The sequence below is a fragment of the Dermochelys coriacea genome, chromosome 3 (genome assembly GCF_009764565.3).
Source record: "Dermochelys coriacea isolate rDerCor1 chromosome 3, rDerCor1.pri.v4, whole genome shotgun sequence".
In the NCBI taxonomy this organism is placed as follows: Eukaryota; Metazoa; Chordata; order Testudines; family Dermochelyidae; genus Dermochelys; species Dermochelys coriacea.
The window spans coordinates 128,504,303-129,041,963 of NC_050070.1; the positions used below are offsets into that span (position 1 = coordinate 128,504,303).

The following is a 537,661-nucleotide window of genomic DNA, read 5'->3' on the forward strand; positions in this document are numbered from 1 at the left end:
GCTCTCGTCCCCTAATGCCCCTACTCTACTTGCGCTACATTGATGACATCTTCATCATCTGGACCCATGGAAAAGAAGCCCTTGAGGAATTCCACCATGATTTCAACAATTTCCATCCCACCATCAACTTCAGCCTGGACCAGTCCACACAAGAGATCCACTTCCTGGACACTACAGTGCTAATAAGCGATGGTCACATAAACACCACCCTATATCGGAAACCTACTGACCACTATTCTACCTACATGCCTCTAGCTTTCATCCAGATCATACCACACGATCCATTGTCTACAGCCAAGCTCTACGATAACCGCATTTGCTCCAACCCCTCAGACAGAGACAAACACCTACAAGATCTCTATCATGCATTCTTACAACTACAATACCCACCTGCTGAAGTGAAGAAACAGATTGACAGAGCCAGAAGAGTACCCAGAAGTCACCTACTACAGGACAGGCCCAACAAAGAAAAGAACAGAACGCCACTAGCCATCACCTTCAGCCCCCAACTAAAACCTCTCCAACGCATCATCAAGGATCTACAACGTATCCTGAAGGACAACCCATCACTCTCACAGATCTTGGGAGACAGGCCAGTCCTTGCTTACAGACAGCCCCCCAATCTGAAGCAAATACTCACCAGCAACCACACACCACACAACATAGAATCATAGAATCATAGAATAGAATATCAGGGTTGGAAGGGACCCCAGAAGGTCATCTAGTCCAACCCCCTGCTCAAAGCAGGACCAAGTCCCAGTTAAATCATCCCAGCTAGGGCTTTGTCAAGCCTGACCTTAAAAACCTCTAAGGAAGGAGATTCTACCACCTCCCTAGGTAACGCATTCCAGTGTTTCACCACCCTCTTAGTGAAAAAGTTTTTCCTAATATCCAATCTAAACCTCCCCCATTGCAACTTGAGACCATTACTCCTCGTTCTGTCATCTGCTACCATTGAGAACAGTCTAGAGCCATCCTCTTTGAAACCCCCTTTCAGGTAGTTGAAAGCAGCTATCAAATCCCCCCTCATTCTTCTCTTCTGCAGACTAAACAATCCCAGCTCCCTCAGCCTCTCCTCATAAGTCATGTGCTCTAGACCCCTAATCATTTTCGTTGCCCTTCGTTGTACTCTTTCCAATTTATCCACATCCTTCCTGTAGTGTGGGGCCCAAAACTGGACACAGTACTCCAGATGAGGCCTCACCAGTGTCGAATAGAGGGGAACGATCACGTCCCTCGATCTGCTCGCTATGCCCCTACTTATACAACCCAAAATGCCATTGGCCTTCTTGGCAACAAGGGCACACTGCTGACTCATATCCAGCTTCTCGTCCACTGTCACCCCTAGGTCCTTTTCCGCAGAACTGCTGCCGAGCCATTCGGTCCCTAGTCTGTAGCGGTGCATTGGATTCTTCCATCCTAAGTGCAGGACCCTGCATTTATCCTTATTGAACCTCATTAGATTTCTTTTGGCCCAATCCTCCAATTTGTCTAGGTCCTTCTGTATCCTATCCCTCCCCTCCAGCGTATCTACCACTCCTCCCAGTTTAGTATCATCCGCAAATTTGCTGAGAGTGCAATCCACACCATCCTCCAGATCATTTATGAAGATATTGAACAAAACGGGCCCCAGGACCGACCCCTGGGGCACTCCACTTGACACCGGCTGCCAACTAGACATGGAGCCATTGATCACTACCCGTTGAGCCCGACAATCTAGCCAGCTTTCTACCCACCTTATAGTGCATTCATCCAGCCCATACTTCCTTAACTTGCTGACAAGAATGCTGTGGGAGACCGTGTCAAAAGCTTTGCTAAAGTCAAGAAACAATACATCCACTGCTTTCCCTTCATCCACAGAACCAGTAATCTCATCATAAAAGGCGATTAGATTAGTCAGGCATGACCTTCCCTTGGTGAATCCATGCTGACTGTTCCTGATCACTTTCCTCTCCTCTAAGTGCTTCAGGATTGATTCTTTGAGGACCTGCTCCATGATTTTTCCAGGGACTGAGGTGAGGCTGACCGGCCTGTAGTTCCCAGGATCCTCCTTCTTCCCTTTTTTAAAGATGGGCACTACATTAGCCTTTTTCCAGTCATCCGGGACTTCCCCCGTTCGCCACGAGTTTTCAAAGATAATGGCCAAGGGCTCTGCAATCACAGCCGCCAATTCCTTCAGCACTCTCGGATGCAATTCGTCCGGCCCCATGGACTTGTGCACGTCCAGCTTTTCTAAATAGTCCCTAACCACCTCTATCTCTACAGAGGGCTGGCCATCTCTTCCCCATTTTGTGTTGCCCAGCACAGCAGTCTGGGAGCTGACCTTGTTAGTGAAAACAGAGGCAAAAAAAGCATTGAGTACATTAGCTTTTTCCACATCCTCTGTCACTAGCTTGCCTCCCTCATTCAGTAAGGGGCCCACACTTTCCTTGGCTTTCTTCTTGTTGCCAACATACCTGAAGAAACCCTTCTTGTTACTCTTGACATCTCTTGCTAGCTGCAGCTCCAGGTGCGATTTGGCCCTCCTGATATCTTTCCTACATGCCCGAGCAATATTTTTATACTCTTCCCTGGTCATATGTCCAAGCTTCCACTTCTTGTAAGCTTCTTTTTTATGTTTAAGATCCGCTAGGATTTCACCATTAAGCCAAGCTGGTCGCCTGCCATATTTACTATTCTTTCGACTCATCGGGATGGTTTGTCCCTGTAACCTCAACAGGGATTCCTTGAAATACAGCCAGCTCTCCTGGACTCCCTTCCCTTTCATGTTAGTCCCCCAGGGGATCCTGGCCATCTGTTCCCTGAGGGAGTCAAAGTCTGCTTTCCTGAAGTCCAGGGTCCGTATCCTGCTGCTTACCTTTCTTCCCTGCGTCAGGATCCTGAACTCAACCAACTCATGGTCACTGCCTCCCAGATTCCCATCCACTTTTGCTTCCCCCACTAATTCTACCCGGTTTGTGAGCAGCAGGTCAAGAAAAGCGCTCCCCCTAGTTGGCTCCCCTAGCACTTGCACCAGGAAATTGTCCCCTACGCTTTCCAAAAACTTCCTGGATTGTCTATGCACCGCTGTATTGCTCTCCCAGCAGATATCAGGAAAATTAAAGTCACCCATGAGAATCAGGGCATGCGATCTAGTAGCTTCCGTGAGTTGCCGGAAGAAAGCCTCATCCACCTCATCCCCCTGGTCCGGTGGTCTATAGCAGACTCCCACCATGACATCACTCTTGTTGCACACACTTCTAAACTTAATCCAGAGACACTCAGGTTTTTCCACAGTTTCGTACCGGAGCTCTGAGCAGTCATACTGCTCCCTTACATACAGTGCTACTCCCCCACCTTTTCTGCCCTGCCTGTCCTTCCTGAACAGTTTATAACCATCCATGACTGTACTCCAGTCATGTGAGTTATCCCACCAAGTCTCTGTTATTCCAATCACGTCATAGAACCACCAACCCAGGAACCTATCCTTGCAACAAAGCCCGTTGCCAACTCTGTCCACATATCTATTCAGGGGATACCATCATAGGGCCTAATCACATCAGCCACGCTATCAGAGGCTCGTTCACCTGCGCATCTACCAATGTGATACATGCCATCATGTGCCAGCAATGCCCCTCTGCCATATACATTGGTCAAACTGGACAGTCTCTACGTAAAAGAATGAATGGACACAAATCAGACGTCAAGAATTATAACATTCAAAAACCAGTTGGAGAACACTTCAATCTCTCTGGTCATTCGATTACAGACCTAAGAGTGGCTATCCTTCAACAAAAAAGCTTCAAAAACAGACTCCAAGGAGAGACTGCCGAATTGGAATTAATTTGCAAACTGGATACAATTAACTTAGGCTTGAATAGAGACTGGGAATGGATGAGTCATTACACAAAGTAAAACTATTTCCCCATGTTATTTCTCCCCCCCACCCCACCCCCCACTGTTCCTCATATATTCTTGTTAACTGCTGGAATTAGCCTACCTTGCTTGTCACCATGAAAGGTTTTCCTCCTTTCCCCCCCCTGCTGCTGGTGATGGCTTATCTTAAGTGATCACTCTCCTTACAGTGTGTATGATAAACCCATTGTTTCATGTTCTCTGTGTGTGTATATAAATCTCACCTCTGTTTTTTCCACCAAATGCATCCGATGAAGTGAGCTGTAGCTCACGAAAGCTTATGCTCTAATAAATTTGTTAGTCTCTAAGGTGCCACAAGTACTCCTTTTCTTTTTGCGAATACAGACTAAGACGGCTGCTACTATGAAACCCATCTTTTGTTAGTTTCTTTATCAATGGTCTTATGTGAGGGTCAGTTTATATTTCAGTGTATGTGGTAGTCACTCACAGTGCATGATGCTGCACTTAAAAATAAGTTTTAGCTCTTATGTGGCTGTATGGTGTGGCTCATTACATACAGAAGTCCTCAAACACTGACACATTCATATCAGATTTATAGAAAGGTGCACAATGTTATAGGTAACATATTTTCTGTGGTTAAAGCACTTTGCTCACATTCAGTGAACAACCCTGCCTTATACACTTGACTTTCCGGTGACTGTGTTGCCGGCGTAGCCTATAGGAGGGTCAGGAAACCAAACGTTCAGGTAACATGTTAGCTACTAAAACAAAACTGGTTTACAAATGTGACTAGTAGTGAGAGTGGGGAACCAGGAGACAGAACCCAGAATGCCTGTTCCTAGCTCTCTGAGACAGGTCACCTAACCTCTCTGTGACTCAGTTTCTCCAATTGTTAGATGTGGCTGTTTGAGGACTAATCAGCTAATCTTTTTAAATGTTTTGAGATATTTGGCTGAAGACACAATGGAAGTACAGGGTATTATTAATTATTATCATTGTGCTATTTAATAATAGAAAGAATAGATCAAAGGTATTGGTAGTAAGAACAGGAGTACTTGTGGCACCTTAGATAAAGACAAACACGGCTGCTACTCTGAAACCTGTCACTATGCAAGGTATTGGTTGCGAAACTGTTGAAATTACAGATGACCTGCACTTTAGAACAACATTTGAAGCCTACTGAGCAGATTTGTGATACCAGCCTTATCATTTTTCATGTCTTTCCTTAGGTCCATTCCACTGCATTTAATGGACTTTCAAAACACAACAGAATTGGCAAGTACAAGGAACTTAAGCAATTGTGCCCTTAAAATCCCTTTTAATCTGTCCAATCGAGACTCTCTAGGATCACATTAACTGCAAAGATAGAAAAGTGTCCATGTACCACTCTGTCTTTGGAATGACATGTAGAGAATCTGGGCTGAAATAAATCAAGAGACTCCCAGTTAGTCAGTGCTAAGATATGTCCTAGCTGAGTTTTTGTGCCAAGATCCTGCGTATTTGTTATGTAATTATTTGTTTTGTGTATTCAGGTGTGTTGCAGGGCAGAGGTATACAACCTTTGGGTGCCCTGCTAAAGCGCCGGCTTCCCCCCTGCTCCCCTGTAGGGTGGCTGGGGGCATGGGCCAGGGCCCTTAGCAGGGAGCCCAGCTGCAGGCCCTAATGAGGGCAGGCTCAGTGGGATCTGCTGAGCCGACTGGGAAGGCATATAAACCCAGGGAAGTGCTCAAGAAGGGCGTGAGCCAGGCAGGAAGATAGGAGGGTTGAGGTTCTGTCCCCTGCTGGCTGACACAAGCCTCAAAGGCCAGAGGACCCAGTGAGGGGTCGGAGCGGGGACAGGTGTTGGGGAGATTGGGACTGTACAGCCCCTGTAAATAAAAGAACACGGGTGAAGCACCTGCAAGAGGCCTCTGAAAACCTTTCTTTGGCCAGCGCAGGGACAAGGGGAAGGAAACCTGTGCCGCCCCGTGACAGGATGAATTCATAATTTCTACTGCTGTTTTTGAATGTGGTCTCCCAATTTAAGGCTGGTGATGGGCAAATCTAAGAGGCTGATTGATGCAGTTCAGATGCTAATTTGAATCTCAGCTGGGCCTGCTTACTCTGGAAATCCACCCAAAAATCTCAGGAGAAGAGATTTTCTTGTGCAGAGCCAGTCTTACAAAACTAAAGCCAATCACTAATGGGGGAGGCTAGTGAGAAACTTTCCCCAAATTATCCACTATATGGTTTCTTGCATCTTCCTCTGAAACTGGTCACTGTCAAAGACTGGACTAGGTGGTATCATCCTATCTGGCAATTCCTATGTTCCCACGTGTGGGAACTTCCCAGGGATGTGTTACTTCCTCCCTGCTCTCACCAAGATGCTCCCACACATCCCCTCTCAATCCGCTTGAGCCAATGAGGCTTCTGCCCCACCAATCAATTTCCTTCAGGCCTCCTTCCCTTCTGATATACAGAGCAATGAGCTATACACCAGCTCTCCCTCTACACATCACTTTCCAGAGCAGCTCAGGATTGCCTCCCAAAATCACAATCCACCACCTCCGCCAGCATCCTCAGGCGATACAATCTGTCCCTGTGTTGCATGGTGTGCCTGGGGGATGGGATCTCTGTGCCAGCCATTAGGACAAAGGCACAGATAGCTCCCCCCAGTTCACTGGTCCCACTCCACAGGTTGCTGTGGAAGCCATCGTCCCATCTCTTCCTTGTTCCTCCCTGCGCCTTGTTTTTGTGCAATTGGCTCAATGGGGAGGAAAGGATACGAAGTCTCTGCTCAAAGGGACAACTAATGTGAGCAGCCCTCATGCAGGTTCTGGGTGGCAGAGACTTCTTGTATACCCCTCTGCTTTACTGCAGCTATGCAAGGGACCCTCTCAGCCTGGTGTTCAGGAGTTAAAGCCATGCCCAAGAGACTTCAGAAGGTCAATGGGGCTACTCACTTGAGTGTGAGCTTCTGAATTGGGACCTCAAGTCCCTGCTGCACTCAAGTAAAGTATCATCCACCTACAGATGAAGAAGACTGAGTCATATGATAAGAAGGGGGCAAGAAGGATGGCCTAGTGGATAGTGCACTGTTATGGCACTTGGGAGACCTAGGTTCAATTCAAGTCTCAGTCTATGTAATCCTGGGAGAATCACCTAGGATAGGTCTAATTTGCACTGCACGTAGAGTACAGATGCTGTGCATCCAGTTAACACTGGTATAAATAGCCATGTAGATGGTCAGGCATGGCTTTGTCAAATTGAGTAGCATGCCCTCCAAGCCCAAACCCCCAAGGCATATACCCTACAGAGCTCTCTACACACCTAAGCAGTGCCTCCTACTTCTATACAGCTGTTTTTAGCAGTGGAGTTTCCTGCTGCCTCCCCACTGCCAGAACCTTTTCCCACAGCAGTGAAAGGCTCCAGCAGTGGGGAAAGGTTCTGGCAAGAAGGAGGCAGAGGGAAGAGTCTTCAGCAGCTCCCCACTGCCGGAGCCTTCACTGCCATGTGTAGCTACACACCACAGTGACAAGCATTGCCTTTCACAGTAGCATGTAGCTACACATGTAGTTCATGTACTCTACATGCCACCATAAGTGTAGACATAGCATTAAACTCTCTGTGCCTCAGTTTCCCACTTGTAAAAGTGGGATAGTACTTCCCTGTATGATGTTAAATTTCATTAATGATTTTGAGGTACTATGTGATGAAGGCTATATAAGTACCTAGCTAGATATAAAGAATCCAGGGGTGTGTACGCACAAGGGAGAGAGTGCCCAGTTGTGCATCCCTCCAGAAACTTTCATCAGAGTGGTGTACCTCCTCACTGCCCTGCCTGTGCCTTAAATTTAGCCTTCATGTGACTTGTCCAGGGTCACACAAGAAGTGTATGGTAGAACCTGAACTAGGTTTGGCTCCCGATGCTGTGCTCTAACCACACAATCATCCTTTCCTCCCTAAATAAATAAACCACTATTATAAATAAACTAAGATTTTGCAATCTAATCCTGTGGTCTACAGGGAAAACTTCCATTGAAAATAATGGAGTTTTGCCTCAGTAAGGATATTTTTGCATAGATAATTTGACAAATACTTTCTCTTGCTACCCACCCCAATTTTCCCAGCTTTTAAGGTTGGTGAAATAATTTGCTAATGCATTCACAGCATAGTTTTGATGAATTTTGCAAAGATTTTTTAAATAAAACATTAAGGCACTTTTCCCCAAGATTTGCAGTTAGCTAGTGGTTATTTTATACTGCGTTATGTTACTAAGAATAATTCCTTACTCCATCACTCTTTGCAGGAAGGGAAGTGATATTGGCTTCTGAGGCTTAAGAGGGAGTTACCTGTTTATTTTGAAAACAAATATTTATCTCTGCTATTCCTGACAGAACATCAGCTTTTCTGTTCCACCCTTAGAATTTAACGTAGGAGGTCCATGCACTTTTGCCCAAATTTACTGAACTGCTGCACCATGTAGCTTTATGTGACATTTATTTAACAATATTTGTAGGTCAATCCAAGCCAGTTCCACTGCTATCCTGAAGGCCAGATGGAAAGTCATATGACTGTTTTTTCTGTAAACATGCAGTTGATTGAAAAATACTCTTTCTTCTCACGTATTCTAGGCAGCTAATGCAATTGGGGTTACCTTAGCTGTTTGCCCAATCTCTTTTGTGCTTACTATTTCTTTTCTACAATAATACATACTCTGGGTCAAATCCTCCTTACTCCTCACCTCCAGAAGGCAAAATCCAAGTAAATGGAGGAGGTCTAAATAGAAGTGGAAAGGGAATGAATCCTCTTCACGTCTTTGGCATATAGACATTGCACTTCTGCCACCACTACACATCCCCTGGGATGAAGGATGGTCTTGTGGTTACACACAGGACAAAGAGGCAGGCAAAGTGAATTGTATTCCTGGGTCTGCCGCTGACATCATGGGCCAGGTTCCGCACTGACTTGCAACTTGTGGAATTACTTTTGCCTTTGCAAAGTGTCTGTGACCTGCTGCCATTCCAGCTTGGTAGCCTTTTGTACAGGTGTGAATGGCTCCTTAGGCTGCAAGGCAGTAAAAATCAGGATATTTGTATGAACTTGAGCACCTAAGTTGCATCTACAAACTGAGAAATCCAAAATTAATGATCACTTTTGAAAATGTGGGCTTAATCTCCTTGCCCCTCCGTTTCTTGCTCTGTGTAATGGAAATATTTCCATGGAAATGGCAATAAACTACTGGACTGTAGTAGCAGCAGGTTCCCTTGTAAACACCCTGCACAAGGGATTTAGGTCTCTGAATCTGCAGTTTCACTGTCCATTTCCCTACTCCTCCCTAATGCATTCTACTGCAGCTTCAAATCTGTGTTGCCATGGAACATGGGAGCAAAGACGCCCTGCATGGGAACTTCACAGCGTTTCTCATACAATGGAATGGAGCCTGTTCCTCTGCATTTAGGGCCTTAACTCTATCCTAGTATTTTCCTTCTGCACGTCTCTTTGACGGTGGGGTCTGCTTGATCACTGTCACTGTGGACACGTTTTGTGTAACATAATTGTACTCTGGTAAAGATGCATGTAACAGCGTGTGGTATGTCAGGACATCAAAGGAAGTGGAAAAAGAGACTTAGGTCTCTTTCTTCTTTTACCTGTTCTTGCCCGAAGCTTTTATTTCTCTGTTTTAGCAGCTCTCTACTGGACTCTCTGACACTTTCCAAAGATCAAACAGTGAGTAAGCATGTCTATAGTCAGACAGTGTAATGATGCGCACTGACCACCAGTGCAGCCCCTTTGTGTCAGGGTGCAATGTTGCAGTGATTTTAGTCTCTGGTGCCCTCTGCAGGCCACCAGTCTTTGAACCCCACCCATCCCTCTGGCTGAGAAGCAGCTAGTCCAAACCCCTACTGGGCTAAGAAATGTCCATATGCAGTTCATAGCCCAAAGAATCCACTTGTCTTCGGGGCACTGTGCCCAACCTTTTTCTGGAGTTCCACTGCCTTTCCCTGGCTCTGGTATCAAACGCTGGCCCATCCAACCTAAGTCTTCCTGAGGCCTCTGGCCTCCATCAGTCTCTGGCTCTTTGGCCCCTCATAGGAGCCAGCCAGCCAGTCAGCCTGCCTGTGGCTTCTCACTCCTGACTGAGCTCTCAGCCTATTTATCAGGCCCAGGTGTCTGTCGAATTATCACCTGATCCTTCTGTAGTCCCACCTTCTCTGGCTGACAGGTAACGATCTAATTACCACCCAGGTGATGTGAATGTGACTAATTTGGCCTTTTAACCCTCTCTTGCCCGTGATGGCGGGTTTCACCCCATCACTCATCCACTGTTCTCCAGAAAGTACCCAATGGGATACTCTTCAGGAGTTACTGTGCTGGTTAGTGCAGCCTTTTCTATCCTTTCACAGAAGATGTCCTTTTCCCAAAGATCTGTCCAATTTCCTTCCTCTTCAGTCCCAATGGGTGTTTGTAGCTAACTAACTGCCATGTGGCCGGTTCCTGTTTGAGCAGTTGGCAAAGATACTTTTCCTGTTCCAATTCTATTTTTGTCTGGACTAATTCCTGTTCCCATTTTTCTGCTACCATAATAATCTTCTGCCAGGAGGCCTTCACTTTCTCCTCCTCTTGCCTCGTCTCTTATATAATTGCACCTCCAGGCTTTGAAGGCACCTTAAAGCCTCTGGTTGGGCCTTTCAACATCGCTTGCAAAGTCTGTCTGATCTTTCCACCTGTTCAGCAAAGCTAACCAGTCCCGAGCCTATCAGCTCAGTGGGTACCCTGTGTTGCATTAGAGTCAGGAAACTCCACCGGTTTCTGCCCACAGTTTTGGGCCAGGGGAGTTTCCTTACCACCTCAACCTTCCGCCAGCCCTGCTGACCTCATACATTAATGTCTACTTCTGTCATTGGGTACACGTGTCTCACCATGCACACAAGAATTATGTATTGGCTGGAGTCTGTCCACCTTTATTAATTGGAGACTGTTCCCCCAGACTAACGTCTGCTTGCAGCAGGAGTTGACCTTTACTACCGAGTCCCCTAGTCAAACAGGTACTATATATGGTAGGGTTCAACCCCTATTAAGGGAGATTTGTAGGCCACAGACTTGGCTCTAATAGCACCCTGGATAGTTGCACTGCATAAGGGGTGTCTCTTTTTATATGGACAGGCTGACCACAGTGAAAACAGACCATATAGTGTTCTTGTTGCCCCCAGTGCTACTTTGCAGATTTGTGGGAACTGCTGAGATGTTGATAGGTCCTCTTGTCCTTGCAGTTTAGAAGCATCTCAAAATTTCTCTCCTCGTATGTCACCTTTGATCTCTGGCATTGGGGGTTCTCCAACAACCCATTTCCCTCAGTATAATATGCTTAATTTAGGCCCTCACTTGGGCAGTTTGATGCCATCTGTTTCTAGATAAGCTTCTGTCTTCTCTACAGCTTCTTCGGTGGGGAGTGGCTGAAACCTTTTGATACAACTTTGGGTTCCAGCAGGCAAGACCCTTAGAAACTGTTATAAAACATCAAATCCAATATTTTATCCAATCAGTTCATTTTGAGAGGCAACTGCTGTGTTTCCAAGTCCCATAGGGATTGAGCCACCACCTGAGTTGCCCTCCCAGAGGGAGAGATTCTACTCTAAAGTGGTGTCTGTAGGTTTCTAAAATTAGACCTAAACAGTCTAAGATAGCCTCTGTTACAACAGTATGAGGCTTTGCTTGTTCACATGAAAGGGCATGGGTATGCAGCTTGTGCATCTCTTCCGAGAAACGTGGCCACCCAGGCTGTCCAAGACACCTCAGCCCCACCTGCCAGCACTGCCACCTGTTCAAGCGTGTCTAAAAACACTTCCGGATTATCTCCGGGGCCTACTTTCGACAGAACTAGTACCAGCTTCCTGGGGCTCTCTTCCTCCAGAGCCACACATCTGCCGGGGCCCCATTTCTCACGGCTTTGGAGAAAACCCTCTTGCTGTAACTGTTGGACCTCCTGCTGCTTCTGTTGCCCTTGCACAAGCCATAGTAACAACGTGTGAGTCTGTCTCCTGCTGTGCTGCCGGCATATGAACTGCTTCCTCCATTTAGCCAATTGAACCTCTAATAACATTTTAAAAAAATCTCAGACTGTCTCTCATTCCTCCTTCCCAGAGGGGGTCACGGTCAAGCCCACTCTGGTACCATGTGGAATGATGCACACTCCCCAGCAGTGTGTCTCCTTATGACAGGGAGCAATGTTTCATGGGTTTTAGTCTCCAGTGCCCACTGCAGGCCATCTGTCTTTTAGCTCTATCACTGACAATAATTCTGCATAGCTCCTACACTGCTTTATATTACAGCTTTTTCTGACTTCTCACCATGTAAATTATACCCACTTAGACTCCCTTGCACATTGGGAAAGTGACTGTAAGCAGCTCTGTGGCATTCTAAGATAGTGTAAAGGGTTGTAACTTATATCACTGTACACATGCCCTCGCATTTGGCCCCAAATAAGTCTCAGAAATCAGCCGATGTTTATATCCCTTATTATTCAAAGTGTGTACGGCTACTCATGCCTTGTCTTTTTGGTAGCAAGATCGATCTTGTTGTCATGCAGGGTGCCATAAATGGTAATTTTTTCTCCCTGATTCCTCCCAACTTTCAACAGATTGCACCCCCCACATATTTGGTTGGCTGACCTGGGCAATTTTCTACCTAACACCATCTTTCTGTTCTAATGTGGAATGGTATCACACCAAGTACAAGATATTGGCCAGTGCTTTGGCTTTTGAGGCTAGTTGTTCTAGCTTTGTGGACCCACCCCCACAAGGTGATGAGTTTCTGCTGACTTCCATGCTCAGCACCTCACAGAACTGGAGCCTTTGTCACTCTGTTGCACGCAAGCCATGGGACCACATGGCCCCATGAAATAATTCATGTTTTGCCCTTGACGAGCACTGCCTCTTCAGTCTTCATTCTAAAGAAGGCCACACTATTAAGGATTCTTTGTCAAGTGTCACATATAAAAAGCAGTAGGACAAGACAAACTTACATGTATCCAGGTGCTCAGTAAAATTTTTCATTTACCATCTCATTGTTCTGTTTGTGAGATATTAACATAAGCAGTAGGTCAATGAGTTTAAAAAAATTACCCATAGCAGTCACAAATTGCCTGAAATAGCCGTTAGCTAAATTTAAGTCTAAATTTAGCTGAATAATTCCTGAATACTAATGAATAGCTAGTCTACCTTCCTAAGGGATCCTGTTTCTCAAAAGGAAATTGCACTTGAGAACTGGTAAGCTCCGTCAAATACACTTATGTAATCACAAGCTAGCTCTGCTATATGCTGGCTTATGGCTGCTTCAGGCCATTTTGTTTCATTGGTCTATTTGTCTCTAAGGCTTTTTTCATATCACAAAAGATAACAATGTATTTTGTTCTGAAATGATTTTTAGTGTTGGCTTTGGTGATGACAGCTATACCTCCTGATACATGTTAATATTATGCATGAACCAGGATATAAATGTTTCCCTACGGGGTAATTTATATTTAACAGTCTTTGCTTCTCTTACTTCCCAATTTTGGTGCTAATCACTGTCCTCCATAACAAATTCTCTTCCAGTGATAAAAGTAAAGACCAATTCACAGCAAACAGATGCATATAATAACACACTGAGTGTGTTATATATTTCTCTGCTGCCTGTTGTAATATACTTAAGAGTACAAGACAAATCAGAGGAGTGTACTGAAAACAAGGTGTCTCAACTCTGTGGAAATTCAAAAGTTTAACTTCTATTCCCTTCCACCTTGATCTACCACCTCTATTTCCTCATTCATACAGCTCTATTTCCTCATTCCCCAATCCTCTTCAGCAATTTTCTAGTAACTGAAACCTTGCATTTGTACAGCATTTTGACTGCAAGGATTATTTTTAAGCCAGGGTGGATATGGAAGGGGGGAAACAGTGGTATTCCACCAAGCTATCCCCCCCCACTATCCCCAAATAAGCTCTACCTACTCAAGACACCAAAATGAGATGCCACTGACAGTAGGTCATGTAGATATTCACAATATGATCTGCTAGGTTCTATGCTCTTGTTTGGCACCCCTCTGTGGGTTTTAAATCCTCCTATGGATTCTGCTAAGCTCCTCAGGGTCAGCTCCCCACTGGTGTAGGGCTCAGATGTCCCACTGGACTCCTTGAGCATGGATCCTCCTCACTGGAGCTTGATTCCTTTATTGATGAAAAAAATAATTAGTAGTTCTTTCCCAAGTGCCCCCAACTTGTGATGGAAACACCAGACACAGTAGATTGTGTATCTCTTCATAATATAAGCTGCCATTTCCTTTATTATGTGCTTTGATCAGCAATGTAATAGTTAACAATCTTGACACTTAAATTGCCATAATTGGGGCATCTGCAGTCACAACCATTGAGATGAAGAGGTCATTCACACACCACTCAGAGTTTTTTCAGATAGCTTACAAACAGACTCAGGCAGATATGGCTGCATTGATCATGTCTGGGTCACATTTTGAAGAATTGCTTTGCAACCATGCCCTTATTTAGATGAGAAAAAAGATATGTTTTTCACCTGAGTTAGCTCTGGTGAGCTAGTTTAACTCAGTTGAAAATCTCACTTGTCTATATTGGTTTTCAATGTGGGGTTTTCAGCCTAGTTAAGCATGAAAACTGCATACCTTCAACCCTACCAAATGAATGCAGATTTAGGCTAATAAAAGGATAGATGAATGATCTTTTTTCAGAGTAGCAGCCATGTTAGTCTGTATCCGTAAAAAGAAAAGGAGTACTTGTGGCACCTTAGAGACTAAACAAATTTATTAAAGCATAAGCTTTCATGAGCTGTAGCTGTAGCCCATGAAAGCTTATGCTCTACTAAATTTGTTAGTCTCTAAGGTGCCACAAGTACTCCTTTTCTTTTTATGAATAATCTTGTCATTCAGTCATGAATCTGGAAGTAAGGAGAGATGGATCTCTTTGTTGCTGAGATACAGATGCTCTGTGTGACATTGGACAAGTAATGACTCCCTGGGCCTCAGTTTCCCATCTATAATATGGGGATAATATTTACAGTAGAACCTCAGAGTTACAAACACCCAAGTTACGAACTGACCAGTCACCCACACACCTCATTTGGAAACAGAAGCACATAATCAGGCAGCAACAGAGACCAAAAAAAAAAAAGCAAATACAGAACAGTACTGTGTTAAACATAAACTACTAAAAAAATAAAGAAAAAGCAGCATTTTTCTTCTGCATAGTAAAGCTTCAAAGCTGTATTAAGTCGATGTTCAGTTGTAAACTTGAAAGAACCACTGTAACATTTTGTTCAGAGTTTCGAACATTTCAGAGTTGTGAACAACCTCCCTGCCCGAGGTGTTTGTAACTCTGAGGTTCTATTGTATCTATGTCACAGGGATATTATGATGATTTAAAATTCTTTGATATCCTCAGATACATGGAATTACAGACATTGCAAAGGATCCATAACATCCCACTTCTGCCTAGGAGTCAGCCACCCCTAAAAACCACAAGCAGATACTGGGAGTGGATTCTGAGTGTACTGCCTATTATTGTTGCTGCTCCAGTGCCTCAGATTCAAACCATCACATCTTAACACTGATTTATGAAATGCCAGTAAATTGAAGCATATCATTTGTTATTTTAACTGTGGTGATTAAATGCATTTTTAAATCAAGCAGTAAGGTGCCACCATAATAGAGAAATTATATGGCACTTCTTGGCCTAAAGCAAAGATGGAGTTTGTAATGGTAAATCAATATAAATGCAGGAATACTGAAATTACCTATGGAAAACATCTGCAAGCTTTTTGCTTGCTACAAAATTATATTCCTATAAACTAGTCTTTATTGTCCCTCATTTTCCCAATTCAGTTTTAAAGGTCAGGATTAAAATGTTCAGCTAAACTGGGTTGTTTGGAAGGTAGAATTTTCTGCAGCAGATTTATTTCTACACTGTCAATAAAAGATAAGCAATAGTGTCCAGATCCATATTAAATTATGGGAGCCTTTCTCTTGTAAAAAGCATCCCTGCCTAGAATGATAACATAAATTGCAGTGAGTTACATCAGAGCTAAAATCTAGGGAGGACATGTTCTGTGAAATCCTCCAATCCTGAACGGCCTCAGACCATAAACAAAGGAATTGGAGGGGGCATGTCAATATGACCATGGAGAGAGTGATTGCTGCAGAAGAGGCAAAAGAACTGAGAGATGCTTTGGGAAATGCACCAAGACATCATGGATTTGCTCAGGCAACAATCTCAAATGTTGCAGTCACAGCATTATCGATCTACATACCCAAAGACATCAGCCTCAGCAGCCTTTCCAAACTTTGGAGAACTATCTCTCTACACTCCCCAACATACCTGGTGGCAGCATAGTATACATCCTTACCCCTACTACTCCACTCCAGACAACAAAGAGAACAATAGCCACATGTGAAAACCACAGGTTGGTTTATATGTAACCACAGCCTACTATACTGTAGTCACTTTTACATACATGGACATAAATGTTCACTGTTTACTTCCTGTTTTTACTTGGGATTTTAAAGTATGGCTCACCCTGTTACAGTGTCAATAAAACTTTTTTACCTGTGGGAAAAAAAAACAAAAAACCAAAAAAACTAAATCTGATCTGTAATTTGGATTTCATTTCTGTCCACATATAACTTTATACTCACTGCCACTTCCTATTGTAAGCCAGCTAAAAGCCTGATCCAACTCCCACTGAAGTCACTGGCAATACTCCTGTTGAGTACCAAGAGAACTGGATCACGCTCTATTGTGACTGGAGAAGGAGGGAAAAAACCCTGAAATGATATCAATGCCAGTTTGGCTTGAAAGTGACAATTCCCTCATACATCTCAGTTCCTCATATTCCCATATGGACCATTCCGTCTGTGCCTTTCTCAACTCCCTGCCTTAAATGTTATGTCAGGAGAATAGGGTGTTTTACAGTTCTCATGATTGCACTCAGCAACCATCAAATTATTTAAATATTTACTCCACAAGCCATTTTTTGGAGGAAACAGGACTGTTAGCAGAGCAAAAAGTAACTTCCTGCAATAATTCCTTCAGAAGATCTATTTCCATGTTTGAACCACAAAAAAGTTTTGTTTTGAGCAAAGGTCTGGGGGTGTTGTTTTATGCAAACCAGCTCATCTATCTCACCTTTAATCCAAGAGCACACAAAACTATGCCCTCATTGCAGACAGTCATGCCCACCTTTCTGAGTGTGCTAATTATTAATCCATTCCTATTTTCAGGCCAAGACTCTAACTTCAGGTGTTTGGTGCACATCACCATATCATTTAAAAACCTGCTTCTCACAAAGTAGTGAATTGGTCAAAATCCTGCTCTGTATTCTTCCTTGCTTGCACGGGTGCACTGACTAGGGGGGAAAAGGAGGACTGTGCAGGAAGCCTAGACACCTATGTCAGGAACAATGCTCCCTGAGCCACAAAGAGCATGTGTACTCAGCAAAAACAAAAAAAAACAAGTCTCAGAGCCAGGTCTACAGGCTCAGGTTCATGTTATGGCACCAAAAATAGCCACTGGCACTTAGGCTCTGAAGCCTGACAAGAGAGGTAGGTCCCAGAGCCTAAGCTCTGGCCCAAGCAAGAATGTCTACACTGCTATTTTAAGCACCATAGCACGAGCCCAAGTCTGTAGATCAGGGCTCTGAGACCCACTGCTGTGGGGCTTCTTTTTATTTATTTATTTTGCAGCGTAGACATACCTAATTGCTGGAGGTGATGCTGCTGCATCCAGTAGCACTCCATAGGCCCAGAGGGGCAATCACTATCCAAATTGAGGCACAGTCAAAGACAGGCAAATGAGGAGCTCACAGAGCACCTGTCTGCAGAGGGTGCTAGAAGCCCTGCTTGGACTATTCCACCCCCCTATGCCCCATAGCCATCCTGCCTTCATCTGCACTGTGTAGGCAGAATGCCTCAGAGCTCTAGCACTCTCCTTGCTAGCTGGCTATCCTGGATGCCACAGCTATGCACAAACACAGTCCCAGCACATCTCTGGCAACACCAGTTATTTACCCCTAAGGTTCCCATCCGGTCTTCAGCAATTAATCTGTGCCTCTAACTAAAACACACATTGTGCAATAATTCTTTAGGTTAATCCTCAGTGTCAATAAGCTAATTAAAGACTCCCAGGCTCCTAGGACACAACATGCACCTTCCTGTTTCAGGAAAAAATTAAGTGCTACGCACTGACTTACATACAGATGCAACCAAACACTCTACATTTTCCAAATCATGGAAATGTACAAGCGGGTAGGGTTTGATTACTAACTGTATCTCTAGCGTATTACGCTCTTAACATATTTTATATTTGAAACAGTATAATCGGAGGCACATAATTCCGTGTTTGAACCTGCAAACCTCCCCTCTTCTCTTACAAGCGCAAACCTCTAGAACAGGGGTAGAAAAAAATTAAATGCATTTATAATATACAAATCCTGCAACAAAATTAGAAGTCATAATTCTTCATAACAATAATAACCTCTATATCACCTATTTAAAGCCAGCCCAGAAGAAGGATGGTCCACTGGTCAGGGCTCTAACCTGGCCCCTAGGACACCTGGGTTCTAGTCCTGCTTGCCCACAGGCATCCTGTGTGACCCTGGTGAGTTGCTTAGAGTATGTCTAAGCAGTGAAGAAAAATGACACCTGACCAGCTCCAGCCAGCTTGGGTTCACAGGGCTCAGGGTGTGGGTCTGTTTCAATGCTGTGTAGACTTCCAGGTTTGAGCTGAGCCTGAGCTCTGGGACCTTTCACCCCCCCGCCAGGATCCTAAAGTGTGGGCGCCACCCTGACCCCAAAAGTCTACACAGCAATGAAACAGCCCTGCAAGCCCGAGTCAGCTGATACGGGCCAGCCACAGGTGTTAAGTTGCTGTGTAGACATACACGTGGTGTTGCTGGGCCTCAGTCCCCCACTCTGCCTAACATGGGTGTTTGTGAGGATAAATACATTAAAGACAGTGAGGCACTCAGGTACTATGGTGATGGGAGCCATACAAGTAACTATGATTGATTTACCAATAGTGACCAAAAAATGGTGTTGTGGTATGTTGTTGAATTCTTCTGTGGCCTTTGTGAAGAGAGCTTGCTGACTCTGGTCCACTGCCAAAGTGTGCAATAATTAGTGTCCCTGTAGAGACATGGCAGAGAAAAGAAGGGCTGGGATCCCAATTCAGCAAAACTTTTAAGTACATGATTTACTAAACGGGGGGCCTGAGTGAGAGCAGAGACGGAATTATTCTCAGAACTCTTGAGCTAGTTCCTTCGGGTCAGGGTTGAGATACATTGACAGGGCAGGGTAAGAAGCTTGTGCTGACACTGCCCATGCAGTTCTGTGGACACAGAGGACTTCAGTCTCATGGGCACTTTCCCTGGGCTCTACAGTCACAGAACCTTTATTTTAAAGCAGAAACAAACCTTCTAAAGGCCTGTTCCAACCTCACTGATGTCAGTGGAAGCCTTTCCATTGATTTCAATGGCTTTGGATCAAGTCCTAATAGAGCAACTTTCCTGAAGCTAAAATACTAAAGCAGTGTATTTCACTAGCTTCGGTCAACTCCATCACAAATGCAGAGTTAAACATCTTTGTGTGACTGCGTCTCTGTGTTTTTTGGTTTAGATTGCTGTTTTCTCCCCGGGACAACCATTGTATTGATATCCCACAATACAGACAAGGAAACTGCAAGAGGTGCCACACATTACCTGAGTCACAGAAAACAAGCTACAAATATTTCTGGCATATTGAATAATATATACGCTATCCTGACTTTCACTGATTGAAAGATGAAGGGTTGGCTCAAAACTCCAGGAGGCTAAGAAGAAAGCTAATCACCTGCAGATATCAACAGATGGGAATTGAGGTCCTCATTTATAGGAACACTGAGCAATGCAAGAAATTCAGAATAATGAAATCAAAAACTTGAAGAATAAGGGAGAGGAAGGAATGTCTTGATCTGCAGGGAAGAATTCTGAAATTGACACACAAACACAAGCCTGACTTCTTGCACTGTGAGAATGTTATTCTTTCAGCATCACAGTCCTGATCGACTTTGTTCTCTTCCCCTGTTCTCCTTACCTCATGATATTATTGGACAAAAAGGAGGCAAACAGAGAGCAGAACTGGTTTGGGATGAGTCTAACACTTACAGGGCACCTTACTTTGTCATTGAGGAAGCTAGAAGAGTTGCAAGCAGTTACCACCATTTTATAATAGAATACTAACAATACAAATTATCATAATTCTTAGCACTTACAACATTTGTTTATAGTCTGGTCATTTAGTAAGTGAAATGTGCTTTATTTAATGATGTATAGCAGTGTATATAACATAGCATTTGTTACAAAATCTTTCTGCAATTGTTGCCAACTAGCCCCACTTAAATAATGTTCATCTGACAAAATATGAGCATCTGTTCTAGTCTGAAGGCCAAAGATTTAGCTAAAATTTAAAAACAGTCCCACAGCTACAGTAATTGTCTCAGTTTTGTTTTTAGATAGTGAGGAAAGAGTTATTTTCACTTCTTGAATGTAGATCTCTCCTCTGCTTGTATGACAGCTGGTTCTGCCAGCACTATAAAGCTTCTACAGAATTAGCGTCAAAATGCATCTGCAAAACACAGGGAATTACCTATTTCCTGAGTCTTCGTGATTTGTTTTGAATCCAAAAGATCAGTATTTGTTCTGTGCTCCATGAGGAATTTTCCAGGTTACTTTGACTGATTGTCTATACAGTTACATAATTCTTGTGCCTATTCTTGTCAGAGTTACACTCACATCTCTGTCTTGTGCTCATAAGTGCTGTTTGAGACTACAGATATGCACTGCGCTTGGAATTCTGTCTTTTGGAATAATAAAATGCACCTTTGATTCAGTTCATAGTAGGACATTAACACAGTGGGCCCTAGACTGCCATCAGTCCGACTCCATGGTAGAACTCTCATCCATGTCAGCGGGAGTTGTGGCTGTGGAATGAGGGAATGGAAGCATATGGTGTTCAATCACCGTGATAGTGTTAGAAAAATGTTTAGTTTCAGCAGTGACAGTTCTTCTCTGCTCTCTCCTTTTCTGTACAGGAAAGGAGAACAGGTGTAACTTGTTCTGTGGGATAATCCTATTCCAAGACCAGGAGATGCATGCTGATTTTTCCTCAGGACAATACCAGTGTAGAATAATTTAAATTAAATTACTGATTTAGCAATGGGTGGGGGAGGGTTTCCTCGGCTTGGAGAGTGGAATTCAGCCAGTTTCTAATAGTCTAGCTCCTGGGGTAAATTGCTTGCTCCAGGGCTTGTTACCTTTTTAGAACACAGACTGGTTTTTATATGATCGACCACCAGAGTAAATCCCCCCACCCCCCACAACTGGCTAGCATAGGCAAGGCAAGCTATACATATGCAAACCATAGACACAGTACCTGGGGGCACACATGTCATGTAATTTAAAGAGGATATCAGGATGTCATCTGCCCCCTGACAGATATAGCCCAGAACTCAGTCTGCCTTCTCCTAAGTATGTACCACAACAGCTATGCAGGCTTTTTCCTGTGTTTCAGAATATAATTTATGGCTTCTCAGTGGTTTCAGGTCCCGGAACTGTTATAATCAGTTATGTAGTGTGTAGACCTTTAATTTTAATATAATAAAGCTACTAGGTAACTATTTATTTCTATGATTAGCTGTGTACCAGCTAGCAAGCTTTTAATTACTTAATACCCTGCATAGCTCTTTAATTGAATTTGTTTTGTCCTTTTGGTTACCTGGGGAAAAATTCCTTCTTAAGGGTCCTACTCTGGCATTGACAGGCAGAGCTTGCATTGATGGGGGAAATGTGGAGGTAGTAATCAGGGCATTTGGGCTGACTCAGGAGCACATGCTAGAATGGGAGCTGTGGCCTCCTTTAAAAAGATGCCGTTTATGATCTTCCCCTATGCTGGCCCTGCTGTGCTGTTACGTGTTGAGGGGGGGAGGAGCTCTGGACCCACTGTTGTCCACTTGGAAGCAGCTTAGTGCTTCTGTGAGCACTAGAGACGGCTGCTCCTTGTGCGTCAGGAGGACAAGGACTAAGACTTTGGCTGCCTTTTGTGCAGGTGAGAGATTCCTGGCCTCCCTTCCCACTTTGTCCATTCACACAGAACTAGCCACAATCCAGATCTAAATGTGTGGCCTAAAATGATACTCATGTACAAAGACATCATAGCAGTCCAAGCTGCAGGGCCAGGGACCATAGAATGGGCAATCACCTAAGACACTGAAAACTAGGAGACATCCTTGGAGTTACAGGTGAATAACTATCCCCAGCAATTCAGGGCACAAAATCCTGGCTTGTCCAGGACAATGTCTGACATGTCAATCTTACAATACCTGGTCAAATGGACATTTGGCATTGCTGATTTCCCCAGATTGAAAAATATTTGATTATCACCCAGTAAGCATTGTAGCCAGCCAGATTACCTTTTAATAAGTATTTTCACTGAGAGGTGCCAGATTAACAACCTTAGAGATGACAAAAGAGGAGCAGCAAAGCAGAGGCAGGACAAGCATCCCCTACACTGCCCTGTCAATACATCCAAACTCCGATTTAGAAAGCCAATCTCTCTGAGTGGAAGAACAGCTGGTCTCCTAATGTAATCAATCCTTAGCTTCCCTGCTGACACTGCCAAGAAGGATGGGTGATGGTGGCCTTTGTGGTGTGTACTAGAAACCAGGCTGAGCACAACAGCTCATTTCTTATAACCCACTGACCAGCCATCAGGTGGTAAAGAGCCAAGCTTTTCTCTCGGTTACGTAAGTGAGAGGAGAATTTTTTCTTTTTTCCTTTATGTGGTGGTGTTTCGGGGTGAAATATAAGTCATTTATTGACTTCATTTTACTATGTAAAAATCTTCCTAGTTTGGCTTCCAGGGCTGGAGGCTGATGGAGGAAGGTGAACACGTAAAAGCAGCTTCTCCATTATTTAAAAAAATCAGTTCTGGCTGAACGTGTCTTTTGGAGGTGATGAGGGCAGGGGAGGGTTTGAATAAATAGAGGCACTTACCTTTGAAGCTATCCCCATGAAAGAGCCTGTTAATGGACTGCTGGGAAGATTGCTGCCATGCAGAGCACACAGGGATTCAGCCACACTCTGGCCCTGATTCTGGGCTGTGTCTAAGCTGTATTCAGAACAGTTCAGGGGAGGGCAAGATTGAAAGGTGGCTTTAAGATGCTTTTGCATCCTTTCTCCCTGTTCCTTTCTTCCCACTCCTACAAGACAATGGGCTGCTTGCTGGTGTAAAGCAGAGTACATTCAGGGCTGCTTTATTTTAAGCCTGCTGCAGTGCCAACACACCCGATAGAGCCATGGCAGCAGCCGGGAATAGTTGGCCAAGCCCTCTTTCCCCGACTCAAGACTACTGGAGGTTATGAAGGAGGTGAAGGTGCAGTCTGCTCTGTGCTGCTGAATGATTCCCAACACAGGGGAAGACCCTTTACTGGCTGGTTCTGCTGGGATCATGATTGTTTTGCACGAGTAGCTCAGCATGAAACAACTGCAACACATGTGATAATCTGGCCAATGGGCAGCGGTGTGCTACTATAGACTCATAGACTTTAAGGCCAGAAGGGATCATCATGATCATCTAGTCTGACCTCATATTAAATACCTAAACAATTTCTTGATTCCTAGGTAGACATTCTGGAGTTTGAGATTTAGAGGGGACCATGCAGCATTCAGGCACTTTCATACCTTTTTGACTGCACTAGGGTCTGAATTCTTCCCTCCATTACTCTCAGATTCCAAGTTTTTAAAATAGTCCTTCCTGATTTTTTTCCAGAGAAAACCCAAGCTACAAAGTTCTGGTCCAGATCTCAAGCTTCAAGGAGATTTGAATCTGGTACCGTAGTTAAGATCCATCTTAGAGAGACAAGCCTACACGGCAAAGTTCAGGTCCAAATCTGGATCCAAACTTCCCCAATGTTTGAGGATGACTGGACTCAGCCATTCCTGTTTGAGCCACCTCTCTATCAAATAGAGCCATTAACTCATGTCAATTCTACTCTAGTATTCCTGTGCATGCTGACCCTCTGAAATAGTCTTAATGCACAGTACAGTATTAATTGTATATAGATTATATAATGTACAAACAATGAATCAAGATAATTGGAAAGGAAGATTCTTAAGAACAGACATAAGCTACAGTTTCTCCAACATTGTCACGGTGCCCTCCCCTCAGGTATGGAGAAGGTATTCATGCTCCCTGGGATGGAAGGGTTCTAATGCAGAGGACTCTCTCAGAGGATTGTTTTCATTTTGCATTGCATTTTGATCTACTGGTCAGAGCTGGCTGTTAATTGCTTCTTCTCTTTTTGGCTCACTTCCACTTACAACTCAGCAAGAACAGAACACTGAACAGAATATTCAGTAGGCAGTAAATGGCTCTGCATTTGTTGAGTCCTAAATAAAACTGATGGAGGGATATTGTGACAAGGTGCGGGGTCCAAGGAAACAACAGGCTCACCCCGTTCCTGAGCTAAGGTCCCCTCCCTCTGTTTGCACATTTGCTCAGGGGAAGGGCTATAACCTAAGAGTGGCACTGTGGGAGACTGTGGGAAAATGGCAGTAAGTTCTTTTCCTTAAGGGTTGTATTTATAATTAGAATGTATGTTAAGTTAAAATAAGTGGAAGGGTGACAGAGTGCTCCCTAGTGTGGGGGTCAATCTCATCCCAGATGTGAGGAGAGCTCAGCACTCCCATCCCAAAGTCAGTCTCCCCAAGCTGTCTCCCAAGCAGCCACTCTATAGTTTCCCTCCTCCATCCCCCACCTGTGCTAGGTGGGAGGGGAAGCTGAACTGGAGTTGAGCCCTTGTTCCCTTTGGGAACCATATAGTGCACCTGCACCCTGTCACACATACTGTCAAGTAATATTGGGCCCCAAGTGTAGGGCTTTATTAATTATTATTATTGAACAGTGTGGCAAGCATTTGACAGACACAATGAAGACAAGGTCCCTGTCTCATATAGTTCATGTTCTGAACAGAATACATCCAGGTGCAGGATGGGAAAAGCGAAATAACAAAAGCCTAGTGATAGTCTGATGATTTTAGGATGCCCATGTTAGATTATCTGTTATGTTAACCTTTCTTAAAGGAGCTCAGCAGAGGGCCAAGGGTCATGGGTATTATTCATATTTATTGTCATATTTTGCACTTTTATCGCACATTTCACCCTAAGATCTCAAAACACTTTACAGGCAATAATTAAATCTCACAGCAGCCCTATGAAGTTAATTAGTAATAGACTCACTTTGCATACTGGGAAATCGAGGTTTAACTGCCCAAGACAGTTGTTTTAGGGGTTTAATTTTTGTTTTCATTTTAAAAGAAGATGGGGGAAGTTCTATTGATCAGTCTAACTGTACTGTTCAAATAGAGTGAAAGGAACAAAATAGTGACAGGCTTGAGTAACAACATTTAGATCTAGGTTTCAAATGCTCCCACCTCTTCCTTCTGTGTTTTAAGGTTACAAGACACAGATGAAAAAAGGCACTAATGTCCTCTTAGAATCCAGGAATAGCTAGGAAGGTCTCTTTGAGAAAAGGTGAATGAAACTCAGGGGTGAAAGTAAAATGGAGCTCTTACCAGTATGGGTCCACTCTTCCCCCTGCTCCACCCCTCAATTGAATGGCACTCGCTAGGGAGGGGACATGGGTTCCAAAGCCCAGTGAGTTGAGAGAGGATGGGAACAGGTACTTGTACCTGGTGGTGTGGGCCCTGTTTAGGGGTCTTAGACACCATTTGACCTTTTCTCCATGGTATAATAAAAGAACTAATTTAGACTCAATTGACAATCTTGTTACATGCTGCAGAGCTGAAATCAGTGATACCTAGGTATTAGCTGTACTTTGGGACAGTGTCCATTGCAAGAGGAGTGCACCAGCAGTGCACCAGCAGTGAGGCTCCCCACTAAGAGCTGAAATCACTGAGAGCTGTGTTAAGTGGAGGGCCCTGAAGACATCTTGGTGAGTGGCCAGCCGGGCGGTTGGTGGAGAGGCACGGGTGGCTGGCAGCGAGGGTCAGAGCAGAATCCTGCAGAGAGGCATGGCAATCGGCCTTTAGGGCAATGAGCGAGTGCCCAAGCAGTGGAGCTTGTAAGGTGCCTCCTTACCACCACCCCTTCCACCTTGCAGATGAACTTCTGAACTGTGGAGCTGCACTGGCCAAGGACAGCAATTGTGAGTGGGGTGCAGAGGAGGGACGGCATGTGAAAGGGATTTTTAAGTTGCTTGATTGAGGGGAAAAGGATAGTCCCCAACTTACTTGGGGTGGGTCTTTTGCTCATGGTTTATGTTTATGAACCCTGTTTGCGGTGTTTCCCCAAATTAATGCTGCATTATTTCCCTATTATTCTTTTTTGCTACTCTCAGACTCTGTGCTTGCGAGAGGGGAAGTCTTACCTCTGAGTGGCGCCCAGAGGGTGGTGTGAAATTGTCCCAGGTCACTGGGTGGGGGCTCGAGCCAGTTTTGGGTTGTATTGTTGAAAAGATACTGAACCCGGCCCTTGTTGCTGCTGGCTCCATGTGGCTGAAGGGTTACACATATGATGAGCAGGGGCAGTAACAGAAGGAAATCTTGCAGTACCTAGTGTAACAGAACCGAGCACATGACTACACAGGGCTACAAAGCAATTTTTCAGCCCCGAAGCCCAAGCCTCATGAGCCCGAGTCAGCCAACTCAGTCCAGCTGGGGAGGGGTGGGAGGAGTTACTCCCATGTAGACATATAAGGGAAAACCTCTACCACCTTCCAGGATCTTCCTGAAAGAAAAGAGCAAATCCACTTGAGTGATCCACAATCCGCAAACAAGTCACAAAACCTGCTGACCATTGGTCAGCAAAAGCTCACTGGTTTCTGACAAATCTGCAGGAATCAACACGAAAAAGAATATCTGAAATTTAAACATATCGCTTTGCTTGAAAAAGTAATAAGGTGCTAGTCCTGCAAAGACTTAGGCATGTGTTTACATTTCACACTGGTGACTTATTTACTTCAGTGGAGCATTGCATGCGTGTAAAACTAAAAAAACTTGTGGAAGTGTTTGCAGGATCAGGCCCTAACTGTGGAACTGCTAAAGTGACACTAAAAATTATTATCGTTTATTTATATTACCATAGCACTTAGAAGCCCTCACCATGGACCGGGACCCCACTGTGCTAGGCAGTGTACAAACACACAACAAAAAGAGAGATCCCACCCCAAGGAGCTTACAGTCTATGGACAGGCCACCTCTCACTGCATAGTTCATAAAGTTATGGGGAGTATTATTGAAAGAGAAATTTCAGTACCAAAAGAAGCAGAAATTAGGAGATAGTCTAGCAATATGAATGTCCTTTATCCAGTATTCAGAAAAGAGTAGCTCTTCAGCAACCAAATCCTCCTCCTCTCCCATTCAATTTTGGGGGACTTAATGCTAAAGCATATCTCTGAATACTCCAACTCATTGTATATGGTACATTGCCAGAAGTAGAGATGGCTGAATACTGGGTAAAAAAATTCAGATGCTAGCACATTGTTCATTTCTTACTGCTGTGCAGTGATTGATGACACTTTGAAACTGGTCTTCATGTTTCCATTGAATACACGGAGCCAACTTTGAATGCATGTATTCAGTTCCTAATATACATCTTCAGCATCAGTTATGGGTATCTGATCATGAATGCCAGTATTCAAAGTAGAGTGCGTGTGCTCTTCCTGCTAGAGTAATGCAGGATCAGTTTTGAAGTTGGAATATTGAACACCAAAAAGCAATATCAGATACTTCACCCATAGATTGCCATTTTGTCACTTGTGATTTCTAGAATGTTTTGGAACATTGACTAAATCTGGGAATAAAGGGATTGGTTTGCAAATGTTTCAAGAAGCCAAACATTTTTATTTGCTGATTATTCTTTAACTAACTCTGGTTGGAATAGAAATTGACAGAATATTTTAAAGATCACATTATCGCATTGGGTTTGAGCATTGGCCTGCTAAACCCAGGGTTGTGAGTTCAATCCTTGAGGAGGCCATTTAGGAATCTGGGGCAATATTGGGGATTGGTCCTGCTTTGAGCAGGGGGTTGGACTAGATGACCTCTTGAGGTCCCTTCCAACCCTGATATTCTATGAACACCTGCACTGTCTGTGTCACAGGTTTTCATACTGTAGTTAGGGGAGCACTTGCTGGTTGTTAACAATGGCTGGTTTCTAAAATACAGAACATAGTGGGCACCACTAGAGGTCTTACAAATTATTTAAAGGAGTACTATCCTATTTCTATATAGTGCTAGTCATGTAGACTCAGATCCATAAAGGGACTTAGGCATCTAACTCCAGATTTAGGCACCTAAATTCCATTTTGGGCACCATTGCGATCCACAAAACCCCCACTCAGCTGCCACCTTTCCTTGTAGGTGCCCTAACCTGACTCAGTACCTAAGTTTCAAGGTTAAAAGTTCCCTAAGTGCATATGTTTCTGTCTCTGGACACCTATCTCCTGCCTAAGCCTCAGTGTGATCCATGAACCAAGGCAAGATTGGGGTCAGCCTGCCTATCAGGCCTGATCCTGTAGGCATGCTCAGAGGCTGCCTAGCTCTACGCAAAACCTACTGTGGGGGAGGCCAACACTAACCTCGCTGATAACTTAGTAGAGGATGTAGAGATGCCTGCTGACAAGGGATTTGAACAGGGATCTGGCAGCTTTCAAGTGGGTGCCCTAATTATAGAGTGAGTCTCACTCTTTCCGTGACCCAAATAATATCTAATTATTTAATTAAAGCTGAACAACTTCACCAGGAGAGACTGAGAGTGACCCATATTGGACTGTCCCATAATGGAGGGGTTAGAGCATTCACTTGAGAGCCGTCAGAACCCTGGTCTAATCCCTTCCCCGCATCAGGTAGAGGGTGACTTAAACCAGGGGACTCCCACATTCTGGATGAGTACCCTAATCTTTGGACTGAGGGTTATAAGGGAGCTCTTGCTCCCCCCACCCCCACCCCCCAGCTCCTCACCAACCTCTGGGCCACTTTGTGTGGAGGTAGATGCCTGGCTAACTGAGTCTCATGAAAAATGACTGGGCACCTAAGTCATCAGAAAGAGGTGCCCTCGTGCAGCCCAGAACTCCATGAGAAGGGCTGGGATTAGGACATGTCCCTCTCACCAGTACCTCTCATTAGCTGGTGCCCTGCCTAGTGTGCTGGCTTTGTGGATCCCATTCTCAGGTGCCTATCTCTCTCCAATCATTGTATATGGAGCCTAGGCACCTAACTCAGGCTTTGTGGATCACAGGTGGACCTCGTGATTTTAGATGCCCAAGACCCTTTGTGAATCCCAGCCATGGTGCTGGCTGCTCCTTTTCCTTTACTGTTATTTCTTCTGTTGTCCAGGGTCAATGAAGATGCAGTGGTGACTGAAGAAGACTGATGGAAGTGAGTGGGAGAAAAGAGGCCATCAGAATTAGAATTTGGGGAAGGAAACTAGTTTGAGAGTTAGTGATAGTAATAACTGTAGGTACAAAACCATCAACAGCCTGGTGCAAAACCCTTGAAGTAAAAGGAAAGACTCCCATTTTCTTCAATGGGCTTTGAATCAGGCCCCAAGTTCTTTAATTGCATACAGGGATAGAGTGGGATCCTGAAGAGGCTAGTGATGAGAAGTCTGGGAGGTTATCCAGGAAAAGATTTCTCTTTTAAGAAGTGGTATACACTGTGATAAACCTTGTGGAGGCTTGGTCCAATTGGAAAATCATTGTCTCCTTATACTTCATTTCCTTCCCCACTTTGGGTTACTCAGTAGGTGTTCGTGGTTGCTATCTTTTTCTATCTCTCTGTCAACTTCTAAGTCCCATACAGAATGAAGTTAACATGTAAATTCTTCTTATCCCCATTTGATGGTGAAGGTCTGCTATTTTTAGCCACAGTTTCTCACTCTCTGCAAACAGCTTTCTCACATCTCACAAAGGTGTCATTGGATGGGCACCAGCTCCATTTAGACACTGCATGATAGCAGCCCATCCACACTAAACTCTCTAGGACACCCTGTTTTGAAAAGGATTTTTTAATCTGAGCTGGGTTCCAATGTGTAGTGTTATTATTTGAAACAAAAACAGGTTATTCTCATTTTAATTTCTATCCTCTAAAAGCAAAAGATATGAAATTACCAACAAAACAAAAAGAAAAACTGCTGAACAGAGAGGGCAAAGTGTTCATGTATTAACTGAATAGAAAAGTCACTCTGTTGATATAAAATAAACCAGTGTTATTGTTTATCTGCTATTAACCTTGTCCCATCTATCCTTAATAGGATTCAGTTATTGCAGTAAACTAGAAAAAGGATCAGGTAGAAATCCACCCAAATTAATTTTACTATTGATTTATTTATTTGTATTGTGGTATCTCCTAGATACCCCAGTCAGGGACCAGGATTGTACTCTACTAGGTACCATACACACAGAATAAAAAGATGGCCCTTACGTCTAGACGATTTGTCTAAGGCACCAAATCTGCTACGATGATTAGTCTCATGAATTTCAAGGAGACTGCTCCGTATAGTAAAGTCAAGCGCATGCATAAGTAGGAAGGGCTGGTGCATATAGCTCAGTGGTTTGAGCATTAGCTTGCTAAACCCAGGGTTGTGAGTTCAATCCCTGAGGGGGCCATTTGGGGCAAAAATTGGGGATTGGTCCTGCTTTGAGCAGGGGGTTGGACTAGATGATCTCCTGAGGTCCCTTCCAACCCTGATATTCTATGATTCTATGATCAGGACCTAAGTACAAGAGAAGAGAAAACAGCTGGATAAAATAAACAGATCGGTGGAGCACAAGATAACAACAAGGCCAAACTGAATGGCTCAGTAAGTAGCAACCAGAGTGCACTAACTGTAGTAACTGAAAGTAAGGATCAAACATATAGGTTCTATTATTTGTTTTATGATCCTTATAAGCACATGAATTCTATGTTTTACATTTATGTTTATATTCCATATTTTATATTTTTATTTTGATCCAGCCAGCCATATCTACACAGTACTGAATCATAACAAAGATCATCAGACAGCATTTAACAGGGAAAATAAATATTTTCTTCTAATGTCCCTAACAAATAAAAAGATGGGCATAGTGGGGGGTAGAGGAAAGATGGAATAGACTCTAGCATATTTACATAAAGTATTCTGGCAGCACATCAAAGTCATTTCACTGTTCTGTAGGCTATGCCACTGCAGTAACAATATTTATTATCCCACAGATTATGAACTCACTTTTGTTTAGGAAGTACTTCCTTTTTATGGTATACATTAGACAAAACTCAAAGAGAAAGCACAGTTCTAAATGTACACTTTATTATTGTATATTTTAGTGGTATAGAATAAATGATCACTCAGGGATCAAGTGTTAAAGGAAAGACATGTCTCTTACCTTTACAAAGTTCAGGGCAGAGAAAGGGGGTGTGGTATAAATATGTCCTGTTCGGATTTATTTTTTATTTAGTTGGCCCAACCTGGAGGATGAATTTCAAATCCCATCATCTGTTCTATACAGAATGCTGACAGATTAAGGAATGAGAGAGAAACTATTCTGTCATAAGAGAAAAGAGCTCATGCTGGCTTTGCAATGAAGATGTGATAAAGCTTTGAGAGGGATGTGCATTTTTATACTAATCCTTGGCAGGGAGACCATTATCAGGGAGGGATCAGCATACATGTAGTCAGATGAGATGCAAGGCTATAATCAAGCTGCCAGGTGATACTTGTAATACAAATCAAATAAGGAAAGATCTCCTTGTGTAGGTACAACATGCTTTTTTCTATTCTATGGGAATCATAGATATTAAAAATGGGAAAGACATATTTGATCATCTAATACATCCCATCTGCCCTGAATTGTTTACTACAGCATATCTTTGTCCACTTCTGAATGATTCATATATGTTACCTCATGGGAATTTACATTTTCAAGAAAACTTTCCTATGAACTTAATCATATGCTTAAAAAAATAATATTTAGGAAAAGCATCAAGACCTAGAGGATATGTCTACACTGCATTAGACACCTGCAGCTGGCCCATGTCAGCTGACTGGAGCTTGCGGGCTCAGGCTCAATGGCTGTTAAATTGCAGTGTAGATGTTTGGGCTCAGGCTGGAGCCCAACCTCTGGGACTGCCCAAGAGAGAGGGTCCCAGAGATCAGTCCAAGCCCAAACGTGTACACTGCAATCAAACAGCCCCTTAGCCCAAGCTCCTGACATGGGCCATTGGCAGGTTTTTAATTGCAGCATAGACATACCCTGAAAGATTATACAACCTGACCTAATTCTGCCCTCAACAACCCATTCAATCCCATTGACTTCAGTGGAGTTGAACAGTTTTAACTGAGGGTACTATTTTCCCCCAACTTGTATATGGCCATAGAATAACAACAATGTTTCTCAGTATCTAATTCAGAAGTAGGACTGTAATTGAAAATGACAGTTTCATGACCGAAAACCAATCAGATTTCACAGACATGCCCAGAACACTTTCCACAGCTCTGTCTTTCTTGTAAAATGTGTTGATAGGGTTCCTGAATAGAAAAAGCTTGTAAATTAAGAATAGGTTTCAGAGTAGCAGCCGTGTTAGTCTGTATTCTCAAAAAGAAAAGGAGTACTTGTGGCACCTTAGAGACTAACAAATTTATTAGAGCATAAGCTTTCGTGAGCTACAGCTCACTTCATCGGATGCATTTGCAAATGCATCCGATGAAGTGAGCTGTAGCTCACGAAAGCTTATGCTCTAATAAATTTGTTAGTCTCTAAGGTGCCACAAGTACTCCTTTTCTTTTTTTAAATTAAGAATGTTTCTAATCTGTTGTTACAGAGAAGCCTCTCTGCTTCATCATCAGTCAGTATTTGTTAAGGGGCGTGGTGGACTGGTCTTTTGTACCTTGTGACAATCCCGGTGGTGTAGTACTGGTGCCGCATACCTCAATTAAATTTCTGCACGGGGGGGGGGAGCACTCCATGAGCCAGGAGAAGAAGGTGGAGAACTGGAATGTTTTTTAGACAGTTCTGGATGTGTTTAGAAGATAAGGCTATTGAAGATGTACTCTTGAGGCAAAGGGAAATTAGAATACACTTCTTGGGTTTATTTTCATATTCACAGATTTAAGGCCAGAAGAATTTAGCTTGTCTGACCTCCAGTATATCACAAGCCATCAAATTTCACCCAGTTACCCCTGTACAGAGCCCAATAATTTATGCTTGGCAAAAGCATATCTTCCAGAAAAGTATCCAGTCTTGGTTTGAAGACATCAAGAGATGGAGAATTCACCACTTCCCCTGGTAGTTTGTTTCAATGGATAATCAACCTCACTTAAACATGTGTGCCTTATTTCTCATTTGAATTTGTCTGGTTTTAACTTTCAGCTATTGGTTCTTGTTATGCCTGTCTCTGCTAGGTTAAAGAGCTCTTTAGTACTTGATATTTTCTCTGCATGAAGATTCATCTACACAGTAATTGAGTCATCTCCCAATCTTCATTTTGATAAACTAAACAGACTGAGCTCCTTGCATCTTTCACTGGAAGGCATTTTTTCCAGCACTCAAACAATTTTTGTGGCTTTTTTCTGCATCTTCACCAATTTTTCAAGATCCTTGTTAAAATGTGGATGCCAGCACTGGAGACACTATTCCAGAACTGATCTAATCAAAGTTGTATATAGAGGTAAAATCACCCCCTTGCATCTACTCACTTATAAATGGAGACCTGAGGATGAGAAGCCTGAAGCAGCAAGTCAGTGTGCCAGGGGCTCTTCACTCAATAATCCCACTCTAGGACTGCCTAGGGTTGCCCAGCCCAAGCATTCAAAAAATTATGTGTCAGACCCACCAAAATCATAAGATTTAAAAAAAATAATAATAAATGTATGGTTTTTTTATTGGCCTTTGGTTTTGAGCCTATAGGGTTCACATTTTCAAGCTTTAACTGCAACCAAGAAGGCTAAAAATTTAGGGTTTTTTTTCCTCATTGAAATGAATGCTAAGATTCTCATGTGATCATATAACTGTAAGATCTGTGGTTTAAGAAAAATACCAAACATTACAAGGTTCAGGATAAAATCAAAAGATTTGGCAACACTGCAGAAACTTATAGACTCCATGAAGAACTAGCTTGAATGTGGAGGAGTAACAGCTTCCTCCTTACTGAAGGTCAGAAGTAAAGCAGTAGACAATTATGTCTTAAAGTGGAGTGGATCACCTCCTGTGGTGGAATCAAGAAGTACACAAAAAGATCTGATACCATGGGGCAGCAAGTTGAGTCACAAATTGGAGAGAAGAGTATTTGCAGGGCATGAGAACAATGTGAGAATGGGAGGAGAGATATGACCGAAGGCAGCTGTAGGGTCTTGGAGCCAGGACTTTGATGGGGAAAGCAGAAGCTGTGAAAATCTCTTCTCCAATAGCATTATGGTTTATTTATATTATTATTATTAAATTTATATTATTTATTTATAATAGTTTATTGCCTTTCAGTGATTTCCAGATTATGTGCTCAGTTTACAAGTAAAAAGGTATATTTTTAAAAACAAAATCAAACCTAGCAACCCTGAAAATTCTACAAGAGGCCTGAAAATCAAATAGGGCATATAACAAACTCATGGCCAAAATAAGTCTGTGTCACTTTTTCTCTGCTGGGCCCTGCAGAGCCACACAGCTAAAGGAGAAAGAGCTGGAGCCTGTTCCTTTTGTTCTCTAACAGAAATATCTACTAAGATCCAGTCAGGCCCAATCATTTATACATGTGCAGACCCAGTGAAGGCAACAGGGTCTTCAACAGAGCAACAGTTGTATTGCTCAGGGATTAATTTGAAGACAGTGGCACAGGTGCAAGTCTGGGTAGAATTTAGCCCACAGAATGTTTCTCAGTAAAATCAGTAGATATGATTCTGAATACGTACAAGAAGCAGATCTGCTGAACAACAAAGTGCCATTTTTTACATAGACATTTTTCAGAAGACAGCTGCAATTTAATACATTATATAGCCTAACCAGTAACTGAGCCGAAGATACCATTACTTCACAAGTTGGATGGTAATTGGGGGAAGTTCTGCAGGTTTCTAAACCAGTGCCATCTCCTGTTTCTGCTTCTTGCCAACAAGACCAAGGTGGTGCTTATTATCAGCTTGCTGACCAGGGAGCCATTGATCTGGGCCTCCCCAGTTCTCGGAAGTCCAACCCGCTCTTCAGATGGTTCAAAGAATTTGTTCAAGCCATGTCGGTGATCTTTGGCAACCCGAACAGGACTTGCGAGCCAGAGGCCATGCTTCAGACTCTAAGGCAGAGATTCTGGCTGGCCACTGACTTCCAGCACCTAGTGGCGGACACAGAATGGAATGAGACCCCCCACTCAGTACCATCGTTTTCAGCATGGTCTCAATGACAACATTAAGGGTGAGCTGGCTTGGATGAAACCTCTGGCCAGCATGTACTCTTTATCAATCTGTGCATTAAAACTGATCGCCGTCTAGCTGAACACTGACAAGAAAGAAGGATGGCACTCCATGCCACACTGGCTTTGACAGCCCTGACCTGTCAATCTTCTGAACCCACCCCACAGCCCAAAGCTATGCAAGTTGATATGGTCCAGACTCACCACCTTGAAGGGGAGAAGTCTCAATGCTGGGTGTGGGGGTCTCTATTGTCTGGGCATTGAGCTTTGTCCTGACCAGGGGAGGCCCAACCCACATCTCGGTCAGGAAATGCCACACCCTAACACTGATAGATGGGTCTGGGCTGGACTGTTTTTCCTCCCCTCGTTTTAGCACAAGAGCCTGCACCTGACCACAGGGGCTCTTCAGGTGACCAACCAGCAGCCAACACCCCTCCAGCTTCTACTCTGTGGCATCCTACCATGCAAGAGATCTGTAAAGAAGTGCCAGGCAACTCTGGCACCACTAGTAATTTTATGGACTTGAAGTTTGCCCAGGCACAGTGCAAGGCCATCCCTGACCTCATGGAATCAGTTGACAGGTCCCTCCTGTCATCAGGAAGTCACAACTCTTGGACCATCATGAAATCTTACAGTTTGGCTTGGTTCACTTCCTACATTTCCTGGTCATCCTTGGCATTTCCTTGGTCACTATATATTGGCTGGGGGCAGGGACAGTCTGTTTTTGCTCACCATTATTCCAGCAGTTTTGTCTCTCTAAATCCAGTTCTGTGCCAGAGGCCATCCATAGTTTAAACCTGAGGAAACCCAAGACCCTCAGGGATCCTTAAACAGAGAAGATCAGGTCAGCAAAACCTCCATCACACTCACAGTTCCCCCAGTAGCCCCAGATGTACTGACAAAGTACAGGGATCTGGCAGATGTGTTTGATAAAAAGAAGGCCGATATACTGCTGCCTCATCACTGCTATGGTTGCTCCATCGATCTCCAGCCAAGAGCTGAGGATCCTAAGCTGCAGGCACTTTGTGAATACCTCCCAGAGAATCTGGAAATGGGGTTCATCCTGCCATCCATGTCCACATCCCAGTTTTCTTTGTGGCCAAAAAAGATGGCTCCCTGCACACCTGCACAGTCTGTTGAGCCTTGGAAAAAGTTCACCCTTGAGAATCTTTACCTCTACTGCTCATCAATGAGCTGTTCGAGAGACACTGCTCTGCTAAGAAATTTATTAAGTGACACCTCTGTGGTTCTTATAACCTGGCCCGTATTTGGGAAGGGAATGAGTGGCAGACTGCCTTCTGCACTTGATAGGTACTTCAAATACTTGGTAATGTCTTTTGAATTGTGCGATGCCTCTACAGCATTCCAACACTTCATCAGTGATAGTTTTAGAGACACGGTGGATGAGTTCTTCATGATCTATCTTGATGATATTCTCATCTTCTCTGAGAACCAAGTCCTCCATGACCAACATGTGTGCTGCATCTTGGAAAGGCTCCACAAAAACCATCCTTATGCTAAGTTAGAGAATAGTGAATTCAACCAGAGCACAAATGAGTTCCTTGGATACATCACTTTGCCTTAAGGGCTGACAATGGATCCATGTAAGGTATCTGCCACCTCTGAGTGGGTGGCTCCAAAGAACAAGTGAGGGGTACAATGGTTCCTTGATTTTGTTGATTTCTAACAGCATTTAATCAAGGGGTTTTCCCATCTGGTAGCCCTTCTGATGGCACTTCTCTGGAATGGAGTCCAATTTGAGCCTCTGAAGACCAGACAATCTACCTTTGACCAACTAAAGAAATCTTTCACCATGGTTCCCAGCCTCATCCATCCAGACCCCACCAAGCCATTCACGGTGGCCAATGCATCTAATTTTGCCGGTTGCAACTAATGGGTTCACATAATCAGCTCAACCCATGTACCTTTTATTCCCAAAAGTTAGCCCCAGCACAGGGGAACAATAACATTTGGGATAAAGAGCTACTGACAATCAAGACAGCCTTTGAAGACTCTGTGTCCAGGCACCTATATACTGTTTAACCCCCCAGAGTGATTCACAAACTGTTTTCAGAGTAGCTGTCGTATTAGTCTGTATCCGCAAAAAGAAAAGGAGTACTTGTGTCACCTTAGAGACTAACAAATTTATTTGAGCATAAGCTTTCGTGAGTTACAGCTCTCTTCATCGGATGCATGCAGTGGAAAATACAGTGGGGAGATTTTAGATACACAGAGAACATGAGACAATGGATGTTACCATACACACTGTAATGAGAGTGGAGAAGACAGGGGGTCAGCAGCCTACGTCATGTGTGGGGTCCAATCTGATAGGTGTTCTCAGAGGCCACCTACTGGATTAGGCCCCTCAGGGAAATTAATACAAAACAGCTGGGGGAGAAGAAGAACTTCCTAATAACTTTGGCCCAGTGGTGTCAGGTTTCCAGACAACCTAATGAGCTCAGCTGGCCTATAGTAGGCTATGATTGGCTATGCTGCCTGACTGGTGGGAAGAGCCAGCAACCTAGCTCTTAAGTGCAGCACCAGGAGATTGATGGGGTGCTCAAAGCATCTGCTCAAAGCTACGATAGCTCCTGCTTGTTCCAGTCATATGCCTACCCTGCCTTGCTCCAGGTAACTCAATTCTGACCCTCAGCTCTGATTCCTGCTCTGGCTTCTGACTTTGGTGTGGCCCTCAGCTCTGATTCCTGACTTTGGTTTTGGCCTCTGACTCCAGCTTTGACCCTGGGCACCTGTTCATGGCTACCAACTAGTGCTCAAACTCCTAGGTGTACCCTCAAAAAGAACAGGAGTATTTGTGGCACCTTAGAGACAAACAAATTTATTAGAGCATAAGCTTTCAAGGGCTACAGCCCACTTCATCAGATGTGTAGAATGGAATATATAGTAAGAAGATAGATAGATATACATACAGATAAGTTGAAAGTTGCCATACAAACTATGAGAGGCTAATTAGTTAAGATGAGCTATTATCAGCAAGAGAAAAAAGCTTTTGTAGTGATAATCAAGATGGTCCATTTAGAGTTGACAAGAAGGTGTGAGGATACTTAACTTTGGGAAATAGATTCAATATGTGTAATGACCCAGCCGCTCCCAGTCTCTATTCAAACCCAAGTTAATGATATCTTCACCTGCTCCTTCACCAGCACATCTACCAATGTGATATATGTCCTTTGCACCTTTCCTAGCCTCTAGAAAATAAAGGGCTTTTAGCTGGATTTTGTTTATACCCCTGAACAGGAGAGGAATTAGAACTTTGGCTTTCTTCTTGGGGAGTTCATGCCCCATGTCACTGAGAAAGGAGAGCCAACTTTGTGGCACACCTCATGATTCTGAATTCCTTATCATTCATTCAAAGTGTTGAGACTTGCTTAGCCAGTTCTTTAGCTTGGGCTCATTGGTGTGAGATACTAGTTAATTACTGTTAAATTAGTAGGTGATGAATAGGTTAGATAAGATTTAATATGTACTACTACTCCACACAAACCAGTATTCCAGGCATTTCTTCTAAAGATACTATTGTAGTCAAGCCTAATAAACATCATAGATTCATAGGTTCATAGATACTAAGGTCAGAAGGGACCATTCTGATCATCTAGTCCGACCTCCTGCACAGCGCAGGCCACAGAATCTCACCCACCCACTCCTATGAAAAACCTCACCCATGTCTGAGCTATTGAAGTCCTTAAATCATGGTTCAAAGACTTCAAGGAGCAGAGAAGCCTCCCTCAAGTCAACCATGCCCCATGCTACAGAGGAAGGTGAAAAACCTCCAGGGCCTCTCAATCTGCCCTGGAGGAAAATTCCTTCCCGACCCCAAATATGGCAATCAGCTAAACACTGAGCATATGGGCAAGATTCACCAGCCAGATACCCAGGAAAGAATTTTCTATAGTAACTCAGATCCCATCCATCTAATATCCCATCTCAGGGGATTTGGCCTATTTACCCTGAATATTTAAAGATCAATTACTTACCAAAATCCCATTATCCCATCATACCATCTCCTCCATAAACTTATCGAGTAGAATCTTAAAGCCAGATAGATCTTTTGCCCCCACCGCTTCCCTTGGAAGGCTATTCCAAAACTTCACTCCTCTGATGGTTAAAAACCTTCGTCTGATTTCAAGTCTAAACTTCCGGGTGGCCAGTTTATACCCATTTGTTCTTGTGTCCACATTGGTGCTGAGGTTAAATAATTCCTCTCCCTCTCCTGTATTTATCCCTCTGATATATGTATAGAGAGCAATCATATCTCCCCTCAACCTTCTTTTAGTTAGGCTAAACAAGCCAAGCTCTTTAAGTCTCCTTTCATAAGACAAGTTTTCCATTCCTCGGATCATCCTAGTAGCCCTTCTCTGTACCTGCTCCAGTTTGAATTCATCCTTTTTAAACATGGGAGACCAGAACTGCACACAGTATTCCAGGTGAGGTCTCACCAGTGCCTTGTATAACGGTACTAAAACCTCCTTATCCCTACTGGAAATGCCTCTCCTGATGCATCCCAAAACCGCATTAGCTTTTTTCACAGCCATATCACATTGGCAGCTCATAGTCACCTATGATCAACCAATACTCCAAGGTCCTTCTCCTCTTCCGTTACTTCTAATTGATGCGTCCCCAACTTATAGCTAAAATTCTTGTTATTAATCCCTAAATGCATAACCTTACACTTCTCACTATTAAATTTCATCCTATTACTATTACTCCAGTTTACAAGGTAATCCAGATCCTCCTGTATAATATCCCGATCCTTCTCCGAATTGGCAATACCTCCCAGCTTTGTATCATCTGCAAACTTTATTAGCACACTCCCACTTTTTGTGCCAAGGTCAGTAATAAAAAGATTAAATAAGATTGGTCCCAAAACCGATCCCTGAGGAACTCCACTGGTAACCTCCCTCCAACTTGACAGTTCGCCTTTCAGTAGGACCCGTTGCAGTCTCCCCTTTAACCAATTCCTTATCCACCTTTTGATGTTCATATTGATCCCCATCTTCTCCAATTTAACTAATAATTCCCCATGTGGCACGGTATCAAATGCCTTACTGAAATCTAGGTAAATTAGATCCACTGCATTTCCTTTATCTACAAAATCTGTTACCTTTTCAAAAAAGGAGATTAGGTTGGTTTGGCACGATCTACCTTTTGTAAAACCATGTTGTATTTTGTCCCATTTACCATTGACTTCAATGTCCTTAACTAATTTCTCCTTCAAAATTTTTTCCAGGACCTTGCATACTACAGATGTCAAACTTACTGGCCTGTAGTTACCCGGATCACTTTTTTTTCCTTTCTTAAAAATAGGAACTATATTAGCAATTCTCCAATCATTCGGTACTATTCCTGAGTTTACAGATACATTAAAAATTCTTGCTAATGGGCTTGCAATTTCAGGTGCCAATTCCTTTAATATTCTTGGATGAAGATTATCTGGGCCCCCTGATTTAGTCCCATTAAGCTGTTTCAGTTTCGCTTCTACCTCTGATATGATAATATCTACCTCTATATCCTCCTTCCCATTTGCCATGCTACCATTATCCCCAAGATCCTCTTTAGCCTTATTAAAGACTGAGGCAAAGTATTTGTTTAGATATTGGGTCATGCCTAGATTATCTTTAACCTCCACTCCATCCTCAGTGTTAAGCGGCCCCACTTCTTCCTTTTTAGTTTTCTTCTTATTTATATGGCTATAGAACCTTTTACTATTGGTTTTAATTCCCTTTGCAAGGTCCAACTCTACTCGACTTTTAGCCTGTCTCACTTGATCCCTATATGTTCTGACCTCAATTAGGTAGCTTTCCTTGCTGATCCCTCCCATCTTCCACTCCCTGTATGCTTTCTGCTTCTTCTTAATCACCTCTCTAAGATGCTTGCTCATCCAGCTTGGTCTACAACTCCTTCCTATGAATTTTTTCCCCTTTCTTGGGATACAGGCTTCTGATAGCTTCTGCAGTTTTGATTTAAAGTAATCCCAGGCCTCCTCTACCTTTAGATCCATAAGTTCTTCAGTCCAATCCACTTCCCTAACTAATTTCCTTCATTTTTGAAAGTCAGCCCTTTTGAAATCAAAAACCCTAGTTGCAGATTTATTTTTGTTAATCCTTCCATTTAGTTTGAACTGAATTAGCTCATGATCACTTGAGCCAAGATAGTCCCCTACAACCATTTCTTCTATGAGGTCCTCGCTACTCACCAAAATTAAATCTAAAATGGCATCCCCTCTAGTCGGTTCAGCAACTACTTGATGAAGGAATCCATCAGCTATCGCATCTAGGAAAATCTGAGCCCTATTATTATTACTAGCACTGGTCCTCCAGTCTATATCTGGGAAGTTAAAGTCTCCCATGATCACGCAGTTTCCATTAGTATTTACTTGATTAAAGACATTAAAAAGGGCTCTATCCATATCCAAATTAGATCCCGGAGGTCTATAGCACACCCCAAGCACTATCGTAGGAGAGGCTTTACTAGTTTTCTTCCCCAATGTAATTTTTGCCCAGACAGACTCTGTCTTATCCATTGCATCGCTTCTTATTTCTTTACATTCTACCTCATCATTGATATACAATGCTACTCCACCCCCTTTACCTTTGTTTCTGTCTTTCCTAAAGAGCACATACCCTTCAATACCTGTAGTCCAGTCATGACTACTATTCCATCATGTTTCTGTTATCCCTATAATATCTGGTTTCACTTCCTGCACCAGTAGCTCTAGTTCCTCCATTTTGTTACCTAGACTCCTCGCATTGGTGTACAAACATCTTAATTTTTGCTGTTTGGCCTCGCTCACATTTTGTACCCTATTAGGCACAGTCATTCTACATCCAGTATAACCTATTAGACTAGTATCCACACCGCCCTCACTCCTTATATACATTCTCCTACCCATGGCTGTATCCATTCTTACTTCATCTTTTTCCCTCTCAATGCTAAAATCTGGCGTGGAGATTTTCTGGACATCTCCCATCCATCTGCCCCCAATTCCTAGTTTAAAGCTCTCTTTATCAGTTGTGCCAGCCTCAATCCTAGAAGTCTATTTCCTTCCCTACTGAGATGAAGTCCATCCCGAGAGAACTGACCTCTGTCCATGAATGCCTCCCAGTGGTCATACATCCCAAAGCCCTCCTTATAGCACCACTGCCTAAGCCATCTGTTGACAGTCATAATCTTGTCACACCTTTGTTGCCCTTCTCTAGGAACAGGAAGGATCCCGCTAAAGATCACCTGAGCCTCAATTTCCTTAAGCGTCTTCCCCAGCCTAGCATAGTCTCCCTTAATACTTTCCAGCGAGAATCTAGCCGTATCATTTGTTCCCACATGAAGGATAATTAGGGGATTCTTTCCCGCTCCCTTTAGGATCCTTTTCAACCTCAGGTCTACATCCCGTATCTTAGCACCCGGAAGACAGCACACCCTTCTATTCTCAGGATCAGCTCTAGTTACAGGCCTGTCTATTCTTCTCAATAAAGAGTCCCCGATCACATAGACCTGCCTTTTCCCGGTGACAGTGCTATTCTCCAGTGTCTCCCCTGTTCTCTCTGGCTGCAAGTTCTTTCCATTCCTATTTTCCCTTACAATCTTCTTCAACCCATCCTGTATCCTCCTGGGGCTCATATTTGGTGTAGTCTCCCTTGACTTTTCCCCTTTTTCTATAGGGCTAGCCTCTCTTCTCTTCTTCCTTACCCTTCCACCTTCAGCGACTACCTGCTGAGCCCCTTCTTCATTTTCCAACTCTGCAAACCTGTTCCTAAGCTCTATTTCTCCTTCACTAGCCCGTCTTTTTCTCTGCCTGGTTCTTTGAGTCACATGTTTCCACTGACCACTTTCCTCATCCAGTCTCCCCTCAAAATTCCCCAGCCCTGCTTCCATCTGTAAGTCTGAGCTTTTTCCTTCAGATACCTCATATCTTTGCTCCATCATCTGCTCAAACCCCTTCCTAAACTCAACCAGACTTTCCACCTGCATCTCCAAACCTCGGATCTTTTCCTCCATCAGCTCTATCAGACGGCATTTCATGCAGACAAAACTCTTACCGGTTCCCCCCTCCAGGATCATGTACAAACCACAGCTTCCACATCCAGTCATCCTCAATGTGTCTTTCACTGCAGGAGTCACTCCCACAGCTGCCTCTGTATCTGTCATCTCCTTCCCACCTAAATCCTGTTAATCTGGGAAACACAAGCCACACCAAAAAGACCACAACCCCCCAGCAAAAGCAAACCCCAAACAAGCACCACAATCCAAACTCCCACTCAAACTCCCCTGTTTGGAGCTCTGTTTGCTAGCTCCTGTGCCGCTGCAGCTGTCTGATGTCTATGAATCTCTGAATCTAAACTGCTGCAAAGAAGACTTAAGTTAGATATCAGGCAAAAAAAATTCTAACTATAAAGGTAGTTAAACTCTGGAATAGGCTTCTAAGGGAGGTTGTGTAATCCCTGTCATTGGAGGCTTTTAAGTATAGGTTAGACAAACAGCTATCAGGGATGATCTGGGTTTACTTGGCCCTACATTGCTATGATTCTATGATCCTCCCACCATGGGTAGAAGTGAGTGCTGTGGAGTGTTTATTGTTTTGGTATGGTTTTAAGTTGTTTTAAAATATACTTTTTTATTGGGTAGGGCAAGGTCAAAGAAATGCGTCTTATACTTTAGAATGGAAGATGGTGAGGTTTTGTGAATCTTAGTTGCTAGGGGAGTTCATTCCACAGTCTCGGACCAACCCCAGAAAAAGTTCCATCTTCTGCACAAAGGTATTGCAGAGACTTCTGTGTAATTTTCCCTCTATTTCTCTCCCCCACCCCAAAAAAACAACTAAAAGACCCTCCTCAGACAAACAAATGTGAAGTCTGTGGGCCAAACTATTTAGATACTATGTGCTAAAAAAAAGTTAGCTTTCTTTTTTAATCAGCAGACATTTTTAAAATAAATGCCATACATTTAAAACTTCTTTTTTGATTTGCTCACTCCTCCCACCCCCCACCCCCTGAAATCTTCCAGAAAGACTGTACCCTTGAATGAATGTGACCTGTAAGATTTTCAATGGGATCAGTTTCTTTGGGGAGGTGGGGAAGTTGCAGTTTAGAAAATCAGTTAATACTTCAGCTTTAACTATGGAGTAGCTACGCTGCCCTATAGTGCTCAGATAATTTTTCCTATTGCATGTTTAGAAGTAAACAGTAAATTTCAATACCTGCAGTTAGTTTTACTTTGTTTTGCTAATGGCATTGCCCTCTTGCCCTGTCCAACTGTGGAAATTTTACTAAAGTCATCATTTGTAACACTTTGCCAAAATTCCCTGAAACTATCTTTTCCAAAATAATATTAATTTTAAAAAGGGGATTAATCTTTCCAAGTATAATGACTTTGTGCATGCCTTTAATGTCACCATGTATGGCCTATTTAGAAGTTACTTTTAAAAATGTCCTCTAGAAAGATGTGGGTTTTTTTGTTTTTTTTTAGTGCCCTTTGGTTCTTCCTGCATGCAAAAATGCATTGGTGACAAATCTCACAAGACAGTTCTGCCCCCAGGTTCAGAAACGCTTGTCGTGTGCCTGTTCATAGGTACTGAAATAGAGAACCAGAGAATTAAAAAATGCGAAATGTCCTGAGGGCTGACTCCTGACCATTATTTATATATATATTGCAGCAAGTGGAGACTGGAGTAACTTTTTTTTTTTTCTTGACTGTGGCTCAAAGAGTTCAGCCTGTATTGACCAGGGTTGGATGTGCACTGATAAAGTAGAGGAGAGGGTTTCATTTTACAAGCCCCCTGACTCAAGGAATAACTTTGGAAAACTGCCTTTCTGCCAACAAATATAGCCACCTCTGCAGCCAGTTTAGAAAAACCTGCGCTAAACATGTGTGCAACCCCAAATGACTGTCAAGTCTTTTCAAGTCCTTATTTAATAATCATATTTCATATGGAAAGATACCTACAAGTAACATTCTCAGAAAAACAGAAACTCTAACCTCGTGTGGAATGTAAAAGAATAAACATCTGTCTCTTCAACCATTTCAAGGTCATTAATTTTTCTGGTGAAGGGAACAGTAACCCCTACCATGTGGGGTGTGTGTGTGTGTATGTGTCTATGTATGTGTGTATATATATATATATAATATATAAAATCTGGCAGATACATATTCCATGAGGGTAAATAATTAAATGTGGCTCTATAAATGAGACTCTACAAACCCACTGATGTAGTGCAGAAAAGTATAAGAATATTAAAGTTCAAATAACCATTGTATATCAAGAGTATTGTGCAATGTAATGGAAAAAACATACATGTTTTCTCTTGAATATTAATAATGAGGATAAAACCCATTATATTTCTGCTCAGAACTGCATCTTTATATATCTGCTGTTTCATACTACAGTGCTGAGAACATAATTATAAAACACAAAGGCTGAAGTCCAGCAACATATTCAAAGCAGCGTAAATCTAAATATGTCCAGTGCATGCGTCTCCTTCTCTTGCCAAATGAGGTGTCAGTACAATTCCAATTCAGGTAAGGTCAAAATGATCTTTCTCCACAAATTACACTACAATTTTAAGAGGGGGAAGATGGGGAATCTGAGCTCTCTTCCTGACTTATGTCTACAAAAATAACATAGTGTTGAGGATTTCTTACGGGAATACAGATAATCATAAACAATAAGCAAGTTCTCACTAGCTCAGTAAAACCATCATAGTTTGAACCACAGAAAGTCAAACCTTAGGATTACATGAAGACCCAAGAAAAACAACTGACTAGCTGATCTAAACTTGATAATGAAGCTTGGATAATTGTGGTGTTATAATAAATATGCTTCTAGTTGCCTCATCAACTTTCAGTCCATAGGAAGCTTAGCCGAGCATTCTGTTTGTGCCTATTTGTGGTTCAGAAATACTAGTCTTTGCCTCCCTTTGTCAAGTCTCTATCAAAAGATCTTAGCATAATTGCTATAACTTGACTGTGACAGGGTCGGGCCAGATGGCTATAGGAGAGTAATAGAAGGCAGATATATTAGCCCCAGGCTAGGTAGGTCCCTTTTCCCTGGGTAAGGTAACAGGGAAGGTTCCAGAACAATCACGAACCTTCTGGAGACAATTAAGACAGGCTGATTAGAACACCTGCAGCCAATCAAGAAGCTGCTAGAATCAATTAAGGCAGGCTAATCAGGACACCTGGGTTTTAAAAAGGAGCTCACTTCAGTTTGTGATGTGTGTGTGAGGAGTTGGGAGCAAGAGGCGCTAGGAGCTGAGAGTGAGAACGCGGACTGTTGGAGGACTGAGTTGTACAGCATTATCACACACCAAGAGGAAGGTCCTATGGTGAGGATAAAGAAGGTGTTGGGAGGAGGCCATGGGGAAGTAGCCCAGGGAGTTGTAGCTGTCGCACAGCTGTTCCCGGAGGCACTCTAGACAGCTGCATTCCACAGGGCCCTGGGCTGGAACCCGGAGTAGAGGGTGGGCCCGGGTTTCCCCCAAATCCTCCCAACTCCTGGTCAGACACAGGAGGAGTCAACCTGGACTGTGATTTCAGAAAAACGACCAAGCTGATGGCTGCCGTGAAGCTCCAAGGCGAGCAAATCCGCCAATAAGCGCAAGACCTACCAAGATAGAGCAGGAACTTTGTCACATTGACTTAACTATGTAGCAAGTTGCTAGTGAAATGCTTGCATTTTGACTATCAAGATATTCAATTTATAAATGAGTCTTTATAAATATATATCTCATTAAATACGCAGCACTTTTAAGTTCTAGTGAGTGAATTGTTCCCCATTCTGTTTACTTATTGTCTAGCCCCCCTTCCTTTTTTTATTTACATTTTCATTTTTAAAGTCTTTTAAGACAGATGGATGCCTAAATATTTCTAAAGCTACTTCTATTTTGTCCACTGACTTTTTCACTCAGATTACACATACATGTTGCACAGTAATTTTTATCTAAGTTTTAGGGTCCACTTCTGCTTCCATTGGAGCCTATGGCAAACTTCCCATTGACTGTAATGGAAGCAAACACCTAAGCAGGTGACATGTTTCAGAGTAGCAGCCGTGTTAGTCTGTATCCGCAAAAAGAAAAGGAGGACTTGTGGCACCTTAAAGACTAACAAATTTATTTGAGCATAAGCTTTCGTGAGTTACAGCTCACGTCATCGGATGCATTCAGTGGAAAACTTAAGCAGGTGGGAGTTATAAGCCTATGGAAAGAAATACAATTATAAGAAAATTATATCTTGACATCTGTGGAAACTAAAAAGAACAATTGAGATAAAAATGCATTAAACATGAAAGCATCAGATCTGAAGGCAGAGCTTACTGAGAATGAATATATTGTCTCTTTTACACTTAAACATTAGATTAGATAATAAAAATTGGATCCAATAATAAGTCTGTCTTGCACAAAATCTGATGCATTTAAAATCCAGCTCCATAAAATGTCTTGTTAACTCTATCTACAGAGATTGCATAGGCTGTAAAACACCCTCAAGTAGGTCATCTTTTTAGGGATTTTGTCTAAACTTAGTCTATCTGACATTTCACATATGACATCATAAGCTTCTTAAAATGAATAGAATTTTCTTTCTTCCTCTCTCTCCTTTTTTTGGCGGGGGGAATGGAGAGGGGACTAAAGGCCAACAAATAGCTGAAATCTGGCAATTTAAAAGAGTAGACCAAGATTTTCAAAAGTAACTAGTGATTTTGAGTGCCTCACTCAGTTGGAGACACCTTAAAGACCAGCTTGTTTTGTGTTTGGGGTTCTTCTCCCCCACCCCCCAGAAAGTGGATACTCCCCTACTTCTGAAAATGAGACCTTGTCCCAAGCAGAGCATACACAAATTGCACAGAATGACCAGCCGCTTTTGAAAATCTTGGCCACAGTTTTTCATTTGACACTATATAATTCTACATTATTTGCCAAAGGAAGAACGTCCTACAAGTAAGGAAGAGGTGTGAGTTTGAAGTTCTAATTTCTAGTATGGAGTCTGCTACTGACATACTGTGTGACCTTGAGTAAGTCACTTAAAGAGGGATTTTTCCAAAGTGCTCACTGTAGGCATAACCCTGTTCCCATCAAAGTGAAGGGGAGTTTTACCAGTGACTCCAATAGGAGAAGAATTAGGCCAATTTTGAGTGCTTTATAAAATCCCACTATTAATCTTTCTGCACCTGAACTTCCTCCACTATAAAATTGGGATGTTGGTACTGATCTACTTCACAGGAGTGGTGTGACGTTGAAATTAATGTTTGCAAAGTGCTTTGACATCGCTGAGTGGAAAGTGCTAAAGAAGTGCAAAGTATTATAAGGATACTTAAATTATATTGTGATGGGTGCATTAGAAGTCCTTAAATAGATAATCATTCCTCCAAAATATTTTGATAAGAGGACAAAATTAAAAAAGGCTTTCAAGAGGAGGAGACCAAGGAGCAGTGTAATGGCATGTCGGGGCTGTTAAAATCTCTCCTGTGGCATCTCCTTATATGTTTTCCCCATCTAATAAGTTTTGACTCTTCTGTAATCACAGCAGGAGGAGCAGGATTTCACTCAGAATTTACATTGCTCCCTGTCACTAGGAAGAGGGAAAAATAGGACAAATTATTGGTTTATCAGAAACTAGACTAATAACTCAACAGAATTTATTAAATGAAAATGAGACCTTATACAAAAAGAGGCTTATGTTACATTAGTGAAATAGCTTAATTTTCTAAATGCATAAAGCCACTATTGGATGTAATTAAATAGGCTCAAGGAAAACATCGTTACGGAAAGTCTTTTTTTTTTACAATAATAATTGGAGAGAAACCGATAAATGAATAACTGTATGCTATTTATAAATGCTGCTTATTTGTATTTCCATTCAAAATGTTTAGTATGTTCCTTGAAACCTTTGTATATTCATTCAAACTTTAATTCTACAATAGTCTTATCTCAGCATCTTATTTACTTGTCTGGAGTGGTTTCCCCTCTTTGACCAGAAAACTAAACACATAATTGTTTTTAGAGACTTTCTGGACTTGCCAAAATATCAACTCCAGTACATGAAAGGGGGCAGAAGTTCACATTGTGCAATGGCCATCTGGGGCGGGATGTGTTATAATAAACTACTTGAGCAAAGTTGTTCATCTTATTTGCTCTCTAGAGGCTCTTTTTATTGGGATAGTAAAGAGATCTCCTTGCCAAAAAGGAGAGTGATGCTCTCTGCTGCGATTTGTGCCAAGATTCTGATAGAGAAAGCAGAGTTCTTTCATTTGTATTGTCTCTACCAATGTTTTGAGGGACTAATTCAAGAGTAAACAATATGACCAGATTAAAATTGTGGAAAAAATCTGCAAAGCCATGGCATCTACTGCTGTTAAATATACACAAATGTGGATCCTTAGGTGATGAAAATTGTTGTAGCTTCACTGAAGTCAATGGAGCTATGACAATTTACACTGGCTGAGGATCTGCCCCATAGATGCTCTGTGCCCACTTATATCAACTAAGGATCTGGCCCAGCACATTCTTCAATATTGTTTCTGAATTTTGGCTCTCCTAAAGATTTGGGACCCCATTTTCTTGATGCGGGGGATAATAGGGCTCTTCTCAGATTGGCCACAGGCAAATTAAATTAAGTCAAACACACTATCACAAACAAAAAAAAATCTAAAATACAGAGTTTTTGAATTCACAGATTTGATTCTTAGCGCTTGCTAAGTGTCTGATGCACACATGTATCTTTCTGGAATGAAGAATATTGTGCATTACAAAGCTCCCCTCACTTTACATCTTTAGCTGTCTCTGCGCTGGATTCCTGTCATGATTCAAAAAGAATGTTAGGTGACATATGCAAGTCCATTGCACTGACTCCAAAAATGCATCAGAAAGACTCATGGCTTACAAAAACATGGCAAGTACTAGCCCTGGACCCCATTCAGTCACATCTTTCTAAGACATCACACTTCTGATGCGTAAACTGGAAAATTGTACAAGTGCTAACTGGACAAGGAAAAGTCACATGAGCCACTATCTTCGGACACTCCATGCACTATTGTGTCTCCTAGGCCTTACCAGTGCTGTTCCTTTTTGTTTTTCCTGGTGAACAATGAAGGGATACAAGATGCTTGGGCAAGACTGTCCAGAAAGACAAGTTTCAGTGTGATGAGCCATCTGAGCAATATCATAGGGCAATGTCACATGGATATGCAAAATTCCATTGAAAATAACAGCTGCAGTCCTGTGCCATAGAGGCATTTACTGCTCTGAAAGGTTTCTATTTCAATGACATGTGCAGACGCATCCACATGATGTGGTAAGTGAATTAAAGGGTCAATTTTACACAGTGTTATATGTATTGCACTGATGACAGAGACCCACTGCCTATCCTGCACATTCATGACGAGGTGCTCGTTGATTTTGAAGGTATTGACAAAACTGCTTGACTGCTGAGGTTTTTGTGGCAAAGAGGCTAAACTATTGTAATTGACCTTTATTTTGAGCCAGCCTTGAAAGCTGCACCCCAGAAAGCAGCTGCTGCAGAACATGGCAGAAAAGCTTCTCAAGGTGGTTGGCTTGCAACAGTCATGATGCTGTCTCTCCTCAGACTTCACTGGTTGGCTGTAAGACAGCAAGTATACTTCAGTTTTTTTATCAACATTTAAAGCCCTACATAATATAGGGGCAGCTCAAGTAAGGACTGTGGCCACTGAGATTAGTAGAACTGGTACCACCGACTGCCCCAAGATACAGTCTTGAAAGGTATAAGGGAGAAAGGAGGAAACGTGGCCTCTTCCACTGCAGATCCACTGCTCTTGTAGGTCCTGATCCTGTGATATGTTGAAGACCTCCTGAGGTGATTAGTGATCTGTCTCCTCTGGATTTCACTAGTATTTGAAAGTGCTCAGCACCAAAAGGACTGGGCCCTGGTTCTCTCTCTCCTGTATAGCCAATAATGTACATCTCTGCTATTTAGCAGGGAAAGACTGAAATTGTTTCCACTTGAATTCTGAATTTATTTTGTTTTAATATTTTGATTTTTGTGTGTTTATGCTTCAGGAAAGGGATGTAGGGTTTTGTTTGTGTTCTTCTCCATTATGGAAGTTGTAGCCCAATCTATAGATTATGTATTAATTATATGGATTCATGGGCGGCAGACATCACAGGCCAGGAGAGGCTAAGCCTCCCCAAGTAGCCAGTCGTGCTCCTGCCCACTCTCCGTCCCAAGAATCACTTCTGTGTCCTGCTCTTCCCCCAGTCTGCTCCTCTTCCTGCCCTTGCTCAGCATCTCCCCCAAAAGGGGGTGGGGTGAGGCCCAGAACTCTGGGAGCTGGATCAGCTGGGGCACGGCTCCTCAGGCTACGGTATGGGGCTCAGGGCTCCCACAGGGAGAGGGGCAGAAGGGGTGGGGGAAGGGAGGGGACTTGGGCAGAAGGGGTGGGACCAGGGCTTAGCCTCCCTGAAAGGGAGCTTCATGCACCACATGTATTGATTACTTAAAAATCCCCAGTTGTCACTTTGAGGTTTGACAGGTTTTTTCCCCAATATCAGGCCCAGTATTCAAAGTATTTTATAGTTGGGAACCCCTATGTGCATAATTGCAACATTCACACTACATGAACTATTTATAAATAGTTTATTAATACATTTAGCAGTCCCAAACACCCCAGCTCAGTAAGGTAGATAGAGATACTACAGAATGTACATCTGCACATCCATATACTCACGCCATCCCTTGTAGAACAACCTGAACTGTTAGACATCATCTTCTTCATCACCTTCCCCCTCATCATTCTGGCACCTCCCAAGGACTACATCTCCTTCTCCGACTGCCCCTAGGCTGGGCTGCAACTTTTATAATATGTTACGCTGATGCCATTATGCTTCATGCATATTCAGTAGGGGATTTTTCCCCTTTTCCTTATTTGTATGTTCTCCCCTTACTAATAGGTTAGTACAGCAATGATCTTCAACTTATTATCATATATGTCAACTTCTTTTCATGACATTCTTGTGGTTGGGTCATGTTCCTGTGGTCAGAAATTCCTCTTAAACACTCTATTTTCAGCTCCCCAATACTGGGGGTTTTCTGTTGGGAGGTTTATCTGTTCAACGTTCATAGGCCTCAAGCCTTATGCTAACTTGCTGAAGCTAATGTCTTACAGCACACAGGCCTGTAGGTTTCTTGCATTACTGCTGAATATAATAAAAGCAGAATATAATGCAAAGCAGTGAATATAATAAGAGGGAAGATCCTTTCATGGATTGAGAGCTGGTTAAAAGACAGGGAACAAAGAGTAGGAATAAATAGTAAATTTTCAGAATAAATATTTTCAGAATAAATAAATGATAAATATTCAGAATGGAGAGGGGTAACTAGTGGTGTTCCCCAAGGGTCAGTCCTAGGACCAATCCTATTCAACTTATTCATAAATGATCTGGCGAAAAGGGTAAACAATGAGGTGGCAAAGTTTGCAGATGATTCTAAACTGCTCAAGATAGTTAAGACCAAAGCAGATTGTGAAAACTTCAAAAAGATCTCACAAAACTAAGTGATCAGGCAACAAAATGGCAAATGAAATTTAATGTGGATAAATGTAAAGGAATGCACACTGGAAAAAATAACCCCAACTATACATACAATATGATAAGGGCTAATTTACCTACAACTAATCAGGAAAGAGATCTTGGCATCATCGTGGATAGTTCTCTGAAGATGTCCACGCAGTGTACAGTGGCAGTCAAAAAAGTAAACAGGATGTTATGAATAATTAAAAAAGGGATCGAGAATAAGATGGAGAATATCTTATTGCCCTTATATAAATCCATGGTACACCCATATCTTGAATACTGTGTACAGATGTGGTCTCCTCATCTCAAAAAAGATATACTGGCATTAGAAAAGGTTCAGAGAAGGGCAACTAAAATGATTAGGGGTTTGGAATGGGTCCCATATGAGGAGAGATTAAAGAGGCTAGAACTTTTCAGCTTGGAAAAGAGGAGACTAAGGGGGGATATGATAGAGGTATATAAAATCATGAGTGGTGTGGAGAAAGTGAATAAGGAAAAGTTATTTACTTGATCCCATAATATAAGAACTAGGGGCCAGAGGAAGTTGTGAAGGCTAGGATTATAACAGGGTTTAAAAGAGAACTAGATAAATTCATGGAGGTTAAGTCCATTAATGGCTATTAGTCAGGATGGGTAAGGAATGGTGTCCCTAGCCTCTGTTTTTCAGAGGGTGACGCTGGATGGCAGGAGAGAGATCACTTGATCATTACCTGTTAGGTTCACTCCCTCTGGGGCACCTGGCATTGGCCACTGTCGGCAGACAGGATACTGGGCTGGATGGACCTTTGGTCTGACATAATATGGCCATTCTTATGTTCTTATGCAAGCTAGCCCACTGGGCTACAATGTGTATTCTGGCATGTTGCCCAATTACTTGTGATTTTGTTTTAGTTACGTATTTAGGGCATGTACAGATCTGAGGGTTTGGATGGCAATGAACTGGACATACCAGAAATTATATTCACCAATGATAATCACACCCATACCACAGAAATGATTATACCTAACTTTGAAGGTGCTAGAAATTGTAAATGAAACCTTGTTTGATACAGTAGGGAATATCTATGATTTTTGCCTCATCAGAGCCAAACTCATTCAGCAAACATAAACAGGTTGTCTAGTGGTGTCTGGTGTTGAGATACTAATAGAGCTATGTCCAGTTGAGTAAATCTCCCCCTCCTTTCTTTAAACAAACAACCCTTTGTGGCAAATGCTTTCTTTTCTCCCTTCTCTCCAGCAGCACAATGGAGAGAGAGGTGGAGGGGTTGGAAGCCTTCGGTACAACACTATGAGTGCAATCTCAGGAGGGAGAGGCCGGTCAGGCTGCTGGTTCCTAGACACTAAGAGCTCTTCCCTCTATGGAAAAAGATAGAGCAATGCTGATGTTGGAGCCTGCTCATGGGCTGCTTTTTCAGTTCCCTGTGGGACAGAATCATAGCAGCCCCCGTATCTAAGCACAGGCAGAGCTCCAGCCTCACCTAGGCACAGGAGGAGAGACTCTGGAGTGCTGAAGCAGGGAGTGAGGAGCTGGCTGCTTGCAATTGTAAGGAGGCAGCAGGTAGGAAGAGGGTCTGTGACCAGAGAAGGGGGGACTGCAGCCTGGAAATGGGAGAATGAAAGGAAGGGATGGCATAGAGGGGAGAGGGTCTGTCTGCTCACTTTCAGGAGGAGAAATGGTGGGAATTACAGCAGAGGAGCGATTGTGGTGGTAACATTTATTTTTTGGCAAGGAGGAAAGGGCCTCAAATGGTTTAATTGCCTTTTCTGAAGGGAGATCACACATGATTTTTGCATACATATGGGAGAGTGGGGGATTAAAAATATATAGTTAGAGAGGGAAAGGTTATCTAAATGCCAGCCAAGGCCCTACTACTTATTTTTAGCACCAGCTGCTACTGAGATTGTCCAGGTTGCTAGATGTTCCAACTTCACACTTGCCAACATCTTCTGGAGGGGCAAAACTCCATTATTTGCCAATTGTGTTTCTCATACCAGTGCAGCATAAATTCAATGGCATCTGAGGTCTGATGCAGAGTTGCTATTGTGTTCCTATCTATAATTACAATTTTACACCTCTTTGCTGTGCAGAAGCCCACAGAAAAGTGCACAGACATTCTCTTCACAGGCATACATATCTTCCAAACTGTGATTCTTCAAGAGACCATGGTTTGTAGTACCTGCTCACTATTAATTGTTCCCAGCTCTGCATTGCTATTGATTGACTGAGTGCTTACTCTCACTGCCTTAAATAGATGGCCTATTTACCACTTTTAATTGATTGCTAGTTCATCATCATTTGCTTATTGTCCTATGCCGTTAGCTGACTACTATTAATTGCCATTTATCTACTGTTGCTATTCATTGCTGTTTACCAGTTCTAACTCATGTGCCTGTTTAATTTCCTTTCCCCTACATGTCTGCTGCCTCTCCACCTTGTCCCCTAGTCTCTCCTTCTGTCAGTCTCTGCCCTTTCTTCCATGTTGTGCATCTACTGCTCTTCACCCTGATTGTTTCACACACCTCTCATTGCTACCTTCCTTCCTTATATCCTCTGATCTCCCTTCATCTATTCCCCTTCTCCCTCAGCTGCACTCACAAGTGGAATGTATGGCATCTGGAAAATCATAAGCAATTTGATAAATGATTGAACAAGATATAATCATTTGTCATTTCTGTAGGGCTGCTGCTGATGTTCTCTGTAGTGTCTGCCAGTGAAGTGGAGAAGGGGAGGAAGGAAAGAGATTTGACTACATTTCCAAAGTCTATAAGGAGAATTCATAATAAAACTACAATGTTAGTAGTTTGTAACTGAAGCATTTTCAGTACCTAATCAGCTTGTTTGAGGGGTGAGGAATACCAGTAGTTCAATGCAGGGACTGTGATTCTGATGAACATAATGATCTCTTCTGGCCTTAAAATCTATGAATTGTGTGTTGTGAGTAGCAGAGCACCCAAGAAGAATCTGAAGTGCATTTCCTCACCTAATCCCAAAAATATAACCTAGCAGCAGAGACCCTTCTGTATAGTTTATTCCTGCAATCTTTCAAACTTGTCTCTAAGCGCATATCCCTCGTAGTTTTAAATAGGCAGATTGTAAAATCTTGTTGAAACCTTCTTTTCTGCAGGAAAACTATCCTTCAGCCAGATGTCAAAAGATAGGTACCATGGAAATGCTGCCAGCAGTGGATTTGGGTGAAAACACCCTTCTATCAGGTGACCTCATGCGACACATGAAACCACACAGGAACAAATCCATCAGAACTTAAGGGACGGGTCAAACATTTGTTGCACACAGGGGGCTCCCAGCTGGAAGAGCACAATCCAGAGCAGTCAGCACCAGCATGTGACACACATACACACCCTTCACATCTGCTCAGGGCAATAAAAGATTGTACCAATTTGTTCTGCCTGAAAATTAGCCCTGTCTAAGCAAAAGCATAGACAGAGAAAAGAGTCTTCTGTACCTTTAGTCCGTCTATGGGTATATCAACACACAGCAGGCTACAGCTATCATGAGTCAGAGCCTGTGCATGATTCTTAAGAGAGCACAGCCCAGCTTAACCCAGAAAGTTGCATATTTCTATGTAGGGATGCTTAGCTGCAGGAAGGTTGTCTCCCACATCCCAAGTGGTCTCAGCTTTATAAGGTGTTCACAGTGACGAGAATACAGTGTATTTGCAGGCAATGACTGTTGATGCAATAACGCTTTGTCTGTCGTGCAATCATTTCACTGTCAGAAAAGAATAAAGAGCAAAGATAGTCGGCAGAGAAAGATATTCTGAACACTTCCCCTTTGCCTTCCAGTAGTGTCCCCATATAAATGGGTCATGTCTGCCACAGTCATGCCAGCGAATAGAACAGCCCAGACTGAGGAATCAGGTAGGTCATCTACCCATAAATCCCTGCCAAACTTAAGGTGCTTTTATTAGGCTACAAGTTTTGTAATGGTGTGGATGGTCCTAAAATACCAATGCATGTTTTCAGAAATATAATTGCAGATCTATTGCTCACAGCATCTTTTTAGGTCTTGCTGTTCTTTGTATACTCATTATCATGGGAGTCAGTATAATACTTGCTGTTCTGAGTATACTCATTATCATGGGAGTCAGTCAGTCACCAGAATATGCTATCTTACATGTGTGAAAAAAGGAGATCTGTAACATCTTGCTACATGTTACACCGGTGATGCGAAAGCCCCAAGTCTGAGTACTATAGTGCCAATATCAAGTAGCTTTTAGATCTCAAAGCACGGGGTAGTGATTTATGAAAGACACTGGGCCCAGATCCTCAAAGGTAGTGAGGCACCTAAATACCTTTGAGGCTTTGAGTGAGCCCTGGTTACTCTTGGCCAAAATGAGAAAGAGGGGTTGATTCATTCATGATATCCCCTCAACTTACACTCTGTGTCTAGCTGTAGCTCCAATTTCTCTCCAGTCCAAACCTTTGAGAATAAAGATTGTTTCTACACTGAAAAATTGCCATAGCGAAATATCAGATAATTCTTTGTGAGAGAATGATAGTTGGCATGTACAAAAAGGAGCAGACCAAGATATTAGTAAAGATAACTTGAGATCCGAGAAATACTATACAAGAGCTTGGTGGTGATGGTAGTAGTATTTTTTTATTACTACTGAAGGACAGTGAACTACTTTAACTTTGTAAAACAAACAAGAGCAAACTATTTGTGTATAAAAGCATAATGCTTATATGTCATCACTTGCTTGAGTATTAAACCTAAATCATCTTGTTAAGGTAAGATGCTTGAAATGGAATGATCCCTGCACTCACAGAGGGATGGACTAGATAAAGGAATAGGACTTCTCCATTTCTAACTGCTACAATAACTTCCCTTTCTGAGGAAAAGGGGCAACGTGGAGAATGGGTGGAGTTTTTGTGGATTGTGGGGAATTATATCTTGTTCAATCATTTATCAAATTTTTTTAGGATTAGTGCATAAAAAAATAGTAAAATATTGTTTTTTACATTTATAACCCTGATTTAGAATAGACTTGTACTCTTGAGGCCTTATGTTCACTACTCCTTTTGATATCTGGGATTATCTTGATTTAGCTGGGGCAATCCCACAATATATAAGCCTAAATGATGGGACATTAGCAGGTCCCACAGCCTCTTTCTGGGGCCTATGAAATATCATCACTCATAAGGCAATGTGTCGTGGTAACATTTTGATGCAACGTCATCATACAGTTGATGCAATGTGGTCACATTTTAATGTAACACAGTGGGGTGTTGCACTGATAAAGAGCATCATATTGTACCATGATGTGCAGGCTCAGTGTTGGCTTCTTGATTCATAAACGTGCCACTCTGGAGAAATTCAAATGAGTGGCAATGCTAGTCAGGGCCGGCTCTAGGATTTTTGCTGCCCCAAGCAAAAAAATGTTTGGCTGCCCCTGCTTTTTTTCATGCCTCCCCGGCCCTGCCTCCGCCTCCTCCCCTGGGCGTGCCGCATTTTCCCCCCGCATTGCTTCCTACAGCTCCCTACCCGCAACCCCGCACCCTAGCTACCTCCGCTCCGCCTGCTCCCCTGAACATGCCGCCACTTCACTTTTCCCCCCTCCCTCTCAGGTGAGGGAGAGGCAGCGCGTTCATGGGAGCAGGTGGAGTGGAGGTGAGCGGTGGGGGGTGGGGTAGAGGAACCATTCCCCGCTCCAGCTCACTTCCACTCCACCACTGCTGCCTCCCCCGAGCGCAGTGCCGCCCTCCCTTCCTCCCAGGCTTGCCATGTGAAACAGCTGTTTGGCACGCGACAAGCCTGGGAGGGAGGGACAGAGGAAGGGAGGAGAAGCGGCGGCGGCATGCTCAGGGGAGCAGGCGGAGATGGAGGCGGAGCAGAGGCAACCTGGGGTGGCGGGGGCACATTTCTAGGCACCGGAATGCCACCCCTAGAAATGTGCCGTCCCAAGCACCTGCTTGTTTTGCTGGTGCCTAGAGCTGGCCCTGATGCTAGTACAGCATGTAACATGCAATGCTCCATCTTGATCTGAAAGGTCTGTGCTTGCATCAGAGTGGAAGATTTCATGCAGGACCTGAAGTCTCCATGGGTCTCAGATTTTACTTATGAAGGGCTAGATTCTGATATCCTCACTCATTTAGAAACATATCACTACGTGAGCAGTTGCCGTGGAGTAAATGGGACAATGCATGAGGTAAGGTCCTTCACCATATTGAGGTGTGCATCAGAAGCTAGTCCTACACAAGGAAGAATGGACTTGTGATTAAAGCACCGGCAGGGCCGTCAAGAGATGAGTTCTATTCCCAGCAATACCACGAACATCCAGTGTGATCTTGGGTAAATTGCTTAGTATCTGTGTGCTTCAGTTTTTCCATCTGTAAATTTGGGATCATCCATGCTTCCACACCTGGCAGGGGAGCTCTGAGGTTTAAATAATGTGTTTGTGAGGTGCTCGGATTCTGTAATGATGGGTGCTCTAAAATGCCTTATAAATAAATACAAATGTAAAATGAGGATGTCTTCAGTCTGATCCATGTTACACAAATTAGATGCAGACCTCAGATTTTTGGAAATTGTCAATGCTTTTTTCAGCTGAACAAAATTAGGACACTCCTAGGAGTGTAGAGCACAGAATGACTGATACTTTGGAATTAGTTATGTGAGGCTATGAAACTGGTAAAAAGAAAAATCTGTCACTGCCAAGTAATTATATATCAGCATTTTGTTAACACAAGGAGGTCTTTGTAGCTATAAAAAAATCAGATATTTTTGTCATAATGCAGGTCACTGATCATGGTTATTTAATTATTTTATTATGCATCTAGCACTGTGGCATCTGGGCATATAAACAGAGCAGGACATTAGTTTAAAATGCCCACAATAGACAGCAAAGCAGCCCTCCCTTCCTTCCTTGAATTCCTCATGTATACATACTAGTTCTATGTAAAAGTTTTGCACCAACTGTTAATCCTGTGCCAGTACTATTTAGAAAATGTCATAACTTAACTACAAGTGCGATTTTTTTTTCAGGCTTGTAATGGCAAATAATACGGTTTTTAATTCTATATATCGTAATGTGGCTCTCCTAGTTTAATTCAGCTGCTACAATTTAGCTCCATTCCATATACCAATGCCATATGCAATCTACAAGCATCAAACCAATTTATGCCTTAACAAGCTTTCTGATAGGATAACTGAGTTTCCATCCTTTAAAGAGTTCAGTTCTGCAAGTGTGAGCTTCATCACATCTGTATGCCCTTGATGAGTGTTATGGCACATCTCCAGAAAGATGTGTTTTAACCAAAAGCAGGGAATTAACTTCCTCGTGGCTGGACTTTACAAAAACTAGACAAGCCATTTACAACACACACTTTGCTTCTCTACAAAAGAAAAAGGACACTAAGCTATCTAAACTACTACATGCCACAAGGGGCCACAACAGTGGTTCCCGTAACCTACCCAGCAATATTGTTAATCTATCCAACTATACTCTTAACCCAACAAAAGAATCTGTCCTATCTCGGGGCCTCTCCTTTTGCCCCTCCACCCCCACGAACATGATACAGTTCTGTGGTGACCTAGAATCCTATTTTCGACGTCTCCGACTCAAGGAATATTTCCAACACACCTCTGAACAACATATTAACCCACAGAGACCTTCCTATCAACACTACAAAAAGAAGGATTCTGGGTGGACTCCTCCTGAAGGTCGAAACAGCAGCCCTGGACTTCTACAAAGAGTGCTTCGCCGACGTGCACGGGCTGAAATGTTGAAAAGTAGCATCACTGCCCCATAACCTCAGCCATGCAGTAACACAATGCATCCACAGCCTCAGAAAACAATTCTGACATCATAATCAAAAGGCTGACAAAGGAGGTGATGTCGTCATCATGAATAGGTCGGAATATGACAAGAGGCTACTAGACAGCTCTCCAACACCACTTCTACAAGCCATTACCCTCTGATCCCACTGAGAGTTACCAAAAGAAACTACAGCATTGGCTCAAGAAACTCCCTGAAAAAGACAAGAACAAATCTGCACAGACACACCCCTAGAGCCCGATCTGGGGTATTCTATCTGCTACTCAAGATCCCATAATCTGGAAACTCTGGATGCCCCATCATCACAGGCATTGGCACCCTGAAAGCAGGATTGTCTGGCTATGTAGACTCCCTCCTCAGGCCCTACGTTACAAGCACTCCCAGCTATCTTCGAGACACCCCTGACTTCTGAGGAAACTACAATCCATGGTGATCTTCCTAAAAACACCATCCTGGCCACTATGGATGTAGAAGCCCTCTACACCAACATTCCACACAAAGATGGACTACAAGCCGTCAGGAACAGTATCCCCGATAATGTCACGGCTAACCTGGTGGCTGAACTTTGTGACTTTGTCCTCACCCATAACTATTTCACATTTGGGGACAATGTATACCTTCAAATCAGCGGCACTGCGATGGGTACCCGCCTGGCCCCACAGTATGCCACATTTTATGGCTGACTTAAACAACGCTTCCTCAGCTCTCGTTCCCTAATGCCCCTACTCTACTTGCGCTACATTGATGACATCTTCATCATCTGGACCTATGGAAAAGAAGCCCTTGAGGAATTCCACCATGATTTCAACAATTTCCATCCCACCATCAACTTCAGCCTGGACCAGTCCACACAAGAGATCCACTTCCTGGACACTACAGTGCTAATAAGCGATGGTCACATAAACACCACCCTATATCGGAAACCTACTGACCACTATTCCTACCTACATGCCTCTAGCTTTCATCCAGATCATACCACACGATCCATTGTCTACAGCCAAGCTCTACGATAACCGCATTTGCTCCAACCCCTCAGACAGAGACAAACACCTACAAGATCTCTATCATGCATTCTTACAACTACAATACCCACCTGCTGAAGTGAAGAAACAGATTGACAGAGCCAGAAGAGTATCCAGAAGTCATCTACTACAGGACAGGCCCAACAAAGAAAAGAACAGAACGCCACTAGCCATCACCTTCAGCCCTCAACTAAAACCTCTCCAACGCATCATCAAGGATCTACAACCTATCCTGAAGGACAACCCATCACTCTCACAGATCTTGGGAGACAGGCCAGTCCTTGCTTACAGACAACTCCCCAACCTGAAGCAAATACTCACCAGCAACCACACACTACACAACAGAACCACTAACCCAGGAACCTATCCTTGCAACAAAGCCCGTTGCCAACTGTGTCCACATATCTATTCAGGGAACACCATCATAGGGCCTAATCACATCAACCACACCATCAGAGGCTTGTTCACCTGCGCATCTACCAATGTGATATATGCCATCATGTGCCAGCAATGCCCTTCTGCCATGTACATTGGTCAAACTGGCCAGTCTCTACGTAAAAGAATAAATGGACACAAATCAGATGTCAAGAATTATAACATTCAAACACCAGTTGGAGAACACTTCAATCTCTCTGGTCACTCGATTACAGACCTAAAAGTGGCAATACTTCAACAAAAAACCTTCATAAACAGACTCCAGTGAGAGACTGCTGAATTGGAATTAATTTGCAAATTGGATACAATTAACTTAGGCTTGAATAGAGACTGGGAGTGGATGGGTCATTACACAAAGTAAAACTATTTCCCCCTGTTATTCCCCCCCCTCCCCGCCCATCCCACACTGTTCCTCAGACATTCTTGTCTGCTGGAAATGGCCCATCTTGATTATCACTACAAAAGGTTTCCCCTCCCCACCCCCCGCTCTCCTGCTGGTAATAGCTCAACTTAAGTGATCACTCTGGTTACAGTGTGTATGATAAAACCCATTGTTTCATGTTCTCTGAGTGTGTATATAAATCTCCCCACTGTATTTTCCACCAAATGCATCCGATGAAGTGAGCTGTAGCTCACGAAAGCTTATGCTCAAATAAATTTGTTAGTCTCTAAGGTGCCACAAGTACTCCTTTTGTTTTTGCGAATACAGACTAACACAGCTGCTACTCTGAAACCTTAGCCAACTGTGCTGTTCTTATGCTCTCATCTGAGACAAACAGTTCTTGAGATATAGATGCATTTATACAGATAATGCAACAAACTTCCATCTTTTCTCATCCCTCTGACATCAGAGGAAACTACAACACATCAGGCTCATTTCTTTTACAGAATCTTGAATATGGCACATACGGGATTAGATAGCAAGTTGATAGGCCCCATTTAAATCCTAACTTTAGTCAGAACTTTCCTTTAGTCACCAATATCTCATTCAAATATAGATTGTGAGCTGTAGGATGATGTTTCAATTGTATGTTTAGCTTTTTCCTCTAGAGCTGTTCCTCTCGATACCATGCGTCAGAAAAAAACATGAACAGTGTAGTTCCTTTGCTGGTCAACTTATGTCTCTTTGAAAAATGACAAATGAGTCAGCTAGAGATACAAAAGGAAATCCACATCCTGGATATACTGCTGGAGACTACAGGTCAGGTGCCAGGAAGTAGAACTGGCCAGAAAACAAGATTTCTATTTCTTTTTGCTCTGAAGTGGAACAAAAATGAGACTTTTCTGAGGCAGAAATGGAGACGGAGAGAACGACACAGACCCATATCAGAATAGCCAATAGCTCCATGGTTAGGGCATTCACAAGGGTTGTAGGAGACCCAGGTTCAAGTTCCCACGTCACAGCAGCATATTCTAGGCACTGTCTCTGACCAGATATTCCATCTTGGAGATGAGAAACCTTCCTGATGAAATTTTTGTCAAAAATATATGTTTGATAGAGTGTTGATAAAGCGGCATTTTCCCTCAAAAAATTGGTCGAAAAATTCCAAACCAACTCTACTGGAGAGACCTGGGAGCTGTAGGAGGATAGTGAAGTACAGTAGACTGTGGAGCACAAGTGAAGCCACTCTGCCACATCTGCACAACAACTGCTGTGAACAGTTGGTGTAGTTGTGAATCCACCAGCCCCAGCCTACCCTCAGAGCCTTCTAGTGTGCTACTGTTCAGTTCTCCTTTACTAAAGAACAGAATTATCAGACACGTAGCTACATAGGACATGCAGGGGAAAAGTCAAGGATTTTTTTGGTGAGGCATGATTTCCCTTTACAGTCTATTAGAATTCTTTAAAGGGGTCAATGAACATGTGGATTAAAATGACTGGGACTGTTCATCTTAGAAAAGAGATTACTAAAGTGGAATATGATAGAGGTCTATAAAATCATGAATGGTGTGGAGAAAGTGAATAGGGAAGTGTTGTTTACCCCTTCACATAACACAAGAACCAGGAGTCACCCAATGAAATTAATAGGCAGCAGGTTTAAAACAAACATAAAGTCAAGTACAACATACAGCCAACCTGGGGAACTCATTGCTAGGGGATGTTGTAAAGGCCAAAAGTATAACTAGATTAAAAAAGGAATTGGATAAGTGGATGGAGGATAGGTCCATCAATGGCTATTAGCCAAGATGGTCAGGGATGCAACCCTACTCTCTGGAAAAAGAAAAGGAGTACTTGTGGCACTGTGGTGTACTCCTGCCCTGTGGTGGGAGCTGGGGGGGCGGCTGCCATCACATGTGCGCCACCTCCCCTGCTGCTGCCCCTCACTGTAGCCTTACTGGGGGTGAGGGATGGGGTTGCCCCTTGCCCAGCATAGGGCAGGAGTGGTGATTGTGGGTGGGGGGGCCCCCTGTGCTGGTGGAGGGTCCTGCCGGAAAATGTAAGGGTTCAAGGTGGAAGGGGCAGGGTAAGGGCAGCCTGCCCTGTCACTAGTGGATGCAGGGCACTAGGACCCCGTGGTGGCAGTTGATGCCGGGAGCCCGCGGAGAGGAGGCAGCGTGGATCTGCAGGGGAGAAGCAGGGAGCCGGGGCCAGGGTAGGCACGCAGGAGCAGCAAGTGGGGGCCGGGGGACACTCGGGGGAGGTGTGTGGGAGTGGCAGGTGGCACGAGGGGAGATACCTGGCCTCAAACATTGGTGGAGCCGGGCCCCCAGGCCCTAAATATTGCTGGAGCCTGGGCACCATGGGCCCATATAACTTGCCACCCCTGCTCCCTGGTATACATGGGGTGTGACAGAGAGTCTAGCCAGACTTCCCAAATATTGCAAGCCTCTCTCTCTCTCTCTCTCTCACACACACACACACACATACACACACAGAAATTGTGTTTCCAGGAGAGATTGGGTTTAGCATTTGCCCCCAAAGTTGTAAGTTTAGACCTACAGGGATAAGTTTATAGATTGTTGTTGGAAGACAGTAATGCAGATGCTGTTTCTATTCTGAATTATTACTGGCACATCTAACTGTGGAAGAAAATCATGATAAAATGAGTAAAACCTCTGGAATCAATCCTAAACAACAACAGCAAACACCGCAACCTCTAATTTAAAAGAAAAATACATAGGGCCAGATTTTGCAACCCTTAGTCAAGTTGAGTGAGACCTATCTCTGCTATTAGTTCCCACGGTTTCCATGGAATAATCGCACAGGGACAAACTGTGAACTCCTTACTCCCATTGGTGAGATCTATTCCCTCCCACTCTACAGATGTTTAAAGGAGGTTAAATTGGTGTAATTTACATGACAAGAAGCCAGAAGAAATTTTGGTGTTACTTTCAACCATAGTTGGTTAAAAAAAAAATCGGACAAATATTCAAGAAAAAAAAGTACATCCATGGCACCAGAAATAATGATGGGGCTAGGGTAGGGAGGGAAATTCCATTTGATAGGTCTTTTCAAATAAGTAATCAAATGAAAAAGATTCTACACCAGCTACATGTTGTGAGAACTAACCATTGTAGAGAGGAAGATTCAACACAGTTGGTTTTGATGGTTTCCTGCTGTGGTTTTCACTTCTATATTTGGTAAAAGTGATGTAACAGTGATTTGTTCTTGTTCCAATAGCTTTTAACACTTTTTCAAAGGTATTTGTTTTGCTTTTTTTTGTACCATATGCATTTTGCAGTTATTCAATACTTGAACTATTTAAGACTAAACTAAAATCAAATTGGGAAGTATCATTTTGAGTTGTCAATCCTTTACATAAGCAATCTTAAATGGTGTACACAAGCCAAAAAGTAGGTGTGTGACATGTCTATCACATCACTAAAATGCAGACAACATTTCTACAAAATGTTAAAGCCCCTCTATCGTAACAGGGTGTTCACATGCGATATTCTAAAGGAAAAACAAAACAAAACAAAAAATGCACCTACTTTCTTCACCCAGAAGCCAGCAACTAAGAAATATAATAGCAAAGGAATATTTCTCAATATATCCTTCAGAAAAGTGTTAACCTTTTAAATTACAGCATTCTGGTACAAGGAAACTGGATACAATTACAGTTCAAAGAGCATGAAAATTCCAGGGCCTGATTGTGCTACTCTTACATTGGGAAGCACTTATGTACAGGAGTAGTTCAACTGACTTCATGAGAACATGATCATTAATGTGAACAAGGGTTCCCAAGTGGGCCCTTGGTGTAAGTACAGAATTTCACTTTCTTAAAATCCCCAGAGGCCAAAATTTATATACTGTTTCTCAGTATCAGTGCTTGCATTGAGACTGTTACACTACACTAGAAAACTATCTCTGGTAAGCTTATTAGCATGCATATAGCTTCCTTTATTGTTTTTAGTATGTTTTCTCTGTAATGTTTTAACCTTAAGAATTAATGTGCTTACTGAGAAACAACCATGTGGTAACTTAACTGTGTCAATTACACTATGTGCTATCTCTGAGGGGAAAAGTAAAGCAGGTCAGCTTAGGAAGTCTGACTTTGCTGGGGAATTCACAGCGAAGGCAGGGAGGAGTGCAGCCCAGGCAGCAGGGAGAGAGACGCATGTCTCCACCCAACAGCAGTAACAGCCAAGGATCCGGAGGTCTGAAAGTGGGTGTCCTTGCTGGATCATAGGGGGGAATACAGGTGCAGTTATATAACTGTAACAAATATATACATATATTTAAAATATATCTGTTTTTCTGCTCCACTGGTGATGTTTAGAAAGGTCTTCTGGGTGGACACAAGAACAGTGACACCAAATGGGCTTGGGCTCACCTCCCTCTTCTTCTGCTCTATGCACCTCTGCCTTCCATTTCCACTTTGCAGCGACTGTTACTGGTAAACACCCTCTGGTGAAACTTGGAGACAAGAACATGTACATGAGCTTTCTCCAGAGCCCTCTACAGAAATGATGTTGCCATGCTGGTGCATCAGCACACAGTTCTGTTAAAGGAACAATGTAAACAAACTGAGAATATAGAGAAGTAGTTTCTTTCTGCCATAATGATCTTGGGGTGACTTGTAACAACAGAAGGTACAAAATGTGATTTTCAGATGATGCCCCTTTATTCAAACAAACCCACAATAACTAGATATCACATGTATTCATTTCTATATTTCTGATTCTTTGTCATATTCCTTGCATGACTTTGCCTAGTTAATAGCTGTGTAATAAATGATATAATTTTAGAACTGTGCATGAACAATGTTTAAAGGAGAAACCTCCTGGAAAATTGGTGCCGTTCCTTTTTAAATAGCCTGCCACATGTGGAAGCAAGGTCATATCTGTTCTACACTGTCAGTTTGGACTTGGAACATAAAACAATTCAAGAATATCCAAAGTCCATATAGTTATTATTTGTTAAATATTGGCTAAGTGCTCAACCCCTATGAAATGCCAGGGAGGTTGATGCCCTGAATCATAGAGCTTACAATCTAAACAAGGTCTTGTAATTTTTCTTAAGATTGTGTTCAGATGTACTACTGCACCTTTGCAATATTTTCATAAAAATTGTACTAGCCCATGCCCAAAATTGACTCACCTGCCCTTTGTCACAATGACCGATGACAATGGAAAAACTGATGACATTTTACTCTAAGTAACTCGCACATCCAAGAAGACTACTTGTCCTGCCCAAGTGAGCAAATATGATTTTTCAAGCCTATGTTGTTGTGAGGGCATAGATGGTCTATGGCTAAGGACTTGTCTACACGCACATTTGTACCAGTTTAATTCCATTAATGCAAACCTCTCTGAGGAGATCCTTACTTTGATCTAAGAGTGATTTATTTTTGTTTAACTTAAACCTGTTCCTAATTAACTGAAATCAAAATAACCTGTGTTTAAACCAAAGTAAGTGTGTCCACATAGCCTTTTACACTGCTTTAAATACGTTTCAAAATCACAAAACTTTAAACTGGTGCAACAGTACAGAGAAAAGCCATAATAAACAGGGCTGGGGACCAGGTGTGAGAACCAAAGACTAATTAAGGGGAGCTGGAAAAGCTTTCAGGTTGATCAGCTGATATCCACTCAGGTCCTCAAAAGTTCTGTGCAGAGATGACCCATGCCTGCCAAAAGCTCATGCTCAATACAAATCAAGCAACAAATCTGGTAGGCGACATGGACCCCCCCACAGATCCCCTCCACATATCGCCTTTGGAAACTTCTGTGTGAGGTGATGAGTCAGCCTTGATCTAGAGCCTAATTAAGCCATATACAGTGATGAGTTATTCCTGTTTTAAGCTCCAGCCAGTCCACAAGCCAGCAGCTAGTCTACTGACTCTCAGAGCAGGCTTATAAACCTCTCAGGCGAAACAGCAGCTGAGTCTGCTCAATGTCATTTTATGACCTAGAATTCTCCTCTGCCAGATAGTGGTGACAGACTCCATAGACCTCAGCCTGCTTTAGCCATGGTCTTCCTCCAGTCTTGTCCCTAGTCCTGCTCTGGCTCCAGCCTAGCTCCCAGCCCTATTCTTGCCTCGTTCCAAACCTGCTCTTGACCCCTGATTTTAGCTATGACCCTTGGCTCTGACCCCTAGGACTGACCACCACTGCTCCAACCTCTAGGCCTGACAATCCTCACCGTGGTTTCTGATATTCTGGACCCATGTTGCAGGAAATATGACTCAGTTTTATTAAGCACATTAAAATATTTAAAAGATAAAATAAATAAAATGTGTCACCAAAGCTAAGCTATTAATAATATTAAACAAAAGTGGCAATAAAGCATTACATCTATCAACTCAAAATCAGGTCAAGATAAAATAAAACAAGTTGGTCTTGATATTGGTTTGGAATTACATCATCAAATTAGTTAAAACATCAAACTAACACCCAATATAATCATACTTATACATTTTAAGAGTCTCAGAAGGTAGCTGTCCTTTTTGGTTATAAATGCCAACTAACTAATTTAATCATAGTAAGTAGAATCTTTAATTTCAGTAGTTGCGTATCTTTTACTGAAATTAAACTGCCTAACATTTAAATCACAACCTCAGAGTCAATTATAAAGCATCCTTCTTACAATTCTGTTCTTAAGTGGTGACTACGGACCAGATTTTCAAAGGTATTTAGGTACCCAAACATGCAGAGAATCACCTAGTAGGATTTTCAAAAGCTTCTCAGCAGGTTACATACCTAAGTCCCAAGGGTACTTCATACCTTTGAAAAAATCTATCTAGTCCTAACTCTTTCCTCCCCTACCCCCAATTAAGATATTTTAATACAGACTTTAATAAAACACTCTTGATAAGCCAAAGTTTGACAACTCTTATTTACCAGAAATTGGAAGACAATTTCAAGGGTATCAGGACTTCTAAACATAAAACACAAAACATACTCTGATGAATGATTTTATCAGATACTATTTAGGGCTGTTTAAATCTGCGGAATTTTCCTTTCTAGTGCATTCCCCGTGTGAACTTTATAGGTACTCATACACACATGCATGCACATAATACCTTCACACCTTAATATTAACAACTATAAAAAGGTATCTCCCAGCTAATAAAAATAAAAATAGAAAAAGGAAAATAAGATACTTCATATAATAGGGTTTTGCAAACGCTTCTTCTCTTACAGATGTCCGGACAATGTGGGCACAGGGAGAGACTGGTCAAAGGTTGTCATATTTGCCTATTTGATAAGGTTTTAATTTCCTCTCCTCAAAGGGGTCTTGGGTATTGTAGACTATCATTCTTCCCAGAGGCAGCTTGCTCACCTGAAAAGAGAGGTTTCTCAGCCTTACCCTTGATTCTTATAGTTTGTTTTATAGTTCTTATCTTATTCCACCTTGCCGATCCTCCCTTCAAAGCCCTGGACAAATCAGATGCAAGGCCTATTTTGGAGTCCTGCAACTTGGTCCAATCAGGTTCAAATTAGGTCATCCATAGCTAACATCAAGTTGGGGGAAAAAACACTTAGATCAGCAATTTAAAAAATATTTGGTGTTTTTGCATACCAGAAGGACTGACATTTGTGACCTGTCTCCTCCCTAAAAACTATCAAAAATCTGTACACAAGAGACCAGTTTTGAGGATGTGGGCATGGTCTGATACAGGTGAGATGACATTGTGTCACAAGTTTAACAGAAAGTTAAACATAAAAATCGTATAAAAAGAACTGATTGCAAAAGAATCCTAGCAGCAATGAGTCACTCAGCATTCTTCCATGAAATTAAAAATAGATTCGAACAGTTATCAATTTCATCACTTCCATTTTCTTCTCAGACAAAGGATTTACAGTCATTTTTCTGTTTTGGAACTGGGCTATAAGTCAAACTGTTTATCTTCTCAATCTTTATGTTGATAGAGAAAACATTACAAGTCCATCAAGATTAAATCCATTTAAATAATAATTTTTAAAATGTTACACAAGCTATATAGTCCCATCTAAATTATTCCTGTCACTCAGAAGATCTAGGTTCAATAGCTGGTTCTGCCGGTAATGACTGGGAATAGTTGTAACAGGGACGGTAGAAGCTTCTCCTGTCATGACATTCCAGGTGGGAACTGGCTTCATTGGGATGTCACCAATTTCAGGTGCCCGTTGTAACACAATGTGCTGTTGTTTGCATGAATCCGATTAGCTTGTTTTACACCACTTCTTTATAGAGAGACTTATGTTCGGAGTTAGAACAAGCAGATGAAAATAAAATCAGTTCTAGTAAGAAGTGTTGCCCTAGGGTGCTTAAACAAGACACAAAACATAATGCCTGTGGCTTTTTAAAAAATAAGGAATGAAAAGATAAACTCCAACTAATTATATGTACAGTGTAAGTAGCAGAGATAACCTAAGCCACTGACAGGGCTGGGCTGCCACAAGTACCCTTATGAGGATCCTAAAGCACTGGCAGATCAAAGGGCAAGTTTCTTCCCTTATACACAGTGGAAACAGAAGAGCAAACAAAAACATGCTCATAGTCTGCCAAAATTGAGAAAGGAAGAATCTACAGGCTTGGGGGACCCAGACAAGTTGTTAGAGGAGCACAGCTAAAGGACACAACCTGAAGAAGTCTTTAAAATAGTGGTTCCATTCCCAGATGTTTTTGTTTGACCCTCCACCTAAGATAGCTTGGCAGATGGGAACTCACCATTGCCTTCTTGTACCATGTCCTGACACAGTTATTACCAGCTCTTCTATTTTTACCCATTGCCTTTCTGTTTTTCATTCCAGTTGCTTCTCCTTTTGTCCATTTTCTTCATTCTTTCCTGTCCTCTCTTTAGCCTTTTTCTTTATTGTTTTACTTTTTTGCATTTCTTTTAGGAGTCTTCTTTCCATTCTTTCCAGCAGCTCCAATCCCTCTCACCATTTTTCCACTCACTAGGAGGCCACGTGCTCCATTGGTACCCCTCAAGACTGAGCCAAGTGACATTGCCATAGTAGGAAAGACAAGAAGCTTGGACTGGTGGGCTACTGAATGAACCTTGAGTACTATACATATGAGCTTCCACAGCTGGCTATACTAGGGGTCTCAATAAGAATAGGGGGTAAGGTGGGTGCCTTAGAAGAAAATACCCACTGCTTTACCTGCAGTAGCACATTGCAGTGTGTGTAGTGGGTGGATCTGTGGTCCTTCAGCTTTCCTCAGTCATATTAAATATTAGAAATGTATATGCGTGTATATATATATTTTCAGTTTATGTATGTGTATATATATATATATATAATGTATATGTGTATATATTTGATGTGTATAAATATAAATACACACATTAAATTTGTATATTAAAATTCATATGTTACAGGAGTAGCAATCATTTCTCACTGGTTTTTCACTTTAGCTACTAAAGAGTCACATCAGATCTTCAGATCAAATCCATAAAGCTCCACTGAAGTCTGTTTGCCTTTTATTTTTGTGCATGAATTAATTCAGAGCTGAGTCATTAAAAGTTGTACTGATTTACAGCAGCTGAGGATCTGGACTAAAAAACATGAATCTACACCTACTCAGATACCTATTTCCTGGTGTTACAACAAGCTGAGGCTAAATTAGGCTAATGAATCTATCTATCTATTTATATATAATATTTTACATTTGGTTGCTAAAATTAATTTTTAAAAGATGCTGGTAATGTATGAAATTCCTCATGGGAGAGAAACAGAAAATTGTTAAAATTATTACTCTGTTGCTAATGACTTCTTCCAGTGCTTATCTACAGGACTATAGCTATGCTTATCTGATGATAGATTCAGGGTACTATTATGTATTGATAAAGTAATTATTTGTATTGAATTAGTTAACAAAATAACAGGCTGATTTGTTCTAGGCTAAAGGACAGGTCAATTTGTATTGAATTCGCATCCTTTTTTTTTTCTTTTTTTTTTTCTTCAGAGCTTTGTAAGTAAGTGCATTCTCTTTGTCAGGACCCATAAAATAAATAAGAAATAAAAGCAACCATATTGGGTCAGACCAAAGGTCCATCTAGCCCACTATCCTGTCTTCTGACAGTGACAAGTGCCAGATGCTTCAGAGGGAATGAACAGAACAGGCAGTCATTGAGTGATCCATCTCCTGTCATCTAGTCCCAGCTTCTGCAGTCAGAGGCCAGAGACACCCAGCACAAGGAGCTGCTTCTCTGACCACCTTGGCTAATAGCCACTGATGGACCAATCCTCCATGAACTTATCTAATTCCTTTTTGAACCCAGTTATACTCTTGGCTTTCACAATATCCCCTTGTAATGAATTCCACAGGTTGATTGTGTGTTGTGTGAAGTAAGAAGTGGAATAAGAAAGCGGTGACCCAGCCTCTTAAATCGCGTATTCAATTAATCCAACAAACTACTGTACAAACATCTCAGAAAGTTTGGTTAGAGTGTAAATTTTTCCAATATGTACTAAAGGAAAATTTTAATTTTTTAAAGGGAATAATAATTAATGAAGATCTATTTTTCTCTTCTGGAGTCTAGCAGAGGCCTTGGAGCTGAAAAACTTTCTTTTTACATGACCGTATTAAGCTTTTATTTTCCTAAAATTCATTTCAAAACTGACTGACACAGAACAGTGCACTCCACCAGTTTATACCCATGATTTCACATATAATAACTTTCTGAAACATTCGCTTTTGAAGCTAAAACTATGCTCAGGACCTGATCCTGCAGGCCTTAGTTGAGCAAAAGTATTGACTTCCCTGGGTATTTTGCTGGAGTAAGGAGTTCAAGTCTTGTCCCCATTCTTAGGCCAGTGGTAAGTTATTTTTGAAAAAAATCCCGTCAGTCACTTTCGGGTTAGCTGTTGAAGGAACACCCCTGATTCCTGCCCATATTCCGCGCCCCCAACCCGGCACACACACACACATTTTTTCTCCATTAAAAAGATATGTAAATTTCCTCTTGCACAAAGAACTCAAAAGCTGTGGCTCTTTAGAACTCCACATGTAATCACTGTGTGAGGAATATAAAATGCTTTTAGTATTTTAGAAACAACATGTTAGATACAGTGCATGCTTTAAACAGTGTTATATTTTAGTCAAGTAATTCAAGAGCTGACAGGAAGTAGGGCAACCTGGAACAATCATACATTGCTGCATCTAATAATTTAATTTGACCTTATTGACTGATGTGTCACTGTCAATTTAAAAATAAAATCTCTGTCTAAATATTTTTACCTACTATTGTTACAAGTAGCACCTAACATAACACAGAGATTAGAGGTTACATATTTCTGGTGGGTTTCTTCCCCAGTTTGTTTACATTGTGTGTTGGACGGTATGTATAGTGTGTATAGAGTCTGTTTCTCTTTTCCCTCTTCATATAGTCACCTAATTTCCTCTGTTGTTTATATGGTCTTTCACAAAGCAACAGGGTAGAGTAAACCATTTTAAAATACGAAAATATAATTAAAAACCCCACACAAATTGCAGGGAGCCTTGGGAGTAAGGGGAGTACTTGAAACTACTTAAACATTTGTAAAAATAGATTGATAGAATTTAAGGTAAGAAAGACCATTAGATCATCTAATCTGACCTTCTCTATATCACAGGCCATTAAATTTCCCCCATTTCCCCTGTACTGAGTTGAATAACTTGTGTTTGGCTAAAACACATCTTCCAGGAAGACATCCTGACTTGACTTGAAGACATCAAGAGATGTAGAATCCACCACTTCCCTTGACAGTTTATTCAGTGCTTAATGACAGTGAATATTTAACTAGGATTTGGGCCATTAAAGGGCCCAATTCACCAAGGTGCTTAAGAATGTTTCTGCTTTCTAACTGTCGTCCCACTGAAGTCTGCCATGCCCTTAAATACCTGGTTGCAATGAACTACTCCTATGCTTAAAGATAGGTACATGCTTAAGTGCCTAGTGAATTCAAGCCAAAGAATTGACTTCAGTGATGAGCAGAATTGACATCTTAGACCCTGATCCTGCAAACACTTACATGCCTGAGCTGTGCCATTGTCAATGGGATTAATCAGGTGCATAAATCTTTTCAGGATGGGGCTCCTAGGCTAAAGTCAGAGCTGTGCAGAAGAGCTTCAAGTGGACTTGAGTTAGGAGCTGTTAGAGAAACCAGCTTCAGGAAGCTGGTGAGACTGGCTGTTTTTATCTCTCAACTATCTGGGATCTTTTTCTTTGTTTCATAAAAGTTAAGCATTTTGCTTAGGGAAATTCATTTGACTGCTTTGTGATTCTTCAATGTATAAAACTAGGTATGATATTTTATTAAGTTGTGTGATTACCTGCAATTGTATGGCATTGGGTAATGCCAAAAAAAAAAAAAAGGAAAAAAGAAACAAAAAAAAAAAAGGAGAGAGTGTGGATGGCTGAGTTTAAAATGGAAAGAGTTCCACAAAACACAACTACATAACTTGATTGTGCTCACCCCTTCCACTTAGTTATTTAAGAAAAAAAGTCAAAGAAATTAAATGCAAGCCCCTACATTGCTAGAAGCATAAGACTGCAGATTTAAACATACTACAGCCATACAAAATATGAGATTTTTAATGCAATATTAACTTGCCCACATAGCACGTGTAGTACTTTTGTTCAGCAATTAGGCTGATAACTGATACTTTGATGTATACAGTGTGTTCAATTAATGTAGGTGAGTTAATGTTGTAATGTGAAACACTTCTCCCGCACCTGACTTCTGTAAATTTATCCTGTCCAAACTTGCAGTCCTTACTCTGGCTAGTCTATTGACTTCAGTGGATGTTTTGCCTAAATAAAGGCTGCTGCTTGATGTCCTAAGTTTGCAATATTTATGTTGCTTTAATGAAGGAGTTACATTTCATTCTATAAATTACAGCATAAACACAAAAGTGGGTGGCTTCAGGTAGGGTTAAGTCATCGTTTCATCCTGAATTTCTTCATAACCTCCTACAGTGTACTGATTGATATGGTATGGCACTAGTGTCTGAGGTTCTGTGCTAGGTACATTTCTTAAATGTATATACTGAATTCTGATCACTGGTACTATGGCAGCTGGTAAGTAGCAGCCAGAATCTCAAAAAGAGGGTAGCCCTCCAAACAGTGCCCTACTCTCACCCAGTCCTTAACTGGCCCCCAAGAACTTGGAAGTAGCATTGAGTGAGCAGCAAGGGGCAGGAGCAGAGATGCTGTCACTCCACCCACACAGGAGGAACACTGTCCAGCTGGGGCTGATTTCTGAGATCTTGGCGAGTAGGCAGCTCTCTTTAAACCACTAGTTAGCCTACCATCTGTACACTCTCAAGGTGGTACCTGTTGCAATCTCCCTTTCCCTCATATGAGCGTGATCACCAAACAGGGAAGGTCTCTAAAGTCTGCTTTACTCTGTCTCCTGTACAGACTACTGTAACTGCATTTGTCTTCAACCCTGCGTATTTGATGGCATTAGCTCCATGTATGCTGCTTATTTTTTCTTCCCAAAACCCTCTGCCTTCGCTCTTCTCCATTATTGAGGCTAACACAAATATTTTCTTACTCACTCAGCCTAAGGGTAATCTTTAACTTCTCCCTCCTTACCGCACATCAGGACTGTTACCAAATCTTGCTACTTTTCCCCCTTCAATATTTCAAAAATTCTGATGCTTTCTTTCCCTCTCAACAGCTGAGACACTTCTCTACACACTGGTAATCTTCATCTTGCTTCTGAAACCATTTCCACCATGGCCTCCCTAATATGCACATTAATTCCCTGCCAATTGATCTGAAATGCAACTGCTAAAATCAGACCATGGCACTCCCCCACAAATATCTCCATTATCCACCGTATTAAGTTTACATTTCTTGGGCTTACCACCTTCAAGACCCTTCATAAGTCTGCCATGGTCTACATCTCAAACCTCATTGTTATTATATATCCCCCTAGGAACCCTTTTGCTACCCCAGCCTTGAGACCTGCACCATATCTTTCTTCCATACTGCTTCTTTGTGCAAAATGACCACTCCACCCCAATGTGCCAGGTTGCCCGTCCTCTCTTCATTCAAATCACTCCTAAAGACTTTCTTCTGTGAGTCCTACAAACAAATCTGAGGGAGAAAGAAAACAATAATCTAATATAACAGAACCATAACCGCATACTTTTACTATTTTAACCATCATCATTCTTAGTTCTTCCCCTCAACCCCCACCTTCTGTTTATTGTGCTCAGTCTTGTCAGGACTAAAATTAGATTGTAAGCTCCATAGGGAAGGGCATGTGTCTTATTTGTTCAGTAAAGTGCCTGTCACACATTGGGCACTGTATAAATAATCACAACAATGGCTTTTTATGATAGTTTAATTACCTAATCATCTATGGTTATTTTTGTAAAGTAAATCAAGCATTACATTGTTCATGTAAGGGAAAACAAAATTTGAAAAAGCAATTTTACATCTTGTAAAAAAAAACTCTCCTTAGAGCAGTTTTCCTTTTCCCTTTTCTTCTGTTGTTTCTGCCAGCCTTGTTCCATTCTTTGTCATCAGCTGTTTGATGATTTGTCTAATTTAGAGTCAAATCCAATTGTCCCATTGACTTAAGTGGAGCTATTTTGTGGGAATAATTTTAGCAGAACTGGGCAATAAGCTGTATTCCCTTCCAGCAGGGACCTGGTCATCTCATTTTTGTATGAAGCATCATGTCCATTTATGGCGCAATATAAGTGATAAAGGAAAAAAATAAATCTCAAAACATAAAGATTCCAGAAAATTGTTTTGTTAATAGTCCCAAATAACATTAGGTGATGCCTTAAAGAAAGATGACTTTTGACAATCGCTCTGAAACTCTGTTAAATAATTCCATTTACTATTAATATTATCCTTATGGTCTGGCACAGCAATATTGGGATCAATTTGCACCAGGCACGGAACAGCCTCCTTCCTAATCCTGAAGTTAAACAGCCACTATTACTCATTGCAGGTCTTGAGAACAACTTAGTTTCATGAGTCTGTGGAAGGGGTGCAGACACAAAAGCAGCACTCCATTCAGCAAATGTAATCTGCAAGCAAAGCATACAGCTGTCTGCTCAGGCAGTGGTGGGTGCACAGCTACTATAGCATGAAGTTTATATGGTCTCTAGCTCTCTGCAGGCACTGCCAGAACATTCTCTGTTATCTGGTACAGCCTTTTTTTTTTTTTTTTTTTTTTAAAAGAAGCTTTTCTTGCTGAGAGCTAAATTTTCCATTTTGCTAAAGGACTAAGAAAGGTTACTGGTATTAGCAGATTTATGAGACTTTCATAGTAGACTGGAGCTTAATTTCTTCTTTTACAGTTCACCAGAGCTTCCAGAAAGCCTTCTAAAATCTCCCAGAAGTCATTGCTTCAGGGCACTGTTCTGGGCACAAGTTCCCACAGGGCTGTGCAACTGCAAAGGTATGACACAGCACAAGTATAGAGGTAGGGCAAAACCGTAAATGACCTGCATCTGTAAAACCAGTGGTATCATAGACTAGCCACCATTGCTTGTACTTACATTGGTACCACCCCCCACTCGTTAAAATCAAAACTATATAATTCTCTATGTGGACAAGGCTTCTGAGTACTAGAACCTCCATTTTAAAATAGCCCAGCCAATGAAAACCTCAGCAACAAAAACAATTAATCTGAACTGCTAAGATAAGGAGGGACTTGAAATACTCTGCCAAGTACATTTCACAGCTCTATCACAACAGATACGATATTATTTTGTTATTTCAGATATTGAACAAAACTGAAAAAATGTTTTGATAATAGGGCCAAGAGTGGACATTCAAGGTAGGGTTTTGTTTTGTTTACATTTTCCAATGCAAAATAAATAAAAATGTTGCAGTACTACGAACACAGTATAGTATAAAAAAGAAAAGGAGGACTTGTGGCACCTTAGAGACTAACAAATTTATTTGAGCATAAGCTTTTGTGAGCTACAGCTCACTTCATCGGATGCATTCGGTGGAATAAATTTGTTAGTCTCTAAGGTGCCACAAGTCCTCCTTTTCTTTTTTGCGAATACAGACTAACACGGCTGCTACTCTGAAAACAGTATAGTATGGATTGCAACTGGTTAAAGCCTTGTAATTCCACCATGAAAGAAAACTTGCTGGATTTTGAAATCTAACCCAAGTGCCCATTGAACATATATATCCAACAGATTTTGCAAAAAAAATATATTTATTTTTTTAAAAAATAAAAACCTGACACTTTAACGTCATCTCAGATTTCTCTCAGGCTGTGAAAATTTATATCAACACTTTGCTTTTATACAGCTGCTTTCATGCCAGGCTATCAAGGCTGGAGAAATGTTATTAAACATTGCCACACCGCTGTGAGCCAGCAAAGTATCATTCTCCTCGATTTACAGGGGAGAAAGGCTAATTGATAGAGAGGTGAAGTGACATGCTCGGGGCCACATGGGGAGCTAGTGGCAGAGCATCAAAGAGAGCCCAGGAATCTCCACTTTTTCTCCCAGCCATGTGCTCCAATTGCTGGGGTTTTTGTTTGTTCAGAGCGTGAGGTTGCCAACAGAGCCAGGAAATACAAAGAGCAAAACTGTTATTGCTTCTGATAAGGATACAACCAGCCGGTAAAACCAATCCTCCCAGTGATCGGCTCAGGGAAAAGGTTGCGGTGGGTCCGCCCTTTATGGCTGGGAGTTAAGCACAGGGCCCCGATCCGGCCCTGAGCCCTGGGAGGCGGGGGGCGGATCCCTGCTCCGCCCCTGTCGTTCGGGTCGTGCACCAGGAGCGGGCCCCTATTATCAGGAGCGCCCCCTACCCCGGCCGGCGCGCACCAGCGGCGCGGGGTCCCGGCCCGGGAGAGCGCATCGCTCCAGCCCCGCGCCGGCTGCCCTGCAGCGGGGCCGAACCAGCCGAGGCGCGCTCCCGCCGCAGTCGCCAGGCGCGGGGCGGCGCAGCCGGGCGCGGGGAGGTGAGCGGCGTGGGAGGAGAGTGCGCGCAGAGGCGGCGGCGGCGCGCACGGGACGGTGTGTGTGTGTGTGTGTGTGAGGGAGACACCGGGGCAGGGGAAGCGGCTGCGCTCGGCTCCGGGATAGACGCTGCCGAGCGGGAGGCGCCGCCCCGGCTCCCCCCGTTATCACCGAGACGGAGGGAAAGCGCCGGGCGCGCCCGGGGACTGGGATAAAAACAAGCAAATAGCGAGGAGCGCCCGCCCCCGACCAGGAGACCCCCCCGGCCCGGCCCGGCTCGGCCCGGCGGAGAGGCCCCGGCACCGAGCGCCCCGGCGGCAGCGGCGGAGGAGGAGGATGTCGGGCGGCGGCAGCCGGGAGGAGGAGCGGCGCAAACTCGCCGATATCATCAACCACTGGAACGCGAACCGGCTGGACCTGTTCGAGATCAGCCCCCCCACCGAGGTGAGACCCCCCCCCCGGCCACCTGCCCCCAGCCAGGGGCCGCCCGGCCCCACCGCGGCCCCCTCCGCTCCCAGCACCTGCGCCCGGCCCAGCCCCCTCCGCCGAGAGCGGCCCCCATGGCCCGGCCGCTGGGACCCCTCTTCCGCCCCCCCCCCCCCACGCGAGGTGAGACGCCGCGCCCGGCACAGGCCGCGCCCCCCCCCGCCGCCACCGGGTCAGCCTGGCGCGCCCCTCCCCGATACCCCGGCCCCGCCCCGAGACTGGCGGGCGGGGGACATGGGGCCCCCCTCCCCGGCTCTGCCCAGAACCGCGGGGCGCTATCGGTAGCGCTGGGGTTGGGTAGGAGGGGAGCGGAGAAATGACATAGACCCGACCCTCCCCCTGCCCGAAGGTGACTCTTCCCCTGGCCGAGGTGGGGCTGGTGCCCCGGGGGGACGAGGCGGGGGTGATTTTTCGTTCTCAAAATGCCCCCAGAGCCTCGGGTGAGGGGCAGGTTTGCGACCGAGAAGAGATGGGAAAGATCGCAGGAACCCCCCCCCCCGGCTAAGCGGGGACAGGGAGGGACCCTCTGGGAGAGGCGCTGCCCGGGGCTTCAGGGTGATGCAAACAGGCGGGCTGGTTTGTAACGCTTAGACATGGGAGGGCAGCGGCCGGCGAGGGAAACGCTGGGAGTGTTTTAAATGTTTCGCTTTGTGCGGAAAATGCCCCCTTTAAAACGCGGCGTCCTTTACTTCACAGCTCACGGTGAGCTGTTGGTGAAATCTCCTGTGTAGCTTTCAAAGGGCGTGACGACTGAGCCTTTTTGGCTCAATGTGTTTGAAAACTTTGAGGTTGCCAACGTTCAGTTTAAAGTAAATATCAGGCAGATTCCTAGTCCTGAGAGTTCACATGTTGTACCGGAAAAACACAGTGGGTGATTTCTTCCTAATGAAATGGGCGTTTTTTTTAATGACTGGAATGAAGCTGGGGTTGTTTTTTAAAAAAGTAACATTCAGGCCACACCCCACTGCTACCTCTTGTCATGTTCACTTCAGCTGGTCAGTGTTGTGTGTCTGGTTTGAAAGAGTGTGGGGGAGGGTTTGGGTAGATAGGTTATAGTCCTATTTGTCTGACAGTGAGGTCCCTGCTCATAGGGTGGAGACTGATCATGTGCATGTTCTCAGGGCGAAGAAGGAAATTAACACTAGCTTTTGGCCGGGGCCTGTTTGTGGTTGTTTATTAACAAAGGTCCCAGAAAGAATCTTGCCTTCTTTAAATTGCAGTCCCATTTTGAGTTCCAAGTACAGACTAATACAGAGGTGGGGAACCATGAAAAAGCTAAAAGTAATCTAATATCATTAAATTATTAGAGCTTGAAAAAAGTAATATATTTCATTGGACGTGGTCTGTTCTATGCACTGCTGTGAACTTCTCTTGTACTATTAATATCACCAAGATGAGGGTTCTATGTAATTTGTGGTATCTTGCTGCGTTTATCACAATCCCAACTCCTTTTTTTTTATTTATTAAGTATTACAAAACACATTGATATCCTGTAGGCACTTAATTAAAAAAGTAGGGGCTACTACTAATGCAGTTTTCATAGCTTGGTTTGGGAGCAAAGTTTTCTTCCAATGTGGGACTGTTTATTCCTGGGAGAATTCTGCGCACCGCGTAATGCAGAATTAACGTCCAGCACAGAATTTAATATTTTTCCCACACAACTGGCGCTGTGGAGCTGCTGGTCTCCACTAGGGGATGGTGGACCTGGCAGAGCCCGGTTCCCCAGCTCGCAGTGTGCTTGCGTGGGAGGCCCAGACAGGTTGCAGTTCCTGAGTTTGCTGGTCCCGCTTGGTGATGTGGTGCGGAGCTGGAGCTGGCAAGTGGTGCCCGTGGAGAGAGGCAGGAGCAACAGCTGGGAGCTGCAGGGAAGGGCTGCTACTTTCTGGGAGGGGAAACTGAGGGTAAGCGTGGCATGACTTGAGCTGCTCTGTAGGCGGCCGAACCTTTAAATTGTGCCCTCTTCCGTCCCCCGCTTCCCCCCCACTATCAGCAGGTATGGCTCGCATCTGCCCGTCAGGACAGCAATAAAGCTGTGTGGAGTAGAGCCTTTGGTGGGGCTCTGGGGGAAGGGGGAGAAGGAGTCTGGGCTGGAGAGGCCCCACACAGCCCCCCCAACCCTGCAATACCCCTGGCAGAGCTTGAAATATGGTTACTCTTCCAGGGGCAGGGTGAAAAAATGAGAATCGACTAAAAGGCGCAATGGGTAGAGTTTTTCCCCAAGGTGTGCCTAGCTGGCACGTGACACACCCAGACTGAGGTGTCTGACAAAAGCATAACAGAAACTGGGTTGTCATAAGGATTTCTTTAACTCTCTACTGCTGGGGCAATCTTCTTGTTGTTGTGTGAATTGTTACATACATGCTGACAAATATTTTGAAATAAATTACCAAAATAATTGAAACTGGGGAGATTATATTGTTGTTTTGACAAATAAGATGTGCAGATCTTTTGGATGCAGAATTTTTAATTTTTTGGCATAGAATTCCCCCAGGAGTAACCTATAGATTGACACACAATATCAGTAGTTGAATTTTTACCTATTCCCTGTTATCTCCCCCAGTGTTTCCTATCTCATCTCTTTCTTCCCATTTAGGGCAAATTATGTTTGTGCAGTGTTATTGTGCTAATGACAGCCAGCTTGAAAAAATTGTTTCTTTAGGTTGGCTTTCCACATTTACCATTCAGATTTACCAGTCCTTGCACATAAGCTACTTGATTGCCCTTTATCATGATTGTAATGAGAAATTATATTTTATTCACTTTGGACAAATAGATTTGCAGTTTAGGCCCAGATCCTGCAAATGTACATGCTTAATTTTACTACTGTGAGTAGTCCCATTTATTTGATTGTGTTTTACAGACATGTAGGCTGGGATTTTTAAATGAGCCTGAAGATAGTACAAGCTCCTGTGTGGACCAGAAATAATCAGTTCACACCTGGTGGTGTTTCAGTGCAAGTCTGTGTGGATGCTCTTATTTTGGAATGTATGTTATTTCAATGCAAGTTTGTGTGGATCAGTCCTAAAGGGATTAGATAAATTCCATTGACAGCTTTCACTCCCTTTGGGCTTCTTTGAGTATCCTAACTGTAAAAATAAAACAAGTTATCCACAGGGTTTTGGACAGTGTGATCCATTGGGTAGAATATGGAATTTGGGTTCCATTCCCAGTTCTCCCTGGCTTGCTGTTTGATCTGAGAAAATTATTTAACTTCTCTTGGTTTCTGTTTCATATACATGCTGTGTGGATTTTTTAAAGTGACATTTTGCTAAAGGGCTTTAAATTCTATAGATGAGCTTTCACTTGCAGTCAAAATACTTCACAACTTTCAAGATTTTTTGCCAAGTAAAGTGAATAGTGCACAGTTAGGGGTTTATATTTTGTTACACTGTGAACAAGCCTCTTTAAATACAAATGTTTTCACAGAAATACAGTGTGCACTTATTGAAAGAGGGTAACATTTACACCTAATAGCATTGTAGGTATTTAAAATATTTTTTTTTAACATTAATGTGTATTTCAGAAATCTTTTAGTAGTCCACGTTACTTATTAGTGCCCCAGATGTACAGCGTGTGACACTTACAGGTATCAAATAAGATTAGGTTCCTGACCAAGAAGTTTACAAATGAACATAAAATACTGTGTTATGACTTAATTTAATATCAGAGCAACTAACATAAATTGAATTATGTTTTCAAGATCGACTGAAATAGTGAAATTCTGTAATTTCATAGTTCTAAGAAATTTTGCTTTGCTGTGGTTTATGCAATATTGAGAGACTTGCTTGAATTTGTATTAAACTAGAACTAATAAAAAATTGTTTTAAAGATATAGCTTACTATTCAACAATATTTTAAAGAATGCTAGGTCATCTAAGCTACAGCAAGTTGGTTGGGATATCTGAACCAAGTAATGGATTTGTTTGTAGTTTGAGGAAATCAACAAAAAATCGAGTCCAAAACAAAACAACTCCCTTCCAAAAAGAAAATGGAACTAATAAATTCTTGTACTCTTAAAATTTTGCTTATTTGTTAGTCTATTGCTGGATTTCTGTTTTATCTATTTAGAATTTGAGCTTTTTGCAACGTGTCACATTATGTGCTTGGATATCACCCAGAACAGTGGTGCTTTGAGCTTGATTTGGTACTTTGGGTACCATAAACCAGATAATATTATTCAGTAGCAAATTTCTTTTTTTAACTGTGTGTAAGGGGGGGGTGCTGTTACTTAAATTCAGTTTGCTATAAGAATTTTTCACTGCTAAGTTTTTGCAGTGAAAATATTTACTTTGTTTACAACATGCTGTTAAGTTTTTGACGGGAAACATGTTCATTGGACCAAAGAGAGAATTAAAATGACTCCATGGTCGAGTGGTTAGGGCACTCACTTGAGAGGTAGGAGTCGCAAGTTCAAATCCCCCAGGCCAATGGCTTATTATTTATATGAAGAGGAGCTGCTTCATCAGGAAAAATTGAGACCTTCCTAGAATATCCCATAGTTAAGGCCCTACCAAATTCACAACCATGAAAAATGCATTATGGATCATGAAATCTGGTCATTTGTGTGCTTTAACCCTATACTATACATATTTCAGAGGGGAGACCAGCATTTCTCAAATTGGGGGTCCTGACCCAAAAGGGAGTTGGGGGGTCACAGTATTGCCACCCATACTTCTGTGCTGTCTTAAGAGCTGGGCAGCTGGAGAGTGATGGCTGTTGGCTGGATGCCCAGCTCTGAAGGCAGTACCCCTCCAACAGCAGTGCAGAATTAAGGGTGGCAATACCATACTGTGCCACCCTTACATCTGCACTGCTGTCTTCAGAGCTGGGCTCCTAGCCAGCAGCCACCATTCTCCAGCTGCACAGCTCTGAAGGCAGCGCAGCCACCAGCAGCAGCAGCGCAGAAATAAGGTAGCAGTACCGCAACCTCCTCTACAATAACCTTGCAACCCCCCTCCCCAACTCCTTTTTGGGTCAGAACTCCTAAAATTACAACACTGTGAAATTTCAGACTTAAATAGCTGAAATCATGAAATTTACAATTTTACAATTACAAATTTACAATGCTATGACAGTGAAACTGACCAAAATGGACCATGAATTTGGTAGGGCCCTACCCAGTGGTTAGGGTACTCCACTGAGTAGTGGGAGACCCTAGTTCAAATTCCTCCTTCACATCAGCCAGAGGGGGGAACTGAACTGCGTCTCACACAACCTGGGTGAGTGTTCTAACCACTGGGGTAAGAGAGGCATCACTACCATCATCTTGTCATTGTCCTCCTCTGGCTATTTAGTCAATCTAGCCAGGGTCAAAAGAAATATTTCATTTAACCAAAATGAATTTTTTCTTGACTTTTTTGATTCAATGACACTTTGAATTTTCAGTTTTGGTTCAGCTTGATGTGAACCTTTTTTTTGATTTTTTTTTTTCAGAACTGCCAGCAAACTGAAAAATCAGTTGTTCGCCCAGCTGTATAGCGTACCTCCTTTTTTGTAAAGCGCATTGAGATCTGCCAATGAAAAGTTGTGTGTGTAAAAACTAGACATTATTATTGTCTTGATGATAATACACCTTTAACTTTACTACGCATCTTACTCTCAAGTCAAAGTGAAAGGATTGTGGTTTTCATAATATTGATAATTCAGCTTTCTTATCCTACATAGCTAAGTTACATATTGAGTTAGATTTATTTTTGGAGAAACATTTTAGAGTAGTTTTAAGCTTGCCCGAGGGCTGCTGAGTAGGATGGCAGTCATGAACCAAAATTTATTTTATTTAGAATTTCCAGAAAAAATACTTTAATCTAATGACATTTTTTTCATTAACATATATTGTAATTTTCATGTGCATCTCTAAGCTTATGCACAACTTTGGTTAATCTTGTATTTGTTTTATGTTAAATCTAGCTTCTGAAGTCAAATAGATGGTCATTTCATATTTAATAATTATTTTAAAAAGCAAACTTCTGAAAAAATTGTCTAGTTTCATTTAAGTCAAATATTAGAGACTTTTGCCCACGGATATCAAATCTGCCTTTGTAGGTTCAACAGCAGCATCTGTTAGGCTAACTCTGACAGGTTCAGATTTCAACATTGAGGGGATTTGTTGTTTACTTGATATTTTTTTTTTTCTCATTCGGAGACCATGTAAGTGCAAACAGAAACTTGGTCTAGGCAGTACATCTCTAAATTTACGGAACTGGCTTTTAAATTGTGGTGTGTGTGTATATAGATATAGATATATTTGTGTGTGTGTGTATGTGTATGTGTATGTTTAGGAAAAATGGTGAAATGTTGATTGGATGGGATAGGGTTGGAAATGAGATGCAATTTTTCACCTTTAAGTGATGGATTCAGATCTGATCCTGGGTGACTGATAAAGGTTAAAAGTCATTGTCATTTGAGGGATGTCTGATAGAGCTTATATGAACATGAGTTGATAGGCCTCTAGAACACTTAGTTTTTCAAATGCATAATTCTCAATGCATGCAGCTCCATTAATGGCAGCACCGATGGAAGCTGAAGCATAGGCAAGAATTGTGCATTTTTAACACTTTGTCATCCAGCCCTGTGCAGAAAAAGGTGAGACAACATGGTGTCAAAAACACTTGTACCTTGTTTGTGCTTTGTGTACATTACAGCTTTCACCCCTCCTACCACTTAAAGAGCTTCACTAGCTAGAAATTATGGGTCTGAAAAAGCTTAAGGCTGTGTTTACTTTAAGATTGTTTTCAGAGATTGGGTTTTAGAGAAATTGGCAATCTTCAGGGATTCCCTGCAAAGAGAATTTATTTTCCATGTTCATTCTGTTTTTGGTAAAGTGGAAAATCTTGACGTGCAGTTACCTATGCTGTACCTATTCTTTTAGTGAATAGAAGCCTTTACAGTGATTTCAGTCTGACACTTTTCACCGTTTTTTACAAAAGATAAAAGCGGTCATACCTTTTAAAGTTATTGTTTAATGATTTATAGTTCAGTTACACTTAAGCTTGTACTATGGAATTACTCATTTGGCTCACCATTGATTCACAATTTTCCATGAAAGCTGGGTTGAAAAGCTAATTTATGGAAAAGCAGGTGATGAAAGTCTGCTTGATTACATTAAGAGATGCTTTACTTACAAAAGCTTCTCATTAACTGAGTAAAGTGAATGTGCAGTCTTTGCAAACCTAACATTATTGTAAGCTGCCTTGAGAACCATAATAAGTGTAAGTTCTTGACCACTATGTAAAGCATAGCAAAGGCAACATAGCAGTGGCCTGAAGGCTTTTCCTTGTAGGAAGATGCACTATGTTGCTCTCTGAATATTTCTTATGTAAATTACTTCTTGGGTTAGTGGCTAACTAATTCTGTAAGGTTCAGACAAATACTTTTTTAAAGAATTCCCTCCTGACAGGTGAATTTGTAATTGACTAAAGTGCTACTGACTCAGTTGAGAAAAATGAGTCCTTTTGAAATATTAGGGTGTTATGTTTATGCAAATGTGCTTTTTCTGACAAAACATGAGACTTCTTGATGTCTTCTATTTAAAGCAGGTTTAACAAAATAAAGGAAATAGAATATACTTTTAAATTTATGTTTAACGGTGCCCCAATAATGCAAAGATACCAGAAAAACAATTTTTATGTCCCTCCTAGTCAAAAAGAAATGTGCCCATCAATATGGGTTATGAAGATCATCTGAAACTTAAAATAATGTTAAGAATTGAATAGACTGAACATGCTGGCTGGTCCATGTGCTAGATGGAGAGGGTGGCTTCTGTTCTAATGGGAGGGATAGTTCAGTGGTTTGAGCATTGGCCTGCTAAACCCACGCTTGTGAGTTCAATCCTTGAGGGGACCATTTAGGGATCTGGGGCAAAAATTGGGGATTGGTTCTGCAGGTGGTTGGACTAGATGACCTCCTGAGGTCCCTTCCAACCCTGATATTCTATGATTTCATCTTGGCTTGTTTTAATTTTAGTAGTGTAAATAGTGAGTATATGTCTGTGAAGGAAAACACTGTTGCACTTAACGTTGTGTCAGAATGTTTTTTATTTGAAAAGATGCTTTATTAACTAAGGGAAGTAAGGTGGTGACTCACAAAACCCAGAGAGGTGCGTGAGAAATAAATTCCAGATTGGCAAGTGTGTTATGTTGCTGAAGGCGGAGTAGGAAGCCACAGGATGAAGTAGTAATTTAATGATACGCCATGCTGTCAGTGAAGTTAGATTTCAGGTATGTAGGAGGGCAGTTAAGTTTTCAAAAACAGGTATTTTAAACTTCAATGGAAGTTTCTTGAAATATTTTCAAGCAAAATATACTTGTGCCTAATATATGACAGTTTTTATGCATAAAACAGTTTTATGTAAAGTTCATTTCAGTGAGCTAAAAGTACAGGAAATATGAGAGATTTTACTGTTGGCTTGTAAATGAATTAGTAGAGTCTGTTGGCTTTACTGTTGAAATTGTTGCTCTGTTGTTATGGTCACGCAGATACCACTTTTTCCTCAATATCCATTTTTCATTAAAAAGGTTAGATGTTGCTGATAGTCAGCTATATAATGTGTTAAAAGGATGCTTAACCACATTAAGTGAATACAAGAATAGATTGCAGGACATAAAAAGGTTCAAGAATTCCCAAGTAGCTGGAGAGTGAAATTTCACTGCTTCTGCTCATAATGGCAAATATGAAACTGTTATGATTATCAGTGTCACTCCTGCTTTTTTCAATATGTAGTGTCACCCACTCCTCAGATATGCAGTAGTCCATAGTTCTGTGCCCAAAATATGGGTAATTCCAGGCAAACAAACACTAATGCAAAATTTAAGGTTGAAAAAATCAAATACCCCAAAGTCAAGAAATGCAGAGGTAAGGCTGAGTGTTCAACCTTAACTCTGCCTCCTTAGGTCATTTGTCTTTTAAAATATAATCTTGTGGTAGTGCTATAGTCAACTTACTTGTCCATGTTACCACACCCCTGTTATCCTCTCTGAATCATGCTGCTGGCTCTTTCTGCTCCACTGCATTAAATCCAAGCTTCTTTTTTTCCCATTGGAGACCAGCACAATACTTCCCACCACAGTAGAACCTCAGAGTTATAAACACCAGAGTTATGAACTGACTGATCAACCATGCATCTCATTTGGAACCAGAAGTACACAATCAGGCAGCACTTGGGGGGGGGAAAGGGAAGCAAGTACAGTACTGTGTTAAACGTGAAATATTTTTAAAAAAGATAAAAGGGAAAGTTAAAAAAAATAAAGATTTGACAAGGTAAGGAAACTCTAAGCCGTTTTAATTTAAATGAAACAGGCAAACAGCAGTTTTTCCTCTGCATAGTAAAGTTTTTAAGCTGTATTAAGTAGTGTTCAGTTGTAAACTTTTGAAAGAACAATCATAATGTTTTGTTCAGAGTTACGAACAACATCCATTCCCAAGATGTTCATAACTCTGAGGTTCTACTGTATTTTACTTACCTGACCTAGTCTCTTATTGCCTAATCTCCTCTACCCATTCTATTCTAGCCATTGCTGTGTCAATATACTGTTTGTTTTGATTCTTGCAGCTGTTTGTACCTTTCCCTGTGCTGCTCCCTAGGTAAGGAATTACCTTTCTGAACTGCTGTCATTCTTTAATTGTTTAAATCCCACCTTAAACCCCATATTTGCCACAATGCCAACAAGAAATGAATTGACTAAGACTTTTGTTTAATGCTTTTTAAAAAAAAAATGCTATGCATACAGTTTCAGGAACTGTGTAATCTTGTTGTCTGCTCTCTCCTTGTCTACTCTTTTGGAACTTCATTGTTATAGTTAGATTGGAAACTCTGGGATGGGAACAGAGATGTATTTGTGGCTGGTTGGTTTTATTTTATTTTTTTAATGAGACTGTATGTTGCCTTATGCAATTCTTGAAGATGATTTATTCAGCATCCAGGAGACAACATATATTCTCTCAGTGGGAGAACGTCTTCACCATATGATTTAACAGAGTTGCTTATCGTAACCTCAGTCATTGAGTTGCAACCAGAGCTCAGTTTTTCTTCACTGGTATGGTAGTCTTCCCCCCTGGTTAAATTAAAATCCCTCCCTCTTCCAGGTTAAATTAAAATCCCAAAGCAAAGGCTTTTTTCCAAAAAGTCTTTTACTATTTTTGGACCCCAGCCCTCTTGTCAGTCTGTGACCTTTTCCTTTTCCTTTTCCCTTGCATTAGGAGATTGACACTCTTGCCCCTTTGTGGAGGGAGTCTCATAATGCTGCCTCTAGTGGCACTCTCGTGCCATAGAGGCACCCGTGCCCTTCCTCTACAAGGGACTCCAACCTGGGGGCCCACAACTGTGAAGAAGCTAATTGTGCCAACCTTACGTTCCTATTTCATTCTCCCCTCCACACTTCCCGGACTACTTTTTTGCCTGGCATGCTTCCTTTACTGCTGCTTAGGCCTTCTTCCCAGCTCTTTCTCGGAGCATATTTAGCTCAGTTCCTTGCCCTTGTTCATTCTCAGCCAGGAACCACACCTCAGGTCCTACCTAGACCTTTTGTCACCACCTCACTGGAGAAGCCCTACCAACAAGCCACGGCTTTCCCCAGTTGTGTCTATATTGAGCAGAAGAGAGATGTTTTATTATCCTCTTTCCTAAGAGGCCTTTCTGTGGTCACATGTTTTCTCTGGAAACTACAACCTTCAGCATACCTGTCTGTAAAGGACCAAACTGTGTAACAAAAGTGCTTAGCCTAAGGCTGAGGACTTAAAAGCCTCAACATATACCATGTTATGTAGGATAACTGGAAATATGCTATGTCAGGAAAGTAATGTCAAAATGTTCCCAGAGTTTCTCTTAGAAGTTTTAAACAAGTAATGTCTTGACTTTATTTTGTTTTTATTTTTGGGTGAATGTTATTGTTCATTTAAAAAAAAAAGAAGCTTGATGAGAGCATGTTACAATGTGATTAAGGACGTTATATACTCTTCTCATGTAGACACCTGTTCGAGTCATGAACCTTTCAGGAGCAGAGATTACTACTCATGGCTACTTAGTTCTTGCCAAATAGTTTAGCTGCTTCTTAGTGTGGTCCAGTATATTTTAGGACTGGATTGTTGTCAGTTAGTTTTATTCTCGAGAATGAAGTGTTAAATGTACTAAAATGCATATATTTGGGATGGCTCGGAGAGCTCATTTGCTATTGATTAGCAACCAGATGCTTTTCTTTCAAGAATGACGTTTGTTTATGTCCTAGTCCATTATACGCAGGCTCCTGTGATTCTGCTGCCACAGATTCTGCCGTTTGCAGAATCAAAGTTTTCATTTTAAAAAATGTAAATGCATTGAATGCATCCCATGAAGTGAGCTGTAGCTCACAAAAGCTTATGCTCAAATAAATTTGTTAGTCTCTTAGGTGCCACAAGAACTCCTTTTCTTTTTGCGAATACAGACTAACACGGCTGCTACTCTGAATACTGAGGAATAGTTTATTTTGCAATAGATATGTTGGTCATTTCCCCCATGTAGACAAGGTCTACATATTTGCAGGATTGGGACCCAAGTTGTTTTCTTCACTTATATATCTGGTTATTTTTACTTTTGTGTTTAACATTTTGTAACCAGAGTTAAGTAGTAAGTTACTGACAGATCTTTCATTAGAATTTCTTGGTGAACGTTTTGGTTATGTTTGCCCTGGTTATGTTCTGTTTTCCCGTGCATGGGTGAAAACACATCTGTCCAAAGTTGAGAGCACCTTCATAGTAAAACAAATGAAGTAGCAAATGAATCATTTGTAGGTTAGGCAAGTATATGTTGTCAAAATAAGTTGTCCTTGGTTGTCCTAGCAAGCTAGATAGAGTTTAACTACTTAATTGTAATGGACCCCCTACTAGCATTTTTAATGTATCTGCCCCCTAACTAGTTTAACAAGCTGCCTTATGTGTTTAAGTCCACACTGAGATCTTTTCGTACTGCTAAATGTAATCTTATTGGCGGTTTTTAGACTTTTAAACAGTGACTTATTATTTTTTATTATGTTTACTATAGTATTGCCTGGGAGCCCCAGTCAAGGAGCAGGGTCCTGTTGTCCTAATAGCTGTACAAAAAAATAAGAAGAAAGACATTTCCTGCCCCAGAGATCTTATAGTCTACATTTTGTACAAAAGGACACAATCTAAAAATTATACTCTTACCAATAACTTAGATTAATATTTTGAAAAATCTGTTTTCTTAACGCCATATAGTCTATTTACTTGCATGTACTCAAAATGCACATTTTAATGACTAGTCACTTCTGCTTTGTGGTTCACAAGCATTACAGCAATGTTGTTTAGGTCCAGACCTGGAGTGGAATATTCAATTAAGAGTATTCACATTGAAATGGAAGAAAATAAAATCTTTCCAATATAAAACATTGTAAATCTTTGCAAACATTTTTGGTATAAACTACTTGAATGTACATTTAATCTAGTAAAAAGCCAAATTTAGTAAAGAGCACAGGTGAAAGAAATGCCTCTTTATATATTAGTAACTATTATATCAAGCCCATCGTATTAATCTTGGTTCAGTTAATAAAAAAGTGTCTGAATAATACATATTTCCTAGTACTGCATTCTATGAGAGAAATGTGAAAGGCTGGAATGTAGTAAATAAGATTTTTCCACATTCCGGTTATACTTACTTTTAATTCTTCCATTTCTTCTATTTTATCCATATTTAAAACATATAACTTTTCATGAGAAATGCATTCTGTAGCAAGATAAATATGTATGGAGGGCTGTCTCTTCTTGGGAGTAGTACTTTTCGTACTTATAACCTGTAAAATTATTCAAATTGTGGTGTTTAATTGGCATTTTAATTTAAGCCAGTGGGGCTGCGGGAAATGGCGTGGGCCAAGGGACTTGCTGGCTGCCCTTCCCACAGTCTCCATTGGCCTGGAGCGGCGAACCGCCGCCAGTAGGAGCTGCGATCGGCCGAACCTGAGGACGCTGCGGCAGGTAAACAAACCGGTCCGGCCCTCCAGGGGCTTTCCCTGAACAAGGGTGGACCGGCTTTGAGAACCGCTGCTCTAGCCTGTCATTTTCAGATAGGTAAGGATTGACATGCCGTGACGTTTTGGGGTTCAGCCCAAACCGGTAAGGTGGTGTTACTGCCTGCCCTGTAGCCCTGCGTGTATTTGTGCTTGAAGCCTTGGTTCAGAGCCCTGGCCCCAGCAGCATGCTTACAGCACAATAATCTCACCCTGGATTTGGTTATTCCTCACAGGGTGACCCCAACACGCTCCTAGTCCCAGTTTTCCCAAAAACCTTCTGCCCTGTAGGGTCCAGCCTTCTCACAGAACACTTCAAGAAGTTTAGTTCCCTGCTCCCTTTAAAGAGATGGTACCCAGCATTATCTGCATTAAATGCATCCGATGAAGTGAGCTGTAGCTCATGAAAGCTTATGCTCTAATAAATTTGTTAGACTCTAAGGTGCCACAAGTACTCCTTTTCTTTTTGCCAATACAGACTAACACGGCTGCTACTCTGAACCCTAGAATTATCTTATTATTTTATCTTATCTTATCTTAACTGGGGTTAACAAACACTCAGTTGTAATCAAAACACTGAGTTGGTATATAGTAAAACAAGTTTATTTAAACAAAAAGACATAGGTTAAAGTGATAGCAAGTATAAGAAATAAAGACAAAAAGGGTTACGTACAAACAAAAGTATAAATATTCTTCTAAGACTAAAATCTGATTTAACAAACTAGATTCTCTTTTTTTCAGAGAAATATTACTCCCCAAGTCTCTCTTCCAGCATGAATGACCAGACAATCTGGCCAGGGCCCTTCGCAAAACTCAGTTTCTTTGTCAGTTTAGGTCAAGGATGCCAAAATGGCTTTTTCTCTTCTTATGTTTTCCCAAAGTTAATTGATCCTGCTTCAAGAGGCAGGAAGGCTGCCTGCAGGGGTGCGGTCTCCAACCCTCATTGAGATTAAATGGTCATCTTTTCCCACTTGCTCTCCTGATGGCTCGTTTACTTTGCCTGTAAATATGCTTTTCTTTGTCTTTGATCATACCTTGCTTAATTTTCATTGGAGATGCATTCAAGCAGGTGGAATGACATTCTTTGGTCTGGAGCAGGTGTGGCTAAGGTACTGCTTGCCAAATATATTTTAAGAACGTACTTTCAGCACATATCTGTAAACTCATCTGTGCATTTACCATACGTATGTCGGGCAAGAATACTAATGATTAGTGAGTTATTAGCTTTCCAATTATATATTACTTGCCACATTTTGGGTATATACCATGATAACAGTTTGCTAGCTGTTGTTGGGGGGCTGTTAGCATCACACATGCATTCTACAAAAAAATCATAATAGGAATAAAGTAGTCTTATGCTCTTGCTTGGAGTACTAGTAGGTCTAATCAGTTCACTGGAGCCAGTAAGAAGCATCTGAAAAGCTAGTCATCCTTTTGTAGAGAAATTGACACACCTCCATTAAGTTTTTTTTGAAGATGTTGACGTTTAGGTTGCAACTGACATTATCTTTTAGCTTTTTAACAGGAAAAAAGCAGTGTTTTTTCTTTTCATCTCTTGTCTCCTAGAACGCATCAGGATTCACAATAAGAAAGGAAGTCTGGTTTGTTTCTCTGTGTTCTGGTTATTGTCTGTCTGTAGTCTGAATATAAAGGGCTTTGACCAAAGGTGGCCTCCAGAGAGAGAGGATTGCTAGTCATCAAAACAACATTTTTAAACAGATTTAGAAATGTATTAGTATTGCTATTACAACATATTATTGATTCTTCTGTAGATAGATTTTTTTTTCTAAATATGTAAAACTGTTTTTATTGCAGATGCAACCCATTCAATCTGATATTGTCATAGCATGGCCCTGCCTACTGGCATATAACATTGGAGGTAATCCTAGCTCTTACTTGTTAATTGGTAATTCTTTGGTGAAATGATTGCAATGTTTAGGATAGCAAATTCAACAGTATTCTCCATAGGAAATACTACATTTGTATTTTGAAAAACTGGTTTCTCAGTGGAAACTAATCAAAGGTACGTGTAGTCCTAGAATGAGAGCATAATTAAGGTTATAAATAAAGTCTTCAAGCTTGGGTTTTTAAAGTGAGACTGAGTTGCGTTCAGATATCGTGATGATAGGTGTCAGAACAAAAGTTTGATAGCAGTAGACGTGTCATAAGTGTAGTTTATTTATATACATTGTAGGTAAAATAAACAGTATCTTACAAAACATGTATAAGCTAATATAACTGACTAGGAAGTAATTATTTACAGAAGTAATTATAATTTAAATGTGGGTTAATTTGATGTGAAAAGCAGTATGATTTAGATTTAAAACAGAAAACTGAGTACTGTAATAAGTACTGAAGTAAAATGTGCTGCAGCAGTCTGCATATGAAAATGTGAGGTTTTAAAAACTTAGTAAAACTCAGTTTTTGGGGGAAACTAAGTGTTTGTCTTAATTTAAATAAATGTGCCACTTCCTACTTTCCCGATGAACTCTTTGATTGTGCAAACTGTATACTGGTATATCTCCCCATGTGGACACTCTTGCACTGGAATTGTTGTATCCACATGGGAGTTGTATCAGTGTATTTGTACTGGTTCGGTTCTGTTGGTAAATATCCTTGTGTAAAATCAGGCAGGGTGAAAAATAATTGCTGGCACTCCCCAGCCTGCATTGCTATATCCTACAAATGCGCACATGCTGCAGTTTGAAGAAATACTTGTCCAGGACACTGCATGTGAAAAAAAGATAAGACAGCAGGAATGTGGTTTAATTAGGCCACACCTGTATTAAGTAACACATCTGGGAACTATGGAGCAATAACTTGTCCAGTGCAGGTCATCCTTCCTTTGTAATCCAGTCCACCAGATGCCCACGTCGTTGTTGGGACCCCACTATTCTCCCTGTGTTCAAGGATTACTGTGCTGTGGAAGAGGGGGTTATGTCCTTGCTGTAGCAGATGTTAGGAACCCCAGCTCCACTCCTCACTTTGTTTGGGAGATGCCTTTTCCTAATCCACTTCCTGTTCTGGTTTGTCAGGGAGCCAAGCCCTCTGCACTGGGCACTGCCAAATTGTGGCAAAATGGATTTTCCAGCCTAACCTACCCACTGGGTCTCTTGGCTGATGAGAGAGGAAGGCAAAAACCCATAATGCTCAGGCTGATTTGGCAGTGAGGGAACAATTCTTTCCCAGCCCCAGAAAGGTGATTTGGGATGGTGTCCACAGCAATGTCCCCAAATCCAGTCCTACTCTCTCCCCTTTCTCGTTTTGGGATTACATTTTCTTCCCAGTGCAGAATGGTGTCATAGGACCGTGGGGAGAGTTTATAAGCCCTATGTGTCTCTTGCTCTTGTATGTTTTTACATTTCTTGGCTTCTCCCCCCCCCCCCCAATAGATCATGTTGTAACTGTTTTGATATTCTTGTGTGATTCTTTCCTCTTTTTTTTTCTCTGCCCCTTACTTCCCTGTATTTAGTCTCATATTTACCCTCCTACTTCCCCCAGAGTATCTTTATCAATAACATATTTCTCTTTTCTAACTTGCACCATAATTCTCTGTTTGCAACCATCACCTCATATAGACCTTAGAAATGTTATCACACATGTGGCAGCTAAATGTCTAAACCTACAAAGATATGGAAAATGAGGCCCCTCCCCACCACTGTCTAGGGACAACTACTAGTTGAATGCACTCTTCCCCCTCTTTCGCCCCCAGCTGCTGTCAAAGGTTCTTGGGTTTATATGAAGGTGCTGTCTCTGGGTGTCCTCAGGAGTTTCATGTTTCATATTAGTCTTTGATTAATAGACGAAACCCCTTTGACTGCTAGAAGGATGGAGGAGCATTTTCACTCTTCTGCCCCTACTCCCAGACCTTTTGGACCACAATGCGAGTGGGCAAAGAGTTTCTGCCCTTTCTTAGCTTTGATTGCTGTAATGTGGTATCTCTCTGACATGCCAAAGCAGTGATACTCGGACCTCGGTGGTTCATGAGCCAAATCAGCGATCAACATTACCCAAAAGAGCTAGATTAGCTTAAATTCATTCTTTCTTTTTATATATATAAAATTATTATCACAGCAGAATGACTGACCAAGTATTATTTCATCAACTACAATTGGTTAATGTAGTAAAAGCATCCTAGTTGGTTAATAACTTTGGTTAATAATTAAATCAGTGTTTTACTATCATGTACTGCAAAGAGCAATAAGAGACACATTAAAGAGCGCTTGCGAGCCTCATTCTGAGTATCACTGCTCTAAAGCTTCTCCCATCTTCCCTTTTTGAATTTCTTCCGTAGTGGATAGCTTTGTTGCCTGCCTTGGTTGGTGTTAATAGCTTTCTTAAGTAGCATAAATCATATTGACGTGATTCTTGTCAGAGTTGTGGCCTCCCAAGGGTTCTGAATATTAGCAGTAAAAACTGACCAGAATCTTGTCAACATTTACTCTTTTGCAGCGTGGGAAAACAATGAGCAGCAACAAAGATACTGGAACTGTCTGCCTGGTGACTTAGAACAGTGGTTCTCAACCTGGGGGACTGTGAGCTGATTTTAGGGGGCCTGCAAAGCAGAGCCTGTATTAGACTGGCTGGGGTCCACGGCAGAAAGCCCTGAGCCCTGGTGCCCTGCAGCTGAAGCTTGGTGCCCTGAAGCCCTGCCGCTGCAGCTGAAGCCCCAAATCCTGCCACCCGCAGGGCACAAGCACTGGCACCTTGTGGGGCAGAAGCCCTGAGCTTCCGCACTAGGCCCTGGAGTTTTATAGCACGTTGGAGGGGGGGACTGAGAAAGAAAAAGGTTAAGAACCCCTGACTTAGACTGCACTGCATTGGTTCACATTTAACCTTCCAAACACCAAATAGCTTCATAATCTCACTGTGAGAAAAATATAATTTGTTTAAAAAATAGCTGTAGGGAAACTTAGACTCTGCAGAGGTCAATAGTGTTTGCCAGGGAACGCTTTCTATTTGTTGTAGGCAAATGGATTTTTCAAACACTGAGCTTACATTTTTGTTTATATATGCCTATACTAAATAACATTCCAGTCTCCTGCTTTCCTTACATTGCCTAATGACTCTTTCAATTTTAACAGTAGGAGCTGGATTGAACTAAATATGCAAGATACACTGATTGCAGAGTGAAAAATGTGGGTCATTCTAAAACACTAGTGATATTGAAGATGAGAAGGCATAAACATTCTGTACAAGCATTCTGTACAAATATGTTGGTAAGATAAAAATATTTAATGTCATTGCTAGGATTCCCAATATGTCTTGCTTCAATTACAATAGATATTAATTTTTGTTAAGGGACAAAATTATCACTCCGTCTTTCTTAGACAAAGTAATAAACTTATTTCAGTAGCTTGCAGTTGGTTAAATTAAAAGCTGTAATTTGATTTAGGTATTAGTAATGTTTTTTACATTTTTTTTTTGTTGATTTCAATGAAATATTTCCCAAAAAGGTAAAAATTTCTTGCAGTATTTAGGTCTTTTATACAGCATGCTCAAAGTATAGATTACAGAACTGTGACCCTAGCATCCTTAAATATATTTTTTTAAATGATGCTCTTGTATGTAATGACAGGTTTCAGAGTAGCAGCCGTGTTAGTCTGTATTCGCAAAAAGAAAAGGAGTACTTGTGGCACCTTAGAGACTAACAAATTTATTAGAGCATAAGCTTTCGTGAGCTACAGCTCACTTCATCGGATGCATCCGATGAAGTGAGCTGTAGCTCACGAAAGCTTATGCTCTAATAAATTTGTTAGTCTCTAAGGTGCCACAAGTACTCCTTTTCTTCTTGTATGTAAGACAGGTTGTTATCTTTGCATTTCAGGGGGACAGTTCTTACAAGGAGGTGAATTATTGCTTTTCATCCTTGTACTTAGCAATTGAACATATTGATAATTCTGAAATTTGTTTAAGGGTTAAATACCTCAAGTCTGAGACTGATCAGCTTTTATAGTTTTTGATTTGTAATTGTTCATTAAAAATGACACTGCAGAGAGGTGGATAGGATCCATACATTCTTCCTCATGGAATTTCACATCAAGCGATTATTAAATTAGAATTTATTTGCTTAAAAAAAAAAAAATCTTGGCAACAACCAAAATGGCCTTATGTTTTGGGATGTGTCCCTTAGTTCAGGATGGAGGGATTCTTTCCTGGGAAGAGGTAACTTTGAAAAAGATTTGGGAATCATGGTGGATAATCAGCTGAACATGAGCTCCAGTGTGACACTATGGCCAAAGGTGCTAATGTGATCCTTGGATGCATAAATGGGATTCTCGTATAGGAGTAGTGAGGTTATTTTACCCCTGTATTTGGCACTAGTGTGACTGCTACTGGAATACTGTGTCCAATTATGGTATCCACAATTCAAGAAGAATGTTAAGTTGGAGAGGGTTTAGAGAAGAGCCCTGAAAACGATTAAAGGATTAGAAAACATGTCTTATTGTGATAAACTCCAGGAGCTCAATCTATTTAGCTTAACAAAGAGAATGTTAAAGGGTAACTTGATTACAGTCCAGAAGTGCCTACATAGGGAACAAATATTTGATAATAGGTTCTTCAATCTAGCAGAGAAAGGTACAACAGAATCCAGTGACTGAAAGTTGATGCTAGAGAAACTGACTGTAAATAAGACTTACATTATTAACATTAAAGGTAATTATCTATTGGAACAATTTACTGAAGGTTCTAGTGGATTCTTCATAACTGCTAATTTTTACATCTAGATTGGATGTTTTTCTAAAATATATTCTAGAAATTATTTTGGAAAGGTGTCCGGCCTGTGCAATAACAGTAGGTCAGACTAGATGATCACAATGGTCACTTCTGGCCTTGGAATCGATGATCTAGTCTTCAGTCTTAAATTTCCCCTTTGGAGCCCTAATAATTGCTTGACTGCTTTTCCTTTGAGTGCTCTTGTTTTGGCCAACCTGGGTATTCCCTTTGGCGGTTCAATGAAGCTATTATCGCTCAGAGCAGTTGAAATGGTTACTAATTTGTCTACTTAATGTTCTGAGTTATTTAATTAAATATTGCTTCCTGTGGAGTGATCTAAGTCAAAGCTCTTCTGTGGCCCAAATACCACTTGCAAATACATAAAGATTACGGAAATTGTTAAATTGAATGCTCCTGAACTTTACTTTTTCTTACATATGCAGATGATGTATTTCATTTTGTTTTTTGCTTATCAGGGTTTGGAAATGCCATTCTATTAAATGTAGGTCTGCCATAACTGCTGCTTGAATGATGGCTTGTATTTATTAGGATCTTTCATTCATTAGCCAGCAGCTTTCCTTTGACACAGACTTAAGAATATTTGATGCTATTTTTACAGGTAGATCTAAATTGTTGTGTAGTAAAGAGTCAATTTTTCAGAAGTGCTATTATTAGCAGGGCTTATAATGAATCATTAGAAATAATCAGTTTGATTATGGTTGCTTTACATGTGCTGTCATCAGTGATCTTGCTTCTACCTCTGTTAAGTTTGTATGTAGATATTTAGTCTGCATTTCTTGAACTTTATGATTAAATGAATTGCTTTCTCGTACTCACGTTCATCTTCCCCTTCTACTCTTTAATTGTCTGTGTAAGTATGGTGTTTTGTATTATGTATGTATTTCACTGAGGTGAAAGTTCCATTGTGTTAGGTGAGAGCCCTGAAGAATGTACAATGGGTCGGGTGGGGAACAGAGGTATAAAGAGGTGAAGTAACTTGTCCAAATCTCATGGATAACGCAGAGACAGAATTAGAACCCAGATCTCCTGACTTTTCATCTAGTTGTATTCTAGGCCCCACGAGGGATGTGAATGTTTTAAAATTAACTGTTTAAAGGATTAAAATATGTTAACTGATTAAGTGACTGAGGGCTGATCCTGCCGGGCGTGGCACAGTCAGCATAGGGGTTAAGGTGGGTTAAGCGGTAAGACTAATGCTTACTGGTTAGCCGGTTAACATTTTACAGCCCTAGACCTCACTAGCACTTACAGATGTATGTTTTATAATTATCCCTTTTGTTTTCAGAGGCCTATAGTAATTAAAACTTTAACTAAACAATTTCTATTCATATTTATCATTTAGTTGAGAATATTTATCTTTTTGTTGTATGTGATAGTTATGTAGGACAAAAAGCAGCCATGGGCCCTTCATATTTAGAATGATTTAACAATTTATCTCATGTTTTCACTTAAAAAGAAGATTCTCTTTCTGATCCATGAAAGAACAATGTTCTGCTTTCAAGTGTCTTAATTTATTAAATTCTAAAAATGTCACTATTAAAATTTAATGTGGGTGGCTCACTAATTAAACGGTCATTTAATTGATAATATGCAATACTAACCCTTGTTAAATACCTTGAAATAGGGCTGTCGATTAATTGCCGATAACTGAAGTGATTGATTAAAAACAAATTAACTTGATTAAAAAATTAATCGTGATCAATTGCAGTTTTAATCGCACTGTTAAACAATAGAATACCAATTGAACTTTATTATAAATATTTTGAATATTTTTCTGCATTTTCAAATGTATTGATTTCAATTACAACATAGAATACAAGGTGTACAGTGCTCACTTGATAGTATTTTTGATTCCAAATATTTGCACTGTAAAAAGATAAACAAAAGGAATAGTATTTTTCAGTTCATCTCATACAAGTACTGTAGTGCAATCTCTTTATTGTGAAAGTGCAACTTAGAAATGTAGGTTTTTTGTTTGTTTGTTACATAATTGCACTCAAAAACCAATTGCTAAAACAAAAAAGTTTGTTTACATTTATGGGAGATATTGCTGCCTGCTTCTTATTTACAGTGTCACTTTGAAAGTGAGAACAGCCATTTGCATGGCACTTTTGTAGCTGGCGTTGCAAGGTATTTACGTGCCAGATATGCTAAACATTCCTATGCCTCTTCATGCTTTGGCTACCATTCCAGAGGACATGCTTCCGAGCTGATGATGGATTCTGCTCGATAAAGATCCAAAGCAGTGTGGACTGACATGTTCATTTTCATCATCTGAGTCAGATGCTGCCACCACCAGAAGGTTGATTTTCTTATTTGATGGTTCAGTCTGTAGTTTCTGCATTGGATTGTTGCCCTTTTAAGACATCTGACAGCATGTTCCACACCTTGTCCCTCTCAGAGTCTGGAAGGCATTTCAGATTCTTAAATCTTTGGCTGAGTGCTGTAGCTATCTTTAGAAATCTAACATTGGGACCTTCTTTGTGTTTTTGTCACATCTGCTGAGAGTATTCTTAAATTTCAACAGCATGTGCTGGGTCATTATCCAAGAATGTCATAACACAAAATATATGGCAGAATATGGGTAAAACCACAGAGCAGGAGACATACAATTCTCCCCTCCCCCCCCAAGGGTTCAGTCACATATCTAATTAGCACACTTTTTAACGAGCATCATCAGCATGGAAGCATGTCCCCTGGAATGGTGGCAGAAGCATGAAGGAACATACAAATGTTTAGCATATCTGGCATGTAAATACCTTGCAAAGCCAGCTACAGCAGTGCCTTGCAAATGCCTGTTCTCGCTTTCATGGGACATAAATAAGAATTTGGCAACATTATCTCCAGTAAATGTAAACAGACTTGTTTCTAGCGATTGGCTGAACAAGTAGTAGGACTGAGAGGACTTCTAGGCTCTAAAGTTGTACATTGTTTTGTTTTTGAGTGCAGTTATGTAACAAAAATTATCAGTATTTGTAAGTTGCACTTTCGTGGTAAAGAGATTGCGCTACAGTACTTGTATGAGGTGAATAGAAAAAAATGTATTTCATTATCTTTGTACAGTGCAAATATTTGTAAACAAATACTATAAAGTGAGCACTGTACACTTTATATTCTGTGTTGTAATTGAAATCAAATATTTAAAAATGTAGAAAAAATCCAAAAATATTGAAATAAATGGCATTCTATTTAAACGTGTGATTAAAACGGCAATTAATTGGTTGGCAGCCCTACTTAAAATGCTTTACAAAAGAAATACTAAAACCAAGCTATAATAGTTTGATAAGCAGGCAATCAGTTCAAACAGTTCAGAGTGTATATTTATTTGAACTTAAATGACCTAGAGAAATTAAACTTCAAGAAAGCATACTTTTCTTGGTAGTATCCAGTATTAGCAAAGACCTTCCCCCAGTGTTACTTAGTGCTAATTGAAGATACCCCAACAGTCCCTCAGAGCTGTAGCAGTTCCTGCTTTGATATCCAAAAAGTCTTCAAAAGTCAGTTAGAAATAAGCTTGTTTGTATTACAAATTCAGGCCAAGTCTACCATCTTTCTTGGAAGACACTGTGGACAGCTGGTAAGGTGGTGGTGCAGCTACCAAGCAAGTGAAACACGAATTGATTGGTGAAGTGACTGCTGTTCAGGTGGCTTAACAAACAGAAGAAAATATTTTGTTAAAGAATGAACACTTTCATCCTTAAAATAAGGGCTGAGAAGGCTCCTGATCAACAATATAAAGTCTACTGGTGAGAGCCCATCAAGGAGAGACAAGTGATCAGCCTAGGAATTCCTGCGGGGAGGGGGAGGAGGAGGGAGAGGGAGTGAGAGATGGATGGGTTATGGCCACCTTCCTGTGTTATCAAGAAGCAAAACAGAGCACAAACTCATTGTTTTTCCTTTGCAGATTTGTTTTAGTGCTTGTTTAAAATGCTTCACTCTGTTGATGGGAAAATAGACCTTTACTGGTTTAAACCTGAGACCCCCTTTTCAGCTAAAGTAACCTTGGCTTACTGGTAGGATTCCTTGGACAGTGACACAAATTAAATTCCAAATTACTTCATGACACTTGAGAAGATACCATGCAAATACTTACAGTATCTTCATTGAGTAAAGTTAAGTTATTTTATTGCAGGGTGTATCCGGTAACTTGGGCCCTGCTCCTGCAATACACTTGTGTAAGTTTTCCTGACTTGAGCAGTCCTGTTTTCCTCAGTGGGAACACTCACCTGCATAGTTAGTTATGTGCCTAAGGCCTTGTCTACACTATCACTTTACAGCGCTGCAGCTTTCTCGCTCAGGGGTGTGAAAAAACACTCCCCTGAGCGCTGCAAGTTTCAGTGCTGTAAAGTGGCAGTATAGACCGTGCACCAGTCCCAGTGCTGGTAGCTACTCCCCTTGCAGGGGTGGGTTTTTTTTTTTTTTTACAGCACCAGGAGAGCTGGTCAGCGCTTTAACGTTGCTAGTGAAGACATACTCTAAGTGTTTGCAGGATTGGGGTTTTGGATTGTAATTTGTCTTTGGTCTCCATGCTATGGAAATGGAAGTACAGTATTTTTGATAGGAACAGAAGGTTATTTAATAAAATCTTGGCTAAAACAATTTGTTAAACATTTTCTTCTGTGTTTACATATGATAAAACTTTAAAAGCGAATTGATTGTGTTTGGTTGTATATAGTAGTATTGTGGTGACAAATGAAATGGTTTTCAGATCCCATGGAACTGAGCAAACCAAAGATGTTACTAGTGCAGCTGAGAGCAAAATCACCGGGGAAGAGTTAAGCCATCTGCTGAGTTCAGGATTTAATAGACAATGGGCACTGGCAAACGTTTTCTTTTGGTGGCTCCTGATTAACTTGGCTGCTTCAGTAACTTGTGCTATATGATAAATCATGTAATTGACCTGTGTTTTAACAATTACAGATATGTTTTATGAGATTTTCATGTTAGTTTTAACGTTCACAACTCATGCAGTAATCAAATGGGCAGTTTTTAGAGTAAATGCTTTTTCCTTAGAATTAAGGATATCCCACTACAAAACGATTTGCGGGCTATATAAGTTTGTGAGAGGTATGCAGAGGGAACATTCATGAACCTCTTCTCTTTTCTTCATCTTATCATTTAATATCCTTGACATCTGTCAAAAGAGGAAAGTTCCAGGAGTACATTAAAATTGCAAAAAACGTAACTTCTAACACAGTCTTTTACTCATTTTTGATTTTATTCTTAAACATTTGTGTTAAAGCTAAAGTACATTCCATAAATGTTTTGTTTATAAAATTGCTTAGTTTCTTTGTCTCATTAAAATGAAAATATGTTGAGACTGGATTCTGTTTCTGTGTTAGAATCTATCTTGGATTCTCTGAGCGCACATTTTGTTGATGAACAAACATGGAACCTTCCATTTCATTGTCAGAAAAGTGTAAAAGGTAAATAAAGCAGATGTCATCTTAAATGTGAAAAGCTGAGTTTGATAGAACATTGGCAATGCGTACAGAAGACAACTTGGGGAAGTCTTGTATGAGGATCATTATATGACAGTATCTGCAAACAGTTCTATGTGCACAGGTCCTTGCATTTGTGGGGAGCCCCAATGACATAATGGCAGGAGGCTACTCAAGTAGAATGGGGACCTGTGTCCTTACAGGTGACCTGTAAGGGAAGATTGAGCATGGGCCTGTTGGGATAAATACATTCAAAGTTTTTGTTTTTTGGTGATTATTTTTTTTCCTGCTTGTTTTTTCCTTTACTGACTTCATAGAATATCAGGGTTGGAAGGGACCTCAGGAGGTCATCTAGTCCAGCCCCCGCTCAAGACTTAATCTTGTCTACCCTGGATGACTGGGGAGCTAATGGAATTATGACATCACAAGAGGCTGAAATCTGACTAAATTGAGAGGATATAGGTCTTTTAGTTAGATTGGCAAAAAAAAAAAAACTTAGTCTGACCGTACCCCTCAACCTGCCAAGGATCAAAATGGGCTACTGTATGTGACAGACCAAAAGTGATGGACACAAGAAATTGTAGCAAATTTAAAATGACATGGTATTGCATTCTGTTAGCGTAAGCAACACTTTCATTAACCTGAGTTTCATAAGATCTTTGTTTCTGGTGTAAATAAAGTTCAATAACAAAACTGAGAGGAAGCTAAATTTTTGTAGACCATAGATAATTTTTGAACATAACGGCCATACTGAGTCAGACCAGAGGTCCATCTAGCCCAGTATCCTGTCTTCCGACAGTGGCCAGGTGCCCCAGAGGGAATGAACAGAACAGGTGATCATCAAGTGATCCATCCCCTGTCACCCATTCCCAGCTTCTGGCAAACAGAGGCTAGGGACACCATCTCTGCACATCCTGGCTAATAGCCATTGATGGACCTATTCTCCATGAATTTATCTAGTTCTTTTTTGAACCCTAGTATGGCCTTCTCGACATCCTCTGGTAAAGAGTTCCACAGACTGACTGTGCCATTGTGTAGAAAAAATACTTCCTTTTGTTTTTTAAACTTGCTGCCTATTTATTTCATTTGGTGACCCCTAGCTCTTGTGTTATGAGAAGTAACACAAGTTTGGGGCTAAAATGAGTCATACCCCTTGAAATCAACATTTGAAAAGTATGAGTCTTGACTAAAAATTCCTTCACCTTTCAGTTGTTCAGCTTTATCTCTTGTGAAGTCACAGTTTCACTAGTTTTGCAGTTGCCACTGTTGATTTAAATAAATAAATCACTTAGGAAGGTAACGTTACTTTTTCTCTGTAGTTTTTAAAAAAGAATATATGAAGAAACTGATGTGAAATCCTTTATGGTAGTAGCTGTAGTGTCATATACCATCTTCTAGTTACCCAATGGTTTTGTAGCGTGGAGTCTTGTGGACCACTTCCTCTCTCATTCACTTTCATGCATATTAGCATAGCAATTCAATGTTGACCAAAGGAGTGTGAGTGAATGACATCACCCAGGGCACAGTATTCCCCATGGGATTAGAGCCAATTTGCGAAGTGTCTACTTCTTTTCCCCCCCCCCCCCCCCCCATGTCGAACTGGCTAATTTGCTGATTAGATTATTCCCAGTCCTGACTTTGCAGCAGTGGTCCAGCGTGACCTCAAGATAGAGCAGTTTTACCTCATGTTTGTCGTTTTCTGTAGAGGAAAACATCTAACTCCTGTTTAGTGCTTGCATTGTGGAGGTTGAAGATGCTTGAAACAGTCTTGATCACACTTGGTTGGAGGTGCCAACTGCTACAGTAGGCTGGCATCTTGGCCAGGTTGGCGTTCAAGACGTTCTCCAGTTTGGTGAAAGAGTGCAAATGGGTTTCACAGCAGATGTCATCTGCTTAGATAAACTTCCAGGATTGCGGCAGTGGCAGGTTGTTTATGTAGGGATTGAAGATGGTGGTGGGCACAAGCACGGAGCCCCAAGGTAAACTGTTGGAATGGGTGCATGGAGAGGACAGTTAGTCTTCCATATGTATCACAAAATGCCAGTCACAAAATAGTAGTTCAACCATGTCCACCATCCATACTGGGAGAGCTCTTGATAGTTTAACCAGAAGACTCGTGAGCCCTACTATATCATAGGCCACTGTCAGGTCCAAGAAAACAGTTCCTGTCTTCAGGTTCTCTTGAAACCCATTTTCTATATATGTAGCAAGGGCTAGGACTTGGTTGCATGTGCTTCAACTCTTCTGCAAGCCACCTTGGTCAACGCTGGGAGTTGTCTCCACCTCCGGGGCTTTGAAGATGACAGATAGAGAGATTGGTTGGTAGTTTGCCACATTGTGTAGGTCCTTTCTGAGTTTTAGATGGATGATCAGTTTTGACGTCCTCCAGATCGTTAGCGGGTTACCCTCATTAACAACCCACATCAGGAATTTGGATAACCATTGGCGGGTGTTGGTTCCAAGGTGTTTAAGGAACTCTGGTGAAATATTGTCATATCCCGCCATTGTTCTAGGTTTGGTGTTGCCCAGAACAGTGTCTAATGCAGTGCTTATGAATGGCGCTATTCACTGACAAAGCGGATGTAGTCTGTATACTACCAGTGAACCACAGTTTGGGAATTACTGTCCAAGACAGAATATCTTAGATTATCAGGTGGACATATAATAAATATCATTTGGGTTTTGAAATTTTTAAAAGGCTATAGCCGTAGTATTCTATGGAAAGGTGAATAGTTCTAATCTGTACAAGAGGGTTCCATTTACTTGATTTTTCCTCTTCCCTGTAAATTATTTTCATCTGCCTTCACCTTTGGTGTACAGTAGTTTGCAGATTTGGTTACAGCAAATATGTTAATTAGCATGGTGTCTGATTCATGGATTGATATTGATTTTTCCTGCAAAATACAGCAATCTAGAGAGGCTGAAAGCATGTGTTGAAGACATGTCAACTTTAACTGTCTGTTTAAATAGTAGTCATTGTATTCCTGTCACCTCTAAAATATATAACCCGAGACATGAAATATACATTTCAGAAACAGTTTTATAGCCCAGATGCTGTCTCAGTTGCTCCTGAATGTGTTTTATTGTTTGAAATGTTAAATACAGCATATTAGCTGCTCCATCCTTTGGTACTTTCAAATGCTTAAATCATTGTCATACAATAAGATGGTAGTTATACTTTACTGTAATACTTCCAGGTGGTGGAGGTTTAGCAGTTTAAGGGGCATCTTTAAGATTGAGTTGATTGACTAGTATTTCAAAGTATGGGGTTGGTAAATTAACCTCAAATGCATTTCTTCCTCTAAAATAAAGCTATTTATAATCTCATACCCCTCCGTCATTTATTTCTGCTGGTCTCTCCCCATTCTTTCCTTTCTTAAAAGCAATACCTAGCAGCCATTTTCTCTCTGATTCAGGAAGGATGGCCCTTAGTTGATTGGTCTTGCTCTTTCTGTTGGTCTGAGGTCCCTATAGAATGTGAGACCTCTTTCTCTTCTGTGTATTAATATGCCGTCTTAGTAACAATTCAAGAGCTCCCTACTCTTGAAGAGAGAGAGCAAATTTGGTACTCATTTGATGCTCTGGCTAGCCTAGTGTGCGTTAATCCACCCTTTTCTGTATTCTTCCTCTTTCTTTCCTTATCCCCACTTCATTATCCCTTTATTCCTGCTTTCCTAGCTTGTCTCTTGTGTTTATCATGTACCATAACTTTCCTTCCTCTCCTTCAGGATCAAGCTTGCACTGCTGCTCTTTCATTCATATTTTCCTATATCCCTGGAAAACAGCACAGTGAAGCTGATATTTCATGAGTTACACTCTGTTGTCTAAACCCATCAGCAAAGTGCTGTGAGCAGAAGGAATAGGAGCATTCCAGGAAAAACTTAAATGAATGGTGAGGGGACACTGGGGAAAATGCGGCGAATGAAAATGCGTATCAAATGTAAATCCCCCATTTTAAATGTTTTATTTTGTGCTTTTTTAAAATGTCTTGAAGGAACCAGGTAGAATGGTCTTGTATGACCCCGCCATTTGTGTTCTTGCTCCTAAGATAGCAGAAAAATGGTATTTTTGTCTCAGTAAAAGGGGCGGAATTTATCTTTTGCCATCCTGCTCCTAACTCAGCGTGGTTGTCCACGCTGTCATGGAGAGGTCTAGACAGCAGCACACTAGATCTACTCCAGTTGATAAAGAAGGCAAATGGTTCAATTTTGTTGGGAAGGAAGATCTTTACTTTTGCTAGCCTCAAGTTTGGGGTAACCAATTACCAAGCACTGATGACTAAGTATGACTATCTGAGCTATTCTAAATTCTCGGAATAGTTGCTATCCAAATTCTTGGATTTTATTGACAAGCTTCCTCATCAGGACAGAACTTGATTTCAGGCTCTCAGAGAAGAAGGCAAGATGGTTCCCGGAACTGCTCATCAATCAGTGGTTGATGCAGCAGATGCATCTTCGAGGGCAGTGGCTACTGCCATTGTAATGTGCTGAGAAATGTCCTGGCTTCTCACTTTCAATTTTACTAGGGAGGTCCAGAGCACTGTGGAGAACCTGCCCTGTCCTTTAATGAAACTCCTGTTTAATCAACACTGATGAGTCTTTTACGCTTTAAGACCCCAGGCCCACCCTCCACTCCCTGGGAATATATACTCCTGCCCTGTATTCCACGGGCAATCATATGTCTTGATTGGTGGTAGAATTGTTGAACCAAAGACCTTGTGAGCCACTCTGTAAAAGGCGTAGGATTCAGAAGTCCCATTTCCCTGTACCTTCTGTATCACCATCATCATCGCAACCCCAGCCACTGTGTAAATGATATTTTTGATGTGAGCTCAAGAGCTGCAAACCAATAATATAATTACCTACGGACTCTCTCACCCTTTTGAAAGTTCTCTAACACTTTTTTCAACGCCTAGAGTGCACAACTATGTACTAAACATCATCCAGTCTGTCTATGATCAAATTTATTTCCCTGTCCACTCCGAGACCCCAGTCCCCACCTCCTTTTAGGGGCCATTCTCATGAGGAGGTTCTCAAATAAGAAATAGAGATCCTTCTACAGCAAGGAGCAATAGAGCCGGGTACCTCTTCAGCACCAAAGAAAGGACTTTTACTTATACCTATGAAGGGCAGCTGGAGACCCTTCCTCAATCTCTGCCCTCTTAATCGCTTTATTCACAAATTCAGTGTTCACATGGTCATACAGGCATCTAGAATCCTATGTGGTTTAAGCTCTCGGCATGAAAGATGTGTCTTTTCATGTGGACGTTCACCCTGCTCACAGATGTTTTCTCAGATTCAAGGTGGGCCCCAGTCATTTTCAATACAGGCCTTCCTATTGTCCCCAGGATCTTTATCAAGATCTTTTCGGTAGTAGCAGCCTGTATAAGATGTTATTGCTTCACTGTCTTCTCCTATCTCAGACTGGCTTTTCCTTGCCAAGACACGTCCTGTCTTCTCTAGGGTGTTGGCATAAACTTGGACAAATCTGTTCTTGCTCCAGCCCAGACCTTAGACGACATCGACACATGCCTAAAAATCAGTCACAGTGAGTGAGGGCTTACCAAACCAACAGTCCACGAACACCATAGTATCTGTTCCCATCAAAGTGTTAGCTCTACTTTGGTGGAGAATCGCCACCAAATATGCATGGATATTTCCTTTTCTTTCCCTCTAAACAGAAAGGATGATGATGATGCTTACAGATGTCTCCCTTTTAGGTTGAGGAGTTCGCATGGACAGCTGCACAGTGCAGGGCACTTGAATATTTTAAGAGTACAGGATGCACATCAATATTTTGGAACTGATGGCACTTCGAGAGGCTTGCAGAGTCTGTCTTCCATTCCTTCAAGGTCATCCTGTCCTCATTGTGTTGTACAATATGACTGCCTTTTACCTCAACAAACAAGGAGGAGTGAGATCCATCCCTCTGTGCGCAGAAGTGGTCAGTCTATAGAATTGGTGCATCAGCAATCGTATTCCTGGTGGCAATTCCTGCGACAGACTCTGGAAAGGTCTAATCAGAACCTTTCAGCCAGTGAGAAAATCTGCTCCTCAGTGGGACCTAATCCTTGTTCTTTTGGTGCTCACTAAGCCAACCTTTGAAACATTGGCTTTGTTCCATGTCTCTCCTATCCAAGAAGGTTGCATTCCTGGTAGACATCACCTCAGCCAGGAGCTTGTCTGATCTTAAAGCTCTGATGGAGGATCCATCCTAAGCTATAGTCCTTGGAGATGAAGTCTCATTGCAATTACATCCTAAGTTCACCCCCAAAGTAGTTTCACAATTTCACTTTCGTTTCTTTCCTGTGACAGGGTGGACTAGGCCTAGAGGCTGCCCTGCTGGAGACCTCAGGGTCCTGCCATACCCATCCTAGGAAAGAAGCAGTAGGGGAATCTTCCAAGCAGCCTAGAGTGGCTGCAGGGGAAGCTGCCAACCAGGGTTCAGGAAAGCCATATAAAAGGAGCAGCAGAGCTAGAGACACTCAGTTCCTTGCTGGAACTAGAGTTGTGCAGATGGTGCTCCTAGATGGTCAAAGTGAACTGTTGCACCACGGATTGCTCAGTATTGGCAGAAACTGGGGCAGTGAGAAAACTCCTGTCTGGCTGCTGGGCCTGAACACAGAAGGTCACTGAGCTAAAGATGAAGCATTGGTGAAACGTGGGACCACGGGGAAGTGGCCCAGGGAACTGAAAACAGTAGCGTTAAAGGGAGATGGCAGCATGTACCTGGTCTGGGAGAAGTGGTCGGGCCCAGTTCCCCCACATTAGCCACTGGGGGGGAAGGCCTGAGTATTGAACTTTGACACAGGACTTGAACTTCTAGTGGCCCAGCTGGGGCCAGATAGGCCCAGAGAGGGTGAAACCAATGCCTCTGGAGAGGAAGCCCTGAGGGTATGGCTCGATACCATGGCTGGGACTGTGTAAAGACTGAGACTGCTTTAGGGTGACCAGACGTCCCGATAAAATTGGGACTGTCCCGATTTTTAGTTCTTTGTCCCGCGTCCTGACCGATGCATGGTCGGGACGCCATTTGTCCTGATATTGCGGCTTTGACCGCTCTGGTGTGGGTTTTTTTTTTGGTGTGTCGGCAACTCTGCTCTGGCTGCTTTTTTTTGTGTGCTTCCCACATGTGTCCCAATATTTTGTCCGTTTCATCTGGTCACCCTAGGCTGCTTAAAGACTGAGAGGTGCAGGCACGTGTTTGGCCAGAGGGTGCTTACAAGAGGTGGATGCCCCACTGTTACATTTCCAAAACTGCACACATCTGCGAAAGAGAGGAGGCTTCAATCCTTCGACATGCAGTGAGCATAAGCTTTTTACCCGAAAAGAACAAAACCAATCAGAAAATCTCCCAGATGGTTTATTGCCATGGTGGAAAGAGCTCGAGCTCTTTCCATGTCCTCTCAAAGAATCTCTAAATGGATCTTGAGCTGGGTTTTTTACACTGTTAGCTGTCTAATCTTCCTCTCCCTCATGAGGTGAGGGCAACTCTCTATAAGAGCATAAGCAACGTCAGTTGGATCATTTTAATACGCGTGTCTATTTGACATTTGCAAAGCAGCTACATGGAGTTCCATCCACATGTTTGCAAGGCATTATGCTTTAACACATGACTACTCCACAGACGTATCCTTTGGAACAGTGATCCTTCATACATCTGCATGTTCACACCCTCTTCCTACTTGAGTACTTCTAGTCAGACACCTACAGCAGACTACACACAAGGATCAGCACTAAAGAAGAGAAAGTTGCTTACCTTTATAACTGGGGGTTCTTCAAGATGTGTGGTCGTCTATATTCCACTATCTTCCTCCTCTCCTCTGCTTCAGATCATCCTGGGATTTGCAGTAGAGAAGGAACTGTAGAGGTGGCCGCTCTGTCCCACCCTTTTTCTTGGTTGGATGTATAAGGAGAATGAGGACGCGTGTGTGGACTAACAGACGCTGCTTTCAAGATTCTCCAGCTCTGGGCACATGAAGCTCATGCACACCTACAGTGAAATACAGAGAGGGATCACTCATCTTGAAGAACCTCCAGTTACAAAGATAAATAATTTCCTCATTTTCTGGTTGCTTTCCCTATCTTCTCAGCATCTTTTTTGTCTTAACTAGACTGATTTCTAGCCAGCCAGTCTTCATCTACACCTCAGTTTTTACCAAATATTTGGGGAGTATTTGACAGTATTAGTTGAGTCAGGTGAAAAAGGCATCGTAGTACTTTCCTATGATTAGTGATCAGACCATACCAGATTATATTACAGAATATGTATTCTATCCTTTGGAGTAATAAACCAATTTTCTTATTTCTGTCAAAGATTACTAAGAATAACTACTGGATTTTTAGATGTTAAATATAGCTCTTCAGCTTTGTTCTATGTACTTATTTTTTCTTACCAAGATTTTCCAGCATAGTTTGTGTACTTACTGATGACTGACCTGTTTTTTCTTGCAGTATTTTGGAAGAATAAGTATTTGCCTTTGTACTGAGCTAGTGTATTAATCTACATGTAGATTATCGCTAAAATTTTAAGAGCTTCTATTTTTCAGTTATGCTGATTTAAAATCTTATGGTTTCACAGGCTGTTTTTTGTTTTCTTCATTTAATTTGTTTCTGAAAAGCCCTGAATTGTTAGCGGAGAGTGAAGGCCTCCATCCATTTACAGATCAGCTACAGCAGAGGAAGTGCAAGCTTCCATATACAACACCATCAGTGTGCCCTGCTCCCTGACATTGGAGGGCCTTGCTCTAACATTTATATTAGTTCAGTTTCTCTGTGTATTCATTCAGTCTTTGATATCTTACTTGAGCATTAGGGTGCCAACAGTAGCAGGTTTTTTTTTTGGTGTGTGATGTGACAAGCAAGCAGCCATGAAGTGGTACTTTTTGGCTTAGGTGGATTTGCCTGTTCATCCTATTAATGGTCATTTAAAAAAAATTAATAAAAATATCAAATACTGAATCAGGCCACTTGCTTGGGTGCCTAACTTTAAGCCCCCAGTTTTGTAACTGTTTTAAAGATTTTCTGATTAATACTGTTAATAAGTTAATTTCTGGGATCATCTTTACAACTCTCCAGCATATTTATGGACTAATATCGAACCAATGTTCTCTTTCTATCCAGTGACACAACTAGGAAGACAATTGCCATAAGACTAAACAAAATATAAAGTACAGATTAACATATAAATGGAAAGGAAGAGAGCCTCCATCTTAAATTTTGAAAATAGAAAAGGAGTACTTGTGGCACCTTAGAGACTAACAAATTTATTAGAGCATAAGCTTTCGTGAGCTACAGCTCACTTCATCGGATGCTCACGAAAGCTTATGCTCTAATAAATTTTAGTCTCTAAGGTGCCACAAGTACTCCTTTTCTTTTTGTAAATACAGACTAACACGGCTGCTACTCTGAAACCTATCATACACGCTGTAAGGAGAGTGATCACTTAAGATGAGCTATTACCAGTGGGGGGGGGGGGGGAGAAAACCTTTTGTAGTGATAATCAAGGTGGGCCATTTCCAGCTGTTGACAAGAACGTCTGAGGAACGGTGGAGGGGGGTGGAAATAACATGGGGAAATAGTTTTACTGTGTAATGACCCATCCACTCCCAGTCTCTATTCAAGCCTAAGTTAATTGTATCCAGTTTGCAAATTAATTCCAATTCAGCAAGCTCTCGTTGGGGTCTGTTTTTGAAGTTTTTTTTTGTTGAAGGATAGCACTCTTAGGTCTGTAATCAAGTGACCAGAGAGATTGAAGTGTTCTCCGACTGGTTTTTGAATGTTATAATTCTTGATGTCTGATTTGTGTCCCTTTATTCTTTTACGTAGAGATTGTCCAGTTTGACCAATGTACATGGCAGAGGGGCATTGCTGGCACATGATGGCATGTATCACATTGGTAGATGTGCAGGTGAACAAGCTTCTGATAGTGTGGCTGATGTGATTAGGCCCGATGGTGGTATCCCCTGAATAGATGTGGACACGGTTGGCAACGGGCTTTGTTACAAGGATAGGTTCCTGGGTTAGTGGTTCTGTTGTGTGGTGTATGTGGTTGCTGGTGAGTATTTGTTTCAGGTTGGGGGGCTGTCTGTAAGCAAGGACTGGCCTGTCTCCCAAATCTGTGAGAGGGATGGGTCATCCTTCAGGATAGGTTGTAGATCCTTGATGATGCGTTGGAGAGGTTTTAGTTGTGGGCTGAAGGTGATGGCTAGTGGCGTTCTGTTCTTTTCTTTGTTGGGCCTGTCCTGTAGTAGGCGACTTCTGGGTACTCTTCTGGCTCTGTCAATCTGTTTCTTCTCTTCAGCAGGTGGGTATTGTAGTTATAAGAACGCTTGATAGAGATCTTGTAGCTGTTTGTCTCTGTCTGAGGGGTTGGAGCAAATGCGGTTATATCGTAGAGCTTGGCTGTAGACAATAGATCGTGTGGTGTGGTCTGGGTGAAAGCTAGAGGCATGTAGGTAGGAATAGCGGTCAGTAGGCTTTCGGTATAGGGTGGTGTTTATGTGACCATCGCTTATTAGTACCGTAGTGTCCAGGAAGTGGATCTCTTGTGTGGACTGGTCCAGGCTGAGGTTGATGGTGGGATGGAAATTGTTGAATTCATGATGGAATTCCTCAAGGGCTGCTTTTCCATGGGTCCAAATGATGATGTCATCAATGTAGCACAAGTAGAGAAGGGGCATTAGGGGATGAGAGCTGAGGAAGCGTTGTTCTAAGTCAGCCATGAAAATGTTGGCATACTGTGGGACCATGTGGGTACCCATCGCAGTGCTGCTGATTTGAAGGTATACATTGTCTCCAAATGTGAAACAGTTATGGGTGAGGACAAAGTCACAAAGTTCAGCCACCAGGTTAGCCGTGACATTATCGGGGATACTGTTCCTGACGGCTTGTAGCCCATCTTTGTGTGGAATGTTGGTAATAGCTCATCTTAAGTGATCACTCTCCTTATAGTTGTATGATAACACCCATTGTTTCATGTTCTCTGTGTATATAAATCATCTCCGCACTGTATTTTCCACTAAATCATCTGATGAAGTGAGCTGTAGCTCACGAAAGCTTATGCTCAAATAAATTTGTTAGTGTCTAAGGTGCCACAAGTACTCCTTTTCTTTTTGCGAATACAAACTAACACGGCTGCTACTCTGAAACCTGTCGTTTTGAAAATAGAAATTCTTTATTTAAAAAGCAATGTATTGCATGGCTATTTTCTTCCTCCTATTTTATAATCAAGTCATTTCGGTCTTTCAAAGAAATTTTGAGAGGATTTTAACCTGAACAGGCTTTCAGTAAGAATACTTTCCGAGTGCCAGATCTGCAAATAATAAACCTTAGGCCACTTTCATTGAAACATTTGCTGTGCAAATATCTGAACTCCAGGGTTTGAAAAGCTTAGGCCAAAAGGCTGTTATAATTTCTGATGAAATATTTGACAAGTTAGTCACTAAAAATGGTTTGTGTATGCACACCACATGATGTCATTTTCTAGATTATTTGTATAAGTTATGGAGAGAACAGCACAGGAAATGGGGAGTTTTCTATGTAATCAAATGGTCAACTGCTGTTTCCTCTTTAGGGAATAGAAGTGGCCATTACTGAGTCACTAAATCTGCAATGTTGCCTTGAGTTTGGAAAATAGTCTTTTAAACAGTAGCTTCACTAAGGGTAAGAGAAAATGTAAGGTCATGGCTGAACTATTGATTTAAAATAAAAATAAAAGGTTTTGATTAATGTAGTTATGGGGAGCTCTAAGGGCATGGCTACACTGGAAACTTCAAAGCGTTGCCACTGGGTGCGAGTGTGGTCGTGCATGAGCGCTGGGAGAGAGCTCTCCCAGCACACCTGGTAATCCACCTCCATGAGGGGATTAGCTCCAAGCGCTGGGAGCACAGCTCCCAGTGCTCTGAGCCTGTTTACACGAGTGCTTTAAAGTGCTCTGACTTGCTATGCTCAGGGGGGTGATTTTTCATGAGACTGTTTGGAGAGGTGGTGAGACACTATTTCTTTTGCCAATGATAGGCTGATGATACCCAGCTGTGTATCTCAGTTTCCACAGTTAACACCATCAAAAGGATGTTATAATGCTGACAAGAAATCAGCTCCTGGATATAAATCTAAACTCAGGCAACATAAAAATACTAATCCCAAGAGACCAATTCTATGAATTAGCCAGGACACTTACTTTCCCTTCCATCGAAAGTTGTTGGTTGATCATTAGTCAAATAGTGCAAAGCCTTGCAGTCCCACTGGAGTTAATCTGGATGTGATCATCTGGTGTAGCTGATTGGGGAACAAAACTTTGCTTTTTACTTTTAGATTCCTAGTAAATGATTACTACTAAATATTGACACATGTGAGTGCTGAAATACAAAATAATCCCTTAGAATTCACAACACATGAATGATTGTATTTATCAAAGGGCATGCTTCTTGGCACTGCATTACCTTCTTGTTTTTAATACAGACACCTTTCTGGAGCACTAGCTTCCAGCAGTGTGGCTCAATAACAAATACTTTTTGGTGAGGGAAAAAGTGTAATTTCACTTTTCTGACTGGTACTGGTTTATGACAGACCTTCTACTTCCCAGTCTTCTAAATTGGGCATTACTGGTTTTCTCTTGGTTAGTAAATAGGGTGACAATAAAAAAAAAAAGTGAAACAAAAAAGCTAACTATGAACTGCATCACTAGTTAATAGGTTGGTGATGTAGGTTATGCTCTAAGAATTCTGATTCCTATAATGTGTAGGTATATAGATTTGCCTCTCTCTTTTCATTCTCTATCTTTACCCCCCAAAACGTGGTTCTAGCTTGATTCCTACTGGCAGAGAGCAATAAGTACTAGTAAGTAATTTCCTCTTACCTTAAACAAAATCAGAAGGAGCAGTACTATTTTTAATGTCCTTGAAGAGTTCACATTTCCTTTTAACATGGTGCTTTTTCCTGGAAACCTATTCATCTTGCATAAATTGATATGAGTAGGCCAGATTCATGTTGGAGTGTGAATACTTGAGGATTCATGGGGGTTTTTTTATAGGTTTCTCTTAGTTTTGTAAGTCAGATAACACAAAATGACATGCCAAACCATGGCTTGTCACTCATTCCTTCTCCTTTCAGCAGATCACCTCTAATGTAATTGGTCTCTCCTGACATAATCCGGGAAGTCTAAAGTAGTTCCTGAGCTTGTTTTGTTCTCTGGTAGTTTCATGACTTGGTGAGCTAACCCCATAGCTAAACAGGTATAATGTTGCCATCATGTTGCTGGACACAAAAAGGCGAGCATCATATAATTTTTCTTGCCTGGGCCTGAAAGGAAAATGTCTAAGCATTGAGAATGTATTTTTTAAATGTAATATCTTCTAGAGAAGAAAGCCTGGTTGGGATTCACTGAAGAACCTTGAGATGTGTTGCAGATGACTCTAAACTCTGGATAGTAAAAGTACAAGATGAAGAAACTTTCAAACATTGGTGCTCCCTAAAATCATGTGGTAGTTAGGTTGTTATAAATAGTACATCTCTTATATAACACTTTTCATAGCAGATCTTAGTGTTTTACAAAGGAGATTAGTATTATTGTCCTCATTGTACAAATGAGGAAACCGAGGCACAGAGAGGGGAAAGCCTGGATCCACAAAGGGATTCCTAGTCACGTAGTGGAATCAACAAACCCTGAGGTAGGTACGTAGGCTGTCTATACAATGCTATGGAAGTAATAGGTGCCTAAGAATGGTATCCACAAAAGACAACACGCTAAGTAAGGAGATGCTTGAACTAGCCAATGGGCAATGCTGAGGAGAAAGGTCTGCCCTGAGCCCTCCCCTTATTAGGGAGTTAGGCACCAGTCTCTGCTTGGGATCCACAGCAGTGAAACCCTCTCCTGAAATCAGGCATTGTATGTGCCTATGCCGTTTCTTACATGAACAATGATGATGCATGCCTAACTCTACAGAGAATGGCCTTGGGTGGAGAGGAAGAGGAGGCCTCCCATATAATCTGTAGCCCAGTGATTAGGGTACTCACCTGGAGTGTGGGAGACCCAGGTTCAATTCCCTATTCTGCTTCATGAGGAGAAGGACCAGAGGGAGGGAGAGACTCCATAGCCAAGTGGTTAGGGCACTAAAGAGGAGGGAAAACCGCTGTTTGGCCCAGATCCACAATGGATTTCAAGTAACTTGCCCTAGGTTACCCAGCAGGTTAGCTACAGAGCTAAGAATAGAACCCTGGTTTTCTGAGTCTCAGTCCAGTGCTCTGGACGCTAGGGCACACTGCTTCCCATATAGATTGTGCATGTTAAATACAAATTGAATGAAAATGAATGAGTTCATAAGTTAAATTAATAAATTGTACAGTGCTCTTGTGGCTGGTGTTTGATATTATAAATTACACTTTTCCTTATTTTTAATACAATTTATAGGAAGGACATCTAAATGTAATAGATTTGGTAAATAGCATTCTCTGACTTCAGCATGTTTGAGAGTTTTTTCTTGAAATTGCTTATCAGTACTATTTTAATTTTCTATTGTACAGAAGCTATGCTTGAAACTAGCAGATAATGGGGGCTTGATGCTCCATCCATACTTCAGTTTGAAAAGCTAAATATTAGATCTCCTCAAAGTAACTCTCATCATAATTTGAATCTTAGCCAATAAAAAGTTTGGGAAAAGGTGTTAGCAGAATTACCGGATAGCCTTCTTGGCCAGCTGTCTTTTCCAGCAAACAAATTGGAGGTCAGTATATAAGGTTCTGAAGTAATGGGCAAAGTGTCATTTCAGGTATTCTAAACATAATTAGAAGAGTAACGTGAACTTTGGTTTGAGCAGGTTATGGCCTTACAGAATTCCCAATCCCTTTTAATATAAAATCTGCTGGTAAATATATCCTAGTAAGATATCGGACACAGCCTGTGGGATTTGTTAGGGGAAAGAATTCGGAGCCATGGAGATCTGAATGCAAAACAAGTCCATTGATGAGTAAGATAATCAGCTAATGAGACTTGCTCCTTGTCTGGAGAATTTGAGATGGTCATTGTAATCAGCAACCAGTGGATAGTTTTTAGGACAAAACATTTCTGGTGCAATCTGCAAGGTAAAAAAAAAAGTCATTTATGGCCATGAAATAGAGAGTGCCAGATCAAATATGCAATGCTGGTATCCTGATATGTTGAAGATTATACAGTTAAGTATCTGGGGAATCTGGCAAAAGAAGCAGAACCAACTTAATATTTTTTAAATAAAAAATAAAGTTAATTGGTAATGTAAAGGGAGATCTTTTTAAATGAGGTGTAAAATTATATAACATAATTTTTTGTTTCCTTGAGATTAGTTTCCATGTTGGAATTGAGGAATTTATTTGGTTTTAGCATGTTTGAATAAGAATAGAATATACAATGCTTCAGAGGAGTGTGGATTGGGAATTTAGAATCAGTAATAAAGCCTTTGTAGTCACTGTTTAAAACAGTTGTTGAAATGTAAAAAATAGGAGATCTTCTTGGGGTAAATATAATTAACTGAAGCTATCCAGTAATTAACCAAGTTGATCTAGAATTACTGAAGAAATGGCTGCCCACTATTATACAACAGGATTAAGTTGGATTTATGGAGCGGGGGGAGACTATTAGCAGATAAAATTTGCTAAAGTATTATAGCTATTGTATTAAAGATTTTTCAGGCTAACTCTACCCTAAGGTACTCTAGTATTGATATCAGCAACCAAAAAATAATTTGCTAGCAAATGACATTAGTTTACTATTTTTTGCAGGATGGGGTGTGACCTGACTTATTTTAGGTAGGGTTAGTATGTTAAATTCCTCCATTTGATGTTAATTAATGGTATTGGGTCACTGTTTTAAAAAAAACAGTCTAAAAGTGTGCTTGCTAGGTATGTCCCTAATTTTCAGTAATTGTAGTGTAGGAAATCTCTTTCTCTACATTCTATATGTTCATTATAGTGAATAGAGCTTTCAGCCATGTTCCACTGCATATTGTATTCAGGAGAAAATAAACCTGGTTCCCCATCTCAACAGTACCTGGAGTGGGTGAACTCCTTTTTCCTTTCCTCACTGATGTCTGAAAGAGGAGGTGACATGCCTATCTGATTTGCTGCTGCTTGCTTTGTGTTTAATGTTCAGGGTATTGTATCTGCATAGAAACAATTCCTGAACCTGTTTGAGTGAGATAAACTAACATAACTCAGTCTTAATGAATTTCACTTAAAGATGCAGGTCTCAGGGTGCATGTTTATATGCAGAATTGAAATTATACTACTTTTGTTTTGTGGTTATCATGAACATTGAGAGGAGACCCACAAAATCAAAAGGAGATATAAAAGATGACAGATTTTAGATGTGGAAGAAAGACAACAGTAGTGTGATTCTAAAGCATTTTTCAGAACTGTTGCCAACACAATTTGTGCCCCAGGGATTGTGTAGTCAAAATATTGAAGTGGTGTTGCTTTTGGGAGCCCACTGTACTACCAATGACGCATGTAGCTATCAGTGGTATAGCTTTTACTTGGCTTTTTTTTTTTTTAAACTAGCTCTGAGCTGAATTTGAGCCAATGTGGTGTAATTGGGTCATCGGAAGTATGGGAATCTGATGTCTAATTGTAAACCACATTCTGACCTGCTAGTACACAAGTCTTGCAGTGTGAAGTATTGTACATAAATGCCTCTTCAGATAGTTAAATCAGTAAATAATAAGACTGAATGAAACTGGCTGCTAATCTATCAAAGAGCCATATTAGTTTTTGGCAAGATCTTGACTGTCCGCACTAAATTGTGAAAGCTTATGTTACACTTCAACAGTGTGAACAGAGCAGTGGCAACATGTTCTCAAAAGAACCTACACACTTTAGAATCCTGGGGAATCCTGGTCCATCTTACAGCTAGTCATCAGGTAGAAAGAGGTAATCTGTGACTCAGGTCTCAAACAGAAGAGGCTAGGACTGCTTAGAGCTAAAGCCACAAAAGAAAAAAGGATAAGACCTAGTTTACACTTCATTTCAGGAACAAATGTATTTACTTAAAATACACTTTGGTATGCAACAGTATGGAATTTGTGATAAAGTATAATGAAGGGATTAATCTTTCTTAGAGGTCCACACTCTAAAGGAGTGAGTGAGTCAGTAAATCTGGTGTTTTCAAGCCTTCAGACCTTTTTGAGCTCTCTCCCTGCTGCTGTTTGTTCTGTCTACTCCAGGAAAGTCAGGTGCTGGTTTCTTATTAGGCTTGTCAGCATTCCTCTGTGGAACTCCTGACTAATTAGTCTGGCTGACAGATAGCTTACAGCCAAATGTCAGGTATGAGCTTCCTTGCAGGTTATTAATGCTTGCAGAATGTCTTGCTGTAAATTTTAATGCATTGTAATGAAGAGTCCAACCTGTCACAAATAGATGTTTGTAATTCACAATAAAATTAATATACTACTGTAAACTTAAAGCTCTGGTCAATCACTCTTTTTCCTGAGTGTCTCAGTGGAAAAGAATAAGTGTGATTGTAACCAGAGGTCCTCATGAATAAGTGGCATGGTTTTCATTTGACATCACATCTGTGCTTTCTTCTTACAGTACTGTTGCATGTAACCTAATAGTCCTGAAGCTAATACTGTAAAAATATGTAGTGCTGATTAGAAAGAAACTAAACTACCGTATATACTCGTTCATTAGCCGAATGTTTTTAATAAAAAAAAATTAAAAAAAATTTTTTTTAATAAAAAAGGGAAGCACCAGAGAAGGGGGTCGGCTTCTGAACGGGTATAGAGGGGGAGAGGTGGGACACAGCGGGAGCAAGGAGAGACAGCACAGCCAGCAGAGCCAAAAGGGAAGAGGCGGGGCCAGAGTCTCTCTGCTTCTGGCCATGCTGCTCTCCCCCCAGCCTCAGAAGCAGCTGCAGCTGTGCTGCTTAGCCCTGCCCCCCAGGCAGGCTGTGACTGTGCTGCCCAGCCCACTGGAACATGCTGTGGCCGCACCGCCTGGTCTGGCCTGCTGGAGCAGCCCCTGGGCTAGGGGTTAGGTCATGTGGGGGGTGATCACAGGGGTTACTCCCTGACCCCCAGCTTCTCCTGCCCCCCCCCCCCCAAATTTCCCCACCAGTTGCTGTCCTGGCCTGTCAGGGTAAGCAGCTGGCACGCTGGGACACTTTGTTTACTTAAGTTTACCTCTGTGCCTGCGGATGCTCGAGGTAAACAAACCATCTCGGCCCGCCAGCAGCTTATCCTGATGGCCTGGGAGCCAAAGTTTGCTGACCCCGAATTATAGGGTCAGCTTATGAATGGGTCATAAATATCTTCCATTTTTGCTTATACATTTTTGGAGGGTCAGCTTATAAACAAACTGGCTTATGGCAGAGTATATATGGTATATGGTGCAGAATTAAAGTATTACTGTTTTCTGAATGGTTTCAGAGTAGCAGCCGTGTTAGTCTGTATCCGCAAAAAGAACAGGAGTACTAGTGGCACCTTAGAGACTATTAGAGCATAGAGTTTATTAGAGCATAAGTTTTCGTGAGCTACAGCTCACTTAATTGGATGCATAGAATGGAACATATAGTAATACACACACAAAAGTTGGAAGTTGCCATACAAACTGAGAGGCTAATTAGTTAAGATGAGCTATTATCAGCTGGAGAAAAACTTTTGTAGTGATGATCAAGATGGCCCATTTAGACAGTTGACAAGGTGTGAGGATACTTAACTTTGGGAAATAGATTCAATATGTGTAATGACAGGTTTCAGAGTAGCAGGTGTGTTAGTCTGTATTCGCAAAAAGAAAAGGAGTACTTTTGGCACCTTAGACACTAACAAATTTATTTGAGCATAAGCTTTTGTGAGCTACAGCTCGCTTCATCGGATGCATTCACTTATGACCATTGCTTATTAGCACAGTAGTGTCCAGGAAATGGACCGCTTGTGTGGATTGGTTTAGGCTGAGGTTGATGGTGGGATGGAAATCGTTGAAATCCTGGTGGAATTCCTCAAGGGCTTCTTTTCCATGGATCCAGATGATGATGATATCATCAGTGTAGCGCAAGTAGAGTAGGGGTGTTAGGGGACGAGAGCTCAGGAAGCGTTGTTATAAGTCAGCCATCAAAATGTTAGCATACTGTGGGGCCATGCGGGTACCCATAGCACTGCTGCTGACTTGAAGGTATAGATTGTCCCCAAATGTGCAATAATTGTGGGTGAGGACAAAGTCAGAAAGGTCAGCCACCAGATTTGCCGTGACATTATCGGGGATACTGTTCCTGACGGCTTGTAGTCCATCTTTGTGTGGAATGTTGGTGTAGAGGGCTTCTACCTCCATAGTGGCCAGGAGGGTATTTTCTGGAAGATCACCGATGGATTGTAGTTTCCTCAGGAAGTCAATGGTGTCTCGAAGATAGCTGGGAGTGCTGATAGCGTAGGGCCTAAGGAGAGAGTCCACATAGCCAGACAATCCTGCTGTCAGGGTGCCAATGCCTTAGATGATGGGGCGTCCAGGATTCCCAGGTTTATGGCTCTTGGGAAGCAAAACATCCCTGGTCGGGGTTCTAGGCATGTGTCTGCACAGATCTGTTCCTGTGCTTTTTCAGGGAACTCCTTGAGCAGATGGTGTAGTTTCTTTTGGTAATTCTCAGTGGGATCAGAGGATAATGGCCTGTATAGTGTGGAGTTAGAGAGCTGCCTAGCAGCCTCTTGTTCATATTCCAATTTATTCATGATGATGACAGCACCTCCTATGTCAGCCTTTTTGATTATGATATCAGAGTTGTTCCTGAGGATGTTGATGGCATTGTGTTCAACACTGCTGAGGTTATGGGGCAAGTGATGCTGCTTTTCCACAATTTCAGCCCATGCATGTCGACGGAAGCAATCTATATAGAAGTCCAGTCTGTTGTTTCGACCTTCAGGAGGAGTCCATGCAGAATCCGTCTTTCTGAATGTTTGTCAAACCTGTGACATTCAACTTATTTCATATATTAAAATGTAATTGAAATATTGAGGAATGAAGTATTGATCACTTGTAAGTGTGTTGGTGGAAAATTAAGTTAATTTGACTTATTTTAAAAATTAGTTGTAAAGCACAACTAGTTACACTGGTAATAGCAGCTGCTGTATGATGAATGAAGCTGTAGTATTGCTGCATGCTGTAATTCATATGTGAACAGTGCCTGAAATCTGATTGTAGTGTGAGATGTTCTCTTAATGCTATTAATTCCCCCCCATGTTGTTGTTTTAATTAGTTAGTTATGCCCTCCCCCCAATCTACTATGTTTGAACCATGTTAAGATTGTTTTTAAAAAGGTAGCAAAGGTTTGAGGGCCCATAATGTCCATCAAGTACTAAGATATTCTTTAAAACTCAGATTAAAAAAAAAGGAAAGATCAAAGGAAATTCTTAGACTGAAAACTAAGTGACACAGTATGCGTATTGATAACTTTTAATATACAATAGTTTTAAAAAGTCTGAAAGTGAGGAAATTCAAAATTAGTTAAGCTTAAAAACAGAACAATTTCTGGAAAGTATGGAAATGTGGATTTAAGGTACCCTGAATAACCTTAATTCTGTTCTTGTATCTCTGCTTATCCTCCACCAGTATGCCTGTGCACTATATATTTTTGGCATTCATAAGAAGAGCCATGTAGTCCTAATACAGTGAAATAACCACTCTCTTGTTTTTGGGTGGCTGAAAAATGGTTAAGGGATGGATTTTTGTTTTCCCCAGGATATCTTGGTTCTGTTCCTAACTCTGACTGTGTGACCTTGGCCAAGTCATGTAACATCTTATAACTCTATTTTCTCATCTGAAAAAATGAGGTAGTGAATTGCAGGGGACATCTTTACTGCATTAATAGTTGCAAACTGTGTTGAGATCATTGGATGGAATTAACTGTATAAGCACAAAGTAGTATTGTGCTTCTGATATACCAGAGACCCAGTAACCATCCTCATATGTTCCCCTCATATCAAGGGTTGGAAGTTTTACAACCATTTTAACCCTTTACTATCAATAGAGTTACTTGTAGTTGCAGACATCTAAAAGTCTCCATGCTTTTATAGTTTGGTTACCTGTATAATGCATGGTAAACCTCACTGAATGTGGTTTGATAACTGCAGCTGCAGGCAAAACACTGACGCCAGGTTTACACTACAGACCTGTATAGGTATAACTACATTTGCTCAGGGGTGAGAAAAATCCACACCCTTGCATTACATAGTTGAAACCAACCTAACCCCCCATGTAGACAGCGCTGTGTTGACAGGAGAACTTCTTTTGTCGGTGTAGCTACAATCTCTTGGAGGGAGATGGTTTATCTATGCTGACTGAAGAACTTCTCCTGTCGTTGTAGGAGTTTCTTCACTAAAGTGCTATAGTGGCATAGATGCACTGTATGTGATGACAAGCCCTGAGATATAAAAGGTTTAAAATATTTTGCAGTTTTATTGGAAACCTTGGGGGGGAGGGTGTGTGTGTGTGTAAGGCAGTGGTCCCCAAACTTTTCCTCTATGGAATAGAATGTATCCGTGTCCCCCCTGGGCTGGGAGCAGAGTTGCAGTTGTGGCCAGGGGCTGGCAACTGGGGCTGCAGCTGCAGCTGGGGGTGGAACTGGAGCAGAGCCGGGGACAGAGCAGGATTGAGTGGTGCTCCCTCCCCGCCCTCTTGTGGGGACTGGCCTGTGCCCCCCAGATATTCCTCCATGCCCCCTACGGGGGTGTGCCCCACAGTTTGGGGACCACTGGCCTAGGTAGTATCTTCAGAGCTTATGGTGGCATAAGCCCAAATGATGATAGCTGTGCCAACAGAAGCACTGAGTCTACACTGGGATTTTTGTAAGCATAGCTATGTCACTGGGGGGTAGTTTTTCACACCCCTCACATAGCTATGCTGATACAGGTTTTAAGTGTAGACTTGGCTTAAGTATTTAACAGGTTATACTTGTCATAGACCTGTTGTGCTCCCCTTCCCTCCCTCCCACAAAGAACACCCAGGGTGGTGCATATCTGGTGGCAAAGTTAAGATACTCTAGTTTTGTATTTCCATACTTTTCAGTGTGTTTTTGCAAGTGTAAACCTAATTTTCTGAATTTCCTTGCTTTTGAGTTACTGTATCTGCTTTAAAGTAGCCTGCTTTTTTTCTACCTTAAGTTAGGCTTTGTCTACGCTAGCACTTTTCTGGGAAAACTTGTCGACCTAATTATGTCAGTGTCTACACTACAGCCTTGTCCTGCTGATGTAAGTGCACTACAACACTGGCGTAATAACTCCATCTACATGAGAGGCGCAGGGCGTATGTCTGTAGTTAGGGTGCTGTAGTGTCTGTGTAGATACTGTTACTTACCTCTGTTAGCTCTCTTGTCAATTTCACTGGAGCTGTGTAATTGTCGACAAAGCCTGGCAGCTAGAGCCCAGCTGCTCCCTTGGAGAGCAGGGCAGCTGGATCCTGCTCTCCCCTATCCCCCGCTCCCAGCAGGGAACGGGGATGCAAGGGCAGGGAAAGCCCGCCAGGAGCCTATGGGAGTAGGCTCTTCGCTCCCCACACTGCCCCTCTTAGTTCGGTGGAAGTGCTACTGATGAGGAGGCACACCACGAACCGAAGTAGGGTAGCGTGGACATGCACTACTGTAGTAATTACTGCGGTGGCTGTAAGATGACCCTCATGTAGGTTGACTTAAGTTTTTAGTGTAGACATACCTTTCCTTCAGCTATTGAATGGTTAAGATATTTACAGTATTGTGCAATTCCATGAGGGAACCAGGCAGCCTTTGCTGATGGGTGCAACATTCAAATATGTGGCCTACATCTTCTAACTGTCCGCAGTGGCAAAGAAGGAAAGTCATGAAGGCTCCACTTAGTCACCAGCAGCAGTGCTGCTGCAATACATGTGATCTCTCCACACCTGAAATAATTGAGCTTGATCCAAAGATGGCATGAAATGTCAATACCAGGTGGCTGGACTATTGGATCTGTCATGAGATTAGCAATGGCTGTGTTTGAAGCTTATTCTTGCCACCTAGTACACCACCTGGAGTGGATACGGAGCTTCCTTAAGGAAAGTGTCCAAATGAAGAGCCTTGAGTTGGGATGCTGGGTTGATGAATTTAAAACCTCTTTAAACAGAGGTAGATGTGGTATGTCTTGCACCTTAAGGAGCAAAATTTTGCAAGGTGACATGTTGCCCGTGTCAGAAGGGGCAGTGGTAAACGGGACCAGCAGTGAGGTGAAGGTTGGTCAGTCTTATCATAGTTGTTAAATGCATGGTTTCATTTAGCTAAGCATCTACTTTCCTGTGTGAAGAGCTGAACCACACCATGGGGCAATACTCTGCTACAGAATAGCACAAGGCAAGCTCAGTTTCTCAATACATGCTTGTTGGCTCCATTACATAGAACTAGCTAATTTGCTGATCAGGTTGTTTCTTGTCTTTATTTTCTCTGAGCTCTCTGAGATATCCTTGAAAGTCAAGGTATGGTCCATTGTAACACCTCAATACTTAGGCTTTCGGATGTGGTGCAGACTGTCCATTCAAGCAGATGTTGAGCTGTTCGTTGGCCTTTGTGTGATATAGATGGAAACAGCTGGAAACTATATTTTTGGTACTAGGTTTGTCTCCATTTTTTACAGTAGTGTGCCATCTATTTCTTGTCAGCTTTCAGGAATTCCTCCAGGTGGCTGAAATCCTGGTCTTGTATTGCCACAGAGATGTTCTCTGTGTAGGTAAAATGCCTAGCAGGGGGTTGGGAAGATTGTTTGTGAAGAGACTGGAAAGTGTTGTTAGAATTGAGCACTGAGGTAGACCATTGTTTTGGGACCTCTTTGGAGCCTTTTTTTTTTTTTTTTTTGTACAAAGTGAAACTTGGAATAGGCAGCCTCTCGCAACAGTTCCACAGTCAGGATGATCAACTTTAAAAGAACCAATAACAGTTTTTAAGTAGGCCTGTATGCCAGATCATGTCATATGCAGAAGTAAGTTCTAGAAATATTGTGCCTGTCTCCTTCTTATCTGGAATCCATTCTCTATGTCGCACATGGTCTCAGCACCATTCAGGTTTAGCACATCCACCATTCTGTGGATGGAGATGGGCGGAGGGCCAAACCTGAGTATCATTTTGACCCCATATAGTAGGTAGCAACATGACTCTGGTTTGGCCCTCTGCCCATGTCTCTGTCTATAGAGGGGGGATCTGCCAAACTTAAGAGGTGCTATAATCATGAGGGTCAGTTTGCAGTGCCAATCAAATGTGGCCCTCTACCTCTCTTTCCATCTACAGAGAGGCTTGTCACAGTTCAGGGCAATTCTACCTCTATTCCTTTCTGTGGTCCAGCAAGGGCACCCTCTCTAAGCTTCCAGCTCCTTAGCTGTTGCATCGTCTGACCAGGGTATTTCCATGCTGAAGTTATCTGACTATATTGTGACCTTTGCAGTGAAAGACACTCCCCCCTAAGCAGGACTTTTTTGCTTCTCTCCTCAGTGATGGTAAACAATATAACTGCTAAAGTAAAGTTATCACACAGCCATTTATAAGCAAACACATTTATTCTTAAGGTGAAAGCTTTACGGAGAAAATATATTAAAAACAATAAAACAACTTGCATGCGTGCTAATTTAGCTTACCAAAGTTCAACCCTTCACTCCAACAAGGGTTCTGGTTGGTGATTAGTTCTTCAAACCCCACTCGGGTTTTTACTTTGGCCAATAATTCATAAAAGCTTTCATAACAGCTTTTGCTCACAACTGGTCCCCAAGTTTTATGGGGCCTCAGTGAGTAAAAGACCTTGCTACTCTTCCCAGGAAGAATTGGGGACTCCCTTGGGCCAAAAGTCCTGTCTATTTGTTGGGTCAGAAGGAAGGCCCTGAGCCTGTTTTAAGACAGGCTGTTTAATCAAAAATCCTTTCTTTTGTCTGTCCCTGGAGAATCCAATTTGAAACCGTATATGTGAGCCTCTCTCCAAGTGGTGGTAACTCTCTGGAGATGTTACTTTGAGTCAATCTGTCTTACCACCCCCTGCTGTTCTTAGTTCCTGGAGGGCTGTGGTCTGCCTCCCCCATGGAAATATATACAGTCCCTCAATAGTACATAAACATTTGCATTTTTCATACCCTGATCTCCTAAAATATTTAAACTTAATTCAGGAAAGTTTAACTTAATTCAGTCATAGGTTTCAGAGTAGCAGCCGTGTTAGTCTGTATTCGCAAAAAGAAAAGGAGTACTTGTGGCACCTTAGAGACTAACAAATTTATTAGAGCATAAGCTTTCGTGAGCTACAGCTCACTTCATCGGATGCATTTGGTGGAAAAAACAGAGGAGAGATTTATATACACACACACAGAGAACATGAAACAATGGGTTTATCATACACACTGTAAGGAGAGTGATCACTTAAGATAAGCCATCACCAACAGCAGGGGGGGGAAAGGAGGAAAACCTTTCATGGTGACAAGCAGGTAGGCTAATTCCAGCAGTTAACAAGAATATCAGAGGAACAGTGGGGGGTGGGGTGGGAGGGAGAAATACCATGGGGAAATAGTTTTACTTTGTGTAATGACTCATCCATTCCCAGTCTCTATTCAAGCCTAAGTTAATTGTATCCAGTTTGCAAATTAATTCCAATTCAGCAGTCTCTCGTTGGAGTCTGTTTTTGAAGCTTTTTTGTTGAAGTATAGCCACTCTTAGGTCTGTGATTGAGTGACCAGAGAGATTGAAGTGTTCTCCAACTGGTTTTTGAATGTTATAATTCTTGACGTCTGATTTGTGTCCATTCATTCTTTTACGTAGAGACTGTCCAGTTTGGCCAATGTACATGGCAGAGGGGCATTGCTGGCACATGATGGCATATATCACATTGGTAGATGCGCAGGTGAACGAGCCTCTGATAGTGTGGCTGATGTGATTAGGCCCTATGATGGTATCCCCTGAATAGATATGTGGACAGAGTTGGCAACGGGCTTTGTTGCAAGGATAGGTTCCTGGGTTAGTGGTTCTGTTGTGTGGTGTGTGGTTGCTGGTGAGTATTTGCTTCAGATTGGGGGGCTGTCTGTAAGCAAGGACTGGTCTGTCTCCCAAGATCTGAGAGAGCGATGGCTCATCCTTCAGGATAGGTTGTAGATCCTTGATGATGCGTTGGAGGGGTTTTAGTTGGGGGCTGAAGGTGATGGCTAGTGGCGTTCTGTTGTTTTCTTTGTTGGGCCTGTCCTGTAGTAGGTGACTTCTGGGTACTCTTCTGGCTCTGTCAATCTGTTTCTTCACTTCAGCAGGTGGGTACTGTAGTTGTAGGAATGCATGATAGAGATCTTGTAGGTGTTTGTCTCTGTCTGAGGGGTTGGAGCAAATACGGTTATATCGTAGCGCTTGGCTGTAGACAATGGATCGAGTGGTATGATCTGGATGAAAGCTAGAGGCATGTAGGTAGGAATAGCGGTCAGTAGGTTTCCGATATAGGGTGGTGTTTATGTGACCATCGCTTATTAGCACCGTAGTGTCCAGGAAGTGGATCTCTTGTGTGGACTGGTCCAGGCTGAGGTTGATGGTGGGATGGAAATTGTTGAAATCATGGTGGAATTCCTCAAGAGCTTCTTTTCCATGGGTCCAGATGATGAAGATGTCATCAATGTAGCGCAAGTAGAGTAGGGGCATTAGGGAACGAGAGCTGAGGAAGCGTTGTTCTAAGTCAGCCATAAAAATGTTGGCATACTGTGGGGCCATGCGGGTACCCATCGCAGTGCCGCTGATTTGAAGGTATACATTGTCACCAAATGTGAAATAGTTATGGGTCAGGACAAAGTCACAAAGTTCTGCCACCAGGTTAGCCGTGACAGTATCGGGGATACTGTTCCTGACGGCTTGTAGTCCATCTTTGTGTGGAATGTTGGTGTAAAGGGCTTCTACATCCATAGTGGCTAGGATGGTGTTTTTAGGAAGATCACCAATGGACTGTAGTTTCCTCAGGAAATCGGTGGTGTCTCGAAGATAGCTGGGAGTGCTGGTAACGAAGGGCCTGAGGAGGGAGTCTACATAGCCAGACAATCCTGCTGTCAGGGTGCCAATGCCTGAGATGATGGGGCGTCCAGGATTTCCAGGTTTATGGATCTTGGGTAGCAGATAGAATACCCCAGGTCCTGGCTCCAGGGGTGTGTCTGTGCGGATTTGTTCTTGTGCTTTTTCAGGGAGTTTCTTGAGCAAATGCTGTAGTTTCTTTTGGTAACTCTCAGTGGGATCAGAGGGTAATGGCTTGTAGAAAGTGGTGTTGGAGAGCTGCCTAGTAGCCTCTTGTTCATACTCCGACCTATTCATGATGACGACAGCACCTCCTTTGTCAGCCTTTTTGATTATGATGTCAGAGTTGTTTCTGAGGCTGTGGATGGCACTGTGTTCTGCATGGCTGAGGTTATGGGGTAAGCGATGCTGCTTTTCCACAATTTCAGCTCGTGCACGTCGGCGGAAGCAGTCTATGTAGAAATCCAGGCTGCTGTTTCGACCTTCAGGAGGAGTCCACCTAGAATCCTTCTTTTTGTAGTGTTGGCAGGAAGGTCTCTGTGGGTTAATATGTTGGTCAGAGGTGTGTTGGAAATATTCCTTGAGTCTGAGACGTCGAAAATAGGATTCTAGGTCAGCACAGAACTGTATCATGTTCGTGGGGGTGGAGGGGCAAAAGGAGAGGCCCCGAGATAGGACAGATTCTTCTGCTGGGCTAAGAGTATAGTTGGATAGATTAACAATATTGCTGGGTGGGTTACGGGAACCATTGTTGTGGCCCCTTGTGGCATATAGTAGTTTAGATAGCTTAGTGTCCTTTTTCTTTTGTAGAGAAGCAAAGTGTGTTTTGTAAATGGCTTGTCTAGTTTTTGTAAAGTCCAGCCACGAGGAAGTTTGTGTGGAAGGTTGGTTCTTTATGAGAGTATCCAGTTTTGAGAGCTCATTCTTAATCTTTCCCTGTTTGCTGTAGAGGATGTTGATCAGGTGGTTCCGCAGTTTCCTTGAGAGAGTGTGGCACAAGCTGTCAGCATAGTCTGTGTGGTATGTAGATTGTAATGGATTTTTTACCTTCAGTCCTTTCGGTATGATGTAAAACTATTTCCCCATGGTATTTCTCCCTCCCACCCCACCGCCCACTGTTCCTCTGATATTCTTGTTAACTGCTGGAATTAGCCTACCTGCTTGTCACCATGAAAGGTTTTCCTCCTTTCCCCCCCCTGCTGTTGGTGATGGCTTATCTTAAGTGATCACTCTCCTTACAGTGTGTATGATAAACCCATTGTTTCATGTTCTCTGTGTGTGTGTATATAAATCTCTCCTCTGTTTTTTCCACCAAATGCATCCGATGAAGTGAGCTGTAGCTCACGAAAGCTTATGCTCTAATAAATTTGTTAGTCTCTAAGGTGCCACAAGTACTCCTTTTCTTAATTCAGTCATGTTTGTTGAAGATATTGCAGGACATTGTCCTATCTAACACAGGGCACATGCACCAAACCTGGGCGGTGCTATGACCACATGGGGCACGTTGAAAGGCGCAGTATGGGGAGCTTGGCCCAGGCCCCGCAGGACAGGAGCCAGCACTGTGGGGTGGGCTTGCTTTCCAACCCCCCACTTCCCCACACACTGGGACTCCACTCTCCAGCCCTCTTTTCATGGCTTAATCTTTTTCCCATACCTCTGCCTTGAAATTTATTTAAAAATTCTGTGACAAAATCGTAGTTCTAGTGATAAACTTTATCAAGAGCTGAATGAGAAAAAGGTGATGAATGTAACTGTTTGCAGGAAACATCAAGCACATAGACCAGAAATGTAAAAAAAGCTTTTGGATGGAATTAAGGGAAGAAGAGTTGAGGTTCTAGATAGGAAAAAGTAACAAGTTGAGGATAATGAGAAATTGGCTACTTCTAGTGAAGATGAATACTTTGCTTATGTTTGTCTACTTTCCTCCCAAATACATTTGGGAATTGGCTTAGGACATAATTTCAGGTAATTGAGGTTAAAAATGGTTTAAGTAAAATCTTGCTCCTAGGCCAGTATACAAACAAAATAAGAAGTACCAGCATTGATTGTGATTGATTTGATTTCTGCCATAAAGTTGAAGTAAAGTATCTTGTCCAAACCTGGCACACACTGTTTTAAATATGGTTCCCAAAATAGGAAATGTTTGTCAAAACCATCAGATATGTAGTAGTGGTGGGGGAAGGAAATGCAGATGGCATATAGGATGGACCTCTTGTTCTGTTCACTTTAAGTGTTCTCTCTCCAGTGCCGCCTCCTACACCAGTTCCTGCTGTTCTCATCAGGTGGTGTTTGGCAGGTTTAACAGTTAGGGATCCAATCTGTGATGTAAACCATTGAAATCAGTGACGAATGACTAAATGGTGCGACATGTATGCTTTGCTGTGTGTTGCTGCATAATTAACAAGAACAATGTGTAAGTACTGTATATAAACAGCTTCCAGGGGTCATTGCCCAGGTAGAGAAGGGGTACTTGGGGCGGGGTGAGGAATTCTCCATTTAAGCTATACAGCGGTGGGAGGATTTGGGGAAGAAATAATTTTCCAGATTGCAGGAGGTCTCTCTCTGAGCTGCTTGAGGAGGTAAGATTTGATGGGGCTGGGGGATGTGTATCTTGTACATAGTGGAGCTGTGCAGCTTGAAGTCAGCTTGTAGATGCTCCCCTCCCCTAGGTATCTTGCATACACAGGGCCATAATTCTTCCCCCTTGAGACTTTTATCTTTCTAACTTCTCTCTTTATGGTTTTGGGCTGGAATCCTAGAGAAGAGGTAAGTGAGGGGAAGAGAGAGCTGATCCAACTTTTAATCAGCTTTTCTGCTGCACAGTCTTTGACTCAGAGCAGCTAAACAGATGATGATGAGAAAAGGGACCCAAAATGTGGAGTGTACCATGCAATATGGAGCACTAGAGAGACTTGGCTTGAAAGCTCCAGGCTGGCTGGCTGAGAGTCTGTATGAGAAAATGTGGTATTTCATTATGTAACTATTTCATATTTAAAAATTGAATTATATTTAGATTTCTAAATAATATTTTGCACCTTTTGTCTGCTGTAATCAGTTTCCTTTGCTATGTACTCTGAGATTTAATCACGATGCAGTTGGCTATAGTAGGCTGCTTTTCCTGTTACAAGTATAATGTTGAAGCTGTATTATTTTTTGAGTGGCTGCTATTGAGAGTACTGTAGTTTACAGTTGAAACTGAAGTTTAACAAGAACAACCCCTAGATGGCAGTCAGTCTTTATATGTTTAGTACTCCTTTATTGATGCGTCCTTGTGTGTTAAATAAACCTTCTTTGATAAAAACAGGCTTACCTCAACTAACTTAAGATACAGTGCCTTGGATGTTCAAACTTTATCAGATATTGTTTTGTAATATAATCCCTTCCTTCAAGGATGTTAAGTCAGACAGTTGTGGACTGATTTCTAAATGGGCTACATCACCAAAAAATGCAAAGTGAAAACTGACCACATGCCATAGTGCCCCTAAATTTGACTAAAGGATTTTGTCTGTAATTCTCTTGAATACATTTTTTTTTTAAAAAAAGGTTAAATGCTTTATGAAATCTTAAGGAAGAATTTTAATCGGAAAAATAATTTTATAAAGTGGATTTTAAAGAAAGTGAAATAGAAAATACTCTTCTTTATGAAGATTGTCAAGAAAAGATGAAGTGAGCTGTAGCTCATGAAAGCTTATGCTCTAATAAATTTGTTAGTCTCTAAGGTGCCACGAGTACTCCTTTTCTTTTTGCGAATACAGACTAACACGGCTGCTACTCTGAAACCTAAGAAAAGATGTGTAATGCTGTGAGAATAATGAGAGAGCCCATATAGTACTCCTCTACCTTTAGTAGGCATTGTATCTTGTATTCTGGATTTGCTTCTGGGGTGGTCAAATTTTCTGTTTGAAGATGTCTATGGTCAGCTGTAGCTTATATAACACTTAAAGTTTTTGGTTGAAGTTCTTTTTGAAAATGATTTTTATAACTATAGGGTTAGTTACTTAGTACAATGATGATTGTTGTCTTTTGCATATAGATATTTCTGCCAAACTATTACCATGAAATAAATTCTTAATATAATGGGAGGTACATGGAAAACTGCCCAACGTTGCTGCTGATTGCGAAGCTGAATGGTGTTAGCAATCGTATGGAATCTTTGCCGAATTTACCTAGTTTAGGCAGTTCTATTATGAACCTGGAATTAAGAACTTTGATAAAATAAATAAATAGCTTTATTCTTTGATACTGTTTTTAAACCAAGATGAAATTGAATGTTTAACTTCACTGTTAATGGCTTGACAGAGTAGTCCTTATGTTTGTTTAATTACAATAACTTACATTCTATTGTGCTAAATGTTGCAAGCTTTCCTATAGAGCAACTAATCAGTACTCCGGAGGGAGAAGGAAGACAAACAAGGTGTACCTTTAAGATGACATTTGTTTTTAATCCATTGTAAATATTAACACATGAAAAGGCATAAACAGCTGGAAGATTTCATGTATGTAATTCACAGCAACATTGTATGTAACTTCTGTTAGTAACAACACCAATGCAACTGCATGAATAAAAAGCTGCTTTTAATGTTTTATGCGTTAATGGGGAAATCAAATCAGTTTTTAGTATAGCTGTTCTTTTCCTTTTTCACTTAAATAAACCCAACAAATAAAAAACTCCGCTATCCAGGGCTGATGCCAAAAGTGTGTTCCCTCAGGGGCGTCCCAGCAGGATTGTGGTGGCAGTGTCCCAAAGGGAAACCCATACATATATGCTGTGCTTTAAAGGAATAAAATTTTGTCCAAAGTTTGACCTTGTATGTATTATCTAGTTTAGATATCATTTAATGATACCGTTATTGTTTTGTAATTAAGAAGTGTGAAAAAATATTTTAAAATAGGCCTATTCATTCTCCATTATTTCTGTTGGCTCCTGGAATTGTGTGCTCCAGTCTCCTTTATTCGCTATCGTGTTCTTGCTGGAATGGAGTGCTCTGCTCTCTCATACATGAGCATCCAGAGATAGAGACGTGCACTGCTGAGTATAATCAGTCTGACTGCTGAAGCCTTTTTATTCCACTTTTTGGGAAGTCCAGGTTCCCTCCACTGCTCAGACCACTGTATCACATTTAGACTCCTTTCACCACCTACCTCAGAATGCGGAAGTTTATTGGCACCAGTCGCTCCTGGAATCTCTTTTCTTCTGGTTATTTGCCTATATTTTCCTGCTCCAAAGGAGCAAAGGGAATTGGAAGACCATCAAGGACCTTTTTCCCAAGATGGCTTTTCAAGCAGGGAAATATATTGAACATACACAAATTCAGTTAGCTATGAAATATCTCAAAATCATCCCTTGGCTTAATAGTTTATTTACACTGCATATTTAACAAACCTTTATTCCTAGATTTCATACTTGACCTATATTCTCTTGCAGTTTTTTGGGGTAGCATCTCTTTTAATGACTGATATCTACGTTGCCATTAGCTGCCCCCAAGAGCACAGCTCACCTTTCTGCTGAAAGTAAGGACTTGGGTACACTGCCACTTTACAGCGGTGCAACTTTCTCACTCGGGGTGGGAAACCCTCCCCGATGCTGCAAGTTTCAGCGCTGTAGACGGTCCACAAGCACTGGGAGCTACTCCCCTTGTGGGAGGTGGGGTTCTTTGTTTTTTTTTTTTACACTGGCTGCCTTAGAGCATGGCTCTCATCCGAGATGGAAGTGCTGCTAATGTAAACACTCTCTGATGCCTGAGGAATTAAGTGAGTACACAAACCAGCACTTTCACCGGTTCCCTATCACCGGTGAAATTTACGGTGCAAGAACTCTGCAAGTGTAGACATAGCCTAAAGCACAAAGACGAGATGCTGTTTTCATGCAAATACCCATAGTAACACAATGAGACATCCAGAATTGTTTCTAAACGGAATATTTTTAAAGCCTTTCATGAAGCTTCATTGTCTTTTGAAATCTTTTCTGTTGTAGCATAGCTAGCTTGTGCGTGACCTTTTTATTGACACCTGTACATACTTTTGTCTATATAAAGATGCTGATATTTTAAAAATTATTCTCTCCTGTGGCACATAGTATTTACTACTGTTTTATTTTGCAGTAAATGAGTCATAACTGAAACTATGAAATATATTGTTTTGGATGTGAGGGGCAGATCTGACTGGCTGTGGCAATATTAATCAGTCAGTCACTTTATTATACAGGAAACAGGAAGAAACTTGTCAGATAAATATTAGCTACAATTTTCTGTGCTCATCGTAAAGGACATGGGGTATATTTTTATTTTTACTTGAAGCAGCAAAATCCCAACATTTATGTTCACATTATCCATGTCTCTGTTTTGCTAATATTCTGGTGTGAATTTTGAACCTTTTTTGGAAGAGATTAGTAAAACATTTTGTGCAAATTGCTATTTTTTTCTGCTTAAAGGAAGGTTATTAGTACTTAATATATATCCTACTTAAAATTTTGATTTTGGCTTTATTGGGAAAGCATAACTCTTTTATCCATTGTGTGGGTGTGGGTGGTTTAAAGCAAGCCAATTTAAACTCTTTAGATGGTACAAATAGATTCAGTAAAGTTAATCACAAAGTGAAATTTTTGTGAAAATCGGTTGAGTTTTTGTTGAAGGCATAACTCAGTATCCAAGAGTATCTGTGGAAGAGGCCATAGATTATTTAGTTATACACTTGAAAAAAAATTTTTGCCAATGGACAAAGTAATCTCATATACATACCTGGTACACACTTTTGATACACCATTTCTATTAATTTCTCCATCTAAAGCATTGCTACCGGAGAAATTTAACTAACCTTGTTGATGGTATACAATACATCAATACAATACAATAAATGAATGAATGGCTCCAGATAGAGAAACTTTTTCTAAACCTTTTGGAAGAAAAGTTGTAAACTAATGTTATACATGCATACTATGTCACTGGAAAAAATTTGTAAAGCATTTTGAATTTATTAAAAGTAAATGTGTTATATATTAAAATGAAATGCTCAGTTTCTTCCATAAAAGTAGTATTTTTAAAGGTTTGAATAGTGCAATGCATGAGCATTCAGGGGATTACTAATAGTATATGGAGATTTAGCATTATTTGGGAGTGTTTCAGAGTTTTTACCATCTTTGCTTATTGACCTATGTAAGATTAATTGATTTTTCTGCTTCCAATAAATGCGACGAGGAGTCGGATGGCATCTTAAAGACTAACAGATTTATCTGAGCATAAGCTTTCGTGGGTAAAAAACCCACTTCTTCAGATGCATGGAGCGAATATTACAGAAACAGGCATTAAATGAATAAATGAAAATAAATAAATAGGCACATGAAGAGAAGGGAGTTACCTTACAAGTGGAGAACCAATGTTGAAGGCCAATTTAGTCAGGGTGGATGTAGTCCACTCCTAATAATTGATGAGGTCTCAATACCAAGAGAGGAAAAATTGCTTTTGTAGTGAACCAGCCACTCCCAGTCCCTATTCAAGCCCAAATTGATGGTGTTAAGTTTTTGCAAGTGAATTGTAGCTCTGCAGTGTCTCTTTTGAAGTATGGTTTTTGAAGTTTTTTTTGTTGAAGGATGGCTACTTTAAAAAATCTGTTGTTGAATGTCCAGGGAGATTGAAGTGTTCTCCTACTGGCTTTTGTATGTTACTATTCCTGATGTCTGGCAGAAGAGTCTGTCCTATTTCTGGGACTCTTTCTGCCCCACCATCCCCATGCACATGATACAGTTCTGTAGTTTTGCAGTGATCTAGAAGCTTACTTTCGCCATCTCCAACTCAAGACACCCCCCGAGCGCAGCAAGTTTCAGCGCTATAAAGCGCTACTGTAGATAGTGCACCCATGCCAGTGTAGATTAGCCAGTAGACGCTTACAGAGTTAACTCTGTTGTGTAGACCAGAGCCAGTTTTTTGTTTAGTTGTGTCTTGGTTACAGGATCCAAGTGTGAAGTCTGACTCATTCTTTCTCTACCCCGTGATCATTTATCCATTATTTGGGTAGTTTTTAGATCCAGTCAGTCTTAATGGCTTGTAATCACTAGTCTTGTGACTGTATTTACCTATGGGAGAGGTGCTTGAAACTGTTCTCCTCTGGAAGGCTTTTGTCCTTGTTTTAAAAAGGTGTCTTTTTTACAGTGAGATAACAGTAGTTCACTAGGCTTTTATAGTGAGATAAGACAACTTACCACAACCTAGCCAGGCAAGTTTAACGCTGTATCCCCTTCCCCTGCTAATGGTTGACCTCACCTAGTTTATCTTACAATAAAACTACATTTTCTCACCTCCACTAGGATTTTACAGCAAAAAAGCTAATTTGTGTTAGGGCTAGTCTAGCTAGGGCTTTAACGTGCCTTGTGCAGTCGCAGCAGAGCACTGGAAGAGAGTGCTACTAGTGCTCTTAAAAAACCCACCTCCACGAGGGGCATAGCTCCCAGTGCTGGGAGTGCGTCTTCCAGCACTGGTGCACTGTCTGCTACGCTGTCGCTTTACAGCGTTGAAACTTGCTGCACTGAGGGGAGTGTTTTTTCATACCCCTGAGTAAGAAAGTTGCAGTGCGGTAAAGTGCCAGTGTAGACGAGCCCTTAGTTATCGTATGGTAAAAACACACCTTTTTCAGTTAAGACAAAGCCATATAGTCTTAAGGCCCAGATTTTTAAAGGTATTTAGGTTGTAAGTTCCTAAATCCCTTTTTGAAAATACAGATTTAGGCTTCTAAATCAGTTAGGCATTATGACACTGAGCACACCAATGTCTAAATATCTCTAAGAATCTGGGCCTAGCAATCCAGAAAGTCAATACAAAAATCATGTCTTGGAATACAGGTCAGTAGTCCTTACCAAGCACCCTTACATTTATCACAAATATTTGTTCAACTACAGAGAGAACTTCCATTCTGTTATACAAGTGGCAAAAGGCATATGATTGACTGACTGAATTCTTCATTAGTAGAAACAGATTAGAAAAGATAGTGTCTGAACCAGATTAATTTTTAAAATCAAAGAATATTAAGTAATGCCTTGAATATTTTCCCCACCATTGTGAAACAAGTATAAGCAGTTAAAGATTGGTTTCAGAATTTGCTGTGGGGAAAGACAGGACATTTAGAGAGGAGTTTTCATTCTATTTTATTTTTGTTAACTTCTGGCAACTTTAGTGCCTTGTAACTTCCTAAAGATCTGTTAGGTTTTGTTTAAAGTGTGACTTTCTGCTCAAGTGTATTTAATTGTTTCTTTACAAATGAAATAAACACCATTTTTAAAAAATTCCCAGAAGCTTTAAAAAAGGCCGATTTGTATCCCCACAAATCTGTGCAGCTGCTAGATGCAACCAAGAATTAAATGGCAAAAATCATGAATATCCAAAACTGTTCTGGAAAGAGATGCTACTACATATGAATACCCTCATTCCTGAATGCTGCACTTGTTGAGGTGGTGGCAGCTGGAGCTCTGAAGACTACTGCTTTTTGCCTTTTATGCAGGTGGCAGGGCTTTCCTGATGCTTCCAGTTTAGCCTCATTTGAAATACCTGAGAGAGAGAGCGGAGCTGGAATGGCTTGGTTTATCTGCAGTGGGGTGGAATGAGAGAGCAGGCTTGGGAGGCTGGTTTCACGGTTTCTGTTTGCTCATGCTCCCCCACTCCCTCCATCCTAATATTGGTGACTGTATCATTGAGTGATGGACTAGAACTTAATAGCCCCACGAGGCAGATCTTTCTTGTATCATTGGGATGGTTGCTCCCTCCATCCCTGTGGAGTATAAAGGTACAGAATCATTGGTATCTGTTCTTTCTTCACATCTTTTCTAATGTGCTTCAGTTAATGAAGAATTCAGCCAAAGGCATGCACTTTGCCACTTGTGTAACAGAATAGAAATTCGCAAAAAGAAAAGGAGTACTTGTGGCACCTTAGAGACTAACAAATTTATTAGAGCATAAGCTTTCGTGAGCTACAGCTCACTTCATCCGATGTCTACCCCTACTGCTACAATGAAAGAATCTTGGGTTCTCCTTAGATGCTTTAGTAGTAGAAGATGGCTTTAAGCTTCCATGGCACTTCATCCATTCCCGCATCTTTCACACACTCCTCCCCCAAATAAAATCCATATTAGACAGTTACTAATTCAGGTCTCAATTTGTAATCCATATAATTTTTTAAAGAGTAATGGATGGGGAAAATTGAATGTAATGACCCATATACTGCTAAGCATGAACTATTTAACTTTTGTGTCCCCTTTGCTATCTATTGCATTTAGTGATTTAATACTGTCTTCTATAGTATCCAAAACTACAAAATAAATTTCCAGCTAAATGTCACTGTACATTCAGATTCTTGCTGATGCATGTCTTTATCTGTCTCTTGGAAACAGGATCTATGTATTGATGTCAAGAGTGCTTTTCTGAATGTTAATTTGGGATCAGTGAATTTAAGCCCCAAATTATATTCTGTTTCAGTTGTCCCCATTTCCTACTAAAGAATGGTGCATTTATATTTAGAAATGCAGCATAATAGTCAATGTCAACTTGATTAAAAGAATAATGCCCACATTTATAGAATTCTCAAATAAAGCAACAAATAATAGCCAAGTGAAATCTGTCTGGGAAATGTGGCATACTACTCCCCTCCCTTTACCAAAAAAAAAAAAAGGGAAAATAAAAAGAAATGTTTGTAGTTTGCACCTACATCCACATACTGGTCATTTTTCTGGAGAACTGTAATTGGTCTGAGTGCTTTGCAATTTTTTCACATGAAATTGACTGTCACTTTTACACGGCAGTGCAAAATCTAAAATTTAGTACATTAATTTGAATAGAAGGAAATAGAAACATAATGCAAGTTTAAAACTCATATTAGACATCTGTGCATGTCTATTCATTTTTATTTGACAAATTCTGAAAATGAAAAGTTCCCTATGCTTTTATATTGCATAGAAGATTGAAGTTGCTAGAATGTAGGAGAAGAGATTAAATTTGAACAGGAATGATAAATCTGAATAGGAGAGGACCCCTTAGTGCACAGACTGAAAGGCTGTGCAGCAGTTAACACCATGGGAGTCTGTGCTTTTCTCAGGTAAATGGATATGAAAACATTCCTGATTTTAAAAACAAAACAATCTTTTGTGGCAACTATATTCACTTAGTTACCTTTTCCTCTTCCCTTATTCCAGACCAAAAGTATGTTTCAAGAGGGAATTTATCAAACCAGTGTATTCACATGGACAGGCTGATGGTGGCCCTTAAGTTTTCATCTGCCTCCCTCCTTTATTATGGGCTGCCATTTTCCTCCTTTTAAAACTGCCTTTTTATGCTATAATTAATATGGTGCTTTAAAAGCTTCAAAAAAACCTTTCAATTTTTGCATTCAATAACATTACCATAATATTCTGTTTACTTATATAGAATACCTAACCCAGGGTGCATTGCAAAACCTTTATGTATAAGGCAATTGTAATGTTTTTGACATTAACCCCTATACCTCTGTTGCATCCGATGAAATGAGCTGTAGCTCATGAAGCTTAGGCTCAAATAAATTTGTTAGTCTCTAAGGTGCCACAAGTACTCCTTTCTTTATACCTCTGTAGTGCATTAGGTATGCATGGTTCTTTACAGATAGATAAAGGCATGTCCCTACTCGAAGAAGCTTGCTCTTCTCCCTCCCCCACTTTAACAGATTAAGTGGAAGTGTGCTATAGGAAGAACAGTGGTCACAGTAAAATGGGCATTCTCTGGTCACATATATATCTTGTTTTGTCTTTTACAGGCCTAGAGCATAACACATTCTCTGCCACTAACCTCTTAGAATAAAAATATAATTTTCATGAGTATTTCAGTCATCTGTGATTCAGAGAAAATATCACAAAGATTATGAATGTTCTATTTCTGCCATGGTGTCAGTGGAGGCTCCTATCAGTTCATTACACAGGTTTAATGCTCCATTTAGGTTTGTCTTGGTGATTACCTACTGTTAAGTCTCTGGGAGCTAAAGGTGCAGTCAATAGTTATATTAAATTAATATTCAGGGTATAAATTGGCTCTTGGCTCAAAACTTTAGACAACAGCCTCCCAGAATTTTTTTGCCAAGGACACCTGGGAACAAACTCTGTTATAAAAATCATTTGGATTTTAATGTCCATGCAAAACAGACAGGATTTTGGTGTTTGTCTCATTTTAAAAGAGCACACGTTTGAGTAAACTGTCTATTTTACTTAGCCTACTCTGGAAGGATGAAGGGCTGAGTTCTTTCTTCTGCAGCGAAAACTGATGATTGTTGGGTGTCTATGTATTTAATATCGAAGGCGTAGCTCATAAAACCATCCCTTTCAGTATGGAATATTTAAAAAATAAACACCTGCATTTCTGGAATATCCCAGGCTTTTCCAACTTTCCTTTCCTCTACTTATTGAAATGAGTGTGTTTAGAATACTTCAGGAAAATTTATTAAATTATACAGACATAAATCAAAGGTGTATGGTTGGAATAATTTCCTCCATTCCCAAGGGGAAAAGAAAAAGCATTTCAATCAGAATTACATTCACTTCTTATTTCATTACAGGATTTGGAGTTTCATGGAGTCATGAGATTTTATTTTCAAGACAAAGCAGCTGGAAACTTTGCAACAAAATGTATTCGTGTTTCTAGCACTGCCACAACGCAAGATGTAATAGAAACCCTTGCAGAGAAATTCCGACCAGATATGCGAATGTTGTCATCTCCTAAATATTCACTTTATGAAGTGCATGTCAGTGGAGGTTAGTATATGCTATCTGAGTCTTGTCCCTGTATTTTTTCTTAAAAGGATACAGAAAGATGATAAATGTTTCCTATTACTTAATATAACAAATGTACTTCGGTTTCTTTGACACTTAAATATATAACTGCAAAGGATTCTCAACTGGTGGGGGTAGTATTTCAAAATATAATGGGGTGTAACGTAGACACAATTTGTATAAATTGTGATGATGTGACTTTTTTTGAAACTATTATACTTGTTATCCTTTAAATGGGTGATGACAGTGGTGTGGGAATACTCATTTCTAACTAAAAGGCCTTCATTCAGAAACGACCAAGTTAATGTAGGTGGAATGCACAGCACAGCTATAGTTAAAGGAACATAATGTAGTAAAAGGACACTGTCATGTTAAATACATTTCTCTCAGAATGGGTTGTTTTTACCTGCTTTTACAAGTAGCATCAAAGTTTACAGTAACTGAAAGACATTAGAGGGGAAAATGTTAGTTGGTGCATTTGATAGCATTTGGTGTATCGTCAGTTTTCCTCTTCAGGTTGTACACTGAGAGTCTCCTGTTTCTTTCAATAGAGAAATAGCAATAGAAGAAAGAAAAGGTTTTTAAATAGGAAAGGTTTCTTGTAAAACTAGATGGATTGATTTAAATCAAGGCAATTTAAATAAAGTGGAAAGCCTCTTTTTAAATCAATTTTGATCAGCTGTTCCATTTGTACTTTATTTTCTAAAGAAAGGTGCATGCTCATTGGTTGATATAAACATTAAAATATCTTGATTTAAAACTAAATAGGGCCTTTACATTAGATTTGGCACACCTTTTTGCCACCAAGGAGGGAACATTATAGTTGTATACATTATTTAAGTAGTTACGTAGCTTAATACTTTCAGATTCATATTAACTGTACATTTTAGTATGTTAGAAAATGGTGAATGATATTGTTACAAGTTAGACCCCCACCCCCTTCTGGGATGCCACCTGATCATAGAATCATAGAATATCAGGGTTGGAAGGGACCCCAGAAGGTCATCTAGTCCAACCCCCCTGCTCAAAGCAGGACCAAGTCCCAGTTAAATCATCCTAGCCAGGGCTTTGTCAAGCCTGACCTTAAAACCTCTAAGGAAGGAGATTCTACCACCTCCCTAGGTAACGCATTCCAGTGTTTCACCACCCTCTTAGTGAAAAAGTTTTTCCTAATATCCAATCTAAACCTCCCCCATTGCAACTTGAGACCATTACTCCTCGTTCTGTCATCTGCTATCATTGAGAACAGTCTAGAGCCATCCTCTTTGAAACCCCCTTTCAGGTAGTTGAAAGCAGCTATCAAATCCCCCCTCATTCTTCTCTTCTGCAGACTAAACAATCCCAGCTCCCTCAGCCTCTCCTCATAAGTCATGTGCTCTAGACCCCTAATCATTTTTGTTGCCCTTCGCTGTACTCTTTCCAATTTATCCACATCCTTCTTGTAGTGTGGGGTCCAAAACTGGACACAGTACTCCAGATGAGGCCTCACCAGTGTCGAATAGAGGGGAACGATCACGTCCCTCGATCTGCTTGCTATGCCCCTACTTATACATCCCAAAATGCCATTGGCCTTCTTGGCAACAAGGGCACACTGCTGACTCATATCCAGCTTCTCGTCCACTGTCACCCCTAGGTCCTTTTCCGCAGAACTGCTGCCGAGCCATTCGGTCCCTAGTCTGTAGCGGTGCATTGGATTCTTCCATCCTAAGTGCAGGACCCTGCACTTATCCTTATTGAACCTCATTAGATTTCTTTTGGCCCAATCTTCCAATTTGTCTAGGTCCTTCTGTATCCTATCCCTCCCCTCCAGCGTATCTACCACTCCTCCCAGTTTAGTATCATCCGCAAATTTGCTGAGAGTGCAATCCACACCATCCTCCAGATCATTTATGAAGATATTGAACAAAACGGGCCCCAGGACCGACCCCTGGGGCACTCCACTTGACACCGGCTGCCAACTAGACATGGAGCCATTGATCACTACCCGTTGAGCCCGACAATCTAGCCAGCTTTCTACCCACCTTATAGTGCATTCATCCAGCCCATACTTCCTTAACTTGCTGACAAGAATGCTGTGGGAGACCGTGTCAAAAGCTTTGCTAAAGTCAAGAAACAATACATCCACTGCTTTCCCTTCATCCACAGAACCAGTAATCTCATCATAAAAGGCGATTAGATTAGTCAGGCATGACCTTCCCTTGGTGAATCCATGCTGACTGTTCCTGATCACTTTCCTCTCCTCTAAGTGCTTCAGGATTGATTCTTTGAGGACCTGCTCCATGATTTTTCCAGGGACTGAGGTGAGGCTGACCGGCCTGTAGTTCCCAGGATCCTCCTTCTTCCCTTTTTTAAAGATGGGCACTACATTAGCCTTTTTCCAGTCATCCGGGACTTCCCCCGTTCGCCACGAGTTTTCAAAGATAATGGCCAAGGGCTCTGCAATCACAGCCGCCAATTCCTTCAGCACTCTCGGATGCAATTCGTCCGGCCCCATGGACTTGTGCACGTCCAGCTTTTCTAAATAGTCCCTAACCACCTCTATCTCTACAGAGGGCTGGCCATCTCTTCCCCATTTTGTGATGCCCAGCACAGCAGTCTGGGAGCTGACCTTGTTAGTGAAAACAGAGGCAAAAAAAGCATTGAGTACATTAGCTTTTTCCACATCCTCTGTCACTAGCTTGCCTCCCTCATTCAGTAAGGGGCCCACACTTTCCTTGGCTTTCTTCTTGTTGCCAACATACCTGAAGAAACCCTTCTTGTTACTCTTGACATCTCTTGCTAGCTGCAGCTCCAGGTGCGATTTGGCCCTCCTGATATCTTTCCTACATGCCCGAGCAATATTTTTATACTCTTCCCTGGTCATATGTCCAAGCTTCCACTTCTTGTAAGCTTCTTTTTTATGTTAAGATCCGCTAGGATTTCACCATTAAGCCAAGCTGGTCGCCTGCCATATTTACTATTCTTTCGACTCATCGGGATGGTTTGTCCCTGTAACCTCAACAGGGATTCCTTGAAATACAGCCAGCTCTCCTGGACTCCCTTCCCTTTCATGTTAGTCCCCCAGGGGATCCTGGCCATCTGTTCCCTGAGGGAGTCAAAGTCTGCTTTCCTGAAGTCCAGGGTCCGTATCCTGCTGCTTACCTTTCTTCCCTGCGTCAGGATCCTGAACTCAACCAACTCATGGTCACTGCCTCCCAGATTCCCATCCACTTTTGCTTCCCCCACTAATTCTACCCGGTTTGTGAGCAGCAGGTCAAGAAAAGCGCTCCCCCTAGTTGGCTCCCCTAGCACTTGCACCAGGAAATTGTCCCCTACGCTTTCCAAAAACTTCCTGGATTGTCTATGCACCGCTGTATTGCTCTCCCAGCAGATATCAGGAAAATTAAAGTCACCCATGAGAATCAGGGCATGCGATCTAGTAGCTTCCGTGAGTTGCCGGAAGAAAGCCTCATCCACCTCATCCCCCTGGTCCGGTGGTCTATAGCAGACTCCCACCATGACATCACTCTTGTTGCACACACTTCTAAACTTAATCCAGAGACACTCAGGTTTTTCCACAGTTTCGTACCGGAGCTCTGAGCAGTCATACTGCTCCCTTACATACAGTGCTACTCCCCCACCTTTTCTGCCCTGCCTGTCCTTCCTGAACAGTTTATAACCATCCATGACTGTACTCCAGTCATGTGAGTTATCCCACCAAGTCTGTTATTCCAATCACGTCATAATTCCTTGACATCACCAGGACCTCCAGTTCTCCCTGCTTGTTTCCAAGGCTTTGTGCATTTGTATATAAGCATTTGTATGATGTACTGGGGTTTCACGCGTGCACACACACACATAGGTAGGTCCACACCCAGCAGCAGACACAGACTGAAGTCAGCTCTGTGTGAAAGGATTCACCCAGCACTCACGTGCACACACCCCCTTTGGGGAATAAACCCAAAATAGTACTGTCTTGCACTGTATAGAACTGCACAGTGCAAACTCATAAAAATTCACCCTCTCCCTCAAATTGGAGAGAGATGCAAAATTTCCCCCCCCCCCCATTAGAAATTGCACAAACTGGGTTTAATAATAAAATAAATTTATCTATAAAAGGCAGATTTTAAGTGATTATAAGGGATAGCAAACAGAACAAAGCAGATTACTGAGCAAATAAAGCAAAACACGCATACTAAGCTTAAAATCTTGAAGAGACTGGTTTCAAGAAGTAATTTCTTACCCTAAATGTTGTTTTAGGCAAGCTACAGAGTTTCTGTAGCATAGAGTTCTAGTTATTTCTTCTTACAGGCTGGACCTCGTGTCAGTCTGTACTCACCCCTGCCTTTCCCCTCAGGTTAGTTCCTTTGTTACTTCAGGTAATTTCAGCAGTCTTTCTTCTTGGGTAGGCAATGGAGGAGAGTCCATATTAACCTCCCCAGCCTTAAAAAGGATTTACCTAGGGCGGGAAACCTTTGTTTGATCCCTGTCCCCCTACAGAGGAAAAGTACCAGCAGTGTCCAAGGTGGTATTTTGCATCAGGTGGATTATCATCTGACCCTGTTGAGTCAATGCAGCATCCCAGAAACTTTTCAGGACGGTGGGAGATTAGTATCTTCAGAGTTCTATTGTCTTAAATGGCTCATTCAGGATGATTATTTACTGTCTAGTGGGCATTTTCCTAAGTGTACGCACAGTTGTAATTGTTTCATAGTCAATATTTCTAACTTCTGATACAGAAATGATACAGGCATACAAATTGGATAATCACATTCAGTAAATCTTAGCCTTTCCAGTGATATCTTACATGAGCCATCTTGCATAAAGTATATCTGTTATGTTGTATTCATATCATAACCATAGTTCTATGAAGACTAGAGGGTGTAACATCATAGATATTGCTTATTTACTAGATAATTAACTTTTTGCTCATGATTTATGTCAAGCTGCATTAGGATGGTAACTGGGATTTAATTAAACACAACAGCATATAAAATTTATGTTTTATTAAACAGCAGCTTTAAATATTTTGGATAGGTAAACATCTCTTATCAAAACATGTTTCACATTTACAGCTAAATGATTTATTAAAGGAACAGGGGGATTAACTGTAGTCATTGAATTAAACTGATTATTTCAGGTCAACCTGGGAATATTTTCAAATATGCTGAAGTATAAGTGACTGGAGCTATCCTACTTATATACGTCTCTTGAAAATGAGAACTGTCTCCTAAGTTACTTAGGCTGTCCAGTCTTCTAAATCTAGTAGATCTCATCTCCTCCTTCCCTGTTTTTATTCAGAGACTGGAAGAGGGACAAGTTTTCCTGCTTTTTCAACTCCCAGTTTAATTAATTCAAAGTTGAGAAATTGTCCAAATGAAGAAAATATTCTTTCTGGGCCTGTGGAAGAGAGAGGCTACTGAGGTCAAAAGCTGGTTTAGCACTTCCAACAAACTCCGGTTCCAGGTGCTTATCTCGTGACGTCTACCAGTTCAGTGGTTTGTCTTTTTCTTTATACCACCGTCAGCAAATATGTACTGCTTGACTGGTTGATTTCCAGCCCTGAAATTTATTATGGTTGGCATGACTGTATGGGTGATTATTAGATGCCCATGTCATAGCAGCAGCAATTAGGCATCTTAATCTTCAGCAATTAGGCATCTATCCCAGTACTTTGGGTTGAGAATGATGTCAAGAAAATGCAGTGGAGTAAGTGCTTGATCCAGCCACTTCTTTACTGCATGCAATTTAACTTTGTTGTTGGGTATTTCTTCAGTGTCCTTTGATGTTGAAATGTCGAAAGAACATCATCAGCAATACAGCAGCAATTTTTCTGCAACTTGTTCCAGGCTGTGGAGATAGCTTTTAGTTTCTCCTTCAAGTGCTGTCCCTGTGGGTGCTTTACTTCAGGTGTCAGTGTATCCTGGAGCCGTCAATTGGAGACACAACACCAGTTCCTCAAGATCTTACACACATCTTCCATGACAAAAATAGTATTGCCCATAAATGATGCTTTGATGGAACCTGCAGAAACGGTGTGGCAAACATCTGCCATCATCCCTCCAACCAGTAAGTGTTTGGACAGGTAATACTATGTGCCAAATAAAGGTATGGACTTCCTTTTCTAATACCCACAACCTAACTCCTTAGTGCTGGAGGTGGTCAACCAATGGGGCAAACAACCTCAATGCAGATCCATGCCCCAAGACAAGAATTGAAAGAGATTAGACCTCTTGGGGCGAAAAGCTTACTCTTCAGTGACATGGCATTGCTTGCTAATACAATCATGCCAATTATACCAAAATGAAGGATATCATCCAGGAAATTCCGGGGGGAAAGAGCCATCATCAATTCCAAGCCATCATCAATGAGGGCCAACGAATTGCTAGAACAGTGCACCCCGCATCCCTCAACGTGGCAGACATAGTGGCATGCACATCGGTGACAGCCATTGTTATGCACAGAGCATCCTGGTTACGCTCATTGGATATCCTAAAGGAACTTCAGAACAAAGTAGAGAACCTCCCCTTCAACAGGGACAAGGTCTTCTCCACTAAGATGGATGAGGTCCTCCATTCCATGAAGGACTCGAGTGACACTGAGGACCCTTGGGATCTGCACGCCCCCTAAGAGGAGATGCAGATACCAGCCTTACAACCATAGCAGAGACAATGTGTCTCAGCACCAGTAGAGACCATATGACAACCAAAGACAAAGGCACAGACCATAGAGACGTTGCCCTACCCAGCCTCTGGCTATGATGTCCCAAATACCCCCAAAGAAGACCTGATTTTGAAACACTGTTTGAGGGTCTGCCCGACCTCCCCCACCACCAGCGCCAATAAGCCGAGTATCGCAAACCTTTGGTCATTGGCTACAACCGTTGTATCATACATGGGCTTCTATCACCACAGGCCAGTGGTTTTAGAAATCATTCTAATAGGTTATACCATCCCCTTTACCTCCATCCCACCTACCCACTCTGCCTCTCACAAGTACCTTTTGAGACCAGAAGTACGTACGTAAGTACTTTTTGAGACCAGAAGTACGTCACCTTCTACAATTAGAGGCTGGGGAACAAGTTCCAACAGAACTCAGAGGGAAGGCATTTTATTCACATTTCCTGACTCAGATGAAAAACGGAGGTTGAAGACCCGTTCTAGATCTCAGAAAACTCAACAAATTTATTTGTACCCACAGATTCAGAATAGTCACACTGAACTTGATCACATTGAACTGCGCTGGAAGAGAGGGGCTAGTTCTCAGCCCTCGACCTACAGGATGCATATTTTCACATTACCGTCCATATTGCTCTGACGATTCACTTCCAATACAGAGTATTGCCATTTAGACTATCTATGGCTCCATGAGTTTTTATCAAAACCCTAGCGGTGGTAGTGGCGCATTTGCACGAACAGGGAATAGTGATCTTACCATACCTGATGACTGCCTGCTAAAAAGTTCTACACAGACAGAAATGTTACACATCACTCAACAAGCCATATTTCTTTTTCCCTCCCTAGGACTTACAAATCAACGAGCAAAAATCTACCCTAACTCCAGAACAACTGGACTTCATTGGCGCACACCTGAACTCAGTAGAGGCCAGATCATCATTGCCGATACTCTGAATCACAGCAATGACCTCCCTCATATCAGTGATCTTAGACAGCCCCTGGGTGTCTGCACACAGTTGCTGACGACTCTTGGGACATATGGCAGCCACAGCTTTTGTTGTATAACATGCAAGACTACACGTGTACTGCCTACAAGGATGGCTGAGCTTGGTGTGTATATATATCATGAAAGCACAGTTTAAACAAAAGACTCACACCAATCCCAGAGATGCTGTAATCAATACAAAGGTGGACAAATCCAATAAATGTTTGCTCAGGTATCCCATTTAAACAGGTTCTGCCATCCATATAAATCACAACAGATGCCTCACTGATCAGATGGGGAGCTCACCTGAACATGCATACAATCCAAGGCAAGTGGTCCCCCACGGAAACACACTTCCACATCAACCCACTTGAATTATATGCGATCAACAATGTGTGCCTACATTTCCTCCCTGTTATACGAAGCAAACAATAAGGGTCTTGACAGACAACATTGAATGTATGTTCTATATAAACTGACAGGGTGGAGCATGTTCCCACTCCCTGTGCACAGTGGCTTTAAAACTATGAAATTGGTGCATAACACACAACATAGCTATTACAGCAGCATACCTCCCGGGTCGACAGAAAATGATAGCAGACACATTAAGCAGACAGTTTTCCCAAGAGCACGAATGGGAACTGAACAATGAAATAACACAACACATATTCCACATGTGGGGATCCCCACACATAGATCTGTTTGCAACATTACTAAACAAGAAATGCCAAAAGATTTTGCTCACAAGCAGGACTAGGGTCATGATCCCTAGGGGACGCTTTTCTTATCAGATGGAACGCTCCTCTTCTATATGCATTCCCACCAATACAGTTAATCTCCAGAATAATACACAAAATACAAACTGACGGCCAACATAATACTCATAGTCCTGACATGGCCTGAACAGGCATGGTTCCCTTGCCTAATGTGCATGGCAATCTGTACACTGTTCATTCTCCCTCGCCTACGGAATCTTCTTTCTCAGGACGATGATCAAGTCTTCCATCCAGACCAGGAGAAATTTCACCTGAAGGTGTGGTTTCTTCATGGCTCCACCACGACGAACTAACCTGCTCAGAATAAGCAAAACAAGTGTTGTTAAACAGCAGGAAACCCAACACGCATAGCCTACTTACCTCCAAAAATGGAAAAGATTCTTCCTATGGTGCCAGAACAAACAAATATCTGCAAGCCAGACACCACTGCCACTAACTCTGGAATATTTATTATCCCTAAAAAACTTGGGGCTTGCTACAAGCTCACTTAGAGTTCACCTTGCTGCCATCACGGCTTTCCATCAGCAGGTAGATGGTACTTCGATATTCGTTCACCCAATTACTAAGTGATTTCTTACTGGAATACAGAACATGTACCCGGACATCTGAGAACCCACGCCAGCATGGGACTTAAGTCTGGTGCTCAGAAGTCTGAGTCCTATTCGAACCCTTAGCCACATGCTTATTACTTCATTTATCTCTGAAAGTGGCATTCCTGGTCGCCATTACATCCGTGCGCAGAGTCAGTGAGATAGGGCCTCTCTTGGCTCACTCCCCATACACAGTTTTCTTCAAGGATAACTTAGAACACATCCTGAATTTATGCCCAAAATATTGTCTTCGTAGCACCTCAACCAACCAATTCACTTACCTACGTTTCATCCAGAACCCCGCACTAACGCTCAAGAGGCGATCCCGCACGCTAGATGTTTGCCATGTCGTAGCCTTTTATCTGGACATAATAAAGCCCTTCTGAAAATCACTTAGACTTTTTTTGTGTCAACAACAGAATGATGAAAGGGCTCTGCCATATCTACGCAAAGATTATCTAAATGGATATCCAGCTGTATCCATATGTGCTATTCTCTACACAACACTAAAGCCCCTTTGGGCATCAGAACCCACTTGATAGGAGTTTTAGCTACCTCCATAGCATTCCTACATAATCTACCCATTGTAGACATCTGCAGGGTGGTGACCTGGGCCTCTGAACACGCATTCAAGAGCCACTATGCAATTACTGTCGATTCAAGCTCATACACAAGACTAGGCCTCACTGTGGTAGCCTCGGCAACAAACTCAACTCTGAAGACACTTCTGTCCTCATCAGGTGAATGTAGAGCAGTGCCCTTAAGTGGAGCACCCACAGGGACAGCACTTGAAGAAGAATAAGAGGAGGAGAAGGTTACTCGCCTTACGCAGTAACTGAAGTTCTTCGAGATGTGTCCCTCTGTGGGTGCTCCACTACTCGCCCTCCTCCCCTCTACTTTGGAGTACGAGTTAAACACGCCACAGTAGAGAAGGAACTGAAAGGGTTGGGCCGTACGCATGTTAGATGAGGCACCAGCGGCATCGCGAGACTGCTACTGCGCGCACACACGCTGATCAGAGGCTGGTACCAAAAATCTCCGATAGACGGTGCTGGGACGCACTGAAACCTGAAGTGGAGCACCCACAGAGGGACACATCTCAAAGAACCTGAGTTACTTCAGAAGGTGAGTAACCTTCTCATATTCAGCATCAAAGCTGACTGCTTTGCATGTGATAGTTCCATCTGTTTTTGTCACGATTTTCTTCAGAAATTGTAATGAGAATAGGTCAGTTCTTAATAAATAGCTCAACGCAGTCGACCACTGAATTCCAGCATACATCTTGGGGAAAATTAGATTGTATCCTCTTGCTCTCTTCAGTGAAGCCTGAAGCAAAGTGGTTGTTACAGAAGTCTTTTTTACAATTTCAGCAACATTTTCTTTTATTCCTAGAGCTGTACTTAAGTCTTCAGCTAAAAGATGCATCAAGTGAGCATGGCATCCATATGTTTTAAGTTTCAGGTTCCCTTAATTTTCTTCTTCTAGATTTCTCCTCATCTTTACTACATCTGCAGCATTGTCTGACAAAGCTATATACTTGAATTTTTGTTCACAATTTGTTATAGCTTTTATTGCTATTTCTTTTAAGCATTCTTCTGTATGGGCATTTCCTGATGTATCAGATGTTTCTGTAAGATAACCTCATCTTCTTGTCGCACAAGCACGTATTGAATCTTTTTGTATATTGCTTTATCCATCAAGACTTAGATCAACAAGTTTACCATCAATGTTTTTTGCATACGTTTCAATTTTCTTCTCATATGCTGTATACAGCAACCTTCCGGCAATGCTTGCTTTGCTGGTTGGAGTGTAGTCTGGTCATCATAATGAACCACATCAATGAAATGTTTATTCTGAACAAGATGAAAAGGAAAATTTGTTGCACAAATGAACCAAGCAGTATTGCTGGAATTTGCTGGTCCTGATTATGAGCTCAGCCATGATTTTTACAGGATGATGAGGAAAGTGTGGTGTTTTTTTTCTTTTTTTAAATAAGGTAATTTACTGAAGTATGTTTAGTTGCAGCACTTTTGTGTCTCTGAAGTTGTAGACATTGCAGATCATGCATGTTCATAACCCCTTATGTCTAAGCTCGACTTGGAAATAAAAAAGTAACATCACGCTCACTATTACTCAGTGCACTGCTTTTTTTTAAAAAGGGGATTTGTACCATTATGTATGGTAATTTTTCTAAACCCAGTTTTATAGGGGAAAATAGTAAATCATAAGGATTGTCTAAATCTGTTTAAAACTTTTATTTCTAGCAACATATCAAACAGCTTGTAAAAAACCACTTTTTCCAAATGTTACAATTCATAAATCCTTAATAAAACTTTCCTTTTTAAACAGAAAATCTTTACCTAGAATGTTTGATTATACTGATCAATAAAAATCCATTTCAGAAGTAACAGTAAAAATGTAATTGACAAATGGTCCCGCCACAAACTAACATGCCTAATAAACTAATATTTTGAACACAAACATTTTGAAAGTCATAAGTAATCCACCCAAAACACAAATTTATGACAATAAGAGAGACAAGGCGGATGAGGCAATATCTTTTTAAACCAACTTCTTGTGAGAGAGAAGCTTTCTAGCTACACCTGAAGTTGGTCAAATAAAAGATATGTCACCCACCTTGTCTTTCTAATATCCTGGGACCAACACAGCTACAACACTGCATACAATAATTTAAGTTATCATTTACTAAGACAGTAAGACATGGAAGGCAGTACATAAGAATGGTGCAAAAATACATTTACTAACAAGTTGATCCAAATTGTTCAGACATGTTCTCATAATCATCTTCAAAGTATTGCCTTCTGAGGAGCATTTCTAAAATGTTTCATTCTGACAGCCAGGCCTTGTATCTCTTTGTTGCATTGTTTACATTTGGCATGTGTTCCTTTCTTACCCAGAGGTATAGGAATTTCTTTAAAAGATTCCCAAATAGGTCTTCATTATGACCTGCAGCCATGGCAGTTTTTTCCTTCTAAGTCCCAGGTGTTGAAATCAAATATAGAGGCTGCATGCTGAAGAATGTTGTACCTTCTTCCCACAGTGTTTTGCCTTGACACCAGTGTGTCTCCTGTCTGGCTGCACATTCTGCTCTTTCTCCCTTGTTACATAACCCCTACCCTACCCTAGAAAAATAAAAGAACAACAATCCAAGATTTCTGCTCTTGTAATTTCACTGCAGTATAAATAAAACAGGGCAGAAGGCAGTTGAGAAATTAATGAATTTGTTTGTTTCTATCTGTATTGGTGAACACATGCAAGGAGACAGAGCAAGGCTCTTTTCAAGTGCCCCAAACCATTCAGAAGCCAGGGCTGGTAGCCACTGGGCAGATCACTGTTTTTCTATAAGCTGGAAAGTGGGTTTTGAAGATGGGTGGAGTCATAAATAATACTCCCAGTTTGAAACTGAGCCAATCAGACTTCAGCTAGGGAGAAAGTATAAAATAGGAGTATGAGACCACTCAGATGGGCCCAATGGATGATCTTGATGATGAGATATATGATGGTGTGTCTTGGAGTCAGAGGCTGGGTCCCAAAACCTGTGGTGACTTTGCCAATCTGTTTTACAGCTCCTGGATCCCCTACATGGTCAAGCCCTTAATACATAGGGTTACCAGATACCAACTGTGAAAAAACAGAACGGGGGGGGGGGGGGGAGAATAGGCTCCTATATAAGAAAAAGTCCCAAAAAATGGGACTGTCTCTTTAAAAACGGGACAGACGGTCACCCTATTAATACAGTACATGACCTATTGTGCCATATTGATAAAATTTGACCTCAAAAGTTAGATGTTTCCTCCCCACACTTCCCTTCTCCCCCCATCCCCCCCAATTTTGTCTTTCTATAGAAAAGCAACTTTTAACTTCATTTTGTATAGAAGCTTGTGGATTCAGCATATTTTATTTATTTTATGTTCTAAGAAATCATAAGTTTAGACCAGTGGTTCTCAAACTTTTTTTAAGTTAAGCTTTCATGTGCAGTTTAAACTTTTTGCTCCTTTATATATGTGCATAGTGGGTTTTTTCACTTTTTTCATACTCTAAAATGGCTTGGTTTATTTTTGTTCAACCTTCCCAAACATATTTGTGTTTGTGCAGATTGGTTAAATTTCAGTCTAAAAGGTGAATGTTTGAAAAAGTTAAAAGGTCTTTTAAAATGGCAATGTTTTAGGCCAAGGGTTCTCAACCTTTTTCTTTCTGAGGCCCTCTCAATATGCTAAACTCCACGGCCCACCTGTGCCACAATAACTGGTTTTCTGCTTATAAAAGCTTGGGCGGGCATTAGGGGATAGCAAGCGGCAGGGCCTCATGCTACGGGGCCCCTGCAAAACTATATTGCTCAGGCTTCAGCTTCAGCCCTCAAGTCCTAGGCTTCAACTCCATGCAGTGGGGCTTCAGCTTTCTACCCTGGCCCCAGCGAGTAATGCTGGCCCTGCTTGGCGCCCCCCCTGAAACCTGCTCACGGCCTTGGATTCCTGGTTGAGAATCACTGCTTTAGGCATTCTTATCTGTAGATACTGCTATGTGCTCCACCTATAGTTATGCATGGGGAGTTTCTGCTTCCCAAATTTCACTGTCTGTCCTACAAGATCCACAGATCTACTTAGAATGGATCTTCAGTTTGTGCAGCTACAGGAGTAAAAAATTTAACCTGTTAGTCACTGGAAAAAGCATAACTCCTTGCATTGAGAAGCCCAGTAGTTTGAATTCTGCCTCGGTAGCTGCAGAAAAGCATAAGGAGATGTGCTGCTACACAGCAAACCTTTCTTTAAAGAGAGAATCAGTTTGATCCTCAATTTGTCAACTCTGACTAAGCCAAAGTAACATACCATAATTGTGTTGAATCTTGAGATGCTGAATAACCATTAGTTATCAATTTTCTCTTTCATATTTTGAAGAAGAAAGAAGATTAGATATAGATGAGAAGCCTCTTGTTGTACAGTTAAATTGGAACAAAGATGACCGAGAGGGGAGGTTTGTTCTTAAGAATGAAAATGATACACTTCCTCCAAAGGTAAGGTAATATGCAAGGTGGTGATGATGGTTTTAGGAAAGCGCTGTTGTGATTTTATGACTTGTTCGAATTCAATAAATATCTATTTAGATTAATAAAAGTGTACCTGTTCATATCATAAGTTAAAAATAGCTTAAGTGCTTCAATATAACTTACTTTAACCTGCTCACAGTACAGAGAGACTGAATTCTAAAGCTGTGAAGATGCAACAAAGAATTCCTTGCCAGTAGCCTCTTCTGGTTTACACCATTGGGATCCGAGTTTGAGCATTTTTGCTACTTCCAACTGTGGAAGTATGGCATGACAAGAGAGTTAGTTACTCTCTCAAACTTAGGACTTTAAAGGCCAAAACAACCACTTAAATATTACCAGCAAATCCACTGGCAGACAGTGTAGATTGTGTAGAACTGCTTTAATATCCTTGTACCCCCCCTCCTGCCCCCAAACTCCCTCCCAGAGCCTGCACCCTCTTCCCACACATCCCTGCCCCCAAACTCCCTCCCAGAGCCTGAAACCACACCCTGCCCCAGCCCAGAGCGTGCACCCGGCACCCAAACTCCATCCCAGAGCCTGCACCCCAATCCCCTACCCCAGACCACCTCCCCGAATCCAAACTCCCTCCCCGAGCCTTAGGCAGATGGTGGGGTGCAGTTTTGGGGGTGGATTCTAGGCGGCATGAGTGACATTATTGGCCTGCTGGGAGGATTTGAGGACTGGCACTGATCCTAAGGTAAACTGAGTTTGAGACCCCTGCCTTAAAGTCTGAGTCTGAGGTCCAAAGTACTATCCAAGACACCCGCTCCCCCTTTCAATAAGTCCAACCTTTGTAATGAAAAGACAGACAAGTCTCTTCATTCTCGCATGGACTCAAGATCCACTTTGTAATTCCTGGGGACTTATACTCCAGCCCCAATGAGGAAACGCCAGAGACAGCACTTCCAGCTATGACCACAGGCTTCCTCCAGGCCTTGGAGGTGCTCAAATCCCCACTCTACCCCAGGCCCCATCCCCACTCGACTCCTTCCCCCAAGTCCCCACCCTGCCTCTTCCCACCCTGTCCTGCCCCCTCCCCTGAGTACGCCCCATCCATGGTCCTCCCCTTCTCTCCTAGCGCCTCCTGCACACTGTGAAACAGCTGATCGTGGCAGGCGGGAGGCGCAGGAGTTGAGCAGTGGGTTCGTTGGTGGGTGGGAGGCGCTGGGGAAAAGTCGGGGAGCTGGCTGCTGGTGGGTGCCAGTCTAGGGCTATGACTACCCCATTCACATACCTCATTCTACCAGCATCCACCTGAACCTGTTTGTAAGCGACAGAGGATTCAGAGGTCTCATTTCTCAGCTCCATTCACAGCTACAGCCTCCATATCCTCTCAACCTCAGGCTATAGGATGGTTTTGACATGCACATTGAGATCCATGTATCACCACTGATGCCACCTACATCTTCTCCCATCATCTTTGGGGGCCATCTTACTTTCTTTGCCCACAGTTGGAACAAGATCACCATAGGCAGTTGAGTTCTGCAGGTTATCCATCAGGGATACTCCATAGAGTATCTCTTCTTCCCTCTTCACAAACCCCCTTCCGGGACCCTTCTCACCAACTGATTCTTCAACAGGAAGCTGAATCCTTTTCATTCCTGGGAGGGATAGAGAACATCCCTCCTCAGTCCCGGGGGAGAGGGCTCTACTCCCCATATTTCCTAATTTTCAAAAAGGACGGAGCACAGAGACCGATCCTGAACTTTTGGCAGCTCAACAACTTTATACGAAAGCTGAAATACAGGATGGTAACAGTGGCATCTATAATCATCTCCCTTCGTGAAGGAGCGTGGTATGCAGCTCTTGCTGTGAAGGATGTATATTGTCACAGGGGCATTCACCCATCACACAGGAAGTTCCTGTGTTTCATGATTGGTCAGCAGTGCTTCCAATTCTACGTCCTTCCGTTTGAACTCATGATGGTGCATAGGGTGTTCATGAATATTTTTGCAGTGCGAGTGGCCCAGATGAGACATTAGGGGGTATATGGTATTTCCATACCTAGGTGACTGGCTTCTGGTAGGCCAATCCCTCCAAGAGGTTATATCAGCAACAGAGTTATTTCGGGGCCTCCTTGCCATCTTAGGTGTTTGCATAAACGAAGACACATCCATTTTGTCCTGCACGAGGACAGAAAATCTTATAGAAGCACGGCTGGTCTCAATATCTGTGAGTGCTTTAGTTTCTGCAGACAGATTTTAGGCAACGAGCAACCTGATCTCTTGCGTCATCCGCAAACCTTGTTCTGCGGTATGTCGGTGCCTCTCCCTGTTAGGCTACATGCACCGATCTGACATCTTTCACCAGACTCCACTTGCGGTGCCTACAAGCTTGGCTCCACTTGACTTACCACCTGGGAAGGGTTGTCATATCTTTCAATCAATCCCCTCTCACGTTGAGAGGAAAGAAAGCCGGTATTCATACTGATGCCCAACCATGAGGGAAATCAGTACCTCCCTGTGTAGGTGTTTTGGCTCACCAGATCTCCTTTCTAGAAATATCAGAAATTGAATTGGTTTTCAAAAGGTTCCCAAGCAATTTACTCAGCTTACCACTTGCAGTGGCCTGCAAGGATCTCCTTGTCAGAGGCAGTCTGGGAGCCTTTTATTACTGATTGCTCCTGACATACTGTTTTAGTATTACTTGTTAATGCTATGTTTTTCCCCAAAAAATACACTTGGGTACAATCTTATCAGGAAAAGAAGCTGCAAGAAATATAACCTCTGCTGCAAAGAGCCATTGAGCCTATGCCATGTCGTGAAAGAAGAGAAGAACTGTTTCAGATCCTTTTAAATAAAAAGACAGGAGGGTATATTATAAAAGGGGAAAAAAATCAAAATGTGCATCCAACTTCATATTTCTATTAAAGAATAAAAGAAGAGAGTAAAATTAAGATGCCAGTAAGTACTGTAAGTTAGTTGGGGAGGTGGTAGTGAGTTGCTGCACCGACTACAAGGTTTGTAATCATTTCAAGTAGTCTTTAAAGAATATGTTTTTAGTTTTTTATAACTTAAAAATCAAATGCTTAATTGATAATGGTTCCTTCCCCTTCTCTCTCTTTTCCCCCCTCCCACCTCCCGTAATGCAGGGGTTGTTGCTTTTCCTGTATCTGTTTCCAGTATGGTGTTACTAAGTGTTTTAGCTTATGCTTTACAAACTTAAACTACTAAATCTACTTTGTGATTTAATTAGAGATCATCAGCAACTTTGCAGTAGACCAAGTGACCAAAGCAGTTTAACTTGATTCATTTCAGAAGGCTCAGAGCAATGGGCCTGAAAAACAAGAAAAAGAGGGAGTGATCCAGAACTTCAAACGGACTCTATCAAAGAAAGAAAAGAAAGAAAAGAAGAGGCGAGAGAAAGAGGCATTGCGACAAGCATCAGATAGAGATGATAGACCTTTTCATGGAGATGATCTGTAAGTTTATTTTAATTTTGATGAGTTAATTATGATATAAATTAGTTGTATTATTACCTCTCACAAAAAATTAAATCAAAAGTAACCACTTAACATGGGGAGTGGAGAGGGAATAATTTAAAATAAATAGCATTTGGCTGCGACAATAGCACCAAATTTTATGGCAGCAACTCCTAAAGTGTGCAACAACCTGTAAATTTCACAGCAAAATTGTTTGTTGTCATGAGACATCTTTCACTCCTGACTCTCTTCCCATACGAAAATCCACAACTGTTGCTCATAGGTGAAAATACTTTTCTGAAACTTTTATAAAAAAATGATTAGTTTCAAAGATGAGTTTCTCCTTTTGCCCTCCAGGTAGCCTGGATCCACTCTCTGGGCCTTGACTCTTGGGATCTTGCCCAGGCGATCCAGCTCAGAACCTTCTCCCCTCCACACGTGCTTCTGTTAGGAAACGGAAGAGCTTGTAGCAGGCTTCAGTGGCTCATCTCCTTAACTCCCTGGTCTTTGGCTGTTCACTCCTTCTCCAGGCTGCTTACCTCACCAGCCTACGATTCTGGCTTCTGCAGTTCTTTAATTGCAAACTGGACTCCATTTCTAACTCCCCCATATATTGCTCCCTAGTTCAGTGGAACAGTGCAGGGAGCACACACTATTCATCCTTGTATGGAACTTGATTTGTTGGGAAAACTGGAGAGCAAAAGGCATTGTAGGCAGGTCCCGGTAGAGCTCACATACAAAATAAAATGTTGGCTCTGATACGCTACAACACTTAGTTTCTTGGTTATGTCAATGTGATAAACTTAAGACTAAAACTTTTAGAAATTAATTCCAAAAGTTAGGGTTCTAAACTCTTTCAGGCACGTAAATAAGATGCCTGATTTTCAAAAGTGCTGAACGTCCATCATGTCCTATTGAAGTAGCAAATGGTGATTACTTTGAAAATCAAGCCACTTGTTTAGGTGCCTAAATATAGATTTAGGTGTCTAAGTTTAGGCACCCATTTTTGAAAACGTTTGCCTTCAGCTTTGCAGACTGAAAACTTGTAAACCCAATAAATCAAGGTTTTACAGGAAAATTAAAATACAAAATCATACTCTTATAACCTTGAGGTTATATTAGCATATGCTTTTGAATTTTCAGACTATGAAATGAAAAAGTAAAGGTTCTCTTAGTAATGTTAATTCAGTCAAATTTCGTGCACATGTTCTGAAATCCTGTTCTTTAAAATGCGTGCGTGCCATAACATTTCTCATGTTTCTAATCCACAACTATTTACTTGCTACCCATTTTATCTTGTCCAGAGGGAGCTATGAAAGTTCCTTTGCCATTGTTACCTGCTACAACTGCGAACCCATTGCCTGTATTTACTTTTGGAGCCCCAGTCCACATCATCTTCGGAGGACAGCAGCAATTTCTTCTTTTGTTGCCTCAGAGTTTTGTTGCCTTGTGTCCTGCAGAGTTGACTTTTCTTCTTTACTTTTTCCCAGTTTTTGAACCTCGATATTTTATTGGGCACAAACACTTTCATCTAAATAGAAAATTTGGGGTCATTCACTTCATAACTTTCCTTCCCCCAGCTCTCCCCGGTCAGTAGGAGCCTGAAGTACCTCACAGTGAGACTTAAAAGCACTAGTTTTCTCCCTGCTCCTGCTTTGCAGCTTTATTTGCTGCAGAAATTTAATAAACACCTGGTATATTCATGTAAGCCTCATTGTGGACATTTCAAAGAAAACATTTGCTCAGTGCTCACCTTTTGGTGAAGAAGCAAAATATTAGAATGTGTAAGGAATGGAATAGAAAATAATGCTGGAATATTAGTCCTTTATATGTATGGTAGTACATCTTCACCCAGAACACCATGTTCAATTTTGGTTATCTTGTTACAAAAAAGATAGAGCAGAAATAAGAGTTCGAGAGGGAATGGGGAAATAGATGCCTGGTGAAACTGCCATATGAGGAGTGATTGAAAAGACTTTTTAAAGAGGAGTCAAATACCAAGAAACATGAACTAGGTACACAGAATAATGAATGGTATAGATGGTAAATTAGGCGCACCGATTTACCCTTTCTCGTGATACAAGGGCCAGTGGACAATCGGTATCATGGAGAGGCAAATTTAAAACTGCTAAAAGAAAATAATTTTTTACACTCTGGATAACTGCTGTATAATTCACTGCCATAAAGTGTCATTGAAGCAAAGAGCTTATGAGGATTAAAAAAAGGATTGGATACTTATATGGATGATATTAACATCCACATCAGAATAGGATAAAAAGGGAGATCTAAACTCTCATGCTTCAGGGTGTAAGCCAGCTACTTACTGTCTGATGTTAGCAAGAAACTTCACCTGTAGACAGGTTATTTCATAATTATTCATTATGATGATTCTTGCACTTGATTCTGAAGCATCTGATATGACCACTGACAGAAACAGGATACTGGACTAGATGGACCTTAATCTGGTATGAAAACTTCTACATGCACTTTATGAACTTCAGGAATAAGTACATGATCTCTGAGATAAAGCTCTGGGCTGACATTGTGTATGGGGAATGAGTTTGGCTAGTATCCGAGATCTTTGACAAAATTGTGGCTACTTTGCAGAAGACCAGAATCTTCATGCATTTTGTGGCAACCAGGCTCTTCAGCACAGAAGATACGCTTTTCTTGTGAATCAGTTGAATAGTTTCATGGCAATCAAGATCTTTGACATATTCCTGAGTGTGTGTGTGTGTGTGTGTATAGGTTCATGGAATTGTGCAGAAGGGACAATGGGATTAGAGGGAAGAGCCTGATCTGTGTGCAGGGTAGGCAGGATGTGTGGGTGGGATTTGGGGAGGAGGTGATGGAATGCTGGAATTTTTTTCAGAGACAAGTTTTAGTGGTGCATTCTCTGTGGCGTATAGTGCTTATGGTAGTGATGAGTTATGTCTCAGGGTGAGGAAATATACTACTGTTGGTAGTCTTTAAAGCCTTGCTTTTTTTAGGTTTTCATACCTTTTTAAGACCAGAAGGGACCATTGTAATCATAGTCTGACCTCCTGTATGGCCAAGTTGAATTAAATAAAATGAATGTTGAGTAACAAACACATACCAGCTCTAGTTGCGTCCAGATGATCTACGACACCTGCAGACCAGAATAAAATTAAATGTGAAAATGTGACTAGCATTTCATAATTCATTTTTTTTTCTAGAAAAAGACCTTGATTCTCTTGCCTTTGTGACTAGTACTAATATACAAGACTCTTGGTTACTATTTATTGTACATGAGCGCAGGCATGTGAATAATATTCTAACAGGTATGGTAAGTGAAAACATTATTCTTGTATAGTGATGTACTCTGACTGTCACGGTGCAGATCTGATTGTTTAATAGTTCATGTGGTAATTGGGATGTGTTTAGATCTTTCTAAATATTGAACAATATATTTCCTTTTTTCTTTTTCTTTAAATTAATTTGACAGTGAGAATTCTCGTCTTGCAGCAGAGGTGTACAAAGATATGCCGGAGACCAGCTTCACTCGCACAATATCCAATCCTGAGGTAGTCATGAAACGACGGCGACAACAGAAACTAGAGAAGAGAATGCAGGAGTTCCGCAGCTCTGATGGCCGGCCAGACTCAGGTAGTGATTCAGATTTGTTTCTTGTATGTTTTAATTTAATGATATCCTACTTAAAGGAAGGTTAGCCCTTTTTCACATGGCCAACAATTCTTGAAAGTTTGTTAAATTAGTCCAGTGAAATCTAACTTTCCTCTCTTTAATTTACTCATACTAAAGCCAGTTTCTGTATTTGATAACTGATTGATTGTTTACTTTGATCTTGTTGCTAGTAACATCTTAAAAAAAAAAAAAAAACAAACAAAAAAAACCTGGCTAGAGTTTGTGTAAAAAAAAAAAAAAAAAAAAAAACAACAAAAAAACCTACCAAACTATTAAGTAAAAATTAGTCCTGGAAAATTCCTGGACTTCAGTGTACCAATGTGTGTGACAGTGTTAGGAGATTCAGTAAATTAAGATAATTTAAGCTCTTCAGTGCCCTGTTTATCACAACTCTGCTCTGTGTACCTGGGTTTAACTGTCAGAAAGGTTGTATGTAAGATGTATTGCTGGAATGTGTGGTTTCTCATTCATGTTTACATTTCAGAAAAGGATTCTGGGAAACAGTTTTAGTTTTTGATACAGCGATTGCATGCTCATTCTTATCCCAGGCATTTTCTTTAAAAGGAAGGAGAAATGGATCTCTCAGGGAAATATTGAAGAAGCTGTATGCTGGTGTTTTATAAGCACAGTCTTTCTCAGATACATCAAATTAAATATTTAGAGTAACAAATGAGAATCCCTTTGTATAATGTGCTAAAAGATAGCTTTTGTTGTTTGGATGGGTACAGCATTTGTATGTAGGGATGGGCAAGAGATGGAATCTATGAAAGGAGGAATTTGTAGAGTTTTGGCATTAAGGTATACCAAAGAAGTCTGTTCAAACATTTAGGACGCTTAAGTCTGTGGTTGCATATCCCTTTCCTCAGATAAAATAGTAATTAAATATATTTTTAAGGTGGGACCCTGAGGATTTATGCAGACAGTTTAAAACCAAATATACCATACAAGACCATCCTGCTGTCCACCACAGATACTGCAGACTTTGCAGTTATTGAAGCACTGGAGAAGTACGGTCTGGAAAAGGAAAATCCCAAGGATTACTGTATTGCTCGGGTAAGTAAAGCTATTAACATCAAAATACTCCTAGTGCTTATGTTTGAGGGTTTTTTCTTAAAGCAACTTTTAAAAAATCAGCACAGTTTATCAAAGTTTGTTGATATTTTAATCTTAGAACTTGTATCTTGTCACTTAGATACGTTACAGGTTTCAGAGTAGCAGCCGTGTTAGTCTGTATTGGCAAAAAGAAAAGGAGTACTTGTGGCACCTTAGAGACTAACAAATTTATTAGAGCATAAGCTTTCGTGAGCTACAGCTCACTTCATCGGATGCATTTGGTGGAAAAAACGGAGAGATTTATATATACACACACACAGAGAACATGAAACAATGGGTTTATCATACACACTGTAAGGAGAGTGATCACTTAAGATAAGCCATCACCAACAGCGGGGGGGGGGGGGGGGGGGGGGGAAGGAGGAAAACCTTTCATGGTGACAAGCAGGTAGGCTAATTCCAGCAGTTAACAAGAATATCAGAGGAACAGTGGGGGGTGGGGTGGGAGGGAGAAATACCATGGGGAAATAGTTTTACTTTGTGTAATGACTCATCCATTCCCAGTCTCTATTCAAGCCTAAGTTAATTGTATCCAGTTTGCAAATTAATTCCAATTCAGCAGTCTCTCGTTGGAGTCTGTTTTTGAAGCTTTTTTGTTGAAGTATAGCCACTCTTAGGTCTGTGATCGAGTGACCAGAGAGATTGAAGTGTTCTCCAACTGGTTTTGAATGTTCTAATTCTTGACGTCTGATTTGTGTCCATTCATTCTTTTACGTAGAGACTGTCCAGTTTGGCCAATGTACATGGCAGAGGGGCATTGCTGGCACATGATGGCATATATCACATTGGTAGATGCGCAGGTGAACGAGCCTCTGATAGTGTGGCTGATGTGATTAGGCCCTATGATGGTATCCCCTGAATAGATATGTGGACAGAGTTGGCAACGGGCTTTGTTGCAAGGATAGGTTCCTGGGTTAGTGGTTCTGTTGTGTGGTGTGTGGTTGCTGGTGAGTATTTGCTTCAGATTGGGGGGCTGTCTGTAAGAAAGGACTGGTCTGTCTCCCAAGATCTGAGAGAGCGATGGCTCGTCCTTCAGGATAGGTTGTAGATCCTTGATGATGCGTTGGAGAGGTTTTAGTTGGGGGCTGAAGGTGATGGCTAGTGGCGTTCTGTTGTTTTCTTTGTTGGGCCTGTCCTGTAGTAGGTGACTTCTGGGTACTCTTCTGGCTCTGTCAATCTGTTTCTTCACTTCAGCAGGTGGGTATTGTAGTTGTAGGAATGCATGATAGAGATCTTGTAGGTGTTTGTCTCTGTCTGAGGGGTTGGAGCAAATGCAGTTATATCGTAGCGCTTGGCTGTAGACAATGGATCGAGTGGTATGATCTGGATGAAAGCTAGAGGCATGTAGGTAGGAATAGCGGTCAGTAGGTTTCTGATATAGGGTGGTGTTTATGTGACCATCACTTATTAGCACCGTAGTGTCCAGGAAGTGGATCTCTTGTGTGGACTGGTCCAGGCTGAGGTTGATGGTGGGATGGAAATTGTTGAAATCATGGTGGAATTCCTCAAGAGCTTCTTTTCCATGGTCCAGATGATGAAGATGTCATCAATGTAGCGCAAGTAGAGTAGGGGCATTAGGGGACGAGAGCTGAGGAAGCGTTGTTCTAAGTCAGCCATGAAAATGTTGGCATACTGTGGGGCCATGCGGGTACCCATCGCAGTGCCGCTGATTTGAAGGTATACATTGTCACCAAATGTGAAATAGTTATGGGTCAGGACAAAGTCACAAAGTTCAGCCACCAGGTTAGCCGTGACAGTATCGGGGATACTGTTCCTGACGGCTTGTAGTCCATCTTTGTGTGGAATGTTGGTGTAGAGGGCTTCTACATCCATAGTGGCTAGGATGGTGTTTTTAGGAAGATCACCAATGGACTGTAGTTTCCTCAGGAAATCGGTGGTGTCTCGAAGATAGCTGGGAGTGCTGGTAACGAAGGGCCTGAGGAGGGAGTCTACATAGCCAGACAATCCTGCTGTCAGGGTGCCAATGCCTGAGATGATGGGGCATCCAGGATTTCCAGGTTTATGGATCTTGGGTAGCAGATAGAATACCCCAGGTCGGGGCTCCAGGGGTGTGTCTGTGTGGATTTGTTCTTGTGCTTTTTCAGGGAGTTTCTTGAGCAAATGCTGTAGTTTCTTTTGGTAACTCTCAGTGGGATCAGAGGGTAATGGCTTGTAGAAAGTGGTGTTGGAGAGCTGCCTAGTAGCCTTTTTTTTTTTTTTTTTTGTTTTTGTTCATACTCTGACCTACTCATGATGACGACAGCACCTCCTTTGTCAGCCTTTTTGATTATGATGTCAGAGTTGTTTCTGAGGCTGTGGATGGCACTGTGTTCTGCATGGCTGAGGTTATGGGGTAAGCGATGCTGCTTTTCCACAATTTCAGCTCGTGCACGTCGGCGGAAGCAGTCTATGTAGAAATCCAGGCTGCTGTTTCGACCTTCAGGAGGAGTCCACCCAGAATCCTTCTTTTTGTAGTGTTGGCAGGAAGGTCTCTGTGGGTTAATATGTTGGTCAGAGGTGTGTTGGAAATATTCCTTGAGTCTGAGACGTCGAAAATAGGATTCTAGGTCACCACAGAACTGTATCATGTTCGTGGGGGTGGAGGGGCAAAAGGAGAGGCCCCGAGATAGGACAGATTCTTCCGCTGGGCTAAGAGTATAGTTGGATAGATTAACAATATTGCTGGGTGGGTTACGGGAACCATTGTTGTGGCCCCTTGTGGCATATAGTAGTTTAGATAGCTTAGTGTCCTTTTTCTTTTGTAGAGAATCAAAGTGTGTTTTTGTAAATGGCTTGTCTAGTTTTTGTAAAGTCCAGCCACGAGGAAGTTTGTGTGGAAGGTTGTTTCTTTATGAGAGTATCCAGTTTTGAGAGCTCATTCTTAATCTTTCCCTGTTTGCTGTAAAGGATGTTGATCAGGTGGTTCCGCAGTTTCCTTGAGAGTGTGTGGCACAAGCTGTCAGCATAGTCTGTGTGGTATGTAGATTGTAATGGATTTTTTACCTTCAGTCCTTTATACAAAGTAAAACTATTTCCCCATGGTATTTCTCCCTCCCACCCCACCCCCCACTGTTCCTCTGATATTCTTGTTAACTGCTGGAATTAGCCTACCTGCTTGTCACCATGAAAGGTTTTCCTCCTTTCCCCCCCCCCCTGCTGTTGGTGATGGCTTATCTTAAGTGATCACTCTCCTTTGCGAATACAGACTAACACGGCTGCTACTCTGAAACCTCTCCTTACAGTGTGTATGATAAACCCATTGTTTCATGTTCTCTGTGTGTGTGTATATATAAATCTCTCCTCTGTTTTTTCCACCAAATGCATCCGATGAAGTGAGCTGTAGCTCACGAAAGCTTATGCTCTAATAAATTTTAGTCTCTAAGGTGCCACAAGTACTCCTTTTCTTTTTTAGATATGTTAGTAGTTCTTAAGCAATTCAATTATTTTCATTTTCATTTAAACAAATCTTTAAAACCTTACAACATTTTTATTGCTGTTTTGTTGCATAGCAATGTGTAACTGATGGAAATATATTTTTATACTTAAATTGATACTGCAGTCTTATGCTACTATATCAGATAAATTTTAGGAAAGTTTATAGATTAAGGCCTCAGTCCTGTCAACACTTAAACTTGTGAGAAACTTTGTGAATGGTTGATTCCACTGAACTAAATGGAATACTCAATTCATAAGTGTTAGGAGGATCAGGCCCAAGTGTGATAAAGTTTACATTCTGGGATATTTTCAGATGCTGTTCAATAATGTATAATAAGAAAGCTGTTATTGAAGCTAAAATTGAATTTCATTTTGGTATTTAACTTTTAGAAGTTGAATATATATTTTAAGGATGTCTAATTAAAAAGAAACAACCTCAGCTCATTGAATGATATGAAAATGAGACATAGGTTTCTTTTAATTAATTTGAAAAAAAATCAAACTTTATATAGAATTTGTCTTTAATTTACCTATTAGCTGAGTGGTGTAGCTTCACCAGGGAGGTCTACAGGCAACACACTGATTAAAAATACAGCTCCATCTGCCTATTTCAGCTGCTGGGGTGAAGAGAGGTTGTGGGATTTGAAATAAGTGGCTACCACTGGGCTTTGATTGTGAGCTCCATCCTGTGCATCAGCCTCTGGGCTAGTACCTGACTGACTGATTTAAATTTGAAGCTGTTACTCCTCTAGTTGCTAGAAGGGAGAAAAGGCTTTTCTCCTTTCTTATTTCCTTCCCCAAGACTCATAGTTTTTGGTGGGAAGTGGGGGGCGGCGGATCTGCTCTGCTCCTCTTTTAGTCTCCTAGTTGTTGTGAGTCGGGAGTGGTCCCTGTCATGCTAATCTTCTCCAGGCTCTGCTTTAGGGTTTTTTTTTTTTGTTTAGTTTTTTGTTTAACACTGCCATGCTCATAGCTCTCAGTGCCATTATCAGCTTGAAACTGATTTGTGACAGCTTCATGTTTTCCCACATGGGACTAAATAGCATCAGGGAAGCTGACGAGATTTTTTTATTCGATTTTCTGATGTTTGAGAGAACTGTGAATAGTTGCAGAGATACTGCAGCCTAAGCCTGCAGTTTAGGAAGATAGTACTGAATCAGTTTCTCTTTGGTTTGCTGTAGAGTGCATCTTGATGTTTTAAGGGGGGGAAAAAGTTTATATTTTGCAGAAGTGTGTTAAATCTTGTATGTATGCCAGAGAAATATTCCATATGATGGTAAATTTTTCAAGCCTTATGTATGATTAAAATAGAGAACATGTAGTCTAAGGACTTTTGCATGAATTTTAGCAAAGATTTTGCTGGTCTTACCAAAGAAACAAATTGCTGCTTTAATTTTGTAGCCTTGTGGAAAAGTATTAATTTGGAAAGTGGAAACTTCCCCCAGAAACTTGACTCTTCCTTGTATATCTTGTATGCTTTCATGTGTTTTTAAGGAGGTGACTGGTGATTTCCATAGATGATGATAGATTTGTTTTGTGCTGTATCCTTATAAATGTGGCAGACCTGGTTTTCTGGCTCTTCAGAGTCAATGTAGTTGAATAATATCTTGTACTCTTCCCTAACTGATCTGAGTTTGCCACACTTCTGCCCCTACAGTATATGGACTTAAATGTGGAAGTGATTTACTATTAGACTGAAATCACTTGAAAACCTAATTCTAGCTAAATGTTTTATGAAACTGAACTTTCCTGTAAAGAATTGCTTGAATTCTTTTTTTTAAAATCTCCTTGATTCAGCCTAGCTTATATACATGATTATTTTATTGACTAGGAAACGTGACTAATGTGCTAAATAGATTAAATAGTTTTGGTTTCATTGTAACTTCTTTAGTACTGTTTACAGGAACTTTTAGTGAATCTCCGCTATCTGGTAGCATCCGGTGAACAATTTCTCCTCTTCCTCCAGTGTTGTAAAAGATTGTGCTATATTGAGATTTACCTTGTACATGTTATGTTCTTCATTTAAAGCAGTCTTTTGAAAAGCTGCATTAAACAAAAGTAACATCACTTTTTGAAAAGTTTTGCTCTCTTAGTCCTCTCTCCTAGTCTCTCCAAAATCCTCTCTTAGGATTTTGAAAATACGGTTCTTTGTCGGTAGTAGTTGAGATATCTTTGGGGAAGATTTAAGTGGGTGACATTTACTTAGCTATCTAATTGGATTTTAACTTGTTTTACTGAGAAAAGACCCTGTGTAATGCTTCATAAAATATCCATAATAAAGTTCAATTCACTTGGTCTTTCAAGTGAAACTTCAGAACATCATCCATATTTTGCCAGTGCTGACTTTGTTGGACATGGCTCCTTGGGTCTGTATTTATCATTTTTCTTATCACATTTTGTTGTTATGGCCTATCTTTATACTGCAACTTTACATGGTACAAAAATAGTGCCATTCTAACAAAACATTAAGTGAATATAAGTTTTTTTTTTTTTTGTTCTGATACTACTTTTTCTTTTTCTTTCTTTCAGCATGTTAATTTTGAGGCTCATTGCATATCATGAGATTCATTGCGCACACCTCAAGATGTCAAATTAATTAGACTGTGATCTAAAACTTAGAAAATATTGTGTGGTATACAAGATTCTATTTTAGGAGGTATTGGGATCAGACACTTAATTTAGGATGCTTTATTTCTTTTATTCCTTATCCTCAGATGAATTAACTTATTTTTGCCTGTAACGTATAAAATGAAAGCACACACATGCTGATGTAATTTTTCTTTGAAAATGGTCTGTTTTTTGTAGATGACATGAAACATTTTTGTTCCCCGGCATGTTAACTAACAAATGTTAGTGGCTCTTTTGGGGTAGCAGCGTCAGTGATCTTTAATTTTATCAAAGTGATATGAAAAAATCTTATTAGCACTGAGCTGATCTTCACAATGATATAAGATTATAAAGTTTGATCAAAATTATAATTTATTTTCAATAGACCAGTAGTAACATGGCAAACAGTGGTTTGTTGATAAAAGAAAGTGGCAGGGCAAAAGAACAGCCTGTGGAAACTCCAATATAGCATTGTTTGTTGTTTTTTGCAATGTATACTAGAGCAGTGATCCCAAAACTATGGGTTGTGCCCCCTAGGGGGGTGTGGAGAAATATTCGGGTGGACACATGGCAGGACCTGGGTCAGCCCCCCACAGGGGACGGGGAGGGAGTACCACCCAGCTCCGCCTCTAGCCCCCTTTCTTTCCCCCGCTCCACCTTCAGCCCAAGCTCTTCTACTGAGCCAACTGTGCATTAATGGAGGGGTGTGTGTACAGATTCCATTACTGGTAAGGGAGAGGGGGTGACAGGAAAAGTTTGGGTACCACTGCTTTTCCTGCAGCTTAAGTTGCCAAGCACATCCTATTATAAGACTCTATTTTCAATAGCTTACAACTTCATCAAATTTTGACTGTTCAGGTTGAAATTTTCCATGCTGGTTATTTGCTTTATGGTTAAATTTTTTGGGGGAAGTTTCAGCTAAAATGATTCAGACATTTCAGAGAATGAGGTTAGGGAAAAAATTATTTTGTCCGTGTAAAAAATATTCTTACATCCGTTTCATTGAAATGCTGTAATGCTGCTTTGCTTTGGGGTGGGGGCTTGCCAGAGGGGATACCGTGGTATCCGTGATGTACCTCTTGCTGCTCCCATGAAAATCCACTCAAATTTGACCAAGTTATAAACCTCTGAAAAAAATCGCAACACATGATAGATAAGTAGTGGTTTGTTAGACTTGCAATGTTTTCTGAAGATTCTGACAAAGGTAATTCTCCACAAGACTATCAAGCCAATTTTAAGATTGCTTTTCATTGCCAGAGTGGCACAAAGTAGCATTAAGGGGGCTAAAGATCTAGTCCAGTACATTAATTGTGTTGGTCAAAAGAATTATATGGTGCGTGTATATAGGGGGAATTACAAAGTGAGAAATGTGTGTAGGAGGGGATAATAAGCATGCGTTTGATTCTGATTTACAAACTATGAAGACAAAATTAATTGCTTTATCAGCGGATAACAGTGTATTGTGAATGAAATTTGTTTTTCTTTGGTGCCCTGAGAAGTGTGATTGACCCTAGTTCAGCAAAGGGAGAGAATCAGAAAATAGGTTAATTTATTGTTTGCTAAGGTTTTTTATATTTCTAGTTGTATAATTCACTACCTCCAAAATAGAAGCTGTAGTAAGGAAAATCCATTGCTAGGTCCTCTGTACAAATCTGATAACTGAGTTTCCACTGAAAAATTAACTTTTCTTTATAGGTTATGCTTCCTCCTGGTGCTCAACACTCTGATGATAAAGGTGCTAAAGAAATTATCCTTGATGATGATGAGTGCCCACTTCAAATATTCAGGGACTGGTCTAGCGATAAAGGTACATTTTAAAATATTATACAGAAGTGTAAGATAGTACAAGCTATCAATGTGAAACTGTGTAAAGTAGGAGGTTCATTTGAATTATATTTTGCAGTGTTCAGTTGTATTGTACTTGTGTTCTTTTTTTAAAATATTCCATGTCCAGAATTTTCCAGGGTGAACTTCAAGGCTGACAGTAATATTTTCTCATTCTTTACAGTTAAATACATTCTCAATGTACAATAAAGTGGAAACATTTACTAAAGTCCTTAAAATTGACCAGTGGGTTAAAATAAATGACACACACACAAAAATCTATGGTGTCATGAACCTTAAATAATTTAACTTGTTAAAAACATAACAAATATATTGAATATGCTATATTATAAGCAATATGAAGAGCATTTACTGCTTTATGGATGTTATATTTTTTTTATTCTTTGGTAGTAGGACTCAGTGGACCTGGGATGGGATGGGAGGCTGGTCCACTGGTTAGGGTGTTAGCCTGGGACTTACAAAGCCTGAGTTCTGTCTCTGCTATAAGCTTCTTTAAAGGGGGGGGAGAGATAGCTCAGTGGTTTGAGCACTGGCCTGCTAAACCCAGGGTTGTGAGTTCAATCCCTGAGGGGGCCATTTAGGGATGTGGGGCAAAAATTGGGAATTGGCCCTGCTTTGAGCAGGGGGTGGGACTAGATGACCTCCTGAGGTCCCTTCCAACCCTGAGATTCTATGACGTATATAATGTTGTGTTGTTTTAGGAATACTAGTCTTTCAGTTGAAAAGACGGCCTTCTGACTATATCCCAAAGAAAACCAAGAAACAAATTGATGGAAAGCCATTAAAGGGGAAGGAAAGAGTTGACGGGTCTGGCTATGGCTCTTGCCTTCCTCCAGAGAAACTACCCTACCTGGTGGAATTAAGCCCCGGTAAGAGTTCTGATTTATAACTGATGAAGTTTTTGTAACGGATCATGCTTCAGATTGAATTATAGATTTGTTATATTAAGATTTCAGATTTAGTACTTTTAGAGTACAGTGATTAAAACACTTAATGGATATCACTTCAGTAGCAGCTTTTACTAGCTAGCTACAAATATGAGCTTTAAAGTGTTGCAAAAAAATCTTTGTTTGGTGTTCTTTAACTTTCCATATTTTAGAAGATTCATTTTAAAAAAAATAAGTTGCTCACTGAAGGCAGATCACATTTTAATAAACTGACAGTGTAAGAACATTTGGCTGCTTGGTCATTAATAGAAGTTTAACTCTGAGGTTTTTAAAGATAAATTGAGAATGTATTATAACGGTGAAAAATGTTGTTGGACTTATTGTGTATTTATAGTGAGAATTTATGAAAGGGAAGAAGCAGTTCTATTAAACCATACTTGAGAAGTCAGAAGAAAATTTTAATGCCTCCTAAAGATTTAAAATGTACCTGTAAACTGTTCAGTATTAAAAAAGAAAGCATAAACTGGAGTTTTGTTTGGATTTTTGGGTGCCAAACTTGACAGATACATCACTGTATTTAGATTTCTTATACATTTTTATCACCTTTTAACACCTTCTCTATAGATGTCTTTCAGTATACAACTTAATATGAAAAAGTAGTTGTACATAGGGTTGCCACCTTAAGCAGAATAAATTGAGGCTTTCATAGAAATTTTGTGCTTTACAAGTGTATAGATTGTACATATTTTACGCTTCAGCAGATTGGTAGAAGTAGTAATCGTGTAATTGGTTCTGCCATAAACGCAACTTATTTCAGTCTATTGCTAAAATTTGAATTACCTAATTTCTTTCACATATACTGCAGCACGCTTATTAAACCATTACTGTGTGCTTTGAAATATTTTACATACAAGTATACTTGTTAAAATAACTACATTGATGATACTTGAGTGTATTTCTCTGATTTTTCTTAAAAATCATTTGTTTTGTTTTTCTAATGTACAAAAACCATCTACATTGGGTCTCCAAATGATTAACAAAAATAAGGTTTTATTGTGCAGATTCTATTGCCACTGTTCAGGCTGCTCCATGGTCAACAAATAATTTTATGAGAAACATCCTGAAGTGCTGGTATCTGCTGTTTCTTCTTTGAGTGGTGTCCCTATGGGTGCTCCGTGTCAGGTGTTTGTGCACTCCACGCACCTTTGATTGGAGATTTTCATTATCAATGTCCGTTCAACCTGCACATGTGCATGCCATAGATATCTTTGTGTCAGCACCAAAGCTATATCAGGCTGCCCTGGTATAGCTGCCTTCTGTTCCTTGTCAACTGCCTTTGCTGGTCCACTTGGTGTTTGCCTTGGCTATTGCTGTGCTTTTTTTATCCCAACTTAGCTAGCTAGTTGGTTCTTAGTTTGTAGTAGTAGTTTGTAATTTCTTTTGTTTAAAACTAACAAACAAAAAAAGTGTTTTTCTTTTCCTCCCAGGAAATCCTCCCTGTTGGGGGCATGCCCGGCTCAGAGGGTTTAAATGTTGCTTCTTATTTAGAGAGGCTGTCCTGATCAGCAACAGACACTTAAAGTGCATCTGCTGCTTGGGAGTGTTGCATGTTCCCCAGAAGCGTAACTTCTGTTCAGTCTTCAATTCTAGGGCTTGGACAACAGATGATGGAGTGTTCCTTTTGCCCTGCTTCAGAGCTGGGAAACCCCCTCCTGTACATCACTCCCCAGGGGCCTCTAGCCCCACTTGGCACATCGCTCTTCCAGAAGGGGAAATTCTCAGAGTTCTCCTCTAAACATCCTAAGAAGAGGAGCTTTAATTTTCTTCCCAAGGAACCCTCCTCAGAAAGACCTTGTTCCCTGACCTGGTCAGTAGCATCAGATAACGTCCTCAAGGCTTGGTACTGTGGCAAAAAGCTCCTGTGGTACTGCTGAAGCAGAAAAGCCTTGCAACTCTTAAGTCCAGGGATGATGCTGGGAAGGCCCTGGAACTATCTACTGCAGATGACAGATTGATGCTATTGGACTTAACTCCTCTCCCAACACCCCTGTTGAGTTCTTTGGTACCATCTTTAAGCCTCCAACCAAATTGGTGCTATCTGTGAAGCACCCTAGGCAATCCAGTATGGGCCGACAAGGACAAGCATACTGATTTGCAACATCTATTGGTACCTTAGTACCCCTCAGTGTCGCAACAATATTCGGTATCACCACATCATTTGGTGCTGCAAGATTTTAGATATGCAAAGGACTTAGCAGTGACTGTAGAATTAAAGTCCCCATGACCACCACTCCCAACAGGAGGAGACGGGTGGTGGTGGTTGGGGACTCCTTCCTAAGGGGGACGGAGTCATCCACCTGCCGACCAGACTGGGAGACTCTAGAAGTGTGCTGCTTGCTTGGAGCTAGAATCCAGGATGTGAAGGAGTGTTTGCCAAGACTGATCAAGACCTTAGACCTCTACCGCTTCCTGCTTCTCCACGTGGGCACCAATGACACTGTCAAGAATGACCTTGAGTGGAACACTGCAGACTATGTGGCTCTGGGAAGAAGGATAAAGGAGTCTGAGGCGCATATCGTGTTCTCGTCCATCCTCCCTGATGAAGGAAAAGGCCCAAGTAGAGACCATCGAATTGTGAAGGTGAATGTGTGGTTATGCAGGTGGTGTCAGAGAGAGGGCTTTGAATTCTTCGACTATGGGATTTTGTTCCGGGAAGAAGGATTGCTAGGAAGAGATGGGATCCAACTAAAGAAGAGAGGGAAGAGCATCTTCGCAGGCAGACTTGCTAACCTAGCGAGGAGGGTTTAAACTGGGTTCACCAGGGGTGGTGACCTAAGCCCAGAGGTAAGTGGGGAAGTGGGATACCAGGAGGAAACACAAGGAAGAGGGTACAAGATGGGAAGCCTCCTGATTCATACTGAGAAAGTAGGGCAATCAGCTAGTTATTTTAGGTGCATGTATACGAATGCAAGAAGCCTGGGAAACAAGCAGGAAGAATTGGAAGTCCTTGTGCAATCAAGGAATTATGATGTGATTGGAATAACAGAAACTTGGTGGGGCAGTTCACATGACTGGAGCACTGTCATGGATGGTTATAAACTGTTCAGGAAGGACAGGTACGGGAGGGAAGGTGGAAGAGTTGCATTGTATGTAAGAGAGTGGTATGATTGCTCCGAGCTCCAGTATGAAACAGGAGACAAGCCTGTTGAGTCTTTGGGTCAAATTTAGAGGCAAGACCAACAAGGGTGATGTCGTAGTGGGCATGTGCTATAGACCACCGGATCAGAAGGATGAGGCAGACGAGGCTTTTTTTGGACAGCTAATTGAAGTTTCCAGATCACAGGCCCCGGTTCTAATGGGGGGCTTCAATCACCCTGACATCTGCTGGGAGAGCAATTCAGCAATGCACAGACAATCTACAGCATCCAAGGGCAGAGCCATTGGCTATTATTTTTGAAAATTTGTGGTGATCGGGGGAAGTCCCGGACGATTGGAAAAAGGCAAATATAGTGCCCACGTTTTAAAAAAGGAAGAAAGAGAACCCTGGGAACTACAGACTTGTCAGCCTCACTTCAGTCCCTAGCAAAATCATGGAGCAGGTCCTCAAGGAATCCATTTGGAAGCACTTAGTGGAGAGGAAGGTGATCAGGAACAGTCAACATGGATTCACCAAGGACAAATCATGCTTGACCAACCTGATTGCCTTCGATGTTGAGCTAACTGGCTCTGTGGATGAGGGGAACGCAGTGGACATGATATATCTTGACTTTAACAAAGCTTTCGATACGGTCTCCCATGGTATTCTTGCCAGCAAGTTAAAGTAGTGTGGATTAGATGAATGGACTATAAGGTGGATAGAAAGCTGTCTTGATTGTTGGGCTCAACTGGTAGTGATCAACAACTTGATGTCTAATTGTCAGCCAGTATCAAGTGGAGTGCTCCAGATGTCGGTCCTGGGGCTGGTTTTGTTCAACATCTTCGTTAATGATCTGGAATAATTGCACCCTCAGCAAGTTTGTAGATGACACTAAACTGCGGGGAGTGGTAGATAATGTCAGAGGATAGGGATAGGATCCTGAATTACCTAGACAAATTAGAGGATTGGGCCAAAAGAAATCTGATGAGGTCCACCAATAAATCTCTAGAGCAGTGGTTTTCAACCAGGGGTCTGGAGCAGGGTCCGCCAAGCATGGCTGGCTTTAGACTTGCTAGGACCCAGGGCAGAAAGCCAAAGCCCCACCACGGGGGACTGCAGCCCAGGGCCATGAGCCCCACAATCCGGGGCTGAAGCCGAAGCATAAGCCTGACCAACTTAAGCTTTGTGGTGCTCTGTGGAATGAGCCCCAGGCAATTGCCCTACTTGCTTACCCTTAACACCAGCCCTGGCTTTTATATGCAGAAAAACAATTGTTGTGGCACAGCTGGGCTGTGAAGTTTTTATAGCATGTTGGGAGGGCCTCAGAAAGAAAAAAGTTGAGAACCCGTGGTCTAGAGCTGTGCGCGGACACAAAATTTGTATCCACATCTGATTTGCAAATATGGTCCGTGGATATAAAATGGATATCCGCAGATTTGCAAGGCTCTATAAATATTCCAGTCCCTTCTCAACTCCTCTTCCAGGATATCAGTCCATTGCTGCATCTCAGTCTGAACATTCTCTGCCTCAAGGCTTGGCTCCTTGTTGGGTTGCAAGGCTAGAGTTATCCTGTTCTTCAGAGGTATAGCACATATCCTTATATAGTAGGAAGAATTATTCCAGATATGCTTACCTTCAGAAAGGGAGAAGTTTTGTTCACTGGTGTGAACTCTAGGACACTGTCCTGACTTCTGCCCCCTTCCACTCGTTCTGGAATACCTGTTGCATCTAATGAAAACAGTACTGTCACTTAGTTCTCTTAAGGTTCATTTGGTGGCCCTAACAGCGTTTCAGACCACTGTTGAGGGGTTCTCTCTATTTGGTCAACCTGGAACCGCAAGGTTCATGAAAGGCCTGGGAAATCTTTCCACCTGTAAAGTTCCTGCCGTTTTTTGGGACCTTAATCTGGTTCTTGGTCTCATGAAGCCGCCTTTGAACTGATGGTGACCTGCTCCTTATTGACTTTGTCTGTGAAAACAGCCTTCCTAGTGGCTATTACCTCAGGCCATAGAGATGGAGAGACTAGGGCTTAATAGTAGACCCTCCTTTTATAGTTTTCTGTGAAGATAAGATTTTCGTATGTCTGCATCCCAGGTTCCTTCTAAAATGTCATTTACCTGCCAGTTGTCTTTCTGAAACTGCCTGAGTCCAGTGTGGAGACTGTGTTCTCTACGCTAGATGTCAGAAGTGTGTTTATCCTTCTACCTACATAGGACCAAACCATTTCATAAAACCCCTAGACTTTGTTTCGTTTTCAGACAGATCCAAGAGCTCTGCTCTTTCTACCCAGAGGCTAACAAAATAGATTTCAGGGTGTATTATATAGCTTGTTAGTGTTTGCCAGCATTCTAGCTCCTGCTGGTGTGTTAGCTCTCTGGATGAGGTCACAATCTACATCTATGACTCTCTGCTTAAAAATGTCGCAGTTGCTGAGATTTGCAAAGCTGCTCCATGGTCTTCGGTACATACCTTCTCCAGACATTATGCTTTAGTTGATGCCTCTAGATCTGATGTGGCAGTTGGCAGTGCAGTCCTTTCCTCTGTAATGGACCCAACTCTGAAGTTCTCCGGGCAGGTCCACACTGCCACTTAAGTTGACATAATTTGTCACTCAGGTGCGAAAGACACCCACTGCGCGACTCAAGTTACGGCGACATAAGCACTGTCCACGCTTGTGCTATGTTGGCAGGAAACTTTCCAGCCGACATAGCTTCTCCCTCTTGTGGAGGTGGAATAATTGTGCCGATTGGAGAGTTCTCTCCTGTTGGGATAAAGTGTCTTCACCAGACCCGCTACAGTGGCACAGCTGCATTGGTGCAGTTGCGCAGATGTAGTGCTTCCAGTGTAGATCTGCCCTCAGCGATGGAGAGAAGGAACTAAGGGCAATTTGCCTGTGCAGACTGTTATAGCCTCTGTGTTGGGGCATATCAACACAGCACATGGGCATGCTGAATGGACATTGCTAATGAAGATCTTTGATCAAAGGTGCATGCAGCACATGAAGTGGAGCGCCCATAGGGGCACACATCTCGAAGAAGTACAGTTACTGCACTGGGGGAGTAACTTTTTCATAGCATATCAGGGTATTTTGTTTTATTAAATGTGTACTTTATTTTTCCAGTGTATCTTTAGTGTTTTAGCCTTTTAGGGATTAAGCGTAGATTTAAAAACAATTTTTTTTGTTAGTATTATTTGTAGTTCTGTTTTATTGGTTATGTAATTTGGCTGTAGTGTTTGTATTTGAACTGGTTCTTTCAGTTGGTGCATTTGTTCTGGAATTTGAAAGTTGAGGTGGTCTGTTAACTTTCATGAGGCAAGGATGGGATGCTTTTTTGCATTAAGTGATTTTTGAATCAGTTAGCCTTTTGGCTGTAGTATCCGTGTGATATTTTAAATTATGATTTTATTTAAATCAGTAAAAATTCAGATAATTGCTAGTGAGGTCACAGAACATGTGGCACATGCCAGTGTGTGGGATTTTTTTTTTTTGTTTTTTTTTAAGGACTAAAGTTAATGAGATTTGCCTTTGAATTTCATAAGAAATTAAAACTCTTATAAAAACCATCTTTTTTTTTTTTGGTTCTTGTCTAAATTTTCTGCCTATGGAGCTTAGTTGTTTTAGTATTAAAATACTGTGCATCTGGCCAGTAGAACGAGACATCCAATAATCAAAAGAAAAAGCATCTTAAAATGAGACAGGTGGCAACTCTGTATACAGTTAACTAACTACAACCTTTGCACATTGCTTGGACACTGATCTGTTGTTTGTGCTTTCTTCTAACAGCTAGTTGTTGGCTTCTTAAACAATAATAGAAATTAATCCATCCACTTACTCTGCAGGATTAAAGTCCTTGTAGGTTTTCAAGTTGAAAGAGTTAAATGCACTGCATCCTTTTAAATTGAATAAGCATTGTCTGGCTACAGTTTCACCCTTTCCTGTCTTTTCTTTTCCTGCCTCCTTCCGCATGTTCTGCATGGTTTCTATCCTGCTGGTGCTGCCTTCACCTGGGTCCTGTGCATGTGTTTCTAACCCCAGGGAGAAGGAATCACTTTGCCTACTACAACTATCACACTTATGAAGGTAATGCTATATTTAATACTGTTCTTTCTTCTTAGTGACTAAAAACAGTGCTGGCAAAAAAACAACCCCAACATTTTTTCCCAATGAATGAAAGACCATCCTTGTTTTTGAAATGGGCAGTTTATTATATGAAACACTTATTTTCCTGGATATATCAGATTAATTTTAAATAGTGTAATTACTGGAGAAGAGGTGTCAAATAGGTCTTGAATTAATCAGATACTATTAACCCAAGAGCTAAACCTTCCAGCTAAGACTCACAACTGGATTTCATAAGGCCTTTCCCTGTGGTTAAAGGGCAGCCCTCTAGTGTGAAGGAAAATGCTCCTTTATCCATCTTGTTGCAGAACACAAGGGGAATGATTTTTTTTTTAAACCTCCTTCTCCCTCACTGTAGAGGGAAAGGATTTTTTCTTCTCAATGCTCTCTCTTGCTCTCTGAGTCAGGGATGAAGTATTCAGTAATCTTTGTTTCTTAGGTGGATGCTCGGACCACTGGAAGAACTCTCTTTTCTGTCTTTCCTATAGAGTCCCAGTGGCAATCTTCAGTATTTCTCATAAAAGCTGTATACGCTATTCCCTGCTCTGCGTGATACATCTATTAGGCAGAGTATTGATCAGAGGGACTCTGACACATAGATTCCAAGGCCAGAAAGGACCTGATCTGATTTCCTGTTGTTAAACAAGCCATAAAACTTCCCCAAAATAGTTCCTAGAGCATATCTTTTTAGAAAAGCATTTAGTCTTGATTAAAAAACTTGATTTGATTTTAAAATGGCCAGTAATGGAAAATCCACCGTAAAAATGTTCCAATGGTTAATTACCCTCAGACTTTTAAAAATTTAGGCCTTATTTCCAGTCTGCAATTGTGTAGCTTCAATTTCTAGCTATTGGATCTTGTTACATCTTCCTCTGCTAGATTGAAGAGCATATTAGCAAATATTTGTTGCCCATGTAGGTACTTTTAAACTGTAATCAGTCACCCTTTCCCCCCCTCTCCATAACGTTCTTGTTAGGCTCAAGGAGCTCACTCTATTTAGCTTATCACTATAAGGCACGTTGTCTAATCCTTTAATCTTTCTCATGGCTATTCTCTGGACCCTTTCCAGCTTATCAACATCTTTCTTGAATTGTGGACACCAGAACTGGACACAATATTCCAGAAGTGGTCGCACCAGTGCCAAATATATGGCTAAAATAACCTCTCTGCTCCTACTTGAGATTCCTTTGTGTATGCACCCAAGGATCACATTAGCCCTTTTGGCCACAGTGTCAAACTGGGAGTTCATATTCAGCTGATTACTACCAAATCTTTTTCAGAGTCACTGCTTGCCAGGACAGAGTTTCCCCCATTCTGAGCTAAGGGAAACGTATCTAAACATACAGCCTTTTTGGTTGCTGCCAAAAGATTTTTTGAAAAAAAATTCTAATTCAATAATTACTCAATGTAAAATTCCATAGAGAATGAGATGAGGAACCACAGCAGGGCTGCACTCAGTTACAAGTCTCCAATTTTAAAGCTCTGCTCATAACCTGCTTTACAAATCATTGCAGTGTTCTTTGATTCTCCTGATAATGTAACATAATATGCAGTCACAGCCTATTTTGTCAAACAGAAGAATACAAAATAGCTTGCTTACTACTTGAGAAGCTACTATGGTATAATCTTTACCAATACACCATTTCCCAATTTATTTAGCAGTTCTCTTCTTTTGTCCTTGTTCCATAGAGTACTTTAAAGACAGTAGTGTTTTGTTTTTGTTTTTGTTTTTATCAGCAGTGCAATTACAGTGCATAAGTGTAGTATCTTTGCTTGGGGAAATAATAATCCCCTCTGCAGACATTTGGCGTCTGGCTCCGTTGTTTTATGGGACTTACTCCAGTTGCACAAAGAGCATCGTCCCATAGAGTTGAAAAGCCTCATGAAATCTTGGTTGATTACAGAGGGTAGATTTCATCATGGAGGAATAACTCGTATTACAATTGCAGTTTTTCCACTCAAGCAGTTTTTGTTCTTTAAAATATATTAATGTAATTTTCACCAATTCCTATATGTAAGATTGCGGAAGACTCCTTTCTTTTGTTGGATCTCTTTGTATATTAGTCTGCTAGGCCCATCTTCATTAAGCTGTTTTTCAATTTTCAAAGTCTTCTGTTTTACAGTAGAAGTTACCTCCTCACTAGGTGTGTACTATTGTCACAATCTTAGTCATCTGCAAGGGCCTGGCAGACTTTATACTGACTAAGGACTGCACTGCCAACTGCTGCATCCCGGCAACACCAATATATTAGAAACAAAAAGAATCCTAACAATTGTATTGGTGCCTTACTGGATGGAAATAGTAGAATTATCAATAATAATGCGGCAAAGGCAAACACATTCAATAAATATTTGTTATATATTTGGGGAAAAAACAGATGATGTAGTCGCATATAAAACTCTTTCCAGTCCACTAGTATCTCAAGAGGATGTTAAACAGAAGTTTCTAAATGAACAGGTTATATAACTTGCATCAGAGTATTTTAAGAGCTAGTTGGATCATTAATGTTGATTTTTCAATGCAGTATTGGAACATTCAACAGGAATATCAAGGGTGGGGGGTCCCTCAGGGACTGGCTCTTGGCCCTATACTATTTAACAGTTTGAGTAATAACCTGGAAGAAAATGTAAAATCATCACTGATAAGATTTGCAGATGAGACATAAATTGGAGTGAGGGTAAATTAATGAAGAGGACAGGTCACTGATTCAGAATGATCTGGAGTGTTTGGTAAACTGGGTGCAAGTAAACAATATGTGTTTTAATATGGCAAAATGTAAATATGTATATATAGGAACAAAAAAATGTAGACCATACTTCCAGAATAGGAAAAGCAGTGACTCTGAAAAAGATTTGGGAGTTGTAGTGATAATCAGCTGAACATGAGCTCCTGGTGTGGCGCTATAACCCAAAGGACGAATGCAGTCCTGGAATACATAAACAGGAATCTTGAGTAGGTGTAAAGAGGTTATTTACCTCCATATTTGGCACTTGTACAGCTGGTATTGGAATACTATGTCCAGTTTTGGTGTCCACAATTCCAGAAGGATGTTGATGAGTAGAGGGGAGCTCAGAGTAGAGCCATGAGAATGATTAAAGAATTAGAAAACCTACCTTGTAGTGATAGACTCAAGAAGCTCAATCTAGTTAGCTTAACAAAATTAAGGTTAAGGGTGACTTGACTGCAGTCTACATGCATCTACAAGCATCTACATGGGGAGCAAATATTGATAGTTGGCTCTTCTGTCTTACAGAAAAAGGTATAATATAATCCAATGGCTGGAAGTTGAAGCTAGACCAATTCAGACTGGAAATAAGGTGTAAATTTTTAAGTGAGAGTAATTAACCAGTGGAAAAATTTAGCAAGGGTCATGATGAATTCTCTGTCACTGAAGCTTTTTAAATCATGGATTTTGGATCTTTTAGAAAAAGATCTGCTCTAGAAATTATTTTGGGGAAGTTGTCTGGCTTGTGGTTTATACAGGCGGTCAGAGTAGATGATCACAATGGCCACTTTTGGTCTTGGAATATATGAATCGATAAAGTTAATCTGCCTGGTTTAAACAGATGTGTGTGTCTCCAACATTGCCTTCTGCACTGGTTTAACTAAATCAGTTTAAAATTATACATTTAGTTAAACTGGTGCCACTCTAGTTAGCTAAATAATGATGTATATATCGAGAGTATGTAATGCTGAATGATAGTGTACTTTGTTTCAAGAGTTTGCCTTCCTCAAATTTATAAATTCACTGTATAATATCTTTGAATTCGTATAGTTACGAATGTGGCTATATATCAGTGGTACATTGCACTGATTTTTTTTGTAGAATGATTAAACAAATATATGAAAATTTAGATCAAAACTAGTTTTGCAAAACAAATAGTGTATGAAGTTCCATCTTTCCTTTTGTATTTTTAAGCTAAAAGATCAATGACAAAGCAGTAGGAAAGTTAATAGTGCCTTATATGTTATAACCTTACTTGTTGCTGTATTTTAATAACAAAGTATCTGTGGTGGGCATTGTTGTGGGGTTTTTAAACTGTGCAGTACATGCTTTTTACAACTGGAGCTGGTCAAAATTGGGAATTTGGGGGGAATTTGATCATGCCAGAACAAACCCAATTTTTTCAAGATTTCCCATGGACCAGGGACTGGAAAAAAAAAAAAATTAGAAACCAGTGAAACCTGGTGTTTCTGAAACTAAATATGCTCCCCAGATCCTGGACAAAATTAGTTCAATCTGAAGCGTTTTGTGAAACTTTCAGGTTCAACAAATCCGTATTTCCAGCAAAACTAGTTCATCAGAAAATTTCCAACCAGCTCTAATTACAGCTTTATCTTGTTAGGCAGTATGTTGGTAAATCACAAATCTTCATAAATGACTATTCCCTGAATAGTATTAGATGGCAAGATCACCTTTGCAGATTTTTATTGCTTCAAATAATATTTGCTTTCCAGATACTTGTGGGCACTTTGTAAAAATGTGTGCATGCAAATATGAATCTTTGAAGAAATTAATACTATTAAGGAAGTCATAGAGAAAATATCTTATCAAGACATTTGAAACGTGTAAAATGCCAAATTAGAAAAGATACAGTTCAATCCCTACACAGTAGTCTAGAAAGGTCTGAGCCACATAAATAACCAAGTTTAAAATACACAAAAGCTAATTTGATCTCCCTTCTTAAGGTTTATACTTCCATGTTGGTTTATGATGTCTGTATATGCCAAGTTAGCTTTAACCAACTGCATCTACAGTGAGAATCTGTAAGAATTTTTCTGTACATGTGCATCACTGCTATTGCTACCAATTGTGGCAGATGTACTGCAGATAGGGTGCAGACATCTTTACCACGTTATGTCTACACCAGTAAAAATTTTAGACTATACCATCACGTATCTGTATGTGTATAAAATAAAACACAGATCAGTGTTATACACTTACTTTATTGTGCACCTTCTACTACTTTACATGCAATATGCCCAATAATGCACATCTCCCAAGAATTTTACAACATTTCAAAGTTCAGAGCTTTAAAAAAAAATTAGTTTTAAAATGAGTATCCTGCCAAATAAATATTTCCTTTCAGTCTCAAATGTATAATTCCCCCTTGACACACATACATCCCTCCCACTCATACCCCGCACCTTCCCCCCAGAAAACTGCATGGTCTGAGTTCCAGGATGAACCATATTTCCATTCTGGAAAAGTGACAGGTTTAAAGTTTGATACCTTTGATCTATTAGGGAAAGGAACAACTTTCTTAAAATGTAAGTTTTTGAGGGCAGGGATTGTATTTTATATATGTAAACAAGACCTAACCCATTGTAATAATTAGCACCATTGGAATGGGACTGTTACAAGCTTTCCAATGATAAATGCTGTGTTTGCTTCTATCTGTTAAAAATCCTGAGTTAGATCTTAGCATTGTGGAATTATGATGAATGGAAAAGTACTTTTCAGAGGTTTTTAAAGTTTTATTAATTCTCGTTTTCTCTCCCTGTGCAGCTTGTAAAGTTGTTCTCATGGTAACTAAGACGCCTGACTTTATTAGTGGATGGATTTAAAAAAAAAGCGTCAGTTATTTTTCTAAGAAACTATAACATGTGGCGCATGCATAGTGATATAAAAAGTTTTATTGGCTTGGACACTCAATGATTGATGAAGATTTCTGTAATTTAGATAAACAAAAACTTTGTGACTCCATACCTTGTCTTGTGTGTTTAATTTATATTTTATAGTGTGTATGTCTATGTCTAGTGTGTGATATGGATTCACTATTGACAAGGGATAGAGTCCATGAATGAGAGATGTAAATCATCCCAAGCAAGTTCCTATGTTTATGCCTATAGGTATTTTCTCTGTGGCATACATAACAGAAGAACTATTTTAGGAATATTTTAGAGGTTTATTATTTGGGATCCTTTTTCATATCTCTCTGCATGAAAACATAGGTGTCTTTGTTACCATGACTGAAATTCTGGCCACAGATGACGTCAATAGCAAACTTTCATTGACTTCATTGGGGCCAGGATTTCATCCTGAGTCCAACAGTAGAAGGCTCAGAGGAAGCTATAAAAACCTTTAAGTAAACTAGCACTGCGGAACATTGAGTTATTGGTCTTTAAAACTGTGGTATTTTTAGGTGTAGAATAGTTGCCACTAGTACAGGCCTGAAACTTGCATCTTCAGGGCCTCGGTCAGGTATCATTTGGATCTGTGGTGTTGGGAATTCTGTAGTTTGGAGGAGGAGGTAGAAACACTTGTAGGTTTAAAAACAAAACTTTGCTGTTTTGAATTTTGTAATGTATAAATAAGTCCTCGGGACAAGTATCAATGGGCAGCGAGCAGGTGAGATGATCAAAGGTGTATATGATAAATCATCATGTCTGCCATTTATCACATGGATGTTGCTTCCACATTTGTGTGTGTGTGTGTGTGTGTGTAAAGGATTGTTTAATAGCTCTCTCAGATACTATAAATGCCTGGAGTTTTCCTTGAAACATCATATGATGACATTTTAGATTTCTGTAGATTTGCTATTGTGTAACTTTTACTCCATTTAAATTAACGCAATGTGCACCCTTCAGAACTACTGTATTTACCAAAGTTAACATAGTAAATTTCAGTAGGATGCAGTGACTTGAATTGTGAATTCCTAGTATCAAACATATGGTTAGCTTTTTGCCAGTTGTGCAGGCCACATTTGAAGGAATATAAAAGGTAAATGAATGTTCTCTCATTTTTAGCACATTCTTGTTTCTTCTGCTGATTCTTTCATCCATCGTACTTTTTTCTCTCCTCTTCTACATTATCACTTATCCCTTCTCCTGTGTCTTCCTTTTTTTGGTCTGTATGTGGCTCTCATCAGCTGCTGTGCTGTCTTCTATGTGCTGGCAGTTAAGTGTAATTCATTAATATCCTGTACAGTAAAGCACTGGCATATAGTATTTCAAAGATAGGAATGTTTGTGAACTTCGCAGGCAGTGCAGACAGCAGCATAGTGGAAATTAAAGCATCTTGGATGAGGAGATCAACCTAAGAAGATGAATTTGCAAGTGAAGTGCCCTTTAAGGATATGGGCTTCTAAAACAGTCCTATATTCAGTGATCTGCTGGTAAGGAAGAACTTGCATATCAAGAGAAACTTGAAAAGAAATTAGATCGTTTACCTTAAAGAGGTGACTAGAGGGGATGTCATAAAAGTATATACACTGAGTGGTAAAGAGAAGGTAGATCAGGTGCTTCTACTCTCTGTATTTCAGGATGCAAGATCAAGGGGATGTTCAATTAAATTTCAAGATAGCAGATTCAAAACTGATAAAAGGAAATACTGTCTCTACACAAAACATAATTAGACTATGGAATTTATTGCCACAAAATGTCTTTTGAAACCAAGAATAGAGCAAAAAAGGATTAGACAGTCATGGATAATAAGAATATCTGAAATTTTGTTAATTAATGTGAACAAAAAAATGGAATGAATATATGATTTTGCGATTCACGGCTTAGACCAATGTCTATTAGAGATTGGGGATGAGAGTGTAATCCCAAATCTGCCTACATTGGGGCTTCTTGCAACTTTCTCTGAAGCATCAAGTACTGGTTGCTGTTGAAGACTGAATACTGGGCTAAATGGATTGTGGGTTGATCTAGTCTGGTAGTTCCTGTGTTCCTAGACAGAGACCTGAAAATGCAGGTTAACAGAAGCTCAGGAATTAGGAGTGATTTTTAAGGGGCTTTCAGGAATCTTGAGAACTTAGAACTATAGAACTTAGTTCTGGACTCTGAATAAACTTTCAATTTCTGACTGATAAAATGTCAAATTAATCGTGGGTGTGGAAGAATGTGGATAGACACTATACCTACCTCTTGTTTTTAGATGCTGAAGCAAGCACACATCTTTGATTGCTATAAAAGATGTGTAGTGGGGCTGTTTAAATGACATATATTCTAGACATACTATTGCTCCCCAAACTGAATTGCAATACAATAATTGAGAGATTTCCAGTGGCTTTTGTCCCCATGAAGATCCCATTGGAATTGGTTTCCATTTTAACTTACAAGATTACCACTTCCCCCACTGAAGAGAGCATTTATACATGTGCTGTAATTTGAATAACGTTCTATAGTGCTTTTGTGTGTAGACTGAAACTAAAAATAATTGGAATGCTATTTGTAGGCAACAATATTTTTCATCTTGTGGCCAGCTGTGTCCCATTCTAGATATCAGACATAGAGATTTTGAATTTCTGCACTGTTCTTGAGGGGGGAAAGTAAGATGCATAAGTTTCCATTAGCATTAAAAGCTGTAATCCCTACCTGTAAAACAAGTTTGTGTATATGCATGAAAATCAATGGTAGATGGCTAGAGGAGACGGCAACTAAGTTCTCTCCTCTTCGGTATGTCTCACTAAAAGGTTTGTGTGTGTGCACGTGTACACATTTTGGTTTTCTTTGGTGGGAAAGGGAGAAGTAGGGGGTTAGTATATATATTTTAAGAGAATAATATTCTTAGGGTCTCCAGTTGCTCTTTTATCCCTTGTTTCATTTTCTGCAAGATCAAAATGTAGGTTGCTGGGACTGAAGATAAGCTCAGGAGGAACATTACTGCAGTCATAGTCCTTTTACAATGTATCTTAATTGTCATTTCTCATCCACAAGGAAGAAGCTGACACACAGGCATATGTTCAGTACGGTAACAGTTTTTACACGGAACAATTTTTTTTTTGCTTTTTGACTTGTTTCAGCATCTGGTAAAGGGGAAAAAAGTTGGTCTCACAAGCTACCTGACACAGTAATGGAGGTATTGATGGCAACGTGCATTTCATTAGAGGTGCTGTGATAGAGACAAGGCTTAGACCCATATCTGTGGTGCTGACATCTACACATTTCATACAAATATTTTTGAAATCCTTATTTTTTCTTTCTCTGTTCGTATATATCGGAACTCATTTTCCTCAAGCTTCTTCTATACTGTAAGCTACCATTTAAGCACAAATGGAAATATAAAAGAATTGTACAGTAGAAAGCTCTAAGAAAAAGATTATCCTTTCTAAAGTTGCTAAAGCAATTTTCTGTTGCGTGGGCTTTCCTATTTAATTTTTATCATCCATATTATCTTTTTTCACAAACTTTAGCAACTGTTTCTAATGAAGTTTAAGGACACAAATTAGATTAATTTGTGGTTAACATTAATTCAGAATTAGATGTTTTGAGTATTTCTAATTCATATTGCAAAAATCAAGCTATATTTGCAAATCAAGTGCTTTACGCTTACTCTACAGATGGCTCTGACTCCAGAGATAAGCCAAAACTCTATCGTCTACAATTAAGTGTCACTGAAGTTGGAACAGAAAAATTTGATGACAATTCTATCCAGGTGAGGAAAAACAGCCTCAAGTGAAAGAGCTGATCTGAACTTCAACCAGTCACGTATAATCCTGGGAGCTAGCTCAGTTCACTGAGGACCATAACTATTTAATTATTTAACCCCCTCAGCATGGGCCTCAGGCTTTCCTGTTAGTAAGCATTAATGCAAAATGCATTTAAAAAAAGCCACTCTATACCTACCAATTTACTTCATCCTCACCACATCTGGCTGAACTGACTTACCCTTACAAGTCAGAAGTGCAGATAAATCTAAATGCGAACACAAATGATTTTCTGTTGATCACAATGCTTTGATTTTTTTTTTTTTTCTGTTTTGCTTAAAGAAGAAACTGAAGGCTTGATCCTTTAAACACAAAAATGAATACAGGCAGTCCTTGGACTTATGACACAATATGTCATAACTTGGAACCGCAATCCACTCCATTGCGTGACCAAGGATCATAAAGTTGAAACCAAGTGTCGTAAGTCAAATCGGTGTCAATTGAGAAAGGTCGTAAGTCAAACATCGTAAAGTTGAGGACTGCCTGTAGTCCACTGAGGAAAAATTCCTAACCTTACTATAGGTACCTATTTGGCTGCAATTACTTCGGCATCAGAAAGCCTCACAGTCTTTAATGTATTTATCCTTACAACAACCCGGTAATCTAGGGAAGTACGGGGAACTGAGGCACAGAGAGACTGTAACTTGCCCTAAGTCACACATGATTATGACAGAGGAGTCTCATGTCCCAGGCTACCACCCCAGCCACTGAGCCGTCCATCCTCATCCACTTTACTAATATGTATTTGCAGGTTCAAGTCTTTTATCCACAAAAGGACTCACGTGTTGCAATATCTACCTTTTAGACCTCTTGAAAATTACTGGAATTCACATACCCTGAGTTTTAGGTGCCTAAGATCCCTATAAAATGAATGGGAAGATATAAGCACCTGGAGGATGGGATCCACAAAAATCAGCCTGCTAGTTGGGGAGCTACTTAAGTCCTGCCCCTCTCTTGGATCCAGGGTGCAGAGAAATGCCTATCTCTGTTAGTGATCTGCAGCTGGGAACCCCTCACCAGGAGTCAGGCAGGTTAGACATCCAAGCAGTTTCTTGCAAGAAAGGCTTAGGTGCCTGCCTAACGCCACACCGATGGCTGCAGTGGAGAGACCTCCCTTATCCCAGTGGTTAGGGTACTCACTAAGATGTGGGAGGCCTCTCTCAATTCTCCCTGCTGCCCGATGAGAAGGCATTTTAACAAGGATCTCCCATATCTCAGGTGAGTGCTCTAATCACTGGTCTATGGGATAATCTGACATGGGCCTTCTGTCTCTCTTGTTGAAGCCATTCCACTTTAATAAAACGTTATTTGGGCCGGAAACTGAGAATCACTCTAAAGTCCAGTGACTAGGTCATTCACCAGAGAGTTGGTAGACTCCTGTTCAAATCTTCTCTTATCAGAAAGAAGATGGAATTGAACTGGAGTTTTCCCATCCCAGGTGATTACCCTAACCGCTGGGCTAAGGATTATAAGAGACACTTCCCCCCCCTTTCCCCCCCGTGGAGTTAGATATGCTCAAAGCTTGCCTATCAGATCAGACCGCACAAGCAAGGTAGGTGGGTCAGTGCCTATCTTCCCCTATGTAGCGGGGCGAGACTCGCCAGTACGGCGTCTCCTGCTGGCTCTCCAGGGAATTAGCTCTTCACCAGCATTGGAGCACCCTCTGCAGGCCGGTTTCTCACTGGCCACGTGTCCCTCCTGGACCCTGGTACCTTTTTCCCTGTGTTCTGCCCCAGCAGGACCCCCACGCTGGGTCTCCCCTCCCAGGGAACCCCCAACCCTCTAGACCCACCTTGCCTCAGTGGCTACTGCCACTCATCAGCTAGCCCCCTTTCATTGGGGCAGACTGCAGTGTAATGGCCACTCATCACAAGCAAGGGGGTAGGACCTGCTGTCTTTGCTTATCCTCAGGCTGCCCCTCTGCAGCCCAAGTGCCTCTGTAGGCCTTCACCAAGGCCTGCAACATGTGGCTTTATCAGGCTGGAGCTCCCCAGCTCCCTTTGCCCTTCCCCAGTGCTGCTGTGCTCAGGCACCCTGTTCCCAGGCAGCTAGCCCTCCCCACTCCAGGGCTAGAGTGGGACTTCTTTAGCTCCTAATTAAGCTGGCCACAGCTGTGGCTGCTACTCCAATTGGCCTAGCTTGGCTGTTTTAACTCTTTTTCCCCAGCTGCAGCCCTCTCCAGGGTTGCTTTAACCCCTTCAGGACGCTACACTCTAGTCTGAGAATTGTGCTGGGATTAAAGTGTCAGGATTAAAGCATGTGTGCATGCTCAGAGGCAGAATCTTAGGCACTTAAGGAACTTCTACACAAAAATGTAGGCACCAAAGGAACCTATGGGGTTAGGCACTTTTGTGTGGATCACAGTGGTACCTAAAACTCAGACTTAGGTTCCTAAATCCCTTTGAATCTTGTAATACAATTATGGGCAGCATATTTATAACAAAACAGTATATTAATAATGTGCAAAGTATATTTTGAGCAGAAATATTTAGCTAAAATATGCTGCAAACACATGTTATGGTTGTCTTCACTTGGAGCAAAGCTTAAACTAAGATTAAATTACTGATGCTTTAATTGATACATTTCTAATGAGAATTCAGAGGCAGGAGTAAAACTATATCAATATATTGCAATTAGGGTGAATTGCAGTACACAGTTATGCTTTGTTTCGGCAGTGATTCAGAGTTAGGTCATTTTAGAACTATTGAATATTTGTATTTCCAGTTGTTTGGTCCAGGAATTCAGTCTCATCACTGTGACCTCACCAATATGGATGGAGTTGTTACTGTTACACCAAGAAACATTGATGCTGAAACTTATGTGGAAGGTCAGCGTATTTCAGAGACCACCATGCTGCAAAGTGGCATGAAGGTTCAGTTTGGATCATCTCATGTATTTAAATTTGTGGATCCCAGTCAGGACCACATTATTCCTAAAAGAACTCTAGATGCAGGTCTCATGATCAAAGGTCCAAGGCACAAAACTGGGTAAGTACACAATCATATTTTTTGAGTGAAAATAATAGAGCCATAAAATAATAGTCTTGAGTGTAAGACCATCAGGCTGTGAGTGGCTACTCTTAATTGTTCTAAGTTAAATTTATAGTAGAAATAACTATTATAATACTTTAGCCCCACCTTGTGAAGTTTTTAGGACTTGCATATGTTTCATTATTAAATATAGCAGTGTACTTTTCTCATGACACGGATTCACCAAAAGGAGCGGGGGGAAGCAAAATTATTAGAATCCTAACACATTCCACGGCAGCTCAGTCAAATACCAGGAACATAAGGAATTTACTAACTTTACATAGTGAGTCTGGTGCTTTTCTTTTTCCTTAGACAGTAACTTTGGAAGTTTCATTAGAGCAGATGTGAATAAACAAAACAGAAAAAGATGTACTCTGGGTACATCTCTTCGTTTGCCACCTAAAATCCAGATACAATGCAACAAGAGTTTCAAAAATATCTGGATTCCCTCTCAGAAATGGATGATTGCAATCATCCATTTGAGATGTCGGAATAGGGAGCCCAATATTTTACCTTGTGGCCTTGTTTTCAAGATGTGTAACAGTTGCTCCTCTTTTTTCTGTGCCTTGAGTCCATCAATCCAGAGTTTCCCCTATTATTTGTGTTCATATTATTTTGATGGGTGCAGTATAAAAACATAGGTTAGATATGAGGACGAATATTGCCTGGCCTTAGGGCTTCATGTTCATTGGGAATGGAAATATGCAGAGAGCCCCAAGAGTTAAAATCATACGGAACTACTTGGAAGATGTAAAAATATTGATGATCTGCTCATGTCTCTGACTGGTCCAAAGGAAACTACTAGAGTAGGATGTTCAGGGTGGAGGAAATTGAGGCACAAAAGCTGATTATGTAAGAAATTATCCATTGTGAAAAACTGGGTGAGAAGAGGCATATTATGCTGTCATTCAATTGCCAGTTAATTTTAAAAATCTATACTTTTTACCACACTCCTCTTCCTATTCTGGATTTTTGTTTAAAACTGGAAGTACATGTGGGCATTCAGTATAAGAAGTTAGAAAGAATTTTGTGAAAGCTGCTTTTCTGTGATCTTCATTATGCGTGAAGTGTTATTCCTTCAAAGACATTGGTCCAGAATCAGTCAGTCAACAGGTTTCTGTTTTTTTGTAATCCTTTTTTGTGTCCTTTGTAAAACCTGTACACTTAGTTTTAACTTCATAAGTTAAACAATTTTATGTTCTTCACCTAAATAAACCACTGGCAAAAACTACTGTTTAACAACCATTTTAAATTATGATCTGAGGAGTGACATTATTAAACAGTCTACTGTAGTATTTGAAACTCATAGATTCTGTTGCCATGCATATTTTCTCAATTCAGATCAGACCAAAAGTCTGTAAAGCTGATAATTTTATAGTTGATATGCAGCTTTTTTCTCTACAGGACTACTGCAGTAATTAGAAAGTAACACCTCTTTTTGTGACTTGGGTGGCTGTGCTCAGGTCCAGAAATATCCATTGTTATAATTAATCTCCAGTGTCTGTCCTCATAGAGTGGGTGTTGGAGTACTGCTGCAATAGAAACCTTTATGTGCAATGGGGGTACCCAAAACACACACGTCATATTTTCATTGGTTTCTTCCCTGTGCTGGGATTTGGCTTCAAACTCCCTAATTTTGTCACCCTGCGGACTCCCATTTGTTGTAGGGGTTTTTAATTATGCGTTTGTTTTTCGTGCTAAAAAGTTTGTTGCCAGGGAGTATAAGGTGATACTATCTAGAGATGTAGGGTCCCATCTTTAGGTAGTAATCAGATCTTTGATAGTTCATGGATAATATTTTAATTGAAGAATTAATGTTTTATAATTGTGTTATCAAAACCCAGGAAAACGTATTTGTTTCCTATCCTGTGGTCAGTGTAATGAAATTTATATCATGTAAAGGTTTCCAGTTTAAGCATGGAGCCTTTTTTATCAATCAGTAGGCAAAAAGGATTGCACTTCACTAAAAATCGATGTGTGTGTGTGTTCCGGTTCATTTGTCCAAATTAGTCTACGTGCAGAAGACTAAAGAAGCTCAATGCAGGCTGCTCTCCTAAAACATAGCAAATTGTAAAGCAGTCAAGGGTACACCAGACTCTCCAGGCTTCAAGGAGTGTTGCGCTTGCAGCGAGGCGATCCCAGTCGCAGACAAGCACTCCCAGTGCATTTGCTGCCTCGGTGAGGGCCCCAGCCAACTAAAGTGTACCCTCTGTCAGCAGCTCTGACTGAGATCCTGCAAGGACACAGAGCTCCATCAAAAAATCATCTTTATGGAGGCAGCGCTCTGACCCCAGCCCTCCAGTGAGCATGACTCTTCCCCTCAACCTTTGCCTTGGAAAGATAGTGAGTTGAAAAAACTGTCTGGGGACGCCACTCACAAGTTGAAAAAGAGTGGGAAGTTCCCTCAGCGAGCTCAGGAATAACTGAAAGCGATCACCATCTCACTTGGTTGGTATCCTCAGCACCACCGGCACCAAGATCATCCGGCACCCACGCCTCGTGGCACAGTTGGTGTCCAATACTGTTGATAGGTTCGCAGACCCTTTGGGCTTGGGACGATTCTGTGGTACAAAGACACCAGGGCAAACTCCCCAAGATGCTTCTGGTATGCGAGCTGTCGTCGGTACTGCCAGCAGCATTGACCCATTTGGCATTGGAGAGATTGGTACAGATGAGGTCCCCATGTCCCTGGGACCACCACCAGTGCCAGGACACTCAGTGCCGGTAGAATTCCATCAGGCTGGTGACCTGGCTATGTTGGAAGCTCCTGACTCTCAGTCTCTTGGTACCGGAACTGAGCCATGGCCAATCAAAGGTTATTTCCCCCACAGTTATGCCATGGCCCTCTGATGTCAAGTGCGGGATTGGACAGTGAGCCAGATGGGGTTTCTCTATACTCCTCCAAAGCTCTATATGGGACACAATATCAACTGGTCCAGGAATGTACTTCCCGATGGCACCACCACCATCTTGGTATAGTCACCCTTGAGCACCTCCACCGGACCCTATGCTACCGCAGTGGCCATACTAGGACCTCTGGTGACTCTCACCAACAGCTTGCCTCAAGGTCACCAAGCATCATCCGAAAGCCTCCCAGGCACTCCCCCTCAGCTACACCATCATGTGCCTCAGAATCCCAAGAAGTGGAGGAGCAGGAGGTGGACACAGAGGAGGAGATCACACCCAAAGCCATATCCTCTTTTTCGATGGACAAAGCGATCATGCTGTCGCCACTTTCCATCGCGGATGACTTCTGCTTGTTCCAAGAGCTGGCGAAGAGATTGGCGGACACACTTCGCATGCTATTGGAGTTGGTTAAAGATATGCATCATCAGCTTATTGACAGCCTTCATTCTTCATCTACTTCCAAAATTGCATTGCCAATCAACAAGACCATCCTACAACCAGCTAAGATGGTGTGGCAAACCCCGGCCTCAGTGACTCCAACATACAAGCAGGTGGACAAAAAATATGATGTCCCCACAAAGGAATCAAAGTTTCTATTCACCCACCCACCACCAAATTCCATCATGATGGATGCTGTGAACTCTCATGGCTGACAGAACCACTCTTAAGACAACACCCTATGACAGAGACTAGAAGGCGTATTCCTCGGCCAACTTACAGTTTCGAATTGCCAACTGCGAGGCACTCACAGCAAAGTATGAATACATGAATTACAATAAATTACACAACTTTATTGATAAGCTGCCAGAGAGCTCCTGGGATTCCTTCAAGGCCATCATCCAGGAGGGGCAACTGGTAGCAAAAACATCTTTGCAATTGGCCCTTGATGCTGTTGACACAGCTGCCAGTACCATCTCTATGGCTGTGTTAATGAGATGGGAGTCGTGGCTCCACCTCTTGGGATTCCTGAAGGAGGTAAGGACCACAGTGGAGGACCTCCCCTTTAAGGATGAAGCTCTTCGCCAAGAAGACCGATGCCTCTCTCTTTGAAGGATTCCATGGCCGCTCTCAGGTCACTGGGAATCTCCACATAAGGGCAAAAGAGACATATTTTAGCCCTCAATACCAACAGAGGCCTTATTCATCCCGATTCCCCTCGCAATGGAACTATGAGCCCAGTGGAAAAAGGGAAAGTTCTCAAAGTGAAAGCCATCAGGCTCCCACTCCTTGATCCAGCTGCCTGCCCCTAAACACCACTTTTTACAGGCAAGTCAAGGCTCTACGAGACCACTCCCCACTACTATCTGTGACCATGCACCCATTTGGCCACCATTTGGCAGCGTTCTGCAGTGCCTGGGTGCATATAACCTCAGACAGATGGGTCCTAGAGATCATCAGATACGGATATTCTATCCACTTCACCACCCTTCCCCATCATCCCTCTTTGGGGACCCTTCTTATGAGTTTACTCCAGCAGGAGATAGATCACCTCATGCAGTATGAGCCGTGGAACCAGTACCTCAACATTTATGAAGCCAGGGGTCCTACTCTCGTTACTTCCTATTACCCAAATGGAAGGGAGGTTGGAGACCCATCCGGGAGCTCAGAGCTCTCTTACTACTATGTCAGTTTCACTGCACACACGCAAACCAAGGGAAAAAATATTTCAATCATTGAATTTACAGATAGGCAAAGTAAGAAAAGTGCTGCTTAAGAATTTTAGTGTTCTGTTTAAGGATATTTACTTTTTGCCAACATCACATATCAAAATATACAGTTTGTTTCAATGGTGATAAAGCTTTCACTTCCTGAATCTCAACATCTACTATCAATACATTTTCTTGTCTTACCACCCCATAGTTTCCTGCCACTGTGAACATTTAAATAGATAAAAAAGAAAATTTAAATCAATAAAAACAGAACAAATGTTTAAGAGTAAACATTGATATTGAAACATCAAAATTATAAAAAAAATTGAATTCTGTCAAGCTATGTATATTTCCTATAAATACAGTATTTTAAATACAAATATTAAAAAATAAGACAGTATGGCAGAGCTGTTTGGTTTGCAGTGTATTTGTGTAACTATCCTGTATCATTGTTTTTTATACTGCATATTTGTAATTCTTGAAAGTTACTAGAGGTTTTTTTGTTCTAAATCTTCTTAGGGTTGTTCAGGAAACAACATTTGATCTGGAGGGAGATGTTCACAGTGGAACAGCATTACCAGCGAGCAAGGTATTAAACTGTGACTAGACTGGGCAAAAATGATTAAATTTATAGTTTATATTCTCAGTTCATAAATCTCACTAATTATGAAATATTGTGTGGTTCTCGAGTGGCACTAGGTAAGCTTTTTGGATGAGTGACTGTCTTTTTATATGTCTGTATAGCATCTAGCATGCTTTCTGTTTAGAGAGAGAAGAACTTTTTTAGGGAAAGAACTGCAATTTTTAAAAATAATTTTGAAACATGTCAGAGGTTTGGAGTAGTAGCATAAGTTCTGGAAGAAATGGTTTACTGGACAGAGGACAGGTTACGCAGTCAAAAGTGCGTGAGCAAATGAAGTGGGGAAGAATACATTGTAAAGCCACTTGTAAAACTGAAGCCCATAATGCTGACGATAGCTGACCTATAAAGAGGGAAAAAAATGGATTTGTGTGCCCTTTTATGCTGCTTTGATGTATAAAGAAAAGCAAATTTTTTTCAAAAATAGGGGTATTCCCCCCCTTTTAAAAAAAAAATTAGAAATTCAAGTTTCAGAGTAGCAGCCGTGTTAGTCTGTATTCGCAAAAAGAAAAGGAGTACTTGTGGCACCTTAGAGACTAACAAATTTATTTGAGCATAAGCTTTCGTGAGCTACTGCTCACTTCATCGGATGCATCCGTTGAAGTGAGCTGTAGCTCACAAAAGCTTATGCTCAAACATATTTGTTAGTCTCTAAGGTGCCACAAGTACTCCTTTTATTAGAAATTCAGGTTCTGTCTAGCTTTGGGGAGGGACTGAATATTGGAAAACTAGTGAAATAGCAGCATATGTCAGAAGTATAAACACTGAGCAATTGAAAGGGGAAAAGATTTTTAATCGGTGTTTAAAAACGTATTTGTTTTATTTTTTTATTTTATTACTGAGGTTTTATTTAACCTCCCTAACTAACATTTTGGAGAAAGGCAGCCCGTTATTCCTAATTTTGGAATTATTCTATATTAAAGCTATTTTAAGCAAGAATCTGTAGAATCTTTGCATCATTATTAGCACTGTTACTGGCTTTTTGTTAATGTTAACTTCGTTGGTTTTAACGTTCCTGCCAGTACATTGCCAAAAATACGTTTCTAGTTGGCTGTTCTGATGTTTTGAATAGCTAGTATGAAAATTTCATTGTGGTGAGAAAACATGCTGCATTGCTGTCTTCTGTTCTGCAGTCTTCTCTGTTCCCTGTGCCTTTCTGGCAGCCTTGAAATTTTTTTTCATAGTGATAAACATAAGTCTTGGCTGATCTAAAGCATGCATGTTAAAGATTTGTCTTCCTGTTTGAGTTAGAGCACCAACAGATTGGATGGTGACAGAACTTCATCAGCATCCAGCACAGCTGAACGAGGAATGGTGAAGCCAATGATTAGAGTAGAACAGCAGCAAGATTATCGCAGGAATGATGGCAGGTAGGAAATACATATTCGATCATTTCTAATATTGTCAATAAAACAGACTTTTTTCTGGAAATGTGAAGCAAGGTGTTATCAAGATGTATTGAAATGGTAGGAATCTGCCTGGGAAAAAGAAGTGTTAATCCTTTCCGAAGTAAAGGATGAAATTAAGAGAATATTAAAATATCTTATTTTTGTTAGTTTTGATTTTTCTGTAATTTATATCTCTGGTTTTTCCAGACAAATTGCTATTTTCTGAATTTGTTAGACCATTGTTGATTTTTTTTATAAGAACATAAGAATGGCCATATTGGGTCAGACCAAAGGTCCATCCAGCCCAGTATCCTGTCTGCCGACAGTGGCCATTGCCAGGTGCCCCAGAGGCAGTGAACCTAACAGGTAATGATCAAGTGATCTCTCCTGCCATCCAGCTCCACCCTCTGACAAACAGAGGCTAGGGACACCATTCCTTACCCATCCTGGCTAATAGCCATTAATGGACTTAATCTCCATGAATTTATCTAGTTCTCTTTTAAACCCTGTTATAGTACTAGCCTTCACAATCTCCTCAGGCAAGGAGTTCCACAGGTTGACCGTGTGCTGTGTGAAGAAGAACTTCCTTTTATTTGTTTTTTAAATCTGCTGCCCATTAATTTCATTTGGTGGCCCCTAGTTCTTCTATTATGGGACCAAGCAAATAACTAACTTTTCCTTATTCACTTTCTCCACACCACTCATGATTTTATATACCTCTATCATATCCCCCCTTAATTTCCTCTTTTCCAAGCTGAAAAGTCCTCGCCTCTTTAATCTCTCCTCAAATGGGACCCATTCCAAACCATTTTAGTTGCCCTTCTCTGAACCTTTTTCTAATACCAGTATATCTTTTTTTGAGATGAGGAGACCACATCTGTACACAGTATTCAAGATGTGGGCGTACCATGAATTTATGTAAGGGCAATAAAATATTCTCCGTCTTATTCTCTATCCCTTTTTTTAATGATTCGTAAGATCCTGTTTGCTTTTTTGACTGCTGCTGCACACTGTGTGGACATCTTCAGAGTACTATCCACGATGACTCCAAGATCTCTTTCCTGATTAGTTGTAGCTAAATTAGCTTCCAACATATTGTATGTGTAGTTGTGATTATTTTTTCCAGTGTGCATTACTTTACGTTTATCCACATTAAATTTCATTTGCCATTTTGTTGCCCGATCACTTAGTTTTGTGAGATCTTTTTGAAGTTCTTCACAATCTGCTTTGGTCTTAACTATCTTGAGCAGTTTAGTATCGTCTGCAAACTTTGCCACCTCAATGTTTACCCCTTCCTCCAGATCATTTATGAATAAGTTGAATAAGATTGATCCTAGGACTGACCATTGGGGAAAACCACAAGTTACCCCTCTCCTTTCTGAAAATTTAACATTTATTCCTACCCTTTGTTCCCTGTCTTTTAACCAGTTCTCAATCCATGAAAGGACCTTCCCTCTTATCCCATGACAACTTAATTTATGTAAGAGCCTTTGGTGAGGGACCTTGTCAAAGGCTTTCTGGAAATCTAAGTACACTATGTCCACTGGATCCCCCTTGTCCACATGTTTGTTGACCCCTTCAAAGAACTCTAATAGATTAGTAAGACATTATTTCCCTTTACAGAAACCATGTTGACTTTTTTGCCCAACAATTTATAATTTAAACCTATCTAATGGAGTATTTTAATAGGTACAGAATTTCTTGACATCTATTGGTCGGGCTTCCACATTTGTTAACTGTGGGTTGATGTGCCCCACGTTCAGACACAACTATAAGCCTCTTTTAGTCCGTGTAGCAATGCAGTTGGCAGGATTTGTTGACAGACAGTTTCAGCCTCTAGTCATTTCAGTCTTCCCTAATTTGTAAAACATTTATCACAATCTGGTAAAACAATCAAAATATGATGTTTATCTCTCTGAGTCTTCATAAAAACCTGTTAAGTTTAAGTTCTTTGAGTGATGATCCCTATATGCAGAGCTGTCTCTTGGGTAGGGCAAATCGTGGCAACCGCCCCAGGCCCTCCCCTTTGGAGGGCCCCGCACTTCGATAAAATCATGACTGTCCTGATATTTAGCCCTTTGTCCCGTGTCCCAACAGATGTACGATTGGGACACCTTTTGTTCCGATATTCAGGTGAGGCGGTGTGTGGGGAGGTGGGGTGGGCGAGCGGAGTGAGGAGGCGAACGGGGAGGCAGGTGGGACAAGGGTGAGGAGGCAGGTGGGCGGACGGATGGTGAGGAGACTAGTGGGGAGGCCAGAGTTGAGGGGGTGGGCAGACAGCAAGGAGGAGAGCCGCGGGCGGGCGGACAGGGAAGGGGGAGCGCCAGCTGGCTGTTGAGGAGACTAGCAGGGAGGAAAGCGGCAGACGAGCGAGGTGTGCCAGCTGGTGAGGAGACTAGTGGGGAGGTGAGCAGCGGGCAGGCTAGTGAGGAGGCAAGCAGCGAGTGGGCAGGCGGATGGCGAAGAGACTAGCCGGGAGGCTGATTTGTCCCAGGCCCCACACCCCCTTAGAGTTGGCCTATATGTATTGTATTTGAGGTGCACATACACTGCATGCACCTAAGACTGGAAGACATTTGCTAGCAGTATCTACTGGTCCATGCCTGTAATCTTCTCCTTTGCACCAAACTGAGGGCTAGCGTGGAGTGACTCTCTCTCTCTCTCTCTCCAGTTCCTTTCTACCACCTATGGTCTGAGACCACTTCTGCAATGTCTGCAGTGTTAGTTAGCATTCTTCAAAAAGCATAGTTGTAAATAGCTAATGAAACCTGTTTTTAGCTAGTTTACAGTTAGAGTAGTTTAGTAGCCTTGGGGGGGGTCCCCCCATCTGGACATCCTCCCGTCCCTCCTCCCCCCAAATCTGGACATCCCCCCTGTATGGAGTACCTAGTATGCCCAGGGTTCCAGGACTCTAAATCTGAGTGGCCTGCAACTGAGCTTTTCTGGTTAGCAATAAGCATGATGCATGCCTCTGTTGTTCCGGGGAAGCTCATATCCTATCTGCCAGTCCTTTCCTAATTAAACCCATCAAATTGTTATGGACAAGCCAGGCATAGAAGATTCCTAATGGAATGTGTAGTGAGACTGAAGTCTGTTCCTGGCCTGTCAGATAACCCTCCACCCCCAGTGTGTCGGGCAGAGGCACCAAGAAGTATCCCTCCGAGCACAGTATTCTCCAAGTTTGGGGATAATCAGACCAGGGCTAAAGACTGTTCCAAAGAAAGTTTGCTCCTACCCCCTCATAACATGTTCACAAAAAACTGAGAAATTCCCTTCCAAGCCCTCATCCAAAAAGAGCACCTCCTCTCTGACAAGCTCTAAGGGCTTGTCTATGTTGGCCCACTAAATTGGCACTGCTGCAATTGATGCAGTGGCATTGATTTAGCAGGTCTGCTGAAAATTCGATAAGTTGATGGAAAAGCACTCTCCCATTGACTTCAGTACTCCACCTCTCCAAGAAACAGAATGTAAGTTGTCGAGAGAGCCTCTCCTGCCGACATAGCGCAGTGTAGACACTGCATTAGGTCGATGTAAGCTAGGTTGCTCAGGGAGGTGATTTTTTTCATGCTCCCTGAGTGATGTGACTTGTGTTGATTTTAAGTGGCCATGTAGACAAGGCCTAAGTCAGGTGAGACTCTGTGTCTTGGTACCCAAGTGTCAAGAGCTTACAAGGATCATAGTACCAGTTTCTCAGAACTGAAGGGAAAAAGTCTCCCTCCATTTTGGGACTAACTGAAGGGGCTCAGGTATCATCCTTGGTAGTGGTGAGGAAAAGAAGGCAGTGAATGCCTCCTATGCTGTTGATGCCAATGAGGAGGGAGTTGTCAGTACTGAAGACCTTGGCCCACCTGAAGTGGGTACCATCAGTGTCACCAATGGATAGAAGCCTGGTCTATTTTCCAGTATCAGGAACCAGGTACACTGCCCTGGAGAACACTACTATTTACACGGACTAAGTCACCAATACTGTTGAGTCTGTGGTGGTGATATGCTGTTGGTTCGCTGTTCACTGATACCATATGTCATAAATATAAAGGGAAGGGGTTAAGAAGCTCTGATACAGTACTATAAAATCCTCTTACCTGTAAAGGATTAAGAAGCTCAAATAACCTGGCTTGCACCTGACCCAAATGACAAATTGGGGGACAAGATACTTTCAAATCGGGGGGTAAGGAGGCTTTGTCTGTCTGTGTGATGCTTCTGCCGGGGACAGATCAAGAAAGCAAGCAATCCAACTCCTATAGAGTTAGTAAGTAATCTAGCTAGAAAATGCATTAGATTTTTTTGTTTTGGTTTGTGAAAATCACTGTGCTGGAGGGAATGTGTATCCCTGTTTTTGTGTCTTTTTGTCATTTAAGGTTTTGCCTAGAGGGATTCTCTGTTTTAAATCTGACTGCCTGTGCGATTATCTTCCATTCTAATCTTAGAGTTGTTCTTTTATCTTTTCTTTGTGGTTCTAATAAAGTTCTGTTTTTTAAGAAACCGATTGGGGGTTTTTAGTGTCCCTAAAAACCCAAGGTTGGTCTGTGCTCATCTTGTTTATTCTCAAGCCACCCCAGGAAAGGGGGTGTAGGGCTTGGGGGATATTAGGGGGAGATAGGGTTCCACGTGGCCCTTCCTAAATGTTTGTTTGAATCACTTGGTGGTGGCAGTGTTTACCTAATCCAAAGCACAAGGGAGAATTTGTGCCTTGGGGAGTTTTTAACCTAAGCTGGTAAAAATAAGCGTAGGGGGTCTTTCATGCAGGTCCCCACATCTGTATCCTAGAGTTCAGAGTGGGGAGGGAACCCTGACATCGTAACTGGAGGTTCTTAGAGATGTGTGGTCCTTATCTGTATTCCACCACCAGCTCTTCTTCCACTCTGCTGCAGAGCCTTATCCTGGGACTATTCTGGGTAACTGGAGAGGTGGTTGGTCTACACGATGTCTTCCTTTTAGTTCCATCTTTTAGCAATTTAAGATCATTGAGTCATAAGCTATTTTTGAAGCCTGAGAAATGGGCAGATATTTTCTCTCGTTTCTTACATTTTAGTTAATGAGCACTTGTAAGGTGTAAAGACACTGTTAGTGATTAATTTCTCAATGAGGGAGACAATATGGCTTATGAGTTGAGGTGATGCAGTTCTATATGTAATGCACTAGTATTATCACTTCAGAAAACAAGTATGTAATAGAAAATTGTTCTTCTCAGTCAAATACTGTCTTTCATAGATTTCAAGGCCAGAAGGGACCATTGTGATCTAGTCTGACCTCATGTATAACACAGGCAATAATAGTACTTCCCCAAAATAATTCCTAGAAAAACATGTTTAGCAAAACATCTAATCTTGAGTTAGAAATTGTCAGTGATGCAGAATCTACCACAACCTTTGGTAAGTTGTTCCAGTGATTAATTACTTTCAGTGTTAAAAAATTTACATCTTACTTCCAGTCTGAAATTGTCTAGCTTAAACTTCCAGCCATTCGATTATATTATACCTTTCTCTGCTAGATTGAAGAACTGATTATCAAATATTAAGCTAAGTAGATAGACTCAAGGAGCTCAGTCACTGTAAGACAGGTTTTCTGCTCCTTTAATCATTCTTGTGGCTCTTCTCTGAACTTTCCCCTACTTACCAACATCCTTCTTGGATTGTGGACAAAAGAACTAGATGCAGTATTCCAGCAGCGGTCAACATCAGTTCCAAATACAGTAGTAAAGTAATCTCTCTACTCCCTACTCAAGATTCCCTTATTTATACATCCAAGGATTGCATTAGCCCTTTTGGCCAGAACATTGCATTGGGAGCTCATGTTCAGCTGGTTATCCACAATGACCCTCAAATCTTTTTCAGAGTCACTGCTTTTCAGGATAGAGTCCCCCATTCTGTAAGTATGTCCTACTTTCTTTGTTCCTAAATGTATAAATTTTTACATCTTACCACATTAAAACGCATATTATTTGCATGTACCTCATTTACCCAGTGATCCAGATAGCGCTGTATTAGTGATCTGTGTCTTAATTATTAACCACTCATCCAGTTTTTGAGTCATCTGCAAATCTTATCATTATGATGATACTGTTTTATTTCAGGTCATTAATAAAACAGTTAGCGTATGGCCAAGAACTGATCCCTGTGGGACCCCACTAAAAACACACCCATTTGATGTTCCAAGACTTTCTGAAAATCACTACTGATGGTCCAAGAAGCTTCCTAGCCAGTTCTTTTAAAACTCTTGGATGCAAGTTCTCTGGCCAGCTGATTTTAAAACTGTCTATCTGTAGTAGCTGCTGTTTAACATCCTCCAGAGATACTCATAGACTGGAAAGAGCATTACCATATGATATGACTACATCATCTGCTTTCCCCCCAAATACAGAAGAGAAATATTTATTCAACACTTCCGCCTTTCCTGCAATATTATTAAGTCTACAATTTCTAACTAGTAAGGGACCAATACTATTGTTGGGAGTCTTTTTGGTCCTAATATACTTAAAAAAGACTCCTTAACTATGGTTGCTATTGAATTATTGTCTCTTTGCGTCCCTTATCGGTTTTCTACAATTCCTAGCTTCTGATTTATATTCATTACTATCAGTTTCCCCTTTTCTTCCATTTATATATATATATATTTTTAAATATAGCTGCCTTCACTTCCCCTCTAAAATAATTTGGGGGTTTTTGTTTGTTTGTTTTTAACCAATACAACCTTCTTCCTTGATTGTGGCTTTTTGGATGTCTAGTAAAGTGTTCTTAAACAGTTCCCAATTATCATTCACATTTTTCTGAATAAATTCTTCCTCCCAGCTGATTTGGCTCATAATTGTTTTCGGCTTTATGAAAATGGTGCTTTAAAAGGGACAAGTGTGTATTACCGTTAATTGTTTGTTCTGTAATCAGTTCCTCTTTATCTGTCAAAATGAGGTCTAATATAGAATTCCCCCATGTTGGTAGCAACACTTTCAGAATTAGGAAATTGTCTTCTATATTATTTAAAAATTCTAAGGATGTTTTAGTACTGGCAACATAAGATCTCCAGCATATGTCACTCAAATTAAGTCCTCCATGATTCCACAGCTTTTTTCCGTATACATTATAGATAGGTGTGTAAAGAGCCAGTCATCCTGTTCCCTAGTGTAACTTTGGTGGTCTGTTGCAGATGCAAATGCCATTTAGTACCCCATCTTGTGCTTTGTCTGTTAGGACATTGATCCATAAGCATTCAAGATCATTTTCTTCCAAGTTATGAGTGACTTGGAAACAGGTTATGATATTTTTGACAGAGTGCCAGTGCCACTCCCTCTCCCCTTTTGCCCATTTGATCCTTCCTAAATAGGTTATACCCATTGATTATAATGTTCCAGTCATGCAAATCATCCCACCAGGTTTCAGTGATGCCAACTAGAAAATGAATTTATGCTCATAAATGAGCAATTCCAGTTCTTCTTGTTTGTTACCCAGACTCCTAGCCTTGAGGTGTAGACAGTTCAAAAATTTCTTCTCCATGTCCTTTGGTTTCTTGATTAATTTTGTTTTCAACATCTCTTTTTTGTGCTAAGAGTGCTCATTTCTTCCCTCTTTATTTTACCCTTCCCTTTTTAAAAAAGTTTTATGCCCTCCTAACTACTATAGCCAACCTATCCCCGAGGAGATTGGTTCCCTTTACATTCAAGTGGAGCCCATTCTGTAAGGGATCCATCCAAACTATACAGCCCTGTCTCCCCACAGAAGGTGAACCAATGTTCCACCAAAACCCTCCTCCCTGTCCCACTTACCTAGCCAGTGGTTCACTTTCAGAATCATTTGTCTTCTGTCTTCCTTCACTTGTGGGACAGGAAGGATCTCAGTGAAGATTGTTGGACATTCTTCTTCAGCACCTTTCAAAGTTCCCAGGGGTCATGCATTATTTGAGAGATCTCGTTAGGGCCAATATGAATATCCATTGACTTCAGAACCCCATCCAGTCTTAGTGATGTCTCATGTCTTGGTTCTAGGAAGGCAGCACACTGTCCTGTTGTCCACCTATTCTTTGCAGAATGTTCTGTAGATTCTTCTGAGTATTGAATCCACAATAAGGATCATATGTCTTCTGTGCATGATTGGAGAACACTTTGTCGACAAGCTTGGTTTTCTTACAGGTTAGGCCAACTTGCAATCCACAGGTGTGTCCTGTACATCTCTCCGTTCCCTTGGACCAGCTGGATCTTGCGAGGTATCTTCCACAGTTTCCATGTTTCTAGCATCAAAAGCAAACTTCTAGCTGTGTGGAATTCCTCCTTGTTCTCTTCACTCTGGTGGCCACAGCCCATCCATCATTGTCTGTCTCCAGCTATGTAGAACGCTGCCGTGACCTCTTGCCTCTGATGGTTATAAACTTCCAGGCCTCTTTCTCTGATTTCCTTTCTCCCCAGTTCCTTGGTGGCCAGCTTTTTTTTTCTTTCTTGAACCCTGAGTATTTCCTAAGCTCTCTGTTTTAACAATAATTGAAGTATAGCTATATATTTCATGATGTGAATGGGGGAAAATTAATCAAACATTTTAGAGATTGTGAATAATGTGGGGGGGGAGGGGGAATCTTAAACACAATTAAATAGCCTTTATGTAGGTGGCATGGTTAATGCCGAAGGTTCAAAATTTAATGGAACTTCAATATTTCTGTACATACTGTCTGCAAATCTATCCTAATCTTGTCCTGTAACCACCTTGAAGCTGAAATGACTTTGCTCAGCAACCTCATAATAAAACACTTAATAAACTGCATTAATTCTCTGCCTTGTTTTGGGTGAGCTGGAACAATATTTTAATGTGTAAAGGTGTACGGATTGTTTGTATTCTCAAAGCAAGCTATAGCTAGTCTATCTAATTTTAGACCTGCTTTGAGGCTGTCTCTTAAAGTCAATAATCAAATTGGTTCTGCTTTGAAAAGTGGCTATATAAAAATGGACTCTTATTCAATGGACTTGTTCTCCATATACATGCAAAATCCCATGCGTTTGCTTTAGTAATTCTTTACTCCCGTTAGCTCTGCAGAGCCAGCACTGGTCTGAGCAAGTGAGCTGGGTTGTCTTCTGTCTTATGTATCATTAACAGAAGCATTTACTGAGTTCCAAACAGTTAAACCTATGTGAACCATCAGAGACAAAGGTGTAACACAGTTGTCACTGAGAGCATGAGAGAACATTTTAATATGATGCATAAGAAAAGTACCTAGCTTGACTTTCAGATCCTAGAATAAATTTGTAAGGTTGACAGTTAAAAAAGCCAGTTGAATTGCGAACTTGACATAGAATCTATGATAAAGAAATCATTAAGGCAATAAAAACTGACCCCCATAATGCCAACTTTAGAGTCACTTTGCAGGATAGCACTATAATTTAAGTTAGGTGAAGGTTAAGGGGAACTTGATTCATCGCTCTTAGAAATAGGAAATAGAGTCCCAAGCTGCTTCTAAAATAGCTGGTGTAGTTGCTTTATAACAGCTCGTTTAGTAAATCTTTGCCACTAGGCTAGCTCTTTAGGCTGAGTTTGAGTAACTTTTTCCCCATGTATCCCTGAGTTGGTTTTTTAATAGTGATATTTGAGTCATGTCAATGGCAGGTGGCAGACTGACTTGAGCATTATAACATACAGTGAAAAGGAGGACATTCATTAATAATGTACTCCACAATTCAGGTTTATTGTGATCTCTTGTCTTGCAAGCAAGCACCGCGTGTGAATTTAAAAGGGGGGTTGGAGGAAAGCAGTTGAATAGGAAAGTATATTTGCAGTATATGCTTTTTTGGAAAATGTTGTATAGAGGTTCAGAAACAAAGCCCTTGGAGAAGAACACGTCATTTGACAGTTAAATTAATTTTATCTATGTGAATTGGTGTTCTGTTTTTGTTTTGTTTTTCTGAATATATACCCTCTTCCTTTAGACCTCAGGACATGGTTGGGCCAGAACTGATATTACCTGCAAGCATCGAATTCAAGGAAAGTTGTGAGTATTTAATGAAGCTTTAACTATCATTTAAAATAAAATATTAAATATAACAAGGTAAAAAAGTGAACTTTTTTCTGTTAAAGTCAATCACTTTGAAAATTCAAAAGGAAACTTATAAGTAAAGTTTGGAAATCACTTAAAAAAAGGTATTTATTTTACCAATATGGCTGGCTTCGTGCAGAGGGGAGAAAAATTATTCAAGTGCTAGATGGGTCCCTGTATAGTTTATTGCAACCACATTGGAATTCCGTGTCTCCAAAATAAATTAAATTAGAACCAGAGCTCTTAATAGAAAAGAGATATCAGATTGAAACCATCCCACTCTTATAAAAAATTCCACATATACTAGCTTGTAAGTTAATAATAAACTAGATCTTGGTCAAAAGGCCAGTTGAGTTAATATTCCATAAAGGGTATCAAATAAAATGTTAGCTTAGATGACTGTAGGTTTTTTACTGTCAAAAATATTGTAGACTCTTGGCTATGACACGTTATTGTGGATTTTTAAAAACTTCCAGTTGTATAAGAAAATTTCAGGTCAGGTGATTGTCTGAAACCTCACATTATTAGAACGCTGTAGACAGGACGTTTGATGAGCAAATAGAGAAATTGTTCTGACTGAAATGTACTGTAAGAGAGCTTTTGGAGTGGCACAGTGAAAAGGAAAATTTTATTTTATTAAAGAACAGTACTGTCCCTGGAGTAGTTGACTTGATACAGTAGAACCTCAGAGTTGCGAACACTTTGGGAATGGAGGTTGTTTGTAACTCTGAAATGTCTAGTATCAGAGGGGTAGCTGTATTAGTCTGTATCCACAAAAACAACGAGGAGTCCGGTGGCACCTTTTTGAAGACTAACAGATTTATTTCGGCATAAGCTTTTGTGGGTGTAAAAACCCACGTTTCTGTTTGTGCATCTGAAGAAGTGGGTTTTTTTACCCACGGAAGCTTATTCCCAAATAAAGTCTTTAAGGTGCCAGCGGACTCCTTGTTTTTCTGAAATGTCTGTAATTTTGAACAAAATGTTATGGTGGTTCTTTCAAAAGTTTACAACTGAATATTGACTTAAAGCAGGTTTGAAACTTTACAATGCAGAAGAAAAATGCTGCTTTTAACCATTTTAATTTAAATGAAACAAGCACAGACAGTTTCCTTTATCTTGTCAGATCTTTTTTAAACTTTCCATTTATTTTTTTAGTAGTTTACATTTAACAGAGTACTGTACTGTAATTTTTTTTGGTCTCTGCCTGTTTGCATGCTTCTGGTTCCAAATGAGGTGTGTGGTTGACTGGTCAGTTCGTAACTCTGGTGTTCATAACTCTGAGGTTGTACTGTACATAAATGGGAAATAAGGTAGAGCTATTTCCTCCTACATAAAGTCTCCTACCTAGCTTATATGTGGGTTCTTTATTGTCCTACTTCAGTAGTTGCAGCACATAGTTTAGACAAATAGGAACATATGAGCTAAATAAAACAAAAAACAGAAGAAACTCACCTTATTTCATTGAATTATGAATCTTTATTTTCTTCTTTTTCCAATCCTTGGGTGACTTTTTTTTGTCTATTTCCACAGCTGAAGATGCCTTCTTATCTGCCATTATTAATTATACCAACAGCTCGACAGTTCATTTTAAATTATCACCTACTTATGTTTTGTACATGACGTGTCGGTATGTATTGTCAAACCAGTACAGACCTGACATCAGTCCTACTGAGCGTACCCACAAAGTCATTGCAATAGTCAACAAGATGGTGAGCATGATGGAAGGAGTTATACAGGTGAGTTTTGATCTGCACAGACATGTCAAAGGAATTTAAAATATATACATTGCAGACTATAACTTAAATTTCTTCAAAAAGACTTTTTTTTTCCCCTACTCTAGGGTTTCACTCGAAAGGTTGCTAAGTATGAGCCTGTAATATATTTATTTCTCTAGTAAAGATTTTTTCTCTTGTGAGAGAGTAAACTACATTCCCTCAGGAGAAATTTGTGGCTTTGATGAAGACCTATATGATGAGAGTAAAGGTGATTTTTTTTCCACCTCCACATTGTTGTTGTCCCATTCCCCTTTAGCAAAAAAAACACCAAACAAAAAACCAACCACACCCTAAAAAGTTCTAAAATCAGTCTTTCCATTAAATATTTTTGATCCTCAGCCAATTCTGATGTGACTTGTAATTGCTTTTTAGTAATGCTTTATAAATACAGGCATTTACATTGATCAATTGAGTCTTGTATAGAAAATACTTAGCTTAAAAAAGGAATGTAATTATTGAACTTTGGTCCTGTTCCTCTTATGTACACACACAGATATTACAGCATTTAGAATTTTTAATTTTTTTCTCAAATATATCGATTTGATACTGACATGTCTTGCACAAAGAAATTTAAGATATCAGGATAAAAGTTTTAGTATATAATATGAAACCTGATCCTGCATTCCTTGCGCATATAAAAATCCCATTGAAGCCTATGGCATTTTTGCTTTTACAAGGAATGCAGGATCAGATCCATAGTCCTGACTTTGAAATCTAGAAAGAAATATCTTGTACTGTCTCTTCACCATTGTTAATATATGCTTTTACTGTATTTAATTTTACTGTAATATCCTGAGAAAGTAGTTATAATATTTTGTATGTTATTACTAATAGCACTAACTCATCAGTTGCAGATTTTTCTCAGCGGGAGAACTAAAATCCCTATTTTTATAATACATAAAACACAAGATTACATAAGTGTTTTCTTAAAAATTATCAATAAATCAATTATTGTTATATACTTAAATTTGTGTATTATGATTTACATATTTCATTGGTGCCTAGAGGCTCAGGGCCCCGTTGTGCTAGGCATTGTACAAACATATAACAAAGAGACATAATCCCTGCTCCAAAAGAGCTTGCAATCTTAAATGTACAACTGTAAACAACAGATGCATAAAACAAATAGATGGAGCATAATGAAACTGTGCTGGTCAGCATGAAAAACTGGTCACAGCAAACCAACTGCTAAACTTTTCATAGGCATTACAGTGAAGAAGAGTTTTAAGAAGGGAGGAGAACAACGAAGTGGCTTTGCAGATATTTACAAAATGCTCCTCCCATGCATAAGGTGGCATTGGAGAAAGTGCAGTAGTGTTGGTAAGAATTTTTATAAAAGGGAAATCAGGACTTAATATTTGAAGAATGAAGACAGAGGCTGATATCTCAAAAGAATAAGGGATAAAAAGTGGGGCATTCATAGACCCTGAAAAGCCCTAAAAGTGAAGATAATTAGTTTGAGTTTGATGTGATCATGTGGGGGTAGCAAGTTGAGGGATTCAAAGAGTGATGATGATTGAAGTGGTGAGCTAGGAAAATGATCTTTTCAGAAGAGTTTTGAATGGATGTACATGGACAAAGGTGGAATTCATCTTGGCCATAGAGGAGAATGTTGCAGCAGACACGATAGAAATAAGGAGATCCTTAGATAAGATAAGAGACTTAGCTGTATGAATGGAGAGGAAAGGCTTGATCTTGCACGTTATCCAGGATGAAGTGGCAGGCTTTGGATATGGTCTGGATGTGAACATCTACAGAGAGGCCTGAGTCAAAGATGATCTCCAGGTTTGGGTATGAATGACAGGGAAAATGGTACTGTTTTCCACAGTGACTGAGAAAATTGGCAGCGGGAGAGTTTGAGGGGCAAAGATGAAGAGCTCTGTTTTGGCCATGTTGAGTTTAAGTTGATGGCTAGACATCCATGAGGAGTCAGAGAGAAGGTGACTTAGTTTTGGTGGAAGGAGGCAAGTCAGGAGTGGAGAGGTAGATCTGAGGCACATCAGCGTAGAGATGATAGTTGAAATTATGAAAGAGCTCCCTCTAAGACAAGGCCTGAAGGGAGAAGAGGGAATCAAGGACTCAGCCCTGTGTAAACCACCCCTCTTCTTTGCACCCCCCTCCCTTTCCTCCCCCCCCCCCCCGAACAAGTGATAACAGAAGTAGGAGAAGAACCAGGAAAGGACTGTCATGGTAGCCAAGTGGGGGACAATATTTCAGGAGAAGCATGGTTAAGGAGGATAAAGACAGAGTTTGCTTATTCTGAGCTTTGACCAGGAAGACTTCATTGGAGACTTTGAGAGCCATTGGTGGAAGCTGGTTTGGAGGGATATACAGGATGCAGTTGGAGAGGCACTCTAGACTTGTATTTGTGTGAGTGGGGCAAGAGAAGTAGATGAGATGAGATCACTGTAGCCAAATGGAGGAGCTAGAGAAGGAAAGCACACAAATATCTGTGCCAGGGACTGGGAAGAGGAGATACTGGTCAAAATTCTGATTGTTGCCTATCAGAACTATAAAGAGACTTCTAGTGTAATTTCCAAAAGCTACTCTCTCAAAATTTTGTGAAGTATTTTCAGAACCTTTGATGGTAGGAACGATAAACAATACAAAATATTAACGTCATTTGATAGGGAGTAATTTTATGGAAGGGTCTGAAAAAGTTGAATAACGAAGTAAAATCTATGTTAGAATAGCAGAAGGCAAAATATAGTTAGTGTAGTTTGCACGTTGCAGAACTTTGGAAGTTTATTGCAGTATTTTATTTGACTCAATATTTTTCATTGTGTTTAAAAAACAAACAAACCATTGTTTTTAAATTGAAAACCATGTATTAATCTGTTCCCCACCTTGTATTTTATTTTTTAATTTTCCTTTTGTCCCTGTTTGTGTTTGTACATTGTCTTCATTTCAGTAGTGTGGGCAAGTAGCTCTCTGGAATTAGCATTCATGCTGCTACAGAGAGACTTGGCGGATGCTCTACAGGAAATCTGTGTTGCACTGACTCTGAAACAGCCTGTGGTTCAAGGGCATTCCTTGAACTAATTGGCACTCTGGTTCTTTGCTGTCATATTACTGGGTCTACCTAAAATATAAGTGGTCTCAGTTGTGTAACAGCCACTGATGAAATATATTTAGGTGTATCTGTGAACATAAGTGTTGTACCTTCATATTTAGTGTCTGATTTCTAAAACTACCATGATTGTTCACAAGTTTCTTTCTTCTATTCTGTTTGATTTCCTTCGTCCGTTTTTCTCCAGGAGGTAGACCAGGTTGATCAGGTAGGATATACTGCTGGGAACTGATCCTAGCTATGTTGGCTTAGCTCAGTTTCTCATGCTGCTTCCATGTCAAAATACAATACTCAAACAGCTGGACTGAACAGTTCATAACACTCATTAAGCAACTGGAACATGCAGTACTAAAATTCTTTTTTGACTGTGCAACCTTGATCAGCATTCCATAATTTCTGCTTAACGCACTTCAGTGTGGATATAAAATGACCAAAGTTCTTTTTCTTCCCCTTATTTCTTTTTTTTTTTTTTTTTGTCTGTGGTTCCTATTCTTTGGATCTCATCTGAGGTTGCCTAGCCTGGCATTTGTGGTCGGGAGATGGTGAGATAGATCAGTACTCGATACTAAGTTGCCTGGTGTCAAAGCCAGTGACTAGCAGTATCAGGGTGGCAGTGGGTAACAGCTAATATGTGTTTACGCACACGCAGATTACCAGATAATGCATATGGCTAACCTTTTAGTATTGCGTAACTAGATGCTAATGCCATTATTCCATTGATTTCACTAATGGCAACTGGACAGAATTTTGAACATACTGGATGTATTTAAAATGTAACTTATTTGTTGGAATAATTGCAGTATTATCATTTGTTATATATAGAAAAATATTTTGCAAATATCTGGTATCTGAAGTACGTTTGAAATGGGAAATGTACTGGTCTATCTTTGGAGCTCTTTGTCTATTAATTTCTGATCAGAAAGGACCTACCCTATATTGTTTGCTACTTCTCTTTTTACTTACAGAAGCAGAAGAATATTGCTGGGGCACTTGCCTTTTGGATGGCAAATGCATCTGAATTGCTCAACTTCATTAAGCAAGACCGCGACCTTAGCCGAATTACTTTAGATGCACAAGATGTTTTGGCACATTTGGTTCAAATGGCTTTCAAGTAAGGGCATCAGAATTTTGTTTCTTTTGTATATTTGCCATGTGGAAGTATTAGGCTTTATTTCTATACTTTTGAAAAGTACTGTACACTTTTTTCTAAGTTCTAGATGTCATGATTCTTTAGTTGTATTGACACCAGTTAAAGAAATGCATGGGGAGCAGACAAGCATTCCATTTTTAGTTATTTAATGGAGATGGATCATTTGGGCTGTAGTGAGAATGTAAATTGCATCACTTTCTCGTGTTCCTTGCTAAGCAAATTCTACAGAGACCCTGTCCTGAGTGGTTAGGTGCTAACTATATTTGTTTAAATCAACATACATATATTTTTATAATCGTGTATGGTAGCCAGTCAGATTTTTACACATCTGGTCATGAAAATGTTGAAATACCAATCAAAGTTGCTATTAACTACATACTTGTTTCTGACATTTTGTTCAGCATCTGCAGTCATATAGCTTAATCCCCAGATAGGTTGTTTGTGGATTAATCAGTAACTATCTGCAGCAGCTACGCATTTTATTAACCCACAATAATGGCTAGAGCTATTTTGTTCCATATTTCCTGTACTATGTGTGTTTTGTTTGATCCTCCTCTAAAGCTCTTCATTTGTGATTCCCACCCCATTTCTGATCATCTGATGTCGAAGATAGTTGCTCAAATAACCTGGGAGTATAGATAAGGTCTAAATGAATTTTCAAGTTTCACCACCAGATAGTAAGAAAGATTTTACAACAGCGTTAAATATTCAAAGTTTAGTTTGGAAGGAAGGGTTTCTGTTTCTTAAGATTGACTTTAGGGTTTTGAAGGCATGTCTGGCAGATCAGGTGGTGGTGTACCACATCATTTAATTTTAAAAAGCGGGAGGAAGAGGGGGATGGCCTGAGGCTAGAGAGCGAGTGAGAGTGTGTGTGTGTGTGTGTGTGTGTGTGTATACATAACATATATTCAGTTGTGAACGTGACCGTATTTGTCTGGTTCTAGTCTTTGCTCACAAATCAGAGAATATACTAGGTAATGGCAAAGTTATCAGACCTATGAAAATGGACCCATGCAGAATATTCTTTTCAGATAGCAATTACTACAAGTAAGGAATTATGCTTGGAATAACAACTTACAACAATCAATGGTGTAGATTGATATTAAACATAAGTTGCTTAGTGATTGTTCAGTCAAGCTAGAATTTCTCCTAGATCAGTATTTTGCATTACTGGCTTGAAATGCTTGTGTACAAATCTTAAAAATCTTTCTGTCTTCATCATACATTAGCTTACATATTATATACATTTTTTTTATGACTGGGAAAGAATGACCATATATATATTTTTTTCTCTTAATTGGTTCTAACTACAACAGTTATTCACACACAGTCACCATCTTTTTGGATATATTTTTATCCTCCCAATGTAACTTCTAAGCTTCCAGGAGACTAGTACCAACTTCATGTAACTTGAATATTTTCTTTTTCACTTATGACATATGCATACAGTAGTGTAGTCGAAAGTAAATGGAGATGAACAGAATTTACCCACTTCTCATCTGGGGAATATGGAGTTTAGTTTAGTTTATCCACGTTTTTACCACTACACAACTGTATGAAATATTAGCAATATAAAAAATTGTCTGCTCTTAAAAAAAAGTTTTAATTCAGTGGTAGTATCAAAAAGTGTACCAGAACTTGTTGAAATTATTTTGCAACAAAATTTTTAAAAATCAGTACTTTCCATGATTAGGAATGTTTTCAGATGGAACAAGAACGTAGGGATATCGTACTTTATTTAAGGAAGACATAAAATATCATTACATAAAGAGTTGAGGAAAATATTACAGCTTGATTCCAATCAGCTAGTTGGGTTTTAGTTTTAGCATTCTTCAATACACAAAAATGATGTTATGAATGAAATACTATCTGGCTGAAAAACAATATTTAGAAAAAAAGTCATTAATATAAAACTGAAAATTTTAAAAATCAAATGTACTTTTCTCTCGGTTTCTCTAAGCTGAGTGAAATGCAAGGAATAAACAATATAAAAAGCTACACAATATCAGGTTTTCGTATGCTAGCTCAGTGCTAGAATGTTTGGATTGCAAATACTTAGAGATATTGTTCTTTTACAATACTTCCACTGGAATTTTTTTTTTTTAAATTTGGTCTAAATTTTTATGTAAGATTATTTTCACAAAGCTTAAATTATGGGCCAATTTTAGCCTGACAAAATGCCTTTAATGAAATTAATTTGACATTTACATACATGAGTATTTGAAAGTTTCAGTCTCAGATGTCCAAAGAATCTTCAAGTTTCTTAATGTTTGCTGAATTATTAGTTGCATGTTTCTAGAAAATTTGTATTAGATTTTGGTCATACTGGATCATTTCGAGGAGCATTATTTTGGTTCAGATATAGTCATAAGCATAAGATTGAGTTAGGCATTTTATAATTTTTATAGTAGGTTGCTTATACTTTTTTACTTTGGAAGTATGCATAATTAATGTGTGTATGGCTGCAAAAATGTTTTTTAATTTTTATTTAACCTTTTAAAAAAGTAGCAGAAATGACCATACAGAGGATAAAACTTTTAGTTGTATTAACTTTTACATACAAGATGAAATATAGAGACAAAGGGGAATAAAAATATGAGAAGGCGATCGAAAGAAACTGAAGAAGGAAGGAAGTGGGGCGAAGGCACGGGAAGGAGTCATAAACTAATCTACAATTCATTCTGCTGTTTCTATAAAATCTGCCCATATGTCAGTGAACTAATCTATATAATTTTTATTAAAGAAGATCCTTTATGATCACTAGCAGTGAAGCCATATCAGTATACCATTCCTTAGTCATTGGACTGGATTTTTATTTCCACTGAAGAACAAGTTTTTTACTGACTATCGGGGTTTTGTACAGCTATTGCTGTTTACCATAAGAAATCTTGATTATTTTACCTACTAACCCCAGAAAAATGTGTACTTCTTTAAGTACAAATGTCAGATGACATAAAAAAGTTAATTTTAGGCTCCTTCCAGAATTGCATTATATTGGGGCAACTCCACAGTATATGAACCAAATTGGCACCTGTTTCCTAACAATGTCAGCGTTTATTACTAATAGCTCCAGATTTAAATAATTTATAAGGGGGTCCAGTATATATTTCAGATAACAGATTCTATGTAAGTCAAGCAAAATTTCTTATATTGGATAATCAAAACTGTGTTCTTTTTCAGATATTTAGTTCACTGTCTTCAGTCAGAGCTTAACAATTACATGCCAGCATTCCTTGATGATCCAGATGAAAATAATCTTCAAAGGCCTAAAATAGGTTAGGCTTGCTTGGTTATTTTGTCTTGCTATTAAATCAGTAGTTTATAGCCACTGTTAATGGATTGAGTCGGTCTATTTTACCAATGATGTGAAATTTACATGTTCTCACTAACACCTTAGTTGTGTGTAAATCCACTATATACAGATAATAGATTAGACTCTTTGGGATGGAATTTACATGAAAAATACTCTTTAAAATAAAGGTAAACTCACATTATCTAATGTCTCGGGAAGACTTGAAATGCTTGGTTAATCAGTGTTGTAGATAAAGAAATTAGCTTTTGGAAAGTGAGGAGTGTATCCATGTATAGAATTTCAGATAATTAGCATTTACTGGTATGTCTTCCACTGACAAAATTATTAAATCTACTCAGGTTTGAACAAAAACATTTACGTTCTTCTAAAATAAAATATAAAGTTTAGATCTTTTGGATAAGAAGATTGAAAGTTATTCTGAAATAAAAACATTTTTCTGTGTTGAGAAATTCTTTATAAAAAAAAAAAAAAGAGAGAGAAAAATATTGATTAAAAAGCAGTTTTCCCCCATCAATTTCTGTATTTCCTTTACTGTTGTCTCAGATATTTGGCTTGAATAAGGGTTTGTGTCATTGTCCAGCTTCCTCTTTTGCATGATCCTGAAGTACAGTCAGTTGCTATGGTAATGGATGCCATATAACAACCTAAAAAGAAAAGGAGTACTTGTGGCACCTTAGAGACTAACAAATTTATTAGAGCATAAGCTTTCGTGAGCTACAGCTCACTTCATCGGATGCATTGATGAAGTGAGCTGTAGCTCACGAAAGCTTATGCTCTAATAAATTTGTTAGTCTCTAAGGTGCCACAAGTACTCCTTTTCTTTTTGCGAATACAGACTAACACGGCTGCTACTCTGAAACCTGTCATATAACAACCTAGATAGTCGTAAGTTTTCATTTGACATTACAAATGGCTATTTGGAAACAACAAGAAATTTCATTGTTTTAACTGTGGGATCAAGAGGGGTAGGAAGAAAGACTATGCAAGAAAAAGCTTTTATTTAAAAAACAATTACAAACTAGGAAATGTGAAGAAAAAATGAGAAACTAGGGAAAGGCATATTAAAGCTAGTGTGAAATCCCTTGTTTACAATTTAAAAACTATTCAATATTCATTTTGATCTTTGCTTATAATCTTTAGCTGGCAAATAATTTAAAATCTCAGGAAAAATGTTTAGTTATCACAATTATAATATTGTATACAAAGAAAAGGTACAATATTCTGATCTGACTGAAAATGTAAATGTGCCATCACGTGGTGACCTGCATTGGGGAGGGAAAGTGTATGTTTGCATCTTTCTGAGATCTGAATTATATAAAGCTTAGTAGGTGATAATGTGAGTCTGCACTATACAGTCAGATGTGAGACTATTACATTTTTCACATTAAAGTTTATCCTGGTATTTACTGTGTTTAAATACTAAATATTTTCAAGTAACTTTATAGGTTTTAGCACTGAAACATTCAGGGGATGATTTTTGTCAATCACACGACTTTTAAACTTTTGAGCAACAGTGAAAATAACGTGGCTGATTTATTTAATAAGAACTTCAAATTCTCGTAATTCCATAGGTATGTTTAAAAAAAAAAAAGAACATAACTCACCGGCCCCCAAACAAATCCCACCATCTTTGGGCATTAGTGATAGCATTTTTTCATCTGAAAAACTAAACGTGCCCTACAGACTATTCAACTTTCTTAACAGGAAATCTCTAGCACTGTTTTAGTTACCAGTTTGAGTTAAAGCTAGGAGGGGGAGTGCGAAGTGTCTATTTATAATGTAGTGGTAGAAAGATTGAACTAAAATAATAAATACCATAGGCATTTGTGAGCAAGAGGACATTTTATGTAATTTTAACTACTTTATGTGCCATATATTAATTTGGACTTGGAATATAGCCAAGGATTATATTGTGTTAGAAGTGGAAAAACCAATAATTATTTGTCTTCTGCCAAAAAGCATGGTATTTATCACTAGTATGGAATGCGTTGTATGTGTAGGAACTGTAACTTATAAGAATTTTTTACTGTATTTATTTTGTGTTGGAATCTAAACAGTATAATTAGTTGGTTTCTGTAATTGCATAGTTGAATCTTCATAGCATTTTATTAAACTTTTCAACTTTAATCACTTAGCTTTCTATTTTTAAAATAGATTTTTGTTAATTAGTAAGTTCTTGAAATATATTATGGAATAAACAAATATCAAGTATGTAGGTGCCATTCTGGAACAGTGTTCTAATTTGTCTTTCATAATTCATGTAGTAGTACCTAATAATATTAAATTCAATTTGGATGCCTGAACCTACTTTTTTTTAAACCATAAATACTAATGTGTACTAATACATTCTTCTTTGTCTCTGTAGATGATGTCTTGCATACACTAACTGGAGCTATGTCCCTGTTGCGACGATGTAGAGTGAATGCTGCACTGACTATACAGCTCTTCTCCCAGCTCTTTCACTTTATCAACATGTGGCTTTTTAATAGATTGGTTACTGACCCAGATTCCGGATTGTGTTCGCATTACTGGGGAGCCATCATCCGTCAACAGTTGGGCCATATCGAGGCCTGGGCAGAAAAACAGGGCTTAGAGCTGGCTGCTGATTGCCACCTAAGTAGGATAGTGCAGGTGAGTGATGGTGGTCTTGGTTCTCAGTGAAATGTACTCCTCATAAGGTGTGTTTTTCAAAAATACAACATGATGTAATTGTGTAAGTGTATTCTAGAACCCTGGTTCAGTGTGTAGAGTTGTAAAAGCCTCTCTGTATATTAGTGTAATCATTTACTGAAAACGAATTGAATATCTGGATGTGTTTTTTTCCCCAAGAGAATCAAATCAGTTTCTTCCTAATACACTGAGTTTGATTAATTTCAGGTTCCCTTGGTTCCTGTACTAAGAGGCAGAGTATTTGTGTTGCAGAAGAGAGAAGAGGGATTTTGAAAATGAAGTTTACATCACTTTTGCAGCAATTCTGGCTTCTTGCTGCATGGTTTCCTCTGCTCTGCCTTCGCTGTAGACAAAAAGAAACTGTGAAATAAATAAGGGCTCTGGTTATATTCCATTCTTAAATTATAATTAAGTCTCTGGTGTGGTTTTTTTTAAGGCAACTACACTACTTACCATGGATAAATACTCACATGATGACATTCCAAATATTAACAGTACCTGCTTTAAGTTGAATTCTCTACAGCTACAGGCATTACTGCAGAATTATCACTGTGCTCCAGATGAACCATTTATCCCAACAGTAAGTCATTTAATGCATTGTTCAACATTTCTGGGGAAAATAGTGTGGCTATAGAGTTTAATCACCACTTGCCTGTAAAATAGTAAATGTATTGATTGACTATCACTTTTAAAGGTGTAGTAGTAAGATGTAGTGTTAAAATTTTTACTGTAGAAATTAAATGAAAGGATCAAATATTTTGTTTTCTCTAAAGAGTAGGTGAAAATTCTTCATCTAAGTCACATTCCTTCAGAACAGGGTGTTGGAAACATCTTCAGGTGAAAAAATGGATACATACAGTCTTTTGCATGCTGAACCAGTTCTAAGGTTAAGGCCAAACAATTACTGGAAAAATGTCTAATATTATAAATCTTGCCTAATGACAAGTCTGTGGATTTTGTGTGTGTGCAAAAGCCAATGGATTTTTGTGTGTGCGCAGAAGCCCACTAAGTGTATGTCTACACTGCAGTTGTAAGGTTTGATTTCCAGCACTGGTAGACAGCCTGGAGCTAGCTCTGCTTGAGCTAGCATGCTAAAAGTAGCCATGAAATAGCTAAAAATAGCAGTTGCCCAACCTGCTGCCCATGCGTGGCACAACATTCACATTGCTATTTTTAGTGTGCCAACTGGAGCTGAGCTACCTGTCTGTCTGCCTGTGCTGGGAATTACACCTCCCACCTGCAGTGTAAACATCTTAGAGATATTAGAATAAGCCATAAGTCACAGGATAGCTTTTTCTCCTAAGAAAGTTTTTCATATTAAAAAGGTAAAAGTTTAAGCTATGTTTTTAGTGTTCTAAACATTTTATTTTAATAGCAGCAACAAATATGCAAGTGCCTTTTATTTAGTAGTGTTCCTGCACTGAACCATTTGTAAAGTCTTCGTAACTAGGGTAGAGCTGACTCTACAGCATAATTTTAAATGTCTACCAATTGAAAATCTGAATATGGCCTGAATTTGAAAATAAACACAATTTTCCATCATCTTCTTTACTGCAGAACATAGCTTAATTTAAACTGTCATTTTACAAGGAAGATTCACCCATCATTTTTTAATCATTCATTTGCAGTTAGAGACCTGGAAAAAAATGATTAAATTATCATCTTTGCATTAATAACACTGTTTGCTTCTTTTTTTTTTTTTAAGCAGCCTTTGCTGGTAGTTACTTTAAAGTGGTATCCAGGATACCAGAATTCACTATATACTTGAAAAGACTCAGTACACCTGGACATGTCCGTAAAGTCTGAGAAGAGGCCCTAGAGTCTAACAGAAGAGGAGCCAAGTTGCTCTGAACTCGCCCTCATTGGATACTTGAGAGACCTGAAGGAGTTAGAATTTTTTCAGATCCAAGACTGTGTGTTTGTTTCTTGTGTTCTGGGCCCCAAATAGGTGTTGGTTCCTACTTTGAGGTATTTCAAGGCTCTGCACTGTGAGTTATTGAGTGATGCAAATCAGTCCTTGGTCTTGAACCCTCCTCACTCTCTAAAGCTCTTGTGGCCTGCTTGAAATTTGCAAAAGCTGTTGCCTAGATTTCAATTTATGCTTTCATGAAGCTCTAGTCTTAATTATGGAATCCAGATCAGATGCTTAGGGCTTGTCTACAGCGGCACTGCTGTAGCTCTTCCGTGTAGATGCTGCCTACACCGACAGGAGGGTGTCTCCCATTGGCATAGGTAATCTGCCTCCCTGAGAGGTGGTATCTAGGTTGAAGGAAGAATTCTGTGAACCAAGTGCTAAGTAAACCTGGAGTTAAGTCAGATTAACTATCTCGCTTGGGGGGGAGTGTGCATTTTTCACACCCCTGAGCAACATAGTTTGGTCAACCTAACTTTTTAGATTTCAGAGTAGCAGCCTTGTTAGTCTGTATTCGCAAAAAGAAAACCTCTCAGGGAGGCAGATTACCTATGCCAATGGGAGACACCTTCCTGTCGGTGTAAGCAGCATCTACACTGAAGAGCTACAGCAGTGCTGCAGTAGACAAGCCCTAAGCATCTGATCTGGATTCACAATTAAGAGAATAATTAAGAGGGCCTAATCACATCAGCCACACCATCAGAGGCTCGTTCACCTGCACATCTACCAACGTGATATATGGCATCATGTGCCAGCAGTGCCCTTCTGTCATGTACATTGGTCAAACTAGACAGTCTCTACGTAAAAAAATAAATGGACACATCAGACGTCAAAAATTACAACATTCAAAAATCAGTTGCTGAACACTTCAATCTCTCTGGTCACTCGATTACACACTTAAAAGTTGCAATTCTTCAACAAAAAAGCTTCAAAAACAGACTCCAGCGAGAGACTGCTGAATTGGAATTAATTTGCAAACTGGATACAATTAATTTAGGCTTGAATAGAGACTGGGAGTGGATGAGTCATTACACAAAGTAAAAATATTTCCCCATGTTATTTCTCCCACCCCACCCCATCCCCCACTGTTCCTCAGATGTTCTTGTTAACTGCTGGAAATGGCCCACCTTGATTATCACTACAAAAGGGTCCCCCCCCAACTCTCCTGCTGGTAATAGCTCACCTTAAGTAATCACTCTGGTTACAGTGTGGATGGTAACACCCATTGTTTCATGTTCTCTATGTATATAAATCTCCCCACTGTATTTTCCACCGAATGCATCTGATGAAGTGAGCTGTAGCTCACAAAAGCTTATGCTCAAATAAATTCTACTTTTTAGAGTAGACCAAGCATTATTTTGAGACAGTAGTAGTTTGGTCTCCCGTGTCTAATGGTACCGTCTATCTTGCATATAGTTTTATACTGTTGCCCATTATTGTCGTCTGAGTGCCTTCCCTGTAAAATGGATAGCAATAGCAAAATCTCTAATGGACTTCATGAAGTTTCTGGCATTTTCCCCTTTTTGGGGTGAAAATATGCTCAAGGTAGGGTTTTGGTTTTGATTTTTTTCAGGGTTATTTGGCTCAACATTTTGTATTGGTTGATGGGCTTTTTTGCATGGGGAGTGTTTCATTGTTTTTAGTGTCATTCTAGTGGCAAAAGAGGTTTTGTAGTATTACTAAAGACAGTCAGATTCTGGATTTGCCTGATCTCCTCTGGAAATTTGTTCCATATCTGGATCCCCTCAGTTGAGAATCCCTATCCTTATTCTCTAAGTGGCAGGGAAGACAGGAGCAGTGATCTCTGGGAGTCTTTAGTCACAAATCTGCAGACAGGAGGCAGCCATGTGATAATCATTTTATGCTTGGTTGAGATGGAAGTGCAGCAGCTGTGACTGAGCAGGCCTTTTCAGGATTCCCTATGCTCACCCCAAATGAGGAGGGGACTAGAAAAGGTGCCCCAAACATAGGCTGTGTCTCACTCTTACGACTGGATGGCCATATACAGTGGAATCACTCAACTCTGCGGCTGAAATGAGGTATGACAATGAATTTTGCCACCTGGAATGTCCGCACCCTTATGGACTCTCAGCGCAGTGAATGCCCAGAAAGAACAACTACAGAGAACTGACAACACTCTACATTGACATTGTAGCTCTTAGTGAGACCCATTGGGCTGATGAGGGCCAATTAAAAAAGGATGGAGGTGGCTACATCTCCTTTTGCAAAGGAAAGCCATCTGAAGAGAGACGCATTCATGGGATTGGCTTTGCCATAAAAAATAAGATCGCCAGTCAGCTTTTGGAGCTTCCCGTGGGGATCAACAAGTGTCTCGTGACTCTTCGGCTCAAGCTTAGCAACAACCAGTACGCTACGGTCATCAGCGCGTAGGCCCCACACTTGATGATGAGGAAGACAGTAAGGAGCAGTTTTACAGAACTCTTGATATAGTCCTCCCAACCACACCTAAGGCAGATTTGATATAGTCCTCCCAACCACACCTCCAGGGGAGATTTCAATGCCAGAGTTGGATGGGATTCCCGACCCTGGAGAGGCACAATATGTAAAGAACGAGTGGTAAATGTAAACCCCAGTGGTATTCTCCTCCTCAGCAAATGTATGGAGCATGACCTGCTCATCACAAATACCATCTTTAGGCAGAGTAATAAATTTAAGACCACCTGAAAGCATCCTTGGTCCAAACACTGGCACCTCCTTGACTGTTATATAGTCAGAGCCCGACACTATACTGATGTCGGTATAACACGGGCTATGAGAGGTACCGATCGCTGTTGGACAGACCATAGATTAGTAAGATCAGTCATGTACCTGCAGCTCGCTCCACCACACCACAAACACCCAAAGACTAAGCGAAAGCAGTACATTGTCAAAGCACTACAAGACCAAGCCAGCTGCAAGACATTCCAACAACATCTGTCGGAGAGACTCTCACCTGCCTAATAATATCATTGACATTCAAGAACACTGGGATCAATAAAAACACCTTTCACAATGCATGTGCTGAAACAATAGGGTATTAGACTTGTCAGCACCAAGACTGGTTTGACAAAAACAATGAGGAAATCCTAGCATTAAGTCAGAAGAAAAGAAATGCATGTTGTAACTGGCAAAATGATTCCTCTAATAAACAAAAACATGAGGCCTATCACCTGCTTAAAGCCAAAGTCCAAAGGAGGCTACATGACATTAAAAACAAGTGGTGGCAAGAAAAGGCCTCTGACATTCAGGGTTTCGTAGACCAGGATGACCTGAGAAGCTTCTTTCAAGCAACAAAAGCTATATATGGGCTAAGCTCCAAAGGCCCAACCCCCTTGCGCTCTCAGGATGGCTCCACCCTCCTCAAGGACATTGCAGCCATTAGACAACGCTGGAAGGAGCACTTTGAGAGCCTACTAAACCGTGAATCCACAGTCTCTGAAGACACCATTGAATTTATTCCACAGTGCTCAGCAATGGAACACCTTGCTGATCCCCCATCTTCTGAGGAAGTCCGGCACTCTGTCACTAAGACAAAAAATCATAAGGCACCACGGCCAGACGGCATCCCGATGGAGTTTTTTAAAGCTGGTGGAACAATGCTCAAGCACAAACTTTGCCAACTCCTTGACAAAATCTGGACCTGTGAAGAAATTCCACCTGACTTTAAGAACACCAACATTGTTTCAGTATTCAAGAAAGGGGACAAATCTTTGTGTGGGAACTACAGAGGTATTGCTCTCCTCTCCATCGCAGAGAAGATTCTTGCCTGGATTCTACTAAACCGCCGCTTCCTCTCCCTTGCTGGGGAATTCCTCCCTGAATCACAATGTGGCTTCAGGCCGTTCCAAGGCACAACTGACATGATCTTCATGACCTGAGAGATTCAAGAGAAGTGCAGAGAGCAACATCAGGAATGGTTCATGGCATTCATCGACCTAACCAAGGCCTTTGACTCTATCAATCATGATGCCTTATGGAGGGTGCTGGGTAGGTTTGGCTGTCCACAGAAATTCATTTCCATCGTCAGGCTACTCCATGATGGGATGGCAGCCACCATTTTGTGCAATGGCTCAGAGACCGAACCATTCGCCATTAGTATCGGTGTCAAGCAAGGCTGTGTCATTGCTCCAACACTCTTCTCCATTCACCTTGCCGTGATCCTGATTCTCTTTCGTGACCGCCTTCCTGACGGAATCAGGATTGAGTATCATATGGATGGCGAACTCCTCAATCTTCGATGTCTCCAAACAAAATTTAAGATAATGAGAATTGGCATCACTGACCTTCAGTATGCAGATGACTGTCATTCTTGCACACAGAGGCTGACCTGCAAAGCACCCTAAATTTTTTTGCAGATGCCTATCACAGCCTGAATCTCCCTCTCTCTCTCAGCATCCGGAAAACCCAGGTACTCTATCAGCCCTCACCTGCTGTGGGAAAATCTGCAGGGCAAGAATTGGGCTCTTCAGCCACTTAAAAACTCACCAATGAACCCTCTTGGCAGACATTCTTGCACCGAGGGATAGCTGAAGAAGAAGATTCTCATGTGAGCTGTGTTGTCCCAGAGAAGCACAGCTGTCACAATGGTTCATAAATCAAAATTTGGTCTCTAATTTAGAACCGGGGCTTGATCCGTTAATTGCTTTGAAGATTAGGACCAAAGCCTTAAGCTGGCATTGAAAGCTCACTAGAAGCCAGTATAATGGGTTCTCAAACTTTGGGTTGGGACCCCAAAGTGGGTTGCAACCCTGTTTTAATGGGGTCGCCAGGACTGGTGTTAGACTTGCTGGGGCCCGGGACCAAAGCCTGAGCCGCACTGCACAGGGCCAAAACCAAAGCTTGAACAGCTTCAGCTCTGGGTGGCAAGGTTCAGGTTAAAGGCCCCCTTCCTGGGTTTGAAACCCTTGGGCTTCGGCTTTGGCCCCCCCACCCAGGGCGGCAGGGTTCAGATTCCCCTCTTTCCCCCCTGCCCCGGCTCGGGGCGGCGGGGCTCAGGTGGGCTCAGGCTTTGGTTCCCCCTCTTGGGGTTGTGTAGTAAATTTTGTTGTCAAAAGGGGGTCACAATACAATGAAGTTTGAGAACCCCCGAAGTATAAGGAGTCGAGTACCAGTCTGATGTGCTCATGGCGACCTAAACCATGGAGAAGGCAGGCAACCACATTCTGTACCAGCTGAAACCTGTACTCTTTCTTGACTTACACCTTCAGATATAGAGAGTTACAGTAATTCAGCCTGGAGGTGACACATGCATGGATCATTGTGGAAAGGGAGCTGGAAGAGAGAGGGCATTTTTATGTACTGATGATACCTGGTCATCCACGCTTAGTAAGGAGTCACACACTTTTCAGCTATTCTCAGGATTATCATTGCTATTAAGTTGGTCCACTGCGGTGGGCATCTGCAGAGGCAGTCGTAAGAAAAAAATTACTTGCCAGTAACAAGTGTTTTGCTTATGTATATCCTAATTTAACCCCCCCTCTCCCCCCTCCCCAAATTCTACTTTGGAATGTTAAAAGTAATTCTGATTTGGAGAGGAACTGAGGAATGGTTAGCGTGGTGGGGTCTTTAATATCTGCTTCTTAAACACTGTATTTGAGGAGTGTCTTTGTACACTCAAAACATTCACATTTCAGGTTTAAAATTTTCCAAGGTTTCTCTGACCTGCAGTGTCATTTTTAGAAGATTGAGTATAAGATGAGAGGGACAAAATGTCTTATTTATTTTTTAAAATGTGGTGGTGGTTGAACCACTCTGGAGTGGAAGCAACCAGAGAGAATCGTGGCATGGAGATGGTCTTCCCTTTGAATATTGCGATGAAAAGTGAACACTATGACAATTGTTAACTTTTGAATTTCTTTTGCTAAGCTCATTAAAAGCTCAATTAAGAAAAGACCACATTATGTATACGTATGTTGCTAATTTAGCTGCACGGTGTAAAGTGTTCTGAAGTTGTACATGAAACTTTGCAAGATATGAAGGGCTGCTTTGCACTATATAATATGTGCAAGTGGGAGTATCACTCTGATGTACCTTTGATTATTCCAAAAGTTTTTATGATATGGACCCCTTTGGATTTATTGACTGTGGTACAGGATAAGGGCTTCCCCTCCAGTGAACCTTCCAAGAAGTGTGGGCAGGGCATTCTGGTAGCAAATAGCTAACTCGTCCCAGATTATAGAATTATATATTATCAATTTTCTTTGTGAGCCACTAGAGCTTTCATATTCTTGAATAAGCAGCCCCTTTTAATGCATTTCCCCCATATTGTACAAAAATTATATTACACTTCGTTACCCCCAAGACAAGAAATGTCAAAATTCAGGTTGCCATGTGCACTTGACTGTGCATATGCATTACAGTATAGTTTTTAATTGCATGATCACGTACTATTCTCAAATGCAGACCTCATGTAAAATGTCTAATGTATGTTCATTGGTGTATTGACTTAAGTTAAAAAAGAGAAGATATTAGAAGATGCTACACGGTTGGAGAATGAAGTTGCATGATACTGGATTTGATAAAGCTTGTATTGTAATATATAGGCACATGTATGGGGGTATAGTTGAGGTTTTATGTGCAATTTTAGCTTTGTAATTTCCTGAATTTTGGATGCTTAATGGTGCAATCATAAAGTTTTCTTAATATATTTAATAGTGGAATTAATTTAGCTCTTTAAACATAAGAATGTCCTTTTGTCTTATGTCCAGGAGTTGATAGAGAATGTAGTGGCTGTTGCAGAAAATACAGCTGATGAACTAGCTCGTAGTGATGGCAGAGAAGTCCAGCTAGAAGAGGATCCTGATCTACAGCTGCCTTTTCTTTTGCCAGAAGATGGCTATTCATGTGATGTTGTCAGAAACATTCCAAGTGGTTTACAAGAATTTTTAGATCCACTATGCCAGAGAGGTCAGTCCTACTACTATTAAACTGTATATTAATGTCATTTTTCTCTCATATAGTAAATGTAGAACTTGAGGTATGTTTAGAGGTATTTATTATTTTTTCCTCAATCACAATAGTGTTCAATCCTTATTTCATTATCCTTTGCTTTACACTTTCATTAAACTATTTAAATTTACCTCACTCACATGGTATGTAAAACTTGTATATGCTTTTCTTAATTTTACTTTCGTATGACATTGTGAATCCCCTTGGCATAGTGCATGTTTATTTCAGACTTCTAAATAATTGAAGTGAGCTTCTGTGTGTTGGCAGCATGTTTAGTAACCACCTACATCAAGGTCTTTGTACATGGACTTGTAGAAAGAGAGAAATGTTCCCTGTGTGATCCTTCCTTTTGTAAAGTGCTACCACTTTGGATCCTGCAGAAATGAAAAATAACAGGAAAGACAGGAGAAACATGGCATGAAAGAAAATTGGGAGAAAGTGCATAAACTGGAAGAGGAGGGAGAAAGAGCTGTGTCTCTCCTTTGCGTTCTACCAAGTCTTTCAAAGGCACAATACTACCATGAACTGCTGCTTTGGTTTTACAGTAGTCCTCTGTCTGTAGAACAGCTTAAGTTCAAAGGAGTCATAAATGACCCCTTAATGTTTACTAAGTGCATTGGGTTCCTCAGGTGGAAGATGTTTTAAGAACTGTAAGGTTGTGGTGTTAATCATGTAGTTGTGACAGTGTGTAATTCTTACACGCCTGTAATCTTTTGTTCAGCATACACAATTTGAAACATTTAAACAGATAAGGGTAAATATTGCTGTATGGTATTAATGCACCAGCAAAACTTACTTTTAGCTGTGTTTCACCAACTAATTCTTGGAGTGGCACATGTTCACTTGTGCTTTTTTCCCCTCTAGGCTTTTGCAGGCTGACACCTCACCCGCGTTCACCAGGCACTTGGACAATGTATTTTGAAGGTGCAGATTATGAAAGTCACCTCTTACATGAGAATGCTGAGCTAGTAGGTATTCATTTTGGAGTAATTCAGAGCAAGAGTCTATAAATATTAACCTGCAGTGAACTATATTTTGTGCGTACTCAGTTTTTATCCTTATTCCAAAGAATAGATTTCATTGCTGTTTGTTTGTTGTTTGGCTTCTTAGGCCTGGGCTACACTCCGGGGGGTGAGGGTGGGGGGATTTCAAACTAAGATACTTCGACTTTAGCTACGCGAATAGCATAGCTGAAGTTGTGTATCTTAGTTAGACTTACCTGGCTGTCCTCAGGGTGGTGAATCTATTGCGGCGGCTCCCGCGTTGACTCCGCTTACTCCTTCTGCCGAGGTGGAGTACAGGGTTCGATTCGGGGATTGATTTATTGTGTCTAGACAAGACGCAATAAATCAATCCCTGATAAATCGATCACTACCTGCCGATCCAGCAGATAGTGAAGACGTACCCTTAGCAAAGAAAAATAACCATTTGTGGAAATGTTTCAAGATCAGCTTATATCAACATTTCCCTATCTTTGTCATAGCATGACTATCATAAAGTAAACAATTTTTCAATGGGGAGCAGAAGGCAAAGGAATTTACCTCAAAAATACTATTAAACGATTAATTTTGAAAGTATATTTTTAATTTATGTGTACAGGGCAACCTGTTTGTTTGTTTACTTGGGTATTCTTTTCTGCTTTGGGCTGTGTAAACCAGCAGTCAGCAACTAAATATTAATATTGAATATTCAGTAATCTAGCACATACATCTGTTTTTGCCAAATCTTCAGGGAAACTTATTCTTGGGTTTTGTTTTGTTTTCCATTTTCATTTTTGTTTTGCTTGTTGGAGCACTCTTGGGCAACAAGACTCAGTCTGCAAAACACTTCTTTAACCTTTTTGTAAAAGACCAGTACTACTTCAGTGAGAGGTTAGTGTCATAGCCTAAATATTTTGATATGGTTATAATTGCATTAGTTTACCAAAAATATAATATGATGAAATCAAGAAAACCAGAATTAAAGCAGAACATGCCATCCCCCTACTCAACTGCTTCGAAGAAATCATTAGGATGGAATGATAAAGTGCCTGCCAAATTGAGGGATGGGGACTCAAGAAATCCTGAACCCAAAAGTTTTTTCTTCATCCTTTCTAAGGCTGATGCAACAGTGGCATCCATGGCAAAGGAAATGGCAATCCCTGCTAAGAGGGATTCTTTCCCAGAAGACCCTACAGACAGGATGGTAGAAATCATCATTAGACAGGATTTCTCAACTACCTTTAGGAGCCTCGCTGGGATTTTTTTTTTTTTTTAAAACCACAATATCCTGGTTGCAATAGTGTAAAGAAGCTTAGCCCCTTAGAACCATGCCAAATTTAAGTTGTTAGTAAAGGAAAAAATCTCCTTCCAATTCAGACAGTCACTGTTACTGAGACCTATCCTACCTTGGTCCTAAAATAGACTTGAGGGCATATCTCATTTAAGATGTCTGGTGCTAATAGGCATCAGAAAAGTGAGTACAAGAGGTAGTGCAGCTGAGGTATTCTCTTGGGCTTCAGATTCTTCCACACCATTTTTTCATCTCCTTACCTCAAGCAGTGACAAAAAGTATCAACTCATCCTGAAGGAAATCTTGTATGCCCTAGAGCTAAGGGCAGTAGAACTTGTCCCTCAAGAAAAGGTAACAAGGTTCTACTTCGTATTCCTCATAGTAAGAAAAAGCTCTGGAGGAGTCTGGGCTGTGTACGCTCAAACGGCTGAAGGGGTCGATGAAGAAAACAAAAGTCAGGTTGGAGACTGTCTTCCTCTGTCTCTGTAATCTCTCCAGGAAACTACCTCATATCAGTGGACTTACAGTATGACACTTTCATCAGCCAAGTCTTCAGTTCATCCATAGCAGTTGTTGTTAATACAAAATATTACACTTTGGTCTCACTTACCCCTCCAAGAGCGTTCACAAATAATGATAATAGACTAGATGACTTGTCTGGGGATTTTTCTGTACCAGTTATTAGATGGTAGATCTCTTCATGACACAGTTAACGCTAATGGAGCTATTGCCAGGGTCTGCCCTCCATCATCTGAATAGATGGGATAGAGTTTGCTTATGTATTCCAGTTTCTAATACTTTGAATCTGATTGATTGGCTACTCAGTGATAAACCCTAAAACGCATTGGATGCTCCGACAAGGTAAATGGCTCTTCCGGCCTCATGCAGGCATTCCACCATCTCGCACTATACAGGAGTGTGGACAAAAAGGAATAACAGCCAAAGGAAACAGTGTTTCAGCTCTTCGGGATTAGACCTCTGACCATGACACCTCAGGCCGCCTCATTAAATAATGCCATAAATGCAGGCTCATCCAAGTCTTATGGTATTCAGGCTCTTTGGGACAACCTGTCTAGCCAAGCCAAAAATTAGAAATGTCTTCCAGTAAATAGTGGAATATAGTATAAGACATTAAAGTTAGGAAGTAAACAAACCTGAACTGCCTCCAGTATTTGGAAACAGAGGGTCAATATCCCAGAAGTCTTGGACTAGTTAGATACCAGTCACAAAACCGATGTAATCAAGTAACACATTGTCCATTTGTCACTAATGTAAGCTAAAATCACCCTGAATTATACACACAAAGTAGATCTCATGAGTAAGAAAGTGCTATTTTTACAGTTGCTTTTTTTAAAATAATTGTACTTTGTGAAATCCATAATGAAGTGGATTATTTGGTTCTAGAGCAGGTGATGACGACTTCTTTTTGAGCCACTGATTTTTTGAGAGTTAAAATTGAGTTTTACTCCTGGTGGGTAGTCTGTAAAATTTTAAAAATAAATACTTCTGAAGATTTGCTTTACATTGACTTTGTTTCTAATCCTGTTTTTGCAAAGGAGCTGAAAGATGGAAGCAGTGACAAAGCTATATGTTCCCTGGGTTGTGTGTCTTTTTCCTCTACGTAGTGTTTTTTGGAGAAATCTGTCTCTTCTCCAGTGGGTTTTTATTGGACTTGAAACTTGATTGTGTTCCAATTTAAATCAATGGAAAAACTCCTATTAAATAAAATGGGAGCAGGCTCCTGTTTCACCACAGTCTTTGGCACAAGAGTGCTGGGGTAGACTTCGCTTAACATTTCCTTGCTTTTTTTTTTTTTTTAATTAACTTTGCCACAATGGTGTGTCATTTTTTTAAATTGTGTAACTTTTGTCTTATGAAACTCGCAGTGAGAGAGTTTTGCTTCATTTGGACACTGCTATGGGCTTCATATACTTAAGATTGTAGTGTCACCTACATTACCTAACAGGGTATTGGCACCATAAGAGAATACCATGAAAATTACCTACTGCAAATATTCACTGGTGATTTTTTTCAAACTTAAATGTCTTGCTTGCTTTTTTGTGAAGTATTAAAAGGTTTTAATCTGCTCTTAAAATATTTATTGCCCCAGTATTTTTGCACATTAATTTTATTTTCTAGAGGTTGGGTTTAAAAAATCTGAAACAGGGTTCAAAGAGCACAGTTTTCATAAAATGATTTAACTATTTTCAGCTTTTATTTTTGTTAAATGATTTTAGAATTGTAGATCTCTTAGACCTCAGGAAATTTTTAGGTAGACTTTGGCCTTTTCTTTGGCAGTGATCTGAGCGCAGGTGTAATGCTGATAACCTCTGTCTAAACTAATACTAATCAAGAGTCACAGGTGTTAAAGTGAAAATGATTTGTAAAAGGAGTTTTTGTATATCAATAGGTATTCCATCCAGTCATTCATTATTGTTTATTTTATTGATTTAGACTATTTTATGCAGAAATCTTCATACTTAGTTTTGCTGTTAATGCAAACTTACATGTTTGTTTCCCCCCCACCCCCCATTTGATAGGCTCAGCCTTTGAGGAAAGAACCTGAAATCATCACAGTAACATTAAAGAAACAAAATGGAATGGGCCTAAGCATTGTGGCTGCTAAGGTATGAAAACATATTGCAGTAAAATCATCAAGCAACACTTTTTATTTAAACATGTCCTGGGAAAGTCTATGTTGCATACCATATTTAGCCTGCTAGGTTCCTGGCTATGAAATGCTGGTCTACAAAATGCACAGAATCTGAACAAAGTAAGAGAAAATTTTAATATTGAAATTGTGTCCTATAATGAATTTTTGGATTTAATTTTGTAATTTGGCACTCTTAATATTGACCATATCACACTAATTGTTAATATATTACATTCATACTTGTATTTTTTAAAGTTAAATATTAGTGCTATCAACCCTTTGTATTTGGAAAATATTTAGGTTTTGATCTGAATATGGAAAGATAATGAAAACTGATTCACTGCTAAAAAAAAAGTAGCAAACTCTTTATGATAAGGAGTAATGGAATTGGAAATGTGAAGTAGAACTGGTTTATTAAATTGATGAAAGTCCTAATTTAGCATGAAAAAACTTTCTCATGTAAGGAGGAGCAGGGATATGAGATGGGGAAAATTGCTGTTTCCCTGAACTGGCTTCCCTGTTGGACACACAGTTTTCACTGGCAGCATGCTCCTAACTTGTAGCAGCAGTACACAACTGGGCTACTGGGTGGTGTCGAAATAAGTTTTAAAAAGTTGAGGTTAAAAAAATTATTCTCACCTGTGTGAAAATTAGTAAGAAGCAGATGTTCTGTCTCTTTATCCTGATGTTAATCTATGGCTATGTAGAAAATCTTTTTTGCCCAGCTAATGCGTATTTGAAATAGCAAAGTGAATAGTGAAACCTATGTTATGTGACTTCTTAAGAAACCAGTAGAATATTGGCTGCATAAAAGAGATGGTCTTTCGTTGAAAGCTGAATCAAATGGTCCTAGAAATAGAATGGAGATATTTTTCAAATGGTTGCTTAGAACAGAGAATTGCTCATTAGAGAGAGCTTTTTTTCAGTTTTCCTGTATTATCATAAAAGTAATAAAAGGTGCAAAAAAGTGTACAGGCAGTGCAATTTCCAAGGTTGTGTAGAAAAGAGCAATTCAAATTAGGTAAATGGTATTTGAGAAGCTGTAACAGTGAATATACTTTCTCATTTTTTGTTACTTCCCTTATCTATTGACTCTTGGTTTTTTTCCAGTGGATTTCAGTCATATATTTTGCATTGACACAGAAATTGAAATTTTGGAATGAGGGGAGAATGCAGTTGTTTTGTTTTTGTTCGTTGTTTTTTCCCCTGCAGAAAACGAGGAGGGAGAGAGAGATTATATTTGTTGAAATTTGCCAGGTCTAAAAAATCGTTATGCTGTGAAATGAAGTTCTTAAATGTATGGAGTATCCAAAAAGACTTAGACCGCATGTGTCAGAGTGGAATTAATTTGTCGGTTGCACTTGCACACCATTGTTAACATTTTGCAAATTGTTTTTGCAATATTTCTCTTCAAAATCGGAAAAGCATTGACTTTCAAATAATGTAAAATTATATTTTATTGTAAGAAATGAAGACCTGTCTCTGTGCTGGAGGTGGAATTCTAGGGCCCTTAGATGATAGGAGTGCTTCAAAAAAGGCAATAAAACCTGAAAATTACAATGGTTGCTCAGTAGATGGCACTGTTACAAATAACGCAAGTATCAATTTACTCGGCTGGAGATACTTTTAGACTTCCAGTGCTATAGTTTAAATTATGAATACAGATCTGTCTCTGACTTCAGAGACAAAAGAACTGTACTCATTTCATTTCCAATCAACCTGGACGATTGGAAAAAGGCAAATATAGTGCCTATCTTTTTTAAAAAGGGAAGGAGGAGAATCCGGGGAACTACAGACAGATCAGCCTCACCGTAGTCACTGGAAAAATCATGGAGCAGGTCCTCAAGGAATCGATTTTGAAGCAGTTGAAGGAGAGGAAGGTGATCAGGAACAGTCAACATGGATTCACCAAGGGCAAGTCATGCCTGACCAACCTGATTGCCTTCTATGATGAGATAACTGGCTCTGTGGATATGGGGAAAGCAGTAGGTGTGATATTCCTTGACTTTAGCAAAGTTTTTGATATAGTTTCCCACGGTATTCTTGCCAGCCAGTTAAAGAAGTATGGATTGGACGAATGGACTCTAAGGTGGATAGAAAGCTGGCTAGATTGTCGGGCTCAATGGGTAGTGATCAATGACTTGATGTCTAGTTGGCAGCCGGTATGAAGTGGAGTTCCCCGGGGTGGGTCCTGAGGGTCGGTTTTGTTCCACATCTTCATTAATGATCTGGATGATGGGATAGATTGCACCCTCAGCAAGTTTGCAGATTACACTAAACTGGGGGGAGAGGTAGATAACGCTGGAGGGTAGGGATAAGGTCCAGAGTGACCTAGACAAATTGGAGGATTGGGCCAAAAGAAATCTGTTGAGGTTCAACGAGGTAAGTGCAGAGTTCTGCACTTAAGACGGAAGAATCCCATGCTCTGCTACAGTCTGGGGATCGACTGGCTAAGCGGCAGTTCTGCAGAAAAGGACCTGGGATTACAGTGGACGAGAAGCTGGATGAGAGTCAACAGTGTGCCAAGAAGGCTAACGGCATGTTGGGCTGCATTAGTAGGAGCATTGCCAGCAGATTGAGGGAAATGATTATTCCCCTTTATTCAGCAGTGGAGAGGCCACATCAGGAATATTGTGTCCAGTTTTGGGCCCCCCACTACAGAAACGATGTAGATAAATTGGAAAGAGTCCAGCGGAGGGCAACAAAAATTATTAGGGGGCTGGGGCACACTATTTAGAATCGGAGAATATCAGGGTTGGAAAGGACCTCAGGACATTATCTAGTCCAGCCCCCTGCTCAAAGCAGGACCAATCCCCAACTAAATCATCCCAGCTAGGACTTTGTCAAGCCTGCCCTTAAAAACCTCTAAGGAAGGAGATTCCACCACCTCCCTAGGTAACCCATTCCAGTGATTCACCACCCTCTAGTGAAAAAGATTTTCCTAATATCCAACCTAAATCTCCCCCACTGTAACTTGAGACCATTACTCCTTGTTCTGTCATCAGCTACCACTGAGAACAGTCTAGCTCCATCCTCTTTGGAACCCCCTTTCAGGTAGTTGAAAGCAGCTATCAAATCCCCCCTCATTCTTCTCTTCTGCAGACTAAATAATCCCAGTTCCCTCAGCCTCTCCTCATAAATCATGTGCTCCAGCCCCCTAAACATTTTTGTTGCCCTCCGTTGGACTCTTTCCAATTTTTCCACATCCTTCTTGTAGTGTGGGGCCCAAAACTGGACACAGTACTCCAGATGAGGCCTCACCAATGCCGAATAGAGGGGAATGATCATGTCCCTTCATCTGCTAGCAATGCTCCTACTTATACAGCCCAAAATGCTGTTAGCCTTCTTGGCAACAAGGGGGCACTGTTGACTTGTATCCAGCTTCTCATTGAACCTCAACAGATTTCTTTTGGCCCAATCCTCCAATTTGTCTAGGTCACTCTGGACCTTATCCCTACCCTCCAGCGTTATCTACCTCTCCCCCCAGTTTAGTGTAATCTGCAAACTTGCTGAGGGTGCAATCTATCCCATCATCCAGATTATTAATGAAGATGTGGAACAAAACCGTCCCTCAGGACCCACCCCGGGGCATTCCGCTTGATACCGGCTGCCAACTAGACATGGAGCCATTGATCACTACACGCTGAGCCCGATGATCTAGCCAGCTTTCTGTCCACCTTATAGTCCATTCATCCGACCCATGCTTCTTTATGAGAAGAAGTTTGCAGATGTGAAGATTGAGGGGGGATTTGATAGCAACCTTCAGTTACCTGAAGGGGGATTCCAAAGAGGATGGAGCTAGGCTGTTCTCAGTGGTGGCAGATGACAGAACAAGGAGCAGTGGTCTCAAATTGCAGTGGGGGAGGTGTAGGTTGGATAATAGGAAAAACTATTTCACTTCGAGGGTGGTGAAGCCCTGGAATGGGTTACCTAGGGAGGTGGTGGAATCTCCATCCTTAGAGGTTTTTAAGGCCCGGCTTGACAAAGCCCTGGCTGGGATGATTTAGTTGGGGTTGGTCCTGCTTTGAGCAGGGTGTTGGACTAGATGACATCCTGAGGTCTCTTCCAACCCTAATCTTCTATGATTCATAAAGGAGGAATGGAGTGCTGTGCCATCTCAACACTGATCTCTCTGACTTATTGAGTGAAACTGATGAGCTCTGAAGGGACTCCTGTCTGGTCAACATTTGCCAGTCAGAAGATGACTGTAATGCAAGGTCACAGGCATTTTTGGAGAAGAGAAGGAAGTGGGAAGATTCTCCGATTGGTGAAGAAAATGAAATCCTTTTCACTCTGCATTTCTTCCCCTGTCCCCAAAATGTTAACTACTTTTATTCCCTCAAATCAGAGTGAAAAATTTAAATAATGTATGAAGTAGGTCATACTTTGAAAATGTTAAAATTCTCTTCTGGGCTCGTACCATATATTCAAAACTTCATGTTTCAAAGAATTAAAATCCATGGAAGTTAAGGACTCATAATGGAAAACTTGCAAAACTTTTACCAAATAAGAACACAAAGACTTTAATGGCACAGTCCATTGTCACTTCTTCCTACAGAAAGAATTCTCCACCATCTCAAAAGATAGTCTGTTCAGGTCAAACCTAATGTTCTAAGAAAAAGTAACAGAATTTGCACTGAAATTTGCTGGACCTGCTTGTCCTTACGGTGGAGTTCAGTTTGTAATACAAGGGATTGCAAACCCAAATGTTAAGTAGGGGTGAAACAAGGAATATAAGAATGAAAACATTTATACAATCACTGAGAAGCAGTATATTTGTTCCTCTTTCCACTTAATCTGAATCTACAATATCAACAGCTTATTTTTTAATTTCAATTTTAATGTTTTAAGTGGTACCTTATTCTGACACAAAGTTATAAATGTGATTCAAAATTGGCCCCACTCTTCAATTTATGTAATTTTACATTATAAATGAGTGGTATGTTTGTCAACACAGCTTTTGAGAACCCATGTAACAAAAAAGTGTGCATGTGCAATGAATGAAAACAAATGTTAGTAATGAAACACCTGTTTCTTGAGCTTATAAGAGGTTATTAAAATGATTTTAAGAGTTAGAAAAAATACCTTGCAACATCTTTTAAAGCTATGAATAGTTGTATTCTGTTTAAAAAGATTAAATTATACAGGTTGTCCAGTGTTATCCAGAAAGTCCAAATGCTGCTCCACCACTATTGTAATGTTGCATATTTTTCTGTACTAAAGCCTTTTGTAATTGTGCCTTGAATAGCATCACAGGGGCATTGAGTTTTAGGGAGATGGGAGTGGTTGGGCATCAGTGGCAGTTCTGATTTTTGCGGTTGTGTGCAGAATTTGGTTGCTCTAACCCTGAAAGATGTTGTGATGTTAAAAGCTGCTTGACTCTCAACCACATTGCGGTTACATTTTATGAAATCCAGATGATTTGGAAGCAGTATGTGCGTGCAGTTTACTTTAAAAATATATCACTTTGGGGAGGGTGGAGGGGGGGTTAGCATGTGACTTCTTACCCATCTGTGGGCCAGCACATTACTTCCTGTTTAATTTGGAGGTTTTTTGTCTTTTAAACAAGAGGTCCCTTTTTGTTTTTCTAGCAGTTTTCAAAGTTTAATAAAGCTAAAGTAAATGAAAGTCAGAGCTGCATAAGTGATTATGCAAGAGTCTGAATATTGTATTGGTTATAGCTAGTGTTGATAAATGCCATACAGTGTCATAGTATCCAGCTCAGAATTATCTTGATGGGTGTCTTGGAAAATCCAGCAGACTGTCGTGTTGGTTGCTGTTGAGGGCTGAGAGAGAAGTGGAGAATTGTTTGTTGCTGGGGTTTTTTAAGGATCTATAGTCACAGAGATCAAAATGTGGTTTTCTGTTGTTGGAAGAACAGAATCCATGGTAAGTTTGTTCAGGGTTCTATTTGGAACTGTTTTGCTGTAAAGTTTTAAATGTTATACTTGAACTTTTTCCTGTACTCTTGCTTGTTTAAACCTGTCTGTAGGTATTTGTTCTTGTAGCAACTATTTAATGTAGCATGCAGTTACACAGTTGGGGTAGTGGCTAACTTTTCAAACATTAGAAAGGGAAAAAAACCCTATACTTTAATTTTAAGTCTTTTCTTTTTAAGCACTTCTCAAAAGAAAGACTTGTGGTAGTGACAGTTTTTAGCTTTTTACTGTTTAAGTAACGCCACTGACAGCTACTATTTCTTTAAAAGAGCATGAATAGCATGACTTATGATATGCCTGCTTGTCATATTAATTGGCTTTAATCCAGATTCCTCTAAATGTCCCTGTTTACCATTTATAAAGTGTTGTAAGAATAATTAAAATTGACATCCTAAACAGTATTTCTAAGAGATTTTAATATTTTGTGGACCTCGTCTGTGAATAGAATAACAGACCTAGAAAATGTGCTCCAATGACTCAAACTATTTATTGAATTTAAGGTATATTTACAGAGTGGAGAAATGTAGATTGATACTGTACAAAACAAGGTAGGGTTTCACCATCTTCTGTGACCACAGTAGAACAGAAATGGTTTAGAAGAAGCTGCTGATTAATGAACACAACCAGTGTGTGAAGACTGACTTAAACGGATTATGTTTTTGTACTTTGAAGGATATGGGACCTTTCTCTTCCACTTATTAAAATTAGTCATTTGTTACAACCACAAGGGAAAAAGTTAGTCAACAAAACTGACTCAGGAAAAACATTTCTTTCAAAACACAAATAAGTGTATCTTTTTGTAAAAATATGGTAATTGGATAAAGTATCAGCTGATGATATACAGGCTTTTTGAAAAAAATTACAAGCATTTCAAAACCTGAACATGATAGATTTTGCCATTAGACACTGTAGAAAAAGGCATTGCCTTTCTAAAACAGATTTTGATTATGTAACTTAATTTTTTTAAAGATGAATTAATTAGAATGTGGGATAAGTTATTTTCTAGTCTAAAATGTATTAATTGTATGAACTGATCAGTTATACTAACAGCGACTGGTTCTTTAGCCCAATTTACATCAGTATAAGTTGGTGGTGTAAAAAGGGGCTGAAATGGGATTGATTTTTGAATATATTGTGGGATATCTATGCAAATCAGGAATTTCTTTCTGATATTTTACATGTGGCATAGAGAACTTGTTAGGCAATCCAGAATTAACTGACTTACTAAAAAAACTTCAAAATCGGATTCTTCTGTCACCAATAGTACTTTTAGGATCTGAACTTCACCAGTATATGCTGACAAATATGTATGGGTATGTTTACCATGAGTTAGCAAACTACAAAGCATTGATATACTTTTGTACAGTTCATTATTTCATTGTTGACATACAAGCTTCTCTTCTGGTAGAATTCTAGTGTTTTTGGCATCCTGTGGACGTGAATGAACTTATACTTGATCAGTCTGAAAGTTAGTTTACATGCCTAAAGCAAATCTTGTGCCTTATTTGATGTTATTGAGCAAAGAGGGGGTTTTCTGGAGCCTAATATTATTTCAGATCAGGCATCTCAACTACCTATGCTTCTTAATAACCTCTTAGAACTGAGAGCATTTCATTAGCATTATCACCACAGGGTTTTTGTTTTTTCATGCCTTTTTCTGACTCCTAGAACTAAGTAATTATGGAAGCTGCCAGTTTAGCTCATGCCATGGGACATACAAATAAGCAGTTAACATGGTGGTAAGTGACTTGCTTCCTGCCAACTCATCATTTTCAGCGTTTTTTGTAGCTTCTGGTACTGAGGGAAGTTCCATGATAGGTAGCTGCTTCTTCCTATTTCTTTGTCTTATAAGCTTATGGCACCCTGGCTGCGCATGCGCACGCTCTCTTCTTTATCTGAAGCCACAGATAGGGTTGCCAACTTTCTATTCGCTCAAAACCAAACACCCTGGCCTTGCCCCTCCTCTTCTCCGAGGACCCGCCCCCGCTCACTACATTCCTCCTCCTTAGGTGGCTTTCTGTCCCCCACCCTCACTCACTTTCACTTAGCTGGGGCTGGGGGTGCGGGCTCCAGGGTGGGGCCAGAAATGAGGGGTTCAGGGTGCGAGAGGGGAGTTGGGGCTCATGATTGGGGTGTGGGCTTACCTTGGGTGGCTTCCGGTCAGCAGCACAGCATAGGGGATTAAGGCAGGCTGCCAGCCCGTCTTGGCATCATGCTGCGTGCACCCTGGAAGTAGCCAGCAGATCCGGGTCCTAGGTGGGGAGGGCAGGAGGTTCCATGGGCTGCTCTCACCTGCAGGCACCGCCACCCCCGGCCAATGGGAGTGCGGAGCCGGTGCTTGGGGTGGGAGCAGCACACAGAGCCTTGTGGCCCTGCCCCCCGCCTAGAAGCCAGACCTGCTGGCCACTTCTGAGCTGTGGTGCCAGCCAGGACAGGTAGGGAGGGACTAGCCTGCCTTAGTGCTGCAGCATCACCAAACGGACTCTTAATTGCCTGGTCAGCAGTGCTGACCGGAACCACCAGGGTCCCTTTTCGAACGGGTGTTCCCACTGAAAATCAGATCCCTGGTCCCCCTAGCCATAGATCTGATTCAGGTGGACAAGTAAGATTTCACTCAATGCAGGTTTCGACTATATATTGCAAACCGGTCACCCAGATGTATGTTTTAATGTCGTCTGCTGGGAAAGCACTTCTCCCTGGAGCTAAGCTGCTTGCAAAACGGGGTGGATGTGCCAATTCTACCTGTGCCATAAAAGCATAAGTATTCAGGCACTTCCTAGCATATACAAAATATTTTATTTCATTATGATTGCTTCCTTTCCCTCCCCACTCCAAAGACGGCAGCATGTTGGAAGGAGGAAAACCACAAAGGAAGAATCCAAGGATCACAATCTATTTAGGGTGTTCTGTTTTTTAATTAAGACAGTCACAAACAGATTACATCTGTTGTAAATACAGAAGGATAGGTGTGTGGGGAACCTGCTCAATTTATTGTGCGATAGAAACAGTATTCAATGTTTTTTCCTGTTGATTAAGCCAGAGGGGAAGGGGGCATAGTAAATGTAGAAGGTTTAACTGGTATTCCATCTACCAGGTGTGATCAACTTAAGGCCTTTTAGCTTTGCACAGTAAACAATACAGAGAAGGTGGGTTTAATTGGACCAGCTTCTTTTGGTCAACTTTATTGGAGCTATCAAGATCCATGGGGTCCTACACATGCCTTTTACAACTTTTAGTGTACCTCATCCAATGCACTAAATGCCCCAACAACAACAATGTGCGTGAATCCAGACAATTACTACATTCTCAAATGAACGTGCACAGAAAAATTATAAAAAACAGAAACACTATGTCACCTGTGGGCGAACACTTTTCACAAAATGATCGCTCTATATCTGATCTCTCAGTCCTTGTCCTCAAAGGAAACCTGCACAACACCTTCAAAAGATGAGCCTGAGAACTTAAATTCATAACTCTGTTAGACACCAAAAAGCATTGACTTAATAAAGATACTGGATTTATGGCTCATTACAACAGTCTATAACTCACTAACACTCCTTTATCCTATGACAGTAAAGGTGTTAACTGCCCACCTTCACCTTGCGGCATGTGTTAACTGCTTATCTGTTTCATTCATGTATTTAGCTGTGACACTCTGAGTTTCCCAGATCTGAAGAAGAGCTCTGTGTAAGATCAAAAGCTTGTCTCTGTCACCAACGGAAGTTGGTCCATTGTATCTCAAATATCCTGGGACCAATGCCATTGGAATAACACAGCTAATAGTAATACTGTAGCATCCTGATTGTGATTTTTCTCATTCTCGAGGATCTCAAAGTATATTGCATAAGATCTACAAAAATTATTCATAAAGAAATAGCTTCTGTCACCAGTGAAAAGTAGACTCAACTGGTCCGGAAATTGTTAGCTGTTTAGCAGGACCCAGCAACGTTACATGTGATTTTAAACTCCATCTATCTGAAACTGTCCACCTGAATTGAGATAAGTAGAATGTAATTATCTCATGTTCAGTTTCAAAACCAGGGGCTAAAACCCATCTCTTGAAAAAAGTGCACTGGAATATTTGGATTGTACAACAGAGGTCCTGCCCAATTAATGTCTCACCCGCAAGGCAGCACCACCAACCATTAATTCTGGCTCAGGCATTAGTTCAGTTCAGTACTGACACATAATGGAATAGTGTCACTGAATCAGTAGTAGTATCGTTTCTGGTAAATGGCTTGACTCCAGATATCTTGGTGCTTTACAGATCTGAATATTACTTGAAAGTGTATGTTAAAAGTAAAGACCTCAGTCAGTAAACTTTAAGTTCAAAGAGTGTCAACGAATAATTAATTGATATTTTGAAAGCTCATAATTTGAGGTAAGTGAAGGGTTTCATGCAGATCTAAATTTTAGATTTCTATTGCAAAAGCTGGAGAATACTGAATAACATATCTGAACCTTGTGGGGACTACCATGTTAGAGTTTTTCATGAAGGTTTAGAAAAGATTGTTGACTGAAGTATTTTCCTCCTCTCATTTTCATTTTTCTCCCATGTCTTTTAAAGTTGGAGTAAAATTCAAGTAGGTAAAAAACCCATTGCATATTCAATTTTAATGTCTGAAATCCAGATTCCTTAGCAATTAGGGAGAAATAGTGGTATTTTTCATCAATAAAGAGATTATTTGGAAGAGATTGATTTTTAGATGGGTACGATTTAGTGTTGAGACAAAGATGATTTGGCACCCAAATCAATGTACTTTTGTCTAGATCAGTAGATATCATCTGCCAATAACATCTACCTAACATATTAGAATTAATAGCAAGGCAGTTAAATCAGATGGAAACCAAAACCAGATAAAAAAGAAGCTAAGTATGAAGGAAAATAAGATGTTTGATACCATTTTTAATAGAAGAAAAGCATAATTTTTTTTAGAGATGTAAAGGTTTTTCTTTTCCTTTCTATCTACTTTTGAGAAGCAAGTCTTATGAAACTGTAGATGAAGTCCAGTTAACTTACTGTTTTGTGCTTGAGCCTGTAGTGTTTTCACTAGACATTTTTTAATAACAAATTAACAAATACCTAGTGTGAAATCATGGTTTCATTATAGTCAGTGACAGAACTTGCACTGATTTAGCCCTGGTTTTTATTCCCTTCTCTTTGGGATTATAAAAACAGTGAATATGATTCAGCAGATTCATTGGATGCTTTTAAACTTTAAGAAATTGTGCATGTATGAACTGTGGCATTTTTCTAGCTCTTAACATGTTTTGAATTTGTCTTCCAACCCCACGTTACTTAGTATTTTAACAAAAGTATGGTCATTGTCATTCAGGTGCATTGTGTCTCTCTTCTAGCTGGTGACGTTGTTTGGTGGTAGTGTCTGAATACCTCTTAGTTTTACTGAAGGAGGTTTTTCTGCTTACAACTGTACTTTCTCCAATTCCTAAAATGTTTCTGGTTTTTTTTCAAGGGAGGGGGGGAAAAAGTTTGCATATGTGGAGCATGAGTCAGTTTCAAAAATCAATATGTTGGGTTGTGGTGTGGTTTTTTTTTTTTTTGTTTTGTTTTGTTTTGTTTTTTTTTTTTTTTTTTTTTTTTTTTTTTTTTTTTGGAAGAGCACCACATGAAACAAAGCAGCTGTAACCACAATTAAAGGAAGCAGTTCTGCATACAGCAAGCTGGTTCACCTCATTTATATTTGGAGATTATATGGAGTGTGGTTTAGAGTATTTTGTCTAATGATGATAGATTTCCAAAGTTGAAATTGGATTTGGGGGGACTGAACTTCCTCTGCCAAAGAGTTTTTGACCTTCAAATGCAGGAGATTTTTTTGTCTTCATTATAAATGTATAATCAGCAGTTACTGAGTTGGTTTCCCCCATTCTCCTGAACTGATGGCAAATTAAAAAATGTCAGGGTCACAACATGTTCTGTACGTAGATAAGCAGATTTACATGCTCATTCTTGACTAAGGCTGACCTGTGAAATCATACAACTTTTGGGGAATGTGGGTGTTTGGTTTTTCAGAAGCTTTTCCTTTATACTTTGTAGTGAGTTGCATATGTAAACCAGCTGGAGTGGTTTAGTAAACTGGTGTACTCTTAGAATGCTTATAAATGTAGCATATTTAAATACTTGTAGATTTACTGCTTGCCAGACAAGTCAAGCTGAGACTGATCCTATTGCATAAACTTGCCTTTAAGGACGTTTATAAAACTTCTGATCTTCTGTATAAGCTTATAGAGACTAGAAAATGAGAATTAGTCTTGATGACACCAGTGAATACTACTGTTTTGGGGGGCAGTGGGAAGAGTGGAGTAAAAATCTAGCTATCAAGCCTGGACTCTTTTATCATGGAGCAGAAGTTATATTGGTTTGGTAAAATGTTCTAGTTACACAGATTATTTTGTATCCCTGAAAATCTGCTCAATTACTATAATGCAAAAATATATATATAAAACTTCCTAATACAAAGATACACGTACAAAGATTTGTTTTTTTTTCTTCTTCTGTATTATTATATCCTTATTTATGAAGCCTCATGAAAGGAAGTGAGATTTTAATTTTCAGTTCAGTTGGGTAGATCATCTAACAATATTTGAGTAATCTCAATTAAATGTAATAAAATAAGGCTTGTTTTAAGCTATTCTTCAAATCACTTATTTTAGGACCAGGCTTCCAAGCAAAAGTTTTGTGATTAATCCTTTCAGAAATCCATTTCAAATAGCATGGTTTTTCAGTATAAAAAATGGATTTAGCCAGTGTGTTATGCTCTTATATCTATGTTCCTTTCTGTATCATTCCCTCCTTTCTTCCCAAATAGGTTGTAAAAAAAAAAAAAATTCTCCATGACAAGAACAAACATAATTTTATTCCCATGGCTGAATCGTGTGCAGAGTGCATACCAATTATTCTACTCACTTTTTAAAGTATTTGAGGTGTTGTTTTCTTTATCTTCTTTTGGAGCCTAGCTCTTTCTTACATTTTCTGAAATATGTATTTCCTGTAGATAATGTTCATGATTGTCATTAACAAAAAGACAGGGTGCCCAATCTGACTTCTGATTAACAGGTTTTTGCATTCTAGACTTCTGGCTTGATACGTAAGCCTGATTTTTTTCAACCATTTCAGTGGGAATAATACTCAGGGAATGATTGGAGAACGGCTCAATACAATTTCAGATGTTTGTTACCTAATCATTGGAAAATTTAGATATCTTTTACTTTAAAGCTGTTTCCCCAGAATAGTAAGCATGTGAACTCTCAAACCATTGAAAGCTACCATGGAGTTAAAGCAGAAATCTTGAAGTCCTCACTCAAGTTACTTGTAAAATTTGAATATATTTCCTGTAACCTGAAGTATATCTTAATACTGTTAACATACTGTAGTAACATAACTCGTGTGTGTATTAATGTTTTGCGCCCTGTAATCAAGCATAATTCTTAGCTTTACCAGTTTTATTGGCATTTTTAACTGAATAGAAAGCAAGGTGTTTGAAGCTGAACAGGTATAGGCAAACAATAGTTGTCTAAAACTTGTAGCAATGAGGCATTGCCATTAATTATCTGCAGAAATACAGGTTTAGCTACAGTACCTGCATATGCAAATATATTATACAGATGCTTAAGTTAACATGTTTGAGACTGTCTAATGCTATCTTTCTATACATTTCTTCTGACATCTGGAAAAATTCTTCCAAAGTATTTTTCATAATGTTTAGTTCTAACCATAGAAATACCGAAATTAAAGTTGGGGAAACTCTGTTAAGTCATCTAGTCCATCTGCTGACAACACCGGATCCAGTGAAATGATATGGACCCAGAGAAATGCTCACCACATGTTTGGTGGCTAGTCTGTGCCATTGCATATATAAGTGAGGCTCAACCTGATCTTAACTTCAATTTTCAGCCTTTCAGCCAGCTCAGGGTACAGGCAGGGGGTAGCTAGGGGTTATGGGCAGGTGAGAGTAGCTCAGGGTACAGGCAGGGGGTAGCTAGAGGCTGTGCGCGGGGGGGGGGAGGGGCTGTGTCCAAGGAGGTGGTGCTGCTGCAGGGTCTGTCCATATGCTCAGTTCCTAGTTGAAACAGTGATGGCAGCTTCGCGCCTTGTGGCTGTGTGCGCGCGCACAAGGTCAGGCTGGGCCAAGCTGCCCTATACAGTTACTGTGGCCACCGGCCCCCAGTGGATTGTGAGCACCAAGAACTACACCTACCTGAGACTGAAGGGCATGGTGGCTGATACACAACCCACATGGGGAAACTGATCTGGATGCACAGAGTGCCTGGCATTGTGGCTCATCCTGTTTCCTCCCACCTCCTGAAACTCCACCCATGATGGCAGATCACCCAGGACTGTGTTGTGGCCCGCCTTTGGGCCACAGCCCACAGTTTGGGAACCCCTTTTCTAAGAGACCATTCAAGATAGAGTGGCCCTTTAACACTTCTTCACTCAAAAAGAGGGGGGGTTAGTGTGTTACAGCTTGTTGTAATAAGCCATAAATCCAGTCTCTCTGTTCAGTTCATGATTTTTAGTGTCTAACAGTTACAAATGTAAGCTCCCAGGCTCGTCTTTTGAAAGCGTTGTGCAGGTTTTCTTTGAGGATGAGGACCTATAAGTCAGACATAGGGTGATTGCTTTGTGAGCGTAAATTAGCTGGTATCTTAAATTCATAACTCTGCTAAACACTAAAAATCATGAACTGCAAAAAAATAATAATAATAAAGTTCATCTTTTTCAGCTGGAGAAGTTCTTCACGTACGGTGACCATGTCATTCAGATACCACAGTGATACAGGGAGAAGTATAAGATGTCTTGCCCGCTATAGTGTTGCTGGTGCTGTTAGATGGCTCCTGTATTTCATTAGTGGATGAAGTGATTTCTGTATATACGCTGTAAAGCATTTTTATAATGCAAGCTACATTCTTTTGTACATGAAATTTTTATCCATAAAAGTCAGTATTTTTGCAGGTTATCTAGGAATGCAATGTAGATTAGAATTGTAATCTGCGTGCACTGTAGGAGAGATGAACATCTTAATGCTGTGCAAGTTTTTGCTTCAGCTTTGACACTTGGTGCTCCAAGTTGAGAGACTTGGTATAATAACCAACACACAATAAAACACTTAGATTCATTTATGCTGCAGTTCATAGGTCAAATTCTATTTCATTATCAGACTGATAATGTTACCTAGTTTAATTACCATACTTATTTTACATACAGTCTTGTATATTGAACAGTGTCACTGTTTTATTTAGGAATTATTAAATGCTTCATAAATAGATAGTTTGTAAACCTAATCAAAAGTCAGCAACACAAATAAAATGTCTCATTACATGTAGATTTTCTTTATGTCCGATTGAAACAAACTTGTGTAGTGTTTAATGTTTGTTTTTCAGAAAAGTGCTTACAATAATTCGGTAATGTGATATTTGCCACTTATTACCCATTCCAAACTTCAAAGCTGTCATTAATTTCAAATAAGAGAACTGTCACTAGATTCAAAAATTGGAATGTTAGGTAACTGACAGTTTTTAGTTGTAATCAGTCTTAAATGTTGTACACTAGGTAAAATGCATTGTTTTCTTAATTCCCCTAATGATCGCTGCTGTTATGGAGTTATTTTACAAAATAGGGTCAGTCTATTCTGTAGATAGTCTGAGAGGTAGTTGGCTACTGGCAGTGAAAATGCAAGTAGTAGTTGCTAGTGCCAATGTTAGAGAGCAGGTTGACTAAAATGAAGGTATAATGACAGACCTTTATAGGACAGATAAATCTGAATAGCATGTGCAAAGTATATTATTTTAGTGGGAAGAGACTTTTTAAAGGTTTCTATTTAGTCTTTCTGTTTCTGGCTTACCTAGTTTTATGTTATGTAAAAAAAAACATTGTAACTCAGGATAGCTTTATCAAAAGGCTCATTTAAGGTTTGTGACACATTTGGGCAAGCATGAATCAATGCATTGTTTTGAAATAGTGATGCATAACTCATAGTTCAGCCATTTCATGTGAGTTTCATTCTTAATTTCATGACTTGATTCCAGGTGAAACCCAGTGATTTCAATGGAGTTCTGATTGTGGGTTTGTTCATGCCCACATTTCAGGGATGAGGGTACGAACATGCTGAGATCAAAATGAGAGAGAATATTTGCTCAAACTTTTGTAAGTCAGAACTGCAAAATTAAAGTCAGTGGAGCTGATCACATGTGTAAAGTTAAGCATGTGTACTAGTAAATGCAGGAAATCGGGAAAGAACAGAGATGCTACTAAATGATGATAGCTTATTGAAGTCTGTTTTTATACAGAAAAACATCAATTTAAAATAGTCAGATATTTTGCTTTCCTTATCTTAGATACAGAGGAGGTGTCAGCATTTTAGACATAACTAGCCAGTGATTTAATGTCAGAGAGAGAGAATACATGAAAGTACACCTTTGAAACAGTTGTGTATGCACAGTCACTTTTATTCTTTTTTATTGTTGTTCCTCTAATATTTAGCTGGAGGCAGAAGGGGGAAAAAAAGAAACCTTAAAAGCCAGGGTATATATTACCTCCTTTTCATTCTTTCTTATTTGCACTATCTCAAATAGTTTGTGTGTGTTTCTCAAAATCTGGTATCTTTTTGTTTTAAAAAAATCTATTTTAATTTTTTTCTCATCTCGTGTATTTTCTGAAAAGTCCCTGAAGAGGGTAATCAGTGTTGCAACTCTTTATTATGAATTCAGCTACAGAATTTTCTTTGTCTGTTCAGTGGATAATGTGTAGGAGGGGATGGGGGTATAGCTTTAATGTGAGTTCCAAACAAGAGAATGTGTTTTTAAAAAAAAAATTCCTTATAGGCAAGAAAATAGCATTTTTCCTACAACTTTTTAAGTTTCCTAGTGTGGACTTGCCAGTAAAGTTTTGCTGCTATTCTCCAAGGAATAAAAATTGCTGTTGTAAAGCCCTGCATTATTTTATATATATAAATGTACTTAATAATCTCAATTTTTCGGTGGTTAATGTGAATATTCAGAATACCAGTTTAATTTGTCAAATTCCATTGTAATTATTATGAAATGTGTGTGGAGGGAGTTTCTCTTTATTTTAATTAGCCTTTTCTAGGGATTAAAAAGGCAAAAAAGTAATGCTGTCTTTTACATCTATAAAATTAAGTAAAAACATTTTAAGCACTTTTAAAATGTCAGAATGCAGAAAAGTTTATAGATTGGGCTCTAGCTCTGAAGTTTCCCGTTTGCAGAACTTCTAGTTCATTTGCTGGTGGATGTTGCATAGTGAACTTGTTTGTGTGTTGGAGTAAAATATACAGTTTTCCTCTTCTGTGATGGTGCTTTTCTCTCTTTCAGTTTAATTATCGGTCTTGTCGTTTTATGTGAATTTTTCTGTTGCTTTATCTCTCCCTCCCCAACATGTGCTACTGGTTGGGTTGGCAAGAGATGGAGTATTTTTTCTTTGAAAGGTTAAGAGTGGTGTTTAAAGAACACAGGCCCTACTTGCTAAATCCCAGAATGCCTAAAAGTTTCTAATAAATTTCTGTGGGTGGTTGTGTGGTGGTTAATTTAGGTCTTGTAAAAGATTTTAAGTCTTTCATCCCAGCAGCTCTTGTTGACAGATGGACACCCTTAAAGCTTCAGGTACTTAAGGCTTGTGCATATACCACCATGAGGCAATGTTTTCTAGAATGTATATGTCCTATTTAGCATAAGAAAGATGACCTAATATCTGAAATGTAAGCTAGTAGCTCATTTAACTTGAGTAATGAGTTACAGTATTGCTTTCATTTCTGTTCCTTTACAAATAACCTTTTTCTTCCCCTGCTTATCAATTTGTAATATATAGAGGCCTTCTCACTAGATTTTTTTAAACAAGTTGCTCTAAGCTACCTGATAAGACCTATATGAAACATTTCTTCAATCCAGAGCCTCTTCAGGGTAGCAAATTATTCTCTACTTTTGGGTTTTGGAGTGCTCCCTCACCCACTCCCCCATTTTAGCATTACTGTACCTCCCAAATAGGATTAGAAAATCTATTAAATTTTTCTTCTAAATCCCCGAGGTTGTCCACTGTCTGTAAAGGAAATCCTGCAAATTGAGGCAAGTTTGGGATTAGAAAAACCAAAACCCAGATCAAAACACTATGAAAAGCAATATCAAGAAGTTTGGTTTTTTGGTGTTTGCTAATATGCTTATCAAATTTCCTAAGCACAGTAATATAAATTAATATGCTATTTGGCTCTGTATTTTGTACTATTTAAAACATATCTGAATGTGAAACCACAAGATAGTTCACTGTAAAACGGCAAGAATTACTTCATATAGATATAGGTCCCATACAAATACATGAAACTGGTTTAATTACTGCACTTAATTGTATTTGTGTAGGCCTTTTCTTTCACAGTGCCAAAACACTTCACAAACACAATTTCAGTTTCACACCTGTGAGATGGATATTTATATCCATTTTCTAGATTGGTAACTAAGGCACAAATAGATTTATCTGGAGTCGCATGGAAAATTATAGCGCGTCCTACATGCTTTTGAGGAAAACTTGGTCAGTTATCTATGGCACCTTAGAGACTAACAAATTTATTTGAGCATAAGCTTTTGTGAGCTACAGCTCACTTCATCGGATGCATCTGATGAAATGAGCTGTAGCTCACGAAAGCTTATGCTCAAATAAATTTCATCTTTAAAGTGCCACAAGTACTCCTTTTCTTTTTGAAAATACAGACTAACATGGCTGCTACTCTGAAACCTGTCACTTATCTATATCATTATATTTTAACCCACAGAAAGTCATCCAGAGACTCTTTAAAGAGATCCTTTCTTAAACCTTCATGTGTTGCCCTTGAGCTACATGTGCTCAGCTTTCATTAACATCAAGAGCCTGGATGAAAGGTGTCATAAAAGTACAGTTTTCAAGCTCCTGTGTACATCTCAGCAAGCAGGACATAAATTTTGCTTCAACCTCTTCCTCCAACCCCATTTCTGTGGCACTTTAGTGCAGTAGGCAGGAAATTCTGGGGCAGCTTCTTTTCAATTTTAAAATACTGAGGCTTTTATTTCATTAAATATTAAGAGTATTCCTTGGTTGCTTTGATACTGAATTCAGTTTACTTTACCCAGTTTTCAGTTAGTATTTTTTATTGACAGTGCTTAACTGCATTCTGGAAGTGTTTTGGGAAATTGGAGGTTTGAGTGAAATGGATAGAGGGAACACTTGGTGATTCTGACACCTGAAAAGGCCTAGGAGGTAGTTTAGAATTGAGGATATGAAACATATCTGGTAGTTTTGTTAGAATGATCACCTTTTGCAGTAGCTAATGTTGACATTGAAATTGTCTCAAAATGAACTACCTATTGAGCTAAATGGATTTGCTCATGCCTCTCCTCTCTTGTTTCAGACTTGATACTTGCTTGACCACACTTGTTTTCATTATGAAATCCCTTATCTTTTCATTCATAACACATGCATTCCAGGTACCAAGGGCATGAAGGCACCTTTGAGGTTTATACCAAGGTAGAATATACATATATCTTGTCCTTTTCCTTTAGGACATTCCAGTATTAGCCTGTGAGAGTAACTCCTGTCCTGCTGTTATGGCAAAACACTCAATGTCCTGATCCTGATGGTTTTCCTATTTACTTAAGCCAAAACTTACTTCCGCTAATGCAAGGTGTTATGGGATACTTGACACAGGTGAACAGAATTACATTCTCCCTATAATACATTCAGTAAGCATAATTTCCCAATACTTTTATTAATACTATTCCTTATATGCTAACAAGCCTATCGGCAGATCCATGAAAGCTTGGATGCTGGAATGCAGTTCTGGGGTAAGGAGTAGATTCTGTGGCAAATCCTGTAGCTATAGAATATCCAGGGCACTAAGTATTAATATAACATCAGTGAGGCCTTACTGAAATCAGAGAGGTTTCAGAGTAGCAGCCGTGTTAGTCTGTATTCGCAAAAAGAAAAGGAGTACTTGTGGCACCTTAGAAACTAACAAATTTATTAGAGCATAAGCTTTCGTGAGCTACAGCTCACTTCATCGGATGCATTTGCATTTGCATCCGATGAAGTGAGCTGTAGCTCACGAAAGCTTATGCTCTAATAAATTTGTTAGTCTCTAAGGTGCCACAAGTACTCCTTTTCTTTTTTTGAAATCAGAGAGAGTTCTACAGATAGCTCAAATACACTAGGTAGCTCTCAGTGCGTCTTAATTTTTGCTATTGCTGCTTCCTGCATGGCTGGGAATGGTGGTTGCCATTCTGAGAACTTAGTCAAAATCGCCATCTAATATATGAGATAGCACCAAGCTACATATCAGATGTAACCTACAGTGGAACCTCAGAGTTACAAACACCATAGTTACAAACTGACCAGTCAACCACATACCTAATTTGGAACCAGAAGTACACAATCAGCAGCAGCAGCAGAGACAAATAAAAAAAAAGCAAATACAGTACAGTGCAGTGTTAAATGTAAACTACTAAAAAAATAAAGGGAAAGTTTAAACTAACAAAAAAATGATTTGACAAGGTTAGGAAATGGTTTCTGTGCTTGTTTAATTGAAATTAAAATGGTTAAAAGCAGCATTTTTCTTCTGCATAGTAAAATTTCAAAGGTGTATTAAGTCAGTGTTCAGATGTAAACTTTTGAAAGAACAACCATATGGTTTTGTTCAGAGTTACAAACAACCTCTATTCCTGAGGTATTCATAACTCTGAGGTCCTACTGTATAAAGAATCCTTGTAAATGCACACTCTTAGTACTAACAATTTTAAAAACATCTATAAATACATCCGTTTGGATTGGTAATTGTCTAGATTATTTGATTCTGGTGAAATTTTACAGGAAAGTCTGAGGCTTTCTTTTTGGGTTCCTTAATTTGGTTAAGTATGGGTTTAGAAAGTCATTGCAATACCTTTTGATCAACTTTAAGTATTAAAATGCCCTTTGCCCTTCAGAAAGACTTAAAGTATTGTGTTGGCCCATTGAGGATTAGATGTTGTGCAAAGTTATCTATATGAACTCTTCTGACTGAATATTTCTATCCTCTTCACAGCCCTTATTAACTAAGGCCTTGTATCTCTATCTTGTGGGAGGCAACTATTATTCATTCTTCTGTTTTATAGGTAAAATAACTGACAGGTTGCCTCAGAACCCTTAGAACCCTACTTTCTAATATGGCAGGCCCGCATTTTATCCATTCTGCCACAGTCTTTCAGAAGGAATGTGCCAAATTGTGTTTGTGTAACCCATGCTAATGCAATATGGTTTTGTTCCCCTCTAGTGTCCCCTAAATCCCCTCTATATAGGGGGGTGAGTCTGCTACTGCTTTTGTGCTAATGGACCTGCCCTTTAAAGTGATGACTCAAGCATTAACATCCACAGAACCCAAGATTATTCCCTGCACGTGACCGAAACAAGGGCATCATTATACTTGACTGTTATCTCTGACTACTAGACCATGCTCTGCTCTCATAGCCAGGAATAGAATCTCCAAGGATCTTGATACATAATATTCGAGAGATATTTCCCCAATAGTTGTGTAACCCGCTTGCAAAGTGTGTGCCATATTTTCTGGTATGGTTTGGTCCACACAAAGAGGTAACATGCATAATCTATGATTTACTGTTGTACTTGAAATGGTCTGTGCTGTGGATCTGAAGGTTGTGGGTTCAATCCCTGCTTACAACCCATGCTGGGGAGTACTATATATATACTAGTGTAAGGACCTGGAACTAATTGATTAAATTATTGTATACTGAAGAACACTTTAGAAAATTGAATGCTCTGCTGATTTGTTGTGGAGGTGTATTTTAATGCATATATTTTGCTTAATGAGAGCTATTCCTTTAAGGATAGGGTGTGGCACTTGATTGTAGACTCGGTTTTCAGGAGTCTCACAGCAGTGAAGAATTACCCTTGCGTGCAAAGAGTAGAAGACCTACCCCATATAAATTCCAAGCAGGTCTCATTTTCTGTAAGTGCTAGTGTTAGAGTCAGTGGGATTAGGTTCCTTAGGGTGTTGAAAAATGAGCTTCAGACCTTGTATAGGTTATCAGTATTAATCCAGATCAGCTCAGTAAGGGTTAAAAATTGTTCTCATTTAATGGATGTTTGGCCCCTACATGAGATGTGTTTGGGTGTCAGTTCCAGCTCCCATGTCACATTCTCCACTAAGATCTGCATCGGCACTACTTCTGTTGTCTCTAGAACAAGCTCCTTCCCCATCCACCCACACCGGTAATCAGGGTTGAGGCATGGTGGGGAGGAGAGGAAATTTGCCTTGCTGCAGCTCTATAGGTAAAGAGAAGACTTCATTCACAAGGGCACTCAGGTCAACTTTCACCAATACTAAATCAGTGTAATATTTTAAGTTGAAGTTTATGGATTGTTTATAAGTAAGTATTCACCATTTATTATTAAGGTTTCCTGACGTTTTCCATGATAGAATCATAGCCATTTTGGGCTGGAAGAGACCTTAAGAGGTAATTTAGTCCAGCCCCCTGCACTGAGGCAAGACCAAATATACCAAGACCATCCCTGACAGGTGGTTGTCCAACCTGTTCTTTAAAACCTCCAAAGATGGGGATTCCACAACTTCCCTTGGTAATCTTTTACAGTAGATTTAAATTTTGGACCTGTCAACTATTAAAGTGAATTTTTTGATTGCATCTCCTTTCTCCTGTATCCATTATTTATTATTTGTGTTATATAAGCACCTAGATGCCCCATTGTGCTAGATGCTTTACAGATATGTAGTGAAAGACAGACTCTGCCCCAAAGAACTTACAGTGCACTTTTCTCCCTTTCCTTAGTCATCTCAAGGTTAAATAAATCACCTCCAAACTGCCCTCTGTTTCACCAGCCAGATGGCCAGGGTAGCAGTGAAATGCTTTAGTATACCATGGGAAGTTGAGGATACAGCCAGGTCCTTGTGCTGGATTAATAAATATACCTATAAAACTACAAATCCTTTCATTAAAAACGGATTACAAGTTAACTGTTAAGCACAGGTTTAATAAATCTGTTTCTTGTTGGATTATTCCTAGTCTTTTGATTGTCATGGAACCAAATAACCTTTGCCTGTACTCTAGTTGCTACAGTTTCAAGACGCCTAATATTAACGCCCTTTTCTTTCTTTGATGTCATGAAGATGTGAACTTTTTCCATATCACTCGTTTTGTAAGTTGGGGAAGTTTTTTTAAAATGAGTCATCAGAGTTGATATATTAAAGTAACAGACAGATTCAGTTTCATAGAACACTTTCTTACAAAAGAGAAGATTTAAATATGACCTCATAAATGTCTTTTTATCCGCAGGGTGCAGGTCAAGATAAACTTGGAATCTATGTCAAGTCTGTTGTAAAAGGAGGAGCTGCAGATGTGGTTAGTAATGTTTGTAAATATTAAAGTTGTTAAAATATCAGATAAATTTAGAGATTGCTTCAATAAAAAATTTGTAATTCTCTTAACTGGACTAATGAAATGTATTTACATTTATTTTGATTAAGCCCATGTAAGGATTATATATATAAAGTGTTTTCTTTTCTTGCGTGTGTAATTAGGATGGTCGGCTAGCTGCAGGTGATCAGTTGCTCAGCGTGGATGGTCGAAGTTTAGTGGGTCTGTCCCAAGAAAGGTACAGTATTGCTTTCAGATGATGTGAGTTGAGGAAGCGAATACTCTTTGTAAAAACAGAGAGAGAGTGCAGTGAATGAAGGGCTTGGTTAGTTTTGTGAAAGAAATATTAGTTGGACTTAAGGATATTTCTGTCTTGGTTTATATTGGTTCCATATAGCCTCAGGAACAAAAGCTTATCACTCCATTATTTTAGTATGTTCAGAACAAATATTGCTATAGTTGTGATACAGGTATCCATATAGAAACATCATTATATTAAATTCTTAAAGTGTATACTCTCATTCATAGTATAAAATCTTTTAAGCAAACTGGTCCTAGCTTTTGTCTTGAACATTTTGACATTTGGCATTGAACTGTGGAAATTAGGAATAACAACTGCCTGCGTACATTCCCCATTTTATATTCATAAATCTCTAGATGCTATTTTCTGACTGTCCAAAGAGAATAAGTGACTTAAGTGTGAAGCTGAATAGAAAAGAAGTGCTGTGGTGAAACAGAAAATGTTGTTGAATGCTTGGTTTAGCAACAGTGACATAAAAACAATTGTATAGAGAACACCAATTAAATAATACTATGCTTAGTTCTCTTCTGTTTGACTCCTGTCACAGGGCAGCAGAGCTTATGACAAGAACAGGTTCTGTAGTGACCCTAGAAGTAGCAAAACAAGGAGCAATTTACCATGGTCTGGCAACACTGCTTAACCAGCCATCCCCAATGATGCAAAGAGGTAAAATAAATAACTGATTAACATTTTCATAAGATGATGCTGCAAATTTAGGCCCTTTTCCCCAACATTGGTGAAAGGGAGAAATAATCCCTGAACAATCCATAATGAAATATGAACAATTAGAAGATGCAGCATTTTACTCCTGTAATTTACATGAGTTGCATAATTCATCTCATAAAGATTTTTGCATGTGCTTCTGGGAGTAATGTGAAGAGGTGGAGAAAACATATATACATATGTTCCTGTTAATAGCAGTAGTTTAGCATTTTATACCCAAAATTTTACATTTTAAACAGATGTAGAATCCATGGAATGGCAATATAACTTCTCTTATCTAGGAGTAAGCTCAGTTGTAACCATTGTTTAAAGTTGTATTACATACACAGTTCTAATCATCAGTAAATGTTTTATCAACACTTAAGTAGAAATACTATATAATTTATTTAAGAGCAAGAGGAATTTACAATCTAAATAAATGGAATACACAAAATTCACAAAGGGACGAAGAATTCAATTCACTTTTTCTCTGTCTCCAAAAGAACACTGATTGCAAAGTTGCTATGGTACTTGTGATTACCAGTAAAATAATTTTAAAACAAAACAAGCCATTGGGCCATGTATGGTCATTGATTTTTCACTGAGAATCGTGTTGAAATGACAGTTAATTTTCTATATCTGATCCTTTAAAACCTAGTATTCTTTGGTATTTTTTCCAAATTGCTTTTCCCCCCAATATAAATCAAAAATTTCTTTCAGAGGTATTTTAATGACCATGTGGCAACTTTATATAAATTTTCATTGATTAAGTTGTAATGAGGAGCTTTCTAAAGATTATTAAAGAATGCTGCAATATAGGAAGGAAAGAGTTAAAAGAATTAAACCCTCATTACTGCAGTTTACATCACGACCCCAGACATGATAAGCCTTTCAGATTAATCAAGAGACTTCTTTCAGTAAAAGTGCATCTGGCTTTGCTAAATATTGTGGTGTCTTTGTTTCAAAAACCTTTTTGAAGCCTGTAAATCAAAGGAATCTTGAACTGTCAGTATAACAGAATGGGATTGTGTATCTGAAGAATTCTAACTTTTAAAATCCAGTATGTTATACTAGAAGATTCATTTTAGCTATAAAAGTTAAGTAACGTTTTTTAAACAAGAATAAAATAGGAAACAGTTGTTCAAGTGGATAAGAACAAAAATTTAAAGATTTTAATCTGTTGCAGTTTCAGACCGCCGTGGCTCAGGTAAACCCCGACCAAAGAGTGAAGGTTTTGAGCTGTATAATAATTCTGCTCAAAATGGATCACCTGAGAGCCCTCAGCTGCCTTGGACAGAGTATAATGAACCAAAGAAGCTGTCAGGGGATGACAGACTGATGAAGAATCGAGCTGATCATCGCTCCAGTCCCAATGTAGCAAGTAAGCTAAACTTCACTTCTGTTCTTTTTAAGAATAATTTTTTTCATGCAAATTATTACTAGTCTTTGAAATCTAAAAATTGGAAGACGATTTGATTAAAATATAGACTATATTTTAAATACTGACACAGTAATAACTGCAGCAAAATTTGGGGAAAGTCATTCATTAAAGAGCAATTATAACTAATTTAATTAATGCTTTATTATTGCCACATTATGAAGTTTAATTGTTTTGTTCTATTACATATGACAAATTTCTGTTACTAATGATTAACAATGCTTACTTCAACTCTCTAATAGATCAGCCACCAAGCCCTGGAGGGAAGAATGCTTATGCTGCTGGAACTACCACCAAGATAACTTCAGTTTCTACTGGAAATCTTTGTACAGAGGTCAGAAGTGGCAAGAAAAGGATTGGCCGTTAATGTCACTTAAATTTCAATAGAAGTAGTGTGCTTGGGTTAAGCTGAAGTTTTTATTGAAGGTTTTTAATAAATGCCACTGTTCAATTATTTGTATTTATTCTTTTTTACTGTTGCTTTATCGATGTTCAGTCAGCAACATAAATTGTCACAAAATTGTGGTTATTGCATTGCTATTCACATTTTTTATTATTATAAGTAAATTTATGCAATAAGCATTGTGTATTTAGTTCCAGAGCACTCAAACCCTGAATCATAATTACTAGTTTAGTTTTGATCTTAGAAAGTCTTAGCTTCAACCAAATAAATATGATTCTGGGATTAAGAACAATGCCTAAAAATATACTTGTTAAAAAAGAAATGAGAAGTTAAAATAAAATAAAATCTGCAGAAATCTGTATGATAGATCAGTTTTAACCTATCCTCTCTATCTTTTACAGGAGCAGACACTGCCACCAAGACCTGAAGCTTATCCTATACCAACACAAACCTATACCAGAGAATATTTCACATTCCCAGCTTCAAAATCCCAGGATCGAATGGGTCCTGCTCAGAATCAGTGGCCAAGTTATGAAGACAAACCACAGATCCAGGCAGAGAGTAATGACTCAATTAGTGCTGCAATGCAGGTTAGAAATAATCTGTCAAGTATTTAAAAACCATTCCCTTCTGTTTGCTGCTTGCTGAAGACAAAGTAATACAAAATATTAGGTTTTCTTTTTCAAAACATTTAATTTTTTTTTTAAAGCAAACTAAGGTCCCAGTTCCACAAGAAGTTTTAAACAGAGAGACCCCAGTGCCTGCATGTAGTTTTGTTGTTGGGGCTTTTTTTTAATATTTTTTTCAGAAATATCTGTAGGTCAAAACCAACCCAAGATCTATAATGAAATGTATTTACTTCTGTCACTTGTAAATTGTCGCACTGTTTTTATAACCAGAGGATCAGTTGTACTATTATGGAAACCATTTACCACAGAGTCTGACATTCTCAAAATATTTAATGTATAGTCACAATATTTCTATGAGATGGAGATAACTATAATTCTCTATTATGTTGATGGGGAAACTGAGGCACGGATAGACTTGCCCAAAGCCTCAGAGGAAATCTGCAGTGGACCAGGGAATTGAACCAGAATCTCTCATCTCTCACTCTAGTAGTGTCCACCCACCATCTTCCTCTGTAAAAACCACCATACAGAGTCCCTCAGCATTCAGAATAAGCACAGAAAAGGTTTAGAATTGGGTGCTAAAACCAAAAGTAGTTTTTGAAAAGCTTTTCTTTCTTGATTCTTGAGGTAGCAATCCTACAAGAAAAGTAGGAAACTGACTCTGGAAACCTTACTTGTGAGAGTAATCCTCACTCATGCCAATAGTGCCACTGAAGTCAATGCATTAATCACTTGAGAAAAGATTATAGGTAAAACCTTAGTATGATTGTGCTGATATGCAGTTGTTGCCTATAATACACTTCCAGTTTTCACATCTGTTAAGAATTTAGAACACAAACCCAATGTTCATTTAACTTTCATGAGGGTTTAAGATGGAAATTAACGCATCATATTATAGCTAATAGCTATAAAAATATTTTAGCTAAACATCAACACCTAAATACCCCACATTGAGAGAGCTGCTGATAGGTATAGACCTTGAGTTGCAGCATGAAACCCTGATTCCGCCAGGAAAAATGCATTTTACTAAAGCAAATGGCTGGGAGTTTGTTTTTCACAAGTACTTGAAAAGTATACGTTAGGTTTTCACAACACATATATCAATCAACGCTTTTCAATTTCATTGTTAAAATAAAATCAGCTTTAAAAATCTCACAGCATCGATTTACTTTTTAATGAAATCCACAAGCATTGTTTTTAATGGGGTTTTATTTTTGTTTTAAAAAGCATAATTTTTCTCAGTTTCAGAATCATTTCATTATTGTAAAATCATTTTACTGGATGATCGCTTCTGGTTATTTTTTTGTTGTCAAATTAACTAGTTATTCACTTTTAAGGAGCAGTTTCATCTAAATTTATATTTGGAGCCATGGTCATGAAAGTTGCAGTAACTAATGGCTGACTTAAAATGCCTGTTGTATCATCTAAATGCATAAGTCATTAGCAAACTATTTGGCTAGGTGCATCTTCCCAGTGCTTCTGACACAAGTAGCTATGTGTTCAGAGCTACAGAACTAATAGAGCATAAAATATACACCCTTTCATCCCAAACAAGACATTCTTTCTAGTTCATAGTTAAGGTCATTGGTGGGGAAGCATGGAGAAGTTTGCATTGTTAGTCTCTTCCACTGTCACTTGTGGAAAGTCTGTACATTCTTTGTCAATACTGAAAATTTTCTAATTCTCAAATATGAATATTTGCTTCAAGAAAAAAATAAAATCTTTAAATAGTTTTCATCAGCCTAATCATGTTTGAGTATTTTTCATATCCAATTGAATTCCCACTTTCTATGCAGTAATAGTAGTTAGTGCTTGATATCTTTTAAAATGCTGTAAGTGTGCAAATTAATAAATGCTTAATATCACTGGGAGGTAGTTGAGTAAGGTGTGGCATCTAAGCACCCACATCCTCTACTGCAAATAATTCCCACAGTGGCAAGAGAGGGGAGAATGCCCCCAGTTGGGTAAGTGGATGATTCCCACCCTTCCCTCAGCACTCTTTGTGTGTCTGTGTTCATGAAAGAAAAATGTTTGTCTGCCCAGCAGTAAGCTGGACTGGAGAGTTATTGCACTTGAGTTACTGTTGCAGGCTGCCTGTGTGTTTGTAAATGGGTAAGAGCTGTTAAGGATAAGCCCTGAGACCTTGAGTGAGATGAGGGAGATTGTTGGCATGAGCTCTGCTTTGTTTTCATCATTCCCTCAGTGCAACATGACAACTCTGCCTCAGAGCTTACAAAGTCTTCCTGGGCTTGCATGGTTTAAAAGGCTCAGTGGTTTTGTGGTGTTGCGGACATTAAAATCTTGAGAAACTTTCTAGTTATGAAAAGTTCTCTACTTTACCAAAAAAATGTAAATGTATTGATAAGAAGGCTTTTTGTGTTGTAGAAATGCATTTTTTGTCATCCATTTGTTTTTTATTGGATATACATTTTATTATATAAAGATTAACTAATATGCATACTTCATTTTATTTCTTCCAGCGTGCAGCTCATTCCCAGGAAGAACTTCGAGATGATAAAGTTTTTCAACCAGAAAGGAATCGTCTGGAGATGGTTATAAGAAAGGATGTAGAATACATTGATCGAAAGTCAGACAGTGATCCATGGATGAATTCATCTGTGGATTCCAGCACATCTAGCCAAGAGCATCTGAACCACTCCTCCAAATCTATTTCCCCTGGTTCTTGTTTAACCAAAAGTGGACCCGGCCGTTGGAAAACTCCAGTCATCAACCAGCCAACACCAGTGGCAGTTTCCCAGCCAATCAGAACAGACCTTCCTCCACCTCCCCCTCCTCCACCAGTGCACTATGCAGCTGATTTTGATGGACTGCAAATGGATTTGCCTTTGCCTCTGCCTCCACCTCCCCCTCCAAACCAGCTAGGAATGCAAGTGTCTTTGCAGGTAGCTGCTGCAGAACGTAAAAAAAGAGAGGAGCATCAGCGGTGGTATGAAAAGGAAAAAGCACGTCTGGAGGAAGAGCGAGAGAGGAAGCGTCGTGAGCAGGAAAGGAAATTGGGCCAGATGCGTACTCAGCCACTAATTCCTGCACAGCCTATGGTTCCTCCTGTTTCTGTGCAGCAGGTGAAACCAGAAAAGCCTTCAACGTTGCAGAGGTCCCAGGACACTGTCATTCGAGAGCTACAGCCCCAACAGCAACCCCGAACCATTGAACGAAGAGATCTGCAGTACATCACCATCAGCAAAGAAGAACTGTCCTCCAGTGATAGCTTGTCTCCTGATCCCTGGAAACGGGATGCTAAGGAGAAGCTAGAGAAGCAACAGCAGATGCACATTGTGGACATGCTGAGTAAAGAGATTCAGGAACTTCAAAACAAGCCCGATCGTACAGCAGAAGAGAACGACCGCCTGCGCAAACTTATGCTCGAGTGGCAGTTCCAGAAACGACTCCAAGAGTCAAAGCAAAAGGATGAGGATGATGATGAGGAAGAAGATGATGATGTGGATACCATGCTAATTATGCAACGGCTGGAGGCTGAAAAAAGAGCCAGGGTAAAAGGGGGTAATCCTTTCTAGGCACAAGTATAGTAAACATTTATTTAAACTTGTGTTCTTTAATAGACTGGTTAAACAAAATATGAAATTGTCACAGGATAAAGGAGGACTGGACTGTCTTAATGTCCCTGTCTTTCATTATATAGAAAATGCTAAAGAAAAATGTTGTAAACTACCTTAGTTTGGCCAGTTAAGTAGTGTATTATAAAAGTACAAAGCAACTGACTGCAAAGATAAGAGCAAAATCTTTTTCCCTGGCTGTAAAACTTTTCCTTCAGAGAAATGGCATCCCCTATGTAGATAGGGGAAAGGTAGTCATTGACTGTAATTCCCTCAAAGTAATGTACACAAGTTTATGCCTGGTGTATGCTCTGGAAGTTTTATTTATAAAGGATAAAAATGAAGGTCTTTGGGGAGGGGACAAAAAAGGGTGGTGTTTCTTTAGCATCTTTATTTTATTCTAACTCTCCAATAGATCTTATTTGGCTTCTTTACTGGTGAAAGCCGTTTATATTTACAGCTGTTACATGCAAGAAGGTAATGCAACTGTATGCCATCTGTTAAATTTATTCTGCCCTTTCTGTCTTCACTGAGAAACTGTTTCCATATAGAAACTATTTTTTTTCTTATAAATCATAGCCCCAGGAATACTGAATTTGCAAGTTGACAGTTTTGCTTTGAAGGACTTATAAGCTAGTTCCTTAGTTTGTTGAGCATCTTTACTGCTATTTGTCCTTCTAAGAGTTGATCTAATCAGCTCCGTAGTAAGCAAATGCCAGGCATTAAGAAACATTTGTGCACATTTGTTTGACATTGTAGAATAACTGTCAGATTAAGAGAAGTATTTTTTCTTCCGGATTCTTTCTGGCAGCTCTTGGCTTTGTATTAGCTCCATTGGCACTAATTCCTAAACTTAATCTTTGTGCCCTTGCCATAATCTGTTTCTTTCCTTTTACCCTGTGGCTAACTTTATTACTGTTTTGAAGCAATAGATACCCCACACTTACAAACTGATGAAAGGAAAGGCTAAATATATCCTTGGCCAGTGTTGCTAACTTTGTGATTGTAACACATAAGCAGTTGCCTATGGGCATTAAATTCCATATAAAACTGCCATTTGCACAAAAAAGTCTTTAACATTTTTATTATTGCTTGACTAAAAAACCACATCATTAATGGGTTGAGTAGCCAACTGTATTGCATAACATTATATCATTCTTCTCCAAAAGGATGAATTTTAAATATTAGCTGTTAGTGAGGTTTTCCAACATTTTAGAACATTAGTGGCTTTACACAATACTAGCCTGAATTATAACATGTAAAAAGTTTCCTACAGGGACTAAAATTAGCTGTTTGCTTGCTCTTTTTTCAAGATAATGTCTGCACTTCTGTTGTATGTCATTATCTATAATGCCAGAGATGCAAATAAAAATAGTGTCTCTAGGATCATCATTAGCTTTGTTTTTTTGAGTGTCTGAATAGCTAATTTGAAATGTTATCACATTAGGACACTGGGGTTTTCACTGTTCAGACCTTTCAGCAATCTAGTGTCCAAAATTCTTAATTCCTTTTTTTTAATGCCTTTCTAAAACAGCTGAAGTATCAAATCAAAGGGAAATGCTTTTGGCATAGTGCAAATCTAAACTTACCTTTATTTTCACTGTGCATCTTTTTTTTTTTCCCCTTCTCTTATTATCTGCAGCAGACTGCTGTGCCAGCAATCTCTGTTCTAGATTTGGTATGTTCTTGTTTCTTTCTCTTCAATACCTCTTCCCCCTCTTGATATTTTTGTTTTGTTTCTTTATTAATAATGATCCAAAATGCATTGGATGTTGTTTTTGCCATTTCTGGGGTGTTCTGAATCAAGATGTGATACAGTAAGTTAACTGTAAGCATGCATTTTGAATGTTTCTAAATCTTTTCTTACTCCTCTCCTCCTACTTCTCTTGTTTAAATGTTGTGTTCTACCCGTGGCTTTGAATTGTTTGCAGTTGTGATCTAATATGAATCTCTGTATTTGATATTTCTGTGTAACTATATATTTATAACATCTTACTAAGCAGTTGGAAGGAACAAATTGTGGGGTGAGATTTTCTCTGTTTCACTTATTTCATTTTAAGTCCTAAGCCAAAGAAAACTTGTCCTGCCGTTCTTCAGAGATTTATATGAACTTGTTTTAGCAGCTTAAATACACAAGATTTTTAAATCCAGTGACATCAAAAATGTACGTGACCTATTACTTTAAAAAGTCATGTTCCCTATCCTCCCCCGTGATGGCTTTGTGTAGCAGTTTAGCTTCTCCATTGATTAGCAGTAAACAATAAGTTCTCTTACTTTCTTATATTTTTCTGTAATAGAATGAAGCACTAACTCAGGTCAACAGCTCCTGAACTAGTATGTCCAACTAATTCACAAACATAATCAGAAAACTTGTCTCTTACTTTCTTTTCCTAAACTGCCATTTCATTTGGATTGATACCATTCATTTACATTTAAAATTGAGATGGAAAATCTCTTGTTTAAGTGGTGGTTTTAGGGCAGTAATTGCTAAACCAGTATATAAAGGGGTACCTATTGCCAGCATTGAGAATGAGCAGATAATTGAAATGTTTCCTGTAGCCCTCTAGAAAAGAAACTCTCACCTTTAAAAATTAGTTACTGTATAATCTGAATGCAATTCATGTATCTGAACCAATGCGTGGTACAGGTCCCGTAGATACAAATTATTTGTACCACTCAAAAGATGAAAAAGTGACTGTGCAAAATTTTGCCCAATTTTGGTATTGAAATGCAAATACTGCTTTATAAGACCAATGTATAAAATGTATGCTTCAGCTAATTTATAACATGTATTTAAAACACTTACTACTGTAGTATCTCTGTGCCAGACTACTATTGTTATAACCAATCTCAAAGTCCTCTGGCAGCAACAAAACAGGTGAGCTTTCTCAGTTGTTTTCTGAATGAGACAAGTACATTCAGAAAAGCCATGGATATTCCTGCTTTTGGTGTTGCCATCTCTCAAGGTTTTTATCACACTTCTTGGAATATTTGGTGTTTTTCTTAAAGCTCCAGTTCCTGCAGTCATTGTGTTAAGAATCTCATCTTTCATTTTTACAGTGTTCTGGAGAAAAGTTTGAAAATGTGAACCCTAAAGGCAAAAAAGCAGAAGACAAATAAAAAGAGCCCCAAATGTATTATTTTAAAAATTTCATCATTTCTAAGCCAAGCTCATGAGCTTTTTTTAAATCTTGTCTGATTTTTTGAATTGTTGGGGAGGGCAATATTGAACTTTAGTGATAATACTCCTTACATTTTTGTTGCACCTCTGCCATATCATTTTATGTACCCAAGATTGTCTGCTTTCTACAGGAAAATGAAGTTGAAGAACATTCATTGTATATTTAGACCTGTAGAATGAACAGTGTAACTTCTATGTTCAAAAAGGCCCTAAAGTGGTTAATGAAAACTTCAAAGTATAAAATGTCAGGTTTCGTGTTTTTCCTTTTAAATTCTGTGGGGCCATTATTGATTCTAACTGACCCTCCCCTGTATTAAGCCTCTATATAGAAAGATAAATTTTTAAAATATTTTATAACTTTATTTTTAAAAGTTCCTAACAACCCCATCTTTATTCTGTACAGTTTGAAGTCCCGTGCACACAAGCCATTCCCATGAATTAAGCTCAACAGCTCCTAATACTCTAGCACTGATTTCCTTTTTTACCCCCTTGGGCTGTTATGTGAGGGAAATAGGGTATCTAATTAAGATTAGATATTTAGTTTATTGAAGCTGTGCATTAAGTTTTGGGCAGAGTCACATCATGCTGCCCTGAGAGAACTGGAGAGCATAATTGGTACTTTTGCAGTCTGGGCTACTACACACTTAGCATATCACAGCAGTACCATGTGAGAAGAATTAGCAGAGTCACAATTAGTCCGCTGTTAGAGGAACAACTTGGAAGAAGTTGCTTGGCTGTTGTCCTGAGCTAGACTGTGTTGGAAGTCCAGGTTGGCCACACAGTAAACCAAGGATTATGGGACCTGATGAACTCTTGACATTTTATATGGTAAACCAACCTACCTAGGATAGAGGAGAAGGGAAAGTTCATGCTTCTGTACCTAGTGATCTATTAATTATTCTTGGATGTCTGTGTATACTGCTCCTCTTTTCTATTCTTTACTATTTAAACAAAAAATACTTAAGGAAAGGTACTGAATATAGAGCAAATGAACTTTTTTCATGTTACATGTAACATGTCTCTCTTCACATAAACAGTACTTTGGGTCTTAAGCTGTACTGCACGTCTTGAAGTTATATTGACAGGTGTCCCTTTAACTGAATGTCAGACCAGACAGATGTGTAAACTTTAAATTAAAAAAAAAAATTGTATTAGAAAAGACTACTCTAAATATTCAAACTAGTGTATGGGAATCTTAATTGCAAGAATCCTGTTGATGTAAATGGGACTTGTGGGTAAATTTTCATCTCACTGTTCTGAAAATTGAGAAATTAAATGCGCTTTACTTACCTCTTGTAGGGTTAGTATAGTATACCAGTGCACACAGTCACAAAAGCTAATTGCTTCAAGCAGTATGGAGTGCCTTGCCATCTCAGCAGTCCTTTCTTGATGTGTGTGACTACTGCTAAATAGAAGCTAGTTATCTAGGTCATACAGAAATGAGGTGTCATCTTGTAGTGATCACTCGATCCTCTCCCACTTCAGCCTTATTTATCACTCTTGGCCTGTTTCCTAGGATTTAGGTTTAGAATAGCCTCTGATCTGGCTGGCACATTCCTACCTGATACAGCTGTCCTTCCAAAATTACTGTGGTCAACACATTGATATCAGCTCCAAAATTGGCACATTGCATGGGGTTTTTTCTTCCTTTTTTGGTGCTCTAGAAATACAAATAATATTTCTCTTTAAGTGGGACAAAGTCAAAAAGTTCTCCTTTATTCTCTCATTAAGACTTATTTTTGCCAATTTTTTCTTTGAGTGGAAAAGTATTTTTCTCGAGGACATTTTTTTCTGAATTTTTCATCTCTCCTGCCCTTCCATATCATCATTTGGTACCATAAGATTAATTCTTATGCTAAATTGGTGAATTGTTGTAAAAGGGGGAAGGGAAGAAGAGATCTTTATTCCAATAGGCTTTTAATTGTGATAAGTTTTTTTTTATTAACAGATCCATTCTTTTATAACAGATATTTTATAAAACTTGTTTAGTTGCTTTCCCTGTTGTACTGAGTGTATTTGAGCCTTCTCTCTACTTTTGTGTAGTGTCAAAAACTATAAAAGCCACTTACTTTCCTGTAACTGGAGTTCAAAGGTAACATCCTCTGAAAAATATTCACCAGATACATGCCGATATGAATACTAAATCATTTTTATTTAAAAAAAAATAAATCGATCACTTTGACGACCATGAACTGGTCTTCAAAGATTAGCACACTCTGGTGTTTGTAACTTTGACCATCTAATCAGAGGAATTCTCAGCTTTGACATGCATACTTGATAATCCTCTGACTTAATTATGCATGTAAGGGTATATGAGACGACAGTGATCTATAGAGGATGTAACCTACAATCAGACACCAGCAGATACATGTAAGTTAATCCAGTTTTCAGGGCGTTTAGCAAAGAAACTAATTCTTCCTTAACTGGCAATCAGATAAAAAAAGAAACTGAATATTTTTAAAAAGGTATGTTTTTAAAGAATTTTGCCTAGGTATTTCCATTTTTAGGTTAAATATTTTAACAAGAAATTGTATATTTATAAATCTGATGGCAATCATTTAATGGAACAATAGACTCATTTAGATTTAGTTTAAAAAATTCCATTGCAACATTAGGAAGCCTTCACTCAATATTTGACACTGGATATCAAAATGAAAGTTTAAAGGGTTTTTTGTCTTCAAATGCATATCCTCCCTTCTGTTGGTGTTAATTGGAGTTACATGCTCAAATCGATGGGAAATAGGGAGAGAATTTAGATCCCTTATATGAAGATTCGCTGCAGAAATATCATTGTCTCTTCCCACTATGCTGTAATCTGTCGGGGTATATAGACTCTCGGGCTGCTGCGCAGGCTCTAGGACCCTGAAAGGTGGGAGAGTCCTAGAGCTTGGGCTGGAGCTGGATTCCCAGCATCTACACTGCACTTAAACAGCCCATGAGCCCAAGTCAGCTGGCACAGGCCAGCCAAGGGTGTCTAATTGCAGTGTAGACATACCATATATGTGCATGAACTGCTTGATTGTGAACAAGAGGAGACTGAATATATTTAGCAGAAAACCACATGTAAACATTATGACAACTTTAGGAAACACAGAAGTAAAATCAGTTTAATAAATTTTACTGTGAAAAGTTTAATGTAAAAATATAAGCTCATAGCAATAAGAAACATGACTCAACTTTGATGGCAGATAGTTTCTGTACTTTAGAGATATGTTGTTCAAATGAGTACTCTCTCCATCATAGGCAGCAGTTCCTGAACCGCTTCAGTGAACCATGCAAAAATATATTTGTAGTGGTGCTAATTTGTCTGATCAGTGTATTATTATAATGTCTGATAGACAATTGTATCTACATTTATCTGAGGTTTATGTATTAGCAGTGTTAGATTCAAGTAGCCAAAGATTTACTTCATTGTCTGTTTTCCTTGTGCGGATCTGTTGTAGAAACACTGGGAGGGAGACTTTATCTTTTGAGGGTATTTGTAGACTTGCCACATGAGCCTCTTACTTTAAATGGATTGACTCCTTGACTAAAACGTCATGATTGTTCAATGCTTTAATCCCAATCTAAAATAAACACGCTGGTAGCTGTTGGAGCTGTGGAATGTTGATTCCAAATGTCTAATTTCAGTTCACCTGTGAAACACTTATTACTAAAGTGGTCTGGACTGTAAGTCACTATACTGCTGTCGGGGTCCAGTACGCGTATGTACAATCTTACTAGCAAGGTAGTTTTTAAATAGAGTTTAATAGAATTCTGCTGATTCATTTTAGTTAACTATATGTAGAATTTCCCATAATGGCAAAATGTAGGTGGAACTGAACAGTCCATGTCCCCAAAAGTGTCTCTGGTTGTGTACAGCTGTTGTAAAACTCAGCAGCGAAAAGAAAGCAGTACATTCCCTCCTATACATTTCTCATCCTTTATGTGCAACAAATTTTAGAAGTTCTGTATGGTTTTTAGGGACTTTCAGGGAAAATATAATATAATAAATTATAGTTGGACAGGGAAAACTTTATTGGTCTGCTGTAGTGTAGTGTTTTGAATTAAACTGGTCAATTTTTAAAATGAATGCTCCAGGTATGTGCTCTCTGACTTATCCAGGGGGAGGTGATTTCATAAACAATTAAAGACAAGTCTTTGTTAGTTACAGGATGAAGAGCGTAGACGGCAGCAACAGTTAGAAGAGATGCGTAAGCGAGAAGCCGAAGATAGGGCCAGGCAAGAAGAAGAGCGCCGGCGCCAGGAGGAGGAGCGGACCAAGAGGGAGGCTGAAGAAAAGGTTATGGTCCTCTGAGTGCAGGAAGAATTCTTTGTAGGCTTCACCTACTTAGCCTGACCATAAACAATTTGGTTTTGCTATAGGGGGGAGGTGAATATATTAACATGATGGTAATATTCATGGGCTCAGACCCTCTACCATCCAAAATAGAAGAGACTAGGTTAATGTCCAGACTCATGTCATTCATGGCTTTTGCATTTATTGGTAACTCACAAACAATAACACAACAGAAATCTCAGGCTAAGTGTCCTCCCTGAGCTTGGTTGTCACTGCTAGAGTTTACCTTCAGAGCCTTCTCTACCTTGGCTTTCCATTTTCTTCTACCTGAAAAAGACATTCCCACGCTGCTTTTGTCTGTGTTGGAGCTGACTGACCTGCCAGCCTGCCCCAGCAGTAATCATCCTGGAACTTAATGCAGGGTTTTAGAACCTGAGACTATGGTGACTCAATAGAAGAGCTTCGTATTGTCTTTGGGTACTTTATTGTAATTCACTAACATTCAGTGTTCTTAAAAGCAGAAACAAAAAATTGCTGTTTGATTGATATAGTAGGTTTTAGAAAGATCTATTTCTTATACAAAAAAAAAATGTATAGAATTCAGAGATGGAGAAGCGGAGAGAATGCTCCACTGTGTTTTTGTTACATTTGTTTGAATCTGGAGAAAAATTACTAGGAGTAGGTTCTTTTATGCAAGAAGCTATTAGACCTGAATGTGATCTAGCAGGAAATTGGATCGCTATATACAGTTAGGTACACTCCAAAACTCCAGACTTTTGGGTCCCTTAAAAACGCATACATGATGTTCTAAAATTTTTATGATAAATTTCTTAAGGTCTCAATCTTCTTATTTGACTCTGTGTGGTAGATGTAGAACCATCCCACCCACTGTAAGATTTCACTTGAGCAGTGACAATCTGGTTTCTTCAGAATGAAAACTTGGATTTTAGTGAAACTGTGACTTCAGAATGGAGAAGGATGTTTTAATGATAGGAGGAGCTCCTGCTGGGAAGACCAAGTAGGGAAAAAATGTAAAAGCTCTAAGACCTGTTAGACCATTATTCCTACACCACTGAAAATGAGCAAAAGAAAATCTAAAACAATAGTTTTCCAGGGGAAGTGGTGGTAACCCCATCACTAGGATCACAGGCACACAACTGGACTCAGCAAAGTATTGGAGGTCATATCATAGGAAAGTTAGAGGTGGAGGGTGGATAAGATTGATCAGTAATAAATAGATATTCTCCATCTCTAACTTCGGTGATGTGGTACATCCTAATGATATTTGGGTCACCTACAGATGAAAGGCTCTTATGACTGGCAATTCTGATCTATCTCAGAGACAGTTACATATAAGTCAGAGATCGTTACAAATTTAGTGCCACCTAAATATACTAGAGCCTTCAAAAGGGAAAATAGTATTTCATACGTAACCAACAGAAGGGTAACTGGCTCTGACTTCTTTAGTTAAGAAGATTCTCGGGCTGTTTAAGAAGAGTATATATTTATTTACTTATTTTTATTGTAAAAATGTGTATTCAAAACTCTAGGCACCCTGCCACAAATTACAAGTTTTTTCAAGAAGCTGTACTATATACTATAAATTTCTTAATTTAACAAGAAATCATGTTTTACCTGTGTGATTGCAAAATACAAATATTCAGTAGTTAATCAAGAAATGATAGAATACATAGAATACAAAATACAAATATTCAGTAGTTAGTGAATCAAGAAATGATAGAATTTGACCGCCACAGTTTGTAGTGAAAGTCCAAAATAGATCAGTATCTATTAACTCACAATGGAGTTCTGACAGGTGTTGATGAAAATTGTGTTGTTTCACAGAACAATAAAAAACCCCTTAAACTGGAAAAATATAGGAAACTTTGTTCACATATGGTAGTCACATGATAGCTTCTGAGATGGTAGGGTTCAAATAATACATACTGTACCTTTACTATGCACATCTATTCGTCAGGTTCACCCAAGAGTTCAGTGCAGATTACTTTTATTATGGCCCTATAGAAACATCATGGGTGTAGCATTTTCTTCATGAATTTGTAGAAGACACTTCAAGAGATTTATTAAAGCATTTTTTAAAAAATTAAATTGCACAAGTCACAACTTGTCCTTGCATGAAGTTATTTTTCTAATATATATAACTTAGGCTTGTAGAATCAGTGAGCTCCAAAGCTCTGTTGATGGCCTATTCAGAAGGGATAAGGCAGAGTTGTATTCTCTTCCAAAGTTCCTTTCTAAGATGACCCATTATATTTGTTTTCATTCTTTCTTAAATATTTTGCAGCTTTGCTAAATCCTTACTTTATCAACTCTAACTTTATAAAAGATGAGTGCAGGGAATTCCTTTAGTCAATACAGCTTTATTTTTGTTAACACAAATATGTTGTCAGCGTAGAGCATGCAGCAACTCCAGACATAGCTCAGAATTAATATTGTGTTACAGGACAATTCTGTCATTTTCACATTAGTAAACATACTCTTTGTATAATGATTTGGAGTGGCTTCCTTACTCATTGCGGGGGAAGGGAGATGAGGGATCTGTTCAGTGCTCTTGTGGAGGAGAACCTAAATCCATCCTATATTTAAATGTTTCTCTTGTTCTGATTACTGCACTTTTCTTTCCTACGGGCCTACAGAGGCGACAGGAGGAGGAGTATTACAACCGCTTGGAAGCTGAAAGGCGCAGACAGCATGATGAGGCAGAACGAAGATTACTGGAACCTGACGAGCCTGGTCTGTACAGACCTCCGCTTCCACGGGAATATGAGCTCCCACCCCCACCCCCTTCATCTAATGCTCCTCCTCCCCCACCTCAGCGAAACACCTCTTACCTCAAAACACAGGTCCTCTCCCCTGACACAGTTTATACTGCCAAGTTTGTTGCATACAATGATGAGGAGGAGGAGGATTCCACTCTAGCAGGTCAGGATAAGTACTCCAGCACAAGAAAATCTTATGGTGACCTTCCTCCTGCCACCCTTCTGCCACAGCAGTCCTTCCGCCAGCCGCGCCCAGTCTCAGATGGCATCTTTCTTTCCACCTCATTCCAGCCACCCTCCGTCAATGCCAACAGTACTGCTTCCAACCCAAGTCATCCCCCTTCCCCATCAAACAAACCAAGTTTCTTCCATCCCAGCAGCTCAAAAGGTAGAAACGAAAAAATGAAATCAGAATCTTTCTCTACAAATCTATCTGCACATTTCCCACTGTGGTGCTGTAGATATAATCACTTATTCTGTGATTTTTTTTTCTCCCCCTCCCCCCCCCCCACTTGGTCACTGTTCTCAGCATGGTGATCTAACCTTAATCCTGATATCAATGAGAATGCTCCTATTTATAAACGTTTTAATCTTTTGAATATCCTTGTTCCTTTCCAAACTCTCTCAAAATTCCATCTGTCACACAATGAAGGAAAAACAATCAGTTTGACTGTTGCTCAACCAGTTCCAAGTACTGTTGGTTTTGGCTTTCATTCTGCACCGTCTCAGTAATTGTTTCTTATTTTATTTCGTTGGCTGTGCCCTTGATGCTTCTATACATGTTTTCCATGCAAATATAAAATACGTTTTCTGATTGATTAATTGGGGTGGGGGGCTTTTCTGCTTTCACTACTTGGCACATGGGGGACTCTTACTGATTTAAATATGGTGTGCAAATGGCTTTAAAAGAACCCTCGTGCAGTTTTAAATCTTGTATAGTCAAAATTAAGGGGATATTTGGGGCTTATTGACCTAATGAAAACAATTTTCTAGGCAGCACATAGTAGTCATTATATTTCTGCGTTATAGTGCAGGTTACCTTATGCCTGGGGGCAAGAACCTATTTTCCCATCATTAAAGTGCTTTTCTTCCTGCTCCTTCCCTCTTCCCAGCCTGTCTTTTATGTTCCTTTGTTGTCGTCTTTTCTTTCCCTTTACACTGCAAGCACACAGCTACACTGGTAATTAGAGCTTTAACAACAATTTAGTTTCATTAATTTTAGCCATTCATTGCCTGCAGAGCACTACAGTTTTTCTTCTAACTGTACCCAGAACCTGGACACTGTCACAGACTGAAGTTCAGTGCTAGATTTTTGGATACCATGGCTAAGTAGGAGAAAGTTCATAACACTTGAGTGTTCGGGTATGTGTCAGTATGGATCTCATTGTGCATGTGCATCACGCGCAGGATTTTTTTAAAATTGTGTCTTTTGGGGCTGCACATGTGTCCTGTGCCTCTTTGCTCTCCTATGTGAGGGCATGGAAGTAAGAATGGCCACAACCCTCCCTCAGTTCCCTCTTACCACCCATGGCAGCAAGAAGGAATCCAGTGAGTGTCTGACCCTCTACTCCTAATTATATTTGTCCTTTTTCTCAGCTAGTTTTGGTAAAGAAAATCTATTTTCATCCTTCTTACTCTCTATTTTCTTGAACTTGGATGATCCAAAAAAACCCAAAACCTCCATACCCTCCTGTATGGTGGGGCGATGTGTCTCACATCAACCATCATGGTGGACTCTAAATCTTCAGGGTTTAAACCCTGCCCAGCCAGCAACAGACTCATCCCCCTGGTCCATGGGTATGGTCAATGTCTGGTTTGTCTGAAGGATAGCCATAAGTATTCAGTGTGCAAGTCCCCCCCAAGGACTCGGCATGTCAAGGGACATGTGGCTAAAACTACACCTACTTAAGCAGTTGATGAGCTTCTTGTCACACCTGAAGGAGACTATTGCTTCCAAGGTACAAAAAGGGTCACTGTCAACTACTACTCCCTCAAGCGGACAGTACAGCCTAGGGGCCAGCCATGAAAGGAAAACAGGAAAAGATGTCATCAAAATCAGCACTGGCCATATCACACAGACTATTTTGGCACTGGGGCCTTCGGTTTGCTGCTACATCAAGACTAGTTCCAACAAACCCATCATTGGATTGGCAGATTCAGAATTGAGACTGATACCCCAGCACAAGGACAAGATCAAAAGGCGGAATCCATATATGACTTCAGACTTTGAGAGACACCGTTGTGTAAGGAGAAGAACCACCATTCTTCCAAGGACAGAATGTGTAAGACTTCTGTTAAGGCAGGAGTGATGCACAAGAAGCTGGCATTAGCACCAGTGAAAGCACTGATGTCAGTTAGGGGCCAGAGAGATGCTCTCAAAGCATCAAGATCCTTCCATCGACATCATTGGTAAAACAGAATGGCACTGGAGCTGGCTTTGAGGCACCCAAAGCACCACCATTTGAAGAGTATTCTTCTTCACTAGTGCCTGATTATGCTTTTTCCTGGTATTGAACAGTGATGCCTCTCCCCTGCTTTTTCAGAGCAACCCTAGAAGCCTATACTGGAGAGCCTTCTCACAAAGCATCACCACAAAAGAGATGGTAGTGGCATTGAGCCAATCAGTCACAACCAGGTCAGTACTGATATAACATGCTTTCCTGGCCATATGGGCCATATTAGGGACCATCCTCTGAGGTGTCCTACAGCAGATCCCACTCCTGTATGTCCAGAAAGAGGAGGAGATTAAGCTGCCAAGTGGCATCACTATCCAGGCCACCAACAACAGACTGCAGTGTCAGCACCCAGTGGTGTGAGCAGCAAAAGAACAGTAGCATTCCCATTCTCCATTGAAAGAATCATCATTTGTTGCTCAGTGAGACTGGTACACCAGCCTCTGCCCCAGCAATTGGCTATTTTAAAGCCTTGGAAGATTTCTTCTTTTCTATCACTGAGATCATAGATACTGAAACAACAGTCATACAAGAAAAATCCCATGAAGTCTGGGATTTTGACTGCATCACCACATTTTGACTGCATCACATAGGATTGCACTCCTCATCAGTGAGGGCATACTAGAACCATCTCAGGAGCTCTGACAAACCCTAGCTACCATTCAGCCCACATCTAAGTGGGTGGAGAAGTATTATCAAGTTCCCCAAAAAAGCTTTGGCCACTGTCACTCCCACCCAAATCCAGTATTGTTGGTAGTTGCAGTAAGCTGAAATATCTAAATTGATGAAAGGCACACACAAAGAGAAAAATACCAAAAAGCTAGACCTATTCAAATGCAAAGCCTACTCATCCACCTCACTGCAACTCCATGTGGCAAACTCCCAAGTGGCATTTGCCAGTTTCACTTCCTCATCTGGGAAAAGATGACTCTCTTCCTGTCAAAAGTATCTTGGGACACTGAGGAATTAAATCATTTTAAGTGTTGCCAGAACAATCCTACAGCTATCCATGAACACGTCTGACACATCTGCGACGTCGATAACCAAGCTTGTGACCCATGAGGCAAGCCTCTTGGCTGTTAGCATCTGAAATATTAAAGAGAGGGCTAAGAGACCATAAAGACCTCCTGTTTTGAGGGAAGGAAGCTCTTCAGCAAAAGAACAGATGAAGTGGTTCATTTTGTAAAAGACTCATGGTCCTCTTCAAGGTCACTGGAAATTTATACACCAACATCTTAAGGATGCCATACAAATATCAGCCTTAGCCGAGACAGTGGGCTCATCCCTATTTTCAGGTTAGGCAATCACCCTGAAAATGATGGTGATATTCTTGGAAATGGCCATCAGCAGTCTTTGGGAGAAGCCTTGCTCCATTCCATTGGGCTTGGTCCAATATCTCCATCAAATGGGTGTTGGCAATTGCCCATGGTTATCTCATTCACTCCCATACCCATCCCCCATCAACCCTCCTTTCCTGTCCATCTTCAGTGACCCTTCTTATAAGAGCCTGTTTCAAAAAGTTGCCTTGTTTCATCTGGGAGCCACAGATGATGATCCTCATGATTACAGGGCAAGAATCTTTCTATTACTGATATTCCCTTATCCTGAAGAAGGGATATTTTCATCCTACACTTGAGGAGACTGAACAAATATGTACACCAACTCAGGTTCAGGATGATAAGCCTTGCCTCCAACATCCCATCTCTTCAGGCTCAAGACTGCTTCCTTGCTTTCAGCTGCAAGATCATAGAATATCAGGGTTGGAAGGGACCTCAGGAGGTCATCTAGTCCAACCCCCTGCTCAAAGCAGGATCAATCCCCAACTAAATCATCCCAGCCAGGGCTTTGTCAAGCCCAACCTTGAAAACCTCTAAGGAAGGAGATTCCAGCACCTCCCTAGGTAACCCAGTGCTTCACCACCCTCGTAGTGAAAAAGTTTTTCCTAAACTTCCCCCACTGCAACTTGAGACCATTACTCCTTGTTCTGTCATCTGCTACCACTGAGAACAGGCTAGATCCATCCTCTTTGGAGCCCCCTTTCAGGTAGTTGAAAGCAACTATCACCCCCATTCTTCTGCAGACTAAACAATCCCAGTTCCCTCAGCCTCTCCTCATAAGTCATGTGCTCCAGCCCCCTAATCATTTTTGTTGCCCTCCGCTGGACTCTTTCCAATTTTTCCACATCCTTCTTGTGGTGTGGGGCCCAAAACTGGATACAGTACTCCAGATACATACTTCCATAGAGCCATGCCAGTCCACAGGAAGTACTTGAGATTTACAGTCTGACCAAATCCCTACCAGTACAAGGATTTGCTGTTTGGACTCTCTACAGCACCGAGTATACCTGTGAAATGCCTAGCAGTGGTAGTGGCTCCTTTGTGAAGGTACGGCTGGATGACTGGCTGATCAGAGGCAGATCTCAGTGGAAGGCACCAGCAAGCCTGGAATGCACTATCCCCATTCACACAGGTAGGTCTCCCTAGTGAATGATGTGATTGACTCAGAGCAGAAAGATCATACTGCCTAAGGACAGGTCCTAGTCATTACAAGCACTCATACTTCAGCTAACATCAAACATAGCTGACAGTACAAACATGTCATGCAGAGTTAGGCCACTAGTTGGCATGCATGTAAATAACTTCACTTGACAGATTTCAGCCTTGGCTCATGTCAGCATACTCCCTGATGAGCCATCAGATGGAAAGAAGGTCTCTGTGCCATCATGTCACTGCAGAATTGGTTTGATGGTTGGAACCCGTAAAGACACGGAAATGGATACTTGTCTCAGTATCCATCCCTGACACAGACACCGATCATGAATGCATCAGGAACAGATTGCGGGACTCATTTGAGCAAACTACAAATTAAAGGAACCTGATCTTTAGGCAATATGAGATTATCTGTGAATGTGCTGGAGCTCAAAGCCATCAAATTAGCCTGTATGGCATTCGTGCCTGTCCTCATACTCAGTAGTACAGATTTTTCACACACAACATGACAGCCAAGCACTACATAAACAATGAAGAACTTGCTCATTACCCCTTAGCATGAAGGCCATCAAATTCTGGACATGTTGCCATCAGAATAGACTCCTTCCAGGAGTCAGCGACAATCTAGCAGGCAATCTGTGACCAATCACGAATGGTCCCTGCACAGATTCATCATAAGAATTATATTCCATCATGGAGAGTCCCCCATAATAAACTTGTTGGCCACCAGGGACAACGCCAAGTGTCAGAACTTCTGCTTCAGAGGACTGAGTCCAGGATCATTGCTGGATGCCTTCCTCCTGCAGGTGAACAGGCCTGCTTCTATGCCTTTCCAACGATTCCCAAGGTGATTTCCAAGAACAAAAGGGACATGGCCATGATACTTCTCATAGCTCCATGTTGTCCAAAGCATTTTTGTCTAACAGACCTATTACAGATGTCCATTCAACCACCTATCCTGGATCTGATGCCCCAGCACCATAGTAAAGTGCTCCATCTGGATCCAAAGTCACTGTACTTGATAGACAGTTTGGCTGTCGGCTGGCTGAGTACAACAGACAGATACTATTCCCTACAAGAATAGGAGATCTTGATACAGAGCAGGAAGCCATGTACCAGGAAAACATAATCTTTTAAATGGAGGAGGCTCTTGATATGGGTAGCTCAGTGTGGTCTGAACCCTGTCCAGGCCCCTGATGCCTATTGCATTTAAAGTCAGCTGGCCTTACATTCAACTCATCTAATATCCACCTTGTGACAACTTCAGTGTACCATCCACCTGTTGTTTCATGTGTTAAGTCTGTCCTCATCCAATACTATTGAAATTTTTCAAAGGGCTATTACATATTTACCCACTGGTGAGAAAACCTACCCCTGCCTAAGACCTCACTGTACTTCTCCTGAGGCTCATGGAGCCTCCATTTGAACCTCTCTGAATGCTTCTTGCATCACCTCTCACTAGACAATATTCCTAAAGACTATGACCACAGCCAGAAGAATGAGTGAAGTTTAAACTCTTATGGCCAAATGTCCCAATATGAATTTCCATAGGGACACGGTGGTGCTGAGATCCCATCCCAAGTTCATTCCTAAAGTGGTCTTGAAATTTAGTCTGAAGGAATCAGCCATGCTGCCCATTGTCTTCCCAAGCCACACTCTGTACTATGGAAAAAAAGAAATTACACTCACTAGACTTACCCAGTACTTGATGACATTGACTAGACTAAGCCATTCAGGCTATCATCCTGGCTATTTCTAGTTTGACCTTTTAGAATGCCTAGTTAAAGCTATCTCATCGTAAAGGATATTGAAATGGATTACACAATGCATTTTATTGTGTTACCAACTGGCTGGCTGGTATACATTTCCCACCAGACATCAAGACTCACTGCACCAGAGCACAAACAACATTCTCTGCCTGCTTCAGTGATGTACCAATCTCAGAAATATGTAAGGCAGCACTGTGGAATAACACAGACTTTTGTCGAAGGCTATGCTCAGCTGTGAAGTTTGAGTGTGCAGTATTGCAGTCACTGTTCGATTGATACAGCTGGCAGACCTCATTCCCACCATTCTGAGAGGGGATTTCTTCTTGCCAGTCATCTACTATGAGATCCACACTGACATATATTCAAAGAAGCAAAAGGGTTATTTATCCTACATTTACCATGGTTCTTTGAGATGAGATTATAGTTGATGTGGATCCCAGGATCTGCCCTCCATCCCCACATTGAGCCTCTGACATGGGCTTTGGGTTGCAAAGGAACTGAGGGAGACATGTAACTGCTCTGCCCTATATGCCCTGGCAGGGGAACACAAGGAGGCACAGGGCGCCTGCACGGCTCAGACACAGCTATTCAAAAAATTCAGTCTTGTGTGCATGAGGTGCATGTGCACCTATAGTGGGATCCACACTAACTACATCACCTCAAAGAATCACATTTACTGTAGGGCAAGTAACCATTCTTTTCGAAACATAGTTCCACATCAGAAGTATTTTTACTCGAACTGCTGACTAGTTGTGGCTCTTAAGTTGAATTATATTTAAAAGAAAATATGCTTGTAATAAAAATTCTCTTTAAATATCAGAAATGCAATCAATGATGAGTCCATTTGTTCTAAATAGTATGCTGGAACAGACCCAGCCCTAAAGCCTCTTAAAAACTAATCAATTAATACTTTATTTTTATCCTTTCAAAATATTTTCCTTTTTCTCTACGCTTGAAATTCTCAACTACAGCCATTTTGAGATTAAGTGTAAAACACGCTTCCATCATAATATAGCTGCTTAAAAATGCTGTTACTTCTCTTTCTGATTTGGTACTTTAAAGGCTGTATATGTGTTTAAGTTGAGTAATTCTGGAACCACTCTTAACTCTCCATCTACTCCCACCTATCCACCAACCAATAAACCCTTTGCCTTTTCATTAAATTTTCCAACCCTGCGTTCTGCTGACTTTCATATATCAAAAAAGAGAGTGAGCGCAAAAAGTGGAATCTCAAATGAGACATCCAGCAATGGTTTTGTTTTTCAGTAAACAATCAGGACCATTTCTGAGTCAGATCCATTTATATGGGTTTGGTAATAATTGAGGAACATTGTAGTATGATGCTCCACCTTTAATGACCTTAATACATAAGCCATACAACTAATTCTGATTTACTTTATTTCACACTTTTAAAATAGCCTATAGGAACAGGTTAAACACTCCACCTTGATTACTCAAGCTTCTGTGAAGACTGCCTGTGTAAAGTACAAAGCCGTTTGCACAAAATGCCGACTTTGCTGTGCAGTTTACCATCTGTCCATCTCACTAGCACTGTCACATTATTGTTCTTTACAGCTCTTTTCTGCTATAAATGCTAACACTGGTAAACCAGGCTTCTGCAGACTGCACTCTCCCAGCTTCTGCCACTGGATTGCTTAAGGAACTGACTTAAAACATTGGTTCCATCAAATTGGGGCATAAAATCTGACCAATTTTAACAAAATTAGATATGATCGTGAGAACCAGACTTCAGACCTAGACGTTTTCCAAGTTGGAGCGGAGGTGGTGATCAGATATATGGGACTTAGTCTGAACCAAAGATAATTAATTCTTCATGATACTTAAGTATTACAAGTGTTTTAAATATGATTTGAGCTATCCCTTCTTAGATAACTATTGTAATATACAGTATTAAATTATTAAATGAATACAATATATGAATATCCAAACGAGTTCTGTTCTGTTTTACTGACATTTAATCTTCTAATTATCTGTGGTTCAAAATACACCAGTGGAAGAAGCAAGCATTTCCTTCTGTTTGGAGAAAGACTCACAAGACATGACATATACTATGTCAAGAAACCAAAAATATTTGAAAACAAATTTGAGAATCGTGACAGTTAATTTGACTGTCCTAACAATACCGGTGATTTAAGAAACCTACTTAAAAGCTGACTATGATAACAAAACTTTTTGATTGGAAACCTGTGTTTAGTCTTGTGGCCTTTGGAGAGGATTAATATATTATGTAGAACTGTGTATCTTATATGAGTTTAAAACTAAAGGTGCAGTGCTGTAAGCTGTTTGTATGAAACAAGACAGATAACTACAAAAATGAGATATGAATAGTCATCCTCTAAACATTACAGGTTAGAGTTTCTAAATATTTTCACAACCTGGCTAAATAAAGATAAAATAACTTTGGAATTGTCATACTGGCACTTACTAATGCTAGCAGTATTTATCCTAGTTAACTTAGCTGGAGTTGCTATTCTTACTTCAATAGAACCTTGTGACAGAATTCCACAGAAAAATTGTAGCTGCGCATAAGTACATCCTTCTAGACACTTAATATTTTATTTCATTTCTGCATTATAATAAATAGCCACAAGATAAATAACTTTATCATGATTTGATACAGGTCAGAGTTTGTTCCAAATATAATTTGCTTTCTTACCCCCTAATTTTATTATTTATCAAGCAAAGTTGCAGTTTTAGGAAGAGACTGACTACTCTTGACTGAAATCATTATTCTGGCATTCAGGCAAAGCTCCAAAACGGTACTTTTATTCCTTTTACAAGGTTTAGAAATGATAGTTTGAGAGTTTTACTTTTGCAAAGAGCACTGCACCTTTTTAAAAATAAATTGAAACTTGTTTGGTATTATAACTGCCATCCTTCAACTGTAACTTTTATATTATTTTGCATAAGGACCAAATCCTTACACTGGATCTACAGGAGCAATTGTTGGAGCCCATGAAGTTTATCGGGATCCAAGAGAGAAGAGATCTAAAAGGTGAAATGAAGAAGAGACTCATGAAATATTAATCTGTATTCAGACTAACTAGCTGCTGATCTCTGGAATATTTTAAATTCTTATTATAATACCATTTTATATATGTATCTGTAAATCTTGATAATGAAATTCGAAAGCTCTTATTTAATCCTAGAAAAGATTTTCAAAGAGAGCGCTAAGAATATGCAGGATAGCATAAAACAATTTTACAGTTGGTTCTGGGATATCTTGGATTATCACAAAATTGAATTTGGTTTTATACGCTTTTTCGTTCATGTGGTATTTTAAAGCAAATTAGTGTTGTGACTGTGTGAGTAAGCAGAGCAGTCATCACAAGATTTCTTTATTTTTTTTTTTTTTTACTACCTCAACCAGACTTATAAATTTGCACACACGAGGCGGCAAGCACAGTACACTTTATATGGAGTTTTTACTAAGCTTGTGAAGTGGCCAGCTAACAAAGACTGCATTGCACATGCATGTGGGGCTAATTTAGCTGCATAGTATATTGAAGGTTCACATTGGCTGAGGCAAGGATACTACAGGAGCCTTTAACTTGGTTCCTGCACATCTTGTAAAGTGAAATGGTGGTGTGATGGCCACTGTGCACTTTGTACTGTTCAGAGAATAGAGACCCACTCTGGTGAGCCTTAAGTGAAGCCAAGTCTGACTGGGTAAGGGCCAGAGTTCCAGACATCTCAGGTGGTGAGGGAGGAGGAGACGCCAAGAACTGAGTTCTTCCTTGGTATGGCAGAAATAGTTAACCAGAGAAGTAGATAGCAGTAAGGATGAAGGAGGAGGCAGCAGAAGTACTTGGGCCACTCTACACTAGAAACTTTGTCAGTATAGCAGTATCAGCTAGGCCAGCAGTCTCCAAACTACGGGCCAGATCCGGTCCGGGGCTTCCATTTGTCCGGCCCTCCAACCAACAGAGGAGAAGCGAACCCCTGAGTAGGCAGGGGGAGGGGCTGCCAGCAGCAGCTCATGCAGGTGGGAGCGGGGGGGTGGCTGAGCTATGCAGAGGGGTGAGTGCCCCGGGGAGCCAACTCAGGGGAGAGTTGCTGCTGCAGCCAAGCAGGCACGGATCCCTGCCTTAGAATAAAAATACAAGCCAGATGCTTAATTACAACTCCAATAAATGGAGTAAAGAAGATGGAAATTTCCAATTTCATAACGGTTATATTTTAACTACAGCACTAATAGAACCAAACAGACCCAACCAACAGTGGGAACCTGGAGCTTCTCTTACCAAAGTACAGCCAAACTTTCAATCCTTTGTCATTTTCTTCAGCAGGGCAGGCACACCTAGCGGGCACAAGAAAGGAGCAGGCATGGGGAAGAACAGACCCAAAAAGGGGAGCCAACTTACAGTACCTGCATCGATTAACTTTTATACCTGATTTAGAATTTAATGCAACACGGACACAGAGTAGTTTTTTTTAATGATTTTGCATATATTTGCATAATTTCATTTCTTTCACAGTTGCTTTGGCCCGCAAAGCCCCTTCAAAAATCTAATATGGCCCTCGTCTCATAAAGTTTGGAGACCCCTGAGCTAGGCGGTTGATTTGATTTGTTGAATGGTTGACCAAAGTTGCCAAAGTACTTTTATCCAGTTTATTTCACTCTCAAAATCAGTATGAACTATATTGACAAAAGAACTTTTTTGATTTATATAAGGAGGGCATGCAAGTATAGCTATATCAGCAAATCTTTTCTGGCCTTAGTCACCCTTTAATCCTTTTTGAAAAGTGCCAGGTAATCTCATCCACATGTTTAGCTACCAGAGATTGTCATACATGACTTCTGTTTAATGGCTCCTCTGAATGACAGTCCTGTAGTGTCAGCATTAAGAAAGAGCCTTGCAGGACTTGAATCTAGATCTTCCAGTTAGAAGGCAAGAGGACACCAGATAAGATTATATGGATGCAAAGCTTTTATATAAAAGGATGTTTAAAATTAAGTTTCGTAACAAACCTTTTGTTTCTTCCAGTCAAGATATAGATTTACCTGGAGCACCGGAGAACTTGACATTCAGGGAGCGCCAACGACTTTTTTCCCAGGGCCAGGATGTATCGAATAAAGTAAAGGCTTCTAGGAAATTAATGGAACTGGAAAATGAGTTGAACACAAAATAAGATAAAAGCACCTTATCAAATTTACTGAAAGATCTCTAAAATAATGGGTCAGTTCAAGATGAGAGTGTATTGTCTGTGAAGAGTGAGTTTGATTCCTCTGTATCTAAGACTGTTAATTGAGATTTAGAGATGTTGCAATAGCAAGAATACTGATTACTTTACCAAGAGCTTGTGGTTTATACAATTAAAGCACTGTAAAATTTTAATTATATGAATCACGTGAAGGTCACTTTTTTCTTTTGTTTTGGGGATTAACTTTTTCTGCAATAGACCAAGTAGCACTTGTCAAAGATAAGTTCTGTTTCCTGGTCTTTTACAGACATACTTTGTTTTAGCTGCTGAGCAGAGCGAGTGAGAATAGTTTGAACTGCCTAAATTAATCTGTGCACTAGCTGTTGATATCTATAGGTGGTTTGACACAGAAGCCAATCTCTGGGCTGTTTTACAAAGGTCTAAGTTTATATATACAAGTTTTACGTATTGTATGCTGTTCATACAGACTATTAGCATATCAGTACAAACCTCTTATTACCTAGCATTAGAGTAATAGGGTTTGCCTGGATAAAGTCTTTGAGTGAAACAGTTTTAATCCTCTAGGTGTTTTGTTTGGGTCTAAAATGGATGCATAACAGAAACTGTTTAATCCATAACCATGGAAAAGCATATACATGCATACATCCCTCTTGTAAATGACGTGTCTGGTTTACAAACCTTTTAAAGCAAAACAAGAACAAAGCTGGAGATGAAAAACCTTGGGGTTTTGTTTTGTTGAACACTGTATTGAAATAACAGAATATAACAAGCAATAGATAATGGGCTACCTTAGTGGCCCTATCATAGCTAGGACCAAAATGTTAAATGTTCAAGATGGAAGTAATGATTCCAGGTCCAAAGCTAGCAGAACTAAGGCATGCATTTTCCAAGGAGTGTAGAATAGAGAGTATTAAGCAACTAGCCACGGAGCATCATTGATGGAGTTTGTTATAGCAGCTGAGCTACATACTACTGTTGGAGAAGAAAAATGGTATAACATACAGTAAGACTGATGTTTGAAATATCAAATACAATGTTGCTGGCTGTGAATATGAATGTCAGTGAGATGGGTTGACTTCTTCTCTTGAAAGCACACCACCATTATTAATATTGAGAAAGTAGTGCTAGTCAAGCTGTCCTTCATCTATCTGGTTTTACTTGCCTCCTCTTATATTGTTATTTACTGTAGAGAATCTTCTCAGCAGTTCAAGCTATTTTTACATATTGATAGCCTTATTTAATTTTGAATTGTTGGACTCTTTTTGTTCCTCCCACTGTTGTTTCTTCAGCTATGCATATATGGCTGATGTTAGGGATAAGGACCTCATCAGAGTTTTTCTCTTTGTGTGACATTAAGACAAAATATATTATTGTGATTCCAAACAAATTTTCTATTTGCAAAGCCCTAAATTGGGCTTTAGATGATTTTTCTGTATCATATTGTTCTCTTATAAATATATATTTAGGGAATTATGCACACTTCCAAATACAGAGGGGTAGACTTTCACTGCCTTAGAAAAGAAATCACTTTTAATAAGAGTTGTATGATAAATAAATGCAAGTTAATGAAAATTGGAGTGTAAATATTTGTTTTTTACATATTTCAGGTTTCTTATTTGAAAGTGTGCTTTTACCGTTTCACCTGTTAAATATGAAGTAGGAGATTAAACCGGTTCAAAGTGTTAATGAAGGATTTGCATGCTTGCTGTGTCTGTTAATCAGGAAAAGCAAGCCTCTCCCAATTTATCTTGAGAACACTAGCAGCCTTACAGTGACAAAATGCTCTTTTCTTCAGAAAAAAAATTTATGCTGTGGCTGAAATACTGTTGCTGCTAGAATCTGAAAAGGCTTAGCAAAAAAATACATATAACCTTCAGTTGAGTGGATTTGGCCGCTATTGGGCATTCGGGTCAAGTGTGAATATGTGTAAAAGTGCTTTTCATATTTGTCTGTGCATTATTATGGAAAAACATGAAAACTGCTGTAGTTTCCCATTTCTACTGTATTTCACTTGCAACCTATTTTTAATAAACTTTGTATTGTATTTAACATTGTGTTTTATAGAACTTTTTGTAATTGTGTTTTTATTTAATGCTGTATTAACACCTACATACCATAAATTACTAATACTCTTTACTATATAGGTACCCTATAGGTATTCAAAGAATAGATACATATCTTGCTTTTAAAAAAAAGCATATGCAAAATCAGTGTAGCCCACATTAGAGTAAATACTGGTTAACTGATAGATCTCCAAAAGTAATTTTTAATAGGGAATCATCCAGTGAGATTGATTCTAGTGAGATCCCACAGGATCTGTTCTTGGCCTAATGTAATTCACTATTTTAATCAATAATCTGGACCAAAAATATAAAATCATTACTGGAAAAACTGGAAGTTGACACACAAATTGGAGGGGTGGTAAACGATGTGGACACGTCAGTTTTACAGGTTGACTTAGACTGGTTGGTAGGCAAATGACATATTTTTAATACATCCAAATGGAAAGTCATACATCTAGGGACAAAGAATGTAGATTGCAGTTATAAAATGGGAGACACTATCTTTCAATGCAATGATATTGAAAATAACATAGGGGACATGGTTGATAACCAGTTGAACATGACCTTGGAGTGTGTTGAGGACACACAATTCTGTAAGCAGAGGAATATCAAATAGATTAGAAAGCTGCTATTACCTCTGTATATGGCATTAGGAGGCCATTCCTGGAATACTGTGTCCAATTCTAACGTCCACACTTCGGAAAGTCTTCAGTAAAGAGCAGAAAGAATAAAAACAAGTAGAGAGTTGTGAAGCTCAATTTATTAGTTTATCCAACATGAGAGATGACTTGATCACAGTGTACAAGTACCTACATGGTGAAGGGGTTTCTGATATTAGATAACTTTTTAATCTAGCAGAAAAGAAATAATGAGATCTAAAGGTTGGAAATTGAAGCTATATAAACTTGACAGGAAATAAGGCACAAATTTTTAACATTGAGGGTAATTTGCCCTTGGAATAAATTACCGAAGGAAATGGTTGGATTTGCTTTCACTTAAACTTATCCAGTCTTGATTTCTGTCTTTCTTAAAGCTAGGATGTAGCTCAAGTAGAGGCTGATGCAGAGGTTACTGGGTGAGGTTCTTCGGCCTGTTTTATGCAGGAGGTCAGACTAGATAACAATGGTTCCTTCTGGCCTTAAGATCTAATGAAAAGTGTTACAAAGAAGGTTGCATGTTGTCTTGCAGGAGCACCATGCATGGCTTTAGACAATTTTATTTCTCTCTTTCAGGAGTTATCAAATTTGACCTTTTTCCTCACTTCGTCAGTTTGCAGATGACACACAAACTGAGTAACTAGGAAATCATACAGGTCAGGTCACTGATACAAAGCCGTGTGGGTCGCTTGTAAGCTGGGTGCAAGCAAACAATGTGTTTTTAATATGGCAAAATGTAAATGTATAAACCTAGGAACAAAGGATGTAGGCCATACTTACAAAATGGGAGACTCTCTCGAGAAGCAGCAACTCTGAAAAAGATTTGGGGAAGTTCTATGGTCTGTGTTATACCAGAGGTCAGACTAGATGATCACAATGGTCCCTTCTGGCCTTGCAATCTATAAATCCCATGTATCTAATAATCATAGCAGTAAAACGTGGTGCTTGTTTCATTAGACAAGACATGATGCAACAGGTAGATTAAGCAGATAAACAAGACTGGGAGAAACAAGCTAAATGGTAAAATGAGCAATCTTTTTGTACAGTAAGTGGGAGTCTCTGCCTAGCCATGCCTAAATTCCTGTATCTTTAAAAAAGATACTTCTAACATGTAATTTTATAAAACTATTTCTTTCAACCCCAACTTCCTGTTTTTTATAGAACTGCATTGAGTGAGGTTAGTTCATGCATTTCGTAAGAACCATAGCCTTTCCAGTAGTTTACATGTCAGATACCACGTATGTGTATGGTGCTTTTCTGTAAGAGATCTTTAGACTAGCCCTGAAAATTTTGGGGAAAAACAAAAGCAATGAGAGGACATAAATGCAGGCTTTTCTCATTGCCAAAATAAAGGCATAACTTCCATATTCAGAAAATGTTCCTAAAATAACAACCTGTTTGAAAAATCAAACACTACCCCTCCAGAGGGGAAAAGAAGCATTTATTATAACATTGGGAAAAAAATTAAATAGTGCACAGGTACCAATCATTCAGTAATGGACCCTCCATGACATAGCATGTGTTACCACATGATTAAACAAACTTAATCCATTGTTGTCATTCCTGGAAAGATTTTGCTATTAGTATCTGTGTTGTTGGCAGATCAGTGCCAGCTCGTGCCAAAATCCCCAAGTCTCAATTGAATACCGACAAATACATAGCTGGATTCTGTTGGACTCATCTGTGTGTTACTATTGTTATACTAGGTATTAGAATTATAAGTGTGTGTTTAGTGCTTAGACTTTATGGAATGCTTGTAAATTTCTGTCTGCATTAATCTGACATAGCATTTGTAGCCCATATTATAAAGTAATATTTGAGTAATGTTTGCATTGATAAGCCTCTAACTGTAAATCACAAAACAGGAGAGAGACATTAACTAGTCTGACATAGATTCATAGATGCTAAGGTCAGAAGGGAGCATTCTGATCATCTAGTCCGACCTCCTGCACAACGCAGGCTACAGAATCTCATCCACCCACTCCTACGAAAAACCTCACCTATGTCTGAGCTATTGAAGTCCTCAAATCGTGGTTTAAAGACTTCAAGGAGTAGAGAATCCTGACATGCTGATCTCTGGCAGAAGGTGTTGGTGTTATGTCCTGCCCAACAATGAAGGCCCACTGACACCAGCCAAATTACAGTGGGACGTTAAAGAGGACAAAACACTTTGCTTTTTACTCGCTCCACCCCAATGAATAAGTCTTGCAAGTGAATTCCTCCAATCAGCTGAGTGTGCAGATCAAAGCAGTAAGAGGGCAGGGTATAAAAACCCCTAACAAGGAGGAACTATATCTCTATGCTGCTTGGACTTGGGGAGGGGGGCAAGGATCACCAGGCATAAGCTGAAGATCCCCAGTGCTTAGCCTGGGTTAGCCCTAAAGGACATATAGAGCTTGCTTATTATAGAAGCATCTATTCCAATTTCAAAAAGTAACTCTGATGTGTGTGTTTTTTTTGTTTACCTTCTTTAACCTTGTAAATAACATTCTTGTTTCCTTCTCCTATATATCTCTAGGTAGTTTCTTATAGGATTAGCTACAAGAGTTCTCTTTGGTGTGAGATCTAAAGTGCAATTGACCTGGGATAAGTGACTGGTGCTTTGGGACTGGGAGTAACCTGAATATTGCTGTGGTCATTTTGTGTGAGGGACCAGCAGTCTAAAAAGGCAGGCCTATCAGTGACAAGACAGATTGGGTACCCAAGGGGACTGTTTGTGACTCCGTGTCAAGGCTGTTAGTGTCTGAGGAGTTTACACTTGATAACTGGTTGGTGAAACCTAAGGATAGAGCTTACCATCAATTTGGGATTTTTGCCGTTTCCTACAGTTTGCCCTGAGGTTCGTACTCATGCTCTTGAGTCGCTGCAGGACAGCTTGACATTGGCATAGTTGACAGGATTCACATACCATATGTCAATTAAGTGTATAGATCATAGCCCCAGCACTGTGAAAAGTTTAAACTAGATATTGATAGCTTTAAAGAATAGGCACAATGAGTGAACCACAGTTCTTTAATGGTCTTGTAAGTTTGTTTGCATTACGTTTTGACCAGGTGCCAGGGGAAGAAAAGGTAGTGGTGCCCAAGGACCCTCCTGTCACAGTGTCTAGAGTAGCTCATACTGAGTGTGCCAATCTCAGGTCAAAAAGAAAAGGAGTACTTGTGGCAAACTGTCAGAAAACAGGCAGACACCCCAAACTGGTGGCATATTCTATAATTAGATTTCACCGAGCCAGTAAGGATCACTATATTAGTCTCACCTGTAGTCACAAATGGTTTTCAGCTTTCCAGCGCATCTTGCCACCAAACAAACTAGAGTTTCTGAAGAAAGGTTATTAAAAACAAAAATCACTTCACATTAGGTTACTTCCAATCCCAAAGGGTTGGTCGCTTACCCCAGGACAACGGATACTCTGAATCTCACATCAGACAATGCTGGCAGCCAATCTCTCTAATAAACTAACTAAAGGTTTATTAGCTAAGAAAAAGAAATGAGTTATTGAGAAGTTAAATTAGATCAAATGCATTAACAAGTGAGTCAGTTTGTAAGTCCAACATGAAAGCAGAGATGTAGTAATCTGCTAGTTCTCCATAAGTCTCTCAGGGTGATCCTTGCCTCCCTCCCCAATAGCTCTAGGGATTTCTGTCAAATCACTCAGTATTCCACCTTGTCAGAATCCATCAGTCCAGAGATAAAGGATCATCCCCTGGATTCATTTTTACAGCTGTTTTCTCCAGAAAGCAATCTGGCAAGTGTCTCCACCTCAGCAGGTGCTCTTCCTTTGTTGACTAGATGCAGGCTGGGTCTGTGGATTTCCCACAGTCGAACACAATGACCCATGCTTTGAAGTTAGCATGCTTCTTCATTTATAGTTCCAAGGCTCCAATCCTGTTTGATAGGCAATCTAATTACAGATACATACATAATGCACTCAGTTACAGCAATCCAAACAATCTTTCATTAGTTTTCATGAAGTTTAAGCATCAAGTAATACACCTTTTGATTTAGGATTAAGTACAGGGCATACATAATGTAATGTGATAGTAAACAACAATATCTACAATAACAGGTTATAGGTAAGTGAAGATAATGACATTAACATTTTTTGATATCCACACACAAATTAATAGTCCTATGCCTCCTTGCCCACTTAACATTTCTTTGATATTCACACACAAGTGAATTGCCTATGGCTTTGATTAGAGCTTTTCTGTCAGCGTCACACTGAGCTTGTCTGTCAGCATCACACCTCCTTCCACAGATGCCACAAAGGAGACAACTGCAGGGATACTGGCCCAACTGCAGCATCAAAGAGCCCAGGAACTACGTGAGCACCAACTGATGGCAAAACTCCATATCAGGGAAACCAAAGCCTGCCAAGGCAGCTGAAGAGAGCCCACTAGACTAGTATCAGAGTAGCAGCCATGTTAGTCTGTATTCGCAAAAAGCAAAGGAGTACTTGTGGCACCTTAGAGACTAACAAATTTATTTGAGCATAAGCTTTCATGAGCTACATCCGATGAAGTGAGCTGTAGCTCACGAAAGCTTATGCTCAAATAAATTCACTAGACTAGTAGCCTCTGGTGGTTGGGAAGGAGCTGCTACAGCTATTGTCTGCAGCCCAGCGGGATGCATGACAATCCAGCTGGGTTCTGGAAATGCAGACAGGGCTGCTACATATGACACTTGGCAGCTCTGCACACGCTCATTTGTTATTGCCCGGTTTCTCTGTTCTAACTCTTGTTTTGGGTGGCTGGTGTTGCTGGCCCCTTACATCCTTCTGCCTATGGGAAGCTAAGGTGTAGAAACTACTTTTTAATACTAAAGGGGAAAAAAGGGTAATGGGGGGGAGAGATGAAGGCATGCACGGAAAGGGTGCATGTGGGCTAAGCGGCTAAAGCTTAGTGTATGTCTACATTGTATTCAGGAGATGTGATTGCAACACATGTAGACATACTCAAGCTAGCTTTGATTGGGCTAGTTCCATTAGGCGCTGACTCCATGCAAAAATATTAAAAAAATATACAAAAAATTAGTGGGCAGCTCCCCCCATCAGCTCCTCCCCCTCCCGCCACAGATCAGCTGTTCAGCAGCATGCAGGAAGTGCTGGGGGGGATGGGGAAGGCGAGACGTGCTCAGGGGAGAGGTTGGGGGGGCAGGGCTGGAGTGGGGGCAGGGCCTAGGGTGGAGAGGGGTTCAAACACCCCCCAGCAACTTTAGAAAGACAGCACCTCTGGCTAGCTCACTAAAAATCGCAGTGTAGCTGTACTCGGGCAGCTAGACTCTCGTTTTTAGTGAGCTAGCTCAATCAAAGGTAGCTCAGGAATGGCTCCATTCACCCCTCCTGATCGCAGTGTAGATGTACCCTAAGGGAGGTACAGTAATGGGGCTATAAAGCTGGTCTCCCAAAGCCTAGGTTTTTGAGTCCGGGCCAGACCTCAATTTAACCGAGACTTCAGCTCGGGCTAGAGTTAACAAAAAGTTGGGTCTTTGAAAGAGAGATTTATTACCTGAATGGGTGTATCCTCATCTCTTTAACTTTTTTTTTTAATAAGAACTAAACCCAGAAATGGATTCTTGACTTAGTTCTGATCTCCCCATCACTAGTTTTAAATTAATCTGCAGCCCACAATTCCCATGCTATGGCTGCAGCATGACAACTGGTTATTCCAGTATGAAGTTGTGATCATAGTTAGGAAGAAAAAATCCTTTTACTGAATATGTCTCAGAAAATGTTAGAAGACGGGCTTTACAGGACCAGAAGGAGAATGCATTTAACACTTATCCCATACAGCTCAAGGGATCAACGAGAACAGCTTGGCAAAAGATTAGGATCCAGGCACCTAAGGCACAGTGGGCGCTTCTATCAGGTGTGATGGAAAATGTGCTGTTCAGTGCATTTATGAATCTTCATAATCTGCATTTCGTATTTTAAATTTTAATGGCTCTCTGGCTGAGCACTGTGCATGAGTGAATGTGATTGCATGGAGAACTTCCAGCTACCAGTAAGTAACCCAGTTTTCTCTCCGCTTAGAGAAAAAAACTCTACCATCTGCTATAGAGAGTTGCACTGGCAAGTGTCTGAGCGCTAGGTCATTTAGAGGCTAAAAGGTACTGTCAAAACTTGTGAAGGATTTGTTCAGGCATTTATTGGCAGTTCTGTTCAACCTCCTGGTTGAAAATAAAAGTATGTCTGTTTGAAACAGTGAGAGTCATTTAAACAAAATGAAACATGGATCCATGTCCCTGAAGTTTATTTATCTAACATCATTTTATTAGGAAGAAGTAATGAGATCAAATGATCAGATGTTTTGTAAAGCTTCAATGATTGTGTGTACAAAACTGCAGTCTCTGATTACTATCAAGTGCACTCAGCCAATTTACTATCTTGTATGCAATACAAAAAGAATCCAATGACTCCAGTGGTGACAGTCTCATATGTTTGGCACTGCAGGGGCAGAGACGGGGTCACCATTTGGCAGACTGTCAATAGTCATTTCCATCCTTTTAGTTTCTAGTTACTGCATGCAGGAAGGCCATAATATATACACCCACACATTATAATGCTGTGATGGGGAGCTGATTAATCTAATGGTCACTGTGTAAGGGTTAATGTAAAAGCATCAGTAGTTTATGGGCCTGTCCTGAGTACTTCCGTTATTGTAGGATTTTATACTGCCACCCATCAGTGAAGTATCTGAATGCTTTCCATGTAAAATGGATAGCAAGAGCAAAGTCCCGTGAAGTCTCTGAAAAGTCTCCCTTTTAGCGTTAAAAACTCTTCTTTAGGTAGGGTTGAGTTTTGTTTGTTTTGAGGGGCAAGGGTTGGAAGGGATTTGGGAATGAAAGGGGTGTTTGAACTGTATGTCCCTTATGGTAGGAAGGCTCTCTCTGAGGAAGGCCAGACAGCAAGACTGGACTGATCTCTATATGGTTGTTCCATAGCCAGATCCTCTTGACAGAGAATGCTGAGTTCCCAGCTTTCACATACTTTAACTTGGGCTTTAAGATCTGCATTGTCCCAGAGGAGAATAGTTATCTCAGTGGTTCACAGATCAAAATTCAGTATTTAATGTAATAATGACTTGATTAAGATGTGGCTACGGTCTGTGTACACCCCAAACAGTGACAGTCTCTCCAGTCACTTTCACAGTACCTGAAAAAGTTCTAGACTTTCTCAGTTAGTGGAAGGACCCACTGAAAATCTCTGGGGAAACCCCAGTCTCACATCCTCCACCCTCAAAGATTCTTACAACAGATGCTTCTCTTCTGGGATAGAGGGCTCACCTCCAAGAGCCACAGTCCAGGGCAAGTGGTCCACACAAGAGGTCATGCTTCACAAGAACATTCTGGGGCTGGGAGCAGTTCAATATGCTTGTCAACACTTATTTCACACCATACAGGGCCACTCCACAGGGTAATGCTGACAACAGGACAGCAGTGAATTATATCAACTGGCAGGGTGGAGAAAGATCCCAGTCGTTATGCACAGAATTGCTAAAGCTGTGGAACTGATGCATTTTCTATCAGATAAAAATCTCAGTTCTCTGTCTTCCAGGCCTCCCGAATACAGCTGCAAACTCCTGAGTAGACACTTCCTTCAGGATCACAAATGGGAGCTCAACGATTGTCTTCCACAGCATCTGCCAAACGTGGGGTCTCCCAGAAGCAGACCTCTTTGCTACCGCAACCAAAACAAAATGTCCTTTTCTGCTCTAAGAGGGAGGATACGACCACAACTCATGGGGAGATATTGTGATAATACAGTGGCCCTGTACTCTACTGTATATTTATCTGCCTCTACCTCCAATTCTCAAGACCTTTTGCAAACTGCATCAGGAAAGAGCTAGGGTTATTCTTATAGCATCATCGTGGACAAGACAAGTGTGGTCCTTGAACCTCCTCAACTCCTCTGTATCTCTCTGACTTCCTCTCACAAAACTCAGGGACCCTGATCCATCCCAACCCCTCCTCCTCAAACTTGAAAACATGGTTCCTAGATGGTTCTTGAGCATGGAGCTAACCTGTTTGGATAAGGCCTAGACAGTTCTCCTATCTAGCAGGAAACCTACTACTCACAAAACTTGCCTTCAGAAATGGAAATGCTTCCATTCCTGGTATTCGCTTCATTTTTCTCAAGCCTCAGAGGTTCCACTCTCAAATCCTGGGCTACCTGTTGGATTTAAAGATGCAAAGTCTATCAATGAGCTCAATCACAATACATTCAGATGCTATCACAGCCTTCCACTCAACCACTGAAGGGTGCTCAGTCTTTGTTGACCTATATAGCTAGATTCTTCAAGGGCGTACACAACTTATTTTAGCCTGTATGGAACCCGACCCTGCAGTAGGACCTAAATTTGATTCTCAATGCCCGGAGACAACCTCCCTTTGAACCGATGGCTGCATGTTCTCTCCTCCATCTCTCACTCAAGTCTTTGTTCCTCATCACCATCATTTCAGCTAGATGAATGGGAGAGCTCTGTGCTTTTATGGCTGACTTGCCATATGCCAGCTTTTACAAAGACAAGGTTACAATGCAACTTCGTCTTCAATTCCTCCCGAAGGTCTAGTTGAAATACCACATTAATCAAGAGATTCCACTGCCAGTGTTCTACCAAAAAGCTCACACCTCCAGCGAGCAGACCAGCCTTCATACACTAGACTTCAGAAGGTCCCTCGCTATCTACCTTCACAGGACTAAGACTTTCTAGGCCTCTCCTAGACTATTTGCATCATTTGCAGAGAGGATGAAGGGTCAACCTATTTCCACTCAAAGGCTGTAAAAGTGGGTTTTGGGTTGCATCTTAACCTGCTATGAATCCCCTGGGATGCATCCCCCTCACAGAGAAATAGCACATTCCACTCGAGCTCAGTCCACTCATATAGCTCTACTGAAGGATGTCCCCATAACAGAAATCTGTAGGACTGTAACTTTGTCTTTTATTCATACTTTTGCCAAACATTATGTCATTTTACCTGCTTCCAGGGATGACACTACCTTTGGTGACACAGTCCTCCAAACTATCTTGGACTTGCCTCCTCAGCACCCAACTCCTCACTGAGTTACTGCTTAGGAGCGTCCTATGGTGGAGCATCCATAGGGACATATACTCAAAGACAGAGATGTTGCTTGCCATATGGTAACTTGAGTTCTTTTAGATGTTTTGTCCCTATGGGTACTCCAACTCCCATTCTCCCTTCCCTTAGCTGTGGAGGCTCTGCTTTCACGGTAAGAAGGAACTGAGTGGCAGCAGGCCCATGCCTCCCAATATGACCTCACTTGGAGGCCCCACAGTGCTACTCTGTGCAGGCGCGGATCCACATACACAGCCTTACATTCTCCAGTTGAGAGCGCAACAGACATGCGTTCACCCTATGTTGGAGCACTCATAGGGACAAAACATCTGGAAGAACTGAAGTTACTATTGGATGAAGGAGAGGTTTCTTACCCAAGAGTTTATTTCCTGTAGGCTTTCTGACATTTTAAGTGGCAATGGTTGCATCCACTGAGAATGAAATAATTATCAGCATATCACTAGCAGCTAAGTCCATGACACCCCTCTCTCTCTCTCTAAGTAATCTCAGGTAGATATTGAAGAGGAGAAAATAGTATGGATCCCTGTGGGACACTGCAGATAAGAGCCTTTGGAGAGGTGGAGCAATTGAATTACCCATCACTATTCTGAGTTCTGCTGGAGAGGAACAATTGGAGCACTGTCGCCATCTACTTTTGCTATGTCATATAGGCAGGTTAGTACAGTACCTTGTAGTCCATTGTGACAAAGGCTGCAGAGAGGTCTAGTAGCCTGTGCATGGAAACCTTGCTTGAGACCATGGCCATGAGGAGATTGTCTTTTAATGCCACTAGAGCAGTCTCTGTGCTGTGCTCTGGTCTGAAACCCAACTGTGAGGCATCCAGGATGTTGGCTGATGTCACATGGTGTTGGAGCCTGGTGGATCCTACTTTCTCAGTTAGTTATTTTTCCCTGGAAAAAGAGACTGAAGACAGAATGGTGGTTAGAGAGAGCTTTGGGATCAAATTGACTTCATGGGATTTGAGTGAACTATTGTATTTTTAAGGAGTTTGGTAGTCGTGCTTCTGTGAAGTAGGCATTGAATATTTCCATTCTGCACTGCCTTTTACCAACCAAGAGGGCTTGGATCCACTTCACAGGTTGTGGCTCTAAAATTTTCCAAGGCTTTTAGAGTTTTGGCATGTGTGATGTGGCCAAACTCAGTCAGGGGGGTGGTAGGTTGATGATAAAGCCAGGACTTTCTTTCCTAGTTAGCCCCATAAGTATTCTTTTATCTATCAGAGAATTGTGGCAACAGCTTTTCACAGTAGTTGATGCTTGGGTCTATCTGGACCAGGGGTCGGCAACCGTGCCAATTTTTAATGGCACGCTGCTGGCTGCCAGGGACAGCAACGTGCAAATAAAAATCCGGCCCGGCCCAGCCCACTCTTCTCCGCCCACCGCTCTCTCCTTGCAGAGCAGGCAAGCTTCCCCCTCCCCCCACCTCTTCTCCCAGCGTACTGGGTTCCTGTCCCTCTTTCTCTCCCTCCCTGCGGCCGATCAGCCTACGGCCCTTGCTATGGAAGGGAAGAGGGAAAAGTGGAGCCGCAGCGTGCTCTCTGCTCCGGGGACCTTGGGGAAGGGGGTGGAATTGGCATATCCCCTCCAGCCCCCTGCCGTGAGCGCTCAGGGCAGGGGGCTGGAAGCACCCCCACAACCCCAGCCCACACCCCCCCAGCCCTCTGCCCTGACCCCTGCACACCCCTCATACACCTCCAGCCCTCTGCCCTGACCCCTCCTCACACACCCAGCCCTCTGCCCTCACCCCTGCACCCCCCACATCCCAGCCCTGTGCCGTGACCCCTGCACCCTCCCACAACCCCAACCCTGACTCTGGCACCCCTCACACATACCCAGCCCCCTGCCCTGACTCCTGCACCCCCCACAGATACCCAGCCCCCCCCACACCGTATGCCCTGACTCTTGCACCCCCCACATCCATATCCCCACCCCCACCCTGAACACCAAACAGGAGCTCCTGCACACACACACCCACTTTCCCACCTGCACCCCTCACACCAAATGGGAGCTGCCCAGGTAAGTGCTCCACACCCAAACCTCCTGCCCCAACCGTGAGCCCCCTCCCTCATTCTAGCTCCTGGACAGACCCTGCACCCCAACCTGCTCCTTCACCCCCAGCCCTGTTCTCAGCGCACTCCCACCCTCATGTCAGCACAGAGAGAGGAAGAGAATGAGCCAGAACCAGGGAGAAAGTAGGTACCTACTCTATGTGAACAGAGCCGGGACCTCACACTGGCAGTGGGCTGAGCGGGGCCTGCAGCCGGGACCCTGGCTGGCAGGGGCCGGCGGACAGAACCCCAGACTGGCAGCGGGCCAAGCCACTCAGCCCACTGCTGGTCTGGGGTCCCGGCCGCCGGCCCCACTCAGCCTGCTGCCCGGCCCCTTGCCAGCCGGGGTCCCTGCTGCAGGACCCACTCACCCCACTGCCAGCCTAGGTGAATGGAACCCCAGGCCGGCAGTGGGCTGAGCGGGGCCAGCGGTGTAAGATCAGCCTTTTAATTTAATTTTAAATGAAGCGTCTTAAACATTTTGAAAACCTTGTTTACATACAACAATAGTTTAGTTATAGAATATATAGACTTATAGAGAGAGACCTTCTAAAAAACATTAAAATGTATTACTGGCACGTGAAACCTTAAATTAAAGTGAATAAATGAAGACTCGGCACACCACTTCTAAAAGGTTGCCGACCCCTGGTCTGGACTATGCAGTCTGGACTTCTTCAAGTGCTTGCTCATATTGATTCCAATTAGGTGTGCGCGTGCTGCATGCACGGCTGTCGGAGAATTTTTACCCTAGCAACACCTGGTGGGTCGGCTGTGGAGTCCCCGGAGTGGCGCCTTCATGGAACCCAGTGCCTCCTCAGTTCCTTCTTACCGCCCGTGACAGTCACTGGAACTGTGGAGTCCTGCTTCGCTTGCTCTCCACTCTCCCTAGTGTATACCTAATAGTTAACAGTTGATAGTTTATAGTTATAGCTGTTTATTAGTTATAGTTGGTTTACTTAGTGTTAGTGGAGTTGGGTGGCCTTTCCCCTCCTCCCCGATTCTTCTCTCGGGTTCATTCCCAAAGCTCCGGGATTCAAGCCCTGCAGTTCCTGCTCTAAGCCCATGCCAATGGGCAACCCCCAGGACTCTTGCCTGAAGCATCCGGGGGAGTCTCATCAAGCAGAGAAGTGTAGGATCTGCAAAGGGTTTCGTCCCCAGACTAAGAAGGAGCAGGACTTTCGTTTAAAGCAGCTCCTCATGGAAGCAGCTCTTAGCCCTCAGCCTCCTGTGGCGCACCAAGATCTGGCACCGAGTGTCTCGGTGCACAGCGCCCTGGTGGCAGCAGTAGGACTCGCACCGTGGTTGGACTCCGAGCAAGATCTGCAGCACCAACGGTCCCCAGCACCGCAACTGACATCATCGGCTTGGCACCGCTTCCATTCTCCCGGCCAGAAGCAGCACCGGAAGCCAGAAAAGGGTGGTCCACCTCCGCAGCGACCAGCCTCCCTGGAATCGCGTCCCGGAGGGGAGTGTCTAGGGGCACAGCCTACAGCCTCGGCTCCATTGACTCTGGCCCCAAGGGGAGAGCCATTGAGTCCGGTACCGCTGGACTCCCTGACACGCAGCGTGGTTGAGGTCCAGTTGCCATCTACCCTAGATACTTTTGCAGCTGCAAGGGATCTTATTGCCATCACGGCATCGTCATCCTCTCAGCCACATGCCAAGGCCCCGAGGCAAGCCGGCCCTGATCCACCCATCAGCACTGTAGGTCGAGCCTTAGCACCAATCCCGCTCTCAGCACTGTTCCCGCTCCTGCCACCGCTCGCAGTCCCACTGCTGCTTGCAGTCCCAGCACCACTCTCCTTCGTGGTGCTGGTTGTACTCACGGCACCGCTCTGACTCCTGTCGCCAGTCCCATTACTGCTCTGCCTTCTGGTCGTTGCCGAGGAGCAGATCCCAGACCCGACGCCAATCTCTACACCGGTCATCATCTCGGCCCAGATCCAGATCCAGGAGCCGTTCCAGGTCTCAGTACCGGTCCAGGTCCTGGCACCGCTCCCCAGTGTCACGGCACCGTACCCTGGTGCAGATCTGTTCAGCACCACCATGGCCCTCATGTTCCACTTTTCGCTCTTTGGGATTAGAGGCAGGGTCGCGTTTTTCGGACCGTCGCCATTCAGACCATAGCTGCCTGGAGTCAGGGCTGGATCTTGGCAGGAGCAGGGGCAGGAACCCGCTCAAGGGCCCAACTCAATGGCCATTCTGGATGCCCTGGGTGTACCACAAACCCAGGATGCTCCATCTGGGGCTTCCCAATCAGCCCCATCTGAGCAGCAAGTGCCAGAGGCCTACTGCCAGTCAGCCCGCCCCAGGGGTCATGGAGACTGTCGTGGCTTCTCTCCCCACAACAGGACCTCCTCCAACACCGATTCCTGGTCCGGGCCCTGAGGTCGGTGGCACAAAACAGCTGGCCCCAGCTCCGCAAGAGGCCCAAGATGATCCTCTTCCCGCCATGGCCGCCGTCTCCTCCTCTGAGGCAGTGGCAGGCACTGCAGTCTCAGGTCCCTCTACAACAGACCTCCATGCCCACCACGACCTCCTGCGCAAGGTGGCCACGGAATATGAACCTGCAGGCAGAGGAGATAGTAGAGGTGGAGGACCCCGTGGTGGATATTCTGACCGCGGAAGCTCCATTAAGGGTGGCCTTACCCTTTATTCGGACTATCCAAACTAACGCCAGGACAATCTGGCAGATACCTGTGTCCATCCCCCCAAAGGGGAGGGTCGTGAACTGATAGATATACTTGCACTAGATCTTATTGAACTAGAATGCTAAAAGTAGTAGTGTAGCTGTGGTAGCATGCGATAGCTGCCCTGAGTACCAACCTGCCCAGACCCCGTGGGTACATATAATGGGCTGAGCACTCCAAAGGGATTATTGAAGGACTCAGGGGTTGGATGTGCCTACCACTAACTTTTACAGAAACCAGTGGTGGCCTGGAAGGCTGCGCTTGTGTTGCCACAGGCTGGCAGTTTCAGGGATCTGATCTACAGCAGGCACAGACAAGATTCCCTCACATTAAGGGCAGGTGATGGTGAGGTGCCTCACAACTCTCGGTACCCCAGGAAGCTTCACAGTGGCATTGAATGATGTCTCAGTGATGTAAGCAAGGGCAGGTGCTTCATATAAAATGAGAACATGGATGGTGTTAGTTTTATGGGCTGCTGCTCTGGCATTAAGCAACAGGATCTTCAGGCTGTTTTCTTCTGATGCTCTGTTTAATGATGTTACAAATTGAGAAAATGGCTTCAGGTGCCTGCTTTTCAGTTTTATCCTAATACCTGGTGTTCTTAGGGACATCTCCTCAACCCAGTGATGGTGAGGTATGAGGAAAGTGTGGGTAATAGGATTCAAAGTCCTTTGAAGGTGTTGGTGTTCCAGTTATCCAGATTACAGGGGCTTGGATATGTGGTGTTGTGCTAGATCAGAGCTGAGTCACTTTGGCAAGGTAGTATCATATCTCATTGGATTGTGGCTGCATGTTAGATAAGTGTTACAGGAAGAAACAAGACCTCAGAGTCCAGGGCCGTCAGCATTGCATGCAAATGTGGCAGCTGTATAGGAGTTCAAAACTACAATACTATTTGCTTAAAAATATTAATACTGGTTAAATCTTTTTTCATTACTCCGTGAGGAAGGTGATGTTCTAATAGACTCCTGCAGCATAATTTAAAGGGAAAGGAAACAAAAGGGTGAGTCTGGCCCGTACTGCTAACAACTGCAGTTTAGATGAAGAGTCCTGCAGCTGGACCTTTTGAATATAGGTGGTAAAGATCAGCCACTCTAGATGCTGTCTTTTAAAAAGCCAATGCCCAAATCTTTAAAATGCTATGTTAATATATCCTCTTTGTTTACTCTGATAGGGGAAACTGGCCCACAAGGTATGCAATGAACTTTTGCCCATTCAAAATGGCACACACAAATGCACATTATCCCAGCCTCTGTGAAGCCTGTCATTTTCCCAAAAGCCAGTAAATTGCAATAGCATGTTCCTTTTCAAACACAAACTTGTCTGCCTCTTCTAGTGCCAACATCTTTTGAAAGCTGTCAGTAACACAGCAGTCAGGAAATCTTTTTGAACCACATTCATCAGTTTTCATCTTCCTACCAATATAAAACTGGCTGCCAGGATATATGCCTGAAGAACTTCCAAGTCTGAAAGTGGCTTTTTATGGTGTTGCAATATTTAAGTGATATGTAGGGAAACGATGGTATCTTGGCATATTATTGTTCACTTAACTCTGCAGAGAGGTTTGATTTGGTCTGTCAGAGTTGGCCTGCCTCACAAAAATTCAACTAGTCTATAATTATGATCCTGGCTTTCGTTTGCCAGAAAAATCATAGTGCATACAAGTAAATGTTGCTTATTTCCTGCTTCTATACAGCTGCCACATTTATATTCCCCATCATAAAGATTTCATATGAAGTAACTACATAAAATATTCAGCCTAGTTTCTGGATCCCTAAAAAGACATTTCTTGGATGCAGGGTTTCCTAATAGGTTTCTCGTAAGGCAGTTTAGTACTCCATAAAGAGCAAACAGTTACATGGATTGCAATAGATAACGTAATTAGAGGAGCAGGTGCCAAAGCCATGTGAACTGCCAAAAGTATCTGGGAAAACCAAACTAATCCCACATGGAAGAGAATGAGGTATAGCTTTCCTCATGGAGTACTACCAGGATTTGGAGAATTATTAATTCTGTTCTTATACTATGCTTATCCCCAATGTGCCTTCCAACTGTGCATTAAGCAAAATGACTAACATCTGTCATGTGTGTTCTCTCATCCTCTCTCCAGGGGAAGAAGTGTGTGCAGGGTTTTTTGGAATTTTGTTTTTAATATTGTGACAGGGTCGGGCCAGATGGCTACAGGAGAGTAATAGAAGGCAGATATATTTGCCCCAGGTTAAGTAGGTCCCTTTTCCCTGGGTAAGGTAACAGGGAAGGTTCCAGAACAATCAGGAACCTTCTGGAGACAATTAAGACAGATAGGCTGATTAGAACACCTGCAGCCAATCAAGAAGCTGCTAGAATCAATTAAGGTGGGCTAATCAGGGCACTTCAGTTTGTAGTGTGTGTGTAAGGAGCTGGGAGCAGAAGGTACTAGGAGCTGAGAGTGAAAATGCATACTGTTGGAGGACTGAGGAGTACAAGCATTATCAGACACCCGGAGGAAGGTCCTATGGGGAGGATAAAGAAGGGGTTGGGAGGAGGCCATGGGGAAGTGGCCCAGGGAATTGTAGCTGTCGCACAGGTGTTCCAGGAGGCACCCTAGACAGCTGCATTCCACAGGGCCCTGGGCTGGAACCCAGAGTAGAGGGTGGGCCTGGGTTCCCCCCAAATCCTCCCAACTCCTGTTCAGACACAGGAGGAGTTGACCTGGACTGTGGGTTCACGAAAACGGCCAAACTGAGGGCTGCCGTGAAGCTCCAAGGTGAGCAAATCCGCCAATAAGCGTAAGACCCACCAAGGTAGAGGAGGAACTTTGTCACAATATATAAACACACACAAATTACTATATATTTGTTAGGCATACAGAAGTACACGTTGCATTCGAAGCAGAAGGTAAGTGAGGTGTGTGATGGTCCTTTGTTCCTATGAGAGTTGATTCCATGTTCTTGGAACAGCCCCTGAGAAAGTGCTGTCTCCTGCCCAGATCAGCTTCACCCATACTGTAGAGTGTTCCGTTGTGCCAGAGGAGCACAGTTGTTGACCAGTCTTTATCTGAGTTATAGGGGATCTTCTAGGTATCCTGGGCCCAGGCCATTGAGCAACTTGAAGGAAATGACTGAGACTTTGAAGTTGACTCCATGTTCTTTAGAAAGCCCATGTAAAGAGCAAAGTACAGATCAGATATGTTCACGGTAGCCCATGTTGCTTAGGAGACAAGCTGCAGTGGTCTATACTAGTTGGAGTATCCTAAGGGCGAGAGCTTCGTGCCAGGTATATCACAGTGGTGTAGTCCTGATGAAAGTGAGAAAGATGTGAATAACTAAGGCTAGGTCATCATTCCTGAGGAAGGGATGGACTCTCATTCCCAACTGGAGAGGGTAGAAAGTATTACTCGTGGATGCAGCTATGTAAGAGCTTAGCATCAGTGAGGAATCCAGGCAGCACTCCCATACCATGGACTGGACTGAAACTTTTCAAAATGCTTTCCTCAGCCCAGCTGCATCACCTCTGTCTTGCTCAGGCTCAGGTTCAATCAGCTGCTTGTTCAACTATGAGTGGTGCGGTCGTATATTGTGAAGGATAGGTAGAGCAGCTGGCACTTGAGACCATGTCATCTAACCAATTCACCCAGTGGCTGCATGTAAATGTTGAATGGAACTGGAGAGAGAATTGATCCTTGTGGAATTCTACAAGTCAGAAGCTTAGTGGCAGAGGTGCAGTTTCTATTACTTATTGGGTGTGTCCCTCCAGGAAGGATTCATACCATTTAAGCACACTACCCTGGGCCCCTGCTACCTTTCTCAGATGAGACAACAGTATTATATGGTCGACAGTGTTAAATGCTACAGAGAGGTCCAGAAGAATGAGAATGGATGTCTGCCTTCTATCCACTGACAGGAAGAGATCCATCAGCGTCACTAAAGTGGTTTCAGTGCCACGTTTTGGTGTGAATCCAGATTGTGCCAGGTCTAGGATATTAGCTCCATTATGATGAGCTTGAAGTTGGCCTTTAGCTAGTTTCTTTATGAGCTTGGAGTTTTGTACCTATGGGCTTGTCAACACACATGTTGAAGTCTCCTAGGATGACAAGTCTGGAGTATTTCAATACCATCACCAATAAGATATCAGTGAGCTCTTTTATGAACACCTTAGTCTATGTTGGTCTTTAACTGAACATAAAATGTATGTTAGCTATGGCTCTGGTTTCTGTTGCCACATGAGTTATGTCAAATGAACTTGTCTTCCCTCAGGCACCTCTTGGATTTGATAAACTGGCACACAATTCTAGCTTCAAAGGAACTGTGCCTTTATCTCCATAGCATACAAGACACTAGTTCTATTGATCAGTGATTTCCTATAAAAATCAATTAAGCACTGTGGGATACTTCTTGAGGAAAGCTGTTAGGCAAATTAAAAATTGTTTATTACATACCAAAGTGACTAGATTTGATTGTACAATTGACGTGCCAGATTACGCAGTGATGTTATAGCTATGTTGGTCCCAGGATACTGAGGTAGTATCTTTTATTGGATCAACTTTTATTAATGAGAGACAATCTTTTGAACTTGCATAGAATTCTTCAAAACCATGTAAGCTTGAAATCTTGTGTCTCACTAACAGAAATTAGTCCAGTAAAACATATAGTACCTTGTCTCACTAATATGTCAGACTAAAGATTGTTGTGCTAAAACTTGTCCCAATTTTTTTTAATTTTGTATAGTCTCTCGTTTTCCCTGATTCTGCTGCATTTTATAGGTAAAATGGAAAGCTGTAGGTCTCTTTTTTTTTTTTTTTAAAAAGAGAATGGCTTACAAACCTATTAGTTATAGCATGCAATTTTATAGCACCTCATTTTAAATATTGAGGAAAAGTGAGCGGTCATAATCCCCAGGGAAGTATATTTTGAATATCCGTTAACATCTTTTAGTGTAATGACAGGTTTCAGAGTAGCAGCCGTGTTAGTCTGTATTCGCAAAAAGAAAAGGAGGACTTGTGGCACCTTAGAGACTAACCAATTTATTAGAGCATAAGCTTTCCTGAGCTACAGCTCCCTTCATCGGATCCCCCAAATGCATCCGATGAAGTGAGCTGTAGCTCACGAAAGCTTATGCTCAAATAAATTGGTTAGGCTCTAAGGTGCCCCCAGTTCTCCTGTTCTTTTACTGTGACGCGCCCGGCGCTGCTCCTGGGCTCTTGGATCTAGAGGCACTGATGTGCTCTTTGTGTGCGACAAGCTCCAACAAGTGAAAACTCCCCGTGTAGGGGGGGAGGGAGCTGCACTGATTTTTCCCGGCACCCTCTTCCCCGACCGCAGCACCGTGGTCATGTGCCTTACTGGAGCGATGGTCGAGGAGCCCCCGTCCCCTTTCCGCAGCCTGGAGGTCCAGGGCACCGCCCACCCGCAACTAACGCGAGGGATGCAGCGGGCCCTTTCAAGAGGCCTGGAGCGCGCTCCTCCCAGCGGCCCAGCCTGGCCGGGGACTCCCCCTTTCTCCGGCCCCAGGGGAGGCAAGGGACCGTCTCTCGTTTCCAGCGGCCGTTCTCCACGCCGAGCTGGGACTGCGCAGGGTTAGGGGGCTCCCGCCGCTCAGCGAGCCCCGCTCCAGCGCGGGACACCGGCCGCTCTGCTCCCACGTGCGGCAGCGGGCGGGCAGCCGCCTCGCGCTACCGTACCGGCGGCGGGCTGGCTCTGCCGCCGATCAGCCCACCGCTGCAGTGCGCGTGCGCGCCTGTGCCTCCGGGGAAAGCGCCATCGCCCCGCCTCCCCGCGGTTGGATTGGTAGGCTGCGGCTGTCACTCATGACGGAGCAGGGCCCGTGCGGCAGGTTCGGTTGAGCGGAGGCCGAGCGTCTCGGGTGTCCTCCTCCCAGGCCCTGCATGGCGCTCTCCGCCGCTGCGCCAGCAAGGGCCTTGGCAGACGCTCCCTAACGCCCGTCAGTGAGCACCCTGGTATTGTCACAAGCTCCCGGGGCCGTCCTCCAGCCAATGGGAGGAGGGAGGACAAGCGCTGTCTCCGTAGCAACCGGAGCGAAGCTCCGGGCCAGCGTCTGATTGGCCGATTCAAAGCGATTCCGTGCGCGTGGTGGGGAGCGCAGGGCGCGCGCAGCGGGACCGCGCGGTGGCGGCGGCAGGACCTGGAGAGAGGATGCGGCCGGGGGGCGGGATCAGCCCGAGCTTCGTGGCCCAGCAGCGGATCCGGCAGCTGGAGCAGAAGCTGCGCGTGAGTGCGCTCCCCGGGCGGGGCGGGGCGGGGCGGGGGCCGTTACCTGCAGGGGGCGGGGCCGTCCTTCGTGCGTCATGGCAGTGATGTCATCGCTGTCGCCCCGCCCCACACGCTGCCTCCTCCTGGGCTGGTGGCCGAGGGGCTGGGGCAGGCGAGGAGCCGCTGGGCCAGGTCATGGGTAGGGCCCTCGCGAATGCGCCGTCATAGGATTTTTTTTTTTGAATTGTAAATGTCAGGATTTCAGTTATTTAAATCTGGAATTTCGTGGTGCTGTAGCTGTAGGTGTCCTGACCCCAGAAGGAGTGGAGGGGGTTGCGGGGGGGGGGGGGTGGGTAGCAAGGTTGCTGTAGGGGTGGGGTTGCGGTACTGCCACCCTTATTGCTGCACTGCTGCTGTCGGCAGCGCTGCCTTCAGAGCTGGGCAGCTGCAGAGCCACGGCGGCTGCTGGCCGGGATCCCACCTCTGAAGGCAGAGCCACTGCGGACGGCAGCGCAGATGTAAGCACGGCCGGGTACGGTGTTGCCACCCTTACTTCTGCGCTGCTTGCTGCTGGTGGGGCATCGCTAGGGTTTACCAACCCTCCAGGATTGGCCTGGAGTCTCCTGGCATCACCATTGATTTCCCGGTGACTACTGAAAGCAATCCAGGAGATTTTGATAGGCTAATTCAAGAAAATGACATTACGTCACGCTGGGAACAAAATTCTCTTGGAATAGCTTCAGTCAGAGTTGGCAACCCCAGCCACCACCTTCAGAGCTGGGCACCCAGCCAACAGTTGCCGCTCTCCAGTTCCTAGTTACGAAGGTAGCGCAGAAGTAAGGGTGGCAATAACCACAACCCCCCCTAAAATAACCTTGTGACCTCACTGCAACTCCCTTTTGGGTCAGGACCCCCAAATTGAGAAACACTGGTCTCCCCCATGAAATCTGTATAGTACAGTAAAGGGTAAAAGCACACAAAAAACCAGATTTCATGGGGGGAGTGTGACGACATGGGGATTTTCCCTTGTTATGTTGTATGTGAACCAGTGAGTCTTACTGTTGAGCCTATGTCAGTTTTACAGTTTTGCATGAATACTATCTGTGTCTCAGTTTCCGTGTGTGCTGCACCAATACCTTGGTGGTGGGAATGGAGTGTGTGACTTTGGCTGAAACCTCTAGGCAGGTGAGGCTTCTCCAGCTGCCTGCACGTATGCTATGACCGACCAGTGCCCTTCATAACCTGAGACCCAGGAGGGGGATACGACCAGATGACTCTTTGGCCGGAAAGCGAGACAAAGAAGGAGGAGGAAGAGCAATGGGGGTGTCTGAGGTCGGGTCGCTGGAAGCTGGCTGTCTGCTTGGGGAAACTGGAAGAGGGGGAGTCCAGGACCTCTGGCCCAGGACTTCCCAAGATAGACTTGGTTGAAAGTCATTAATTCTGTGCTAACAAGCTCTGTTCTACTCTGTGTTCCTGTCAACTAATAAACCTTTCTGTTCTACATGCTGGCTGAGAGTCACAGCTGACTGCGAAGTTGGGTACAGGGCCTTCTGGCTTTCCCAGGAGCCCCGCCCAGGTGGACTTGCTGCGGAAAGCAGCATACTATATGGAAGGGGATGCTGAATGCTCCAAGGTCAGATCCAGGAAGGTCAAAGCTGTATAAGCTACTTGCCCTGGTGACAGTATGCTCAGAGAGAGGAGGCATGCTCCCCCAGAGTCCTGACTGGCTTCATATGGAGTAGTTCCAGAGCATTGCCCCAGTGACTCTGTGACAGAGAGACCAGATTTCATGGAGCATGACGCGTTTTTCATAGAGATGAATTTGGTAGCGCCATAGTCAAGGGGGAGGATTAAGGAGAAAACAGGCAGGGGGGTGAAGGTGATGGGGCAATAAGGAAGGGTCCAGAGGGCAGCAGAGAGCCCCTAATCTTCCCCACCATCCCGCGAGGCCCTAGGGAGCCAGTGGCACCGCCTAGAGGAGCTCCTCCTGGAGACCAGATCAAACAAGGGAATGCAAATAGGCCTCACAATTGCAGACTGCCCCAACCCACCATCCAGTTTCTTCCTTCTTCTGGGATAGATGACCAGGGTGCTCCAACCTAACATATCCTACGAAGCTGTGCACCAGGGTCTCCCTCTCACCGCAAAAGGGGCAGGTGTTAAGGGAGTTTGTGAACCACATCAGGCAAATGCCTGTGCTCAGAGCTTCATGGAGGAGCTGCCAACTAATACCCCAGGTGGGCTGTGGAGCTGGAAGCCATGGTGATACTACCCAACGATGCACCCACCACAAGGAGCCGGGTCAAGGGAGTAGCTCTTGAGCAGATCTTCCTCTCTGTGGCCTCCCCGGTGCTGCTGCTCACCAGCCCCTGGTACTATGTCCCCTGCTGGGCCTGGCCATGGGCAGCCTGGTTCAGCTGGATGGTTGTGGGGGTCAGGGCCCACGTTGGGGGGAGGAGCTACGTGTTCCTGCCTCAAGTTCCACCTGCTTAGGGCACCAAGATGAGATGTTGCTCACAGCAGGATTGTGCAGATGTTCAAATATGCACCCATGGGCTTTGCCGTGCTCCTGGGTGCCACAGCTGTATGTACTGGGACACACCTATGGGCAGGGCTGCACTAAGTTATAAATGTATGCCTGGCAGCCTGCTCCCAGAGTCATGTGATAAGATCAGAACCTCAGTTTCCATTACAAGAAAGTGTTTCTAGCCCTCTTGGTTGCTAAGAAAAACTTGAAAACATGACCTGAATGTGATCAGTGCTATGATGTCTGCCTGACTCTGTAGATGCCTCCAGCAGGGAGAAGAGCACTAGCCACTAGAGTCGTGGAACATGCTACCTGGCCTCTTACTCACCACCAGAACAGATCAGGCTGCTGATGCTCTGGAGTGTCCTCGGATGCTCAGATTGAGATGCCCTACTAAGTATTGTAGGATTAATTCCCCTTTGATGGGGCTCAGATGCCTCATAGCCTTTTGTTTTCGAGGATCAGTTTGAGGACTTGAGGGGAAATGGTGACCATCATCCAAGCACATTCCATTTGTGGCACCAAAATGTGCTGTCACTCTTGGCAGATTATGCTTTATACTCATCCTTTTCCCTTTCTACATGCTTTGAGTAGCAGTGAACTAATTTAAATGTTGGCATTGATAAATGTCATTGGACATCTGAATTAGGATCACAATTTACCAAAAATTAGAATATAAAATTGAATCCATGCTGAGACCTTGAGAAACTTCTGATTCCCCAGATAATATGACTTTTCGGCATCTTCTGGCATTCGGAAAAGAGCAACATCATCTACTTTCCCAACCCATTTTGGTGTGTAGAAAAAAACCCTTCGTGGTTCCAAAATTGGGAAATTTTCTTTGTATCTGCAATGCTTACTTCTCTCCACTACCAGGAAAGTATAATCTGTACAGATCCTTGAAATACAAGATTGAGAGCATGGCTGTTCTTACTGTAAACAATAATGAACATAAGAACAGCTATACTGGGTCAGACCAAAGGTCCATCTAACCCAGTATCCTGTCTTCCAACAGTGGCTGATGCCAGATGCCCCAGAGGGACAACAGCACAGGTTGATTGTGCGTTGTTGAAAAAATACTTCCTTTTGTTTGTTTTAAACTTGCTGCCTATTAATTTCATATGGTGGCCCCTAGTTCTTGTGTTATGAGAAGGAGTAAATAAAATTTCCTTATTTACTTTCTCCACACCAGTCATGATTTTATAGATCTTTATCATATCCCCCCTTAGTCATCTCTTTTCCAAGCTGAAAAGTGCCACTCTTCTCATACGGCAGCCGTTTTATACCCCTAATCATTTTTGTTGCCCTTTTCTGAACCTTTTCCAGTTCCAGTATATCCTTTTTGGGATGGAGAGACCATATCTGCACGCAGTATTCAAGATGTGGACGTACCGGGGGTTTATATAGAGGCAATATGATACTTTCTGTCTTATTCCCTTTCTTAATGATTTCCAACATCCTGTTCACTTTTTTGACTGCTGCTGCACATTGAGTGGATGTTTTCAGAGAACTATCCACAATGATTCCAAGATCTCTTTCTTGAGTGGTAACAGCTAATTTATACCCCATCATTTTATATGTATAGTTGGGATTATGTTTTCCAATGTGCATTACTTTGCATTTATCAACATTGAATTTCATCTGCCATTTTGTTGCCCAGTCACTCAGTTTTGAGAGATCCTTTTGTAGCTCTTTGTAGTCTGCCTAGGACTTAACTATCTTGAGTACTTTTGTATCATCTGCAAATTTTTCCACCTCACTGTTTACCCCTTTTTCCAGATCATTTATGAATATGTTAAATAGGACTGGGCCCAGTACAGACCCCTCAGGGACACCACTATTTACCTCTCTCCATTCTGAAAACTGACTATTTATTCCTAACCTTTGTTTCCTATTTTTTGACCAGTTACTAGCCCATGAGAGAACCTTCTCTCTTATCCCATGACTGCTTACTTTGCTTAAGACTAGGGTGACCAGATATCAACTGTGAAAAAACGGGACAGGGGGTGGGGAGTAATAGGCACCTATATAAGAAAAAGTCCAAAAAACAGGACTGTCCCTATAAAAACGGGACATCTGGTCACCCTACTTAAGATGACTAAAACTAGACTAAGGTTCTCAATCTGGGGGTCATGAGCGGGCTCTAGTGACCCTCCTTTTTTACCCTTTTCATTATTTTTAAAAATATTTCTAGCCTTATGATTGCAGAAACTATCTTGAAAAGGAGAGCTGAGCTTTAACTGATGCAGTGATGCCTGCATGAATCTGCAGACAACCTGACACAGTAGCTCAGAGATTTTCAACCTAGGGGGCATTGCACCCAGCAGAGTTGCAAACAGATATCATGGTGTCGTAAACTCCCTCACTTTCCCAAGCTGCTAAACCAGCTAGGTAGGAAGGGAGTACAAGTATGGGAAAGTAGGTCTCAATATTGAAAAAAGATGAGAACCAGTAACTAGACAATCTAATAAATGGGAATTATTTATCCTAAGTGGTTATAAAAATGTATATTAACGTAAAATATATTAATGAAAGTTTATTATATCACACCAACTTCTTACACTGCAATAGTTGTGCTGCTGAATAATAAGTGCATGATTGTCAAAAGATGATTATTTCAATATTATTGCTGAGGGTGAGGATGCAGAATCTAGTTTATCAATTGTTTTTTCAGGCTAAAGAAGAAAGAATAGTTGTGCTGGAAACAGAAAATGCTCTTCTTCATCTGAAACTTGCAGAGGTAATTATATTGTCCATGTTTATCTCTTGTAAAGTGAGTGGAGATGTATCCATGTTGTTTGTGAGTTGGTGCTAAAACCCACCACCTAAAAAAAGAAGTAGGAATCCTTTTTCTCATTTTCAAAGTGTGTCATCTTCCTTTGGGGTAAACTTTCGAAGGATGGGGGCACAGCCTCACTTTTTATGAGCACAGATTTTTGCTGGCAAAATTTTCACACTTTCTTTAATTGAAGGTGCAAATCAGGTAGTCAAACATACAAATACTAGAATATTTGCCTGTAATTTCATGCCTTCAAAAATGAACTGAGGGAGTAAACATGCATACCAAATTTGAGCATTTTCACACTGAATTACCTGATTTCTCCTTGCAGTTGAATTGGACCTGCAAAATGTAGGTGCAAATTTTGAGGGGGCAGTTTACACCCACAAAAAGGAGGCCACTCTTTTCAAATATTTGGCCATAAGTTGGTTTTAGGAACCTGCATTTTATAATTAATGGGCTTATCAAAGATGCTCTATTGAGTATCTTCATGATATTTGTGTACATGCATGTCTTGTGTTAGAGGGAGTAAAACAAAATGTCATATAAGCAGTTGGAAAAGCCTAGCTATGGCTAAACTAATCCACTTTGTTTCATCATACTGCTGATCAGAAGGGACAACTATTTCTGGAGCAATTACTGAAATAATGAACAGTCCTCATAAATAATATTTTGCCTCTTCAAAGCTGGATCTTTAGAGATTAAAAGAAACTTGGGCAGTTGTTTTTTGTGCAAGACCAGGACTGGCTGTGTGGATTAGAGGTAATAGTGATGGTCAGTTGAGAAATTCTAATCCAGGCTGAATCATTAAATCGCTGTGTGACCTCAGGAAAGCCACTTGCCCTCTCCGTGTCTTGGTTAACTCTGCTGGATGAAATTGGATTTAATAAAAAAATAAGAAGTCCTGACTGCAAGCCAGATGGTGCATCTGAGATGACTTTTGCTGGTACACAAAAGAATACTATATTTTATTTCATGAAAATATATTTCAGGGGGGTTTTTTTGGTAGCATTTAGTGAAGATATTCTTAGGAATTTGACAGGTTTCAGAGTAGCAGCCGTGTTAGTCTGTATTCGCAAAAAGAAAAGGAGTACTTTTGGCACATTAGAGACTAACAAATTTATATGAGAATGCATCCGATGAAGTGAGCTGTAGCTCACGAAAGCTTATGCTCAAATAAATTTGTTAATCTCTAAGGTGCCACAAGTACTCCTTTTCTTTTAGGAATTTGAACTGACCTTTTGATCTCAAGCATACAATATGGAGATCATTCTAGATAGTAAGATGCATCAGAGGGCAGAATGTGTCTTGTAAACAAAATACCCTCCTCCAGAGCCAAAGCCAGTATGAGGACTCGTCTACATGGTGTTTAGTCTGCACAAAGAGTTTTATATTTTAGTTTGCACTAGTGTGTCATGCATTAACTGGCCCATGTGGCCCTTGCTGGCTCACTCTGGAAGTTCACTGGTGTGCATTAATGCAATCCTGTTTCAAACAGTAGTATATTAACATGCACTGGGGAACTTTTAGTGTGTGCCAGCAGAGTCTGCGCGAGTCAGTTAGTGCAGGACATGCTAACAGAGACTAAAATTGATACCCCTCTTCTGGGGACTAAAGCATTATGTAGGTAAGACTGAGTTTTTCAATATTCTGCCTGTAGGGCTGATCAAGCAGGCAGTCTGTCACAAATCTAGTCATTGCTGCTAGAAAAATCCATTCCAGAGTTTCACTTGTTAATTGCCAAATATACTGCATGGCTGGAGCAGATAAAAATATATAGAGAGTACCCTGATTGCACCACAAGCAGGAGGAATCATTGCCAAATGGTTCGTTTCAATCAAAATATCTTTTTACTTAACTGTCTTAACAGCAGTGCAAGTACAAAGCTATGTATAGAAAAATATAATGTAATCTGTGGTCACGGGTGATTTCAGCATTTTCATGATAAACTTCAGATCCTTTCCTCCTCGTAGAGTTTAGGGAAGGGACCGCTGTTTTGGTTTTACAACCTTGAATAGCCTTCCCGTTTTTCCCCACTTTATTTTTTGTTCCCCTAATCTGAAAGTCCCCAGTAGAGCTGGTGCAAATGTTTAAACCTCCATGGAAATTTTCAGGGAAAATGAAAGATTTTTTTTTTTAGGTTTTTGTTGAAATTTTCCATGGGAAATTTTGAGTTTTCAGTGGTTTTGGCTGAAAACTACCAGATTTTTGCCAAAAATGGGAGTTGTAGTGCTTAATGGAAGTAGCAGCTTGTTCTTTGTCCCCATTCTCCTCTGTGGGCCAGGATTGCCAGCTGGACTATAGCTCCCATGATGCATCAGAGTCTCCCTTTTTTGGTGAGGGGAAGCAGTGCAACATGGAGTCCCTGGCTGTGGTGCATTATGGGAGAGCAGTGCCCATTTTTGGCCAAGGTCTTTTGAGGAAAAAAGGAAATTTTTTGCAGAAAGCAGATACTTTTCATGAAAAACGTTGTTTTACTGAAACCCCAGCCCTACCCCCATGTCACTTTTACTCTTTGACTGGACTCTTAAGAAACCATCAGTGCCACTCCTTTGAGTTAAATGTTAGCCTGTCCAGTGCACTGGCCCAGAGGCATAAGGGGGTGCAAGCTGCATCATAGGCAGCAACATGGGAGGAGAAGTGGGCTTTGCAAAGTGGCTATTGACCCTCTTTTGCTCAGGTGGTTGGGTAGGGGGTATAGTGACACTTCCACTCCCACCCTGTACCAGCCAGCACAGAGGAATTTTTATACTGGATATAGATTTGGTGAAGTTTGCTCCCTCTTGGGCGAAGTGGGATAACCAGGAAGGAGGTTGTGGCTCTCTGAGCCACAGGACTGTTTACCCACAAACTTGTGCTGGGTTTAAATAAGCAGGTTTAGTTAAACCATGGACCCTTGTGAGTGAACACACTTATATCATCTTAAACCTGTTTGTACTGGTTTCTTTTGCTCCACAAATAAATTGATACAAACCAGATTTAAATCACTTTAAGGGTGTCTACCTTCATAGCACATTGATTTAACTGAATTGGCTAAAAATCACACAGTATACTGTCCTTTATCTGCCCCTTACTTAGGACTTGGTGGTGATGGGGGACTTAAACTACCCAAACATCTGTTGGGAAAATAACACAGCAGGGCACAGATTATCCAATAAATTCTTGGAATATATTGGAGACAGTCTTTTATTTCAGAAGGTGAAGAAAACCACTAGAGGAGAAGCTAGATTTGATTTTGACAATTTGGGTAGAACTGATTGAGAATTTGAAAGTGGAAGGCAACTTGGGTGAAAGTGATCATGAAATGATAGAGTTCCTGATTCTAAGGATGGTAGGAGGGAAAACTACACAATAGAGAAAATGGATTTCAAGAAGGCAGACTTTAGCAAACTCAGGGAGTTGGTAGGTAAGATCCCTTGGGAATTAAGACTAAGGGGAAAAACATTTCAAGAGATTTGGCAGTTTTTCAGAGAGACATTATTAAGGGCACACGAGTAAATTATCCCACTGTGTACAAAAGATAGGAAGTATGGCAAGAGACCACCCTGGCTTAACCAGGAAATCTTCAATGCTCTGAAACTCAAAAAAGAATCCTACAAAAAGTGGAAACTAGGTCAAATTACAAAGGATAAATATAAACAAATAACACCATTATGTAGGGACAAAATTAGAAAGGCCAAGGCACAAAACGAGATTGAACTAGCTAGATACGTAAAGGGTAATAAGAAAACATTCTACAAATACATTAGAAGCAAGAGAAAGACCAAGGACAGGGTAGGCCCCTTACTCAACAAGGGGAGGAAACAATAATGAAAAATGCGAAAATGGCAAAGTGCTACATGATTATTATTATTTTCAGTTTTTATCAGAAAGGTTAGTAGCAATTGGATGTCTAACATAGTGAATGCCAGTGAAAATGAAGGTACGATCAGAGGCTAAAATAGGGAAAGAACAAATTAAAAATTACCTAGACAAGTTAAATGTTTTCAAGTCAACAGGGCCTGATGAAATACATCATAGAATACTCAAGGAGCTGACTGAAGAGATATCTGAGCCATTAGAAATTATCTTCGAAAAGTCATGGAAGACAGGAGATATTCCAGAGGACTGAAAAAAAGGCAAATACCATGCCAATCTATAAAAGGGGGAATAAGGACAACCTAGGGAATTACAGACCAGTCAGCTTAACTTCAGTACCAGGAAAGATAATAGAGCAAATAGTTAAGCAATCAATTTGCAGACAACTAGAAGATAATAAGGTGATAAGTAGCAGTCAGCATGGATTTGTCAAGAACAAATCCTGTCAAACCAACCTAATAGTTTTCTTTGACAGGGTAACAAGCCTTGTGGATGGGGGGAAGCGTAGATATGGTATATCTTGACTTTAGTAAGACTTTTGATACTGTGACTTATCACCCTCTCATAAACAAACTTGGGAAATGCAACCTAGATGGAGGTACTATAAGGTGGGTGCATAAAGGGTTGGAAAACCATTCCCAGAGAATAGTTATCAGTGGTTCACAGTCAAGCTGGAAGGGCATTTCAAGTGAGGTCCCGCAGAGATCAGTTCCGGATCAAGTTCTGTTCAAATTCTGCTTCATCAATGACTTAGATAAAGGCACAGCGAGTACATTTGTAAAGTTTGTGGACGATACCAAGCTGGGAGGGGTTGCAAATGATCTGGATAAACTGGAGAAATTATCTGAAATAAATAGGATTAAAGTCAATAAGGACAAATGCGAAGTACTCCACTTAGGAAGGAATAATCAGTTGCACACATACAAAATGAGAAATGACTGCCTAGGAAGGAGTACTATGGAAAGGGATTTGGGGGTCTTAGTGGATCACAAGCTAAATATGAGTCAACAGTGTAACACTGCTGCAAAAAAAGCAAACATCAATCTGGGATATATTAACGGGAGTGTTGTAAGCAAGACACAAAAAGTAATTCTTCCCCTCTACTCTGCGCTGATTAGGCCTCAACTGGAGTATTGTTTCCAACTCTGGATGCCATATTTCAGGAAAGAGGTGGACAAATTGGGGAAAGTCCAGAGAAGAAAAACAAAAATGATTAGGTACTGTTTTCTAGACCTTTATGAGGGACGACTGAAAAAATTGGGTTTATTTAGTCTGGAGAAAAGAAGACTGACGGAGGGGACATGATAGTGGTTTTCAAGTACATAAAAGGTTACTACAAGGAGGAGGGAGAAAAATTGTTCTCTTTAACCTCTGAGGACAGGACAAAGCAATGGGCTTAAATTGCAGCAAGGGCAGTTTAGGTTGGACATTAGGAAAAACTTCCTGTTAGTAGTTAAGCACTGGAATAAATTGCCTAGGGAGGTTGTGGAATCTCCATCATTGGAGATTTTTAAGAGCAGGTTAGACAAACACCTGTCAGGGATGGGCTAGATAATACTTAGTCCTGCTTTGAGTGCAGGGGACTGGACTAGAAGACCTCTGATGTCCCTTCCAGTCCTATGAAAAAACCACAATTTAGTTCTTTGTGTTTTTTCCTAATCAATCGTGTTTTTAATAACCTTACTATTTTGCCAGCATGCACTGGAGGAGTCATTTTTGAATAGCATAGAAAATGTAATTCTCTTCTACTAAAAAACAAAACAAAATAACATTTCTTCTAAATGTTTCTTATTTTTGCTTGAACCATTTTCATGAAGGGATATGCTCAGATAGAAAAAATATTTTAAAAAGTTAGTTCTTTACCGGTATTGTTAATAATATCTTAAATTATTAAAACTTAAAATTTAAAAACTGCGTATTACTTTATTTTATTACTTCATGTAGTTTGCTTTTGTTTGCCTCCTACTAGGGCCCTGATCCTGCAGTTACTTCCATGAGGACACCTAGGTCTACAAACATGAATCTATTGTGGCCACGTTTTGGACAATGCAAGTAAACTGGTCAGTTTCTCTTCTATTTGTAGTCAGTTTTACTTTCAGCTTGTCCTGGGCTAACACAATCCTACAAATTCTGGGTGGCAAACACTTCAGGGGAATGATAAATCAAAAGAGGAAACTGTTTGCATAGAAAAGGTCATGAGAGTATTTCTAATAAATGTAAAACCTGAAAGTGAAATTTAATGAAAGCTGACTATAAAGAAAAAGTGAAACTGACCAAACTATTTTTATTGTCCACCCTGAGAAAAATAGAAAAAATAAAACAAGCAGAATTATATAGCAAAAAATAAATTAAATGTTTAAAATCTCTTAATTTTAATAACCTCAAACATTCTGAATAACATAACCCCAAATCCTGCAAAGACTTATTCATGTGCTTAATTTTGTACATGAGTAGTCCCATTTACTTCAGTAGGACTATATGTGCATTAAGTGAAACGCATGCATAAGTCTTTGCAAAAATGGCACCTAAGAGATTTGAATCTTGGGAGTCCTTTTATAAAATAGATTAAAAGAAAAAATCCCATGTGATCAGTATATAGGAGCTGTCACAATTTCTGGCTAATCAAGTCTATAATAAAAAATACGAATTTATAAAATGGCTTTTGTGCATTCCATAGACAATCATGCAGCTTTCATTCTACTATATTTCTAGTGTCCAGTAGCCTTTTTCAAAAGGTTCTGACCTGCAGTACTTTAGATAGTGCTTAAAAACTGGATAACTTTCAGATCAAAAAAACCTCGTGAGTATCCTTTTAAATATGAACATAGAAAGATTTGTGCTGAGATATGGAGGAATGAAGATTTTCTTCTGGGTTATTTCTGAGCTGGAGTTTTATATTTACCTGCAGTTTTGAGAACTCTCAAGAGAGCAGTCAACCCTTCAAAATGCAGGAGAATCTCTCTCTGCCTCCCATAGTATTTGTTGCTCCCAATTGTTTACATGTAAAAAGAGTAATTGATTACAGTGATTTGAGAGTACTAAATAAATATGAAAATTTAGTTGATCCTCTGTTCCAGCAGTTGTCAAACTGTGGGTCCATGGAGTCCTTACAGAGAGTGGAAAGCTGGCTAGTCACATGGGCCCACATTCTTAAAGGTATTTAGGCACATAATGCCCATTGGAATTAGGAACCGTAATACCTTTGAGGATTTGAGCTGTTAGTGCTTTTTCTTCTCCTTGTTGCCAGTTATTAAATTTCATTAAAATAAGATTTTTTTTAAATTAAATATTTTCCTGCCTTCCTTTGTCGTGTAAGCAATTGTTGTAGCTGCTCCAGGAATGTTAAGTGTTTGGGTGGATCCTTCTATTTCATTATTGCAATCCTGAATAGGAGGAGGTAAGTTCTGCTCTGGAAGATAATTTTGCTATTAATATGTGGTCCGTACTATGAAAAAGTTTTGAGAACCTCACCCTGCTTGGTTAAATACAAGATTTTTTTGGAGAGCATAAATCATTCTTATTTATATTTTTGTTTTGTTTTGACAACAGAAGTTCACTGAGTATCATGTTGCTCTTGTTGTCTTCCATGTGTCAGCTGTAATTGAATCTTTGGTTCCACCATAACTGTCATGGCAAATTAATTGAATTAAATCAATCCACTGTCTCATTGGCTTTAGTTCTTTATTTTTACTAGAAGTCGTGTTATTGCAATCTATCCTGCTATCTTAATTTAAACTACTGGGAACTGCAGCCACAACTCATTTATAGATTGAATTAACTGGAAAGCAAGTTCCATGGTAGATAGAAGTGCACTCTAGAAATAAGAAAAAAGAGTACAAATACTAGTTAAGAATTGAAAGGTGTCAACAGGTTATGGGGGGGAATTGGAATAAGACATATTAGCTAGCTTTAGTGGTGCCATGAATGCTTGTAAACAAGTGTGATGACTGAAAAGTGATATTTTTTTTTATATTATTCAGGATATTGCTCTGCAGAATTTCACAAGTTCTCCTCTGCATAGATTTCATTTTCTAGTGATCTTCAATATAACAAAGGTTATCATTTCAGTTCAGTTACAAAATCTATTTGTTTTTCTTCTTAGTTTCCCATAATTTGGGCATAAAAATTGCTTTTGGATTAAGTTTACACTTTAGATTTTCAATGTTAATTTTTCTATACATCCTAAAAAAATTGGTTTGGCCACTTTAAACTGAGGGCCTGGTGTACCACTGTATTATTTGATGTTTACATGAATGTCACTCCACTGATTTCAGTGAAGTTCTGCTGGTGTAAAACTGGAGTATCACAGTGGAAAATCAAGGTCTGAGTATTTAATTAAATTGCTTCAAACAAAATGAAAATCCAAGAGAAATATAATCCAATATAAAACACAACTGAAATAATAGTAGGAAGGTGTTTATAGTGACATAAGCCTGGCAATTCAGAGAGTAGGCTGAAACACCTTCTTTAACCTATTCCATTGTGCCTATGGATTTCAGAACATATTGTATGATTTTTAATGTCATCTGCTAATTGACAAACCCTGCAATAATTAGCCCTCTTCTTTGGGATTAGAAAAGGAGCATTACAACCTTTACTCCCATTTTTTAGTTTTAGTTTTATTTGGTTAAGGTCTTTAATATTACATTTTCATAGTTTGAAGGAAAACTATTGTAAAATTTGGTGACTTGTATTAACTCTTTTTTTTTTTAAACATAAAGCTGATGAAGCATTATCTTTTTTTCCATAATGGATAAAAAATAATCTTATTTGGTTATTTTTTAAAATATGGTTTTCAAAGACTGATCTTCTTTCACTACTGCAAATATGGAATATACAGTATTAGGAGATGGCATTTGGGTGCCTGTGTTCTAGTCCCTGGCTGGTGCTAATGTAGAAATCTCCTATGTTAGACCAAAACATACACTTACAGAGTTGTGAATCTTCAAAGTGACATTCTCCGTTTTTGTTTTTTTTTAACAGTTTCGAGGGTTGATTGGAAGAGACACTAATGAAGTGGCACAGCTTAACTTTGTTCATGACAAGCAACAGAACTTGTGTAGAAGCACGAGCTCCATTATAATCCAGGTTTATGGAGCAATACAGGTAAAGAATCTTAGTAATAATGCAGAGATATTCAGTGCACCGAAGCAGTCATAAAATATGTTAAAAAAGAAACAGTCTGTTCTAAGTCTAAGAGAGTATGCTAATAATTTCTGAAAGATAAGCCTGATCCTAAAAACCTCTGCATCTGACACTCCCATCAACTTCATCAGCAGTTCCCCACGTGAAGGGCTTGTGGGAATGGACCCATGAGCAGTCTGTCTATATTTTATTGGTTAGTGTATGTTTGTTTTACAGTACCTAAAACATTTTCAAGGCAATGAAAACACTAGAGCTGTCCACCCAATTGTATTAAAATGTGTTATACCTCTGTTAAAAGGTACTGACGGCAAACAGGCCGTAGAGCTGTGGGTTTCTCTCAAGGACACTTGCAGAGGTCAGCTTTTTTAGAGGACCATGAGGATCTCTGAGTTGATGCCTAAAAGCCTGTATAAAAGGAGTGCATCTGAACTGTCTTTAAAAGAGAAATAACAGAAAAGAGGAATGTGGTGTTTTATAAATGAAGTGTGCTAATCTCATTAGAATGACGCTTCATAGAAAATCTTGTAATACTATTTTAAATTTTAGGTTAGATAGAATGGCAGAGCTGATTGGGATGCAACACATTTGGACTGTGATGGCTTTCTATCAACAAGAAGATAAATATGTTACAAGAGGCAAAAGCTCTCCAGATACAATTTTAAATTACCTGTATTCCTAGAATTGTCACTGAAAAACACTGGTTTTCTTACCCTGTTGTTTTCGGAGGTAAAGCTGCAGTAGATTTTTTTTTTTTAACCTTCAGTACAAAGTCTTACCATTAAAAATTAGTCACATAATTAATTCACAATGAAAGGCTGGCTGTGTAGTACTAGTAATATCAAAGCGCCACAGAGTAATACTCAGCACTTTCTCATCTTCAAAGGGCCTTAGAAAGTGTTAACCATCACAACACCTCTGCGAGGTAAATCATTATTAATCCCATTTTACAGATTGGCTAAGTACCTTGTTGAAGAGCCTAGAAGGAGATTTCCAGGCTCCTAGGTCCTACAGTCAGACCATGCTTCTCTCTTGCATTTAATTTATTTTTACTTATTTCAATTTTTAACTCTCAGTCTAAGATGCTCTGGGTGTTAATGTATTTTAATAATAAAAAACATCGTATTCCACACTATAAAGGAATCTGATTTTTGTAAAATGCATCTTCTTTCATATCAGAAGAAGTGGCAAATTCTAGAAAAATTTGAGGATGAGCTAGGTATGTAGCTACTGAACAAAGTATGTAAAATGTGCAAAGTAAGAATATAGTAATTATTTATTTTTAAGTATTTGTATTTAAAATTACTTGTATATGTGATTCATAAGCATGTTCATTACGCACTGTTAAAGTGTCTTGGTTTTAGTTAACAAAATTTAAAAAGATACTTTCTTTCACATTTAGGGTCTGATGCAGTGATGGTCTGACCACTTGCTATGAAATTTCCTGCAGAAGTCAGTTGGAAATGAGATGACTTAGCATCTTGCAAATTCAGTCCTTAAATTAAACCCATTCATTATGTGAAATATAAACGTTCTTCTTGGTTGTGATACCTGACAATAGTTATTTGCATTATGGATATTTTACCATCCAACTGCTATTTTTACATCTTTTTTAAGATGATGTTTTTTGCTTATTGCACAGAGACTTAAGCGAGACCTGAAGAACCTCTATTCATTTGCTCTTGAGCTTTCAAGAGACTTTCAACATCAATACAAGAATTCTCTTTACCAAGTTTTGACTGCTGTCCAAAAGATCCAGCTGCAGAATGAAGCTATGCAAAGTAAGGCTCACTGCATTTATGTTTCAGACATGTAACATTGACGTTACATTTCTTTCATGTGTTTTCTTTGATTTTGATATGGGTGTCACTTAAATTTGGGGGTGAGGGGTTGTTTGTTTTTTTTCTTTCATTTAGGCTTCTAGATCGTGGGCTTTCCTTAAATATGTACTACCAAAAATATGTATGTAATCAAATATTTTCACAGGGCAGCATGCCTTACAATAGTTTGGATCAATTTTTTTGTGCTGATTGCAGCTTCTACTAGAGTGCCAAGTTCTAACATTTTAATTTGAAATTTTCAAGGCTTGTCATCTTGATTGTTATGGAATAGTAAAATAAAAAATGTGTTCCCTTAGCTGGAACTTTTGAGTGTACCAGGGAAAATCTCAGGAGAATTCAGCCTTCTCAGAATAATGTTAGAAAATAGGGCAAACTGGATTTTAAATTTTTCCTATGTTTTAGGGAGAAAATATACTTCTTAATTAAAAAACAGACACACACAAGGTACTTTGTAAAATGACACTATAAAGTCAAAACTCAGTGCCTATGCTTGATTGCAGAACATGTATAAATGCAAAGCATGTACTTGTCTGCACAAACACTCTGTGTATGTGTAACTCAGGCACTAAGGCTTTGATTTTGCAATTGGAGCCTCCAGTCTGGACTCCTGCACATGTTCAGAACTCATTGACTTCAGTGGGACCCCACACAGGCATAAGGGTCTTTGCTAGCGGATCTGATAGCAGGCTTGGGGACCAGAATTTTGAAAATGTAACCATCAACATCTGATTTAATTTATCCAAAATGCAGGAATAAAAAGTAAAAACCAAAATTTGTGGGCCACTCAGCAGCTCGCAATGCTATCCCCAGGTATTGCAACACATGAGAAACAATTGTCCATTTTTATACTGCAAAAATCAGTTAGGTCTGGGTCTTATTTGACTCAAGGGGGATTATTCATGTAATGGTAGCAAGTAGAATGCACAGTGGCAAGTGTGTGCCGGATTAGTCCCAATGAACTTTTGCCTGTTAGTCAGACAGATGGATTAAACGAAGATTATGTACTCTGCATGGATTTAGAATGCTCCACTGCCAAGATGAAGAAAACAATTAAACAGACCACCTTTGATATGGTAGCAGAGAACGAAGTAAAAAAGAACCAAGATTAAGTTGAACGCTCCAATTTATCGGGCTGTGGGGGGCAGTTATCCCATAAACAAATACAGTGTTGTAAACTAGTTTTTAAAATATTCTTTATAGGTCCCACAGAACCCTCTGGTCTGTTCTAGTCTTGCAGTTGAAATCCCTTAATGCATCAGTCTGTGATGTCACAGCTAAGGGAAACTTCAACACACATCAAAATAGCATATTGGTGCTTGGGTGAATTCTATGTGTTCTTAACTTACATTTTTCAGTTCATTATAGTAATTTATTAATTATAATATTATGTACCTGGAAATATAAAATATTAATGTTTTGAATTAGGCCACAGTCTTGCATTGTAATCTGTGTGGGCGCAGCCACTGATTTCAGTGGAGCTGTGTGTGAGTGCAGCAGTTCCACCCATGTGGATGACAATTCAGGACTGGGACCTTATGTAACAGTGACATTTACAAGGATGTCAAGAGGTGGTGAGCTATTAACTCATGGGAAATGTTTTCAGGTATAACACTTACATAAATGTTAATAATGGTAAATAGTAAAGATATCTGGCAGGCTCAGCATTAGCACGAAAAATATTCTCGTAGGATAAATTTGGGTTTCAAGGACTCAAAATGACTGACCAAATGCACACAAATTCTAAAGTATTTTTTAAAATAAATGCAAATGGCAAAGGTAGGAGGAACTTTTCTGCTGTAAATTTGTTTGACCCAAACAAAATGGAACTTAGCACGATACAAAAGGTATGTGGTCAGATACCCTTATCCCTCTTAACTAAATGAGGTAGGGGTGGGAAAGAGTATGAACGAAATAGCAAACTACATTGTCAGTATCATAAACTTAAACAACCAGGCCAGATTCACAGACCATCATGGAAGGGATTCTACCTGGAGATTTGTCCATCTGGTAAAACAAAATAAAATTGGTGGGCCAGTTACACAATATCATTGAGACATATTCAGAATTACTGTCCTGAGATTTATTAGAGCATAAGCTTTCGTGAGCTACAGCTCACTTTATCGAATGTATACAGTGGAAAATATAGTGGGGAGATTTTATATACACAGAGAACATGAAACAATGGGTGTTACCATACAGACTGTAACAAGAGTGATCAGGAAAGGTGAGCTATCACCAGCAGGAGAGCGGGGGTGGGGGGGACCTTTTGTAGTGATAATCAAGGTGGGCCATTTCCAGCACTTTACAAGAACAGTAGGAGGGGAAATAAACAAGGGAAATAGTTTTACTTTGTGTAATGACACATCCACTCCCAGTCTTTATTCAAGCCTAAGTTAATTGTATCCAGTTTGCAAATTAATTCCAATTCAGCAGTCTCTCGTTGGAGTCTGTTTTTGAAGTTTTTTTGTTGTAGAATTGCCACTTTTAGGTCTGTAATCGAGTGACCAAAGAGATTGAAGTGTTCTCCGACTGGTTTCTGAATGTTATAATTCTTGACGTCTGATTTGTGTCCATTTATTCTTTTATGTAGAGACTGTCCAGTTTGACCAATGTACATGGCAAAGGGGTATTCCTGGCACATGATGGCATATATCACATTGGTAGATGCGCAGGTGAATGAGCCTCTGATAGCGTGGCTGATGTGATTAGACCCTATGATGGTGTCCCCTGAATAGATATGTGGACACAGTTGGCAACATGCTTGATTATCATTACAAAGGTCATCCTGTCCCCGTCCCCGTCCCCCCGCTCTCCTGCTGGTAATAGCTCACCTTTCCTGATCACTCTTGTTACAGTCTGTATGGTAACACCCATTGTTTCATATTCTCTATGTATATAAAATCTCCCCACTATATTTTCCACTGTATGCATTCAATGAAGTGAACTGTAGCTCATGAAAGCTTATGCTCTAATAAATTTGTTAGTCTCTAAGGTGCCACAAGTACTCCTTTTCTTTTTATGGATACAGACTAACACGGCTGCTACTCTGAAATCTGTCATGAGATGTACACTTCATCCCTTACTACGAATAATCCCAAATATATATATACAGTACCAGGGAAGTCATATGTTGCCTGTTTAACTTCATAAAATAGAGGCTCAAGCTGAAATGCTTGATAGGTAGATACCCATAGAAGAAATGTTAAAAAGCATTCCAAGTATGTCAATTGCCAGAGTCTGGTAGGTATAGAGTGAACTCAGACAGTTGTAAAATAACTGAGTAGCTCCTTATTAGATTTATTTAATCTCAGTCTGAAAACTAGACACTGCCATCTTTGCTGTGTGAAGTGTGAATAATAGGAATTCCCAAACCAGGAACAGACCCATTATTCTGTCCTTATTACCATAGTTCCCTGGTTAACATAGATGTTATCATTTTAGCAAAAAATATTGGCAGACTGACTGACAGGGTCCTCCTGAGACTCGTATATCAATCAAGCCGTTTTTGAGATGGATGGCAAGTTTCTGAAAATTTAAGAAGACTCTTTTAACTTAATCCATCATATAGATACTGTCTGAAAAAGGCCATATCAGTGTCTGTGGACCCTGAATAGACTTCAAAAGATGGAAGAACTAGTATTGTCAGTGCTTAGCAAGTTAGCAGTTATTAGGGTTGCCAAGTGTCCGGTTTTTGACCGGAACACCTGGTCAAAAAGGAACCCCGGCGGCTCCAGTCAGCACCACTAACTGTGCCATTAAAAGTCCGGTCGGCGGTGCTGCAGGTCTAAGGCAGGCTAGTACCTACCTATCCTAGCACTGCGCTGTGCCCCAGAAGCGGGCAGCAGGTCTGGCTCCTAGACTGGGGGGGGCCACAGGGCTCTGCACGCTGCCCCCGTCCCGACCACTGGCTCTGCGGTCTCATTGGCTGGGAACCGCAGCCAATGGGAGCTGGGGGGGGGGGCTGTGGGCGAGAGCAGCGCACAGAGCCTCCTGGGCCCTCCCACCCCGCCGCCTAGGAGCTGGACCTCGTGGCCGTTTCCAGGGCGCAGTGCCAGGACAGGTAGGGACTAGCCTGCCTTAGACCCGCAGCATCCCTGACCTGGAGCCACCCAAAGTAAGCCCATGCCCCTATCCCAGCCCTGAACCCCCCTCAAAACCCAGAGCCCCCTTCTGTACCCCAACCCCTCAGTCCCACCCCAGAGCCTGCACCCCCAGCTGGAGCCCTCACCGGCACCCCTGGCACCCTGCCCCAGACCAGAGCCCCGTCTCACACCCTGAACCCCTCATCCCCAGTCCCAGCCCAGAGCCTGCACCCCCTCCTGCACCCCAATCCCCTCACCCCAGCCCAGAGCCCACACCAGCCGGAACTCGAGCCCCCTCCCGCACTCTGAACCTCTCATTTCTGGCCCCATCTTGGAGTCTGCACCCCCAGTTAGAGTCCTCATCCCGTGCCGCACCCCAACCCCCTCCCCCAGCCCAGTGAAAGTGAGTGAGGTTGGGGGAGAGCGAGCCACTGAGGGAGGGGGAATGTAGTGAGTGGGGGATGGGGCCTCAGGGAATGAGGCGGGGCCTCGGAAGGGGCAGGGCTAGGGTGTTCAGTTTTGTGCGATTAGAAAGTTAGCAACCCTGGCAGTTATGAAGGAGCAAATCTAAAGCCTGCACCTGATCAAATGAATAACTGGGGGAAGAATTATTCCATGACCCCTAATAAACTATAGATAGGTGCATGGTCCCCTCGAATCCTGTGTTTGCCCACTTTTGCATAGCTCAGCCTCACCAGCTCTGCTGCCTGGGATATCCCCTGCACCTGGGGGGGAGGGACGGGGCTGGATTTGGGCCCAAATGAATGTTCTTCCTGGACTTTTCTCTTCCTTCAAAATGTTCCTTCTGAAATGAAGAACAAAACAAAAAACCTGCTGCTTTAAAAGTTTGTATCAAATCACCCTCAATTGTTTGTGGGGAGATTAAAAACCAAGCCAAACCTCTGCATAGTATAAAAATGCACTATCCTAAAGAGCAGTATTACAGACAGATAGAGCATCTGACAACTTATAGATAGCATCTGGTTAAGACTAAAACAGTGTGCAACAAAACCAGTTACTCAGGCTGGTGCTAATCATTTAGAAAAGATAACTAATATTTGTCCTCTTATGCAACCTCTCTTGCAAGATAACTGGAACAACATTGAAAGGACTAGTGATGTGAAGCATATTGTATCATGGCTCTCTAACCTACAAGGTAGGGGAACCATTTCCATTGGGTTTGATTGGCCTCATTTTTAAAATTTGGACCCAGTATGGGAAGAGAAGATGAAAAATTATGACATTAACACGATGTTTGCAAACCATCACTTGTGTTAATTCTGCTTGTACAGTATACCCTTTTCCCCACCCTGTGTCTGTCTTGTCTACTTAGATAAGGAGTACTTGTGGCACCTTAGCGACTAACAAATTTATTTGAGCATAAGCTTTCGTGAGCTACAGCTGTAGCTCACGAAAGCTTATGCTCAAATAAATTTGTTAGTCGCTAAGGTGCCACAAGTACTCCTTTTCTTTTTGCGAATACAGACTAACACGGCTGCTACTCTGAAACCTCTTCTTAGATAGTAACCTTCCAGGGGCAGTCTCTTATTCTATGTTTGTACAGTGCTTAGCACAGTGGAGTCCTGATGTCCTCAGTATGAGTTCCTAGGCACTACCATAAAATGAATAATAAGTAACTTCTAGAGTGGCTCACTGGGGAAACAAGCAGGAATCACAGGAGAACACAAATAATAATGGTAACAAATGGCTAGGTACATAAACAAATAGTTCCATACAAGAAAGGTTTAATTGCCTGTTAGAAAATGGTCTTTGTGGCGCTTATATTAAGAGGGTCCATCTCTGGTGCATATAAAGCCTCACAAAACATGAGCGGCATAATGGTTTATTCTTTTTATGGGAGTGAGCGTTGGGAAAGCATGTGTGAAAATACCAGCTGTCAGGTGCAAGAACTTGAGGTAGGGGGTTGTGCAGTGCTTGGATAAACACAGCTTGTTGTAGACCTTTATTTGTATTCTGCAGATCCCAAGGAATCATCTGTCTTTTCGAAAAACCATTGTGACAAACCAGTGACCATTGTGACAAGCTAACGATTGATTTCTGTTTTCACAATTACGTTCACAACAAAAAGGGCTAGAATTTTTTTTTTTTAAACTAAAGCACAGATTAAGTGGAGCAGAGCTTGTAATGTTCACCAGGCCTCTCGCAGAGGCTCAACGCAAAAAATCACCTCCAATAACTAAAACCATTTGCCCTTCAGCTTGCTAAAAAAAAATAGTCCCAAGTACTAGTTCTTCAAGAGTTAGTGTATAAAACAAACAAGAGATTTTTACATATGCTTTAGTTGGAAAATCTTACGTGAGGCAGCTGTGCCAAGTGTAAAGTTCAGGTCTATAATGGAAAATGTCTTGCAGCCTAGCAGGGGTCACTGTTACAATTCCATAATACAATTCCTCCTCTGTTGGTTCTCCAAGAAAATTCAAGAATTGAGTGTTGCTGTGTATATTTTAAAAAATATATATTACTATCTTATGTGGCCAAAGAGAGAAGTTTCTGTTTAGGCTTCCAGGATAACAATGAACATTTTAACCCCCCTATTGTTTAGGTTTAACCCAATATTAACCCACAAATGATTGCTCAAACTAAGCCAGTGTTACTAGATTTACTGAATGCAAGAAAGGGACCATTCTCCATATAGCTCCTGGGTCTTGCCTTGCCCCTCCAGCTGACAGCTTCATGAATCCCTGGTAATTTGCACACTGGAGAGTGCCTCAAGGCTGACAGGTGAGGCTTACAGATTAGGAATGGCAAAAATAATATCTGGGGAAACTCCAATATAAGACAAATGTTGTTTAAAGTTTTCAGATTTTTAGCTTCTAGCCGGGAGTGTAAGTCACATGCTTGCCATGTTGAGATCTTAAAATTCAATATTAACTTCTTCATAAAAAGAACATAAAAAAACCTGCCTGGTGGCCTTATTGCTAGTCCAATTCTAGAGCCACATTCGTGGGATACTGTACTTCTACGTCACTGGACACCTCGCTAATGTTGTGGACTTCGATTTCTTGCTGGGGTTCCTGGGAGGTTGCTTCCTCTGACAGTTTACAGGTTTTTCTCATCTGTCACATGGACCTTTCAGTGTGAATGTAATTAGGTGGAAACAAAATCATCTGTGAGGTTGGAGAGCTTTTACTCTGCTCCATATGTCTCTCTTCAGTTTGTGTGAGGAGGACTCTCATGGGATTTCAAAAGATTAAGCTTTCTATGAAATCTTAGAAATGAAGTGTACTCTGGCATCTTATGGGGAACATTTTCAGCTCTGTTTACAAGGGTTTAGCAGCACACTAACTGAGTTGCATGTCTAACTCTCTGCTTACTGTATTGAAAATTTATGCTCAACTGAAAAAGCAGAGACATGAAGTAATGACTCTTCTGCCTTCATTATATGTATAAACTCCATTTTCCAGGACAGTCAGACTCCTGTTCCATCACATGTGAAGTATTTTCTCAAAATATTTCATATAATTACAACTTGCATAAGATTTGTACTCTCCTATCTATTCGCCACTCCATGGGTATCAAAGAGCAAGTTAAAGCCTGTCTGTTCATGCTAGAGTACTCCCTCATTTCCACCTTAACTCCTTTAATAAACCACCCATGGTTGGAGCTACCTCATCACTTTTCCTCTGCATAGGAGGGGAGTACATGCCACTATTGATGCCTAATGATCTGCAATAGAGGTGGTTAGAATGGTATAGATCACCACCCATTTGCTCAGTGGAAGAAAAAGCCTGTCACCACTGCAGCATGTCTGATGTCTACCAGCTTAAACAGCTGCAGTCCCAAAATGGCTTCTGTACATTGATCTGTCACATAGTGACAAATAGCACTGGCCTAACTGGACTGTCAGATCTGAATGATTTTTGAATGCCTTGTACGTCTAATAATTTAACATTTTCAAGGTTATGTATTTGTGCCCATAGTAACTGTGCTCCTAGTTCACTTAAGTACTACTGAAAATCTTATTTGTGTATCCCAAGAGTTTACGTTTTTAAAATGGCTTTCTTCTTCCAGCATTCCAGACAAAAGCATTTGATCTCAAGCAGTCTTTACAGGAAGTTAACGAGCGATACCAGCAAGAAAAACAAAAGAGAAAAATACTTCACAACAGTTTAATTGTGAGTATCTATAATGAGAGAACCATTGAGACCTGCAATTATATGTCTAACTTCCCAGACATCCTAGCTAATGAATATGCTCCTACTTAATGTATCTGACCCTTTGTCGATGTACCATATGTTTCTTTACAGAGGCACATCTGCTTTTTGCAGCAAGTCATACCATATTGTTCCTAATCAGAAATGTCTTTTAAATATAGTACTTGTGCCCATTGCTCTAAAAAGGAGACTCCTTGGAGCATAACTTAATCTCCCAGTTCTCCTCCCTTGCAAACTCTTATGCATGTTCTTAAAAAGTTAAACGTGAGTATTTGCAGGACCAGGGCCTACATGCATGTCCTCTTGTAATGGTTTGTTTTAATTACATTTTTATATTATAATCCCAGGAACTGAGGGGAAATATCAGAGTGCACTGCAGGATCCGTCCCTTATTGCCTTTTGATACTGCTTTTGGACATTCAGTCTCACAAGATTGGTAACTTACTTTTGAAATATTATTCTTTTAGTTGATGCATAAAACAATGTACAGAGAGAATAGTGCCAGGGGGTGTGGGTGTGTGCAGGGATGTGTGTGAAAATAAATATTTTTTTGATTTCTTGGGAGGACTACAATCTTACTATAAAATATATATTGTAAAGGTATTGTCAATGTCGGCCTCCCTCTCCTATCAAATTGATAATGTGACATTAGAGAAGTAAATCTCACACTTTTCTGTTGCTCAGTAAAATAGTAGTCTTCTATGTGTTTTGTGATACTGTGGGCCAGACTCGCACCTATTTATGTCGGCAGTAATTCCATTTACTTCCCTGGAGTAGAGTCATCTTCTTACAGTACTGGGGAATTTGGTCCTATAACTCCAGCTCATTGTGCAATTACTTGTAATTGCCAATGTATTTTGGGATGGAAGAGGAAAGGCAGGATTAGGTTTGAGTAAGTAAGAAGCAGGAAATTGCTTAGATGGCTAGAGGAAAAGAAGGGAGGAATTAAAATAGCAAGCGAGACATAGAAAAAAGAGCTATGTGTGTGGCTAGACACCAACCACACTATGATCTTCCAAGATCAAGAAATGACTGTCCTTAGAAATCACAATTTAAAACCTTTAATTTGGGAGGAGGGGTGAGAGAGAGAAAGAGCCCTAAGCTATAAAGGTGATCCCGAAGGCCCAACATATAAGAGGTCACAGAAAGAACCCGGGTCCACTGCCTATTTCATGGCTGATCTGCAATAGGAGCTATAAAAGTACAGGGGAAGCAGCCAGGTTGGCTGCTCAGATGAGTTTGTGTCCTCTCCTCCTCCCCTTATTGAAAGCTGCAAAGACCTCTATTGTTTGTTAGTAGGTGCAAAGTTGCTTGTTTTGAATTTTCCTGTTAATAAAACTAGTCATTTGGAAAGGGCTTTGGGTTTACCGGTAGTTTGGAGCTTTATTTTACCATCCCTGCTTGTTGTATCTGCCTGTTAGCTTAGAATATATTTGAAAAGCCTATTTATTTTTGCCAACTCTGTTCAAAATATAGTAATTTTAAGTATTAAAAAAAAAACATATTCAGGAAATTTCCAGGAGCCCGATGAGGAAATTTTGTATAATGTATGCTTTTTGTACCTGTAAGGCACCTGATCACTGTTTGTGTACCCTCTGAAATATTAATACATTTAGCTGCAGAATTACACTGCAGAACAAAATAGATAATGCCATACAAATGATCGCTAAGCCTAACTTGTCTTAATGTGCTGGAACAGTGTTCAAACAATGTATGAAAACTAAAGGCCCAATCCTGCAAATACTTACAAGCATGAGTAAATTTTCACACATCGGTAGTCCCAGTCAGTTTTGGACTAGCAATATATGTAAAATCATTTGTCAACAAGTGTTTGGAGGATCAGATCAAATACTTTAAAAGAGAGAGTTTAGCTGAATTTACTAATGTCGAATCTGCTAAGCAAACTCTTACCAAACACCCCTTGTTTTTATATTGCCATTATAGTCATTAAATTATATGCATCATTAAAATGGTGTGCATATAGTTTTATTCTTAATTAGTTTATTGTAAATTTGCTTGTTTAAATAAACTCCTGTACTGTGGTTAATTGCAATTTAATACTATATTTGTTAATAAAAAAGTATGTAGTTACTTTATGGTTATGATATTTGTACAAAAGTCGTGAAAATTCCAGGAGATTCCTTTTCAAGGTTTCATTCTTGACATTTTTTAGATAATTACTTAGTTCACAGACATTCTGAGAGTTCACATTTTTCTGAGATGAATGAACAAATGATTTTGTTTCTCTCCCTCCCAACCCCAATAGGCACAGAAAGCTTTCAGAAAAAGTGGCACATGCTACTGATGATGTGAGTATATTTAATAATGAAAGTATATTCAGAATCAGGAACAAATTAAATGATAATAGAAAAGAGACAAAAGAAGTGGAAATGTCTAACGCACTTCTGAATGAGAAGGGGGCAGTCCATTGTTTTTCTACTTGCTGTTTCTTCACATGCAAAATAATTTGGTTTGAGTAATGAGCATTGAAAACAAAATGTAAATTGTTGTAGTATTCCATTTCTAGTGACTAGTTCTATGTCCTGCTAGCCAGGAGACCCATGTTGAGGAACAATTTCAAAGTTATACATAGATTCCATACAGTCTACCAACCTAGGAAATGACTGTTTCACTACTGATCAATATGGATCATCCATCAGGAAGCATTCCACTCCTGTGGCTTTGTGGGTAGAGCCTGAATAGAGTTTCACCACTTTTTCCCCTCCAATTTGATCTGTGAGCATTTTTTATCCCAAAGCATTTTAGCCCAACATGATTTATCAGCAGAGCACAAAACAGTGAGCTTTATTCTGCTCTCAGTTATACTAATGTACAGCTGGAACTCCATTGTACCTAATTCTTCTCTCATTTATCCCGATCGCATGCCAGTGTAACTCCATTGACTTTGTTGAATTAAGTTTGAGGTGTAAGTGAAATCAGAAAAAGGGCCAGTGGTGTTATTCCCGCTTTACGCGGGTGTAGCTGAGAGTAGAATATGGTCCATTGTTTTTATTTGTGTCCCAAATAAACAGAAGATCCTGATCATTGTTGAAGTATCGGCGGATTAGTTATGGACATATTTAAATAGCTGTTTAGGGTTCCAGAAGACACTTCCTTCCAGTTAAGACCCATGTTAAAGTATCCTGGAACTGACATTCATATGCTGGTTTCTTTAGTGTAAAAGTGATCTAGGCAGATAGTTATGGAACAGTGGAACAGACAGAGTGAGCAGCAGAACTCCACAGCTCCTCTAGAGAAACTAGGATGTGTGCTCTATTAAGCAGTATGTTCTCAGACATGTTGTTAAGAATACCACAGGTGTCACACTGCTACATATAACATTTGTTAACCAAAGGTCAATGATGTCCTCTACCAGCAATGCACTCCCATAACAGGCTGGAAGTGTTTACCTGAAACAACCCACCTTGCTAACAGATGTTGATCCTTCTGGGAAAAGCAACATCATAGGTTTTCTGAATCAGTGACTAGCTCATTAGCAGGGGATCTCATCGAATCATAGAAGATGAGGGTTGAAAGAGACCTCAGGCAATCATCTAGTCCAACCCCCTGCACAAAGCAGGATCAACTCCAACTAAATCATCCCAGCCAGGGCTTTGTCAAGCCAGGCCTTAAAAACCTCTAAGGATGGAGATTCCATCACCTCCCTAAGTAACCCATTCCAGTGCTTCACCACCCTCCTAGTGAAATAGTTTTTCCTAATATCCAAACTAGACCTCCCCCACTGCAACTTGAGACCATTGCTCCTTATTCTGTCATCTGCTGCTGCATCCTGGCTTTCGATGAACTTTATGGTGCTGATGGTCTGAGGCCTTGGTTCATCTGGTGCAGCCATGGAGGGAATCAGGCCTTGTCTATGTTTGTAATATTCAGACTGCTCCAGACTTCTTGCTGTCCTGTCGAGCTGCTTGTGCTCATTGTAACTATTTTTTAAAATGTCAGATCCTTTTCATTTTTATTATTACAACATAGCTTGTGGATCAGATGAAATATGATATCTAAAGAGTTAGCACAATCACCTACAAAATATTATATTCAAGCATGTTAAAGGGGCCTGTCTTAAATCCATGAGAGTAAGGAGAATGGGAATTGATGACATTCCAGTATTAATTGATGCCCTTACCAAGAAATAAAATTTAAAAGTTGTGAGCTGAGGATGGAGTGTTAATTCAAGTTTTAGCCTTAATTTTCTTAGCTGCTATAGTTTTCAATCAGATGCTCTGTGTTATGTATATGGTATATAAGTGTGGAGCCAAATTTCCTTTTGTTAGGGTAGTGCTTAGAATGCAACTGAAAAGTTTCCAAAGTATCACATGCATTTAAATCTTCCTAATTATAGCTGTACTAGATGGTCCCCAGTGGCCTAGAATTGACTCTTAGATTAACACAATTAGGAAGCTAATGATATATATGAAGAATTGGCTAGAAAGAATAAATGTTAGGAAATAAATAGTTCCAAGAACATAATTGTGTAGACAATACTGTTGTTGCCATGACTTACAGATTGTACTGTAGAATACAGTGCCCATGTATGAGCTATTAGGTTTTAATGTGTCAAGAAAACCTTTGTAGATAATTGGTAGATTATATAAGAGGCTAATTTATAACCATTTACTTATATCAAGGCCTAGGTTTTAGTTCATATAGTGGATCACTGACTTTCTAAACTCCAATGGGCCAAACTGTTCTTATACTTAAAAATCCATATGAAAGATCACAGGAACGGGGTTATATGCAAGGGCCCAGTTTTAAAATGAAATTTCTGAGAAGCTGTGCTTTGTCTTCATAAAGGACTTTGTCAGCTTGAATTTTTTTTTTATTTTAAAATTTACTGATTGTAAACACTCCAGTTTCTGATCACACATCCATAAAATACCATCTCCTGACTTTATATATATATATATATATATATATAAGAAAATTTGGGTTTTTTGCTTCCTTGTTGATGTTGATAGGGGACTTTTCAGCTAAAGAGACAGTGTATATAAGGGGGGAAATATAATTGACTATACACAATTGATTGTCAACTGCACAAAGTAAACAAACTTGAGAAAAAAAATTTCATCACCTTCTTTCAATTCTAGTAATCTAGGCGTTATGTGTAATTAGAGTAGTTATGCCGTTTTTCAGACAGAAACATGATTTTTTTTGAGTTGATGATGCCTCTTTAATTGCAGCCCGAATATCTTTGTTTTTGGAAATGATTTAGCCATTCCCATGACAAATATTTGTAACTTAAATGAGTTTGGGCAAGACAAGGGAGACACTCCCTTTTCCTGATATAGGTACTGAGTTGAATAGTTCTCTTGTTTAAATTGATAGGCTGTAATTATGACTGCCTTTCAGGACTTTTTGCTCATCTCTGACGGTCCTGAAGGTACAGGTTACAGGTAAGGACAAAAGTCCTAGCTAGACTTCAGACTCAGTTGTTCTGAGGATACTCAGGTGATTAGAGCATCACATTGGATGTTAATACTCCTGGGCTCTATTCTCTGCTCTGTTATTGATGCCTCAGTTTCCCCATCTGCTAAAGGGATATAATAGTATCTATCACACAAGGATGTTGTAAGGCTATTGTGTGTACCGTAAACTTATTGTAGATACAATGATGAGGTACTCTAATAGTGCAAAATATGATTATTTATTGCATAACCCTCCTCCCTCTCTGCAAGACCCTGTCAAACTGGCACTAGAAGCACATTAGCCAGAACCATATTGAATCATGGATCTTGCTAGCAAGAGTCTAGCAGTGTTTCCTAGACCATTGTAGGTAGGGCCTAATCATGTTATAAAATATTTCACAAAATTGTGCTTATAGCATGGTTAGGCACTTGTCTATACTCTTCTCATTAGAGCCCATCTGCAGTACAAATACAGGTGTGTTGGGGGACCAAGTCACAAGACAGTTCCCTTACATAGTAAAATATAGTTTGGTCTTACAGATGGGCTCTAACTATATTTTGACCATGTCCCTGAACTGTGCTAGAACTTTAGATATGTCGTGATTCTGTCCTGTCTGCACTGCAAGACTGAGCTGTGTTTTAACCATGACAAGGGGGACAGTTCCATTGCAACCCTGTCCCAACTACCTATAGCAGTAGGTGGACTCTTTCTACCTGTCAAGAACTGTGTTGAATAAGGTTTTGTGTAACGCAGATTAAACTGTAGTATAGGCAGCGCTGAAACCTGTCCAAAATGACCTTGGATTTGGGAAGGAAGTAAGGGAGATTGAGACTGTTCAGAGAAGAGTAAAATTCAAGTAACTTCCATCCTGTTTATTAGGGATTCTTGTCATTAAATCTGGAAAAGAGGCAAGTGATCTCTTTTAGAGTCTTGTATGTCTTGACTTCAGAGTCATTATTTCAAACCCAAAAGGGTTTAGTTTTTATTGACTGTACAGCACAGTATTTATTTTCAATTTCTGAGCTAATTCAAGATTTTAAAGCCTTAGATTGCATCTATAAATAAAATCATTTTCATATGGAGAATCTGGCTATTGCATCAGGGCTCCATGGTGACTGTCTCCAAGGTATTTTCTTGTTTTATTTCTTATTTAATTCAAATCTGTTGGCTTGTGAGATTTGAAAGAGCATATGTGTGGGTTTTCAGATTTTCTCATTCAACATTTGCTTGGCAAGACTGCTTCTTTGTTTTCATGTGGTAAGCCTAACTGTTCAATTGAACAGTAACAACGACTTATCTTGAAGCTGGCGGTGTGGGAATGGCAGTTGCTTATTGTGGACTCTCTTTAGTAGAGGTTATCCATCTTTTTGAGCTTTGGAAAGATGTGGGTATTGGCTGTGCACCAGGTTGACCTAACTGTGGGACAGATCAACACAATGAGCATCCCCAAAGTTGTATAGTTGCTTGGGTGAAGGGGAGTTTCTATAAATGAGGCTATTACTTTATGCACTCTGCAACTTCTTATCCTCTACTTGTCCCTGTCTCTCACTGAGAATATTCTGCCTGTGGGAGTGACTAGTGCATTGAGTCTGCAGAGAGGAGAGAGCAACTAGTACTCCTGGGGGATTACTGCGCAAATGCAGAATTAATGTCCCCCACAGATTTTTTTCCCCTACAGAATAATTGATTCTGATGGGACAGTGAAGGGAAACTGCATTTACACGTTTCGCCCACCAGTGGCTGATGTGGCGCCAGAAGAGAAGGCAGCTGGCTCATGGGCTGGAGCAGCTAGCTGCAGAGAGGGAGGGGGCAGAGGCTACCTTCCTCACAGTGCCCTCTGTGCAGGGCCAGGTGAAGAGGCATGGAATATGGCAGGGAGGGACAGAACAGGGCTGCTGGGGGGCACAGGCTGGGGTTCAGAAGGGCTAGTGGGGGGAACAGACGGGACAGGGACACAGGAGCTAGTGGGGTGACAACATTGATCCAGGGCTGAATGGGAGTCGGGGTGCAGGGCCACATGGGGGAGGGGAAGTGCAGGGACATATGGAGATGGGAGCTGTGCTTAACTGAATAGGGAGTGGGGGTGCAGGGGGACCGGGGCAGTCATGCCTGGCTGAATGGGAAGTGGGGGTGCAGAGGGATAGGGGCAGCCATTCCTGGCTGAATGAGAGAGGCTAGGGGTCAGACAGGGTCTGCATGGTGGAAAATTCCACAACTTCCTAATAATCCCTTTCCCCCTCCTCCCCCCAAAAAAACACCTCTTCCATACTTCTCCCACCCACACCCAAAACCCTTCAGGTTCACTCCCAGGCTCCTTCCCAGCAATTACTTCCTCTCTCTCAGCTCCTCCATTGGGAAGGATACAGCACGAATAAATCCTGAACTTGGTTGTCATACTAAGATGATGTTGATTCCATAGCCATTGTAAATGGCCCATGGCAGATGCTGCAATGCCAATCCGATGGAGAACCTCCATGTGAGAATTGGAGGAGCTGGTATGTATAGAACCAAGATAGCAAAAGCTGGAAACTGATTTGATGGTTTCGTTGTTCAAAGAGATAGGAATTGCAGGTGGACCTGGTCCTAGATTTAGCAGTTTTGTCTTTGACCATGAAACATGGAAAGCAATCTTCGCTGACTCCTCCTCCATATGCTAGAGTGCCTCACGAAACCTGTCGGGGCTCTGTACTAAAAAAACGACGTCATCAGCATAGTCAAGGTCTGTGAGCAAGAGATCACCAATCTCAATGCCTATGGACCTGACAGAATGCTGCATTATGAAATCCATTGCCCAACAAAAGAGTGCAGGGGCCAGAACACAACCCTGCCTAACACCAGATACTGATTTAAAAGGCACTGACATCCGGTTCCCCAGACAAACGTGGGCAGTGGTTCCATTATGCAGCTCTCTAATCAAGTCCAGCAGAATGGTAGGGACACTTACCCCCTTTAAGGCCTTCCATAACGCAACACGGTCTACTGAATCAAATGCAGCCTAAAGATCAACATACGCTACATGCAGGGGCTTCCTGGACTCACAGTGTATTTCTGACAACAAGCGAAGGGCCAAAATGGCATCTAATGTGGGCCTGTTCCTCGTTAAGCCTGACTGTTGGGAACGACACTTCTGATTTAGCAAAGGCTTCAGGCGTGTCAGCAAACATACGCAAACACCTTCCCTGGAGTGGAGAGCAAGCTGATCAGCCTATAGCTCTTACATTCGCTGCGCGGTCCCTTGCCCTTATAGAGTGAGATCACAATACTGTCCTTCCACGCAGTTGGCAGGGTTCCAGTTCTCCACACCAGACAGAAGATGGCCAGAAGTGATTCTGCTACAGGATCAATAGCACATTTTAGCAGCTCTGAGGGAATGCCATTAGCACCGACTGCACGTCTGTTTTTCAGTTTAGAGGTGGCACACTTCACTTCATTCACTGTTGGTGCATCAATACAAATATCTGGATCTGGAACTGCAGTGACTGCCAGATCATCTAGCTCTGAACAAGCAGCAGCTGGAGGATGGTTCAGGACACTGTGATAATGTTCCACCCAGCGCGAGAGAATGTCATTATCTGATTTACATAGATGGCCTTGGCTGTCATTCAGGATGCCGTTTGTAGTGACTATCCCTTCACCATTGAGATTGCGAATGGCGCAGAATGCTGGCTTCAAGTCGCCCCTGGCTAAGCCAAATTTGACATCATCCGCCACTTGGTTATAATATACCTTGTGATCGCAGAGTGCCAGGGTGTTAAATTTTTGTTTCAGCTGATTACGAGTGCCCTTATCACCATGCTGGTGGGCTACAGCCTTCAATTTAATTATCTGGAAAGCCTCCTCCGATAACCGTGGTCAGCATGCTGGATTCTATAGCCAATCATCTGCTCAGCAGATTGGTTGAGGGTAGAAGTGAACAGGGACCAGTCAACCTCCATGTTGTCTGGCAGATTAGCTAGAGCAGAGAATCTGTTGCTGACATGGATACAAAAACTGCTGGCTAATCCTGGCACACGGAGTGCGTCGATGTCAAACTTCTTCATCATCACAGAGGGCTTACCTGCTCGTTGGAGAATCAACACTGTATGGACGACCATTAGATGGTGATCTGTGTTCGCTGCACATTTTGCCCCACGATATACTCTACAGGAGGCGAAGAATTGCCTATTGAATGTAATGATGTGGTCCAACTCCTTCTGAGTGATTCTATCATGAGAGATCCATTACATCTGGTGTATGCATCGCTGCTTGAACCATGGCCCAAGAATGGAAAGATTCTGGGAGGTACAGAAATGTAAGCAAGTGGCGAGACTTATCACTGGGTGTTCCTGAACTATAATAACCAATGACCTGCTCAAACCCAGTTCTCAGGAAGCCAGTAACTGCATTTAGGTCACCCAGGATCATGAGATTATCATGTGGAGGGACTATGCATACTGGATGTTCCAGTTGATCGTAGAAATGATCTTTAACTGAGTCAACAGATTCTTCTGTCGGCGCATAGACTACTATGAGTGAGGTAACTGTGCCAATGTTTAAGACATGTAGTAAGTAAACGAGGAGACCCAGGCATCTAGGTGTCAGGGAAGACTTGGCCGTGCCTCGCAGTAGTAGTGCTACCCCATATAAATGGTTGGGGCTGCCAGAATACAGAAGTAAAGAATCTTCCACTTCGTGATGTCCGTGATCTATCGGCCTTGCTTCGGTTAGTCTTGCGATTGATGTACCAAGACGGTCCATTTTGCATGAGACAGCGACCTGATAATCATGCCTGTGAAGAGTTGCAACATTCCAAGTTGCAATTTTGGTGGACTGTTGGAGATCCCAGATACAATTGGATGCATTGTCACAATGTACTGCAGACTTGCCAGCTGACCTCAGAGGATGCATGTCCCCAGGGGGCTTTGGCACGAACCCGTCATGTTTGCACCAAGGGGAGATGACATCAACAAGGCATCTACAGCTGAAAGTAAGGCAGGGGGCTTTAACCCTGGTGCTGAGTACTAGGTTATTCATGGTCAAAAAAACAAGAGTGAACGATTATCCTGGGAAATACCTTGTCCCATTAGGATGAGACAGAAGTAAGTCTTGCAACCCTTTTCCTGGTCTACCAGTACTAGCTCCACGCTGTGCGACCTAAGCTGTTGAGTCTTTCCGACTCACCTCGGATAGCTAGGTCCAGCTGCTGCCCTTCATCTTCGCTGCCTGTGTTAGCCATCATTTTCAGGGTTCACATTGGATCTGTCCACCTCGCATAATGCCTAAGGTAATATTTTGCACAAGCTTTCTTCACTGATATCATAGCTCCAACGAACAATCCCCTACTTCAGATGTTACACCCCCTCCACCACGATGAGGTACAGGTCAGGTGGGGTGGGGGTGCTGTATCCTTCCCATGCTGTTTTTCTGCTGCAAAACATGGACACTACGCCGCGCAGACTGGACAAAGCTGGAGGCTTTCCACACAAAATATGAATGTCGTATAATGGCCATAAAGTGGAATGACTTCATCTGTAATGCAGATGTTTATGGTCGTTTGGGTCTACAGACTACTGGGGCTGTTGTCCGCAGGTGGTGCCTTACGCTTTTCAGACATGTCACAAGGATGCCACAAGACGTTCCAGTGAACGCCTTTCTCCGGGTGGCTTGTCACATCTGGGATAAAATTCCACCAACCAAGGAGTGGAGGTGGCCCAGAGGCAGACCCCCTATTGCATGGGTTCATCAAGTCTGTTTCGATGTTGGACTCTGAGGCCGTCAAGCCTTTGCAGTTGTGAGGAACGGACCAAATGGCGAACACTTGCTACAGCCAACTATCTGGCTAAGCATTGAAGAAAAAGAAGCTCCTCCATTACCCCTGACTCCCCCAAGCCTTTGCACTGCTTCTTAGGGCTGTGGGAAATGTGCTTCTGTATTGTTGTTTAAATGAATTATTACTCAAAGTTCTGTATTAATATGCCTAGTAAGGAATCTATTTGTCAAAAAAAAATTCAAAAAGACATACTTGCTGACAGTTATTTTAAAATAAATTACTAAAATAATTGAAACTGGCATCATTATATTGTGTTATTTTGGCAAATAAAATATGCCGAATTTTAAAGTATTGGGTGCAGAATTTAATTTTTTTGGCACAGAATTCCCCTAGGACTGAACTGGGTGCCTACTTTTCTCTGTTAAATAACTTTTAAAACTTCTTTTTTGGGGTGGTTAAGAGGAGATGATTGGTGAGAGAGACCCTTTCTTCCAGTAACAAAGATGATGCAGAGGGACTCCTATTGTTTTTTGGGAATAGTATTGAGTGAATGTAAATTTTCAGCCCAATAGGAATCTTCTCTTCCTAGGTGACAACTCTGTTATGGGTCTATCAGACCCAGAGACTTCATCTTTGGTCCTCACAAGTCATTTACATTTCTTTCCTTGTTTCAGAGTAGCAGCCGTGTTAGTCTGTATTCGCAAAAAGAAAAGGAGTACTTGTGGCACCTTAGAGACTAACAAATTTATTAGAGCATAAGCTTTCGTGAGCTCATCCGATGAAGTGAGCTGTAGCTCACGAAAGCTTATGCTCTAATAAATTTGTTAGTCTCTAAGGTGCCACAAGTACTCCTTTTCATTTCTTTCCTTGGTTCTCTGAATTTCACTTAGCCAAAGCTCCTCACATTGGTGTGTCGGGGCAGACTGAGAATATTTATGATTAAGGCTATGATTTAGTCATGGAGCTCATGACAATCACAGATTCCATGACTTTACCGGACCTCCGTGACTGCTTCAGCTGTCAGCAGCTGGAGCTGGGGCTATGCTCCCCACATAGCCCCGTGATGGGGTCTGCCGCCAGGGCCGTGCATCCCTGCCCCGTGGTGGGGGCTGCAGCTATGTGCCTCTTTCGAGGCTTGTATGGTTATTTTTAGTAAAAGTCACGATTTTTGTGAATTTTGTTTGTTGCCTGTGACCTGTCCGTGACTTTTACTAAAAATAACCATGACAAAATCTTAGCCTTATTTAGGATGTAACCTGACATCATTTCCATGAGCCTAATTGCCATAATGGCATTTGGACTGGGAGGAGTCTGTGACTGCCACTAGAAGAGGAAGCAGTCTTGGATGGCTGTATAATACAACTATAGGTATTTCATGGCCACTACTGACAGGGAAATTGCTCTGTCTGGATAGGGAGTAACCTCCATAGTTCCTGAGAAACCTGCAGAGCTTTTGTTGGCCGGCAGTAATGGAAGCTGTCTTAAGCCATACTAAGCCCCTAAAGAAGGAAGCTTACCATACATTCCCCTATCAAAACCTCTGCCCACAAACTCATTTTTCCTTCCTATGCTAAACAAGTGGGATTTTTTTCTCTCTCATTACTTATTTTGGAAGGAAACTGGGCTGAAAATAGATTTCCATTTCTGAATCAGAAAATATTTTCATAAATCCACTGCCCCACCTCACACCCCTGACTTTCGCTCCACTACTTGTTCGTTTATTTTTCTATAACAACTCTACCTTTCTTCCCTCTACATGTGTCAGGTACACCAGTTCCCACTGATTTATATCTCCACCACCATTTATATCTCCTCTAAATTTGCCCAATATATTGTCCACCCTAGGTCAGTTGAATCTACAGGGTGAGTTTTGGTGTAGGTAAATCAGCAATGATACACCAACACTTGTCTTCCTTGAGGAAGCAGGACTTGTAAATTCAATGTAAGAAATTCATGCATCTGCAGTGTTGTTCTCTCTGATTTATTAGCCACCTGTGTGCTGGGCATGTTATTATGTCGAGACATTGGTTCAACAATATAGCCCATCATTCAGAGTATTGGGAACACACTCAGCCACTGGTTTGAGTTATTTGAAAGGTATTAGTGTTACCCCTCCAAGTTAGTTTTCTGATTCTGTGTTATTGGAAACATAGTAGACTTTTCTTCTGCACTCCCAGTAAAATATAATAAAATCTGAGGTAGCTATGAAACTCCTTGGCATCGGATGAGTTGTCATTAAAAATATTTTATGTGCCACCCCTTGAGCTGTTGGGGAAAATACTGTAAATCTTTGTGATTGTACTTTATTTTTGTCTGCAGTTAAAAACACATTTGAGGAGAGCAGAAAAGCACTCCAGGATTTGAGTTATTGTGTAACTCATGCCAAGGTGCTGTGTTTGCACTCTGCCTAGGCTTTAGAGAGCCACTGACACTTGCAAAAACTAGTACATAATACATTTAGAAATTGTATTTTACTCAAGTCTCATTGAACGCCAGCAATTTTACTATGTCCCTTTTCTCCACTGTGGGTTACCATGATATTTCTATGTAATTTCATCTGCAGTTCAATTGTGGGCACAAAAATATGAGTAAATAATCAGGTCCAGAAGTGGCATTTTGCATATATGGTCTTCTATATGAATGAGAGTACCACCTGCAGTTAAAATAGTTAAGAGGGCAACTACAAAAGTTATTGATTCTTATTATTTAAGATAGAGCTGGTTGAACTGTAGAGGGAAATAAAGTTCTGAAAACATTTTCCTATGTAAGTTTTTGAACAGTTAAAATTTTCTGACTGGTTCAACCCCTGGATATAAACTGATTGCTGGCAACAGTCATGAAGAAAATGATTGCTCTTTATTATTTGTATGGTGGAAGTCTCTAGGAACCCCACTCATGGACCAATACCCCCTTGTACAAGGCGCTGTACTTTAAACACAGAACAAAAAGATTGCTCTTGCCCAAGAGAGTATACAATCTAAGTAAGAGTTTACAATCTAAGCAATTAGCTGCATTATGGAGATTTTGTGCTTTTTCTCTGACACATCAAGAATTGGTGAATGTTGGAAACAGGATATAAGGGCAGATCTCCAATTACTATGCTGTTGCGCTGCTGCAGTGCTTCAGTGAAAACACAGCATATGCCAATAAGAGCTTCTCCCGTTGGCATAGGTACTCTACCTTCCTGTGAGGCGGTAGCTATGTCAACAGGAGAAGTCCTCCCATCAATATAGCACTGTCTATACTAGGGGTTAGATTGGTATAACTACATCATTCAGGGTTTGGATTTTCCATACCCTGAGTGGCGTAGTATTGACACAAGTTTCTAATGAAAACTAAGCCTGAGACCAGGTGGTCTTTTCTAGTATGGTAATTCCTAAATTCATGCTGTATGTTGAAACTTTAAACACAGTAAACATTTCTTGAGACAAGGTGGGTGAGGTGCTATCTTTTATTGGACCAACTTCTGTTGGTGAGAGAGACAAGCTTTTGAGCTTACACAGCGCTCTTCTTCAGGTCTGGGAAAGGTACTCAGAGTGTCACAGCTAAGTACAAGGTGAAACAGATTGTTTAGCATAAGTAGTTAACACATTGTAAGAGACCATTCAGAGTGAAGTGGCCTGTTAAGTCCTTTGCAGTAACAGGACGAAAAAGGGGGGTTGGGGGTTACAGATTGTTGTAATGAGCCATAAATCCAGTATCTTTAAAAATATGATTTTTAATGTCTAGAAAAGGTATGAATTTAAGTTCCCACACTCATCTTTTGAAGGTGTTGTGCAGGTTTCCTTTGATGACAGAGTCTGAGAGGTCAGATATGGAGTGATCATTTTGTGAAGAATGTTGTCCATGGGTGATATAGTGTTTTTGTTTTTTATCATCTTTCTGTGTGAGTTCATTCAAGAGTGTAGTGATTGTCTGGTTTCATCAAATAGTAGGTGTTGGAGCTTTTGGCACACTGGAGGAGGTACATCACATAGAATCATAGAACTGGAAGGGACCTCGAGAGGTCATCTAGTCCAGTCCCCTGCACTCAAGGCAGGACTAAGTATTATCTAGGTCATCCCTGACAGGTGTTTGTCCAACCTGCTCTTAAAAATCCCCAATGATGGAGATTCCACCACTTCCTTAGGCAATTTATTCTAGTGCTTAACCACTCTGACAGTTAGGAAATTTTTCCTAATGTCCAACCTAAACCTCCCTTGCTGCAATTTAAGCCCACTGCTTCTTGTCCTATCCTCAGAGGTTAAGAAGAACAATTTTTCTCCCTCCTCCTTGTAACAATCTTTTATGTACTTGAAAATTATCATGTCCCCCCTAAGTCTTCTCTTCTCCAGACTAAACAAACCCAGCGTTTTCAATCTTCTCTCATGGGTCATGTTTTCTAGACCTTGAATCATTTTTGTTGCTCTTCTCTGGACTTTCTCCAATTTGTCCACATCTTTCCTGAAATGTGGCTCCCAGAACTGGTCACAATACTCCAGTTGAGTATACTCTATGGAGTAGAGCGGAAGAATTACTTCTCGTGTCTTGCTTACAATACTCCTGCTAATACATCCCAGAATGATGTTTGCTTTTTTTGCCACAGCATTACACTGTTACTCATATTTAGCTTGTGATCCACTATGACCCCCAGATCCCTTTCCACAGTACTCCTTCCTAGGCAGTCATTTCCCATTTTGAATGTGTGCAACTGATTGTTCTTCCTAAGTGGAGTACTTTGATTTTGTTCTTACTGAATTTCATCCTATTTACTTCAGACCATTTCTCCAGTTTGTCCAGATCATTTTGAATTTTAATCCTATCCTCCAAAGCACTTTCAATCCCTCCCAGCTTGGTATCATCCACAAACTTTATAAGTATACTCTCTATGCCATTATCTAAATCACTGATGAAGATATTGAACAGAACCGGATCCAGAACCGATCCCTGCGGGACCCCACTCGTTATGCCCTTCCAGCTTTGACTATGAATCACTGATAACTATTCTCTGGGAACGATTTTCCAGCCAGTTATGCACCCACCTTATAGTAGCTCCATCTAGGTTGTATTTCCCTAGTTTGTTTATGAGACGGTCATGCAAGACAGTATCAAAAGCCTTACTAAAGTCAAGATATGCCCGCATCTACCGCTTCCCCCCATCCACAAGGCTTGTTACCCTGTTATAGAAAGTTACCAGGTTGGTTTGACATGATTTGTTACTTATCACCTTATTATCTTCTAGCTATGTGCAAATTGATTGCTTAATTATTTGCTCCATTATCTTTCCGGGTACAGAAGTTAAGCTGACTGGTCTGTAATTCCCAGGTTGTCCTTATTTCCCTTTTTATAGATAGGCATTATATTTACCTTTTTCCAGTCTTCTGGAATGTCTCCTGTCTTATCATATATTGTGATAAGCATGGGTAGGATCCATGGGTCTTGAAATGTTTATTGTCAGGGGTGTTGATCATTGTAGCAGTGGAGATATGTTTGCAGGTTTTGCATCATTGTTTTGGCAGGGTCTGGTGCCATTTTCTGTTGGTGGGTCCAGGTCTGTGAGGAGCTTGCTTCTGATGATGAACTTGGCCAGAAGAGGGGCTTCTTGTTGTTTGTTCACTTATGCTATATGTTCTAATTGTAACCACTTTGTTTTTCTGTTAGGAAACTGTCCTTGTAAAATGCAATCGTCCTGGTCATACTTTGATCAACAAGACATTTCAGTTTGACAGGTGGGTGATCTTGAAAAGCTTTCTGGATTGTTGTGAGATTCTGTAAATATGAAAATTGATTTCATAGCAGGAGTTGATAGCATAACATGCTCATTTTTCTCATTTATTTGGTGATGAGGTGCTTCCCATGACACGAAGCACTGCAGAAATTAGATTAGATAGTGTTTTCATCCTACAATTCCAAATGAAGAAGAAAGCTAATATTCCAAATTTAATATCTATCTTAGGTACTGATATGACCCTCATCATAGTGGTATCTGAGCGCATTGCAATTGTTAATCCTCACAAAACCACTCTGAAATAGGAAAGTACTATAATCCCCATTTTACAGATAAGGAACTGAGCCACAGGATAGATTAAGTAACTTGCCCAAGGTCACAGAGGACATCTGTGACTGAGCCAAGCATTTAACCCTGCGTGTTTTGAATCCTAGTCCAGTGTTCTGTCCATTAGTCTATCCTTGCTACCCACAATTTGGAATTGTAGTGAAGCCCCAGCTCTGCTATATTTAAGGTTAAGCATCACTTTCTTTTTAAAGGTGGACTGTTTTGAGCTCTCAAAAAATCCACATGCTGACTTGGATTGTCTTGGAATTTGTCATTTCTCATGGAATTGCTAGGTGCTGGTGGTAGTCCAAATTTGAGGTCTTTTGAGTAAGGTGTTCCTGAGATATAGTGCCCGCACTCCTAAAAAACCAGCATTTTATAAAATCACCTTATTCTTGTAACATTATTTTGTGCACACCTGCGGCACAAACTATGGCTCGGATGCACCCTGCATTGATCCCAGTTGCGTAGGATTTATCTCATTGCCCCTTTAGGAAAGCAATAGTGAAAAAGATTTTAAAAATAGTTTAGAACTCCAGGTTTGCATGTGCCAAACTGATGTTCCTAAAAGAGTGAAATGTACATCTGCCGCAAAACTAGGCCTCTGTTGAAGCAAGAGTGTTTCCAGGCAGTATGATGTCTCAGTCGTTGCGTAGGTCAAGATGACATGCTTAATGCAGAGTTAAAGTTATGCAGTGGTGCCTCATGCCCCTCCAGAATGTGAAGAATGGCTAAACTTAAACCTCTGGAAACCATGAAATGAAGAGTTAAGGTAATGCAAACTTAAACCTATGAAACCCAGGAAATACACAATTAAGGTATTCTCCGCACGCGCAACACAACCTTATCTCTGACCTCTTGGAGTGATGCCCCAACACCCCAATAATACACAAATTAGCACTCTTCCCTTACAGATGCTGCTGAACGCTCTGGGAGCAGAGCACATGCACGCTATAGGACAAAGTCTAACACCATCTCTTTGCTAAGGTGAAACGCAGGTTGAGGTCAGGTGTAGCAAACAGGATTTGCCTGCACTCGAACACTGAACTTACTCCACACAAACCACCCCTGACTGGCAAAATGTTACCAGCCCTTCACCCTTGCCCTAAGGATTCCTTCTGAGCCATTGACTTCATTTACCCCTTATTAAAACCTGGAGACCACTGTCATGCATGCTACCAGATTTTTAACTATCCTTATGCCATCTCTACTGACACAGCCTACAGAACTGGGTCCTGAAATAAGGTATGCTTGATCCTTCAAAGTGTGCATGCAACTCTCCTCATATCACAGGCATAGTTCTGCTAGGCTGCTTCAACTATTCTCTCCATCATTCAATACAGCTGTACCTAACACAGTGAATGGCAGTTGGAATACCTACTGATCACTGCTGGAATTTCAAATCTGTGGTGCACAACACAGATAATGGTACATTCTCTTAGAACATCCTCATGTCTTCTTCTTATGGCACCGCCACACCTTACTGAACCATTCTCCATGGCTATTGCCAATTTCAGGGGACAGAGTTAAGGTTGCATTGCAGGGGTGGCATGTACCATAACTCTTCATTTCCTGGCTTTCAGAGGTTTGAGTTAGCCACTCTCCACGTTATAGAGGCGCACAAGGCATCACTGGGCAACCTTAGCTCAATTAAGTTTTGGGGCATTTAATATAAGTATCAGGTCTTGGTGTTAAAGATATGCCATAATATATTAAAGTGTATGTAGTATTTTTGCAAAGCACTCTGGAGGTGCTGTGATTCTGGACATGTGGTGACCACCCAGATAATCAGGAAAAGGGTTTTAAAAAAATGTAAATCCCCCAAAGAATGCTGTTTTGGAGGAATGTTTTTTCAGTGCTCCAGCACAGCTCATTTTTATAAACAGTAGAGCATATGGTTCTTATGAACTTAAAATGCTTATTTTTTTAGCAACTTTTTATGGAACTAATAAATGTCAAAATATTTTATTTCAGTTCAGGAAGAAAATTCCATCTTTCAGCATTTTATGCTTTTAATAATTTTATCAGTGAATCAGTTGGCAAAATAAAAAAGAAGCTAATAATTTTCAGGATGAAATTAGCATTAATATCCATTTTGGGAAGAATCTGTCATCTTTCGAGTAGAATAAGTAATTTTGTTCAAACAGATTTCCTGGGTTTGCTGTACATTCCATTGTCCCAGATAACTAATTAAAACAAGTCTGTTTCTAGCCTTGACCAAAGAGTCAGTTAAGTTCTGTTCTATCTGCTTTATATATCAACAGGTTGAAAAACTCATCAGCACCAATGTAGGGCAATTTGAGTATTCACATCCCATATAAACACCTTCCCAGTTAATCCTTCGTAACAGTCCTCAGAGGATCTCCTGAGAGATGCTTTGACATGTTTTAGGGAGAAATATCAAATCAGTTCAAGACAAATTGAGATGGAGCCTCATTGCCTTAAGATTGGGGATTTGGTGCTAATGAATATTTCAAATGATGTGGGTGATAAATGAAGCAGAGAAAAAACAGTTTGGGGATGTTTTTGTTCAACCAGATTGACCTTGAAGATCTGACATGAAAAGCATGCAGCAATGTATGCATGTGCATGGATACATAACCAGGAGGTAGTTTTGTTATTCAGTAACTGTTTTCTCAATATAAGTGCTTTACCATATCTGCATATTTGTAGGTGTCTCTGTTTTTTGAAAGCATGTCCATGGAATGGCAAGACAAGCAGAATTTGTCCATCAATCTTGACAAGTGCCTATTTGCTTATTAAACAGGATATATTTTTTCATACATGTAATTAGACTGTAGAACTCATTGCCACAGGATGCAATCTGGGTCAAGAATTCATCAAGATTCAAAGGAAGACTGGATGTTTTTATGAGTAGCAAGAACAGCAAGAGTTATAATAGTTAATGCTAACAAACAATTTGGAAAGGATATTTATAAACCCTTGTATTTCAGGGGCTAAACCAATCTCTGACAGTTAAGGGTTAGGATGAGACCTTCATGGAAGACACATTATCCCACATCTGCCTCCTGCAGTATTTCTTGCACCTTTCTTGGAAATATCTGGTGCTGGATACTTGGCTAGATGGAACTTGGGTCTGACTGAGCATGGTGGTTTTTATGTTCCTGTGTCACTGGGTCCCCAGACACAGATGTATCTGTAGTGTACACAAACACTTTAGTCTGTGTTTGTACATTTAATGAATCAGAGTGGTGGGATCTTGGTCAAATATACACCTGAAGAACCTTATGGGTAAATGGTAAAGAGCAGAATGTGACATTCATTAATTTACATTTTTAATGTAGCATATACAAACAGCAGAATATTTGATCACATGCAAATTGACGACTTTATGTTATTTGCTGCTACCCAAATTCCTGCTTCTAATCAGCAAATGGGTCAAAACATCTTGAAAAGATGCATCATTCATTGCAGAATAAGGTTGAACAGGAAGGGAAGGAAAAGTAGGGAGGCATCAGAAAATAAAGTTTGTTCAAAGAGACATCTACCTACATTTACACAAATTCTTAAGTGTGGATAATGATTTTCATATTGTCTTTGTACGTCTTGTAAAAACAAGACTGTACTTGTTTCAAGTTGTAATCTATAGGGAGTTACTTAGTCATGATGCTAAAAGAAGAGAAAGAAATGGAGGAGATTCTGATTTGTTATTTTTAGGTGTGGATTCTGAGCATTTAGTACTTTGTTTTTGAAGCTGTAGGTGGTAGGGGTAGATTAAGAAGTACCCTATATAAACTAGCTTGGGTCTTTACTTGAGTTTGAAAAGTGTGTACAGTTGGTTAAGGTATTATCACCATTTCGGTCCAAGAGTTATGTTATCATTGCTACTTGCTAAGGAGTGGAAGAACTAATTCAATTTAATTATTACATTCCACAATAACTTATTTTTAAAAGCAACACACAACTCTAAACATAAAAGAAAAGCATCTGTTTCTGTGCAGTGAAAAATGCTTATCAGAAGGATGGTCTTGTGGTTGAGGCACTGAACTGAAACTTAGGAATATTGGATTCAATTCCCTGCTCTTCCTGTGTGACCTTGGGCACATAGGCGACACAGTCTTCTTTGACACAGTCTTCCTGTGTGACCTTGGGCACATAGGCGACTTGTGCCTCCCCATACTGGGGGGAAGGGGGAGGCACAATCTAAAGGGGAGGACACGTGACCACCTCACGTGTCTCCTCTACCCAGTAAACCCCCCGCCCTGCACCTAGCACGGGACCACCATGGTCTTCCCACCCCATGTTACCTGCCCAGGCTTAGCTGCCTGGGACAGGGGCCAAGTATGCTGAGCGGGAAGCGGGGCTCCAGTCATTTGGCACCTGTCCCTGACAACAGGGCATGGGCGGGGGGTGGTCTGCTGCTGCCCCAGCTGCCAGAGACAGTGGCCGAGCAAGCCAAAGCCCCCTCTCCCCTCCAGCATGTTTCTGGCTTGCTCGGTCCCTCTCTCCTGCAGCCAACCCCAGGCAGTGAGCCGCCGCTGCCTCCCAGCCAGGCTCTCTCAGGCAAAAGCAAGCAGCTCCATCCCGCTCCCCTCCCGGCTGCCAGGGAGAGTAGCCAAATATGCCGGGGTGGGGTGTGAGGTACAGGGAGAGAAGGACAGAGTCCCTCTCCCTCCCTGCCCCTGGCAGGCTAGTCTGGGGGAGGGCACTTGATCCCACATGCCCCCGCTACATGTCACCTCTGCTTGAGCAAATCACATTATCTCTCTGTGCCTCAGTTCCCCAACTGAAAATGGAGTTGTTAGCACTTCCCTGCCTCACACGGGTGTTATGAGGATAAATTCAATGATGTTTGCGAGATGATGAGATGCTGTGGTGCAAGGAGCTATATCAATAGATACTTAATATTGAAAAAGTGAAATGTTGGTGGTGCTGACTCTGCAGCTGTGAAACCCTTCACATATGTGCCATGCCTTCTTAAATTCATACTTCAGGGTTTCAGCCAGCCAGCTGCAGGGGGCAGGAAGGGTATTCTGGGAGGGTCTTTGATTTCCTTCCTCTGAATCATCAGAGATGGCCACGGCTGGAGATGGAACATGGAGCGTTTTCTTTCTTCAGGTGCATAGCTGGCTGGTACTTGCTTACATGCTCAGAGTCTATCTGATTGCCATATGTGAAGTTGGGAAGGAATTTTTCCCTAGACCAGCTCGGCAGTGACTTTGGGGGTTTTGGCCTTCCTCTGCAACATATGGGTGCGGGTCACTTGCCAGGATTATCTGGGTATATCTTACTTAACCATTTCCTGCCATTGTGGGGCCCTCAAGCATTGGTGTACCTCAGTCCCTTTTATTCTCTTCCTGTGACACATAATAGTCTAGTAGTCCCCTGTGAGCTGTAATACTTCGGTGTCATTTTGGTTGTTGGCTTTAGTGTGTGGGTGCTTGGCGGTGTTGGTGGCCTACGTTATGCATGAAGCCAGATTAGCTGACCTAAAGTGGCCCACTTCTGGCCATAAACTCTATGACACTATGAGGGGGAGCACATTCTGAGTAACCCCATTCCCCGGGAGAAGAGCTGGTGGCCTAGGGGATCACAGAAGGGAGTACTGTGCCTCCTTAATGTCATAACACAGGAATCTGGGTCACCAGCAGCCAAGTGACAATTGGGAGAAAACAAAGCGTGGGTCAGTACAGCTGGGAGACAGGAGTGGTCCAAGAAAAATGCTGGGGCCCTTCAGGGGCCTGGTGATTGGGCGGGATTAATTCCTTTTAGGTACTCTGTTCCCAGTCTTCTTGTCTCCCTGAAGCAGCTATGCGGGTGCAAGGAATTCATATCCCCAAGGAATTCCCCCCACCCCATCACATCATAATAAAGACCACAGCCCCTCCAAAAGACAGGAGTAGAACCTAGGAATTCTGATTTCCAGTCCCCTATTCTAACCACTGGACCACGCTGAACAAGCAAACTACTTTTTTAGATCTTTCATCTCCCTTACTCCAAGACATTTAGTGTGTGCATCTCTCTTTTAGTGTATACCAAAGGCAGCTCAGACTTCTCTACATAATCTGTAGGTGCTCTCCAAATTCTCTGCCTCAGTTACCTGAACAAAGTAGTAGCTCAGTTCTTTTTCCTTGCCTCTTCATTTCCTGGCTCGGAAAGGCAGTTTCGAAACAGCAGTGCGTAGTTTCCCTCTACTGATCTTTCGGTCTCAAAGGTAAATAAGTATTCAGAAACATAATCTGTAATTGTTGTCATAGAAACACATCAGCAAACCCTGAGTTGTGCGTTGGTGGTACACAGCAACTGATTTATATTTTTCTGGTCTGTGTTATTACACTGGAAATAACAGTGATCATTTTTGTTCAATGAATCATTCCATTTTCCTCCCCCCTCAGAGTTTACAGTGCTGCTGAGTCTCAAGACACAGTGTTTGCAGATGTGGCCCCTTTGCTTACATCTCTGCTGGATGGGTAAGTTGAAAAGTAGGAGGAAACAATGTAAAGTCACACTACCAACTTGAAATCCATTCAGTTTTTTAAAAATGACTTAGAATTATTTCCCAAGTTCTCTTGCCAGTTTTTATGGGTTTACAATCACATTTTCAGTGTTGTAATCTGACAGTCACAATATTAGGATATTCTCCCACTCAGACAGGAAATAATAGAAGTGACTATTCAGAAAATTTTATCAGACGTGGACAAATTTGAAAAAAAAAAAAAAAAAAGGGGTAACATTATTTTTCTCTGGCCTCTTTCAGTTATAGTAAATATAGGTGTTACTTATAATAGAGGTAAAACAAATGCAGACAAGTGTAATTTCTTTATTAAGTTAATTGTACATTTGTTTTTATTTTTTCTGCATGATAAAAATTTATGCTATGCTAAATTTTGAAACATTTTTTAAAATAATAGGCAGTGTGACCTACTTTTCTTCAATAGCATCTTAATGATCCTCAGTCGTAGATGTTGAGACAGCATCAAATAGAGACCCTGGGATTAAAAACAGTTTTGGAAACTACACTACCAGAAATAAATACTGATATACATTTTTAATTACTTCTGGCCAGCAAAACCACTAAGGCTAATTTACAGTGCTCTGGAAAAGGGACCTTGAAGTGGTTGTAACTGTAAACAGTGGGACTGAAACAGAAATCCATTAATTACTTCCTTTCCTCTCTTTTTCTTTCTCTTCCTTGCCTGATCCAACTCAATTGTGGATGTTCTTTGTACATCTGATTCATATTTCCTTTGTGACATTATCTCCACGATGTCATGTGAATCATGTGGCTAGCCACATGACCATGGAATCATAGGCACCGACTCCATGTGTGCTCTGGGGATGGAGCACTCATGGAAAAAAAAAACAGTGGGTGCTCAGCACCCACCAGCCACAGCTGTTGGGCAGTGCCACCAAAACAGCTGATAGCTGGCGTTGCCAAACAGCTGTTTAGTAGCTTGGGGAGGCATTTGGGGAAGGGTGCAGATCAGCGAGTGGCGGGCAGGCGGGGGCTTCAGGGAGCAGGTGGAAATGGGGCAGGAAGAGGTGAAGGCAGGACTTTGGGGGAAAGGGGCGGAGTGAGAGTTGAGTCTCGGAGCGGGGTGAGAAGAGGCAGAGCGAAGGTGGGGCCTTGGGGGAAGGGGCAGAGAGGGGGTGGAGCATCCTGTGGAAAAGTAAAAGTCAGCACCTGTGCATGGAACTTTTTTTTTTTTTGAATAGTGACAACCCTTAGGAAATGCATGCTTATCCCTTGAGCATGGCATTCCACAGACCAAGGCTACAAGTACCCTGCCCCTTAAACTGCCCTAGCAGCTCAAAGTGCCCTTAAGGCTGCTCTGAAGAGGCTGCTGAGGATTCCCCAAGTGTGTGGGAGTTCTTGGCCCCCCCCCACACACTCTCAGTGGAGAGGGTATGGATGGTCCAGATGGTAACAAGAGAGAGTCCTGAGGGGACAGAGCTTGAATGTGAATACTTCTACTGATCCAAATGGCCCGTAAGGGACTGTTCTAGCCACTATAAGGTAAAGTAACCACAACTTTCACCCAGAAACACCACATGATCAGGGGAAGACCTAGAGATAGCTTAGAGTTACTGTTGTCCCTCCCCACCCTTCCAGTTGCAGAGAGCATGAGCTTGTCTCAGCTCAGGATTGTGCCTTAGGTCCCTACCTACTTATCTACCTATGTGCAGTACTTTAAATTAATCCCAATGCAGGTTACATATGTATATTGAGCGGAGCATCCACCTCTTAGTATGCTCCTGTCTAAAGTCTCTATCCTGAAACCCAGGAGCTTCATATTCATTTAGGAAATGTTCTGTTATTGAAAACTTAAAGGTCTGTCTTTTTTTCAGCATGAACCATTTAAACAGAAGCAGACTATCAGAAAAGGAAAGGCTGCCTGTATCAGTCATGTTTCTGAACAGCCTTCCTATTATAAATGTGAAACAGACATAATTATTTTGATCCTTGAAGTTATCTGCCCCTTCTGGCTGCTTCTAGTCTGAGCTCCAAAACATCCACTTGCAAAAAATGGAGTTTGTGGTGGGGTTTAAACATATTTTTTAAATTACATTGTATTATTTTTCAGTTTAAGCATACAGGAAGAAAAGATTATTCCTTTACAAAACAGAAAAAAAAACAGACTTCAAAGTTTAGAGTGCTCAATACAAGCTCAGCAGGGGATTAAAATAACATCACCTTCTCTCACAAGATTTAAGAGTAAATTGTGCTCATTTTTTAAAGAAAAAGGAAATTCCTCTTTCTTTGATTTCCTAGATTGTGTTTCCCTCCGGTCCTAACTCTATCAGAGTGAGCATTTGAGGTTTTTTGGATGCTCAGTGCTATTAAGCTTAATAATTGGTATTTTAGTTTAATAGTAAAGTCTTTTTAAGAACAATATAACTATGTGAGTAAACGGTTTCAGAGTAGCAGCCATGTTAGTCTGTATTTGCAAAAAGAAAAGGAGTACTTGTAACACCTTAGAGACTAACAAATTTATTTGAGCATAAGCTTTCGTGAGTTACAGCTCACTTCATCGGATGCATTCAGTGGAAAATACAGTGGGGAGATTTAAATACATAGAGAACATGAAACAATGGGTGTTACCATACACACTGTAACGAGAGTGATCAGGTAAGGTGAGCTATTACCAGCAGGAGAGAAAAAAAAAACCTTTGATAGTGATAATCAAGGTGGGCCATTTCCAGCAGTTGACAAAAACGTCTGAGGAACAATGGGGGGGGTATAAAAATGGGGAAATAGTTTTATTTTGTGTAATGACCCATCCACTCCCAGTCTTTATTCAAGCCTAAGTCAATTGTATCCAGTTTGCAAATTAATTCCAATTCAGCAGTCTCTTGTTGGAGTCTGTTTTTGAAGGTTTTTTGTTGAAGAATTGCCACATTTAGATCTGTAATCGAGTGACCAGAGAGATTGAAGTGTTCTCCAACTGGTTTTTGAATGTTGTAATTCTTGACTTCTGATTTGTGTCCATTTATTCTTTTGCGTAGAGACTGTCCAGTTTGGCCAGTGTACATGGCAGAGGGGCATTGCTGGCACATGATGGCATATATCACATTGGTAGATGTGCAGGTGAACGAGCTCTGATAGTGTGGCTGATATGATTAGGCCCTATGATGGTATCCTCTGAATAGATATGTGGACAGAGTTGGCAACAGGCTTTGTTGCAAGGATAGGTTCCTGGGTTAGTGGTTCTGTTGTGTGGTTGCTGGTGAGTATTTGCTTCAGGCTGGGGGGGCTGTCTGTAAGCAAGGACTGGCCTGTGTGCCAAGATCTGTGAGAGTGATGGGTCGTCCTTCAGGATAGATTGTAGATCCTTGATGATGTGTTGGAGAGGTTTTAGTTGGGGGCTGAAGGTGATGGCTAGTGGCATTCTGTTATTTTTCTTTGTTGGGCCTGTGCTGTAGTAGGTGACTTCTGGGTACCCTTCTGGCTCTGTCAATCTGTTTCTTCACTTCAGCAGTTGGGTATTGTAGTTGTAAGAATGCTTGATAGACATCTTGTAGGTGTTTGTCTCTGTCTGAGCGGTTGGAGCAAATGCGGTTGTATCGTAGAGCTTGGCTGTAGACAATGGATCATGTGGTGTGGTCTGGATGAAAGCTGGAGGCATGTAGGTAGGAATAGCAATCAGTAGGTTTCCGATATAGGGTGGTGTTTATGTGACCATTGCTTATTAGCACCATAGTGTCCAGGAAGTGGATCTCTTGTGTGGACTGGTCCAGGCTGAGGTTGATGGTGGGATGGAAATTGTTGAAATCCTGGTGGAATTCCTCAAGGGCTTCTTTTCCATGCGTTCAGATGATGATGATGTCATCAATGTAGCACAAATAGAGTAGGGGCATTAGGAGACAAGAGCTGAGGAAGCGTTGTTCTAAGTCAGCCATAAAAATGTTGGCATACTGTGGGGCCATGCAGGTACCCATAGCAGTGCCGCTGATTTGAAGGTGTACATTGTCCCCAAATGTGAAATAGTTATGAGTGAGGACAAAGTTCAGCCACCAGGTTTGCCGTGACGTTATCGGGGATACTGTTCCTGACGGCTTTTAGTCCATCTTCGTGTGGAATGTTGGTGTAGAAGGCTTCTACATCCATAATGGCCAGGATGATGTTTTCAGGAAGATCACCAATGGATTGTAGTTTCCTCAGGAAGTCAGTGGTGTCTCGAAGATAGCTGGGAGTGCTGGTAGCGTAGGGCCTGAGGAGGGAGTCTACATAGCCAGACAGTCCTGCTGTCAGAGTGCCAATGCCTGTGCCAATGCCAATGATGGGGCATCCAGGATTTCCAGGTTTATGGATCTTGGGTAGCAGATAGAATACCCCAGGTCAGGGGTGTGTCTGTGCGGATTTGTGAGTAAATGTGGACGAAAAACTTCAAGCACAGAAATAAGGATTTACTGACATTTTTAGCAAATTAGTAATTTGGGGATAAACATGGTATCATAGTTCATTTATAGCCACTTTGGTATATCCAATAAATAAGCAAAGTAAACTAGATAAAACTCAGTCCGTGTTAATTCTGTCAGTTGCTTCTAGTTCTTCTGTTGAGACACCAACAATTTGTGCTAGATCTAGCCTATCTGGATTTAATACCACCATGACTAGTCCCAGAAACCTCAGTGAAGCTCAGTGAAGTTCTTTTTGGCTTTAGCAGAGAGGGCATATAATTGAATTATACCCCAAATCAAGATCCTTGATACTCAAAGTTATCCGAGTCTACTTGTCTTCAAACTCTTATGTTTAATCCCATTATCTTTACAAGTATTAGAATTGTTCTGGCATTAGCGAATGATGCTGAAATTCTGAAGGATAGTGACTAAGAGGGAAGCTGAGGTAGCAGGAATATATGGAATTAGCAACTTTTATATATATCAATACTTCAAAAAACCAAATCAAACAAACAAACAAAACCTTTCAGACTTCCATCCTCTGTTTCCTGAGGAAATCCAGTTAACTACAAACTGAAGACTCTAATTTTGTTTTCAAGCATGTCCATTTTATTTTTAAGACTGTGTTCAGCCACCAGGCCTGTAGAACTTATATCTTGATCAGACAGTGCACTTTCAGGGTGGAATTTTCAAAAACATATTGGCCTGTCTCAAATTAGTGGGAGTTTTGCCATTGACTTCAGAGACTGTTAGGACAATGATGAATGTTTTTTGAAATCCCATCCTCAAGATTTGCAGCCTGAGTTTCCAGTCCTTCCACTTTTGTTATGTTCTCTATCTTGTTTTCTGTTGTAGTCTGAGTCGTTTAGCCCATCAAGTCTAAAGTCCAGATTTCTAGATATTATTGTCTTCCGATCTTGCAGACTTGCTCCCCGTCTGGGGCTGATCCTCAGCAGGATCGTTGTCAAATTGTCATAGTTCCATTGACTCAGATCTATGACTGTTTACTGCTGCTGAGGATCTGCTCCCTACCCCTGTCAGCTGCACTACTATCAGTGTTCACCCTCCCAACCCCACTCTAAAAAACTTTGTTAGGTACAGCAAGGTCACTTGTAAGCTGAGAACATAACTCTCTACAGTGTCTGTCAGTATCAGTATGTCAAGTTTTTGTGACCTGAAAAGATAAACAAATTAAAAAAAATAACAGCTGAGTCAGCGGAGCTCACCAGAGTACATCTTTTCTGTTGCCTGCACATGCCTGAAACAGCATGTTTAATACGGGACAAAGATGTCAGAGCTACAGTTCGTTAATCTTCTTCACGATTCAGTTATCACCTAGTTGGAATGCAAGCTTCCTCACCCTCTGCCTATCAGTCCTAGGCCTTGTCTTCACTGTTTTTATCTCTATGCAACTAATGAGCTATCCCCAGGCAGAGTGGAGACAAGGCACTTTAGTTTTATTATGAGGTAAATTGGGCAAAGTCAGCACAATACCCAGCCTGTGGTTGATGTTACCTAGTTTACCTACCGGTAAAACCAAGTACCTTGTCTCTGCTGTGTTTTCACCTCTGGATAGCTCATGAACATTAGTTACTCTGATGAAGTGAGCTGTAGCTCACGAAAGCTTATGCTCAAATAAATTTGTTAGTCTCTAAGGTGCCACAAGTACTCCTTTTCTTTTTGCGAATACAGACTAACACGGCTGCTACTCTGAAATCTGAGGAAAAACACACCTTTATTAGCAGTGAGACAAGGCCCTAGTTTTTACTACTAACAAAACTAAAACTAACGAAGCAGGTTAACTGCCATTTTGCACTCACTTTGTGTGGATATAAATGACTACCCATGGTGCAAGGCAGCAGGTAGTAAGCTCCTTATCTTTTATCTGTGGGCTGAAGTGAAGCTTTAGGAGTTGGGACCCCTGGCTTTCCATTCCTGGCTCTTCCACTGACTTGCTCTGTTGACATGATAATACTAAGTTACTACCTATTTATTAAGTGAGCTGTAGCTCATGAAAGCTTATGCTCAAATAAATTTGTTAGTCTCTAAGGTGCCACAAGTACTCCTTTTCTTTTTGCCTAGTTATTACTTAGTCCTGCCTTGGGTGCAGGGGACTGGACTAGATGACCAATTGAGGTCCCTTCCAGTGCTATGATTCTATGGCCTACTCACTTAGGGCTGGTCTACACATAAATGTGCATTGAAATACAAACGGTGGGAATTAAAATCAGTTTTGTTATTTCAGTCCAAATCTGTATGTGGGCACTCTTGTTTTGAAGGAAAAAAAAGTGGCATTAGGCAAGGTATGTAACAGACGGACTATTTTAACTAAATCATTTTAGACACTTTTATTCCAAAACAAGGGTCCACAAACAGAATTGCATTTAGTATTAATTTACACCTTTTGGTATTTTGTTGCAAATTTGTATGTATACCATACATTAATTATGTTACTTTTATGGCTTAGTTTTCCCATCTGTTTAAAAAAAAAATCCACCTCAGGGATGTTGTGAGGGTTACTTAATTTAGGTTAGCAAAAAGTTTTGAGATCTACAAAAAGGCCACATGGAAATATGTATTATTATTATTATATTATATTTTAAAGTAAGCAATCATATTTTTCCAAATACTTTTTGGTTTAACCATTTAAATATCAAATGCATTTGTTAAAAAACTGGCATAAGAAAATAGGACCCTTTTGATTTTCAGATACAACGTGTGTATTATGGCTTATGGGCAAACAGGGAGTGGGAAGACATACACAATGTTGGGACCACAGTCTGAGGATGATGTCACTCTTTCAATAGAAGATGAACCAGAGCTAGGAATTATTCCTAGAGCCACAGAAGAAGTGTTCAGGTATTGCTGACCATGGGAATAAGAATAAAGTTGAGTGCCAGTTTTTACATTACAATTGTATGCAAAGATGAAAAAATGTTTGCAGTATTGTTGTAGCTGTGTTTGCCCCAGGATATTGGAGAGACAAGGTGGGTGAGATAATATCTTTTATTGGACCAACTTCGGTTGGTAAAAAAAGACAAGCTTTTGATTTTACACAGAGCTGTTCTTCAGCACATGATGTTCTTGCTATTCAGATTTAACTTTTCATGATGATAGTTAATTATAGTGGCTTTGGTAGCGAATCCATAGTTAAGTTTGAGTTTAAATTTTAATTCTACACTCTTAAACCTCCTCTAACATTTTACAAGGATAAGTTATTGCATATTGGAGTCATTAAAATAAGGGAGGAGAGTGAGGTTTTTTTCTGGAACTTGAAAAACATTTGGTCACGGATATATATTTTTCTACTTAGGCCTTATCTATATGGGAAACTTACTTCAGTATAACTTAAGGGGTGAATTAAACCCAATATAGTTATACTGATATAATTCCCTGTGTGGACTCTCATACATGAGTGCTTTTTTCTTGGCTTAGCTTATGTTGCTTGGGAAGTTTAAACTAAACTACACCAAAAAAGGCCACTTTTATATTAGAGTGTTTAACTGGGAAAATTGTCCTGTGTAGACAAGGGCTTAATTTATAAATTCTCTGGGTTTATTTTAGCCCCAATGTCTTGTGCATTTTTCCCCATCCTCTCAACAGTAGTGGGCTTTCACAACCCTACACTTCACACACACACACGCTGCTCTTTAGGTCTTAGGAATTGGAGAGTTTTAAATCCTTCAGCATATCTCCTGAGATATTGGGGTCACAGTAGTAACAAGACATTCAAATCAGGCCCACAATCCAGGAACAGATCGTATATGCAGTCAAAATAAGGTAATTTTCTCTCTGTGACATATTTACTCTATAATTTAAGTGTATGCATTCTTGTTCTTCAACCTTTACATTAACGTGGAAGTCAACATACTCTCATGATTTTGGATGTTTGATAAGTACTTTCATCAGACTATAATTAGTTCTGAGATGCAACTGTTTCTTAAGGATGGTTTACTTAGGATTTGATTTCAGCCAGTTTAGCTGTGTTTCATTTTCTTGTCTGTAATTCTTTTCAGGCTTATTTCAGAAAAGCCACCAGGAAGTCATTGGGTTGAGGTTTCTGTTGTTGAAGTGTATAATAATGAAATTTTTGATCTTCTGGCCAAAGACAGCTGTGGAAGAGTATTCGGTGTTAAACGTGACGTTGTCACAACCAAGGAAGGCAAGAGCGATGTGCCATTACTTACCTATGAGTGAGTACACAGCACAATAAGTAAACCATTATTGCAAGATCATGATACTGTGTTGTTACAATATGTGTCAGCTACAAGGCATGGAGACATAATCGTGGGCACTGATGAGTATTTATTTCTAAGCATACATTCCTTCCCCTAGTACATAAAAAAGCATTGGATGATTCCATTTACTGTTAATATTTCACTAAGAATTCAGTTAATTAGATCACACTTGGTGTCCAGTCTCAATTTGAATATTCTGCAGTAATAATAATAAAACAGTTAATATTGTTTTATATTTATATACCACCTTCCCTCCCAAGATGTGTTATAACAATTGTATGTACCCTATGTACAGCAGGCTTGAAATGCAGTCAGCTATAAGGCAGGAATGGCAGTCAAGTGGCAAAGCAGTTCTTAGCACCTTGCGAAAAATGGGAATACTGTGAAAAAGTCCGATAGAACTTTATAGAAAATGATAACCTTTTTGTAGATTTTTTTAGACCATTGTGTCGAATTTTATGAAATAGGATCATTGAAAAAACTTATAGAAAGAATAGCACTCTGTATTAAATTCTCTGGGATTTTGGAGTAGCTTCTATAGAACCCTGTTGGTTTAATTCCTGTTAAAGTCTGTGAGACTTTTCCATAAGGGCAAGGAAGGGAATTACGTTCAAATATACAAGAGCAAACCCTACTATTAAGAAAAATGTCATAAGAGTCATGCAGCTCTTCAGAAGTTAATATGTGGCTACTTGTACAGGCATCGACTCCAGGGCTGGAGCTATAGGTGCCAACTTTCCAGTGTGCCAGGGGGTGCTCACTGTTCAACCCCTGGCTCTGCACCCCTTCCCGCACACTCCCCTGAGCCTGCCGTGCCCTCACTCCTCCCCCTCCCACCCAGAGCCTCCTGCATTCTACAAAACAGCTGATAGGGAGGAAGGGGAGGTGCTGATTGGTGGGACTGCTGGTAGGTGGGAGGTGCTGGGAGCGGGAGGGGGAGCTAATGGGGGCGCTGATGACTTATTACTGTGGCTCTTTGGCAATGTACATTGGTAAATTCTGGCTCCTTCTCAGGCTCAGGTTGGCACCCCTGTCATGAGGATTTAATTTTGTATGTGGTCACCCAAAATACCTACCATAGAACATATTTTAGCACTCTGCTTATCTCATTAGAAAGATTAAGGCGGTGTTGATGCTGCTGGAATTTAAACCTGTGGTCCCAGAGAGGCTAGATCGTTCAAACCAAAGGTGTAGATTGCTAAGCCATCCTTTCTAGTTTCTGTTCTTTATATTTTTAGATAAACATTTTTCTATATGTATAGTGGGTTTGATTCTCCTTTACAGCTGTTCTGATTGTGTAGGAGGGCCTTAAAGTGGGCATAATCTGCAGCTACACTATCAGAGTGGTGTAAATGAGAATCAGGCCCACTATATATACATGTCCAGTACACACAGCCAATGTATATTTCCTTCTTTTTTTTTTTCATAAGGCTCCTATCTACACAATGTAGATGATAAAAATCATGTCCTAACAAGTGAAGACCACTATCCTGTCTTAAACAAACTTATTGACTCCCTCAGGGAACAGATGGCCAGGATCCCCTGGGGGACTAACATGAAAGGGAAGGGAGTCCAGGAGAGCTGGCTGTATTTCAAGGAATCCCTGTTGAGGTTACAGGGACAAACCATCCCGATGAGTCGAAAGAATAGTAAATATGGCAGGCGACCAGCTTGGCTTAATGGTGAAATCCTAGCGGATCTTAAACATAAAAAAGAAGCTTACAAGAAGTGGAAGGTTGGACATATGACCAGGGAAGAGTATAAAAATATTGCTCGGGCATGTAGGAAAGATATCAGGAGGGCCAAATCGCACCTGGAGCTGCAGCTAGCAAGAGATGTCAAGAGTAACAAGAAGGGTTTCTTCAGGTATGTTGGCAACAAGAAGAAAGCCAAGGAAAGTGTGGGCCCCTTACTGAATGAGGGAGGCAAGCTAGTGACAGAGCATGTGGAAAAAGCTAATGTACTCAATGCTTTTTTTGCCTCTGTTTTCACTAACAAGGTCAGCTCCCAGACTGCTGTGCTGGGCATCACAAAATGGGGAAGAGATGGCCAGCCCTCTGTAGAGATAGAGGTGGTTAGGGACTATTTAGAAAAGCTGGACGTGCACAAGTCCATGGGGCCGGACGAATTGCATCCGAGAGTGCTGAGGGAATTGGCGGCTGTGATTGCAGAGCCCTTGGCCATTATCTTTGAAAACTCGTGGCGAACGGGGGAAGTCCCGGATGACTGGAAAAAGGCTAATGTAGTGCCCATCTTTAAAAAAGGGAAGAAGGAGGATCCTGGGAACTACAGGCCGGTCAGCCTCACCTCAGTCCCTGGAAAAATCATGGAGCAGGTCCTCAAAGAATCAATCCTGAAGCACTTAGAGGAGAGGAAAGTGATCAGGAACAGTCAGCATGGATTCACCAAGGGAAGGTCATGCCTGACTAATCTAATCGCCTTTTATGATGAGATTACTGGTTCTGTGGATGAAGGGAAAGCAGTGGATGTATTGTTTCTTGACTTTAGCAAAGCTTTTGACACGGTCTCCCACAGCATTCTTGTCAGCAAGTTAAGGAAGTATGGGCTGGATGAATGCACTATAAGGTGGGTAGAAAGCTGGCTAGATTGTCGGGCTCAACGGGTAGTGATCAATGGCTCCATGTCTAGTTGGCAGCCGGTGTCAAGTGGAGTGCCCCAGGGGTCGGTCCTGGGGCCCGTTTTGTTCAATATCTTCATAAATGATCTGGAGGATGGTGTGGATTGCACTCTCAGCAAATTTGCGGATGATACTAAACTGGGAGGAGTGGTAGATACGCTGGAGGGGAGGGATAGGATACAGAAGGACCTAGACAAATTGGAAGATTGGGCCAAAAGAAATCTAATGAGGTTCAATAAGGATAAGTGCAGGGTCCTGCACTTAGGATGGAAGAATCCAATGCACCGCTACAGACTAGGGACCGAATGGCTCGGCAGCAGTTCTGCGGAAAAGGACCTAGGGGTGACAGTGGACGAGAAGCTGGATATGAGTCAGCAGTGTGCCCTTGTTGCCAAGAAGGCCAATGGCATTTTGGGATGTATAAGTAGGGGCATAGCGAGCAGATCGAGGGACGTGATCGTTCCCCTCTATTCGACACTGGTGAGGCCTCATCTGGAGTACTGTGTCCAGTTTTGGACCCCACACTACAAGAAGGATGTGGATAAATTGGAAAGAGTACAGCGAAGGGCAACAAAAATGATTAGGGGTCTAGAGCACATGACTTATGAGGAGAGGCTGAGGGAGCTGGGATTGTTTAGTCTGCAGAAGAGAAGAATGAGGGGGGATTTGATAGCTGCTTTCAACTACCTGAAAGGGGGTTTCAAAGAGGATGGCTCTAGACTGTTCTCAATGGTAGCAGATGACAGAACGAGGAGTAATGGTCTCAAGTTGCAATGGGGGAGGTTTAGATTGGATATTAGGAAAAACTTTTTCACTAAGAGGGTGGTGAAACACTGGAATGCGTTACCTAGGGAGGTGGTAGAATCTCCTTCCTTAGAGGTTTTTAAGGTCAGGCTTGACAAAGCCCTGGCTAGGATGATTTAACTGGGACTTGGTCCTGCTTTGAGCAGGGGGTTGGACTAGATGACCTTCTGGGGTCCCTTCCAACCCTGATATTCTATGATTCTATGATTCTATTGCACAGACTGCTGAAACAGCACAATTAAAAATAGGGGAGAATTAGAGGTGACAGGCTGAAATGGTGGCACCTGCAAGATGACATTAGCAGGTAGAAGGAAGGTGTTGGCCATTTCATTCCTACCCCAACAAAATGTTAGAAGCAGGGGTTCTCAAACTTAATTGCACCACGACCCTCTTCTGACAACAAAAATTACTACACAACCTCAGGAATGAGGCCTGAGCCTGCCCAAGCTCTGCCGCCCTAGGCGTGGGGGGCCAAAACCAAAGAGCTTCAGCCCTAGGCGAGAGGCCTGTAACCTGAGCCCCATCACCCCGGGCTGAAGCCCTCAGGCTTTGGCTGCAGCCCCAGGTAGTGAGGCTCAGGCTTCGGCTTTAGCCTCAGGTCCTAGCAAGTCTAATGCCAGCCCTGGCATTAAACACCATTAAAATGGGGTCATGACCCACAGTTTGAGAACTGCTGTGTTAGAGGATTCCCAAAGGACCTAGTGTGACACACTGAGGAAAAGTTCTTTGGGCAAATCATTCTGTAGTTGTCTTTTTGAGGACAAGAACAATAAGAGGGTTGTGAGAGCAAACACTAATTTTCTTCTCCGAAAACTGACCATCATGCTGAACACTTCAGCACAAAACCATAAAATGTTCTGTTGCTGGTAGAAACATGATTTTTTTTCACACATTTGTAATCATAATGCCTGTCAAAGGCTGTTCTATGCTACTTCAGTGGAATCAGAAGTCAGAACAAGAAGTATCTTTTTCCTCCATGGATTAAAACAAACTGCACTCTCAGTGGAAATAATTGACAGCAGTATTTTTATCTGGAGGGTTTTAGTAAAATAAGCAACCACTTGATATTTTTTATGTGGTTTTATATTATTGCCAGAAAACCTTGATAAAATACAGCCAATACTCTGGAGAGAGGGTTGAAAAGACATAATTCTTTCTCTGCGGTTATTTGTATTTACTGACATGTTTTCTGTCCATTGAACTGTTCATACAAAATTGGAACCCACATAGAAACTGTAAAATTGCTTTTTCCAGAATCTAGGATTTGTAATTTTCCTTTCCATGGAATTACAGTCACTATAGTAATCTAGGAATTATTATTTTTCTTTTCACTTATTTACAGCTAAACACAAAACTTTTAGGGTTCATCCTAGTAAAATTCAGTTTCAGATCACTGAATACAAAAGTCTTTGGGTTAAATTTGATTTCCACCCATATTAATGCACCCTCAGCTGCACTCTATACTCCTCCAAAGAGAAGCAGGGAGTGGATTAAGGCTGAGGCTCAGATTCATCTGTGGTTTTAGGAGCACTCTGGAAACACTCTTGCTCCCAGTCCAGTACTGTATGGGCTCTTTCTTCCTCACTTCTGAGTTCTTAGACTTCCTCCTCCTGAGTGAGGCAGCCCACACAGCTCATCCCAGCACATTGGGTTATCAATTGCACCCTCTGCCATTGCCCGTCTCTCTGCCTCTAATTCACTGCACCGTCCAGGCACCTTCTGACTGTGGGTCCCAATGACTCAAAAATCTTGCTTTAATTTATGCTAGAAAAATAGCCATTATCCCTACTTGATCTAGGGAATTCTGTCTGGCTGTTTGTTGACCAATCTCTTTTCCCCGGCTTTTGGGGAGGGGAGGGTGCACTGCAGGCTGCGATTTGTGCCATGAGGATTGGAAACTGTAGCTGGAATGGGTTTCCTTTGTTCTTGGGGTGACTGCTATATTTATTTCTTTAATTTCCAATACATGGCAAAGGTGCTTAGAAGTTTGAATAAGCACCTTTGGAAAATGTTTAAATCAATCAATAAGTATTCATTATTTATATCTTGATTACAATAAAAGCATCAAAAAAGTCAAATTCATAAGCAGACTATATTAATAATTATGCAAAAAAAGGTTAACAATGAAAAACAAACCCAACAACTCAAGGAAACCGTTGAGGAAGGCCACCCCTGCTGTCAGGAATCTCAGTAAACACATGGCATTTTGAATAAAAACACATCCTCGTTTGTGATAGATCCTTCATCTAAAATGTACATGCCCACGGGTCTCATTGGCTTCACCATACATTAAATAGAATACAGTGGAAGTTTTCCTGTTAACATGTACATCCAACTGAATCAGGCAAACTTCATGTTCTTCCTTCTTGTATGTGTAAGTTGGTATTAGACAATATCCAGGGCTGAATTTTCAGCCTAACTACCGCATGGCTTCTCTATGTAGCAGCTGGTCCCTGAAAACCTGTCCATGTGCAAGTGTAATATCTACAATAGGATATAGTTCATTTAGTTAAACTCCTCTTAGGGAAAATCTTTTTCTATTCCTTCTTTTCAGGTTCCACATGTCAGTCAAGTTGGTAAACCTACCACCAGTTAAAAAATTGCCCACATGGAAATTCATTTGTGCCCCCCATTCTGGTGAATCCTCCTCCTGAGTTTCTCAAATCCATGTCTCCATTCTTCATGTCAATCTTAGTGATCCCTAGACTTTTTACTTCTGTTAAGAGGATACCTGAGCTAGGAGACATGTTCAGTGAACAACAGTACTGAACTTTTTCCAAGAATTAGCTGCAATTCTCTGCTCTGACCCATACTTCCTGTGTGACTGGGCAAGTCACTTAGCCTCTCTGTGTCTCAGTTCCCTATCTGTAAAATGGGGATGATAATATTTCCCTATCTCTCAGGGGTGTTGTAAGCACACGTGCATTAAATATTGTGAGGTGCTCAGGTGCTATGTTGATGGGGGCTCTATACTTTAGAAATAAGGTATCCAGGCTACTTAAGAGCATAAGAATGACCATACTGGGTCAGATCAATGGTCCATCTAGACCTCTGTCCTGCCTTTCAACCGTGGCTGGTGCCAGATGCTACAGAAGGAATGATCAGAAGAGGGCAGATTTTGAGTGAACAGCTCCTGGCAGTCAGAGGCTTAGGGACACATAGTGCATGGGGTTATATCCCTGACCGTCTTGACCGTAATAGCCATTGATGGACCTATTCTCCATGAACTTATCTAATTCTTTTTTTGAACCCAGTTTTATACTTTTGGCCTTCACAATGTCCCCTGGCAATGAGTTCCACGGGTTAACTGTGCATTGTGCCAGCATATTCAGTATGAGGCACAGCTTCATCTTGGGCTAAAATGGAGCATTCCCTAGTTGAAAAATTCTGCAGGACAGCAACTTGTGGAGTTAAGAGGTAGCAAAGGAAACAAAGGGAGTATTTTGGAGACAGGATTGGGAACTGGGAGGGGCATAAGAGGAAATTATTAGATTCATGTTCAAGTTGCCACATTTTTAATGTCACCTTTACTATCAACTACCACTATTTTGTTTTGCCAGGACTGTTGAAAATGCTCTAGAATTCTTACAGCTAGTTGATAAAGGTCTGCAGCTAAGGATCAAACATGCAACACTGGTGCATGCTCATTCCTCTCGCTCTCATCTGGTAGTGACATTGACCATAACCACGAAGGCTGTCTCTGCAGACAGCTTTGGTAAGTAGGATAGTGCTAAAATAAATCTAGAGCCATTTGTGTCAGAAATGCCATATCTGGGTTGAGGGATTTTCTTATTGCTCTTTTCTCTCTCCTGACTGTCTCTTGCTACAATCTTTAAACCCCCTGTTCTTTTCTATTTAACCTTTTTGACTGCTTTGACTGAACACCTCTTAATGTTGCTGTGTTTGAGATGTTTTCTTAACACTTCTAACATTGTGTGATGATTTTTACACACTGCTGTCGTACTTATGGGCATGCAGTGTGAAACAGATAATAATGGTGTATTATTAGTACAATAATGGTGTTACAGATAATGGTGTATTATTAGTACAATTTTCTCTTACTAACTAACAGGCACAGAATCAAATAATGTAGCTGGATATTTTTACAAGGAATTATTATTTAGTTATATATGCTAAGATCAGGATTAAAACAAAGTTTATGCTTCAGGGCATGTGATGATCACTACTGGCACAGAAAGGATTTTCTCTTTACATACTACATTACACAACTAGATAGATGTGTTAAGGAGGTTTTCAGTTGGTCCCTGCCAGAGCAAACAAACCAATGATCTTATCAAGTATGGCAAAACCTGTATTCTTATATTGTAGTTGTGTCCCTTCTTGCTTTTCAGTGTCATATATAGGTTTGCCAGTCTGTTGCATTAGGAGTAGTTTTGGATCTTGTGGGGTTAACTGTTTCCTTTTGCTCATGTTGTAATTAGACTCTCCATTTGTAGCACTGTGGTCTGTCTCCTTCATACCCTGAAACAACAATATGGTTTTAGGAAGTGGAAAATATTTAAAACTTTTCTCTCCAGATCTCTATCAGAAATTAAACAGAGGATATTAGCAAAACAGAACAAACGGTGCCCTCGTTTACCTGCAGCCCCTGCCAAAAGATACAGCTACTTAGGATGCTGCAGCTCTACCAGTCCAGATGTTAGATCTATCCAGCTCCTGATCTTTGTCAATCAGGCAGACATTACAAAATGCAGCCATTTTAACTCACCAACCATCTTGTTTAGTCCAGGCTTCTTTCAGTCATTCATTAGCTGATACGCTATGCCAGTTACTGCACTACCCTTCTTTAAGCCTCACAGCAAGGCCAAATAGGAATTTCTGCCATATGTTGGATGGATGGAAGACTCTCAAGTTTCAGGATCACAGAATAAGAGTTACAATAGCTGAATGAGTGTTACGGTAGGTAAAGAAGCACTGCAAAATGGAACTTCAAAGTGGAATTGTGACAGTGTTGTCTGCCTCTGTAATAAGAGACACACCTTGCTTAAGGCCTAGGTGTGGCAAATTGCCAAATGGTAGCACTGAAGAAATAAGTAGTAGATAAAATCTAAGGAGTGGTAGTTAAGCTTTGGAAATGGGACTTAAAGCTAGAGCTTTAGGATTTTGTATCAATAACTTGTGTACTTGTGGCACCTTAGAGACTAACAAATTTATTAGAGCATAAGCTTTCATGAGCTACAGCAAGCTGTAGCTCACGAAAGCTTATGCTCTAATAAATTTGTTAGTCTCTAAGGTGCCACAAGTACTCCTTTTCTTTTTGCGAATACAGACTAACACGGCTGCTACTCTGAAACCTGTCAATAACTTGTGTGTGTGTGTGAAGAGGGTTGTTTTGGTTCCTTGCCCTATAGTAGGGAGGAAAGAGAAATTTTACTTTCATGATTTCTCATCTGAAGCATTCTTTAATATGTAAGCCAACACAGCTGCTCTGTCTGACATATGCTGTCATGGGTAGGTTGCTACTCCACTCCAGACTAGAAGGAGAGGAAAGAATAAAGCAAGACACTGGAGAAGAAAGTCATAGCTAACCTGCCCAGTGAAAAGACTTTTGCACAGATTCCTACTGCCTGGGGGAGAGATGCTCACTTAGCCAAGATGGCAGAAGTGAAGCTAGCACTGAAGCTAGCACTGTACTAAAGAATCTGTCTGTCCCCCAAGCACAGATCAGGTTCCAGAATGCTACAGCTAAGGAGCAGGATGACTTGCAAGGTCTGGGTTCCTCCACTGTGGCTGCAGAACCAAGGCCAGGACTACTAACCTCTTTGGGGCAGGGAGTATCTTTTTTTCCTGTGTTTATACAGCATCTGACACAATAGAACTCTTGACTAGGGCTGCTAGGCACTATGATAATACAAATAATAATAATAATAATTAATAGGTGACCTACCTGAACAAGTAGGGGTACTGTTAAAGTAGCTTGTGGCTCATTAAGCAGAGATGGAGAAAAGAAGATACTGGGTTAACCCATCACTGTTGCATTTTTTTGCTTCCCATTTTGTGATGTTAAAAATAAACTTTCCTCATTTGTTTGTTTCCATCATCCAGCTCCTCTATGGACAGATGAACAGCCTAGTCAAAAGCTAAGTAAAGAGCTTTTCTGCACCTTTCCTTCCAGAGCCTCTTCTCCAGCACAGTTTGAATCTATTGAGAAACTGAAGCACATCAAAACTAAACTACAGCTGGTGGATTTGGCGGGCAGTGAATGTGTTGGTACGCAGACCTTTTTATGACAAGGCTATTTTGAATTGAGAGCATAGAGCCGTCCATCCCATGGAGATAATAATTGCATTTAGCTTATTAACTGAGTATTTGTGTTTCTTCATAAGAGATGATTTAGACACATGCATCCAAACTTAAATGAAGTTATTGGGCCTAATTCACCACTGGGTTAATGTCACTGGGGCTTCATTAAGATCAGGTGGCATCAAGTTGAAGCAACTCAGTGGACGGTCAGGGCCATGGTGACATGCAGGGTGTGCATGCACTATTTGTTCAGACTGTTTTTAAAAGCTGTATTTTGTACAGTCCAAAAATATGTATAAAAATTAGCATGTTCTTATTTTTTTATAGAAATGATCAAAGTGCATAAATTATTTAAATATACTAAATATTTGTCATGAGCATACTGCTGTGTGTGGGTTTTTCTTTCTGCTTGTGGAAAAAATCTGGAAGGAAGTTGGTGTATTGAAAAGATAATATTGTTTTCATTGTTCCTTCAAAGCACTTTCCTCCTCCTCCATGCACACAATAATTTAAAAAACTTGATTATTTCCTAAAGGACAAGCTTTCTTACCAAGAAAAGCCACACCACTAACTGTACCATTCCAGAAATAATGTTTTGAAAACTGAATCAGTGTTATGAAAGAACTCTTTAGGTTACTGCCAAGAGTTCTTTCTGCTGGTGAGTGTTAACTTTCATTCTATAAAAAACATAATGGAATATATATTTTTTTTTAATTTGCTGGGGGTGTTAAAAACCTTTCGTTGAACCTGTAATTGACAATACTATATGTGTCTGTTCCCTCAGTTCGACAAGGGCAAGCATTTGCTGCTCTGTGCACTCAACACACCAGATCCTCAACAGGTATAAAATGATGGAGTTCAGCACTGAAGTTAATGGAGCAATGCTGATTTGCACCAGCTGGGGATCTGGCCCAACGTATGCAGTGGGCTAGATTCTATTCTTAACTATGCTGGTGAAAATCTGAAGACAGCAAAATTACTCTGGATTTACATGGATATAATTCAGAGCAGATTTTAGCACATTATTTTTTGAAAGTTGAGGTTTGGGAAAAGTTTAAGTGAGAAATAATTTTTAAAGTGTTTATTGTACATGAGTCTGATGCAGACATGCACCTTTTCCCCTTAGCTTGATAAGTCTCCGGAGGGACATCTAGAGTGATTGTAGTTTGTTTTCACATTGTTGTCTATGAGCCAGATTGTTAATTCTTAGCAAACTCTTGTCAAATTTCCTTATAAATCTGTCTGGAGTGGCCTTTGCTATAAAAACATAGGTAAACATTTTGAGTCAGATCTTGGGCTTGGCCTACGCACAAAGGCATAAGGGGAATAAGATCCTCTTCTCCCCCATCCCCAATGTTACTACATGACTTCCCGATATCTCACCTGCAGGCATGGAAAAGGTTGGGGAGGGTACTAATCTGCTATTGGTAAGTGCTGGTAGCAGATTATTACCCACGGGGAGCAAGGGAAGAGTAGGGAAGGAATTCTCCCTCGTAGGACTTGTTTACACACAACATTAACAGGTTAAATTAAGCTGTGATGTTACATTTAGTTAAACTGATGCAACTTTGTGTGTAGACCAGGCTTTAGAGGCAACCTTTCCTGGGTTATATTGAGGCAGTGCAGCTATGCGCCAGCTCTTACATTGGGCTAGAGATAAAAAGGACATCCTAGCCCCTTATGCAAAACTACTATCTAAGAACATACTCTAAATACTTGTAGAAGCACATTAATAGCTACCTTCATGTCCAGTATACAGTCTTTTTGCTTGTTGCTATACCATCTTGAGCTGTGATCCTATCAGTTTAATGCCAGTTCAGTTCTCCCATGAGAAACGTTCATTGGACAGCTACCTACTGCAGGAAATGATGAGAGAGCACTTTTCCTTCAGAGTCACTGTGAATCAATACCCAATGACTTAAGGGATACTGTCCTGCTGAATTGTCTTCCAATTTTCTCTCTTAATTAGCACTTGATTCAGTGCCCTAGTACTGACAAGTATGGACACAGAGGCTATTGTACAACTGGAGAAGTATAGATGAGAAATAAAAGCAAGGTCTCAGACCATCTGTGATCATTCAGGATTCTGTAGCATTTTTCATAAGAATAGAGTATTGCTATGTGTTATTGAACAATGCAGTGCTACTGTGCATTATTAAACAGCTGCTGGATTTCACCTCAGAGGTGACTGCCTTTCAGTGGAGGGAGATGTGAGTCCTGTGTGTGGTTTGTTTATCTATTTAAATTAATAAAATATTTTTGAATTTTTCAAGGCAAAATATGTGCTTTATAAGGGAATATTCTCCCTAACAAATCCTGTATGGCTAAAACTGTATAACTTCTTCATATATTAATGTATTTTTCCCATTTATATTGATTTGACTTAATAATAATTCTGTCAATTGTATTGGCAGTACTTTTTCTTCCTGTATTTGGGATATGTGGTATTCATAACAGGAAGAGTGGCTTTCACTTGTATTTTCACATTTTATGTGAGCGAGTGAAGTCAGGAAAAAATATACAGTATAATGTAGTCTGACTTTGTGTGTGTGTGTATATATATATATATGGAGTTCCTCCTCTACCTTGGTGGGTCTTGTGCTTATTGCCGGATTTGCTTGCCTTGGAGCTTCACAGCAGCCCTCAGTTTGGCCATTTTCACGAACCCACAGTCCAGGTCAACTTCTCCTGTGTCTGACCAGGAGTTGGGAGGTTTGGGGGGAACCCGGGCCCGCTCTCTACTCCGGATTCCAGCCCAGGGCCCTGTGGAATGCAGATGTCTAGAGTGCCTCCTGGAACAGCTGTGCGACAGCTACATCTCCCTGGGCTACTTCCCCATGGCCTCCTCCCAACACCTTCTTTATCCTCACCATAGGACCTTCCTCCTGGTGTCTGATGATGCTTGTACTCCTCAGTCCTCCAACAGTCGACGTTCTCACTCTCAGTTCCTAGTGCCTCTTGCTCCCAGCTCCTCTCACACACACCACAAACTGAAGTGAGCTCCTTTGTAAATCCAGGTGCCCTGATTAGCTTGCCTTAATTGATTCTAGCAGCTTCTTGATTGGCTGCAGGTGTTCTAATCAGCCTGTCAGTCTTAATTGTCACCAGAAGGTTCCTGATTGTTCTGGAACCTTCCCTGTTGCCTTACCCAGGGAAAAGGGACCTACTTAACCTGGGGCAAATATATCTGCCTTCTATCACTCTCTTGTAGCCATCTGGCCTGACCCTGTCAAAATATATATATGTGAACATGGATATTGGATATTTTTTGCAAAAGACAGTTTAGTTAAATACAAAAAAGATTGAGGTGCTCAGATACGACAGCAGTGGGGGCCATGTAAGTACCTAAGAGAGATAGTAAAACATGTTTATCACTTGTCTTTAAATGTGTTATTAAAACAAAAAAGTTACACTTCAGGTCCAAGTGATATACAAGGCATAGGGCTTTTGTACATCGAGCTTAGCAGATGCCTGAAGATGACAAGGAAGCTTTGATTATTCTGATTGTTGTTTCCTTGATTGCATTAGGTATGTCTGGAGTGACAGGAGTAGCCCTGAGAGAGACCTCGTTCATTAACCGTAGCTTATCTGCTCTGTCAGATGTACTTGGAGCAATAGCAGAGCAGCGCTCTCACATTCCGTACAGAAACAGCAAACTTACCCACCTACTCCAGGACTCCATAGGTGATTATTTCTTTTGCCTTTTATGTAACAATATTGAGTTACATTTCTTCTTCCAAACTTTTTTTCACATTTTGTTAAGAAAATAATTAATTTTTGTTGTTTTTGTGTGTGTTGATCTTTTCCCATTGATGTTGTGTAGTGTGGTAGAACAAAGGTTGTAAGGGTGTGGTGTGGAGCAATGTTGTGTGGGAGGCTATAGCAGGGCACAGGGAATCAGAACTCGGGGGTTCTGTTCTGGAGTCTCATCTCACTGATTTGCTTAAAGCATTTAACTTTCCTGAGTCTTGGTTTTCTCATTGGTAAATTGGTAACTGATAACGGTGACCTACCTCCATAAGATGTTGTGAAGTTTAATTCATTAAATTAAGGTTTAATATCAAGTGAGTTGTAAAGTTAAGTTTAACTTTTCCAGGGTTTTGTTGATACAATGTGTGTCAGAAATTTGCAGATTTCATGGCTGTCCTTGTTGCCCAGAATGCACAATACCAAAACAATAAATGGAGACACTTCAGCATCCACTTAAGTGTTGCAGCTTCTTTTGGTATTTGGATGGGCTGCTCTACTCTAACATTTCATCCATGTGTTTGGTAGTGATAGAAAAAATCAGTGTAACACACTGGTGAGTGTGTGTTACAGGTCCCATTCTGTGTCCTATCCACGGAGTATATGATTCTCTTACAGCGCCTAGATAGATTCAGCTCAAGCTGTTCCAATTTACGCTTTTAGTTCTTGAGCTGCCCGATTTAATCTCAGGTATGGTGACTAGAATAACAAGCACAGATTTCCCAAGAGGATTTTTTGCTACAGAATTCTAAATTCACCTCTTCCTGCATTACAACCTTTGGAATCAGTACACCCTGTGAAAGGCAAAATATTGAAGCTTAGCAATATATCTGCAGTAACTTTTTTTTTTTTTTTTTTTTTTGAGAGGGATAAAATTTGCCTGTTTTCAAATTCTGGAAAGTGAGACAGTGAGTGGTGAAGGGATTTGCATGGGCCAGTGAGTCAGGAGATCTGGGTTAAAATGCAAGTTGTAGTACTGACATGTTGTAGGACTTTGGACATGTTACCTAAACTCTGAGCTACAGTTTCCACCCTGTGACACAACCAGTCATGTCAGTTATTCCCATGCGTGATTTTGGGAATGTCCTTAAACTTCCACCATGAGCTCTTGACAGTTAAAGCTTCCTTTTTTGCAGTACTTAGATACAAGTGATCACTTCAGCTTTTAGATATGCTGATTTTACAACTACAACAGAGCATTGATATCCAAAATGTATACATAGACTTGTTAGTGAAAGGGGCAGAAAGTTCTATATTACAAATGGTGAAAAATAACAACAAATGATCAGCTAGCTAAATGAGACAATCCCATATGGCTTTACTGTAGTGCCCATATGCTTTCAACAGCTCTGTTTGTATAGTGCTCTGATTCAAAGAATTGATAGCAGCCTACTCTGGCTTCTACAGTTCAGCAGGTCAGTATTTAAAAACTTATTGAAAATAAGTGTGTTTGTGTGTGTGTGTGTGTGTATTTTTACTGTTTTTAGGGGGCAACGCTAAATTGCTGGTGATGTTGTGCGTCTCCCCCTGCCAGAAGTATTTAGCGGAATCACTGCAATCCTTGGGATTTGGAACTCGTGCTCGGCAAGTTCAGAGAGGACAAGTCAAGAAAAGAAATCTGCTAGTGTCAAGCAAATCAAAATAAAAGCTAAGGCTCCTGTGGATTAAAGTATTATTAATGAGTTCCTCAGATGAAATATATCTTGTTGTCATAAAGCCATGCTTTAAGATGTAAACTGCCAGTTAAAATAAACACTCCTCAATATGGTATTAGCAAAGCAAACTTGCTTATAATGTTCTTGTTCCAAAGATGATAACAGGTATTGAAAACAGCTACCAAGCATGATGGATGGCATGGCATAGAAATATATTATGCTTTTTAGGAGAGCAACAACAAGACAGAGTTTTAGAGCAAATGTTTAGCATTGGGAAATAAGTAAATGAAATCAATAGTGCACTGATCCTGGACAGTTCGCACTGGAAGGGCTGAATCTCTGTCCTATTAGTTCAGTAAAAAACACAAGTCTTTAATTACTCTCAAAAAGAAAAGGAGTACTTGTGGCACCTTAGAGACTAACAAATTTATTAGAGCATAAGCTTTCGTGAGCTACAGCTCAATGCATCCGATGAAGTGAGCTGTAGCTCACGAAAGCTTATGCTCTAATAAATTTGTTAGTCTCTAAGGTGCCACAAGTACTCCTTTTCTTTTTGCGAATACAGACTAACACGGCTGCTACTCTGAAACCTTTAATTACTCTTTTTCATTTCAATATCTCAAACTTGGAGGAAATATTTGGTTTGATGTTTGGGTTAAAATTAGGCACCTATCTTGCTGACTTGCTCTCCTCTCTCTAGCATTGGGTTATTCCTAACCCATTCCTATTCAAGTCTTCAAGTGTCAGAAACCCACACAGCCTAACTTAAAGTACCATGCTTTAACTACTAGACCAGGCTTCTTCTAGCTGCTTTCTCCATCTTTCCTGTGCTGAATTTGTAGGATGGTGGGTTGAGGTTTATGAATGAAATGACACTGAGGGAGGAATCTTAAACAATTTCAAATAACATTACAGATCAAAACAGATTGTGAGGTATGTAGTTGGGTTTTATTAACAACTAATGTGTGTTATGTACTGTTTGAATGCTCAGCAGAGGCCAGTGATTCGCTATGACTTTTTGTCTCTAGGGATCTACTACCTCTAGCCTGGGATAGAGGTCATTGGTGGGTCTCTGTGAGGAGGCTTAAATTGCATTTGCCTATCTGAAAGACATCAGTTTATAGTGCTCTGAGTCTCTTAACTTTCACAAGCATAAATATTTATCGAGAGATTATATAGCATACTACTATTGGAATTTCACTCTTGAATGTATACTTGCGGCTACATTGCACGTGGTGCTCTGGTATTATCTCTGACCCTCAGTACATTAGCATTGTAATTGTGTGATGTGAGAAAACTCATTTTCCTAATAATGCGACCAGATTAAAATTCCTGGATTGGCTTTACCTGATTTTAGCCGTAACACAGGAAAAAGCTAGTCATCTTCTGGGTGGGAATTTATTTTCATGTGGACAGGATAGAGGACATAATGAAGTCCAAGGATTGCTAAAATAATCAGAGGAGAAAGGGTTGGACTGAGTATTGTTAGCATATAAAATGAAATGCACAGTATAAAATTATGTGGGAGTTAGGCACCAAGGTGCTTTTGAAATTCCACTAGGCACCTATCTGCATCTTTAGATATCTAAATACCTTTGAACATCTGGCCTTAAGGTACTTTTACCTTCAAACTTGATTTTTTCATAAACTATTATTTCCTTGCTGAGGCTTTTCTTCAAAGCTAGGTATTTATTTACAAAATCTACATGATACAAAAACTAGCAATAATGTGTTGTTAAGGTTGAGAAATCATGTCTTCAAGTGTCAGCAAATACCAAAAGTTTAAGTTTCTACATTAACATTAACTCTGCCAGATTGCACATATGTAGCATTTTCTGTTCCTGTTTTCCTTGTTACCTTAGTGCATTACTCTGTTTGATCTATATCATAACGTACAGGATATGCAGTGCAGCAAAGTTAACATTACTCTAGGTTTTGGAATTTCCTGCTTATAAGGGTTTGATTCCTCAATCTTAGTGTTGTATTTGATGTCCCTTTATTTTTACAGAGGGATGTGAGTGGGGGAGACAGACTGCTTCTAAATTGTAGCATGAACTGAAATGGCTTTAATACTGCAATGTAAGTTAGACTCTGTAACACTGTACGATTCCCTCACATCCTCTTAAGGAAACAGGGAGATCTAAATTGGTATAACGTGCATGCCGAGGACCAGGAAAAGGTTTAAGTTAAAAGAAGTGCCCTTATTACGTTTAATAGTTAAGTTCTCTCACTCTCCTGGTAGCTGCTTTTCTTTTTATTTCTCTTTTCTAGCCATAAGGCCTTGTCTACTCTAAAATCACCACTATGCTAGAGCCCCCAGTTACCACAGAGATGATAGATGACTGCATGGTTAATGTACTGGATGTGGGGCTCAGTGGAGTAATAACATGGTTGTGTCCTAACTATGGTGTAACATGGTTTAGTTGTGCCTGTGTAGACCAGATCAGTTTGTGTTCAGACTGTGTTATGGGACCCATGGAAAACCCCTCATAGGAGTGTGGAGAGAATAAGTTTATTAGTGTTTCTTGGATGTTCAGATAATACAGGTTTCAGAGTAGCAGCCGTGTTAGTCTGTATTCGCAAAAAGAAAAGGAATACTTGTGGCACCTTAGAGATTAACAAATTTGTTAGTCTCTGAAGTGCCACAAGTACTCCTTTTCTTTTTGCAGATAGTACAGTAATGGAGCCACAGAAGTATCTAGATGGAACTGTGCTCTGTCAGGGTAGCACTAATAATAACCTAAGGGCTAATGTATCATAGAGCAAGTGATGATGTATTATCATCCAAGTAATCCAAAATCCAAAAAATTAAAATCCAAGTAAATTAAGGGTAACAATTATAGAATCATAACCAGTGTACAGTCTGGATAAGAGACTCCTAAAATAAGGTAAAACCCTTAATAAAGCCAAAATATGTATACAGCTTAAAGTTCAGCTGTTCCTTTTGTGCACTCTTTAGCATTCCTGCTTCACTCGTTCTGTGATTAAAGTGCTCCTTGCTCTATAGTTCATGCCATGAAGACCACAGCTCTAGAGGCAGTCATTTTATTGCCATTAAAATGCGCAGCACCATAAGCATCAGGAAATGCAGTCCATAACAAGGAGTATACATGACATCTTTCCCAGCAATGCAATTAGTTTGCTATATGAACGTGGACAAGTCACTAAGGGCCAGATTTATCAAGGTATTTAGGTGCAGAAAGATGCAGAAAGACAGTGGGAGTTAGACACCTAAATCTCAAGTCGTTGTAGCACTAGGCACCTATCTACTTCTTTAGGTGCTTAAATGCCTTTGTAAATCTGGCCCAATGCCCAGATCCTCAAAGGTATTTAGATGCTTTACTCCCCAGATCTGGACCTAAATTCCAGAATTCAATTAATCAATGTGTATTAGACATGTAACCTGATTTGGTGCTTTTGAAATCCCACTAGGTGCCTGCTTGCATCTTTAGGTTCCTAAATACCTTTGGAAATTGACTGTAAATCACTTTTGAAAGTGGGATTTAGGTCAGGTATGTGCTTCTGAAAATATTACCCCTAAGTAAGTGGTTTGATTTTTTTGCAGAGGTTCTGAGCTCCTGGGGACTTAAATGGAATTGTAATTGTTTACACTTATGCAAATCAGCTTGGAGTTTTAAAAAAGGAACAACTATCATGCCTCTTTGGCCAACTCTTAAACTAAATCTCAACCTTTGTTGAAATTTGATTTTTTTTGTATATATTTACTTATTTTATTGTCCACACATAGCTTCATGCCTTGGCTGCAGCTACACCACAAAGAAAGGCTGTTCTTCATTTTAGCCAGGGCTTGGAAAACCATAATTAGTACTGGAATGCTCACAGTAATGTTTAATTTGTTTTAAAATATTCATCAATGAAACTATTTTATTGAAGTGCTTTTCCAAACCGCTACAGATTGTGAAGAGTGGGCTGGTTACCGGAAAAGGCTTTTCGCTCCCCCAGTGGGCAATAGTTGGAAGATTACGAGTTTGCAACTCTTTTCAGCCAAACGAAAAGAATGCAGCTTTTGTTCATGGAGGGATAGACTGGCCTGGCCCAAGCCACTTGGAATTCTGAAAGCATCCCTTAGTTTTTCCCAGTTGAGTATAAGTAATAATAGTCCCAGGCAATCAAAAATACAGGCCATTTACTAGACAAATGAGACCAGTGGGTGAGCTCGATGCAGGAAGAGGATAGTCAAGGATAGATGGGGAGGGAGAAGAGGCATGAGGAAAGAAGCATATCCAATGCAGTCTGTGCATGAAGCATAGCATCTGACCTGCATGTAGCCCATTTTGGATTTTGCCTCATGGGGAGGGGGGTGTGTATACACAGATTTTTTTCAAAGCCACATCCTTGTGGTCTAGCAGGGTCTTTTTGATAAGATTATGGCCATTCTATATCTCAAAGTAATGCACAGTTGGGAATTCATCACCAAGAAAAAATTAGCCTTTACACTAGAAGTGGAAAGTGGTCATTGTGATAAATGAAGGGGGGAGGGAGGGTAGCTCCCTTTTATGGACACCCACCCAACCACTTAGTTATAAAATTCCTCTTAGTAGCTGTTCTCTACTTGCTTTACCTGTAAAGGGTTAAAGAGTCCATAGGTAAAAGGAAGGGAATGGGCACCTGACCAAAAGAGCCAATGGAAAGGCTAGAACTTTTTAAAATTGGGAAAAAAAACTTCCCCTTTGTCTGTCTGTGTTGTTCTCCCGGAGAGAAGGGACAGAGTAGCTCTGCGCGGCAAGAACTTGCGCAAGGTATGAAAAATCATCTGAATCATAGAATATTCGGGTTGGAAGACACCTCAGGAGGTCATCTAGTCCAATCCCCTGCTCAAAGCAGGACCAACACCAACTAAATCATCCCAGCCAAGGCTTTTTCATACCTAGAAACTACTCATTTGAAACCCCCAGATATATAAGTAGATCAGGAAATGTTTAGGAAGGCGCGATTAGGTTTATTTATTTTTATTTCTTTATGGCTTGTGGACTCCTCTGTGCTAACTCCAAACGCTTTTCTTTTGCTTGTAACTTTTAAGCTGGACCTCAAGAAGGTTATTTTTTATGCTGAATTTTTGTAAATGGGTTTTTTAAATCTAGCAATAGCCTGAGTTTTCAATGTATTTTCTTTCTTTTTGGTTTTAATAAAATTTACCTTTTTTAAGAACAGGATTGGATTTTGTGTCCTAAGAGGTTTGTGCATATGTTGTTTAATAAGCTGGTAGCAACAGCTGATTTCCTTTGTTTTCTTTCTCAGCTCTTCCCAGGTGAAGGGGGTGGATGTATGAAAGGGCTTGAGGGTACCCCATGGGAAGGATTTCCCAAGTGCACCTTCCTGAGCTCTCAAAGGGGTTTTTGCACTTGGGTGGTGGCAAGATCAGAGAAAAGCTGTAACCGTGGAAGTTTAATACAAGCCTGGAGTGACCAGAATTAATTTTTAGAATCCTTGCAGGCCCCTACCTTCTGTACTCAAAGTGCCAGAGTGGGGAATCAGCCTTGGTCATTCTCTGCAAAGTATTAAGGATAAATCAGTGGGTCTCAAAGGGAATGGGAGAGAAGGTAAGAGAGAGAGTCCAAAACACCTGAAAATAAAAATAAGAAAAAATTACTTCAGTAATGATTACATTTAAACTGCTAGGGAAGGATGTTTAGACTATAACCAAGTCACTAATATTTTAAATTCCTGATATCAGTATTTCCCAGACTTTTGAAATCTGAGCCCCTTTTCAGGAAATGCAACCAATCATGCTCCTCCTGCCATCCGAGTTACTCAGAGTCCATTGTGCACATTTCATGATATGACACTTTCTTTCCCTTCTTACATGCTTTGATCAACAATGAAATAGTTAAAGTTGCCATTTAAAGTAACATCGTTGGCATCTGAATTAGCACTCTCTTGAGATGAATGGGATAGGTCACAGCTCCAAGTTATTGATTCAGACTTGCTGCAAATTCAAGGAGATGTCTGTATTGATTACACTCTGGTCATATTTTGAAGGTTTTATTTGCAGTCATAACAAATAGAGACTAAGAGCTGGTAAATATGCAGTTTGAGCAAACCCTTTGTATGAACGAACACTCTTACTTTGGATAAAAAGTGGCCTCTTTTGGTTTTGCTTGTCAGTAAAAACATGACAAACTAAATCAAAACAAGGCCTTCTTAAGCTCAAGTAAGTATCTGCACAAGGTTTTTGCACTAACACAAGTAAATCAGTTTCTAAGCAATCAGATGGTCTGGCTCTGCCCCACTTTTTCTTGAGGCTAGTCCTTCATGTGGCCCACACTTTGGGATACTCCGCCTTAGATATTATTTTCTTATGTAGATGAGATGGAAATCTGAGAATCAATCCTTTATAAGTGGTCGAGAAGTATTTTTGTTAAAAGTAGGTAACAACTTTTTCTAACATAATATGAACCTGCTGATTTTGGAAATGGTTCTTAACAAGCTGAATTTTGATGTTTAGACTCTCAAACTTGCAAATTAATATAGCTACCAAAATTCACCAGAAATGTTTGATATACTAACAGCATGTGCATGAACTTAACAGCAATATCAAACTGTTTGGCATAATTCCTTTTTAGTTTATTAAGAACAGAAATGAGAAGACATCATGGTTTTAACATGGTTTTAACATGGTTTTAACTATTCTATCTTAATATTAAAAATTTCACAGCATTTAGTCATCCATATATCAGAATATTAGAAATAAGTTAATCATAATGCAAGTTATTTTTTCAGTAATATGTGAAGTCATTTTCTTGCATGCTTGGTATTTGTTTTATAGTACATAATGCTTTGTAGTTCACCTAGAATTAACATAAAGGTGATGGCAATAGTATTTTTTTTTTACAGATAGTGAAAGCAATAATAAGACCTCCACTGGAGTATTGTGTCCAGTTCTGGGCACCACACTTCAGGAAAGATGTGGACAAATTAGAGAAGGTCCAGAGAAAAGCAACAAAAATTATTAAAAAAGTCTAGAAAATGACCTATAAGGGAAGATTGAAAAAAATTGGGTTTGTTTAGTCTGGAGAAGAGAAGTCTGAGGGAGGACATGATAACAGTTTTCAAGTACATAAAAGGTTATTACAAGGAGGAGGGTGAAAAATTGTTCTCGTTAACTTCAAGATCGGACAAGAAGCAATGGGCTTTAATTGCAGCAAGGGCAGTTTAGGCTGGACATTAGGGAAAACTTCCTAACTCTCAAGGTTGTTAAGCACTGGAACAAATTGCCTCGGGAGGTTGTGGACTCTCCGTCAGTGGAGGTTTTTAAGAACACGTTAGATAAACCCCTGTGAGGAATGGTCTTGTTATTACTTAGTCCAGCCTTGAGTGCGGAGTACTGGACTAGATGACTTACTGAGATCCATTCCCATCTTACACTCCTATAATTCTGTGAGGTGGTGGTTTATGACACTCATATTGGTTACTGTAGGTAAATCATGGAACTGGTAGTAAGTCTCAAGAGAGCCACTCCTAAGAATCAAGTAAAGATGATGTGTGTGAAGCAGGTGATCTAGGATTGCATAGAATAAGGAATGCAACAGCCATTAGAAAGAAACAGCAAGATGATAAATACCAGGCGCCTGTTGGCAGAATTGAGTCCATCTTTCATTCAGAACAGACAGTATCCGAAGAAATTGCTATGCCCAATATACTGACAAAGGCAAAAATCAAGATGTTACAGAAAGCAAGAGCATCTACAACTGATGTCTCATATGTGGCAAGCTGTAGTGATCCCAATAAAGACACCAGTGTCCATAATACAAGACAGTCCAGCTCTGTGAAACCTTCGTGACTGAAGATGCTGCATGTTTTGTCAAGAAATGTACCCTAAACCCAGACTCATCTCTGTAACTACATTTCAAGATGAGTGGACAGATTAAAAAGGCAGCTGTATTTGATCACAAAATGAGCGTTCATTTAGCTGGAGTAAATGATCTCATAGCTGCTCAAGTCACGTACCAACTGACTTGTTACATCCTGTTTATGAGGTTTGTGATTGAAAAAAAGTGAAGTCACCAAAATTACTGACAGTATGCAGCCAATCAAGACCATGTTTTGAAGCTATCTTGAGATTTGGCATTGCTACTCCAATCTTGCAAAGGAAACTTGCATTGAAATTCCATATTCCTACATCAGATGTAGATCATCATTCAAGGAAAAACTCCAAGATCGTACTGGGGATTTCAGTTCATTTAATTGCCTGACCAATCTCCTGCTGAGAGACAAATACTCTTAGTCCCAGCTAAGTATATATATGTAGCTGTCTCACAAATGATGGATTCTTGCCAAGATGGCCATCTTCATTTGCCATTCCCAGGAAGACATATTTCTGACACATGTTGCATTGAAAATCCAGGAATATACTTTGTCACACCCTGACCACAAAGATTTCAATGTCAGTGAGGATTATACAGCTTCTGGCATTCCAGATAGTCTGTACATGTTCCTCCATGTGCTATATGAAGGCCAATCTCTTGAGTGAATGCATGAAATTCAAGGTGCTTAGTGTAGTTCAAGACATATATGGGTGTGAATGGTGGAAAGAAAGGAACACTAAAGCATATTGGTCCCTGGAGCGCCCTCCATTAGGAAACAAGGTCAAAAAAACTTATTCAACTTTTCCATAAGATTGGCCGCTGTATTTGTTATGAAGGAATCCTAAAGGTTGGATTCAGCCCTAGCAGAGAAAACCCTACAAACTATGGATGCTGAAAACAGTGCTGTTATTCTTCCCAATCTTGTTTCTAGGAAGTTTGTTCACTATACAGCTGACGATATTGACATACATAATTATTCGCTGGATGGAAAAAAACACATTCCACGCAACCCAAGTCACTGTTTGGTAAAGAGAACCTGATCTGATGTTGACTGATTTAAAGTAATCAAACAGCAGCACATTGAGTGTTCCTGATGCAATCGCCACAATCATACCAGCCAATAAAGCTAAAATAGTATTCAAGGACCATGTCTGCAAAGAGGGGGTACTCCGAAGAAAACTGCAAAGCTACTGTGCAGGCAGGAGCTCTTGATACGGCCTTTATCACTAACTGTCAAAATGAGAATCCGGGATGTCAGTGGACACATTTCAACCAATTGCACATGGCAGCCAAACAAGTAATAACTACCATTGGATATTTGCAATCATTCAAGCCATTGCCCATGAGCTAGACACCCCAAGTACTTTTTTATACAGAGTTGCAAACGTGTCATTAGTATGTGGTTCTAACTGTTGATGAAGCTCTGTACTTCAAACTGATGGAACTAAAATGGGCCACACAAAAATACAGAGAGTGGCTTATTCCATTATTAGAAGGCCTCCATATCTCAATGAACTTTCAGAAATGTATAGGCCAGCACACACTGGCTTCAGGGCTAGCAGCTGCCTGGATTGAAAGTGGAGTTCTTTGACCAAACTCAACAGAACAAGCTATGAATGGCAAATCAGATGCCAGGGTGATGCGGGCCCACAAACTGACATTTCAAGCACTGGGATGTTTTCTTCTTCCACAACCCTTGGTCTTTAGGAAAGCACATGATCAAGAGCACAAAGAAGATATCAGCAGAGCCTATCAGTCACATCCTTATAGTGAGAGCATGTCAGTTTGTTCTTCACAAAGATTGCCAAATCTCACCTCCGCATTTGTGACCAGCAAAATAGAAGGTCGTGTCAACTTCAGGTGTTGGTGGCAATACATGGTGCTCCAGCGGCTCTTATTCAACCATTCCCAGAGAAAAGAAAATTGGGAGCTGCATCTCTTCACTTTCAAATGTATGCTGCCATTCTTCATGAGATCTGACCACTGACTATTCAAGGTAGGGTTCTGCCATCTAGCCGGCAGAAATGCATTAATTACCAAATGAAGTGCTTAAGCAGTTCCAGCAAGGGAACTTTTTTGTCAAGAGATTGTGTCAGAAGTTCAACCAAATAGACCCTGATCAGAGCCAAGAGTGGCTTAATTCCATAGGAAAGAAAGGAGGTAGAATTGTAGGTATCATCAAGGCTCACTCAGCCCTCAGAGGACCTTGTTTTATAGCCTGAGAGCCCTTATCACAGCATATACCAGAGCCATGTTCCATGTTGGCTTGGATAACCAACTTGTTCACAATTAATCAAGACAGGCAAGGAAGCAACATGGCAATGAAGATGAGGATGCACTCTTATGAACATTTCAAAGATTCAAGGCTTTACATGGGCAGAAACCACCCGCTTCATTGCAAACTATTGCACCAAGAGACCTGGCTACTGAAGCCATACAGGATGCACTGTTGAACGCAAAGATACTAGGACAAGTACAATTGGTCAGCGTTATTGAGAAATGGCTGATGACACAAGAGGAGAATCCTGGAAGTGTACACGTTCATGATCCACTGCCAAAAAATAATGCTCCAACTTTTTCCACACTATATGAGGTGAGAAAGAAGTCAAAGGAAAGGCCTCAGCCTTGAAGGCAGACAGAAATATTCTTCAGTGACTAATCCCAGCCTGTGCAGGACTGTGAATTTGCAACAGATTTTGAAACTTGAGTTAATTTCTGTTCCTTTGGCATCAGAACAGACAAATGGCAGTCTAAGAACTGGCACAAAGGCAATATTGTGTTATGTATTGACAGCTGATATCTACTGCCCATCAACAGTTCTCCCTGTGGGAGAAGCTGACTGATAGATGCACAGGCTTTGGTACAAGACATAGTCTGCTTCAGTCCTAAGTTCTGTTTTTACACGTTTGGAGCCAAACATTTGGAGACCTTGCAGACACATTTGTAAAAACAGAATTTATGACTGAAGCAGACTTCCACAGATTAGATGTGTGTTTTGACAGGAACTACAAGGAATCTATTTAGGCTGTACAAGGCAAAAATGCTCAAGAGGGTACAAGAACCATCCAAAGAGTGGTAGAAAGCAGATATGTGCTTCTAAGTAACTGGATGAATTTCACTCTGCTTCCGGAAAATAAGGACCTTGCAATATTTTTATCTGACCAACTAATGACATAAGTACCCCATGATAAAATCATAATTCTGATTATGGCTTTCACGATGAGGCTGAAGTATGGTGCAAGAGCGCATCAGCTGTGTGCTCCTCAGGAAGAAGCAGACACACAAATGATTTTATACTGTGTTCACAGTGATGCCACAACATCCTCACTGCTATTTTCAGCATGCTAGCTCAAGCGAAACTATCATGAGCCTGGCTACACGTACTGGGAGGCTTACTCTCAGCTGCAACGTAGACATACCCTCAAAAACCCATCACTTATTGCTGACAACCTGCTTAGCTATCATCCAGAACCTAATCTTCTGTTTTTGGTTAAGATTATTGAGAAAGTTTTGATAAAATACCTCTGAGTACCAGGCTCACTTAGATTTCCTAAGGCCTTGTTACTCCAGGTAGAACGCAAGGTACAGCAGAGATTGCATATGGTTGCTTTGGTAGATGATCTGCTTCATATGCTGGATGAAGAGAACATGTCCTTGCTGATACCCAGTCTGGCAGCTGCCCCAGAACCACCGACTATGAGGAGCTGTTTGTTTACCTGTTAACATTAACAGGAGTAGATAGAGCCGTCCTTCAAAGGTTTTGTTCTTCTCCTTGGAAGGGCCTACGGGATAGTTTGAGCAATTGATCTTCTATCCAAAATCTCTCTCACGTGTAGTTCTGCATGCATTTCTTTCATCCTTCCTCTAACTCAGTACATATACAGGATCATTAAAAGGGTTACGGTGGAGACGGGGACTATGCCACTTTCAGTAAAATGATGACATGCAGGCCTCATCTCCATTTCATCTGAGCCAACCAATGCCGTCAGGTGCCTCACTCACTGTTTAGTAAAGATTAGGGCATGGAAGAGGCCTAGATGGCTGAAGATCAATTCAGATAAGACAGATGTGATGCTTGTTAGGATGGGGAAAACAACTGGAGGATAGGGCAAGACCTGTATCTACCTTTTAATTGAGGCTGTGTGCCCACCATGTGTTATGTGAATTGGCAACCTCAAGGGACTTTTGGATCTGCAGTGCTGTTAAGTGGATATATAAAAGCAATGACCCTGAACAGCTTTTATTCATTTATTTCTGACCAAGAGCATGTGGTCATTTCTCTCTAATGCAGGCTACTATGGTCCAAGCTGATGTCATTTTGAGATTAGATTGGCTGTGGACGAGGGGGCTACGCATTACACAACTCAGAAAATGAAGCTAGTGCAAAATGCAGCAATTCACTTGTTAAGTGGAGTTTCTTGCTGTGAGTATGTGATGTCTGAGGTGTGGGATCAGCAACAGCCACATAGTGGGGTGGTGGTGAACATGTTGGATTTGACCTAGAAATCCCTAAAGGCATGTCTATTGCAGCTAGGAGCAAGCCTCCCAGCTCTGTTGATGCAGAGTATTAGACTATTGTTAATGTCACTTGAGCTAGCACACTAAAAATAGCAGTGTGGATGCTGTTGCATGGGCAAGGGCTCAGGGTAGCTACCCAAGCTCAGCTGTAGGGGAGCAGGCAGGCTTGCCACTCAGGCAGCTAGCCTGTGCCACAGCCTGTTATTTTAGACACAGTAGCAACATTCACACTGTTATTTTCAGCATGGTAGCATTAGCAGAGCTAGTGCCTGTCTGTTAGGTCCCTTCCAGTCCTACATTTCTATGATAGCTGGCAGGGCCGTCCTTACCCATACGCAAAGTACCCAGCTGCATAGGGCACCAGGAAATTTGGGGCACCACATTTCCTTGTGTGCTGCATGCTGCTCCAGCCCCTGCTCTGGTTCTTCCTGCCCCACCCCTTCCCCGCCCCAGCCCTGCCTCTTCCCGCCCCCACTCCCCTGGGCCTGCACTCACTGGCGGTGGGAAGTGCAGCGACTGGGCCTGAGCCGTGCCACTGGTGAGTGCTGGGTGGGGGGTGCCCCCGGCCCCCAAGCCAGCCCTCCCCCGCTATGTAGGGCCCCAGAATTGCTAGGGACGCACACTTTCAGTTGCACCATAGACAGACACTATAGGGCTAGTAACCTGCCTGTTGGAGCGACCACCCTTTCTTCCTAGGTGATTGTGCTGCAGCAGCACCCAATGTGGCACATGAGCTAGAACTCCTTCGTGGTTTGAAAGGAGAGGGGCCTGCTGGCAATGTTTTCAGTGAGTGGTTCTGATCTTCGGAATTCATTCCCTCCACGTTGTGTCAGGGCATGCTGCAAAGTCCACCTCTGTCCTGGGTCTTGGGGAGGGAGAGGTGAGCTGAGGCTGGGATCCAAAGCTGCTGTCCCATTCCTCCCTCCACAGCAGTCTTGGTTTTGAGGAAGCTATTGTCCTTAGTTTTGTGTTCTATATTTAATATATGGCAAAGGTGCCAAGGATCCTTGTACCTGAGCTAGATCTAAAAGAAAATAAACCTCAAGACTGGTTATTAACAACAAAGTTTAAAAGTAAGGCCTCCTTTTTCATGCACGTGTCTACATTAGTACAGTAAACCATGGAGGCGCTAATCGTTATTTGAAAGCTTTAGCTTTGTGTTTCACCCTGGGCCCAGCTTGTGTACTAATAAGCCACAGCAGTAGGTGAATCAGTAGGCTATTTAAAGAACCACTGGGGTAACATAAAGAACCCTATACCCTCAATCTGATCTAACAAGAATGATGATGTTGCAGTAATATCTCTACAGGTAAGGTAATTTGTTTCAATTGAAAGCCCAGTTTTTACTACACTTAATTCCTCTCTGCCTGACATCTCTTATCGCCTGAGGCTAGAGAGCACAGATATTCCCCCCTCACAATGTTTGAGTTTAAGCAGGCAAGGCATTTGGATGATATGAGAGTCCACAAATTGAATACTGATCAGCTTTTTTAAACATCTGCATTGTCGCTTTGACCCATCAGATTAAATTATTCATTTGTCACTGGTGACTAGTGTTTTAAGCATTCTTTAGAAGGCCATACAAAGCCACGACCACCAAATGAGTACTTCACAAGTAACAGCTCAGTATGAAAGACCAATATGTTCAAACGGAGGTGCCGAAATAAGAGTCTGGCTATTTGAGACATGCTGAGAAACAGTAGTTCCTCATGACTTCAGTGGGAGTTGTAGGAGCTCACCATCTTTGAAAATCAGACCAACTACTTAGGTGCCTAAATTTAGGTACACAAAATTGAACATTTTGTCCAAGGAGTTTAGGCTAGCAATTACATTTTCATCCTTTTCCCTTTCACACTGGGCATTACAAACATAGGAAAGACGTGAGTTAAGAGGGGTTGGCTTTCTTCTCTCAACATTACTACTTGCAGCAGGTATTATCTTCCATAATTTGCTCCCCTCTAAGTACATAAATTGTTATCCTGCGGGGGGAGGTAGGTCACTGCTAAACAGTTCACTTAAAGGCAAACACTGTAAAAATACCTGATAGCTTCTATCATCTTCATAGATCCTGCTTCTGTCTCCCTGTTTTTGTTTACAATAACTGCTATTACAAAAAGCCCTGGGAAACAGTGCCAGACAAGGAGTTGACAAAGTTCTCTGTCTCCTAAGATCTTTGGTTTATATTTCTATTCAACATTGCAAATCTTATCCCTCTTCATATCTCCCTTTACATGCATTTAGGTTGGCATTTGGGATTATGCAACCAGACTCAGGGTTGAAGAAAACAGCCTGCTCCAGAAATGCAAGCATGTACCATGGCAGTTGTGATACTCACCATTTTTTTCTCCTTTGCAGATTTAGTCATGGACCTTGGATACTGCTTAGCCCTAACTATTTGGACATGGCGTGCTGGCATACACTAGCTGTTTTTGATGTACATCATGTGCTTGATAAGTTTCATCTGGGTTTGAGATTTGGTTATTTTCAACATTTTTCTTACTCAAGTCTCATGTAGTGTAAAATCACCCCAGTGCAGGGGTCTATTTAAGCATCTGTGTGCTTCCTAAATCCTTAACATGGAGCTTAAATAGCACATACAGCGTTGCAGGGGCCTGCCTCACTGAGGTGAAGCCTTAGGGAACTGCTGAACACATACAGAAAAAAACTGTTTTATCCTTAGACAGAGTGCTTTGCCCTGTACAGAGTTGGTAATGATTTGCTTAAAGTGTACTCAACCTGTTACCGAAGACCAAAAGACAGTCCCTGCCCCAAAGAACTTAGACAGAGGTTTTTGAAAAGGTTATCTTAAATGACAAAGTCCCATTGAAAGTGCATGGGACTTAGGCACCTCTGTCACTTAGACACCTAAATACCTTTACAAATTTGTCCCTAACACCCACTGGTTTTGATGGGAGTTAGGCACTTAAATACCATTAAAAATCTGGGCTTGAGGTGCTTTTGAGAATTTTATAGGCCTAACTGAGATTAAAGCAAGTGTTAGTGGAGAAGAGTTGATGCAGAACATATGTCCTACCCAGACTAATTCTTGCATGAACATGAGATGGATTTAGGAAGTGGAATTTTTAAAAGAAAAATTCCCCATTTTTTTTTTTAAAAATCAATCATCCCCATTTCTCTCAAAACTAACTATAACCCCTTTTGTTTAAGACTCACCTTTTGAATGTTAATTTAACTCCAGGAAAGAGACCACACTGTGTGAAAGAAGCAATGCATATGTGTCTTCTCTTAGCGCCCCCCCCCCCCCTGTACACCTCTGGCAGATAACATGCCACAGCTCCCTCTCTCTATCCCCTGCTGCCAGCAAATATTTCCTCTGCAGCCCAAAATTCCCAGCTGCCAGACCTCTGGCCTGGTTCACTGCTAACCCCTTCTTTGGAATAAGCCTTTAGTTCTCCCTTCCCCCTACTAGTCCTATCACGTCCATCACTTATCAGCCATGCACTTGCAGTCTGAATGGCTTATTAATTTAGCTAAGGGGCAACAAGCCCAAAAGCGAACTTGTAAGAGGGCACGGTGTGCCTTGCCTCTGTAATGTTCCACATCCGCTCTGCCTCAAAAGGACAGCAACCTCTGCAAACAGCCGGGTCCTAGAAGTTTAAACACTGAAATAGCTGCCAGTTACATACAAATAAGAGGAAATGCCCAGGATTTCTGCAGTGTCGATGTTGCTGCCCATAAAAAGCTGTTTCCACACCCCGACTGGTCCCTTCCCTGCCTCTGCAGCTGCTAGATCCCACCCACCCTGGTAGGGCTGTTAGTTCTGCTTCAGAGCCCGACTGGGAGCAGTGACAGGACCAGGCCCCCTGCTCCCCGCCCTGGGGAGGGGGAGAGCCCTCCAGGGAGGTGCTGGCGCTGCATCCATGGCCTGCACTTGCCACCATGACAGGGTGTGTGACACTGCCCTCTCCCCACCCCTCGAAAGAGGCCACAGCACACTCCCCGCTGGGAGCTTGAAATATGATTATCGTGCTGGGAAGGAGCTGGTTGTTGGCAAGTATCTCAAGCAGTCCTGGCTTTTATCACTATACTCACACAACCCAACAGCTTTGTACTTTGTTGCTTAATCTACATGCCCAGATATGTAAAGCTGATGTCATAAGGTGCAAGGGTGGGGGCAGAAGAAAGGATAAAGCTGTTGGTGAGGCCGATGCAGGTTTGGGGTAGGGGGAGCTGCAGAGATGAGCAAAACTCCATCTATGTGTTGCCAGCTGACAGAAGCCCAGGCTCCTAAAAGCTGCACCACCACCCCCTTTCCACCATACGCCTTGCATTTCTGAGCTGTTCAGCATGTCCATTTGTGCTACCTTACAATGGAACCCACCTTCAAGAGGGATCATGGCAACCCCTCCTTTATTCACAATAGCAGGAGGAGCTATGGCTGTTCACCCAGTAAACAATGCCAATTATACTAAAAGCTTTGCAGCTACATGAGACTCAGGCAGCATCAATGAGGAAGGTGGCACACTGATGAGAAATGTCAGTGAATTTGAAAAGCGCTGAATATCCACAATGCAGCCTGGAGTCAATGGGAACTAAGTATGCACAGTAGCTATGACAATCAGGCCCTAAAGTTTAATCCTGCCCATACCAGAATCATGCAACTGTGCATAGGAGCTCTGTCAGCATCAAGCTGCAGGAAACAGGGCAATTAGCGGCTAAGGGAACATGGCATTCGCTCTTCATAGAGCAGGACCAGCATGTTATTTTTGAGCAGTAATTTTGTTTGGAAGTGGTTTGCTTTGATGCAAATTAGACAAATGTTTTACCCCCTGAGTTGTCTTGCAAATGCATTAAGTAAAATCACATCCAGCTGCAGTGCCATTGAGCCTGTTGTTCATCATGACATGAGCCTACAGTGCAGTGTTGCCTCTGCACACAACTGTCTTACATTACAGCAATAAAATAAAATGGTGCAGGGACCGTGGGCGAACAATGGTGGATGTAGTCCAGCTACAGAATTTCAGCATCACGCTGCTCAGCTTTACTGAAAGACTTTTACACCAAAGAGGCGGTGTATGGCACTTTTTCTGCACATAGATGGAAAAGCCAGTTGTTCTATCACAGCGACCCAGACCCACTCCCCCAGGGGATGTCAGGCCTTAGTCATTACGCTGCAGAGCATTGCAATGACTAACTTTTAGATGCCTGGAAAATCACTGATTCACAAAGCCTGGGTTAGGCACCTAAGATCCCTATAAAAATGACTGGGGAAAAGACAGATGCTCTAGAAGGCCAGCCACAAAATCCAATTTGCTAGGCCAGCATGCTGCAGGGGGGAGGGGAGAGAGAATGGCATGGGGGCAAAGAAGAGGAGAGAATGGCATGGAGACTGCTTGTCCACCCTGTGCACCAGCATTAGTCCAGGAAGGATGTAATGTAACAACCCCCCCATGGGTTTCTGCTGGTGTTACCACTAAGATGTTTAGTGATATTTTGAATGCAGTTGTTTTAGACTTACATTTCCTACATACACCTTATCACGAGAGATTAAAATACAGCAGCTACAGGCTGAAGGAAAAATAAAGACGGATAGAAATGTATTTACACACAAAAAAAATTGAGGGCTAAATATTTTTGGGTGTAAAAATAAGGCTGCCAGGAGCAGCTGTGGTACTTTTGGAAGCCTGCACTTTATACTCAACTCCTCCTGTGTCTACCAGAACGACCAGCTGTAGCTTTTGTCTCTTATGTCTCTGAGTTAAGACAACTGACTCTTCCATCCACAGTTTCAGTTATTCAACCTTTAATCCACAATCTTTGATCGTCAGCTCCTTCCAGAGCCAATTCCTACTCCTGACTGACTTCACAAGTTCAGAATTGAACAGGACTGTGCACTTGCCACCGATGTGGGTAAGGAGGCAGATAGTCTGTGGCTAAGCCAAACATGCCATAGGCCCTTCTAGCGCTCACCACACAATGGAATAGAGAGTCTTTAAGCTTTCATAATAAAAAACAGTATCTCCTTCTGTGCAAAGCATTCTGGGATGCATCCCTTTTCAATCCCAGAAGCACAGACACAAAACTATTTGAGGTGGTTTCAGAGTAGCAGCCGTGTTAGTCTGTATTCTCAAAAAGAAAAGGAGTACTTGTGGCACCTTAGAGACTAGCTATTTCGTGAGATGCATCCGATGAAGTGAGCTGTAGCTCACGAAAGCTTATGCTCTAATAAATTTGTTAGTCTCTAAGGTGCCACAAGTACTCCTTTTCTATTTGAGGTGGGTTTACTTTAAAATCATTTAGACAGGGCAGCTCAACAACTGGATGTTGTGAGGGGTAGGGGGAAGTGGGGCAGGAGAGGAGAGGAAGCAAAGTCATTCCTTCCTCCTTCCCAAGCCATTCATTTACTTTTATCCCTACCCAGTCACTTTTCTCTAGCCTTGCTGAAGAAAACCTCCCATACATGTGCCCTGATCTCCCCCCTTCCACAGCTAATCTCTACCAGGAAGGAATAGAGATTCTGAGCTATATCTTGGTGCATGCTGCAGTCTGGAGCACCTCCAGACTGGGGGAACCCTGCACCACAAAGTTTGGGTTAGGTGTAGTGCCATGCAACGGCTTACAAGCAGATTCAGCAACCCTAGATGCAGTTAGGGGCCCCAGCCAATTTGGGGGCCACTGCAGGAGCTCTGGAACCTGTGTAGAAGTGGGGGGGATTAAAATTTATTGGGGCCCTGTAGCCCCACCCCTGGCCAGGACAGAAGTAAGAGCCATGGCTGCTGTGCGGAGCTCTGGACCCTCCACTTGCCTGGGGAGAGGGTTAGGGTGCCCAAGAGCAGCCCCTGGCCTTTGTCCTTGCCCCCTCCCCCCCAAGGTGCACCTCCCAGCTTCCTGGGCGGCTCTTACCATAACCCAGCTCTGGCTTCCTGCCATGCTAGGGGGTGGGTCCTGGGTGGACGAGGAGGAGCAGGGGGCAGGGCTTCATGGCAGCAGGAGTGTGGTGGGCCTAAATGTTTTTTTTGTGTCCAGGGTCCCTAATAAATCTTAATCTGCCTCTGGTCATGGCTATAGCACAGAAGTTCTTTCAAAGATCAGCAGTGAGAGAGCATTACCCACCATCACCACTCAGTAAATTCAGATATTTCAGCCAGGGCCCAAGCAGAGGTCATTGATGAAGAAGAGCCAGCCTGTAAGAAAAGGCAAGGGGAAGTTATTGGCCCAGCAGGTAGACAGTATTAGAAATACAATGCTTTCTTTTGCTTCTCTATTCACCAGTGAGGATTGATGACTGATGCTAGAAAGGGATACAGATTTTCCAAGGGAAGAGAAATACTGAAGTCAGTCAAAATAACTCCAGAGAAGTTAGAATGGCTGAAGACTGACAAAACTTCAGGACCAGCTGAGAATTCGTAAGGGGCAAGAGGAAGAAAACCTTTTAGTTAAAAATTGAAACTGCTTCTGATTACCACAGTACCACATAATCAAAGCTAGTATCAGAAAGCAGGGAATAAGGAACGCTTGTGGGATCTAGAGAGCTTTCATCTAAACTTAAGCAGAAAACAAGATACCATAGAGTCCAAGGTCTGAAGGGACCACCAGTGTGATAATCTACTCTGACCTCCAGGAATGTAAGGTTTGGACAAAATAGAGGAATATCTAGAAAGCTGTTATAGGAGTTAATGGTTGAGAAGTCCACCTTAATTTACAACTGAAAGATCTTGCATCACACAGATCTTAGGCCTCTTTTCAGATAGAGTAAAAGCAAATTATTAAACAAGATATGGACATAAACAGATCTGAGTATTTTAGTGTATGTTACCACCCCTTTATATTTATATAGTGGTTATAATAGAGGAAAGGAAACCACTTAAATGATAATGAACTTGTGTAGATATCAAATCTGGGAAGTACTTGTTAATGAGTGGAAGTGACTTGGGGATGATATGTGATCACTAGATGAGTGAGCAAGGCCTGATTTTGCTAATAATAATAATGCCCGTTTCTTATATAGCACTTTTCAACAATAGATATCCAAGTGCTTCACAATCTTTTAATATATTTACCCTCATAACACCTCTGTGATATAGGCAAGCCTTATTATTCCCATTCTACATCCCGTCTTGCTCAAAGTCACACAGGGATGGGAATTGAAGCTCGGTCTCCCATCTCTTAAGCCAGTGCCCTAACCCCTGCACAATCCTTCCACTATGCCACAAAAAACCAAGATCAACAATACAAACAGCTAGTGCCTTAAAGAAGGAGACAGAGGAATAAGTGAGTGAGCTTGTAGGATCTTCCTATTCTCCTCTCATCCTACAAATTTCCTGCGTTTCCATGTATTTTGAGGCAGACTCAAGCGAGATTGGTAATTTAAGAAGTACTCTAGCTCCCTCCCTGCCTATGTTACTATCGCAGTATACATTGCTAGATGCAATGGGAGAGAGAGACACGCCAGGTCAGGAGCACTACCAGGAGCCAGGTTCTAGCAAGGAAAATTTTTATTCTTTCATATCTGTGTAGTGGGGAAACGGGAGGCATTTCGTGACTAAGCCCCCCATTAAACCAAAACTAGAAACAGGCTTTCGGGGTCAGAGTGCAGTATGGGGGATAAAGCTTGTAACACTCTATGAAAAGATTAGTTAGATTGTATATAAATAGGTGTTGCAGGGTATTTAGGGAACATTGCAGCATTAGGATGAAAATCCTATTATCTTTACAATAGAAGCATGAGGTGCTTTGCTCTACTGCCACTACAGGTCTAATTATAAACTGGCATCCTGGAAATAAACATATACAAAATTGTTCTGTAAGGTGTCCAGAAAACTATGGGTCAAATTCTGCCCCCAAACACATGGGAGCCACTCCCACTGAAAACAGTTGCTTCATCTGCATAGGTAAAGGAAACCAGTGCATTGTCCCTGATCTTGCAATCAGATATGCTTGGGCAAAGCCCCAACCCCCACGCAGAGATCCAGCATACTGGTCCACTCCTGCAGAGCTAATTGCAAAACCAGGACCTCAGCAATTCTAGTGAAGTAGGAGTGGCCAGAAAATGGCTTGGCTTGAATATATTTGGATTGAAAAGTAGATAGATTTGATATAGTTGTGCCTGATAATGGCTCTATTATAAATCCTTATTTTCAGGGATTTATAATAGTATGATAATTTCTTCAAGGCTGACCATTGACACAGTGGGCCATATTTTCAGAGGGGAAAGGTTTGGCTGAGCATGCCAAAAATGCATATGAAAAGACACTTGTGTGTGTGCAGCATTAGCACAACTGCACATACTAGCTGATCAACTATTGTAACTAGTCCCTTATACATGCATTTACCCAACCTTCCCATGGCAACATGGATGAACAAGTACAAGGACTTTTTTTTTTTTTTTTTTTTTTGCAGGTCAGCCTTTACTCTCTGTTTTTAAAAAGTTGGCCCAGAAAGTTTCAGGCCAAAATTGTATTTTCTTTCAAAGTTACAAGAAAAGATTCAGTTCTCTTTGAGTTAGACAAAAAATTAAAGAACACCCCTGTAAACAAAGAGATAAGCCCAAGCTGTAGAATTTGTATCTGGATCAAGTTTACCAAGAGTACCCTCCTCAAGGTGTAAGTATGTTCAGATCCAGGGTTTTGCTATTGACTCAGCTATTAAACTACAAACCCAAAAACATACGTCACTTTCATGATACCTTGAGCGCGGAGAGTTTGGAAGGCTAAGATGATAGAAGACAACATTAAAGCGGGTGCCAGTTCTCTAATGATGACTAATTGCTATCTTGTTTGCCATTTTGTTGGTTTATTTTACTCGCAAATGCAGTGGGTGCAATGCAAGGTTCACAGAGCTCTGAGCACTGCACATACCCAGGGCAAAGTGTTAAAAACCACTCCTACATTAGACAAATTGAAAAGGCAGTTTTCACTGCCCTGGATAACTGCTGTATTTGCAGTTTGAGATATTATGGTATCAGTGTCTTTGCAGAAGGCAAATGTGGAGTTCTAATATACAAGTAGATCCATGAATGAATGGAATCCACTGTATCTATCAGGTTATTAAATAAGAACGGATATATCATGGCCACAAATTCATTGCCCCAGCGGAGGAGAAGGGTGCAAACTGCCACGAATTGTTGCTTCTACTGATTTGGACAAGGAAAAAAAAAACCACACACACACAAAGTAAACTTGTCTTTAATGTGAACCATTCCTGCTTGTGGCAGGCCACCAGCCAAGCATGTAGATGTGGTTGGAACCAAAGTTCAGTGCTTATATTTAGTGAAGGCAGAAGGACTAAGTTGACAGTAACCGCTAACTGACCTGGACCGAACCACTCATTCCAAAACGGATGATTCAGACTTTCTTCCAGCTTCGGTCTGGCTTCTCTAGACAGACACTCTCTGTCCAACTCGGTGTGTGTGGTGTGATATTGTGAACTACTGTTCAGAGCACAGTGGACACCACTGAACTGATTTCACTTGAGAGCCTGAGACTGAACATGAATGGAAGTTTCAGGGAGCAGGGAATAGGAGGTGAAACATACCGCAAAGCAAGAGTTATCAAATACCCTTGAGTATCTGAAGCAATAGTGCTAAAATCTGTTCCACTGGCTCATGTCCTAGGCAAGGATAAAGAGAGCCACAAAGTTTCTGATGAGGGATGAGGAAACTAGGTTGTATAAAAATTCAGACCACTTCCTCACTCTCCCTACTCTAAGTCTTTATCCAGAATGTAAATCAAATCCTTTTAGCACAAAATACCACTGACTTTTCCTGATGGCTACATTTAAAAGCTTTTAGGTTATTCCTGAAAATGTCTATTTGAGTTACAAATGTCATACAACAAAATGTATATTACTGTGGCCTGATGCATCCTGACGCATCCTGACAATGTATTTATACCACACAGAGAAATGCAGCAACAAGAATGGATACAATTCTAATGACAGTGCAATGAGAAGAGGTCAGGGCACAAAGGGTTAACATACTTGCCTTTACGAACTAAAAAACAGGAAGACCATCCAAGCCAGTAACACTGGCTGCAAAATCCTTCCTAGTCAGAGCTCTGTCCATTTCAAATACAGAGTCTCTTACATCAGTGAAATAACTTTGCAGAAAAGTGTCACAACAATAGTGGACCATGCCCTTGTGTTCTAATGGCAATAACAAGACTTGTTACACAAAAACAGTCTAAACCCAGAGAGGAGGGAGTGTGCAGCCATGATAGAGGACTGAGCAAGAGATTTTTCCTCAAATCATCAAAATAGAAAAGGAGGACTTGTGGCTCCTTAGAGGCTAACAAATTTATTTGAGCATAAGCTTTCGTGAGCTACAGCTCACTTCATCAGGAATCATAAAAAAGGCATCTCATCAAAAAGCGAGAGAGGAAAAACTGCCTGACCTTGGAAGTAAGGGGAGAGATGGTATCATGCTCTGTAGCAACCTGCCTCCAGATTAAGGAGCAGCCAGTGATATTAAACCGGCACAGAGCTCAAACCCGTGACAGTGTGTAACCCCATACTGGGTGGGTTGTAGCCACCTTCAATAGCTACCTGAAGGGTGTGTCTTTTTCATCACACTTAGGCAATACCTGCATAACTTGTCATGGCAATAGAAGTCTCAACGAAGTGACTAAACCACATGCTCTTGCCATGAGCTGTTTGCCTTTCGGATAGACACACTGTAATACACTAGTGCCCTCTTGTGCTTCAAATGAGCAATGTCAGTTCCTAACTATGTTAACAGGATTCTAGGAGGAAAAACAGCTTGACTACAGACTTAATTTGCATTTCAAAGATCAGCATGGTAGATGGGTGGGCCTGCAGGACACTCTTGATTGCACAGTGAGGAGGCAACAGATCAGTCAGGGCTATAGCCTCAGGATTTTCCCTTGTTCCTGAAGAGCATTACAATCTTGCTGCTGTCATTGAAGCTGGTCAAAAAAAAATGCCTTTTTTGGGGGGTGGGGGGGTATTTTTTTTATTTTTAAGTTCACTTATGTCAAAGTTTCGCAACTGAATTTTGGGTTTGTTTGTTTGATGAAAAATGTAAAGTGTTTACTCAAAAGTTTGCAGTTCCCAGTTTTATGGAAAGTCATTTTCAATGACAGATTTTTTCATGAAAACCATGGTTTTTTTTGACACATGCATATTAAAAAATTGACCAGCTGGAGCTTCAGTGATGTGTGGGTCTGCAGTTATACCTTGGGGAATACTGCCATGTTGTTTTCAACTGTATTGCTTATCACTAACTCCTGGCATCACACCAGAGCACCAAGACCCTTACACCAAAAGTCTCCTCTTCCCCTGAATGTGACTTACTTCATGGAGGTGGATATTTCTTCACCTATTGCTTCCTTGGAATTGAGGTGTGAAGGAATTGCTTCTGCACTCAAAAGCCTCTTGTGTGGTGCTGCCAAGCGCCACTCACCCTGAAAAGTGTGTAGATGGTGTTAAAAAAAAAAAAAGTCTAAACTCCAGAGAACTGTATTATCAAAGTGTGGCAACTGGGAGAGCATTTTCTATTGGTCACCATAGTCACATGACACAACAGTGCCCCAACTCCACACTACTTTCTAGATTTTATTGACTCCACTGCTACTGAAGTCACTGACTTCAATTGAAGCAGCCCAGAACAAAACTAGAGTGCATTTGATTGCAATGTTTAGTTAGTTGATGAAGCTTTATAGAATTGTTTACAGGGACACAAGATTTCCCCTCTCCTTGTTTCTTTTTATTCTATTTTTAAAACATGGTTAACATGAACTACATTAGTGTGACCTTGAATTATTCAGAATGGGTTGTATTCAAACAGAGGTGGAGTCCGTTCTAAATGCCTGACTTTGGAATGTTATTGTAGCATGCCATTTGAAGTAAAATCCCAAAATATAAAATCTAAAAAGATTCTTGTTTATCAAGTCTGTCAAAGATTAGGACAGCTATAGAAGCAGTTAATTGGAATTTTAAAATTTAATGTTAAAGATTTTAAATAAAGTGAATACAGGCTTCAAGACTACCCATTACCTTTCCTCTTCATGGATGCAAAGAAAGGTCCTTTTGTTGAAAAGGACAATTGTGAATGTTCTACTGCAGATAGAATCACAGAAATGTAGGAGCGGAAGGGACCTCGAGAAGTCATCAAAAGCCCAGCCCCCTGGACTGAGGCAGGACCAAGTAAACCTTGACCATCCCTGGCAGGGGTTTGTCCAATCTGTTCTTTCAAACCTCCAGTGATGAGTATTCCAAAGCCTTCCTTGGAAGCCTATTCCAGTGCTGACCTACCCTTGCAGTTAGAAAGGGTTTTCAAGTATCTACGCTAAATCTCCCTTGCTGCGGATTAAGCCCATTGCTTCCAGTCCTGCCTCCAGTGGACATTGAGAGCAATTGATCACAGTCCTCTTTATAAAACGAAAAGGAGTACTTGTGGCACCTTAGAGACTAACAAATTTATTAGAGCATAAGCTTTCGTGAGCTACAGCTCACTTCATCAGATGCATTTGGTGGAAAATACAGAGGGGAGATTTATACACACACACACACACACACACACACACACACACACACACACAACATGAAACAATGGGTTTTTATCATACACACTGTAAGGAGAGAGTGATGATTTAAGATAAGCCATCACCAGCACATCAGCCACACTATCAGAGGCTCGTTCACCTGCGCATCTACCAATGTGATATATGCCATCATGTGCCAACAATGCCCCTCTACCATGTACATTGGTCAAACTGGACAGTCTCTACGTAAAAGAATGAATGGACACAAATCAGACGTCAAGAATTATAACCTTCAAAAACCAGTTGGAGAACACGTCAATCTCTCTGGTCACTCGATCACAGACCTAAGAGTGGCTATCCAACAAAAAAGCTTCAAAAACAGACTCCAACGAGAGACTGCTGAATTGGAATTAATTTGCAAACTGGATACAATTAACTTAGGCTTGAATAGAGACTGGGAATGGATGAGTCATTACACAAAGTAAAACTATTTCCCCATGTTATTTCTCCTCCCACCCCATCCCCCACTGTTCCTCAGATATTCTTGTTAACGGCTGGAAATAGCGTACCTTGCTTGTCACCATGAAAGGTTTTCCTCCTTTCAACCCCCCCCCGCCCGCTGCTGGTGATGGCTTATCTTAAGTCATCACTCTCCTTACAGTGTGTATGATAAAACCCATTGTTTCATGTTCTCTGTGTGTGTATATCAATCTCCCCTCTGTATTTTCCACCAAATGCATCCGATGAAGTGAGCTGTAGCTCACGAAAGCTTATGCTCTAATAAATTTGTTAGTCTCTAAGGTGCCACAAGTACTCCTTTTCTTTTTGCGAATACAGACTAACACAGCTGCTACTCTGAAACTAGTCCTCTTTATAACAGCCCTTAACATATTTAAAAGACATACAAGGTTAACCCCAGCCTCAAGTAGTCTTTACTCAAGGCTGAACACGCCCAGTTATTTCCTCTCATAGGTTGGATTTTTATAAATCAGTGGTTCTCATCTAGGGATATGCATACCATTGAGGGTATGCAGAGGTCTTCCAGGGGGTACATCAACTCATCTAGATATTTGCCTAGTTTTACAACAGGCTACATAAAAAGCACTAGCAAAGTCAGTACAAACTAAAATTTCAGACAATGACTTGTTCATACTGCTCTCTATATATTTGACACTGAAATGTAAGTACAATATTTATATTCAAATTGATTTATTACTACTACTACTACTACTACATGGTAAAAATGAGAAAGTCAGCAATTTTTCAGTTAATACCGTGCTGTGACACTTTTGTATTTTTTGGTTTGATTTTGTAAGCAAGTAATTTTTAACTGAGGTAAAACTTGGGGGTATGCAAGACTAATCAGACTCCTGAAAGAGGTACAGTAGTCTGGGAAGGTTGAGAGCCACTGCTCTAAATCATTTTTCCCTCTCCTCTGCAACAATGAAAAAGTTGCAGGCAAATTAGCTGTATAGTAAGGGTAACGATTGGTTGAATTACCTCCGATATCATAATGGTCTAGGACTCTTGAGGGAGTAGAAATACATGCCTTGCTGTATGTTTCCCCTTTTAAATATAGTCAAGGTTTAAGTGTTGGAGGTTAAGTGTTGGGAGTGGTGGTGAGAGCTTGTGGAAGCATTATGGGTACTGCATGGCTGAGGGTTGGGCGAGAGGCTCTATGTAGAAGATAGGGTTATGGGTGCCAAGGGGGTGGTGTCAAGAGCTCCGTAAATGCCAGAAAAGTGGTGCTGGGTGTCGGAGAAGCAGGGAGCTGGGGGATGAAGGGAGCTCTGGGGGCTGGGTGTCTAGATGGAGGCAAGGGGCTGGTAGATGTTGGGTGTCCAGGGAGATGCAGGGGGCTGGATTGTGGCAGCCTGCATGAGGCAAGGGATGCAAGTGACTCAATGCTGTGTATCTAGGGGAATAGAGGGTACGGGGTGTCTGCAGGGAGGTGGGTGCTCCTGGTTCACTCACCCCCTCCCCGTGCATGGCAAATGGGATTAGGAAGGAAGCTGAATGCTGGGGAACTGTATACAGAGCAGTCTGCAGCAGGAGCCACGGAACTGCATGTGAACAGGCTGTGATTGGTGTATGTCACAACCAGGTTCAGATCTATGCAGAATGTGTGAGGAAGCAGAAGAGAGACAGGGCAGAGTGCTGTCACAGAGAGGCCCCAAGGAGACACCACTTACTGATCCTGGCCTGGAAACCTGCAGGCACCTATTTGCTTTTAGAAATACACATGAGAAGTCCCTACCCTCTATTGGGCTGTCCTCCAGGATATGACATAGGCACGACTATTGTTTTACCTTAAATTGCCACTATACCTCATATTTGCAAGATTCCCTTTTCTGCCAGCCCTCTTAAAGTACCCCTTCACTTACCCACAAGTCTGAGTGGAACGCACTAAGGCTAGGGCCTAGCCTCTGAAGCACTTCCTGTGTTTGCCTCAAAGTCACGGTACACTTTGCGTGCTATTAGTACCTTAGAGCGAGGTTTGGTGTATCTGTAAAGAAGATTCCAGGATTGTCACATCTAGAATGTCTGTTGAGTCCACGTGAAGCAGAGGAAAGTGCTCCAGGCATAGCTGAGAGCTCTTTGTTCAGATCATCATCAGGTTCAATCGTCACTGGGATTCATAGTCTGTTACCATCCAATAAAAATTCTCAGCCTACACCTATGCGACTGTGAGGTACGTAGCTATGCCATGCGGAAAGTCTTATTCCACTGTGATATCAGAAGTAACTCAACCAATCACCGTCCTTACCTCTACAGCTAATTTGCATGGACGTTTGTATGAACGAGACTGCACAGATGGAGGATTACTTGGCTGAACTACCAAGGTTTTTCAAAACCACCCACAACATAATCATAATACTCATAATCCCCAATGCACATAGCCCCTCCCCATAGCACACACTGCTCTCCCAGCGCAACAACCCACACACAAATCAACAATAACCCCAAACATTTGAAGCCTAGAATATCTGTTGAGTCACTGTGAAGCTATAGAAACAGATACAAGCATAGTTGAAAGTTTTTTTAGTTGAGTATCATGGAGTTCAAATCACCACAGGGTGTCAGAGTCTCTTATAATGCAATTTCTCAGCCATTTTTGGCTTTAAAAAAACCAATACAAAAACAAAGAAAAACCACACCACTAAAACTACAACTATGAATTCTGTCCATGCAACATCACAGGCTTTCAGCAGCTAGTAATTACAGCACTTCCCTATTTCACAGGGAAGTACTGTACATGTTGTGAGGATACATTTATTAAATGTTTGCAAGATGCTCAGATCCTACAGTGATGAATCCCACAGAAAAGTCTACTCTTCAAAGAGGTGGACAAACATCAACTAATACAACAACTTCACTGTGTGGAAGGTCAACATTTATTGGCCAATGCACCACAGCAGACAAACACAACACTATGGTCTGGCAGACGGAAGAAAACTGCAGATGGCAGAGTCCTTTTGAGAAGTTTAATGTGGAATTAGAGAATCCTAATATGGAAAAAATCAGTTCCAAACTGAGAGTTTTCCCAAAATAAGAAAAAAGAGAAAGGAAAAAATATTTCTGGGGGTAAAGAAAGAAAAAGCTGTGGAGGAAATGATACAAGTACAGTAGATATTACAGAAAGATAAGACCTAAAAAAGGTCTCAGTTATGAGATTATGGATGTTACTGTACAACAAGAAATGGTCAGAGGGAAACCAAAAATATAAAGAAACATGGCAGCTTAATAAACCATGGGGTGTGCACAAGTTAGTAGGAAATGAATTTGCCAGAGAACCTGTCATAAATATAAAGGGAAGGGTAAACACCTTTAAATGCCTCCTGGCCAGAGGCAAAACCCTTTCACCTGTAAAGGGTTAAGAAGCTAGGATAACCTCGCTGGCACCTGACCAAAATGTCCAATGAGGAGACAAGATACTTTCAAAGCTGGGGGGGGGGGGGGGGACAGGGGGACAAAGGTTCTCTCAGTCTGTGTGTTGTTTTTTTTGCCAGGACCAGAGCAGGAATGCAGGTCAGAACTCCTGTAAAGGGTTAATAAGTAATCTAGTTAGATGTGTGTTAGATTCTGTTGTGTTTAAATGGCTGATAAAATAAGTTGTGCTGGATGGAATGTATATTCCTGTTTGTGTGTCTTTTTGTAACTTAAGGTTTTTCCTGGAGGGATTCTCTGTGTTTTGAATTTGATTACCCTGTAAGGTATTTACCATCCTGATTTTACAGAGGCGATTTTTACTTTTTCTTTAATTAAAATTCTTCTTTTAAGAACCTGATTGCTTTTTCATTGTCCTTAAGATCCAAGGGTTTGGGTCTGTGTTCATCTATGCAAATTGGTGAGGATTTTTATCAAGCCTTCCCCCATGAAAGGGGGTGTAAGGCTTGGGGGGAAAGACGTTTCCAAGTGGGCTCTTTCCCGGTTATTTTTGTTAGACGCTTGGTGGTGGCAGCAATAAGGTCCAGGGACAAAAGGTAAAATAGTTTGTACCTTGGAAGTTTTAACCTAAGCTGGTAAGAATAAGCTTAAAGGGTTTTTCATACAGGTCCCCACACCTGTACCCTAGAGTTCAGAGTGGGGAAGGAACCTTGACAGAACCTAATACAGCAAACCACTCAAAGAGGAGGAAATCCGAGCAGCCACTAAGCTATTGGCACCTCTTTAAAGGACTTATTTTTGTCCTCAGAGAGAATGTAAATTTTGTAATAAAAAAATTAAATGCAATTCATGCTCTGGGGAAAGAGACAGGTTCCTTACACATGGCAGATACTACACCAGCACCCAGATGCTATGGGAAAGAGGGTTCTTTAGAAAATAGTTCTTTAGAAATAAAGTTTGAGTTAGATTCTGGTGGGTGGCAGCTGATTTACCCAAAGGTGATCAGTATGGGGAGATGGTCCTCACACCACTGGGAATCTTCCAGAAGCTCTGAGTCCTGGAGCAGCAACTGTCCTATCCACAATCTAGAACTAACACCTCACTCTTGCAGAGTCTAATTTGTACATTTAGGCCCTGATTCAATTCCCATCAGTCTTTCTACTGATTTTAATCAGAGTTAGACTTAGTCCTGAAAACAAAACATGGATGAATTTGGGAACACTGCCTCTGTAAAAAAACCAAACAAAACAAAAAAAAAAAAAACAAACAAAAAAACCATCCACCCCACAACACACTTACTCTCTTCCTGCCAGTCCAACTGATAAAAACAGTTGCTTTAATGATTTGGTTAATGAGTTTTAACTTGTGGGGACTCTGGTTTAATATATACAGTGTGGAAACCCTCATCAGCAAGTCAAAAAACATTTCCTCAACCCAAATGCCCCTGGAAAGAATGTTATTTACATCTACTCCGTGAATCCATTCAAGTGTTTTTCTATCCATCCTTTATTACAAGTGTACATATATTTTTATATATATGTATGTATATTTAAATTTTTAAAAACAAAGATTCCTTTCATGGAAAGGAGAAACTTTTGCCATAAAATATAGAGTGACGTATACCATGAGTACATTACAGCTGTACAAACAAACATCGGCAGCTGGTTCCATATCATAGATAAAATGCTTATTTTTACCCCCACCACAACTAATCCAAAAACAAATAATAAAATAGAACTTCTAGATTTAAAGACAACAAAGTACATTACTAGTCAAAACAGTAGTGTCACATGAATACAGAAGAGACTGCATAATATATATTCACAGTGTTTGTAAGATATAGAGTGAGTCACTCTCAATCTAGACAAAAAAATGGGTCTGTTCTGCCTTTCATATGCATACATCAGTATCAATATGAGACGCATGTACCAACTGGATAAGACTGCCCAAAGTTTGGAGAGTTTTCTCTCCACACCAAATAAATAAATATATACATATATTTACACACAACCAGCAATTGTGTTCAATGGATACACATGGAAGAACTACTTTAACTTTTAGGCATTAGTGTTCCACCTCATTTGTAAATCAGACACAAACTTAGCACTTTAAAATACTGGCAGCAATAATTTAAAAATTGGAGAGAGAGTTTTCACATAATCTTGCTGGAATTGTGGGTCTGTTTGTTTCTAACATGCACAAAAATCAGTGATAAAAATGTAACTTCACTGTTTGGTGACAATGATCAGACTGGCACTTTAAAAAAAGTAGTCAACACTTCAGACAGTCCACTAGATTAGAATATAGCAAATATCCAAACATTAAAGGTAATTTATTATGGAAAAGAGTGAGCGAGCCTGCAGCATGTACATTCCTCTCCTCCCCTCCCCCCCCCCGCTCAGAGAACTTCCAGAGAGAAAAATACCTTGCTGGATTTTTACCCTCCACCTCCCCAGAATTGAAAATAATTGAAAGTGAGAGTCTTAACAATAGAAGGATTCCTGGAGGAATTGTATTAGAATGGGTGAGTGATTGAGTGAATTTAGCATTAAAGTGACAGCACTGTAGGCTGAAGTCCTCTCTTTAGATAGAATAGACAGCATGGCCAACAAAAGCAGCCCCAGACCCCCACCAGCATATCTCAACTCTGAGGTGGTCTCTCCAGGTTGAGGAGTGAAAAGGCAAGTTCAGTCTCCATGGAATGAGGTCACTTGTCTGCATGATCCTGGACTGAATCCACTTTCCTCAACTCATTTTACATGCTGTTCAATAGGCCTCTGGTAGTGACCAAAAGTTGCAACCATTAGACTGGGGCTGGATTTGTCTGATAACATAAGAATTAAAAGCTCTATCGCTGTCTAGACTCAAAGTAAAAATAATCAAGTATGATTTAGAAGGGTTTTGTGCTTTGCTGGGATACTCAAAGTAAACTGATGAATTCAGCATCATACAAATTCTAAAGAATTGCAAAGTAATAATAGCAATACCAGTGGAATAAAACGTGGTTACAGGTGACTGATAGGCTAAGACACTATCAAAAAATACATACTGGGGTCAGTATTGCATCTTTTCTACTAAGAGAATGTATTCAATGACATTACGTTAGTGGGTGCAGGATCTGGCCCACGGACACAGTGCTGAGAATGGGGAAATTGAATTCAACAAGACTCCCAATGACTTCATAGGAAGTTTTGCTCCATCACGGACTGACCCAAGATATGGAGTTCAGGAGTTACCAGTCAACTGTGAAGATTCTCATACACATAGCAAGTACAACACACTTTTACTCATGCACTCAAGCAGCCATCAGCTCAAATACCTTCTAAACATTTTCTGACCATAAAATACAGCAAAATATGTTGAGTCGGAGAGAATGCTACATGGCTGGTTTTGAGCATCTTAAGTTTAAGATCACTTCCTTCTCAAGATAACAAAGGATGACTGAAAAATGAAGACACCACCAAGAACCCTTGACTCATGTATAGTAAGTTAAATGTCATCTAAAGCAATAGGACAACTGGCATTTTCAACAGAGCAATGTTTGATGCATCTGCTGTTGTGAGATATACCTATCTGCATGAAAATCTTGTACCATAACTGATATCAGGGAGTTTCTGGCTTGGTTATTTTAATAGTTCACTTGCAATGCAACTATCGAACTGACTGCTGCCTAACATGGTAATATAATGCAGTTTTCCATTTGTGCTGGAATCACAGTGAACATCTTCCTCTTCAAAGGCTCAAACGGACTTTCAAAACTGCAATGACAATTTTAACTGTTTGACTGCAGCTTACATGGATTCAACTATTTTCAACTCTTTAGTGCAGCAAGATCAATACTGTACTCAAATTTTTTAAGTCAACAAGATGACATTTTGCTTTATTTTCTAAAATAATTATTCTTTGCTAAGGGGGATGTATGGAACATTGATTCGTTACATCATTCTTCTCCATTTCGCCAGGATGCAGCCTGGCCATGGGGTTATAGGTGATTGTGTCACTCCCTTTTCCCTTAAGTACTGCAGGTGGGAAAAAAAAAAAGGGGGGGGGGGAACAACACAATCACTTTTGTGAATGAAGGCAGAGAGCATTTCATCTCCAGACCTAAAATGAGCACTTTTTATCATATAGAACCAGTGCATGTATCCTTTCACACAACACTGGTATAGCTCCATAGCACTCAAAAAACCCCAAACCATAACCTTTGGACACAAACAACCACAAACATATCTCATGAGGTGCCTTACAGTCACCCTTCAAATGGGTGCCCCAATCAAAACCAAAACTGGGCATCATCACTATTAACTACTTTAGCCATCCTCTGAAATCTATTTCTCCATGTTCGGCCTCCAAAATTCAGAGGGTGAATTCATACGGAATTGAGGTTTTTTTTTGTTTTTTTTTTTTTTTTTTAAAGTGCCCTGATTCAAGTAGACACGATCATTCTTGGACAACTTCTCCAGTCACACTTCTTTCCTGAAAAGCCAATCAATTAGCACTTTCATCACGACTTCCTCAAAATCCAAACTGCCGAAAGCAGCGGAGTCATCCTGTTATTTTCCAACAATAACAAGGATGAAGACTGTATCTAGGGATCAATAGTGGAGGTTTGTAGCAATAGTTAGTGGCCAGTGGTTCCCATTTCGCTGCTCTAAAATGCAGTTAAAAAAACAAAACACAAAACAAAACAGTGGTACAATTGCTGGTATGTTTTTGGCTTGGTGGGGGAGGGAACCTAGAAACAAACCCACAATAGGACAGATCCTGCTCCTAGTGAAGCCAACAGTGAAGCTTCCACTGATTTCAAAGGGAGCAGGACAGGGTTCTAGGTATTACAGTGCTACAGGTCCATCCCCGTTGTTGATGGGCTGAGATATGTTTTAGGAGAAAACCGACAGTTGACAGTGGTGCCTCAGTAGAGTGAATTCAAGGGGATCACACACTGGATTAGCGTAACATTATGGGCACAAAAGGTCAGGAAGCAGGTGGCTAAACAAACAAAAAAAACACAACGACATGGACTCTAGTTCTTTTCAGGGAAGTCAATTCAATGTGCTCTCTGTGCTATTAGCTTATTAGAGGTTTTGGGCCAACTGCCCACTGGTATTTTAAACAAAAAAATTTGTCTGTTCTATTGGGGCAGTCCACTTTACCAGTGCGCTGGGTAGAGGACAGATATTCCAATGCCAGTATTTTTCTTTTTAATTAAAGTGCTTCCCTGTAATAAACTTGCACTTTTGTCAGGTTTGTTGGGTTGTGGCACTACTTATACATCCCTTAATAGGGTACAAAAGTCATTTACCAATCACCTGCGAGAACAAAAGCAATGTATCGTGCATTGATGAGGTATATATAGTAGCTTTTATTTCCCTAATGAGCAGTCTCCTCGGTTAGGACCTTGCCGACCTGGCTACACTACAAACTCCTCCGGCAGCTGGTCTTCTCCCAAGAGATCCAGAGACAGGCAGTTCATGGATCTCTTTCCATAGAGGGCGGACTTGGTTTTGCAGTCTACTGTTGAATAAACACAGCCGTAGTTGGCCAGCTTATCCTCCAGTGCACAACCAAACGTGTAGCTGTGGGAGGTGTCCGAAGATAACGTGGAGCTTAGTGGTGGATGCTGATGCTTGTAAAGACGGATGTCATCCAAACTCTGGCTGTGCTGGTCTGCACAGCTCCTGTCTTTAGGCTGTCTCACCTGATGGTTCAGTAAGACACAAATGAGGAAATAACTATGAGCTGAAACACAGCATTACATAGCCTAAGGATGCTGGCTCCTAATGCTCATCCTTAAACTGTTCCTGTTCCCTCAAACCACACCTCCCTCCCCTCCCTCCCCATCAGCTTTCTAAGGGCACTGTCTAAATGAAGAAGCTGTGAACCATGATGAAATTGTGAATTCACTTAACTGCCCATCTATTTCATCCAGATTCTGATCTCTGTACACTGTGTCCCCAGTATCAAGTACAATGAATGGAGCATCTGACAGGAGTAAAGTGTGGCTGAAGTGGCACTTCCTGGCAGAGCTGGGGAGGTCAGCTTCTGGCTACATATGAAAAACAAGCACTAGAAAACATTGGGATTGGGTCCACTAAGATTTTATGAGCTAAAAGGAAGGTTCAGAAAGCAACTGTGAAAACTGATGAGCTTTGTGTCTAACATTAACACAAATGCCAAGTACAATTAATCCACACATTACGTAGAAATGGAAAAATCGGAGCAGTGTACTAGCAGTAGCATTTAAAGGCAGAATTCATTTAGCATGAGCAATAGTGACCTGGCCTTTACTGAGGAATTACTGACCAGCCCTGGCTCTTGATAGTTATTCCTTAAATTGGTTTTAAGATTAAATTCTAGCAATATAGCATTCAAACAAAAATAACTTACCTTATCAATGCAGACATAAAATTTTGTCCACATGTATCGAGAGAAATGTTTAGTGTGTGTGTCTGTGTATATATATATATATATATATATATATATATATATATATATATATATATGAGAGAGAGCGCACGCGAGAGATTTCTCACACACACACACACACACACACACACACCCACCCCCCTTTCAAAAAGCACTCAGCATTGGCTCAACTCTTCTGCTATGCCAGGCTGACGACCCCAGCTCTGCCTTGAGAGAAGAGTTCAAACACAGAGTGCTTTTGAAAATCCTACTGATAATACAGTTATTCAGTTACACAGCCTTGTATACAAGAAAAAAAGGCCCAAAGTCACAAACTGACTATTCCGTATATAAATGCTGGTAAAAGAGGCAGCCATCAGAAAGAAAAGATCTGTTGAAATGTGTCAAACCTATATTTAAATCAGAACTATTCTTATAAAAAAAAAACTGTTAACGTGTCTGAATCTGGGGCCAAAATAGACTGAATATTATCAGTGGAAAGCACTGCAAGTGTGTGGTCAGAAACTGACTAATGTAAAAAGAAAAAAATCCACATCTTACTGAACATGTCTGCTCCCTGTATGTCTGAGTCACCTCTGTTCAACTTGACAGCAGAAATAAGTTTTTACTACGGTTTGCCCTGAAGAACCAACAGTTTTGGAAGAATAAGATGGATTCTAGTCTAGTCTAGTCTAATGGATCAATAAGAGACAGGTAAACTCCAAGTGGAGATTTATCACTGTTGACCAAAGAGGCAGAAAGACCCCAGACTGACTTGAAAGAGAGATGGAGGAAGTGTTTGCAGTTTAGGGGTGGAGGGAGGGAGGGGGAAAAAAGTCAGATTTCTTAGCTGAGCAAGTCTGATTTGGACTCAGAGGGAATAACTGGGGATCCCCATGACAGAGTCATATTAAAGTTTTTTCTATTACTATAGCCACACTTCTACATTTAAAAACTTCTCTAAACTTTTTTTATATTTCAGAGGGCAAGACAGTATTGCTTAAGACGCAGTACATTCTTTTGCCATACATAGTTCTTTTCTCAGAGACTTAGGGAAAAGAAAACGTAGACAGAAAACGTAGACAGAAAAGTTCAGCAAACAAGCAGCACAATGAAACAAACAGTAATAATTACAGATGGAGCAAAACCAGTCCCTCAGCTTTGAACCTCTTCCAACTTTAGAAGCAGAGAGGAAATTGAGTTTGCCTCTCAAATCCAAAATCACCCGAACGGTCTTGGCTCTGGTTTGGACTCAAAACTCGAAGTGGCTTATTTTCTATTTCCTTTTTGGAAGCCTAAATCCAAGGACAGTTTGCAAGATTTCAGTCTTGCTCACTCCAAACCTTCTCATTATAATTTGGATCCAAATGTTGCCTCCTCATCCCATCTCTAGTAGTAATTACTGGTCAACTTCTGGTCTCACTTATGCCAGTGTAAATCCAGAGGAGCCCCTCTGACTTGATTTACAGCTGTGTAAAGGAGAGCAGAATTTGGCCTAATATCCACAGTCAGATCCACTAGCCTGCTGTTTCCTCTCACCTGATGAAGAGATTCCACACTTTGGCCTCTCATTTTTAGCAGTGTGACTTGTACCATAGGGAGAGGCTTCTGTTTAAGGGCTGCAGAGGAAGAGATTAAAATTCAGATTATAGATTTGCACTGAAACATTTACAGCAGTTCATGTGAAAAGAATTTACAATACATCTCCTCAGATGGTTACAATGTTCAGCTAGTCCCATACCACGCACCTCCCAAGCTCATTTGAAAGACACTCTCAGATGTTGTTTCAGTCACTAATACTCATGGGTCTTTCAATCTCAGGGCTGAGGCCAAAAGGCTGAATTAGAACAAACAGCATTATCAGGGCTATTTCAACTCCCTAGTTTCATATTCACATCAGTCTCACCCGGCTTTAACGCTTGGAATGTGACAGATTCATGGGTCAGAAGGGACCACTATGATCACTGGAGGCCTGCATAACAAGCCGCAGAACCTCACCAAGCCCAACAACTTGTGATTGAACACGTCTGCCTTTCACAACGTACATCAGTCAATTTCTTTGCTGGAAAGGCTTACGTACGTTTTCAAGTCACACAGAAGAAGTGTTCACGAATCAATTAAAAAAATCTGAGATGGGTAAGGGAAAAACAGAGGCCATTATGGGAGGACAGGGACTATGTTGCCGTATAATATAGCACACTTGCATTTCACCTCTATAGGACCTGGCTTCCAGTCTGGTCTTAAGCCACAGAGAGATAACTGAACTGTAACACTCAGAGTCAATTCCCAGCACGCCTGCCTTGGAATCTCTTCCGGATGATTCTGTGCTTGCCATGCACATCTCCATGAAACTACATGCAACCTCGAGGGGAGCATGGAATGACTACAGAAAGCCAACTCACCTTGACAGCAAAGTGCATCTAAAGCAAGAGAACTGACAGACTCTCCTTTAGCTGCCTCCTCCAACTGGTTTCTCTCTACAGGTTCATCCACAGGCACCTCCTCTGGCTCATCCACTGCCAGCTCAACCTCTGGAAGAGACAGAAGAGCAGTTAACATCAGGTCTCTACTCTACCAAGTCATTTGAAGTTTCATTACCTCCTCCTTTCTAGCACAACAGCATGGGACCAGGGTTGTTAAACACTACATGCTCCCCCACTTCCTTACCGCCATCCTGAGAGTCATCTTCAGCTCTCCCTTTGCCACCACCGTCAATACCAGAGCTGCCATAGCTAACGGTCGAGCTGCATGATTTCTCCTTCCGATGAACCCGGTCGATACCAAAGGGCTCATCCACGGACATTTCCACTGACATCCTGTGCCTCGAATCAGCCTCAATGCCAGACGTGTGCGAGCTGCCGTGGCTCCCAGTTGATTGACGAGATAGTCGATTGTTCCTCCGGCTGCCCCCACTGCTGCCACTGCTGTGGGAGTGTTTATCTGACGGGTCAAGGTCCATCTCCAGAGTGTCACTGATGTAGGATTCTCGATAACGCTTCTTCTCTACAGACGGGGGGCAGGGGGAGAAAAGGAACCAATGAGAGATAAAACAAATTAAATCCGAACAGATACTAAAATTAATTGATTCTCTTCACCATGACTCCTGCTTTAGAGAAAACCATTGTAAGGAGTAGGACCCTCAAGAAGGGAGACTGTCCTGAGTTTCATGTGGGACGGTGGTCTGTTGCGGTTTCAGCACGCTGATCAGCGAAGGGCCCATAATCTGAAAGAAATGGGTGGGTTCGGCGCAACTGTAGGGGCACAAGGGAATTGTCTATAAGTGGTAGGCAGTGGATGAAAGGGAACATGAGGCTATGCCCCCACTGGGAACATATCTTAATTGGGTCCCTCCCCACAAATTTCTATAGCAGGTCCTGGGGTCATTCAAACAAGAGATAGCAAGATGCTTAGCTCTCTACACCGAACAGACCATCCCCAGGACCAGTATTAAGCACAAAAAGACCAAATTTTCTTCTTTGCTTCAACCCCTTTCCACCAGTCTGGCAGAACAGAAGGGCTGAAAAGTTAACAGATCTCCTCAGGCAAAGATCCTCCCATGTGCATCAGCTCCTACAGCAATCCACAGATTAGATGGTGGGTCTGCAACACTACTGCATATCACACTGAGGCTCCTTGGCAAAGAGTCCCCTTGATCTTCACAAACAACTCTCACCTCAGACCTGACACACTCATGAACACCAAACACGACTTGCAGGATAGTTATCCATAAGGAGTAACATCTAAGGTATCTACAGAAACTTGTAACCTGTCAAGATTCACATTCATTGCAAGAAGAAAAGGAGTACTTGTGGCACCTTAGAGACTAACAAATTTATTAGAGTATAAGCTTTCTTGAGCTACAGCTCACTTCATCGGATGCATTCCGATAAGTGAGCTGTAGCTCACGAAAGCTTATGCTCTAATAAATTTGTTAGTCTCTAAGGTGCCACAAGTACTCCTTTTCTTCTTGCGAATACAGACTAACATGGCTGCTACTCTGAAACCATACATTGCAAGATGTCTGTATGGGTAATATTGAAGGAATTATGTATTTATACTGAATGTCTACTTTATGGACTGGGAGTAAAAAGTTAGTCACCAGGGGATGTGTCTCATGATGGCCCATTCAGGCAGGAGGGAGGTGTCACCCCACCCTGTTTAGCCAGTGATGCAATGCAAGGTTCAACTGACTGGTCTTGCTCCAAGACTTTCAGTGGAAAGCTAATGGAGACAACTGAAGCAGATAGGAGACCACCCTTCCTATGAGTAAAGACAAAAACCTGTTTTTTTATAACAGAGAATTTGGAAAGACACTGTGGATCCATGCACTGAAGAGACATCTTGAGGAACAGAGGTGTTCTCATTAAATACTCGATCCTGATTCCTGTGAAGCCAGCCAGCTCTGCAACAGACAAACTTTGGGGGAGGAAAACCTAATGGCTGCTACTCTGAAACCTGTAGATAAGAAAGGTAACTATTAAGTGCAGACCCACATTCACATTTTATTATTTTGTTTTGTATTGCAAGTTACCAGTGTTTTCATCACACTTGTTTCTAGTAAAATCTTTATCCTTTCACCTGTGTCAGGGGCTGGGTATCACACAGGAATGCTTCAAAGGGGCTTGGGGACTGGGGTGCATCTATTGTTAACTTGCAAGGCAAAGAGCTGGCACAGCCCAGAGGAGAGGGCTTGAGTGGCTGTGACACCAAGCACCCTGTCACATGCTACATGCTATCATAATAAGCTTTGTGCAAAATATGCTGGGTGAGGTATCATTTGAGAACTAATAACTCACTGATCATTAATATTCTTCCATGATGCATGTCTGCAATGTTTATGAAGAGTTAGGACATATTCTGGAATGATTACTAAAGAGTGTTTAAAACAGGTATGCCAGGCAGTTGGTAAACAGGTCTGTCTTAGACAAAGGAACTGTGTTTTCCCCACCTGGGGGTTGCTTCCAAAGTTCTGTGAAAGAGAAGGAGAATGTGCTCACATATTGAGTAAACAGACCCGTTAAGCTAACAAGGAGGGGGAGGCAAACCTCTCTCTAACAAATGGGGGAGAAGGGAGCATGGCATCTGCACCCAGCAGGAGAGAGAAGTTAGGTTTTGGTTTTACTTTTCAAAGAGTCCATTTCAAAGATTTACTATTTATAAACACAGGGGGTTGAACCTCAAGCGATAAGCAATTGAATCAACTGACTGTATACAATATTATTGAGTGAGGTCTTTTCTGAAAGCTAAGGACATACTGGTGAACAGTAATGTTGTGCAATATATGTAAATACTATATGGGTAAATGTTGATTCTTAATGATATTGTGGCCCCAGATTTTAAAACTAATAGGGAGAAACAGGTTCCCTTCCAGACAGGAGAGAAGGCAGCTATTTACCTGTCTCCTTCATAAATTAAGCATGGTGTGATCAGAAACAACGGGAGCTCCATTTATACAGAATGTCAGCAGGGGGATGGGGGGAAACCAGCATGAGGTCATCCTGCCTCTTGAAACAAGTTCATTGAACTTTGGAAGATGTAAGTAAGGAGAGAAGCAATCTTTGGCATCCATCACAAGACAGACAAGTTTCAGAGTAGCAGCCGTATTAGTCTGTATCTGCAAACAGAAAAGGAGTACTTGTGGCACCTTAGAGACTAACAAATTTATTGGAGCATAAGCTTTCATGAGCTACAGCTCACTTCATCGGGAACAGAACTCTTGTGAGCTGAGAAAGATTGGTCCTTCAACTAAGGGTGCTTGAAGTCTCTGGGAAATAAATACAGGTGAGAAAAAACATCTTTAACAAAGCTTGTACCTTGTTAAATTAAGTTCTAGACTTTTAGATGCATGTTTTACGATTTTATTTGCTTGTGACCCTTTTTAACTTTATTGCTTTTACTTGGCATCTCTTAACCTATGACCTCTTGTTAATAAATTTCTTTTATATTTACTATAAACCAACTCAGTACAGCATTTAAATGAAAGGGTGCATTTACCCCAGTTAAGTCAATGAACTGTGATGTACTTTTGTGTCTCTACAAAAGAAATTTTTATTATTTCTCTGAACAGTGCAGGAGAAGGCTGGACATTGCAGAGCACAGGGTTTGGGGCTGGGAACGAGTTGGGGTCACCTTGTTGGTTGTAACCAAGACTGGGGTCAGAGCTGCCGGACCCGGGCTGTGAGAGACATGTATACTACTTGCTGACTGAGTACCCCAGGCTGGTTGCTACAGTAGCAAGGCACTGAAAGGCATGGAGTTGCAGGGCAAATGGTGACAACCCGACTGGTCTGGACTGCTGCCCGACCAGACTGTCACAGTACCTGAAAGGGTGGTGATGTTTGAGAGTGGACACCCAGCTAGGCCTAGGCAAGACTCCCTCACGCAGGAGGCAAGGGACAGCAAGGGACTCACACTGTGCTCCATCTATTCTGAAGGCAACAGTCAGCAGGCACATTTTAGTGCAGTCTCAGGGCTGCTGTAAAGTATGACAAAGCAAATATGCAATCAGTCCCAAGCCAGGGAGTCTCAACCATCTTCTCTGTGCCTCCCATTCCTCTACCCATTGTAATTATATAGCCCCCATCACGCTAGTATCCGCACTCTTCAGATAAACATCCTCACAACACGCCGAGACATATGAAGTGCAATCCCCCCCATTTTACAGGTGGGGAATGGGGGCACAGAGAGATTAAGTAACAGTGGATATTGGGTGCAGCTGGGAACCTAGGCCAAGCACTGATGGGGACTGCTAGACTTACTGGCTTTTGGAGTCCCCATGCAGGATTTCACTACCTGAGCCAGCATAATCACTTTCTCTTCCCCCTTTCCCCACTCCTGCAAGCAAGATCAGACAGTGAAACACCTTATCTACCCGGCAGCGGGATGGGAAAGGGAGCCAGCATGTGGCCCATTTTCATCAATCCCCGGTTGGGGCTCAGCGAATGCTAAAGCCAGCTCTAATCCACCTTCCTCTGAGGACCTGTGAGGTCTGGCGGGGTTGGAGATGGGAACCATATGCCACAGCGCTTTAGGTTTCTTTTTAGACAGTCTCTTTAGTGAGTCACTACTGAGCCCTTTATGCACTCATACATATGTAAGCTACCGTCACATTCCTTGTGCTGGTTTACCCTCCTACCTCATCTCTCTCCTTCTGCACCCCCGACTCCCTTCAGGCATGCTGGTCACATCAAACTTGTCACGAGTGCTTAGTGCTGTGTTTAATTGCACCCATTGTGTAATTGTGGTGGAAGAAAGAGGAAAGCAAACTCAAGAGTAAGAGGGCAAGGCTGTGGCAGAAAATGAACAAGGAGGAAAAAAGTGAACCTGAACCAGACCACCAGGTGGACGCCTGGGTTGCTCACCACATCCCATCTTCTACTGGTGGGCAACAGAAGTGAACTCAACCTACTGAAGTTCTTATTAACAACCTTTAGGAAGTGGGAAGAGAAGGGAGCTATCCTATAAAATGAATTGATTTAGTTTATTTTTGGGTGTAATTTAACATCCAGATCCTTAAGGACTTCAGCCTTCCTTGCAAGCAATGCACAATGTCCCTGCTCCACCTATCATTAAGTGACATGACCTCAGTCTTCTCCACATTATGCGGAGCTCTGTCTAATGCCTAGAGCTCTGGATAGCACACTGCTTTCCTAAGGACTAAAAGAAGGCAACTGTACCCTCCCCCCCATTTTTATACCCTCCTGCTCACTAGTTTCTGTTATGGAGTTCAACTGCCAAGATAAATAAGGGCGATCATAAGCGTCCACAAAGTGCTCCCCATCCCAATACAAATGGATTCTTTGGATTTTTTCCCAGAATAACTTTTCAATACTGGATTTATGTGAGGAGGAGCAGGAGCAGGAGATCAACAATATTTTAAAATACAAGCCTAGCTGACTGATGGAGTCATTATGCTGTGGCTGTACAAACTATTAACCGTAGGCAACTGAAATTATTGCCAGGGCTACTGCTTTAGATACCAAACTGAAAGAGACAGGGAAACCAGGAAGGAGTGTTCTTCTTTTCCATGCAAGCTGTTCCCAGCCATTCTTCCATACACTCCTCACCTTTCCTTCTCAAGCCAACATAAAAAAGGAAGAACTTGAAGAAAAGTCCCTCTCCCACCCCAGATCCCATCTGTCTCCTTAGAAACTCTTGTCATCCTCCTCCAATGCCATTCAGTCTGCTTTTCAACAGTGAGGTTTAACAGACCTCCCACTCCTTCAAACAATCCTGGTTTCCACATTTGAGAGGAATTTTAGTGGCTAAGTCCACTGAAGCAGAGATATTGGACTTTGAGCCACTACTGCTCTTTTTGAGCATGGAGAGAGGAGCTGCTCATGACATCTATCAGGTATTGTTGGGAAAAGGAACTAATGAAGCTGCACAAACTCTAATTTTATTTATTTATTTATTTTTTAAAAGTGACCAGGAATTTTGGGTGCCCAACTTAAGTAACCTTGAAGGTAATTGATTTTCAGAGAGTGAAGAGGATTCCCCACTCTGAAAATCAGGCCCTGCAATGTGTCAAGCTGGGAATCCAAAAAAAACCACTAGTCCCTTTTGAAAGTCCTGGCTATTAACTTTGATTTAGATTTTGTGGCTCCACAGAGAGGGCTTGCAAAGTTAAGATGAGGATTGTTTTTTTAGATTAAAAAAAAGTAAAGCTGTATAACAGTGACTGCATATTTAACATTCTGAAGTGTCATCCCCTCCAGTAGCCATGTGTTCAGTCATTCAGAATTAATAGTTTTAAATTCATAATACTTAGCACTTACATAGCCCCTAGGCTTGTAAGGGTGTATTAGTATCATTGTCCCCATTTAAGGGACATTTGAACTTATTTACAGACAGCAAATATTAATCCAAATGATTGTAAATCAGCAGAGCACCAAGAACATGAGGTGGGGAAGAAAAATCATACATTAGGTATTAAAAACCAACAGAAGCAAAAATAATACCACATTTTTATATACTATGCATTCTGATGGATTAGGAGACACCCAGCTGGCTATTAACATTATTATTTCTGAGATGCATAATTTACATCTTAGCTAAGATCTGGTGAATTAGAGCAGCCAGACAGGGAGAGATTCACCCCAGGTGTGGAGTAAAACAGACATGTTTTGGTTGAGTTATGTTACCTAGGCAACCTACAATGATCATTCTTAAAATGAAAAGCAATAACCAGCTATAAAAGGTCTGTGGAGCTGAAAATGTCTCACTAAATTAAGACAATGTGAAAGTATTTTGATGAGCAAGGTAGCTTGTGTGGCAGGCCGAGAAAGTAGGTTCTGTATGTCCAAGCACTTAGTAGCTTAGGGACTGATCCTGCTCCCATGCTTTTAAAAAGCAAAACTCCCAATTACTTCAGCAGTGGCAAGACTGAGCCCACCTGCACTAGAAAACTGACTGAAAACAGCACTGAAAACAGTTGTCAGCAGGGGTCCTCCTGTATTGGTGTTCAAAGGTGTTTAAATGCTAGTATAGGAGATGGGATAAAGCTATTTTCAAAACACTAGTCCTGGGAGAACTTACTGCTCACAGTCATCAGTAATGGGTCAATTTTCTTGTGTGGATAAGACTTGAAAGCTGTAAAAGAAATGGAATTTTTATGTATGCACTGAACTCCCATTAAAGTCAATGGGAGTTGGTGCTCAGCACCTCACAGGATCGAGTCCTAAATAAGCCACAAGGGAATGGGAAAGAACTATCAGAACTCTCTCTCTCTGTGTGTGTGTGTGTGTGTGTGTGTGTGTGTGTGTGTGTGTGTGTGTGTGTGTGTGTGTGTGTGTGTCACAAGTAGAGCCCACTTTGACTCCTGACATTTATGCATTTCCAAACCTGCTGCATTTTGTTTTCACAAATATTACAAGATTTGCCAGACTGGGTTGAGACCAATGGTCCATCTCGCCCAATATCCTGTCTGGTACAGTTGTCAGCACCAGACACCACAGAGGAAGGTGCAAAACCTCCATAATGGCAGTCGTAGAATACCCTGCCCACATGCATTGTGTTAGTGTTTAACAGCATTCTTTAGTGGATGACAGTTACATGTCATTGATTGGAACCCATATTCCTCAGTGACCTCCTTTACACATGGTAATTGTGATTAACAGTGAACACAAAAAACTGAACACAGAAAAGGACCATACGAGAAGTGACCAATGGGTCATCTTGCCCTGTATCCTGACTCAGGATAGCCAATGCTCACTGGTTCAGAGACAGATGTAAATTCCCCATAATTAACCCAAGTGGGCAATACTATACCACAGGAAGAAGTTGCTTCCTGGCCCCTTCTAGGGATCATCTTAAACCCTGAAGCCACAGGATTGACCACTCATATCATTTTAATCACAATTTATATATTAAGGGTATGTTTAAAGATATATATTAGAGGTTATGCCCATGTTACAAACATGAGCAACATGTTCCAGATGGTTATGAAGTAACCTCCTGAATGGCTGGACTCAATCAATCTATAGCAATTGATTAACCATTTAGAAACCCTTCATAAATGGTACCTTTAATACAGTAGTGTGACCATGATTTGTAGCATACCTTGAGTAACTGCAGATCCTACAATTCAAATCTTTTTCAGAACTTACTAAAGGTCAAAAATATCTTAAGGTAACAAGTTTATGTGAGTTGAGCAGCCAACAAGCGAGAATCACCACTCACTTCAGGAAAGGAGGAAATCTCCCTTTGTCTCTAGTGAGAAAATCCAAGTCCTGCAGTGGGAGTCATAACCATTTCATGCTAACCAATGGGAACAAACCTGATCCCCTGTCCTTCCTCTCACCATCTTCACTTTCATGACAGGAATGCTATCAAATAAGAAGCCACTATGAAGTAACAGTAACAAACCTACCTACCTACCTACCTTCCTGGCTCTTTTCCCCTCCTCAAAGGAGTCTGCCCCCCATCACATACCTTCAGCCTCCTCCAGCTTTCGGATCTGCTTCAGCACCGGCTGGATGTTCAAAAAGAGTCGGTGGCTGTTGCTCAGGAGCTGCAGCAAGTGCCGTGACCGGAAAGGGCAACCCGTATAGTACACCAGCTTCCGGGCAGAGGGCAAACCGTCCGGCTGGATCTCAAATTTTTTCCCCTGAACAAACAGAAGGAGCGATCCCAGAACAACGAGGAGAGGCATGTTTTCAGTCAGTGACAAAGATCAATACATTTTTATTTATACTAGTAAAGCTTGCATGGCAATGCAGGCAAGCCAACAGCTTTGCCAGGTTCCAAGCTGCCTGCCTTCCAGACAGATGCTCCATATTCTGCTACACTCACCAGAAACCCAAGTTTCCCAATGTGTGACCAGGGGAAGTCGTAGAGCAGCTGGCTGACATGGTTCACCTCCTGCAACGTATCAAACACACAATGACACAAGGGCTAGCGGATATAAAGGGGGGGAGGGGTTGCAAGGAATTCACATGCAATCAAGAATGTGAAATACAGAGTCTGGTGAACATAAAGGAGACAGGGAGAAGGGAGTGCTGAGGGCTAGATGAAGTTAATGGTACATCAATAGCTTTCATTTCATTCTGTTACCTGATAGATGTGAATTCCTTTAAGGGTGAGGCCTAGGACAACTGTCGGGCGATCTTCCTTCTTATCCTATAAGAACATAAAGGTCTGAGGTCAAAAAGGTAACCCATACACACAGAGATCTGCCCTGACTTTGGAAGGTACTGTAACAGAGCTGCAGCAAGGTTATCCCAATTCAGCAAAAGTTATTAGAATTTCATATCTCCCCCTTCCCATTTGGCTGGGTTTTGTGCATCCATTTTCACACTGAAAAACACTTGCACTGAATTAAACATCACACTTGTGTAGTTCTTTTCATGCTGGGGTCTTCAGAGTTACACCACATACTGAACACCTAAGACAACATGCAGTCATTGAAGTGGAATCCAATGGCTTTACTGAATTTAGAGCAAAGTCATTTATTTAACAAAGTGGTTATTTGTAGCTGATGGCCCCTTACTTCAATCTGCTTCCACTGCTATCCCCAGGAACACACCCACTCTTCCCCCATCTGCACAGCACAGTAGAGACAAACAAACTTATTAGGTTCACTTGTCCCAGGTCCTTCTTGCCAGGGCAGAAATGTTCCCACTAGTGGCGCACCCTGGAGGTGCAGTTCAGCAGCAGGGGTTAATAAAGCCTCATAGGTGGAATGACTTGGTGTTTGTTAATGCAGCTTTGGATCTCACTTTTTAGCATTTTCTCTGACCTCAGTATATACTGTAGCATAGTTTTATACTTAAGGCTTTTAAAAAAAATTAGGATCATTATCCTGTTGTACCTGTGCTGCAACTTGATGGACACATGGGCTCTATCACTGACAGTTCTATTCTATTTGAGATTAGTTCACGTAAACATGTTCTGGATTCTTTTTATTTCCTTAAGCAACATATACCTCCTAAGACATGCCAGTGATATAGAGTCGCACACACCTCCCCTATCGGGGGGCGGGGGGGGTTGGAATTTCTTGGGAACTAAAACAGAATAACTCCAAACCACGGTTATAAAGCTCAGACCTTAACATAAAACTTCCACTATTCCCATCCTGCACTGGTTAAGATACAGGCCTCATGCAACTATACTTAACTTTCCTTCTACTGGGGATGGGGTGGTAAAAGAGGGAGGCAGAAGGTGGAAGTCTAATTTAAAATGGTTTGAAAGATGTCAGCTTTATCTAATCCATAAATTGGCCTGGAGAGGGGATGCAGATGTGAGCCTTGCCAGCCTAGAGGCCAAGAGATGTGAGACTGCTCTTAAGCTCACATCACCCATAAGTTGACACAATGCACTGCCACACAAGCCACCAGCAGCTGGTTCCTCCGACACACTGTCCAAATGGGCTGGTGCTTCATCATCCAAGGGCGGGGAGTGGAGAGGGGGGAGAAAAGAGAAACTTGCTCATGCCAGTATTCTTGCCTCTGTGGTGGAGGTAGCAGTGGGAAGGACAATGCTTTGTGGCCATAGCAATGTATGTAACAGTTAACTATGCTACAATTCAAGATAGACAGGAATTCAGGTATTAAGGACAACAGATTTCACACCCGTCATGCCTCTGGACATAAATTGTATCATGTCCTGCTAGTGCGTTTCTTATAGCCTTCAAGTGCAAGCCAGAATGTCTTATGACAATCATTAATAGCATTAGAGTCAAAGCAGGGAAAAGATGAAGGAGTGGATGCAACTCATGAGAGGTTAAATCAACATCATTAGAATCTGATCCCAAATTTGAACTTATTTCTTCTAGAGAATCTGAAGCTTTCTTCTTGATGTTTCCCAGTAAGTGGAGCATCTCAGAGATTTCACGGAATGAAACAGGCCTCTTAAGCTTTTGGTGCCTCCTAGACATAACCTTGCTTGAATGTGACCAGCACAGAAAGACAGACTGGATCAGGAAGCCTTTAAATTATTCAGTAAGCTCTGGCAAAGTGGACTGCATGCATTCAGGAAAAGTCCTGTGCATCTCCTAGGACCTGGTTTGCTTAAGTGGGAAAGGAAACTCACCCAGGGGGTGAATATGTGCTCTTTGACTCCGGATATTGCCCTTCCATTGCCTACACTAGGTCACTTATCAAGTCAAAATGCAAGAGGGATCTCTTCACCTCCCCACCCTGTAACAACATCTGCCTGGGAGCAAACAACTGGAGTGACTGGAGGGGAGGAAGTAGGTGGCAAAAGGAAATAAAATAACTAGATTAAAAAAAAAAAATCAAACCAATCTGAAAAATATGCACACCAAGAACAAAGGTACAAAAACCTCATTTGGGCACACTCGGAGCTAGACTGTAAGCTCTTTGGGAGCAGGGACTGTCTTTTTGTCCTGTGTTTGTAAAGCCCCTAGCACAAAGGGCTATGCCTGGGTGCTATGATAATACAAATAAATTTCTTTCACTGTTTCACAGCACTTGAATGCCATGGGACAGACCCTTAGATTAGCTTTTCAACAACCCCCAAAGATCCATCTCCCTCATCTGATAACATAGGGCTTCTCAGTGTTTTCCCCCTCTCACAACCCCACGTTCAGTCAGTCCTCAGTTGCACCCAGAAATACTCGGCAACAGTTGCTGTGGCACTACACAGAACAGGGTGCAATGGAACGGGAGCAGACTCCCAACTACTCCGAGAGAAGGGAGGCTGACCTATTTGGGGGGCCGTGAATCAAAGGCTGGGAACTTAAAAGGTGTTTCCTCCTCTCTACCAAATGAGTCTGCCATGTAACTGTATTTGAGCACATCAATGGAATCTCCCCAGATACAAATTAATTCACTCCCACATGTGGCAAAGCCTCTGCTTTTAACATTAGGAGGCACAACGTTTATAAAGTGAAAACCCAACGACGCATTTATCTTTGACAAAAGGATGATATAAGCAGCTGTTTAACCTTCTGTAATCTGTAATAATGGACAGGCACATCTTCCAGTAAACAGGACTCCTTAATGAACTTCAGGATTGCATCTTTAGCAGTCAGACCATGCTGTTCTCGGTGCATCTCTGGAGCATGCTTCAAGATATAGTCACTCCCCCTCTTTGCAATTATCTGCCACAAAGGAAAGAGACACAGTCAGCACTTTTTCAATGATCCCAACATGAGGCAGCTGGGTCAACAGCAAGGATCAAACAAGAGTGGAAATGAAAGCTCTTTCCCAGTTAACCTGACCACCACCAGGAACATAAGTTCACGGAACTTTCCCTCTCTTTTTGAGGAGCCAGCATTTAGATTTGCCCAAAAGATACTAGAGAATAATGTCTCTGAATAGGTCTCCCTTAAGTATGTGTCAAAATCATAACATGCAACACCTAAGCGCAATAAAACTATCGTTTTTGGTATTTAATATTTGTATTCTCTAGTCCTGGCAATTCTTCTCCAGGTTTCAGTTTTGCTAAACACTTACACACAGCTATCTAACACACTGCTGTATTCTGCAGCCATGGCCCAAAACACTGCAGAAATGCTAGTGTATGCATCAATAATAATTACACATGGTGCTTATTTAGCAGTGGCGTTCACCTTCACATGCTTTATCAATAACTAACTAAATACACCTCCCATTGCCTCTGTGGAGGTAGGCAAGTATTACTATCCTCTCATTTTATAGATGGGAAAATTCAAATCAAAGTTAAGTGATTTGCCCAGAGCCAATGAGTGCCAAAGTTTACAGCTCAGGAGTTTCTGGCTCCTGGTCTTGTGCTCAGACCACTCAGCCATGTGTAACTGTAGAATAATGCAGTATTGTAGGGTAATGTTAAAGCATTCCCCCACACAGGAAAGGCTGGGTTGGGAACAGTTGCAACAGAGGTAGAAAGAAACTTATGCTAAACTTGCTTCTTCACAAAGCCCTATTACACAGGACATTTAAAACTAGACTGCAAAGCATCTGAGAATATCCAACAGGGAGCAAACTGCCCAAGCAAGGATATGGACAGTTACCAAAACTGAGTATTTTCCATAGTTATATTAAGCTCTTCTTATACAAACTCCCTGCTTCTCCCTGTGCACAGGCCCATGTGACTATAATCATCCTACCAAGGCGGCTGAGCTCCATCAATGTCACTCTTGATCTTATCAGCCAGCAGCTGTACAGCATCACGAGGCTATAGTTGGGAGCCAAGTCCAGAGTTCAAAGCCAGATTTCCCACTTGCTAGCCTGCAGCTCCACCCTTTATATTAATTATTATTTGGGTTGCAGTAGCCCTCGGCCACTGATCTGAACCAGATGCTGCTGAAGAAGTAGATCGTGCAGTGTCTCCCTGCTGTACCCTGGGGATAGGAGGAGAAGCATCCCCCTGGATGCCAGATTTTGCTACCTGTAATAATAAATCATCTAGATGGTTGGAGCTGTGGCTCAGTGTAGCAGGGCTGTGCTCAGCCTTGGCCTTTGCAGTGTTTGCAAGATTAAAAAAAGATTGATAGCCGCCCTATAACAATCTCTGTCAGACCCACCTTCTTAAACCGTTTGGAAACTAGGTGTATATATTCCAGGTGTATATCATCTGGGAACTGCAATTTCCAGGGTGTGGAAGAGAGTCCAGTGGGAAGAATTCTGTCAGGGATCAGGAAGTATTTGTGCACAGTGGGAGGAGAAGTAGCTTGGGGCTCATGAATGTAAAAGTCCAGACTTGCCCTGCCTCTGCCACACCTGCCTCCTGAGGCCATTCGTTTCTTCTGCATGGAACCCTTCCCCTCCCCGACGCTTGGAAACAGCGGGGGTTGGAGGGGAAACAGAGGCAGAGAGGTGAGGAGACTTGCCCAAGGATACACACAGCAGGTTGGAGGCAGAGCCAGTAGAACCCTGGCTTCCTGACTCCCAGTCCAGAGCATCATTCTCTACCTCCGTCATTTACTTGCATTCTCACTGACTGTGGTGGTTCACTTTTCATCTGTGTGTAAGAGCAGAGTAGGAAATGGTGCAGGAAGCAGTCTGCAAATTGCATGTTTGTGTGCTCCTTCCAAAGATACTGGATGGCCAGAAGACACGACTGGTTCATTCATTGCCCTCAGGCAAAGTTAGTCACCATAAAGGGTTAAAAAAAAAAAAAAGACACCAAATTATTCCCAAACACCCCAAAAATCCATAAAAATGGAGTGTGGAAACTGAAATCTTTAAAGTACATACTAGAAGCACTGGACAATGAGACAAGTGACTTACCAATTAGTGGCCAAGAAACCATACCCAGAGTGATTACAATGAAATTCTCAGCTGAGTCAAGTCAGAATGAGAAGTCACCATGGTATCCTTTTCTCTCCGTTTTGACCAACTGGTGTTGCCCCTCATGTACCGCCACCCTGCACTGAGCTCAGTCCACCCCACAGGTAAATGTGATGGGGCCAAGGTACTGAAGATAAGTTTTACTTGTCTTCAGCCCCTTGAGCTTTTCCAGAGAATCTTAGGATGCAAAAACAAATGCATTTCAATGCATTTTATTTCTGAAAATATTTGCCCTTTAACTGTTGGATTCAGACCGGGAAGAACAGAAGCCTCAGTGGAGAAAAAGCCTTGTTGGATTCATCCCACGTACAGCGACAGAGCCTGGGAAGTCCTTGCTGCAACTGCAGATGATTCTGCTTCATTCTCATGGTGAAAAAAAAAAACAAAAAAACAAAAAAACAAAAAACACAACAAAAACAAACGAACAAAAAAAAAAAAAACAACTTACCCACTGTGGGAAATAGGCTTGAGGTTCAAAATATTTCCCAACATGGACATTCTCCATATAGTTGCCCAAGTCCGCCTGTAAACCATACGCAGCCAGCAGGAAGTAGATTTCTTCTTTGTGGAGGCACCGAGACCTCAACAACTGCTCCTTGAGATGGCAGTAGTACAAGTGCTGCACTGCCTTGTCACTGCAGGATACAGGAAAAAAAGATGTATTTAAGCCAGAGCAGAGAGAGATCACATTCAGGCAAGGCCAGTCGCTTGCTGCTTCACTGTCAAGAACTGACACTCGTGTGGAATCACTGATGTGTATCAACTGCCTTTTTTAATAGCCATTTTCTCTCTGTATTATAGTAACATCACAGTCCCAATCAAGATGAGGGCCCCACTGCACTAGACACTGTACGTAGTAGGTAAGAGTCTGTCCTCAAAAGTTTACAGTCCAACAATCCAAATAGACAAAGGTTGAAGAAAGGAACTCATATCATCACTTTCTCTGGAAGATATGGAACTAGGGCACAGAGCAATTAAGTGCCAACGGTCACAGGAAGTTGTGGCAGAGTCAGGAAAGGATCCCAGATCTCCCGAGTCCCAGTCCAGTGTCTCAAGCAAAAGTCTATCCTTCCTCTCTAGAACTGGCACTGCTTTTGTATTGCACCTTCCAGCTGAGACTCTCAAAGTGCTTTACAATACAGTAAACGCCTCACTTAAAGTCATCCCGGTTAACATTGTTTTGTTGCTGATCAATTAGGGAACATGCTCATTCAAAGTTGCACCATGCTCCCTTATAACGTTGTTTGGCAGCTGCCTGCTTTGTCCACTGCTTGCAGAAGGAGCAGAGTTGGAGCTAGGGTTGGGGGCTTGGAACCAGGGTGGGCCAGCAGCCCCCCATCAGCTCCCCTAAGTTCCCTGTGCAGCAGCAGCCCAGCAGGCTACCAATTGCCATTGCCAGGCAGCTCAGCTGTCCCTCCCCTCACTACCATGTGTTGCTCCTGTCCTCTGCCTTGGAGCTACTCCCAGAAGCCTCCTGCTTGCTGTGCAGGGGAGAGCAGTGGGGAAGAGGGGTGCTAATGTCAGCAGGTCCCCTGCTCCTGCCCCCTGCTTTTACCCATTTCTACAGAGCGGGGGTAAGGGGGGCACACAACAGGGCTCAGGACGGAGGGAGCTTGCTGGCAGCAGCTGCTGTCTCAACTTGCTGATCTACTTAAAGGCAGTGTACTTAGACTGGGGTCAATGCACGTCTGTCACACACACACACACACACACACAGTCTCTCTGCCATGCTGTCTCCCCTCCCTTGTAGAATGTGAGGCTACAACAACAACAACATGTTAACCCTTAAGGGCTCAGTCGAGTGCTAGTTCATCATTTAGCAGTAAGGCATTCCCTGGGAAATATCCCACCTTCTGGACTTCACCAACTCAACCAAGCTTCACAATCATCAATGTGTACAATATTAAATTGTTTAAAAATAAAAAAACTTATTTTGTGTGTGTGTGTGTGTGTGTGTGTGTGTGTGTGTGTGTGTGTGTGTATCTACATATAAAAAATATAAATAAAATGCAGTCTTTTGTCTGGTGAAAAAAAGTGTCCTTGGAATCTAACCCCCCTCTTTACATTAATTCTTATGGGGAAAATTGGATTCGCTTAACATTGTTCCGCTTAAAGTAGCATTTTTCAGGAACATAACTACAACGTTAAGCGAGGAGTTACTGTATCGGTGAATTGCCTGGGAGGTAGATAATAGTGGCAGTAACCTTGGATTAGCTTTTGTTATCTTGTAGGAGCACTAAATGGGGATATTATTAGGGAAAGCGAGCACATGATAAACAGATGGTCACAGAACCAAGACCTCCCTTCTAGGACTCTGATTCAGTGTGTGTGTTTAAAGAAGCCCCATGATTGCATGGGCATGACTCTGTGCACCTCTCTCTGCTTTAATACTACTGCAGAGGAAAGAAGCTTGGATGCCAATGGAGAGATACAAAGGGCACATCTACACTGCAATTAAAAACCTGCAGCTAGCCTGTTCCAGCTGACTTGCAGTGTAGATGTTCTCGGGCTCAGGCTGCAGCCTGAATTCTGGGACCCTCCCATCTTGCAGGGTTCCAAAGTTTGGGCTCCAGCCCGAGCCAGACTGTCTTTACCACAATTAAATAGTTCGTTAGCCCAAAGCCAGTCAGCTGGCATGGCCTAGTTGTAGGTTGTTAATTGCAGTGTAGACATACCCAGAGGAAGATGAATAATACTGGGAAGTTTCCATTTAGCAGTAAGAAAAACTTCCTCCTCTCAGCTGGAAGCTTTCTCCCCTCAGTCCAAAGAGGAAAATAAAAAAGCCTTACTCAGATGAGGACAGCAAAATGCCTAAATGGAGCAAAGATTATGCTGACATTAATCAACCTGAATGCTTCCAGCTCTTGGCTTGCCCTAAGGCCAGAACCACACCAGCAGTGCTGATGCAAAAACACTGTCAGTTCATTTTTAACTGAATCATCCTTTGTTCTGCACGGAGAGGGAAGGGTAGTTGCGTGCATCTTATATTCCACATGAATGGAACCCACTCAAATGCAAAATTCTATAACTCGTAAGTCATTCCCTGTGTCCACTTCCAAATTAGCGAGCATGCGCATGGCTCAGATACAATAAATACCAAAAATAAATCACCAAAGGAAAAATACTAGGCTGTATCCTAGAGTAACAATTTCTATCGTCTTTTTGCCCGTGTTGGTCTAATTTTCTTTTTAATCTTGTACATGCAATCTGAGGTTTGTTGGCTGCATTTTAATAAATATTACCTACATCCATAGCTAGAGAGAAATAAAAGTTAAGCGTTCCGAACAAGGAGGAGGAAGGGGGAAAATATTGTAGACTGAAGTTCAGGGTGTGGAAAGGATATGAAAACAAGGCTGCCATAGTTGTTGTGGGCAAATGGATGGGGAGTTTGAAGAGCAACAGTTAAATCAAAGCATGGGAGTGAGAGAATGGAGATTACATATCAGCAGAACAAACTTGAGGGTGCTCACTGTTAATTTCATAATAACTTCTCTAACTTCAGCCTTAGAGTTGTTTAGATGCAAAACAATTAAAAAACAACATTAAATTATTGGAGCATGGTGCTTTAAAAAGATAGCTGAAAAGCATCTCAGTTTGAACCCTACCAGGATGGAAGTCGACTCCTTTGGCTAAAAGGATCTACTGACAGACATTATTACTGATCTCCAGAGAATGCCTGTAGGACTACAGCACCCACAGAGAGAAGGAAAGAGCTCTTTAAAGGAAATATATTTTTGTTTTTCCATGTAACACAGCTTTATTAAAAAATAAACTTGTTACCCTGGACAGATTTACCTTATGACTCTTCCATTTTCTACGTAGTACTGTACTCTGAAGAAGGCAACAAAAGGAGGGGTAAACTTCTCTGTCCCCTTTAGGGCAAAGGGAGGAAAAAAAAAAGTGTTAGACAATTTTCCTGTGAGCCCAGAGGCTCATGATCTTCCTCACTATTCTGTGTTTTGCCCATTGTTCCCCACTCCAGACCCTCTCCCCACATTTTCTCTCTCTTTTTTTTTTTAAATTCACTACACTTAGCTGTACAGCAGTTGTCTTGAAAGCTCTTATCAATGAGACACTATGAAACATTCGGCCAAGGCAAGACACAAATGAAGCATACAAGCTCTCCTGTTTCCTTATACCCTATGCTGCCAGACCTCAGCCCTACTCTCAGGAAAAGACAACCTTTTACCTCTGCAATATGCTCTGCCCTTCCTGACCAAGGCTGAGCCATTCCAGGCTGCTACTGATAATTCTTCTTTGGGCTAGCAGGGCGAACCCTTTGCTTTGGTTATTCACACCTTCATGTAGCCATGAATTCCAGGAAGACACTGTGTCAATGTCACAGACTACAACTACAGATGTTTAAAAGAACACTGAAGATTTTTTGTTTAAACTGTGACCTCCCTTACAGGGGAGGTCCCCGAGCACCAAATATCTATTTTTCAATAAAAATTAAGACACAGTTAAAGTCTCGCATTCCTTCCCTTCTCTGCTTTGTCTATTTTGAGGTCTTGTCAGTATGTAACTTCACTTACATAAGCAGGTCCAAGCATGTGCTGGGTCACAGATCCATCTCCTAACATACATAATGTGTCAAGCACACCTACGGTACCAAATAGTAACAACTCCATTGCCAAAGAATTCATTTAAAAAAAAAAAAAATCCAGTCACAACACAATTTTGCAGAGTGCACAATGATGCCATTTTATTGTCAATGAAGGGATAAGGAGAAGGGAGCTAGCCAACACAGCACTGGACCGAGAAGCTCAAGAGACCAGGATTCAATTCCATATTCAGCCACAGATTTCCTGTGTGACCTTGGGCAAGTCACTTAGCCTCTCTGGGCCTAATCCCCATTTTACAGATGAGAATCTAAATACTCTCCGACCTCAGAAGAGGTATTGTGGGGATAAAGATCATGAACTGCAAGGCGCTCAGTTACTACGGTGATGAGGGCCACACGAGTACCTGCACAGGCATGCTGCCCTGACTGGTTCCTCAGCACCAAATTCCATTAGTTGCATTTTAAAAGCTTATTCTCATTTGGAAGATGCTATACTGTTAAAATGGGAATACTGCTGGAATCAGTGCTCTCTCAAGGTGGAAGAAACCGCAAATTCACCTGTTGAACAAAATATCTTCCTAGAGAGCTGTAACAGACGATACTTATTTACAAACATGTCTGGAACCTAACATTGCAGTTTAATGAAAACATGTGTTACTTTCAACTCAAGATTTTGTTTTGATGTAAAAAGATGACAACTGGGCATGGGATTGGATCTTCAAACTACTAATAAAAAAGACTTAAGTGTTATTTTAGAATGGCTTGTACTAAACAACTAGACACATGCCTTATTCATTTCACATGATTTTTCTTGTCATTTCAGCTAGTGTAAAGAAATCAAGACTCTTCTTAATAAAAATATGCTTCCTCCCTACAACTGCTGTTCTTCCACACACCTCTGTTGAATTGCAACTCCAGCTCCCATTGTATTTCATAGTCAAATGCACTATGGTACACAGGTTATTACAAGTAGCCGTGCAAAACCATTTTACCCAAAAGCTGCTCTGTTTTATACAGCAGGGGTTCTGAAAACCTTTCCATGGAGCAACTACTGAATGCATCCGATGAAGTGAGCTGTAGCTCACGAAAGCTTATGCTTAAATACATTTGTTAGTCTCTAAGGTGCCACAAGTACTCCTTTGCTTTTTGCAGATACAGACTAACACGGCTGCTACTCTGAAACCTCTCAAAAGAGAGTGGCTCATTGACTCCCATCCCCTTTATGGGCACCTGTACACCCCCCTCTGTGGCAACTACAGCAATTGCTTATGTGGCAGTGTAAAGTACCCAATTTAGTTTTATCCTCTTAATCCAATTTAGCATCTGGAAATTATGAGACTCAGTTCCATGTGATCAACAAGCTTGCCAGAGACAACCACCAAGTGCTCCACAGTCATCAGTTTGAAGCCTCTATTTCAGGGTGTAATCATAGCATCACAAAGTCAATAATGTCTGAAATACAAATCATGTTTGACCTACTTTGCTAGTCTCTTTCTTCCATTCCTTTGAGAAGTATTTGCTAAGCTTCTGCTCCAGGTCCATAAATACATATTCATTGTCTGAAAGAGAGAGAGAGAAAGAGAAAGTGGTACTGGTAGGAAATGGTGGCTGTTTCAGAAATGGGAATTCCCATCTGACAAATACTTGGACACAGTTTTCATAGTCTTCCAACAATGCACATGCATAATAGTAAATGTAACCTCAGAGCAGGACTAGATAGGCAGTAATGAGGGAGGTGGTGATGGGAAACAGGGCTTTGCTTTCTAACTGTATGCTGCTGGGGACATGGGCTTGGAAGGAAGCTCATAAAACAGGCCTGATCCCTATAGGTGCTGAGCAGTAGTGGAGGTTTCTCAGCATCTTGCACAATCAGGCCCAATACTCACTCCTTGAGGTGAGCCCATTATGGAAGGGAGAAATGCCAGCTTGCTGAGCTAACCTTACCATCAAATTAACAGAGCAACACTGGCTTTAAAGGAAACCTTCAGTAACCTCCCTTCTTACCAGAGCTGGTATGTTACAGAGTCTCCTCCCTCCAGGTATTTCTGACCTGATTGTGCCCCCTCACATAAAAACAAGAGACAACTCCTCCCCAACATAATGTATCAACACGCCCAAACTCTGCTGAAAGCTTGGTTCATCTCTCCTCTTGCCCAAATTCTCTTACACAGTTAGAGCAACTGGATTGGAAATGGAGGAACTCAGCCTGCCATGAATTGTTGGAACGTTCTCCAGCTAAGAGAGTAGGTGGTGGGGGATGAAGGGAGGCCATCTGGACAATAACTGTCTTGAAACCACTTTGTGGGCCTTTCAAAAATCTGGTTATTTTGTAAGTGACACTATGTACAAAAGTATCAAAAACAAAATTCAGCTAGTGAAAACATTTTAGACCCTTCTCAAGTCTTCAAGAGACGACTTGCGAGTATTTCAGGCTACAGTGGTAATCCCAGCTGAGCATATTCATGTGACTAGTCACTATTCCCTGGTCTCACTCAGGGGGAAAAAGTGTTTTGACAAGTTACGCAAGTACCAAGCAAAAGAGCTTGTTCCTAAAGACCTGAAATGGAGAGTGGAAGAGAAGCTGAAGCTTTCACTTATGATGTTCAAAGCTGAACTGAAGAAGGGGAGAAACCGGAAATGCAAATTGGCATAACCAGCAACTACGTGGAAAGAATAGTAGATTATACTGACAGTCCTTTCCTTGTCTACCCTATGGACTGAAGCATTCTAACCACAAGAGGGTTCAAAAAAAAGTTATCCAGTGTTGCTCTGGATTACATCACAGCTATTTTACAAACAAGTTCAAACTAAGAACACAGACATAGCAAGTTTTTGGTGTTTTGTTTTTAAACGCAAAAAGTAACCTCCGTGCTGGGCCAGCATTGTCCCATACATTACTATGACAGAGAATCTTGTCTGTAGATGGCATACAAGACCCTAGTTATGAGAAAGTGACCCCTAAATTATGTCACAAACCCCTGAATTAGCAGCACTCCCCTGCCCCATGAGTCTTGTTTCCTTGCCTTTTACCCTCACCTCCAGCAATCTAGCCCAGGTCAGTAGACTACCGCTCGTTATTTATGTTCATATTAAATTCTATTTGTTATATGCTGCCCCCCAACATTCAGCATGCCACAGCTTTTTGTGTGGAAATGCATTTAGTAGCATTGCAGGTGTTGCCAGTGGTGGGGGGGACCAGAGGTTTTGGGAAGACAGAATTAGGGGGTTTGGCACTCCACATGATATGGAAGTTTTGTTATTTTGACACTAGGAGGCAGTTTAGGCCTTTGGCACTGGAGGGAAGCTGCATCTCATCTTTCCATCCTTTTTTTGGGCAAGAGCAGCAGCAAAAATTGATTTTAAATTTATGAAGGAAGGGTGGTTTGAATTCCTCTTTCCCATACAAATGGCTGGCACTCCTGTCACAATATCTATCCCTGCATCTAACAGCAATGGAAGAAGCACCTTAGCTGATGCTTGTGCTAAAATGACCAGGACAGGAGTGAAATAGTTAACAATGACATTTAAAAGTATTTCCAATCAGGCTTCAGTGTCAACAGCCCTTGGAAATACATGAGGCAGTCCACCCCACTTAGGGGCTGTTGTTTCAGGCTGTCACCACATAAGTACCAATAGTTCACTCTGAAGAGTCTCTTTGCAACCCTTGGGCAAGAGACTTGACAAAAAGTTTGTATTCTGGAGCACAATTATGTGGCCAATTCAAGCAGGAACAATGACGTAGCAATGTGTCTGGCTATGCAATCCTATCCTATCCCATCTGCAATTACAGATGACTCCTCTGTTATAGGCTACCCCTCCTCATTTTAGACTGCTCTGTTAGAAACATTTCTGATCACAGTATGTCACATTGCATTAGATGTGGATCTAAGCAGTGTCTGGAACTATTTCAGGAGTGGTTAAAGGCCCTGTCCACACTACAGGTTTTAACCATGGTTTGGAACTGGGTAGGGCACATTCATCTTCACATGTTCTATGGGTCAGTTTGTGCCCATGTGGCAGCTTTTCTGAGATCACAATTGTGTTGGGTGCATCTGACATGTTGCCCAATCACATTTTTAATCGGTGCATTCTGGGAAAAATCTGAGCAAGTATCCCACACTGCCTCAGCAGGGGAGGGGGAAGCGTTTGGAGGACATGCATTCAGCTTAACACCAGGAGCACGCGGGGCTTTATACCTGTCACAGAGCTGGGGAAGAGGAGAAGCAGCCAAAGCAGTTAAGTTACACAAAGATTATTAGGATTGTCCCATCCACATTCAGTATCCCCTTCCTGTCTCCAAGTGTGCTGAACAGATTACAGGAAGACAACCATGGAAGACCTAGGCCTCCGACAGGGTTGAAACACTGTTAGATGGCCATGGCTCCTTAGAGTTTTAGCCACATTGCATCTATACACAAACCATGTTTAGAGTCAATTATAATGGAAACTCGTTACAGACATTGTTAAGACTTGTAGCCTGACAGGACATAAAACAGCAGCGAAGATAAACCCCACAAGAAGCCATAATTTCAGAATACCTATAACCTGGGTCACAATTTAATCCTATTGGTCAGGTTAGGGCAATACAGACAACTGTGTTCAGATGATAATTAATAGGTTTTTCTGAACAGCGTATGTGATATTTTAAGTATCATGTGCCCAACTTCAAAATTTCATAAAGAGTCTGAACAACAAGTGACCTCCCCCCGCCCCCTCCCCTTCTTAATTTTTCCCCCCACTTGTCTCAGTGTAGCCTGGAATTGTGGCAGTCCTCCGCTCAGTCCAGGAATGCAGCATCACATTCCTGCTTAATTAAGTTAATACTGTAAGAATGCCAACCTGCAGTGTAATCCTCAATCTACAAAAACAAAAGGTTCCCCCCAGCCATACTTTTTTTTTTTTTTTAAACTGGATTAGTTGTGAAGTTTTCAGATCTTTGTCAGATGTTTAAATAGCCTCTGGTTTGGATGCAGTCTCTGTTCATTAGAGATGTGAGCACTGAACTCTACCCATTTAAGAGCAGAACTGGAAAGAATTGCTTAGAAATTCAGAGTCTCGCCATTTCAGGTGAAATCTAATATAATTCACTATACACACACAGGTTAGATACACCAACTGAGAAAGCAGTCATAGCTCCACTGACTTCAGCTGAGCGATGACAATTTACACTAGTCAGGATTTGGCCCCCACAAGGATGCATGTGCATGCACATATGCACCAGCTCCTCTTGGGATAGGTCTAACGCTATGACCTACAGGCAGGATTCCTCTGCTCATGTTCACATACTTGCGGTAGCTCGATGAGTTTGCGTGAGTATAAAGAGCAGTGTGGCCACAATAGCATGGGCTCTGGCATGGCTGAATAAACCGACCTTGAAGTGGACAGTTCCCACAGAGCTACTGTGTGTGTGCGCGCGTGCACACCCACCCACCCCAGCAGGGGAATCCAATCTCTAGCTTGTAGTGTAGTATGAAGCACAAGTGAAGAATCACTAGTTAGTAGTTTGCACTTTACCAGTGCAGTACTTCCAAGAAATCCATCTGTTGCCCCAGATAGTTGGCAGCAGTGCAGTTTGTTTAAGCTTTCCTCTCCCAACCCCATCTTTTAAAAAAGTCTATGAAATTAAGTGGAGGAAAAAATGAATTGGAATGTAAAGATTTCACGTCAAACTTTTTTTTTTTTAAAAAAGAAACAGGAAATGCAAACATTAAGTTGTTGCTCTACAACAACAGTAACTTGGCATATTGCACATCCTGTGTATTTAAAGATTTATCACCACAAAAATGGGCCAGATCATCAGATAGTATCAATTGGTATAGCACCACAGAAGTCAAAGGAGCTATGCCAAATTTACACCAGCTACACATATGACCCAATATGTATTCAATTAGATATTTATCAAGGAAAACTGGAATACAAAATACTGCATGTATTCATGCGATGGAGTTAGTGTTATTGTAGGAGTCTTGACTTTTACATTTCCTGACCGTGTATTTTAATTTTGCTTTTATTACTGCGGTCTCCTCACAGAGCAGCATGGTAATACAGTGCTCAGTGTTCAAATTCTGCTGTCCCTACAGGGGCAATTCTTGTACTGATGCCACCGGAGAATTCCAAACATGTCAGGAGAGCAAAATATCAGAGCATTAAGAATGAGAACTTTATTTGAACTGGCAACCATAAATGGCTCATTAATTAATTTGGTTGCATTAAGTGTATTTTAATATTCGGACGACACACAGCCAGACAATTCGGAGATTAAGATGGAGATAAATGTGAACTGATGGGAGCACAAAGTTCCACGCACAGCAAGCAATTTAAGCAGGGTACAGTCCTTTCCCACATCACTTTTTAACTGCTGTACTCCCAGTCTTGCTAGCCATATAATCGGCTGGAGAAAAAGCTCCTACTGGATGTACCCTTTTGGACTTGCTGGGAAAATAGCCCAGAACATGGAAAAAGAAATCAGAGACATGTTGGAACTGGGGGTGATTAAGCAGTTCAAATGGTCCATGGACCTCACCCATGGTGCTGATACCCAAGGACAGGTGGATGAGATTCTGTGTGGATTATAGAAAGCTGAATGACAGTGTCTGATGTGCCCCATGCTTACGGCCGATAAGATTCTAGACAAGCTGGGGTGGGAGGCACGTTACCTTTAATACGATGGACCTCAGTTACTGGCAAATGTCTTTGGACTAGGATTAAGGCTAAAATTAAGTCTGCTTTCACCACCCCAACAGGGCTTGATTTTACCTTTGGGCCTAAAGGGTGCCCCAGCCATCTTTCAGCATCTGGCACATCAGCTAAGGAGGGAAATGGCAGGATTTGCCCTGGTATATATTGACGACATTTGTACTTTTTAAAGTCAGATCTGGCAGAACAGATACCCCAAGTCAGGATGATGCTCAACTGCATTCGATAGGTGAGACTGACTGTAAAGGTGGAGAAGTGGGGTGGCTGAGGTGGTTTATCTAGGACACAAGATGGGTAGCAGTCACACAAAGCCAGAATTTGCAAAGGTGGTGGCTCTTAAGGACTGGAGCATTCTAAAAACCAAGATACAGGCTCCCTCATTCATAGGAATGGTGGGTATTACAGGAGATTTGTACCTCACTTTTAGCTCCCTAATGGCTCCTATTCCTGCATTGTATAAGAAGGGCAAACCAGACAGAATCAGCTGGACTGAACAGCATTTTAAAAAGGCTCTGTGCACTGAAGGAGGCCCTGAACCGATATCCAGTTCTGGTAAGCCCAGTTTTAACAAATCCTTCACAGATTCCTCAGACACAGGACAAGGCCTGTGTTGGTGCAGACCAATGCTAAGGGAGACACACTCTGAACTGTATATCTGAGCAAAACACTGCTTCCCATGAAAAGAGCTATGTGACTATTGAAAAGGAGTGTCTTGCAAACTGATCTGTCTTCTGGCTGAAGAACTGCAATTCATCAAAGGGGAGGTCCTGGATGGTATTCTGGACCTCTCCAGGGAACTTTAACACATGGAGCCATGACTCCCTGCACAGGACCATGGCAGTAGCCATAGCTCTAGAGGAGGTATCAGTAGCATCGACGGTGGATTGGAGAGTGGTCTTAGCTATCACTTTGCCTTAGTCTTTCAGAGCTTGGAAACAGGTTCTGTCCAACTGGGAAAGGTGGTCAGTAAACTCTGCAAACATGGAGTCATTCAAGAAATTTTAATTTAGCCATTAGTGCCTGGTAATTGGCTATCCCAAACTAGAGGCTAGATGATAAGATGACAACCTTTCTCCCCAACAGATACAGGCATTTGACCTCTATCGGTAAGTGCAGACCTGGGATGTTGCTGTTCAGCCCTTTCAGAAATAGCCTCGACCACCAGTGCGTTGGGAGCGGGGTGAGAAAACAAAAATCCTGCTCTCTTAGCCAGCACATAATAAAGCTTCTCTGCCCTTTTGGGGGTCGGAGTGCAGGCGGCTGGGGTGTGCCAAACTGTCCTAGCTGACTCCAGTATGGCTTCATTAATGGGGACAGCTATTCTGCTGGATCTGGATGAGTGGAGGATGTCTAGGAATTGGAATGGGAGTCCTGGACCTCTTCAAGAGGAATCAAGTTCTCCAGCAACTCTGCAAAGATGATCCTGGAACAGTCTGAAATCACTGTGGGGAGAAGGAGACATAGGAATCACCCACTTTGTTCAGAGATGAAGATGGTAGTCTTACTGGTTCTGGCAGAACCACTGGATTCAATGTAATTCAGTGTAATGATCCTCCTCCACTGTAGGATTCAGGGGGCAGATCTGAGCATCCCCTTAGAGGGGAGGCAAGGGATGACCCCCTTAGCTGATCAAATCAACTCTGCATGGGTGTAATGGTCCCAAGGACCCCAGTAGAAGGGGTCACAGATGGTTACAGGGACCCCATGGCATGGGGTACCACAGCTCCAACTTAGATGAGGTGGAGGTTGATCCCAAACAAGTGCAGGTCTTTTGGGTGGTGGTGGATAGGTGAAAAAGGGCAAATTCCAGTTGCAACGGTGGTACTGTTGATACCTTTGCAGTGGAGCTATATTCTGCAAATGGGACAGGCAACAGACTCCCTTTCAGTGGTCAACTCCTTTGGTGGTGGTGGTATCTTTCTGAAGATGGAGGAGGGGATTCTGGATGCAGATGACAAAGTGTTCTATGGAGCAGCAAGGGATTCAGATCTCCCCAGTGTGAGAAGGGTTGTACTTCTTTGAACTGCTGGAGCCAGCGAGGGAGATCGTGCCTGAAACTGATAATGACTGGACTTCATCAGTGCCAACGGATCTCGGGGTTTGGGAGGCACAGAGGATGACAACTGCAATGGATCATGGTCCGGTTATGGGCTCTCTTATTGTGCCTCTGGGACTTAATATGTCCTAGCTCCTCATGGGCTGAGCTGATGGGCCTGCTTAGAGCTGAATCCAGCTTCTCTGAAGTGAATTTAGAGGAAGAATTAGTCTCATGCTTAGAGTGCTTCCTAGATTCCCAACAAGATCCTGCTGGAGGGCAGTGGACAGGGGAGGGGGGGGTGATTCAGAGAGAGTTTCCTGCACTAGAGTTGGAATTCATTGCAAGAGACATGCTCCTTGCTGAATCAGGCCGATGGACGACGGGGGGGGGGGTAAGGGGGGATGTTTCCTGGCCTGTGTCTGATGGCGGCCTCCTGGCTTTCTCAGGTACAGCTGGGGAGCAATCAACAGATATCACACCTCGCCATGATGTGGGCTTCCCCAAGGCAGTGCTAGTGGCCAATGCTGACTCAGAAGGATCGCAGGCAGAAAATGGGGCTATTCTCCCAAAAGACTAAATCTATAAGACACTACACTTAAGACTATTAAAAAACCCCCATAAAAAACTGTTAAAATTATTTACACAGCTAAATCCAATTCCTATTTTGTAGGACGAAGATGAAGTTATGAACACTGGAAGTTCTGATCCAGAACATACAGCTGTGAGAAGGAACCAAAGAGGAGGTTGGTCCACTCCACCTTTTATGACCTTGGATGGAGTCACGAGGTGAGCCAACAGAGCTACTTCCAAATTCTCTGGCTCCGGGCACATGCCTAACCCACCCACCGTGGAATACAATCGGGACCATCACTCAAAGAAAAAAAAAAAAAACTTTTTATGTAAAGAAGCCCCGAGTTGAGAGCATTGAGCACCTGGCAGATTCAGGTCTGCAATCTCCTGCAAAAAACAGCCACCAAGTCAAAAAGGTCTCTGCAGATAAAGCACTTCATCCAAGTGCAGTTAGTGCTCACAAAACTCACGTTTAACCCTCGCTCCCAACCCCAAATCACTGAGTTTAACAAGAATCACATTCTTTAAAATGTATTACTTAGGAAGATATGCAATACTTCTAGCCCCAAAGTTATTTAAAATTTTGTCTTCTGTGCAACAACTGACACTTTAAATTCAATCAATCAGTGGGAAAAATGTCAGCAAACAGCTATAGAAAAACAGAGTAGAACAAAGTTAAATATACCTGCCCCACCCCCCTCAAATATGTCTGCTCAGAGTCCTTTGATCTTCAGTCCCTGACAAGGCTTTGGATAATTTACATAGTTTGTGACCTTATTACAATGAAGTTCCCAGTCAGGCGTGGCCAGCGTGTGTATATGCACACACACTGTAGATACACAAATGTGTCTGTGGACGTTTGCCAAGTCATTTGTCTCCATGCATGGAGCTCGCTTACTTTTAACAACACTGAGGCCAAAGAAGTGAGGGTCTTTAATCTTCACTAAGTCACAAACTTGCTGGAAGAGCTCCTGTCCGGTGGCTTTTACCTGAAAGAAACAATCAACCCAGCATTACAGGCAGCCCACACATACTGTCACTGAACAATTCTTCATGGTCATAGGTATCAACAGGCATAAGGGCAGCCAGATGAGAATCACAGCACATAATTCAGTTCTCAGGCCAGGGTTGTTGGGGTTTTTGGGTTGCTGTAATGTATTGTTGTAGTGTATTCTTGTCTTCCTTCCCCCACCCCCTTTGTATATGCTCTTATCCCAGTAAGATGGAACTTAGGTACCTTTTAAAAAAAGATACTGGAACTCTGTCATCTAGAGTATTTATGCTGTGCAAATGTGACCATGTACTGAAACTCTTGCTGTATTGTACTTATTGCCAACAAAACAAAGACATTGTTAGAAGGAGAAAAATTAACTTTTGGAGGGTTTGAGGAATTAGATTTAAACTTTACCGGGGGGGGGAGGGGGGAGAACCAAAAAAAACCCCACAACCCCCACACTGCACACTTTGAGAGGTGGAGAAGATGGTTTTGATCACAAAGACCGAACACTTCATTTTCAAGGTGGTCTCATATGGACCGACCATGGGGTTCTTGCCCACTCCTTCATTCCATGCCATACCATCAAGCTACTTTGCTAGTTCCCTTTACCACATCTTACTTCTGACCAAGAGCAGAATTAATGTCCCTTCCCCACCACACACAATGCCACCTCCAGAAATGTTGCTCTATAGATAAACTACCAGGGATCGGATTTGATTTTTTTTTTTTTAATATAAAAATGAGCTTCAAAGTTTACCAGACACCTACTAGCCAGAGGTTCATATGAAAGGGAGATATGAGCAAGGAAGAAGAGTAGCAACAAAAAGTTTCATGGCCAATTAGTGCGAAGGCGAGGGTAATATCCCACACCATGCATGGGGACTCCCAGCTGCTATTCCGATACTCTTACTACTCCTGCAGCTTTTCTTGGGGTACTCTTCCTCAAATAGCTCCAGCACCCATCTGCATGTGCTGTTGGTCAGAGATTTCCCAATCAGCAACTGCATGACATGAAACTGACAAGAATCACATTTTAATCACCCATGGAGATCTGAACAGCAACAGTAAAGTTATAGAGAATCTTAACATTTCACTGTACAGTGGCTGGACAAACCTATGAGCAGCAGTAGAGATACTGGAGCTGCCTGTCTGCAAATAGTACTGGATCAGTTCACATGTGGAAGGTTAACTTAAAATTTGGCAGAAGTTGATAGCTAAGGTCAGCCATCTAATTAGCACTCCAAGTAGATTTTTTTTTTCCAAAACCTGTTATTGCAAACATATTTATTACTGTTACCCAGAGCCAGATGTATCCCTCTAGGACAGTGATAGTCAATAGGCAGAGTGCAGGCCAAATCCAGACTGCTAAATGCTTCTGAATGGACCGTAAAGGTCAAATGGGCTGAAGCAGAGCCAGGGCTGTACATCTGGAGCTGTGCCTGCTCCCCAGCGCAGGGCCAAGCTGCGGGGCACAGTGCATCCCCAGGTGGCTGCTTGTGCAGCTGCAGCACCGCCAGCTCTGTCCTTCACCAGTTGGTAGCAGTGCAGGGTGAACGATCAGACGCCAAAGTCTGGGCTCAGTGAGTGAGGCAGAGGGAGCCTCTATGGGTGGAGCAGGCAAGGAGCTGGCAGGAGATTGGGGAGTTATATGCCTAGAGGATTCAGTCAGTAGCGTAGCTGGGGGGGAGCGGGGCAGCGGTGGCTCCCCCACTGAGCACAAGTGGCGCTTTTTTAATTTTTTACTCACCCAGCGGTCTTTGGTGTCGGGTCAAGCAGCGCTCCGGGTCTTCAGCGTCGGGTCTTTCACTCACTCCGGTCTTCGGCGGCATTTCGGTGGCGAAGTGGGGTCCTTCAGTGCCACTGAAGACTGGAGTGAAGGACCCAACGCCGAAGTGCTGCTGAAGACCCGGAATGCTGCTGGGTGAGTACAAGCGGGTGGTGCCTTTTTTTATCTTTGCTCCCCCTGTTTTCTCCACCTGGCTGCGCCACTGGATTAAATCCTGCAATGGGGAACGTCTGAGGCTCGCTCTGACTCTAAGGAATGAGCAGCTGCATTTTTCGGTCATTTCAGTCACCCTCCCATTCCCTCTGATCACTGGCCTATTCCCCACCCCTCACCCAAGATCACTGTCCCCCACTCTGTTCTGTTCTTGTGGGGGGGGGGAGTGAGAGTTTCAGTGTCTTGTCACTTTCAGGGAGTTTCTTTCAGTATCAGAGTCACACTGTCTGTTTTACACCCAGCCCTATGAGAGAAAGAAGAACTGAAGCTCCAGTCTACTGCCTTCCCCAGCTGAGATATGGGTCAGAGGCTCAACAGTTAAAACTGAAAGCTATTCAATTACTGGTAGCACAGAAATCTGCCTTCACTGAGAGTTTCATCTTTCATCAGTGAAGTCCATGAGAGTTTTTTCCATTGGACTTTAAAGGGAGAAGGATCAGATTAGGGGGCTGTAGGGAGCTGTGAAACATTTTGTTTTGAAAGGCGTGTGACCACATCTGAATAAACTGTGGCATATCAGATTTGATACAGTAAACTCAGATTTGACTCTTGATCCTGCAGGTGGGATCACCATGCAGTTTAATAGATGCATAGCAGTTAAATATAAATATAACAGGGAACAATAAAGTAAAACAAAGGAAAACAGTTGAACTCTTAGAAACATTTTGAACAAAGGTTTTAATTGAAAAGTTGGCTTCTCTGAAAGATAAAGTAAAAAAAGTTCTCAACTTTATTTGTTTGCAATTTATTTTTTTCCAAAATTCTGTATCATAAACATTAATGAAATGGTTATGAAAAACATTTGGTTACTGAAAAACTCGTTTTCATTTTATGAAAATATTTCTATTGTGTTTTGATGTTAAAAACATCAAAAACATAGCAAGAAATTGTTCAATTTCAAAGCTAGTGAAATGGAGACAACTGATCTTTCCCCCCCACCAATTTTTTAAATTGTCAACCAACTCTTTATTTTATCTAGTAAAAAAACCAAATAAAATAATGTAGTAACAGAATAAAATTACAATAAGAATTGAGGAGTATAATTATATGATATAACAACACAAAGTATAATAAATAAAGGCCTGATCCTGAATACACTTATTACCAGATGTAGCACTTAGTACCTTGGGCCCCAATCCTGAAAATACTTATGCACATGCTTAATTTTAGTATCATGAAATCAAGGGGACTTCACGGTAGTAAAGTCAAGCACTTAAGTGTTTGTAGAATTGGGTGCTAACTTAATTTTGGCCATAATCCTGCAAAGACATAAGCACATGCTTAATTTATACACTCTGACTAGTCCCATTGCCTTCAGTGAAGCTACTCACAGTGTGTAAAGTTAATCATGCATATGCATCTTTGCAGCATAAGGGCCATTGTCTATTCTAATACCCCTTCTTTCAGAAAGCCCAGCTTCACTGTTGCCTCAACTGCATTTCTTCCCACTCCCCTTCTTCCTTCCTTTTGAAACCCTGTCCTGTGAGCATAGCATAGAACTGTACAGGTTAACAGTTGGGACCAGTATTGTTAATGTCATCAAGAACAAACTGTATGTCCCCCATGTGCAGATTCAATGACCTGCCGGGTTGAATTTATTCACTCAAGATTGACACATACAAGAATTCCTCATAATACCCCAAACTCCAACTGGTTTGATATTTTTCATTTAATGCACTAAAAATATAAGCAATATCCCCTGGATATATTACACAGCATTCTATGTTTGTTGAACAGGGGCACTTGCAGTGTGAAAAATGTTTCTCTGGAATCTGGAACTAGACTATACCTTAACCAAGAAATTTGGAACTTGGCGCGTGCGTGCGCACACACACACACACACACAAAATTGACTACCCCTGCTCTAGGACATATTAAGTGTCTTCCAGCCTGGGCAGCAGGAGGTCAGGAGTCATTCCAGAAGCCAGTTCTACCTACAGAACACTGGCTGGCTAGTGATACGGTGTCAGTCAGTCATCACATTACCCGGAGGTATGAAAATTGCACTAGGGGGTGACTTGATGTCAGACAGACAGCTAGGGAGGGGTATGGGGGTGTTAACTGTACAATTCCTATTAGAACTAGTGACTGACGCTTGAAGTTGAGAGAACACTCCTAGATATGGTATTTGCTTAGCTCATCATCATGCGCAATCAAGAGGAAAGAGCTAGTGTACTGAGGTCTGCATCATCTCCACCCCCTGCAAAATAGAGCGTGCACACATACTACTTGGGACCAGTCATTGTGGAAGGGATGTTCTAATGAAGAGTGCTGGCATATTGGTTACTAAGAATACATTTCACAGACATACACAGACTAGCATGCATTATATCAATACAATAGAGATATTTTAAATAATTAGTGAATTTACATACTTTCATATTCAAAACACTACAGAGAGAAGCAGAAGCCTGTTAACGTACTGAGTTCTCTAAAACTGAACACGTGAAGGTAAGTGTTCCAACACTTTTGAAGAGGGAACATGATCAAATTGATTAATTAAATGAACACAGGCTGTCCCATCCACATCACTCATCTCTTCAAACCCCTCAATTAACTCTTGCTTTTTGTATCAAGTTCATATTTCTCATCTTCAAGGCCATGCACTTAGTTTTGGTAATGCTTAAGTTTTTGTTCTCATCTCCTATACTCCCTCCCTTGACATGTCTTCTTCCCGACAACTCACTTTGCATTGTTCTTCCAAGCCATTCTTTATGCTTGGAGAAAAGGAGTACTTGTGGCACCTTAGAGACAAACAAATTTATTAGAGCATAAGCTTTCGTGAGCTACAGCTCACTTCATCGGATGCTTGGAGCTCACTTTCCTAGCTTGCTGTGGTATCCAAGCACCTAGAGTAGCATGCATTCTCCCTTGCCTCAAAAGGTACAGGATTCAGTTCTCCACTGCTTTGCCCCTTGTTAGTCCTTTACAGATCAGCAAAGTTGGTGTAAAATGCTGCCAAATGAGAACGGTGGTGTTTTATATGTACTTTACAGAGGTCAGTATCTTCACAAGGAGGAAGGCAATGGAGAAGTTAAGCCCCAAAGCTTCCCTGAAGCCTGTTAACTTGAGTCTGATGAGCTAAGACAACAGATATCAGCTTTTAATAAAGCCAGTGACAGTGTTAAAACCTTCTTCTGTCACCTAGTGCATTTTAAGTTGTACCGTTTTGTCTACAGTTTAAGCAAACTCCTCAGGGCGCAGACTAAGTCTTCCCATCTAGGCTCCTTCTCTGCCTCTGTGCCCAAACAACATTCCTCCCTCTCAGGAAAGATCCCTCCCACTTCGCTTCAATTTACACAGAGTGCTTAGCAAATTCCCCTATGGTTTTGTTCCTTAAAGATTTCTCAGCAGCCTTTCAGGAGTTAGCATTTTGGAAATACTGCATCCCTGCAACCTATCCTCTCAAATGTCAAATCTTTTATATAATGAAGGAAGAGGAAGATTCTAACAATGTGAACTTGGAGACATTTGATATTGAGAGAGGGAAGGGATTTTCCTTTTTAAAGTCACATTCTTTTTTCCCTTAGCACTCTGATGGGGTTGGGGGGGCTTTTTCTTTTTTTTTTAAAAAAAAAAAAAAAAAAAAAAAAGAACATTGACAACTATTTTTGCATAAGTACAAACCCTACCCCATGGATTTAAAGATGAGCACATAAAATGTACAGGTATATCCTGATCTTGATGGACAGGATATAGGTGGCATCTCTTAACAGGAGTTAAGAGAATTATATGCATAAATCTCTTGCTTATGAAGTGGAGAATCTGCACTTCAATATATTGAAAAGCTAATGACATGTACCTACCTCACTGGGCTTTTGTGAAATTTAGTGTTTGCACAGTATATCAAAAATGATAGGTGCTATGCAAGTCCTGAGCTGTAGCCTTATTATAGCAATGAAGGTAGAAGATGTTATCTGTTGTAGTGCTAATTAAACCTGAACTCTTAAGGTATGTGTTCACTACCAACTTTGTATTTTCAAAGTTCATGTTTTGCTTCAGCCAGCTATTCTTTCATACGCAGACACATCCAAGTACATTAAGGAAACAGTTTCCATTAAGGAGCCAATAAAACAGGTATAAACAAAAAGACTTATTAAAAGGCTATTGACAGATGATATAAAGTTACAGAACCCTTGCACAACTCTAAAGGCAAATACGTAGAGCTAGACACTTTCAAGATAAAGTATCAAAGGGGCTGCACTCAGTTATCCCAAAAACATGGGCCTTCAAAGAGGCTTCAGGAAATGAGACATAAATGGCTGGAAGGATACTTCTGACATTCTTTCCATTCTTGCCTACACTAAAAAGCCGAACTCTAAAGACCTCATCTACGCTTATTAAAACTGTATTAACCTGAAGTGCTTCAAGCTATAGTTTTAAATATGGGAGCCAGACACCACAACCAATTTAAGCACCACTGGTTATGTTTAACCTGCAATCATGAGGTGTGATTGCATCTTGTTATACACATACCCAAGCCACCTTCAATCTATCTAGCAGGGGCTTCACTGCAGGCTACCCACCTGAGAAATTATCCAGGGTTCCAGGTGGACTTGTACAGCCCATACTGAAGTCACAGCTGCCACAGCTTCACTGCTCTGGTATTCAAGATAACTAGATTAAAGCTAGTTCAGGCATATCTACACAAACTGTAATCACACCCCGCAATTAGAGTGTGGAGATACCCATTGTCGGTTACTCCTGCTCTAAGCAGGGTTACATGACAGGATGCTTAAAACACCAGCAGATCATCTATATTAAGGCTGCCGGTATTGATAATGCTGGAGGAGTAACAATAGGAAACTTCTGAGAAACGCCTCTAGTATAGTCAATGCTCAAAGGTGGGAGGGTAGTTCAGTCTCCATTCCTGTTGGATCTTCACCCACTCTGCTAAAAGCTACAAAAAAAGTGGGATATTTAGGGTCAGTGGTGATAGAGATTTATACTGGTATGGCCACCTACCCCCTAAGAGCTTAAATAAAAGCACTTTATCTGGCCTGGTTTTGAATTATTGAAAGTGATAAGCTCCAGAGTCTGTTACCAATCCCCTGATCTACCTAGGTCCTGGGGCTGTTTTCTTAGGGGATACTAGATTTAAGTATGGCAAGTAGGAAAATTCCTGTATGGACTTTAAAGATCTTTGCATATTTCTGTATTGATGTGCATGTTTTCTATAGCCATATTTTGAATTTAAAATAAGACTAATTTTGTCTCCATTCCACCCCTCCCCCCGCAAAAAGTTAAGGAGGGGGGAACACACTCTACACAGACAGACCCCCGCGCCCCCCCCCCCCCCATCTCCAACATGGACAGTTCACAATTTAGATGGCAAGCTAGACTAAGAAGCTTCAGGCATTGGTTTAGTTTTTCACATATTCCTGATAAACTATATTACAAAGGCAGCTGTGTGATCTAATCATGGATAGCATTCCATCTTGGGAATCGCTCCAGTGAGCGAGACTTTGTTTAAAGGCACTTTACTGCTCTTCTCTTTGTGCTTCAGATTTCCCTACAGTAAAAACGGAAATGACAATACTTTGCAGAATACTTGGACATCTACACATGCAATTCTCTTATTTAAAGTGGTAAAGAACTACAAAACGGAAAAAAAAAAAAATCTGTAAGAGACTCCCATTTACAGAACGGCTTCCAAAAGAAAGATCAGAGCTAAACTGCAGGGTTAGCTGGTGTCAATTAGCACCGCCCGCTGAAGTCCAAAGGTTCAGGCATTTCAGGTTTCCAAGAAGCTGGATTTTCATTTCAGTTTGTTACAAAACAATTTGAGAGAGTGAAAGGGAATTAAAAATTAGGTCCTCATTATCAAATGCAATAGGGGAGATTAATCAGATCATCCTGTACATTTTTGCTAGGCTAGCTAATTAGGAAGCAAAACACCAATTATGTTAAATCAGCTAATAGTTTCTTGATCAATGGACTAGTATGGTACTCATAAGTGCAATGAAAATTAAGCTCAGTCTTATCACTGTCTGCTCTGGCAGTTACAACACAACAAAACATCTATGAAACTTGCACTAAAAGCTCAGAATCAAACTTTTAAACAACTCACCCCGATGGTTACACTGAGCTGCTCTCTGTTGGGCAGAAGGACGGAAACATTCCGATATTCCTGCTGCATCCTGCTTTGCAATAGTGGTCTGCTCATTGCCGAGCCTGTGGCAAGCTTCCCAGACCCGTTCCAGCTGGCTATACGGGCACTCTTCTCAGGACTGAAACCAGGCTCCCTTCATTTCTCACACCTGCCAAAAACATAAGGCTTTAGTGTCATGCTCATGGGAACAAGGCAGGGTACACTGAGCAACAGGCAGCCTGTATTTAAACAATGTTTTTTGCTTCGTTCTAACACGCAAGGTAAACAGAAATATCTCAAAAGGCAGCACTGACAGAGTGATCGTCATACGTTATTCTGACATTAGTCAGCCCACTTATTGATCAGAGTAATGTGACCACACCGCTAGAGGTGGGAATACTAATCTCAGGAAATTTATATGGGACTGGCAGGTGGCACACTTTTTTCCTGACTCATTTTTACATTGCCCATTAAGAGATAAACCACAATTCTAGCACCAGCATAGCATGCAACAGGGGCACTCAGCCTTTAAGCAGCCAAAATCACTTGAATCAGAGATTTATAAAGAGCCACAAAACAATTAAAACATACTTAGAATACCAAAGTGCCAGGGTTGAGATTATGAAGCAATAGTTAGCAACAAATACCTACACTACAGGCAACTTTCTGGAAGAGGAATCATCAGAGGAGGAACTTGCCCTTTACTTGCACCGATGGTCATAAACCAGCTAGGGAAAGATTTAACCCAACTTCTCAGCATGAGTCTATCAATGTATAAGAGCTTGGAGTTAGTCTGTATTTTCATTTTTTCCTTGGAACACTTTTACAAGACCTTACTTAAGCCCTAAAGGAGAAAAGCATCTAGAGGCCAGTAAGGAGCCACACAGGCCAAGCTCTGCTGCTTTACAACAGTTCTACTGAGACAACTATTGTCCACTTTCTGTTTAATGGTCGAGCATAAGTGCCTTAGTTAAGGATTCTCAGATTTCTAGCGTAGGTGTAAAAACAGAAATGAGACAAAAAGAGTGCAACAGTCCAGAGTCTCACATATAGATATCACACAGAGCTTCAGAGCCAATTACAGTCGCTACAGGCACATGGATGTATAAAAAGCAAACATACACTCAATTCAGGCACACAAGTTTGGTGACAGTACAGGATGAGTTCACTATATTTTCGTTCCTTGCAACTTGATTTTATTTAGTCTAAAGGTTTTCTCCAATGGCTAGCTATTGTTTATTTATGCTCCTGGTTGGATTTCTCTTCAGTGCAAGGAAGCATCTCACAGGGCAAATGGCAGCTGTTGATGGAAGACAAATGCCCTACCACTTTGTACAGCACCAGTTAAATTCCCCTTACAGAAGCACATACAATAGTAGAGTAAACTAGGACTGCTGCCTCCTACACCTGCAAACTGCAGACCAACAATATGCAGATGACACCCAGCTCTAGATCTTTTGCCACAGATGCAACCATCGCCATTACAAGGCTGTCAACGTGCCTAAAGGAGACTAGCTCCTGGATGAAGAGTATCTGGGCCCAAACTGAACCCACGCAACACTGAAGAGATGCTGGTCATGAGAAAATAATTAAGAAATAACTGGATCACTGTCTTCTGCTTTTAAAATCGAAGGCAACTGCTCCCTTCCGTTTGTGAATGAATAATGGGAAGCCTCAGTCCTGTTTAACTCATCAATTAACCTAGAAGGCCACCCAGACTAAAACAAAACCAAGCAACCAACCAGCTTTACTTCCCCATCAACTTGTTCAGAAACTTTGTCCCTTTTCCCCCAGAAAGATGAGGACTTGTCAGAACGACATATGCATTGTCACTTCTGTCAGGCTGTCTGGAGTGGCTCAGGACTGAGTGTCTACCTCAGGGCAGACTGTCATACAACAGGGCAGACACTCCAAGCTGATGGTGAAATCTAATTATGGAACACACCAAGCCAGTAACAAATGTGAACTCCGGAATTACTATAATAGTAATACCATAGAGTCGGAGACTGTCCCCTTGCGCTCTCCAGTCTATCTTGTCACCCAGAGAAAATGAACTAAGTAATAATGACAGGTTTTAGAGTAGCAGCCGTGTTAGTCTGTATCCACAAAAAGAAAAGGTGCATTCCGATAAAGTGAGCTGCAGCTCACGAAAGCTTATGCTCATATAAATTTGTTAGTCTCTAAGGTGCCACCAGTCCTCCTTTTCTTTTAGTGATAATGGTCACTTAAGCTAAAAGTCACACCACATCAGGTTTCTCCCAGTCACAAGAGACGGGTCACTTATCCCAGATCAACTGATACTCCAGACCTTACTCCAAAGACAACACTGGCAGCCAATTCTATAGTAAAACTAACTACAGGATTATTAGCTAAGGGCACGTCTTCACTGTCAATGTTAAAGCGCTGCCGCAGCAGCACTTTAACATGGCTTGTGTAGTCGTGGCATAGTGCTGGGAGGGCTCTCTAAAAAAAAAAAAAACCCCTCCTGCACGACAGGAATAGCTACCAGCGCTATCTATACTGGCACGTTAAAGCGCTGAAACTTGCAGCACTCAGAGGGGTGTTTTTTCACACCCCTGAGCGAGAAACTTGCAGCGCTGTAAAGTGCCAGCGTAGATAAGCCCTAAGAAAAGGAAATGAGAGTTACTGAGAGGTTAAAGCTGGTAAAACATTTTAAACAGGTGAGTCACACTTTGTAATTCCAAATGGTGGCAGTGATATAATAAACTGCCAGTTGCCCAAAAGTCTTTCCGAGTACCCACTTTGTCTCTGGGGATCTTTGCTTTGCATCTGGTACACTTCCCTGTAAGAGTCCAAACAGTCCAGAGATTAAGGATCTTTCCTAGAATCCATATATTTATAGTCGCTGCTGACAGAAAGCAGGCTGACAGTGTCTCTACCCATGTGGTTTTTCCTTTGATGTCCAGTGAGTGAGGAATGCATTTTTAGTCATTGACCTCTGGTAATCACACACAATGGCTACTTGCTTTGAAATTAGCACTGTCTGTTAAAGACCTTCATTAGCATTCCACAGACTTCTTTGATGGGTTATTTAGGCACAAGGGTATTTACAATGTAAATGTTTGCTATTGCATTATAACAGGATACATACAAGTGAAATCAATGCAAGAAATTTTAATAAATTTAATAATTAATTTTAATAAAGTTTAATAAAGTTTAAACACCAAATACACTTATAGCTTTAACAAAAATCGCTTTGATCTATACACAAAAAGAAAAGGAGTACTTGTGGCACCTTAGAGACTAACAAATTTACTTGAGCATAAGCTTTCGTGAGCTACAGCTCACTTCATCGGATGCATCCGATGAAGTGAGCTGTAGCTCACGAAAGCTTATGCTCAAATAAATTTTAGTCTCTAAGGTGCCACAAGTACTCCTTTTCTTTTTGCAAATAGAGACTAACACGGCTGCTACTCTGAAACCTTTGATCTATACAGTACTAGTACACAAAAGTGAATTGGCCTGAATACACTCTGACGTGACCTGGTATCTGGTCAGTCAACATTACAACCAAACTGGATGATGGCAATTCACTGTATGTTGGTTGAAGGTGGAAGCAATGCCAAGGGTTCCAGTCCGTGGGTAGCCATGGCCTTCAGTAGAATGGGCTGCCAATGTCACATCACCCCTGTGCTCTGATCACTCCACCAGCTCCCAGTCTAAGGCACTAATCCTCAAGAGGCCAAGACGCAATAACCACATCTCTATTGATGACCCAGCAAGACAATTATGCTCCTCAGTGACAATGCTCCTCACAGAGCCCAGGTCAGTCCATGCAGAAGCCAGAGATAAATGCTTCTCATTTAGGAGGGCTTAATGTTGGTGAATAAGCTTCCAGAGGAGGTCAGAGTCATCCAGAGCATGATGCAAGTCCTCCTATGGGGACAAAGCTTTCCTACCATCAGTGGAACAATGGCAGAGGGACAGGAAAGAAAAAAGTTATCCAAAACCAGAGCTTCTTTTACCAGGGCCTGGAAAAGAATAAAGAAATCCACCAAGGAGCTTAATTCACCTAGGAAGTATTTAGATACTAAAGCAGTCTGCACTATAGAAAATCCTAAAATAGAGAGGGAAGCCCCACTTCTGCTAGGCTCCCATGGACTCTTCGTTTTGGCCCTGAAGGCTACCTTTATGAGTGTGACTGCAGTGACTTCAAGGTAATATCAGAGACGGGAACAATGGAACTAAGAAAGGGGAAAAAACCAAAGAGCAACATCTGGGAGTGGGGTAGTGGAAGACCTCCAGTTCACCACTCTTTGGCTGAAAACATTGAGACATTGCTTTTTCTGACCCTGAAAAGGAGCCATGAAAAGAACCTCTAACTCATCATGACCCAAACCTACAGTGGGCCACATACTATATCTCCCAATGTGCCAGAAATAATCCCCCAAAGTCCTGGGAAAAAGTGATCTAGAATGAAGCATTTGAAAAACAGTTAAAGAAATACAGTGACTTCCACTCTCAAGGGTCTTATCAGTGCTTTCATGAGCTTGTTTAGAAGAAGATGCCAAGTACAATGAGCCTCAGATTAGCAATTCCTGGCATCCCAAAAGAGAAAACCCAGGATACTTTTAGAAATACAGATGCACGCTATGGGGAAAGCACATTGTATATTCTTTAAAAATAAGAGTGGGAATTCTGCTCTTCTTGAGTTCTCTTGAGCGCACAACCCAAACGTGAGACTCCTGCAAGAGGATAGCCTCAAAGATAAAGAATTACAGTAAGCAATTTAATCTACTGCGAGGTTATATTAGAAGTTTAAGACAGATTGTTCTAATGTGATTGAACTAAATACCATTAAAATCACTGCTAACCTGTTTTTGTTGAGTATTAAGTTTGTGCCTTGTGACTCACAAATGCAACGCTTCCCTATTTTTACTGAAATGTAGAAGTTGAGCATCAGAACAAGTGACATTTAAGCTACTTATCACCTCATTGCTTGAAGTTATTGCTGTTTCCCTTTTAAAAAAAAAAAGGTTATTCTTGCTCATAGTAAATAAAAGATTAACATTAAAACTAGTGATTCTGAAATGATAATTTTAAAAAATTATTTTTTTTTAATCAAAGAATGATTTGAGGTTGCTTTGGTACTTTAAATCAATCCATCCAAATATTAGGTAAAGAAAGGAGTAGTGACATGGTAGAAACTAACTCCTCTTGCAGAAAGCACTAGAATATCTTTAATACAACAGTTTAACACAACTGCATGTCTCAAAATGGATATTTTTAGTTTCACAACTAAAGGGCAAAAGCCTCAAAAGAAAAAAAATTAAATTCAAAAACTAGATTCTTTCCTTTGCCCTGCCCTTCAATTCTGCATTCAGGTGCTCCATTTTCCATATTCAGGTTGCACAAACTGGATTCATTAACTTCATTTGGAAAATTCAGTAATTGTCACCCCCTTTCAAATAGTACACTCCCCCCTTTAATGTAAACTCCTCAGAAAGAGCAAGAACTAATTTAATGTATTTAGATTAATAAAGTAGAAGGGGGCAGTTTTTTTAAGATCAGAATTTCGGCTGTGTAAAAACTTTCAGGATAAAAAGAAAAATCTAGAATACAACAAACAGAACAGATTTGATTCTGTAAAAGGTGGCAAGTAAAAGTCACCTAGAATACATTTTCTTGTAAGCAATTCCTCATTTATCTTCGTGTGTGTGTGTGTGTGTGTGTGTGTGTGTGTGTGTGTGTGTGTGTGTGTGTGTGTGTGTATATATATATATACACATTTTATACATGACCTTTTTTTTAAATATATTCTTCTCTTTGCTTCCAAGCAATAATTGTAAACAACTGCACGCAAGATAACAGATATCTGCAAAGTGATTCCAGACCTATAGGTCACGTGTCACTACCTGCTGACATCATATGCTCCAGGAAGTTTGTGAATGGCATGAGGGACTCAGAGTACACTCAGGCTTTGTAGCCTAGGGTTGCTGTTAGTTTGAACTATCAAATTCATTGCATAGGATACTATACATTCTTACTCTAAAATTAGAGTTGTAGTCTGCCCAATCTAATGAATAGGTTCACACAATTACAAGGCAGCTCAAGAGAAGGGAGCAAGAGATTACTGTAAAACATACCTGTGAAAATTCACATTATGCTCACCTACCAACAATAGCTAGAGAAACTGAACCTCTTTAAAACTTGTTTGCAGTGTTCTTGTAGTTGTGTTAATCCTAGGATATGACACAGAAGGTGGGTGAGGTAGTATCTTCTATTGGACTAACTTCCGTTAGTGAGAGAGATTTGCATGTAAGCTTGTCTTTCTCATCAAGAGAAGCTGGTCCAATAAAAGAAAACACTACCTCACTCACTTTAACACTGTAATTTCTGTAAAATATTAATCAGCAAAACTAGGAACAAGATGCTCTTGTTTGCTTTATCTACCTCAGCAGTTCTCAAACTGTGGGTCATGACCCCATTTTAATGGGGTCGCCAGGGCTGGCATTAGACTTGCTGGGGCCCCAGGCTGAAGCCAAAGTCCAAGGCCCCCCACCCAGGGCTGAAGCTGAGGGCTCAGGCTTCAGCCCTGGGAGGCAGGGCTCAGGTTACAGTCCCCTATCCCCCCCAATAGTCCGCTAATTCCCCCCTCCCCCCCCAAGGGCTGAAGCCCTCAAGCTTCAGCTTCTCCCCACAGGAGGGTTTGAGCTTTGGCTCCCCTGCTGCTGGCGGCGGGACTTGGGCTTCAGTCCCCCTACTCGGGGTCATGTAGTAATTTTTGTTGTCTGAAGGGGGTCACTCACAGTGCAATGAAGTCTGAGAAACCCTGATCTACCTGAATTTAAGAGAATGGTTAGGAATTTGTTTTTTTTTTTTTTGTGGTGGGGGGGGCAGAGGTGGATTTTAAAACAAACACACACATTACAGCAGCAGCAAAGATGTTAAAAAATTCCAAACCACTATCTTCAGGTGAAACGGATAACACATTGCTGGGTGAGTCTTATGCTCAAGTGGTATATCAGAATGTGATAAAAGCCCAAGCAATTATTAACCTACCAGTGTAGCAAGTTTACACATTTATACCGTGAACCTGGAGCCGCCAATGAAAACAAATGGCCAAAAGGAATGCTCTTGCTTAAATACACAGAATTTCAGCCTGTCCATATGCCATTCTTTTGTTTACCACAGATTCCAACCTCTTAACCCCAATTAAACCCTAAAAGCCCAGCAAAGGAATTGAAGAAGAATTAATATAGCTTAAGTCAATCATCCGTCTCTTGGGTACTTTGCTTTTTTAAAATGACTTAAGGTTTTAGCTCCCAGAGAAGTGAATTTCAAGATGTAATTGCTTTGTCAAAGTCCAATTTAAACTAAAACAAAGAAACCACTAATTTGTAGGCTTCCTCTTTCAGCCAGGAATCTTAGTGCTTAGAGTGGCAGAATGGGTTTTAGTTGACACATTTAAAAAAAAAAATTACAAACTCCCACATCTCAAAACTTTGGAAAACCAACATTCCTGGGCCTTTGCATTTTCCACGTTGCTTTGATTAAATATCTTGAGCAGCATCATAAAATTGTTCTCAAATTGTAGTTTATGCTCCAACAAACAGCACTGGAGCTGAACTGAGTAACAAAATTCATGTTGGTGACTGCAACAATTACCAAGGTTCAGCCCAGCAACTGAAGCTAGAGCAACCATCTCCTCTGAGAAGTGATTAGATTCATCATGAGTAGCTGCTCCTAAACAGTTTTGACAGTCTTTCATCACCCCCCAATTCAGGGGCCTTAGAGTTATTTGCCATTTCTGCATTCACAAGACCTCCATCATAAATGATTTACTGGTCAGGCTGCCTGCACGCTGGGGAGCAGTTAGCTGATAATTTTCAAAGGGCTTGTCTACACAGTAAGTTATCATGTGGCAAGCCAGGGTATGAATCTACAGTATGCTAGTTTGCAGTGCAGCTATGTCCTATGTGGACACTAACAGCTCACTCAAAGTCCCGAAGTAGAGCTTAGCACAGACTTTCAGTGCACTGGAGCAGTGTCCAAATGGTGAGTTAGTGTGAAGCGAGCTGGTGCCCTATAGATTCTATAGATGGCTTGCTGCACATTAACTTGCCCTGTAGACAAGCCCCAGTATAGATTAGGCCACTTCACTTCCACAGAAAAAAAGTTTACAGTATTCATTTTTCCCCCAGATGAATTCAGTGCCTGAAGATCAGTCTTCTGTTAGTCTACTGAAATGGTACAAACAGTGGCAATCAATGTTCCTGCTAATTTTTGACAGGCCATGTGTGCAAAAAATTTCTTCTGTGCAAATTATTGTGTTTCTGTGCACATTTTTGTGCACGTAGTGTTTCACTGTGTGGCGGGGTTGAGGATCTGTGTGCGCAGGCACCTGCACAGAGTTTAGAGGGAACAATGGTGGCAAAAGCCCCTTCGTATGCTTCAACCCTGGCCTGTAGGGACCAAATCACAGATGAATCTACACTAAACTGGTTCTGGTGCAGATGCCTCAGTTGTCTCAACAGCCACACTGGGAATGCTGATTTGTGGCAAGAACAGTTACCGGTCCACCTCTGTTTCCATGCTAAACTCGGCTCTAAACCCGTTCAGGAGCAACTCCCTCCAAATACTTATTACACAGTTCCCAGCAGTAGTGGGCTTGGACAATTCTGAAAGCTTCAGCCAACTGTGGAACAGTAGTGGGAGGACTGGTTGAACCATTTCAGACAGCCTACGTCCACACTGGCAATAAAACGGTTCAGAATGACAGACTTTAGGACCACACAGCAATTAGCCTTGCTGAAAGTAAGTCTAATCCAACAGTATTTGGCAAGCATGTGCACGATTTAGAGCACATATTGTGCATGCCAGGGTATGTCTACTCTAGACTATAAGAAGACTACGCTGGCACAGATGCATCACCATAGGTGTGCTGGCATAGCCCTGAGGTGTAGACACAGCATTTGCTGACAGGGGTTTCTGCATCGCTGTAGGACTACCACCTCACTGGACAATGATAACTATGACAACAGAAGCATTCTTCCATCAACACAGCTGTGTCTACACTGGGGGTTAGGTCGGTATAGATTCGTTGGCCAGAAGAATGAATTTTTCTCACCCCTGTGATGTTCTACACCTTTTGGGAACACCCTACGCCCCCCATGTTCATCCTTATAAAATGACTGATATCCAATGCAAACTTTGTCATGTTGGGGGTCTTCAGAAGGCTCATGATGCACTGAGCATTGTTATAGTCATGTTATAGTAATTGTTGTTGCAGTAATGTTATAGGTTAAAATTTCACGTATATAGTTAGAGGCTGAAAATGTATCCTCGTAACTTAAAATAAGCCCAGGCAAAAACTCTCCAGAAGCAGAGGGGCAGTTCACTCTTCAGCAGGGTGTGTATGGGACAAACCCAGCCCAGCCTCACAGGAACAAAGGATGCTGGCCTAGGCAGCAACAAAACGATCTGTTGGACTCTTCAGTGAGTCACACCCCCCCTTCCTTTGGTCAGTTAGGGACTGCGATGAGGTAATGCTCACCTGACTCTGAAGTGAGGGGTGCAAAGCCAACAGGGAAGAAAGAACATGATAAAAGGGAAAGACTTTGCCATGCTCTCTCCCCCCCCACCTATAGACACCACACCAAGCGTCTGAAGCGCTAATCAAAAGGGAAGAGCCTGGCTGAAGAGCAGCCAGCAAGCCTGTGGTGAGAAGCATCTAAGTTTGTAAAGGCACTGAAAGTGTTAAGATCAGCTAAGAGTACATTTTACTTTTATTTCATTTGACCAAATCTGACTTATGTTTTGACTTATAATCACTTAAAATTCATCTTTATAGTTAATAAATTGGTTTGTCAGTTTAACAAAGTAATTGATATGTACCAGGTTTGTTATCCCAAGGGGAGCCTGTGACACACTTCAAACACACTGCTTCAGGTAGAACAAACACACTGCTTCAGGTAGAATAAACAAACTCATATAAGCTTGCAGCATCCAGCAGGTATAACTGGACACTACAAGATGGAGGTTCCTAGGGTTATGTCTGGGATCAGAGATAACGGCTAGTGTCATTCGGTCGCACAATTCAAGGAGCAGCTTACATGCCAGAGGCTGTTCGTGAACAGCCCAGGAGTGGGGGTTCTCAAAGCAGAGCAGAGCAAGGCTGGCTCCCAGAGTCAAGGATTGGAGTGACCTAGCAGATCCCCAGCCCAGATAACACCAGAGGGGAACGTCACACCCTGACCTATGTGGTTATGTCAACTTAAGTGTAGACTGGGCCCAAGGCTCGTTACAGGTATGCTAAAGGGAATGAACAGTTCTTAGTAGAGTATTTTATATTTGCACAATGTGCCACACAATATGGCCCTGATCCTGATTGGAGTCTCTGCATACTACCACAATAATAAAGAGAGTAACACTTCACGGGCCAAAAAGAATACAAAAAGCACTCAAATTGAGAAAGTGGACATATGCACTTCAGGATAGAAACACAGAATTGCCTGTTATCCCTATCCAGGAAGGGTGTTTGATTATCTATCACTACAGATTATTTTTGGGAACACATCTTTTAGGATGACAGAAGGTGACAGAAAGGGATTGTTCAGTACACTACAGAGGAAAAGCACACAAGATCAGCAGCCATTCAAAAAGCTCTTCCCATACCCTATTCAGAATTTCACCAGCTGACCCTCAAATGGGCTCTCAGGATACATTTCCGCAAACAGCAAGCATCATGCCCTGAAGTAATGTAATCAATCCCAAAAATGATACACTTCATTTAACCCCAAAAAATGAACAGAGTTAGATGGCATGATTTTCTTTGTGGAGGAAAAGAACAGGGAATCACCACTTTACATTTAAAGAAGTGAAACATTTCTGGATAAATTGGGACCAATTTGATTTTTAACTCTACCTTCCCCAGGCAAATAGGAACCTCCCTCATCTGAAGAGCCAACACTTACCACAGTTATTCCCTTTAATAATAAGAAGAAATAGAAGCTTTAAGGAATGTAAGATCTGGTGAGATGTTATGGTGACACACTGGCCACTACCATCAACATGCTAGCATCTACATACTCCCTCCCTTCATTGTTTCCACTGATCACCACAGTTCTCGGATGAGATGCAATGAGATGGGGAGGAAGGGACTGGTGTTTCCCACCAATGACAGAAATTAGAGGTAGAGAGACATGGTTATAGTAGAAGCAAAAAAAGATACTACTTTTCCTCACTCAGCCATCAAAGCAGCTAAAACCTGTCCTGGAGAATATTTCCAGACAGTAAGTTGGATTTGTCAGCCCTGGCTGCCTCCATGCCAAGCCTGAAACCAGCTCTACACAACATGAGGTACTGTTGAGCTTCTATGAGAAGTAAGGTTTCAGAGTAGCAGCCATGTTAGTTGTATTTGCAAAAAGAAAAAAAGGAGTACTAGTGGCACCTTAGAGACTAACAAATTTTAGCATAAGCTTTCGTGAGCTTGTGGCACCTTAGACTAACAAATTTATTTGAGCATAAACTCACGAAAGCTTATGCTCAAATGTGTTAGTCTAAGGTGCCACTAGTACTCCTTTTCTTTATGAGAAGTAAGTTAATTCTTCTGTACAGAAGCATCCATATACTTCGATGGAACACACACTTGTCACCAAAATCTGGCCTACCACAGCACAATGGAATTGATGGAAGAAATCCTAGTTACCACCTGCACTTCAGACCCTTGGTCAGGAGCATGATGCACCCCTGCTGACAGGCTGGCATCATCTCTTGAGAGGGAAACTCCAGCCCAAAACATGCCATAGTTTGGACTATTCTGAAGAAATCATTTCTGAAAAGGGAAGACTTTGAAGACTACCTCCTGGTAGTGAAGCCTATTTTTGCACAAGATAATTGAGAAGGAAAGAACCACCTCCAAACATACATCTTCGCCAATATGCTGGATCCCTCCTAGCTAGTGTTCAGGCTATTCATGGATAGCCTCCTGTCCACAGATGGGAGAGAAAACATCTGTAGTTGCCCTCCTGCATCAAGTTTTTGCACTTGATATTTATTACTGTTTCTCATAAGGTGTAGCTTGGGTAGATGGGAAAGCTCGGAGGTGGCTCCAATCCTTTCTTTTGGGATGCTCAGTGGAAATGCTCAGTGAGCTCATCTGTGGAGCCCTCATCCTTTTTAGCATCTGTATTACAGTGCTGGGAGGTGGAGGACGTGTGTGAAAATTGAGAGCCACTGGTCTCAACTGCTGAACAGTACTCAAATGATATCCAGCTCCTTCTCCTCTAGTGCAAGTAGCACTATCTACCAACTCTAAGCCCCAGGTTGAAGCTGAACCTGGGTGAGACATAGGTAAGGCTGGAGGGAAGAAGGGAAAACACTTTGATAAGCAGAGCTAGCCAGTTCTCTTACTCCGGTGTGGCCAATAACCCTCCTCTTGTCCCTTTTACCCAAGTTAAGTGGTGCTTTCAACCCAAGTTAGTTGCCACAGCTGAGCTTAAGGGTTAGAGCCCAGGTTATGTTTTCACTTGGGCTGGTAACCTACCCACTTTTCAGTGAGGATGCAGCCTAAAATCAATAGAATGTCAATAGTCCTCCAGTGCCTTTCCACAATTCCCCACTGCATGGGTGCCCAGAAGGACAGACAAGCTCTCCCACAATTCACTGGGAAAGAATTAGAATGATTTAGCTTGCTGCAGCACTAAGAATGATGGGATATGCCTTCAGAAATCCTGGTGACACACACAGGGAGTGCAGCACCAGTGAACACACTAACTCGTATAGTGCTTTGCAACATGGCAGCACATACCCAAGCAAGATAGCCTCGTGATTGGCACCAGAGTTAAACTCTGCAATGAAGACAGCCTCTGAGACAGGGGTCCTATGCAAAGACTAGATGGTGATCGTGTTATTAGACCGGGGTGGGCAAACTTTTTGGCCTGAGGGCCACATTGGGTTTCCAAAATTGTATGGAGGGCCGGTTAGGGGAGTCTGTCTCCCCAAACAGTCAGGCTTGGCTTGGCCCAGCCCCCACCTCCTATCCGACATCCCATCCCTTCTTCCCCCCTCTGCTTCTCGCCCCGATGGTTCCCCTGGGACTCCTGCCCCTCCAACACCCCCGTCCCTCAGCAGCCCCCGCAGGCGTCCTGCCACCCCATCCACCACCCCCTGCTCCAGAACTGCCCCCTGCTGCCCCATCCAACCCCCCACCTAATTCCTGACTTGCACCCCGGGACCCCTGCCCCATCCAACCATGTCTCCATGTCCCCTGGCCACCCCCGGAACCCCTGCCCACCCCATCCACCCCCCCTGCTCCTTCCTGACTGGCCCCCTGGGACTCCTGCCCTATCCAACCCCCCTGTTCCCTGCCCTCTGACCGCCCCGACTCCTATCCACACCCCCGCCCCCTGACCACCCCCCCCCAACTCCTCTGCCCTCTATCCAACCCCCACGCCTCCTTACCACACTGCCTGGAGCACCGGTGGCTCTGCCCGGCCACCCAGAGCATTGAACCAGCAGTGTGGCTCACTGAAGCTGCGGGGGAGGGGGAACAGCAGGGAAGGGGCCAGGGCGAGCCTCCCAGGCCAGCTCAGGGGCCAGGCAAGAGGGTCTGGTGGGCCAGATGTGGCCCATGGGCCATAGTTTTCCCACCTCTGTATTAGAGGCTTATCATAATGCATACACACAGCAGATTGAATTAACATTGCACAGGGATCCTTAACTATAGCACCTCCTCACTTCTGAGGGCTTGACTTTGAGACCTTAGTAACATACTTTTATAGACAATTATATAAAAAAACAAATTGCTTTGCAAATCTTAGATACATGTAATATATAAATGTAAGAGCCCTGAAAGAGTGAAGCCTACAGAAACAGCATGCATTTCTTTCTCAGCACACCATTCTCGCCAGAATGCCTTGTCTATGCAAATCCCTTAAGGGGCAATGGATCACCCATCTCACTTTCCCCATTGACGCAATAGCTGTAAGTGCTCCTTCTGCAAAACAAATTGAACTACTGACAAGAAGTTCTTTGTTATAATTAATTTCTACAAGGCTCGTCCCTCCAGTTTCTGCGGTAAATATCTATTAGCAAAACTTGTGTGATTTATAGGATGTGTACAGGCTGCATAAATCAAGCATCATGAATATGAGTTTAAGATTTAGTAGCCATTAGAATTATTGATTAGCTTAGATGTGTACAGAGCACAGGATGGGACTGTGGAAATATGGGATGGAGCATGTCATGCGGTAGAGAACAGAATCTGGGCTCTTCTGCATCACAACTGCACTACGCAAACATACAACAGAACAAAGTTCATCCACAAACACCATGCTCCTATTGTCAATCGTACCACCAGTGTAATTTTTAGTAGGACTTTTCGTATTCTTCGTGGTCTAAGGTGCAGGGCTTGGAAAGATATTCACTAATAGAGAGTTCAGCTCTATCCAGAAATGCATGTGCATTGCCCTTCCATCACCGGCTCTCATTCATCAGAGTAAGCACATCTGTGGCAATGCATAAGCAGAACCAGCAATCCAGTACTGATCAAAGAAGAGTTACTCCTGGGGGAATTCTGAGCCACTGCACATGTGCAGAATTCATGTCTGACAAATATTTTTTCCCTGCAGAAAATACATTCTGCCTGAGAAGTGCTGCAATTATGCCTTTCACCCACCCGGGGCTGCTGTGGCACCAGAATAGCCAGCAGCCATTCCTCACAATACCCTGCCCATGGAGCACACTGGCAGCTGGGGGTGGGGGGGGCTGTGGGGTGTGTGTAACAGACTGGGAATTAGTGGGGTGACAGCACTGAGTCAGTGGCTGAATGGAAGGGGTGCTGCAGGGCCACAAGGGGATGGGGTTCAGAGTAGCAGCCGTGTTAGGTAGATGTGCCTGACTGTAAGGGAGAGGCTTGGGGTCAGCCGGGGTCTGCATGGGGGAGGCTCCTCAATTCCCAAACAATCCCTTCCCCCCCCCAACAAAACCTGTTCCATACTTCACACCCAACAACCCTCCATGTTCACTCCCAGGTTCCTTCCCTATCCCCACAAGCCTTTGCACTGCTTCTGAAGTGTAGGAAATACATTTCTGTATTGTACTTTAAATGAATTACTTAGAGTTTTGTATTAATATGACTAGTAAGGAATCTATTGGTCAAAAAGAAAAGTTACCAATTTTTTTTTTTTGGTATTTTTACAGACATACTTGCTGACTGGTATTTTGAAACAAGTTACCATAATAATTTAAACTGGTGTGATTATATTGTGTTATTTTTACAAATAAAATATGCAGAATTTTAAAGTATTGGGTGCAGAATTTTAAATTTTTTGGCACAGAATTCCCCTTGGAGTAGAGAGTGGCACACACTGCCTGATACACTAATACAAAGCAGAGCAGAGAACACTCCTAGGTTTGGTGCTCCCTTCCTCTACTCATGTGTTTCAGTCCAAGAGAGAAATGAGCGAGTTTTGGCGGTGCAAAGTGGGGCAGATAAAAATTTTTTTTACCCCCTCCCCCCCCCCACGATCTTCATAATAAGACAGAAGGAAAAGAGCTAGTGGCACTGCCCCTTGTTACTAGAAATGAGATAGCAAGCCGAGAACAGAATTTTTCCCATCCGAGGCACCATGACAAGGCAGAAGGACTGAAAAAGTGGCTCTCCTCTTTCCCAGCATCTTAGGGCTGGGAGATTTTTTCCAAGTGGTTCAGAGAAGTAAAGAATGGGATCTACTATTGGTATCACTCCAGGGCAAGTTCTCCGAGTACTTCTTACTTTTTCAAGCCTGCTGGGATTATACTGAGGTTTTTCGGAAGGGTAATGTAACATTATACCCTTGCGCCACAGCTGGTCAGGAATATTTTGCCAATGTACTTTTGTTAATTTGTTTTTATAGAAAATGCAGTTTCTGGAAATTTTCAATTAACATGGGAAAGTTTTGATTTTGCTGAAATGTTTTGATGTTTAGTGGGGGGGGGAGGAAGGAATGACCCAGATGAAACATTTTGATTCATGGTCTATCAACCTGAATAGAAACATCTATTTGTAAAACCAAATCAAAACATTTCTAATGCTTTTCTAAATACTTTTCCCTAGTGAAGCCACAGACTTAAAGTGGTCCCAAAAACAACATCTACATCTCTCTGCAAATCTAACTCTGCTCCTGCTTCACCTGCACTATCACCAATGGGAGTGCTAATGTAGACAGACATGTTTTTACCACCATGACCTCTAGATCTGCTCAGAGCAGGATTAGTAGACTATCCATATGCATTTCTATTACTATATAGTCTAGACCTCAAAGCAGGTCTAGACAACATAGTGGTAAGGAGGCATGATCAGCAGCAGCCATCCTGCTCTAGTGCTCCCAAAATGTTACAGTAACAGCAGGAGAATTTCAGAAAGAAATGCAGACATGGCCAAATAGCATCAGTCTGATTGCACTAAATGGTGCACAATATTGGAGAGTTACGTGGTTAATAAATAAACCCTTTGTAAGAGGTCTAAGAATCTCCTCCCTAAGGAAGGTTTCTTATAATTATATGCTAATTGGTGTAATCTGATGCATTTCTAAAAACAAAAATATATAAATAAAAAACCCTGCTCCCCATAACCCATCCCAGACAAGAATAATTATGCTAATGGCATCTCAAAAAATGATATGATCTCCACCAGAAGGAAAATCCACACTCTTTCCCTCCAATTCAAATGATACCCAATAGTTAATTTAAATCACAAAATCCAAATATTCAGAGTCTACACCATACTGGATACAGATTTGCTTTTTAATGAAAGCAATTTCTGCAGTGCTTACTTTAAAATGTAGTTAGTCAGTTTCAGTGAGTGCAGAGAGTAACATCACCTCATCTATGTAAAATGTGTTGACTTTCAGATATCTTGTGTCCATTATTTCTGGAACACAGCTTGCTGTTTAGTACAATAGAAGAGCGAAAACTCCAGTCTGCCAAAACCCCAACAAAATTAAAACAAACAGCAGTGCTTTTAAGATTAAATATAGCTTCAAGGGCCACACAAGGTACTGCTAGGAATCAAATTTTAAAGAAATAGGGAAATTTAAAAAACAAAAAGGAACCCAAACTACACTACAGAAAACAATTCCTGGCTATGATGAAGTTAAACCTTGCAGGGGAAGGAAAGAGGAAGCCAAGAATTTTAAACAAATATGAAAAACAGTGTTGTTTTCCCAGGAAGAAGAATGGCAAAATAAAATGCTAAAGAGCGACTCACACTTAGAAGAGGATTATTTGGATAGGCTGTGCCCCTCAATCTGTCCCAGTTAAAATAGCAGGCTGACCACCACCACAGAAAGAATTAAGGGACTGCAGCTAAACAGTGCTAAGATAATCAAGGAGCAGTGTAGTTAAAAAGGAATTTCTGTAGGAACAGAAGAATCGTAACCTTGGAGTAGATCAGGCATGCAAGTCATTTACATTATTTTGAATCAGTCTAACAGTGGGAATACTACTTTGTTGTGCATTGAACAGATATAAAGTTTGCCACCAGTTCATGTCCCTTATACCTGAGGTGCTAGTGGATCAAATTAGTAACAGTAAATGGAGAGCGGTATCCAATACATCTTTGTTTCTTAAGATGTTCCAAATCCTCTAAAAAGACTGTTTACTAACTTTTTGTTGGGGATAATGTATGCATGCCAGGAATATAGATCTAAAGCAACAGACAGCATCCCTACCTCACCACCAAGCTTCCTATCGTATCTGAACGGACTCAAATTAATCGGAGGAACACACACTGCAAAAATGGCTGATCCTTTCGCTTTTAAGAAAAGAAAAAAAGATTTATTGAGTTTTTAAACTCAGTTTACCACTTTTATACAAGACTCATTTGCCACAAAATTCTCCAAACCAAGCTATCAAAAGGATGCAAACACTATTCTGGAATAACAGACCAGAAAGGCTACCACAAATTGAGTTTTATAAAACTTTTATATGTGCTCATGCATACATATGCATTTTCTGTTTCTTTCTGAATTTTTTAAGCTGAGATATTGGCAAGTTATTTGCTCTTTCGGAATCCATTTGTTAGTCCTCACCTGAAGTCATAATGGCATTGTGACATTATGAACATTTCTATAGTAACCAATGGAGGTGTCAGAAAATTATAACTTAAAGCAATATAATACAAGGTGCGGATGAGCTGTCGTGTTGTCATTCCAGATTTCTAGTAATAAAAACAGGACACTGAAAAACATTTTGGTTGGACAATATAAAGTTTTCCAGAAGCTAAGTGGCTCTTTAAAATTATATGCGATCGATGTTGGAAATACATGCTAAAACACCCTCGCCCTTTTGAAAGATATTTTGTAGAGGCTCTTGCACCACCAGAGGCCACTGGCAGAGAGAAAAGCGCACAGGTGATGTAGCACACGGGGCTCCATGGGTGTGAAGACCCCTGCAGAGAGGTAGTTTACCTCTCATCATTAGGAGAGCCCAAAGGGAAAAGTTCAGATAAGGAAGAGAATAGCATGGTTGAGGGGCAGGAGAAGTGGCTACTAATGCTGATGCAAACACTTCCCAAAAAGGAAAGGAGTACTTGTGGCACCTTAGAGACTAACAAATTTATTTGAGCATAAGCTTTCGTGAGCTACAGCTCACTTCATCGGATGCTGAAGTGAAGTTGCATCCCATGAAGTGAGCTGTAGCTCACGAAAGCTTATGCTCAAATAAATTTGTTAGTCTCTAAGGTGCCACAAGTACTCCTTTCCTTTTTGCGAATACAGACCAACACGGCTGCTACTCTGAAACTTCCCAAAAAGATAGTGGGGGAAGTCTGGCTATCTGTGGGGGGAAGTCTGACTCTCTGTGAAGTCTCAGAGTAGCAGCCATGTTAGTCTGTATCCGTAAAAAGAAAAGGACTACTTGTGGCACAAATACTCCTTTTCTTTTTTCTGTTAAGTCTGATATCCCAGGTGTGTACAAAGGAAAAAAAAAAAAAAAAAAAACTCAGAAAGAAGAGTCACTTCACTACACAGACTCATGGCATTCCCCTTCTCCATCCTCCCTCCTTTCTGAGAAAAAAAGGGACATGGATCTATTTCCCTCAGCAAAGGCAGTGCTTCTCTGGGGCTACCATAATTTTCCAGTCCTCAACTGGTAGGTACAAAACTGCTGGCAGATGCCACAAACCCTCCAAATGGCCCTCACAATCATCTCCCTTTCAATGCCCCTCATTCCAGCATACCTCACTAGCCCGGCTTTTTTTAACAACAAAAAGATACTGTCTGCCAAAAATGTTGTTAGCACAGAGTTAAGTTACCTACCACTGCCTTGTACTGTTCCAGAATGTGCAGAGTGGCTACACTTAAGCCTCTGAAATACAGAGTTAAGGTAATGCCTGATACACTACACTCCCATGGTAGTACCTTAACTCTGCCTTGAGGGGATGACAAAGGACACTTAATGTAGATGAGTTTTCTGTGCTCACCACAACTCCACTTCATTACTCTTAATTAGACCCACCCCCCCACTACTTCTCAGGAGGCTAGGTCTTCCAGTATTGATTTAGGGAATACTTGCAACTGGTTAGCATAGCACAGGGATCAGCAACCTTTGGAACGCAGCCCACCAAGGTAAGCCCCATGGTGAGCCGGGCTGGTTTGTTTACCTACTGCATCTGCAGATTTCGACTGATCCCACTGTCCGCGGTTCACGGCTCCAGGCCAATGGGGGCTGTGGGAAGTGGCGCAGGCTGAGGGATGTGCTGGCCGCTGCTTCCCACAGCCCCCATTGGCTTATAGCGGCAAACCGTGGCCAATGGGAGCCACGATTGGCCGAACCTGTGGACGCAGCAGGTAAAAAAACCGGCCCAGCCCGGCCGGGATTAACCTGGCAGGTCACGTGCCAAAGGTTGCCAATCCTTGGCATGGCACTTACTCTCAACCTGCACCGGTCACAACATCCACTGGCCATATCAAAAAGGAACAAGCAACATAATGATGGGGCCAACTATTCTAACAATCCCTCGCACAGTCTGTGCCCACTAGAATGCCTTATCTGCACTGGCATTCACATACTGCCATACATCCTCCCTATCTTCTGTGCTCCCCCATTGCTCCTAGGAATACTAGAGATGTTGGCACACACCACTCTGCACCACAATTTTTTCTGAGCTAAGAGGATAGCCCTGAGGCATTCTTTAAGGCAAGGATGAATGAGTTTTAACAATTTATGCACTCTGAAGAGTTTTCCCCATTGATCCCTTGATAAAGGTACTGGCCTGGGATCTTTCATAGAGATTCCCAGACATTGTTCAAAGGAACCACAGTCGAGATTGCCTGTGAAGCATTACCTTACCTTTGTATTTCCTGGCTTTCAGAGGTTTAAGTTTAGTACCCTTTGCACTCTGCAAGGGCACAAAGCAACCCCAGAAGCAACCTTAACTTTGCGTTAAGTTTTTTTGGCAGTGGAATTTAATTGATCTACAGTTTTGCTGACTATACTCTGCTTACAACTGAAAGATATCAGTTGGTTTTTATTTGTCATATAAAGTCCATATCAAAGATGATTTTAGTTGTAAATGTAAACCATTCGTAAGAATTAATTATTGCAAAATGTGTGTGGATTAACACAAAAATATACCCCATGCTCATAAAGAGGCTTACATAGTGAAAACATGCAGACTAACATCAATATGCAAAAAGAAAAGGAGTACTTGTGGCACCTTAGAGGCTAACAAATTTATTAGAGCATAAGCTTTCGTGAGCTACAGCTCACTTCATCGGATGCATTAGTGAGCTGTAGCTCACGAAAGCTTATGCTCTAATAAATTTGTTAGTCTGTATTCGCAAAAAGAAAAGGAGTACTTGTGGCACCTTAGAGACTAACACGGCTGCTACTCTGAAACCTATCAATATGCAAGAATCTCATCTTGTACCACCTCCAACAGATTTATTTCCAAGTCTTGCCATTTTTGTGGCAATAAAGTCATTTTAATTTCAGTCATGTACCAGAACAAATTACATGTTCTGAAAGTCTAGAGACTAATAATTTTAACTAGCAGATTAATACCCCAAAATGCAGAGAGTGATCTGCTACGGAGGAACCTCAATGAGAATCTATGAATTATACCAATGTTAAGAACTTGATGAAAATAAATGTGTATAAGTGATGGGAAAATACCAGTACAGTAGGCAGCACTGAAGATTTGTCAGGAGACAAAGAATAAAATTTCACCACCACATAAAGTGAGAACTCCTTCTCATGATAGGACTGAATGAACACTGTCAACACTGCTTGTCTGCAATCCACATCATTTCCACAGAAAACACAACCTCCAATCAGAGAGGCACAATAGTACTCCAAGGCATCTTAGCAATGACAATGTGTCGTTATTAATCTGTATTTGTGCAAAGTTATAGCGCCTCAGAAGAAATACTTAATACATTTATATACACCAACATATCTTAGATTGGATACCCTTACATCTGACTCGTAGCCAGAGACGCCACAAAACTTTTGCAGTCTCATTTACTTTGAAATTCTGCTTTGTTACAAACTCCCACCTGATCGACTTCCAACCCCCAATATTCCTTTACTGCTTAAGATTTCTTTAAGAAAATTATGTGAAAACAACTTTCACATTAGCTCCTAACTGCCCCTTCTAAAATTCCTAAGCTCTTTTTGTTGACCGCACACTCTCTCTCTGAAGCATTTTCAGGGAGAAAAGCAATGGATGCATCGGCCAAGAACACTGAAGTAGTCTGGACTCCTGTCTTATATTATACAGTACTAAACAATCAAAGGCTCCCAAACAGAGGAAAAGGAAAAAGGGGTGTGTGTGTGTAAGTTTTCTTGGTTTTTAGTAGGAGACAGGTGTAACAGTAACAAAGCCTAAGTTTACCACCAATCAATAAATGATCCAAACCCTTACTTCAGCTGGGCTTTGTTTTAATCAGAGGCAATTCTCTTTTTCTAGAAAGAGACCAGTTAGCAAAACTGCTGGAGAAATTGGCATAGAAATGTTCCCACCCTACAGAAGGATCAACAGCTAATTCTCTTAGACCTTGCCTTTACTAGCAAACTTCACAGTTGGATTCACCTGTGGTTCAGCTTCATCAATGGTAATAATGGTAGAAGCTGTAGTGCTGACCGGAGTCAGGCACCTGACTATTTAGGGTACTGAACAAAGACAGATGAAAGATTCTAGCCTCAACATTGAAAAGTGCTGAACCAAGATTTTACTCCTTAAAGCAAGCCAATAAAAGACAACTCACCAAAGTGAAATTCTCAAAAGAATGATTTAAAAAAAAAAAACTCTAAATGAGGATAATGGAAAACATCACTAAATATCTTAATCCTGACATTTAAGACAAGATGGAGTATTGCACTTACACAAACAAACAACGATAACAGTAATTAACTACCCCATTCCCATAACAAAGTAATCTACAACTAAGTATATTCAAGTGATTAAAGATTCATGTTCTGGACGGGGTGGGGAAGAAGGGGGACCTGTTCCAAGGAGTTTTAGAAACGTCAACCCCCATTATGTTAATAACATAGTAGCCTGAATTTAAGAACGAAAAGCAGACCAGGAGAGATGGACTGGCTTTGATCAGCAGTCCTCATTTCTCGATTTAAGCATCTGTTGCAATAGGAGAATTCTGTTGTTAAAGACTCTGGAAACTAGCAATCCCGTAAACATTTAAGTAGGTAGAGGAAAAAAGACAATAGAGTGGATAGATATGCCACAACCGGGTATAGTAAATTTCATCCCTAATAATAGCATAACAGAGTTTAGGTCTATACAAACTTGTTGCATAAAAACAGCGGCTTTGGAAGCTTCGCTTTAGATAAAAGCAACAGGGAGTCCGCTGGTACCTTAAAGACTAACAGATTTTTGGGGGCAGGAGTGAGTGTTTTACCCATGAAAGCTTATGCCTAAATAAATCTGTTAGTCTTTAAGGTGCCAAAGGACTTCCTGTCGTTTTGTGGAAACAGACTGACACAGCTATCCGCTGATCTATCTAAAACGAAGTAACAAAAAGAAAAGGAGGACTTGGGGCACCTTGGAGGCTAACAGATTTATTTGAGCGTAAGCTTTCCTGAGCCACCGCTCACTTCATCGGATGCCTTCAGTGGAAGATACGGTGGGGAAGATGTATAGAACAGTAGCTCTGCGATAGAGCTCGGTACACCTCAGTACTTACCGCAGGAGCCAATAGCTAACCGATACCCCTCCGTCTTTTTAGGCGGTTAAGAGGGGTGGGATTTTGCCAAGCGCAGGAGGAGCCTGAGCTCTTTCTCTCGGACGCAGCACCCAACGCTCTGCCTCAGCGCAACGCCTCGCTCACACGCTGCGGCCAGGTACCTCTCACCACCCCCGAGAGCCGGGAGAGGGACTGAAACGCGGATACGTTCACTGGCTTCCCACAGACACGCCCCAGCGAAGGCAGGACGGCGGCGCACGCAGCGCGGCGGCGGCGGCGGCTTGCCCGGGCTGCACAGCGAGGGGCCAGGCAGCCCCAGGCGCTATCCCCCCCCGGACCCGGCCGGCGGCTGTAAACACGCCGCTTTGTTGCCTTCTCAAGGCAGCGCACGTGGAGAGGCGGCGCCCGCCGCGCGCGCGCTGCCCCCGGGAGCATGCTGCAGCCGCGCCCACCCCGGCCGCGGCCCTAGGATTGGCCAGCGCGGGTGGGGAGTGGGCGGTGCCCGCTCCCGGTTGGCGGCCGGGGGCGTCTGTCCGGTGCGGCTCGTCTTGGAACGCCGGGCGGTGCAGGACAGCTGGGGGGGGGGAAGGGCTTTAGCGGCGCTGGGCGTGGCTCCGGGCCGCTGCAGGGAGTCTGTCCCGCTGTGCTCGCTGAGGCGGGGCCCCCGGGGACGCTGCACGTGCAAAGCCGTGGCCACGCTGTAGCCCCCCCCCCCGGCCCACCTGTGCCGTGCCCAGCACCCCCGCATCGCTCGCAGCAGCCCTTCTTCACTGTCTCTGCGCCAGCAGCACCGTGCCTCTGTCCTCCTGCCAAGCGCCTCCCTGCCCCGAGTTAAACCGCTCACCCCCTCCCACACACACGATCAGCACCTCCTCGCTGCCCATTAAACCTGGCTCCTCTTCCCAGCCTCAGCAGCTCCCTCTTGCTTCAGCGTGTGTGGGCATTAGGGTGGCAAGGCATACTGATGTTACGGGGACCGTCTGATACTAGGGGATGTGTCTTATATATGCAACTGTACCCCTCCCTCCCGGGGGAAAAAAAAAAAGAGTCCTGATTTTTCACACTTGCTATCTGATCACCCTATGTGGGACACACAGTCAGATGGACTGTCTATGGGACAGGGGCTGACTTTCAGCGCTGAGTGCAAACTGGAGTGGGGGTACAGATGGGGGCGGTGTAGAGAAGACCCAGTGAGAATAGAGGCATGAGTCTGTGTGGGCCAAAGATAAGAGACAGTTGTGGGCGGATGGGGAATAGTTGTCTAACTTCTAGGTTTTGGAGAATTTCTCAAGCTTGTCTCAAAAATCTCCAGCATTTTAGCAGTGGGTGGAGAGGATGCAAAGCTCAGAGAAGAACAGGCTGGATTCAAACCTGAGAAATCCTGTGTAGATCAGGTATTCACACTAAGGTCCGTCATAATGTATGAAACAGCAAGCATGGGCAGCATGGTGCATTGGCTGGGGGAGGCTGTGCCTCCCCAAACAGCCAGGCTTGGGCCTGCCTCCTGCTTACCACTACTCCCTGCATGCAGCTCCAGGCCTCTAGCCACTAGTGCTCTGGCTGGGGCTGGGGCTCTGCCCTCCTGGTGCTCTGGGGCTGGGGCCGCCTGCACTCCGGAGCTAGGGAGGCTGGGGTTGTGGCCGCATGCTGCCTGTCCTACCAGCACTCCTTTGGGGCTTGGGGGTTATCCTGGGGCCGGACTGGGCCAGTGGCCGCAGCTGGGGGGGCCTCTGGGCTCTGGTAGGGGGGTGGAAGGGGCAGGGCTGGGGGCTAGTCTCCCCCAGCCAGCAGTTCACGTGTGCCCATGATGGCAAGCTCCTCTCATCATCAAGTGGATTTGACAGCTTGCACAGACATACATAGTGGCATATTCTTCAGTCCTACAGAATCTCAGGTAAAGTTGTGAATGAAGCACTCTGTAAGAGAAAGAACCAGAATGTATCTATGTGAACACCGGCATGAAACAAGGCTGCATTTTATTTCTATTGTTGTTTGGCATTGCCATAGACTGGATAATAAAAAAGTGTATTAGCAACACAAATAGTGCTGTAGCAAGGGTAGGTGGCAAATGCCTAGAAGACCTAGACTTTGCTGATGATATTGTGCTACTGCGTAACACCCCAAAAAATAGCAGACAGACAACCTAGTGAAAACAGTAGACCAAGCAGGACTCAGAATTAGTTATGCTAAAACATACATCCATGAAACCCAGACATAAAGCAGTAACATAACTTTAAAGGCAAAAATATCAAGAAAATAGAACAGTTCATTTACCTGGGCAGTACCATACTGACCAATGGACACCTTAAGAAGAATGTGACATCAAGAACAGGAAAGGCATCCACAGCATTTACTAAACAACATACGGAAATCAAAGATATACGCACCAGAACAAAACAGAGAATTTTCAATTCAAATGTAATCTTGGTGCTAATATACAGCTGTGAGGTAAGGAAATCTACCAAAAAGTTAGAAAACTACACAGCTTCAGAAATAAATGCCTATGAAAGATTCTGAGCATTGGTTGGAAAGACTTAGTCACCAGTGAAGAGATCTGAGAAATCACCAACAAACAGCTCATTTCCACCAGAATCAGAAGGAAGCACTAGACATGTTTGGGGCATGTACTCTGGATGCCAGCACACAGACTCCCGCATGAAGCTGTCTAGTGGCAATCAACTGGTGTGAGGAAATGAGGGTGCCCAATAGAAAGCTTAAGAAGATTCCATAGCAGGGAGGGTAGAACAATCGATCTCAACGCCGTAGAGCAGATGGAAGCAGCAGCAAATGACAGAGAGGAATGGAAGAGACCAGTTTCCATCCTAAAAAGAAAAGGAGTACTTGTGGCACCTTAGAGACTAACAAATTTATTAGAGCATAAGCTTTCGTGAGCTACAGCTCACTTCATCGGATGCATTTGGTGGAAAAAACAGAGGAGAGATTTATATACACACACACAGAGAACATGAAACAATGGGTTTATCATACACACTGTAAGGAGAGTGATCACTTAAAATAAGTCATCACCAACAGCGCGGGGGGGGAGGGGGGAGGGAGGAAAACCTTTCACGGTGACAAGCAGGTAGGCTAATTCCAGCAGTTAACAAGAATATCAGAGGAACAGTGGGGGGTGGGGTGGGAGGGGAAATAGTTTTACTTTGTGTAATGACTCATCCATTCCCAGTCTCTATTCAAGCCTAAGTTAATTGTATCCAGTTTGCAAATTAATTCCAATTCAGCAGTCTCTCGTTGGAGTCTGTTTTTGAAGCTTTTTTGTTGAAGTATAGCCACTCTTAGGTCTGTGATCGAGTGACCAGAGAGATTGAAGTGTTCTCCAACTGGTTTTTGAAGGTTATAATTCTTGACGTCTGATTTGTGTCCATTCATTCTTTTACGTAGAGACTGTCCAGTTTGGCCAATGTACATGGCAGAGGGGCATTGCTGGCACATGATGGCATATATCACATTGGTAGATGCGCAGGTGAACGAGCCTCTGATAGTGTGGCTGATGTGATTTAGGCCCTATGATGGTATCCCCTGAATAGATGTGTGGACAGAGTTGGCAACGGGCTTTGTTGCAAGGATAGGTTCCTGGGTTAGTGGTTCTGTTGTGTGGTGTGTGGTTGCTGGTGAGTATTTGCTTCAGATTGGGGGGCTGTCTGTAAGCAAGGACTGGTCTGTCTCCCAAGATCTGAGAGAGCGATGGCTCGTCCTTCAGGATAGGTTGTAGATCCTTGATGATGCGTTGGAGAGGTTTTAGTTGGGGGCTGAAGGTGATGGCTAGTGGTGTTCTGTTCTTTTCTTTGTTGGGCCTGTCCTGTAGTAGGTGACTTCTGGGTACTCTTCTGGCTCTGTCAATCTGTTTCTTCACTTCAGCAGGTGGGTATTGTAGTTGTAGGAATGCATGATAGAGATCTTGTAGGTGTTTGTCTCTGTCTGAGGGGTTGGAGCAAATGCGGTTATATGGTAGCGCTTGGCTGTAGACAATGGATCGAGTGGTATGATCTGGATGAAAGCTAGAGGCATGTAGGTAGGAATAGCGGTCAGTAGGTTTCCGATATAGGGTGGTGTTTATGTGACCATCGCTTATTAGCACTGTAGTGTCCAGGAAGTGGATCTCTTGTGTGGACTGGTCCAGGCTGAGGTTGATGGTGGGATGGAAATTGTTGAAATCATGGTGGAATTCCTCAAGAGCTTCTTTTCCATGGGTCCAGATGATGAAGATGTCATCAATGTAGCGCAAGTAGAGTAGGGGCATTAGGGGACGAGAGCTGAGGAAGCGTTGTTCTAAGTCAGCCATAAAAATGTTGGCATACTGTGGGGCCATGCGGGTACCCATCGCAGTGCCGCTGATTTGAAGGTATACATTGTCACTAAATGTGAAATAGTTATGGGTCAGGACAAAGTCACAAAGTTCTGCCACCAGGTTAGCCGTGACAGTATCGGGGATACTGTTCCTGACGGCTTGTAGTCCATCTTTGTGTGGAATGTTGGTGTAGAGGGCTTCTACATCCATAGTGGCTAGGATGGTGTTTTTAGGAAGATCACCAATGGACTGTAGTTTCCTCAGGAAATCGGTGGTGTCTCGAAGATAGCTGGGAGTGCTGGTAACGAAGGGCCTGAGGAGGGAGTCTCCATAGCCAGACAATCCTGCTGTCAGGGTGCCAATGCCTGAGATGATGGGGCGTGCAGGATTTCCAGGTTTATGGATCTTGGGTAGCAGATAGAATACCCCAGGTCGGGGCTCCAGTTTCTATCCTGTGTGCCACCACTGGCATAAGAAGGATGTAATTAAATAAATAAATAAATAAACGGGGGGCAGGAACAATGAAGGAGGAGGTGTGCGTGAGTCCAGGTTTTAACCACGGGTCCCAAAATGGTGTTAAATACAGCTTGTCTTTGGTCTTGTCTGCGCCAGGGCTGCTGGAACAATTTGTATAGTGAAGGTGCGGAGAGCCATTGAACCAAACCGTAAACCCTGGATATAATAGAATCCACTTCAAATCAGGGGGTGCGGCAGCACCGCCATCATCCCTAGTTCCAGCACCTATGGTCTGCACTGGGGATTTTCCCCAATTCCAGCCAAAATTACATCTTTTCTTGTTTATACTTGAGGTATGCACTATCACAGCTACACTGCTGGCTGCAATCAAGGCAAATCCCAATGTGGACAAGGCCTTTCTGTACTTTTGCAGCTAAACCATGTGTTACAGCAGGTCAGCTATACCCATGGTCAACAAGGGGTCTTTTTTTCTACTGCAGACCAAAGTAATCACTCCAGATTTTCAGTTTACAAGTAATAGATTTCTTTTTTAAACTATCAGCCCAGCAAACTAAGCCTGACCTCTGAGAGTCATTCTGTGTTTTCCTTTCTTTATTGCTACTATGAAAGTTTATATAGATGATATGTAACACAGAACGGAATCTAGGTCACACTCCTGTAGCAAGGTTGGTCCTGCAATACTGATAGGAATAAAAAAATATTTTAATCTGTAAAATAAGTAGATATTATTTATACAGTGCCAAATATGTGTGGCCCTTTATTGACACTAGAAGATATGGTTGCTGCCATGAAGATCTTACAACATACAAAGCAGTTTATCCACAAAACACTGTTGAAAAAGAAGGATGCTATTTTTAGAGCCATTTTATAGTTCTCCTTCCATCTTTTTTGTATAATTTGCTGTGGTTTGCATTTTAATTTGGTAAATATTTACAATATACTATTTACATTATTTCAAATTTTAATATTTTTTATGTCTTCCTCTCTCTCTGCCTTGGAATTTCACGAGTAAATCACGGGTAAATCATATCAGATACCCATACACCTTGAAAAAGGAGTGTAGTCTAGTGGGTTGAACACAGAATGGAGTAGGCAGAGTCTCCAGAATTCTAACCTCTGGTTCTGATACAGGTTTCAGAGTAGCAGCCGTGTTAGTCTGTATTCGCAAAAAGAAAAGGAGTACTTGTGGCACCTTAGAGACTAACAAATTTATTAGAGCATAAGCTTTGAAGTGAGCTGTAGCTCACGAAAGCTTATGCTCTAATAAATTTGTTAGTCTCTAAGGTGCCACAAGTACTCCTTTTCTTTTTGGTTCTGATACAGACTCTCTTTGGGCAAATTACTTAACTTTATTCTGCCTCACTTTCTTCCTCTGAGAAACTGGAGATGACAGTACCTCTGAAGGGTATTGTGAGGCATAATTACCGTACTTAATATATATACAGTGTTTTATAAGTGCTAAGCATTAGATCTTGGTGGAGAAGGTCAGCCTCTCTTTTCAGGAAGGCAGGCTGACACTTTCCTTGACGGAAACACAGACCTCTGCTCAAAAAAGATATTTTTTGACATGCTTGGTCTCCCTAAGTATCAACTGGTCTGGGATGTCCCCTTTTTGGGGAAAAATGGCCAAGTAGGTTGTGGTGAGATAATTCTGCAATCCTCAGATTTCCTTGACTCTAGCCAATCTTGTTTCTTGCCCAGGTATGATTTGGAAACTTCACTGCTTGCATTAACTGAAAATCTGCTCCTGGTGGTGGATGGAAGTTAGATGCCGCAGCCCCATGCTGATTCTTTTAGGTTTGTCAGTTTTCATTGAACTTGTTAATCATATGACTCGGATAACATGTTTGCAGTCCCTAAAAGAGGTTTGTGGAGCTGCCTTGATGTGCTGGTTCAGACCTTTTTGTCTAAAATATCCCAAAGGGGTGTGATGGACGGTGGTTCAGGTATCCTGAGAGCTTTCTTATGCAGCATTCCATCTGTTCAGCACAGAACCCCTTCTGTTCAACACATCTATGAGGCTGTTAGGAGAGTCACTGAAGAAGTATGAGCCATGGTATCCTCAGTATGTAGATGATACCCAGCTTTATGTCCCCATCTTATCCAATCCAGCTGGTGCAGTAGAGTGCCTTACCTGGTGCGTGAATGAGACTGGGTTCTGGCTGAAATCTAGCTGAATGAACATCAGCCAGGAGAAAACAAATAATATTCATAAGTCAGTGGAAAGACCTGGAAGAATTGGCAGTAACTTTATCAGCTCCTTTATATATATGCCTGCCTCTTAAGACTCAGATTTGTAACCTAGGTGTTTTGGTAGAGCCATAGGGTCTTAGATCAGGGGTGGGCAAACTACGGCCTGCGGGCCAGATCTGGCCATTCAGGGCTTTAGATCTGGCCTGCGGGATTGCCACCCCCGTGGCACCGTGGGCCCTGCGCTGCTCCCAAAAGTGCTCGGGACCATGTCCCTGTGGACCCAGGGGGGCTGGGAGGGGGCAGAGGGCTCCACGCACTGCCCTTGCCTGTGGGTACCTCCCGCGAAGCTCCCATTGGCCGGGAATGGGAAACCACGGCCAATGAGAGCTTCGGGGGAGGTACTCACAGGTGCGTGGAGCCCTCTGAGCCCCCTCCCCCAAGGGCCGCAGAGATGTGGTGCTGGCCACTTCTCGGAGCGGCGCAAGGACGGGGCCAGCAGGGAGCCTGCCATGGCTCTGCTGCATGCTGCTACCACCCCAGAGCCACTCCAGGTTAGTGGCACTGGGCCGGAGCCCACACCCCGAACCCTTCCTGCATCCCACACCCCACCTCCTTGCCCTGAGCCCCCTGCCTGCACCCCTACCCCCTGCTGCACCTCACACCCCAATCCCCTTCCACACCCCTCTTGCACCCCAACACCCTGCCCTGAGCCCCCTCCCACACTCCACACCCCTCCCTGCACCACTGCCCTGAGCCCCCTGCTGCATTGTGCACCCCCTCCTGCATCCCAGCCCCCTTCCCTGAACCCCCTCGTATACCCCTCCTCTGCCCCAACCCCTTGCCCTGAGCCCCTTCCTACACCCAACACTTCCTTCTGCACCCTAACCTCCTGGCCCAGCCCTACATTCATAGCCCTGCTAGCAATTTCCCCACCCAGATGTGGTCCTTGGGCCAAAAAGTTTGCCCACTCCTGTCCTAGATGCTCATGTAGCAGTTGTTGCTAAGGCCATTTTTCATTATCTGTACTTAGCAAGAAAGGTGCAACCGTTTGTTTTGAATGTGGACTTCTTGACCATTTTTTGTATCTTTGTAACCTTGAATATTAGCATATTGCAATTCACTATACAACCAAGCCATTTTGGGAAATTTTGGCTGGGGCAGAATGCAGTAGTCTATTTGTGCTCCAACATCCTAATTGATTACTCTTAGTTTTCAAGCAAAATGTATGGCATTGTTTTTGATTTATAATTTCATAAATGATTTGAGCTCTGGCTACCTGAGAGACCACTTTATTTCTTGCATAATCCTGCAGCTGGAGACTCCTTGGCATAAAAGAGGGGGCTGCTGGCAGGGTGTTCTCAACTCGAGAATTGCTTTATAATTAATTAATAATGATTATTAAAATAACACCTAGAGGACCCAACTGAGTTTGAGGCCCCCATTGTGCTAGACACTATACAAACATAATGAGGGACAGTACCTGCCCTGAAGAGCTTACAATCTGAATTGACAAGCCAGACAAAATGAGGGAGAAAGGAAATATTATCTCCATTTTATAGATGGAAAACTGAGGTGTAGACAGATTAAGAGATTTACCCAAGTTCACACATGAAATCTGTGGAAAGAGTCATGGATCTCGAGTCCCAGTTCAGTGCCTTAATCACAAGATCTCCCTTTGTTCTTGTTACATGGCAGCTAGTGTAGACATTTGAAATATAAGCAAACAGCTCAGTATAGTTCTAGCACTATTACATTTTTGATTGTTTGGAAATACATATTGCCTCCGTTTACAAGATTACAGACCAGCATCCTGTGACACTGTGTACTTTTGCAAAATGAAAACAAGCATTGTGGTGGCATATACAGAGTGATTCATGTGCATTGTGACCAATATCTTTTTGTCATTATAAATATAATGGTAATGTTTCTGGGTTACAGCACTTATGTCTTCTATTATACAGAAACTGTGTGTGTCAATCTTGGAAAAAACCACAACAATACCTTGTGAAATATCAAACTAGACAAAAACTGAGATCACCTCAGCTTAGTTTTTATTGAAGGAGACATTGAAAGACTTCAGGTACCTAAGCTTTGAGGAACCACAGCTTCAAATCTTGAAAGGGTTGACTCTGCCCTTCATGTTATTAAAGTAGATTAAGCTCAATTAAACTGTTTCGCCTGGGGATGGAAGGGGGAATTTCTGGAGGAGTTGTTAAAAGCCAGTGGCCCGATCCAGCAAATAGATCATTACTCTTGTAACTTTAATGCAAAATTTCACTGAAGTCAGTGGGACTTTGTGTGAGAGTAAAGGTTTGCATGTGCAGATTAGCCTCAAGTCCTATTATTTGTATTGTGTATATATAAAAAGATTCCACAACACTGAAGGGAGAATTGAGGTTTGCCCCATCCTACAGTGGAGGTAATTTGAAAAACATAGTGGCTGGCACCCACTGTATAAATGTGAAATATTTGTTATTACTATTATTTATTTATTATGTATTTTATTAATAGTGCCTGTTGTAAGAAGAAAAGGTCCATTTGTTGTGTCTAGAAACAAAGGGAGTTTTCACTAAGGATCTCGAAGAGCTGAAACTGGCTTCAAGCTGTTCAAGTCATTAGAGGATGACTCAGAAGTCAGAAATCTGAGGCATTCTTACTTCTAGCATTTAGTCAACAGGCAGAGCATTGGGAGGTAAGGAAAGGGAATCAATGGAAAATCAAAGAAGAATAGGTCAGCCATTCATTCAAGAAAGGGCTGATCTCTGGGATATTAACAGACTAACAGAGAAGAGGGCATGGAATGAATCTTAAATAAAGTGTTGAATTGGCTGCTGGTGTAGTGAGCTGACACTTCTGGACTTTTTCTATAAAACCTGACTTTCTAACATGAAAGATTATGTATAGCGTTATTAGGCATTCTGTATGCAAATCATTCAGACTGAGCAACACAGAGTGATCTGATGCTGTAAAAAGATGATTATTGAGGTCTTTCAACCATAAGTTAACAATGACCCGAGCAGTAATGATTGTACATTATTTATATGTATTTGTGTATATATATGTATTGTATGTATTATATGTGAAACAATAATGATCTGCTCTTTGCACAAATCCTACCATAGACTTAGACAAAGTCTTATTGTTTTACAGTGGTCTCAGTGTAAGTTAGGTCTTGATCCTGCAAACCCTTATTCATGTAAAATAGCCCTTGGCTTCAGTGGGCCTTCTCATGTTAGTACAATAGGGTCCTGGTCCATGACAGGGGCTCCTAGATGCTTTAATAATACAAATAATAAATAATAACTATTCAGATGATTTAGGGTTTACAGAATTAGTCTCGTAAATTTTAAGCTTCTTGGGATAGAGAATGTGTATTGTTCACCTGTGAAGTCTCATATTCTCCTACAGTACCATATACCTAATAAACAAAACTAACAAAATCTGAATATGATGTGAGCTAACAATAGCTTATGATAAAGGTTGCCCATTACATATATGTAATGTATATAAAATCTCACAGTCCTTTAATGTGTTGGAGCTATTCCAAACACTGTCGGCTTACATTACATAAAAAGCAAATACCTTCTGTTTTGATCATGTCATGTTATAATCTCTTATTTTATAATTACATTCTTATTCTGATTATACTTGCACCTAGAGAAGTCAGTCCATGAGCACATCTGAAATGGTGTATTATGAGTGATTTTTGTTTTTAGTGGATTGCAGACCAGCTCCTAGAAATAAATATATTCTCCTCATCCATCAGCTTTTAATTGTATTGGGCCCCGAATCTGTAAATTAAATATTACTGGATAGACTGAGTTTATTTGGCCCATCTACATTTATTAGAACTTTAAATCTAAACCCCTTTGAATTTGTATGTGTGTGGGTAATATACTTGAGTTCTGCACTAGATAAAGTTTTCATTTTGGGTTGAAGTCTCATAAGATCAGCGTGCCTCAAATAGATTTCAGCCCCTTCGTAACTGCAACCAAACCCATATCCCAGTCCTGCGTTGGCCATGAACCAATAGCCACTATCTTAACCTAATTTTGCATTGAAGACTGGTACCTTATCTTTTCTCTAATTTTTAAAAATACGTTCTGGGCAGAAACTTGACACACAAACTACATGTGGGTTATGATGTCTTTTGGGCTGGAGTAGGGAAGCAGATACAGGTAAAAAAGCTGCTGTTCTTCGGATAGTAAAAATTCACAGTATGTCAAGGCTCTGCCCTATTTTCAAATATGAAAAACAGAATGATGTTGGTATTTGCATTTTGTCATCTGACCATCGTTTTTCACTGACACAATATCTTGTATTTATAAAAATGCCTTTAATCCCAAAGGCTTCAAAAGTGCTTCACAAGCGGGAACCATTTTACTCCTCACTGAAATGCAGCCACCTCTGGGCAGCAATGCAACAACTGTTTAACAATATGTAGCAACGCCACACAACAGTGAAGAAAGATAACACATACACTTGAAAGTAAATGGAGAATGTATGTGAGAAGATTAAAAGGATACTAAAAATACAATTTTGTCAAGACATGAGAGCTAACACTCTTAATCTTGACAAATGATCACAGACTTCAGGTTTGCATCTAAACCAAAAAATCATTCAGTAGGAGTGCCAATGTCTCCTAACCTAACCCTTTTCTGGGGCAGTGGTTCAATAATGGCTCCTACTGAATTTCCAGCACCATTTTTTGCTGAATCCTGGGTTGTCCTTTTGAGATTTCCTAAGTAAGCACTAACCAAGACCAAACCTGTCTTCCTTATGCAACCTGATAAGATCACAGCTGAAGGTGGTATGGCTACAGGCCACAAGGATTTTCATTATACTCTCTCTACTAGTATGCATACAATATATATTTGCCTACAAAGGTGGGCTGGCACATAAACATCCATGAACTAAACATTTTCTAGATACAGAAGCCTTTGATAACATTCTCTCTTGGAACAGCAATGACACCACCTCTCACTGACCTAATATCTATATTTATATTGCATAACTTAATGGCTCTAAAATAGCTATTATAGCATTGGGGTCATGACTCGTGAGTGACCAATGCAATAATGACATAGCCAACATATGAATAGCCCTGTCTACACTACCACTAGTTTTAATTGTGCAGCACAGGTTGCATCCACAGAACACAATTTTGAAACCATGCTACAACTATTAACTAGTTACAGAGTTAAAAGGTGCCCATTATTATAGTATAGTATCAGGGTTCTATCTATTCACATAATTAAAATATTATTTTTCCCCTGAATAGGGGACATATACTTTATATTACCCCACACTATCCAATAGAACTCTTCCCCCGTATGATTCCTGTCCCTCCTTTCCCTCTAAGCCCCTCCTTCAAAACAAAAAAAAAAAACCCATCAAGGCAATGCCAGCTAAAAGAGTATCATGGCCAACAGTCTATCAGTGCCTACAGAAATCATGGCTGGGGTGTCAATCTTAGCTTTGCCTTGTTTAGTACAAATTAGTTTTTTTTTGTTGTGAGTAGGAGTCTTATCTGTCGTCTTGTTTTCCTAATTAATTAAATCAAAATTTTCTCTGCTTTACCATAGTATTTTTATACCAGAAGTATACAGTACACTACACTACCATATACAGTTCAGTAACTTTTATGAAAAAAACACAACGGGCGATGGTGACGGGGCAGCTTTTGACTACTGAAATCTGACCAGTTGTGAAGTATTTGGAATGATCATCAGTGATCACGTCCTTACTTCTGAAGTTTCACCTGTTTTTGATGTCAAGAACAAGACTGATTATTCATCTACATTTCAGTCTGTTAGTTTCTAATGACTGGGATTCCAGAAGTTAAAAAGTCTAAGAGTTTTATTAACAAGGCATTAGAACCTGTAAACACTCTTTTACACTATGTTAAAAGTACTGCATTTTTATTCCTCTCCTTCAGAAAATATTTTTATCTCTTGTCCTTGATTCTTCAAAGTGTTCTCTCTGATTTACACCCCAGGGAATGCGAGAGGAGGGAGAATACAATCTTGGCTGATGCAGCCTTGCGTATGGTCTCTTGCCTAGAGAAAAACCTTGCATGTTAACACAAAGGAGTAGAACTGGTGTTTGGGGTGGGGGTGGGGAGTGGAATCAGAGTATATCAGGAGGTAAACGTGACTGAGAGCAGCTCCACAAGCTCGAAAGCCCTGATACAAAAGCAACTGACAGGAAACAATTGTCTCAACAGAAGCCATCATTTACAAATGCCCCTTCATTTCTTTGCCTCCTTTGGTTACCAGGGAGAGGTAGAATCAGACCTTCAGGTCCCCACCTTTGAGAATGTTGCCCTAGAGGAGAAAGCATTCTTAAAACTACCAGGAATAGGAAAAGACTTTTGCTAAAAAGTGAGGAGGACAAACTGTGCAATGTTGGGAGAGAGGGAAGAGACTAAATAAACAGCCCTGCAAGATGTGGCATCCTGCCCACCAAATCAGAAAGGGGCATGTGATTAAAAAAAAAGGCACATTTAGGCCAAATTAATCCCTGGACTAACTCCATTAAAATAAATGGAATTACACAAGTGATTAATTTAGCTCATTGTATGAAACTCACTTACCCCATTACAAATGTTAAACCTGTGTTTATACATAGATACTGATGGCTCAGTTCTGTACCCATGTTATTCCATTGATTGCTTTGGGTGCATGATTGGTGAATTAACTTTGGCAACACTCGTATACCTTATTAGAACAATAATGTTTTGGAAATGAACTGGGAACAGAACATTACAATAAATAACAGAATTTTGTAAAGAAGAATTGTATATATAAAATAAAGTTCTGTCTTATTAAGATCAGAATGTAAACAATTTTTTGCAGACTATGGGACAGACAAAGAGTTTGAAGTGGTTGGTATGTAAACAGTCTCAAGGTACTCCCTGTTTGAGTAGTACAAAACTTATAGTACAAAAAGTGAAACTCACCTAGCTGAATTCTGTTACAAATTTGAAACAGCACACATTGGTTGGAAAAATCACTAAGGCTAGCCTGATTTGGCAAAAATTTGGTCTCAGTTTTGAGTAAACAGGCCTGAAGCAAGAGCACGAGACCCAAATCCCCTCAAACTTTGGGGAAATTCAGATCTTGATTGAAGTTTGCAGCTTGATCTTATCTCTAATTTTGAGTGATTGTGGGCCAGGTTATAGTTTCATACTAAAATCAAATTGAACTTACAGCTTCACAGTTTCAATGCAAAAGAGGGTGAAATATGGCAGCTTTGAACTTTGTTTTGAGTTTCTCATTCAAATCCACTTTACTCAAAAGCAAAGGAAAGGTTTTGTATGGACCACTGTGAAGTAAAAAGGAGTTTCACAGAGATCCACTCTCTGTGGCACAATGTATCTTTAGTGCACAGACATATTCCATCACTAAATGTTTTGACACTCAACTGTATATAGAGGTCCTCTTCCACCCAGGTGTGGAGGACCCATGCAAGGCTCTCCGCACCACATAAACCCTTGTGTTATGCACAAAGGGCACAGGGGGAAATTGTGACTCTGCAGCTCCTGTGCAATGCAGAGGAGATCATGGGGCACAGGTAAGGGCTACTGGATCTGAAATTACATAGATCCAGTGACATAAAATCCCCACACTGTGGGTGCATTGGCAGCCTTGCAGCCTGCTCTCAGGTTGGGAGGAGTGAAACCAATCTCCAAGCCCCCACATAAACTGACTATTCTGGCTTTGTGTGTGTATGTAGGTGGGGTTGAGTTTCATCCACAGAGCATATTTTGAAATGACTGAGAAAAGGAGGCCATTAAGCACAGCCCCCATTTCTGAAGAATCCCTGTTCAAAGGTGACTAGCACTCTAAGTATTGAAGGCAGGTCTCACCCGCTCCTTCAGCAGTTTTCATTGTAGAGATTTCAGATTTCACAGGAGAGAATTCTGTTTTATCTTGCTTCCTCACACCCATAACCATCAACTAACATCACCTTTCAGGTCAGAGCCTAATTTTGCCTGTATTGACTGCTCCTCCTCCAAATGTGTGTTTTTCGCTTTGGCTCTGGGGGGACTATGGGCCCTTTAGGGTACATCTACACTGTAATAAAAAAACCACATCATCAAGTCTCAGAGCTAAGGTCAATTGACTTGGGCTCATGGGGCTTGAGCTGCGGGTCTAAAAATTGCAGTGTAGACATTCAGGCTTGGGTTGGAGCCTGGGCTCTGAGAGTATGTCTACACTGGAACAATATACCAACTACATGGCTGCGGCTGGCCCAAGTCAGCTGACTCAGGCTCGTGATGCTTGGGTTGTGAGGCTAAAAATTGCAGTGTAGACATTTGGGCTTGGGCTGGAGCCTGGGCTCCTGGACCCTCCCCTCCTTGCAGGATTCCAGAGCTTGGAATGTCTACACTGCAATTTTACATCCCCACAGCCTGAGCCCCATGAGCCAGAGTCAGCTGTCTTGGGCCAGCTGCGGGTGTTTACTTGCTGTGTAGACATACCCTGAGGCCCACCCCTCTTGTGGGGTTTCAGGGCCTAGGCACTAGTCTGAGCCTGAACATCTACACTGCAATTTTTAGCCCTGCAGCCCAAGCCCTAGTCAGCTGACCCAGGCCAGCTGTGGCCATGCTGTGGGTCTATCGCAGTGTAAATGTACCCTTGGACCCTTAATCAAGCAGTTTACTTGGAATTGAATATTTCAGTCCATCACTCTGAAAGAAGAGAAATTGCCCTATTTGTAAAGGCAATCAGAGCTGAATTGGGAACTTATATCAAGACATATGGCCACACTTCTCCAAAACTGCAATGGATATGTTGAGCCTGCCTGGGTGTGTTGAGATTTCTACATAACAATACAAGAATGGCCATACTGGTTCAGACCAATGGTCCACCTAGCCCAGTATAATGTTTTCCAACAGTGGACAATACCAGATGTTTCAAAGGGAATAAACAGAACAGGATAATCATCAAGTGATCCACCCCCTGTCATCTAGTCCCAGCATCTGGCAATCAGAGGCCTAGGAACACCCAGAGCATGGGGTTATAGCCCTGACCATCTTGACTAATTTTTGCTATTGTTATGTTCTTCCTTGAAGCATTTCTGATCTTAGGTCCATTTCATCAAGTTATAAACATCTATGCATGGTTGTAAAAAGAAACAGACGAAGTGTCTTATAAATACAAAAGGACTGGAGTCAAAACCTTGTAAATAAGATGCATGGTTATGAAATCTAAACTCTACATAGGATCAGTTTCTATCCTTTCAGCAGAGAAGGGACATCACCCCTTCAAGTGGGTGGGAGGAAAGACTTTAGGCAATAAAAATGGAACACACATGGCTAACTAATCTGCAGCAACTGAGAATGTTTCTCACTTTCTTCAGTATGGAATAATAAATCACACTATCAACATGAATGGAACGCTTATTCTCCTTTTGTCATCATATATCAAGTTGACCTGACATCCATTACACAGTCTGGTTCAGTTAAAGTTGCTTAAAAAGCATATTTAAAAGGACCCCTTTAAACAACTGAATAAATGCTGTTTAATTTTTTTTATCCTTTCAGATTCAAAAAGTCAGAAAGTTGAAACATTGGACACTTACAGATGTTCAGAACTTCCCATGATTAGGAATTGATCCACTAAAGAAGTAAGTACTTTCTATTTATGTCAACAAAGATGATGTGGAAGATATTGTCAGAAGACAATGAACAGTTTTCAGTATCAACTCCTCCAACCTCCTGGGACCAACCTGGGGTCTACAGAAGGGGAGCCCTGAAGTAGTGGACTTCACTAAGGGCCTGATCTCATGCCTCTCCACTTCAAGGGGCTTTTGAAGGCCCCTGGGGCAGGGGCTCCTCCCATGCTGATGTTAGCAAGTAGGCCAGCTGCTGAAAGAGCCTGTCAAATCTTGGTGCTCAACTGGCCAGGCCCCATATACTGCAGGCACTGGCAAAATGATCATGTCAGAGAAGAGGGGTTGACCACAAGGTGTAATACATAACACTTTAAACACCAGAACTCTGGCATGGAACATTTCATTGTTTTGTCTTCACAAACAATATTTTCTCCGTCAGTTTTTGTGTTGTAAATAGAAACAGTTATGAGGAATGCAAGAATAAATATGTTATTCTTTTTTGGATTAATTTCCAAATTAGCATATGCTTGAGAGTTTGTAAACATCTATAAATGTGCAAAGCTTCAGCTTTCTGATTTTCTGCATTATGAAGCTAGAAGGATAAAAAAAAAGTTTGTTTTTTTTTATTTAAAGCCACCTTTGCCACCCGCCAGCCCCTGTGCCAGCCACAGAACAGCCAGACCAGAGATTCACAGTTATAAGCATGTCCAACATACTTTTAGATATGGACAATATTTGTATTATTATTTGAACTTCTGTTTTCAGTATATAAAGACCAGGCCGCAAGAAGTACCATGGTTTGCTATTTACTCCTCCAAACTAACTCCTATGTGACAGGTTTCCTGAAATAATCTGCAGCTTGAACCCATGGATTTTAAATTCATCACTAGATCTCAGAGAAGGGAAACTCCACTCCACTGATATCAACATGCTGTTGATCTCTTGGTATATATCACTCTCCACCAGGGGTGACGGAAACTTCCTAAAAGTGGGGGGCCCACCGGTGCCCAAACCATGGCCCTGCCCCCCATCCCGCCCCTTCTCCTGAGGTCCCGCCCTCACGGTGCCTCTTCCCCTGAGGTCCCATCCCCACTCGCTTCTCTCCACCCTCTCTCCCCATGGCTCGCCCTTACAGTTGGTAAAAAGTGATAGTGTCATGGCCCCCTGGTCTCCCCCGCCCCTCCCGGCACCCCTGCTCTCCACGGAGGCACATGCATTATCTGGAGGCTGCATCATGAAGGCACACTAACGTAATCACACAGCACTGCTCACTACCGCCCCAAGCACTGCCATTAACTGCAGGGTCACCACAGGACACTTAGGTAATTGGTCATGGTCTATACGAGTTCTTGTAATAAAAAAATTGAGTTCAGTGTTTTGGATGGGAACAAGGGTTACTGATGTGATGTCCTGGGAATAACCCTTCCAGATTTTTGATTAGGTATGGGACAACTAAAGAGCAGACTGCCCCTAGGGAATGCATCCCAGGATGTACATTGAGCCAAGTGCATGTTGGGACAGAACTTTGGGGGTTTAGTCAAAGCATGCGAATGATTATTATCAATAAAACTCATGGTTTAAGGACCTCATTAGCAAGTCCAAATGCCTTGGATTTAAAGAGCTCCTATTAATATGGGACAAATCCTCGTATGGACAGGAGGATCACTTAGCTGAACTCCTGTGTCAGCAACACTTATCAGTATTAATTTACAAAAGGCAATGCTGATATTGTATTGTTAGTGTATGCACTCAGGCAAATTGATACATATTCTTTCTTTGTCAGGACTCAAGATCTGCAGCATAGTGTGCACTGTATCAAACTACCTCAGTGGTTTGAGCATTGGCCTGATAACCCCAGGGTTGTGAGTTCAATCCTTGAGGGGGCCATTTAGGGATCTGGGGCAAAAATTGGTGTTGGTCCTGCTTTGAGCAGGGGGTTGGACTAGATGACCTTCTGAGGTCCCTTCCAACCCTGATATTCTATGATTCTATGATTCTACCTCAAGGATAAGAACAGACCACCTAATGAGTGGAGCTGAAAGCACAATGAAGCAATAAAAGGAGATTTCAGGATTTGTCAGCTGCATGACTCAGTGGCACAGGAAAGACCAGGGTTGGCCTTACCATGAGGCGAACTGAGGCGGCCACCTCAGGTGCCAGACTGTGGGCAGGGGGGCGCCACTAGGACCCAGAATGTAGAAAATTGTGTCTGCTGCTGGTGCATATGTATTCTCTCTGCTCTAGTTGCACAGACATGATGGAGTGTTGTGCTGGATGAAGGAGGGCACAAGAGACATAACAGGCAGGCCAGAGAAAAGGTGAGAGGGAATAATAGAAAGCAGCAAGAGCTGCAGGGAGAGAGAGGAGAAGGAGCCTCTTATGTACCTCTCTAGGCACTCCCAGGAGCCTGGACTGATTAACACCAGCTTCTCAGGGAGCTTCCTGTTTCCTGCTGCTTCCCTGAACCCACTTGAGGGGAACAGGCAGTCAACTGAAGTAGTAGGAGCCAGTTAGGCCCTTAAGACGCTGATATCTTCCCTCACTCAGGCCCTGTTACCAGCCTGCTTATTTGTCCCCTTCAACTGAGTGTTGAGAGCCACTATAGCTGGCACAGAACAGCAGTCATGAGCGAAAGAAGAAAACGCCCCTCTGGGGCAGCATTCAGAAAAAGAAAGCAAGCAAAGGAAGCTTTTCTATCTAAGCAGAAAGGAGCTCTCCTGACATACATAGACACAAATGTTCATGATGAGCCTTCCGGCCCCAGTGAGGATGTGAGTGGTTAGGAGATGCCTGATCTTCCAGTTAGTCAGAAGAAAAGGAGTACTTGTGGCACCTTAGAGACTAACAAATTTATTAGAGCATAAGCTTTCGTGAGCTACAGCTCACTGGAATGCATCCGATGAAGTGAGCTGTAGCTCACGAAAGCTTATGCTCTAATAAATTTGTTAGTCTCTAAGGTGCCACAAGTACTCCTTTTCTTTTTGCGAATACAGACTAACACGGCTGCTACTCTGAAACCAGTTAGTCAGAGTGCAGCATCCATATCTCCATCTCAAATGGATATAACCATGCACATTCCTGAAGAAAAGTGTAGATCAGAAAAGAGTGTGGTGGAAGCACAAGAAACAGCTGCTGCTGAGTTTAGTTCCTTAAGTCTAGATGATCCAGGACTGTGGACCCACTTGAGCAGTAGCCTGAGGGACTTCCTTGTACTGCATGGGCCACAGCAAGAGAAAAACTTCATGTTCCCCAAAGACAATGAAAATAGAAGTTTCCATCCAACACATTACTGATGTGAAATCCCCAATGGTGACAAAGTGGAGAGGCCATGACTTATGTACTCAAAAACCCAGAATACGGCATACTGTTTTTGTTGCAAACTCTTCCAGTCTAATGTTCCAGCCACATTGGGTTCTACAGGAACAAACGACTGGAAAAATCTGGCTAGAAATCCGGCATACCATGAAAAGGCAGCAAATCACCAGAAGAGCTTGAGATGAGACTAAGGTTAAAGGCCACCATAGATGATCAGCATCAAGAGAAGAGTGCATCAGAGTCTCTATACTGGCAAAATGTTCTGAAAAGGCTCATTGCCATTTGAGAATGCTTGCTACCCAAAACCTAGCACTGCGTGGCACTTCAGATCAGCTGTATGGGCCAAACAATGGAAACTTCCTTAGAATTGTGGAGCTTATGGCTGAGTTTGACGCTGTACTCCAGGAGCATCTAAGAAGAGTCACCACCCAAGAAATGTACACACACCACTACCTTGGAAAAATAATTCAAAATGAGGTCATACAGGTACCGGCAACAAAAGTCAAACAGATGATTGTAGCAGATCCGAAGTCAGCAAGATATTACTCTGTTATTCTGGACTGCACACCTGACATCAGCCAACCGGAACAAATTACTTTAATGGTGTGTTTTGTAACAACAACAGAACCTAATGAAAATGTCCCTGCAATGGTGATTGTCAGAGATCATTTTCTAGAATTTATTGACATTGATGATACTACAGAAGCTGGTATGACAAATGTGCTTCCTAAAAAGCTGGAAGATATGGGAATTGCGATAGCTGAAATGAGAGCTCAGGGTTACGATAATGATGCCAACATGAGAGAAAAGAACAGAGGCATGCAGACACAGATCTGAGAGTTAAACCCTCAAGCATTTTTTGTCCCATGCAGTTCTCATTCATTGAACTTGGTGGTCAGTAATGCAGCATCAGCTTCTAGTGAGGCTGCTGAATTTTTTAATGTAATTCAAAGCATCTATGTATTTTTCTCTGCATCAACTCATCGATGGCAAATTTTGAAGCAACATCTGGGAACATCCTCTCTGACACTGAAACCACTGAGTGCCACAAGATGGGAAAGTCGAGTGGAGGCGATAAAGCCTATCAAACACCAAATTGGGAAGATAGATGATGCCACAGTTGCCATTATGGAGGATAATGCTATGACAGGACCTGTTCATGGGAGAATAGTGGCAGAGGGAAATGGAATCACCAGAAACATACATAACTTCAAATTTCTGTATGGCTTAGTGTTGTGGCATGACATACTGTTTGAAATAAATGTTGTAAGCAAGAGACTCTAAGATGTTGACCTTGATATATATGGAGCAATGGAACAACGGGACAAAGCAAAGTCATACCTACAGTCTTACCGGTCAGATGAGGGATTTCAAAACGTTCTGAAGCGTGCATAGAAATTGGCAGAGGAACTTCACACTGAAGCTATTTTCCCACCCATTCAAGAATAGAAGAGTCACCGAAGAAGAAGACATTTTGATTACGAGGCACAGGATAATCCCATAAGAGACCCCAAACAACAATTCAAAGTTGAATTCTTTAACTAGGTGGTAGATTGTGCAATACAGTCAGTTGAAGAACATTTCATGCACCTCAAGGAACACGGCAGTATATTTGGGATGTTGTAGGATATTCCAAAACTCCTCACTATACCTGAAGACGACCTACACCAGCAATGCAGGGCACTAGAGACAGTGTTGACACATGACAACATGCGCAATATTGATGCGAGTGATTTAGGTGATGAACTGAAAGCCCTTTCAAGATACATTTCAGCAGGATCAACTCCAGAGGCTGTTCTGGAATATATGTGCACAAAGAAGATGACCACCCTCTTTCCAAATGCTTTTGTTGCTCTGTGCATACTTCTAACACTTCCTGTAACAGTTGCCAGTGGAGAATGCAGCTTCTCCAAGCTGAAGTTAATAAAAAACACATCTACGCTCCACAATGACACAGGAGAGGCTGGTCGGCCTTGCAACCATCTCAACAGAGCATGAGCTGGCCCAAACTGTGGACCTTCAGCAGGAAGCAGTTCAAATCTTTGCAACCAAGAAGGCACAGAAAGCACCCACTTTGATTGTTCAAACAGATAAAAATGTCAGTGTTTACTATGCAGACAAGAAAAGTTACATTTGCTGTTCAGGCATTTGAAAGTTAAGTGTGACTTAAAACTTTTGAACAAGGCATTTTAAGTTGTTAGTTCTCCTTTATTGGGGTAGGTAGAAGAGCAGTACCATGAGAGGAGTAGAACAGGAAGAAGGCAGAATTGAGACCTTTCAAAGTTTTGGCCAAAGAGAGGGGACATGGGGGCGTCATTTGAGCTCCCCGCCTCAGGTGCCAAAATGTTGTGGGGCAGCCTTGGGAATGACAGCAGTGCTGGTGGTGGCGATGACTCTACGGAATGTCATTCTTATTTAAGGTTCTTCACGGTGTCACACATTCTTGTGTTTTGCAGTCAGACATATCTAAAAGGTATTAGCCTTTGGGAAGCTCTGCGTTTAATGCAGATGGTAGTCACTATATTCTGATGAAAAAAGAAAAGGAGTACTTGTGGCACCTTAGAGACTAACAAATTTATTAGAGCATAAGCTTTCGTGAGCTACAGCTCACTTCATCGGATGCGTTTGGTGGAAAAAACAGAGGAGAGATTTATATACACACACACAGAGAACATGAAACAATGGGTTTATCATACACACTGTAAGGAGAGTGATCACTTAAGATGAGCCATCACCAGCAGCGGGGGGGTGAGGGGGAAAGGAGGAAAACCTTTCATGGTGACAAGCAAGGTAGGCTAATTCCAGCAGTTAACAAGAATATCAGAGGAACAGTGGGGGGTGGGGTGAGAGGGAGAAATACCATGGGGAAATAGTTTTACTTTGTGTAATGACTCATCCATTCCCAGTCTCTATTCAAGCCTAAGTTAATTGTATCCAGTTTGCAAATTAATTCCAATTCAGCAGTCTCTCGTTGGAGTCTGTTTTTGAAGCTTTTTTGTTGAAGTATAGCCACTCTTAGGTCTGTGATCGAGTGACCAGAGAGATTGAAGTGTTCTCCAACTGGTTTTTGAATGTTATAATTCTTGACGTCTGATTTGTGTCCATTCATTCTTTTACGTAGAGACTGTCCAGTTTGGCCAATGTACATGGCATTACCCTCTGATCCCACTGAGAGTTACCAAAAGAAACTACAGCATTTGCTCAAGAAACTCCCTGAAAAAGCACAAGAACAAATCCGCACAGACACAACCCTGGAGCCCCGACCTGGGGTATTCTATCTGCTACCCAAGATCCATAAACCTGGAAATCCTGGACGCCCCATCATCTCAGGCATTGGCACCCTGACAGCAGGATTGTCTGGCTATGTAGACTCCCTCCTCAGGCCCTTCGTTACCAGCACTCCCAGCTATCTTCGAGACACTACTGACTTCCTGAGGAAACTACAGTCCATTGGTGATCTTCCTAAAAACACCATCCTAGCCACTATGGATGTAGAAGCCCTCTACACCAACATTCCACACAAAGATGGACTACAAGCCGTCAGGAACAGTATCCCCGATACTGTCACGGCTAACCTGGTAGCTGAACTTTGTGACTTTGTCCTCACCCATAACTATTTCACATTTGGTGACAATGTATACCTTCAAATCAGCGGCACTGTGATGGGTACCCGCATGGCCCCACAGTATGCCAACATTTTTATGGCTGACTTAGAACAACGCTTCCTCAGCTCTCGTCCCCTAATGCCCCTACTCTACTTGCGCTACATTGATGACATCTTCATTATCTGGACCCATGGAAAAGAAGCTCTTGAGGAATTCCACCATGATTTCAACAATTTCCATCCCACCATCAACCTCAGCCTGGACCAGTCCACACAAGAGATCCACTTCCTGGACACTACGGTGCTAATAAGCGATGGTCACATAAACACCACCCTATATCGGAAACCTACTGACCGCTATTCCTACCTACATGCCTCTAGCTTTCATCCAGATCATACCACTCGATCCATTGTCTACAGCCAAGCGCTACGATATAACCGCATTTGCGCCAACCCCTCAGACAGAGACAAACACCTACAAGATCTCTATCATGCATTCCTACAACTACAATACCCACCTGCTGAAGTGAAGAAACAGATTGACAGAGCCAGAAGAGTACCCAGAAGTCACCTACTACAGGACAGGCCCAACAAAGAAAAGAACAGAACGCCACTAGCCATCACCTTCAGCCCCCAACTAAAACCTCTCCAACGCATCATCAAGGATCTACAACCTATCCTGAAGGACGACCCATCACTCTCACAGATCTTAGCAGATAGGCCAGTCCTTCCTTACAGACAGCCCCCCAATCTGAAGCAAATACTCACCAGCAACCACACACCACACAACAGAACCACTAACCCAGGAACCTATCCTTGCAACAAAGCCTGTTGCCAACTGTGTCCGCATATCTATTCAGAGGACACCATCATTGGGCCTAATCACATCAGCCACACTATCAGAGGCTCGTTCACCTGCGCATCTACCAATGTGATATATGCCATCATGTGCCAGCAATGCCCCTCTGCCATGTACATTGGCCAAACTGGACAGTCTCTACGTAAAAGAATGAATGGACACAAATCAGACGTCAAGAATTATAACATTCAAAAACCAGTTGGAGAACACTTCAATCTCTCTGGTCACTCGATCACAGACCTAAGAGTGGCTATCCTTCAACAAAAAAGCTTCAAAAACAGACTCCAACGAGAGACTGCTGAATTGGAATTAATTTGCAAACTGGATACAATTAACTTAGGCTTGAATAGAGACTGGGAATGGATGAGTCATTACACAAAGTAAAACTATTTCCCCATGGTATTTCTCCCTCTCACCCCACCCCCCACTGTTCCTCTGATATTCTTGTTAACTGCTGGAATTAGCCTACCTTGCTTGTCACCATGAAAGGTTTTCCTCCTTCCCCCCCCCCCCCCCCCGCTGCTGGTGATGGCTCATCTTAAGTGATCACTCTCCTTACAGTGTGTATGATAAACCTATTGTTTCATGTTCTCTCTCTCTCTGTGTGTGTGTGTGTGTGTGTGTGTGTGTGTGTATAAATCTCTCCTCTGTTTTTTCCACCAAATGCATCCGATGAAGTGAGCTGTAGCTCACGATAGCTTATGCTCTAATAAATTTGTTAGTCTCTAAGGTGCCACAAGTACTCCTTTTCTTTTTGCGAATACAGACTAACACGGCTGCTACTCTGAAACCTATATTCTGATGGTTGGTCAGTCTTTGTGGGATATAGTTATAGCAATTGAAAAAGAGACCAGCCATAGATAAGAGAGTTTATCAGCTCCAGATGGCGAGTTATGAAAGCAGAGAGATGTAGGATACGAATGACAATGAAATTTAAGGTTTCAGAGTAGCAGTCGTGTTAGTCTGTATTCGCAAAAAAGAAAAGGAGTACTTGTGGCACTTTAGAGACTAACAAATTTATTTGAGCATAAGCTTTCGTGAGCTACAGCTCCAATGAAGTGAGCTGTAGCTCACGAAAGCTTATGCTCAAATAAATTTGTTAGTCTCTAAAGTGCCACAAGTACTCCTTTTCTTTTTTAACGAAATTTAACTCTCTCTTGAAAATGTTAACCATGTTGTTCAGGCTTAGCACCAAGGGGGCCTGTGACCACTGTGTGATTAATTCTGTGACCCCGACAAGAATTTAGACCAGCCTGTCAAAAACATTATGCTTTAACCACAGGTTTCAGAGTAGCAGCCGTGTTAGTCTGTATTCGCAAAAAGAAAAGGAGTACTTGTGGCACCTTAGAGACTAACAAATTTATTAGAGCATAAGCTATCGTGAGCTACAGCTCACTTCATCGGATGCATTTGGTGGAAAAATGCATCCGATGAAGTGAGCTGTAGCTCACGAAAGCTTATGCTCTAATAAATTTGTTAGTCTCTAAGGTGCCACAAGTACTCCTTTTCATTATGCTTTAAGGCAGCAATCGTTTTTCTTTATTAAAGATCAGTTACATTGCCTTGCTTTCTGTTGCCTACACTTGGATTGCCGTTTGGCTATAGCACCACCTGTAGGAAATCATGTGTAATTTAATTAACAGCACAAATCCAGAGCAGCGGTCAAAATGATAACATAAAAGGTGGGTACGACACAGCTACAACTATGGTGCGTACAACGGACTCCTTGGCAGGTTTAATTCATTTTAGGAAGCAAGTGTGCAACACATAAATGTGTCCATCTAATATATATGAACATTTCAAATAGATCCATTAAGGGCAGGGGTGTAATTTCTAAATTATTTAAAAGCATGGAAACAAAAAATAAATTTTCTAAAAAAGGATTTTTGGAATTTTTCTGATCTTTATATTTGTCATATAAGTTCAGGACATGAGTCTTTAAAATGGGAGTCTTTCCATAAACGACGAAGAACTATGGATTAGGCCTTTAATACTTATGAAAGAGGCTGGTTTAAATAAAGTCATCCATTTAGTATCTCAAGGGATCAGTCTCCCTTGGCCCTTTCAATATTTGACCTTTTTGCTGAGACTACCATCAAAAGCACCATTTGTGATTTCCCCCCTGATCTCAGGTGTTTTTCCCCCTAATTTAAATGTTGTTTTTACAAATAAATACTGACTAGCTTATCATATTATGCAATAGACTGAGTCAACACATTATGATTTTGGAGTGCACCAAACACTGTCCTGTGATAGTATCAAAGAGCTTGCAATAAATATATGTTAAACACTTGAAATCAACAACAAAAAATAAATAAAATGGTATGAAATATATATTTTGTGACGTAAATGTGGGTTTTAAACTGGATGAAAAGCATTTTTTTTTTAAAAAGGAACACTTATTTAAAAATGCCATTTCATAGGAACTTCTATAGAAAGCTTACAGTTGGATCAAAGTATCTAGAATCCTATAAAGGCTACAGGCACATGAAAGCACATGGATGGTTATGTGGCCACTATGACTTCCAGTCTTCTTACCAGCCCATGCTGCTTGATTGCTGGGTATGACAACTGGGACAAACTGAGATAATTATTGTGGTAAGTCCATCTGTTTCTTATGATGGTGTAGTCTGAGGCCTCAGAAGAAAGAGTGAGAATTTGAGAACGAGATTGGAAGAGGAAACCAACCTCTCCTGAGTTCAAATCCTGCCTTTGACACTTGCACTGTGGATTTGAGCAAACCTCTCCACCTCAGTTTTCCCATCTGTAAAAAGAAAATGAAAATAACACTCATTTCCCTCTCACTGGCGTGCTGGCAGTATTGATGTTTCTAAAGCACTTTGGATAGGAAAAGTTCTGTAATTCCTAAGTACTTTTATCATAAGAGAGATAGAACAACTGTATCTCTAAAAAATCCCATTTGTTTATATCCATGCCCAGAATTTTAGAAGTGCATAATTTTTATTAATATACTATATATATACACATACACACACACATATACATATATTTATTTATGTGGGATGTCTGTCATCTGCTTTTTACAACCACCAATTTTACAAGTAGAATCACATCAGGGCTCTTTCAGCAGCAATCTGCCCCCCAGATTGGTTGGTACCTCTGTTTCTATCCTTTTAGAACAAAAAGCCATTCAAGTCCACCAACAGGCTTTAGGTCTTCAATACCTTTTTCAATTAGACTAATAGTCTCTGCATACTTTTTGGACAAGGCTGCAATAATGATGCTTGGCTGCTGTGCAGGATTAGCATGTTCAGCAATAGGGAGGAGGAAAAGAGAGGCATCTAGCACGCAAGTGATGGGTTTGCTAAAAGTGGCATGCATCTGAATGATACTTGCATATTTAACCCTGGAATCATTTTTAGAGCTAATCAACGAATGTACATGACACTTATTATAGGGCCTCCATTCGCACTGCTAGAAGGTTTAAGCTGTTCCCATTGAAGTTAATGGGAACTCTGCATGACCTCAGTGAGAACAGGATCAGGCCCTAAGAGCATGTCAGGAAGTTTCTGGTGTCATTTTTAGAGGATTCTGTAATCCTGCTGTAAAAGTCTTGTGCTAAGATGGGGATATGACTAACTTTCTAGTGCCATTTTTTTAAAGTGTAGCTTTAACATTAATTTAACTGAATTTTCTGACTTCCAAACACTTGTGTTTTTTTAAAAAAGAACATTAGATTAAAGTTTTCTTCCCCTCTCAGCGGTATGCCATCAACTTGAAAATCACATTTGCATCATGGCATGTGATTCAGGAGACCTGGAGTGAATTCCTGGCTCCATGGAAGTCAATACGAGTTTTGCCATTGGAATCAGTGGAGTTGAGATGTCCCCTCAGATTCTAATCCCAGTTTTGCCATTGACTCACTTGTGACCAGGGGCAAGTCACAGAACTTTTTGAACATCAATTTCCATTCTTTAAAATGGGGACAATTATACTTGTCTGCTTCACAAAGGGGCTATGGTTCATAAGTAATATTTGAGATCACTGAATGAAAGGTCAAATAGGGGGCTAGATTTTCAAAAGGATTTAAAGGAGTACTTTTGGCACCTTAGAGACTAACAAATTTATTTGAGCATAAGCTTTCATGAGCTACAGCTCATCTCATCGGATGCATGTAGCGGAAAATATAGTGGGGAGGTGCCTAAAGATGTAGATTGGCACTTAGTGGGATTTTGAAAAGTGCCTAACTCTCATTGAAATCACTGGGAGTCAGGCTACTATCTGCATCTTTAAGTACCTAAATAACTTTGAAAATCTGGCCCATAATGTATAAATGCAAAATATTATTTTGGCCACACACTATTTCAAAAATGGGAATAGAACTTGGGAGTTTTTGGATCTCAGTCCTGACTTCTAGTTCTGTGCTTCTATCAAGTAAGCTAGAGGGACAAAGTGTTTTTATTGCCCCAACAAGGTTTTCCAGTGATTGTTAAGATCACCCATATTTCCTTCAAAATCACCTTCCCTTTCCATGCCATCGAAATAAACAAAGAAGACTAAGATTACAAATTAGACAATTTCTCAGTGAAGCTGGACATTTAGCATGTGGGAATTGTATTTGTTATTTTTATTTTATAGTGCTAGGTCTAATATTCACAGTTGCAGTAATCCCAAGGTATTGTTAAGGAATTGACTAGTCTGTTTAATATCCAGACAGGTCTTATATCAGCATTTTATATAAAACACAGGTTGGAAACCAAATTTACACACACACACACACTCTCTCCTCCCTTTGAAATTGATGGCAACACTCCAATACTCCTTGTGGGAATCATTATCTACAGGTCTTTGCAAAAATCAAGGAAGAGTGAAGGGTATTTTTAATATTAATGCAGCACCAAAGTCTGCATCATGGCTTGGCTTTCTGAAACCAACACCTCTAATCAATATGAAGAAGCTCCCCTTAGGATGCAGAATTGCAGTTAGGTGATTAAGCCTTTGGCTTGAAGCATTCACCATTGCTAGGATATTGGTCTAAATGGACCACTGCTCTCTCTTCCAGCATGGCTGTTCCTACATTCCTATGGTTGGCCACAAAAATTAAGAAGTATTCAGAAAAAAAAAATCTACCAAAACGTAATTGCACCCCAAATGCCACATTATGGATACTGCTCTGAGCAGGGTTAGATGACATAATGGTAAAGACACCCGAGTCCTGTCTACATTAATGCTCCTGCCATTTCTTCTCCAAGTGGAGCTGCACTGGTGGGAAAGCTCTTGGCATATGATGGTAAAGATGCAGCCTTACCATGCTAGGCAGCACTGGTGCGAGTCACACAGACTTTCCCTTGAAGTCAGTGCATGGATTCCAAGTGCCATTTGAGCTCCTCACTTAGTTTGCATACCTCACATTACATCATCCAACAAAGCACCTTTCAGTCAAACCCCATACAATGGAAAGAGGTTGGCTGTGCTCAATGGGGGGTTAATAGTTGCCAGGGGAACACCACATTCCAGCATCAGCTGCTAATGTGCAAAGCATGCTGTTAGAAGCTGGCCAGGAACAGACCATGGGAAAATTCTTGCATACTTTATGGGACAGAAAAAACCCTACTTTCTACAAAACAACACACAATGCATAATCCCCACTCTGAAGCTGAAATGCTTCAGACCTTTAAGTGAGGAGAGGAAAATTAAGATTTTGGGGTGTTGTTGCTAATAAAAACAAAAAGAAATTTTCTGATTCGAGATTAAATTTTCAATATCTTAGGAAATGAACAGGCTAAGTGTCAAACATCTCACAGGTAATTTTATACAGTTCTTCAGGACAATATGTTCGGCCTTAGCCAGACTGGCAAGTTAGAAGGTTAGCACCTGGGATGAGTGGGGCACCAACTGACTTAACATCATGAAACAATGGCCTCTTCCCCCCCACCCCCCCGTATTGGCAGCTCACCACTCCAAAGAATAACACCACAACATTACACTCCTGCCTACAAAGCCCCTATTCACTGTAAGACAGTCTGCTTACTGGCAACAAGATGGTATTTTTGGATACAACCACAAGCCCTTTTGGAGGGGCAGGGGAGGAAGGGGAAAGATGAAAAAGATAAAATGGCAATGCAGACAGCCTGCAATTACAACATATAATAGCATGTGTGTGTGTTCATTCTGCTGGGTGATTTTTGCTTCAGGTCCAAGAAAAAAAGGTACATCTCTGATTATTAAAAAAAATTAAGGAAATACTTTACCAAAAAAAAAAACAACAAAGAATTCAAGTCTCTGTAGCACATGTTGATCAATGAAAAACGTTAGCAACATGGGGGCCCCCATTTATTGGATGTGTTAGCAGTACCAGTTTTAGTATTGTTAATGCTAATACCATTTAAGTACACTGTGACAGTGTGGATCAAATTTAGCTGTTGAGGGGGAATGCAGGGACCAAGAGGAACAGCTTGCATGTCCCCTATTCAGAAGCTGCCGGCCATGGCAGTGGGGCATTGAGGTGATGCAGAATGACCAGGACATAGGAGTGCCTCCCAGTGTGCTGTCATCAGTGTCCAGCCATCCACACTGGGAAGCCTCTGCAGCAGGTGCCCACTGCAGGGGAGGCGGGCACACAGAGCTGCCACAGATGGCTATGTGCTATGCTGCAGAGAGTCCCTTACATAAGGGGAATTCACTGGGAGGGGCCAAATAGCTGGTGTGGGGCTGTGTGACCCAAAGAGCCTCTCAATGATAAATGGCAAAGGGGTCATTGTTCTGGAAATACAATGGTTACCAGACCTGAAAAACTCTGTACACCTGATACTCAGTCGTCATAATATTTATCCAACAAGTATCTTGTAAGGTATCCAATGAAAACTGGTGACCTTCTAGTCATTAATATTATGCTATGATATATGTACTATGGGCTTGTCTACACTTACATTTTATAGCGCTCTAAATTGCTGGCTCAGGAGTGTAAAAAAATCACCCCCCTGAGCGCAGCAAGTCTGAGCGTTTTAAAGCGCTAGTGTAATCAGGCTCCCAGTGCTCGGAGCTAATCCCCTGATGGAGCTGGATTACTAGGAGCGCTGGGAGAACTCTCTCCCAGCACTCGTGCGTGACCACACTCACACTTCAAAGCACTGCTGCGGGAGAACTCCAGAGACAGCGCTTTGAAGTTTCCAGTGTAGCCATGCTGGTAAAGAGTTATGTATGTGGGCTGGAAATGAATTCCTAAAATATGTTCAGACCAAGCTATCTGAGTAGATACACAGGTTTATCCTAGACAAAGAAATACACAGGTTTGCGCTAGACAAAGAAATTTGGATTTGCCAGTCTGCTCGTGTCAAACTTTGTAAACAAGAGATGAAATGAAAATAAAGTTGCATTTAAGGTAAACAAAATAATCAAACCAAGAGAAAGAGCCAATTAACAAGAGCCTGAAAAGGGGACATGGCACCTGCACTCTGAGGAACAAGCAGCAGGGGAGAAGAATTTTGTTTAGGGTTACTTTTCAAAGATTTTCTGAACTATTAGAAGAGAGGTAAAAGACATTGTGGTTATGCATCATTTAAGGGACAAAGGGTACGTCTACACCAGAATAAAAGACCCACGGCTGGCCCAGCTCACCTGACTTGGGCTTGTGGGGCTTGGGCTGCAAATTGCAGTGCAGATGTTTGGGCTCAGGCTGGAACCCATGCTCTGAGGTCCTCCTGCTCATGAGGTCCCAGTTATGTGGGCTGAACACACTGAGAACTGGCTGCAAGTGAGAAATTGCCTGAGACCAGGTTTGTAATCTGTAAAGTTTTAAAGACACTAGAAAGCGTGTTTTATTTGTAACAATTTTCTGTTTTTATTATCCTTACTTACTCTCCCTTAAATCTCTGTTCTTTATTAATAAACCTATTTTTGGTTTTACCATAAAAGCGTCTCGGTGCTTGTATGCAAGTATGGGTCCTCAGCTAAACTAAAAGGCTGGTTTGTGCACTCTCTCTTCGGAGGCAGTGGATTTGGTGGTGAGTGGCCAGTGATGGGGCTGGATACTGCAGAGAAATGCTCTTCCAGAGGGTTTGGGAACTGGGATTCACTGAATGTTACTTGCAAAGCAAGGTTTAGGCTGGAAGAGTCTCAAGGAGTTTGCTGGTGAGGAGGACAGACTGGTGCAGCAGGGAGCTTACACACAGTTTAAGCTCCAGCAAAACTCTCTCTTGCTGAGGCATAGGGATAACACAGTGGCTTATGGTTCTGGGCGCCCTGTGAAAGTGTCACAGGCTGCCTGCACAAAGGGGCTGCAGGGCAATTTCCAATCAGGTTCCATGTATTACTCCCCCCCCCCCCGCCCCAGACCTAGGGGGCACTAGATTGACCAATGGCAGGCAGCTGACAGATGGCAACAACTCAATTGTTTCAAACCAGTGCTCCAGGGAGAGGGCTCCATAGCAAACTGCTAGACCCCTAGAGGACAAATTCATCAATGGTATGACAGTTGCTTTGAAGAGAATTAACATATACACTGGGGGTGAATTTGGCCTCAGGTCCCTGTCCACTGCTAGTCCAGAACATGGCTTTTGTTTTTAAAACAGTTTTTAAACGGTTAATGCCTTGTCCACACTGGCCAGGCAAACTCATACTTCTATCTGCACTTTATTACATGTGGCATCTAAAATTCTTTTAATGAAAGAGATTAGAGATATTTTTTTCTATTTCCTCACCTGACAGCCCTTTGTGTATAAACAGTTTCATTGCTTTCCCCCCATACAGTTGGATTCCCCAGTCCTTTGTGTTTGTCTTTCACGAAGCAACAGGGGAGAGAACAACATTTAAAAATTTAAAACATATGACTATGAAATCACCAGCAGTAGCAGGAGGACTTGGGGTTAGATGATGATGTAATACCTGATGCTATTTTTAACTCCTATTTTTTAAACTGACTCAGTTTCAAGCTGATGGGTCGATGGCTGTTTTGGGGCTCTTTAAACTTTGTTAGCTGGAGTAATTTTAAAACCATGTTTAAAATCTGCTTTGCCAAAAGTGTTTAATCCACATGGACAGAGCCTTACTTAGTGAGAATAAGGCTTTTCTTGGGGCACTGGATGACTTTTAAGATTGATAAGAAGACATGGCACCTTTCATCTCTAGTTCCTTGTTTTGAAATCAGCCCAGGTTGGTGGTAATTGAGAAAAAAGAGTTAGCATTGCCTCTTTCTCTGACATCAGTGTCCTGCTCTCACATCAAATTTCTCAAATCTCAAATCAAATCCTGCATCTCACATTTTTAAGAAAGGAAAAAAAAGTGATCCAGGTAACTACAGGCCAGTTAGTTTGACTTCTGTAGTATGCAAGGTCCTGGAAAAAATTTTGAAGGAGAAATTAGTTAAGGACATTGAAGTCAATGGTAAATGGGACAAAATACAACATGGTTTTACAAAAGGTAGATCGTGCCAAACCAACCTAATCTCCTTTTTTGAAAAAGTAACAGATTTTTTAGATAAAGGAAATGCAGTGGATCTAATTTACCTAGATTTCAGTAAGGCATTTGATACCGTGCCACATGGGGAATTATTAGTTAAATTGGAGAAGATGGGGATCAATATGAACATCAGAAGGTGGATAAGGAATTGGTTAAAGGGGAGACTGCAACGGGTCCTACTGAAAGGCGAACTGTCAGGTTGGAGGGAGGTTACCAGTGGAGTTCCTCAGGGATCGGTTTTGGGACCAATCTTATTTAATCTTTTTGTTACTGACCTTGGCACAGAAAGTGGGAGTGTGCTAATAAAGTTTGCAGATGATACAAAGCTGGGAGGTATTGCCAATTCGGAGAAGGATCGGGATATTATACAGGAGGATCTGGATGACCTTGTAAACTGGAGTAATAGTAATAGGATGAAATTTAATAGTGAGAAGTGTAAGGTTATGCATTTAGGGATTAATAACAAGAATTTTAGTTATAAATTGGGGATGCATCAATTAGAAGTAACGGAAGAGGAGAAGGACCTTGGAGTATTGGTTGATCATAGGATGACTATGAGCTGCCAATGTGATATGGCTGTGAAAAAAGCTAATGCGGTTTTGGGATGCATCAGGAGAGGCATTTCCAGGAGGGATAAGGAGGTTTTAGTACCGTTATACAAGGCACTGGTGAGACCTCACCTAGAATACTGTGTGCAGTTCTGGTCTCCCATGTTTAAAAAGGATGAATTCAAACTGGAGCAGGTACAGAGAAGGGCTACTAGGATGATCCGAGGAATGGAAAACTTGTCTTATGAAAGGAGACTTAAGGAGCTTGGCTTGTTTAGCCTAACTAAAAGAAGGTTGAGGGGAGATATGATTGCTCTCTATAAATATATCAGAGGGATAAATATAGGAGAGGGAGAGGAATTATTTCAGCTCAGCACCAATGTGGACACAAGAACAAATGGGTATAAACTGGCCACCAGGAAGTTTAGACTTGAAATCAGACGAAGGTTTTTAACCATCAGAGGAGTGAAGTTTTGGAATAACCTTCCAAGGGAAGCAGTGGGGGCAAAAGATCTATCTGGTTTTAAGATTCTACTCGATAAGTTTATGGAGGAGATGGTATGATGGGATAATGGGATTTTGGTAAGTAATTGATCTTTAAATATTCAGGGTAAATATGCCAAATCCCCTGAGATGGGATATTAGATGGATGGGATCTGATTTACTATAGAAAACTCTTTCCTGGGTATCTGGCTGGTGAATCTTGCCCATGTGCTCAGGGTTTGGCTGATTGCCATGTTTGGGGTCGGGAGGGAGTTTTCCTCCAGGGCAGATTGGAGAGGCCCTGGAGGTTTTTTTTGCCTTCCTCTGTAGCATGGGGCATGGTTGACTGGAGGGAGGCTTCTCTGCTCCTTGAAGTTTTGAACCATGATTTGAGGACTTCAATAGCTCAGACATGGGTGAGGTTTTTCATAGGAGTGGTGGGTGACATTCTGTGGCCTGCGCTGTGCAGGAGGTCGGACTAGATGATCAGAGTGGTCCCTTCTGACCTTAGTATCTATGAATCTATGAATCAATGTTGCCTCTGTGCTGAGCAGTAGCAGATGTTCAGGGCCATGCAGGTTGGCTTCCCAATAGAGGACAAATCAGTAATCCCAAGTGTAACATGCTTTATTCCTACATATACACCAGTCCAGAAATGATATGCTCAAACAGCATGCAGGGCAAACCCTTCTTCCAGGAATCTCATCTCACTACTAGCGTACATTACCCAGTATGCAACTGTGTCTCAAGAATTAATGGTCTTGGGCTCTGATTAGAGTCAGAGAGCAAACTCTCCTACTGCTTGCTCAGCTTCCTTTATCCTAAAGCTGCCTCTTCACACGTGCTTGCGTAATACAAAGCAACCCCGCAGCATGTCTTTCCAAGAGTCAAACTTGTTTGCACTCAGGAAAAAAAACTTGGAGTACTCAGTGTAACAGCACTACTTGGTGATACCGGCTATAAGATTATCATTTAATGGCTGTTTGATGGCCTATGATTCCTCACCAAAAATTGACATCCTTGTTAGCAGTCTCAGGAGAAAGGCTAAGGATTAAATGAACCGGACTGAATTATCCTTCCTACAGGGTATTTCTTCTAAGTTAGAGCTGGCAGGGTAAAACTTGCATTGTTTGCTGCCTATGCTGTACCTATTTTGTGGACAAAGTGAGGGCTTGCTCCTCTGGGGAGGTCTATCTATATGTAGTGTCTTCCAGCAGCGCTAAATTAACTGCTAGATTTTGAGGTTAACCAGACCCAGAAACGGAGCCAGATTCACAGGTATGGGCTGAGAAGCTCTTGGCCTAGCAGACATCAGTACATGGATGAAGAGCAGCTGGTTAAAGCTGATCCTGGGCAAGACAGAGGTGAACTATAGGAATAGGGAAATGCTTTGAAGAACTTGAACATCTTCCCTGTAATAACCCTTTCTGTTGAGGGCACCTACCTAGTTATTGTTAAATCAGTTTGCAGCCTTGAGGACTTTCTGGACACCACAATGCTTTTGGAAACTCAGGTAGCCTCTGCTGAAAAAAGCACCATTCCCACTTGCAGCTGGCCAGAAGATTGAACCCCAGCTCTGTTCCCCATCCAGGAGCAGAGCTGACCTCAGTGAGCCATGCATTTGTGACATCTAGGCTCCATTAGTGCAATTCGTATTTCAAAATGAAGCCACACACCCTGAAAAAGCTCCCGCTCGCACAAAATGCCTGTCTGCTTAGCAACACCGGACTCATAGTGAACACATCACTCCTGGGCTGCACTCTCTGCTCTAGCTCTCCGCTGAACAGAGAGTCCAATTAAGCTATCACAAAGCAATTATGCAGTTGCCTGTACTGAAAGGGCCTCTTTAGTGCTCTGTGCAGTGGGCTCAGGGACTGCCCAGGGTCTGTATAACCAAGAGAATCCCAGGATTTTCAGGAGAAACAACAGTCAATCAGTTATAACAAATCTACTGTTCCTGGGAGCATTCCACAGCCAGTCACCCACACCCCATTGTTATAGTCTCTGGAGTTCTGTAACAGCTAAGCCCCAAATTAATGGAGCAGGGGGTTCTGAAATGTTGTGTTGCTGACTAAACTAAATCCCGAACAGATTTTGTTTGGCTTTCCCATGCCTCAGTAGTCCCCAAAGATACTTTTATTGTTTTAAGTATTAGGCATGTGCATGGGAAAGCGTTTTGTTAGTTCAAGTCAGCCACTCCCTGCGAGTTTTATTGGTGCAGCCTGTCCCTCCCTAGTCTCCCCACCCTCAGGCTGCTCATACCTTTCAGAAGATCTCACTGGTGGACTCAACAGGTCTCTTCATCTCTCTGCACGTCCTTAATAAGAGAATGCACTTTGTTGCCAATTCTCTTTGATTGAACTAAATGGGAATTGAGGACACGCAGCATCTCACAAGAGGAGCTCTGCACTTTGCAGGAACAGATGCTTTATGGATTAAATTCAGCCCTGTGCAGAAGGTCAGTACAGAGTCTATGCACTACTGAAATCCCAGAGAAGCCCTCAAAATAGGGCTTGCCAGGGATGTAATCAGTGCTCAGGACTTGTGCTGGCCCTTTGCACAGGAGTGAATTTTATCACCTGCCTTTCATTCGGATGCACACTGGCATGACGGTCTTGTATTCCTGTGTGACTAATACCAGAACACTGGGGTGCAGTGTGGAGTTCTTTTCCTGAAAAAAAGAAGAGCAGCATAGTGCATCATGCACTAGCATTTGATTTTTTCTCTTCAGAATAGTGAGCAGTAGTGAGACACCATGCACTTGGAAGTTGAAGGTAGGCAAATTCAGACGGGAAATAAAGTACACATTAACACTTAGGGCAATTATCCTCTGGAACAACTTGGCAAAGGGAAGTAGTGGATTCACCATTACTTGAAATCCTCATCTTGAGACTAGATCTTTCTCTCAAATATATGCTCTACTTCAACCACGATTATTGGACTGGTTGCAAGAATCACTGTGTAAAATCCTATAGCCTGTGATAACCAGGTGGTCAACTAGATGATCACAATGGTCCGTTCTGGATTGAAAAAAATCTTTGACTCTATGAGCTTTTATTTTGCTGTGTGCAGGGAACTTCCACAATTTTATTTGCTCATCATTCAACATGTGACAGAGTTGGTGACATCTGGTAGTGGTTGTATCTCATGGTGTCTCATCTTGTCGTGCAGAACTGTCACATCAGCAATTATTTTGTCCTTATCTCATGGAAATGGGATTTTGGGTAGGGAGTCTTTATTTTAGACTTTGACTCCATGTCACACAGATAGTAATGAGAAAATGTGATAAACATCCACAATGTAACAAGGTAATTATAATGCTTATAATTGTAAATGACAGTATTTCCTGGGAAGGTTTTGCTCGTCACAGCTGTTAATAGTTCATGTTAAAGTCATGCAAGAAGTTGGTGACGTTTAAGGTACATACAAATTATTTAAAAATAACTGGTTAAAAATTAGCAAAATAATTAAGGGAATCTTTCTAGAAAGACCAAACAGTGCTGTTAAATAGGCTCTTGAGATCTGCTACAGTCCTAGGCACCATAATTGAATCCAGCTATTAGGAAAAGTTTCTTTAGACAGACAAAATGCTGGAAAGCAATTTCTCCCTATTTAGATTTCATGGTATCCTTGACCTTTGAATGGGAATCTCAGATTTGCTACGGCTACTTTATTGGGACTTCTTTTGGCCTCCATTAACGTGCAAGTTCCAATCGAGAAGCTACAAATTTCTCTTATTTGCTACCCTAGGTTTGTCTTGTTTTGTCTTGGCTGGATGGGTTCACAAAATGGCTAGGATGAAGCATGGCAAGCAGAGCCGTAACGAGGGCATTTTTGTGCTTGGGGCAAGCAAGTATATTTGCACCCCCTACCATTTTTCCCCTTCATTTTTCCACCCCCGCAGCTTTGTGCCCTGCTTGCCCTGCCCTGGTTACAGCCCTGATGTCAAGGTGCTTGCTGCTCTTGAGGCTCTTGCTGTGATCTTAAGTGGTCTCAAACAGCTAAGATGGTGAGATCAACCAGAACAAAAAATAAAGGTGAGTGGAATGTTGAATGAATGCTAACTCTAAATGGAAAAAGGTGAGGGAAAGATAGTGAGTTTGAGGATTCCCCATCTCCATAAAGAAAAGGAGTACTTGTGGCACCTTAGAGACTAACAAATTTATTAGAGCATAAGCTTTCGTGAGCTACAGCTCACTTCGCATCCGATGAAGTGAGCTGTAGCTCACGAAAGCTTATGCTCTAATAAATTTGTTAGTCTCTAAGGTGCCACAAGTACTCCTTTTCTTTTTGCGAATACAGACTAACACGGCTGCTACTCTGAAACCCATCTCCATAGCTTCATAAAAGTACCATCTAAAGAGTTATTTGACAACAGAGATAGATAGAGGCTGAGAATGGTTGGAGGCATGGAAACATTTCCACATCAAATGAGACTGAAAAGAGTCGGGCTGATGTTCCAGAGAGGCGGCAGTCAGAGGGGACACAATACACTGAACTAAAATACCAAGTATTCACACATCTCTAATTGGCACCATGACACTAATAATAGGGGTTGGAGCAGGGAGTTATGGCACTTTTCATGACTTTAATGAGTCTGGTTAAGTGCCCAGCATGCTACATCCTCGTTTTTAAACCAGATGGAAGGTCCCCACTGCCAAAACCAGAATATGAAAAAAGTTAAGTAAATAAATACCATTAAATGCATTAATCCTGACAGATGTATTTGAGTGTCATCATAATAAACCTTTCACCTGCCATTCCCATGTCATCTTGTAATAAGTAATCTGTTCAACCACTCATGCCAATATAAATGCAATCAAAGCCTTTCCTACATCACAGAATTATTTTCCCATTTTTAAAAATAATGGGAATCTTGGTCTAGACAGGTCATAAAAATAGGTTTCAGAGTAGCAGCCGTGTTAGTCTGTATTTACAAAAAGAAAAGGAGTACTTGTGGCACCTTAGAGACTACCAAATTTATTTGAGCATAAGCTTTCGTGAGCTACAGCTCACTTCATCGGATGCATTCCGGTGAAGTGAGCTGTAGTTCACGAAAGCTTATGCTCAAATAAATTTGTTAATCTCTAAGGTGCCACAAGTACTCCTTTTCTTTTTGTCATAAAAATAATGGAGTGAGAGTGAGATGTTGTTACCTCAGCAGTAAATCAGTCTAGGGATTCAGTTGTAATTACCAAGCTTTCAATCTCTCCTGCCTGGGATTATGATATTATGCCAGAGCCTCGCGAACCAGCTGAGCGGCAGCGAACCAGCGGAGCAGCGGGGACAGCAGAGCAGCTCACAGCAGGAGTTTGCCTGGGACTGGTAAGTATCCGAGTGTGTGTGTTTGCTTGCTGAGGAAGTATCCGAGCGTGTGTTTTCTGGGAGGGCAGGGAGAGAGCCTGAGTGAGTGTCTGATTGGCTGCTAGCCTGCAGGGGGCGGGCATTAGGGTGTCTGTGTGTTTGCGTCAGGGAAGCCTGGCTGTTTGAAAATAGCCAGAGCCTCGCGAACCAGCGGAGCGGCAGCGGAGCAGCGGGGACAGCAGAGCAGCTCACAGCAGGAGTTTGCCTGGGAGTTCGCCTGGAGTGAGCCCAGTGAGGCTTACATCTTGCCAACGTCTCTGAGGAAGCTCATAGTAGGTAGGTGATATGGAAGGGGGGGGTTCAGCTATTGTGACCTGCACTGGATGTGCCATGTTTGTCTTTCTTCCACAGGACAGAAGCGACTTTGTCTGTACAAAGTGCAAGCTGGTCTCCATATTGGAAGAGAAGATTGAAGGTCTGGAGCAACAGGTAACGACCCTGCGTTGTATACGAGAGACAGGATTTTCTGGACCAAACTCAGGATAGCCTTCTAGGGGCACAAAGCTCTAAAGATATAGAGCAGGTTGCACAGAGGAGCCAAGAGGCCAGTGAAGAAGCTTGGCAACATGTGACCTCCAGAAGAGGTAAGCGGAATGTCCGGGTTCCAGTAACACAGACACAGGTAACTAACCGCTTTCATGTTCTCTCCACAGGTACCATTGCGGAGAGTGGACCAGATGATAGGTCTGGGGGGAGAAAGCAGAAGGAGACCCCGCTGGTTGGGAGGCATGAGATGCGATGTCCTGAGGTTGGGGGTTCCACGACCACCACTCCCAAGAGGAGAAGGCGGGTGGTGGTGGTCGGGGACTCTCTCCTCCGGGGGACTGAGTCATCTATCTGCCGCCCTGACCGGGAAAACCGAGAAGTCTGCTGCTTGCCAGGGGCTAAGATTCGTGATGTGACGGAGAGACTGCCGAGACTCATCAAGCCCTCGGATCGCTACCCCTTCCTGCTTCTCCACGTGGGCACCAATGATACTGCCAAGAATGACCTTGAGCGGATCACTGCGGACTACGTGGCTCTGGGAAGAAGGATAAAGGAGTTGGAGGCGCAAGTGGTGTTCTCGTCCATCCTCCCCGTGGAAGGAAAAGGCCTGGGTAGGGACCGTCGAATCGTGGAGGTCAACGAATGGCTACGCAGGTGGTGTCGGAGAGAAGGCTTTGGATTCTTTGACCATGGGATGGTGTTCCATGAAGGAGGAGTGCTGGGCAGAGACGGGCTCCATCTTACGAAGAGAGGGAAGAACATCTTTGCCAGCAGGCTGGCTAACCTAGTGAGGAGGGCTTTAAACTAGGTTCACCGGGGGAAGGAGACCAAAGCCCTGAGGTAAGTGGGAAAGCGGGATACCGGGAGGAAGCACAGGCAGGAATGTCTGTGAGGGGAGGGCTCCTGCCTCATACTGGGAATGAGGGGCGATCAACAGGTTATCTCAAGTGCTTATATACAAATGCACAAAGCCTTGGAAACAAGCAGGGAGAACTGGAGGTCCTGGTGATGTCAAGCAATTATGACGTGATTGGAATAACAGAGACTTGGTGGGATAACTCACATGACTGGAGTACAGTCATGGATGGTTATAAACTGTTCAGGAAGGACAGGCAGGGCAGAAAAGGTGGGGGAGTAGCACTGTATGTAAGGGAGCAGTATGACTGTTCAGAGCTCCGGTACGAAACTGTGGAAAAACCTGAGTGTCTCTGGATTAAGTTTAGAAGTGTGTGCAACAAGAGTGATGTCATGGTGGGAGTCTGCTATAGACCACCGGACCAGGGGGATGAGGTGGATGAGGCTTTCTTCCGGCAACTCACGGAAGCTACTAGATCGCATGCCCTGATTCTCATGGGTGACTTTAATTTTCCTGATATCTGCTGGGAGAGCAATACAGCGGTGCATAGACAATCCAGGAAGTTTTTGGAAAGCGTAGGGGACAATTTCCTGGTGCAAGTGCTAGGGGAGCCAACTAGGGGGAGCGCTTTTCTTGACCTGCTGCTCACAAACCGGGTAGAATTAGTGGGGGAAGCAAAAGTGGATGGGAATCTGGGAGGCAGTGACCATGAGTTGGTTGAGTTCAGGATCCTGACGCAGGGAAGAAAGGTAAGCAGCAGGATACGGACCCTGGACTTCAGGAAAGCAGACTTTGACTCCCTCAGGGAACAGATGGCCAGGATCCCCTGGGGGACTAACATGAAAGGGAAGGGAGTCCAGGAGAGCTGGCTGTATTTCAAGGAATCCCTGTTGAGGTTACAGGGACAAACCATCCCGATGAGTCGAAAGAATAGTAAATATGGCAGGCGACCAGCTTGGCTTAATGGTGAAATCCTAGCGGATCTTAAACATAAAAAAGAAGCTTACAAGAAGTGGAAGGTTGGACATATGACCAGGGAAGAGTATAAAAATATTGCTCGGGCATGTAGGAAAGATATCAGGAGGGCCAAATCGCACCTGGAGCTGCAGCTAGCAAGAGATGTCAAGAGTAACAAGAAGGGTTTCTTCAGGTATGTTGGCAACAAGAAGAAAGCCAAGGAAAGTGTGGGCCCCTTACTGAATGAGGGAGGCAAGCTAGTGACAGAGGATGTGGAAAAAGCTAATGTACTCAATGCTTTTTTTGCCTCTGTTTTCACTAACAAGGTCAGCTCCCAGACTGCTGTGCTGGGCAACACAAAATGGGGAAGAGATGGCCAGCCCTCTGTAGAGATAGAGGTGGTTAGGGACTATTTAGAAAAGCTGGACGTGCACAAGTCCATGGGGCCGGACGAATTGCATCCGAGAGTGCTGAAGGAATTGGCGGCTGTGATTGCAGAGCCCTTGGCCATTATCTTTGAAAACTCGTGGCGAACGGGGGAAGTCCCGGATGACTGGAAAAAGGCTAATGTAGTGCCCATCTTTAAAAAAGGGAAGAAGGAGGATCCTGGGAACTACAGGCCGGTCAGCCTCACCTCAGTCCCTGGAAAAATCATGGAGCAGGTCCTCAAAGAATCAATCCTGAAGCACTTAGAGGAGAGGAAAGTGATCAGGAACAGTCAGCATGGATTCACCAAGGGAAGGTCATGCCTGACTAATCTAATCGCCTTTTATGATGAGATTACTGGTTCTGTGGATGAAGGGAAAGCAGTGGATGTATTGTTTCTTGACTTTAGCAAAGCTTTTGACACGGTCTCCCACAGCATTCTTGTCAGCAAGTTAAGGAAGTATGGGCCGGATGAATGCACTATAAGGTGGGTAGAAAGCTGGCTAGATTGTCGGGCTCAACGGGTAGTGATCAATGGCTCCATGTCTAGTTGGCAGCCGGTGTCAAGTGGAGTGCCCCAGGGGTCGGTCCTGGGGCCCGTTTTGTTCAATATCTTCATAAATGATCTGGAGGATGGTGTGGATTGCACTCTCAGCAAATTTGCGGATGATACTAAACTGGGAGGAGTGGTAGATACGCTGGAGGGGAGGGATAGGATACAGAAGGACCTAGACAAATTGGAGGATTGGGCCAAAAGAAATCTAATGAGGTTCAATAAGGATAAGTGCAGGGTCCTGCACTTAGGATGGAAGAATCCAATGCACCGCTACAGACTAGGGACCGAATGGCTCGGCAGCAGTTCTGCGGAAAAGGACCTAGGGGTGACAGTGGACGAGAAGCTGGATATGAGTCAGCAGTGTGCCCTTGTTGCCAAGAAGGCCAATGGCATTTTGGGATGTATAAGTAGGGGCATAGCGAGCAGATCGAGGGACGTGATCGTTCCCCTCTATTCGACACTGGTGAGGCCTCATCTGGAGTACTGTGTCCAGTTTTGGGCCCCACACTACAGGAAGGATGTGGATAAATTGGAAAGAGTACAAAGAAGGGCAACGAAAATGATTAGGGGTCTAGAGCACATGACTTATGAGGAGAGGCTGAGGGAGCTGGGATTGTTTAGTCTGCAGAAGAGAAGAATGAGGGGGGATTTGATAGCTGCTTTCAACTACCTGAAAGGGGGTTTCAAAGAGGATGGCTCTAGACTGTTCTCAATGGTAGCAGATGACAGAACGAGGAGTAATGGTCTCAAGTTGCAATGGGGGAGGTTTAGATTGGATATTAGGAAAAACTTTTTCACTAAGAGGGTGGTGAAACACTGGAATGCGTTACCTAGGGAGGTGGTAGAATCTCCTTCCTTAGAGGTTTTTAAGGTCAGGCTTGACAAAGCCCTGGCTGGGATGATTTAACTGGGACTTGGTCCTGCTTTGAGCAGGGGGTTGGACTAGATGACCTTCTGGGGTCCCTTCCAACCCTGATATTCTATGATTCTATGATTCTATGATTATTGGAGTGATGGGATTAATTCCCAGCCTGGCACAGTCTAGCTACACCTGTTTGTTGTTCTGGTGGCTAAAACACCAGTTTATCACAGAACAGAGCTGCACATCACACCCAGGCAGCCCTTCACCTACACTCTGCAATGGAAACAGAGCATGTACAGCATCAAAAGCCTTCGGAAGATTTTAGGGCTGGATTTTCAAACGTGCTCGGCTCCCATTTAGGCATCAGTGTTAGGATGTTCAGGAGTTAGCTGCCCAACTCCTTTAGAAATTCATGTTGCAAGATGAGCTCCTACAAAATCTGGCCCTTAGTCTGTATGATACGCTTTCTGAGATTTCTTAAATTCTCAGCAGGGGTGGGAAGGGCACCTTGAAGGTTTATGTTTTTTGATTGCTCATTTTCGTCTCTATTCACTGGTTTGTCAATGCTGCTAGACCCAGGCCTGGCTTTGGCATAAGTACTTGCCTGAAATGGGTAGATGAAGGGACAAGATGTATTGGCACATGTGACCTGCTATTTTGGAATGAGCTAGTCTTTTCTAAATTAGAACCACAATGCTGAAAATAGCTCTCTCCTATCAGACACAGATCTGGCCATAACGATCCACACATCTGAGACAGTCAGGCTCAATTTCTGAAACTCACATCTAGGAAAGAAGACATGGGCCCTGAAAAAGCTCTACAGTAGAACCTCAGAGTTACGAACACCAGAGTTATGAAATGACCAGTCAGCCACACACGCCTCATTTGGAACCAGACGTATGCAACCAGGCAGCAGCAGAGGCCAAAAAATCCCCAAAAACCAAATACACTACTGTGTTCACTGTAAAATACTAAAAAATAAAGGGAAAGCAGCATTTTTGTTCTGCATAGTAAAGTTTCAAAGCTGTATTAAGTCAATGTTCGGTTGTAAACTTTTGAAAGAACAATAATGTTTTGTATAGAATTACAAACATTTCGGAGAGTTACAAACAACCTCCGTTCCTGAGGTGTATGTAAGTGAGGTTCTATTGTACTAATGTAGAATACAGCAATCTGTTTGCTAAGCAACTGTGAGTGTGTCAGTCTGGTACTCCACTATCTGCACTGACCTGTACTGAATACAGAGTCCATTTCAAGGTCTCTGTCCTGATACTCAAAACTCTTCATGGGACTGGCCTGAGCTACTTGAGAGATTTGTTTCCATCCCACAATAACTAAATTCCACTGGAACAAGGAAACTTGACGAACAGAGGGAGGCTTGAGTGCACAAGAGACAGTTTGTACTGGAGTTGGACCTAGACAATGGAGCACTCTTACACCAAAAGATAAGAATGACTGTGGGGGGGGGGGGTGGGGCTTAAGAAAGCTCTAATGAATTGAGAGAAATAGCTGTGGTTTGGTCCTTTGAAATTTGCTGAATGTCTACAACACATTCCCTGCTTTCCCACAAAAATATTCTTCACATTCACCTTACAAGAAAGTCAACCTTATCCGGCTTTGTGCCAATGGATAAATACCCAGCTAAGAATTCTACTTAACTAAGAAGCCTTCAAGTCTTTTTTTCCTATTTCCATCTTTGAAGGACAAACAAAAGCCTGAGATGAAAGCCTTCAGTACATCTTCCCTACTGTGAACAGCACTGATACATGTCTGGTGACATCATAGCTGCCTGCAGCAGGAAACAACTCTGTTCTCATTGATGTCCTTCCAACAGAGAACAATGGAACCTGAAATGAACTAGGAATGAAGTTGTCAATGGCAAAACGCTCATTGACTTCAATGGGGTCAGTATTTCACCCCAGGTCTAGGATTCCTAATAAAGAATGTGACCAAATATTGGCATTTTTAAGGTTAAAAAGGAAGCAGAAAAAAATAAATGTAATAAAAACCTCAGCAACTTTCAAAACTTCTTTATATGTTTAGAGCTGGCCAAATAATGGGAAAGTGCGGGGGAGGGGGGAGAATGACTAATATTTTGGGAGTACTAAGACTGATTCTGTTTGACCATACTTGATCCCTTTTAGTATTTAGAAAGCTTCAAAACTGGTATGCACAATTTGATCAAATACATGCATTGGAGGTCTTAGAGTATTTAAAAATAAATATATGGATCCTATGCTGAATTCATGTATTTGTGAAAATATTGGTGATCCGTCCATCCATGGGATGGTTTGTGAACAGGCCAGGTTTTCCTGTGATATTCAGAGAATATTTTTCAAATACAAATAGTATCTCCCTGGGGTCTGTACTGGGACCAGTGCTGTTCAACATATTCATAAGTGATCTGGAAAATGGGGTAAACAGTGAGGTGGCCAAATTTGCAAGTGATACAAAAATACTCAAGATAGTTAGGTCCAAAGCAGACTGCGAAGAGTTAAAAAGGGACCTCACAAAATTGGTGACTGGGCAACAAAATGGCAGATGAAATTCAGTGTTGATAATGCAAAGTAATGCATATTGGAAAACAATCTCACTTTACATATAAAATGATGGGGTCTAAATTAGCTGTTGCCACTCAGGAAAGATCTTGGAGTCATTGTGGATAGTTCTCTGAAAACATTCACTCAATATGTAGTGGCAATCAAAAAAGCTAACAATGTTGGGAATCATTAGGAAAGGGATAGATAATAAGACAGAAAATATCATATTGCCTCTGTATAAATCCATGGTATGCCTACCTCTTGAATACTGAATGCAGATCTGGTCATCCCATCTCAAAAGAGATATATTGGAATTGGAAAAGATACAGAAAAGGGCAACAAAAATGATTAGGAGTATGGAACAGCTTCCATGTGAGGAGAGATTAATAAGATTTACAAACTGAAAGGTACCAAAGAGAAGACTAAGGGAGGATATGATAGAGGTCTATAAAATCATGACTGGTATGGAGAAAGTAAATAAGGAAGTGTTATTTACTCCTTCTCTTAACACAAGAATTAGGGGTCAACAAATGAAATAGTCAGCAAATTTAAAACAAAAAAGGAAGTATTTCTTCATACAATGCACAGTCTTTTCCAGAGGATATTGTGAAAGCCAAGACTATAACAGGGTTCAAAAAAGTAGTAGATACATTCATGGAGGATAGGTCTATCAATGGCTATTAGCCAGGAAGGGCAGGGATGGTGCCCCTAGCCGCTGTTTGCCAGAAGCTGGGAATGGGTGACAGGGGATGGATCACTTGATGATTACCTGTTCTGTTCATTCCCTTTGGGGCACCTGGCGTTGGCCACTGTCGGAAGACAGGATACTGGGCTAGATTGACCTTTGGTCTGATCCACTATGGCTGCTCTTATATTCTTATAGATGGGATGCAGTGATTTCCTTATTTCTGATGGAGTCCCTCCTTCTCTGACCACTGCTAGAGAATTTATCTCTGGGGCTTATGAGAATAACTCAAGAGCAATGCTATTTGCGTTTGGGCTGCAACAGATTATACTACATATTAGGTATCCAAATATAAAAATTCCTTATGTCAGATACTCTCAGGCCCTCTCCCGAAGTCTTCAAGCACACACCTAATCTTGACTATATGGTTTCCATTCCCAGGCTAATTGAGCCAATCCATACTAGAAGCCCTTTAAAATGTTTTATTTATAAATATTAGAAAAGCCACAAAGCATATATCTACACTGCAATGAAAACACTTCAGCTTGCACAAGTGAACGAACTGGAGCTTGCGGGGCTCAGGCCACAGGGCTGTTTCATTGCCATGTAGACTTCCGGGCTCGGGTTGGAGCCTGGGCTCTGGGACCCTTCCACCTCGCAGTGTCCTAGAGCCCAGGCTCCAGCCCAAGCCCGGAACTCTACATTGCAATGAATCAGCCCCACAGACAGAGACATTTGATCCTGAGTCTACAGGCATGGGAAAGCTGCAGGTGTCTAGTTGCAGTGTAGACATACTCAAAGAAATAAAAGTCAGAATCCACATAAAAGGCCGAACTCTCCTCACAACCATTTTACATCAATATATCTTCACTGACTTCAGTGGAGTGACTGCAGATTCATATCCACATGTATCAGAGGAGAGTCAAACCTGAAGTCTTTTGTAGTTATGCTTCCCAGTTTCCTATAAAAGAAAAGGAGTACTTGTGGCACCTTAGAGACTAACAAATTTATTAGAGCATAAGCTTTCGTGAGCTACAGCTCACTTCATCGGATGCATTTGGTGGAAAAAACAGAGGAGAGATTTATATACACACACACAGAGAACATGAAACAATGGGTTTATCATACACACTGTAAGGAGAGTGATCACTTAAGATAAGCCATCACCAACAGCAGGGGGGGGGAAGGAGGAAAACCTTTCATGGTGACAAGCAGGTAGGCTAATTCCAGCAGTTAACAAGAATATCAGAGGAACAGTGGGGGGTGGGGTGGGAGGGAGAAATACCATGGGGAAATAGTTTTACTTTGTGTAATGACTCATCCATTCCCAGTCTCTATTCAAGCCTAAGTTAATTGTATCCAGTTTGCAAATTAATTCCAATTCAGCAGTCTCTCGTTGGAGTCTGTTTTTGAAGCTTTTTTGTTGAAGTATAGCCACTCTTAGGTCTGTGATTGAGTGACCAGAGAGATTGAAGTGTTCTCCAACTGGTTTTTGAATGTTATAATTCTTGACGTCTGATTTGTGTCCATTCATTCTTTTACGTAGAGACTGTCCAGTTTGGCCAATGTACATGGCAGAGGGGCATTGCTGGCACATGATGGCATATATCACATTGGTAGATGCGCAGGTGAACGAGCCTCTGATAGTGTGGCTGATGTGATTAGGCCCTATGATGGTATCCCCTGAATAGATATGTGGACAGAGTTGGCAACGGGCTTTGTTGCAAGGATAGGTTCCTGGGTTAGTGGTTCTGTTGTGTGGTGTGTGGTTGCTGGTGAGTATTTGCTTCAGATTGGGGGGCTGTCTGTAAGCAAGGACTGGTCTGTCTCCCAAGATCTGAGAGAGCGATGGCTCGTCCTTCAGGATAGGTTGTAGATCCTTGATGATGCGTTGGAGAGGTTTTAGTTGGGGGCTGAAGGTGATGGCTAGTGGCGTTCTGTTCTTTTCTTTGTTGGGCCTGTCCTGTAGTAGGTGACTTCTGGGTACTCTTCTGGCTCTGTCAATCTGTTTCTTCACTTCAGCAGGTGGGTATTGTAGTTGTAGGAATGCATGATAGAGATCTTGTAGGTGTTTGTCTCTGTCTGAGGGGTTGGAGCAAATGCGGTTATATCGTAGCGCTTGGCTGTAGACAATGGATCGAGTGGTATGATCTGGATGAAAGCTAGAGGCATGTAGGTAGGAATAGCGGTCAGTAGGTTTCCAATATAGGGTGGTGTTTATGTGACCATCGCTTATTAGCACCGTAGTGTCCAGGAAGTGGATCTCTTGTGTGGACTGGTCCAGGCTGAGGTTGATGGTGGGATGGAAATTGTTGAAATCATGGTGGAATTCCTCAAGAGCTTCTTTTCCATGGGTCCAGATGATGAAGATGTCATCAATGTTTCCTATGACACAGGTGTTAAAACTAATTGTTTATAAGTGCTAATGGCTCTCTTTAAATAGTTCTCCATGTTCCTCTGTGTAGTACACATAGTAGAGAACTGACACTTGATATGCCCCGCAGTACTTGCGGAAGTTAAAAAGAAAGGAAAGATTCTTGTCAGTTTATAAAACGTATGTGAATGTAACACTGGATTTGTAGTTATCACATGCACAAACCCTCCATATGTATCTACACACTCGTGCAATAAGCACAAACACACAAGCACATTGTGACATGGACTTACATGCTGACAGTCTCCCAAGAGCACACACCCACCTGCACAAGGACACACATTTTCATTCATACATGTGCACTCATTTACACAAACACCTGTTCACACACACAGTATATGGTTTTGCCCACAGCTAATATTTCCCTTTCCCCTGCCCTGTCCCCTCGGCACCCTCAGGCCAGACCTACACTTGGAAGGCTTTTGGTATAGGTGTACTGGTATGCTATACTGGCAAAGTGCTTCACGCGTAGTGTGGTTGCAACTTATACTGGAAAAGCTGTGCTCTTCAGGGTATAGCTTATTCCTCCCCTCCCCCCCACCCCGTGTGAAACAAACAGTGCTGTGACATTACGATATAACCGCATTTGCTCCAACCCCTCAGACAGAGACAAACACCTACAAGATCTCTATCATGCATTCCTACAACTACAATACCCACCTGCTGAAGTGAAGAAACAGATTGACAGAGCCAGAAGAGTACCCAGAAGTCACCTACTACAGGACAGGCCCAACAAAGAAAAGAACAGAACGCCACTAGTCATCACCTTCAGCCCCCAGTTAAAACCTCTCCAACGCATCATCAAGGATCTACAACCTATCCTGAAGGACGACCCATCACTCTCACAGATCTTGGGAGACAGGCCAGTCCTTGCTTACAGACAGCCCCCCAATCTGAAGCAAATACTCACCAGCAACCACACACCACACAACAGAACCACTAACCCAGGAACCTATCCTTGCAACAAAGCCCGTTGCCAACTCTGTCCACATATCTATTCAGGGGATATCATCATAGGGCCTAATCACATCAACCACACTATCAGAGGCTCGTTTACCTGCGCATCTACCAATGTGATATATGCCATCATGTGCCAGCAATGCCCCTCTGCCATGTACATTGGCCACACTGGACAGTCTCTACGTAAAAGAATGAATGGACACAAATCAGATGTCAAGAATTATAACATTCAAAAACCAGTCGGAGAACACTTCAATCTCTCTGGTCACTCGATCACAGACCTAAGAGTGGCTATACTTCAACAAAAAAGCTTCAAAAACAGACTCCAACGAGAGACTGCTGAATTGGAATTAATTTGCAAACTGGATACAATTAACTTAGGCTTGAATAGAGACTGGGAATGGATGAGTCATTACACAAAATAAAACTATTTCCCCATGTTATTTCTCCTCCCCACCCCACCCCCCACTGTTCCTCAGATATTCTTGTTAACTGCTGGAAATAGCCTACCTTGCTTGTCACCATGAAAGGTTTTCCTCCCCCCCCCCCCCGCTGCTGGTGATGGCTTATCTTAAGTGATCACTCTCCTTACAGTGTGTATGATAAACCCATTGTTTCATGTTCTCTGTGTGTGTATATAAATCTCTCCTCTGTTTTTTCCACCGAATGCATCCGATGAAGTGAGCTGTAGCTCACGAAAGCTTATGCTCTAATAAATTTGTTAGTCTCTAAGGTGCCACAAGTACTCCTTTTCTTTTTGCGAATACAGACTAACATGGCTGCTACTCTGAAACCAAACAGTACTGGGAAAAGGACAGTTTTCCCAGTGTAACTGTTTTCTACACTAGGACTTCTGCTGGCACAGCTATGTTGGTCAGAGATCACATCTCATTACATGCCCAACCCACATAGCTATGTTGGCAGAAATCTGTAGTGCAGACCTGGCCTCAGTCCCTTTCTCTTTGTTCAGAATGTGCCGTGAGGATTACAGGTGCTTTTCACATAAGATAAGAAGGTGTAGAATGGGTTTGGAACAATGGCTAATTGTTTTCAAATCACAAAAGTTATTGTTCAGCTGGTTTAGCTTATCCATACTTTTATCACTTCACCTCTCAAATGTATCAGTCTCTCCCGTGATTCACCCTGACTGAAACAGAGAAGGGGTGGGAGGAAAAGACTTAACCCATTCATTGGAAGAAAGTCCAGTTATTGAGACAAGAGCCCTGGCCACACTGCGCAGGCTTATAACAGTGTTTGAAACATTTTCAAGGACAGTTGTGGGCTAACACCGTTGCAGTCTTGAGACAGTTGAGGACTATGTTACCGCCCTATTCAGACACTGTTCTATAGGCTTGATAAAGAGGCAGAGGAGTATGGTTTCTGTGACAATGACTGCTTTAAAAAAAAAAATTCCTCTCCACAGTGAACAATGACACTTTGCTAAAACCATCACACCACTCAGGCTGTTTAAATGAATTGCTGTGCTGCAACAGAGGATTGAAATCCCCATTACATTTGCTCTGCTGTCTGTACTGTCACAGGGAACATATTTCAGCAGCTTGAGCTGGAGGGAAGAACGTAGAAGTCAGGAAGAAAAGAGTAATAAACCCTCCAACAAACATGCACATTGGAAGGAGAGCGCTGGGAGAACACTGATTTACAATACATGAAATATCATAACATGCTTCACCCTGGTGACAAATGTCTTGGAAAAAAACCTAAGACAGAGACTGTAGCTAGATAGTGGGTAGCTAAAATTCTAGTCTGAAAACTTACCAAGTATGGATCTAAGATCCTGCATAAACTACAGTTCTAACTGGAGATGTCCTAGGCTGCAACAGGATTCTCAGCATGGTTTTGTAACCATATTGGTTCATCGATATGATAAACCAAAAAAAGGCAGACTAGCATACATATTTCTAGCCCTGCCAATGGGCCGGAGCTAGAGTTGCTGGGTCTCTGAAGCCTAACAGCATCATGCTTGATAGCCACTAACATGAAAATATTTTTGAAAGACTAAGAAGAGACAAGTATTTAATAGGCAACATTCCAAACATCGAGAAGCATGCCAATATAAAATATATTTCGTAGTGTATATTCGCCGATAACATTCAGATAATATATATGTGCGATTATAATAGTGAGTTACCTTACCAGTTTCAAATGAAAAATTAAAGGAAACAATTATAAAAGCAAGACTGAACCCTCCCAGAAATATGTGAAATTAATTTCTGCTACAGTCATGTCAGATTTCAGAGTAGCAGCCGTGTTAGTCTGTATTCGCAAAAAGAAAAGGAGTACTTGTGGCACCTTAGAGACTAACAAATTTATTAGAGCATAAGCTAGTCATGTCAGAGCTTTACTCAGGGGCCTGATCCAGCCCCTCCCCCCCTCGAAGACAATGGATATTTTGCTGGCTCAGTTTCCACACCTATATCATCTGACTGTTCCAAAAGACTTCTTGAAGAAATCTTAAAAGAAAACCACATGAGCTCAACAGCTGTAATTTTATTCTGGAAATGAGAAAGTTTTTGTAAGGGAACCACACGGACAGCATTCATCCAGTATTGGAATATGTGGGAGCTTTGGTTGGTTCCAGATCAGAATGATATACTTTTTCACTAATAATAAAGCAAGGCTGGGAAATTTATGATTGGGATAGTCTGGGATTATTGCCACAATTTGGGGTTCATTGGGGTCACAGTGTTGGTAACTTTTCTATCATTGCTCCTAAAGAGC

At 41.4% G+C, this 537,661-nt stretch overlaps 3 protein-coding genes and 1 long non-coding RNA gene across 34 annotated transcripts; 3 read left to right on the plus strand and 1 right to left on the minus strand.

Annotated features, from left to right (window-relative positions):
- The first annotated feature begins 79,416 nt into the window (after positions 1–79,416).
- On the plus strand, positions 79,417–292,527 carry AFDN (afadin, adherens junction formation factor). 28 transcript variants are annotated; one of them, XM_038394708.2, is made up of 35 exons: positions 79,417–79,881; positions 144,611–144,806; positions 158,748–158,863; positions 162,154–162,317; positions 165,784–165,944; positions 166,879–167,036; positions 174,834–174,945; positions 175,685–175,852; positions 183,043–183,087; positions 192,415–192,509; positions 195,286–195,548; positions 200,666–200,735; positions 202,038–202,156; positions 212,073–212,134; positions 213,710–213,915; positions 217,212–217,232; positions 217,990–218,135; positions 221,355–221,449; positions 223,853–224,118; positions 224,594–224,737; positions 232,777–232,975; positions 233,882–233,985; positions 237,829–237,915; positions 261,212–261,277; positions 261,457–261,530; positions 262,141–262,259; positions 263,482–263,676; positions 263,976–264,067; positions 264,538–264,726; positions 267,246–268,277; positions 269,983–270,018; positions 275,669–275,803; positions 278,458–278,968; positions 288,223–288,307; positions 290,301–292,527. In XM_038394708.2, the coding sequence occupies exons 1-35, from the start codon at positions 79,774–79,776 to the stop codon at positions 290,443–290,445; spliced, it is 5,784 nt and encodes a 1,927-aa protein (XP_038250636.1). In that variant the 5' UTR covers positions 79,417–79,773; the 3' UTR covers positions 290,446–292,527. The 28 variants fall into 28 exon arrangements, with proteins under 28 accessions (XP_038250636.1, XP_043367241.1, XP_043367240.1 ...); XM_043511306.1 differs by having other exon boundaries at positions 275,675–275,803; XM_043511305.1 differs by having other exon boundaries at positions 158,751–158,863.
- LOC122459403 lies at positions 126,510–133,716 on the plus strand. The gene is made up of 3 exons (XR_006280064.1): positions 126,510–127,580; positions 128,187–128,188; positions 133,601–133,716. It is a non-coding gene; the product is annotated as an uncharacterized LOC122459403 (long non-coding RNA).
- Positions 292,528–312,796: 20,269 nt separating the features above from the next.
- Positions 312,797–385,779, plus strand: KIF25 (kinesin family member 25). Of its 4 annotated transcripts, none has more exons than XM_038397636.2 (15): positions 312,797–313,239; positions 318,423–318,488; positions 327,369–327,491; positions 329,170–329,308; positions 337,483–337,586; positions 337,973–338,061; positions 339,892–339,934; positions 354,436–354,503; positions 361,186–361,260; positions 368,402–368,551; positions 369,709–369,885; positions 376,933–377,087; positions 379,439–379,603; positions 383,165–383,320; positions 384,871–385,779. In XM_038397636.2, the coding sequence occupies exons 1-15, from the start codon at positions 313,165–313,167 to the stop codon at positions 385,026–385,028; spliced, it is 1,743 nt and encodes a 580-aa protein (XP_038253564.1). In that variant the 5' UTR covers positions 312,797–313,164; the 3' UTR covers positions 385,029–385,779. The 4 variants fall into 4 exon arrangements, with proteins under 4 accessions (XP_038253564.1, XP_038253565.1, XP_043367256.1 ...); XM_038397637.2 differs by lacking the exon at positions 312,797–313,239 and adding an exon at positions 313,325–313,420; XM_043511321.1 differs by lacking the exons at positions 312,797–313,239; positions 318,423–318,488 and adding an exon at positions 324,439–324,445.
- A 30,491-nt stretch (positions 385,780–416,270) lies between these two features.
- FRMD1 (FERM domain containing 1) lies at positions 416,271–484,413 on the minus strand. The gene is made up of 14 exons (XM_038397129.2): positions 483,974–484,413; positions 460,803–460,992; positions 452,635–452,725; positions 443,912–443,991; positions 441,664–441,740; positions 438,317–438,503; positions 435,543–435,698; positions 432,689–432,754; positions 432,428–432,496; positions 432,068–432,242; positions 423,803–424,138; positions 423,538–423,666; positions 422,675–422,754; positions 416,271–420,428 (listed from the first exon to the last, which is right to left on the minus strand). The coding sequence occupies exons 2-14, from the start codon at positions 460,896–460,898 to the stop codon at positions 420,141–420,143; spliced, it is 1,830 nt and encodes a 609-aa protein (XP_038253057.1). The 5' UTR covers positions 460,899–460,992; positions 483,974–484,413; the 3' UTR covers positions 416,271–420,140.
- Between the last annotated feature and the right edge of the window lie 53,248 nt (positions 484,414–537,661).

What these genes read in the sequence shown, in the direction of transcription:
- AFDN (XM_038394708.2), top strand. Translation starts at nt 79,774, where the DNA reads ATGTCGGGCGGCGGCAGCCGGGAGGAGGAGCGGCGCAAACTCGCCGAT. An exon ending in GGTCCAAGGCACAAAACTGG is followed by an intron (nt 195,549 to 200,665) that starts GTAAGTACACAA and finishes AAATCTTCTTAG; the next exon opens with GGTTGTTCAGGAAACAACAT. An exon ending in CAATCTCTGTTCTAGATTTG is followed by an intron (nt 270,019 to 275,668) that starts GTATGTTCTTGT and finishes AGTCTTTGTTAG; the next exon opens with TTACAGGATGAAGAGCGTAG.
- KIF25 (XM_038397636.2), top strand. Translation starts at nt 313,165, where the DNA reads ATGCGGCCGGGGGGCGGGATCAGCCCGAGCTTCGTGGCCCAGCAGCGG. An exon ending in TGGCACATGCTACTGATGAT is followed by an intron (nt 339,935 to 354,435) that starts GTGAGTATATTT and finishes TTTTTCTGTTAG; the next exon opens with GAAACTGTCCTTGTAAAATG. An exon ending in TGTCTCTGCAGACAGCTTTG is followed by an intron (nt 377,088 to 379,438) that starts GTAAGTAGGATA and finishes TCCATCATCCAG; the next exon opens with CTCCTCTATGGACAGATGAA.
- FRMD1 (XM_038397129.2), bottom strand. Translation starts at nt 460,898, where the DNA reads ATGAGCAGACCACTATTGCAAAGCAGGATGCAGCAGGAATATCGGAAT. An exon ending in TGGCCTCAGTGTTGTTAAAA is followed by an intron (nt 443,992 to 452,634) that starts GTAAGCGAGCTC and finishes TCTCTCTTTCAG; the next exon opens with ACAATGAATATGTATTTATG. An exon ending in AGATGACTCTCAGGATGGCG is followed by an intron (nt 423,667 to 423,802) that starts GTAAGGAAGTGG and finishes TGTCTCTTCCAG; the next exon opens with AGGTTGAGCTGGCAGTGGAT.